This window comes from Dysidea avara, chromosome 10, assembly GCF_963678975.1.
Source record: "Dysidea avara chromosome 10, odDysAvar1.4, whole genome shotgun sequence".
NCBI classification, from domain to species: domain Eukaryota; kingdom Metazoa; phylum Porifera; class Demospongiae; order Dictyoceratida; family Dysideidae; genus Dysidea; species Dysidea avara.
This window is the reverse complement of record NC_089281.1, coordinates 20,061,355-20,566,610: the sequence shown is the minus strand read 5'-3', so window position 1 is coordinate 20,566,610 and position 505,256 is coordinate 20,061,355. Positions and strand designations below refer to the sequence as shown.

Genomic DNA, 505,256 nt, shown 5'->3' with positions numbered 1-505,256 from the left:
CTGGTCTGCAATTTTTTCTGCATTTAGCAAGAATTTTAGTGTGCAAATTTCTGATTCCTGCTTCACAGGCTTTCAGCCTGCTTGCAGGTCCCTAGTTGGATAGTGACCAATAAATCATAAAAATGAGAGATAGAATATCTGGTCTCTATTATGGGCAACATTTCAGCTGATTCTGAAGTGTTCAAGTAGCCACGCCAACACTGAGCTGAACACTGTACAACGCAATATATACTGGTAGACTAAAAGTGATACATCATCTCCAACATTCTCAGAAATCAAAGAGTTTTCAATCTCAGCTAGTTGCCATGCTATGTAACGATGTGACGTGACTTCTTATTGAACTACTACACTGTTGCTACAACTACACATTACAACAGTGTACCAATAATCTGCACTGCATCACTGATGGAAAGTGACAAAGGCTTTTCCTTTCACATAACCGTGTGGGTACAATTTAATTTATACATAGTACGTTACATACCTGACACCTGATATCAGAGATCTGTGTCAATCTGTAGGGCACATTATGCTGAATATACACAGTGAATACTGTGGCAAATAGTGAACGTCACTGTACATTTTAGTGACCGTCACTAAGAATTTCCAGTGACGTTCACTATTTGCCACAGTATTCACTAATTATATTTTTACTGTGCGTATAGCCAAACTATAGTACACCAAAACTTCCATTGATGGTTAGGTTCTTTACGAGATGGCCCAAGTGCTATGATTACACTAACCTTGTGCAGCTCAGCTATCTAAATAAGTGACACCATGTGGAACACAATCACAATAGTTATCTCCTCATTATTCAGGAAGCTGAAAACTATGTCCCACATGCATTATATGAATGGTAGCCACAAAGAATGTATAGACTGATCTTTTAACAAATTAAATCTCCTCAGTTGACAAATTATGTTTAGTTACACAACACTTGAAGTACACACTCTGCATACCATTCTTGCTGTTGTCTAGGTAACAAGGACTGATGGCTGTCCTGGTACTTGAACCTGCAGAAGGAAAACACAGCAATGTATTATTTGGAATTTGTGGGTACTAATAAAATTCATTGCTACCAACTGGTAAAATGAATTATTTCATCAACTATATACTATTACTACACAATAGAAGATGTACAGGACAAATGACATGAGGAGTGTCCATATTTCAACACTGACTAATTAAGAAAACGGCTAGGCACTTGAAGATCACTTGTATATAGTGTAAAATGTGTATTTATATTTGTAATTGATAATCAGTACACTTTGCATGCAGTTATTCTTGTAGTTTTTTGAAAACTATGAGGCATAAACTGCAAAAGTAATGACAGCGTGGTTATGTTCACCTTATCACTAAGATTAGAGAATAAACCAATATAGCAACTACAGGTATATCTGAGCTGGTTCTGTTACCATACAATTGTACATGTCTACTAGCAGCAAGAACTATGAACTTTATTACCCACTTATGACAATTAAGTTATAGTAAATTAAACTACTGCATTCACACGTTTGTAATTGTTATCATGATTGTAAAAATAGTATGTAAAACTGCTCATTTTTACTACTAAATGATTGTAATGTACTGTTATTAATTTTAGCCAGACCTGCTGACTCAATTTAAGGTATCTGTTTAAATCTGTGACAATATACGAAGCATATGCACAACTGGACACACAAGGATGGTGATAGTAATACATATATACATGCATTATATGGACTCTCTTACATGTACACTGGCAGGTCACATCCCATTATATGACACATCCCTGACTTCATCAATGCAGCTTAATCATATGCAAGTCACAAAGCAAAATCTCACAAGACAATAGCAAATAAACTTCTGAGTGTCTTTGCATGTGAAATTAAATCTGAATGTTTCACTGGAAAAACCATAGCTGGAAAAATGTATAAGTAAGTGACTAATTCTAATGCAGATATCTTAAGGATTAAGTACACATATATACTGTGGATAGAATAAACTGTGTAATTGCATGACTGATAATCTACAAGAAACATGAAGCTAAAAACGGCCTCACATAGACAAGTGTTGGGTGTCGGAGGGAGGCCTACAATGATGTGGACAGACTATCAATTGCAAAGAATCACACTATTTGGTTTACATATCAGACAAAATAGTGACAGTAAAAGGTTTTCAAATAAGGAATCATTAATTCACTACATTAATATGCAACAGGATGAAGTAGTGCAACACTACATGGCAGCATTATAAAAAGCCAGAAATATGTCATTTATGGTATGTCAACAGTGCATTTAGTGATTCAATTTTCATTTATGATGTGATTTAGAATGCCGAAGACAAAATATGGAAAGCTTTATAGACATATATTAAATGAGTGTATATACATTCAATTTCCTTTTTGCCAAATTTATATACTCCTACAAACTGTCTTTCAACAACAGAAACCACAGACAACCACATATAATGTTTATGAATAATAAGCACAGTACCCATGTAAGTATAATATAAGCCGGTTAACTATTAATCTTCCAAACAAATAAAAAACTAGGGGGGGGGACATTGTATATGTATATAGTAAGTTTTATTTATGTGTCTCTGGGATTCTAATAGTACCAGATTTGCATATGATAATAATAATATACACTCTCAAATTGCAATATTCTCTTGAATTATTTAAATTCATAATGTCATGCAGATTTAAGAAACAAATATTATGTAGGGAGTTTTTCTACGCTATAGTTAGAGACCCACTACGTGGATCTTCGTGATTTTAAAAACACAAGACCTTTTTCTAAAGTTTGATAATCTAAGCAGAAAGAGTTTGATGTGTTAGCTAAATGCTTGTAGACTGTTGTGCCCTTGTACAGCTAGAAGTGGGGATTCATATACACATCTACATGATGCATGAAATAGACATACATACGTAAAGATAGAACAGAGAATATCATTTTGTACAAACCTAAAATTTTTATCTACATAAGTATGCAATATTTGAATAAATGAATCTTTAAAATAGACACATATGATTACAGCCAGCCATGATGTAGTACACTAGTTCTGTCCCAATTAAGCCATAACAGAATATATATATATATATATATATATATGGAAAATTAGTCAGTTATACTGTTACAGATCATGTACTAATACATCTGTAGGATTATAAATATCTACCTACACAGATATAGATGGGGTAGACAGCAGACACACACACACACACCACACACAGAGTCGATGTCACACAAACACATATGCACACGTTTGCATGCACACTACCATAAAAGGAGCTGGAAACCTTGACAGACAAAATAGAGAGTTGAGGTATATGTACTGTGAGTTTTCAGGTTGTCAAGTAGCTATCAAGTTACAAATGTACATACATCTATAGCACAAAATTTGCATGGGTTTGAAGGCATGTAGGGTTTAGAGCTATTGTCTTGGATTATAGCACAATGGAATGCGTTCAATTTCAACCAATGGGGCATTTTGTCAACCTATATACAGTCATGTTTTTAAGATACATTTTGTGTGATACCCCAATATTTGAGTAAATAATTCAAAAGGCCTTTAACTAATTAATTTGAATGACCTGCTATGGACTGTTACAGGGTCTTGCACAGATTTTAAAAACTTTTACATATAAGATCGGTACCTAAATTGTGCTAAGGTAACATAATTTCATGTGTCTTCATTAATGATTTTTCATTCTGTTGTAAATCAATCATTGATTCATTTTTCCAGTACAGTGATTTTCCTAATGTTAGTTTTGGACTAATATTAATTGTAGTAGAGATTTAAAATTATATTAATTATTATTGACAATAACTTTATGCTGATACAAAAACTATTTTTGATTTAGTTATTGTTTAACAATTATAACATTACTTCAGTGGGACCCAGAACATTTCTAGTTAGTTGCTATGAAATAAAATTTTTTTTATTTAGAAGAATTTTAACTGACTGACTAACTAACTCAATAATGGCTAAGGCTACAGGCTTGATTTTTACCATAAGGTGCCTTTTCGTATACACAATGCATGTTGTGTCCCATTTTTTGCTGTCAGTGCAAGATGTTTATTTACAGTAGCACGTCAATGGTTTCTCATTGGCTATCACATAAAAATGAAACAGAGATCATCCTTAATTTTCGCACCACACTTTCATCAGTTGAAGTAATGTAGCCCTGTGTGTAGGATTGTGACATAGTTGATAACAGCTACATTGCTTATTAGTAAGTGGTACAGTAGGATGCATGTTATCAACCAAATATAGCCTCATAAAACTGGTGCCATTATTTTCTTTGATGTGGTACTATAAAAGTTCACTAATGATTAATATACCATGTAAAGTGTTTAAACAAGGAGGATCAATAATCCCTACTTAAGGTTATGGGATACTGTAAACGCACATGTACACTATCAATCATTTTTCACGATATAGGGTTTTGATTTTTCTTAATCCATTGTTAACAAATATTTATGCATTCTTAACTTCTCCATGGAATTCAAATGTTGTTATGGAAATATGAGTTGTCCCCATGCCAATTGAGTGAAAACTGTGAACCAAAAATCAGACCAATGAAGAACTATGAGAACTCACTTACAATTCTAAGGTTTGGAGAACATCACTTGTGAGGGACTGACAAGAGGATTTGTGCAGAATAATGTGTATAGTTGGCTACAATATGGCCTAAAGCAAGCCAACACTGGTCACGGGTCACAAAATTAATTTTTAAATTCATATCAGAAGTACTAGAAACATTGTTTCTAACAAATGGCTCCTTCAAGCCCTAGACAAGAAGCCAAACTAGTAATCCGTTTATGCAAAATGTTAACAACTTGTTTGACAGTCCTGATTTTTGGTTCAGGAAAATATCCCCATTATTCAGCAAAACTACGCATGCGCTTACAGGTGCGCCAGTTGCTAAGTGTGTTGTTTCTATGTTATCTTGTACTGTTACGTGTGTTTTCTTGTACCTTGTAACTGTCCAGTCAGCATGCCATTATTCTCCCACAATTTCAGCCTGTTACCAGCTGATATACAACACAACAACACCAAGCCCTCCTGAATTACTTAATAAAATTTTTGTTTGACAGTCGCTCACTATCCCGTAACCTTAAGTCATGCTAGTACATTCATATTTAAAGTAGGAATTAATTTTACACTTCAGGTGATGGTCCCTACTTTTATTGTAATGGTTTGTAAAATTCCTAATTTTTCCTTACACTTGTAAAAATAAAAATTGATAGTAGCTACATAAGGGGGGACCATCCATTAATACAAGTCACTTCTTGCACACTAATGTACATTTAACTGTGAGGTATTTTATGCCACAAATGTACACATCTCTGTACATATACGTACAATGTAGCTACACCGAAATTAATTTGGGAATTCTTAATCCTTTTGAACAGATGCAGAACCACCTATAGAGTCATACGTATGTATCTCACACTTCAACAACAATGTGGTCAAGCAAGAATGCCATGTAAAGAGATAATATCAATATGTATCAAATGTTTATACAGTACTAAACCATAGTCAGACATAATACTTTGTTCACTTTCACATATGTAGCAATGAAAACAGTTACACTGAAACTTTCATGATGTGATCAACTGCTTAGTATCAACCATATATAGAATAATGAAATTAATGTGCAGCCAAAAATAATAACTGTGTTACTTGGCTGACTACAGAACACACAAAGACAAGTCACACATTAAAAAAAAACACATATATAAGTACACTGGAATCTTCAAATTTAATATCTGTAAATATAGTAGCCATGTTATGAATTATAATATGTAGGAGTCAGCTACAGTAGCCAGTAACAAAGCGTTTATGGAGTTGTTTTTCGTAAAAGTATAACTGGGTACATAAATCCATTAGCCTAGATACCTATTTGATACACACAACATGTTTATGACTGTGCCCTTGAGAACCCAATATTATCATTATTTATCTATCTGTATGTAACTGCTCCATCATACACGATGATTCTGCAACAATACTACTAACCATTAATTTCCCAAGCATTGTACAATAATTTTACACTACTCCACATACACTATTACTTCTTTTTTGTACTTTATATAAGGCCCCAAGACTGGCTTTGGGGTTTATTTTTACCTACACTTAGTTCATGCCGAAGCAACAGTGTTAGCTATTGCTTACCACTGCCTGCTTAACTTAAGCCATACATACAATTAGTTTCTAACAAAGTACAAGGGTTCATAATTATGATTAAATATGTTTATGTGTTAGTGTAGTTTAGGAGGGTGGAAGCAGTTTTTCCACATTGTTACAATGAATTATGCAAATCCTGAAGATGTGTGGAGTGGATGTGCAGCACCACTTTCTTGCTTGGAAAAAAAAATTAATTATTGTTAGAAAAATAGTGTTTCGTTGAAGTGCACCACCTCAAATGGCACAACCTGAATATCTAATGGTTCCCAGTAAGCCCACATGAAATTCAAAATAAAACTTTAAAAAGTAAGGTAGCAGCACTTAAAATTTCTGCCCTCCTCTCAGTGTGTGATGAAAATTGTCAATAAAAAAATTGTTATATATTTAGCTACGAGAAATGATGAAATTCTTGTAGACAACTACCACAAGATAGAAACTTAGAGCAGCAAATAATAATACACTACTCTACACTATTTCCAATTGGAAAATTAAATATTCATACAAAAAAAGCTTACAATAATTGTGGGCTGTAAAAACTTGTATTTCATGCAGGAGTTTGTATTTATAGGATTTCTTTAGTAACAGACTAAGAGCCTCTCCTCCTTGTTTAGATAAGCTATGATGTATCAACAGCTGAGATGTTACACAGAGCACTGGAAACAATATAAATCTCCTCTACACACATGATACACTCACTATGCAAATATCCTTATAGTAAAATGTATACATTTTCTCATACATGTGTTATGGATTATGATACGGAATATAAATGGTGTCACACCTAAATCACACTAATAGAGCATTTTTAACCAGTATAAAATCATTGGATTGCAGTATTCAATGGCATTGTACTAGCCAACTATGGCAAGAGTACAACAAAGGTCCCTTTGATTATGGCACATTTTTGTGATTTAGCCATTTGTATTCTTTCATAAAAAGTAGGTTATAGTTAAACCCCACCATGAATAGGATATTGTTATCTACCCAAGGCTGAGGTAAAGCTGAGCTGAGGTGTTGATAACAAGATATCCTACAAGTGCAGGTGTGGTGTAACTACCTTCTATCCTACACTTTTTGAAGAAATAAACAATGTGATAATTGCTGCAAATCTAACAATGATATCATACCTATTATAACACATATTCTACCCCACGCGAAGCATTTGACTTCATGTGAAAACTAGATAAACAAGTTGTGTATGGTTTCAATTTTTGCTGAGCTTGTGGCTTTAGGATATAATATGGCTTTGTGTTGCCTTTGTATAAATCATGTTGTCTTTGATACCGCATAGCCTAAGGAGTAATATTTTTGCACATTTGCAAACAATCTCAATTGTGATTACATGGAGTCTAAATATTTTGAGGATAAAATTTTCACTGTTACTGCCAAAACCTTGAAAATGTTCTCCCTTGAAATATTTAGGCTATACAGTATATATTCTACTGGGGTTTAACTATATACCATAATTATACTCCTACTATGATGTAGGGCTTCAGTGGGATAGAAGATTACTAATTGACTGCTTTACCATTTTCTATGTTTTATGTATGATTCACATTCTCTCTTCAAAAGTAATATACACTCTACAATGACACGTGGGTGACTTGTTGGCGCATGTTAGCTTTCCTTACACCCATCAACTTTTCACAGTGTAGTAACTTGAGATATGGGCCATCAATTGTTTGGGTTTTCACTGAGCCAAGTGGCTTAATTCATTCATAATCAGTATTAATAGCAGAATTTTTCAAACATGTTGCTGTACTGTACACAAAATAGCTGGGCAATTTGTACCAATTGCTTGTAGGACCACAGCTTGTATCACAAGTGCATAAGACTGCCTTGTACATGTGTATGTCAGCTACAATGATATGCAGTTTAAAAACCAAAAATTATAAACAGAGAGTAAGCACTTTGTATGCAAAAGAAGATAATGTGAGCAATTACAAATTATTACACATTTTTATCACTGTACAAATACAAGAACAAAAATTCCATAAATTTTATACCATTGTACTCCCACACACAGACAAATGCCATGTTAGAAACAGTGCCTTCATCACAAGATTACAATGTACAGTGACAAATGAATGAAAGCAAAGGTGTAATTGTACTAAACCTACCCTATAAGGTGCAATACAAATGGGTAATGTTGCAGTTAACTAGTTTGTACATGCAAAGAATGTGTAAATACATAATGTAGGCAGCATGACTGACTATACCATTAACAAACTGAAAGTAAAACAAATGCAACTTGTGGTAAACTACACGACATTGTTTGTATTTCATTGTGTGATTGTAACTATAGTAGGTTTATGATGACAAAGATACAAGGGAGCAATTAATCAAGGAAAGACAGGCGGCTCAGTGGCTACCATGGAAGACCAATTCAGCATGCTGTTTGACTCTAATATATGTAAACAAACATTGATTTATGCATTGGATCACAAACACTCTGTATTTTCAATCGCAATCTATGACATACATATAATCTAGTTGGTTCAAGTTACTCAGTAAGCATATGGACTTTTATCGGTGATTTCAGTTAACACTCTTGAGCAATTCCATCAATATGTAGGTGTTGCTTTACTAGTTCATGAGGTACCTATGCTAAGTTTGAACAAACAGAATGGCAACAGCTACAAAATAGAGTATACAAAGTTTGTAGCTTACAAATACGCAAGCATAACAGAATAGATATGTGTAATTTGGTCTGCTATAGGATTTTGTATCTGAATAGTTCAATTTGCTCCTGTGAGTACACTTAAACTATAGTATTACAGCTCTGTACAGATGTGTATGGGACAGAAGGTAAGTAGTAGGGTGTATCCTCAAAATGGCAGGGGAGGGGCAAACCCGGACCAAGATTCGTGGTCAGGAAGAAAAGTTCTCTATAGCTATAGTTTTAATCTACGCAGAAATATATTCAGTAGTGTATCTGAGAAATCTAAAATAATGTGGTGTACATGATGCATACATGTATCAATGACGATGTTGATTTTGAAATCTTTCTGAGTAAAAACTGACTCAGATTTAAACACATGCAGTGACTTTCATAGTCATTAATGAGCTAGCTCAATGAATAACAATCTATAAGAAGTGTGAAAGTTAATGCAAACGGCCACAATAAAAACAGGCCAACCACCAATAGATGAATTTCATATTAATGACAGTTGCCCTTAATGTCTGAAGTAATGTCTTGAAATTTTAAAAAGATAGCACATTTAAATTATGAGATATGACATTTTAAAGTTTTTAGTTTTCCCATACATTATCTATGTGAGGGGACAACAGTTGCCCCTTCTGGGCAATCACATAGATAATCTATGGGTAAACCATGAATTCAAAAATGTCATGTATATCTCAATTTAACATTATTTGTATGTATACATATATAAGTGTGAATGTCAAAATTAAATTAACATCTCTTCCAAGTTTTAACAGTTGCCCCTTCTGGACAATGGTTAAAAATTCCTGATTATGAAACTATTACTGAAAAGTGAAGTGGCCATTACACTACATTTTCAGCTATATATGTTCAGGCCATTACACCACTTTACAATGAAGAAATGTCTCTGCAATCAATCCAGTCACTATGGATGATTTCCATCTTAAATCTGATAGTCAGCACAGGGAAGCCATTACACACTACCATGAAAAGAAATGGGAGGACAAAAGTAAGTCCATGATGTGTGTATTGTACATACTGCGATATACTAAAAGGCCCTTGTCAGACTGAAGTGATGTCTAACAAACCTTATCCATTATTACTGAAGGCTTCAGCTATATAATAAGTAAGTAAATTAGTCAGTCAGCAGAAAATTCCACTCAAAAATTTATAATAAAATTTTGTACCCTACTGGAAGTGCTTCAGGTTGCACTGCATGAAGATACTTTTGGGCATCCAATTTCCTTCTTATGAATTGATTTGTAACTTGCAATAAACAGATACACAGTGGTGAGCTTATTAATAGTCTTCTGCCTTTCTGTGAAAGTGGGAATTTCTCTCACCCACACAGAAAAGAAAGGAAGCATGTGAAATACATGGGTATGGCAATACTCATGATTGAGTCTGTACGTTAATTATAATAAATAAAATATTTATATGAATGCTCTATTAGAGTATAACAAATGACTTCAATTTTTTTGAGATGTAAGTTATAAATTGTTGTGCTGTACTGCATTTTATTCACTGTTAGGCTCCTGTTGAAACCTTAGGAGTCTAAACTTCAAAAAGGGATTTCCTGAAACCCTTGGAAACCTCCCTCCCTATGCCCCTGACAGCTGGTCTATATGTATTGTGGAACTCTACTAAGTAGCTATGTAATGATTTATTCAAGGAAAATATTGTGACATTTTTTCAAGGAAAAATATTGTGATTTTTTCATTGCACAAACTCATGGAAATTATTAATCCAAATAAAAATAACAGGTCAGTACTTCACAAATCACATCATTTGATTTGTGCATCCTAAAAATTCAATATTTTGAATTGTGCAAGTTCAATAATAAACTCATGCAGTGACCATGTTATGTAAGCTAGGCCTAGCATATACATGTGCCACTTCATTATTAAGACTGAATTCATAAATATGTGTTCAATCAGGAAGGCTACACTACCAATGAGCTACACTATGCATATTAATCTTGATGGTGCAGACTATATGCACATAGACATCATAAGAGTGTCCATTAAATGCATGGACTAGTTAAACTGGCAGTCCTTATCCAACTACTTTAAGATTATTATCGCAAGTTCATGTATGCTTGCATTTGTTATCTACAGCACCTAGAAGGCCAAGGTGCAGACAAATTTTTTCTCCTTCCTGCAACTTTTCAAACACACCTTATGTAACTAATGTCTTTGTATCTAATGTCTTTGAGCAAGCTGTAGGACCAGGTGTCCTACAGATCTTCAGCACTTGTGCTGTAAAGCTTTAATAAATTAACTAGTGTCCATTTGGTTCTACTTGGAGATAATGAGTCACTCTCTAGAATTCCTATGGATATAATTACATGAAAATAACAAGGAGAAAACATCCTGACCGCCTGGTAGATGCCTGGTAGACTCCTGTAAGCGTTCGAGCGTAAATCGGATAGCTGCAGGTTCGAGGCTACTTAGGTCCAGTCATCGATTTTTTCTCCTTCCTGCAACTTTTCAAACACACCTTATGTAACTAATGTCTTTGTATCTAATGTCTTTGAGCAAGCTGTAGGACCAGGTGTCCTACAGACCTTCAGCACTTGTGCTGTAAAGCTTTAATAAATTTGAGCTACATTTCCTTGAAAACCACAGAGCAAACTGTTCAGGTGGTAGAATTCCCGACTGGTGTGCTGGAGGTTGTGGGTTTGAATAGGACATTTTTCTTTCTAAAACCAAATTTCTTTATGCACACCTTTTAAAACTTAACTTTTAGCTCATCATACAATACGATAGTAGCGTATATTAGCGATCATGAAGGGTTGGGCTTTCCTGCATGGAAACCAAGCCCAAAAGTGCCTTCAGTATGACATGAAACGCTTCCAATAGGTTGCTACAAAATTTTAAAAATATATATGTTTAGTGGAATTTTCTTCTGACTGACTGACTGACTGATGTCTACAGACAAGTGTAACTCGATAACAGCTAAAGCTACAAGCTTGATTTTTCACTGTTTGACGTTGCTTCAGCCCGACAGGTGCCTTTTGGCATACTGCTGTACATACAATGCATGCTTCATGAACTTACCTATGTCCTCCTTTGTGTCTCATTTATCTTTGCTGACAGTACAAGATGTCGATTCTGGGTAGTGCTGCATGATAACTTCCCTACATTCATAACAGGAATCATCCAAGTTCTTTGTTGTGACTGGATTAATTACAAAGGTCCTTCTCGTAGTGTTCTTCATTTGTAATGCGTATAATGGGCTGAACATAGTTGTTATCGAAACGTAATGGCCATTTTGCTATTTTACTAATTGATAGTTGGGTCTGATTCAGATGAAGACAATAAGTCTGGTCCATTCTTGAGGTATGCGTGGGTTCACCAGTCATAATAATGTTACAAAAAGGTAAACAAACAAGTACAAGGAAAAATTAGGAATTTCAAGTTCGATTAGGGATCAAAGAAATAAAAAGTAGTGAAACGGGGGAGATCACCTACACCTGAAGATATACTAGTGGACATTTAATCCCTACTTCAGTCTTGGGAAAAATAGCATGCATCGACATGGGATTTTCATGAAATTAAATGAGCGTCATCTGGCAACTCGGAATTTGTTGCAGCAAATCAATACTTGAATTTGTTTGTTCTTTGCAGTGTGTTGAAGGCACAGATTCACTAAAAAGTTGAGCTACATCCCTGTCAAAACCACAGAAAACAACTATGGTGTGCACACCTCCCTTAACCATGTTCGATCCTCGCATAGGTCATAACTTTTTTTTCACTTTTGGAACCTTTTTGATGCATTTTTTTTTGTTTTCTGTGCATCCATTTGTACCATGCAATTATTTTATCATGCATGCTCACAGTTTTTCACCAGCACTGGCACATAAACTGTCTTGCATTATAGGAACTCTCATAGAACTTTGGTGAGTACGGAATGCAAGGGCAGGCAAATTGCCAATGTATTTGTCCATCTGTATGTGTTATATAAGTTTTTATGTGGTTAATGTTTAAGCTTCTTTGTTACACACTGACACTATACAGAATATGGACCTTATGGTCCTCCCAAACCAAATTACAAATATCTACATCAATGTTTTACAGTACTACTGTGTATCTAAAAATGATATTACTGGCACCATGCAGACAGGGAGCAGTGTGTGCATTTGCTTGACCTGGCATTTTAACTGTTTCACTAGTTAATTCTGCTAACATCCTTTCACTCTACTTAAAGTTCACATTGCTTAAAGACATAGGACATTTAAATGATGATGTTTAAACACATGGGTTTGTGTATGACATAGGACATGCAAATGATGGTTGATTTTTTAAATACTTGAGTTCCAATAATAATATATTAACTTAAAACTGACAGTGCATAGCATAGGGCAAGTTTCAAACCTTTGCTTGCCATACAGTAACTAATTCAGCTTTAAATACATTCTCTTTGTTGTCAGTAAGGTAAAAATAATGTAGAAACTGAAACTATGCTATGTGTGCACCACCTGACATATAGGTGTATAGTTACAATGGCGGATCCAGGATGGTGCCCCCCCCCCTTTCAAGAAATTGCATACAAGATCGAGATACTCTAATAGAGCAGTCAATTACTCTAATAAAGTAGTCACAATGTTTATGAGGCAGTGTAGCTTACCCACGAAGTTATAAATAGGATTTTATTTTACATAACATATGTGATATAATATATTTGGTAAAAGATCACTAGCTATTATTGTTGTGACCTTTTTTTTTTTTTTGCTCTTCAACTTTTTTCAGCAAAATTCCCCCCCTCTTTCCAAACTCTGGATCCGCCCCTGAGTTACACTGCAGAATTTTTGAGTTTAAAGTTGTCCTGCGCATAAGGAACTTCGTTCTTTACAGCACACTGAAAGCACTGGTGTAGGGAAGACTCACTGAAAAGCTGAGTTACATACCTGTCAAAACCACAAACAACTTTAGCATTTTGCACCTTTAAAGTTATTGGCCATGTAGAATCTGAAATGGTGTTACGTGTACAGCTTGCCATGATATTTACTACTAGCACTGCATAGTTTGCACCCGTGTGGTAAACATATAGGTATGCACAATCAGTTCCATGCAGCCCTGCTGTATAACTTACTTGCATGCTCATATCATTTCAGTGTGGTTGCCTTATGCCATCCTACGACATGCAGCACCTCATCACCATGCATGCATGCTACATACGATAGCTACATGATGTCTAATTCTTGGTTCCCATTGCACCAAGTGAAGACAGTCCTACACATAAGGCAGGTACCAATGCTAGTAAAAATAAGTGTTGAAAGTTAATGATGAATACATCACAATTGCAAATGGCCACAATTATGAATATACACATTAAAATGGCAGGAAAATTGATATGTGATATTGCTGATGTGGCAAATGTCTTCTACACACTTAGAAAGTGATTATATCCTACGCTCTGGACACACATCCTACATGTGCACAAGTGTCTGCACACACGCACAACAAATGTGACAAATATATAAAGATAATTTGATACTGTTAAACAGTGCTTTGTCAGTAGGTAGGCATTGGCTCAATGCATGTGGGAATTTGAAAGAATGAATGCTGCAAACAAACATGCTAATTTTAGTGGAGTTTAATAGTGGTATGACTGATATGTTTTAATGTAATGAATTAAACCAACATGCTCGATAACACTGTATGGCATTGCCAAATAACAGGTTTCCAGACTGACTAGGGCAATACTAACTTGTTTGGTATTGAGAAAATTGACCAACTTCCTTCTCTTCTTTACAGATCTATTAAGAATTGATTTGTAACTTCCCAATAAACAGGCACACGCAGTGATGAGTTTATCAACTGCATCCTTGAATCATTCTTAGTAACGATCCTTGAATCATTCTTAGTAATGATTCATTACCCATAATTTAGTAAGCATCAAGTTACAAAAGCTTGACTGTAATCAAACCAACTGATGTACTACAATGGTTTCATAATGTACTGAGGAATATATTCATACTGTAAACCAGCACTCTCAAATTGTAACTCTATCTTACTGTTTGTGTAGACTACACAAGCAGATTATAGCACCATTAAATATAATCATAACTGTGAAAATAAGCATAATCAAATTGCAACTAAGCAATTTGGCTATTCACAAGTAACACAATTAACTGAATATGAATATCTTAATTAACTGCACACATGCATATACACTCTATAACCACTTACAGAACTATCACAATCCCATGCAGCATGTTAAATCCACAGCAGCTGTAACATACATTAGAGTTGTGCCTAAGTGCAACACATATAACCCCTGAGTCACCATTTCCTTATGTGCATGCTTGTTCACATGTAGATAATTATATGTACGTAGTTCAACTCCAAACACACTGAATAACAATGGGCATCAACTGATAAGGGAATTGTTGAGGGAATTATATTATATGTTTTTCATACACTTATATTAGACAGATAAATACTGCATGGCTTCTATAAACACAATAAGTCTCCGGCAAAGCATTGGTAACTGCTGTGCTTAGCAACAATTTGAACACTGGTACAGTTACAGCCTGCACACTCAACTGCCACACTGACCATAAAAGAGACAATAAAGTAATTGCTTAAGAATTATTGAATTTTTTAATAGCAACCAACGTACCGCATCAAATAAGTTATTGTAGTCTATACCAATATTACTAGACCTAATACGTATGCAGCTACAGGCACAAGAAAGGAAAGTAACTAGGGTATGAAAAGTCATTTTATTTCATTGATTGGTACATGAATTACAAATTTACAGTAGCTGTTACTGGCACAAGTGGTAACCAATACACATTGCATGGTTGATACAACACAAGTTATTTGTTATTATAACAATTGCTGACTAATAACTATAACTATAGTAACATCAACTGGTATATATGACACCTGTATAGTGACTAGTTACTAATTTAGTGACAAATTGTTTACTGACATCAAAATTACCTGTGGGAATGATAGTCGTCACAAACATAAATTGGAAAATTTATACCACAAGTTTATGCAATAATTTTTCTATGCTGGCACATGTCATGATCATTATATATCATTATGAAATACTGTTGTTAGTCTTTAATAAATTAATGTAGACAATCAGTCGTGCTTCTGAAATATGAACTGTATAATAATTATGGTCCGGTATACTGAAACTATTATAGCATCTGCATAATTATAATTACAATACATGCAACTTGGCACCAAACATGAACCAAACCAGTTCTTTCAAGTTCAAAATGAAAGAAAGAGAGAGAGAGAGAGAGAGAGAGAGAGAGAGAGAGAGAGAGAGAGAGAGAGAGAGAGAGAGAGAGAGAGAGAGAGAGAGAGAGAGGGAAGGCACATTAGACACCACTTACATTTCCTCCTTGTACTTCGCAACAAGCCCAACCCCAGACCATGGCATTGTAGATTACTATCATATAATAAGTCTGGCATATTGATAATAGACATATACAGTAACATTCAACTTGTCTTCTTCGAATTCTTCCTCAATCTCTTCTTGCCTCTTGGGCTGCATCAAATTTTTTATCATTTACAGCCATTTGAAGTGTCATCTTGCAATTCTCCTATGCCCTTGTTTGTAAAGAAACAGAGGTGGGCAGTGGCGTAGCTAGCCCAGAAGGATTGGTTGGGTACCATTGTATGCCACTAAGCTGCAGCAACCATGATGTGCACAGCTAGGGCCTAGGATTGCATGCCCCCAGGAAAAATTTTTGAAAATTACATGCTGAGACATGCTGAGATTAAAAAGTTAAAATTTATCATCTCTAGTAGGACACTAGCTGTACATACGTTTTGTTTGCATAATTATTATTATTAGTTACGTAGCTGTAGGATGCTTCATATTGCACCTCGTATCGTACAATTTAGCTATAGCTAGCTGCGTACGGTGAGTACCCGAGTTGGTGGTGATTGGTTGGGCCTGTGCCCTACCAGTACCCACCTTAGCTACGCCACTGGAGGTGGGTGGCACAAATTCACGAAATTTAGGTTTCTGGTGCAGAATACATACTTAGGGCTCACTGTGAATATTCAAATGAGGGATCCACAACAGGGGAAACCAAGATTCAAGATTTTACTGAATTTTACAATTGTATATGGAGAAATCAAGATTTCAGTAAAAATAGTCTCCAGGCCTATTGCTAAATTTGTATTTCTTAGTAATCACTGTACACGATTGTTGATAAACAAAAGACAAATACGAATTCACTGACAAAAATGCAAACAAAGACGATTCACATAGTAATGCATTGAAGCTTAATACTTTAGTCATTATGGGATCAGGGATCCTCAATCAAACACTACCTTTACAATAGAAGCCGAAGAATAGCAATAGATGGTATCAGTAGCAACTCTTCCACAGTGACATCTGGTGTACCCCTAGGAACTTTATGTTTTGTAAATGATATAGCTACTCCTAAATGTCACCTTTATAACTATATGCTGGTGATATCTTGTTATATTGTAAAATTAATAGTACAGATGATGTATTTCTCTCCAGAGTGATACCAGCAAATTAACTGCTGGGATCAAGTGGTCCAAGGACTGGCAGCTCCTTTTCAACTTTGATTTCTTTGTATCACAGACGTTCACCAATAGCCACTGCCTACAACATGAATATTGTAAAAGCATTAATGAAAAGGTAAACTGGCCAGAACATATTTCCAACATTTCCAGCTCTGTCTTGGACTTTTTACATAGAAACTTAAAATTCCTAGCCTTCCCATATTAAAGAGTTGTGTTACCAATCCTTAGTTGTACCAATTCTAAAATATGCTTGCACAGTTTGGGATCGGTATGCTCAGAAAGACATCCTCAATATAGAAAAGATTCAGAGACATGCAAGCAGATTTAAATAAATAAATTTGTTACGAACAGCTATTCGTGGTCTACTAGTGTAACTAATCTTAATGAAATCTTGGGTGGAAAGCCTAGTAGACCGCATCTACAATGATCATCTCTCGGGGTCCTGTATAAGATTCAAATTTCAGAGCAAAAAAATATTGTGGTATCTGGAAAATTTAGATCACGAGACGCTTAGTATCCGGAAATGTACGGAAACCTTTGCGAGTGAAATTTTCAGATTTTGAAATCTCTAGAAGCCACACGACAGTTCCGGACCAATGTAAAGCGTAGCACACGTAATGCTGAGTATACGTAAAATACAAGATTTCAGATTTCAAAATCAGCTAAGATTTGAGATTTCAAAGAGGCTGTACGAGATTTGCGGACCCCCCGGATCAGTAAACATGCCCTGCAGCCAGTCTATCATCCCCTGTACCTCACATCACATCAGTTCCCTCCCGTATACCGCAGCCATTAGATTGCGGACGGCCAGCAAGTAGCTCAGTCCTGTCAACAATAGCCGCACGTGACCATATTTCGTCACTTTACGGGAAAACATTAAGCTATGTTGCGTAATTGGCTATGAATCGTTAAACTTCTTATTTGTATTTGCCTTTCGTTTATCAACGTGACAATCGTGTACAGTGATTACTAATTCGAATTTTCACGGTACCGTGCATGCAAAGATAGCCCATGAGAAACGTCTGCTTCAGTTTGCTAGGGTTTCCCTTCTTCGTTCCCTGTATGATGAGGTTTCAACTTTGAGAGATGTACCGGACTACCGGTAAGTGACAAATATTGTAATTTATTTGTTCACTATTCTATGTAAAGTGCACTTCAAATTAAAGTGTATACCTATACAGAAGAACTTTATATTACAGCTGATGGAGGTGCACCTCTAAAGGGCAAGATTCCACATGCAATGTGTGGGCGAGACAGCAGGATATGGTACATTAATAGTCTGGCACAGCCAACCTTATTTTAGGCACCCCCCAGAAAGAGAGTCTGGTCTATCTATAGCTAGTACTAAGACTTGTACACAGGAATAATAATTAGATCACGAATATCTCGTGAATATTGAAGAATCAGATCATGACAGTGATACTTTAGTGATGTCACTGATTTACTTCCTATGAGTGATTAATGTTTAGGCTCAGGTTAAGGCTGTGGAGATGACATCTCTACTTCCCCTGGGGAAGGCGTCTCTTACAGACGGATTCTTCTAATTAAATTACCCCACCCTTTGCACAACTTCAGTTTCAACCCGTAGTCCTAGTTACCTACTCATGTCATGCGTCAACTATGTTATAATTGACAATACTGCAATATCATTGGACACACCAGTTTTCGGCAACAGAGGCACTAGGTGCTTAAGAGCACCTAAAAAGGGTCACCAACAGTACATATTTTTTGTACAATTTGGTGGGAAAGTGGCAGGACCGGCTACACTATGATAGAACAAAAATGCCAGGTCAAACCATTCAAGCTAATATTCAGGGGAATTCTCTAAACATCATTTAATTTGACATTGAACTTTGCATTAGCTTTTTTGCTGTGTAGTGAGCCTCACATTTAGCTATTTAACAGCATATGCTCAATTATATAGAGAAACTTGAGATGTACGTACTTACTACTTGGATTAGGGATCATAAAAAAGTAGGGAAACAAGGGAGGTCGCCTACATGTGCAGATATGCTAGTGGGTACATTTAATCCCTACTTCAGTCTATACCCATGACTGAATTAGGGATTAAATGTCCACTAGTATATATCTGCAGGTGTAGGTGACTTCCCTTGTACTTTTTTCTATGATCAAACTATATACTTGTTCTTTTTTGTAACATTATTCTAACTGGTGAACCACATCAAGAAAGGATGGTGCCAGAGATGATGTTTTTGACTGAATGCATACCCTAATTATCAATTATTGGCTTGAAAGTGAAGTGGCCATTATGCTTTGCTTTCAGCTATGCTCAGCCGTTACAAACAAAGAACAGTAGGAGAAGTGCCTCTGCAATCAGTCCAGTCATCACGGAAAATACGGATGATTCCCATTTACAAATGTAGAGAAGCCATTGAGCTACTGCAAATCGATACCTTGGACTGTCAGCAAAAAGAAATGGACACATAGGAACAAAGGTAAGTCCATGATATGTGCATTGTATGTACTGCGGTATGCCAAAATGCACCTGTCGTGCTGAAGCGATGTCAAACAGTGAAAAAATCAAGCTGGTGGCCCTAGCCGTTATCAACTGAAGGAACCAGTCAGGCAGCCAGTCAGTAGAAAATTCCACTAAATAAAAAAAAATTGTAGTGACTTTTTGGAAGTGTTTCAGGTCATACTGAAGGCACTTTAAAATTTTGGGCTTGGTTATACCTAACCAATACTGCCAAGATGCCATGAAGGTATTGTGAGGCTGGTTTTGGGATGATATTAATATCTATGCAGTACTATCATACTGTATGATACATCCAATAACTCTTAAAATATTGTGGCAGTTCAAGTGACATATAAATATACGCCTTTCCCAAATTCCCCTGTATTATATATGGTACTTTTTATCAACTGCAAGGGTTATAATAGTAAACACTTGCATATATAGAGCTATATTTCTATTAATGCACTGATAAGAGGTTTTAGTGAGCAATATATAGTTTCATGATATATGGAAACATTACTATTTATCATGACATGATTGACAAAGAGTGCAAATACTTTGATAGAGTAAATGACTGATTATTATTAGAGTTTTCTTATTTTCAACAAATCTCTAAAGTCACTGTTCAGTGGAAACACATGATGTGTGATCAGTACTTGGCTACTAGGGGAAAAAAGTAGCCTTTCGTTAGTGCTAAATGCCTGCAGTAATATCGATATCATGATATATATATATATATACTTCACGTGAAATTTCAAACACGCCGCCAGGTGTATATTTAGGCATATAGCCCTCAAATGGTGAGCATATCTGGGAACAACTCACCTGTGGTTTTGAGGCATGTGACACTAGTATGTCATATGCCTCTTTGTAGGCTAATAGCCTGCGGTGGGCGCCAGTATGATCAATCGCCTAAGCCAGCTCAGGCTTGTAGCCTTTGCTGCGCTGGGTACTACTAACAATTGAGCATTTATGTAGATATGATATATGAGAATTATGTTTAGCAACGTAGTGTACATTGAATAATTTGCACCAATAAGATTTGTAATACACAATATAAGTGTCACAATGTGAAGATATGTCATTGAATTTGGCTGGGGAAGAAGGTGATGGTCAAGGATGAGATTAATAAGGCTACAGGTGTTGTTCATGATGGTAAATAAATTGTATTGATCCTTACAGCTGTGATGGGCTGTGCACCCTCTATGAACTGGACAGAAGCAGTCAAATTAATACATTCAGTGTCTAAGAAGGATAACCAGTCTGAAGATTAGTAGTTTTTGTGTTTAAGCTGTTCTGATAAAGATGATACTTCATGGGTTATTAAACTGGTTGTGATTGCATTGCATATTCTAATCATGCAAACAGTCTGAAAACGTGTAGATGGGTGCATTGTTACATGCCAAATTACATATGGTAGAGAAATATAAACACTTGGTTGATAATTGGTAAATGGAAAATATACACATCATGTGGTTGATAACAGGTCAGTTTTCTTATCCAGATTTCAGCTTCTACCAGTTTTCTTAGTCTCACAGATTGCTCAAATACTACAGAAGAAGATGGTAAAAACCCGAAAGTTTGTAGACCACTCTAACAGTAAGTTATATGAAACTTGTATAATTTCTTGCTATTCTACAAAAAAATGTGGATTACTAATATATATGTATGTATGTGTGTAAAAAGTTTTGATAGCGAATTTCCTAAATATGTTCTCATACAAAAAGTGAACCTAAAAATGTTATGAAAGTAGGCAGCAAAAACTGCAACACAAACCATGAGGCTTTGTTCATAGCTTTCTATTGAAGTAAATGTGCAACCTGCATGATAGGGCAGGTATTACTATGTACTCAGCACAAAAACTCCATTACTAGCATCATGGTCCAGATAGTTTACACCTGTGAGTTGTGTGTGTGTTGTGTGTGTGTGTGCGTGCGCGCGTGTGTGTGCGTGCGTGTGTGTGCTTGCGCGTGTATGTGTGTGTGTGTGCAATTGCTTTATCTTGTGCTTTTAACTGTTTCAATAATCCTGCTCAAGTCCTTCACTTAAAGGATGGTATTTGGGTACTACATTACCTTAAAGTTATTGAACTATTATAGCATACAACTACACAAAAAATTTTTGAATTTTCAACTAGAGTAGGGACCATAGCACATCGATAAAAAGTACTGAAACAAGCTGGAGTAGTGCATGATATAAATCACAATAAAACAATAATAAGTGTTATATCCCTACTGTGCTCAAGAAATGCACAGTAGAGATATAATACTTCCTATTGTTTTATTGTGATTTAGTATCGTGCACTACTCCAGTTTGTTTCAGTGCTTTTTATCGATGTGCTATGGTCCCTACTCTAGTTGAAAATTCCAAAAAAATTTTGTGTACTTGTTTGTTAACCTTTTTTTGTGAAATAAACTGATTATGACTGGTGAACCCACACATAGCACATCAAAAAGAAAGAAATGGCGCCACATGCCAGAGCTATCAATTATCGTCTGAAAAGTGAAGTATCCATTATGCTTTGTTGTCAGCTATGCCCAACCCATTACACAGCATTACGAATCAAGAACTGTTCAAAAAGCACCTCTGCAATCAAGGTAGTGACTATGCAAAATACAGATGATTTCTGTTATGAAGGGAAGCCATTACACACTACTGCCAAATTGACATCTTTCGCTGTCAGCAAAGGTGAATGGGACACAAAGGAGAACACTGGTAAGTCCATGAAGAATGCATTGTACGTACTACAGTATGCTAAAAGGCACGTGTCCTGCTGAAGTGATGTCAAACAGTGAAAAAATCAAGCCTGTAGCCTTAGCCGTTATTGAGTTACGCTTGTCTGAAGACATCAGTCAGTCAGTCAGTCACTAGAAAATTCTGTTTAAAGAATTTCATAGCAACTTGTTTCAGGTCAATCTGAAGGCTTATTTGGGCTTAGTTTTTACCTAACCAATACTGCTTCATCGTCGTCAGGGAATAGTGAGGCTGGTTTTTGGGTGATTTTTTTCATGGGCCACACCCAAACCTTGTGGTCCCTACTATGTAAATGGTACTGATATTGGGTTTCCATTGAATCAACTTATTTTGACACTGCAAGTAAACTTGTTAAGTGCATAATATACACAATAGAGCACAAGTCTTGCATTTTGGGCAAGTACCAATACTATAATACGTATAAATCTGTTCTTTTGTTGCCAGTAAGTTAAATGTCAAACTATAGAAATTGAACATATACCTGCATGATAGGACAGATACTACTAGCACCACAACATTTGCACTGTGTGTAATGTACAATACTACAACTACCTTAGCTACATACATTTCTGCTGTTTAACTTACCTGCATGCTTATATTGTTTCAGTATACTAGCAGGATGGCACAGCATTCTACATACGTGAGTGGCACTAATGTTTAATACTTGGTCCCCATTATGTTATTGGTTAATGTGGATATGGTTCTGCATGTAGGGAAGGTATACCAATGCTAGTATGTGTGCAACAATGGAATTAGATAGATATTCAGTAACAGATATGTGCTATATATTCCAAAAATGGTCATTTGCTAGCGAGCATTGGTAGTCATCAAGATGTGTATGTTGTACATTTGTGTTTGGTCATAAGGTTTATCCCTCTTAATGTGATTCATCTGTCTCTACGCAGTCATGCAAAATATAGTGTTACATACCAAAACTATGTGACAGTAAACAAACCGTTACATGTAGATGTAGACGGCATCTGTAAATTATGGTAGGATTCCAAATTTGATTATTGATTGCTGCAGGCAAGATTGGATGTCCAAGCTCTTCAATCGTGTGAAACTTCTTTTTAGGTATTTGCTTGAAAGGTTTCTATAAGAGATAACGGTTTGATCATTTGACTGCTTTAACTGTTTAGTTCCAACTTGTTGTGAACACAATATGTGATGTAATGTTTGCATTAGATATAGCTCTTTAAAATTTTAAATTTTTGACCATTGTGGCTAGTCGTGCAACTATTATGTAATCACTACAACAGTTAATAGTCTAGAATTTATATCTTATGCAATCAAAAGCTACAAAATTAAATTAGATTTGTTAACATTAAGTAACTAAATTAGAGTCACTGAGCCTTCATAACTAATATAATTTGACTGTTGCCATAACTACAGCTATGTTAACGTTATACACAGTACATTATCAAATCTGCTTAATGAAGAATGACTAGTTGATTCTGGTCACTTCATAGAAAAGCCTCTATTCATATCATCATTCTCACAATCTTCTCAACTGCATTTTCAACTCAATGGTTAGTTTATACTCAAATATTAGCAGAATCACTTCTTAAAAGACTAATAGCTCTTTAAGACAATGGTTCACAAATGTAACAACCTAAACAAGTCTGTATTGATGCAGTTGATAGTTGAACACCTGTTCAAATAGCTGCAAAATGTACTGTTTTAAATTAAGTGTCCTTTGTGTAGAGGTTCTAGATATAAGGCAATCTAGTATATGTACATCAATTCTTTAGTGTCTTTTTGAACCACTATAGTTATAGTGTTCTTGCTAGCACATGCTATTATTCAAAAGCTGATTGGTCATAGCAAGGCCACTAACCAGCTGTTATCATTATCACTTCATAAACCTTAATAGTAATTCACTGACCATTAGGTGTACAGTATAGTGACGGAAAATGCTAATCCATTCATAGTATAGTTTAAATAGCTTGAAAAAAACATGGAAGTAGTTGTTCAGGCATAAAAAGGCAAAGTAATACTGCTATTGTTCATATATTAAGTAAAAGGCTATATATAGACTGGCTATGTATTTTGGTTTAATTCATTCCATATATTGAATAGTCATCATAACTTTTTGTTCTTAAAACCTTAAAACTTACAGATATGCACCAGCTACAATTATGTTGATCAAGGTATTCACATTGTTTGGCATCATCTGTAGTAAGCCCTGTAGTTCAAAAAAATAACCCAAGTAGCTAATTTGTTCAAAGATAACAGGGCATTATGTAACCTCACCAAATTTTAATGAGACAGCTACCAATTTGTTATGTACACACAATAACTCAGTACCTGGATTACTTACCTATTTATGTGCCAGTGCTATAGTCATGAAAACTTTATATTAGTGTGTGTGTGTGTGTTAATCTTGTTTCCAGTCCACTTATTTATGGCATATGGACTTACATTATGAAAGGTGAACATGCACTTAAAAGATGTGGCCAGGTGGTTAGTACATCTGTTATAGTACATCTGTTATAGCACACCCAACACCTTACTACATCATTGCCAATAGTACTGTTACATTACTATTCGGTGGTAGTTTAAGTGAACTAAAATTACTTACGTACATATACGTAAAATTGACATGTAACAAATATTATGTTAGTGCTTAATATCTTATAATAAAACCATGAAGTACATGGTACAAACCTTATCTTGCCCTCAAGTGGTGCATTTTCTGTTATTCATGTTTATTGCATCACGCTTGTAATATTTGTGACTGTTTGATGTGTACAAGATAATCAATAACAGCCATGACAAACTTTGAAAAGGTTTTATACATACATATATCAAGACTCATGGTAGTTAGTTATGTGGCCAAAGAAGTAAAAAGCACACACCTCAAATAAATAAGTACAGGGCACTATTGTGAGTTATTACATGTAGCATAATCCTCACTGCAATCTGTGTAATGTTTACCATTCCAGATACACAACAGGCTTTCAGCTTACAAACAATGCTTGTATCCATACTAAGTCACTCACCTAATAGGAGGCAAATCAGAGCCGAAAAAGTTGAACAATTCTTTTCTTTCACACACACCTTAATGAGTTTTAATCGGTATGCCATCATTTTGTTCTCCCTGAATTTGGATCATGAGCCATACAATAACTCTTTTATCATATGAATACACTGTAAAGAAAACATCACCATTGTACAGGTAAAATACTTCCCAACCACAAATACTCTAATAGAGCAGTCAACCATTCTAAAGATTATCAAGTTCACATGCTTTTGTAAATTTCTACTTAATTTCTCTCTTGTAAGTTTCTACTACTTAATTTCTTCACAACAACAGTTACACAGCAAGAATAGTTTTTCAGAGCTTGACTTTCCAGGGGGTGTCATAGACTTCCCAGAATGACATCCATGTCTGTTGTTCTACTGTGTAACTTTCACTGCCAAAATTGTCTTACTCTTTGCCTTGCTCCACCACCTCTGTTTCAGAGATTCCAGCTTGAGGGAAATTCATTGGGAGTAATACTTGTTATCAACTTCGGAGTGCCTACTGATGATGATGGAGACGAGTCCTTTAGCTGCAAGTATTAATATTATATCTAGCACTTTGAAATTCATGACATTATAATAGCATAATTCACAAAACACTTTCTTTTAGCACTGTTCTACTCTACTAATATAGACAATAATTTATGAAATTAATTATTTAATGCTAAGACTAAATTACATTTGTGTTAATTAGCTAATTCTTTAACTGTACAATCAAGTAAATGGGAGTATAACAACCTTGAAATGCACAATCCTGCATGGGTATCTTTAAAACATTTTTCCAGTGAAAGTTGAAGCAAGATCAAACATTATTCTTGTATCATCAGGTGCTGTCACTAGGATAATGCAAAAAAAAATGAAAAAAAGTCTTGCTTTAACATATGAGCAAGAAGTTGTCCACCTGTCTACATTCCTTTGAGGTTGGACAATTGTCTTGCCAACTGCTGCATATTTTGATGTGATTTTATAGGTGTTGTGTAATAATATGGTGGTTAGTTTCTATGTGTATACTTTTTGTGTTATATACCCTTTTTCTTAGCCTATGCGCTTTTCATGCTACTCTTTTCTTTCAAGCAACCTTTTTTTTACTTGCTGCTAGATCACACAATAGCTATCCAATAGAAAAACAATGTAGATATCACTAGATATAGGACAACTGTAGACAGTATATATGAAAGTATATACAGACAGTATAATTATACAGTATACAGTATATATGAAAGTGGAAGTTTGCACTTTTTATCACAAAAATATTAATAAGAAACCAACTTCACACTACTTTCATGGCACCTTGACAGTAGTAGTTAGGTATAATCAAGCCCAACAGTATCTTTAGTGTGACCTGAAACCTGAAATGCTTTCAATAAGTTCTATGGAATTTAATATCTACTAACTGATAAACTGCCTGCCTGCTCGTCTGCCTGTCTGTCTGTCTGCCTGCCTGCCTGCCTGCCTGCCTGCCTGCCTGCCTGCCTGCCTGCCTGCCTGCCTGCCTGCCAGCCAGCCAGCCAGCCAGCCATCCAGCCAGCCAGCCAGCCAGCCAGCCAGCCAGCCAGCCAGCCAGCCAGCCAGCCAGCCAGCCAGCCAGCTGGTCCACCTGCCTGCCTGCCTGCTGCCTTCAGAAAAAAAAAAAAACAACAGCTAAGACTATGGGTCTGATTTTTTCGCTGTTACATAGAGGTCACTTCAGCCCAACATATGCCTTTTGGCATTCCACAGTACCTACAATGCACACATCATGGACATAACTTTGTCCTCCTTTTGTCCCATTTTTTTCTGACAGTAAAAGGTGTCAATTCGCAATAGTGCATAATAATGGCTTTCCTGTGCTAACTGCATGTTTATAGTCTTGTCCATATTTCCATAGTGACTGGATTGATTGCAGAGGTGCTGTTATTTATTTGTGATGCTGTGTAATGGGCTGAACATAGCTGAAAATGGAGTGTAATGACCACTTCACGTTTCAGTAATTGAGGAGCATGTTTAGATGCAAAATTATATGTCTAGCACCATTCTTTCTTTTGATGTGGTATACATGTGTTCACCAGTCATAATTATGTCACAAAAAAAGTGGACAAACATACGTACAATGAAAAATTGTGTGTTTTAGATTTGGCTGTAGAGATTAAATGTCCATTGTCCACTAGTATATCTGCAGCTATAGACAGTTGTCCTATGATACTCAACATCTCTTGTATTCCCTGACTACTAATGCATGTGTATGCTTGAAAGAGTTTGTACACAGTGGAACCTGTTAACGTTGGAAGTTGAAGACATCCACATAATTTGGACACTGAGTAAAATGCTAACCTTTCAACTTGCCTTGAAAATTATGACACTTTGATAATCAAGACACTTGATCAATTCTATGATGTCAATATTTACACAAAGCTACTAATCTAGAATGGTTTCCTAAATCTAGTCTGAGACATTTTTAGTGACTACAAGTACACAAAAACTTAAATGCACAGTATTGAATGCACAGTAGGGATATAACACTTAGTTGCAGGGATTTTTTTCCTTACTTTGGCCCCTTTTCTGTTACACCTTTCCAGCTATAAGTCATTAAGTCTAAGTCCTTGAAATTAGGTTAGGTAATCCTAAGGCTGCAGCACATGTTGCTGTAGACCTTCAGTGCTGGTCACTGTAAAGTGTTAATAATAAATACTTTAGGTTTAAGGAAGAAAATCCATCCCTCCTGGAGGAAGACTGAGTGTGGCCCCGACTAGACATTGGGTGACCTGCAGTTCGAATCCTGGGGTTGGAGGGATTTTTTTCCTTACTTTGGCCCCTTTTCTGTTACACCTTTCCAGCTATAAGTCATTAAGTCTAAGTCCTTGAAATTAGGTTAGGTAATCCTAAGGCTGCAGCACATGTTGCTGTAGACCTTCAGTGCTGGTCACTGTAAAGTGTTAATAATAACTTCTTTTTGTTTTACTGTGATTTAATATCATGCACTACTCCAGCTTGTTTCTGTACTTTTTTTGATGTGCTATTGTCCCTACTCTAGTTAAAAATTCCAATTTTTGTGTACTTGTTAACTTTTTTTGTAAAATAAAATTATTATGACTGGTGAGCTCACGTGTACCGCATCAAAAGAAAAAAATAGCATCGCGGGCCCCAGCTATCAATTATCGTCTGAAAAGTGAAGTATCCATTATGCTTCGTTGTCAGCTATATTATATATGTTCAACCTGTTACACAGCATTACGAATCAAGAACTGTTCGAAAAGCACCTCTGCAATCAAAGTAACCACTATGAAAATTACAGAAAATTTCTGATACGAAGGGAAGCTATCATGTACTCAAAGATGAATTGGATACAAAGAAGGACACTGGTAAGCCCATGAAGAATGCATTGTACATACTGCGGTATGCCAAAAGGCACATGTCCGGCTGAAGCGACATCGAACGGTGAAAAAATCAAGCCTGTAGCCTTAGCCGTTATTGAGTTACGCTTGTCTGAAAGCATCAGTCAGACAGTCATTCAGTTAGTCACTAGAAAATTCTGTTTAATAATTTTTTCACAGCAACTTGTTGAAAGCATTTCGGGTTGATCCAGCTGAAGGCTTGTTTGGGCTCAGTTTTACCTAACCAATACTGCTTCATTGTTGTCAGGAAAAATTGAGGCTGGTTTATGGGTTGTTTTTTCATGGGCCATGCCCAAACCTTTGTGGTCCCTACTATCGTACTGTATGATGTCTTTGTCAATGGTAGTTTTATTACTATTATGTTATTACTGTTACAGGGTTATAATTGGTGAAGGATGAATTTGTATTGTTCAATGATACTTGTCCAACATAAATTATGCTACTGTGTAAGTGAGTTGTATCAAATTATACAACATTTTGTATGATGTGTACTTATAGGAGGTTATCATAATCTTTATGATGAACTAATCCATACACCATTCAGTGTTAGACATTTATGGTATGTTTGTATTTATAATGTTATGATGTAAAGTTTTATGTACAAATTTAGTTGAAATGCGCAAAAACATCCTGTGGATATAAACTTGCACAGTAAGGTTTTAAATCGTCTCTATTAGAATATTTTTGATTTACTTGCTTTATGAAACCTGTGTAATCCAGAATCCTTCAACTAGACATTACAAATCTCATAACAAACTATTGTTATTTAGGTAACTGAATAATATGATGCATCTGACCCACATATTGATCTTATGTAGTTTGTATTTGGAATAACTGCCTCTTATACATAAATTTTTTAATTGCTTTTTTTTGCAAATTTTATCAGATCATAGACCATCAACATAAACTTTACAAATGTTTTGTTGCACAGCAGAATTTGTGGTTCAATTTACACGTTCTCAAATATTGGATGTGTCATGAAGCTGATATTGCTTTTATACAAAAGGCAAGGCAAAAAAAAAATTCTGTTACCAAGTGTTGAGAACTGACTGTACAACATCAAATGAATTCCTTGCTGAGCTAAACAGCTGCAGATGTCTACTTGCTTACCATAAGCGCATGTAATGAAAATTGTGACCTGACCCCTAAACCCTTAGATGTGGCCTGGTGGTTATGTATCTATTGACAAGTACATGCAACACCTAACCATATTAAGTTACATTGTCAATGACAACTGCTCTCTTACTTGACAACACTAAAAATAATTTGTAACAATACAGGAGTGTTTTATTGAATACCTAGCAACATTACATAATTAAAGACTTGATATTAAATCATACAAATTATAGCATGTAGTCAGGTGTATAAGATCTCCACACCCAATATAGAGCATTGTATTATTAATTCCTTTATTTCATAAATTTTACTGCTCAAAAAAAAAGTAACAATTCATCACTATGTGCGAGTGCCCTTGCAACACAATTTTGATAATTGTTTATTTTGTAACTGAGAATTTTACTGGTTGGCTTATTTCATATAAAGGAGATTTAGATTCACTATTCATAGCCTTTTGATATGCATGGTATCTAGACCTGTATGCAAAAGGCTCCAAATGTCTGATTAATTATACCAAGCAAAAAATCAGTTTTGTCACTATTAAGTACATTATATACTTTCAGAAATTTTGCAAGTCTATATGTATGTGTCAATTTGTTGATGGTTATGTTTCTGGTATCTATACTTTAGTTAACATAATAGTCCTACTGAGGTATTAGTTGTCACTCATCCTTTAGCTAGTGGCTGCATTTTGTTCATCAATTATAATGACAGAAACACTATGGGATCTTCATGTATCAGGTATGAAATTGGTTATAGATACTCTAAACATCCATTGTGTTATTTCTACCTACAGAATGTAACATTTCAGAGGAATGACACATAACATGTGACATTTATGGTGATGAAACTGTTATGTATGTGAATTGTGTCAGACTTCAAATAGACTTTAAGACACCATATACTTTGTTTCTGATTATTTTAGTTCAGTGATTAAGTTGGTTAAATAATTATCCTTGAACTGTATTTGTGTGTATGTTATTGGGATTGTGAAAACAAAGCGTGTTGTTAATCTTTGTGCATGTGAAACGATTTTGTCTGTTGATGATGTAATTGTAGTGAATGTGCTCTAAATGTTTTGCATAATTGATAACAAAGTGTATAATTGATGATTCCTTTCTACACAATCGACCTTGTGTTTTTACAATAGTCATGCATGCTGTTTAGTAATGCACATCCTCTTTGCATCATGAGGGTTCAGAGGGGTCACCATAACAGTTTCTTGTAGTTTGTGTGTTTAGTTGCTATTTGGTTTAATCACACAACAAGCTAACCAGACAATTGTTCATGTATTGTAATTTACATAGTGTTACAATTAATATAAATCATAGACATACGTATAGCCAGTACAGTTTATCAGGTGCGGTCATACTGATATGTAAAGGGAAACAGCTGGTCAATAGTTGTGAATAATGATCCATCAAAATTCTCCGCCAAACTAATTAGCTACAAGTCTACACAGTCGACAAAAATGCAAACTGTTTTCCCATTGTCCTTAAATATGGGCTAGCATTTATATCATTCGTATTGCTTTACTGTGGCTCACTTTAACGCAACCATATGGAGTAATAAACCTCCATTTGATTATAACCTTTGTAAAATGACAAATGACTAGCCATTGAATAGTTCTAATATGCTAACCATCTAGCTGCCTTTCCTCTACACTAAGCATTGAAAAAGGTGGTCAAATTGCTAGCATTCATACCAGACGTCAGCTCTTTCAGTCATCATTGTTTTTTTTTTGTTGTTTTTTTTAAATTTATTATTATTTTTTTTACATTTTGTAAACCTCACTGTTTCAATGATGCAATACATATATACAGTTATTACAGAGTCACAATAGATCTTTGCATGTCTTGTAAAAGTCCTCCATCCATTTCTGTTGCCTTGTAATAAAATACTTGATGGAATTGAATCCCATAGGTATAACTACTGCCTGCCAGCTACGATGAAAATGGTCCGATGTGTGAAAATTTCATGTGTTCCGAAAGTGTAAGTGACCAGCTGGATCAAAATCATGTAACCTTTGTGATGATCTGATTGGAGACTTAAACTTAGGACAAAATGATTGCAGATTGCCACGGCTCTCTCCAGCCAGGAGTTAACTTTTACTTTTTTTTCAGTCACCATTGCAGTTAACTTTTACTTTCTGGACATGGTCCCCTTTTTTATAGCCAATTGCAGTGGCACTACTTGTTCTTCATCAATCAGGTAGGTGTAACATAGTCTTAATGCACATATCTTGTACAGAGGGGCAGCTGTAATGGTTTCATGGTTGCATTAGTTTGTAGTTTAGTTGTGTCATGGCTAAATAGTTGTGTTAGAGCTGAATCACACAACAAACTAAAAACACTTGCATTTGTATAGTGTATACACATGTGATTTTGTGAGTGAAATTAATTTGGGACATATACAGACATGTAGATACCTTTTTATTAAAGCCTACTTTATGGATCAGTACGTACTTACAGAACAGTGGCTATTGAAAATTGGAAGCCAACACATTTATCAAGTGTGCTCATGCATGTAAAAGGAAACAGGTCGATAGTTGTGAATAATGATCCGTCAAAATTCTCTGCCAAACTAAATAGCTACATGTCTACACATCTACCAAAAATACAAACTGTTAACCCACACTCCTTAAATATGGACTAGTGGGTAAAAGTTAATATTGTTGATAAATTATACCGTACAGAGTTATAGTGTGTTGATAGTTCATGATCTTCCATATATAGTCCATGAGACCCAAGTCAATACCTGAAGCCAGCACAGTTTATCATGTGTGGTCATACATGTAAAAGGAAACAGTTGGTCAGTAGCTGTGAATAACAATCCATCAAAATTCTCCGCCAAACTAAACAGCTACATGTCTCACATTGTACCCTAAAGGCACACATTTGTCCAAATACCCACACTCCTTAAATATGGACTGGTGGTGTCTACATGTCTACACATTTGCCAAAAATACAAACTGTTATTCCACACTTCTTAAAATATGAGCGAGTATTAATGTCATTTTATCACAACCATATGAAGTAATCAACTTCCATCAACTGATGGTGGTTGTTTTAGTAGGTGTACAGGGTCCCAAAGTTTTCTGTGTTAGCTTTCAACTTGATCATATCATTGTTTACACTAAGTCACTGTATATGTGACTGGGCCTGCGAAAATATGGCATGTGGGCACATAAAATTTGCCTACTTTTTCAAACTTGCATGGCTCATAACTTTTCATGGCAACATGCTATGGCCATGCAATTTTCAACCTTTATTAAATATTTAATTGGCTATATGATCCAAGCTACAGAATGTAAATATTATATTTCAATATTGAGATATTACTGATAGTGTGGCGGGGTGTAGTTTGTGTCCACATTAATGTACGCATGTGATTTTGTGACTGAAATGAATTTGGGACATATGCATGTACAGACATGTAGATGCCTTTTCATTAAAGCCTTCTTTTTGACATGAATCAATACCTACTTACAGAACAGTGAAAACATTCATATTAAAAACAATTCACATTTGGAAGCCAGCACAGGTTGTAAAGTATGGTCATATGTGTATATAAAACAGCTGGTCGATAAGTTGTGAATAGTGGTCCATCAAAATTCTCCGCCAAACTAATTAGCTACATGTCTACAGTTGACAAAAAATACAAACTGTTTTCCCATAGTAGGCTAGTATTTAATAAAGTTTATATTAACGTGGCTCATTTTAACACAACCACATGGAGTAATCAAATTATAATCTTTGTAAAATGACTAGTCATTGATAGGCTAATCATTTCCTCTACACTGTCTATTGAAAAAAGTGGTCAAATCACTAGCATTCATTCTTGCCCATACCAGACATCAGCTCTTTCAGTCACCAGTTTTAATTACTTTTATTTTCATAGACATGGTCCCCCTTTATAGCCAATTGCAGTGACACTACTGGTTCATCATAAATCAGGTATAATCTCAATGTACATATCTTGTACAGAGGGAGTTTCATGATTTTCATGAATGCATTTGTTTGTAGTTTGGGGCTGAATCACACAACAAGCTAACAACACTAGTGTATGCATGTGATTTTGTGAGTGAAATAAAATAGGGATATACACAGACATGTAGATGCTTTAAAGCCTCCTTTTTGACATGGATCAATACCAATTTACAGAATAGTGGTTATTGAAAACAGTCTACATTTGGAAACCAACACATGTTTATCAAGTACGTTCATACATGTAAAAGGAAACAGTTTGATAGTTGTGAATAATGATCCGTCAAAATTCTCCGCCAAACTAAACAGCTACATACATGTCTACAAGTCTGCCAAAAATACAAACTGTTAACCCACACTCCTTAAATATGGACTAGTGGTTAAAAGTTAATATTGTTGATAAAATTTACCCTGACACTTTGGCTGTATATACAGCATGTGGATCTATATTAGGCATAAAACTACTGCATTATGAGTAATAGGTAATCACCCATTTCTTACATGGCAGCAAGTAATAACAGAATTGGGGCAACTACTTACCTTTGCCATTGTAACTAAGTTATGTAATAATATAGCTAGTCACATACCATGTAACTAGTAGCTTGTAACTAGTTACAACTGTCGAAAAAGTAACCTAGTTACAATAGTTACAATAGTTATGTAATTGCTAGTAATCATACTTTAAAATGCATTGGAATATTTGCACTATACATGCACAGTCAAATTAAGTAGACACATTCTGTGTACTGTGCTCCATGATTCAGGCTATGGAACAGACAAAATAAGAGCTGAAATGGCCACTTTGCTTAAGTAACTAATGTTTTTGGGGGTTACACATTTCTATTCTTCCCTTCATATAAGCGGATTTGAGTGTAACTTGTCCACTAGCTTGTTACTTTTACAAAAGTAACTGTATCTTAGTTGCATGGGATAAAAGTAATGAATAACTAATGACTACTTTTTTGAAGTAACTATCCCAACTCTGGTATTATATTGCTATCCTTTTCCAGTCAGGTGTACCATGTTTGTGTATATGATATGACTTTTTATGTGCACATTTTGATCCAACTATGTTGCTGTTGTTGTTTACCATCTTGTGTTTGCCATTTAAATGCCTTTGCCTCTATAATGACAATTGAAAAAAGTGGCCAAATTATATCATATTAACATTCATTCTTGACATCAGCTCTTTCAGTAACTTGCTTTCATGGACACGCGGCTCCTTATTGTGGCCAATTGCATGGGATGTATGGTGACACTACAAGTTTTTTAATAATCAGGTAGGTGTACCATAGTCTGTCATATCTTGTACAGAGAGGCAGCTGTAATAGTTTCATGTATGCGTCGGTTTTTGGTTTAGCTGTGTGGGGCTGAATCACACAACAAGCTAACAACACTTGTATTTGTATAGTGTACGCATGTGATTTTGTGACTGAAATGAATTTGCGACATATACAGACATCTAGATGGCTTTTTATTAACGTCTCCTCTTTGACATGCATCAATACCTGAAGCCAACACAGTTTATCAAGTGTGGTCATACATGTAAAAGAAACAGTTGGTCGATAGTTGTGAATAATGATCCATCAAAATTCTCCGCCAAACTAAACAGCTACATGTCTTGCATTGTACCCTAAAGGCACACATTTGCCCAAATACAAATATCCCACACTCCTTAAATATGGACTGGTGGTGTCTACATGTCTAAAATACAAACTGTTAACTCCTTAAATATGGACTAGTTAATATTGTTGATAAAATTATACCCTGACACTTTGGCTGTATATACAGCATGTGGATCTATATTAGGCATAAAACTACTGCATTGTGAGTAATAGGTAATCACCCATTTCTTACATGGCAGCAAGTAATAACAGAATTGGGGCAACTACTATACTTACCTTTGCCATTGTAACTAAGTTATGTAATAATATAGCTAGTCACATACCATGTAACTAGTAGCTTGTAACTAGTTACAACTGTCGAAAAAGTAACCTAGTTATATAGTTACTATTGCATGTCAAAATAAGTAGACACATTCTATGTACTGTGCTCCATGATTCAGTCTATGGAACAGAAAAAATCTTAGTTGAAACAGAGCTGAAATGGCTACTGCTTGTAAGCAACTAATATTTTGGGGAGTGCACATTTCTATTCTTCCCTTCACACAAGCGAATCTGAGTGTAACTTGTCCACTAGTTTGTTACTTTTACAAAAGTAACTGTATCTTAGTTGCATGGGATAAAAGTAATGAATAACTAATAAATACTTTTTTGAAGTAACTATCCCAATTCTGGTATATTATCATTTTCCATAGTTGCGAATAATGATCCATCAAAATTCTCTGCCAAGCTAAATGACAACAAGACAACAAGTATTGTGTACAATTATTTCCAGCCAGGTATACCATTATGACCTTTTTTATGTGCACATTCTGATCCAACTAGGTTGTTGCTTACCATCCATAGTACATCATCTGTAATTTGACACCCACTCCACATGACAGAGCACTTTATACTTTACACTTTTAATTTCCATGAACTGACAATGAAAGATAAGGATAAAAGAAAATCATCACCCAGTCTTTGCTTTACGTACCAGGATAATTACAGGTACCAAGCACAACAACCTATAATGATCTATTAAGAGTATATATATATATATTCCAAATAGAAATGATTTTATCCTCTACAGATGTCAATGCTTCTGTGTTGTTAATCAAGCACTACTTTATGACATGCATGTAGTTTAACTCCTCTCATACCTTTCACTATGGTAGTACAATAGAACACTTAATACTAAATGAATGCTTATACTTTATTCTTTCATAATTTATCCTGTCATGTGTAATAGAATCACTAATCGTATATTTACTGTATATGCACAAAATCTATATTGCAATCATATATATAAACTAAGTTATCTGTCATGGATTGTATTATAAAATATACACAATAGGCTACCAGTAGCCTTGTAAGTTTATCATATACCAACAATCAATTTAAAATGGAGCATAGAAATTGTGGATGTTGATACTGCTTGTTGCACAAAAGGCAAAAAATCGCTGATAGATTACAAATGCTGAAAATTGACTATACAACCACAAACAGACTCTCCGTCATAATAAGCAGCTGAATATGTCTGCATGAGTACCACATGAAGGCATGTATTGAACTAACACCTAAACCATAGAAGTGGCCTGGTGGTTAATGTATCTATTGACAAGTACCCAAAACACATTTTTATATCATCAATGACAATTGCTCTCTTACATGAAACACAAACACTTCAAAGAATATAGTAGTGATTTCTTGAGTACCTAGTGATGTTGCAGTTGTACTGAACATTAACATAATAGTGTGTGGTCAGGTCTATGAATTCCACATGCCCATCAGAATACTGCACACTACACCATAGCTGATTTCTTTATTTATATAGTAACAAGTGCCTTTATCTGTACAAATTAATAAAAAAATTTTGTGCAACAGAATTGTATTACAGATCCAGATTCACTGTATGACTTTTCCATGATATATAGGAATGCTGGTGTTGTGTTAGTGTACATGAGTGCTGCTTCTAAAAGCACTTCTGTTATTTTAAAAGCACAGTAGCCACATATAGCCAACATATTTGGAAATTGAAAGGTAGACTTGTATGGCTTTTAGATTTGTACCTGTGGACAGAATACGCCAAATAATTATTTATAGTAACAATATACTTATCTTGTGACAGCTAAGTAAACAATCTGGCTACTTGTTTGAAGTCTCCACCATAATTATGGTAAGGAAAGACTAGGAATCTTACAAGCTATATAGTGTGGATCATTACAATAAAAAACTTTAAACAAAGGGAATCATCACTTGTAGTGCAATTTGAGTTATAGCCCATATAGTTAACTGTAACTAGCAGCATGACTAAAGTATAGGGATTAAATTTGCACTTCAGGGGATGATCCATTAATTGTTTAAACACTATTCATTGTTTTGATGCCTACTAGCTTGTAAAATTCCTAATTTTTTCTGCACACTTGCTTGTTAACTTTTGTGTACACAATTCATCATTAGAGAACTTCTATATCACTAAATCAAAAGAACAGTTCCTGACGTATGAGGCTATAATTGTACAACAAAAAGCACACCCCAATATATATAGCACTGTAATTACTAAAAGTCAAATAGCTGTTTCACTTAGTTTTTGACTATGTTCTGCTTGTTACACAGCTCTATTCATGGAGAATGATGCATAAGAATCAATCTGCTTACTTTGACTGTTAAAAATGTGGATTAAAAAACTTGTACAATGTTTTAGCTATGTGTAAACAACTCATGTAGCCATGTATGTATGTACATGCTACTGTGAATCAACACATTGCACTGTCAGCATAAAGATATGGGACACAAAGGAGACAAAGGTGATGTGTGCATGATATGTACTGTGGTATGTACCTGTCATGCAAAAACAATGTCAAACCGTGAAAATATCAAACCCATATATAGCCCTATATTGAGCTACAGTTTCCCGAAGGCATTAGTAAGTAAGTCAGTCAGTCAGTCAGTCAGTCAGTCAGTTAGTCAGTAGAAAATTCCACTAAGCAAAAATTAAACCTTCGTATCAACTTAATGGAAGTGTTTCTGGTGATCTGGTCAGACTGAAGGAATTTCTGAGCTAGATTATACCTAACCGATACTGCCAAGGCGCCATGAAGATATTGGGAAGCTGATTTCTGGTCAGTATCTTTTTTTTTGTGGGAAGGTACAAACCTACACTATCCCTACTATACAGTACTACCATACTCTAAGATGTTGTACTTGACTTTATGTGATTTCATCAAAGGTGTCTATAACTATGCAATCATCAATTTTATTGTACATGTCTTTAGTGTTTTATGTACATAGTGTATGTGACATGTATATGCTAGTGTGTTTAATGTTGTGTTCTAGAGTGGCTAGCCTAAGCACTGGTGGTCAATCAATCAATTGATCAATCAATCAATCAGTCATTTAATTGGTAATCAATTTCATGCAAGACTTATGCATAAATATCAATTATAGCTGAACTAGCTGATGTTGGGACACAATGGTTGCGATAATTTTATGGTTGGTTGTCCTTTGTAAGTAGAAAAGTTAAGTAATTACTCCTGTGGTTACAATGTGCATTTAACTAGTGTCAGACACATTGTTGGCTCCCCAAATAATCAGGTAGGTGTACCTAGGATAAGTGTCAATAAATATACATATCTTGGTTATTTGTAAAGAGGTTACTTGTAACATTTTATGTTAATATCAGTTTATGGTTTAGTTTGTGTGGGACTGAATCACACAACAAGCCAACCATATGTAATTATTAGTGTTGTGACTAAAATCAAATCTGTTACATGACTATGTAAATGTTTTATCACTAAATCCTCCTCAGCTATGTATTATATGGGAACCACCACAACTAATCACACCATTAAATATTTATAAGGAAACAGATGGCAGATGGTAACGATCCATCAAAATTAGGAAACATGCTCAAACTTGAGTATTTCACTACAAAGTGACTGTTCTATTAGAGAGTATCGATCTAAGGATGCTGTATTTGACTGCTCTATTAGAGAGTATCGATCTAAGGATGCTGTATTTGACTGCTCTATTAGAGAGTATCAATCTATGTTCAGAAATTAAGTTCCATAGTTTGAAATATCCGCCTAATATGCTAACATTATGCTGGAATAACACTCCAGCCTACTATGCTGGCATATTTGATGCAGGCCTAATCAAAATTCTTTGCCAAATTAAACAGCTACAGTACATGTATATATACATGCAATACCATAGTTTTGCCAATAATAAATGTACCCTGACACTTTAAAGATGTATACTAGGCATGAATATCGCTATAGTATACAACAAATAAGGTAAACGCCCACAGAAGGTGTTCCTTTTATAGTAAGAGGTAATATTAAGACAAGTATTAAGAACACCTTTAACTGTACATGTGTATAGATAGCAGTAAACTGGGTATAGATGGTGTATTTCATGTCTGAACTATAGCAGTGAAATTTCAGTACCTTGTAAATACTCTGCATATAAGATCAAGTGACACGGATAACTTATAGTAGTCCATTAAGGGTTGAAAGCTTATATATAGTAGAGAGTTAGAAACTTAACACCAAAACTCTCTATATTGAGTGCAGAAATCTTACTAAAGGTGGTGACTTGATCCCAAGACAACTTGGATCTGTCTCTGCATTAAACCTCTTCTTAACCAGCAAGACATGAAAGGTTTAAAATACTCAACTGATTCAACTGAATAGTGTACATAAAGGTGTAGCAGAAGACAAAGTCTGTAGAGAAGTTCTTTTTAAAATTAGGTAACAACCGATTATGCAGGGTACTTTGAGATAATAAGTCACTATCTAAGGTTCCTATGGATACATATACTTTAAATTGACAAGGAGAAAACATCCTGACCACCTGGCAGACTCCTGTAAGTGTTCCAGTGTTAATAATTTTGAGCACAATAGGTGTGTGAGGCAGTGAGCAAACTGCTAGCACAAGATGACAAAATAATGATGCTAAACTGCAATTCCTAATTTTTGAATTATGTTTAATGAAGCAGGGATCTAAGCGATAAAAACTAGTGAGACAAGATCATATGAATAATGGTATTACAGCATAGCTTTGTGGGAAAATCCCTACATTACACTGTAGTATGTCATAACGATTAGCTATGTTGTTCAATGCTAAAGTAGGGATTTTCTCACAGAGCAATGTTGTAATAGCATCATTCATATAATCTTGTCTCGCTAGTTTTTAATCTAAGCTTCCTACTTCATTTTAAAATTATTAATTATTTAGTGTGCTAGTTAAAGTCTAGCTTTTTTGTTGTTGTTATAGCTACAGCTATGATATGCACATGTGACTGAATATCGAACATGACTGTTATATTAGGGTGACTGCTTTATTAGAGTATCTCGAGTGGGCTCGGCAATCTGGATATTTAAGGGGTGTGGCCTACAATCACCTATTTAAATCACATATACTAGGTTGTTCAGCCACTTAGTGAGCTATCCTAATAGAACCATCACCTATTTATAAGTGAATAAGCTGCTCTAATAGAACAGTCACATCAAATTGTAGTCTTGTTCCCAGCCACTGGAGTCTGCACAAATACCATCTGGATGCTTGAGTTCATCCAGCCAAAATATTGGCTAGCAAGGAGTTGCAAAATCACGTGAACGTATTGGAAGTTGATGAAAATGATTGTATTAAATCAACGTGGAATGTAAATCTTAAAGGATGGCACAGATTATCAATAGAAAAGAGTTACATTACTTGATTTACATATCCATCCCATTACAGTAGTACCAGAGAAAAGTTTCCATATTAAGAATTACTACTGAGCTAGCTGGCATATATGGTGCACCACAGTGTCGTCGATATTTGCTATTTATCAATATAAATAGCATAAGAATGCTCTGTCTTATCAGGGGCGGATATGGGGGGGTCAAGGGGGGCTCTTGACCCCCCTTCCCCCTCCAAAATTTTTTAGTATACCAAGATCGAGATAGTCTAATAGAGCAGTCACTCTAATAAAGCAGTCACAGTATTGGAGCAGCGTGTAGTGAGCTATGTAAGGATTTTTATGCACTTTATCAGCGATAAATGCGTAGTTGGTGAGGTGGGCAGCTATTATCAGCTGACTGTGACTTTTTTTTGGTCTCACCTTACCAAACCAGAGACTAGCCCCCCTCCCCCCTTCCATAAGTCTGGATCCGCCCCTGCTTATCAATGGCTATAATTATAATCAATACAAGCTGAAAATTCAATAAAATTGTTTGAAACAATAATATTAAATATAGAAGCCTTGAAATATACATATTACACTTTAACAGTAGCAAAAATAAGCAGCTTCACAGGACAAATTATAATGTATAGAAATTGATGTGTGTTCGTACAGTCAGTTTTCTTATTGCCAAATTTATATATGTACTAACTCTATTATACAGACAGTCTTCAACAGTAGAAACCACAGACAATTATAATGACAAATTGTCTATATAGAATGCACTACATATCCATGGAAGTTTGGATAGCTGGTGTTGAGGTTTCACTGTATTATTTAGCACAGTTTGAGCTAAGCAGAAAAGAGTTTGCATATAGTTATGTGAGCTAATTCTTGTTAGCAATTGATGATGTATGTATGTAGTTATGTTGTTGGAAACAACGAGCATTTCTAATTATTTTTCTGCTAGAAGATTGGCCATACATAAAACATAGTATAGAACAGTTGACAACATTATTTTGTAAAATTTTCTATGGAGCTACAAAAATAAGTAGCTATAGGTATGAGGAATTGTGAGGAATGAGGAATTATGCTCATAAAATTGAGCATTATGCTTTTGAACAGTGTTCATAAATTACCTATTATGAAAAGCCTATTATTATTATTTATAGAGATTTTAACAAAATTATGCAAATTACAGATTTTCTAACTGTTAGAAGTCTTATAATCACTTCAAAATACCAGCATAACTCCTGACTCTTATACACACATACCTATTATTCCCGGCATGATCACTGCATACGCTATATAATGTGATCTGTATCCATTTCATACAGTTATGATTACACCAACCATGATGTACCCAAGCCATAACAAAGTTTCTGGAGAATAAGTCAGCTATACACTGTTACAGGTCATGCACCAGTAAAATTATCAATATTTACAAAGGGTAGAGAGCATAGCACACATACTACACACACAGCCACAGATACATATACACAACACAGGCACAGCTTTTTGCAATTGAAGTCATCACTTTTGCAATTGACTTTGTCGTAATGCATACAAAGCATTACATATGGCCTGTCCTTGATTCTAAATGTTATGGTATAGTTTTGATTTCAGTGATGAAAACAAGCTCAACATAGCATAGCTAGCTACATTTTTGCACAAAACGCACTAAATAAACAGTTGGTGGTTATATATATATATATATATATATACACTGCGTGAAAACAAACATATGCAAATAGTATACAAACTTACAAAGTACTGTTGAAACAAAATTGCAATCACTTGCAAAGCATTGCATGAGCATGCAAACCTTATACATTTCCCTATCTATTAGGTTACCTTGTCAACTACCAAGTCAAATCTTTTATGAAGTGCACAAAGTATACTTGACTGCTCTACATTAGAGATAGTGTGACTACTTTATTAGAGTATCTCGATCTTTTGCAGGACTAATTATTCTTCAGTGTCTTTATGTAGTTAGCTACATGTGCTCCTAATACAATACATGAGACAAACACATAGATGGAATACACTCATACACTTTTTCTGTCCTTACATGACCTACTCACAAATGTGTTAAACAGTTTACTAAGAGTCTCTATATGCAGAGCAGTCTATGCCAGTGCTTGAAAGCTGTAAACAGAAAGGTTGGTGGGTTTAATTAAGATGCCTGCAAGTTGTTTAACGTGTGTTGAAATACAAGTCTGAAATCACAGTTCATCATGCCTGTGAATATTAGTATTGTATTGAAGCAGTATGATATTAAATTCATTATGACGTCTGATACACATACCAACATATGCACTGATGAACTATTGATTAGACGGAATTTTATATTGTATGAGTGAAGAATGGGTTATTTTATAATGTTAAATACACACTGATAAAATTTTTAAAAAGTGCACTGCTGATAGTGATCTGCAAAAGTTAATCAAATTTAACACACTCAACTTCAGAGTGATTGGTGCATTATTTCTTTGTGGTGCTACATTTATAGTTGATGTGTTGTATCATGTAAATAACTGATTCGGTGTCTTCTACTGGTTGCACATCAACTTAGTACATTTTCCTTATGCAAGTTTATTAAAGTTTAGAGTTTGCTTATCAGTAATGATTGTCAGTGTTGGGAGTAACGCGTTACATAAGTAACGCTATGTAATATTATTACTTTTCTGGTAACTAAGTAATATAATGAAATACGCTATAAAAATGGGTAATATAACTCAAGCTACTTAATTTGCTTTAAAATGTAACGCGTTACCTAAGTAATATAGTTACTGTAACGAGTCTAATATTACGTAATACTATTACTACAAGTAAAGAAGTTACTAATTTCGTTAGTTATCCTCTGAGTAACACCTAGCCACAATAAAGTAACGAAGCCTACTGAATGAAGCTTATTCACCAGCTTCTTACTTAATTATAACCAAGATTTGCACATTGTCGAACAACGCAATCATGTCACCTGATAAAGTGGTAGTTTCACACGTGACAGCTTAAGCCTGTGGACACAAAGTAATATAATATGTAATATTATTATAGTTACTTTATTTTATGGGTAATATGTAACTGTAACTAAATAGTTCAGTTGCAAGTAATATGTAATATGTAGCTAGTTACTTTTACAAAGTAACTTGCCCAACACTGATGATTGTTTATTGGTAATAAATTCCCTTCAAGCTTGAGAAGCTGTTCTTCCTACATTCTGTAAAGACTGTTTTGTGTCACTTTTGGCTGGTTATACAGTTCCTATCACTCTCAGTAGTTCATAGTAACAATAAATTTTAATTTGATATTCAGTGGTATCTTGCATAATGATGTGCAATGTAAGACTTATCAATTACTGCTTCTGTTTTTCCAGCCTTTGTTTATCACTTCGTTTTGTCATTAGCTGATGAGTGTAGCAGTCTGATTATACTGGAGGGGGTCTATGCTTGAGAAACTGAACTTTGTATATTCATCTATGATGACAGGGAATATAATAATTATTATGCATGCAAGGATGGTATACACGTAGGCATACAATAGTTCTAAGTTGTTATGATGATATCAATTTCACATGTTAACCATATTTTGTCTATGTTATACTGCAACTGTGACCATATACCATGGAAGCCACTCACACACTAGTCCTTTGCTCAACAACATTCAATATTCATGAGAAAGATTGCTAATAGGCTTAATTTGTAGCTGTGACCATATACCATGGAAGCCACTCACACACTAGTCCTTTCCTCAACAACATTCAATATTCATGAGAAAGATTGTTAATAGGCTCAATTTGTAGCTGTGACCATATACCATGGAAGCCACAAAGAGTTCCACTCCTGGTCCTTTGCTCAACAATAGCTTGAGAAAGATCATTATTGATAATAAAATTAATTTAAGTTTACTGTTATATTGCCAGAACTGGTGCATGTTAAATGAAGTCATAGTGGTCATTAATTGATCGGAAAAGAGACATTATCTCAATTTGTAGCCTCCATTCCCAACCATTGGATCACTGAATGGTGTGCACATGTTCACTGAGAACCAGGAGGTTGAACTACTGAACAATGCAGAAAAATGTTGTGGGGATGTATTGTGAGAGATTGGCCTATATGTGCATTCATCAGTTAGAGTGTATATTTTGTGTTTTTTAAGAAACTAGAGTAAGCTGATGGTATGAGTTTTTAATTGCAGGATGGCTATACAATAGATCAAATATCTCATCTTTAGATCCTAGAAATTTATGATGGCTAAATTATATGTGTTTTTATATGTTAATGGTGACATGTAATACATAAATGGTGTCATGTACTTATATGTCAATGGTGACATGTTTTACCACATGTTATATCAGTTAACTAAACTGATATACTTTGTATTGATGCTGTTAAATCATATTATTGTAGTGTCAAGATTATAACTTCCTGTATTAACAAGATTTTGTATTTTTCTCGTAGCTCCTTATTAGGATAACAATCCCAAAATGTGCTACAATTGGAATTTGGGTGTTTATATTATACTGAAGTCAAGTCATGTTGTAAATAATGCTTTTACCTTTCATGTAGAATACAACTAGATTTTTATCAGCAAATATTTACACAGTAGCCGTGCTATTGCAAATGTGTGAATAACTTATAGATGACAACATGAAAGTACAGAGCACAGCATTTGCAGCCTTACAGTATTGGATGTAATTTATCAAACAATGAAATACAAATGTATGTGATCTGTTTAGCTACTGAAACAGTTCTGAAGACTGTCATACCATAGTAAGAAAGGTCTGTGCTTAAGCAACCAATTCATTGGCTAGCCAGCATTGGTAGTCATCAGGGCATGTATGTTTGTATATTGGTGTTTGGTCATAAGGTTTATCCCTCTTAATGTGATTCATCTGTCTCTACGCAGTCATGTGAAACAGTGTTACGTACCACATCTATGTGACAGTTAATACACTATTAAACAGCAGACAGCATCTGTAAAGTCTATAGATTCATGTCGGGTTTCCAAATTTGATTATGGATTGCCGTAGGTGAGATTGGATATCTAAGTTCTTCAATGGTACAAAGGTGTATTTTGCTTGAAAGGTTTCTAATTGATTGGTAAGAGATCACATTCAGTTGTGATCATTTGACTACTTGAACTGTAAACACAATATGTTCATAAGATTACATACGTTTTTAAAGCTTTTTGTCACTGCAGGCTATTGTTGCTAGATGTACAGCTGCTATATACACTTTAGACCATCTTATATCTTATACAAACAGAGAATCTTATATATAAGTTAGCATCAAGTAACTAAATTAGAATCATTGAGTCTTTGTAGCTAATATAATTTGACTGTCGCCATAACTACAGTTATGTTAATGTTATACACAGTACATTAACTCATCATACACATGTTTCCCTGATTAATAGCTCTGTAGCAAATAGAAAGTACAACTTAATCTTATAATAGTCCAGTGCTTCTTGATATATTTGATGATACCATATACCATTATTCAGTGGCCATAATATGCATGATTCTAGTTAAGGTCACTAACCAGCTGTTATCATAATCACTTTGTAAACCTCAATAGTGATTCATGTACAGTGCATACATGTGTCCCCATTTGGTGGAAGGTGCTTTTCTTTTGTGTGATATATAGCTGGAAGGAACATGCAACTGGTAGTTCAGGTACGTAAAGTAATAGTACAACTTTTGAAAGCATTTTAAGTACGTAAATTACCGAATACTTAGCCATGTTTCTGGTTTATTTAATTTCACATTTTGAGCATGCTGCCATCTGAGTATTTTCTGAAAACTCATAAATGAAAGTTGATTATGGTGTTGAAAGTGTACTGCTCTATCAGTTCTGTACAAACCCTGTAGCTGAAAAGGTAAACCAAGTAGTTGTAATAACAGATATTACAAACTTCACAGCTTTACAAGGCAGTCCAGCAGTTTGCTATGTATACAGAATAACTCAGTACCTGCCATAATTACATTACTTATATACCCTTTTATGTGCTAGTTCTATATAATAGCTACAGCCATAGACTGTGTTTGTGTAATTTTATCCCTGGCCCAGTGTGTGTATATAATGTGTGTTAATAATCTTCACTTAATTATAGCATATGATAAAATATGAGTATGCAGTAAAATACACAGCTCAGAAATCATATATACAAGGCTTTTACCAAGCATTAAATGGAATTCTCTGCCAAATCAAACTGATGCATGGCTATATACATACCTTAATGTTCTGTACTTTACGTATGAATACAACTTGTGACACCCAAACCCATAGATGTGGACTGGTGGTTATTATACATATGTCTGCGCTGAGCTGCATCATCACCAACAGTATTGCTATACATTACATGAAAACAATGAAATAATTGTGGTGGTTTAAGCAAGACATACAAACCTACATACTTACATGCATCATGGCACAAACTATTCCCTGCAGTCAAGTCTTAGTAGCTCGAGGTGTGTACCTATTAGCAGTTCAAGTGGCCAATTTTGTATTATATTCTTTAATTATGATTGTAATATTTCTGATGTGTGAAAGATGATCAATACACTGTAGCAGCCATATGTATACCTGAAAATTTAGTAGTGTTGGAAGATAAATTAATTTGCCGTGTCACCTTTAATAAGTATGGCATTTGTCAATCTGTTAAACTACAGGTATTCAAGTTTTGTGTTCTGAGATTGAGAATATATATTTTTCAATGGAGCCACTGTGCTACTCTATGTATGTTGACCATGCAGTAAACTACAAATAAGGTCCAATTTCTTAATCAGTATAAATATAGCATACACACAAATCTGGGAGTGTTACGTTTTTCAAAATCCAGGACTGCTTGGATGGTTTCACAGAGTCAGTGCAAAGCAATTATGGTTGTTTCTTTGTTGGTGGAAGCATTGTCATGGTTACAAATAGTTGGTAATAACTTGTTATAAGGTAAACAATGAAATAAGCTAAGGGTGTACCATATTGCATACGTACTAGTGCAAGTTTTGTCGTACTATGTAGATTAAACACACCAATTAAGGTATTAACGTATACCGGATGTACAGTAGTATGAATTCTGTTATTTCTTTGGTTTAAGTTTTGTCGATGAGATTTACCAAATATAAACACAGGTTACTACATAGACTACTCCAGTTGCTAGGCAGATGTGCCATGAGTCTCCGCATCTCTTGGTACACAATGGAACTTGTTATTGTTAGGAGTCATTTAATTAGGACACCTACATTATCTGGACGCCCCAAGATAACCTTAATAGTCATAACACATTGATAATCATGACACTCAACCATTCCTATGTGTTTATATTTACTATACTTGTGTTCTCATGTTTTTCTTACTATAATGTGTGACCCAATTTATAAAGTTTGCTGAAAAAGTAAAGAAACAAAAGCCAAACAAGCCAGCATGTTAAACACACAGAGGTCTCTATTCAGACTCAATGCATGGATATGGTAGAGACTAAGGCAAAAACAGTAGTTTCTATAAATCAGGGGCAGGTAAGTACTTGTTTCTTTACTTTTTCAGCGATCTCTATTCCCATGTTTTAATTTTTAAAAAATTATTTTTACACTAGTTTGTTTACTTTTTATAGTTAAATCCATTTATGGATAGCTAACATGATAATAAGAGGTGCTGGTGGTGCTTGATATTAAACAGTACTAAACATGTATATCAAGTCAGTCATCATTTATACATTAGCTGTTAAGTGGTTAGCTAATACTATCAGAGTTAGCAGCCAGTAATGTATTGTTTCCTTACAATTGAATGTACTTTAATTTTGTACTATACAGCTATGATATATCCAACTATAGGCAGTGTATAGATCAGCAGTAGTGTGGCTTCTGATATGTACACTTGTGCAGCTACATATGTGATCACAATAAATCAAGTAGGCAGTGGTACACAACAACATTGCTGCTCTGGTATGAACTTTATATACTGTGGTTAAAATATAGGTAATGATATAGGGTTTCCAAATGAGCATGTTAATGTGAATATATTGGATACTTATTACCACATATTAACACATTGGTTTCTCTTGCAGAGACTAAGTCAGAAGATCAATGGCAAAGTGAACCTGCAAGAAGCAAATTTGCTTGAAAGTGGATGTTAACATTGCAGTATGCATTTAAAAGTAGGTCATGGACATGAAGAAAGAATTGACATGAAAGGCTATGTAGTTTTTATCCCCAAAAAGTACTCAGAGTTTGCTGTAGGCCTGTGGAAAAACAAAATGGCTCAAAATGGCAGATTTCAGTTCTTTTAAAAGTACCCTTTTGACTTCATATTTGCTAGTGGACCTAAAATTCTCCCAAATTAACTTCTAAGGCTTCTTTTGAGATTGAGGTTTCTAAGGTGGTGGTAGTTAGGTGAGTGTTCTATTAGCATTTTGGAAAAACATAGGTGATCTCTATTATGAACCACTACTGTAGTTCAAGATACAAAAAGGTAACTTTTTCACACATTGACAATATGTAAATATCACGTCATAGCTTAGAGTTGTACCCACCAAATTTTTGCCACACAAACCAGTTGAAACCTACACCATTGATGAGGTGTGTGATGTGAAATTGAGAATTATCATTGCAGATGTTCTAGTTAACAGCTATCAGGAATTCATACATGTGTAACTATATACGTATACAAATATAACCTCCTGTTGCTTCACTTGTATATCTTTGGACACTTGAGTTTTGCAACCTCTTCTACATCATATAACAGGTAAAAACCAGTTAATACTTGCATTTGGTAGCTACACCATTGTAAACTAGTGATTTTAGACCTCAGAATTCTCAGACTACACGAAGTTGGTTTTGAGATCTGAGACATGTGCATGTAACAAATTTGGATGGTAACTTCTAGCAGCAACCACCAGCTAAAAACATTCTCTGTGCAGCAACCACCAGCACAGAGAATGTTTTAAAACTGATATGTTGATGAATCTTTAGTGAAAAATTTATACACATATATGATCAGTGGCAAGTTACAATGGCTTAGAATCTTTAAACTTGTCCAAAGCTTACAATTGTTAAAGTCTCTGTCATTTCAACAAGCATACTTGTGTAGTAATTAAATGTGTTTAGCTACTCCTTTTTTCTTACAGCTTGGCTGTTTTGCATGTACAAGCAGGGGCATATCCAGGGTTTATCCAAAGGAGTTTTCAGATTTGGTGGTGAGTTTGATGCAGGGATCTGGGGCAAAGCCCTCAGTCACTGACAGATTTTGAACATCAAATGCTTCAAAAGTTACTAGTTTGTGCTCTATGGACAATACAAACTATTAATATATGCTACCTTCAATATATGCTTAGTCTTATCAACTATGATTTTAATATGGCTGGTCAGGAGTATTGTATAGTGATCCAAATAATTATATCCAAATTCTCCAGTCAACATTTAATGTTTCAAGCTATAGACTTGCATTGCAATCCGTTATGATTGTTCTATTAGAATACTTTTGACTGCTCTATTAGAGTATTTTGACCGTTGTTAGTGTTTTCCTTTGTATAGTTAAATTCATACTCTTGTTCTCCCTAAAACCATCTTGAGCAAATTTTCTATTACATGTATTGTAGCTCTGCTCTATTCCATCTTACTGTACATTTGTGCAGCCAAACTATAATGGTTTGGTGTTATTGCTGCAAGTGCATAAGTTCAAATTTTCAAGGGGGTTTCTGAAACCCTAGTAACCCCCCCAAATACACCACTGATAGGGTTATAACTATTAGTGAAGGATTTATTCATATTGTTCAATTTTGCTTGTCCAAAATATGCTATTGGGTAAGTGAGGTGTACATATTGTGTACCTAGCTCTATATCACACAATCTTTATGGTGAACTGATATATTTTTGTGCTCAAATTTAGTTGAATGTGCAAGAACTTAAATTGTAAATGTAGGCATGCACAGATAAAGGTTTCATTCTAGTATTACATTAGAATGACCATAATATGGCACAGTGCCATGTGTGTTTAATTAGATTAAAAATATATTTAAAACAATAGTGAAGCAAGATAATTATATTATTATTATGAATGATGGTACTAAAATGTATAACTATGAGGTAAATCCCTACTGTACAATCTGTTCAATGCCAAAATAGGTATTTGCCACACAGTTATATTTAATGCCATAATTAAGTTTATTTTTCCTACATTCATCACTTATAGACCCCACTATCTATTTTCATAAAATACCAATCATACTACATGTTATGAGATCAAAGAAGCGTGTCCTAATATCAGTAACATGTTAGGGGGCCATTAATAGATTTGGTTTATTACAAGCTGTACAGTTTATCCCACAAATATTTATCAATCGGGCTATTTTGTGTAATCTTCATAATTTCTAATTACAGTCATGTCAACTGATTACTCTATTGAAATTACTGACTGTTCTATTAGGAGCAATCTTTTACTTTAGCATGTGTTTTCACAGGAAAGGATTTTATAGTTTGGCATAATTATGTTACCTACAGTGGTAGTGTTGTGGTTTATATTTCAGGCATTTATTATGCTAAAAATTATGCCAGCCTAATAGGTAAGTGCCTAACATTATTTGTGTGTTCTCTTTTTTATTGCGCATGTGTAGAGAGTGTATGTGCATAGAACCTAATTAGTGTACAACACCAACAGTTACTGTGTGTAGCATATATTTGTGTGATCTGGACACTACTTTTTCTCTTTGTGTGGGTAGTGTGGCGTGTGTGTGTGGGTGTGTGCATGCATGTGTGCGCATGTGTGTGTGTGTGTGTGTGTGTGTGTGTGTGTGTGTGTGTGTGTGTGTGTGTGTGTGTGTGTGTGTGTGTGCATGCATGCATGTATGCCTAGTGTATGTGTGTGTGTGTGTGTGTGTGTGTGTGTGTGTGTGTGTGTGTGTGTGTGTGTGTGTGTGTGTGTGTGTGTGTGTGTGTGTGTGTGTGTGTGTGTGTGTGTGTGTGTGTGTGTGTGTGTGCATGCATGCATGCATGTATGCCTAGTGTGTGTGTGTGTGTGTGTGTGTGTGTGTGTGTGTGTGTGTGTGTGTGTGTGTGTGTGTGTGCATGCATGTATGCCTAGTGTGTGTGTGTGTGTGTGTGTGTGTGTGTGTGTGTGTGTGTGTGTGTGTGTGTGTGTGTGTGTGTGTGTGTGTGCATGCATGCATGTATGCCTAGTGTGTGTGTGTGTGTGTGTGTGTGTGTGTGTGTGTGTGTGTGTGTGTATGTGTGTGTGTGTGTGTGTGTGTGTGTGTGTGTGTGTGTGTGTGCATGCATGCATGTATGCCTAGTGTGTGTGTGTGTGTGTGTGTGTGTATGCATGAGTTGTAATTAAATAATGCATATCAACTGTAAGTTTTTAAATAGTGCATATATTCAGGTTGAAATCTACAACTGCAATATTAATAATTTGAAGCATCCTTAAACCAAACAAAGTTACATCTAGCTTTTGGAGGGCTGCATCTCCATACAGCCTGTGTCCAAAAAAATTAACTTTTTTTTTACAACCAGGGGTGGGTAGCTATGCAGGGTATTTATTACACATAATTGAAACTAACAAAAAATGTGAAGTACACATTTTGCACTGATAGTCTAACCAGTTAAAGTGAAGAGAACTAGGGCTTGTGTTGCAAAATGGGAAAGCTGATCATGAATGAAGGGGATTCTCACCAACTAGGGGAGTCATGGAGCATGTACCCCTAGTTGTAAAGAGGTTGGACCTGGAAGCAAATGGAGAGAAATGATTGAGATCTTGAAGGAAATAGCGAATTGAAGGGGGATGAAATACAAAATTACCAAAGTAATTGCAACATCACTAGCTATAGGCATGATTGGAAGTTTCTCAAATAATATATAGAATTTTTTTTTTTTTGGAAAATAGCTATCTCATGTAATACTTTTAGTCTTATAACTATATATCCCATCACAATTTACAACTAGCTGAAAGTCACTTACAACTAGCCTTTTGGCCACAACTAGCCCCTGTTTCAGAGAATCTCTGCTTGGTCAGCCTCCACATACTTGAAGCTTACCAAACTGTGTTAATGGGTAGCTGGTATTAGCTTCATCTCATGACTCATTAATAAATAAATGTTGTATCCTGATATATAATTATTTTCCCCTCTTGTTATTTCATACATCAAAATTAGAAATTGTTAATCATATTCATTATGGTATTTTGTGTCAAGAATTAGTTGATGGTGACACATTCATCCTGAAAGCAGACTGCCATGGGACCACATGGTGTTCCATCCATTGGTCTTAGTTGACTACTGTATACACACTGTATGTCATATTCTCCAGAAGTGCAGGGAAGCTGCTGTTTACAAAAATCCTGAAAATAAAAGATTAATTAGCTACACAAAAGCCAAGCTTTAATTGTTTATATGTACGTAATGTGGTACCCTTCATAAGAAAATTCCAGATGATTATAGATTGCTCCAGAACTGAACAATAAACAATTACAAGTATAGGTCACATGATGTATAGGTCATCTGTGTGTATTAAAAGCCTGTAAATGTCATGATTTTGGGAAGTTCATTGTTAATACTGAGAATGCTGAAGCAGTTTATCAGTACTTTACATATATATACACACATTGACATTAAACTGTGAATCATAATCTGTGAAAGTGAACAGTATAGAAATGAAATTCTATTAAACTGCAGAGGCCAATCAGTCTCCTATCAATAAATTTGTTGTTTGGTATTAAATTAGTTGCATGATCTCTTAGAGAATCTTAATATCTTTTTGGAGTAGCTATATTCTTTTGTGCATAGCTATGTAAATTTACACGCAACCTCAAAAGTGTATTATTCATATTATATAACACTATGTATAGCTACATACCTGTTTATCAAATGATATTGGACAATGTTTTGAACTTGTACCAAATTTTAATTGGCATTGCTCATCAAGTGTGTAAACTGGCTTAGCGGGTACATTTTCTGTAATTTTATTTAAGCAGTCATTATTTGAAGATCTATTGTAAAGTAAAATATGCAATAACATACTTTAAGCTATGCACATACTTTAATTTATTTTAAAATATTTTCAGACTGTTGGCAGAACAGTTTGACCAGTGTAGTCTTTGAACATAAGTTGACATGATTCCATTACAGTCACCATTGTCATGAGACATTCCTAAACTATTAGAAGATGCTAACACGCATCCACACTTCATAATTATTAGCTATACCTGTGACCGATTTGATGAGCTGCAGCTAATGCTGTTAGCACAACATCACTATTATATACAACTTTGTCTGGTATTACACACTGTACCCATGTGGGCTGCACCTATAGAGTATACATATTAATGATATTAATCAACATCATAATAATTATTATGGTAGAGTACATACCATGCACTATTGTTTCATGTATAGTACTATTGGCTGTCCTACTAAAATATATATTGAGTACGTATGTGTCAGTACTGTATACTCACTTGGTAATGAGAATGGTATGATCATGATGTAATGGGTCATCATTTGCTGGATTCATCTGTGATTGGTATTCACAAAATGATTGGACAGTATCTGTAAGGGATTGTTGTTGAGATGGCTAAAAGGAATATGCATATTACTATATGACTATGTATAATGGTTCCTACAGCAATTGGTGGTCCAGTTATTATCTGTGTTATCACAAAATGAATGCTATTTCCAAGTTGGTAAATTGCTTCCACCTGGATATGTAATATAATAGGTGATTATTATACATCATTACATTGTATTGTGTGTGGAGTCTGTGGACATGTCTGTTTCTTCTTTGTACAGTACATGCATGCATGCATGCATATGCTTACATAATTTAACATTGAGAGGACGTAGTTTGTTACTGTACTGTAAGTGGCTTCAACAGTGTCCTCAACATAAATCATCAATTCAACAACATTCAGTAGTCTAGGGGATTGGCGTTTTGTTTACAGCACTGGCCATTTCATTATCAACTATTTTCACTGCCAAAAGTTACAAATATATAGTTTCAGAATCAAGATCAAGACACACGGTAGTGTGTCGTGCAGTCCAAGAAGCCGGCGCGTAACACCCGTGAGTATATTGACAGGAAGAAAGAAAACGCAATTTTCGCACCTCCGTAGCTCTGTGCTTCCTTGATGAAACAAGACGATTTTTGCTGTGAACATTCCCTCCAACTGCAGCACTCCACATTCCAAATTGGAGCGAAATCGCTTCGCGCGTTCCCGAGATATGCGACTTCAAAAATTGGCTCAGTTTCTTGGTTTTTTTTTTTTCTTCTTATTTTTCTTTTTCTTGTCGCACACTTACAAAAACTGCTATAAAACGCGAACGCGTTATCCGATTGCCTTGAAATTTGGCACACAGAAGGGGGATATAAAGGCGCATCTCGGTACCAACTTTGGCTGGAATACCATAAACAGGCAAAGAGTTATGACGATTATTCACGAAAAATAACACCAATATGTTGTCACGCCTACAGGGTAAACCGCGTATGGGAAGAAGCTGAAAATCGGTGGGTGAATAGGTTAACTATTGAACCTCAAACCTTTTGTGGTTTGAAAGAAATCGAGCTAAAAACCAGGAAGATACAACGAAAAAACCAACAGTGTGTAACAATTACGCAATCGAGATCAGCTAATAAAAAAACGACTGCTTGCCACGCCTACCAAATAAACCGCTTAGGGTAATGCTTTGAAAATCGTTGTACAGATGGAGTAATCATCTTAGAAAGGCTCGTCAATGGTGTAGAAGAATCAGACTTAAAACCACGGACACGAAATCCACCTTGGTGCGGCAAGTGCGATATCGAGATACTCTAATAGAGCAGTCATCCTAATAGAGCAGTCACCCTGAAGAGAATTCAAGAGATCAGCTAGAAATAAGAAACCTGTATAGAGATCAGCTACACACAAGTCACCCTGTAGAGAGATCAGCTAGAAGAAGTTACCTTGTAGGGAGTTCATGCAACTATGGAAAGAGATAGTTCAGCTAGAAAAAATCACCTTGTAGAGTTCAGCTACAAAGAAACCACCATGTAGAGAGTTCAGCTACAAAAAAATCGCCCTGTGGAGAGATCAATAGAAGAAGTTACCTTGCAAAGAGTTCAGCTACAAAGAAACCATCATGTAGAGAGTTCAGCTGCAAACAAATCACCTGTAAAGAATTCAGCTACAAATAAATCACCCTGTAGAAAGATGAGCTAGAAAAAGTTACCTTGTAGAGAGTTCAGTTACAAAGAAACCACCATGTAGAGAATTCAGCTACAAACTAGTGACCCTGTAAAGACATCAGCTAGAAGAAGTTACCTTGAGAGAGTTCAGCTACAAAGAAACCATTATTTAAAGAGCTCAGCTGCAAACAAATCACCTGTACAGAATTCAGCTACAAACAAATCACCATGTAGAGAGATCAGCTAGAAGAAGTTAACTTGTCGAGAGTTCAGCTACAAAGAAACCATCATTTAGAGAGTTCAGCTTCAAACAAATCACCTGTAGAGAGTTCAGCTACAAACAAATCTCCCTGTAGAGAGATCAGCTAGAAGAAGTTACCTTGTAGATAGTTCAGCTACAAACAAATCACCCTGTAGAGAGATCAGCTAGAAGAAGTTACCTTGTAGAGAGTTCAGCTACAAAGAAACCACCATGTAGAGAGTTCAGCTGCAAAGAAATCACCCTGTATAAAATTCTGCCACGAACAAATTGCCCTGTAGAAAGATCAGTTAGAAGAAGTTACCTTGTAGAGAGTTCAGCTACAAAGAATTCAAACCATTCTGTAAAGAGCTCAGCTGTAAACAAATCACCTGTACAGAATTCAGCTACAAACAAATCACCCTGTAGAGAGATCAGCTAGAAGAAATTACTTTGTAGAGAGTTCAGCTACAAAGAAACCACCATGTAGAGAGTTCAGCTACAAACAAATCGCCCTGTGGAGAGATCAATAGAAGAAGTTACCTTGCAAAGAGGTCAGCTACAAAGAAACCATCATGTAGAGAGTTCAGCTACAAACAAATCTCCCTGTAGAGAGATTAGCTAGAAGAAGTTACCTTGTAGAGAGTTCAGCTACAAAGAAACCATCATGTAGAGAGTTCAGCTACAAACAAATCTCCCTGTAGAGAGATTAGCTAGAAGAAGTTACCTTGTAGAGAGTTCAGCTACAAAGAAACCATTTTGTAAAGAGCTCAGCTGCAAACACATCACCTGTACAGAATTCAGCTACGAACAAATCACCCTGTAGAGAGATCAGCTAGAAGAAGTTACCTTGTAGATAGTTCAGCTACAAACAAATCTCCCTGTAGAGAGATCAGCTAGAAGAAATTGCCTTGTAGAGAGTTCAGCTACAAAGAAACCATCATGTGGAGAGTTCAGCTGCAACGAATTCACCACCGCCCAAATTTCAAGGCAATAGCTCTTTCCAATCTGAAGTTATCAATTGTCAAAGTTGGCAAATTGGATGTGTGTGGAAGGCCCCTTTTTGCAAATCCGGTCACATATGTATTATATATATAATTTGTACATTTACTGATAAAATATTTAAAGTATATCTACTTCATCTTTACTTCTTCCTGTAGTAAAGAAAAAAAAACATAGGTTAAAAAAGTCCCAAAGCTGGCCATAGGCCGGCTTTGGGGTATACAAATACAAAAAGAAATGAAATCTAATCCAAAACAGCCAAGCTGTAAAAAAAGTGTGCGGCCCTCAGAAAGGCTATGGTGAAAAAAGATGTGAAATCCAAGGTGGCGGCCAAGAAATGGCTGTGATAGTAGGTTAATGGTAAAAATTTTAATAATGACATTTCAGGTAAATTTTGTGAAGCGGCACAAAATTTACCTGAATTGTCATTATTAAAATTTTTACCATTAACCTACCATCACAGCCATTTCTTGGCCGCCACCTTGGATTTCACATCTTTTTTCACCATAGCCTTTCTGAGGGCCGCACACTTTTTTTACAGCTTGGCTGTTTTGGATTAGATTATATTATCACCACCTACTGGATATGCACATCGTATCTGAACCAGACCACTGACCACTTGGTAGACAGTATCTTAGTACCTCTCCAACAAGTTCATAACTGTGTTCACATTTGTACATAGCTACAAATATGCCTGATTTGTCCTTGTTGATATGGACACTTCCTCCTTGTATGTGTTAAATATTTGAACAGGATAAAGATTGGTTGCTGTTTTTGTCTGTTGAATATATATGACTGTTAGCTATATATTTACCAACTGCTGCTAACCTTTAGAAATACAAACTGGATTACTGCCACTCCATCTTCCTTTAAGTGAACATGTTGAACATGTTCTAGTTCTGGGACCAAACAATTGATAACCAGGATTACATCTGTGAGTAATGTTTTGTTCTTCATAACTTATGTCTCCATTTTCAATAGTCTTGTTAACAGGACAAGAAACTGTTACTGAAAATGAAGAAAACATTTTGACAATTATGCAAGCACTTATATCAGTAGTGGATTGGGAGGGGGGGAGGGTGGGCAAAGGGGCATATTCCCCTAATAAAAAAAATAAACAACAATTGAGATATTATAATAGAGCAGTCAGTAAAATACTCTAATAGAAAAGTCACCGCATGTAACACCAGTACACTGAGAATCCATGTGCATTTTATTTGCAAAATTCGTAACTGGCTAATTGCGGCTAAATGTGCCCATGGGATGGTGCTGCAGGTGCCAGTTTTCATAGCTGTGGTCCTTTGTTTGTCATTATTCTATATGACAAATGGCTCATAACTGAAGTATGGAGTAGAAAGTATACTATTATTTACATATTTGTGCATAAAACTGGTCTACATAAAAAAATGCAGACCTGAAACATATGTATAAAGTACCTTTAGCTTTACAGCCCCCCAGAACCCCTGCTCCATATGCCTATACTACCCTGGTGCACCCCCTTGCTAAATCTGAATCTGCCTGTGTATATATAACACTAACCTTCATCATTTTCAAATGTGATATTTAGACATTCCATTTCATGGATAATGTGGTCACCACTGACTTCATCAGGCTCCACAAAGTACACTTTATCATCAATGTCAATTATTCCCTCCTACATACCAACATTAAAATGAAAAATTACATGTGTTGGTGTCTAATACATTAATCACCATTTGTCCATCACACATACTGACAGCAACACTTGATGATGGATGACTGACTACTCCTCCAGTGTAGAAACAATTATTTACTTCTGACTGTGTTATAGTTTGTAGTTCATTCCCAATCCAGATCCTAACCATGGTAAGATACAAAAGTGCAATAAAGATACAATAAACCTGAGTATGTATATACATGCATTCAGTTGTATCACTATCACATGCACATACTCAATAATAACTGTATTATATACACTTACGATACAGTTGTTATGTTGTTGAGGAAATTTGAATGTATGCGTACTAATCCAGTTCAACATGGTTCTGATATTTAGGTAGGGTTACACTTATGCTAATAAGGTGTTCTTCATCTTCTCTCTTAGTGATGGGATGAATCTTAAGTGCAGTATATGATGCTAGTGTATTTAAAAAATAATGAGAGTAAATATATGTATAAATATTGCATCTTAAAACTGACTATGTTACAACTCTATATTTGCCTAAGCTTGCTAGCATGATGTAATCTGCATTTATTTTGCAAAGTATATAGAGATCCCATGCACTTCACCATGACATACATAGTAGTATATAGAACTAATAAGCTGCAGTGCTAAAACTGCACTATATTATATTGGCCAGTAATCTATACTATTACAAAACGTATTATGTATCATACTTCAGAATTCAGTTGTTTTACATTTGTGCCACTTCGTTACAATTATTTCATTTTATACTTTACACAGATGTTTAAACAATAGCAAGTAAGAAGGGGGTATACATCTAACCTTTTGTGCTTTCAGTAATGCCATGCAGGGCTTCTCTCTTAAAAAGTAATACCATAATGCAAACAGGTAGATAGATCAGATAGACTAGCACTTACTTGTTTAGCAGGAGCTGAGTATACTGCATTTCCTGCAAGGAGGTAAACGAAGAGTAGCATAGCGACCGTCATCCTTATAGTCTCATAGGAGCTGCATGTTTAAATAGTCAACATATACTGGAATAGAAGAGTTCTTCTAGGAAAGGAAGTGTAATAATACACTAATGACCTAGTAGTGTATACCAGTATGCAGCCACATAATAAACCAACAGGATGCCCTTTATGACAGTTATAATACTGTAAGCATGTCCAACACAGTTTTGTACACAGTTGCAAATGACACCATTCTGTTCTATACATGCATATAGATATTCAAACAATGTACATGGCTATAGTATGCAGATACCTGCATCACTGAAATACTTATATGTATATAGCCACCTTTCAACTTCATGTATACAATTATGTTTGTAGAAATTGTGGATGTAAATTTTTTAAATTTGACTTCTGTATAGTCATGCATGTTCCTTTCTAACAGTCATGTGCACTCTAGGAACAATAGGCTTAGACCCATCCACTATAGTATATTTTTAAAATTTCTCAAGCGCAGTAACATAACTATTTAGATTTTAAAGAGGGTATAGGCTGCACATTCTGTTACAGATTTCTAACAGAGTAAATATCATTTACTGGTACCTCATTCATAAGACCATGTACTTGTCCACTGCTCTATATTATGTGCCCAGCACCACCTGAATCATTAAATTACTGGTGACACAATACATATTTCCACGTACATAATATGCTACGAAATTTTATTGAATCCATGTAGATAAATTGTGGAAGGAATTTTATTATACCAATGTCAAAATTTTACTAAAGTTTTAATCTATAGCTATTAATTTTATTTATATTTTTGATGTACACTGGAGGTACATAATATGGTACATACTGATATTGAATGATGAAGGATCAAATTGCAAGTAGTATTATTGGTAGAAAAGTCAGCTATGGGCATAGAGTAAAAGAGTACAATGCCATTTCCTTACATGTAGCCATGTAGAATGACATTGTATATACATTATGTTCCGCTGTTGGTCATACAGGTTTTGCTACAAACTTTTCTGTCTATATAATGTACATCACTACATACAACATATATAGACTCTCATTAGTAGCATTATTATTAGTGCAATATTATTATTATTTTGGTGCACTGGATGACATATTCTTCTTTCCTTGGAAAAACCATCAGGCCAAACATAGCTGTATGTCACTGAAAGGATATACTCCATAAGTATCAAATGTCACTTTACATGTACAGCCATAAATTTCAAATACTTTTCCTCATAGTCTGCCATCCAGTGTGCATACTTAATGGCTTTAAAAATCATCTGCACTGTTAGATACTCAGACTAATAATAGTTGAAATATGATATTATAATTTTATTTACACTGGTGATCTAGCTAACCATAAGTTTTCGGTGAGATATATTAGAAATACAAGTCTGCACAAGATGTTACTTGTATAAGTACGACACTTTGGTTGTACACTATATACAATACTTTGATAGTTCATGAACATTGTGACTGCTTTATTAGAGTAATTGACTGCTCTATTAGAGTATCTCGATCTTGTATGCAATTTCTTGCCCCAAATGCCCCATCCTGGATCCGCCATTGCTTTCAATTCATAATTATGGACTAGCAATGAAAGATAAGGATAAAAGAAAATCATCACTCTGTCTATGCTTTAGCATACATACCAGGATCACTACAGGAGTACAGGTACCAAGCATAACAACCTAATGATCTATTAGAGTATAGCTATGTACATATATATATTCAAAATATAAATGGTTTTATCCTCTACAGATATCAATGCTTCTGTGTTGTTATTAATCTAGCACTTCTTTATGACATGCATGTAGTTTAACTCTTCTCATACCTTTCACTATGGTAGTACAATAGAACACTTAATACTAAATGAATGCTTATAGGTTATAGTTAGTAGTACCGAAATAGTGGAAAGCTTTATTCTTTTATAATGTATCCTGTCATGTGTAATAGAATCACTAATCGTATATTTACTGTATATGCACAAAATCTATATTACAATCATATATATAAACTAAGTTATCTGTCATGGATTGTATTATAAAATATACACAATAGGCTACCAGTAGCCTTGTAAGTTTATCATATACCAACAATCAATTTAAAATGGAGCATAGAAATTGTGGATGTTGATACTGCTTGTTGCACAAAAGACAAAAAATTGCTGATAAATTACAAATGCTGAAAATTGACTATACAACCACAAACAGACTCCCCGTCATAATAAACAGCTGAATATGTCTGCATGAGTACCATATGAAGGCATGTAATGAACTAACACCTAAACCCATAGAAGTGGCCTGGTGGTTAATGTATCTATTGACAAGTACCCACAACACATTTTTGTATCATCAATGACAACTGCTCTCTTACATGAAACACAAGTAACTTCAAAGAATATAGTAGTGATTTCTTGAGTACCTAGTGATGTTGCAGTTGTACTGAACATTAACATAATATAGTGTGTGGTCAGGTCTATGAATTTATTAAAGCTTTAAGCACAAGTGCTGAAGGTCTGTAGGACACCTGGTCCTACAGCCTGCTCAAAGACATTAGATACAAAGACATTAGCGCTACATAAGGTGTGTTTGAAAAGTTGCAGAAAAGAGAAAAAATCCATGAATGGACCTAGTTCCACATACCCATCGGAATACTGCATACTATACCATAGCTGATTTCTTTATTTATGTAGTCCAGGTTAATAACAAGTGCCTTTATATATATCTGTACAAATTTATTATTTTATTTTATTATTAAATGCTATCCCACTATGGACCCATGAGAAGGCTAAAGCCTGTGAATACAGGGAGTCAGAAACATGTAACTGAAATGTTGAAGAATGCAGAAAAAAATCCCAGACCCAGTGGTGACTTGATCCCCCGCAACCAGAGAATTGTATTACAGATCCAGATTCACTGTATGACTTTTCCATGATATATAGGAATGCTGGTGTTGTGTTAGTGTATATGAGTGCTGCTTCTAAAGCACTCAGGGGCAGCGGCGGAGGAAGTAGTTGATATGAGGGGGGGCTCCACTGGGCTGACCCAGACTTATTTCTATAGTTTGGTAAGGTGAGACCAAAAAAAAAAAAAAAAAAAGAAAGAAAGAAAAAAAAAAAAAAAAACCAAGGTCACAACCAACTGACAAGAATTTTCCACCTCACCAGCTACCATTTCTAGCTGATAAACTACATAAAATCCTTACATAGCTAGCTACACACTGACTACTTTATTAGAGTGACTGCTCTATTAGAGTATCTCGATCTTTATCACGGTTTACAGCCCCACTTCAAGAAAGATAATTTCGGTGTGATATCATTCTGAGGGGGGGCTAAGCCCCCTAGCCCCCCCCCCCCCCCTTTCCGTCGCCTATGCTCAGGGGCGTACCGAGGGGGGTTTCCAGGGGTTTCAGGAAACCCCTTTGGATTTTACACACTACTTGAAACATTAAGAAATTAAAACTTCAGGTTTCCAGAATCTGGAATCTATCATGGAACAGGACACATTTTAAACTTTTATCATAGTTAAATAATAGTTTCTCACATGATAGCAACGCTTATAGAATAGTTCTGAATTATATTTTAGTGAAAAGATCGAGATACTCTAATAAAGCAGTCAGGCAATATAAACTATAAACTACTCTATTATAACAGTCACCTAGCTGTATTGGAAACCACTTTTCAAAATTCCTGTGTACGCCCCTGGCACTTCTGTTATTTTAAAAGCACAGTAGCTACATAGCCAACATATTTGGAAATTTAAAGGTAGACTTGTATGGCTTTTAGATTTGGACCTGTGGACAGAATACACCAAATAATTATGGTAACAATATACTTATCTTGTGAAAGCTAAGTAAACAATCTGGCTACTTGTTTGAAGTCTCCACCATAATTATGGTAAGGAAAGACTAGGAATCTTATAAGCTATATAGTGTGGATCATTACAATAAAAACTTTAAAGAAAGAAAATCATCATTTGGAGTGCGATTTGAGTTACTAGCAGCATGACTAAAGTAGGGATTAAATTTGCACTTCAGGGGATGATCCCTTAATTGTTTAAACACTATTCATTGTTTTGATGCCCACTAGCTTGTAAAATTTCTAATTTTCCGGCACACTTGCTTGTTAACTTTCGTGTAACACAATTCATCATTAGTGAACTTCTATATCACCACATCAAAATAACAGTTCCTGACGTATGAGGCTATAATTGTGCAACAAAAGGCACACCCCTATATATATTTAAAGAACTTTGCATGGGAGGCTCAAAGCAGAAAAAGTGTTCTATATTTGCCATACAAACATAAGTGTTCTATAATTGGGCAGTTATAGAACACTCTGATAGACCACAGTTCTATATCAGGTAGTTATAGAACTGCCAGGTATATTTTATAGGCTAATAGCCTACTTTGAGTGAGTAATCACTCATTCTATATAGTCAGTACCAACCAATCAACCAAGTCAGTCTAGGCTGATAGCCTGTACTGTGCCGACTGACCAGTCAGCCCAACCAGCAGGAGAACCACTGAATTTAATTTATAGACAGGCACACTTGAAGATTTTGATGATGGCTGCTTGTGGTCAGCAGCAGTAAACATTCTTCCTACGTTTTGTTCACATAAACAGACAAGTCCTAGGAATATCACAGAAATGTGCTTATTAAAGTACCACAATCGAAAACTTTTAATAGCTGAGAAGACAGACTAGACTCACAAAAAGACTAATGCAGGCGCAGCGCAGTGCAACACAGGCACAATGCCTATTCTACTGATAATAACACTACTCCGTGAGTTTCTAATTGTTTCCTGTGCCTTGTGTGTACCTCAAGTTGACAGTTCTCTATACCAGATAAAGCACTGCCTTTCGCTCATGCTATACGGGAAATATAGCACTCAAAAAGTGGTCTCGAGATGAAATATAGCACTCAGCTTCATCTCGTGCTATATTTGTCTCTCGCCCACTCTTTTCAAGCTATATTTCTCATATAGCACTCGCAGCAGTGCTTTATCTAGTACATATAATACTGTAATTACTAAAAGTCAAATAGTTGTTTCACTTAGTTTTTGGCTATGTTCTGCTTGTTACACAGCTCTATTCATGGAGAATGATCAATCTGCTTACTTTGACTGTTAAAGGTGTGGTTTAAAAAATTTGTACAATTTTGAGCTATGTGTAAACAACTCATGTAACCATGTATGTACATGCTACTGTGAATCAACACATTGCACTGTCAGCAAAAAGATATGTGTGTATGGTATGTACTGTGGTATGTACCTGTCATGTAAAAGCAATGTCAAACCATGAAAATATCAAACCCATAGCCCTATATTGAGCTACAGTTGCCTGAAGGCATTAGTAAGTAAGTAAGTCAGTCAGTCAGTCAGTCAGTCAGTCAGTCAGTCAGTCAGTCAGTCAGTCAGTCAGTCAGTCAGTCAGTCAGTCAGTCAGTCAGTCAGTCAGTCAGTCAGTCAGTCAGTCAGTCAGTCAGTTTTCCTGTTATGCTTGCATTATGCTCCTAGGTTTTGCAACATTTCTTACAGTTATCTTGGCCGGAACATTTTAATCAATGAATGCTCTATTAGAGTATTTCACTACAAAGTGACTGTTCTTTTAGAGAGTATCGATCAGTCAGTCAGTCAGTCAGTCAGTCAGTAGAAAATTCTACTAAGCAAAACTTAAACCTTCGTAGCAACTTATTGGAAGTGTTTCTGGTGATCTAGTCAGACTGAAGGCATTTCTGAGCTAGATTATGCATAACCAATACTGCCAAGGTACCATAAAAATATTGGGAAGCTGGTTTCTGGTCAGTATTTTTTTTGTAGGAAGGTACAAACCTACTATACAGTACTACCATACTTTATGATTGACTTTATGTAATTTCATCAAAAGTGTCTATAACTATGTAATCATCAATTTTATTGTACATGTCTTTAGTGTTTTATGTACATAGTGTATGTGACATGTATATGTTAGTGTGTTTAATGTTGTGTTCTAGAGTGGCTAGCCTAAGCACTGGTGATCAATCAGTTAATTGGGCAATCAATCAATCGATCAATCAATCGATCAATCAATCAATCAATCAATCAATCAATCGATCAATCAATCAATCAATCAATCAATCAATCAATCAATCAATCAATCAATCAATCAATCGATCAATCAATCAATCAATCAATCATTTACTTGGTAATCAATTTCATGCAAGACTTGTACATAAATATCTATAGCTGAACTAGCTGATGTTGGGACACAAAGGTTGCTTGGATGACTTTATGGTTGGTTGTCCTTTGTAAGTAGAAAAATTAAGTAATTGCTCCTGTGGTTACAATATGCATTAAACTAGTGCCGGACACATTGTCGGCTCCCCATAAGCTTATATCAGGTAGGTGTACCTAGGATAAGTGCCAATAAATATACATATCTTGGTTACTTGTAAAGAGGTTACTTGTAACATTTTTATGTTAATATCAGTTTGTGGTTTAGTTTGTGTGGGACTGAATCACACAACAAGCCAACCATATGTAATTTTTAGTGCTGTGACCAAAATCAAATCTGTTACATGACTGTGTAGATGTTTTATCACTAAATCTTCCTCAGCTATGTATAATATGGGAGCCACCACAACTATTCATACCATTAAATACATTTATAAGGAAACAGGTGGCTGATGGTAATGATCCATCAACATTATAGGCCTGAGTCAAATGTGTTCAAACTTTTACTTTTAGGAGAATTTCCTTCACTTATTATGATCTTCAGTGTTCCTATTATGCTCTTCAGTTTTCCTGTTATGCTTGCATTATGCTCCTAGGTTTTGCAACATTTCTTACAGTTATCTTGGCCGGAACATTTTAATCAATGAATGCTCTATTAGAGTATTTCACTACAAAGTGACTGTTCTTTTAGAGAGTATCGATCTGAGGAGCTATGTACACTGCCACATTTGAGCTGCTCTATTAGGGAGTATCGATTTATTTTCAGGGATTAAGCTCCATGCATAGTTTGAAATATCCACCTAATATGCTAACGTTGTGCTGGAATAACATTCCAGCCTATATTTGACGCAGGTCTAATCAAAATTCTTTGCCAAATTTAACTGTACATGTGTATAGATAGTAGTAAACTGGGTATAGATGGTGCATTCCATGTCTGAACTACGAAATTTACGTACCTTGTAAATACCCTGCATATAAGATCAAGTGACACGGATAACTTATAGTAGCCCATTAAGGGTTGAAAGCTTATATAGTAGAGAGTTAGAAACTTAACACCAAAACTCTCTATATTGAATGCAGAAATCCTACTCCAGGTGGTGACTTGATCCCAAGACAACTTGGACCTGTCTCTGCATTCAACCTCTTCTTAACTAGCAAGACATCATGAAAGGTTTAAAATACTCAACTGATTTAACTGAATAGTGTACATAAACGTGTAGCAGAAGACAAGTCTGTAGAGAAGTTATTTTTTAAATTAGGTAACAGCCGATTATGCAGCATAATTTTGAGCACAATAGGTGTGTGAAGCAGTGAGCAAACTGCTAGCATAAGATGACAAAATAATGATGCTAAACTGCAATTCCTAATTCTTGAATGAAGCAGGGATCTAAGCGTTAAACTAGTGAGACAAGATCATATGAATAATGGTATTACAGCATAGCTATCCCTACATTAGCATGTCATAACAATTATATTGTTCAATGCTAAAGTAGGGATTTTCTCACAGAGCAATGTTGTAATACCAACTCTCATATAATCTTGCCTCACTAGTTTTTAATATAAGCTTCCTACTTCATTTTTAAATTATTAATTATCTAGCGTGCTAGTTAAAGTCTAGCTTTTTTGTTGTTGTTATAGCTACAGCTATGATATGCACATGTGACTGAATATCGAACATGGCTGCTATATAAGGGTGACTGCTTTATTAGAGTATATCGAGTGGGCTCGGAAATCTGGATATTTAAGGGGTGTGGCGTACTTTAACAGAACAATCAACTATTTAAATCACACAATTATACTAGGTTGCTCAGTCACTTAGTGAACTATCCTAATAGAACCGTCACCTATTTATAAGTGAATAAGCTGCTCTAATAGAACAGTCACATCCTCCATTAAGAATTATCTATTATGAGTCATATAAATAAATTAATCTATTGAATTGTAGTCTCGTTCCCAGCCTCTGGGGCCTGCACAAATACCATCTGGATGCTTGACTTCATCCAGCCAAAATATTGGCTGGCAAGGAGTTGCAAAATCACGTAAATGTGATGAAAAGGATTGTAATCAATGTGAAATGGAAATCTTAAGGATGTACACAGACTATCAATAGCAAAGAGTTACACTACTTGATTTACATATCTATCCCATTACAGTAGTACCAGAGAAAAGTTCCATATAAAGAATTACTAGCTAGCTGGCATATATGATGCACCACAGTGTCGTCAATATTTACTATTTATCAATCTAAATAGCATAAGAATGCTCTGTCTTATCAATGGCTATAATTATAATCAATACAAGCTGAAAATTCAATAAAATTGTTTGAAACAATAACATTAAATATAGAAGCCTTGAAATGATACATATTACACTTTTAACAGTAGCAAAAATAAGCAGCTTCACAGATAAATTATAGTGTATAGAAATTGATGAGTGTTCGTACAGTATTGCCAAATTTATATATACATTAACTCTATTGTAGAGACAGTCTTCAACAGTAGAAACCACAGACAATTATAATGACAAATTGACTATATAGAATGCACTACATATCCATGGAAGTTTGGATAGCTGGTGGTGCTGAGCAAAATTTATAATTCTTGAGCAAAATATGGAGCATAATAAAATAAAAGAATTGCTGGAAAGAAAAATAGGTAGGAAAAAAAGCAAAATAGACTGGTTCCTAGTTGAGGTTTCCTTGTATTATTTAGCACAGTTTGAGCTAATGTATAAGCAGAAAAGAGTTTGCATATAGCTATATATGTTAGCTAATTCTTGATGATGTATGTATGTAGTTATGTTGTTGGAAACAATGAGCATTTCTAATTATTTTTCTGCTAGATGATTGGCATACATAAAACATAGTATAGAACAGTTGACAACATTATTTTGTAAAATTTTCTATGGAGCTACAAAAATAAGTAGCTATAGGTATGAGGAATTGTGAGGAATGAGGAATTATGCTCATAAAATTGAGCATTATGCTTTTGAACAGTGCTCATAAATTACCTATTATGAAATGCCTATTATTTATAGAGATTTTAACAAAATTATGCAAATTACAGATTTTCTAACTGTTAGAAGTCTTATAATCACTTCAAAATACCAGCATAACTCCTGACTCTTATACACACATACCTATTATTCCCAGCATGATCACTGCATACGCTATATATAATGTGATCTGTATCCATTTCATACAGTTATGATTACACCAACCATGATGTACCCAAGCCATGACAAAAGTTTCTGGGGAATAAGTCAGCTAAATACTGTTACGGGTCATGCACCAGTAGGATTATCAATATTTATAAAGGGTAGGGAGCATAGCACACATACTACACACACAGCCACAGATACATATACACAACACAGGCACAGCTTTTTGCAACTGAAGTCATCACTTTTGCAATCAACTTTGTCGTAATGCATACAAAGTATTACATATGGCCTGTCTTTGATTCTAAATTTTATGGTATAGTTTTGATTTCAGTGATAAAACAAGCTCAACATAGCATAGCTAGCTACATTTTTGCACAAAGCACACTAATAAACAGTTGGTGGTTATATACATATGTACCACTCTGCGTGGGCAGTTCAAAGGCACCGCCAGTACCATAATTTGTATATTGCACTGCTGCAGACCGCAGCGAGTGCATTATAACTTATAACGCACTGGTTGTGGTTTTGTAGACCACAACGAGTGCATTATAAGTTATAATGCACCGACCGCAGTGCAATATACAGATATTGCACTGGCTGCGGTTTGTGCAGCATAGCACAAGTGCCGGTGGAGAAGACCACTACGACACCTCACCTAATAGGTGGAAAGACACTTCACAGATCACTCGAATTCTTTTATAGCCTGACATGTAACGATCGATTGTGGGCCATAACGTCACCAATACGTATAATGTTTACAAGCAGCCAATGGCGATCGAAAAAGCCAAAACGGGTGGCCACAACTCTAGTCTATATATATATAAACGTACTTATATACCTTGCTAGTCTGGTACCATCTTAGCCCAGATCAAACTGTAGTCCACTTCGACAATGGCTCAATAAAACAAATATATTCTAAATAATACTAACCTTTACGTTCGATTGTGGTAACCAGTTTTGTCATGCCACCAGATTCGAGTTTAGCCAGTGTGAATAGTAAGAATTAGACTAGTATCGTTTGGTAGTTAGGTTTTGTTTACTTAAACCGTCTATTTAGCTGCTTTTTTTCGCTTGAGAGAATCACTATGGCGATTAGTCTGGCGCTTAGTCTATATGGCGATTGAGTGATCACGCTGGCATGCTGAGCACTACATGATGAGAGTCAAACAGCGAATGCAGGTTAGTGATATAACGCATAGCATACTAGCTTTCAATATCTCAGGTGGCTGCAGGGGGAACGTCATCGCAACGTCCGGCTTGGTTACCCACAATCGATGTTAGAAACCTGGCCTTTATAAGTGTTACAGCTGTCTTGTGAGACTCTCCCCACCTATTAGGTGAGTGGTACATAACAGTTATACAACGTGCACTCGTGCTCTGCCTGTATAAACGCACTTGCCTTCGGGCCTAACGGCCCTCAGGCTCGTGCGTTTATATCAGGCGGAGCACTCGTGGCCGTTGTATAACTATATAATACACTGCGTGAAAACAAACATATGCAAATAGTATACAAACTTACAAAGTACTGTTGAAACAAAATTACAATCACTTGCAAAGCATTGCATGAGCATACAAACCTTATACTTTCTATATACCCAATTGTTACCTTAACAGGCAAAAACCAGTACATTTCCCCATAGGTTACCTTGTCAACTACCTAGTCAAATCTTTTATGAAGTACTTTACTGGGTGAAATGTTGATTAATGGAATTAACACATAGACTTAGTACTAAATTTCCCCACCTACCTATCTGCTGGTTTACTACATATGCGGCCATGTGAGTACATTGATGCATTCAAAATGTTTTAAAATGAAACCATTGCACAACAAATACTTTTTTCAGTCATGGGAAATGTGAGTATTGGCCCACCATGTGTTGTTTTCCATTAAATTAATTGGCTTGAAGTCATAGGGAAAGTTGAAATTTTTAGCTACCAAGTGTTGCCAGACTACTGGTCAGAAGACCATACTTCACTGAACCATGTTTTCAGTCTTTTAGTAGTAAAATTGCAATTTTATGGTCTATCTACTTGGTGCTGCCAGGTTAGTGGTTGTTCCTGAGTACTGTACATGAGGCATACTTGACTGCTCTACATTAGAGATAGTGCGACTGCTCTATTAGAGTATCTCGATCTTTTGCAGGACTGATTATTCTTCAGTGTCTTTACTTTTACTTACTGTAGTTAGCTGTGCTCCTAATACAATACATGAGACAAACACATAGATGGAGAACACTCATATACTTTTTCTGTCCTTACATGACCTACTCACGAATGTGCTAAACAGTTTACTAAGAGTCCCTATATGCAGAGCAGTCTATGCCAGTGCTTGAAAGCTGTAAACAGAAAGGTTGGTGGGTTTAAGTAAGATGCCCGCAAGTTGTTTAATGTGTGTAGAAATACAAGTCTGAAATCACAGTTCATCATGCCTGTGAATACTAGTTATTGTATTGAAGCAGTATAATACTAAATCCATTATGGCGTCTGATACACATACCAACATATGCACTGATGAACTATTGATTAGATGGAATTTTATATTGTATGAGTGAAGAATGGGTTATTTTATAATGTTAAAATACACACTGATAATTTTTTTAAAAAGTGCACTGCTGGTAGTGATCTGCAAAAGTTAATTGTGCATAGATGACCCATACCAACACTCAACTTCAGAGTGATAGGTGCATTCTTTCTTTGTGGTGCTACATTTATAGTCGATGTGTTGTATCATGTAAATAGCTGATTCGGCATCTTCTACTGGTTGCACATCAACTTAGCAGTACATTTTCCTTATGCAAGCTTAAAGTTTAGAGTTTGCTTATCATTAATGATTGCTTATTAGCAATAAATTCCCTTCAAGCTTGAGAAGCTGTTCTTCCTACATTATATTCATCTATGATGACAGGGAATATAATAATTATTATGCATGCAAGGATGATATACACGTTGGCATACAATAGTTCTAAGTTGTTATGATGATATCAATTTCACATGTTTACCATATTTTGTCTATGTTATACTGCAACTGTGACCATATACCATGGAAGCCACTCACACACTAGTCTTTTGCTCAACAACATTCAGTATTCATGAGAAAAATTGTTAATAGGCTTAATTTGTAGCTGTGACCATATACCATGGAAGCCACAAAGAGTTCCACTCCTGGTCCTTTGCTCAACAATAGCTTGAGAAAGATCATTATTGATAATAAAATTAATTTAAGTTTACTGTCATATTGCCAGAACTGGTGCATGTTAAATGAAGTCATAGTGGTCATTAATTGATCGGAAAAGAGACATTATCTCAATTTGTAGCCTCCATTCCAAACCATTGGATCACTGAATGGTGTGCACATGTTCACTGAGAACCAGGAGGCTGAACTACTGAACAATGCAGAAAATGTTGTGGGGATGTATTGTGAGAGATTGGCCTATATGTGCGTTGATCAGTTAGAGTGTATATTTTGTGTTTTTTAAGAAACTTGAGTAAGCTGATGGTATGAGTTTTTAATTGCAGGATGGCTATACAATAGATCAAATATCTCACCTTTAGACCCTAGAAATTTATGATGGCTAAATTATATGTGTTTTTATATGTTAATGGTGACATGTAATACATAAATGGTGTCATGTACTTATATGTCAATGGTGAAATGTTTTACCACATGTTATATCAGTTAACTAAAATGTAATTTATTGTATCACAATAAATTGAAATTAACATGCATGCTGCAGATATCGCAATATAGCACTATAAGAACTTGCACATAATTGCTGTGACCTAAGTGCACGCTATAGTGTACGGGTGTGCTATGATCTAAGCATGTGAAGTAATGTTGAGATGGTTTCAAGTATTGTGTAATCAACAAACTGGTTTAACAGGTTTGCGGTCATGTGACATGCCACGTTCTTGAAAGGTGAATGGCCTAGTTAAAGAAAAGTTCCCACCCACCCACCCACTATTTGGATATAAATTAGATATATGTGCACATATAGGTACGGCTGCTTGTACACTGTATGTATAAAGTATACAATTTGTTATTGCAACAACTTTTGTTACTTATTATATATTATTCATTTTAACTAGGTGGTGACTGAGGATTGAGGGCGGGTGGATTAGATGCTAGTTATGTAGCTGTAATGCTTTATCAATTGATGCCAATATTAATGTTCATGACATAGCTTGGTCTGTCATTTTGGTTGCTAGTGATCAATTGCTGCGATTAACAGTTTGCTATCATCACTTGCAAATGCTATGTTCATTGATCTACCCTATTTATGGAAGAACTTACTGTCTGCCCTATGATTTCCTCAGTTGCCCGTTATTCATCCAAACTCATCCTCTCTATATCACATATTATATGATCTATATATATTGTCATGTCATGCATGATCTCATGTAGATATAATCTTACTTGCTATTATGGTATCATTGTGTTCTTGTTGAATGATTGTTGAACTTGTGTATTGTCATGTACACTACTGGCTTTGTGGAAAAATGTTAAGTGACTAGCATTGGGAAAAAGAGTAGGCAACATAGAGCTTGGTGCGGTGGAAGGGTGGATAGCTAGGTAAATAAATGTATTATATATATGAGCACATATGTGTAATTTAATCCTCTATAAATGGTGGCAGTTGCCACTATTCCCAGGGGCAACTGCCAACATGTTCCCACTATTCCCACTATCCCCAGCAACCAACATGTTAACTGATATACTTTGTATTGATGCTGTTAAATCATATTATTATAGTGTCAAGATTATGACTTCCTGTATTAACAAGATTTACTTTTCTCTTAGCTCCTTATTGGGATAACAATCCCAAAATGTGTTACAATTGGAATTTGGGTGTTTATATTACTTTGAAGTCGAGTCATGTTGTGAAATAATGCTCTTACCTTTCATGTAGAATACAACTAGATTTTTATCAGCAAATATTTACACAGTAGCCGTGCTATTGCAAATGTGAGAATAACTTATAGCTGACAACATGAAAGTAGCATTTGTAGCCTTACAGTATTGGATGTAATTTATCAAACAATGAAGTGCAACTGTACGTGATCTACTTAGCTACTGAAACAGTTCTGAAGACTGTCATACCATAGTAAGAAAGGTCTGTGCTTAAGCAACCAATTCATTGGCTAGCCAGCATTGGTAGTCATCAGGGCGTGTATATTTGTACGTCATAAGGTTTATCCCTCTTAATGTGATTCATCTGTCTCTACGCAGTCATGTGAAACAGTGTTACGTACCACATCTATGTGACAGTTAATACACAGCAGACAGCATCTGTAAAGTCTATAGGTTAATGTCGGGTTTCCAAATTTGATTACGGATTGCCGTAGGTGAGATTGGATATCAAAGTTCTTCAATGGTACAAAGGTGTATTTTGCTTGAAAGGTTTCTAATTGATTGGTAAGAGATCACACACAGTTCTGATCATCATGACTACTTGAACTGTAAACACAATATGTTCATAAGATTATGTACATTTTAAAGCTTTTTGTCACTTCAGGCTATTGTTACTAGATGCACAACTGCTTTTTACTTTAGACCATCTTATCTTATGCAAACAGAGAATCTTATATATAAGTTAGCATCAAGTAACTAAATTAGAGTCATTGAGTCTTTGTAGCTAATATAATTTGACTGTCGCCATAACTACAGTTATGTTAATGTTATACACAGTACACTAACTCATCATACACATGTTTCACTGATTAATAGTTCTGTAGCCAATAAAAAAGTATAACTTAATTTTAATAGTCCAGTTCTTCTTGATATATATGATGATACCACATACCATTATTCAGTGGCCATATGCATGATTCTAGTTAAGGTCACTAACCAGCTGTTATCATAATCACTTTGTAAACCTCAATAGTGATTCACTGACCATTACATGTACAGTGTATGCATGTGTCCTCATTTGGTGGAAGGTACTTTTCATTTGTGTGATAGCTGGAAGGAACATGCAACTGGTAGTTCAGGTATGTAAAGTAATATTGCAACTTTTGAAAGCATTTTAGGTAAATTACCGAATACTTAGTCATGTTTCTGGTTTATTTAATTTTAATTCACATTTTGAGCATGCTGCCATCTGAGTATTTTCTGAAAACTCATACATGTACTGAAACTCACAAAAAGTTGATTGTGGTGTTGAAAGTGTGGTAAACCAAGTAGTTACAATAACAGATGTTACAAACTTCACAGCTTTACAAGGCAGTCCAACAGTTTGTACCTGCCATAATTACATTACGTACCCTTTTATGTGCTATAGTTCCATATATAGCTACAGTCATAGACTGTGTTTGTAATTTTATCCCTGGCCCAGTGTGTGTATATAATGTGTGTCTGTTTCCAGTTCACTTAATTATAGCATATGGATTTTGGTGGGCATGCACGTGTATCCCTGAACTTGGCCAGTCAGTGTATCAACAACTGTGTTAATTGAATATTGAGATTAAATTATATTTGATAAAAAATGAGTATGCAGTAAAATACACAGCTCAGAAATTATACAAGGCTTTTACCAAGCATTAAATGGAATTCTCCGCCAAATCAAACTGATATATGGCTATATACATACCTTAATGTTCTGTACTTTACGTATGAATACAACTTGTGACACCCAAACCCATAGATGTGGACTGGTGGTTATTATACGTATGTCTGCTCTGAGCTGCATCATCACCAACAGTACTGCTATACATTACATGAAAACAATGAAATAATTGTGGTGGTTTAAGCAAGACATACAAACCTACATACTTACATGTATCATGGCACAAACTATTCCCTGCAGTCAAGTCTTAGTAGCTCGAGGTGTGTACCTATTAGCAGTTCAAGTGGACAATTTTGTGTTATTCTTTAATTATGATTGTAATATTTCTGATGTGTGAAAGATGATCAATACACTGTAGCAGCCATATGTATGCCTGAAAATTTAATAGTGTTGGAAGATAAATTAATTTGCAATGTCACCTTTAATAAGTGTGGCATTTGCCAATCTGTTAAACTACAGGTATTCAAGTTTTGTGTTCTGAGATTGAGAATATTTTTCAATGGAGCCACTGTGCTACTCTATGTATGTTGACCATGCAGTAAACTACAAATAAATTTAAAAGGGTCCAATTTCTTAATCAGTAACAATATAGCATACACACAGTTTTGGGAGTGCTGCATTTATTGCATTATTTTTCAAATTCCAGGTAGATTGCTTGGATGATTTCACAGAGTCAGTGCAAAGCCATTATGGTTGTCTCTTTGTTGGTGGAAGCATTGTCATGGCTACAAGTAACTTGTTATAGTGTAAACAATGAAATAAGCTAAGGGTGTACCATACTACATATGTAATAGTACAAGTTTTGTAATACTATGTAGATTAAACATACCAATTAAGGTGTTACCATATACCGGATTTTCAGTAATATGAATTCTGTTATTTCTTTGGTTTAAGGTTTAAGCTTTATCAATGAGATTTACCAAATATAAACACAGGTTACCACATGGGCTATTCCAGTTGCTAGGCAGATGTCCCATAAATTTTGACATCTCTCGTATCCCCTAGCTACTGATGCTTGAAAGAGTTGGCATACAGTGGAACTTGTTATTTGTTAGGGGTCATTCAATTAAGACACCTACATTATCTGGATACCCAAAGATGATTTAACAAACTTTAAAAACCATGACACATTCATAATCATGACACTTGATCATTCATGCGTCTATCTATATCTATACTTGTGTTCACATATTATTGTTACTTACAATATATGATCCTATTTGCAAAAAGTACTTTTTTCACACATTGACAATATGTAAATATCATGGTTTAAAATATTCAATCAATCACAGCTTACCAATGGCTAGAATGGTACTAGTTGAGGCCTACACCATTCATGAGGTGTGTGGTGTACTATTATGTGATATTGGGAGTTCTCTGTATATAAAAATGTTGTAGTTAACAGCTATCAGAAATTCATACCATAGTTACATATACAAATATAGCCCCCCTGCTGCTTCACTCGATACATCTAAATTTCACTTGAGTTTTTGTAAAGCTCTTCCAGATCATACAACAGGCAAAAAAGTTTATTGGATACGTAGCTATATACACCATTATAATTATTATAAGTGACTGATTTTAGACCTCAGAATTCTCAGACTATATATGTATACAAAATTGGTTTGAAAATTGAGACAATGTAACAAGTTTGAAAGGTGATTTCTGGCAACAACCACAAGCTAATAGCACAGAGAATGATTTAAAAGTGGCATGTTAATGCATTTTTGGTGAAAAATTTATACATATAGTATAGTGTAAACTTGTCCAAAGCTTAAATTGATCAAGAGTGGTATAGGTTTAACAAGTAGACCTGTTTAGTTCACTAATTAAATGTGTTTAGTTACTCTTTTTGTATAGCTTGACTATTTTGCATGTACAGGGTTATAATAAATGTTATGCATTGGTGAAGAATGAATACAGTTCTTTTTGTATTGTTCAATGATGCTTGTCCAACATATGCTATTGGGTAAGTGAGTCGTATAAAGTTATGTGATGTGTACCTATAGGAGGTTATCACACAATCTTTATAGTGAGTTGGTCTATACATCACGTATCAGTGTTTAATAATATAGTCTGTATGTGTTGAATGTACAAGAACGTTTGTGTAGGCATGCACAGATAAAGGTTTCATTCTAGTATTACATTGAAATGAACATATATGGCACTTGTCATGTGTGTTCTATTAGACTATTTAAATATTTAAGAATAACGAAAGATATGAATGATAAAATGTACAACTACGTGTCCTACTGTACAATTTGTTCAATTCCAAAGTAGAGATTTGCTGCATAGCTATGTTTAATACCTTAGCTACTTTCATCACTTGGAGCCCCACTATATTTACAGTATCTTATATTAACAATTACACTACATGTTATATATGTGTATAGCTTCGTGTTTTATGTGTGCTCTAGGCTGAGCAATTAAAAGGTCCATTATGTAGCTGTATGGTTAGGTATAAAAGTAATGTCACATGCATGAGAACCATACATCAGGTATATACCTTAAGTCTCAATGTACATATCTTGTATACAGAGGAGTATAGTTAGTAACAGTTTCATGTTAATGTAGCTCGCAACCTGTAGTATATGGAGCTGAATTACACAAAAACCTAATAACACAAATTATTGTTAATGCACGTGTAGTTTTGTGACTGAAATAAATCTATAACTATGCAGATTTTTATCACTAAACATCCTCAGTTGGTTGAAATGTAACATCGTTCATTATCCATTTATACTGAATAGTACAAGAAAGCATTATACATAGCTAATCACATGTAATTGTGAACTATATAAAGGAAACATGGCAATTTCTCTGCCAATTTACATAGTTATATGCACTGCTATAAATTATGCCTAGACTCTACACGTTAAGGGCACACAATTTTGCTAGCAGTTATTGACAGGTTCAGCAAGGAACACTTGTCCTTTCCCTTAGGTACATCTCTTTGAAGAATATGTGTGCATGGTACTGTATAGCTCCCCCACAGCTCTACCTGGCAACTATAAAACGTGAGATACTCTAATAGAACAGTCAATACCAGTAACTCTAATAGAACAGTCAATACAGCACCATGTGTTTGAATAATATGAGTTTTTTTTGTTTCAATATCTTTAAAATTAATTTTATCAGTGATCTACACAATCCATGTGCTGAGAGTCTACCACTCTGATGCAATATCAACATTCTCTCTTTGCACTCTTTACAAAATTAATTGAATGTATATACTTCCAGCTATATACATTTTGGCTTAGTCTGCCCCTGGTCAGTTCCTGCCTGGCAGTGTTAATATATAAAGGTATTATTCTACAGTCCTTAAAATATGAGCTGGTGGTATATTATGTTAACTTATATACCCTAGCACTTTGGCTGTATATACTAGACATAAATATTGCAATGGTATATAATTAAGGTACATGCTAATATTTTAATGTGTATATTTCATTTTGTTGTACACAAGTATTCAAAGCTCCTCCAATGTATATAGAAGGAAATTGAGTTAATAACTTTATGGTCGTAACTATAATAGTTCATGGCATGTAAAATCATCAAGTAAAACTGTGCAGCTATTCACACTAATAACTACAAAAGTGTGTACATAGTTTAGCTGCATAGGTGCATAAACTGTGTGACAAAATACAAGGCCTGCATTATGCTGCATATTATGAAGGATATGAAATTCAATTTTCATTTGAAGTATACAGATTCAGTTACTCAAAGTTGCTAACTTGCTGTGTTGTGTGTTGTTGAGCTAAGTCTTTAACAAGGTCTTTCTCATATAAGTTTGGAGTATATATTATATGATGGTCACGGTCTACTTTAGAATATTGACTCATCATAATTCCATTAACACTTAACTTAGATCCACAATTTTAACTTTCTTAATTGATAGCAGACATTCACAGATGTCCGTCCAGTTCTCATTCATCTAATAAAACAGTCACCCATTTATGATATGTATATAATGAAATAAATTTGCCCTATTAGAACAGTCACTTTCTAAATTACTGTAACAGAACAGTCACCAATTATATGTAACTTTCTAAACTACTCTATTAGAACAGTTACTACTGCAATACATAAACTTCACCGGTTCACAAATTTTACCCTTGTAAATAGTCATTTTACCCTTGTAAATAGTCATGAGTCTACAAAGTGTTTGTATTAATGTAAGTCATAGATGAAGTAGTGGTATATCACTGACTGTATGTTTCTAATGGTTGGTAGTCTGTAATAATCTGAAGTGTCTTTACATTACTACTATAAAGTGGTTTCCTTGCCACGTAGATCAAATGAAAATATAATTTTAAAAGATGGTCTTTAATTATTGTTAATGGTAACCAGGCCATAGGACCATAGCTAGGTTGACACCAACCTTTGGCACAGTATGTTGTGTAGTTGAGTTACTGACTGATGATCATGATATGACTATAGAACCTCAAGAGAAATGGACTGCATTTGATGTATTAAACCAGCAGACGCCAGGACTGGCAGGACAGACAACTTAGGGTAATTTCTTTACTCATATCTCAACAACTTCTAGTGTGATATGTGCAATGCTATAAAAGTAGCACATTTTTGCTACTCACTCTAGCTTTAGGACTGTACAAATATGCAGTTATAACCTCTTAAGTAGGATCTAGACAAAGGGAACAAGTTCATTCACACTCCACATAAATACTTCCTATCACTATACATATGCACTGAACAATATGTACATCATATTTGTGTGTACACGTTATAAGTTTTAGGACAACATAAATTATAAAGTGTGCTTGGGAAATGATACTTCACATTATGAAACAAACTATTATTTCCTACATGTCATGTCAGGGGCGTCTCCAGGGGCGTTTCTGAGGTTTCTGAAAACCAGTCACGTTCAGATCGAGATACTCTAATAGAGCAGTCAATCACTCTAATAAAGTAGTTACAGTATTTAGAGCACAAGCTATGTAGCTATAAATAGGGACTTTTATAGTACTGTTTATCTGTAGTACAAGACTTACGTACGTAGTTTCTGTGTATCTCTTCACAGCCATTGACCAATTATACAATCTGTTAATCAGATTATGAACATCCCAGTGCAGTCAGTTAGGATTAGCTATATACCCTATTGTAATGTTGAAGGATGCAGCACTTTATCCTCGACCTAGTATGTGTCTAGTCCTGAGTCAAATATACTCAAAATTAGCCAAAAATGGTTTTGGGAATTTCCCAAAATTTATGTCTTCAGTGTTCCAATTGTGCTTGCATTATGTATGCTCCTAGGTTAGTAACATTTCTTACAATTATCTTGGAACAGTTTGTTGGGTTGGAATTAGCTACTTTGGCATGCACAGTGCTTAAAAACTGAAAAGGGGTACATTTTTTTCTCCAGGGCTCCCCATACATTTTAAGGGAAAATGGCACAATTAAATTAGGAAGCCATCTATCAACCTGGACTGCCTTGAAACTGCATGCCTAGCTCAAGTTTGTACATGTAATGAGAGTAACTTAATGTCTTATCAGATCTCAGCAATCTTTGTATGCTTTGTGGTGAGCAAATATGTTTCACCTATTGCACACTTCTTGATACAATGGTGTATACCCATAGGCAAGTGGCTATCTCAAGTAAGTAAAACAACTTAAAGAGGTGTAACAATGATGCAACAATATTTAAGGTGGAGTTGTGGTTTCGTTACGCCGAGTCTGAAGTGGTTGACACAGCCATAAAATTGCTGTGGAGCTGAAAATCACTAACTCGAGCAAACATTACCAACTTTGTCTATAGAAGAAGGGACATGACGTTATGATAAGAAAAAGAATAATGTATTGCAAACATATGGGAATGCAAATTTAAGGCAACATGGTGCAGCAGTGAAAATACTGGTGCTGTTAAATAATATCAAATATTGTCAGCCATCTATTAATATATGATTTATTATATGATTTAGCATCAGAAATATTGGTGTTGTCACCTGACAATTTCAGTATTTATGATATAATAATTGCATTTCTAGTATAAATCATATATTAATAGATGGCTGACAACTTTTGATGCTATTTAACAGCAGCAGTCTTTTCACTGCTGCACCACGTTGCCTTAAATTTGCATTCCCATATGTTTGCAATACTTTATTTTCCTTTTTTTTTATCATACCTTATGTCCATCCAAACTTGGTAATGAGTAACTACGCCCTTTAAAGTAAGCACCAGTGACTACCTTCCACCCGACAGTACGTTTTTAAAAGTTTTAAAGTATTCTACATACATTAGGCCACATAAACTTAATTATTAGTTTCTCATCCTCCTGTACTCAAAATAGCAGTGTGGGAGGGTGGATTTTTATTTATTTTTTACTAACTAGATAGCTGAGTTAGCTATAAATGACTTAAAATACAATTTTCTTAGACTGCATAATTACTAATCCAAAGTGTGCTCTTTGTCAAGCTCCCCAACCTACCACAAATCATATCTTGACTGGATGTTCTGTTGCTCTCGTTCAGGGTAGGTATGCCTGGAGGGATGATTCAGTCTTGCAGGTTTTCGTTCACGGGCTTCAAAAGCATTTACCAGAATTTTTTAAACTTTATACTGACCTTCCAGGTTATCTTGCCAGTGTCAGCCCTCCTAGCACTATCCCCACCGAACTTTCTACCTCCCTTAGCAGACCTGACTTGGTCTTGGTTTCTAAAGATTCCATCTACCTGTTTGAGCTGACTGTTCCCATTAATACCCAGCAACACTTATTGGCTGCAAGAGCTCGGAAGAAGATAGATATGGCTCTTTACTGTATGATCTACAATGCACTGGATTAGTTGTTGATCTCATTTCTATCGAGATAGGATGTCTGGGTCACTTTATGTCAGAAACACTTGCTCAAGTGGCTACTGCTTGTTGTGTGTCAAAGAAAACTGTCCGGTCACTGTTTGAGCAGGCTGCTGGTATTGCCATCTACTGCTCTTACAGAATTTTTAATTCCAGAGCTTCCCCGGAGTGGGATCTATGGACCTCTTGACCTGAACTTTGTTACTGTGTAGTTAATGTTGTACTGTAAGTTAAGTCTTGCCACTGAGGGCTCCTGCACTGATCACTCTTTGGCTATCAGGTACGGTAACCCTGATCCCGTTTGATGATCAGCGTGTGGACAAACCCTACAGCGATTGTCAACCTCATTCATTGGAGCTCGGATGACGGAGCAATCCTAAGTTAAACGCGAGTTGTTATTTTGTGCCAGGGTTCTATTGGTGAAAATACGGAGATCTTTTCATTTTAAAAAACTCGGATACTGGAATGCCTAAATTAACATAGCGGCGCCCGTGTTCGCTTGCTGGGGAATTTTATAACGTCATAGTATAGTCGGAAGGATTGTATGCGATTGTGTGAGTGGGGATTAATAATCTATGATTGTATGACGTTAAAGTGCAGTCGGGAGGTTTTTATCAGAGACGATTCACGAGATCACAAGAGTAAATCGGTGAGTTACTATCTATGGTGCCATGTGCTGTGTACTGTTGAAACTACGTAGCCTATTCTCTTCTCCTAACCAGTAGTTTAGTCCATATATGGTACTATTTTGTCAGGAGTCAAATCACAACGCACTTGCAGAGAGGATTACAGTTTAAACTGATTACAAAAAGGAAGAAGGTACCACAGATAGTATGATTTATTGAATCGAGGATTTAATGTATCACTGTCATTTTTATGGGCGTGGTCGAGTGATAATTGATTATTATTAGTCTCGCATAGCCAGACCCTTTTCTTTCTTTTCTTTTGTGTGGGGGCGGGGAAAGAAAAGGGTCTGGTGAACATAGTATAGAGCTTATCCAGGGGGCGTGGTAATTACGACTATGCGCTGGGGCACAAAATAATTCTATTTCCAGCCGCCATTTTGAGTGGAGAAGGCGTAAAATGAGTAACGTTTTCAAAGTACTATTCCGAGCTGGAAAGATGCACGAGGGAGAGATATGATGACTGTTAAAAGCTTCAGAAGACCCCTACTGTCTGAGCATAGAAGTTGGTTATCAGAGAGAAGATAGCGTGTCTTGTGCGTGTTGAATGGTTCGAGTAACCTGAGGGAAAAGCCTGACATTACTTGCGTTACGATATATTTTACAATTATTGGATTCTGAACCCCTAGCTATTGTACTAAAGGCTCACAAAGGCCTGGATGGCTACAATTCTTTTGCTAATGGTTGGGTGAGTGACCAAGGCAGCACACAGGAGCTACTAGACACAGTATTCATTTATTTGCCTCGCTTGAGAGGCACTCCCAGAGTTTGTACAATTGGCATTGTGGCAGGAATTGGAGAAGCCTGCATGCACACACATTGCAGCACTTTTGACTGCAGAAGCAAACACACAAGTTATCCAAATGCTCACCTGTAATCTTATCATTAATAGTAGAGTTTACCGGTGTGTATGTGCCAATATATGAAAAAGGGATTATACCTAAACCACTTAACAGAACTGCTGCAATGAAAATGGCATAAAAAGATGTGAAAAGGTATTATCATCTGTTTAAGTTTCATTCAGTCAGGCTCAATTAGAAGAGAATACATGGAAATAATGATTCGTAGAATGTGGTTTCAGCAGCAGGTTGGACATATTACAGCCTCTCGATTTTACACGCTGAATTTTCTCAGCCATCATTGTGTGGGCTGGAAAACGATGCTCCATTTGCTTGTTTCAAAAGGTTGGGATGGCAGAGCCTCCGATGTTTGAAAACTGTGGCCTGTTGCAGAAACTCTTGTGCAGTGACATGCTACTCGCAGACCATGGCTTCACTGTACAAGGATTATACTGTGCTGAAGTGTGCATTCCACCATTTACAAGAGGCAATTGAAGCAACTGAGTAAGGTAGTGATGGAGAAAGTTACCGTATAGCCTAAATATTTTGAGGGGCAAATATTTCGAGGTTGAGCAATGTTGCTAAAAATATAATTTTTGTGGATTTGCAAACACTCCCAAATTGTATTAGACTATATGGAGGACTAAATATTTCAAGGCTAAAATTTTTGCTAATAACCCCCAAAACTATGAAATCAACAAAAAATTTCCCCCTTGAAATATTTAGGCTATACGGTATCACTTATCTACATGTCAAGAGTAATAGAACTTGTTGGCAGAAGTACAAGATGCTACAATTCATCCTACCTGTAAACATTGTCAGTTGTAGTGAATCAGATGAATTTTCTGTCATTGATAAAATAGAGACTATAATTATGTTGTCCCTTGTGAATTGCTGTGACTTGGGTTGTTCCTTTTAATTAGCTAATGTGTGTTGTATTCACTATAGAAAACTATCACTTCATCACAATGCATCTGCTTAGCATGTGATTGTCCTGAATGTAATGTTTGATTTTATAGTTATGTGTTTGTTTTATTTTATTTATTTAGGCTTTATGGTGTGAAAACACCAAAGGTCTGTTGGTTGCAACCAACAGCCATAACAACATACAATTATTAGTAACTACTTAAGTAATTACGTAGATCTTGTAGCTATATGTTCTTAGTCAAGACAGTTGGTCAGGATGTGGAATTGTCATTTCAGGAGAGGAAGTCTGATGAATGCCATGTGTTCATTTGTATGTCACGTTCTGGTTTATTCTTGTACTTTACTTGCCATGTTTGTACTGTGCATTTTGCATGTATGTGATCACATGTGTCCCGAGGTATTGTAATTGAGTTTTAAACATCCTAATGATGGTTTTTCTCTCCCAATACATCTGTATTAACAACATGTGAAATGTGTAAAAGTACATATATAATGTATATACGTACATAATCAACACAAGTTTGAAATACAATAATTGGACTGTGGTACAATTGTAGGTTTCAGTGCCTGTTGCAGGGCTACAATTCATTTGCTAACAGTCAGGTGAGTGATATACAAGTGACCAAGGCAGCAGGAGCTATTAGACACAGTATTCATTTGTTTGCTTAGCTTGTGAGGTACTCCCAGAGTTTGTCAAATCCTCCTTTATATATAGTGGGTGGCTACATATTCTTCAGAAAAGCCTGCACACAACACTTCTTTAAGTTTGCTGCAGCAAGTTAAGTCATTTTCCTGACATCCAGGCTTTTGTAAGCCTTTAGTACAATAGCTAGGGGTTCAAAATCCAATAATTGTAAGTGATATCATAACGTAAGTAATGTCAGGCAGGCTACTCGAACCATTCATGCGTAAGACACGCTATCTTCTTTCTGATAACCAACTTCTATGCTCAAACAGACAGTAGGAGTCTTCTGAAGCTTTTAACAGTCTTAGCGTTTCATCGTACCTCTCCCTTGTGTCACTTTCCAGCTCGGAATAGTACTTTGAGAACGTTACACCATACACTTATGCCTTCTCCACTCAAAATGGTGGCTGGAAATAGAATTATTTTGTGTCCCGGCGCGTAATCGTAATTACCACACCCCCAGGATAAGCTCTATAGCATCGTCGTTTGGCTGTCCCGAGATTGTAGGTTCTACTGTGCAGCTTCTGGATTGTTGTTTGGTGCAAATAACATGATATGCTGCATTTGCATTCTGTTTCAGTAGTAGCCATGTAACAGGATGTAAATGATGCAAATATTAGCAAATCACGTCATTCGTGCCAATCAACAATCTGGAAGCTGTGCAGTAGAATCCCCACAATCTCCGGATAGCCCAACGACAATGCTATACTATGTTCACCAGACCCTTTTCTTTCCCTGCCCCCACACAAAAGAAAGAAAAGAGTCTGGCTACACGAGACTAGATTATTACATCCGGTTAGAGATTGTGATCCCACTAAATATGTTTTCCAGGAACCAACCATGTTACTGTATATATGGCCAAAATGTTTTGAGGGGGTATTTTCAAGGTTGAGCAAGATAATTTTTTTTTTTTTGCGGATTTGCAAACAATCTCATATGTGACCTAATTTTAGAAAACTGTCGATCTACACACAATAGTACTTTTGTAATAAAATGCATTTAAAAACAATGGGTAAAAAATGCAAGCTCCAGAAATATTTTATGTTTTATGCAAGTTCTTATCACCTTGCTGGTCGGTGAATTGACACTCCAGTGGATACATCCTGGGCATTATCATGCTCCCCTATTCATAGGGAGTTCAAAATTCCTTGTTTCATCTTCATACACAGGTGGGTTTATGAGTTACAGATGTTTGTTTGCATTGTGGTGATGAAAGAATTTATGATGATCTTTCTTCAATGAATTCGCCTTCTTTCCGGATCACAGAAGAATACCTTTAGCAAAAACTATACCTTAGTGGATTCACAAATTCATGGTGAATACAATGAGCAAAGATTCAACTCCGTACGCCATTGTATCTGGTTTATGTAAGTGCCTGTAGATTATTTTCTCAGTGTCTTCTGTACATATTGATTTATTTGTTCGTACGGCTGTCTACTGCTGTATTTCCCACACTGCTAACTCATGAAGCTGAAACTAAGCCAGTCCATTTCTCTGTCCCTGTAGACAACAAAGAATTAATAAAACGAATTTTGATAAATGTGCGTATATCGACAGTTTTCTAAAATTGGGTCACGTAATATGTAATAAAAGCTGCTGTAGACCTTCAGTGCTGGATACCGTAAAGCCATAATGATACCAACTACTGGTCCATTTATTAACATCTCCACGCTGCTCGTGAATGGAAGTCCGGCAAGATTGGGTTAGTGTCTGTGTTAATTAGATTGCCTCGGCTATGCTTGTTAGTACACCATTATTGAAATCGGTTGCTTGGGTCATTATCCATTAGGGTCCTACAAACAGTAATTCAACAGTCTGTGGGCATTTTGTAGAACTATACTGCTCATAAAGCAATCAGTTGTTCTCAACAAATATTTTTGGCATGTGATTGTGTTGATTGAAGCACTAGTATTTAATTTGTCTTGTTCTTGTTTGTTTTTGTGTGTTGTATTGTAGCTGTATTTATTTTATTTGTATAGCTTCTTTACCATTCCTATACTGCACTGTCAGTATAGTTACATGAATCCGAGGTATATGTATTTGTTTTTGACCCTCTTAATGCTTTGTTCTCTCTCTTTATGCTAATAATATGGAGGTCTATTTTTCAAGGATACAATTTTCACTGTAACCCCGAAAAAGCAAAATATATATCAAACAGTACAGTTGTACCGTTTAAGTAGGGATTGCAGTGAAACTTTCGTGCGCCGCCCAAAATTCCGCTTTCAGAAATCACCCTAGAGACATTTTACGTGACAAAAACCACTTTTATGGAATAGTACTAGTCCATATAATACATAAAACAGCATTAATATAACAAAACACTTACAGGTGGCTGGATATAGAATTTTTAAAAATTGCCAAAATTCGAATTTTAGTCTCACTGACTGCCTGACTGCCTCACTGACCACAGTCGCAAGGCTAGAGGCCAAATGAAGCAGCGCACAGCCACTGTTTTATGCCACAACAACAAACTCACCAGTGGGATGTGCCTTTTGGGGTTCTGACGAATGTAGGCCCTCTGCGCCTTGTCTTTTCTTTTATCTTCAATCAGGCTGCTTGTCTTCTTCTTCATCCAACGAAACCATATCGAGGCATTAATTTTCCGCATTAACGCTTTCTTTCAGCAGCATATTTAGACGTTACAGAATTATTTCAGAGCTGGATTTCAGAAGCGCTTCAGTCTCGGCGCTACTATACTGAAAGTTACACTTGCTAGACATCTGCAACTTCACGATTGGGATCCGGTTCGCGATAGGTTTGTGACCACGCCCCCAAATAAAGATATTAGCGAAATAGTAGCTGACCTCTAGCTGTTTACTTAACAATAAACAAGATCACCTCACTCCTTATTGGTCTAGCTAGCTTCAAGTATACTCTAATACAACAGTAATGTATGATGGAACAGTTACAAGTTATATTGTTCTGGAGGACATAATTATTTTTATAAGAAAAAGAAGCAAGCATAATATAAAATTAGTATAATACTAAATGAGACAGGTACCCCTCAACAACAGCAAGGTCGACGGCTGGAGGGCTTGCATCTAGAACAGACGATCCCCTGATACTCATTATTGAAGAGTGCAGCAAGGAGAACCCCAAACTACAGCATAACCACAGAATATGAGGAACTCCACTTCTCACTGAGCAAATGGGGAAGATGTTTATAGTGATGGTATCTGCCTTTCCCATACCTACAGATGTGGAGTACAAGTGGACTAATACAAGTTACACTGTAGCTAGCTGTGCCACAACAAATAAAACTAAACAAACTAGTATTTTAAAAATTGTTAATTTAAAAATGAAGTAGGGATCCAGTGCAATAAAAAAGTAGTGAAACAAGAGATGAATGATGGTGTTACAGCATAGTTCAGTGGGAAAGTCCCTACTTTGGCACATTAGCTATTACTATTTTGTTCAATGCCAAAGTAGGGATTTCCCACTGAGCTATGCTGTAACACCATCATTCATCTCTTGTTTCACTACTTTTTATTGCACTGGATCCCTACTTCATTTTTAGATTAACAATTTTTAAAATACTAGTATATCTATATATATAAAGCTGAAAAACCGTCTGTCCGTCTGACCATCACGCCTCTTACTCACCAGACTTGGCGCAACTCGACATAATCTGTGCTGATAATGAAGCGCTCATCATCCGCCTACTCTAAGATTGTTATCATGAGTTTACGCGTGCTTCCGTTCGCTCTCTACAGCACGTAGAAGACCAAGGTGTAGAGAAAACTTGAGCAACATTCCTTTGAAAACCACAGCACATACTGTTCAAGTGGTAGAACGCCTGACTAGCGTGTAAGAGGTCGTGGGTTCGAATCCACGTGTTGACAGATTTTTTTATTTTTCTCAGTACCTTTTTGTGAACACCTTTTTAAAACACAACTTTTAGCTCATCATATCTTGGCATGCAAAGCACGTATCGACGCGGGACTTTAGCAAAATTACACGCCCATCATCTGGCAACTCGAGTGTTGTAGCAAATCAACACATGCTTTTGTTCGCTCTTTATAGGGCGATGAAGGCACTGGTGTAGGGAAGGATCACTGAAAAGTTGAACTACATTCCTGTCAAAACCACTGATAAACAACTGTGGCGATTTGTGCACCTCCCTTAACCTCAAGTTATTATAACCAGCCAGGGTTCAATCCCCGCCTAGGTCATAACTTTTTTTTTTGCTTTTGGGACCTTTTTGATGCACCTTTTTGTTCTATCTGTTCCATGCAAGTCTTCATCTACAAACTCTTATGCTCAGTTTTTCAGCACTGGCACACATCATAGGGACTCTTATAGCACTTTTGGGATAGGGCTGGCAAATTGCCAACATATTTGTCCATCTGTGTGTTGGTCCAGTGTGTTGTATTAGAGTAGGTAAAAGCTTCTTTCACCAGTATCCAGAATATCTACATCTTTGTTTTAAGCACATAGGTGTGCACTGACATGCAAAACTGTTTGTTCAGACTTACCTCAATACTGCTGTAGTAAATAGGCAGTTTGCCTGATTGGACAAAAGTACTACTGTGCATCTGGAAAATGATAATACTAGAACCATACAAATCCATAGTTTACACTGAGGAACTGCATCTGACCTGGCACAACTGTTTCACTATAATCCTGCTTACATGCTTTCACTCTAAAGATTCGTACATTACTTTATTGGTCAATTACACAGCAGGTGTTTCAAAACTGGGTTTTTGTGTGGCAAGAGGTATATGTGTCACTGCAACATCAGAACTGAAAGTGCATAGCATAGGACAAGTTCTGAACTTTTGCTTGCCATGCAGTAACTATAACTGCAAATTGTGTTGGCTTTAAATTATGCTCAAGTTCATTTCTCTTTGTGACAGTCAGTAAGGTAAACATCATAATGTAGAAACTGAAACTGTACCATGTGTACACAACCTGTATGTAATGTAGGATATACTGTATACAATTGCCTTAGCTCGCATGTAGTTTAACTAATTAGCTAGCCTTGCATGCATGCTCATTATTTCACTATAAATTATTGTGTACTGCATAAGGATCATGTACTTTAAAGCACTATCAACATACATGCTACACAGCAAATATAAGACACTAATATTTATGCTTGGTTCCCAATATATTAATTATTGTTGCATTAATTGTCATGTAAAGCAGCAAAGGTTTAGTTTGTTCTATACAGCATGTTGAAGTCACTGGTAGGGAAGATGCATTGAATAATTAAACTACATTCCTGTCAAACCACAAACAATAAACTTTAGTGTTTTGCATCATTATGACATAAGGAAACCTGATGCCCTTTAAAAAATGTGACATCACCATGTACCCTACATAGCCACATTAGCAGTGCTGGTGTTTAATGTTTAGTCCCTCTTCGTGGCATTAAAATGTTTAATGTGGAGATGGTCCTGCACATAGGGCAGGTACCAATGCTAGTATATATTAAAGCTGAAAAGCTGTCTGTCCATCTGTCATGCCGCTTACTCACCAAACTCAGAGCGAATCAACACAATCAGTGCTGATAATCAAACACTCATCATCCGGCTACTCTAAGATTATTATCATGAGTTCGTGTGTGCTTCCATTCATTCTCTACAGCATGTAGAAGGTCAAGGTGTACAGAAAACTTGAGCAACATACCTTGTAGACCACAGCACAAACTGTTCAAGTGGTAGAACACCTGACTATTGTGTAGGAGGTGGTGGGTTTGAATCCACGTGTTGGTAACTCTTTTTTCTTTCTAAACAGTACTTTTTTGTGTACACCTTTTTAAAACTCAACTTTTAGCGTATAGTATCTTGACATGCAAAGCATGTATCGATGTGGGATTTTAGCAAAATTAACCCCCCATCATCTGGTAACTCGAGTGTTGTTGTAGCAAATCAATACGTGCTTTTGTTTGTGCTTTATAGGGTGATGAAGGCACTAGTGTAGGGAAGGATCACTGAAAAGTAGAGCTACATTCCTGTCAAAAACCACAGACAAAACAACCGTGGCAATTTGCGCACCTCCTTTAACCCCAAGTTATTATAACCAATCTCGGTTCAATCCCCGTATAAGTCATAACATTTTTGGGACCTTTTTGATGCACCATTTTGTTCTATCTGTTCCATGCAAGTCTTCATCCACAACCTCAGCTCTTCAGCCCTGGAACATAACTGCCTTACATCATAGGGACTCTTATACTGAGCACTTTTGTGGTAGCCTGGAGGGCATATTCATGCATCTGTGTGTTGGTCCAGTGTGTTGTATTATAGTAATTCTTTCACACTTATTAAAACTGGGTTTTGTATGGCAAGAGGTATATGTGTCAATACAATATTAAAACTGAAAGTGCATAGCATAGGACAAGTTGCGAACCTTCGCCAACTATAATTGCAAAATTGTGTTGGTTTTGAATTATATACAAGTTAATTTCTCTTTATTGACAAACATAACTGTACCATGTGTAATGTATATACAATTGCTTTGACTCACTGAATAATTGAACTACATTCCTGTCAGAACCACAAACAAACAACTTCGGTGTTTTGCATTATTAATCTCAGCAAGGAAACCTCATAGTCTTTAAAAAAGTGACATCACTATGTACACTACATAGCTACATGATGTTTAATTGCTTGGTACCGGTTCCCAGCATTAACACCTACCTCATGAGTCACAATAATGGCTAATGTTATGGGCTTAGTTTTCACAGTTAGACTTTGCGCTGGTTTAAGATGTGTCTTAATTTGACTTACCTCTGCATGAGATTTCCAATGTGTTTTGCTGGCAACATTTCTTTAGTGAGTAGCACATCAATAACTCTATGTGTTAGCTATTACATACAAATAGAACATGATTTTTGCACCACCCTCTAACAGTTAAAGCAAGTAGATTATGTATTGTTTTCTATTGTGAGGCTGCGTAACAGAGCAAAATGGCTGCTCTGCTTTCTAGTAATCAGTATTAGAAGCATATCAACCTTTAGCTATATTTCCTTTGATAAGGTGTATGAGGGTTCATAAATGATGAGTTACGTTACAAATAAGTTAGTGTAAGGACAGATTAGGAATTAATAAGAATCGTTACCATTAAAGCAAGGAAGGTCATTATAATAGATGCACAAATTTAATTCCTATATTAAGCACAATGGTTTATTTGCAAATTGTGTGGGCTATAATTGGGATTAAATTCACACACCCAGCAACTTGTTTCAGTACTAGTTATTGCAACAATTCCTGCTAGCTGATCATTTTTTGCAATGGTGATAGCATAAATAGGCATTCTGTAAACGCTTTTGAATAGAAGAAATAAATCTGAGCACTGAAACAAAGAAAACTGCAACTGGATTTAGTGAAATCAACCATGGGGTACAAAATCCTAAAGGTTTCTAGTGCAGTGGCGTAGCCAAGGGTGGGCCTGGGTCGGCACGTACCCACCCATATTTCCCTAGGACAGCGGTGCCTGCTTTCTATTGTTATTACAAACAAGAAACAAGTAGTGCATACCTCGGAAACACCATATTTTTGTTGTAAATCAGCAGCTGATATTGAGATAAGCTCAATAATTACGTCATGTGATCTGAGTAATTTAGGTGGTTTCCATTTAGCACAAGTACACAGAAAAAATTGGAATTTCAACTAGAGTAGAGACCATAACACATTGATAAAAAGTACTGAAACAAGCTGGAGTAGTGCACGATATTAAATCACAGTAAAACAATAAGAAGTGTTATATCCCTACTGTGCATTTCCATTATGGTATCTTGAGCATGGTAGGGACATAACACTTCTTATTGTTTTACTGTAAATTAATATCGTGCACTACTCCAGCTTGTTTCAGTACTTTTTATCAATGTGCTATGGTCCCTACTCTAGTTGAAAATTCCAAATTTTTCTGTATGCTTGTTTGCTAACTTTTTTTTGTAAATAATAATTATGACTGGTGAACCCACGCATAGTACATCTGAAATGGCGCCGTGCACCCTGTGAAGTATCCATTACGCTTCGTTGTCAGCTACGTTCAATCCGTTACACAGCATTTCGAATCAAGAACTGTTTGAAAAGCACCTCTGCAATCCACGCATACCAAAAAAAAGACATGGTGCTGCGCGCCCCAGTTATATCAATTATCACCTGAAAAGTGAAGTATCCATTACGCTTCGTTGTCGGCTATGTTCAACTCGTTACACAGCAGTATGAATCAAGAACTGTTTGAAAAGTACCTCTGATATCAAAATAGCCACTATGACAAATATGGACGATTTCCGTTACAAAGGGAAGCCATCACGTGCTATCGCCAAATCGACACTTCGCTGTCAGCAAAGATGAATGGTACACAAAGGAGGACACTGGTAAGTCCATGAAGAATGCATTGTACGTACTGCGGTATGCCAAAAGGCACCAGTCGGGCTGAAGCGACGTCGAACAGTGAAAAAATCAAGCCCGTAGCCTTAGCCGTTATCGAGTTACGCTTGTCTGAAGGCATCAGTCAGTTACTTACTTACTCAGTCAGTAGAAAATTTTGTCAAATAAATTATGTTTAAAATTCCGTAGCAACTTGTTGAAAGCGTTTCAGGTTGATCTGAAGGCTTGTTTGGGCATAGTTTAACCTAACCAATACTACCTGATCGTCGTTAGGGGAAATTGAGGCTGTTTTATTTAGGTAATATTATTTTGTGGGCCACACCTACTCCTTTGTGGTCCCTACTATACACTGCTATCATAGTGTATGATAAATAGGCATTCTGTAAATGTTTTTGAATAGAAGAAATAAGTCTGAGCACTGAAACAAAGAAAACTGCAACTGGATTTAGTGAAATCAACCATGGGGTACAAAAGCCTAAAGGGTTCTAGTGCAGTGGCGTAGCCAAGGCAGGCCTGGGTGGGCATGTGCCCACCCATATTTCCCTAGGGCAGCGGTGCCCGCTTGCTATTGCTATTGCAAACAAGAAACAAGTAGTGCATACCTTGGAAGCACCATATTTTTGTTGTAATCCAACAGCTGATATGAGCCTTATCCACAATGACGTTTTATGACATCACGAAAATAAAAATGGCCGCGATAGTTGGGGGACTGTTATATAAGCACCTATGGAGAAAAGTTTTTAATTGCTCATATTTCAGCCAGGAAAGAAGATATCAAGTTCTAAACAACAGGTTCATACAGTCAAGTTTTATATAAGACATTACAATAAACGAATTTAGTCGCGTTTCAATTTTTTTCTAAACTGCGTGCATTTACAATAGCTTTTGTTACTTTATAACCGTACCTGTCAGTTAACCATAGGTGCCTGAATAACAGTCCCCCAACTATCGCAGCCATTTTTATTTCGTGATGTCATAAAACGTCATTGTGGATAAGGCTCATTGAGATAAGCTCAATAATTACATCACGTGATCTGAGTAATTTAGATGTTTTCCATTTAGTGCATAGCATCACGTGATGTAAATTTTAGGTGGGTAGGGAGGAACACGAGGAAGAAGGGATCAAGTCTATTTTTCACATCCAGAATACTGAGTTGTGAGTAGCAGCACGGATTCTGCTGTTGGCGAGGTTTTGCTATCCAAAAGTGATAGATGAAAATTAAACTCTCTGGTGATGGACAAGTCGTTTGGAGATATTAAAAAGATTCAGTGGTGACTGAATTAAGCCATACAACTATCTTAAGAGTCAGGCTGGAGTATAAAGAGTTGTGTACAAGTACAGGAGAACAAGACAAGGAGGTGTAATAAGTTAGTTTTCATTTCTAGCTTCTATATCATTCATGCAGGTGCATTAGACTAGTGAAATTAGCAGCAGGAACAGTCGTGTAGTGTATTATTAGCTAGCTAGATACATTTATGCACTTTTGAACAGTTTTTAAACCAAATGTATGTAGCTAGAATCAACTAAGGATGGACTCGTATTTTGTGCTAGTTAATTGCATGGGCTGAAATGTGGGTGAGTTTTTCCACCCATTCCTGAAGGTCTGGCTACGCCACTGCTCTAGCATCTTGTATAACTGCACCAGGTATCTTTACAGGGTCCTGAATGTGTGGTATATGTCTTTTGTGAGGTTCCGGTCTGTTTCCTACCTCTAACAGGCTGTTTTTGTGGTCTTGTGCCTTCAACTACCACCCTTGTCTATTTTGTAGTCTGTCTGTTGCTCACCCACCACCCCCACTCTCCACCCACTTTTGAGGACTCGTGATACAGTAACACTTGTGAAAAATGTATCTAAAATAGTGCTACTAGGATTACATTGGCCACCAAATGCTCTGAAAGGTCATGCATTGCTGATGAAACATCCATAGTTGCCAAGGCTAATGAGTTACAATGCTTTAAAATATTAAAATACGTTTTTCTGTGAATTGACAATGCACCAATATGGGCTATACTATGCCAAAGTGTGCTATATTTCCATCAAAGTGTGCTTTATTTTCCTTTGTGTATATAAGAGTTAAATTTCAAAATTTAGTCACAAATGAACAAACTAAGCCGGGATAGTATTTCATGAATGCATTAGGAAATCTGTGCACAAATGTGTTATGTGGGGTGCCAAAGGTGGAGGGCATTTGTGTCATAAGTATCATTCTGTTCGGAAAATGGAGCACAGAGATACTTATGCCTGAAAATCACATCATACAGTATGGTAGTACTGTATATTAGGGATCATAAACATTTAGGTTTTTCTGGCCAAAAAATCTTCCAAAAACGAGCTTTACAATACCTTCCTGGCACCTTGACAGTATTGGTTGGGTATAACCAAGCCCAAAAGTGCCTTCAGTACGATCCTAAAGGCTTCCAATAAATTTGCGAATTTAAAAAATTCAATTCTTCTGACTGCCTGCTTGCCTGCCTGCCTGCCTGCCTGCCTGCCTGCCTGCCTGCCTGCCTGCCTGCCTGCCTGCCTGCCTGCCTGCCTGCCTGCCTGCCTGCCTGCCTGCCTGCCTGCCTGCCTGCCTGCCTGCCTGCCTGCCTGCCTGCCTGCCTGCCTGCCTGCCTGCCTGCCTGCCTGCAACGTAACTCGATAACGGCTAAGGCTATGGGCTTGATTTTTTCACTGTTCAATGTTGCTTCGTCCCGAGATGTGCCTTTTGCAGTACGTACAATGCACGCATCATGGACTTACCTTCGTCCTCCTTTGTGTCCTATTTCTTTTTACTGACAGCCCAAGGTGTCAATTCCCAGTAGTGCAATGCATGACTTCCCTACAGTACGTTTATAAACAATCTCAGTATTTTCCATAGTGACTAGATTGATAGCAGAGGTGATTTGTCATTTGTAATGCTGTGTAATGGGCTGAAAATAGCTGACAGCGAAGCATAATGGCTGCTGCACTTTCGAGGCAGTAATTAATAGTTGGTGGCACGTGAATTGTTGTATTTTTGTGGTGACTGGATTGTTGCAGAGGCACTTCTTGTTTGTAGCACTGTGTAACGGGCTGAATATAGCTGAAAGTGAAGCATAATAGCCACTGCACTTTCGAAGCAGTATTTGATAGCTGGGGTACGTGTTCAGATGAAAAATTAATTTTGGCAGCATCCTTTCTTTTGATGCGATATGCGTGGATGTACCAGTCATAATAATGTTACAAAAAAAGTGAACAACCAAGTTTAAGGCAAAATTAGGAATTTTGGATCATAGGGAAAAAAAGTTGGGAAACAAGGGAGGTCACCTACAATTGCAGATGTACTAGTGAACATTATTATTATTTTTCTTCCTGTCAATATCAAATGACTAGAACACTAGTCTGGTAATCCAAAGTTCAAGGTTTGATATGCAGTTATGCTGTTGTTGTTGTTTCCTTGAACAATAAACTTTACTGACATTATTCCAGTCTATCCAGGTGACCTGGTGTCAACTGGGAAAGCAGCCCACCCAGCTGTAGCATCAATGGTTACCTGTAGCATCAATGTTTACCTGGTGTTAACCAGGGAAGCAAATGCCAACTCTCTATTTATCACACAGTGGGTGAAAGTCCAGGTGGGACATCAGGTGCCTAAACACCTTCACTTGTGAATAGAGATGGACCGATACCACTTTTTACTGATACTTCCGATATGAGTATTCGCACTGAAATTATCTGCCGATACCAATACTGATACTGATACTAAGCATTGAAGCCTAGACAAGTTTATTATAGAAATTTTACTGTTGTGATACATAGCTAGCTATTAAAATATCACGGTAATTGTTCAGTTTGATTGATCTCAGTTCAATCAAGTTTTACAATATTCATTGCCTAAACATGATAAACATCATTGTGGAGTACTAATTTCTTGATTTGAGGTAGTTTTCTAATTAATTGTGTGGGTGGCCGATAATTCTACAATGTTTGTTACAGCCTTACAACCAAACCTTTCATGAAAAAGCAAGCCAAGTAATCATAAATTTATTCTTTGAGAAACAACTGCACTATCATTTAATTACAAAGGGATTCATGTGCTCTAATATATTAGAATACACATGGGGGTAATTGTAGCAATACTTTAGCAATACTTGGAAAAGAGTAACAAAGGCTTTTTTCGCTGCTTTGCTAGCCCATCTACTGGAAACTTAGCTAGAGATGGTTTAATAAAAGTGGTAAGTGTCTACTGGTGGTATCTGTACCTCATATTACCGATACTGATCCGATCTGATACCACTGGTATCGGTATTGGTCACCTGTGATGATACAGCCCCCTGTGGGTTACCTGACTCGTAGCACCTGAGTAGAGCATAGGTGTTTCAGCACTGGTTCACTGAGTAGGTATGACCATGTTAGCATGGTAGCTGAAGGCTAATATTGTGTATGAGTTGTGCGTTTGTGCGTGCATGTGTGTGTGTGTTTGTTTGTGCGCGCGCGCGTGTGTGTGTGTGTGTGTGTGTGTGTGCGTGTGTGTGTCCACTAGGTGTGCAAAGAACTTCTTGCAAAGTTTGCACTGCAGTACCAACCATGCACTGGATTGTATCATCCACAATCCTTAGCAAGAGTCATTGTATATGACTCACTATATGATGCAGTCAATGATAACACCTTATTATTATTATTATTATTATTACTAGGACCACGTCACATACAACCAAGTACATACACCAATGTGACAGCCCCCTGGTGAGGCTATTAGGTGGTGAAGGCACGATCCCCAAATCAACTCAATATGTCAAAGTAGTGACAGATACAACACAATAGTGGCATCGTAACTAAAGGCCACCAGTAGCTAAAGTGCTAGTACATCATTGGTGTGGTAATGGCACAGTGATGTGTACACAGTATATGCATACATAACCTACAGGAGATGCACAATACTGTAGGAGTATACAAGCCAGGTGAACCAGATAAAGGAAGACAGCCAAGCCAGCCAGAGCCTAGTAAGCTAGGTAAAGGCAAAATGTACAATAATACAAGAAAACATTTAAAACATACCACGCTCTTACAATACATTAGTACAAACAGACAACCAAACCAACCAGAGCCTAGCAAGCCAGAAAAAATATAGTAAAATACAAGACATATGTACATTACAATACAAACAAACATACCTGTCCTTGTGCAGTTGGCATGTCAAACCTATTCATCAGGTGTCCTGCAGCCATAGATACATGGAGCGCATCCACTGGCAGCTGGCATGGCGACTTGAGACTTAGTGTGCCAGCTGGCAACACTTTCAAGCACAATTGAACAGTAGTTCGCTCGTCTAAATAGCCATTTGAATCTGCTCGATTAGTAGTGGGTATATCACGTGCTGTTTTGATTGGCATTAAATAGAATTATCGTACGTTTCTATCACCTCCACGGAAACATTCACCCATTATACGATTATCTCTTCATACAACATGGATTCTATTCCCGGTGAGTGTGAAGCCTTAGGCCTTGTAGTTTTCTCAAACATTATTTATTTATTTATTTATTTCATTCATTATTAATGAAGTAATTTTAACCGCATTTTGTATTATTCTTACTACTTGGTTGTATAACTAGGACCGCGTCATATACAACCAAGTACATACACCAACGTGACAGCCCCCTGGTGAGGCTATTAGGTGGTGAAGGCACGATCCCCAAATCAACTCAATATGTCACAGTAGTGACAGATACAACACAATAATGGCATCGTAACTAAAGGCCACCAGTAGCTAAGTGCCAGTCCATGGTGTGGTAATGGCACACAATGATGTGTACACAGTATATGTAATTATGTATACAAAATGTACAGGAGAGAACTATGCATTATTGCAGTATTGTATGCAGCAATACATTATAGGCAACATCAATAGATAAAAATTATTAGCCAATATACAGTTTAGTATCAACATCAACTAGAGCTAAATAAGGTTCATCAGTGGTGTAGCAATGGCACAGTGACGGGTGACACACTATAATTATGCATACACAACTTGCAGGAGATAGCTACACAATACTGTAGGAGTATGCAAGCCAGATGAACCAGATAAAGGAAGACAGCCAAGCCAGCCAAAACCTAGTAGCTAAGCCAGGTGAAGGCAAAAAAGATTAAGCATGTATTCAATTGCCTGACACCAACACAAAAGAAGTTCGCCATGCCAGCTGCACAAGACAAGATTGTTTACTTGTTGTAAAGAGCGTGGCATGTGTTTTAATGTTTCTTGTAGCTATTGTTAATTAATTAAATTTTATGTGACTGGCAGTTGGCGTGGAGACTTGAGACGTTACAAACATAAAAACTTACTTGTAATCTTCTTGTTTACGTGTAAAGTGGCCTCTCACTCTCCTGAAGTCACTTCACGGGCATTCGCTAATCTTCTCCTTCGCACAATCTTAATTAACAAGGGTGTGGTACTGGGTGTTATATAGAATTACATGTGTGGTCAAGTCATCAGCACGAACGGGCACAACGATTATACGTTTGTGCCTTCGTTCACAGGCGAATTGATCCCCGGTTAGTTTATGTCTCTAGGCCTCGTAGTTTTCTCAAACATTAATTATTAATTATTTATTTATTATTTATGACATAATTTTAACCGCGTTTCGTATTATTCTTAGTACTTGGTTGTATAATTAGACTTTACAGCATATACAAGGGCGAAGTGACACAAGGAAGGAGATACAAAAAGAAAAGGATGTACGTATGCTGAGAAATCACCTGTAAGCTAAAAGTGAAGGTGGCCATTAATAATGATGGAAAGCAAGTTGGTTATGAAGATTGCGGACTGCTTGCAATTGCCAATTGTATTTGTTTGGCTGACAAAAAGTGTCCACCAAGTAATTACGACCAAGCTAAGATGCGGCAACATTTAGTGGATTGTATGGAAAACTGAATTTGACTACATTTCCATGTATACATGTTTAGTAGCCATACAAATGGTTGAGCTTAAAATATGATTGGTCACATGTAAATACTAGTGCTATAGAAATACAAGTACTATATGCACAATGAACTATATATGTGTAGCTTAGAAGACCCCTTCCTTGCAGTCAAACTTAGATAAGGAATAGTTCACAGCCTTACTCAACATATCTTTCACTATGACTCGGTATTACAACTACAACTAAAACAGTTAGAGTACAGCATTATATATCCAAAGTTCAGTTGACCTATGACACTATATTACATTGTTTATTATTTCTAGATCATTGTTAGTCTCATGATCAGTAGAATCAGGTGACAGTCAGGTCTCTACATCATCCCCTCCCTCATCAAGCTCGTCCTGAGCATTGTCAAATAAGTAGTGGGCCCTTCAGGCTGTCCACTCCTTAAGTTGTAGAGACAATGAACGCTTGTAGTCTTATTGGTAGCAGTCTTGCTTCTCCTAGGCTTTTGCTTCTTCCTGGTAGATATCAAATTATGTTGAGCATTGTGTGTGTTTTGGTCTTCATTACCATCCAACTTATTTCCACCAGAATCCCTTGGAGCATCTCTTAATACAGGTGGTCTTCCTGGCTTAGATCGTTTTCCTAATGATCTCTTTGCCAAAGGTCTAGCTGGAAACTTTGCCAGCACAGTTTCTACAAACTTAACACCAGGTCTCTTACTATTTTCTCCAGTTTTCTCCTTCCCTTCTGTTGTCTTAACCTCAGGTTCAGTTACAGCTGTATCATGAATGGTCAGTGCCTGGGTAGCATTAGGCTTCTTATCATCTGATACCACATTTGTTAAACTGAATACAGCTTCAGCAGTGCACCTAGGGACAGCTTTCACACTAGGGTGATAGTTAACTATACCTAACTGACAACAAACAGCTTCAGATAATAATAACGTATCAGGTGCTACTAGTTTTACATACACAGTAGCTTGTAATTCTTCCTTACCAAAGCTGAGTGTCAAGTCCATCTGTCCATCCAACTTGATGGGCTTCTGGTCATAGGTACAAGCTTTGTGGTCCGGCAGCTTTAGCTGACTAGCGTCTAATCCAGCCTTTTCAACAATATGGTAGAACAAATCAGCTCGAACAATAGTTATGTCTGAACCCATATCTATTAGTCCTGTTGCAGGGACTCCTTCTAGCTTGACTTCTACATAGCGGGACTCCTTTCCTTTATTACTGGAGTTGGGCTTTGTGCGAATCATGTTTGTACCATCTGTATCATTGGTATTCTCCTGCATTGCTTTTCTCCCCTGACTCTCACTAGTACTCTTGCTAGTCTTACAATCTCGAGCTAATTGGTTTGGACTGTCACACAGATAACACCTCAAATTCTTCCGGTAACCAGATGATTTGGACTTATTCCAAGGTCCTTTGGACTTGTCACTTTCCTGGCTTTTTAGCTTTAATCCCTTGACAAAAGATTCACTCTGTCGATCAGCATCTTTCAAATATTGTTGCATCTTTTCCAGCTCAGCCAATCTCTTCTCCTCCTTCTTAGCTGCTATACACAATTCCCTGTAATTCTGGGTTCCAGATACTGTTGGTGACTCAATCAAGGTGTACAACAAACCTTCTTGTAGTTGCCCATACAGTAACATGTCTCTTGTCTCTGTAGATAATTTCTCACACCCAAATGCTGTCTGAAATACTTCTTCTAGACGTCTTATAAAATCAGACACAGTCTCGGTAGATTTCTGACTTGCATGACGAAAATCCAATGCTGCTAAGGTCTGATTACCTGGGTCTAATCGTTCTCTTAGGGCTTTGATGGCAGTCTGATAGGTAGCTCTGTCTTTAAAATCTAGTAATTTCCACTCTTGTAAGGCCCGACCTCTCAGATTTCCTGCTAGCTGCATCAACGTCTCCTCTTGTGACCATCCATTCCATGTAGCAGCTCGTTCAAGTATTGGCAGCCAATCATCCAGCGTAATGCGATTATTCTCTGCATTAAATTCATCAATAGGTGGGGCTTTTCCACGACGGCACACTGGTGGATTGTTATCCAGATAAGTAATTACACTGGGTGTTGGTAAACTGGAAGGTGGTATCAGGTTTGAGCCTGTAGAGCTGACGGACCTATTAGCAATCAAAGGATCAGTAAGTGACATACGTGAATTTGTTACCCATGTTATTCCTGAGGTTCTTGTCATTGTAGGCTGGTTAGATCCATGGAACTGTCCTGTACCTGTTATAGACCTCTCTGGTAGTACAACCGCAGAACTTGGCTGAAATGGGTAAGCGACATCTCCATGTATTTGCCGCTCATTACTAACTCCCACTTCTAGTCTAGGTTGCCCTATTCTTGTAGGTAATAACAGATTATCTGAGATTCCACTAGGATCGGGTAGGATTAATTCCTTAGCCTTCAATGTGGCTAGTTCTATTTCCACTCTATGTAGTTTATCAGTTAAGAGTTGCATCTCCTTCTCCTTCTCAAACATAGAATTGTCATGGGATACAAGTTGTTGGCAATTTGTTTGCCACAGCTGCCTTATCTTCTCCTTCCCTTGTTTGACCTCCTCTCTAGGGGCTTCTATCTGTGAGGTCATCAATTTGTGCTGAATTTCACTCTGTTTAGCCATTTCCACTACTCCCTGTGGGCTTCTAGCGCCACTTGTTGTTGTTGTACTAACTCAGTCTTTAAATGTACAACTTTCTTCTGTGACTCCTTGAGTTTACCTTGTTCCTCCAGCAATGCCTGTTGCATGAGCTTGAGAACTTCCTCTACATGCTCCTCTTCTGTAGAAAAGTCCTCTTTCCCCTGAAAGGTAAGCACACCAGAAACCACTTCACCAGTCTCACCGTCACTTGGAGCTGGTGATGCTAGTGATGAGCCCGTCATCAAGGATGGAACTGACATCTCACGATCTGCTATTGGTGATGTTCTCAACAATGCTTCCCTTGGGACAGGAAGGTGAAGGAAAACACAATCCATGTCCTGTAAAGACAATTCCTCCCCTTCCTGCGTCTTAGTGACCACCACTTGGACATTTGTAGGATCATGACTTGACTCACATAGTCTCCTAGAGATCATCACTAGTAGGTCACTCCCCGTAGCTGAAGCTGGTAGTTCCAATCCCTTAGCAAGTTGTTGCATATGACACAGTTTTAATCTCTTAGATGTGAGGGGAAAGGTAGTTGTAATACTAGTAATACTGGTAGAGGAGGTAGCACTGGTAACAGTTTTTCCCTGCTCCATCCTCCTTGAACTCTTTCCTTATTCTCTACCTCTTCAAAGGCAGGTAAGTCTTATAAGTCTAGTCTCTCTAGTTTGCTTTAGACTCTACAAGCTAAAAGTACAGCCTGACCTTTCTTTCAGGTTGGTGTCTTCTTGCTGTTAGATGCTGCTCTATCTCGGTAGGACCTCCACTGTAGCTTAGAAGACCCCTTCCTTGCAGTCAAACTTAGATAAGGAATAGTTCACAGCCTTACTCAACATATCTTTCACTATGACTCAGTATTACAACTACAACTAAAACAGTTAGAGTACAGCATTATATATCCAAAGTTCAGTTGACCTATGACACCGTATTACATTGTTTATTATTTCTAGATCATTGTTAGTCTCATGATCAGTAGAATCAGGTGACAGTCAGGTCTCTACATATGAACAATTGATGGAATAGTTAATACCAAAATAATTATTGAAATGTAAAATTTATTGGCATCTAAAATTCCAGACTTCCTAAATCCATTGAGAGCAACATCCCAACCTTCTGGAAAAGAAATTGGTTTTGGTGTTTTTCCCTGATAGAGTAGCTGTGGTGGTAGGTAATCACCAGCTGCTGTTATAGCTAAAACATCACTGTAAACAATTGGAACAGTTTGTGTTCCCTCCTTTTCCATAGTCCAGTCATGTCTAGTTTCACTATAAGCATGCTGTGCTTGTGTCATGTATAGTATAGATACTATAGTGTAAAAATATGTTTTAAAATAAAATACTGTACAGAAATAGAGATCTCCCGAAAAGAAACGTGAGTCAAACAAGTCTGTATGCTAGAAAGCTATGATGGAGCATGTCATACCCATTAAAACTAGCACTTGGCATTGTCACACACACAGATCTCTATTCAGACTCAATGGATATAATGTACTTGTAAGTTCTATATACAAGTAAAAAGAAAACTTAGGAATTTTAAGTTAGGATTAACTCTCAGTTTTGATTTTCTGATAATTTATTAATCAATTAATCTATATGTAGCAAACACCATGCATATAGCATCAGCTACACTTAATACTGTACACAGTATAGTAATGGTAGACTACACACCACCTAGCATAACATTATAGTGGTAAAAGGAGAGTTGAAGGAATGGCAGCAGTTGGTAGGTAGTTACAATTAGTAGTTTAGCTGGCAACACTAGCTATCATTGTCAGCACTTACAGGCTGCAATATGGCATGTTTAAGAGCTCAGGATCTGTCATGGATGTTGTTAATAAATGGTGAGCCAACTAGAGAAGGATTTTTCAGTTCTACCAATATCCTACTGCATGATGTAATTTGTAGCGTTGAGAAAACAGAAGTGATGTAACTTGCTATAAAGCACAACTATACCTGATTAACTACGGTGACCAGGTAATTAGGTCAACCCAGACAATTTGGCACCACAAATATTTTAATACATGCTCTTACTTCTTATTTTGATTAGTTAGAAAGATGACTGCTATATACAAATTATCAGTTAATTTTTCCTGGATGCAATTCTTTATTCTATAGTATGACAGTTATTGTTTTCAGAAGATCTGGGTTGTAGGTGACCTCCCTTGTTCCCCTACATTTTTCTATGATCACTATTTGAATTCCTAAATTTTCCTTGATATACTTGTTGGTTTACTTTTTTGTAAGCTTATTATGACTGGTGAACCACATGCATATTGCATCAAAAGAAGGGATGGTTCCAGAGTTAATGTTTTCATCTGAATGCACACCCCAGCTACTGTCTCGCCATTACGCTTCTCTTTCAGCTATGTTCAGCCTGTTACACAGTACCACAAATGAAAACAGCAGAAGAAGCGCCTCTACAATCAATCCAGTCAACATAAAAATGTGTTTCAATTTGCACACCTCAACTATCAATTACTCCCTTGAGAGTGCAGTGGCCATTACACTTTGCTTTCAGTTTTGTTCAGCCTGTTATACAGCATACAAACATACTAGAAGTGCCTCTGCAATCAATCCAGTCACCACGAAAAATATAGATGATTCCCATTTACAAATGAAGCCATGCATTGTGCTACCGCGAATTGACACATTGGGCTGTCAGCAAAAAGAAATGGGACACAAAGGTAGAACAAAGGCAAATCCATGATGCGTGCATTGTATGTACTGCGGTATGCCAAAAGGCATGTCGCGGTATGAAGCAACATTAAACAGTGAAAACATCAAGCCAGCTGTTATTGAGTTACATTTACCTGAAGGCATCAGGCAGGCAGGCAGTTAGTTCCATTGAATATTTTTTTAAATTTCGTAACAATCTATTAGAAGCCTTGGGATCATACTGAAGGCACTTATGTGCTTGGTTATACCTAACCAAGGATGGTATTGTGAAGCTGGTTTTGGGTGATCTTTTTGGCTAGAAAAGTTCAAACCTCTGTGATCCCTAATATAGGTAGTACTGTGATAAGTTAGGAATGATGGATGCAATTGCTCCGGTGTAACTGTATTTTAGACATATCAAAGGCCAATATGAGATTATTGTGTAGCAGTGATCGCAGCATACTCTTTTCTAATATAATTATATCCAATGATGTATGTATGTATTACCATCAGAGTGAAACAGGGTACACTATGTACCATAGCCTTTGATCCAAATGAAAATCTATGTGTAACAATTATTAAGGTTTAATGATTATGCTCTACCATAGTTTTATTATTATTTATTAAAGCTTTACAGCACAAGTGCTGAAGGTCTGTAGGACACCTGGTCCTACAGCCTGCTCAAAGACATTAGATACTAAGACATTAGCTACTTTAGTTCTAGAATGGCTTAACGTGTTGACTTGTTTGACTCTTTTTTTCTTTTGTTTTCTTTTCAGTGATCTCCGTTATAATTTTAAAAAATTATCTTTACACTAGTATTAGCTACAAGTGCACAAAAGAAATTTGGAATTTTTAACTAGAGTAGTGACAATAGCACATTGATAAAAAGTACTGAAACAAGCTTGAGTAGTGCATGATATTAAATCACAGTAAAACAATAAGAAGTGTTATATCCCTACTGTGCTCAAGGTATCATAGCGGAAATGCATAGTAGGGATATAATACTTCTTATTGTTTTACTGTGATTTAATATCGTGTACTACTCCAACTTGTTTCAATACTTTCTATCAATGTGCTATGGTCCCTACTCTAGATGAAAATTCCAAATTTTATTGTGTACTTGTTTGTTAACTTTTTTTTGTAAATAATATTATTATGACTGGTGAACCCACACATACTGTGAAAGAAATGGTGCCGCACCCCAGCTATATCAATTATCATCTGAAAAGTGAAGTATCCAGTATGCTTCGTTGTCAGCTATGTTAGACCCAATACACAGCATTACAAATCAAGAACTGTTCAAAAAACACCCCAGCAATCCATGCATACCTCATCAAAAGAAAGGATTGGATGCACCCCAGTTATATCAGTTGTGGTTTGAAAAGTGAAGTATCCATTATGCTTCGTTGTCAGCTGTATTCAACCCGTTTCACAGCAGTACGAATCAAGAACTACTTCTACAATAAAAGTAGCCACTATGAAAAATACAGATGATTTCTGTTACAAAGGGAAGCCATCACGTGCTACTGCCGATGAATGGGACACAAAGGAGGACACTGGTAAGTCCATGAATAATGCATTGTACGTACTGCGGTATGCCAAAAGGCACCTCTCGGGCTGAAATGACGTTGAGCAGTAAAAGATTTAAGCCTGTAGCCTTAACCATTATCAAGTTACACTTGTCTGAAGGAATCAGTCAGTCAGTCAGTCAGTCAGTTATTCAGTCAGTCATAAATTAACAATAATAAAATTCAGTTGCATCTTGTTGAAAGCATTTTGAGTTGATCTGAAGTCTTACTTAGGCTTTATTTTAACTAACCAATACTGCCTCATTGTCATCAAGGAAAAGTGAGGCTGATTTTTGGGTGATGTTTTTTCATGGGCCACACCCACTCCATTGTGGTCCCTACTATACAGTACTATCGTATTGTAACATAGCGTGTTGACTACATATTGAGAAGTAAGGCACCTCATTGTGTTGTGATAGGAATAATCAGATATGAGCATTTGAAGTAAAATGTCTAACACACGACAACATCAATAACAACAAAGTTTGTGGTTACTTTTGTGTACTGTGTTAATTGTGTTATATTAGTTTCCAGTGAAGACCACACCACTAGTGAATATCAAACTCATTCATCACAACAACCAGTGGACCAGTATCCCTTCATGATGACTGGATATCCACAGCTACCAACAGTTGGACCACCTCAATCTCAAGTTTATCCACCAATATTTCAACATCCCCAACATCAAAATAATTATTACCGAATGATGTTTCCACCACCATGGCTACCTCCACATTCACAAGTTGGGTATCCTGTGTATCCACCATACCCATCACATCTACAACAGCACAGTCAAGGTGATAGCTTAATGTAATGCGGATTTGATCACTTTATTTCATTTTAGAAGGTCTTAATGTAATTCCTGAAGTTAATTCGTCTAGTGCTGGGAGCTCAATTAGTGCTGGAACTGGTCAACTGATTTCTGCTGAGTCTACTTCAGGACAACAACATTTTGAAGATCAACATTTCTTAGTAAATCAAAGTGCACTGTATCATCAAATGATACATCAACAGTCATGGCTACATCCTCTAATGAGACCACCATCTTGTGTCAATCCATATCTACTACACAGTAACCAGCAGACGTCACCTTTTAGACGTTCAAATGTTGTCTCAGCATCATCATCAGCCGCACAGGTAGTGATAGCATTACAGTAGCTATGTATATCCACCTATACAAGAATATCTGTTTTGTGTGTAAAAGGTATAAAATAATAGAATCTAGAATGTGTTTGATACAATTTCTTGCATTTAGCTTTTATAAGTGTTGTTTACGTGCACAACGTTTACCAACTTATGCTTATGCAGTGTGAATGATTAGCATATGATGCCCACATGTTTAATTTTAGTCTTAACTGTGTACATAATTGAATAGGTGGTTTATGTATGGTGGCAGCAAGATTAAGTGTTAGGCTTCATTAAACAATACAGGAATTTTGCATCATACTGTTGTAAAACTGGTGCCAGATTTAATAGTTATACCACGGCTGCGAGGGATTTTGCTGATATGCGGCCCTCGGGCTGCGGGTGTATATGTCAGCAAAATCCCAAGCGGCCGTGGTATAAGTGATATATATCACTTGGGGCGCACTCACCTAATAGGTGAAAGAACTAATGAGAACTCATCCTGTTTGTTTTATACAGTAGCATCTGAAAATCGATCGTGGTTTTAAAAGCGTGGGCTAATAGCCATCAAAACGTTGTCCATACGTTAAAACATCATTAATACGTTACTATGCTTCAACACGCTATGTTAGAAAACTTGCAATTGTGGGATTGAGTTTATATTGTTATCATTTTTGTACTAAGTTAAGCCAACTAACTTTGCTATTGGGACAGTAAGTAAGTTATTATATTAAGTTAAGTGTTTAGGACTGTAAGTTAATAACCTATTTCAATGTAGCAGTAGTAGCTTTGCTGTTCCATGGTCTGTTCAAAAAGCTGATACGCAGTGGCTAGAAATATGCATCCACAATCGCCCAAACAAATATTTTATACCTTCATTATCCTTTAGTAACAACCAACTAGTCTATCTTAGCCTATGTACTAAGCTTAGCAACTACTACCAAAACGAGTCCCACAATACGAAGCTCTATGTCGCTCAATACAACGAGTCAAAGCGCATCGATTCTTTGAACTGGCTGGGTATCGGCAAACCGCTTTCCGATGATATTGCCCGGGCAATATGCAAGTTAAACACCGACTGGTGCCTTTGAACGCCCACGCTAAAGTGGTACATTAGGTGATAGAGAATGAAATATAACATGTGACAGGATATTTTGTAGTTTTAAAGTCCTAATTCTTTCTGGAAATTCTTTTTCGTAAGTCACTTAGTATTCCTGAAATTGTACTCATAGCAATTACAAGAAATAGAGGAAATTACATACGTATATTTCTTTTGCAATTGTAAATTCATTGTTACAGCATAAAACTGAAAGTTGAAGATCAAGGTACCACTTTAGTGAGCATTTTATCATGGTTAGACAAATGGTATGTGTTTACGGAGTTAAAGAAACCTCCTAGCGGTATCTTACTGGTAGGATACTTTACTTATAGGACACTTTACAATGAGATTTAGTTATGCAATTAGCCAGCTCTTGGACAATTTTTTGACACATTGATAAACACTAAGCAAAGCGTACCATGTGTAGCAAAGAGATTGCAATACTTCGTGGATGTTTCCTTTGGCTGTTCAATGAGTATTAAACTATTGTTGTAGTTGTATAGAAGCTGAATAATTTCTTTTTAGTTTTTGCACCATTCTATAGACTCTTCACATCATTCTATTGACCTTTCAACTCACAGATCTGTGTACATATTCATCAACTGAGTTTACCTTGGTAGAGTTTACATACTGTTGTCACGCTCCATGGCTTGCTGTGACCTCTTGAATCGTTGAGGAAGGAGTGTCCTGAAATTATATGAGCACTCTCTACAGTAACACCCAGTGTTGAAACCAGGTCAGGTCATCCAGGCCGACTGGGTCACATTTTGTCTGAGTCATCCAGGTCTCATTCACTTTGTATCTAGGTCCAGGGGCATATCCAGGGTTTTCCAAGGTGGTTTCCAGATTTTGTGGTGAGACTGATGCAGCGGTCTGGAGGTGAGCCCCAGCCTTTGACACATTTGTACATTAAGATGTTGCAAAGTTTACTAGTTTATGCTCTTCTAATTACTACCCTTTTAAATTTGCTTTTTCAATATAATACCATGGAATCAGGTTGTTAAACGCATGTGTCTATTAAGTTCATATTATTTGTTAAGTGCATGCATATTTCTTGTGATTAACCATGGCTGATAAGTACACATGGCCCAATATGACGCTTACATGTGACAAAGCTATGCACAGGAAGAAAAGCTGGAAATTAATGTCTCCTTGAGTGCTTACGTCTTCTCTCCCTTCTCTATGTATACAGCATATCATCAGTCTTCTACATATTCTTGTTCATCACAAAGGATTTCATTCAGAAATGGAGTCAAATATCCTTATATACTGGTGTGGTGACCATGAAGTACTCTATTACAGTGTAGTGATTCTATGTTAAACACACCATAATTTTTAATTAGGCGTATGCACCTAACAGATAGTATTATTTTTAGTGAAAGTTTTCTCCGAAAATTATAAGCTCATGACCCGACTCTACGGTATGCTTAGTTTCCTAGTTCCTTTAAGTCCTATCAATTATGGTTTATGGCTGGTCAGGAGTACTGTAGTGATCCAAATATCCAAATTCTCCTAAAAAATTTTACTAAATGTTTCAAGGTTCAAACTAGTTTTTTCTTTATACCCATTCAATTTATGAATGTTCTGTTAGGGTAGTTTTGTATCTGACTGCTTTGTTAGAGTTTTATTTATTATTGCTTTACAACACCAGATGCAAGATTACAGAATTAAAATGGTTGTACGAAAATAGTGTGGTGGTGTTGAGGGTCAGAGTATCTCAATCTTCATTTTACTTTCACACTCTTGTTCTCCCTTAATCCCTTTTTGAGCAAGTTTCCTAATACACTGCTTCTATTCCCATTATTTTTGTACAGTGTGTTTGTGCAGCCAAACTATGATGGTTTGGTGCTCCTGCTGCAAGCCTACCAGTTCAGATTTCAAAGGAGTTTCTGGAACCCCTGGAAATACATCCCTGGGATCTGACCCAAATTGGATCACATGTGATTATACAGTTTGGCAATGTGGAAGGGTTTAAACGAGTTATGCATCATAGTCTTCATGAGCCCACTGGAAATGCACTGTTGGAAGTTTGTAGGTAGCTGGTAACAGCATGTGTTCCTTTATCTAAAACACTTACATACTCATAATATGGCATCTTCAAGGATTTAAAAACTATTGGTGATGTAAATAATTACCTTGGCTATACTTCAATAACATCACATCAGGTTTTTAAACTCAATAAGTCACCGGTGTCTAACTATCACTAAGTTACTGCTATCTTGCTTGATCTATAATGGCAGTGTTTTAGATTTTGCTCCAAGAGAATTTTTTCATTGCAAAATTAATTATAAAAAGTATATTCTGCACATCACTAATGGTATTACCATGAAATTCCCATTCTTTACACACCCACTGATCCATGAATTTTAGTGCCAGCTATCGGAATAAACTGACATGCATCACGGTGAAGCACAGGGATGTAACTGTAGTAGTGCAAGAATGAGTATTATTAATTTAACTCTTCAAAGGCCAAGCCAATATACTGACTGTCATGCAGCAGTGAATACACTCTGATAACTTAATAATATAAACTGATAGCCTACAACGATTACAATACTATCACTGCATATTATGGTCCTGACAAATATGACCTCTGCCAAGCTGCTAAGAAGGAGTAATTCTTCATTAGTTACCAGTCATTATACTACATTGTTTCAATAATTTCTGCTGAATTATTGATAAAACTAGGTGCAGTTTTAGTTGTCCCATGTTGCTGCTTCTAGTAATTTTATGTTCTAAAAAGTAGTGAAACAAGAGACAAGATCAGAGCTATACATGTTGGAAAATCCCTACTTATTTTTACTTGTGGTTATAATTCTTATTTATTAAGGCTTTACAGCACAAGTGCTAAAGGTCTTTACGACACATGGTCCTACACCCTGTTTAAAGATGCTATATTAATGCCGAAGTAGAGATATTCACTATGATATACAAGTCATATTTCTTGCAGTTAGCTGCTGAAGATTATTACTATTTATAGAACGTTACAATTGCGTGGGCGAGATCAAAGGAAAAAGTGTACTTTAAATTCATAAAGTACACTTTCAGCCGGCCAGCAGTGCTTCATGACCACAAAGAGTGCATCGCAAAGAGTGCTTTATTCATTCAATAAAGCACTCTTTGTGGTGCAATAAAGCACTCTTTGTGGTGCAATAAAGCACTCTTTGTGGGCAATAAAGCACAGTTGCCCACGTGCCTTAGTGCAGGCTAATAGTCTGCGGGGCTCACGCCAGTACAACTAATCACCCACACCAGTGAAGGCTGATAGCCTCGCTGCGCTGAGTCATCATTCACCCCAGCCAATACGAGTTCTACCACTGGATTGCTTTAATAGACATACCTAAATGCTTCGATGATGGTTGGGAGAAGGTAACATTGCTGTTACATTTGTTAATGTAAACAGACAAGTCCTGGAGATATCACAGAAATATTTCGCCATGTGACTCACAATAGAATCGATTGTGGGTTGCGAGCAAAACCTGCCAAAATACACAATGAACGTCTTCCATGCCAAACTATGGTGAACTACGTGTGAGCTACTTTGTTAAACTAGTTTGTGTGCATTCAGGCTACTAATAGTTTGTGCAACGCGTGTTAATTACAAGTCCTAGTGTATGGTGAAGCTACACGACTAGAAAGTTCCATAAATCATTTAAAGCATAGCCTTGCTCGTGCTATATGAAAAATAAAACACTTGGCCAAGCACCTCGTACTTTATTTTTTCATGTAGCACTCGCGGCTATACTTTAACATATACATACACAACCAACCTGTTTGAATAATTATAAAAATTATCATTGGTAAATTTTGCACTGAGTGGATAGAACTTTAGAATGGAGGGGGACCATGATTGAAGCCTAGACAGATTATGGGACCATAATGGCTCCATAATAGTATAGCTATCTGTTTTCCTGTTGTGTGATTTGATTGGTTTGTAAAGCCTTATACATTATATAGTTATACAATGGCCACGAGTGCTCTGCCTGATATAAACGCACGAGCCTGAGGGCCGTTAGGCCCGAAGGCAAGTGCGTTTATACAGGCAGAGCACGAGTGCACGTTGTATAACTGTTATGTACTACTCACCTAATAGGTGGGGAGAGTCTCACAAGACAACTGTAACACTTATAAAGGCCAGGTTTCTAACATCAATTGTGGGTAACCAAGCTGGACGTTGCGATGACGTTCCCCCTGCAGTACTGCAGCCACCTGAGATATTGAAAGCTAGTACGCTATGGGTTATATCACTAACCTGCATTCGCTGTTCGACTCTCATCATGTAGTGCTCAGCATGCCAGTGTGCCATATAGACTAAGCACCAGACTAATCGCCATAGTGATTTTCTCGAGCGAAAAAAAGCAGCTAAATAGACGGTTTAAGTAAACAAAACATAACTACTAAACGATACTAGTCTAATTCTTACTATTCACACTGGCTAAACTTGAATCTGGTGGCATGACAAAACTGGTTACCACAATCGAACGTAAAGGTTAGTATTATTTAGAATATATTTGTTTTATTGAGTCATTGTCGAAGTGGACTACAGTTTAATCTGGGCTAAGATGACACCAGATTATTAAGGTGTATAAGTACGTTTATATATATGTAGACTAGAGTTGTGGACACCCATGTTGGCTTTTTCGATCGCCATTGGCTGCTTGTAAACATTATACGTATTGGTGACGTTATGGCCCACAAATCGACCTTTACATGTCAGGATATAAAAGAATTCGAATGATCTGTGAAGTGTCTTTCCACCTATTAGGTGAGGTGTCGTAGTGGTCTTCGCCACCGGCACCTGTGCTATGCTGCACAAAACCACGGTCAGTGCAATATCTGTATATTGCACTGCGGTCGGTGCACTATAACTTATAATGCACTCGTTGTGGTCTACAAAACCGAAACCAGTGCGTTATAAGTTATAATGCACTCGCTGCGGTCTGCAGCAGTGCAATATACAAATTATGACACTGGCGGTGCCTTTGAACTTCCCATGTAGAGTGGTACATAATATAATAGGGATGGGATGAAGGTCAAAGTTTAATCACTGAAACTTTGTTGATTATGTCATGTTAGTTATTAATGATCACAAGTGATGGGTGTAGATACAAGGTTTTGAAGGTTTAAAGCTTTTAAAGCTTTGTTCCATAGGTGCTGCAATATCAGTGTTAAGATGCATTTCTCATGAACCCATCCCTCCAGTAACTTTTTATGTGCTAAGCACCTCTAAACGTAACCACCCTCTTCTTGTACATCTCCATGTGTATTTGAAGGTTCATATTAGCTACTGGTAGCTGGTTGCAATAAACTGGCAAACAATCTGAGTTTAGATTCTGTTTGTATAAAATAGCAGAGTGTCAAGTTTTTATGTTTCATGCTTTTGTCTTTGTTGTAGCAACACAACAGAGAGGTTACCTCATCATCTACTGATGGTACAGTTCCTCACATGTCCAGTTTACAGTCATCATCAGTACTACCACAAGTGACTAATATTCTTCAGTCAGACTTGTCATTACCTGACACTGTCACTGACACTAGGTAGGTGATGTGTGTAGTTTATTATCAGAACATGTTCCTAATATAGTTTGATTTAAACAGCTGTACATAATGTATGCATAGGTATATAATCAGTTAACATCTCAGGCAAGCCACAGACTCCAATATTTTTAGCTTGCAGGCTAGTTTGGGGGACAAAATTGGACAAGCCCAGAACTTCAGGGTAGTTGGAAAAGGCGGACACGGACGTGGACACAAACATGATATTTTCAAAACACACTTTTTTACGTTTATACAACAGTTATTTTTCATACCTAACATTTTTCTATACAGTAGTCTTTGCTTCCAGACACAGAGGTCAACTTCAAATATGTGCTGGGATAGGCTAGCACGCTACAGAGTATCATACACCATATTATACTGCTATACACATGCTATAGAAATCTAATGCACACTCACAGAGATTCTGCTGGCATGCCCCAACTTAGCCTCGCACACCAGGACCTTAGTAGGGGTATAAGCACCTGTGCCTTATACTGGAAGCTGAGAGCTCCTGGATCTGGCTTACGACAGTAAATTAGGGTGGATCTCTACAATTACATAACTGCATTAGATTTCTAGAACATTTGTACAACAGTACATCGTCTATAATTTTTGTAGTGTGCTAGCTAATCCTCCGCACATGTGCTTATAAATAGATAAGCGCTATGTGAAGAGTTTGATTTGCTGCATCTGAGAGATGGCTATGCCAATCAGCATTACAGTTATTCTTCAAGCGGTATTACTGCCCCCCTCCATCTTGAGATGCCAGGTTTGTCAATTACTGAAAAAATAGTTTAAAATGGGTGAGTGGGTGGGCAAGCACACTGAAACACTCCGATCACTGCAACTAGCTACTGATCATGAGGCAGACTGAACACTAGGTGCCAATACAGGGATTTTACTGACAGGTGCTACAAGTTGTGGCTTATGACAATGTGAAACTGCTATCCCGTAGCATGCAAAGAGGTGATGCAATGCTTTGTTAGCACATTCCTAGTGGGTTTGGCCTGTTTGTACGTAATTGCATCATGCACTTCCATAGTGCTTGTTCTGTTAACTTCAATGTACTATAGTAAATTTGTATCTTGTACAGCTTTATTAAGTCACATTATTTTAATTTGCTTTGTGCAGTTTGTCCATTTAACTTCTTCTTGGGAATTAGGAAGTGCTATGGGACAGTTGCTGTCATTATATCCTTGTCTTATGTGTAATGGTACATGAGGTACAGATTGGTTGTGTACATGCATGAGGTGTGATATAATTAGAACAGACAGTTACAATGATAATAGGTGTGCATGATATAGAACCAGTGTGGTGTGTGCATGTGTAAGTACTTAGTATATTCCACATATTCCCTTCTTAAGTATGGTACTGCTCATGTAACATTGTCTCACTAGAGTGCGAGTGATTAAAAAGCTAGCTAATTAAGAGTGTGGCACCTGTTTTGCTTGAAAGGATTCATCCCAAATGAAATGGGATGAATAATTGTGAGCAAAATGAGTGCCAAGTCCTTTAATTAGCTCGTTTTTAATTGCTCGCACTCTTGTGAGACGACGTTACATTTGAGCATCACCGTATATCACCTGGGAAGTCTGATTGCTATGTAAGCTATGGAACGAGACCTGATAGGAGACTTTAGTGCATCATCAATACTGGGTTCAGCAGATGGGGAACCTTCAGGTGAAATGGTATGAGAAACTAGCATGTCAAATTTGAAGCAATCATTTTCAGTCTTGAGAATTCTCAAGCTAGGTACTAAGTAGTGTCTGTTTCTATGTAACTTCTATGTTGTCTCCCAATAGCTGTTACAATAATAATTATTACACCATCTAGGTGCATTAGTTTTAGTATTGTCTGTCCAGGCACTTGTTGCGTCTCACCTACACTGAAGTATGTGGAGGCAGTTCAGGCAGTGGCCTGGTGTAATGTCTCCAGTTGAACTGGATTTGCTACTTAGACTGTAAACTTGTTGGAAGACTTTTAGGTACAGCAAGTTTGGTGATAGTAGGTCATCTAGTTGTGTAGGGGTCCTCCTATTATACTGGCATGATTATGAGCATATAGGTACCTGAAAGCACTGAGCATAATGCTGGCATAATAGGCAGAACACCTGCACAATACTATAAATTCTTCCTAGTCAAATGCATATCACAGAAAAAGATTGATATACTCTAATACAGCAGTCAGTAACTCTAATACAGTGGAACCTGTTAATCAGGACACTTGAAAATGAGGACACCTGTGCAATGGTCACAAAGTATCTCTTAGCATGTAAACTTACTTGAAAAGTAAGGACATCTTGATAATCGGGACACTTCAGTTGGTCCCAAGGTGTCCTTAATACACAGGTCTCATTGTAGAGCAATCAAGCTGCTGATTGTTCAATTGGAGTATGTCAATCTCTTCTGCGACATGCATTTTGACAAGCAACAGTTTTTAGTCTGTGCTTCAGCCACTTACTATTTGTCTATAAAATACAAATTTATTAGCAAAATATGGGAACTGAGGCCATAGATTTTGAGCATTAATAAGAAAAATTTTTGAGCAGTGCAGCATATCATAATAGATAAATAAAGAGCATAATAGGCTGGTCCCTAGAGTGTAACAATCTTAAAACCAAATAAGAGTTCTAGATCTTCTGGGCTGATTCACCATGGTAGTGGTGTAGCACAATAACTAAGTAAAGCCTCAGAGGTGTTGGTTTACAGAACTTTTGATGGTTTCTACAGTCTGTTTTGCTAGCCTGTTACATTGAGAATATTGTAGTGATGTGCTGGATTAATGCAACGTAGAAAATTCTTGAATATTGTATGGATTTATTGTCAGAAAACAGTGCTGAAGGAATTTGTGTCTGGCCAAGATGAACTTAAGTGCCTTAGCTGCAGTGGCTAAGGTAGTTGACTGCAGCTGGCATACCTCTGGATACCTGGAGAAATAGTTCTCAATGGCAAGATAGTGTGTATTGTGAGGTCAGCGGCTACTGTGTTCTAAGGACAACTCATAGAGGCTTTTTGGACAGTGCAAACTTTTTCTGCAGTGTTTCGCATAGGCTTCAACTGCATTCCTGGCTGACACCTGGCCACCAAACTGAGAATATTATACAGAGGTGGATACCTTGGTGACCTTGATGGATTTTGGCTAGTGTCTCATTGCGTAACTTGGGTGGAACCATGATGTAGCTGTCATAAAGTAGGAGATTGTCATATCCAGGGGTTAATCTAGGGGAAGGGGGAGGGGGAGAGGGGCACAGGCCCCCTCTGGGTTAGCTATTGCCCCCCCTAGGTTTATACCTAAAGCCTTGAGAAATGGAAAGGTTTAATTGATCCCAAAGTTGTATAATCCAATGGTCAATATTCAATGGCATCACAAAAAATTTCACCAAAATTGAGTATATTTACACCTAAATTTTCAAAATTTTCCTGGGGGAGCATGCCCCCAGACCCCCCTAGAATCCAAAGCGACTTACTTCGCCCCCTCTAGGTTTATATTCTGGGTTGAGCCCTGATATCAGCTAAATTTTTCCTGTATAGCTCAATGTGGTAAGTCATATGAAATGTGGTGCTTATGGGGTCATCCTAAACTGGCGGTAAGTGATTACTTTAATTAGAAATGCATCATCAGCTTGTCCTTGGTGATTGGTTGGCAAGTGGAATGCCACTGCTTGTATGAAGTACTCCATTTCATATTGTTGAGCCAGGGGATAGATGACCAGTACAAGTACACAACTAGAGTAGGGACCATAGCACATTGATAAAAAGTACTGAAACAAGCTGGAGTAATGTACGATATTAAATCCCAGTAAAACAATAAGAAGTGTTATATCCCTACTGTGCTCAAGATACCATAATTAAAGTGCACAGTAGGAATGCAACACTTCTTGTTTTACTGTGATTTAATATCGTACACTACTCCAACTTTTTTCAATACTTTTTATCAATGTGCTATGGTCCTACTCTAGCTGAAAATTCCAATTTTTTTGTGTATTTGTTTGTTAACTTTTATTGTAAATAATTATAACTGGTGAACCGACACATACCGCATCTGAAATGGCACCTCGTGCCCCAGCTATATCATTTATCATCTGAAAAGTGAAGTATCCATTATGTTTCATTGTCAGCCATGTTCAACCCCGTTACACATGCAGCATAACGAATCAACAACTGTTCGAAAAGCATCTCTGCAATCAAAATAGCCACTATGAAAAATATGGACCATTTCCATTACGAAAGGAACCCATCACATGCTACCGCCAAATCGATACTTTTCGCTGTCAGTAAGGATGAATGGGACACAAAGGAGGACACTAGTAAGTCCATGAAGAATGTATTGTATGTACTGCGGTATGCCAAAAGGCACCTCTCGGGGTGAAGTGATGTCGAACAGTGAAAAAATCAAACCCACAGCCTTAGTCGTTATCGAGTTATGCTTGTCTGAAGGCATCAGGCAACCAGGCAGTCAGTCAGTCAGTAGAAAATTCCGTTAAATGTTTGTTTTTTTCTTAATTTCGTAGCAACTTGTTGAAAACATTTGGGTTGATCTGAAAGCTTATTTGGGCTTAGTTTTAACTAGCCAATACTGCCTCATTGTCGTCTGGGGGGTTTTGGGTGGTATAATTTTTAATGGGCCATGCCTACTCCTTTGTGGTCCCTACTATACAGTGCTATCGTACTGTATGATAAAGGTATTTACCAGTACATGAACAACATTATAGTCTGATGCTTGTAAGTGGTGACATCTGCCTTATGGCTGATGGGTTAGCAGAAATACTTTTGTCATTGATGACATGGCCAGGGAGGTATAATTGAACTTTTGATAAATTTACACTTACTGGGGTTTAAGGTGAGTCCAGCAGATCAAATCTTCTTTAGGACACATTTTATCCAAGAGTTGTGTTCCTCTAAGCTTTTGTCATATACTAAGATGTCATCTGGTAGGCCTTCCAGTATGCTGCTCATTTGTTGTTAGAACACTACTTCTGGAGTGCTGGAAATCCCGAAGATGAGTTTGTCAAACCAGAAATTCTCAAATTGTGTTATGAAAGTTGTGAGGTGTCTGCAACTGGGGGCCAGTGGTATCTGTCAAAATCCACTATTGGTGTCAAGTTTAGAGAAGATTCTTGCTCCTGCTATTAGTTGTACTAGGGCGGTGTCCCATCACAGCACAAGGACTGGACTCTCTGGCCACGTGGTACTTCACCAACTTTTCTTATTAATGCGATCCTCAATCCTACATACATGTGCTCACATACACTATTATACATTCATATACCAAGTCCATATAGCTAGCTCTGTTACGTTACTTGCTTCCAAGAGCTTAGTCCTCCAAGCGTAACTCTGCTTCTGGTATAGTATAACACACATGTGCACTGTCACTGTTCTACATTCTTTCTGTTAATATTCATTACTCTTCATCCCAGCATCTCAACTGCATCCACTGATGGTAGCTACATTTCCAGCACCAAGTTTACTATCATACGACACTTAAGTTTTACCACAATTGTTCAAACAGTAACTGACAGCCAGTAAGCTCTTGGTAGTTTCTTACAATTCACTTGGCAATACAGAGGACTGCTAGCAGGCATCACAGACTCCACGCTTGGTGTACTGGAATCTCTCAACGGAAACCTCTCAACGTCTTCTCCTTAACATGTAGCTATGTTCCACTGCCACCCTTCACAATCATCTCCTGTGGCTGCACGAATTGCGAGAATCGGTCCTCGACTAGTTGGTTGCTCCTCTCTCAGTTCCTGTTCTTTCTGCGATCCGACGAGACACATGCTACCTCTTCTACTGGCCTCCTTGCTGCAGTTGTCACAGCAAGTCTCGGTCCCACATCCGGTCTACTTTTGAGTCGCCAGCAGGAAATCTCGCACCAGGACTCTAGCTCTCTTCTTGTATAGTCTGTTCCAACCTTTGGTAACTGTCCGCTAAGACTGATAATCACTCATGTGTTCACTTTGTATTATGTACATGAGTGTTGTGTTATATCATCTGATTACATGCATTCACAATGGAAGCCTCAGATGACACTAGTACTGCTGTGAACTGCTACTTGATTATATTTGTTCTACACTGAGGAATGTATGTAAGGCTATCAATAAGGCTAATGGACTGTTGTACAATCATTAACTTTGTACCATCAGTACATCTTTTGCACAGTTTAAAAACAACATTAAATTTTGTTATGAGTGCATGTTTTATTAAATCTTTGAATTAACCAGGCTTGTGTGGGGCTTGTATGCACAAGTGTATCATAATTTAGAAGAAATTCAGTCACTAGAGCAACAGCTCTTCAAACCAAATGCTAAAATAATTACTCTTTTATGGTAGTTGAGTGTTTTATCAAACAGTACAGTAGTACTGTTTAAATAGGGATCCCCTGAAAATGCCGAGTGTCACCTAAAAGAATGTCTCTAGAAAAACCTCGAAAATCACCTTTACGGAATAATATTAGTCCATCTAACATAAAACACAGCATTTCAAAAGAAAATTGCCAAAACTTGAAATTTTGTCTGCCTCACTCACTCACTCAACTCACTCACTCACTCACTCACTCACTCACTCACTCACTCACTCACTCACTCACTCACTCACTCACTCCACTCACTCACTCCACTCACTCACTCCACTCACTCAACGACCACACTCACTCACTCCACTCACTCCACTCACTCCACTCACTCCACTCACTCCACTCACTCCACTCACTCCACTCACTCCACTCACTCACTCCACTCACTCACTCCACTCACTCAACGACCACAGTCACAAAGCTAGAGGCCAAACAAAGCAGCGCACAGCCACCATTTTACGCCACAATAATAAACTCACCAGTGGGATGTGCCGTTTGGGGTGTATCCCTCTGTGCCTTGTTGTTTCTTTAATCTTCAGTCAGGCTGCTTGTCTTCTTCATCCAACGAAACCATATCAAGCTGTTAATTTTTCGTATCAACACTTTCTTTCAGCAGCATATTTAGATGCCACAGAATTATTTCAGAGCTGGATTTCAGAAGCGTTTCAGTCCCGGCGCTACTATAAGAGGTATACATATTAGCTAGATATCTGCAACTTCATGATTGGGATCCCATTTTCACGATAGGTTCGTGATCACACCCATCAAATAAAGATCTAGCTGGACTAATGGTGATAGAGTGTGGAGACCACACCTCTTAACAATCTAGCTATTTGCTTAGCAGTAAACAAAATGACCTTACCCCTTATTGGTCCAACTAGCTGCACACCCCTTTGTTGACTCGAGATACTCTAACAGAACAGTCACTCTAATACAACAGTCATGTATGATATTCTAATAGAACATTCACAAGTTACACTGTACCTAGCTGTGCTACAACAAAAAACTAGTATTTTAAAAATTGTTAATTTAAAAATGAAGTAGGGATCTATGCAATAAAAAGTAGTGAAACAAGAGATAAATGATGGTATTGCAGCATAGCTTGGTGGGAAAGTCTATACTTTGGCACATTAGCCTTGTTAAATCCCAAAGTAGGGACTTTCCCACCAAACTATGCTGTAATACCATCATTCATCTATTGTTCCACTACTTTTTATTCCATAGATCCCTACTTCATTTTTAAATTAACAATTTTTAAAATATAGTTAGAGTAGTTGCAAGTTCATGTTTGCAATCTCAAACTTTTTAATCACCTGAACACTAAGAAGTCTTCAGGGGGTTGGGTAACAACACTGCAATTAGCCTAGAATTCCTATGGATATAACTACATGAAAATAATGAGGAGAAAACATCCTGACCACCTTGTAGACTCCTGTAAGCGTTTGAGAGTAAATCGGATGGCTGCAGGTTCAAGGCTACCTAAGTCCAGTCATGAATTTTTTCTCCTTTCTCCAACTTTTCAAACACACCTTATGTAGGTGTCCTACAGACCTTCAGTACTTGTGCATTATAATAAATAAATAAAAATTAATTCACTCAAAAACAGCCAAGCTGTAAAAAAAGAGTGCGGCCCTTAAAAGCCTAAGTGAAAAAAGTTGTGAAATCAAAGACGGCAACCAAGTAATGGCTGCGATGATGTTAATGCTAATAAATCAAAGGTGGTGGCCAAGAAATGGCTGCAATGATGTTTAATGCTAATAAATTTTAACCATTAGCATTAGCCATTTCTTGGCTGCCACCTTTGATTTCACAACTTTTTTCACCCAGGCTTTAGAGGGCACACTCTTTTTTTACAGCTTGGCTGTTTTTGAGTGGATTTCACTTTTTTGTATTTTCAAAAACCAAATCCTGAACCTTTTTAGTGGGATATGATTTCCTGGCTGTTGTATCACAAGTTTTGCTAGCATATAGCACTAATTATTATGATGATTATGATGATGATGATTGGCGCAAGTTGGTCATATTAGTCTGCTTGCAGACCGCCTGGGGGTGAAACTAAGTTAATATTACAAATATACCACTGATTGATACGAAAATGGCTCTGATTTGATGAAATAGCTACTAAATTGAGCCTCAAAGTGTTGCAACAATAGTATGGTGCTAATGCTCTAATAGAGCGCACGTATTTGCTTTCGCTGAAATCATTTAACAGAACACACATAGAATGTTCTAGAACAATCTAGATTTTCTATTGGTAGATCAGTTACTTAGAATTTTCATTTATAAGGTAGAAATTAAGTGAAGTGATCAACCGAGATAGCAGTGGTTCAGTGGTATGGAGGTCCTTGGTTTGAACTCTGGTCATGATGAGTTAATTTTTTTCGACATTTTTTATGCACCTTTTTGCCCCCCCCCCAGTGACTGCTCTATTAGAGTATCTTGATCCTGCAATTTTACACTTGCTCGGTTTTTGCTTTATAATTTTGTAGCTGTACGTCTGTTGCTGTTCTAACCACCAAAAGGCACTCCTACGATGATCAGCCTATGTACACATGAATTTTCAAGTTATTCCTCTACTCGGTTTACCCTGTAGCCGTGACAAAAGTTTCATTTTTTTTATGTGAATAAATGCTCATAACTCCTTGGATATTTAACAGATTCATAGCAAACTTGGTACGCGAATGTACCTTTATACGCTCTTTACTTGTGCCAAATATTGATACAATGGAGTTACAAGTTTGTGTTTTATACCTATTTTTGCAAAGTGTGAGAAAAGAAATCAAAGCCCCCGTTGCCCCCTAGCCTATGGCAAAGAAAAAAATGAAGAAATTAAAATGAAACTTTGGCCACTCAGATCTCAGAAACGGCTAGGGAGATTTCCTTCAAATTTGGTATGTGTCGTGGCCTACCTGACGGGCACCTCTGTAGTAAAACTAGTTCCAATTGGATAAGGGATTATGAAGCTACAAAGGTGTGAAAATTGCATTTTCTTTCTTCCTGTAAATATACTAACAGTGTGGCGTGCTGGCTTCTTGGGCCGCACGACACGCTACCGTGTGTCTTGATAAGCATATTTTAATATCATTTGCATTATTTTAGGTCATCACCAATTTGCTCACTGTTACAAGTCTTTAAGAAGTATTATTATGATTTAGTGAAATCATTACCGATGAATGATACTTTGTTTATTGCAAGTTTATACTCAAATAATCTGTTACCTGGTGACATGAAAGATGTCATTGAGTCAATATCTACAAAAGCACAAAAAGCTACCAAATTCTTGGACAGTATTATTAAACCAACTATTGAAAGTAATGATGGTACAAGATTTGGTGTACTGTTAGAAGTAATGAAAGACAGTGAAGATTATAACATTAGGAAACTGGCTGATACAATACTGTGTACAATAAATAAAGCAAGGATTTGTCAACAGAAAAGCAGGTAGACACATACTGTATTATATGTGCAATTACTATATTTTGATGTTGACATTTTAATTGGGTAGTGATGTTTATTGGGTCTATCAGTGTAAATAGTGATAAAATTTAATGACATGCATGTACTACCTTTTGTTGTGAATGCATTGAAATTAAAAACACACATACCTTAATTGGGAACTCATATAAATAGCTACCATGCCATTATCTCTATGTGCAACTGGAAACCATAGTATAAACTGTTGATTGGTCTCTCTGCAGGTCTAAAACTGGTAATTGATATACTGCATGATAATTTATCTGATACATACAAAGAGACCAGGTACAAACCTGTTGGAGCAGAATGGCCACCCAACCAACCTAAAGTAATTGTCAGTGTTGCTTTAGTACACTACAAAGGGAAACGTACTAAACAAGAATTATTGCAAATAGCTAGTAGACACAAAGAAGGTGCTTCTTATGTTGATAAACTAGTTTCAAATTATCAAGGTCCTTCTGCTAAAAGACCACGACTTGATCACTCTAGGATCACCAAAGATATCACTGATATATTTTTGCACCAGATCCCAACACTAATGAACTACCCACACGTATTCTAATAGAAGGAGCACCCGGTATTGGTAAGACTGTACTGGCCAAGGAAATTGCATTTTGTTGGGCCAACAATACATTACTGAACAATACCAACATCTTGTTCTTATTAATTCTTCGTGATCCTGCATTACAAAAGGTTGAGAATACCAGGCAACTAATTCAATATGTTAGTATGGGAGGCCTGAATGATGAAGAAATTCAAAAATGTATTTCACAGCTAAACAACATCAAACTGGGATTTGTTTTTGATGGATTTGATGAATATCCCTCATCACTTCAGAAAAGATCTTACATTGTAAGTATCATTAATGGTGAGGTATTTCCCAATTCCATAGTAGTTATCACTTCACGACCAACTGCTACAATATCACTACATAATCGTGTTGATAGGAGAATTGACATTCTTGGGTTTGCCAAGGAAGAACGAGAGGAATATATTTCACAATCACTTGATAAAGAGAAGAAAGAAGAACTTGACAAATACCTTAAACAAAAACCAACAATTAATGCATTGTGTTTTATTCCATTACATTTAGCAGTACTGTTGTACCTGTTCCAGCAGGGTAGTTTACCTGAAACACTAACTGAAATGAATGAATTTTTTATCATCCATACAATATATCAACATCTCAAAAGACATGAACTAACACCATCTGGTGTGGTGGACAAGTTGGACAAAGTTCCTAAACCAATCCTTGATATTGTGTACAACTTAGCCAAGTTAGCATTTAAAGGCTTACAGCAGAACAAGTTGATATTTACTTTAGATGAGATCGAAGAAGCATGCCCTAATATTAGTAACATGTTAGGGGCCATCAATGGATTTGGTTTATTACAAGCTGTACAGCATTATCCACAGAAAGGAGCTGGAGAGACTACTTCGTTTAATTTCCTTCATTACACAATGCAAGAGTACTTAGCAGCTCAACATGTCACAATTCTCCCTGATAAAGAGCAAGTGTCATTGATGGAAAAGACATTTTGGGATAGTCAGTTTAACTTCATGTGGATGATGTATGTTGGAATAGTGGGAGTAAAAGCAGAAAATTTTGTCAATTTTATCAGTCAAGGAAAAGTCTACAAGAATAAAAATGAATTACGAGTTGTTGCAAATGACAAAAGAAAACGCTTACACGTGTTCCAATGCTTTATGGAAGCAAAAAGTATTGCAGATACTCCTGCAGTGATAACATCCATGTTTAAAGATGGTAAGGTAACACTTGTTAACTTAAATTTACTTCCACATCACATTTCATCATTAACATTATTCATATCAACTTCTTCTATTAACTGGAAAATATTACAACTGCGAGGTTGTCAGATAGGAGACATTGGGATGAGTGTTTTGGAACAGTTTATTAGTGAATACACAATACCAACACTAGAATATTTTGACCTCAGTAATAACCCCTCATCCCCATGGGGTGTGTACTGTACCATCATCAGATATTGTAGTAGTAATAGTTTAACACTTTGTGGAGATGATAGGATGAAGGAACATGTTAGTGAGATAATAAAATGTTTAAAATGTTGTTCAAAATTGTACTCACTAACAATTGGTGGTACAATATCATGGGATGAATTTATCAAATGCTACAATACAAATCATAACAAGGTGACCTTACCACATGATGACATTACTGGTGAAAAAACAGTAGAAGGTCTTAAAATGAATACAACATTACAAAGGCTTAACATTATAGGTAGTAAGTTGTGTGATGATCATGTAGCAGTAAACATCATTAACTATCTTAATAGTAACTGTACAATACAAGAACTCAACTTGTCAAATAGTGGCATTACTAGTAAGGAAGCAAAGCAAATAGCAGATGTAATCATAGTGAACACAACTCTACTAAAGTTTAATATTTCCCACAATAAAATATTTGATGAAGGAGCATTGGCAATCAGTGATGGTATCAAAAATAACAATTCTTTACAAGAGCTCAACATTTCAAGTAATAACATTACTAGTAAGGGAGCAAAGCAAATAGCAGATGCAATCATAGTGAACACAACTCTACTAAAGTTTAATATTTCCTGCAATAAAATATTTGATGAAGGAGCATTGGCAATCAGTGATTGTATCAAAAGTAACAATTCTTTGCAAGAACTTGACATGTCATTTAATTTCATTACAAATGTAGGATTAGTGTATTTGTTGGAATCAGTCCAACACAATAGTACTCTACATAAGCTGAGCATTACACAAAACAATATTGTAAAGTCTCAGTTTACAAACATCAAACATTCCATTAAGAATTTACTCCATACATTTCCAATACACACATCATGGAATGAGATAACTACTGATCAATATGGGGGACTACACTCAAGTCAATGATTTGTACATTATATAACAATTCTGATGATGGTAGTGATGATATTGAACAATACATATGGACATGTGAGGAAACATTTTCTGATGCTGGAATAATACTATTGTGTGATTGTATTAAGGAAGACAAGACAAGACAACAACTCAACATGTCAGATAATAACATCACCAGTGAAGGAGCAAAATGTATAGCTGAAGCCATTAAAGTGAACACAACTTTGCAAAAACTTGACATTAATGGTAATAATTTATCTGATGATGGAGCAACAGCCATCAGTGAGTGTCTCAAGTATAATAATTCATTACAAGAACTCAACATGTCATATAATAACATCACCAGTGAAGGAGCAAAATGTATAGCTGAAGCCATTAAAGTGAACACAACTTTGCAAAAACTTGACATTCGCGGTAATAAATTATCTGATGATGGAGCAACAGCCATCAGTGAGTGTCTCAAGTATAATAATTCATTACAAGAACTCAACATGTCATATAATAACATCACCAGTGAAGGAGCAAAATGTATAGCTGAAGCCATTAAAGTGAACACAACTTTGCAAAAACTTGACATTGGCTGTAATAAATTATCTGATGATGGAGCAACAGCCATCAGTGAGTGTCTCAAGTATAATAATTCATTACAAGAACTCAACATGGCAGGTAATAACATCACCAGTGAAGGAGCAAAAACAATAGCTGAAGCCATTAAAGTGAACACTAGTCTCCACACACTAAACATCTATCATTATCATCTTAGTAATGATGATAGACCATCATTTAACATGACTATACTAACTGCAGTACACCATAACACTACTTTGATGAAACTGACACTACCATTGGTATCAGGTGATAATAAAGTAAAAATTACTAGTGAAGTGGAGAAGATCAACAAGGAAAGGACAAGACAAGACATTAGTACACTAACTTGTTATTACTCACTGTAGTACAATAACTACAATCTTTAGTGGAATAGTTAAGAGTGTTACAACACTGTTAATCACCTAAACAATGTCAATTGTATACATCAACAGATACTACAAAGTATTTTCTATTCAAGGTGTAATATGTCTTATATCAATAGATATCTAATGTGTTTACCTATATTAATATTGTCATTGTTTAATGTACAGTATATGGGACAAGTGTTGTGATGACTTCTGTCATAATTAACTGTGAAATAATAAACAATCTGTAATAAGGTCAAATTGTTATAAAACTGTGTATTGTAATTTGTTTGTGAGTCTTTTGAGTTTATTCTGTCAGATTTGTAGTGGTTATTGTCCTTGTTACTGGAGGAATACAGGGAGGGTCTTCTGTGCTACAGTGGAGGTCCTACTGAGAATAACAAAATCAAGCATGCAGGAAGACACTGTATATACTGCAGCAAGAAGAAGGTTAGGCTAGTAATGTTGTACTTGTTATGAACTAGTTCTCCCACAGGTGTTCATGCTACTGAAACAAAGAAGCACAGAAAATGGATAAAGAGAATTTTAACAAACTATTTTAGTTTGTACACACAAGGTGAACTGGGCCTGTACGGGTATATGTCTTAATCCTTAATTTGTTGAGTTGTTATTTGTTGTTTAGTTTACAACTTGATTTGTATGTGATTATCTGAAACTTGTTGATCAGTAGACCAACGCAGAATTATCAATCTTATCACCAAAATTGCTGACACTACAAAAGACAGGTGAGATGTTCACTATTAGGATACACACACAACTAGTATATCTCATATGATGACATGTTACCTGATGATTGAGTGGAGGATTAACTGATTTAATGAGTCAGTGTGTGCATGTGTTGTGAGGTAGCATAGCCAAGTGGCTAAGGCACCAGCCCTAAGGCACCAGTCCTAAGGCACCAGCCTGGTAATCAAAATATTCCAGGTTTAAAGTTATGTCCTGTTGCTGTTGCTGCTGTTTCCTTTAGCAAGAATCTTTACTCACATTGTTCCAGTGTACCTAGCTGTTTAGTGGGGACTTGGTTAGTTACCTATTGTCAACTGGTGAACAGCCCATCCTGCTGCAACATCAATAGGTACCTGGTGTTAACTGGGGAAGCAAATTCCAATTGACCATGTCTCATATAATGGGTGAAAGGTCCAGGTGGAAGTTCGGGTGCTCATACCTTCGCCTGTGTGTGATACATGGCACTGCCTCCTAGGGCTGAAGGATTTGCCTGTGCTGACTCTTAGCACCTGAGTAGCACACATGTATACCTGGCTCACTCATGCGTGTGTGTGCGTGCATGTGTGCATGTGTGTGTGTGTGTGTGTGTGTGTGGTATTACTTATATAGTGCAGAGTGTGTATTTACTCATTCATTCCCACATACTGTCCTAGAATCTGAGAAAACTAAGTTGTTGTTAACGTATGAGTTACACGTATAACTTGATGTCTCCACACTCTCACTAGTACCTGTGACTTCCTACACTTACTTTTGACACCTGAGCAGTGCACATGGATACGGTGACTGTTCAACAACAACAGCTGAGACAATAGAGTTGGCAGCTATGCAATAAAATATTGATTTTAAATGGGCAAATAAATGTGAAATCTGTACTGTTTGTGTGCAAGTGTATAATATGTGTATAAGTCTCTTTGTGAGCATTGGTGTACTGTGCATGTGCGTATGCTACATATATACGTATATGTATATATACTGTTGTGTTTTTTTTAAGTTCTGGGGCATTTCTACACCTTGTGAACCAGTACACATGTTGAAGGGCGATGCTGAACCTTTTTGGGAAGCATCAAACATGGTAAGTGCCAATTTATTGGACGGGAGAAATTTGCTACTGTAATTACCACAAAAACACTGCATTGTAGTATTAATTCTTGTACACACCTTTGCACAGTATGAATACCATGTAGTACAAGTAGTAAAAGACTGTGTGTTATACTAAGTGCATGTATTTGTATCAGTACAGTTTGTATACTGTATATGTGCATGCATGATGTATGTATATGTGACTGAATTTTGGGAAAACATTCCAAATTGCACATTATAGAAGTTTTGAGATAAACTGTTTAAAGAATTCAAGTCAGCATAACTTGTCAAGGATGATGTATGTGAAATTTATGCAAGAGATGCACCAATCTATTACCTTTCAGACCACTTCCAGTAGTTGTAGCTGCTTATAGAATTTCTCACCAAATAAGATAGAAAATCTAAGCAGTTGGATGAGCAAAGTAGTATCACGAGTGCTCACTAAGGGGAGAAGGGTGGTGGTGGGCAAGAGATAGACTTCAAAATGGAGGCAGACCACGATTGAAATCCAGGCATGAGATTACAGGGCTCTAGTGGCTGATATGCAACGAAATAACAGAAACAATGTTTAACCAATATTATCAGGCCATCCACCAGTAAACCACTGATTCTTGCCCAAGCCAGGCCCTTCACAAGGCTTGAAACCATCACTGGAGCTCTCCACACCACCCAGAAAAGACGTCAGTTAAAACCAACCTTGAGTGGTTTGAGTAGTACTGAAGGTCAAAACTACTACAGTAGGACCTCCATTATTCGAACACCTGTGTGCCAGCTGAATCACAAAAGTGTTCAGATAAGTTAATTTGTTTGGATAAATGAAGCCCATTGATTTATATACAGAGCTCTGTTGAACTACTCTAATAGAACATACACCTGTGACAAAATACTCTAATAGAACATACACCTGTGACAAAATATCCTAATAGAACAGTCACCGCTACTGTTCAGATAATCGAGGTCCTACTGTAGTACAATAGTGTAGCTATCCACTGGTAGTGTTAGTTTGATTTTGCCTGATGTGCTATTTGGATCGGTTTTTTAAAATCTGGTCACATATGTGCCATGATGTATACTGTTTGTGTACATGTGTATGGTTCTGGTTGATGTAGTCATTCATTCATGGGCTGGCACTATCATTAGCTCAACACATTCATGGTATTGGAGATGAGAGAGTGTTCCTACAGAACTTTAGTGACCTCAGTACTCCACTACACATCTTTGCTGGCCATACTGTCTCCATCCTGGATATACAGTGGTGTGCTAATGTATGTGATGAATGCTTGTATGTAGGTATGTCTGTGTGTAAGTGTTGTGTGCAGTCACATGATTGGAGCATCAGTCTAGAAATCACAAGGTCCCAGGTCTGAACCTGGCTGGGCCCTGTTGTTATTTTTTATTAAATGTTATCCCACTAGGGACCTGTGAGAAGGCTAAAGCTTGTGAATACAGGGAGTCAGAAACATGTAACTGAAATGTTGAAGAATGTAGAAAAAATCTCAGACCCAGTGGTGACTTGATCTCCCGTTGTTCACGTTGTATCCTTAATATTGAGCAAGAGATTTACACACATAGCTGGTACCTGGTACCTGGTGTTAACTGGAAAAGAGAATGCCCTTGCTTGTTATAGGGTCTAATGGAATTTAAAACTCAACCTTCATCCATGAGATTTGGTGCATGTATGCAGCCTTAATTCTGAAGAATATACCTGAACAACTCCAGTAGTGCAGGGCAAAGAACCAGTGTCATATTATAGTGCCACCAGGCATAAATTGCTATTTTTAAGTGGAAGTGTACTAACAAAGCTAAACAATAGATTACCTAACAACAATGCCTGAAAAAAATTGGCTCAATTGGATGCAAATTAGTATGGTTGCTATGCTTTAGCCAATCAGAATGCAGTATTTTTCTTAAATTTTAATTGCATATATCAATATCTTTGTTATTTTTATGTTTAGAATGTTACTGTTAGTGGGTTAGTGTTTATATTACTTGAAAGAATACATTCCTGTGGAATTCATTGAAAATCAATAAGCTGGCACAGTTTTACAACCTTACATGTCTATTGTCCTAAATAATGCTCTAGGAGTTCAAAATTCAAGTTTTGTGAGTAAGGCGAGGAGCATACTGTCCTGTAAGCATGATGGTATTATGTTGAAAGGATAATTAGGCACCATAAACCCCAGTGCATTTTTACCAAGTTCATACAAGTATAGAGAAGCCCTAGTAAGGTTTTTGGATAATATCTCTCCATAGCTTTATTGTACTACTCTTAGACTATCTTCAGGTGTATTTGTAAAGACACATGTGTGGGTATGAAGGAGCAGTAGCATTTTGCAATGATGGCCTGACTTTTGGTAATTTCCTTGTATCAATTAAATAATGGATCATGAATCCAATATCAATTATTCTATGTGGTGTAAGGAAGCGATACGTATATGTGTAGCAATGGGCCTTATGCAAAATGCTTAAAGCCATATAAGTACTCGTAACACTGCGGATACTTACCACTACACATCTGTGTCATGTCCGTGTTATCGCCGCGACACACTTTACGTGGGGTCAACTTTGTACAAAGAGTATTGAGAACTTTGTGAGGTAAGTGCTTTGTAACAGCTGTACAATTTTCTCCTTTCAATATTGTATTGCTCGTGAGGTACTTTATCGTATGCACCCGTGAAAATGGCGCTATTATGTTTGTAAAGTGACTTGTTGTAATAGTGTGCATTAATTAGAATCTAACAAAGAAGATAATCTAAGAAGGTATTGCCATGGCTACTAGTTCTAAGTCTAAGAAGCCAGAAAGAATGCTTGTGCAAGAATTGAAGTTGATTTTGGTGCAGAATAATTTACTAACCAAGGGGGAAAAAGCTGATTTAGTGGAAAGGTTGGTATTTGTGTCTGCGTGATACGTATATGTAATAATTTTGTATGTAGGGTATATGAACACAGTTTAATGGGTCAGGGGAGACAAGCTTTGGAAAGGCCAGATACTCAACCGAATGTATACGTAGCGCAAGACTGTGTATAAAAGTCAATTGCTGAAGTATTTAAAGATTTTCCAAACTTCACGAGCCAAATGCTTATAGATTATTTTATTTACATGAAAGAAGAAGATGGGCTGGAACGCCAAGACTGGAAAAATCTGACTTCTTCCGGATACTGACTGTTTAAGGAAGGACATGTACAGCAGTTAAAAGTTTCTTCGCAGGAACCTTTTTGTTGTTAAAGCGATTCGCCTCCTGAAATGAAGAAATAGTACCACTGTCATTTTACAGCAAGAACCAGCAAGTGTTTTGGAAGCCAGCTGCACTTTCCCAGCGGGTAAGGGACCCTGGGGTAGCTGCAAACATCTGGCAGCATTGTGTTACTGCTTAGAAGATTTTGTGAAGATGAGATCAACTGCTATTCAGCTTGATGAAGCCAGCTGTACTTCTGTGTTGCAAAAATGGAACCAACCAAAGAAGAAACGCCTTGACAGTAAGATGGTAGAAGATATTTCATTTGAATCAGGGAAGGAGAGAAAAAGAAAAGAAAGAAAATTTTTCGATCCAAGGCCACCATCAATGAGGAAGACATCTCAAGATGAACTGGATGAGTTAGGTGATAGCCTAAAGACACTACCGTATACATGTGGGCTTACAGAACTTTTATCTCCACGGTGTACTAGTGCTGATTCTAGCATAAAATTACTACCACTAACTCCAAGTAGTGTACGAGCCCGTGTACAGGCTGAGCTTTGTCAAACACCGTCACCTCCTCCACTCAACGTCATTGTTGGTTTTGGTGAAACATTTTTGAAAGGTATTACACCTACGGTTGCTCAGAAAGAACTAGTTGAAACCAAACTAGGAAACAGGCTGTGTCATTGCGCTGGCATGAGGAGCATTTTGGACGACTAACTGCATCTAATTTTGGTAGAGTATTGTTATGCAAGTCTGCATTTGACAAACTAGGATGTGACCTTCACACAAAGGATCTTTCCAATGTTGCAGCTATAAGATGGGGAAGAGAACATGAACATGTTGCTTTTGATCAGTACGCTGCTATCCTACCACAGCGCCACAGAAATTTGAAACTTCATAAGGCTGGATTTTATATAAGAGAACCTGGTTATTTGGGTGCCAGTGCAGATGGAGTATTGTTCAGTAGTTCCAGAAGAGAGGTTGGTATTTTAGAGATCAAGTGCCCCTATTCAGCCAGTAATTTAACTGTACTGGAGGCTTGCCAACACTGTCAAAGTTTTTATCTTACCTGCAATGAAGATGGCTCTTTTGCTATGGACAAATCTCACAACTACTATTATCAAATACAGTGTGCAATGGCCATCACACAGACCAACTTTTGTGACTTTGTAGTATGGACCCCTAAGTCCATGGAAATATTAAGTGTAGAGTTTGATAAGCAGCTGTGGGAGGACGAATGCCTACCTTGGTTACCAGCATTTCTCTACTAGATCACCAGTCTGAGCAGCTGCTTATGTGAACCATCATACAACTGTATTGATATTGTAAGTGTATATACAATGGTTTTTTGACAAATTATTGTTCATCGTCATGTTCTATATCATTTACAAGTATTGGTAAAAAGTTTGTTAGCATGGCACATACAAAAAAGATCTAGTTTATTTGGTTATGCATGGTATTAGGAACATTGTGCAATATGTGGTATGTCTTTATCCAATGAATGGCTCTTTCTACGTGTATACGTACCAAAGCTATTCTTCTTGTGGTAGTTCGTTCCTCTTCTTTCAACTGCCCAGTTTCGTTTAACATAGGTGGTACATTTAATGTGACACCAGGTGGCAATATATCACTGATTGTAAACCCACAATCTGCCATAATGGAATCACCTGGTTCTAATAGTTTTAAAATTCCACATTTCATAGTCAGTTTCTTATCTGAAATGTTGCCCCCATATAAATCTGACACAAATGAAATAGAGCCAGATGGAGTAATGGCTATGAGACTTTTAAGTGTACTGTAGTTTTTGTAACTGGAAAAGGTTAATTGTTGAGCTGATGGGTTTGATGGCATCTGGATATAAATTTCAGTAGCATCTATTATACATCTGGTACTTGGATACAAGTTCTCAAACTGGTAAGGCATAAAACGATCTATGACTTGTCTACTTGGCCATGTAGGAACTTCCTTAAACTTAGCATACATAAAATTTATCCAGCTGGTTATAATACGTGACACTGTTGATTGTGATATTTGAAATCGGTTAGCTAGATCTTGCTTGAACAAACCAGCCTTGATGCGACACAAAGTCAAAAAAAAATTCATTCATTGGTGAAAGAGACCTATGTCGTTCTATGCAACCATCCTTCCAAACTTTTGTTGTGTATTATAGATTCACTGCAGCAGGTCCAAGAAACTGAAAACAGACTAAAAAACACGCAAAAGATGGTAAACCTGTATAAAAACTAATGGCCTTGCCACATCTTTAACTTGATCAATTGAAAAGGGTACAGCTATATTAGTGACATCTTCAGTCATCACAGATACATGTTTTTTTTTGGATAGGTGGACTCATCAGCTTGTGCTCCAACACTCTCCTGAAACACTTGATCTGTAGCATCGGATTGACACTCTGTCTGAGTAGCAACATTGGCTGTAAAATATTCATTGACAGTTTGCGTTGAAGCGTTGCACAAAGAGGAATTAAAATTAGTATTCGTACCCTCATTGTAACATGTGGGGGAAACTTGAACTCCAGCAGAGAAACAGACTTTCTTAGTTGTAACATTTGTAGGTATACTTCTGGCTGAGTCTAAAGTTTCTTGATGTTTAAAAATCTGAACATTGGCAGAACAACAGGTCTCAGTAACATTTTGAGATGCATTGCTGGCAGATTCTGCAGTATCTTGATGTTTAAAATTGTGAACATTGGCTGGCTCAGCAATAACATTTTAAGATGTATTGCTGGCAGATGCTAAAGTTTCTTGATGTTGAAAATTCTGAACATCGGCAGGCTCAGCAGTAACATTTTGAGCTGTATTGCTGGCAGATTCTAAAGTTTCTTGATGTTCAAACTTCTGAGAATCACAGGCCACACTAGCATTAGTAGTAGCTTTAGTGGTGGTGACATTTTTAGGTGTACCGATGGCAGATTCATTTTCTTTATTAGCAACACTCCGAACACGCTTTTTGCACTTTAAACAGGGCTCTGGTCTACTTTGTGGTGGAGGCCTAGATGACTTTGTCCAGGCGAAAATGGTTGAAACATCATCTCCATTCTTTTTGCCCCCAACAAAATGCCTGCTGCACACCTGTGAATTTGTATTCACAGGAGTATTCTGTCGCTTGATCTTTACTAACCATTTCTTCAATAAAGCGGGACGGTTCAACGGAAGTGCATAAAAAGACACTCCTATACAGCTGGGCGTTCCTGAGTGGCTGTTACAATGCGGAGCGATGCAGTGATGGACCATTACAGCAGCCTGTAAGATAACACAAATCATTCCAATCGATACACGCTATTACAACAAGTCACTTTAATTTACAAACATAATAGCGCCGCTCACGCGCAATACAATATTGAAAGGAGAAAACTGCACAGCCGTTACAAAGCGCTTACCTCACAAAGCTCTCAATGCACTCTGTACAAACTTGACCCCACATAAAGCGTGTCACAGCGATGACACAGGCATGTAGCAGTAAGTATCCGCAGTGTTACGAGTACTTATATGGCTTCAAGCATTTTGCATAAGGCCCATTGCAGCCACAATGTACTGTGTGGGAGAAAAAAAATCACCATAGGTTTTCAGTGTATGTGGTTGCTAGGCAACAGCTAAATAATTTAATTAACTATTCCAAAAAGTAGTAGGACCACAAAGTACAAGCGTGTGTAGTTTCAAAGCAATTGCATTTTCCACTGAAGAGGATGAAGTCATTTATTATGATAATGTATGATGAAAATCCTTGAGTGGTGGCACTATAACTGCTTCAGCTTTAGTTTTTGCCTTCCAATGTTATGGGAGGTGGCAGGTGTATGTGGGCTTATGATATCTATATGTGACCGGATTTGCGAAAAGGTACCTTTTCCACACATTTGACATACCAGCAAACAAAATGATGTAACACTTGATGCCTTATACTGATTAACTTTCTCTTAGTATCAAAATGTAGCCAGATACTGTAGCTACATTCATTGAAAATTTCAAGCAATTATATGCCATGATCAAAATTTTATGAAGCTTTAAAGTTCAAAAAATGGATCAAAATTTGTGTGTGAAAAAGGTACCTTTTCGCAAATCCGGTCACATATGTAAAAATAGTGTTTGTATTGTTTATATACAACTACTCACTGATTAGCTTTTCTCATGACTGCACCTGGACATCACTTCTGCCATGAAGGAGGTCTGTCACCTAGACAAATGTATGGTGCTAGCTTTTGTTGTTCTTTTTGTTCATATTGGCGACTAAAAAGTTCATGTGTATTCATGTCTGGGTGGACTCTTTCTATACAAGATAAACTTCATTGTGTGTGAAGTATAATTATTATACAGTGGAACCTGTGTTACGGTCACCTGGATTAAGCGGTCACCTCTGCATAACGGCCATGGACACGAGGTCCCAAATATTTTCCCATACAAATGTATGCATTGTTGTCTGCATTAAGCGGTCACCTGTCTAATGCGTATAACGGCCAACCAAGAATTCGCCTATGAATCACTGTATAAATAACTTTCTCCTTCATATAGTGGTCGTTACCTTTTATGGTGGCTTGTTAAGCCAACTGCCTGGCACCACGGCACCGTTTCAATTAATGCACAATTATCACGCTTCCTGCCTTTCAATGAATACTATATAACCTATCAGGCTTCATTGCTTAAACGTATTCAATAGCTATAACCAACATTCATAACAAGCTCACCTTGTCCTTTCTGTACTAAAATATTACTGCATTGCGGTTGGCGCGAGCCTCTTAATAATAATCACTCATTTATAACGGCCATAGCCACTAAAATGCTGCTGACCACCTTATACAGGTTTTCTCTATAACAGCCACCTGTATATAAAGGCCAGATATATCTGGTCCCAAGGTGACCATTATAGACAGGTTCCACTGTAACAAGCTAAGTAATTAAGTGGCTGACAAGGTTAAATTCTCATCTTGTCTTTGTATGAAGATATAATGAGCTATATATGTGATAGATAAGTTCTGCATGCAATTTTGATGTAACCGGAAGGTTCTGATGTAAATAAGCTTGAGTACATTATGCTTTAAATTACCTATTATTCTTGCTGGAAATTCTTTTTTAATCACCTATTTTTCTCAAAATTATTCCTGAAGTTCCTAGAATAGTAGAATTCACATGGAATTTCTTCTGCAGTTGAAAATAAAATCACTTTCATGCATAAAAACAGTGCATAAAGATTGAGATACTCTAATAGAGCAGTCACATAAAACTTGGGTGACTATTTAATTAGGGTAAGTGACTGCTCTATTAGAGTATCTTGATCTTTTTTTCACGATTGTAATCTAGCAATGTTTGAGGATGTGCCTTTACTGCAATACTACAAGAAAAATATTCCTGAAGATCACATTCTGGAATTATTCGTGATTCTTTTTGCCGCCTATTACTCCCAAAATTATTCTGGCTTATTAATGTACGCATAGCTATAGTTGGTATGTGTTCACCTGAGCCCCCGCCAAGTACAGTAATAGTGAACATGTGTTCACTCCCAATGGTTTTGTACTGGAAAAAGTATGTGTTCATGTTATAAACATGTTTGCATGCCTGAAATTGTCCAAAATAAATGTATGGGATATTTTTAAAGCCTCATAACTCACTTGTTCTTGCCCGCATCAAAGTGCTTTTTTGATTAACAGTTCTGGAATTTAAAGGGCTTCACAGTGCTACTAAATGTTTTAGCAGCTGGCCCATATAGCAAGAGTTATTAACAAGAAACTAGGGCTCAGGTGAATGTGAACCAACTGCAGATCATGTAAAAATTTCTAAAAAGTTTAACACTGTACTTTCCTTACTTGGTCTATATAGTCTTGTTTAACCCTGGATACATGATGTTGTACTGTTATTTCTTATATTCTATTATATTGGTGGTGCATTCGATACAGCTTTTACATTGGCATAATGATTAGTTTGTAAAGTTTATCTGCTTCTTTATAAGAAATAAAATATTGAATGTGTTGGGACTTAACAAAATGATATGGTACTGCATGGTGTGTCTTGCAATTGTGGCACTCCAGAAGCTATAGCTACTCTCTTACATTAAACAGGTCTGCATGTCAACTCCCAGAGCTCCCAAGGTTTACTGTGAGTCATGATTGCTCCAGGTCTCAGGTTTATCTTCAGGAGTTAAATCAAATTGAACAGTTATTATAGCTAAATCTAACAGACACGCAAGACCGTGCAATAATATCTACAGCCACCAGTGACCGTGTAGCAGCCAGATATCTAGGTGCTTTGTACCATATATGTGACTTCCTTAGAAATTAGATTGAAAAGCTATAGGTGCTTCAGTTCCATGTACAAAATCTCTTGTAATAACTATACATCGCATGGTATGCATACCCTGTACTGTAAGGGTTACCTGATTCAGAAACTAGCGAGGATATTATAAAGCTAAAAGTGCACCATTTAGTTTACTTAGGGTTTTCAAAAACACCTATAATGAATTATAGTTGTGTACAGGATTTGAACCTATACAGCAGGATGTTCGGCACAACAGTGGCAGTACTATAGTACATATGTTAGATGAATAAAAAATGTATGGACTGTGGAGCTTCACTAAATTCTGCTGAACTTTCTGTTGGAGTAGTTGACTGTTCTATTAGACTATTTCAATTGCCCAGTAACCACTTCTCATAGGACATAAATTGCTTCCCAAAAGTGCTAAAAAAAATTTATTTGCATTATATTTACAATACAATTGTGCCTTTAGTTTCTATACTGACTACTAGATAGTAAATGATAAAAAAAATTCAATGTCCCAAGCACCCAATAATCCTCCCCTGCAACAGCATGCATGCTCCATGCCTATTGACCAAATCTGAGTTGTCAGATGCAGAACTAAAGAAAATTGGTTTGTGTCTAAAGAGAATGCTATTAAGGAGAACCCATCTGGAACATTTCAGTCAGTTTTTATTTTGAATCAACTCTTACTGGTGTTTGTTCTTAATCTATTATGCTCTGCCTGATTGGGGTACAATGTTAACTACAGCACATCAGCAAAGATTATTCAGTATCTGCACAACTGGGGTCTGCACATTACAAAAGTTTGACCGTGTGTCTTATCACCATCACTATTGTAAGTTTCACTGGTTGTCAATTCCATCCCTGCATGGTTAGATATCACTCCTTTTGTGCCATGCAGCAGATATACAACTTGGGAACATGGATCCCACCAATAGTGTTTGGTTCTAATCATCATTGCTATATCTGTTTGTCAAGTAGATTATACAACCAGAACGTTGTAGACTATATCAATCACCAAGAAATCACTGCACACTTGTGGAAATGGCTTTGCTTGTAATGATGCATGCAGAGTAATGTATTAATTATTTTGTGCATTTTTGAGAATAGCTTTTTTAATAGCTGAATGAAGGAATCTAAATAAAAGTCAAACCAAATCAACTTGCTTTTAAAGAATGTATGGGTATAATATTATAGAAAAATGTGGTCATTAATATCAGGCAATGTGACCTAGCTTGCCTTTAGTAAAGATTTATATACCACCAAGTAGATGGCTCACCACAAAGCATATGCATATGATGATCCTTCTCTGCATGTTGAGTGTAGTAACATCAGTACTCAAATTGATAAGACTTAGCTATAATATCTCATGGCTTTTCAGGTAGAGCTTGCATGGGTGTTGACCTCCCTGCTTTTGATGTTTTCAGCTATACAAGCCATGTGTTAGTCCATGCATATACGTGTTTATGTGTATAGATAATGGGACTGCAACCCTTTTCTACTTAAATATCTGTTTTTAAAATGTGTACTTCAATTGGTTGCATGGCTCCGCTGAGCTTCAAGGTCATGATCAGTCAACCATATCACTTAATATGTCTTATAATTATGTGCAAGTTGTCATATCTAGGGGGCACAGGATCCAGGATGTGACAACTGAAGGAGAGTGCATCATGACCAGTCAGTCTAGGGGGCACAGCCCCCCCAGAAGCTAAAGATACTTTAGCTGTATGTTTTATGACTGTTTTCTAAGTGATTGCACCTATAGCTTAGCAACCCTCCCTCCCCCCCCCCACCTTGGGAAATCCTAGACCATGTCCGCCTTTGCTATAGCCTGCATGCCTAGAGACCTGTAAGGGAGGCAGTTCTTAAGGCATCTTATAGTGGGGTTGCCGTTACAAATAGTGCAGTGTGAGAAGTGTGACACTCAGCATGAGGAGCATGCAGTATTAAAACATAGAGCTAGGGGCTCTCACAGGAATTTTTTTTTTGCAAATTTAGCTTTCTGAGATCAAATATGCATGGCACTGCCGAATAATAAGCATTGTGAGCCTAAGTGAAATCATCATTTTCTAGCGTGTGCTTTCATATAAAGGGAACATCATAAATGCTGCAGTATATATGGTTTAAGGGGTCTAGGAGTTGCAATTGGTCTTTGTTCTTTATAATGCTCTATTAGAATAGTTGACTGTTCTATTATAGAGTATTCCGATGTTTAGCTAGCAGCTTTTTACCTAACCTCGGGCTGGGGGTGAGACTAGCTTTCGTCCCCCTTGTTGATTCCTAGAAGAGATTAGCTCTCAGTCTCTTCTAATTCTTCCATGTTTTCATTGCCCATGTATGCATTAGATGCACCTGTACCCTTCTACTATCCGCGGCACATAGTAAAATTTTGGAGGCCGGGGGTCGGCGGGGTGCTTCGGCCCCCTGATTCACCTCCCTTGATCCGCTCTTGATATAGTGGGATAGTAGCTAGCCGGTTAATTATACATAGATTATACTCGTGTAGATGGATATCTGTCAGTTAGCCATATCATATATCTATGGCCATATCTTGTGTTATCGCGAAAGAAAAACCACGTCTAATTATAAACTGCAGTCTGCATGCTCTGATGTAGGAAAAAATACTAACGCGCCTTTTTACAGGTCACTGTGATTAAATCATTTGTATTATCACGGAACAAACACAGCATACAGCAGCTATAATGTTCCTTCACGTGAGTTTAGTGACGTCACCGCGCCTTTTACGCAATGCTTACCACGCCTTACTTTGAAATGGCAGATGTACCCGCTTCGTTTACCCAAGATCAAATCGCGTTCTTCAGGGCGCAGTTTGCTACGTACGTACCACCAGAAGGAAGAGGATTAGACGAAGCAGGCTTTCTTAATGCGGCTAGATCGAGTATTGAACACTCAGCCCTAAACAATCCCGGGGATGAAGTATTAAGAAGAGAGTTCCACCGACTAAAGAGAAATGACTGTCTCGCATGGGCGAGTTTCTTTCAGGTAATAATGTTTGCTGAGTCACAGGAAAATGTCGCTGGTTTAATAACCATAATAGGAATATTGTTTGGCTAGTTTGTGACCACTTGGAATGTGTGGGACGAGATCTAGAGAGATCAGATTTATCACTTGCATAGCATTGCTTGATGTGGACTGTGGGGACTACATGTAATCCCTGTTAATGATCCTGTATGTGTACTGGTTGGTGTACTGTGCATTGTTAATGTAAACACATATTTACTGTATAAACAGCACATTGTTTATGCACCTATCAATGTATTGTCCCACTACCCCCCCTCGGGCATATATGGGGCTATAGTGGGGATTTGACACAGCCGAATGTCAAATGCCCCATAGTAGGGCAAACCTATCGTGTCAAATCCCCACCATTGGCCCCAGTTGCAATGCAGGATTTTCTCAGGATTTGACATAGCGAAGGAAGTTACATCAAAAATATTTGGGTGCTTACTAAACGATCGTCAAATGCCCCATAGTGGGGCAGCAGTTTCGTATCAATTCCCCCTGTAAAGCCCCACTTATGCCTGAGGTGGTGGGGCAATACATTGATAGGTGCATTATGTTCTAAACATATTGTAGGATTGATAATAGGTTTTAGTTAGCCTCCAGGTTTGATCAGTGAGTATTGTGCTTGACTATATGTAACATTTTTAGGTCTCATGACTTGCATTGTTTCTCCTTTTCATTGCCTAGTGTTATATATTAGGCCATTTGTTTTTAAACTGATAGTCAACTGAGTCACTGCTTGTATTGCCATTCCCATGTTTCTGCACTATATAAATGAAACCTGTGGATGCATGTGGTGCAGTAATGCAGTCAAGAGTGTACTCACAAGTCATACCCATCCAATAATGGTCAAGCATGTTGTGTACATGTTGTTTACTGCATTATTCATGTATTGTATTCAGTGATGAATACATTTTACATGTTACGATCAATGTATAGCATTGATTGGCAGCACTTATGTTAGTGAAGTGTGTGCCGCTGTAGTTTACATGAATGATAATAACTCTTAGGTGTTACAACATGTACGTGATCGAGCAAGGACAATGTCTAGAAGTGCTACAATTCGTAGACAACAGACACTACCTCGTAGTACAGATTATGTGGTTGGTGGTGAACAAGAGGTTACTATCCAGCCACAACCTACACCTCCAATGGAGCGTCGATTCAGGACTCTTCGTAATGGTGCCATAGCATTTGGACAAGCAGTTGGTCAGTTCTTTGGTGTGACAGAAGATTCACAGGCTGGCAACAGTGAGACAGTTGGTTGGGCTGAGGTTGCTCAACATAGTGTACAGGTATGTATGTCTGTATATATGTAGTGTATGTAATGCGTGCATGCATCATGCCTTCATGTGTGTGTTAGTGTTATGTGGAGTGTAGTGTGATATAGAACACTTGCTTACATACAGACGAGCACCCTACAATTTATAACTGGTGATCAAGGAACCAGACAATATGCTGATGAAGGTGATGAGATAATAGCTCAACAACTCATGATGAATACAGAGCCACAACGTTCCTTTGACAACTTGGGATCATCTTCTAGTGATAGTGATGAGGATGCTTTTTTGTCTGAAGCACCACCACAGTATTATGATGTTGTAACAGACCCACTGGTTCCTTCTGGGCAAGCACAACAAATGACTTTGCAAGTTTCAATAAATACCGGTCACATTGATGTGCCAGCTCAGATTGTTAGTGAACCTCATCAACCTCCTCAGCCTCAACGACAGGTACAAACTAGTAGTCATTTAGTTTACAGTTTCTCTCCATCATTGATGCAGTAAAGTAACATAATATGTTCTCATACTAGTACTCTAGTATGTTTACAGTATTTCTGCTGTGGGTGTATATCTGTGTGTGTGCACAGTACTTTTATTTACACAGTGGACACCATAGGATATTCTCTACATGTGCGTGTTTTAAGTACACATTTAGATATTGTATAGATGTACATACTGTGCAGACACATTGAAAGGCTTGACAAAGAAATGGAAATTAAACAAGCATGTCACAGTTCACTATTTCTTATCATTGTCAGGGCACTCAGAGAAGACGTCAGATTGCTCCATCACAAACATCAGTGACAGCTGAGAATATGCAAGACTTCATTTTTGATCCCAATGAAGCATATGCTTATTATCTTAATTTTGTGAAAGTAAGTATAAATGACAATATTTCTTGCACCCACCAAGTGTTCATCTCTGCACTCTTATAGAATGAAGCCAGAGAGCAGAGAAGGTTAAGGAGGAGAGGAGCTGAAGGTTTCTTCGGAGCGGAGCAGACAGGTGAGTGGGGTTGGCAAGAATTGATAGATAGCCTTCTGATTTAGCAAAAATTGTGATTATTGTATATGTGCCAGTATAGGCATTCACAGCCATACCTGTACACTGTGATTCCAACAACGCATGTATGTACACACAACACAGAGCTCTTTTATTTTCTATATTCTCTATCCTTTCCAGACAATGGGGCTGCTGGTGGTGGCGGAATTACTCGTCAGCCTAGTACCAGAGGTGGGAGGATTACTGAAGATGGTGTTCAGTTGAGACCGAGACGTCAGAGAAGAGCTGGCCGCACCAAATTAGAGAGACAGAGCACGTTAATTAGACAAAAGGTTGAATCTCTTCCGACTTTTTTTCCTTTCTTCATCCTTGGAATTACCCTGGTACAATCCATTGCTACAATTGCTGCTATCGTTATTGGAGGATTGGCACCAATTGGAGTCATCCCTAATGAAGTGACTGATGAAGCAGCTTCACTAAAGGATCCCATCCGTAAAGCAGAAACAACAGTGTATGAAGAACCCTTTAATCCTTGGATTGGTGCTCCAATTCCATTCCTGGTCACAATTGGGGCTAAGTTCACTCCGTGTATGCGTGAAGACCACAAGATTAATGCTCGTAATGCAAGAATACGTGAAGAACAGATAGTTGATGGCGGCGTGGGCTGTTGTGTTAATGGCAATTGGATTGGGTCCACCTCCATATCAGAATGTGCAGATAGTGCTGGTACTGCTAATGATACAGAGTTCCTTCCTAGTGGTCTATGTAGTACAACGCAGTATGCCACATTAGTCAATTTCCATCCTTGTTGTATTTCGCTGACTGGACGGTGTCAGCTGTTATTAGAACTTGACTGTGAGCAAAGAGATGGGGTGTACCATCGAAATGTTGAGCTGTGTAGTCAAGTAAGTGTGACTGTATGTGTATCCACAATTTGATCATGCATGCTACTGAGTGATTTACACATCATTTATGAGACATGTGTGAATGTGTTGGAAGAAAAGCAGTTGTTTAAATTTTCATTAAAATTTTCAGCTACGTCCAGTATAGGAGTTATTGAAGGTGTTTGCAGTGAAGTTTTCTGATCTCACCTTATATACGTAACTGAAAAAGTTGTGATGTGGGAGTTTTCACCATAGTTCTGTTATCCTCTACCACTAGATAAGAATATACAGGTGGCCTATGCTTGTATTGGGTGTGTACACTATCACACAAATGAACATTTCTCTACACTTCTGTAGGTGAACTGTCTCAGTGGTGTATGTGAAATGGGAGGAATTCCTTCAGAAGATAACTTACCAGACCAAGCCAAGGGCAACCAGTGGTGGCGTTTCTTTCTCCCCTTGATATTCCACATGGGGGTCATTCACTTGTTAGTTGTGATGACAATTCAGCTGTACATTGGTATCAAGATTGAGCGTACAGCTGGCTGGCTGAGGGTTGGTCTGATATACTTTATCAGTGGAGTAGGAGGGAACTTGGTAAGTGCATGGAGGTGATTATTGCTACATGGCAGTGTCAAAATTTGATCATAGTTGTGCAAATCATAACTTAACCAAATTCAGATGATGAGTACTGGGATATGTAAGAAACTAATATTTCCTTCACACAAATATATACAGGTTTCTCATTTACATAATGCTTTTTTCTCACAAATTAATTATCAGTGATGCAGTAAAACCTGTCTATTCAGGTCACCTCCTGTCTTAGGTCACCTGTCTAACTGGTCATTGCTTTTGTGTACAACTGAACCTGTCTAATACAATTACCTACGAAATGTTAGCTAACCCAAAAGGCAATCAGTTGCAGTACGCTTTTTAAACTAAATGTAATGTTTTAAATCTCTGAATGCTCAGTGTTGCTTTATAGGCTGAATGTTCATCTGGTTGTTTAAGCATATCCTCTGTCATGTGCATAAATCTGCTCAGTAATGATGTGGCCTTATTTTGAATGAGGTCATGAAGTATGTATGTACCCATTAACTGTGTTTGGCAAGGTAATTGTAAAGAAATGGTCACTAAAATAAGGTTTGACTCTAGAGCACACTCCCGTATATATTCATGTATCAACAGCTACATGTGATCATGGTATGTACTAATGCAGTCCTTTTGTTGAACATTTGTGTATTGTTTCACAGCTTAGTGCCATATTTGTGCCATATGAAGTACAGTTTGGAGCTTCGGGGGCAATATTTGGTCTCCTGGCAGTGATTGTGGTTGAGCTGATACAGTCATGGCAGATTGTGGATCGAGCTTGGTGGGAGCTTATCAAGATAGCAGTGGTAACCGTAGTGATGTTTGGACTGGGGACACTGCCGTATGTTGACAATGCAGCTCATGTTGGAGGATTTTTTAATGGAATTTTAGCCGCACTAATATTTATACCTTACATCACTTTTGGGAAGTTTGATGCATGGAGAAAAAGAATTATGTTGATCATAGCCATTCCTATATTACTTGGGCTGTTCCTTATTCAGTTTCTGGTGTTCTACTTAGTACAAAACTCTGAGTTCTGTGAAGGCTGCAAATATTTTGACTGTATCCCATACAGAGATGGTCTATGTGAGAATGACTTTACCAACCCCGACCCAGATGTGGCTTAAAACTTGATGTCCTAAATTGTTTATAAGTCACTCTACCTGTATGTAAGACACATGTGATAACCATCAATGTATGTATCTATTTATATGCTTGGTATGTAATTCATGAATTATATAATTAATTATAACCTTTACCAAAATCTACTAGTTACCATCTTGTAACAGTGTAGTCAATGCAATGGCCTCATCTTGTACTCGTAATTGTGTAATAATGTCATTCAACATGTCTCCTGTTTGGAAGAAGTTCGTTACACCATGTAAGGTCATGTGAGCTCGATGATCTGTTACACGATCCTATTGAGATCACATGATACAAACTAGTCTGGTGTTTGTTGTCTATACCTGTGGATAATTGTATGTTCTGATTTTTTCACTTCTCTCTCCTGTCCCTGTTTGTTCTTTCCGTAAATCAGATGTCTCCTTAACAGCTTGTAATCTCTTCTGTTCGTAGAGATGTGCCCTCAGCACTTGCATGCCTTTCTGCCTGTTCTGTAATGGAACAATTTTTAAAATCAGTGTCACAAGTTTGTATGCAAGTGTACTGTAAAGTTGTTTACATTCTGTGATGAATTGGGAAGCCTAACTACATGTTGGCTTAAATATCACATGAAAACAAAGTGTTGTTATAGTTGCAAGCAGTTACAAACAGACCGAATTTCACCCTATAGAATACCATGGTTACATATTTATATGGTTACCAGTAGTAACATGAAACCACATGTACAACATGCATACAATGTTTGTTGTTACTTTTATTTGTGATCGTTCTTCCTGTACACTGACTACAATTCCAGTTGGTATGTGTGTGATCCTGACTGCACTATCTGTAGTGTTGACATGTTGACCACCAGCTCCACCTGACCTGTACGTCTCCACTATCAAGTCTGTAGCTGGTAGGTGAACCTCGATCTGTAATAACATACAGTTTGATATGTGGACACATCACACAACATAATTACCTCAGAGGGTTGGGGTAGGGTAGCCACGGTTACTGTACTGGTGTGAATTCTTCCCTTGGACTCAGTAGTGGGTATCCTCTGGACCCGATGTACCCCAGCCTCGTACTTGAGTACTCCAAACACTCCTGAACCATGCACACTGGCTGAAGCATTTCTTAGTCCTCCAATATCACTGTAGGATCTTTGTAATAACTCAAACCTCCACCCCTTGTATTCTGCAAAGCTAGTGTACAATTTTAAAATTTCAGAAGCAAACAGAGAGGCCTCCTCTCCACCAGCACCTACCAAGATACATATAATGGTAACAGATAGGTCCAATAAGTATGTACAAATAGTGTACATAATGTATATGCAAATTATGTCCAACATGACTTGATATGACATTGTCTCAACTCAAATACTCTAATACAACAGTTACTTGTATCTACATGGCATGTTGTGCAATGTATACTGAAAACTTAAGTGCATGATCATCACACAAATACAGTGTCGACTATCAATCTGAAATGGACATGTCAATTATCCAAGTGCACAAATAACTGCTCAACTATTTCAGTGTCCATTCTTTTAGACCAAGTATATATGCTACAATATTATAGACACCTAGCTAATCTTCATTCAGTAAACAATGCCCTTTGAAAAGTTTGATCTTGTGGTGTATTTTTAAAAATTATCCACATTAACTCCAAACAGCACTTGTGTATAATCAAGAACAAGGTTCCAAATTTTTCAGCTATGCATATGCATTCCTTCTAATCTACCTGCTCGTATCTCAATGATAGCTGGATGTTGGTCTGCCTCATCCTTTGGTAAAATAGCTACTCTGATTTCTTCTTGAAGTGTTGCGAGTTGATCTTTACACAGCTGAATGTCTTGTTCTGCTAACTGCCTCATCTCATCATTATCCAACATGCCAGTCAGCTCCATCAGCTCCTAGTGATGCAGTAAGGTTATGGGTTGAACAAAATACAGCCTAATATATAAAAAGCAACTGCCACAATAGTAATTTGTATACAAATTTGGCAACTACATATTATAATTAGTAAGTTATTTTCACTGAAATTACATGTGTGATTCTTCCTGCCAATTCTCTTCAGTGATGTGTACACAAATGACACACACTGGAGTGTAGTTTAACAGGGCATCATTTAGAATGTACATTCACAGGGGCAGATCCAAGGGGGTATTTTGAATATCAAGGCCCCCTTCTCCTCAAACAGGAAATCTAAGAAAGTGCAAGAAGGAAAGCAACAGAACACAAAAGATCAATATACTCTAATGGAGCAGTCATGCACATGACATCACATGATGATAGCGCACATGATACGGATTGTTTAAAGTTCAGAAAATTGTGGAAGACATGTGTTTACTGTGAGTGGAAGAGCTGGCAACTGCAAGGAAGCAGTGGCGTTTGTAGTCACTGATATTGTTGTATAGGTACGTCTGACTTGTATAATCTTCTCCATAAAGTAATTGTGTAATGTTTTACTGCCAGTGCTTTTCTTTTCTGGTAAGGCACCTGACTGTGCCCACCATTTTGTATATATGGGCATGTGATATCACTCAGCTGTTCATGAGACCCTCACCTAGAACACAGAATGAACTGAACTCTGGTACCCGCACTTGGCAGTATGAGTGACACAGGAGTTAACTTCTTCAGTAATTCTTCAACTTGGTCAGGAAGGAGTGTGATGAACAAGAATTCCATCATTCGTAATACCCAGGAAGTTATGTATGTAGTAAGCTAGATCTACAATAGCAGCAATAAGCTACACAAACAGCAGTGTAGGTTTCCGGCTTGTTAACATCATGCTTCGTAAAGTTTGTCTGAACTGATTCATATGGTAGTTTGTATACAAACAACAAAGAGTAGTGTAGTGTTGTATGAGGTGGTATAGGCCCAGACTGCAGGTACAAGGCCCACACTATTAGAGACTTTCAGGGGCGGATTTAGGGGGGGCAGATTTTACATTCAAAGACAAAAGTGGGTGAATATGCTATAGTTGCCTTATGAGACTGTAGATTATCAGTTTGCTAAATGGCTGAGTTGATAGCTACATATTATACTGAAGCTGATAACTATAACCAATTACACCAACTAACACTTTTTGAATCATAATCATATAATTCATCTAAATAAAAACTACACTAATCACCTCTTATAGCCATAGTGGAAAACACTGCTAATCATCTGAATAAAACAAAACCCACAATTAAAACTTTTGTAACTGGAGATGCAACCCACAATTGAAACTTGTTTTTGAGGAAAAGGAAGCTATATTCTCCTGGAACAGAGTTGAACAATAGGTATAGTTACATAGACATCATTTGTGTTGGTAGTGATGCTTAGTTCCTGAAATAAGTGCTTTTGATACACATTGAAGATTTAGGGCTTTATTGGCCAAGTACGTACTTAGAAAGGAAAGGGGGAGGGGGGGGTTATAGCCCCCTTAGCCCTATCAGTTACCTTCTGATGTGACCCCATGCTGTGGGTTATGGTGCTGGCATTTGTAGCTAGCCTTATAGTTCAGTCTATATCTGACTTACCTGACATCTCTTTAGCGGCAGATCTAATAAGTTGACTATCACAACAACAAATTCAGAAAGCCCATAAATGCAAATATAGTTGCACTTTGCTAAGGATTGCCAGTGGACTAGCTAATACCGTATAGAGGGAAACTTTGGTGGGAGAAAATGTTGGCGAATTTGGTGATTTGTTATGAATTTGCCCAAGTTTTAACCTGCCAATTACTCATAGCGCCTCGGATAAGCATCTTTATAGCTAAACACTGAGCTTGAATTCACCAAATACAATTTAGCTTGCTATTTGCCAAAGTTTACCCCTGCCAAAGTTTTCCTCTATACGGTAACTACTAGTACCCTTCACCGCATTCTGCTTTTCTACACTTTATTGGTGTTATGGCTAACAAAGCAAGGAGCATGTATACTAATAATTGTGACGCTCAACACCACTACTACTTAGCTATACATGTTTCTGCCTCACAGATTTAGCTGATTAGAGCATGGCTAAGAGGAGCTGATGCATTATGGCATATAGCTAGCTATATCTAAATGCTTGGTAGCTACAAATGAAAAAATTATCATGCATGCATGATAGCTATACTCAATGCATATTGCAATCAGTCTTGATTTAATGGAAAAGTAAAATTTGAATGATATATAATAAACTGAAATTCCATTATTTTCCACTGAAAAACTGCAAAGATACTCTCACATTCACCTTTAGAGGGGCCTAATTTTCAAACATTTCCTGGGGTGGGGGGGCATGCCCCCAGACCCCCCTAGGTTGGCATGCTTCGCATGTAGTCACTATTCCAAATAGCTAATTATATGACCATGGATACTACATGAAACTTACAACTAGGGCCTTGTGAGAAGGCTTGGTATCTTCTAATGTCTGGCTAGTTAGTTACCTATGTCCCTATCCAGCTTAGCCCCCCCTTTCAAAAAATCCTAGATCTGCCCCTGACTTTTGAGTTATCACTATGACACAATTGTGTACCTGTTGTAACTCTCTCTGTTGCTGAGACAGTTGGACTAGTGGTTCCAACCTGGCAAGGTCTTTACGAAGCTTCTCACCTCCACCATGACCTGTATCCTGCACATGTAAATATTAATACAGATAAATGCAGGTGATTACAATAGGATGATAGTGAATTAGATATGACAATATCATGCATGCTTGCTGCATGTTCTACATTTAGTGTAGCAATACAACAAATTTTCATGTAATGGAAAAGTTATACAAAACATTTAAAATTTAACATGTCAATAAGTTCTGGCAAGACCACAAACACAGCTCACAGCTATATGCGTACTTGTGTATAGTAAAAAATAGATCACCAAACAACAAGGAAGACTGAGTGTGGCCCCAACTAGACATTGGGTCACCTGCAGTTTGAATCCTGGGGTTGGAGGGATTTTTTTCCTTACTTTGGCCCCTTCCCTGTTACACCTTATCAGTCACTGAGTCAAGTCATTAGGTACAAGTCCTTGAAATTAGCTTAGGTAATCCTAAGGCTGCAGCACATGTCATAGTTAGCTCCAGGATTTTGGCGACTGGTTTCTGATCAAAAGCACAGCTAGATTTTAGGTGAAGACAAAAAAAAAAAAAGGACACCTAAGAATGGCTATTCTCCACCATAGATAATATATAATCTATGTCTATACTAAATAATGTTTGTATCACTGCTAAAGCACATAAAAATCTTTATTCACAACTTCATAGTTTGCTACACTACTCTGAATACTGTGAATGCTATAATAGAGTGACCGACTGCTCTATTAGAGTATCTCGATCTAAGCGTGACCGGTTTCTGGAAACCCCCTGGAGCCGCCCCTGCATGTTGCTGTCAGACCTTCAGTGCTGGTCACTGTAAAATGCTAATAATAATAATAAACAACTAAAGCTATCAGATACAGTTAAACATATACACACACTGACATATTATATTACTTACTACAGATTGGTTGTTGACTTGATCCAAGATGGTATGATACTGCTTCTCAATATTACTCAAATAGTTAACTAGCCTCTGATCACAGAATGTCCTGCTATCTGCTGTAGTGGCTGTAGTCCATTGTGGACATGTGTAGTGTAACTCTGTAATGGAATCACGCCATAGATAAATACAGACCATGAAGTCTATGTCTATACTGATCGTGCACCACAGATCAATCACCGCCCACACATAATTAATACCCAGTAAGTTTTTGCATGCTTATATGTACGATTCCGATTACACTTACTTCTTAACAAACGTAGTGTTGGTCGCAAACTGTGTAAACGCCTGAATTGCTGAAATAATCTAGCTGGCGATTGCATATCATGCGCACGTGCACGCACGAAAACGATAGAATACAAATTTTGAATATTTTCGGAGCGTTCACGCCCTATGAAATGTCGTGATGGTAATAATACTGTATAGTGTGTCCCACTAATAGATTTATGTGTGATTGTACAACACCTAGGGTTTGCTAGATTTGTTGAGAAAGTTGAAGAAGGGCCCGGAAAAAGAGATACGAATTCTACTGCTAGGGTTGGACAACGCTGGCAAAACAACTCTGCTGAAATTCATCGCTTCCGAGGACCCAACCGATAGCACACCAACACTGGTTAGTTTGTGTTGAGCAGATATTTGTTTCTACACTAATTTCCCTTCCAACGTACACGCGTGATATCAGATTCTACTCCGTACTCTTGTGTATATATTAGACATGCCATAACTCTGATGTTGTGACCGTGTATTTATCACACTAAATGATTGGGAATTGTTTTGATTGGGTTTTCCTGTGAATGTGTGTACCAGGTTGAGTTGTTATTGCTTGATTGTGTATGGGTGTGAATTGGTGTTGTATTGATGTGGTTTGCAGGGGTTCAACATCAAAACAGTACAATCTAAAGGATTTAGGCTCAATGTGTGGGATATCGGTGGACAAAAGAAAATTAGGACCTACTGGCGAAATTACTTTGAAAATACTGATGTACTAGTGAGTGATATCTACATTTGTAACCATTGTGCGTGCGTGCGTGCATGCATGCGTGTGTGGTGTGCTTGTATACACATAAGCGTGTTGAACTTTCCGTGTTAAGCTAGTGAAATATTGGATATGTCTCTTTTCATCCTGAGCAGGAACACTATAGCTAATGCGTGTGTAAATTAAAGCATATACCAATGTTACACCTTACGTTAAAGGAAACAGAAGGTGTATGTATGCCATATAGCACCATCAGCTCTTAGGAATGCAGTGACAAGGTTTACAAAGTGCTTATGTCTAAAATGTATATCCTGCTAGTAGGAAGTGTATCAGCCAGTTCGTACTACAGATCACTGTAGGTGAGATCACTTCAGTGTGATCCGGATCGATTGTTTATACTACGAAGGCTTCCAATCAGCATGAACCCACAATCATAAGTGTCATCGAATAATAGAGATTGTTGATGGAGTTGAAGGATCACTCCATTTTATTGTTGTCAAGTTAGTATATAAAGTCTTAATGTTGGTGACAGCCTCTTAATTCCATGTGTTGCTTTTTTTAATAAGTGTACTTTGTTTATTTTCATATATTACTGTCAAGGCTGATCTTTGTCTAAATAGTCTGCTGTTGCTTGAATATTGTAGCTGTAATTCTTTGTCATTTATTAAAGTTGAATTAGTACACATCAACCAGAGTCTATGTTACAGTGTTTTAAACATTGTACTGGATGACGTATGTGTGTAAATATGTTTGTCTTCACTATGTGTGATAACTTACAGGTCTATGTAATTGATAGTGCTGATAGAAAGAGACTGGAAGAAACTGGATTTGTAAGTGCCACCTAATGTGTACTAACTAGTGTAGATTGATGTCTTTTATCACATTGATGTTTCATAATATTTCCTTTAGGAATTAGGTGAACTCCTGGCAGACGAGAAGCTTACTGGAGTGCCAGTATTGGTTTATGCTAACAAACAAGATCTGCTGCACTCAGCATCGGCCAGTGATGTGAGTTATCCACCACTTGTAGTGCACATGTTTTCATGTTTATCCCACCTCAGATAGCACATGGCCTTAACCTTCATAGTATTCGTCACAGAGACTGGCATATACAAGCTTGTTCTGCCCTGGATGGCTCTGGTGTAGAGGTGTGTTTGTGTAGTATGCGTGTAGTGTGTATGTGCTTGTGCGAGCGTGTATTGCACGTGTGTATGTGGACGGGAGGGGTGTGATTCTGTTAGTGCTTGTAGTTTTCCAGTAATGTTTAAACCCCAAACTTCATCAGTCTACAGCATGATTCTTGCATGCATGGCAGTTATGGCTTGACTAGTACTTAAATGCTATAATAATTAACACAAGTACAGTATAAATAGTGAACTTAGTGTAGTGTCCCACTATACATACCATATGTTGTACAGGTACGTACAACATATATGGTGTACCAGGTAGACATAGGATTGGCATGAGGATGACGTGTAGCATGCATGGCCAGTTTGCATTATAAGGATTGGACTACAATCGTGGCAGTGTTTGGACACTCATAAACTACGTACATGCTCTACCAATGTGCTGGAGTGTTCACAAACAATTACCATACAACAGTCAAATTGGTTAAATTCGTCCACTTTTAATTCAGCAATGAAAGCACTTCAGTTATGAAGTCTGTATGCAGTGTTTAGATATGAAGTCAACTTTTCCTTCCATCAAAATTTCCTGTTGTACAGCAAGTGTTCAGTGATGTACTTGCAGCTCTGTGTCACTGTAACTGTGTGTAGATATCACACAAAAGTGTTAATGTATGTAGCTGCTATCAGCCATCAGCATGTTTATCTAGCAGCGACTCTCTTTGTGAGTATATACATATATGTAGGGTACAGGGTTACTTTACAGTCCCAGCAGAGTTTTCATCTTCTGGAGTAATTCTTCAATTTGTATGTAGAGTATACAGTACGTGTACATTAGCTCAAGAAACACACTGGAATTATTCACACGTTAAAAAACTCTTAATTGGTATGAAATGATTCACAACAAGCCTTTACAGTATACGTACGATATGCTTGCTTTTGTAAATTAGTGACTTAATCTCTGTACAGTGTATGGCAACTACATACATTGCAATAATATACGTTGTAGTGCTGTGAACAATGTCTCATCCCTGTGTATTACTAACATGCACATCGTACTAACAGTTGTGAAGTTTGCAGATGTAAATTGTTATGGTACACATGTATGTGCAAAAATGAATTCAGTGCTCATTTATCACTTGATTTTTTTCTAACACTGTAGGATGGTCTGGTCTGGATTAGCAAGATTGTGACGAAGAAATAAATTAATATTTCAAATACTGGTAACCCGATCACTGACTTATTTCTCTACAGCTGCACACATACATGTACAGAATATATTTGTACTAGAACACATTACTAGTGTGTGAATAAAAAAATAATATATCAACATTTGAAATGTGTGGGTGCAGAGCTCAAGTTATGTACGTGCATGTAAATAGTTTTATTACCTATCCGGGGTTTTTTATCCACTGTAAATATATATGCAGTAAACTTCCCAGTGTGTGTGTTGATTGCCACGGCAGATACTGTACACAATAACAAGTGTGTCATTTGTTGTGAGGTAGTAACATGTACGGCTATTAATTTTTGGTGTAAAATTTATAACTACAGAGTGAAAACTTGCTAGCTGGGTCAAGTCATGGGTTTGATTTTTTTTCTGTAATGAGGATTGTGACAATCGTTTCATAATAGGCAATACAACAATGTTTGTTTTGAAGATATTGTTCAATTGAGTGTAGCAACTTAAAACGCATGTACACAGTCGGGTATTGCAGTGATGTTATTCACTGCTCTTAAGTCGCACTTACCTGGTTAAGCGTTTGTACATGTGTGAAGAATGCCTGTGCTCCAGCTTCTTGTAACTATAGCAACAGCTTCTCTATACATGCTTTTTTTGTGGTACCATTAATACATACACAGAGCTGCACTTGAAAGTTGGAGGGTAAGGTGCAAAACTGACTGAACTTTATAAAAATATTACAATAATTATAGGTAGCTAAGAAGGTATACAGAAATGATTATAGGCAGTGTTAAATGAGCTAAATACTGGTTTTTGTGTGTGAAAGTTTTAAATCTTGTGAATTTTGATGATGTTTGTGGCCAAGCAAAGGCAATAAAATACAAAAGCGCTTGAGTCCAATCCAGTACACGGATACACCCCAAACTGAATGTACCACTAGATACTCCTACCACACAGCATAGAACAACTGATGCAATAAAATTGTTCGTGCTGAATAGTTACACAGACGCTGACAATCACAATTAAGCAAATTGTCTACCGATAGTGAAAAAACTTCCTCCCTCCGAAAAAAACAACAACCATCCGCTATAAGGAAAGTATGTATTACATGTATAATAATATGTACAAATATAATCATTCACAAGATGTGGTAATACTACAGATATATTGCTGATAGTGCTGTACAGTATGATGAGTTACGTATTGTTACATATTCTGTTGGTGTTGATGTCCTTGCAAGAAGTCAGGATTCAAGTTGGACACAACAGCATGAACAAATGATGAAGTGGTTGCATTACCACCGATATCATGAGTGTGACTCTGTAAGGATGACAATCAGTAGTGTCATATGACTAGTACTTACTGTAAATGGCTCATGTTTGGTGAATCATGTAAGAAAATTTGGTGACTTTTCCATGCAATTACATGGTAATTGAAAAATGTACAGTAGTTATTTACTTTGGTGAGTTTTCTTTGATTTGCCAAACTTTAGTCTTACCCAACTTTCGTTTACAATGTACATGCATGATGGTATACATGCATAAACACACAGTACACATGTGTGAAAAGCAGGTAGTCATTCAGTGACTACCAGTATAGTAAACAGTTGTTGACATTTTGCATGGCTGCTTTACTGATACAACACATGACAAGGACACCTTATGAATTTTTGTAAAGATGATGTTGATAAATAATAAGGTTATATGTACTGCTCTGTATTCTGAAGGACCATTCACAACTAACCTCAGGATTTTCCAGTGTCTTCATGATGGCATCTCGTATCATCTCACTGTGTTGATGTAGACTAATGACAAACATTAGTAACAAATGAGTCCTATTAGTGCCCACCCATCTCACCCCACATGATGCAGCATATTCACTCCACTCAACAAGATACCAGTTGGATTACAGATATTCTGTGATGCCTTACTGAGGGCTGTGTGCCTCGCACCCTACACAAAATGTCAATATACAAGTTACAGAACTTCACTAAAACGTGCTTGCTAACAAAATACATCTAGCCTATTGACATGAACATGGTATTTAACACACCATTTTAATGGTCATAATAACCCACTCTGCACACAAAACCATGCCTCATAAATGAGCCTCACCTAGCTGAACCTCATGTACAGACATGCAGGTTAATACTATATAGCTATCTTAGTTACTGCCACAGTATATAGCTAGTGGTCACTTACTGGTTCAAACAACACATAGTGAGATCCAACATTCTTCCCTGTTACAACACCTGCTCCTCCTACCAGACCAGCTCCAATATTACTCACTATGTTACCATAGAGATTAGGCATCACCATGACATCAAACTGGTAAGGATTGGACACCATCTGATGGAGAAGCAACACAATTCACATGACCGTTACTGTTTGCTGTGATTCAAATTAATTTACCTGCATGCAGCAATTGTCGATGATCATAGAGTCAAACTTGATGTTTGGATATAGCTCAGAAACCTCCTTACATGTTCTGAGAAACATTCCATCTGTGAGCTTCCTGAAGAACACATGCAATATTCAACTGACACTTAACTAGTTGTTGATGAGACATGTACGCACTGTACATAGCAGTCTAAAGCTACAGTGCAGAACTACAAAATAATACATCAGTCTCAGTCAGCCACTTAGTCATCTTTCAGAGTATGTTATACAAAATTTTGGTGAATTTGGCAAATCAACATTGTGTTATGAGTGGAATGCTCAGTGATGGTAAAGTAGTCATTACTGTATGATACAAAATTTTGGTGAATTTGGCAATTGACTTCACTTTGTGATAAGAAAAATTTTTGTGTAACTAAATAGAAAGAATTATTGCAGTATGACACAAGCATTCACCAAAATATTATCTGCCAAATTCTATGTTATAGAAACTCATACATGTTATTAAGTTGACACTTACATGATGTTGGCCTTGTGTATAGCTGTCACCTTACTCCTGTTATGTCTGGTGGCATAGTCAAAAGCATATTTAGCAATCCGACGAGATTTCTCCCTTGTAATTATCTTCAGGCTCTCAACCACTCCGGGAACACTCTAGAATTAAAACACAATAACAACATTATATGTACAGACACAACATACACACTACATCACACACACCTCATGTTCTAATCCGCTGTATTCTCCTTCAGTGTTCTCCCGGATGATGGCAATATCAATACCATCGTGTCTTAACAAGATGATAGACAACAATTGAGCATAAGTATTACAAGCTGACCAAATACCAACCTTGTTTTGATGCCAGGAAAACTCTTACACAGCACAACATTGGCAAACAGGTCCAACTCCAGCCTGTGTGGCATGAACACACAAGTGTATACAGCACAAAACATTCTACGTATACCAAAATAAACACAACACTGTCATTGATGGACTGATTCTTTAGTTATAAATATGCATGTGCAGTAGTAACAGTACTGTAGTTTAATTGTTCATTAAAATACTAGAGCAATGCTTAAGTACATGTACGGTGGCCCTTACTAAAATGCACAATGCACACATGTACACACAACACTACATCAGTTATTCTTCATTCACCTCATGAGCATATTCAATGATCGATTGTCTGCCCTATCCATGGGAGTATGGAGGACACCTTTAATGGCTGCTCCATTCCTCTTCACACTTGTCACTGCTTCTTGTATGCTGTCCATATCTGATGATATCAGACCACTAACACTGATCTCTTCAAAGTCTACTGGAACATTGGCATGTCTGCAGGCAAAAGGGTGAACATACAGCAAGAACATCCAAACTGTCACTTAAGATATGTAGTACTGTATTGTACCTGTAGTTCTGAGTACACGTAGGAGCTCATCGTATACTTAATAGGGTAATCAAGACATTGCCTCTAATTTTACATTATTTATAAGCGCGATTTTTGTGCGTGCCTAAAGTAACCTCTCAAAGTTTTCGTATATCATGCATAGGCCATGAGAGCTATGATATACAAAATTTATGGAAAACCATGGGAAACCGCAAATTCAAAAATGCTTTACTTCATGACCTATATATATATGCTCTTTGCAAACCCTCACACTTACAAATATAAAAATTAGGTTGCTAGGGGCAACAATCATTATACATGCATTATGTATTATGAAATTCATTCACTGGATGCTAAGAAATAAAAGATTTTTTGCTATAAATTTGGTGATTGCCCAACTTTAGTCAAATAATTCTATTGGAACTAATCTCACCTGAATACCTCCTTGAGAGACACAGCTAACTCAGGACCAATCCCATCCCCTGGTATGAGTGTGATGGTGTGTCTTCCTCCATACAATGAATGGGAGAACTGTGTAGCATACCACCTCCTTGTGACTGAATTGATGTGACCAGAGAGGCTCAGCAGTCTTCTGGTAAATGCCATGTTATTCTGCCTGTGGTAAAACTACACAATAAACCAGCACCACTAAATGGTACAGTATATGTTGGTTTGTAAAGTGGCCTACCCAGTAACTGTTGGGGGAGCATAACTCATTTTGCACTACAAAAAGTATTAAGTAATGAAACCTTTATTCTGCAGGTATGCCAACATGTACATGTTGATAAGGTACTTTCCCTTTAGGTAACCCTATCACAGGTTTATCTTATGGTTTACTGAACCTCGTACTGAATCTTGTACAGGCTATAAGCCTTTTGTGTACCCTTTCTTATAAAATTGATAATAATATAATAACGGTGTTCACACAAGAGTTTGTTGTCATCAGCTGTGTGTATGTGTTGGTACGGAATACAGAACGAATACATTTCAAACTCACTGATGTAGGCACAAGTGTCTGAGTTCCGAATTAAACAGTCCACTACGCCAAAACAGAAATCGGCTGCTGGCTTCCTGTTACGCGCCTTTTAGAAATAGCGCTAGCATGTAATTTTGGTTGCTACGAGGAAGTGTACTCGGGTGTACTACAACTAAAGAGACGGTCTCAACTCTGCCGGACTTTACTGTTAAGTGCCGCCATACAATGGTGAGTGATTAAGTCACAGCTCTGCGTAATTGTGGTCTCGTTATAATTTGTTTCCTGACTTCAGTGTTGTGAGGTAACTAGTAGTCTCACCATAGATAGTATACACCCCTACGTACTGTACTGTGTATTTCACAGTTTCTGTTATGTAGCTATTGTTGTAATACTCACACTGAACAAGTCAACATGATAGTGGATGTGTCTTGTGTGCCAATGGGTATGACTTATGAGGCAAAATACTTACACTGCCAATCAGAATTGAAGAGATGTGTACTTGTTTTTGAAGCTTAGAATAATACAATGTACTAGAGACTTATCATGTTAGTAGAGCTAGGATAGCATTTCATTTCTGATTTAAAAATCCTGTTGCAATATTTCAGTGTTACATAGTGAGGTCTAAAATATAGCAAGCATCTTCAGTGATCCAGATGGAAACGTCTAATAAAACCTTAAACATCTTTTGTCAACTTCTAATACATTCATGCAATTTTACAAGTCCTCAATTCTGATCAGCCACCCAATACTTAGTCTCCAGGCCCGAGAATGGATAGAATTATTACCAGATGGTGTTTGTACTTATAGTGTGGGTCTGACTGGACACGAGACTGTGTTACTTGTTGCTGACTGGTATAAATTTCCTCATGTTGTTCAAACTTCTTACTTAAAATTTAGAACCTTTCCTGTTGATATGTGAAGTCATGTCTATATCATCAGATGGTAATAGTTATCTTCCCATTCAACTATAATAATGCATGAGCATTTGCTCTTGGAAGTACATGATTTGTGGGTAAATATGTGAACAAACTTAGGAGAGGGGATGATGGCTTGGTCCAAAGTATCGCTGGTACATCATCTTTGTGATAATACTAACAATGGTTTTATGATGTAACCAGGAGGTATATTACAAGGAGAAAAGAAATTTGTAATTGTATCAAAGATCTGTTGGGTTTACGGTATTCCAATATGCTAATGAAAGACTTACAATGTCATTCTAAAAGCTTACAACAAAGTAGGATCAATCATTTTTACCATTTTAGCCAATTATTTCAGAGAAATGATCATATGATTTGGTGTGTACAATATCATCTGGCAGCCACACCCACCAGTATAACAGGAGAGTTCTGGAGTATATGTGTGTTAAGATTTTTACCAAGATATACCTTCTACTACTTACTGTAAGTAAGGCAGCAAGGAAAGCTACAAACAAAAGACAAGATCCTGCTATACACATCTATGCTTGACACCACTGTGAGCGAGAACTATATTTAATTACTCTAATGGTAATAGAATGCACATCTACCTTACCAGACAACAAGTTGTGGCCATATTATATCTCTGATATATTTATACACATCTATTATCACACCTTACTGGACAATCCCATAACATCAATACAGTGTGCAGGGTAGATAAGTGCATAGGCATGATACACATTAGAACATGGCATGCATAGTGTATGCTTTAATCTTTGCTATTTAATGAGGTCTTTAATAAGAAACCTCCTGGCAAATTAGAAACCTCCTTGAGTTGGCTTAAAACCTGCTGAGTTATTTATCTAGACTTCAAGCACATCCACTAAAAAATCTAGTTATAAAAACTTGTTTTAATTATGGGCTTCAAAAAATATATAAACACTGAGCTATGTTCTAAGTTGGTTAGGAACCATGCCCTTGATTTTAGAAACCTCGGCTTCTCAGCTTCTAAAACCATGAATAACCTCGGGCTGGGTTCCTAACCTATATATACATTGAGATGTACTGATTCAATATTTCTGAGCTATTCAATTATTTCGTTCAATGCCAAAAGTAGGGATTTTCCAGAGCTATGCTGTAATACCATCCTTCATCTCTTGTTTCACTACTTTTATCGCTACTAATATACTGTTTTGTTTGTTTGTTTTTTTGTTATGGCACAGCTATACACATGTCACTGTTCTATTAGGGTAACTGCTGTATTAGAGTATCTTGAGTCAGCCTTCTGGGCATGTCACTATTTCATATTTTCACTGTGCTAACGCTAACATTACGAATACAGCTAGACCAATAATAAGGGGTGTGGTCATTGTGATCGAGTAAATAGATTGTTAAGAGGTGTGGTCTCTGCTTGATCGTTAGTAATCAACGAAGATTGTTAATGGGTGTGATCTTGGAAGTTAGATATCATAGATCGTATATTCTTTGTATCTGAAGAATATACGATCTATGCAGATATCTACTGAGAGTAAGCACTTTAATATAAGTTTGTGGCGTTTAATATGCTGCTCAAGGAAATTAATGCCTCAATATGATTTCATTGTATGAAGAAGATGATGACTAGCCTGATTAAAGGAAAGACAAGGTGCAGAGGGCGCACACTCATCGGAACCCTGTAATGTACATACCATGGGTGAGTTTGTTATTGTGGTGTAAATGGTCGCTGTGTTGCTTTGTTTAGTCTGTTGCTTTGTTTAGTCTCCACCTTTGTAACTATGGTCAGACAGGCAGATGAAAATTCAGATTTTCTTGTAATTCTATATCCCACCGCCTGTGTTTTCTTGTTTTTAATGCTATATTTGATGTTAGATGGACTAATATTATTCGTAAAGGTGATTTTCGTTGCATAAGATGTCTCTTGGATAACTTTTAAAGGTGGAGTTTTAGGCAGCGCATGTCACTTTTTGGGAGGGAAGGAGGGGGGATCCTTACTTACACAGTACTACTATACTGTTTGATTACCGATGACATCAACTATATTCTATTTTTTCATCATGTATGATAACTGATCTGCTACTTACCTGCTACGGGTACCATATAGCCTAAATATATCAAGGGGGAAATTTTTCGTTAATTTTGCAATTTTGGGGGTTACCAGCAAAAATAGTCTAATACTTTTTGGAAGTGTTTGCAAATCCACAAAAAAATATTTTAGCAACATTGCTCAACCTCAAAAATATTTGCCCTTAAAAAATATGGTAACTCAGATGATTTTACTGTCTTAAACTTAGCCACCTACCCAGCGGGAGTGTATAAACAGTGGAATGGAATACTGGAATGGTGGAATACTGGAATGGTGGAATGGAATTTTTTAAAGTTCAATATCATTTTTTACATCCAAATAAGTACAATTCCTCCCCTTATGTAAGCAAATTAATAGGATTCCCCTTGAAGTCAGCATACTTTTCCTCACCACAACACTTGTATGACTTATAACTCAATACTTTATTACTTGTGTGAAACTAACTGGTTCAGTTCAGTGTGCAACATGGCACTGCCACAATGAACTTTGGCTTAAATTTTGTTTTCTGACATAATTGTGGAAAAGGCTCATTGTAAATGCTTACAAGATAGTCGCATTTCACTTTACCCAATGATTTTCGTTTAGGTTCCTAGGTTAGTGGTAAACACCTTGTACAGGCTCTGCCTTCTGTATTCGCCCTCCAGTGCCTAACTGGTGAAGTTGATAATAAAATGAACACTTTATTGTACAGTGAATGTGCTTTTACAATGCATTCATGTAATCAGCTAGCTACCTAACTTTTTATCATTTGGGGGAACAAGGGTTAAGTCCGGAGTCTTCTTGGTATTCCCAATAAACTGTTATTGTACATGTTCATAACTGACTTTACAGTACATTACATTAGTAAATTTTGTCTATGGTGAGGTGAATTATGCTAAAGAAGCTGACTTCAAGGGAAATTCTATTTATTTGCTTATTTGGATGTAAAAAATGATATTGAACTTTAAAAAATTCCATTCAACCATTCCAGTATTCCACCATTCCAGTATTCCACCATTCCAGTATTCCACCATTCCAGTATTCCACCATTCCAGTATTCCATTCCACTGTTTATACACTCCCCTACCCAGCTTATAGAGCAATTGTGACAAAGTATTGTTACTGGAGTCAGTCCCAATTGTGGCGTGGCCTCAATTACACAACACAGACAATAAGGAACCCACAAATAATATTTTAATTCAACTAAGACTTAAGCCCAGAGTACTCGATGTTTAAATGGCTTGTAAGCTGATGTAGCACTGTATCCAAATGTTTTGCTTCATTCAGTGCAGCACAATTCATCAAGTTAGGGTAAGTTTCACAGCCAACTTGTATGCAATTGTATCGCTTCTCATACCATGCCCAACAGAAAAGACAGTTTATGCCAGCATAATTTGTGGCGTGCAATAGCACTGGGTGATATTGAAAAATAACAAATGGTATATCTTCTGTAAAAAATACTAAATATTACAGGGATGTGCCCAGGTTTAGAGTAGTGGTGGCTACAAGAGAGAGGGTTGGGTCAGGAAAAGTAGTATGGGGTCTTAACTTTGTTGAATCTGTAGTAGTTGGTGAGAGGTAGTGATGGCTATTTTATTTGAGTGGTGGTCAGTACCGACCACTGCCAGCACATCTCTGATATCACTGCCATTGGTATTACAGTAACAGCCATTTACTTCAATAAAAGCACCAAACACCCAGGTACATATTACCTTTTGTTAACATAATTTGGTTAGCTGGCTGCATCACCACCTGCCATTGTCACATGCCTGAAATATGGGATGAAACATGCTCACAGGGAAGTCATAATGCCCAGAAGATGGTAATATCAGAACTGGTATGACTTAAGTATCGTGGTTTACTAACAATACTAGTATATCATTCAGCTCTAATAGGCAAAAGCAATGCCAGCATGATAGGCATAATATTTGTGTATTGGTTTAATTGGATTTTAGAGAAGCTGCATATTTGCATGGAATGCTCTAATAAAACAATAAACAAACAAACAAACAAAAAAATAGGTTTACAGTCACTTGTGAAGATCAAGATACTCTAATAGAACACTCAACTGCAACAACATACAAATGTTACCCTAATAGAGCAGTCAAGATAAAATCAAAATTTCCCCAAATGCTCTTAAAAACATTATATGTTTCTAAGAGGATTTTGGGGGCACAGCTTGGTATATTTGGGGAAATTTTGGAGCATTGCTCAAGACCATAAGGCAATTTTAAAAGCATAATACGCTCAGGCCTAGTGTGTACTACCAAAATGGAGAATTGATAGAGCAAGTCCAGTATGTTTGAAGACATGGTTATACATGGTTATCTGAATCGATGTTTATTATACAAAAATTGGTTGTACTGATTTTGCTTAAATTGTCAAAATCTGCTGTCAATCCAATACCATATCGGAAGATTGGTACATCTCTAATACATAATTTACTAGTATAATACAAAATGGTTTCTTCTGAAGACACGTGTGACTGTTCTATTGCAGTAACTGCTGTATTAGAGTATCCTGAGTCAGCATCCCACCTACCAAGGGGCATTGTCACTATTCCATGCTATCATTATAATACTGCTAGAACAATTAGAGGGTGTGGTTATTGTACCTGTGCTCAATCATTATCAGTCAACCTAGACCATAAATGGGCATGGTTTAACATATTATTTTTAAATAGATGTTCAGTTTGTGCAGTTAGCATTTCGTTCATTGGGAAGTTATTCTTAAACTAGCATGCAGTAATTCTGTTGTATATACATTACCAATAGTACTACCAGCTCTTCTTATATAGGCTGTTGAACATGATGTAGCAGTTAATGATCTAATCAAACAGACAACATCATGTGTGGCTAACTTGTTACAATCCTATATCTTCCCTAATTATGACCACCAGTGTAACCCTATCACATACTTCACTGACATCAAACCGGGAGACCATCTTGTGTACAGGTGTCCAAACTGGTGGCCTATACATTTCTATGTAGACTCTACTATGGATGATGGTAATGTCCTTGTGAGGAGCTGGTTTCTACAGGCAAATGATAATCCACTGGCTGAGCAACATCTAATCAGTCAGCCTGGGCAAGTTGCTTCCATGGAACTGGGATTGAGGACATTGAAAGAAGAGGATATTGAAATAAAGAACACTAGTATTTGGACCTACAGTGATAAACCTTTTGACATTTCTGAAGAAGAAAGACGTGTTAAAGAGTACACAATGAAGCATGGCATATATGATCTACTGACGAACAATTCTGAACACTTCGTCACTTTTATCAAGACAGGAAAATCTGAATGTAAAAAGTTTAAACCACTGGAACATATCATTCTACAGCAACTTATCATCTTATCTGGTCATTATGGGTTCATTCCAACTGTTCTGGCTGCTATAAGACTTGGAGTCATGAAAGTTCTTGCTTCATTCCTAGAAATTGTATCTTCTAGGGTGATACACAAGGCAATTGAGAAAACAACTGAAGCAGTTACCAATATAGCTCTAGATGTGCTGGTTGTGAATGTCAGTGGGAAAGGAATTGACCAAATAATTGAGGAGTCTGCAAAGGAGATTATTGAAGTGCTGTCTAAAGAAATTAGTAAAAGTACCGATGGAGTTGTGTCTGACCAAGTGATCCAGAATAGCTTAGAAGTACTCTGTAGAGAAATTCTAACAAAAGTAATTTGTCAGCTTGCAGGAGATGATACAGACAATCTTGCAAAGAACCTTACTGATAGGATTGCTAAAGAAGGTCTTGATGTTGTTACGAAAGAGGTGATCAAAACAGGAATGGAAAATCTTGCTAAGGAACTTCTTCAAAAGGGAATCATTGAAATAGAGACTGACTTTTTTGAGTACCTGGTTGAGGAGAGTGTTGCGGAAGATGATATGAAAGAGATACTACAAACCAGTAAAATGGCTGCTATAGAACAACTTTCTGATGAAGTAGTCAAAAGTAGCACAACTAGTACTGCCTACCATGTAGTCAAGAATGCCACTAAATCAAATATCACAGTTGGGGTCGTGGTTGAAGGTGTATTCTACACAGCTGGTATAGTTAATGCAAGTCAGAAGTATTATAAAGGAGAAATGGATGGCACACACTTTGTCCAGTACACAGTAGAACACACAGCATCAGCTGGTGGCAGTTTAGCAGGTGGGATTGGAGGATCATTGGCTGGAGCTGCTGCAGGTGCTTCCATTGGATCAATATTTCCAGTTGTGGGTACTACCATTGGTGCAGGAGTGGGTGGATTTATTGGAGCAATGGGTGGAGGAGTTGGTGGTAGCCTTGCTGGTCTGGGAATGGGCAAAATGATTAATTGGATGTGGAAATAACTTGTCCACTCTGTATCACTGTATATACTATTATCACTATCAACAAGATATTTATTTACTCTTGCTATCAGTTTGCTATTAAATTATGTATCAAATGTAAAATTTATAATGTACATGACATCATGTATGAGAGTTATTGGTAGGTAGATGGTATAACAAGTAGCTTACCAACATGACAAGAAACCTTATGGAGTGTACCATATGGACATGTTTTTCAGTGAGCAGCGTGCTATTATACTAACCAGGAATTTATTCCTTTGAAAAACCACCAAAATACAGTGGTCCCTTTTATCTGAACTCAATGGGCCCTAGGTGTGTTAGGATAATGGAAAATTTTGCATAAACAAAGCCCATACATTGAGCGTACTCTAATAGAACATACACTTTAGGCAAAATACTCTAATAGAACAGTCACTTCCAGGATAACAGAGTGTTTGGATAATCGATGGCCTGATAATGGAGGGACCACTAGTACTGTAACCTATAATACAGTGGAACCTGTCTATAATGGTCACCTTGGGACCAGATATATCTGGCCTTTATATACAGGTGGCTGTTATAGAGAAAACCTGTATAAGGTGGTCAACAGCATTTTAGTGGCTATTGCCGTTATAAATGAGTGATTATTATTAAGAGGCTCGCGCCAACTGCAATGCAGTAATATTTTAGTACAGAAAGGACAAGGTGAGCTTGTTATGAATGTTAATTGGTTATAGCTATTGAATACGTTTAAGCAATGAAGCCTGATAGGTTATATAGTATTCATTGAAAGGCAGGAAGCGTGATAATTGTGCATTAATTGAAACGGTGCCGTGGTGCCGTGGTGCCAGACAGTTGGCTTAACAAGCCACCATAAAAGGTAGCGACCGCTATATGAAGGAGAAAGTTATGTATACAGTGATTCATAGGCGAATTCTTGGTTGGCCGTTATACGCGTTAGACAGGTGACCGCTTAATGCAGACAACAATGCATACATTTGTATGGGAAAATATTTGGGACCTCGTGTCTATGGCCGTTATGCAGAGGTGACCGTAACACAGGTTCCACTGTAGTTTGTTAATGGACAGAGAGTGCACATGTACATGTCAGACCACAAACAGATTGACCAGAACATGTGTAAAGCTGTTTCACCTGCTATCATCATTTTGTGCAACAATTCACAAATCACATATACTATGTACATGCATCTTAATGCCAATAGTATTTATATCAGTAACATCGTATCACTATAATTTCCAGGCCTCCAATGTATGCACCACACAATGTTTGTATTAGTAGCTATAGCCACTTGTGATGATAACTCCTCTTGTTTGTCCTCCATCTTAATTCAGTGGAACCTGTGTTACGGTCACCTGGATTAAGCGGTCACCTCTGCATAACGGCCATGGACACGAGGTCCCAAATATTTTCCCATACAAATGTATGCATTGTTGTCTGCATTAAGCGGTCACCTGTCTAACGCGTATAACGGCCAACCAAGAATTCGCCTATGAATCACTATACATAACTTTCTCCTCAGTGTCTATTCTAGGATTTCTCCTTTGTGGGGGAATCAGGAATTTGGGGGGTGACCAGGTGAAAGTCAGCATGAGTTGTCCAAGTTCACAACTATATAAAACAGTTGAAATAGTTGCCAAACTGGTTAGTCATTTAAGGCTGTGTCATGAGTGTTGATTTTGATTTTTGTGATTGGGTGAAGCCAGATGGTATGGTTGGTAGAGTTTGATGCAGGAGTGCATAGCAGTGATGACATAATGATGTAATACCTATGTAACTGCATGTATACATATTCTATTAGTAATACACTGCATATCAAGTGATGAATCTTTAAACTTTGCGTGAGAGTATTGACCATAATTGTATGTATGATACCACAAAGCACTAGCAAATTACAAGATCTGCATGGGTGGATGTCTTCCAAGACATATTCAAAACTTAGGGTGTTTGAAATTAAATACTAAGGCATTTTCATGGTTATAGCAAAACAAGTTTTTTTTTAAATCAGGCTTTTTGATATTAAATCTGGGGGATATTTGTGCTGGCTGTGCATGCTAGTTTTGAAAGCAGAACTTTTTACAAAATTACACTTTCTGAGATTGAATTTAAGCATAATTTTAAGAGTTAATTAAGCATGCTATTTTTTATACTGGGTAAACTTTGGCTCTCAGATATTGAATAGCCATCACTATATGCATGAATTTTTGTTAGTTGTATACTAGGAGATTTATAAAAATTGATCTAATACTGAATCTGAGAGCACTTTAATGTTTGCGTTTGCAATTTCTAACCTGGGAAAATTTTACGTGAGATTGAATCTGAGAGCATTTTTGATAAGTTTCAATTTTAAAACAAGCTAACCAAAGTATAGTGCAGTAGTCACTCATAATTTTAGGGGGTTAGTCTGAGATTTTAGGGGGGGAAAGTCCCCCCCCTAACAGACCTAGAATAAACACTGTTTCTCCTTCATATAGCGGTCGCTACCTTTTATGGTGGCTTGTTAAGCCAACTGTCTGGCACCACGGCACCGTTTCAATTAATGCACAATTATCACGCTTCCTGCCTTTCAATGAATACTATATAATCTATCAGGCTTCATTGCTTAAACGTATTCAATAGCTATAACCAATTAACATTCATAACAAGCTCACCTTGTCCTTGTGTTCTGTACTAAAGTATTACTGCATTGCAGTTGGTGTGAGCCTCATTTATAACGGCAATAGCCACTAAAATGCTGCTGACCACCTTATACAGGTTTTCTCTATAACAGCCACCTGTATATAAAGGCCAGATATATCTGGTCCCAAGCTAGGTGACCATTATAGACAGGTTCCACTGTAATGAACCATGTCAGAGTCTTGTGGTAGCAGGTCTAGCATCACTGCTAGGTGATTTGCTGTTGGTTAATATATGTACAGTGTATACAACTTAAGATGATCTTAACAACTTGTACACAACTTGTGTGAAAGGTTCTTCTCATGAGGCACACAATCACAGTAATTGTGACCGTCTTGGTAAAACCCTGTCTGGTTTGTGCAACTTCCAATTTCTTTCTATTTTCTCAAGACAATCTGTAGTGTCCAAGGAATGGGTTACCAGGGTTTCAGCCTACTATGTTAACAGTGGGTTGGGATTTGGCTTATAATGTTCACCATGAATTAGCAAAATTAATCAAGGTATCACTTGTGCAAATATATACAGTGTGAAGGTGTTCTATATAAAGAATTGACAGGAACCTTGTTTGTGTCTACTACAAAATTAATGCAGGTGACTTTGGGTTGCTGAAACGGACAAACTCTTCGTGAGCAGACAAGTAAGATTGTGTATAGGTTTAGCCAATTTGAGGCTTAATTGCTTCTCTGAGTAATGGTTCAATTAAAACTTTCATATTGTTTTCTTTGTAACATGAGTACTTTCACCAATTTTAAAAAAAAGTTATTCTCAAAATGCATGCTTGTGCAAACTACTGTACAGAGATATCTCCAGAGGTCTCTTAGTGGATTTTAAAGATCTGTATAGGCAGCTTTTGCTGAGACAGCTACATATTATCAAAAAGACCTTGTAGAGCTACACATACACTAGTATCTGATGTGAGTGATGGCCAATGGGATCTATACATAAACTGCCATAATATGCTGTGTACAGCAAGTGTATTATACCAAACAGCTAGGACTGTACCCATTTGATTGTTTGTTCCCCCAAGTGCTGGACAGGCTGACAAGTACTTCTATAATTGTTTGGAAAAGCAATCCAAATTGCACATTAGAAGTTTCTGGATAAGCAGTTGTAAAGAATTCAAGCCAACTGCGCAAGACTATACACTATATGGATCAATGGCAATTGGCTTTGGTCCTTAGATTTCCACATGATTTTGTTTATGGTAGTACTGTAAAAACAGATCAATGAAGTAGTTAGAGAAATCACACAAATCAGTGCATCAAATTAATTACTTTCAATGTAATAAAAGGTGACAAAATGTTAACAATAATTTATTTGTAAAATTTCATGAGTTCTGAGAGTTGGTAGTCACTGGTGATGGTGAATTCTTGGGAAATACTAATCCGTATCTACTCTCCATTCCAGCCAAACAATGATGAGCTACTCTGAAACCTATCATGTCAGGGTCTCGTTGTGGTAACAGGTCAACACCACTACGTTTCCTGCTAGGTGGTTTACTGTTGGTAAAAATAACAATAAATACATACACTGACCATTGGAACTATAATCTACTTGGGAGTGTTTACCTTTTGCCAAAGTCCACATGGAAAACTCTTTGTAGTAATTCATATGTCATAAGTGTTACACCAATTGTGGAGAAGATCTGCATATACGAGCTAAACAGGAAGATAAAGAAATACATCAACTTGTCAACACACAACTGATCAAGACACATGGTAACATGTTGAGTGGCCCAATAAGCAGACAAGGAACACAAATGAAGTATTTTCACACATGTCACTGTATGTTCCTTTCTGATGAATTTCAACCTGGCAAATACACTCTTGAGATGTGTGCCCACAAATACTTCAGTGAAAATTTGTATACAAAAACTGCAATAAAACATATCATCTAATGACTTTGGCACACCAAAAGGTTGTCCAAAATGGGGAAAGGAGATTTAGCGGAATGGCAGAAACGGCTTTAATGGTCATTTCCAGGTTATAGACAGCCTAAGAGCACTATACATAAGTAGCATGAAGACTCAATAACTGTTTGCTAGTACTGTTAAACACAATGTAGCTAACTAGAACTCACCACAATTGAAGCGCATGCTCTTTGGAGTGCCAATTCTCCAGCGTAAAACTAGCATCTTAGCATCATAACCATAATAAATAATCCTTGATCTGCTCTTAAACTATAGCCTCATTAATCTGTCACCTTGTGGTACACTGTATTTGAAGGTCATGTTACAATAAGCGTCTAGCCAACATTCTTACGTGATTGAAAGAAGACCATGATGACATGCACTTTTACAACACAGAGTGGCACTTAATTTCATGAGAACTTTAAAGAACATTCTAGCAGATGGCTATGTGTAATAATGTACTTTGGCTAGGCGCTTATTGTAACATACGCTTTGAATATGATGTGCTGCCAGATGACAGATCGATGAAGCTACGTACAGTTTAAGAACAGCTCAAGGATTATTATGTCTAATGATTCTAAGCTGCAAGTTATACACGGGAGAAATTGGTGCTCCAAGAGAATTTTGGTGAGTTCTAGCTAGCTGCGTACAGTACCAGCAAACAGTTATTGAGTCTTCATACTACTTATGTATAGTCCTCTTAGGCTTTTCGTAATCTAGAAAAGACAATGTAGCTGTTTCCGCCAATTCCACCGTTTCCACTATTTCGCTAAATCTCTGATCCTTTTCCTCCAAAATGTGCCTTTTGGTCTATTCACACTCCCAGATTATCGCATTCAATTTTATTTTGTTCACACTACTACTCAACAAGGTGTATCCCTTTTGCAAAATAATGACAGTAGAACAAAACAGTTGGGAAGCATGGCACATCTCACAGTATGCTGTAGTAGTTGTAGAATACTTTTAGAGTACTCGCTGTGTGGCCAAGAGAAGCAAAATATTATTAGTCCAGAATGTGTTCATATTGTATCCTATAACGGGCCTGCCCACCTCATCTTGTAGTGTCATTCTGGACCCAGTGCGGCGCAATACGATTGATTGATTCATACTGCAATTTATTTTGAGCCATACCATGCTGTACACAGGTCAAAAGGTGTGTCAACAGAGTGTAAAGGAATATTGGAAAAGTGATTAATGAGGATTACTGTAAAGAAAGATTAATTGGTCATGTTACAGGTCAAGCTGTAAACAGAAAATCATTTTGACCCATAACAGGAGTACATTTTAATGATTGTAAAGTAACTGTAGAATTTACAGAATTACACAGAACACTTGAGATATTATTATTCTAATAGAGCAGTCACACTTCAATAGACCATTTTGAACAGTGAAATGGATCTCAAATAAATAGTTGCCATTGAATGATTACAGCCATTTCTGTGCAACCAAATTTGAGTTCACAACATTAGTGGAGGCTACACTCTTGTTTCACAGCTTGTTTAACCTTTTGGTATAGATACTACCCTACTGCTAGTAAAGTGATTCAGTGAAACATGTCAAGTACCTCCTGCTCCTTTCCAGAAAGCAGTTCCTCCCTCATATCTGTATAGCTTCTTGGCACAGTCTATCAGTCCATCATAGGTCTGCTGTCCTGAACGTGCTTTAACCTGACAATAGAATCACATTAGTTCATACTTCAGATCACATCACTTTATAACACTACATTACTGGCCTTATCATGTGCGCCCAAATCAGGTTACTTATTATCATCACCATATCTTCTGGTCCCATAGAAAACTCTATTTAGTGACTCCAATGTAGGGCATTAACCAACTAACTATCAAAACCACCATTATATGGCAGATTAATCTAAGCAATTTACTCACATTTGCTATTGCAGTGATTTTACCATTAAACAGAGATTATTGCAAGAGAATCTCAGAAAAGCTTTAGTTTAGGTGAGCTGTAATTTATTTACAAAGAGTGGGAGAAGACGATTTGTAATAATGGATTTTTTCAAGATCTGATGCCATTCATTTCTTAGAGCTTGCGTATGGGACTGACAATGGAAATTTAAAGGTCCACTGAAATGGTAAAATACACTTTGGCTATTATCAATCCTTGCTACTAATGGGATATACATTTTAGTGTATTGTGGTTTGTCAATTATATTACATCATAAAACATCAGACAAAGAAACTTTAATACATGTGAGGTGCCATAAAGCAACAAAGTGTCCATGTACAGCTAGATTTGATTTAGCTTCACGTCATTATCTACCATAACAACTTGAAACACGTACGGTAAGAACGTATTTGTTTCACACATGCAATATCAATTATACATGACATGCACAGTTTCAAGTGTGGAAAGATAAACAAACAGCTTGCTATACAAGTGCAATGCACAGGTGTATGAATACATATGAGATATCACAAACTAGATGGTAGTGTAGAACAAGTGAATGACTCAGTATTGTTATAATGATAATCACATTGATGTTATCATGAGAACGAAAGTAATTCTAAACATCACAGTCATCACATTGTTCCACAACACAACCACACACACTACTACACATTGTCCATTACTTGTAACACAAAATGGTCCAAACATTACCTGTAGTCTGGTCTTGATCACATCAGCTGGTGTGAGCAGACCTGCAGCTGGAACTCCTATAAGATGATATTATGGTACTCTAATGATTTAATGTTGTACTTAAGTCCATAAAAGAAATGTCTAAGTAAAGTAATTGTAAATTTATGTACAGGTGTAAATACAAAGCACACTACACAAATGCATTATCACAGTGGTGAATACTTAAAGGTCAACTGAAATGGTAAAATACACTTTGGTTACTTCATTGATCCTTACTACTAGTGGAATAGGTTGGTGTAAGTGATTTAGTCAGATTTTATTTTTATGATACGTAGATTTAGTGTATTGTGGTTAGTCAATTATATTGCATCATAACACATCAGACAAAGAAACTTTACTACACCTGAGGTGCCATAGAGCGACAGATGTGTCCATATACAGCAAGATTCAATTTAGTTTCACATCATATCTAGCATAACAACTTGAAACACTTGTACTGCAGTAACAGGAGATGGTTTATGCTGGTCTTGATGATGAAGAACATTTGAGAACTTCAATTAAAGGGACTGTAAATCAACTGTATAGTGAAGTCTAAGTTTATTTCTTGAATATTTTTAAATTAAGTGTCCAATACAGCGGATGGAGGTAGAGAAATGTGAGGAAAAAACAAATGCAATGGCACCACTGGCTAGATATGCATGAGATATTGACCAGACAGAGAAGTGACTTGGGAAAGTGTAACAGTGATACCATTGTTTGCTTCATAGTACTGCTAAGTGCTAACCCAGCTTTGTAAACAAACCGCTTACTCCAGAGAAGCATATAATGAAACATGATCTTTATTTGATAGTGCGAAACACTACAGGAGGAGCTACTCCACTATTGTATTCCAGCAGAACATTTGAGTAATCTTGGAACACTACAAAGGAGAGCTTGGTGTTGCCACCTGCACATTAGGCTTTGACTTTTATCTACCTTTTCTGTTGTACAGTGTGTAATAACAGTACTTCCAATTCTCTCTTATGTCACAATCTAGATTTTGTGGTTTAATATCTTGGTATAATAACATAATTAAATTATTAAAAGGTGTTTTGTGCATTGTGTAATACAAACAACCTATTTTACTCAATAAAATATTTTCAATTTTAGTGGACCTTTAATAGCAGAAACATATAAGCCTCTGTTGTCATAGGGTAGGATGTCCCCAAGTAAACTGGTAATGGAATTATGTAAGTTACTTAATGGCTAGTGCTACTAAAATGTATTATAAAGAAATTGGGACTCTTGGCCGTCATCAATTTGCCACTCGGTAAAATATTTATTGAACCTCATCAAACTTCTTCAATATTTAGTGAGCAGTAAACATTGGTTCGTGTGAAATCATTGTTTACGTGCAAATGTGTAATGTATATCAGTTCACGTGGGTTGGTCCACTGAACCCATCAATGCTCTTCATTTTAAATTATCAGTCATACCTGCTATCATGGTTGATGCAAATAGTGATCCTGTTCCATTGAAACCATCTTCATCAGCCAAGTATGTTTTCATGTGAGCATATATAAGTAGATTGCTGAAAAGGGAATATCCCTTAGGAAACACGCTGAGGCTCCCTGTAAGTACATACAATACATTGTAAAATAAACACAACAACATGTGTGTGTGCCCCCCACATATAGGCACACCTCAATAGATATGGTGTCAGCTCAGGTACATTATGACTATAGTAGGTAACTATTTCCAGCAAATGTACATGTACATGTATGCACTGACAAAATGTGACATGTTGCAGTTGTTTGTTCAAGTCACTAGACTGAGGTACGTATGTGCGTGTTGCATGACAGAGTGTGTGGAGTATTCACACATGTTTGTATGATGTATATGTGGACATGTCCTATACCCACCACCTTGCCACTAGGTGTAATATAGAGATGTAACTAATATGAACTAACCTTATACAATCCCTTGAAGCCCAGTTCTTTAATAACACCAACTGCACCAGTTCTGGTACCTTCTGCCATTTCACCAGCCACTTGTAATCTGATCTTGACTATCTCCAGTGGATTAGTGAAGAGTAGTACTTGACAAGCTCCTCCCTAATAGTAACATGTGTTGTCAATAAATGATGTCACACTACACACACCACACACATGGATGCAGTATTTATGAGCAAAACTGGTCCACAAACATCACAAACACCCACACAGACACCCCACCCACACAGGTGCATACACGAACACTTACACATCCACCAGCAATACACTCTTTCCACACAGCCAATTTTCCATCCTTTGTGGTCAACAGATCTCTCATAGTGTCATTAGCTGTCAATTTAATGGCCTTCTCAGGTGATACACCCATCAACTGAGGTAATAGACCTACAAAACACAGACACACATGTAAACTAACAGTTTGCTGATAAGAAATTATAGACCTTAGTGTACAGTAAGAACAAAACATAATCCTCACCTCTGTACAAACCAAAGAAGCCTTCATTATGAATCACTTTAACAAAGCAGTGAAAACTGTTTTGGTACATAATCTCTCCAGCTAGGGATCCCCTCTGATTCTGCATTCTTGTCTTGACCAGGTCAATAGGATAAACTGCTGTAGCTCCCACAGCTACAAGTGTACACATGTACCACTAACACACTCAATTGTAATTTGTATTGTATCATTAGAACAATATTGTGATGGTTCTTACCTCCACCAACGCCTGCTAAGCCAAAACGATAAACTGGTTCAAGTAATTTCATCCAGATGTTGATGTCTTCTCTAGATTTAATAATGGAACTAGAATTAGAAAAACCATCACAATACTATTCTATAACTTGTACAATCAATTATTTGTGACTTTACTAAAGCCTGCAGATAGCAACTGGTATGGATTTGTGCAATCCTACTAACTGGAAAACACCTACTGATCAATGAGCGTGGCTCCATGGTGTATGTGTGTGTGTGTGTGTGTGTGTGGGGGGGGGGGGAGGGGTGCCGGATCCAGGATTTTTAGAAGGAGGTTTCTGAACAATATATCATTGACAAAGATTGAAATAATAAGGCAACTGAGGACATGCCTTTTTAAGATGATAGAAGCTCTGAGATAGGATTTTATGCTACTTTTTTTTGTAATCAATGCTTAATCATGGAAAAAAAACTAACTGCAGAGCAGAAGTGACTAAGCTGCAGCTTTGATTGCTCAATTAGAGTGGTGACTGTGCAAACTTTGAAAGTACCTAATCGCCACCCATACTTTCCTCCTGTTGTTGGAGGATTGGTTGGCGGCTTCAACCAGTTGCGGTGCCCTGAGGATAAGTAGGGCTTTCAGCCTGTCTTTCCTCGACTGTTCCACTGTTCATCCTATGGGATACATGTACAGGAGTACTGGTTGGTGGTGTTATATAGAGGACTCTGCAGCCAGCCGGTTCTGTAGTGTTGGGATGGGGCTTATACGTGATATGTCATCATTGTTAAGGTCAGTTAAGTTGTCTCCTATTAATGGGTCTGGGGAGGGGGTGGGATGTGGACACTTAAGTTGTCATAAGATTCCTTGAAGGATTGATTTTCTGAATCGGACATTCTGCGATGGGTTTGTACGTGAGTTGCGTTTGTGGGTATATTTAGGTATGCATGTGTATGTGCGAGAGGTGTATGTGCGAGAGAGGGGAAGTGAAAGGAGGGGTGTTGCAATGTGAATCAGATTAACTGGGAGTGTCAATGATCCACTCCTCCTTTGTTTGGTTTCTACTACTTCATCCAACCCAGAGCTTCCCACCTCACTTTGAAAGAGCAAAAGAACAATCCCTCCATCTTCCTTCTTCACATAACAATGTACAAATGGCCATAACTCGGCTGTACTTCATCGTATCGACTTGTTCTTGGTATCAAATTGCTCCTCACGTGATGGCAATTCAGTTGATATATAGATATCATGTGATGAAGTCATGTCTGACTAGCACAATGACAATACAAAGACAAAAGGACACAAAAGTATTCAGCACGTTGTAGTGGGTGAGTTCCTTGTTGTATGTTGAAAGTTTATACACAGTTAGATAGCTTACTCTTTGCCAACTAATAAAAGTTGCTTTTCTAAGCGTTTGGACGAACGCTTTATGATATATATGCCTATTTGTAACCACCTATGTAAATTGGTAAAAGTATTGTGCATTTTTAATTCGTTCTTTTAAAACAATCAAATTCAGTTCTCTGGATTATGCAGGTTTAAGGGTTAAGCAAATACAGCATACATCCAATCAACAGTGTTTCACTGGTATACTCAGCCACAACAAGCTCAAATACAACAAACAATACAATGTTTATAATTACTGTCAAGATATGTAACTGTAAAATGGAAGAAATACTGCAGTGCTAACATATATTAAATTAAGAAATAGGTAAGAGCATGGCTTAACAACAAACCTTCTTAGGAGCAGGTAGTACTATGCATGGGATCCCGGTAGAGTAGTTTGTTGAAGTCACTGACAGCAATTGACCTACACGGACAAGTTACAATACAAATACACATACAGACATATAGTGTGAATTATAGGAAGTACTTACCCTTGTCTTCTCTCAAGATTGCACAAATCAAATAACACGTATATTTGTAAAGATGTGACCTAAACAATTAGAATAATATTGAAAGCCAAAATGTAACCATTACTTGGGATACTCACCTGTGTATACTGTTGTGATACTCTCATGACTTTATCTGTAATGACAGAAATAAGTACTCTAGCTTTCTTATGCAAACAAAACTTCTTAAACTTTTCTATCACCATAATCCAGACACAAATTAGTGCACAATTCAAAACAATATGATACATGATACACTAAGCCACTTGTTGTACAGACCACATACACAAACCTTTAGTAGCAGTGTTATTAGGATTAGACTTGACAGCTTCATGGACTATCTTCTCCATAATATCCAAGTTACCCAACAACTGATTAAATGCCTTGAACTGTGGAAAGCTGACTTGTTGATCAACTGACCCACCAGCAACTACACCAGTACATCAGATAATCCACATGTCACTTAACTATGTATATACAGTTGGATTATGACTCACACCCTGTTCACACTATCTAAAATATATCCAGCTCAATCTGATGCAACTAGAGATACATGTAGATTGCCCCAAATAATAATGAGCAAATATAAGGTTGTGATTAGTTAGACACTTAGTATGCTGTAAAATGGTGTTTTAGGAACTTTGTACAATCAAACCTCTCTAACCCGACACCTGCATAAACCAGAATCCTCTTTAATCCAACCAAAATGTCATTTACCAAAACTTTTGTATAGAAAACTACCTCTATAATCTGACACCTCTGTGCTCCGTAATCCAACACAAAATTTGATTCTCTAGAGTTGGAAACACATTGTTTTCGACCTTTGTAATCCAACAGAGAATAATAGCAGCATTTAAAACAATAACAGAAAATAATGTTTAAGCAACCAAAGCTTTTAATTGGTTCACAATAACTGAAAAAAAAGCTGTAATTCTAAAATTAATTCATGTTAAAAACATTGTGTGATCAGTTTTACCTGTAATTTACTGACATAATTCTGCAATGTCAGATTACAGAGAGGTGACTTGATAATCCAACTACCTCTTTAATCCAGCAAAATTTATGGCTCCCATTGAGTGTCGAATTAGAGAGGTTTGACTGCATATTGGTGTTTCTTTAGAATATCAATGGGTATTGGTACGTAGATCACAATGGTTGGGATTAAGAGTCTACTGGAAGCAAGGTAAATCCTAGCCTGTTTGTAGTATACATACTCTTAGCTAGAGCACAGCCAAATGCTTAACCATGACATATTGTACTTTGTGTGGGAAGATCAAAGCAACGCCCCGTACTGTTCTGTCCATATTAGCAGCATAACTGTACATACAGAATAGTTATACACTTGGGCAAATACAGTACAGTTATGTAGATAATTTATTGAAGGAATGTTACAAAAACAACTTACTGGAACAGCACGTGTGTGACACTGCAAATCGCTAAAACCAGGTTGTTTTACAACAAGAAACAGATTGTATAAACACTTACTGATCGCCCGATCACGAAGCTATTTAAACATGACTTCATTAAGACAGCACAATTGATCACGAGCGTGACATTAAAATTGCTAAAACTAACCAAACTAATCCTATCAGTTCATTCTATGACTAGAAATAGATTATATATAAATACTTACTGGTAATTCTGATCACTGAAAATCACAGCGGTTTGAGTACTAGAGAAAATCGCTCCGAGCCAGACGACCAGGAAGTACAACATAACACTAAAGCACAGCCTATGCTTGTGTGTGTGAGAAATAAAGCACTTGGAGGTGACTTGAGGCTAATACAGCACTTGGTTTCACCTAGTGCTGTATTAGCCTCTCAACATGTCCCCTTGTGCTGCATTTTCAGTACACACATACAGAGGTGCTTTAACTATAACATATTATTAAAGTTGATTGCCCAGAATATGTTTACATTGCATTTTGACCCAGTTGAGTGGTGGCTTAGCACAGCTTGATGGAGAACTATACCATGCAATACCTGGCTAGTGTGAATAGGGTGATACAGAAAACACATACACAATATTCCATTACATACTTAAGGCTGGTTCCCATATAGCCTCAAACTGCCTGTATTATTGCCTGAGTCAGAGTGTCTATGGTAGCGTGTGAATTATTGCTGTTCACTGCAGTTGGCCTGCAACCGTAAGTGAGATGGATTAACAGTTCGTTACACGTCTCATTTTATAAGTTTAGTGAGCCTTGGAAACAACCCTAGTAGCAAAGGTATGTCTTAATTAGTATTTTAGTGACACTCTACAAAGTGTGGTATATTCATAGGCATCATGTTTGGCTTCTTCATGTTGAACATTGCCAGTGTTTGCCTGTGGTATTTGTTTCAATAATCGCAGGCAATGCGCAGGTGATTTGTGGCTATATGGAAACCAGCCTTTAGATTTTATACTACAAATATGCTCACTGATAGCAGGTGATCCTTTACATATGAGGACATTCTAAATTCTCTGATCTTGCTCATCAACTTGATAAAGTCAACTGCAGGAATGGAGCCACTCCCCTCTGGATCACATGAGATAAACGCTTGTCTAGCATGTTCAGTTGGAAGACTCTAATGATCACCAAAAAACAACACATGATAAAATGGAAGCATCTTGTGTGTATAACAGTGACACACAAACTCACACATACACACAGACATGCACCACACACTTAATAATAGATCCACACAGACAACATGTGCTTGCATGCACACACAAACACACACATTACCTGTAAAAGCTGTACAAACTCTTCATAGGAAAGCTCATGTGAGTGATCAGTCCCAAAGTACTGCTTTACAAATGTACTCTCAAAGTTAAAGTTAACTTGTTGATGAACTGTAGTACTGCTTAGTACCTTATGGAAGTTTCCTGTATATCAACAAATAAACACAGTGCTAATGACTGTGAGTGATTACATTTTAATAAAGCTGGAGCAAGACAGATTATCATAAACTACTGGTTAAATGCATGTAGTCCACTACAATATACTGTATTGTCCTCAAATTATGGCCTGGGAATTTATTTCATTCAAGAGATTTTTACCCTGGTTCCTAAGTGATCAGTAATTCCCGAATTAACTTCATACCATATGACATGAAATTATGAAGAATTGTAAATTTGATGAATTGGTTGCATTCGTCAAATGTCAATAAGTGCCTCACAAGTCAATGTTTAGATCTGTAGTTTCTTCAAACTTTAATTTGTCAAAGGTGATTAATTGTGAATTCATCACATTTTTCTTTCATCAGTATTCCCTGTTGTACGGTATATATCTCGATCTTGTACTCTCTATGATGTTTTCCTTACATTTCACATTTTCAATATTACAAGGAACTCTACCAAATGTTCTTCACTTAAAATCATCTACTTGATCACTTATAACGTTTGTAAGAAATCATGACTGTACTTGGAATTTATTTCTGTTGATACTGTACACTCTGGTAAATAAACGTTTATACAAGACCGGTCAAAACTTGAGGTAACACACAGTACGTGTACATAAATAAAATAATAAATGTTACATTCACATAATCATTTGTATGTTTTCATTCTAGCTTACCATAAGACACTTTCCCAGTCTTGTCAACATCAAATAACTTAAAGCTCAGTTGAGAGATGGCATCAGGTGCACAGAGAAGTGACTCAAAAGCCTGAAACTCCACAAGTGATATTAACCTACACAACACAACAACTCTATTAAATGCTCCACTGAACAACATGTATTACACTAAGTGTTAACAGGACATGAAAAAGAAGTTTCATTTCATAACTGTTAAACAATGCTCTATCACAGATAGACTACATAAAATAGTGAGTATCCCATCAGACTCATTAAATCAGTTAATATTTACCTCCACTGAATTGTCAGGTAACACATAACATGTCATCATATGGGATAGTAGTTGTGTTTAGACACAGAAGCAGTTAGAACATGACATGAATAGCACATAGACTGCTGTTTGTATCATTGGATAGTGTGGAGCACAGGTAAACTTTGAAACATGTAATCAGTTAGAAAATGAAACACTCAATCATTTTGTCAACTACAAGGTCAAAGCTGACTATTGCACTCACAACAGCTCTAGCTTATAATAATCCTAAAACATGCATACAGTGTAATAATAATGAGTAATATCACAGTGTTAGCATTAATTTATAGACTATATGCACTGCCGTATGCATTCTAAAAACACGTGATATTTTAATATGTCAAGACGGTGAACGGATAGGATCTAATGTACATAGAAAATGCGAAATTCGCAAAATCTCAGGAAATAGACCACTTACCAGTACTTCTTGCAGAGCGATAAATTCTTCTACCAGTATAGCAGAACAACTGAAAAGAGGAGCTCCCACACGAAAATTTCAGGGTTGCCACAACCGTGTGCGGTTGCAACAAGCTAGTTTCTAGGTTGCCCTAGGATTGCAGCAGTTTTTATAACCCTGTGTGAAGGGTGCAAGGCTGCAAAAGCCTGTCACTAACCTTGCATGAAGGTTGTGATCCTAAAGGTTGTAAGGTTGCACTGTGCTGGCAAGTTGTATGGTGGTGGTAAGTCTGGTATTATAGCTGTTACTAAATAAGCTGTTCTTGACATGCAAGGCTGTTCTATATACCGAAAAGCATAAACTACACCCCATCACACAACAGTTCATATTTTTGTGTTATGCTAAACATCTGCATTCTGTAACTTGACTCACAAATGGGTAGCTGTGCCCGTAGTATTAGTGGTAACTTATAGCTTGAGCCACATTTACTACCTGTACTTTTGTATGGGATTTGCAATAGTCGTTCACCGTCAAAAAATTTCGGGAGCACCGCTAAACAGCCTTAATTGATCGTATTTCGATTAGTAAATAGACCACACATATAGTCTACTAGTAAGAGTTTATAATATAGTAATTATGTGGAAGTTAAATGGCTTCCTTTCTACATTAACCACTAACCATCTCAGACATGAGTGGAATATGTATTCAACTTAGCCAGCAAGAGCAGTGCTTTTATTGTATTAAAGAGCATGGCTGATAACCTTGAAGATAACTCCATTAGAAGCAGGAGCTGTGGGAGAGCCTGCAGCACCACTCTACTTTATTTTGATGTGGTAAAAAGAATGTATAAAATTGACTTTGCCGTTGATACCAAATTGATAAGTTTTATTGTTCTACTTCATTTGCTGGGGAAAACTCTGAGAACTGCATCTGAGAAAGCAATTACCACATGAAAGTTTAAACCAGTAATTTAAGCATTCACTGTCCATTGTATATTCTTTCCAGTCTTCAGTAATTTACTGGTTCAGTATATTTCAGATATTCATCAGCTAAGCCAATTGCAGTAAGGAAAAGAACAAACACTAAAAGTCTATACATTACACAGAAACTTTAGAAAGGAACTTTCACACATTCATTTGTTACAGGACTATGTACAAGCCATTAGATACTTCCACTACCATACTGTAATATTACTCAAACTGAATAAAATGATATTAACAAAGCAACAAATCAATCAATGCAGTAATTATCATACAGTACAGTAACACTGTGATCATGAAGATATATTGACTAGTAAACAGCTTCACAATGTTTTGGCAGCATTAGTGATGCATAACCAAGCAAAAGTGTCTTCACTTTAATACAACTCGAAATGTTTCAAATAGTTTGTTACAATTTCTATTCAATAGAATTTTCTAGCAATTGATTGACTGATGCCTCAGACAAGCATAGCTCAATAACAACTAAACTAAGGCAACAGCCTTGATTATTTTTCATAGTTCGACATTGCTTCAGCCCTACAGGTGCTTTTTGAATGCCACAGTACGTACAATCAGGAGTGCATTGAATCCTATGGACAAGGGAACATGCAACTTCGTAAAGAGCAAAATTCAAACATGGCTGCCGTGTACTATAAGTAACTTTTAAAATTTCTTAATTTGGATATTATGTGGAGGCGCATGCTCGAATACGTCATGTTTCCACTGCAACAAAGCAAAGCTATGGAAACGAAGTTCAAGGGCACGACGGAGGAATAGTAGTATAGGCTTAGCAGGACAGTCTTTCTACAGTCAATAATCACGCAAAATTACTCCGCTTGACTATTCCAAGCTTTACCTTATCAAAGCAGCGTTGCTACATTCACACTAGACGATGGAGTAGCAGCTCATTCAGTGTATCCCTGTTGTGCACAAGAATGATGTAACCAATTATATACATAGTAACACTGGATGCCATGTTTGAATTTTGTCCGCACTATTGGTAGTGTACAGAGTTACACGTTCCCTTCTCCATAGGATTCGATGTGCTCCTCGTACAATGCACGCATCATGGTTTTGTACTCCTTTGTGTCCCATTTCTTCTGGCTGACAGCTCAAAGTGTTGATTTGCAGTGGTGCATGATGGCCTAATGTATTTTGTGGACTGGACTCACGGACTGAGCTGGAAATAGCTTAACAATAATCCAAGCATTATCCATCCGTTCTAATGCTGGGCACAACATTACCGAGCTACAACTGCTGGTACTGCTCTTCCTCATAAGTCACAAAGGTAGTGTGTGCACTAATTTATTAGAATATTTACAAAACACGCGTAATAGTAGTGAAAGAGGCTACTGTTGTAGCATAGGTTCATTCCAGCACTAGTTAAGCTTCAGTAATGAGCCCTTGTGGTCTGAGGTGAGACTATATAGCCACATATTACATCACCCACCTTCTCAATATCAAATCAGTAAGTTTATACCAACCTGCAGTTGTGCATTCACTGTAAATTATGGCTAAACTGTTATGCAACCCTACAAAGTTATGGTTCAACTGCTGTCATACATTTTTCGGAATATTCTAATAATTCATGGCATGCGCGACCTTCGTGACTTAAGAGGAAGAGCAGTACAAGCAGTTGTAACTTGATAGCGATGTTCCCAGCATTAGAAGATAATCTTTGGATTACTGCTATAAAGCAGCTTCCAGCTCAGTCCGCAAGTCCAGTCCACAAAATACAAAATGATGGCTTCCCTACGTTTGTAACAGGAATTGTACAACTTGTTGCAATTGGAGAAGTGCATCTCGTAGTGTTCTTCATTTGTAACACTGTGTAACAGCATGAACACAGTTAACAGCCTGAACACAGTTAACAGCCTGAACACAGTTAACAGCCTGAACACAGTTAACAGCCTATTTTGTGAATATCAGTCAAATGGTTGGGAGTCTACTGGAAGCATAGCACGTCTCATGTCATAAATACTCTTAAGAGTGTAGCTCCTATACATGCTGTTTTACAAACATTTTAAGTAATTGATATTATTCATGGTAAGGGGAGGACCCCAAACTGGCAAACAATAAACTAAGCAAGAAAACTAACTTATCTTTAAAATGGTGCATCTTGAAGACATAGTGCGACCAAAATATCATCAAAACAAGCCCCAAATATTTTCCCTGAGCTCGGTCGGGACTTCTCTTGCCTACCACCCCTAGCACAAAAGGTAGCACATGCTGGACAACTAACTAAAGCTATAAAAGTCCCTGTGTTCATCAATGAGGCCCATCTCAATTTTCTTTGTCCATGCAGCAAATGTCACACTATCTCACCAATATCAAACTTTCAGACACTTTAGCTAAGTTGTTAATAATTAATAGTTACTATAGTAATTGTGTTTTAAGCTGCAAGCACCAGTTGCTTGCAGACCCTTGGCATACTGGCCATAAAGCAATAATAAATAAATAGAGATATCAGAAGAGCGATGAGAGTTGGGCTTACTTCCATGTCTGAGTGTATTAGTAGAGCCAGGGTGAAGTAGATGTTAAGCAAACAACGGTAGAAAACTATTGCCTCCCTTACTATACCCCCATAGTCTCACGTAGCCAAAACGGTTTTTTCTTTTGTGTGGGCGTCAGGGAAAAGGTTCCGGTTCACCTACATTCTTCTGTGTAGCGTTCCACTGCAGTCAGGGTGAATGTTGATTGCCTTTTCCCGACGCCCACACAAAGGAAAAAAGTGGTCTGACACTAAAACGTGATACTAATACCTCCAATATGGTCGCAAACACAAGGGGAGTGAAGGAGGCCGGCTGCTCAATGGTCACCATACTCACGTTTCTTAATTATAAGTTCTTCTGTGACTCAGTCGCCGTTCGTCGGTACAAAGAGTGAACACTGGTGGTGCAGTAGCTTGGTGCATTAGAATGGAACACCCTTATCAGTGTCAAATTGAAGGCACTTTGTCGCTGCCCCAGAAACAGTTCGAGTTTGTATTTGGGACCGGTGCAACTCCGCCCAGGACAAGAGAAGGGAAAAAAATCCTCCGGAATCGTGTGGGCATGCATGCACGGATAGGAAAATAAACTATCACAACAGAACACTCACCTGTCTGTCAGTACTACGTCTAATTCATTATATCAACTACCGATGATAGATCCAAGGATAGATCACATCCCCTAATGGAGCCCACTATGTCTCGCCCCCAGACCACAACATGGTGGTCTAGGGGCGGGGCGAGACCTTGTGATCTGCAGGCGAGGACTAGGAGCGCTAGAGGTGAATCACCATTACGTCATAGTTCATACATCACGCTTCTGCACCGTGAATCGTGCGCATGACCATAATTCCTGAGATAGCCCTACACTGACTCACCACAAAACTCCATACACTCCACTCCCTCAGTCAGATCTTTTCTTTTGTCATTGGATCAATCAGCTGTGCAAGACTACACTATATCATACAACTGGACCAATGGCAATGGCCTACGATTTTCAGCCCCACTCCAAGGATAATTTTGGCGTGATATCATTCTGAGGGGGGCTAAGCCCCCCCTCAGCAGACCCAGGGGGGGGCTTCAGCCCCCTAGCCCCCCCTTTCCGCCGCCTATGGGCAATGGGCTTTGGTCCTCATGATTTTGTTTAAGGTATAGTACTGCAAAAAAGAACACATCAGAAGTAGTAAGAGAAATCATACAAATCAGTGCATCAAAATAAATTATTTTTAATGCAAAAGACGACAAAATGTTTATAATAATAATAATAAACATTTCATGAGTTCTGAGGGTTGGTAGTCACTGGTGATGGTGAATTCTTGGGAAATACTAATCCATATCTACTCTCCATTCCAGCCAAACAATGATGAGCTACTCTGAAACCTCCTATCATGTCAGGGTCTCGTTGTGGTAACAGGTCAACATCACTACGTTTCCTGCTAGGTGGTTTACTGTTGGTAAAAATAACAGTAAATACATACACTGACCATTGGAACTATAATCTACAGTAGGTATGGCTCTTGGGAGTGTTTACCTTTTGCCAAAGTCCACTTGGAAAACTCTTTGTAGTAATTCATATGTCATAAGTGTTACAACAAATTGTGGAGAAGATCTGATACGAGCTAAACAAGAAGATAAAGAAATACATCAACTTGTCAACACACAACTGATCAAGACACATGGTAACATGTTGAGTGGCCCAATAAGCAGACAAGGAACACAAATGAAGTATTTTCACACATGTCACTGTATGTTCCTTTCTGATGAATCTCAACCTGGCAAAAACATTCTTGAGATGTGTACCCACAAATACTTCAACGAAAATTTGTATACAAAAACTGCCATAAAACATATCATCTAATTACTTTGGCACACCCAAAGGTTGTCCAAATGTACCTTTTGGTCCATTCACGCTTCCAGATTATCGCACTAAAATTTTCTTTGTCCACACTAGTGACACTACTACTCAACAAGGCGTACCCCTATTTGCAATAATAATGACAGTAGAACAAAACAGTTAGGAAGCATGGCAAATCTCACAGTATGCTGTAGTAGTTGTAGAACACTTTTAGAGTACTCGCTGTGTGGCCAACAAAAGCAAAATATTATTAGTCCAGAATATGTTCATATTGTATCCTATAATGGGCCAACCTGTGCCAGCCCACCTCATCTTGTTGTATCATTCTGGACCCAGTTCGGCACAATACAATTGATTGACTCATATTGCAATTTATTTCGAGCCATACCATGCTGTACACAGGTCAAAAGATGTATGAACAGAGTGTAATGAATATTGGAAAAGTGATTAATGAGGATTATTATATATAAAGAAAGATTAATTGGTTGTGCTACAGGTCAAGCTGTAAACATGACCAAGTCAATAGGATAAACTGCTGTAGCTCCCGCAGCTACAAGTGTACACATGTACCACTAACTCACTCAATTGTAATTTGTATTGTATCATTAGAACAATATTGTGATGGCTCTTACCTCCACCAATGCCTCCTACGGCAAAACAGTAATTTGGTTCAAGCAATTTCATCCAGATGTTGATGTCTCCTCTAGATTTAGTGAGCTCCTATAGTGGAAGAAAAAACTATCACAACATTATTCTGCAACTATGTTAATCTCTAATCCACAGTATCACATATAACACATTGACATACTATCATACAGTCACCACTAGTGTATAGTGGGGATGATGAAGATTGGCACTTTACTGCCATAAAATATCTCTGGAAAACCAGCCTCGCCTTTTCTTCACAACTTAGCAGCATTGATTAGGCTAAATGTGTTTCAGAATGATCCAAAAAGCAAAGTCGAAAATTCAATTTGCTATGACTAACTGATTCCTTCAGACAAGCATAATTCGACAATGGTAAATGCTATGGGATTAATTTTTTCACTGTTTGGCCTGCCTCCATAGCTACAAGACATACATCACGGACTTGCCTTTGTCCTCTTTTGTGTCCAATGTATTACTTACTCCACTACTGCAAAGGTGTTGAATCTTGGGTAGTGAGATACGGCTTCCTATGAGATGTGATTGTTCATAATTAGGAGATTGGCACTTTTCCAATGAATTTTTGCTACTGTATAGATACAAGAATAAGCTTAGTGCATACTTTGTAACATTGTAAGCAGTCCTGAACTGTAGGTACCAATGCTAGTTAACAATAAGTCAGTGGGGGCAATTGGAAACTGGAAACGGAAACCAGAAATGGAAAGTGGAAATAGAAAATGGAAATGGTCAAATCATCATACAAACGTACCCTGGAGTGAAACCCTTGTTTAGTGGCCACCTCTTAAGACCACCTGCTTATAAAGACCACCTCCTTACAAAGACCACATTGTAATTAAATCTCAAAGATAGCTGACTTAAAAGACCATTTCAGACCACCCTCTTTACAAAGACCATGCACCTCTCACGTAATAATAACTAAGATTCCAAGCATCTATTCCATGACATTATCAAGACAGCTAGGCTCTTACTGTCCTAGGGTAAAACCTCACTTAGTGTTACTTTTAAAGACCACCTCTGTATGAAGACTACTTCTATACAAAAACTACAATGTAATTAGGTTCTAAAGATAGGTAAGGCCACTTCATGGTCATGTTTTATAAAGACCATGGTAATATTTGATAAGCTTCAAACATGACTCATAGAAAGAGGTCAATGTCATCTCCCATATTTTGGTCCACACTTCATTCAAGTCATCTACCATTATCGCTTAGTTCAGTTGTACCAGAATATGTTAACTCCTTAGTCCATGCAACTGAAATGAGGCTCTCATAAAGAGATGATGACCTTAAGAATAGAGCTGAGCGATAGTTGTGATCTATCGATTATCGTGATAGTGAGTAACAATCGTGATAATGATAGTATGCAATCATACTATCGCGATATATCAAAACATCTCTCACAAACATGAATAACAGCAGCAAACATGATAGTGTTGAAGTTGAGGAAACTGTGAAAGTCCAGTTGAGCATGCACAACAAAGATTACAACTGTAATACATAACAATTTACCAATATAGCGTTAGAAAACCAGATACGTGATGTGTAATTGGATTATTTGTGTGTCATTTATGTGAAGTTGAGTGTCTTTGATAACTAGTAGTACTATCGTGATACTATCGTTATCGTGATATAAAAGTTACTATCAAATCGTGATAGTGATAGTTGCACTATCGCTCAGCTCTACTTAAGAATATATTATTTTTTAGCTGATCTAGCTGTTTTGATAAGTTATGAAATAGATGTTTGGAACCTAGGTATTATTACAATGTGGAGAGGTGGTCTATGTAAAGAGGGTGGTCTTTTAATAGGTGACCATGAAGTGGGTCAGTATGCCTTAGCCATCTTGGAGATCTACAGTAATTACAAAGTGGTCTTTGTACAGAAGTGGTCTTTATAAGAAGGTTGTCTTTAAGAGGTGGTCACTATACAAGGGTTTTATATACTCTAAGGTACATTTATATGACAATTTGACCATTTCCGGTTTCCATTTCCACTGTTTCCAATTGCCCAGTCAGTGGGTATGGTTGTACATAAATTTACAGACAGCAAAACATGTTTCCCATACACCTGTAAATGGGTGTGGCTTCTTTTGCACACCCACAAACTTTAACTCACCTTGTTGTTAACTCACCTTGTTGATAAATTAGTGGGGCTTCACATATACAAACAGACAGTATCACATATTCCTGATAATTCAGAATGCCTCATGAAAGTAGTTGGCCTGCTGCATGACTTGTACAATCAATTACTGGGAGTGGTTTTACAAAAAGTCTGCAGACAGCAACTGGTATGGATTTGTACAATCCTATAACTTGCCTACTGATTAAGGAGTGTGGCTCCACATTAGAGCTGGGCAATAGTCGAAAAATATCGAGTATCGTGATATTAATTTTCAAATCGTATCGTGATATTTAGCCTCTACACTATTGTGATGGATAACACTTCTAATGACTACTAAGTAGTTCTGTTCATGAACCATATTCTTGTCTTTTCTCAAGAAAGGAGCAATGATTAGGTGTAACAGTGCATAAATTAGCAAGTTTGTTCACAAAATTCTCAATTGTACAAGCAGCTAACTACTGATCTGTCATTTAGATACTATCGCAATACATATATTTGATATTTTCATTACTATCAATTTTCTTGTGAAAATTTTGCTATTGCATAGCACTACTCCACAAATATGTGTGTATGCATGTGAGTTACTGGGTGTGGCACACAAAGTAAACTGGTAGACTATATGGTACACTTCCATATCATCAAACTAAACTAATTAATTCAATTCACATGTGATCTAGTCCACAGTATTCGATAACACAGGTCTGACGTGACCCAATTGACCCAACCCCCTTAAGTACAGCAAGACTAAATGGAGAATGAGTCAGTGATTATGTTTACTGGCCATAAACATCTCCAGTGGCAGATCTAGGATTTTTAAAGAGGGTTTCTGAAAAAATGACAAAGAATAACATAATAAGGCAACTGAGGATATGCCCTTACAGGTACAACGCATGTATCAAAGCCGTTTAAATCCACATTATTTCACTGCCAGTGAAATCATTACATAACCATAATTATACACACTTTTACTGTAACAGACGAAAAGCAGATAAGCATGTGATACATGGACATAGGTTGTTGTGTAGTGTTAATTTCATACAGTTGTGTCTCGCTATATGTATATAGTAGGAGTACAAGATTAAAGCATGTTGTATAAACTTCACCACTACTATATTATTCTATGTCATGCAATTAAGTAATGCTGTATCATAAACTTTAATGGCTTTGTCATGTAAACAATGCACTGTTCCTTTAGGATAATAGAAGCTCAGAGATTGGATGGCCACAACAAGCTAAAGTGTAACTATACAACAAACAATACAATGTTTACTGTCAAGGTATGTAACTGTAATATGGAAGAAATACAGCATGTGTGTACTAACACTTACTAAAATAGGAAATAGGTAAGAGCATGACTTGACATATAACAAACTTTAATGGAGCAGTTACTACCATAGGATCCCAGTAGAGTAGCTTGTTGAAGTCACTGACAACAATTGACCTACAAGGACAAGCTACCAGCATACATTTAGACACATCTTGCAAATTACAGGAAGTACTCTTGTCTCAAGATTGTACAAATCAAATAACATGTTTACTTGTAAAGGTGTGACCTAAACAATTAGAATAATATTGAAAGCCAAAATGTAACCATTACTTGGGATACTCACCTGTGCATACTGTTGTGATACTCTCATGACTTTATCTGTAATGACAGAAAATAAGTACTCTAGCTTTCTTATGCAAACAAAACTTCTTAAACTTTTCTATCACCATAATCCAGACACAAATTAGTGCACAATTCAAAACAATATGATACATGATCCACTAAGCCACTTGTTGTACAGACCACATACACAAACCTTTAGTAGCAGTGTTATTAGGATTAGACTTGACAGCTTCATGGACTATCTTCTCCATAATATCCAAGTTACCCAATAACTGATTAAATGCCTTGAACTGTGGAAAGCTGACCTGTTGACCAACTGACCCACCAGCAACCTACACCAGTACATCAGATAATCCACATGTCACACAACACATATGTACAGTTGGATTATGACTCACACCCTGTTCACACTATCCAACTATAACTTTAATATATCCAGCTCAATTTGATGCAACTAGAGATAGATTGCCCCAAATAATAATGAGCGAATATAAGGTTGTGATTAGTTAGACACTTAGTATGCTGTAAAATGGTGTTTTAGGAACTTTGTACAATCAAACCTCTCTAACCCGACACCTGCATAATCCAGAATCCTCTTTAATCCAACCAAAATGTCATTTACCAAAACTTTTGTATAGAAAACTACCTCTATAATCTGACACCTCTGTGCTCAATCTGACACAAAATTTGATTCTCTAGAGTTGGAAACACATTGTTTTCGACCTTTGTAATCCAACAGAGAATAATAGCAGCATTTAAAACAATAACAGAAAATAATGTTTAAGCAACCAAAGCTTTTAATTGGTTCACAATAACTGAAAAAAAAGCTGTAATTCTAAAATTAATTCATGTTAAAAACATTGTGTGATCAGTTTTACCTGTAATTTACTGACATAATTCTGCAATATTGGATTACAGAGAGGTGACTTGATAATCCAACTACCTCTTTAATCCAGCAAAATTTATGGCTCCCATTGAGTGTCGAATTAGAGAGGTTTGACTGTATATTGGTGTTTCTTTAGAATATCAATGGGTATTGGTACGTAGATCAAAATGGTTGGAATTAAGAGTCTACTGGAAGCAAGGTAAATCCTAGCCTGTTTGTAGTATACATACTTTTAGCTAGAGCACAGCCAAATGCTTAACCATGACATATTGTACTTTGTGTGGGAAGATCAAAGCAATGCCCCGTACTGTACTGTCCATATTAGCAGTATAACTGTACATACAGAATAGTCATACACTTAATTGGGCAAATACTGTATACTTGGACAAATACAGTACAGTTATGTGGATGATTTATTGAAGGAATGTTACAAAAACAACTTACTGGAACAGCACGTGTGTGACACTGTAAATTGCTAAAACCAGCCAAACTAATCCTACCAGGTTGTTTTACAACAAGAAACAGATTGTATGAACACTTACTGATTATCTGATCATGAAGCTGTATAAACATGACTTCATTAAGACAGCACAATTGATCACGAGCGTGACCTTAAAATTGCTAAAACTAGCCAAACTAATCCTATTAGTTCATTCTATGACTAGAAATAGATTATATATAAATACTTACTGATATCCTGATCACTGAAAATCACAGCGGTTTGAGTACTAGAGAAAATCGCTCTGAGCCAGACGACCAGGAAGTACAACATAACACTAAAGCACAGTCTATGCTTGTGTGTGTGAGAAATAAAGTACTTGGGGGTGTCTCAAGGCAAATACAGCACTTGGCTTCACCTAGTGTTGTATTAGCCTCTCAACACGTCCCCTTGTGCTGCATTTTCTGTACACACATACAGAGGTGCTTTAACTATAACATATTATTAAAGTTGATTGCCCAGAATATGTTTACATTGCATTTTGACCCAGTTGAGCGGTGGCTTAGCACAGCTTGATGGAGAACTATACCATGTAATACCCGGCTAGTGTGAATAGGGTGATACAGAAAACACATACACAATATTCCACTACATACTTAAGGCTGGTTTTCATATAGCCACAAACTGCCTGTATTATTGCTTGAGTCAGAGTGTCTACGGTAATGTGCGAATTATTGCTGTTCACTGCAGTTGGCCTGCGACCGTACGTGAGATGGATTAACAGTTCGTTACACGTCTTATTTTATAAGTTTAGCGAGCCTTGGAAACAACCCTAGTAGCAAAGGTACATCTTAATTAGTTACAACACGGCATGTTACAAGTGTTTTAGTGACTCTACGAAGCATGGTATATTCATAGGCATCATGCTTGGCTTCTTCGGAACATTGCCAGTGTTTGCCTGTGGTATTTGTTTCAATAATCGCAGGCAATGCGCAGGCGATTTGTGGCTATATGGAAACCAGCCTTTAGATTTTATACTACAAATATGCTCACTGATAGCAGGTGGTCCTTTACATATGAGGACATTCTAAATTCTCTGATCTTGCTCATCAACTTGATAAAGTCAACTGCAGGAATGGAGCCACTCCCCTCTGGATCACATGAGATAAACGCTTGTCTAGCATGTTCAGTTGGAAGACTCTAATGATCACCAAAAAACAACACATGATAAAATGGAAGCATCTTGTGTGTATAACAGTGACACACAAACTCACACATACACACAGACATGCACCACACACTTAATAACAGATCCACACAGACAACATGTGCTTGCATGCACACACAAACACACACATTACCTATAAAAGCTGTACAAACTCTTCATAGGAAAACTCATGTGAGTGATCAGTCCCAAAGTACTGCTTTACAAATGTACTCTCAAAGTTTCCTGTATATCAACAAATAAACACAGTGCTAATGACTGTGAGTGATTACATTTTAATAAAGCTGGAACAAAACAGATGGTTAAATGCATGTAGTCCACTACAATATTCAGTATTGTCTCAAATTATGGTCTGGGCATTTATTTCATTCAAGTGATTTTATCCTGGTTCCTAAGTGATCAGTAATTCCTGAATTAACTTCATACCATATGACATGAAATTATGAAGAATTGTATGAATCGGCTGCATTCGTCAAATGTCAATAAGTGCCTCACAAGTCAGTGTTTAGATCTGTGATTTCTACAACCTTTAATTTGTCAAAGGTGATTAATTGTGAATTAGTCACATTTTTCTTTCATCAGTATTCCCTGTTGTATAGTATATATCTCAATCTTGTACTCTCTATGATGTTTTCCTCACATTTCACATTTTCAATATTACAAGTAATTGTACCAAATGTTTTTCACTTAAAATCATTTACTTGATCATTTATAACACTTGTAAGAAATCATGACCGTACTTGGCATTTATTTCTGTTGATACTGTACACCCCAGTAAATAAACGTGACCAGAAGTTTATACAAGACCAGCCAAAACTCGAGGTAACATAGTACGTGTACATAAATAAAATAATATATAAACGTTATATTTCCAATCACATAATCATTTACAGTGTATGTTTTCATTCTATTTTACCATAAGACACTTTCCCAGTCTTGTCAACATCAAATAACTTAATGCTCAGTTGAGAGACGGCATCAGGTGCACAGAGAAGTGACTCAAAAGCCTGAAACTCCACAAGTGATATTAACCTACACAACACAACAACTCTATTAAATGCTCCACTGAACAACATGTATTACACTAAGTGTTAACAGGACATGAAAAAGAAGTTTCATTTCATAACTGTTAAACAATGCTCTATCACAGATAGACTACATAAAATAGTGAGTATCCCATCAGACTCATTAAATCAGTTAATATTTACCTCCACTGAATTGTCAGGTAACACATAACATGTCATCATATGGGATAGTAGTTGTGTTTAGACACAGAAGCAGTTAGAACATGACATGAATAGCACATAGACTGCTGTTTGTATCATTGGATAGTGTGGAGCACAGGTAAACTTTGAAACATGTAATCAGTTAGAAAATGAAACACTCAATCATTTTGTCAACTACAAGGTCAAAGCTGACTATTGCACTCACAACAGCTCTAGCTTATAATAATCCTAAAACATGCATACAGTGTAATAATAATGAGTAATATCACAGTGTTAGCATTAATTTATAGACTATATGCACTGCCGTATGCATTCTAAAAACACGTGATATTTTAATATGTCAAGACGGTGAACGGATAGGATCTAATGTACATAGAAAATGCGAAATTCGCAAAATCTCAGGAAATAGACCACTTACCAGTACTTCTTGCAGAGCGATAAATTCTTCTACCAGTATAGCAGAACAACTGAAAAGAGGAGCTCCCATACGAAAATTTCAGGGTTGCCACAACCGTGTGCGGTTGCAACAAGCTAGTTTCTAGGTTGCCCTAGGATTACAGCAGTTTTTATAACCCTGTGTGAAGGGTGCAAGGTTGCAAAAGCCTGTCACTAACCTTGCATGAAGGTTGTGATCCTAAAGGTTGTAAGGTTGCACTGTGCTGGCAAGTTGTATGGTGGTGGTAAGTCTGGTATTATAGCTGTTACTAAATAAGCTGTTCTTGACATGCAAGGCTGTTCTATATACCGAAAAGCACAAACTACACCCCATCACACAACAGTTCATAGTTTTGTGTTATGCTAAACATCTGCATTCTGTAACTTGACTCACAAATGGGTAGCTGTGCCCGTAGTATTAGTGGTAACTTATAGCTTGAGCCGCATTTACTACCTGTACTTTTGTATGGGATTTGCAATAGTCGTTCACCGTCAAAAAATTTCGGGAGCACCGCTAAACAGCCTTAATTGATCATATTTCGATTATTAATAGACCACACATATAGTCTACTAGCAAGAGTTTATAATATAGTAATTATGTGGAAGTTAAATGGCTTCCTTTCTACTTTAACCACTAACTATCTCAGACATGAGTGGAATATGTATTCAACTTAGCTAGCAAGAGCAGTGCTTTTATTGTATTAAAGAGCATGGCTGATAACCTTGAAGATAACTCCATTAGAAGCAGGAGCTGTGGGAGAGCCTGCAGCACCACTCTACTTTATTTTGATGTGGTAAAAAGAATGTATAAAATTGACTTTGACGTTGATACCAAATTGATAAGTTTTATTGTTCTACTTGATTTGCTGGGGAAAACTCTGAGAACTGCATCTGAGAAAGCAATTACCACATGAAAGTTTAAACCAGTAATTAAAGCAGTCACTGTCCATTGTGTATTCTTTCCAGTCTTCAGTAATTTACTGGTTCAGTATATTTCAGATATTCATCAGCTAAGCCAATTGCAGTAAGGAAAAGAACAAACACTAAAAGTCTATACATTACACAGAAACTTTAGAAAGGAACTTTCACACATTCATTTGTTACAGGACTATGTACAAGCCATTAGATACTTCCACTACCATACTGTAATATTACTCAAACTGAATAAAATGATATTAACAAAGCAACAAATCAATCAATGCAGTAATTATCATACAGTACAGTAACACTGTGATCATGAAGATATATTGACTAGTAAACAGCTTCACAATGTCTTGGCAGCATTAGTGAGGTATAACCAAGCAAAAGTGTCTTCACTTTAATACAACTCGAAATGTTTCAAATAGTTTGTTACAATTTCTATTCAATAGAATTTTCTAGCAATTGATTGACTGATGCCTCAGACAAGCATAGCTCAATAACAACTAAACTAAGGCAACAGCTTTGATTATTTTTCATAGTTCGACATTGCTTCAGCCCTACAGGTGCTTTTTGAATGCCACAGTACGTACAATCAGGAGTGCATTGAATCCTATGGACAAGGGAACATGCAACTTCGTAAAGAGCAAAATTCAAACATGGCTGCCGTGTACTATAAGTAACTTTTAAAATTTCCTAATTAGGATATTACGTGGAGGCGCATGGTCGAATACGTCATGTTTCCACTGCAACAAAGCAAAGCTATGGAAATGAAGTTCAAGGGCACGACAGAGGAATAGTAGTACAGGCTTAGCAGGACAGTCTTTCTACAGTCAATAATCGCGCAAAATTACTCCACTTGACTATTCCAAGCTTTACCTTATCAAAGCAGCTTTGCTACATTCTCAGTAGACGATGGAGTAGCAGCTCATTCAGTGTATCCCTGTTGTGCACAAGAATGATGTAACCAATTATATACATAGTAACACCGGATGCCATGTTTGAATTTTGTCCGCACTATTGGTAGTGTACAGAGTTACATGTTCCCTTCTCCATAGGATTCGATGCGCTCCTCGTACAATGCACACATCATGGTTTTGTACTCCTTTGTGTCCCATTTCTTCTGGCTGACAGATCAAAGTGTTGATTTGCAGTGGTGCATGATGGCCTAATGTATTTTGTGGACTGGACTCACGGACTGAGCTGGAAATAGCTTAACAATAATCCAAGCATTATTCATCCGTTCTAATGCTGGGCACAACATTACCGAGCTACAACTGCTGGTACTGCTCTTCCTCATAAGTCACAAAGGTAGTGTGTGTACTGATTTATTAGAATATTTACAAAACACGCGTAATAGGACTGAGCTGGAAATAGCTTAACAATAATCCAAGCATTATCTATTCGTTCTAATGCTGGGCACAACATTACCGAGCTACAACTGCTGGTACTGCTCTTCCTCATAAGTCACAAAGGTAGTGTGTGCACTAATTTATTAGAATATTTACAAAACACGCGTAATAGTAGTGAAAGAGGCTACTGTTGTAGCATAGGGTCATTCCAGCACTAGTTAAGCTTCAGTAATGAGCCCTTGTGGTCTGAGGTGAGACTATATAGCCACATATTGCATCACCCACCTTCTCAATATCAAATCAGTAAGTTTATACCAACCTGCAGTTGTGCATTCACTGTAAATTATGGCTAAACTGTTATGCAACCCTACAAAGTTATGGTTCAACTGCTGTCATACATTTTCGGAATATTCTAATAATTCATGGCATGCGCGACCTTCGTGACTTAAGAGGAAGAGCAGTACAAGCAGTTGTAACTTGATAGCGATGCTCCCAGCATTAGAAGATAATCTTTGGATTACTGCTATAAAGCAGCTTCCAGCTCAGTCCGCAAGTCCAGTCCACAAAATACAAAATGATGGCTTCCCTACGTTTGTAACAGGAATTGTACAACTTGTTGTTGCAATTGGAGAAGTGCACTCGTAGTGCTCTTCATTTGTAACACTGTGTAACAGCCTGAGCACAGTTAACAGCCTATTTTGTGAATATCAGTCAAATGGTTGGGAGTCTACTGGAAGCATAGCACGTCTCATGTCATAAATACTCTTAAGAGTGTAGCTCCTATACATGCTGTTTTACAAACATTTTAAGCAATTGATATTATTCATGGTAAGGGGAGGACCCCAAACTGGCAAACAATAAACTAAGCAAGAAAACTAACTTGTCTTTAAAATGGCGCATCTTGAAGACATAGTGCGACCAAGATATCATCAAAAATAAGCCCCAAATATTTTCTCTGAGCTCGGTTGGGACTTCTCTTGCCTACCACCCCTAGCACAAAAGGTAGCACATGCTGGACAACTAACTAAAGCTATAAAAGTCCCTGTGTTCATCAATGAGGCCCATCTCAATTTTCTTTGTCCATGCAGCAAATGTCACACTATCTCACCAATATCAAACTTTCAGACACTTTAGCTAAGTTGTTAATAATTAATAGTTACTATAGTAATTGTGTTTCAAGCTGCAAGCACCAGTTGCTTGCAGACCCTTGGCATACTAGCCATAAAGCAATAATAAATAAATAAAGAGATATCAGAAGAGCGATGAGAGTTGGGCTTACTTCCATGTCAGAGTGTATTAGTAGAGCCATGGTGAAGTAGATGGTCAGCAAACAACGGTAGAAAACTATTGCCTCCCTTACTATACCCCCATAGTCTCACGTAGCCAAAACGGTTTTTTCTTTTGTGTGGGCGTCAGGGAAAGGTTTAGTCTCGTGCCCAGACCGCTTTTTTTCTTATTGTGTGGGGGCGGAGAAAAAAGGGTCTGGTGGATCTCCAATACATTTTTTGTGCAGCCAGATCTACAACTTTTGGGGATCGTTGATTAGTGGTGATGGATAGCAAAGGTTTGTTAACGAAGCGACAATAGGAAATACAGCACGCGTTTGCTTAGCAAGGCTGAATCCTTGGGTACGCGCGCCGTATTTCCTATTGTCGCTTCGTTAACAAACCTTTGCTATCCATCACCACTAATCAACGATCCCCAAAAGTTGTAGATCCGGCTGCACAAAAAATGTATTGGAGATCCACCAGACCCTTTTTTCTCCGCCCCCACACAAAAAGAAAAAAAGCGGTCTGGGCACGAGACTAGGAAAGGTTCTGGTTCACCTACATTCTTCTGTGTAGCGTTCCACTGCAGTCAGGGTGAATGTTGATTTTTCCCACGCCCACACAAAGGAAAAAAGTGGTCTGGCTACGCGACACTAATACCTCCAATGGTCGCAAATACAAGGGGAGTGAAGGAGGCCGGCTGCTCTATGGTCGCCATACTCACGTTTCTTAATTATAAGTTCTTCTGTGACTCAGTCGCCGTGTCGTCGGTACAAAGAGTGAACACTGGTGGTGCAGTAGCTTGGTGCATTAGGATGGAACACCCTTATCAGTGTCTAATTGAAGGCACTTTGTCGCTGCCCAAGAATCAGTTCGAGTTTGTATTTGGGTGAAAGGAAAGGGACCGGTGCAACTCCGCCCAGGACAAGAGAAGGGAAAAAAAATCCTCCGGAACCGTGTGGGCATGCACGGATAGGCAAATAAACTATCACAACAGAACACTCACCTGTCTGTCAGTACCACGTCTAATTCATTATATCAACTACCGATGATAGTAGTCTCGCGTGGCCAGACCGCTATTTCAGCGCAGGGGCTTATCGATTAGAGATTATAAGCGCCCGCGCAGAAAAGGGTCCGAGGATAGATCACATCCCCTAATGGAGCCCACTATGTCTCGCCCCCAGACCACAACATGGTGGTCTAGGGGCGGGGCGAGACCTTGTGATCTGCAGGCGAGGACTAGGAGCGCTCGAGGTGAATCACCATTACGTCATAGTTCATACATCACGCTTCTGCACCGTGAATCGTGCGCATGACCATAAAAAAAGATAAAATTCCTGAGATAGCCCTACACTCACCACAAAACTCCATACACTCCACTCCAGTCAGATCTTTTCTTTTGTCATTGGATCAATCAGCTGCGCAAGACTACACTATATCATACAACTGGACCAATGGCAATGGTCTACGATTTTCAGCCCCACTCCAAGGATAAGTTTGGCGTGATATCATTCTGAGGGGGGGCTAAGCCCCCCCTTTCTGCCGCCTATGGGCAATGGGCTTTGGTCCTCATGATTTTGTTTAAGGTATAGTACTGCAAAAAAGAACACATCAGAAGTAGTAAGAGAAATCACACAAATCAGTGCATCAAAATAAATTATTTTTAATGCAAAAGACGACAAAATGTTTATAATAATAATAATAAACATTTCATGAGTTCTGAAGGTTGGTAGTCACTGGTGATGGTGAATTCTTGGGAAATACTAATCCATATCTACTCTCCATTCCAGCCAAACAATGATGAGCTACTCTGAAACCTCCTATCATGTCAGGGTCTCGTTGCGGTAACAGGTCAACATCACTACGTTTCCTGCTAGGTGGTTTACTGTTGGTAAAAATAACAGTAAATACATACACTGACCATTGGAACTATAATCTACAGTAGGTATGGCTCTTGGGAGTGTTTACCTTTTGCCAAAGTCCACTTGGAAAACTCTTTGTAGTAATTCATATGTCATAAGTGTTACACCAAATTTTGGAGAAGATCTGATACGAGCTAAACAAGAAGATAAAGAAATACATCAACTTGTCAACACACAACTGATCAAGACACATGGTAACATGTTGAGTGGCCCAATAAGCAGACAAGGAACACAAATGAAGTATTTTCACACATGTCACTGTATGTTCCTTTCTGATGAATTTCAACCTGGCAAAAACATTCTTGAGATGTGTGCCCACAAATACTTCAACGAAAATTTGTATACAAAAACTGCCATAAAACATATCATCTAATTACTTTGGCACACCCAAAGGTTGTCCAAATGTACCTTTTGGTCCATTCACGCTTCCAGATTATCGCACTAAAATTTTCTTTGTCCACACTACTACTCAACAAGGTGTACCCCTATTTGCAACAATAATGACAGTAGAACAAAACAGTTAGGAAGCATGGCACATCTCACAGTACGTTATAGTAGTTGTAGAACACTTTTAGAGTACTCGCTGTGTGGCCAACAAAAGCAAAATATTATTAGTCCAGAATGTGTTCATATTGTATCCTATAATGGGCCAACCTGTGCCAGCCCACCTCATCTTGTTGTATCATTCTGGACCCAGTTCGGCACAATACGATTGATTGACTCATACTGCAATTTATTTCGAGTCATACCATGCTGTACACAGGTCAAAAGATGTATGAACAGAGTGTAATGAATATTGGAAAAGTGATTAATGAGGATTATTATATATAAAGAAAGATTAATTGGTTGTGCTACAGGTAAAGCTGTAAACATGACCAAGTCAATAGGATAAACTGCTGTAGCTCCCGCAGCTACAAGTGTACACATGTACCGCTAACACACTCAATTGTAATTTGCATTGTAACATTAGAACAATATTGTGATGGCTCTTACCTCCACCAATGCCTCCTAAGGCAAAACGGTAATTTGGTTCAAGCAATTTCATCCAGATGTTGATGTCTCCTCTAGATTTAGTGAGCTCCTATAGTGGAAGAAAAAACTATCACAACATTATTCTGCAACTATGTTAATCTCTAATCCACAGTATCACATATAACACATTGACATACTATCATACAGTCACCACTAGTGTATAGTGGGGATGATGAAGATTGGTACTTTACTGCCATAAAATATCTCTGGAAAACCAGCCTCACCTTTTCTTCACAACTTAGCAGCATTGATTAGGCTAAATGTGTTTCAGAATGATCCAAAAAGCAAAATTGAAAAATCAATTTGCTATGACTAACTGATTCCTTCAGACAAGCATAATTCGACAATGGTAAATGCTATGGGATTAATTTTTTCACTGTTTGGCCTGCCTCCATAGCTACAAGATGTGCATCACGGACTTGCCTTTGTCTTCTTTTGTGTCCAATGTATTACTTACTCCACTACTGCAAAGGTGTTGAATCTTGGGTAGTGAGATACGGCTTCCTATGAGATGTAATTGTTTGTAATTAGGAGATTGGCACTTTTCCAATGAATTTTTGCTACTATATAGATACAAGAATAAGCTTAGCGCATACTTTGTAATATTGTAAGCAGTCCTGAACTGTAGGTACCAATGCTAGTTAACAATAAGTCAGTGGGGGCAATTGGAAACAGTGGAAACGGAAACCAGAAATGGAAAGTGGAAGTAGAAAATGGAAATAGTCAAATCATCATACAAACGTACCCTGGAGTGAAACCCTTGTTTAGTGGCCACCTCTTAAAGACCACCTTCTTATAAAGACCACCTCCTTACAAAGACCACATTGTAATTAAATCTCAAAGATAGCTGACTTAAAAGACCATTTCAGACCACCCTCTTTACAAAGACCATGCACCTCTCACGTAATAATAACTAAGATTCCAAGCATCTATTCCATGACATTATCAAGACAGCTAGGCTCTTACTGTCCTAGGGTAAAACCTCACATAGTGTTACTTTTAAAGACCACCTCTGTATGAAGACTACTTCTATACAAAAACTACAATGTAATTAGGTTCTAAAGATAGGTAAGGCCACTTCATGGTCATGTTTTATAAAGACCATGGTAATATTTGATAAGCTTGAAACATGACTCATAGAAAGAGGTCAATGTCATCTCCCATATTTTGGTCCACACTTCATTCAAGTCATCTACCATTATCGCTTAGTTCAGATGTACCAGAATATGTTAACTCCTTAGTCCATGCAACTGAAATGAGGCTCTCATAAAGAGATGATGACCTTAAGAATAGAGCTGAGTGATAGTTGCAATCTATCGATTATCGTGATAGTGAGTAACAATCATGATAATGATAGTATGCAATCATACTATCGCAATATATCAAAACATTTCTCACAAACATGAATAACAGCAGCAAACATGATAGTGTTGAAGTTGAGGAAACTGTGAAAGTCCAGTTGAGCATGCACAACAAAGATTACAACTGTAATACATAACAATTTACCAATATAGCGTTAGAAAACGAGATACGTGGTGTGTAATTGGATTATTTGTGTGTCATTTATGTGAAGTTGAGTGTCTTTGATAACTAGTAGTACTATCGTGATACTATCGTTATCGTGATATAAAAGTTACTATCAAATCGTGATAGCGATAGTTGCACTATCGCTCAGCTCTACTTAAGAATATATTATTTTTTAGCTGATCTAGCTGTTTTGATAAGTTATGAAATAGATGTTTGGAACCTAGGTATTATTACAATGTGGAGAGGTGGTCTATGTAAAGAGGGTGGTCTTTTAATAGGTGACCATGAAGTGGGTCAGTATGCCTTAGCCATCTTGGAGATCTACAGTAATTACAAAGTGGTCTTTATAAGAAGGTTATCTTTAAGAGGTGGTCACTATACAAGGGTTTTATATACTCTAGGGTACATTTATATGACAACTTGACCATTTCCGTTTTCCATTTCCAATTTCCATTTCCACTGTTTCCAATTGCCCAGTCAGTGGGTATGGTTGTACATAAATTTACAGACAGCAAAACATGTTTCCCATACACCTGTAAATGGGTGTGGCTTCTTTTGCACACCCACAAACTTTAATTCACCTTGTTGATAAATTAGTGGGGCTTCACATATACAAACAGACAGTATCACATATTCCTGATAATTCAGAATGCCTCATGAAAGTAGTTGGCCTGCTGCAAGATTAGACCATGACTTGTACAATCAATTACTGGGAGTGGTTTTACAAAAAGCCTGCAGACAGCAACTGGCATGGATTTGTACAATCCTATAACTCACCTACTGATTAAGGAGTGTGGCTCCACATTAGAGCTGGGCAATAGTCAAAAAACATTGAGTATCGTGATATTAATTTTCAAATCGTATCGTGATATTTAGCCTCTACACTATTGTGATGGATAACACTTCTAATGACTACTAAGTAGTTATGTTCATGAACCATATTCTTGTCTTTTCTCAAGAAAGGAGCAATGATTAGGTGTAACAGTGTATAAATTAGCAAGTTTGTTCACAAAATTCTCAATTGTACAAGCAGCTAACTACTGATCTGTCATTTAGATACTATCGCAATACATATTTGATATTTTCATTACTATCAATTTTCTTGTGAAAATTTTGCTATTGCATAGCACTACTCCACAAATATGTGTGTATGCATGTGAGCTACTGGGCGTGGCACACAAAGCAAACTGCTAGACTATATGGTACACTTCCATATCATCAAACTAAACTAATTAATTCAATTCACATGTGATCTAGTCCAAGATATTCAATAACGCAGGACGTGACCCAATTGACCCAACCCCCTTAAGTACAGCAAGACTAAATAGAGAATGAGTCAGTGATTATGTTTGCTGGCCATACACATCTCCATTGGCAGATCTAGGATTTTTAAAGAGGGTTTCTGAAAAAATGACAAAGAATAACATAATAAGGCAACTGAGGACATGCCCTTACAGGTACAATGCATGTATTAAAGCCGTTTAAATCCACATTATTTCACTGGCAGTGAAATCATTACATAACCATAATTATACACACTTTTACTGTAACAGACGAAAAGCAGATAAGCATGTGATACATGGACATAGGTTGTTGTGTAGTGTTAATTTCATACAGTTGTGTCTCGCTATATGTATATAGTAGGAGTACAAGATTAAAGCATGTTGTATAAACTTCACCACTACTATATTATTCTATGTCATGCAATTAAGTAATGCTGTATCATAAACTTTAATGGCTTTGCCATGTAAACAATGCACCGTTCCTTTAAGATAATAGAAGCTCTGAGATTGGATGGCCACAACAAGCTAAAGTGTAACTATACAACAAACAATACAATGTTTACTGTCAAGGTATGTAACTGTAAAATGGAAGAAATACAGCATGTGTGTACTAACACTTACTAAAATAGGAAATAGGTAAGAGCATGACTTGACATATAACAAACTTTAATGGAGCAGTTACTACCATAGGATCCCAGTAGAGTAGCTTGTTGAAGTCACTGACAACAATTGACCTACAAGAACAAGCTACCAGCATACATTTAGACACATCTTGTAACTTACAGGAAGTACTTATCGTTCTCTTCTTTCAAGGTTGCACAAATCAAATAACATGTTTACTTGTAAAGGTGTGACCTAAACAATTAGAATACAATGAAAGTCAAAATGTAACCATTACTTGGGATACTCACCTGTGCATACTGTTGTGATACTCTCATGACTTCATCTGTAATGACAGAATAAGTACTCTAGCTTTCTTATGCACATAGTGCATAATATGATACATGATACACTAAGCCACGTTTTATACAGACCACATACACAAACCTTTAGTAGCAGTGTTATTAGGATTAGACTTGACAGCTTCATGGACTATCTTCTCCATAATATCCAAGTTACCCAACAACTGATTAAATGCCTTGAACCATGGAAAGCTGATCTGTTGATCAACTGACCCACCAGCAACCTACACCAGTAGATCAGAAAATCCACATGTCACTCAACTACGTATATACAGTTGGATGATGGCTCACACCCTGTTCACACTATCCAACTACGTATAACTTTAATATATCCAGCTCAATCTGCTGCAACTAGAGATCGCATGCCCCGGATAATAATGAGCACATATAATGTTAAGCTGTACAATGATGTAGCTACTGTGTTGTAGGAATTTGGTTCTTTAGCTGGGAATATCAATAGGCATTGGTACGTAGATCAAAATGGTTGGGATTATAATAGTCTACTGGAAGCAAGGTAAATCCTATACATACTGTTAGTTAGAGCACAGCCAAATGCTTAACAACAACACATTATTAAGGTTGATTGCCCAGAATATGTATTTTGACCTGCCTCATCTTGTTGAGTTGGCTGGGCATGGCTTAGTACAGCTTGATGGAGAACTATGCCATGCAATACCCGGCTAGTGTGAATAGGGTGTTACAGAAAGCACATACACAACATCTTAAATTTTATACTACAAATGCGTTTACTGATAGCAGGTGGTCCTTTACATGTGAGGACATTCTAAATTCTCTGATCTTGCTCATCAACTTGATAAAGTCAACTGCAGGAATGGAGCTCATCCCCTCTGGATCACATGAGATAAATGCTTGTCTAGCATGTTCAGTTGGAAGACTCTGATGATCAACAAAAATCAACACATGATAAAATGGAATGTGTCTTGTGTGTAAAACAGTGACACACGCACGCACGCACAGACGCATGCACGCACGGATGCATGCACGCACACACACAGATTACCTGTAAAAGCTGTACAAACTCTTCATAGAAAAGCTCATGTGAGTGATCAGTCCCAAATTACTGCTTTACAAATGTACTTTCAAAGTTAAAGTTAACTTGTTGATGAACTGTAGTACTGCTTAGTACCTTATGGAAGTTTCCTGTATATCAACAAATAAACACAGTGCTAATGACAATTAACTGTGAGTGATTATATTTTAATAAAACTGGAGTAAGACAAATGATCTTAAATTACCGGTCAAATGAGTGTAGTCCACTACAATATTCAGTATTGTCTCAAATTATGGCCCAGACATTTATTTCATTCAAGTGATTTTACCCTGGTTCCTAAGTGATCAGTATTCCCAAATCAATTTCATATACCCACTACTATGTTTTCCTCAACACATTTCACATGTTCACTACTCTACAAAATGTTCTTCACTTACATTACTAAGTCCATTATCATCATGTCCAGTTCATTTCTGATTATTGTTGCCAATTCAATATGACAGCAGACATACTGGTCAAGAAGAATAGACCACTACAGGGAGAACCATCACAGAACATGCACTAGCTGATACTGTTGAATAAACATTATACAATTTGCTCATCCTCATCAAATTGTTAGATGTTATGGTTAGAATAATGGACAATACATTATTAATATTATTTGATTTACCAAAGGAGGTAGGCGTTGCCATCACGGTAGTTTTTTGTGAGCTGCCAGTACCCCTGCTAGGTGTCAAAAAATCTAAAGAAGTGATCCCACTACCTGGTGGAGGACTGCTAGCCAGAGGCAAAATACTGTAGGAATGCTAGTGATAGCTGATGATGAAGATACAGTCTTTCTTCCTGGCTGAGAGGGAGCCGTAGAGTGGTGGAAGTGCTGACTGTATTCATTGGTATAACAACCATATTTTCTTCTAGTAAACTTTTTTATTTTGGTATTTGTGACTATACATAATTACCAGGAAATCCATTTGCTTTATCATCTTTGCCATGTATGCCATCACCTTCTCCTAGTAATTCACTGCAGCATAACTGGTACTGAATTCTGGTAGAGATTCTGTTTAGTAGCTTGTTTATTTACAAATTGCTATCAATTAATATTCATACCTTCTTCATTTTCCATTTCCATTTCTGCTTCCATTTTGTTAACGCTATCTGCAAAGTTAATACGCTGCCATGGTGAAGTAACCCAGGATTTTTCATTGTGAAAAGAACACCAGTCTTCTTTCTTGCATGCCACCATCATTCCAGAAGTGCCTAACAAATTGATGGACAAATAACCATTAAGGTAAGTCTGTGTCATGTATTATACATGTATGAACAACATTACATATCAAGGGAAAATCAGATAAGGTAATGAATTTGAAAAAACTCAAATAAAATTCATTTCTGGCATTTGCATTTTATGCAAACTATAGTTGGTTTGTGTTCACCTGAGCCCTCATGTCTTGTTAATAACTCTTGTTACAGAGAATTGTGGAATCTTTGCAATACAGGAAGTCACCTGAAATGTGACCTACAAAAGTTGTGGTGACGTAATTGGACATACGTATTTCAAAGTGGATGGATCACATTTTTTGGTTGGCGCTATACGGTTTTGTTGCAAATATTCTGGAAACGTGTGTACTTGAGCCAGCTGCCCAAACATTTCATAGTGCTGTGAACCTCTTTAAACACTGGAACTGTTTATCTATCATAAAAAGTGCTTTGATACTGACAAGCACAAACAAATTATGAGGCTTCTTAAAATATTTTACTTAAGACAATTCTGGGGCACAAACATGTTTACAACATAAAAATGTACTTGTTCTAGTACAAACCATTGGGAGTGGAGATATGTTCACACCTCTTTGATATGATTATATTTGGCGGGGCTCAATTGAACATGAACTGACTGTAGTCAGGTTTTGCTCAGTATAGGTCACAGATATTTTGTAGCAACATATCTACCTGGTAGGCTATTATTAGTTCATTCAAAAAGTACAAAATTAATTATTAGTACAATATGGGAAATGAGGTAGAGCATAATTACAGACTGAATTCTTGAGTATTACAGTAAAGTACAATATTAAACATAATAGGCTGGTACCTAATAATGATATGGTCACATCATCCCATCAGACTCATTAAATCAGTTAATCCTCCACTCAATCATCAGGTAACATGTCATCATATGGGATACTAGTTGTGTGTGTATCCTAATAGTGAACATCTCACCTGTCTTTTGTAGTGTCAACAATTTTGGTGATAAGATTGATAATTTCTGAGTTGGTCTCCTGATCAACAAGTTTCAGATAATCACATACAAAATTCTTGTAAGTCAAATATTTCTCCCCATCCTTCTCCACTGTAGCATACTATAATTGAAATGTACACATTTACACAACAAAACAACTTATCAAAAACAACAACACAACACAACCAACAGTATCACATGATATAGTGACCAGTACAGGCACAGCTCATGTGTGTACAAATTAAAACATTGTCTGAAAATTTTAAAATTATTCTTGGTCTGTTCTGTGCTTGCTTGTTTCAGTGAGGTTGGTAGAACTAGTTCACAACAAATACATTACTCCATTTGTAACCTTGAGACTGATCTTCTTAATTAACATCATCACTGAGGTGAAATAAACATGATAAGTAGCTAACTAGATACTATTGTGTAGCCTAACCTTCTTCTTGGTGGAGTATACAGTGTCATCCTGCACGTTATTCTCAGTAGGACCTCCACTGTAGCACAGAAGACCCTCCCTGTATTCCTCCAGTAACAAGGACAATAACCACTACAAATCTGACAGAATAAACTCAAAAGACTCACAAACAAATTACAATACACAGTTTTATAACAATTTGACCTTATTACAGATTGTTTATTATTTCACAGTTAATTATGACAGAAGTCATCACAACACTTGTCCCATATACTGTACATTAAACAATGACAATATTAATATAGGTAAACACATTAGATATCTATTGATATAAGACATATTACACCTTGAATAGAAAATACTTTGTAGTATCTGTTGATGTATACAAATGACATTGTTTAGGTGATTAACATTGTTGTAACACTCTTAACTATTCCACTAAGGATTGTAGTTATTGTACTACAATTGGTCATCACAAGTTAGTGTACTAATGTCTTGTCTTGTCCTTTCCTTGTTGATCTTCTCCACTTCACTAATAATTTTTACTTTATTATCACCATATACCCGTGGTAGTTCCAGTTTCATCAAAGTAGTGTTATGGTGTACTGCAGTTAGTATAGTCATGTTAAATGATAGTCCATCATCATCACTAAGATGAAACTGATAGATGTCTAGTGTGTGGAGACTTGTGTTCACTTTAATGGCTTCAGCTATACTTTTTGCTCCTTCACTGGTGATGTTATTATATGACATGTTGAGTTCTTGTAATGAATTATTATACTTGAGACACTCACTGATAGTTGTTGCTCCATCATCAGATAATTTATTATTGTGAATGTCAAGTTTTTGCAAAGTTGTATTCACTTTAATGGCTTCAGCTATACATTTTGCTCCTTCACTGGTGATGCTATTACCCCACATGTTGAGTTCTTGTAATGAATTATTATACTTAAGATACTCACTGATGGCTGTTGCTCCATCATCAGATAATTTGTTGTAGTGAATGTCAAGTTTTTGCAAAGTTGTGTTCACTTTAATGGCTTCAGCTATACATTTTGCTCCTTCACTGGTGATGTTTTTATATGACATGTTGAGTTCTTGTGTTGTCTTGTCTTCCTTAATACAATCACATAATAGTATTATTCCAGTATCAGAAAATGTTTCCTCACATGTCCATATGTATTGTTCAATATCATCACTACCATCATCAGAATTGTTATATAATGTACAAATCATTGACTTGAGTGTAGTCCCCCCATATTGATCAGTAGTTATCTCATTCCATGATGTGTGTATTGGAAATGTATGGGGTAAATTCTTAATGGAATGTTTGATATTACGAAATTCTGATCTTGTTACATTGTTGTTAGTGATGTCAAGTGATTGTAATGGACAACTGCACTGAATTATTTCCAGTAGATACAACAATCCTTTAGTAGTAATGCAATTCCATGACACATTTAAATCTTGTAAACAAATAGAACTACTATTCAAGCAGTCGCTGATTGCTACTAATCCATCATCAGTTATTTTATTTCTGCAAATGTCAAGTTTTTGTAGTGCGGTATTTAATTTTATGGCTTCTGATATCTTCTTTGCTCCTTCACTGGTGATCATATTTTGTGACACATTGAGTTCTTGTAAACAACTGTTGTACTTAAGACACTCACTAATGGCTGCTACTCCATCATCAGTTATTTCATTTTTTGATAGGTCAACTTTTTTCAACATTTTATTTACTTGAATGGTTACAGCTAATTTAGTTAGTCCCTCATTAGTAATCTTATTGTGGTTTATGATGAGTTCTTGTAAGGAATCATTATTAATCTGGAGACAGTCACTGATAATAGTTATAATGTTATCTGTTAATCTGTTATTGCTGATGTGTGCCACTTTGAGTGTTTGTAGTGCTGTACTGCACAACAGAAAATTTAATGCACTAATTTGATTTTCTGTAAAGTTATCATAACACAGTACTGAACTAAACATACGGATATTAACCACTTTGCTGCCATTGAAATTCATACCTGTATGAACCAAATACTGACACTCCTTTGTTATATCAGGTGGGTGACTGTCCTGGTGTGTAGTGTCATAATATGGTAGATTAACTTCAGTAAGGGTTGTGTTAACTATAACTGTCTCAATAGTTTGCATTCCATTAATTCCAATGCTGTATATGTGTAGAGTAAGTGAGAGTAATTTTGTGTTGACTTGTAAACTCTCTGTTATCTCACTAACATGTTCTTCCATTCCATCGATATCATCTCCACAAAGTGTTAAACTATTACTACTACAATGTCTGATGATGGTACGGTACACACCCCATGGGGATGAGGGGTTATTACTAAGGTCAAAATATTTTAGTGTTGGTATTGTGTGTTCACTAACAAACTGCTCCAAAACACTCATCCCGATGCCTCCAATTTCACAATTTCTCAATTGTAATACTTTCCAGTTAATAGAAGAAGTCGATATGAATAATGTTAATGATGAAATGTGATGTGGAAATAACTTTACATTATCAAGTGTTACCCTACCATCTTTAAACATGGATGTTATAACCTCTGGAGTATCTGAAGTACTTTTTGCTTCCATGAAACATTGGAACACGTGTAAACGTTTTCTTTTGTCAGTTACAACAACTCGTAATTCATTTTTATTCTTGTAGACTTTTCCTTTACTGATAAACTTGACAAAATTTTCTGCTTTTACTCCCACTATTCCAACATACATCATCCACATGAAGTTAAACTGACTATCCCAAAATGTCTTCTCCATCAATGACACTTGCTCATCATCAGGAAGAGCTGTGACATGTTGAGCTGCTAAGTACTCTTGCATTGTGTAATGAAGGAAATTAAATGTCATAGTCTCTCCAGCTCCTTTCTTTGGATAATGCGGATAATGCTGTACAGCTTGTAATAAACCAAATCCATTAATGGCCCCACTAATATTAGGGCACGCTTCTTCGATCTCAACTAAAGTAAATATCAGCTTGTTCTGCTGTAAACCTTTGAATGCTAACTTGGCTAACTGGTACACAATATCAAGGATTGGTTTAGGAATTTTGTCCAACTTGTCTATCACACCAGATGGTGTTAGTTCATGTTTTTTGAGGTGTCGAAATATTGTATGGATGATAAAAGATTCATTCATTTCAGTTAGTGTTTCAGGTAAACTACCCTGCTGGAACAGGTACAACAGTACTGCTAAATGTAATGGAATAAAACACAATGTATTAATTGTTGGTTTTTGTTTAAGGTATTTGTCAAGTTCTTCTTTCTTCTCTTTATCAAGTGATTGTAAAATATATTCCTCTCGTTCTTCCTTGGCAAACCCAAGAATGTCAATTTTCCTATCAACACGATCATGTAGTGATATTGTAGCAGTTGGTCGTGAAGTGATAACTACTATGGAATTGGGAAATACCTCACCATTAATGATACTTACAATGTAAGATCTTCTCATAAGTTTTGAGGGATATTCATCAAATCCATCTAAAACAAATCCCAGTTTGACACTGTTTAGCTGTGAAATGAAAGTATCAATTTGTTGATTAGTAAGACTACCTCTACTAACATATTGAATTAGTTGCTTGAAATCTTCAACTTTCTGCAATGCAGGATCACGAAGAATTAATAAGAACAAGATATTGGTATTGTTCAGTAATGTATTGCTGGCCCAACAATATGCAATTTCCTTGGCCAGTACAGTCTTACCAATACCGGGTGCTCCTTCTATTAGAATACGTGTGGGTAGTTCATTAGTGTTGGGATCTGGTGCAAATATATCAGTGATATCTTTGGTGATCCTAGAGTGATCAAGTCGTGGTCTTTTAGCAGAAGGACCTTGATAATTTGAAACTAGTTTATCAATGGCAGGAGGACCTTCTCTGTATCTACTAGCTATTTGAAATAATTCTTGCTTTGTTTTTTTCCCTTTGTAATGCACTAATGCAACACTGACAATTACTTTAGGTTGGTTGGGTGGCCATTCTGCTCCAAAAGGTTTGTACCTGGTCTTCTTGTATGTATCAGATAAATTATCGTGTAGTATATCAACTACCAGTTGTTGGCCTTTGGCTGTAAACAATTCAGGCAAGAAATATATACATGTCATGTGTGTTTCAAATACAATTTAGTGTCACTATACAGACTCTATATGTAGTAAATCATACTTTTGACAATGACAAAGCAAACTTTCTGATATTGTATAAGTTATAGTTATATCCCGGTACAAGGGTGATATCATTGTTATTACACGAGTCCAAGGCGGAGCCGAGGACGAGTGTAATAATAATGATATCATCCGAGTATACAGGATATAACTATTTTATATCCCAGTGCGCGGGAGTGCGCAGAAGTTTACGGATAGTAAATTAAGTTCCGGTTTGAGTTCCTGTCACTGTGCTCAAGATTTTGTCCGAATTGTGTGGAGATTCTACTTCGTAGCTACAAGAGAGACCTTACATACTGCCTACAGTACTGTAGCGAAGGGCGGTGTTATGAAGCAGCGGTTCCAGGTACGATTCGCCTTCGTCAGAAGTTGGTATGGTGGTGTCGCGTGGTGTGCAAGAGAAAAATAAAGACCAACAAGTGGCTACCATAGTCCGAGATAGAACGATGAAGCTAGAGGAAGTTAGTTCTTCACCATAGTGACCGTTGGGAGTGATTGCTGGAGCGAAAATCGTCACGGACTATTCTTGACATTTGTTAAACTATCGTATTGGTAACTTGTAGTGTTATTGTGTAAAGGATTAACAGTTTTCTTGTAAGATTTAGCTAGTTTTAAGTGCTGTATTGGTGTGTTTTGTATCAATATTTCCTTATTTGGCTCTTTGTTCCATTGGTAAACAATGCCATTCGCGGTTATTATGATATCACGAAAGAGACTGAGTGGCTCCGCAACAGGGTGATAAGTTAGTTATCACTGGGTGATAACTAATATATCGTACAGTAGCAGCGCCGCTCTGTCTAGCTGTATGGTAGTTATAACCCAGCGCGGCGCTTTGATACTCCCACGCACTGGGATGTAACAACAAATATTGACGAAACTAATATTTGGCGATTTACTATAAAATTGCAGTTGGCAAAAATTTGATTTGGTAAAATACTTTCGCTGAAAAATTGACAGTGCATGCAAGTGGTCAGTGGCATAGCCAGAAAATTTTTTTACTGAGGCAAAGTCTATACATTGACCTAATTGAGAGGGTCTGTTTCTGACTCAACTGATTCACAAATACTTTCAAACATGGGTGGTACAGCTTTTGCAGGTTCACTCTCTGGGATGGAAGAAACTGTTTCAGAAGACTCTGAGCATTTTTCTACTTGTCATAAGTAATTAGTTAATGCTACAGTGTACCATGCTTTGATTATTCGACTAGTTTAATTGTACTCAACACAAAAAAAACTGACCTACTCCAGAGATATTTTGAGTGGTCAGGCCATCCATGGACTGCAACAGAGGTGTCACAGTCATACACACTATACCTTTTATTGATCTGATGTGATATTTAAGTCAGAGATTATCTCTTTCATGTGATGCTCAACTGCATGTCAAGCTAGGAAGTCTGGGAGCATGCTCCCTCAAGGAAAATATATGATTTGAAATGGTATGTGGAGGTTATAATTATTTTGATTGTAATTGCTATAAATGTGTGAGTATGCATAATTAATTAGCTCCATGCAATGCCATGCAGTTGACTCATTGTAATTAACTTTAAAAGTAATTTAAAGAAAATTAACATAAATTTAAATGATTTAGACCAAGCAGTGTAATGAGAACAATGGCTATAATCTATACCGAATGCTCCATTAGAGTATATTATGATGACTGCTCTATTAGAGTATTTTGCGTTTTCCATGCAAGCTGAAAAGTGGTCCAGCCAATGTCACCGTCCATGGGCTCCGGTCCTGCTTAGTACTACAGCCATAGATTCTATTATGTATGGTACAGTAATGCTGATAGTAATGCTTGAATAGAAAATTTGGGGTGCCAAAACTCAGGGGCAAAAGCTGTGAAGAAAGATCAATTGTGTACAATCGCTTCGACATGACGGAAACAAACATACATAACTTGCATGTCCTTGGGTCTACTGCAACAAAACAAAGATTTTCCAATTCCTCTTGAGTAGGCAAATACAATGATATCCAGGATTTTATGGAATTCAAAAAATCACAGAGTTTTTAATAATACGCAAGTATTTCACCTATTGTATTCAATGATTTACTGTTACAGTGGATCCTCAGTCATCCCCCCCAACAGCTTTGTTCTTATAGTTAGCTAAAAATGTTCAGATAAGTGAATTTGTTTGGATACCGTATAGCGGGTTATTTTCGAAACAGAAATTTTCGCACAAGAAGCAAAATCTAAATTTCGAAAGATTTTAATTTCGAAGAGTGCATATTTCGAAGTCCGGATGGATTTCAAATAAATGAAAATTCGTGTCACAAATTATGAAGATGCGTGAATGTTTGCTGAAAGCTGACTTACTGATAGAATAATCCCCATTCCTGTGCACTGGAGAGAAGACTGAGGGAGTCTCGGGAGGAGTGAATTCACTGGCACGATCACGCTCAATCATAGCTAGCTATCCTTCTGACACCAATTCCCATTCTGGATCACCTGTTTTCTGGTTATTGGTACAGTAATGATACAGTTTACCCATTGTCATTAGCAATACTGAGCTAAAACTCGAGGAATACACAAACGAATCCCCGAAAGTTGGACGGTTGCTTTCACTTGTGGGAATTTATTTTCGAAAAACAACCGGACGTGGGAATTTATTTTCAAAGAGAAGGGCCTCTTCAAAATATCCGAAAATAAAAACCTTTCAAAAATTACCAGCTATACGGTAACTGAAGCCCATTGATTTATATACAGAGCTTCATTGAATTACTCTAATAGAACAGTCATTTACTCTAATAGAATGCACACCGATGACAAAATACTCTAATAGAACAGTCACATTTGGCGTTTGGATAATCGAAGTGTTTGGATAACTGAGGTTTGGATAAACAAGGATCCACTGTTGTTTTATTTTCATTTGAACATTCCGTCCACACTGTGAATTATTCCGCGGCGATTTTTTAGCTTACGGATTGGTCACAACTACTCATAAGAAATCACTGTGACAATACAGTGGCAAAGTTAACGTGAAGAAAGGTTTCAGCTTTACCTTATCGATAACACGGAACTTGTATCATGGACGGAACTGTTCACACAAAAATGAAATCAGCAGTATACTGTAAATTTAGGCTTACGTGATTGTGTTGGGTTTTCATAGATCCAGTCACATTATACCCTATTTGTTTTATACACAGGTATCTAAACACCGATCATGAATTAAAAGCGTGAGCTATAGTACTTATGAGAATTGTTATTCATACAGCCTGAACACTGTACTTTTTTAAAGAACAGATTGTGGGTTTCTCTGGTTTTAGTGGCACCACTTCTAGCTGTCTAATCCCATTAGGAATCCCTAAACTAAGTTCATTCATCAATGTAAGTACTTAAGAGTTAAGTTACTGACCTTTACAATGTCTGAGCAATGTGCTGTGTAGAAAAATGATTCCCACTTTCATTACAACAATTATTTGGTGATGCTTGTAGGTGTTCATCTACACTTTTTCTTCCAAGACAACATTTAGCCTAGTCTATATGCTAAACTCAAACCCATATGCTAAATTCAAACCCACAAGGTAAAACTTATATTAGAGATACAATCAAAAGGACCGATGCTTTGTACTGCTTCGGCATTTGTGGTTATATGTGAAATATGACTTGTGGTTTCCTTTGATCTGAGGTGTCAAAGTCATGACATATTTTTGTACTATGATAGCAAGCACAACTTGGTCATGTGCACTTGATGATTTCTGTGACCGTAGGTGATGGTACATGTATACAAGTGGAATGGTTAGTTAACTACATGGAGATTAGATAGAAAAACAACCAGTCAAGAGTGACTGCTTTATTAGAGTATTTTGATTTATTACAACAATGACACTGTAGTAGAAATAAGATTATTATTATTGTTTACTGTGCAAAACCTCTGTATATACAAGCACAGATAGTGAATCAACAAAATTAATTATGTGATTAATTGATGTTCAGCTAGCCTTGCTTTAAATTGGTCTAAACTTGATCAGGTGATGAGGTCGTTGGGTAAATTATTCCAGATCTTTATACTTGAAGGGAAGAATGAGTTAAGATATGAGTTTACTCTTGTGTTTGGCTGTAACAGCCTCATTGAATGGCCTCGTAGAGAGTAGTTAGATGGAGCTGGTATGAGTATGATATCAGTTGGTATATCTATTAATTGGTGCATGATCTTAAATATTGTGATCGATTGTTATGCCATGTTCTTTCATGTTTGATGTGTCTTAGTTGAAAATTAATATCACCTATATAATGCTCCAAAACTTTAAACCTTGTATCCAGCAAACAAAGACATGGTCGACCGGTAGTAATAGTATAAAATAAAAATTTGGGTAAAAATTTGTTGTGCATACAGTTTTACACATGAAACTTATTTTATAAGTCAATTATGGTACCTTATAACTTCTCAATTTCTTATATAACATTATTTACTACTTGCAAGTCATCTTCAGTGAATTCATAGTGCAATAAAGGAAAGAATGGTACTAAAAGTGCAATGCTACTTCTTACACACTAAATCTGTCCCAAATTTACTATATAAAAATTGAATTTTAAAAACTGCTGATACCCAATTATTGGTGTGCCTGCATGCCAGCCTGCCTGATGATATAGTCTTGAGTCTGGAGGCTAAACAAAGCAGTGTATGGCCACCATTTCATGCCACAATAGCAAACTTGCATGTAAGATGCACTTTTTCAGATCCCAGCAAGTGTCTACCAGCGTTGAAACCAGGTCGGGTCATCTGGGTCTGACCTGGATTGGATCGTGTGAAGCAAATTAATTAGATGGACAATACAGAAGTGTATAAATGTGTTATAATCAAGTATGATGTAACCCAGCTTCTTTTGTGAGCTACGCCCACTTATCAGACGACTGTCTGCAGCCATATGTGCAGTTACGCCCATTTATATCAGTGATATTAAAGTTTATAGGAATGCATGAAACCATGCTCATAACTGCCTGCAGGATTATGTGGAGCCACGCCCACTAATCAATTGTTGTACAATATGGTCAAGGCCAGCCTCTTTCATGAGCCACACCCATTTATATCAGGAATGTATCATACTGTTTGTAATTACAGTGTGTCAGGTATGCACAAAGCCACACCCACTCGCAGGAAACATATCTGCAAACTTATGTGGAAACATGCCCACTGACTAACATTGTTAATTATAGACCCCACCTACTTGGTTTTCATATAGCTACTCTTGTGCTTAACATGCTAGTTGAGCACTCAAAACATAGTTCTTGGTGCACACCTCACTTTTACTTAATCCGGGTCACACCCGGGTCAAATCCAGGTCTGGCCCAGATTGCTATCCGGATCAGGGTCAGCAGTGATCCGGACCCGGTTTCAACGCTGATGTCTACCCTCTCTACAACTTGTCTTTCCTTTGTACTTTAATTCTTCTTCATGCTAGGAAACCATACAGAAGTACAGCGTAACTTTCCATATTGACACTTTCCTTATAGGAGTGTAATCAGACACCACAGGCATTTGAAGTGCCTACCGGCACTACTGTAAGAGTGAATAGATACAGTAGTAATAGGTCCATCACTTATACAACCATTCAATCAGTGCTAATAGTGGAGCAGGACAACCACATACCCTTAAATGAATAGGAACATAGTAACCATGCCTCAGAACAGAGCTACCCCCAACCTACCTGCTGTCCTTATAACATCATGCAGCTGAATAGTTTCTTTGTGTAGAACTCACAGGATCACAGATTATTCTCAAGACACAGCGGTGGCCAAGAAAGGCGGTGTGTCACACCATGTGTACATATATCGACAGGAAGAAAATGCAATTTTCACACTTGCATAGTTCCATGGTCCCTTCTCCAAAGCACACCATTTTGCATTATAGCTGTCCACACGGTACAATAGGCCACACTGCAAATTTTATCAAATTCACACAGTTGTTCGTGAGATATGGGTGCTAAACTTTCGACTTACAGTATACGCAACTACTACTATAAAGTGGAAGTCATCACTTTTTTGTGCCATGATCACCAATGGTGTTCAGTAGAGAAGTCTGGAGAAACACCCATTTGTTTATTTAACAACTGCTATCTATTACAAAAGCAAACATGACAAACATACATATCAAAATATTTTCATGCTGTACAAGATGCTGTAGCTAAAAATGTATGTAGTTTACTTCTACTTTAAAAGATTTGTTTGTCATTGCTATGTGTAGATAGATAAATCATCATAGAAGGTGTGTCAGTGATTTAGAAGAATCAGACTGAAAACTATTATAATACAAAAATGTATTGTTGCACCAATTATCCCATTTTAGGCTAAGCCAACATTTGATATTTTAGCGATCGTTAACTGATACCCGATTGTAGGTCTCTACAAGCTACATTTGTACATATTCCACTAAACGTACAGCTTGTAAAGCCAGTGCTATGAGGTTGTACACTTATCTCGACTCAAAGTTGGTAATCAGACAAGTGGCCTATAGGGCTCCAACCATCTCACTAGGGTTGGCTTTGTAGTTACCTCAAAATTAGCAAAGCACATTCCAGAAATTTTGACACCAGCCCTCTCCCTCCACCTGATGAAGCTAAATAGGCTAATAATCTGCTGGCCACAGTTCATTACAACCAATTATGGTAAAAACAGCTAATTATCAGCTTTACCAATTACCGATTACCAATCCAATTATCTGTACAACTCTACAAAAATCAGATTTGCATAATAAGTGTGTAATTTTGATACTCTAATAGTGCATTCATCCTATTAAAGGATTTGGCTATGTACTGGAGCATTGAACAACTTAACAAGCTACCTGTAGAGCATCCAGTTATATAACATGTCACCTTGTGGAGCATTTACCTAGCTTTGCAACAAAACACACTGTAAACTGTTCAGCTATGTACACCCTGTAGAGCATTCACCCACATAACTAGTCACTAGGTAGAGCATCCAGTTATGTAACATGTCACCCTGCACAGCATTCAGCGCCATAGCAAGTCACCCTTTAGGGCATTCAGCTTTGTAACGAGTCACTCTGTATGTAATTCAACTACTTAACAAGTCACACTATACAGCATTCAGCCATGCAATAGTACTACATTTGCAAATAAATTCATCTAAATAGTTCAAATATATACTCTTATTCCTGTAGCAAAAGAAAAGATAAATAAAAAGCAAGGCTTATTGCTAGCCTTGGGGCTTGTGATTACAACAAACACGATATCTATGACAACGTGGAGCAACAAATAATCAGGGTTAAAAGTCGTGAAATCAAAGGTTACAGCCAAGAAATGGCTGCAATTATATTAATGCCACAGAGGAGGTTGGTCACGTGTCATAGTCCTATGATGCATTGATGCGTGTTATTGCACAACCAAAAATGGTGTTTGAAATAGGTGTTGGCATTTTCCTCCCTTTACATCACATCCATGTGAAGTATTCATGATGTATCCTTTGTTTCTTGGATAAGGGAAAGCCACACAGCATGCTTTGTGGCTGAACGAAGGGCACTGGGAACCATAATTTATCGATACTAATTCGTGCATTAGAATACTTTATATCGATACTGAGGTGTTGGGGTTGAATGGGTTGAACCTTTCTTTGAGATCACGAGATGTTTGATGACGCATGACCAACCTTCTCTGTTAATGTCAATAATGACATTATTGCAGCCATGTTCTTGGCTATAATCTTTGATTTAACAACCTTTTAACTCTGTTTTTTTTTTATGGGCCACAGCTTGGCTCTTTTAGCATACATATATACTAAGATAGTAATATGCTGGGCATTGTAAAAGATGCATGATTTATGATTGGGGTATCAAGACACACGGTAGTGTGTCGTGCGGCCAAGAAAGCCGGCGACCACACCGTGAGTATATTTACAGGAAGAAAGAAAACAGCTTTTTCATGCGTGCATAGCTCCATGGCCCCTTCTCCAAAGCACACCATTTTTGCATTATAGCTGTCCCCCAAGTAGGGTACGCCACACAGCAAATTTGATTAAATCCGCAACAGCCATTTGCGAGATATGGGTGCTCAAAATTTCATTTTAATTTCTTCATTTTTCTCTTCTTCTTATGCCGTATGGGGGCTACCGGGGCTTCGATTTCTTTTCACACACTTTGCAAAAATTGCTATAAAATGCAAACGTGTAACTCATTTGCCTCGATCTATGGCACAAATGAAGAACGTGTAACGGTGGATTCACGTACCAAGTTTGTTGTGAATCTGAGTAATATTCAAGGAGTTATGAGCATTTATTCACGTAAAAAAAGATCAAACTTCTGTCATGGCTACAGGGTAAACCAAGTATAGAAATAACTTGAAAATTGGTGTGTAGATAGACTGATCATCATAGCAGTGCCTTTTGATAGTTTGAATAGCAATAGAGTTACAGCAACAAAGTTATAAAGCAAAAACTAAGCAAGTGTAAAATCGCGGGATTGAGATATTCTAATAGAGCAGTCACCACAGGGTAAAAAAGGTGTGCAAAAAATGTCAAAAAAAGCTTACCAGAGTTCGAACCAGGGAGCATCCTTAACCACTGAACCACTGCTACCTCGGCTGATCACCTCACTTAATTTCTGAAATTTCTAGTTGAAATCTGCTTATAACAAACATTTGTAATTTCATAGATCTACCAATAGAAGTACTAGATTGTTCTAGAACATTCTATGTATGTTCTATTAGAAGTCCTCAAAAAATGTGCACTCTATTAGGGTATTACAATAATATTATCAAATATTGAATTAAATCATGCATTTATAAGTCTGTCTTCAATAATCATCATTGTATCTACATAGAAGAGAAGAAGTTTGAGTAAAAACAAACCTCAAAGTCAGCCATAGGCTGGTTTTGGGACCTTATAAGTACAAAAAGAAGTGAAATCCACACAAAAACAGTCAAGCTGTGAAAAAATGGTGCGGCCTTAAAAAGCCTGGGTGAAAAAGTTGTGAAATCAAAGGTGGCGGCCAAGAAATGGCTGCAATGATGTTAATGCTAAAAAATTTAATAATGGCTGTGTGCATTGTTAAAATTTATTAGCATTAACATCATTGCAGCCATTTCTTGGCCGCCACCTTTGATTTCACAACTTTTTTCACCCAAGCTTTTTAAGGCCGCACCATTTTTTCACAGCTTGGCTGTTTTTGTGTGGATTGACTTATTCACTTACTAGCAGTGGTGTTACCAGATGACATCTGATTCTTTTCCAAAATATTTCCCACTAGTTTGGCTTCACTAAGTTCATCATTTCCTTCTTCAAGACCTAAAAAGTAACAAATCTATTGTAAATTTGGGCACATAAATTGACACTTCAAATGGTATTAACAGTTGTTTAAGCACACAGGTCAAATAACTTTTACTCGTATCTATGACTAGGCCAGTGGAATCCCACCAGTAGAAATCCTAAATGCTGATCAGGTCAAACCACACATAAAACAACTGGAGAATGGGTGGTAGTATCTATGTTGTATGCTAGGTGAGTGCTGAGATAACTTGACCAACATCAAATAATGCTAGTGCTAATGCCAAAGTAGAGATTTTCCCACATTGCTACAAGCTAGGGATTTTCCCTCATAGCTACCATCATCTCTTGTTTTGCTGCTTTTTATCGCTGGAACCCTACTTCATTTTTAAATAAATAATTTTTATTGCACTAGTTTGTTAACGTTTGTTAGAGCACAGTGATAAAATACACATGTGGCTGCGACTGCTGTATTAGAGTATCACTCAGCTACACAGTAGATCAAGCTAATGGGTATGGCACAATGCCTTGTTTTCCTACTGATCTAGATTCTTGTCATGGCATATTCTGATCATTGACTGATCTAGATTCTTGTCATGGCATATTCTGATCATTGACAAGGGCATGACAATTGTTTTAAAAGCAAACCTTAGCTGCTACAGTCCGTTACATGCCTCATTTAGTTTTGTGACATCTAAATATGCTCCTTCAAGGAAAGCGTTGACATGGAAAATTAATGCAATGGTATGGTTTGCATAAAGAAGAAGACCATTTATTTATTAAGACTTTAAAATACAAGTGCTGAAGGTCTGCAAGACACCTGGTCCTACAGCCTGTTTAAAGATGTTACATAAAGTAGGATGTAGAAAGGAGAAAAAATCCATGACTGGACCTAGGTAGCCTGGATCCTGCAGCCATCCGATTTACTCTCCTGACCAACACTTACAGGAATCTGCCAGGCAGTCAGAATGTTTTCTCCTTGTTAATTTTTGCATCCATAGGAACCCTAGAGAGTGACTAAGTACACCATGTGGAACCAAATGGACATTAGTTATTCATTAAGGCTTTACATCACAAGTCCTGAAGGTCTGCAGGATACCTGGTCCTACAGCCTGTTAAAGTTGTTATATAAAGTGTGTATGAAAAGGATGTAGAAAGGAGAAAAACCTATGACTGGCAGCCTTAATGCTGCAGCCATCCAATTTATGCTCAAATGCTTACAGGAGTCTACCAGGTAGTTAGGATGGATAAAAGGAATGGCAAAGCACAGAAGGCAGACATTCGTTGGAACTACAAAAGGCACATCCCACCAATAAGTTTGTTGCTGTGGTGTAAAATGGTGACCTTGCGCTGCTTTGTTTGGCCTCTACCCTTGCAACTGTGGTCAGGCAGGCAGGCAGGCAGGCAGGCAGGCAGGCAGGCAGGCAGGCAGGCAGGCAGGCAGGCAGGCAGGCAGGCAGGCAGGCAGGCAGGCAGGCAGGCAGGCAGGCAGGCAGGCAGGCAGGCAGGCAGGCAGGCAGGCAGGCAGGCAGGCAGGCAGGCAGGCAGGCAGGCAGGCAGGCAGGCAGGCAGGCAGGCAGGCAGGCAGGCAGGCAGGCAGGCAGGCAGGCAGGCAGGCAGGCAGGCAGGCAGGCAGGCAGGCAGGCAGGCAGGCAGGCAGGCAGGCAGGCAGGCAGGCAGGCAGGCAGGCAGGCAGGCAGGCATACAGATTCACAATGACACTTTTTTATTATTTTGGAACAACTGTTACATGTATACTGTAGCTATACTGTACACTCAACTCCAGATTTTGGGTTGGAAAAGAATCATGTTTAACTACTACTTTAATAGAGCTAACCAGAATTCCCCACTATTTTCACTCTCTGATTGAATTTGTTTCATGCCATAGGGTCTGGAAATTTACATATGAATCACTTCCAATAAAGATCACCACAAGGAATTTTATGTTTGCAGGGTTTAATAGCAATGCATATATATAGCTGTATAGCATAAAAATGATAAAGCCTACTATGCCTGTGTGTATGGCTAGTTATGATATAAATCATGTTTAATTGCAAAATCAAATCAGCTGGCTTGCATTACAAAATTAAAACATTCAATTGTTAATTAAATTCATTCTAAACTTAGGAATTCTAGAATTTTAAACTAGAGTAGGTACCACTGCAATAAAAAGTGTTGAAACAAGCTGGATCAGAGTAGTACGTAATATCCAGATACTGCAAAATAATAAGAAGTGAATAACCCTACTGTGCTACAGAGATTTTACAATCAAAACGCACAGTAGGGATATTCACTTCTTATAGTCTAACAGTATCTGGACATTACGTACTACTCCAATCCAGCTTTTCAGTACTTTTTATTGCAGCGGTACTACATTGTCCCTACTCTAGTTTAAAACTTTTTCTTATACTTGTTGGTGAACTTTTTTGTCAATTCATAACCATCTCACATATTTAATCATATTCATGAGTGGAATCATGATCTGCAGAAATCATAAATTATTAGCATAGAAGCACAAGTGGTTGTCCACTTACATTCCAGCTGCATATATACACCAACGGCTCAAGGTCTGGTGTACTATCTCACTTACACGCAGCTACGCCAGACTATAACTCACTTACAACAATAATCTACTTTCATATATACACTTTCTACATCAGCAGTCCATTTTCTGGTGGCAGGCAACATCTCGTCTACAAGGGAGAACAGCTCGCTGAACTTGACCCACACGTGTACTTCAATGTCGGTGTAATACGTGCATGCCAGGAGATCAAAGCTGTACTGTACTAAGGCCACTATAGTATATGGAAAGATAAAGTAAGACACTAGTGCACGTATTGTATGGATTATAATGGCTGCTAATATGCCAAATGTTTCTTCTTAAGTGAATTCTAAGCATTTCGGTGAAAGAAGTAGGGTCATAGCTGTAGCCACTTTTCCGCTATGCTTGACTAAACACATCAGGCAGGCAGCCAGTAGAAAATTCCATTGAATAAAACTTTTTATAATTCTGTAGCAACTTGACGAAAAAAATTCAAGTTGATCTGAAGGCACTTTTGGGCTAGATTTTACCCAACCAATACTGTCATGTCATCATGAGAGGAAATTGATGCAGGTTTTTGGGTGATACTTTATCACGGGCCATGCCATACCTTCGTTGTCCCTGCTATGCAGTACTATTGTACTGTATGATAATCTATTTGTTAAGAGTATATGTACCTGTAGCTGTTTTGGCATTGATTAATCCCTCCCTCAAGGTAGACAAGATGGTACTGGCCAGCCTTCTTAAATTATCATCTTCACTGTCTTTCATCACTTCCAGTAGTACACCGAGTCTTGTACCATCATTACTATTGATAGTTGGTTTAATAACATTATCCAATAATTCTGTAGTTCTTTGTGATGCAGTGGGAATTGACTTGATGATCTCATTCATGCCACCAGGTAAAAGATCATTCGAATATAACTTTGCGAGGAACACAGCATCATTCATTGGCAATGATGTAACAAGATCTGAATAATATTTCTTAAAGATCTGTAACAGTGAGCAGGTTTGTGATGACCTATAATAATAAGAAACCATAGATAAGTATAAAACTTTATGAAAACGTAGCTAGTATCATGGTTGAAACTGGGCCGTGGTCGTTTCCTTGGATCACTCACTGACACAAATGGCAACTCAGATGTGACCCAGATATGACCCAGATATGATCCTAGTGATGTAGTCTTCTGAAAATGACTACTGGTATAGTTAGTGTCTTTTCTAAAGAATTAAAAGACCCACATTGTTCACTATCACTTTCTGAAGGAATATGTTACTGTAAGAGATTGATTATGTTGCCTATTATATGTAATGTCTGTACATACTGTTACAGTTACCCACCTTGTGTATGTGACGTTTTCAGTTGTTTGGTAGTGTAACTGAGGACTATCAACTCTAGTAACAGTTACATTAGACACTTGTGATAATCCTGAAGTTGATGGCAAAGAAGACCCGTGGGTAACAGAGTTGTTGTCCATTACTAAAGTTCCCATAGTGTCCTACGTATAAGGAAATAATAACAACTCTTGTAAAGTATCAAAATAAGAAGTGGAACATCCATTAAGATATATACATTCCAAATAATGGAACCCTCCTAAGTATGAATGGTATAGCGTAGTCCTGTAACCTCTGTACAACAGACATCACTTTGTAACGAAGACAACCATTAAATACCCACCCCTGTAATGAATTCAATACTTGCTTAAAGTTTAGTGCTTTAGAGTTGCCAGCTAAAAGGAAACAGCCATTTACATAATAAATTGGACATGGCTACTCATTTTGTGAAAATGTTTCATAACGGACAGGGGAAAAACAGCATAATTGAATGTTCCAATATCCTGTGACAAGCAGATATAGTAACATGTAGACATCTATAATATACAAAATATCATTCACTACATCCATACCTGTGATGACGATGATGACCCTACCAAAGAAAATGATACACAAGGTGACCTATGATGACTGGAGCAAATTGTACTTGTTACAGTTACCAATGAATCAACCACCAGTGACCTGGGTGGAGTTGATGAATGATATGAAGATGAAGGAGGTGGAACTGAATTGGAGATCACATTCTGTTCAGTATTAACTGTTACTGGCCTCACCACACTACCACTATCATCTTAATTGTTTTGTTGTTGTGGATCTGTTGGGGATGAGATAGGTCTTATCTGAGGTGGTAGTAATGATTGTTGAGGTATCATGTGATAATATGGATTATATGGTAAGTGTTGTGAGTACTGATGGTGAGGACCAGTAGTTGGTAGTGTAGATATCACTGGAGGAATCATATTGTTGTGTCTTAGATGAACATCACTACTAACAGATCTACCCATCACATCATCTTGACTGTGTTGTAGTTGATGTGGATATACAGGGTATCCAGCTAATGGTAGTAGTTGTTGTGGAAACATCATGGGATTGATCATCCCTATAATAAAATGTAACATCACTCTACAACACTAGGAGTGATAAATAGTACTGCCACCTATATTATGTAATAAATCTTACTGTAAGTATTGACAGGGTGTAACAAGAACCCAGGCCCAGGCCCAGAGCATGCTTCCAGACCTCTTTAGGTTGGCAGGTTTTGCATAATAAAATATGATTTCCCTCTACATTAATTTAACCTATAGCTATACTTTTATGTAGTTATGTAGTCTAGCTACACCACTGAATCTTGATAGCAATGCTACCACCTTAGTTAATGTATATACCTAAATTAAATTGCTGCTGTTGTGGAGCTTGTAGTTGTTGTTGTTGTTGTTGTTGTTGTTGTTGTTGTTGTTGCTGCTGCTGCTGTAGTAGTGGTGGTGAACACACAGGGTAACTTGTTTGTAGTGGAGCATATGGTAACATTCCTTGTTGTGGATACATCATTGAGTAAGCTTGTTGATACTGCAGTTGTTGAAATGGTGTTGCATAAACCTGTGGTCCAAATGTTGGTAGTTGTAGATGTCCAGTCATCATGGAGGGATACTGGTCCACCAGTTGTTGTGATGAATGAGTTTGATGTTCATGATGTTCACTAGTGGTGTGGTCCTCACTGGAAACTGATAACACATTAACTATAACACTACATTATACGATCACTAACCAGTTTGTTGTTGTGGTTGGTTTGACATTATACAATCATATTCTTTCTATACAAGAAACAGGTCAATGTTCCTGAAACTAACAGTGTGTAAGAAGACATATACACTTTACAATCTATTGTATGTGGTGTGCTAGCTACTCCTCACACTTGCAGTATGTGTACGTAGCTAGTATTGTCCATTCACATTAAGACACACGATAGTGTGTCGTGCGGCCAAGTACAGCTAGTGTGGGTGCGCGACAGACAAGTGTGTATTTTACAGGAACCAAGAAAACGCTATTTTCACACATCCCAGCTCAATAATGGCAGGACGAAAATTAACCATTTTTGCTGCGGAAACTACCTCAGGATAGGGCACCTCTCATTCCAAATTTGAGGTGAATCCACCCTTCTATCACTGAGATACATGCCTTCAAAGTTCGTCTTATTTCTTCGTATTATTCTTCCTAACCTTTTTCTTCTTCTTTGTCTCGCTGGCTTCTGGGAACCACTAAACCATCAACAAATTGAGTTAAGGCTGGTTTTGTTCTACATTTCCCAGACAAATTGCAGGTGAGCTCAACTTTTTGGTATGTTGAAACATACTAAACTGGATTGTCCCATAAAATGCACTAACATATTAAGCGTTTCAGCATTACTTTCATACCCTTAGCATCATCGTAAACAAACAATGGGAATAGCATCAAATGCAAGTTCACTGAATTCACCACACTGATTCACCTAACATTGACCGCAAAATAAATGTTTATGGGGAATTGCACTCAATTCACTGAGTTCAGCAAAGTATAGCAATTAGTGTTGACTGCATAATAAACAGGGTTCTGCCCTGGAATTCCTGAGTGGTAGCTAACAGTTGTTATGCTGTGTGTTGTATTAGAATGTTTGTGTGCTATATTAGAGTAATTACATGTGCATTGTAAGAGTTGTACTGGTTGGAGATTTAAGGTACTAGTTGGTTTTTTTGAGTATGTAAAGGTGGAGGAGGAGAATGAGGGGATTATTTAACTACTAATATGCTTATACAATATTATACCAAAGGTTGTGTTGTATCGTGAGGCAGAGCTTGTGATAAGAATTCTCTGTTGTCCTGCCACAATGTCCTGACAAACCAAAATTAGCCGGACAATTGCCAAAATTGACTGGACATGAGATGAATGCCCAACATGTCTACTGTAGCATAGCAAATGAACATTATAGTGGTAAGACATCACATGCCTTACTGCAGCTGTTATGTGGTTAAAGTACACCAGAGGGTTGGCAAATAATACATTTATGGTCACTCCCTAGGGTTGTAAGAATGTATACTATCTCCTGGCAACCAAGTGACTGTTATTGATAGCATGCCAGCTCAGCCCTTAGGCTCCTTCTTTATGCTTTGATGGGACACTGTGTCTGGACAAATTGCATTATGGGTAGTTGGGAGCCCTACTTTCTTTGGTCATGTGACTCACTACCGTAAGTCTTGATCCCAGTATCATTATTACTACTGTTTATCCCTACTGTATATCTTCCATGATTATAGCCCGTTAATCACACTGCAATTTTGGGTGATTTTTTTTAAGAGTATACACCTCACAATACATACAGCACACACTACACAAGATGTACCTTGGTTCATTGCTCTTGTACTGAATCATTTGCACTTTGCGTCCACTTGTAATGAAATTAGTACAGTAGCTATGAGATACCTAAACATCATGGACAAGAACTTAAACAATAATAAAATTAACTCAGTGCAATAATGTGGCACCACTAGCCACCATTGTCCTACTCATACACTTACACTTACAGTATGGAGTAAGTAATGAAAGAACATTAAAAAATTCAATTTAACTTTTTAAAACTACGTATACATTAACTGATCCCAAGAAGATACAAGACAATTAATCACAGGTTATAAACCTGAAGATATCACTAAAACCATATGTAGTTAAGGTTGGGGTGTAACAACATAAAGGATCTACTGCAGCTTGGGAATGGAATACTAACCTAAAAAAATGCCTTCTTACATTATCCATGCAAAGTTGTCATATACCTCAGATTCATTTTTAACAGGAAGGTACTGAAGTATTATATTTCCTTGGTTAAATGCTGGATCTTTAATTGTCACTGCATTGGAGTATATACAGGCCGCACTGTGTCCATAAAGATAGACTAAGAACATAAACACCACCCTTGAATAACTGCCTCAGCTATTATTTAAATCTGTAGTCCTCGAATGATTTATAAGGAGTTTTCTGAGTTAGAAAAACTATCCTGCAGCATCACACAGTACAGAAGTGCTGTATTAGGGGATCATCTTTCTTGTCCAATAATATCACCCAACAACCAGCTTTGCTTTTCCTGCAAGTACATAGAAAAATTTGGAATTGTCAACTAGAGTATGGACCATAACACATCAATAAAAAGTACTGAAACAAGCTGGAGTAGTTGACGATATTAAATCACAGTTAAACAATAAGAAGTGTTATATCCCTACTGTGTTCATGATACCAAATGGAAATGCACAGTAGGGATATAACACTTCTTATTGTTTTATTGTGATTTAATATCGTCAACTATTCCAGCTTGTTTCAGAACTTTTTATTGATGTGTTATGGTCCCTACTCTAGTTGAAAATTCCAAAATTTCCTGTGTACTTGTTTGTTAACTTTTTTTGTAAATAAATTATTACGACTGGTGAACCCACACATACCGCATCTGAAATGGCACCGCACACCCCAATTATCGTCTGAAAAGGGAAGTATCCATTACGCCTCGTTGCCAGCTATGTTCAACCCGTTACGCAGCATTTCTAATCAAGAACTGTTTGAAAAGCACCTAATCCACACATACCAAAAGAAATGGTGCTGCGCACCCCAGTTATATCAATAATATCGTCTGAAAAGTGAAGTATCCATTACGCTTCGTTGTCGGCTATTTTCAACCTGTTACACAGCAGTATGAATCAAGAACTGTTTGAAAAGCACCTCTGCTATCAGAATAGCCACTATGACAAATACGGACGATTTCCGTTACTAAGGGAAACCATCATGTGCTATCGCCAAATTGACACTTTTCACTGTCAGCAAAGATGAATGGGACACAAAGGAGGACACTGGTAAGTCCATGAAGAATGCATTGTACGCACTGCGGTATGCCAAAAGGCACCTCTTGGGCCGAAGTGACGTCGAACAGTGAAAAAAATCAAGCCCGTAGTCTTAGCCATTATTGAGTTACACTTGTCTTGAGGCATCAGTCAGTCAGGCAGTAGAAAATTCCGTTAAATAAAGTATTTTTAAAATTCCGTAGCAACTTGTTGAAAGTGTTTCGGGTCGATCTGAAAGCTTCTTTGGGCTTAGTTTTACCTAACCAACGCTGCCTCATCGTCATCAGGGAAAATTGAAGCTGGTTTTGGGTGATGTTATTTCGTGGACCACGCCTACTCCTTTGTGGTCCCTACTATACAGTTATTATTGTACTGTATGATAACAGTCTGGTAGTATTGGTTAGGCACAACAAGCCCAAAAATGTTTTCAGACCAACCCTAAACTCTTCCAACAAGTTTCTGTACTGTACTGTATGATACAGTAGCTACTATCTGAATGATATGTCATTTCATTACTTGTATGCCTAAGGCGACTCTGGATGCATGTACAATAGTATACTGACTGTTATATTAGAGTAATGACTGTTTTATTAGAGGATATCAACCTGGCAAGCTGGACTGAAGACATCTTACTTATTACACAAAATTTGGAAACTACACTCTAGTCTGCCAAGTGAGACCGACTAACCCCTAAAAATGCCTGAAATGCAAAACTGATCCAGCATCTGAAGACAACTGTGAAACAATTGTGAATACATTGAATGGAAACAATGTACATAGGGTTCTGCCCAGGAATTCCTGAGTGGTGGCCTAAAGTTAATATGAACTGATATGCTGTGTGTTATATTAGAGTACATTGCATGTACATCAGTGATATATGTAAGAATTGTACTGGTTGGATTTAAGAAGGCACTGGTCGGTTTTTAGAGGTACTGGTCTCTTTGAACCACTGCCGACCAGTGTGAGCAGAACCCTGTATACGCATGTCTTTAACCACCAGCACGAAAAAACACTGATTTTACATACAACAATTTTACGTTAATTTTGTGTCCTGCAATCCTATCCCTGGTTAGTATATGTTCATAGGCCTTGTATACTATTGCTTATTTTGTAGTTCAAAACTACAGGCTACACAAGCTTTTAGAAAGTCTGTGTAGTAGCACTCCCAGGAATAGCATAAGTGACCACTATCCAATTATATTCCACAAAGCCAACATCATTCAACGCACAGCAAAACTTATTAGTTTAACAACACTTCAAGTACAAGTAGAGTCTGTGCTTATAACCATTAGTGCATGGCAAAAGTAGTGAAGATGATTTTTATCTGTCAACCATACATATTCTAATTTGAACACAATAGATTTTATGTCAACCATCCTCAGTTTCTTTCACCATACTAACCACATTGATGGAGTAGACTAGTACATACTAACAGACTCCGCAATCATATCCATATATAGTATTACCTATAACAAAGGCATGGTAACAATTTCTTCTATAATGGAGACTTGTCTAATGTTGCAGCCCACAGTGCTATTATTACTTGCTACAATTTCTCCATCACTATGACCAGAGTGTGATTTCAGGTTTATTTTATAGTGTAGTCACCATCTCAATCGTCATTTGCCTTATTTCATGCATATTCCTGAGGGCCTGCTTTACTAACACAGTAGACATTACAGTCCTTAGATAAAATTATCTTTCTTGATATACCAATTAAGACAGATTGCCCTGTAGAAAACAATAGTTCCTATTCTATATATTGTTCTTGAGTACAACTGGTTGACGCAAAAAATGTTAAAGACTTAAAGCCAGCCCAGAACATTATAAAGTTTTTTTATGAGAAAGCTGAGTTTTCCTGTATTATATTATTGCACCAGTACTAAGACATGTTGGTACCATTATGAAAATTAGTGGTATCATCAAATAAACTACATGGCAATGAATTCCACCAGACTGTAGCATGGTACCATTAGACTAAATTGCACAGAGTGAACGATATGTATTTATTTTATACTGAATTACACTTCCCAGTGGTAGCCACTGTAAGGTCTGGAGACATGGTCATACTTACGAAGACCCAAACACAATCAAACAGCTCATATATTATGCTGTAAACATTTTAAGTGATTAATAATAGGGGGAGGACCCCAAACTAGCAAACAATAAACTAAGCATGAAAACACCAAACTAACTTGTCTTAAAAATGGTACACTTTGGAGACATGGTGCAACTGAAGATATCATCAAAAATAAGCACTAAATAATTTTCCCAAGGGCTAGATCAGGATTGCCCTTGCCTACCACCTCCATCACACTCAGTAGCACGTGCTGGACAACTGAATTAGATAGACCAGGAAACTAAAGCTCTAAAAGTACCTGTGTTCATCAATGCGGCCCACCTCAAGAGAGGCATCAGAAGAGCGATGAGAGATGGACTTATTTCCATGTCTGACTGTAACCATAGACTCTACTAAAGTACTATATTATAATATCTATGCTGTAACTAGCGAGATAGATGGTCAGCCAAACGACGGTAGAAAACTAGTGCCTCCCTTTCCATACCTCCAGTGGTCGCAAACACAAGGGGAGTGAAGGAGGCCTGCTCATTGGTCACCACTGATACTCACGCTTCTTTTAATTCTGTGAGTCGTGTCGTCGATACAAAGAACTGATTATGGGGGCAGCGGCAAAGTGACTTTTTGACATAATCCTAATGCATCAAGTTACTGCACCACCAGTGTTCACTCTTGAGTTTGTATTTGAGCGGGGGGAAAGAGTCCGGTGCGGACAAGAGGGAAAAAAACTCGGGAAAAACTGGTCTGGGCACGGATACGCGAATAAACATTCACAAGAGAACACTCACTTGTCAGTATCGCATCTATTTCACTATATCAACTACATAGATCACATTCCCCACTTGGGCTCGAGGTGGATCACCATTACATCATAGTTCATACATCATGCATGCCTTGTGGCTGACTATGAAATTCCTGGGATACCAGACACCACAAAACTCCATAAATACTTGCATACACTCTAGTCTCTCAGTCAGACCTTTTCTTTTGTCATTGGGTCAACTACACAAGACTATACACTATATCATACAACTGGGTCAATGGCAATTGGCTTTGGTCGGATTTCCACATGATTTTGTTTATGGTAGTACTGTAAAAAACACATCATTGAAGTAGTTAGAGAAATCATACAAATCAGTACATCAAAATAAATTAATTATTTTCAATGTAATAAAAGGTGACAAAACGATTTATATGTAAAATTTCATGAGTTCTGAGGGTTGGTAGTCACTGGTGAATTCTTGGGAAATACTAATCCATATCTACTCTCCATTCCAGCCAAACAACGATGAGCTACTCTGAAACCTCCTATCATGCCAGGGTCTCGTTGTGGTAACAGGTCAACATCACTACGTTTCCTGCTAGGTGGTTTACTGTTGGTAAAAACAACAGTAAATAAATACACTGACCATTGGAAATATAATCTACAGTAGGTATGGCTCTTGGAAGTGTTTACCTTTTGCTAAAGTCCACTTGGAAAACTCTTTGTAGTAATTCATATGTCATAAGTGTTACACCAAATTGTGGAGAAGATCTACATATACGAGCTAAACAGGAAGATAAAGAAATACATCAACTTGCCAACACACAACTGATCAAGACACATGGTAACATGTTGAGTGGCCCAATAAGCAGACAAGGAACACAAATGTTTTCACACATGTCACTGTACGTTCCTTTCTGATGAATTTCAACCTGGCAAAAACATTCTTGAGATGTGTGCCCACAAATACTTCAACAAAAATTTGTATACAAATCCTGCCATAAAACATATCATCCAATTACTTTGGCACACCAGAAGGTTGTCCAAAATGGGGAAAGGAGATTTAGCGGAATGGCAGAAACGACGGAAATGGTTAAATGGTCATTTCCAGGTTATAGACAGCCTAAGAGCACTATACATAAGTAGCGTGAAGACTCAATAACTGTTTGCTAGTACTGTTAAACACAATGTAGCTAGCTAGAACTCACCACAATTGAAGTGCATGCTCTATGAAGCGCCGATTCTCCAGCATAAAATTAGCATCTTAGCATCATAACCATAATAAATAATCCTTGATCTGCTCTTAAACTATAGCCTCATTAATCAGTCACCTTGTGGCACACTGTATTTGAAGGTCATGTTGCAATAAGCGCCTAGCCAACATTCTCATGTGATTGAAAGAAGACCACGATGATATGCACTTTTACAACACAAAGTGGCAATTAATTTCATGAGAATTTTAAAGAACATTCTAGCAGAGGGTTATGTGTAATAATGTACTTTGGCTACGCACTTATTGTAACATGCGCTTCGAATATGATGTGCTGCAAGATGGCAGATCGATGAAGTTACGTGCAGTTTAAGAACAGCTCGAGGATTATTATGTCTAATGATTCTAAGCTGCAAGTTATACACCTGAGAAATTGGCGCTCCAAGAGAATTTTGGTGAGTTCTAGCTAGCTACGTACAGTACCAACAAACAGTTATTGAGTCTTCATACTACATATGTATAGTCCTATTAGGCTTTTCGTAATCTAGAAATGACAATTTAGCTATTTCTGCCATTCTGCTAAATTTCCTTTCCCTCCAAAATGTGCCTTTTGCACACTCCCAGATTATCGCATTCAATTTTTTTTTGTTCACACTACTACTCAACAAGGTGTACCCCTTTTACAAAATAATGACAGTACAACAAAACAGTTGGGAAGCATGGCACATCTCACAGTACGTTGTAGCAGTTGTACAATACTTTTAGAGTACTCGCTGTGTGGCCAACAGAAACAAAATATTATTAGTCCAGAAAAGTGTTCATATTGTATCCTATAATGGGCCAACCTGTGCCAGCCCACCTCATCTTGTCGTGTCATTCTGGACCCAGTTCGGCACAATACGATTGATTGATTCATACTGCAATTTATTTCGAGCCATACCATGCTGTACACAGGTCAAAAGGTGTGTCATCAGAGTGTAATGAATATTGGAAAAGTGATTAATGAGGATTACTGTAAAGAAAGATTAATTGGTCATGCTACAGGTCAAGCTGTAAACAGAAAATCATTTTGACCCATAAACAGGAGTACATTTTAATGGTTACAAAGTAATTGTAGAATTTACAGAATTACACAGAACACTTGAGATATTATTACTCTAATAGAGCAGTCATGCTTCAATAGACCATTTTGAACAGTGAAATGGATCTCAAATAAATAGTTGCCATTGAATGATTGCAGCCATTTCTGTACCACCAAAATTGAGTTCACAACATTAGTGGAGGCTACACTCTTGTTTCACAGCTTGTTTAACCTTTTGGTATAGATACTATCCTACTGCTAGTAAAGTGATTCAGTGAAACATGTCAAGTACCTCCTGCTCCTTTCCAGAAAGCAGTTCCTCCCTCATATCTGTATAGCTTCTTGGCACAGTCTATCAGTCCATCATAGGTCTGCTGTCCTGAACGTGCTTTAACCTGACAATAGAATCACATTAGTTCATACTTCAGATCACATCACTTTATAACACTACATTACTGGCCTTATCATGTGCACCCAAATCAGGTTACTTATTATCATCACCATATCTTCTGGTCCCATAGAAAATCCTATTGAGTGACTCCAATGTAGGGCATTAACCAACTAACTATCAAAACCACCATTATATGGCAGATTATATTAATCTAAGCAATTTACTCACATTTGCTATTGCAGTGATTTTACCATTAAACAGAGATTATTGCAAGAGAATCTCAGAAAAGCTTTAGTTTAGGTGAGTTGTAATTTATTTACAAAGAGTGGGAGAAGATGATTTGTAATAATGGATTTTTTCAAGATCTGATGCCATTCATTTCTTAGAGCTTGCGTATGGGACTGACAATGGAAATTTAAAGGTCCACTGAAATGGTAAAATACACTTTGGCCATTATCAATCCTTGCTACTAATGGGATATACATTTTAGTGTATTGTGGTTTGTCAATTATATTACATCATAACACATCAGACAAAGAAACTTTAATACATGTGAGGTGCCATACAGCAACAAAGTGTCCATAGATTCGATTTAGCTTCACGTCATTATCTACCATAACAACTTGAAACACGTACGGTAAGAAGGCATTTGTTTCACACATGCAATATCAATTATACATGACATGCACAGTTTCAAGTGTGGAAAGATAAATGAACAGCTTGCTATACAAGTGCAATGCACAGGTGTATGAATACACATGAGATATCACAAACTAGATGGTAGTGTAGAACAAGTGAATGACTCAGTATTGTTATAATGATAATCACATTAATGTTATCATGAGAACGAAAGTAATTCTAAACATCACAGTCATCACAATGTTCCACAACACAACCACATACACTACTACACATTGTCCATTACATGCAACACAAAATGGTCCAAACATTACCTGTAGTCTGGTCTTGATCACATCAGCTGGTGTGAGCAGACCTGCAGCTGGAACTCCTATAAGATGATATGGTACAGAAATGTCTACATAAAGTAATTGTAAATTCATGTACAGGTGTAAATACAAAGTACACTACACAAATGCATTATCACAGTGGTGAATACTTAAAGGTCAACTGAAATGGTAAAATACACTTTGGTTACTTCATTGATCCTTACTACTAGTGGAATAGGTTGGTGTAAGTGATTTAGTCAGATTTTGTTTTGTTATGATACGTAGATTTAGTGTATTGTGGTTAGTCAATTATATTGCATCATAACACATCAGACAAAGAAACTTTACTACACGTGAGGTGCCATAGAGCGACAGATGTGTCCATATACAGAAAGATTCGATTTAGTTTCACATCATATCTAGCATAACAACTTGAAACACTTGTACTGCAGTAACAGGAAATGGTTTATGCTGGTCTCGGTGATGAAGAACATTCGAGAATCGGGACTGTAAATCAACTGTATAGTGAAGTCTAAGTTTATTTCTTGAATATTTTAAAATTAAGTGTCCAATACAGCGGATGGAGGTAGAGACATGTGAGGAAAAAACAAATGCAATGGCACCACTGGCTAGATATGCATGAGATATTGACCAGACAGAGAAGTGATTTGGGAAAGTGTAACAGTGATACCATTGTTTGCTTCATGGTACTGCTAAGTGCTAACCCAGCTTTGTAAACAAACCGCTTACTCCAGAGAAGCATATAATGAAACATGATCTTTATTTGATAGTGCGAAACACTACAGGAGGAGCTACTCCACTATTGTATTCCAGCAGAACATTTGAGTAATCTTGGAACACTGTGAAGGAGAGCTTGGTGTTGCCACCTGCACACTAGACTTTGATTTTTATCTACCTTTTCCGTTGTACAGTGTGTAATAACACTACTTCCGATTCTCTCTTATGTCACAATGTGACATAATTAGATTTTGTGGTTTAATATCTTGGTATAATAACATAATTAAATTATTAAAAGGTGTTTTGTGCATTGTGTAATACAAACAACCTATTTACTCAATAAAATATTTTCAATTTTAGTGGACCTATAATAGCAGAAACATATAAGCCTCTGTTGTCATAGGGTAGGACATCCCCAAGTAAACTGGTAATGGAATTATGTAAGTTACTTAATGGCTAGTGCTACTAAAATGTATTATAAAGAAATTGGGACACTTGGCCATCATCAATTTGCCATTCGGTAAAATATTTATTGAACCTCATCAAACTTCTTCAACATTTAGTGAGCAGTAAACATTGGTTCATGTGAAATCATTGTTTACGTGCAAATGTGTAATGTATATCAGTTCACGTGGGTTGGTCCACTGAACCCATCAGTGCTCTTCATTTTAAATTATCAGTCATACCTGCTATCATGGTTGATGCAAATAGTGATCCTGTTCCATTGAAACCATCTTCATCAGCCAAGTATGTTTTCATGTGAGCATATATAAGTAGATTGCTGAAAAGGGAATATCCCTTAGGAAACACGCTGAGGCTCCCTGTAAGTACATACAATACATTGTAAAATAAACACAACAACATATGTGTGTGCCTGCACATATAGGCACACCTCAATAGGTATGGTGTCAGCTCAGGTACATTATGACTACAGTAGGTAACTATTTCCAGCAAATGTACATGCACATGTATGCACTGACAAAATGTGACATGTTGCAGGTGTTTGTCCAAGTCACTAGACTGAGGTACGTATGTGCGTGTTGCATGACAGAGTGTGTGAAGTATTCACACATGTTTGTATGATGTATATGTGGACATGTCCTATACCCACCATCTTGCCACTAGGTGTAATATAGAGACATAACTAATATGAACTAACCTTATACAATCCTTTGAAGCCCAGTTCTTTAATAACACCAACTGCACCAGTTCTGCATGGTACCTTCTGCCATTTCACCAGCTACTTGTAATCTGATCTTGACTATCTCCAGTGGATTAGTGAAGAGTACTTGACAAGCTCCTCCCTAATAGTAACATGTGTTGTCAACAAATGATGTCACACTACACACACCACACACATGGATGCAGTATTTATGAGCAAAACTGATCCACAAACATCACAAACACCCACACAGACACCCCACCCACACAGGTGCATACATGAACACTTACACATCCACCAGCAATACACTCCTTCCACACAGCCAATTTCCCATCCTTTGTGGTCAACAGATCTCTCATAGTGTCATTAGTTGTCAATTTAATGGCCTTCTCAGGTGATACACCCATCAACTGAGGTAATAGACCTACACAACACAGACACACATGTAAACTAACAGTTTGCTGATAAGAAATTATAGACCTTAGCATTAATAATAAATAAATAAATTAAGTATTAACAAACAATAATCCTCACCTCTGTACAAACCAAAGAAGCCTTCATTACAAATCACTTTAACAAAGCAGTGAAAACTGTTTCGGTACATAATCTCTCCAGCTAGGGATCCCCTCTGATTCTACATTCTTGTCTTGACCAGGTCAATAGGATAAACTGCTGTAACTCCCACAGCTACAAGTGTACACATGTACCACTAACACAATTGTATTGTATCATTAGAACAATATTGTGATGGCTCTTACCTCCACCAATGCCTGCTAAGCCAAAACGATAAACTGGTTCAAGTAATTTCATCCAGATGTTGATGTCTTCTCTAGATTTAATTACCACCTATAATGGAACTAGAATTAGAAAAATCATCACAATACTATTCTATAACTTGTACAATCAATTATTGGGCGTGACTTTACTAAAGCCTGCAGATAGCAACTGGTATGGATTTGTGCAATCCTACTAACTGGAAAACACCTACTGATCAATGAGCGTGGCTCCATGGTGTATGTGTGGGGGAGAAGGGGTGCCGGATCCAGGATTATTAGAAGGAGGTTTCTGAACAATATATCATTGACAAAGATTGAAATAATAAGGCAACTGAGGACATGTCTTTTTAAGATGATAGAAGCTCTGAGATAGGATTTTATGCTACTTTTTTAGCAATTAATGCTTAATCATGGAAAAAAAAAACTAACTGCAGAGCAGAAGTGACTAAGCTGCAGCTTTGATTGCTCTATTAGAGTGGTGACTGTGCAAACTTTGAGAGTACCTAATCGCCACCCATACTTTCCTCCTGTTGTTGGAGGATTGGTTGGCGGCTTCAACCAGTTGCGGTGCCCTGAGGATAAGCAGGGCTTTCAGCCTGTCTTTCCTCGATTGTTCCACTGTTCATCCTATGGGATACATGTACAGGAGTACTGGTTGGTGGTGTTATATAGAGGACTCTGCAGCCGGCCGGTTCTGTAGTGTTGGGATGGGGCTTATACTTGATATGTCATCATTGTTAAGGTCGGTTAAGTCGTCTCCTATTAATGGGTCTGGGGAGGGGGTTGGGGTGTGTACACTTAAGTTGTCATAAGATTCCTTGAAGGATTGATTTTCTGAATCGGACATTCTGTGATGGGTTTGTACGCGAGTTGGGTTTGTGGGTATATTTAGGTATGCATGTGCACGTGCGAGAGAGGGGAAGTGAAAGGAGGGGTGCTACAATGTGAATCAGATTAACTGGCAGTGTCAATGATCCACTCCTCCTTTGTTTGGTTTCTACTACTTCATCCAATCCAGAGCTTCCCACCTCACTTTGAAAGAGCAAAAGAACAATCCCTCCGTCTTCCTTCTTCACATAACAATGTACAAATGGCCATAACTCGGCTGTACTTCATCGTATCGACTTGTTCTTGGTATCTCACGTGATGGCAATTCAGTTGATATATAGATATCGACTAGCACAATGATAATACAAAGACAAAAGGACACAAAATTATTCAGCACGTTGTAGTGGGTAAGTTCCTTGTTGTATGTTGAAAGTTTATACACAGTTAGATAGCTTACTCTTTGCCAACTAATAAAAGTTGCTTTTCTAAGCGTTCGGACGAACGCTTTATGATATATATGCCTATTTGTAACCACCTATGTAAATTGGTAAAAGTATTGTGCATTTTCAATTTGTTCTTTTAAAAACAATCAAATCCAATTCTCTGGATTATGCAGGTTTAAGGGTTAAGCAAATACAGCATACATCCAGTCAACAGTGTTTCACTGGTATACTCAGCCACAACAAGCTCAAGGGTCAACTGTACAACAAACAATACAATGTTTATAATTACTGTCAAGATATGTAACTATAAAATGGAAGAAATACAGCATGTGCTAAATTAGGAAATAGGTAAGAGCATGGCTTGACATATAACAAACCTTCTTAGGAGCAGGTAGTACTATGGGATCCCGGTAGAGTAGCTTGTTGAAGTCACTGACAGCAATTGACCTACACGGACAAGTTACAATACAAATACACATACAGACATATAGTGTGAATTATAGGAACCCTTCTCTTCTCTCAAGATTGCACAAATCAAATAACACGTTTATTTGTAAAGGTGTGACCTACGTAAACAATTAGAATAATATTGAAAGCCAAAATGTAACCATTACTTGGGATACTCACCTGTGCATACTGTTGTGATACTCTCATGACTTTATCTGTAATGACAGAAAATAAGTACTCTAGCTTTCTTATGCAAACAAAACTTCTTAAACTTTTCTATACGTTAACTGTAGACCATAACCCAGACACATAGTGCATAATTCAAAATCAATATGATACATGATACACTAAGCCACTTGCTGTACAGACCACATACACAAACCTTTAGTAGCAGTGTTATTAGGATTAGACTTGACAGCTTCATGGACTATCTTCTCCATAATATCCAAGTTACCCAACAACTGATTAAATGACTTGAACTGTGGAAAGCTGACCTGTTGACCAACTGACCCACCAGCAACCTACACCAGTACATCAGATAATCCACATGTCACTCAACTACATACGTACAGTTGGATTATGACTCACACCCTGTTCACACTATCTAACTATAATTTTAATATATCCAGCTCAATCTGATGCAACTAGAGATACATGTAGATTGCCCTAAATAATAATGAGCGAATATAAGGTTGTGATTAGTTAGACACTTAGTATGCTGTGAAATGGTGTTTTAGGAACTTTGTACAATCAAACCTCTCTAACCCGACACCTGCATAAACCAGAATCCTCTTTAATCCAACCAAAATGTCATTTACCAAAACTTTTGTATAGAAAACTACCTCTATAATCTGACACCTCTGTGCTCTGTAATCCGACACAAAATTTGATTCCCTAGACTTGGAAATACATTGTTTTCGACCTTTGTATATAATCCAACAGAGAATAATAGCAGTATTTAAAACAATAACAGAAAATAATGTTTAAGTAACCAAAGCTTTTAATTGGTTCACAATAACAGAAAAAAAAGCTGTAATTCTAAAATTAATTCATGTTAAAAACATTGTGTGATCAGTTTTACCTGTAATTTACTGACATAATTCTGTAATGTCGGATTAGAGAGGTGACTTGATAATCCAACTACCTCTTTAATCCAGCAAAATTTATGGCTCCCATTGAGTGTCGAATTAGAGAGGTTTGACTGCATATTGGTGTTTCTTTAGAATATCAATGGGTATTGGTACGTAGATCACAATGGTTGGGATTAAGAGTCTACTGTAAGCAAAGTAAATCCTAGCCTGTTTGTAGTATACATACTCTTAGCTAGAGCACAGCCAAATGCTTAACCATGACATATTGTACTTTGTGTGGGAAGATCAAAGCAATGCCCTGTACTGTACTGTCCATATTAGCAGCATAACTGTACATACAGAATAGTTATACACTTGGGCAAATACAGTACAGTTATGTGGATAATTTATTGAAGGAATGTTACAAAAACAACTTACTGGAACAGCACGTGTGTGACACTGCAAATCGCTAAAACCAGGTTGTTTTACAACAAGAAACAGATTGTATAAACACTTACTGATCGCCCGATCACAAAGCTATTTAAACATTACTTCATTAAGACAGCACAATTGATCACGAGCGTGACATTAAAATTGCTAAAACTAGCCAAACTAATCCTATCAGTTCATTCTATTACTAGAAATAGATTATATATAAATACTTACTGATATCCTGATCACTGAAAATCATAGCAGTTTGAGTACTAGAGAAAATCGCTCCGAGCCAGACGACCAGGAAGTACAACATAACACTAAAGCACAGCCTATGCTTGTGTGTGTGAGAAATAAAGCACTTGGAGGTGACTTGAGGCTAATACAGCACTTGGTTTCACCTAGTGCTGTATTAGCCTCTCAACATGTCCCCTTGTGCTGCATTTTCAGTACACACATACAGAGGTGCTTTAACTATAACATATTATTAAAGTTGATTGCCCAGAATATGTTTACATTGCATTTTGACCCAGTTGAGTGGTGGCTTAGCGCAGCTTGATGGAGAACTATACCATGCAATACCCGGCTAGTGTGAATAGGGTGATACAGAAAACACATACACAATATTCCACTACATACTTAAGGCTGGTTCCCATATAGCCTCAAACTGCCTGTATTATTTCCTGAGTCAGAGTGTCTATGGTAGCGTGTGAATTATTGCTGTTCACTGCAGTTGGCCTGCAACCGTAAGTGAGATGGATTAACAGTTTGTTACACGTCTTATTTTATAAGTATAGCGAGCCTTGGAAACAACCCTAGTAGCAAAGGTACATCTTAATTAGTTACAACACGGCATGTTACAAGTATTTTAGTGACACTCTACAAAGTGTGGTATACTCATAGGCATCATGTTTGGCATCTTCGTGTTGAACATTGCCAGTGTTTGCCTGTGGTATTTGTTTCAATAATCGCAGGCAATGCGCAGGCGATTTGTGGCTATATGGAAACCAGCCTTTACATTTTATATTACAAGTACGCTCACTGATAGCAGGTGGTCCTTTACATATGAGGACATTCTAAATTCTCTGATCTTGCTCATCAACTTGATAAAGTCAACTGCAGGAATGGAGCCACTCCCCTCTGGATCACATGAGATAAACGCTTGTCTAGCATGTTCAGTTGGAAGACTCTAATGATCACCAAAAAACAACACATGATAAAATGGAAGCATCTTGTGTGTATAACAGTGACACACAAACTCACACATACACGCACCACACACTTAATAACAGATCCACACAGACAACATGTGCTTGCATGCACACACAAACACACACATTACCTGTAAAAGCTGTACAAACTCTTCATAGGGAAGCTCATGTGAGTGATCAGTTCCAAAGTACTGCTTTACAAATGTACTCTTAAAGTTAAAGTTAACTTGTTGATGAACTGTAGTACTGCTTAGTACCTTATGGAAGTTTCCTGTATATCAACAAATAAACACAGTGCTAATGACAATTAACTGTGAGTGATTATATTTTAATAAAACTGGAGCAAGACAGATAATCATAAACTACTGGTTAAATGCATGTAGTCCACTACAATATACTGTATTGTCCTCAAATTATGGCCCGGGAATTTATTTCATTCAAGAGATTTTTACCCTGGTTCCTAAGTGATCAGTAATTCCTGAATTAACTTCATACCATATGACATGAAATTATGAAGAATTGTAAATTTGATGAATTGGTTGCATTCGTCAAATGTCAATAAGTGCCTCACAAGTCAGTGTTTAGATCTGTGATTTCTTCAAACTTTAATTCGTCAGAAGTGATTAATTGTGACATTTTTCTTTCATCAGTATTCCCTGTTGTACGGTATATATCTCAATCTTGTACTCTCTATGATGTTTTCCTCACATTTCACATTTTCAATATTACAAGGAACTCTACCAAATGTTCTTCACTTAAAATCATCTACTTGATCACTTATAACGTTTGTAAGAAATCATGACTGTACTTGGAATTTATTTCTGTTGATACTGTACACTCTGGTAAATAAACGTTTATACAAGACTGGTCAAAACTTGAGGTAACACACAGTACGTGTACATAAATAAAATAATAAATGTTATATTCACATAATCATTTACAGTGTATGTTTTCATTCTAGCTTACCATAAGGCACTTTCCCAGTCTTGTCAACATCAAATAACTTAAAGCTCAGTTGAGAGATGGCATCAGGTGCACAGAGAAGTGACTCAAAAGCCTGAAACTTCACAAGTGATATCAACCTACACAACACAACAACTCTATTAAATGCTCCACTGAACAACATGTATTACACTAAGTGTTAACAGGACATGAAAAAGAAGTTTCATTTCATAACTGTTAGACAATGCTCTATCACAGATAAACTACACAAAATAGTGAGTATCCCATCAGACTCATTAAATCAGTTAATATTTACCTCCACTGAATTGTCAGGTAACACATACATGTAACATGTCATCATATGGGATACTAGTTGTGTTTAGACACAGAAGCAGTTAGAACATGACATGAATAGCACATAGACTGCTGTTTGTATCATGGGATAGTGTGGAGCACAGGTAAACTTTGAAACATGTAATCAGTTAGAAAAATGAAACACTCAATCATTTTGTCAACTACAAGGTCAAAGCTGACTATTGCACTCACAACAACTCTAGCTTACAATAATCCTAAAACATGCATACAGTGTAATAATAATGAGTAATATCACAATGTTAGCATTAATTTATAGACTACATGCACTGCCGTATGCATTCTAAAAACACGTGATATTTTAATATGTCAAGACGGTGAACGGATAGGATCTAATGTACATAGAAAATGCGAAATTCGCAAAATCTCAGGAAATAGACCACTTACCAGTACTTCTTGCAGAGCGATAAATTCTTCTACCAGTATAGCAGAACAACTGAAAAGAGGAGCTCCCATACGAAAATTTCAGGGTTGCCACAACCGTGTGCGGTTGCAACAAGCTAGTTTCTAGGTTGCCCTAGGATTGCAGCAGTTTTTATAACCCTGTGTGAAGGGTGCAAGGCTGCAAAAGCCTGTCACTAACCTTGCATGAAGGTTGTGATCCTAAAGGTTGTAAGGTTGCACTGTGCTGGCAAGTTGTATGGTGGTGGTAAGTCTGGTATTATAGCTGTTACTATATAAGCTGTTCTTGACATGCAAGGCTGTTCTATATACCGAAAAGCATAAACTACACCCCATCACACAACAGTTCATAGTTTTGTGTTATGCTAAACATCTGCATTCTGTAACTTGACTCACAAATGGGTAGCTGTGCCCGTAGTATTAGTGGTAACTTATAGCTTGAGCCGCATTTACTACCCGTACTTTTGTATGGGATTTGCAATAGTCGTTCACCGTCAAAAAATTTCGGGAGCACCGCTAAACAGCCTTAATTGATCATATTTCGATTATTAATAGACCACACATATAGTCTACTAGCAAGAGTTTATAATATAGTAATTATGTGGAAGTTAAATGGCTTCCTTTCTACTTTAACCACTAACCATCTCAGACATGAGTGGAATATGTATTCAACTTAGCCAGCAAGAGCAGTGCTTTTATTGTATTAAAGAGCATGGCTGATAACCTTGAAGATAACTCCATTAGAAGCAGGAGCTGTGGGAGAGCCTGCAGCACCACTCTACTTTATTTTGATGTGGTAAAAAGAATGTATAAAATTGACTTTGACGTTGATACCAAATTGATAAGTTTTATTGTTCTACTTTATTTGCTGGGGAAAACTCTGAGAACTGCATCTGAGAAAGCAATTACCACATGAAAGTTTAAACCAGTAATTAAAGCAGTCACTGTCCATTGTGTATTCTTTCCAGTCTTCAGTAATTTACTGGTTCAGTATATTTCAGATATTCATCAGCTAAGCCAATTGCAGTAAGGAAAAGAACAAACACTAAAAGTCTATACATTACACAGAAACTTTAGAAAGGAACTTTCACACATTCATTTGTTACAGGACTATGTACAAGCCATTAGATACTTCCACTACCATACTGTAATATTACTCAAACTGAATAAAATGATATTAACAAAGCAACAAATCAATCAATGCAGTAATTATCATACAGTACAGTAACACTGTGATCATGAAGATATATTGACTAGTAAACAGCTTCACAATGTCTTGGCAGCATTAGTGAGGTATAACCAAGCAAAAGTGTCTTCACTTCAATACAACTCGAAATGTTTCAAATAGTTTGTTACAATTTCTATTCAATAGAATTTTCTAGCAATTGATTGACTGATGCCTCAGACAAGCATAGCTCAATAACAACTAAACTAAGGCAACAGCTTTGATTATTTTTCATAGTTCGACATTGCTTCAGCCCTACAGGTGCTTTTTGAATGCCACAGTACGTACAATCAGGAGTGCATTGAATCCTATGGACAAGGGAACATGCAACTTCGTAAAGAGCAAAATTCAAACATGGCTGCCGTGTACTATAAGTAACTTTTAAAATTTCCTAATTAGGATATTACGTGGAGGCGCATGCTCGAATACGTCATGTTTCCACTGCAACAAAGCAAAGCTATGGAAATGAAGTTCAAGGGCACGACAGAGGAATAGTAGTACAGGCTTAGCAGGACAGTCTTTCTACAGTCAATAATCACGCAAAATTACTCCACTTGACTATTCCAAGCTTTACCTTATCAAAGCAGCTTTGCTACATTCTCAGTAGACGATGGAGTAGCAGCTCATTCAGTGTATCCCTGTTGTGCACAAGAATGATGTAACCAATTATATACATAGTAACACCGGATGCCATGTTTGAATTTTGTCCGCACTATTGGTAGTGTACAGAGTTACATGTTCCCTTCTCCATAGGATTCGATGCGCTCCTCGTACAATGCACACATCATGGTTTTGTACTCCTTTGTGTCCCATTTCTTCTGGCTGACAGATCAAAGTGTTGATTTGCAGTGGTGCATGATGGCCTAATGTATTTTGTGGACTGGACTCACGGACTGAGCTGGAAATAGCTTAACAATAATCCAAGCATTATTCATCCGTTCTAATGCTGGGCACAACATTACCGAGCTACAACTGCTGGTACTGCTCTTCCTCATAAGTCACAAAGGTAGTGTGTGTACTGATTTATTAGAATATTTACAAAACACGCGTAATAGGACTGAGCTGGAAATAGCTTAACAATAATCCAAGCATTATCTATTCGTTCTAATGCTGGGCACAACATTACCGAGCTACAACTGCTGGTACTGCTCTTCCTCATAAGTCACAAAGGTAGTGTGTGCACTAATTTATTAGAATATTTACAAAACACGCGTAATAGTAGTGAAAGAGGCTACTGTTGTAGCATAGGTTCATTCCAGCACTAGTTAAGCTTCAGTAATGAGCCCTTGTGGTCTGAGGTGAGACTATATAGCCACATATTGCATCACCCACCTTCTCAATATCAAATCAGTAAGTTTATACCAACCTGCAGTTGTGCATTCACTGTAAATTATGGCTAAACTGTTATGCAACCCTACAAAGTTATGGTTCAACTGCTGTCATACATTTTCGGAATATTCTAATAATTCATGGCATGCGCGACCTTCGTGACTTAAGAGGAAGAGCAGTACAAGCAGTTGTAACTTGATAGCGATGCTCCCAGCATTAGAAGATAATCTTTGGATTACTGCTATAAAGCAGCTTCCAGCTCAGTCCGCAAGTCCAGTCCACAAAATACAAAATGATGGCTTCCCTACGTTTGTAACAGGAATTGTACAACTTGTTGTTGCAATTGGAGAAGTGCACTCGTAGTGCTCTTCATTTGTAACACTGTGTAACAGCCTGAGCACAGTTAACAGCCTATTTTGTGAATATCAGTCAAATGGTTGGGAGTCTACTGGAAGCATAGCACGTCTCATGTCATAAATACTCTTAAGAGTGTAGCTCCTATACATGCTGTTTTACAAACATTTTAAGCAATTGATATTATTCATGGTAAGGGGAGGACCCCAAACTGGCAAACAATAAACTAAGCAAGAAAACTAACTTGTCTTTAAAATGGCGCATCTTGAAGACATAGTGCGACCAAGATATCATCAAAAATAAGCCCCAAATATTTTCTCTGAGCTCGGTTGGGACTTCTCTTGCCTACCACCCCTAGCACAAAAGGTAGCACATGCTGGACAACTAACTAAAGCTATAAAAGTCCCTGTGTTCATCAATGAGGCCCATCTCAATTTTCTTTGTCCATGCAGCAAATGTCACACTATCTCACCAATATCAAACTTTCAGACACTTTAGCTAAGTTGTTAATAATTAATAGTTACTATAGTAATTGTGTTTCAAGCTGCAAGCACCAGTTGCTTGCAGACCCTTGGCATACTAGCCATAAAGCAATAATAAATAAATAAAGAGATATCAGAAGAGCGATGAGAGTTGGGCTTACTTCCATGTCAGAGTGTATTAGTAGAGCCATGGTGAAGTAGATGGTCAGCAAACAACGGTAGAAAACTATTGCCTCCCTTACTATACCCCCATAGTCTCACGTAGCCAAAACGGTTTTTTCTTTTGTGTGGGCGTCAGGGAAAGGTTTAGTCTCGTGCCCAGACCGCTTTTTTTCTTATTGTGTGGGGGCGGAGAAAAAAGGGTCTGGTGGATCTCCAATACATTTTTTGTGCAGCCAGATCTACAACTTTTGGGGATCGTTGATTAGTGGTGATGGATAGCAAAGGTTTGTTAACGAAGCGACAATAGGAAATACAGCACGCGTTTGCTTAGCAAGGCTGAATCCTTGGGTACGCGCGCCGTATTTCCTATTGTCGCTTCGTTAACAAACCTTTGCTATCCATCACCACTAATCAACGATCCCCAAAAGTTGTAGATCCGGCTGCACAAAAAATGTATTGGAGATCCACCAGACCCTTTTTTTCTCCGCCCCCACACAAAAAGAAAAAAAGCGGTCTGGGCACGAGACTAGGAAAGGTTCTGGTTCACCTACATTCTTCTGTGTAGCGTTCCACTGCAGTCAGGGTGAATGTTGATTTTTCCCACGCCCACACAAAGGAAAAAAGTGGTCTGGCTACGCGACACTAATACCTCCAATGGTCGCAAATACAAGGGGAGTGAAGGAGGCCGGCTGCTCTATGGTCGCCATACTCACGTTTCTTAATTATAAGTTCTTCTGTGACTCAGTCGCCGTGTCGTCGGTACAAAGAGTGAACACTGGTGGTGCAGTAGCTTGGTGCATTAGGATGGAACACCCTTATCAGTGTCAAATTGAAGGCACTTTGTCGCTGCCCCAGAATCAGTTCGAGTTTGTATTTGGGTGAAAGGAAAGGGACCGGTGCAACTCCGCCCAGGACAAGAGAAGGGAAAAAAAATCCTCCGGAACCGTGTGGGCATGCACGGATAGGCAAATAAACTATCACAACAGAACACTCACCTGTCTGTCAGTACCACGTCTAATTCATTATATCAACTACCGATGATAGTAGTCTCGCGTGGCCCACCCGCTTCACACAAATAATACGGGATATATACCGTACGATTTATGCCATAATATGGGAAACAGCCCAATACGGTTATTTACAATTTAGAAATCCAAGTTTAGAATTCACCAAGCACATCGAAATAGCCTGGTTATAGGGATAGAGATTCAGCTGCAGTCGAGTCATCTCCTCGGTCTGTTTTGTAGTAACCGAGGTGGTAACTTATTTCGCTGGCGTAGCTACTCTAGCCTTGGACTGGTGATAGTTCTTCCTAAGCTAAAGGTACAAAATAATGCAGTAACTAGTAATGCAGTATCTATCTCGGTATCTATCTCCCGAGGTTTCTCATCACTAGATTAAACGTTCAATTAGCTTGCTCGCCCATACGAAGTAGTTCATACATGGTACCTTGGCATATAGCACTTGGTCTAGCAGTTTACCCAACGTATTCCATGTTCCCAAAGCCATTTTCGCTGGCCTATGTCAAAGTATTGTCACAGTGGATATTAAATTGTTTTTTTGTTGGAAAGACTGCATCAGTAGATTTACTAATACTTTTCAGCAGTGCCCTATACATAACATACAACATAATCACATAAAGTATACAGGACAAAATATACTAAAAGTAAGACCTATACAAGTGTTTGAATTCTCCAAGATTGGCCGCAGGGTAAATTGATGAGTTCAATGAATTCCACATCTGAGTACCTTTATAATAAAAACTATTCTTGCCAAATGTAGTCCGTACCCTGGGCACAAAAAGGTGATGACTGTTTCTTCCAATGTGAGAGGTGACAGCTGTAGTGTACTTAAATGTCTCTCTCAAATACACTGGTGACAGGTGATGAAGAGTTCTATAAACACCAATGGCAGTATGGAATCTTCTACATTCAGCCACGGAAAACCTTGCGTGGCAGGAATCAATGAGAATGAATACGTTCAAATTTTTTAAAGTACTGCACAGTTGAAGGTGACCACACATCACAATAATCCAGTAAATTTCAAGTTTCTTTTGAAATTGACAGGGACACTGAAATCTAATCCCCTATCAGCGGTGGTGTTTACTGTGAATCCAATAAATGTTGACTTTTGTGTGTATTAAAATCTTGCCCCACTATCCTTCCCCACCCCTGAGGCTACATGCAGTGAAGGGATTTGACTCACTTTTGAATGAAAGATAAACCCATATGGTGGGGAATTTGGCCTTTGATTTTTTTCAAATCCCCACCTAAACCCCCAGGGGTTAGGAGGGGATGTATGAGGATTGATTATCTGACTTGTCCAAATGGTGGTGCATTTGATCACTTGTTTAGTCACCGTTCCCACCCACTGTCCCAGGGGGATAGTGGGCTAACAAATGATAAGTGCATTACATACTTATGGGCTCCATTTCTTAAGCGGGAATTTGTCGTTCAAGTTGTGATCACCCCACTTTATGCGGTGTGGGAAATGAAATCCATCAGATGTAGTGATTATAGTGTTCGATTTTTTTTTAAATAGCTACATGCATTTCTTCATTGCATCAGTGTTCATTGCTGTAATGTAATATGGCATGATTGACCCATGCGCAGAGCACAAGTGTGTGGTGACAATCACATTCAGTACCTGTACCAGTCTTATGGAAAACTGGTGTGTCCAATCAGATTGCTCAATTAACTGCATACTATGACATGATTTCCTTACATCTAGTCTCTAACTAATTTGGCACACCTTACAACTATAATATGCTGAAAGGCAATAGTACACAACACCCTACTCCCTTGTGAGTTTTTAATATCAATTTTAATGTGGAAGTTTATGGCCACAGAATTGTTTTTACTGTGATGTAACTGGAAATTGTTAATTTGTTTTTCGTACACTTGGAAATTGATTGCATTCCACTTGGCACAAGTGTATAAAGTGGCTGTCACCAGACCCTCACGCTCTGCATGCAGGTCAGCTCCGCCAAACGCTAAACTAATTGAAATGATGGTTTCTCTCACATTGATAATGTGTGGCAAGCTCTCTGGCACATAGCAACTAGATATCATTTAAGAATTGTGACCTAATTTGGGAATCTGACCCATTCATCATCGTGTTTGTCATATGAGTGCATAGATTTCTGCAAAAAGGCAATTGTCCTACCCTAGTTTTGCTTCTGAAAAAATCATGTTTTGTTCTCAGCATTTTGGTAAACCGTTAATATATGCTATATATCACCCATAACTAAAATGTTTCCACTGCAGACATAGGTTAGGTTTCAAGTTAGATTCCTGACCAGCCATTTTTGTTTCCAAGTTTTCAGACAAATACTATAAAGAACTAACAGTTTTCACGTGCTCTTTTAGTTTAAGGTGTGAACCAATCTGTAGTTTGAATCATTTGGTGTTGTGATTTTTACTACCAGTTTTTATCATCATCCATAACAACCCACCGAAATAAGCAGCCGCTTAAAATCAGTATCAGTACACTTCGTAATGAATAGACAAAATTTTCAGGACCATTCAAAACATTTTATAATCAAGAGAATGTGGAAACAAATGTGGCAATCATTTCTCTAGGGGCGCGAAACTAGCCTAGGTCAGGTGGTGCTTATTATTTTCACATCCATAGGGATGTGTATTATCTAAGCTGTAATGCACATGGAAAACTATTCAAGAGCTCCCATTAGTCTAGCTTCATGTTTCAGCTGGCTAGTGGCATTCCAAGTATCCTGATCGTACCCAGTGGTCAACACATGTCCTTACAAATTCACTCGTGAAAAGCAGTCAAAGAGAGCTAAGGGAGTGGCTGTGAAAGTATATACTCTCAATCAATCACAAGTGTACAAGTGAATTCAACATTGCATTTGGGCTGTACTGCTGTAGTTACTTTACCAAACCTGAAAATAGATGGCTACTAAGGGATATGTATTTGACGTATACAGTAACTTTCCAGTTGCAAAGCTGCTGTTATTCTGCCAGCAGAATATTCTAGTCCTAGCATACTATCATTCCTTTGTGAGAAACAAAAAACATACATTTACATTAAGTGTTATACCGTGATATGTGTAGCACTATGCTTAGGAGGCTCACCAGATTTGATCTGCTCCTCTATTTATGTTTATGTTTAGTCCAATAAAAAGGAATAAGGAAGTTTCCTCTTCTACTCTTGGTTTAGTTGTAACCTATACAGTTTTTGTGCTGGAGGTTATAGGAAACTTCCAATCTACAGGGGTTAGGACAAAGTCAAAGTTTGGCACAGTTCGCCACATTGGCTAAGAAGCTTGGTGTATGTATTTTACAGACCCCTGAAAATGGACAGGAGAAAAAGCAAATTTTATTGTTACTTTGTTGCTTGTTATAATGCATATAACAGACTGGAAGGGTGCACAAGTTCTCACCTTATAATTACCAGCTAGGGAGGCTTTGGTATTCCACTAGAAATTGTTTTAAGAATAGCTAGCAATGTAAATTTTCAAAGTAGAATGTACACTGATCAAACAAATTTTAAAAAAGGGCTAAAGTAGAGTTTGTCTGGTGGGTTACTATATACTGCAAGTCCACAACTCTTCAGCATATAATTATCTGCAAGAAACTAATAGCTTAGATACCAATGTTTGCAAGATACTTTTGTTTTGTAATTCTATTGTAATATATATGTGCTTGACCCAACATACATTTTGTGCATACATTTTGTGCATACATTTTGTGCATACATTTTGTGCATACATTTTGTGCAGAAAATGAACAAGGAATCATCAGGAAAGCGACCAAACCCAGATGGTACCTACAAATTGATGCGAAAAAACGTGCCATATCTGGTTCCAATGTACACCATGCAGAGTATATGGCTTCTGCAGGTTAGCATTTAATTTGTAACAGTTACAGCAACCAATTTTAATGTAGAGTGCAAGATGCTTTCTTCTTTGGGGGAAAAGAATGCAGCAGCTTCAAGGAAGTGGAAGTCTTTATCAAGTGATGAAAAGGATAGGTATAATGAAGCAGCAGCAGCCATGAACAGTGAAGACAAGACTGTTGACATCAAGAAGGAGGTGAAAAAGTTGCGTGATTTGCTCAGTTTACTGGTAAGTTATCGTGTGAAGAGCTGTAGCCACAGGAATAAATTCGAAAGGAAATTTCTACTAGATAAAATAGTGCTTCTATCCAACAAAGCTCATCTTCAAAGTAAATTATTTTAGTAAATCAAACTAGTCAAAGTAAATCTAAGTTTAAGTTTATCAAAGTAAATCAAAGTAAGCTTGGATCAAGGATTTTGCAGTTATACCACCCCACATAAAGCAATGTAATCTTTTAATACCACAGCAAGTCTGAAGCCTCACACAACTACTAACTTGTTTAAAAGTGAACTGAAGTTGTGTTGTATAACAGGTATGTGTAAAGCTGAAGGTGTGTTACAACATGTAGATGTGGAGGCCATAGTACCTTGATTTCTGAGGTTAACTAAGTTTCTAGCTCTTGGCTAAAGAATGCCACAGCAATTATATACACTGGTCTCCCTATTGCCGACAAGCTACTATAGTTAGTAAACTTTTCTTTCTTAGCCTTTTTGCTATATGCTTATCAGATTAAAATAGTGGAACCTCAGTTATTCGAACCCCACTTATCCAGATTCTCGGTTAACCGAACTACGGAGATGATTGCTCTATCTGAGTTGTGACTGTTGTATTAGGGTATTAAAAATACTAAGGTTATTTATACAGTTTCAGAGGTACAGACTTTTCAGACTTATGGACCACCCCTGGTCCCAAGGAGTTCGGATAACTGAGGTTCCACTGCACTTACACATGAGGAACACTGGTGGCAAACTAGAAATTGCACCCAAGGCTCTTTGATGACCGGGCATGGGATAGAAGTGCCATCGTAGGATTGTTTACAATTTTTTGTGTCTGACATATTCACAAACTAATCACAACTTTTACTACCATAATAGTATATATGAATATAGTTAATCTTTAGCTAACCATTTCCAGCTGTTCTATTCACATTATAGTATGTAATGGAGTGGGTTTATATAAAATATCACTGGGACTATATATAAATGTCTTGAGACTGTGCCTTATCTAAATCTTGCATATTGCTCACAAGCCTATGCAAGTATGACTGAAGTACTGTACACAGAACCACTTACAAATCTATAATACCGTGATAATGGTCCTCAATGGTTTTGTCTTATAACTGCTAGTTGAAGTTTGTTGTACGTTTGCCCATGCACTATCCAAAAGTATAAAAATGAAAATTATTTTTAAAATTTTATAATGGACAGGTGGTTGTTTCATACAGTTGCATATACCTGTAGGTGTATACATGATTCACTAGAGATCAGCCATTGTACAGGTACCATTAATTTAGCCTTTAAATTCATACTGTTTTTCATGTTGGGTCAAACGGTAACATTCTATATTACATAATGTTTGTTCTGTGTAGGTTGAGCATGGAAACAAGATAGATGGTTTTGACTTTGTTTTTGTGGCTGTGCATGAAGGCAACCACATTACTGGTGGTACAAAAGCTGGCTGTGATTTTTTGCTAAAGTCAGGTTCACACATACCACATTCTTTTTTGGGGTACATTGCTTCACTGCAACACTACACTGGTATGTAAAATATATTTTGTATTGCATTGACTGCACTGTACAATAGACAACTCACTCCCATCTACAAATGCTAAGCAAGCTAACTCTGCTGAATCATTGAGGACAGCTGTCCAAGATATATTTAATGAGTGCTATGGTATGGATATGTGGTAATTGATTGAGTATACATTATTGTATGAGTGGAAATATTGACGAGCTAAAAATTGGCGTTTTGCACCATTTTAGCTATTGGTGTCATTTTAATTTTCAAAATGCTGTATTCTTAGTATTATTAAGACTGCAATGTTGGCATCATTTGGTCAACACCGAAATTGCTAAACTGCCAATTAAATTCACCGCCAGATTTTCCACATTTATGGTACATCCACATGTACGTATGCCAACGATACATACAGTGTAAATGTGGTTTTTAAGCTGTAAATCTATGAGTGTTCTGTATGCAGGATGACAATTAGTCTGGTGCAGCTGACCCTCTTTTAAGCACTCAAAAACACGGAAAAAATGAGTGGTTGAAGGTGCCGGATGTGTGCACCAGACTATAGTGACATGTTAAGCAGATGGAGATCAGCTGATACAACTGATTTAAAATTGTGATTAGTATATCACTCCCTTCTTGTATGGCTATTCAGAAGAGAGCCATGACTGCCTACTTGTACTATACCATTATGTACTCTGTTTTGGAGCTGTAATCAGCTCCCTGGGAAGACATCAGCATATGCTGCCTTTCCCAGTACCAAATCAGTTAGTCAACCAGAAAGTGATTTGCTCATGACTTTGATGTTCCTGCAAGTTCAAAGATATCTATGGGATTGATCATTGAAAACCATTGCATATAAGTTATATGATTACTTTTTAATCTTTCTAGTTGTAAGGTGAACTTATGTGATTGGCAATTTCATACAGATAAGTAGCTGTGAGAGAGTAGATAATGTAGTAAATGTAGAAAAAGGTGTTGCATTACAACATGCAGATGAAGAGCATCGGTTTCTGATTAACGCCTGAATAACCCAGGAAATATACACATATATCCATTACCAAATTGTGAGTCTTGTGACTAGATTCACAGCTGACCTACACTCCACATAGACAAGTGATGAATGGCAATTGTAATACTAAATACAGGCATGTACAATTCCAAATTTGTTTGATGCTTAACCAAGTTTGTATTGCAGTTTCACACCTTTTTATAGAATTTTTTCTGTGCAGGTGCATATACTAATGACCCCAAAGCAGTAATGCCGTACAAGTATATTTCTAAGTATGGTATCACAATGGAAGGACTACCGGAAGGCGTTGTTTTAAAACCTCCTGGTTCTTATGGAAAAGCTACTCTTAAAGAAATAATTGCCAGGAAAGATCTTTTGCGTGTTACATGTATGTATTATTATCAACTGTTCGATATTGTATACCGTATACTTATAAATTTCTCAGGCATATAATTTTCACAGTGGGGCAATTTTCAGGATTTATGTGGTTTTATTTTCAAGGATATAATAATACTATGGCTGACTTTTCTATTGTACAGCATAGACTGAATCCTGATTTTCATTAACTTTTGAGAACGAAAAATTGGGGGCAACTGCTAAATCTGCAAAATTATGCCCCTTGAAATTTATACATATAAGATAACTTATTGTGCAGATAAATAAAAGGAATGATAACATGCAGTATTGCACGATACAATAAGTCTGTGTTCTTGGGATTTTCTGCAGCTGATTTCAATGACATGATAAATCTAAATGCTGTGTAATATTGCAATTGCATCTAATAAATCACCAAATCAAGAGATGTGATATTTTAGGCCATATATACAGGTGTATCTGCATGCAGGACTGATTTGCCAAAGTTTTCGATCGCCAAAGTATTCTTCCATATGGTAAAATAGTAGTATCAAGTCGATTAACAAAACCGATCTGATATAGGAACAAAGACCTTTTCTCTGATGATTTGCTCTCTATAAATTAATGTCAGAATGCAAGTGTGCAACAGTTGACACTGCAATCTTGTATTGAATGGTGTTGAGGTGTTCATAATTATATGTTTATCTGTATCTGTATCTGCTGCTGTTTTGCACAAGTTGCCTAACCGATACCAAGAGTAAACATTTAAAGAGTTTATTATTCTTTATTATTATTTCTTTTATTCTTTACTCTTGCCGATACTGATACACAAAAATAAGGCCAATAGCTGATACTGATTATCAGTGCAACTCTAATTGCTCATCAGATGGAAAAGTGTGTGCTTGTAAAGAAACACTTTGCTATGGGCAACCAAGACTGCTGCGGGAGGTAGTACCATCTCTTAGTTAACATTAAAGTTTAATTACCTTAATCACAATGTAATTGACACATTAGAGAAACTTTAAATTTAAGTGTTATCAGTCTTTAAAAATTACATCAAAATTATTTATCTCGCATCAGAATTTCCAGCACAATGCATGTGTGTAAATGTTTGTCTGTCCTACTATAGTAAAAGCATCATGCTTTTCTAGGTTCTACTGGAAATATTGAATTGGATACTTCAGAAGAAGAACCATCCATACAATGGTTTGTAGAATATTTGTTGTGTTAACTTGTATATGTAGGTGGGGTGTAAAGGTTGCATCTCCTTACCAGCTTTCAGGTTGACGCAACCCTAGGTTGACAAGTGCTGGATGCTTACAAGTACAATATTATTGCAAAAGATTAAGATACCCTAACAAAACAGTCACCTATCAAATATCATGATAAATGGTAATATATATCGCAAAGTTTATCTGTACAATATATTGAACACCAAAATTGCAATACCACCCAGCCCTATATACACACATCGGGCAAAATCAAACTAATGCTGGCAGTGGATAGGCACACTACCTTACTGCTTGTTTAACCATCCGTGCTACTCAAACCTCTCGAGACTGCTTTTGAGAGAAGGCATTCTGAGGGGTGTGGTAGACTCAAATAGGGAATTCTGACCTTGGTGGGGGGCTGGATTGGAGTGGTGCATTGGTGGATGGTCTGTTTCAGTTACCCAAATGTTGTGTACACATGCGCCGATTCTGCTGCATCTCAGCACTTAAGAAGCCACTGTGGCCCTGTAACTTTGTGTCTGGGGTTCAGTTGTGCCATTGTGGAGTCTATCTTACTTCTCTGTCAGTAGTTGTGATACTATACTTCATACATCCAACAGTTCAGCTTTTCAACTATATCTTATTTGATAGGAGAAAAGAAGCAGCCAATAAGCACTGTAAATGTTCTGCAATGTAATAAACTGATGCGTCTTTTGTGTAAATTTCATATGTGTGTTCACTACCCTAGCAAGGCTTGAAATTTTAGAACTTATTATCTCAAAACGTTTAATGCAGGATTTGAGTTGCTTTCCAAATCCAGTCATATAGATACTAAGATCATCATGAGCTGAAAAATTAGCAGTGCATGTTCTAGTGCGAAATCGTAGGGTAATGTACTCAAAGATTTTCACTTAGGCTCCTAAACACTTACAGGCTCTGTCTTCTCCAGTGCTCTAAGGTGGATAAGGCTTCATTTTGCTGAAAAATTGTGATACTGTATGGAGCTATTCTATCTGGCAGACACCTGTAGCTGTATAGTTGTGATGAACCAAGCAGCAACTTAGAAGCCAATGGGAAGCCTATCATACGATGGCAATCGTCAATGCATCTCATGTACATTTTCAGTAAGGAATCATAATCACCATAGAGTGATGAATAACTTCTCAAATTTTGTATTCCCTGATAATCATGATCATACTATGTATAATTATATGTTCTTATTTAGGACTGTGTGTATATATATATTATATATACCATTATTGTAAGTAATATTTTTTTCAATAGTGCCAGTACTGCTGTGGATCCTCATCATGAGGTGTCAAGTGCAACTACTCCAAGCCATGATCACACGTACTACAATGCTTTGGACACCACACGTACAGTCAGCTCTGTTCCTCATTCAGGTTGCAGGAATGATGAGCCACTTAGTGTAGGATCATCTGTTAAATTATTGAAGAACTCTAACATAGTTGGGATGGGAAGAATTTTAGATGGAGACAGCTGTGTGCATGGGAAAGCTATTCCACAAGATTATATCAAACTGGAAATTACTCAGATACTGCCTGAGACTACACTTTTGTTTTCCACCCCCTTTGATGATGATTATTTAATAGATGGTCAAATAACAGCATGGCCTAAAAATCAGTGTATCCCTATTAAGTAGCAACTTTACATATGATATAGCACATCAATCCATATAAATGTTGTAAATCATTTAGTTCCATAGCTGTTCACAACATAGTACATTTAGCTGTTTGTGCATTACATTTTTACCGTGTACTTTATTTCACTTGTTTGTATCATAATACTAGAATAAACAATTTAATAGCAATCTCAATAGATCTCTATTGTCAACGTTTCTTCCGAAAAAAAGGGACATTTGCTGTAGATTCCCTAGCATCTTTCAACAATTGCTGTAACACATGTGGTGGATATGTCAGAAAACTCTTAGGTTTACGACTTAGACTGGCTGGAGATGCTGTGAACAACAAAAACAATAATATGTGGTATCAGTGTACAGTGGAGTACCTTGGGTGACTTTTTGGAGAATTTTCATATCTTCTTCAAATCCAGCAAGCAAGTCTTCATTGGTCTACATGTTCAGGAATGATATTGGTATATACTACACTAATTAAAAAAAAACAGAATCTGACCATGAGAAGCATGGTCAACAGGAAAGCTATTCCATAATAAGTATGGAAGGGCAACAAACATTGTTCAGGATGGAATAGACATCCGCACAAGTGTATTGCAGGTGCTGTTCAAATCCTTCTTAAGTAACACAGTGTTAAGTATCCCTTATCCCCACGAACAATATAATAATATGCTTAGTTCATTATCACATTACAACGCATAAACCTAAGATATAGTAAGACACTCCAAAGTAGCATCTTCAAAGTATTAATTAAACGTCTGAGGAGGAGGTGTTAGAATGACACAATGAAAACTGAGGTGGAGCAGAGGTTATTATTGTCATCATTCTAACACCGACTCTGAAGACGATTATACTTCGAAGGTGCTACTTTGGAGTGTCTTACTGTCTTAGAAATTGGTCTCCCAACAGTGAAAAGAACATTGTGGCTATGCCCCTTGCCAAGGTGTGGGTAACCGCGAGTCTCTTAGTGCTAAGACACTCGACTGCCAGTCTCTTCATGAATAATAAACTGGTATTTTAATCAAACTTCAAAGCATTGTTTACATACCATTTTCTAATTTGTGTTGTGAATTATTGTGACTTATGCCCACCTTACTACGAATAGTTTTCAAATATTCTTCCTGATGATAACTTTGTACTCTCCAGTGCTGCACCTCCATCTCTTCTTCGGAATCACTGCTGTTATTGGGTGAACATGGTGCTACAAAATAATAGACATAAATAATTTGTAAATACTTTTAAAGACTTTATCAGCATAAAAACATGTCATATTGATTTAAATCCATAAAACGCTCAGAACAATGCTGTATAGGATGTAGACTTACTTGGTATTGATAAAGGAGAGGCTTTACCATGACTACCGGTTGACTGCAATTGGCTACCGGTTGACTGCAATCGACTTCCACCTAAAACACAACTATCAGTACATGTGATGTATAGGATGTAGACTTACTTGGCATTGATAAAGGAGAGGCTTTACCGTGACTACCGGTTGACTGCAGTTGACTACCGGTTGACTGCAATTGACTACCAGTTGATTGCAGTTGACTTCCACCTAAAACACAACTATCAGTACATGTGATGTATAGGATGTAGACTTACTTGGCATTGATAAAGGAGAGGCTTTACCTTGACTACCGGTTGACTGCAATTGACTACCGGTTGACTGCAATTGACTACCAGTTGACTGCAGTTGACTTCCACCTAAAACATCATCACCAGGCTCTGTGGCACTACACATTGACAGAGACACATAGCTACATTACATGTTCACACAATTTACCCACTTGCTGTTATTCAGGGCTTGGTTTTCTTGCACATTCCACTGAGTATGCTGTTCATTTTCACCTACGTACATAGTATTAAAATAGTAAATGATTGAAATGTGAGTAAAACTGAGTACTGAAATTGACAGGTTGATTAATACCCACAGCTCATATAACACTTGTGCTATACTACAGGCTTGTACTAGACAGTGGAAATTCTAGACCTGACATGCAGGGGGCACAGCATAAACACTGATGCATAGTTGTAATACAAAATGGATTTTCTGGGGGTCTGGGGGTGGAACCCCCGTAGGAATTTTGCATTTGAAAGGCTTGAAAATGGCTTGAAAATGGTTTAAAATTGATGCTAAAAATCATTAAAAATCCTAAAATAAACAATGCCAATCTATACAATTTTCCCCAGGATATGAAAAAAACTCAGCAGGGGAGAGGGGGATGGCCCCTTAGATCCCCCCTTAGAATTGTCTATGGTACTAGGTGAGTTCAGAGGACCCACCTATTGTACTGCAGTGCAGTTTCATTTTTAACTAAATGTCTAAATGTATTATTTTGACACTTGCTTTTTAGTGCTGATTATAACATACATGGCTGTAAAGTAAAATTGCTTGAAAACCATGATGACAACCATCATTTTGGAAAATTGCCACAATTTCAGGCTACTTTCAGGACAATGAATAATCAATATCTCTCAGTGTCTGACCTACCACTTTGATTTAGAACCCCCTATTGAAAATACTGTGTACGGGTCTGTAATAACCGCATCACAGCCAGAACAACTGTCATAATAGCTGCCCTCAGATGCTGTGGCTTGTACCTGCACATGCAGATGGTTTGATAAATACAAGCAAAAATGTTAAGTTAAGAAACAACGTTATTGATCAAAGTCACAAGGAGAAATGGTGTTGAAGGAAGATGAAGAAGGTAATTTGCTCATGAATCTGTATAAACACTGCAGTCTCACTGATACCTAGCTCGTAATAGTCGCCCTTGGATTGCAGTCGCCTTTGCATATGGTACCCATGTGATATTCCTGGCTAAAAGGTACTGCAAATTAGTCATGGCTAATCAGCTAATAACTGGTACATCATGGTGTCCAATTTCTGAGTGCACTGCTAAATATTGACTTGTTAAAAATACTTGTAGCATAATATGTGTTAGTGTATAAATTTTGTTATATTTACAAACATTGCTTGAATCACACTATACTACACTACTGCATTAAGAAGCAATGAAAGATATAAACATACTACACCTAAAAAGCTTCCATAAAATTATCAGACTAGAGTTCAGTAGAACAAAACTATACAGACATGACTGAGCTTAAAATATGATAACAAAACCAATCCAATATACCTATATACAGTTTAAAGTCCCCTTTTTCTTAACACTACACATTTATTTTTCTCCTTTCAGCCTACCCTTGCCACTACCCCAGCACAAAGATGGTATATCCTAGATAAGTATAACGAAAATGGACCTACATATATTAGTCCCTATGCCAATCACCAAAATGACTCATCTAAGAATGAAACATGACATCTCTTATACCTACGGTATATATAGTAACTGTACACTATGCATGCGTATATGTACTTGCCTTCATCATCGGTTGCAAGCATAGATTCATCACTGCTAGAAAGTGCATCCTGCTCAGGTTTTCTCAAGCATATGTTCTCAACATCATCATCATTGATGTCCACATCTGAATTAAAAACCTCATTGTCTCTGCAAAATTCAGTTAACATAGCTTCTAGTTCTGGCAATTGAGTGCATTCCATTAGACAGCTCAAGGACTTTAACTCAAAACGACATCGGTGAAGACATTTTTTGAGCAAACTAATGGAACCCTTGGTATACCTTCCTTGCACTTCTGCAGACTCTAGTGTATCAACCAACTGACATAGGCCCATGTACTTTGCAATGAAGTGTTGTGAACAACACTTCATTTCTTCTTCTAGCCGAGTAATTTCTTCATTACACCTGGAAATTTTATGGCGTAACTCCACAGCTTGAGCTTTAAAAGAATGCGGAATGTTTGATGATGCAAACACAGCTTCTTTATAAATATCATTAGATAAGTCAGTGGTATCCTTCCATTGAACTTGGGTGGATTGAGGCTGATTAGCATTGTACTTGGCTATAGTTCCCTTCAGTTGTTTCGACACTAAATTGATGCGCCTTGACAACCTGATTGCTATTTTTTGTCCATCTATGAACACACAACCATACATACATAACTAACTACACAGCCATAAGATGAATAGTGTCCGTGTAGTGTAAAGGAGGTGATTGGTCACTGCATGGTCAGCACAAAAAATCAGTGAATTATTTGAGTAACTACAGTACATGCATGCTATCAACTTTTGGCAGCAACCTTCTAACAGCGTTACACTCAGCTAATAATTTGCTAGTTACAGTTCCCTACCACCAACATTCACTTATCAGCTTGTGTGAAAGACTTTCTAGCCTTGTATCAACTCAAAGGTCTCAACAGTCCCTAGCAGCTTTCAAAATTTGGACTTAGCTCTCCAGTAGGTTACTATTCTCTTACCTGGGTTTGCCAATGCAAGCATGAATGTCTGAAGGCATCCCAGTGCTGGAGAACAATAGCAGTGTGTTTTGCACTTACTGCCAAATGCAACTATTTGTTGAAGTGATATGAAAATTTTGGTCCAAGGATAGCCCAATTAGACAGGTTTCACTGCAATACTATGCATATGCATACCGTTTGGGCCTTATTAGACAGGTGGCTGAATTATTCAGGTCAATTTGTACAGAATTCATGCCTTGGGGGTTTTCTACAATGCCAGTATTAATAGGTGACCTTATAAAGTGAGCGTTCAACTATATCAAAAATCAATAAATTCTTTTTATTCACACACCTGCATACTTGGCCTTCAACTTTAATAAGTACCACCTCTCTTTGGCTTGATCTCGCATCTTCAACTTAAGTTTTTGCTTTTCCTTGGACTGAATCACACTCTTAGTGGCAATGTACTCAGGACAGTCGTCCAACCAACGAGTTTGTATGCCATGTTTTTGCTCTATTTCTTGAATCTTCTGATCAATTCTACCTTGCATATATTTTCTTCATATTATAGACAGATGTGCTACTTACATCAACATGTATGAGATACCCAAAACATGGTTATCAAATCCTGATGATTCCAAGGCATTCCTACAAGTCATTGGATCGTATGCAAAATTAAAGACCTGGGTTTGGTAATCAGGGTTCATGTCACAGGTACATTACAATTATCAGATTACTTTCACTGTACTATACACTAAGGTTTTGAACATGTTTAAAATGCCAAAATACTGATTCTAATATGAAGCTGATGGGATTTTTAAATTCAATAAAAAAATTAAACACGTATGACATTAACACTGATTTGCCAAATCCTGGACACACATTTGTTGTGTACACTATACAGGAAGATTTACAAATGCCCTCACATAACTGACGATATTTTATCCAAAAGAGATACATACTCTTCCTGCCAGCTTTGTGATATTTCATGAGGTACTAACAGTTACAATAATAATACACACCTGTTTACAATGTATTGTTACTTACACGAATTACGTGAAATATTTTGCATCATTTCACTTGACCAACATTCAATGTCATCTTCAGAAAGTGGCTCTAAACATACACAGATTAACAATCTCATCATAAATTACATAACACACAAACCAGAACTGCTTTGTTTGAGGATATCTAGGCTTGCGGTAGCATTATTTAGGACATCTTTTGCATGCCTCATCCGCTTGCACAGCAACTGACCTTTACATAATATTATTAGTAATTTTTCAACCGATGAGATTTAAACCAAACCTATTTTTTTTGCGATCTTCCTACAGTAATACAATAGTGCATCAGTCAACACATCGACACGGTGGGAAGGCCGCATCTCTTTGGTCATGGCAGAAAACCTTCTCAGAAATGACCACAAGCGTTCTACTACCTCTCCATCACTTAAACCGAACCCAGTGATGTTCCTAGGGTTTCTTAATATCTATGTATAGATAACATCAAGATGCATGTACACCCTGTAGCTTGCAATGTACTTGACACTGAGACGTATGTCCATAGGCATGAAAAACAGGAATGGCAAACTCAAAACCTTCTAGCAGGTCAGTACGTTTGTTGGCCTATAAAATATCAATCAATAGACATAGCTTGCACAACTGTTACACATACCACCAGATGTTTCACAAGTAGACAGGATATATCATACATCAGTTGGATACTGTGATTAGGATATAAGTCTTTTAGCTTCTCCAACAAGTAGACACAGTATGATATTCTACAAAATTATCCTAAAAGTAATACAATAATCAAACTTCATACCTTTCTCCATGATGTAGATTCAAAAAACATTTGGGAAATTCATGGCGGCATACTACACCCATTACAGCAGTTTCTTTCAATGCAGAATACCGATTCTGGGACCTCAGTGCACTTCCTGCTAAAAACTCACTGCATCCCTGATGTTAAATAATATGTATGCAAACATAGAATTATCACTTCACTAACTTCTGTACTACGCGTAGGATGGGTGGCATATTGACAAACATACTCATCCACCTCTTCCTGGTTTAGGAACATACTACTACCAGAGAGGGGTGGATGAACACTACTGCCAGCAGATTTCTTGCGACACAAACCAAAGTTTGCATCAATTGAAAGTGTCAGCATTCCATTGTCCTAAAGTGAAGTCAGTATGTAAATGTGAATTATACATTTAATTAAAACAATACCTTAGGACATGCTGGACAGGAATTAAAACAAGGTTTCGTAGAATCATCACAAATCTCATGCAACATTCTGAGCTTGCCTTTTGCATGCCTATTGCCCATAAAGTAATCATAAGCAACTACTGTGTATATAATATATACTATACCGGTACTCCTCAAATGTATCAATTAAGACTGGATAGATACTACATGGCATCTGAAAGACATACACATGCATATATCACATGTGAATGTAGATTCTTTAGCAGCAGCTTACTTGCACAATATTCTCTTGCAGATAAATTTCTACTGCATTAGTGAAGTCCTGTACAGAAACCTGGCATTCAAGTAGCAGTGCTTCCATCCAGTCCATAAAAGAGAAGGAAAAGGCAACTAGAGGCCGACTTGGTGTTCCAGGCCAATATCCCAATTCCACAAGTGTCAGTGCATCTGGTTTACACTTGCAAAACTGGATATTAAGGTTTTGAGGAATTCCTTAAAATATTACATAAAAATTTACCACATTACACATGCATACCTTCAGTATGAAAACAAGTAACCAGACGCATAGAGCTGCTATCACAGACATGGTCATCAAGGCTAACAGAAGGAGTAGGAAGGTTAAATGGCACAAAACACCCATTCTACAGTAAAAATAGTTCTATAATGCATGTGTGTAACTGTTCCACATTACCTTCCAAATTTCAGGAAAATGATGGAAGTTTTGTTTGCTGCTGTGCAAAGTAGTGCAGCAGCTAGAGCACATACTAAATGGACCACATTGCAAACATCTTATAACAGCTGGACTTCCACATACATAACACTCTGCTTCATCTGAAATAGCTTGTTTATTAACCATTGTTATGTAAATTCTACTTCTCAGCTCAGCCCATTTTTGAGACAGTCTTTCTTTACGTATGGTATGAGATGAAAGCTCTTGTGCAGCATCAGTACCATCAACTTCAGACATGCTGTCAAATTGTGCTTGTCCATTGTCAACATCATAATTATTACTCGTATTACTGTGTTGATAAGAGTCAGGTCGGTTGTTGACAATAATGACCTGCTTAACAATCCTGCATCTTTTACGGTTAAGTGGCGCAATGAAATTCAAAGGGACCTTATTCTGTCTTCTTTTCATTATGCCACTATATCACCTAAGTAATACAGTAAAACAGCTTCAGCAAAACCTGTGTGATAACATTGTTCACACTTTATATGTTGTTGTCCCTGAACTATTTTCTGTATGACATCCCCCCACAACACCGGAAATGATTTTGCTATGAAGCGGAATATAAATGCATGCTGCCGATTGGTATACACAGTACTGCCCAAGCATAACACTGCATGCATTTGCTCGTGCACACATGAGGTATATGATTTTAAGTGTGCGAGCAAATGCAGCATTGTGCATGGGCAGTAATGTACCTAAATACAGTAGATGTAAGAACACCAAATCCTACAGGAAACATATTCTACCCCTCTTGCTATCAGGGCCATGCATGTAGCAGGACCCCACATTGCTCACACTACAGATGAATTTAATTTGACAGAAGACCATCACATACAACAACGGGCCGTTTCCCATAATTTGACTTTGCAGGGTATTGTCATTAAATCTTCTTGGGGGCTAAAATGCGTAATTTGATAGGAATGGGCATTTAACCTATGCAATGAATTTTCCCACAGATGGTTTTGGCAGTGGAATACTAAATTTTCTGGTTAGTAATGCACTTTTCTTTGTATTGCCTCATCCACCAGAGGTGGAGCTATGCAGGGGTAATTAACACAAAGCCTGTGCCCACTATGTAGCATTTAACAAAATTCCCAATAGCCTCTAAATATAATTTTGTTGTCACTCTATACCACATCAAATTGCCTCATTGCAACAATGTAATTTACATAAAATATTTTGGTGCTTCATAAAAGCACAGCAAAACACCATTAAAGTTTTCTGATGGTCTGCCTCAAGAGATTAACGGATATCAACTTCACCATGGTCAAACAATCATGTTACCAGTAGGACGATAGCGTAAATAGCCTAGTTTCATAGAACTCCCCATGTAATTGGTGCACAAGGTTATGATGTATTGGTATAATATGTTGTCAGAAATAGACAAGCTATGCCACCATCAATACTAACTGGCAAGTGATAACTTGAATGCAGTAGTTTGGTTTTCTCTGCTTCTAAGGTCAAATAATAATGTAAATACACACTCCAGCTACACAAATGCCACACAGTTTTGCCACATGTTTAGATCAGTTAAACACCACACTGCCCTCTTGTTCGGGAACGTAACTTGAAACCTTGTCAGTTTCTGCATTTTACACTGTGAAAGTCTTTAAATAAATAAATACTTTGGTGGGGCATTTGATGTTTGGCTGTGACAAATCCCCGCTACACTAAAGCTCCATACATAGTATATGCTACAATTTTCAAACACACAGCTTTAATATGTAACATCGTTAAATAAGCTTTAGAGCCTGGTGTCCTACAGACTTTCAGCACTTTGTGCTGTAAAACCTTAATTGTGATAGGTGCATAATATTGTCAATTTTTGCCTTAATTACGGCATTCAACAAACAGACAAGCTAGCCGCACGCTAGATGACGAAGAGTGTATTATTGCTCTTAAAATACCCAACTACAAAGGCCTACACTCATGCACTGACAGCAGCAAGGCAGTATATTTTTGTGCTTTCATCTTTTACCAGTTCATAGGCACTGGATCGAGGGTGACACAGAATAAGGAAGAACCTAACACAGCTACTGTAGTGAGTATTCTGTACCTTTATTACTAGAGTATACAGGCTACACGAGATTTATCGGCACAAGACACAACAAGCTAGATGAACTGAATCCGCTCGACTGGATCCTTGTGAACCACATCCTGTAACAGGTGTAAGCTATTTCGATGTGCTTGGTGAATTCTAAACTTGGATTTCTAAATTGTAAATAACCGTATTATATGATGGGCTGTTTCCCATATTATGGCATAAAACGTACGGTATAATTATATTCCGTATAATTTGTGTGAAGCGGGTGATGTCTCGCCCCCAGACCACAACATGGTGGTCTAGGGGCGGGGCGAGACCTTGTGATCTGCAGGCGAGGACTAGGAGCGCTAGAGGTGAATCACCATTACGTCATAGTTCATACATCACGCTTCTGCACCGTGAATCGTGCGCATGACCATAAAAAAAGATAAAATTCCTGAGATAGCCCTACACTCACCACAAAACTCCATACACTCCACTCCAGTCAGATCTTTTCTTTTGTCATTGGATCAATCAGCTGCGCAAGACTACACTATATCATACAACTGGACCAATGGCAATGGTCTACGATTTTCAGCCCCACTCCAAGGATAAGTTTGGCGTGATATCATTCTGAGGGGGGGCTAAGCCCCCCCTTTCTGCCGCCTATGGGCAATGGGCTTTGGTCCTCATGATTTTGTTTAAGGTATAGTACTGCAAAAAAGAACACATCAGAAGTAGTAAGAGAAATCACACAAATCAGTGCATCAAAATACATTATTTTTAATGCAAAAGACGACAAAATGTTTATAATAATAATAATAAACATTTCATGAGTTCTGAAGGTTGGTAGTCACTGGTGATGGTGAATTCTTGGGAAATACTAATCCATATCTACTCTCCATTCCAGCCAAACAATGATGAGCTACTCTGAAACCTCCTATCATGTCAGGGTCTCGTTGCGGTAACAGGTCAACATCACTACGTTTCCTGCTAGGTGGTTTACTGTTGGTAAAAATAACAGTAAATACATACACTGACCATTGGAACTATAATCTACAGTAGGTATGGCTCTTGGGAGTGTTTACCTTTTGCCAAAGTCCACTTGGAAAACTCTTTGTAGTAATTCATATGTCATAAGTGTTACACCAAATTTTGGAGAAGATCTGATACGAGCTAAACAAGAAGATAAAGAAATACATCAACTTGCCAACACACAACTGATCAAGACACATGGTAACATGTTGAGTGGCCCAATAAGCAGACAAGGAACACAAATGAAGTATTTTCACACATGTCACTGTATGTTCCTTTCTGATGAATTTCAACCTGGCAAAAACATTCTTGAGATGTGTGCCCACAAATACTTCAACGAAAATTTGTATACAAAAACTGCCATAAAACATATCATCTAATTACTTTGGCACACCCAAAGGTTGTCCAAATGTACCTTTTGGTCCATTCACGCTTCCAGATTATCGCACTAAAATTTTCTTTGTCCACACTACTACTCAACAAGGTGTACCCCTATTTGCAACAATAATGACAGTAGAACAAAACAGTTAGGAAGCATGGCACATCTCACAGTACGTTATAGTAGTTGTAGAACACTTTTAGAGTACTCGCTGTGTGGCCAACAAAAGCAAAATATTATTAGTCCAGAATGTGTTCATATTGTATCCTATAATGGGCCAACCTGTGCCAGCCCACCTCATCTTGTTGTATCATTCTGGACCCAGTTCGGCACAATACGATTGATTGACTCATACTGCAATTTATTTCGAGTCATACCATGCTGTACACAGGTCAAAAGATGTATGAACAGAGTGTAATGAATATTGGAAAAGTGATTAATGAGGATTATTATATATAAAGAAAGATTAATTGGTTGTGCTACAGGTAAAGCTGTAAACATGACCAAGTCAATAGGATAAACTGCTGTAGCTCCCGCAGCTACAAGTGTACACATGTACCGCTAACACACTCAATTGTAATTTGCATTGTAACATTAGAACAATATTGTGATGGCTCTTACCTCCACCAATGCCTCCTAAGGCAAAACGGTAATTTGGTTCAAGCAATTTCATCCAGATGTTGATGTCTCCTCTAGATTTAGTGAGCTCCTATAGTGGAAGAAAAAACTATCACAACATTATTCTGCAACTATGTTAATCTCTAATCCACAGTATCACATATAACACATTGACATACTATCATACAGTCACCACTAGTGTATAGTGGGGATGATGAAGATTGGTACTTTACTGCCATAAAATATCTCTGGAAAACCAGCCTCACCTTTTCTTCACAACTTAGCAGCATTGATTAGGCTAAATGTGTTTCAGAATGATCCAAAAAGCAAAATTGAAAAATCAATTTGCTATGACTAACTGATTCCTTCAGACAAGCATAATTCGACAATGGTAAATGCTATGGGATTAATTTTTTCACTGTTTGGCCTGCCTCCATAGCTACAAGATGTGCATCACGGACTTGCCTTTGTCTTCTTTTGTGTCCAATGTATTACTTACTCCACTACTGCAAAGGTGTTGAATCTTGGGTAGTGAGATACGGCTTCCTATGAGATGTAATTGTTTGTAATTAGGAGATTGGCACTTTTCCAATGAATTTTTGCTACTATATAGATACAAGAATAAGCTTAGCGCATACTTTGTAATATTGTAAGCAGTCCTGAACTGTAGGTACCAATGCTAGTTAACAATAAGTCAGTGGGGGCAATTGGAAACAGTGGAAACGGAAACCAGAAATGGAAAGTGGAAGTAGAAAATGGAAATAGTCAAATCATCATACAAACGTACCCTGGAGTGAAACCCTTGTTTAGTGGCCACCTCTTAAAGACCACCTTCTTATAAAGACCACCTCCTTACAAAGACCACATTGTAATTAAATCTCAAAGATAGCTGACTTAAAAGACCATTTCAGACCACCCTCTTTACAAAGACCATGCACCTCTCACGTAATAATAACTAAGATTCCAAGCATCTATTCCATGACATTATCAAGACAGCTAGGCTCTTACTGTCCTAGGGTAAAACCTCACATAGTGTTACTTTTAAAGACCACCTCTGTATGAAGACTACTTCTATACAAAAACTACAATGTAATTAGGTTCTAAAGATAGGTAAGGCCACTTCATGGTCATGTTTTATAAAGACCATGGTAATATTTGATAAGCTTCAAACATGACTCATAGAAAGAGGTCAATGTCATCTCCCATATTTTGGTCCACACTTCATTCAAGTCATCTACCATTATCGCTTAGTTCAGATGTACCAGAATATGTTAACTCCTTAGTCCATGCAACTGAAATAAGGCTCTCATAAAGAGATGATGACCTTAAGAATAGAGCTGAGTGATAGTTGCAATCTATCGATTATCGTGATAGTGAGTAACAATCATGATAATGATAGTATGCAATCATACTATCGCAATATATCAAAACATTTCTCACAAACATGAATAACAGCAGCAAACATGATAGTGTTGAAGTTGAGGAAACTGTGAAAGTCCAGTTGAGCATGCACAACAAAGATTACAACTGTAATACATAACAATTTACCAATATAGCGTTAGAAAACGAGATACGTGGTGTGTAATTGGATTATTTGTGTGTCATTTATGTGAAGTTGAGTGTCTTTGATAACTAGTAGTACTATCGTGATACTATCGTTATCGTGATATAAAAGTTACTATCAAATCGTGATAGTGATAGTTGCACTATCGCTCAGCTCTACTTAAGAATATATTATTTTTTAGCTGATCTAGCTGTTTTGATAAGTTATGAAATAGATGTTTGGAACCTAGGTATTATTACAATGTGGAGAGGTGGTCTATGTAAAGAGGGTGGTCTTTTAATAGGTGACCATGAAGTGGGTCAGTATGCCTTAGCCATCTTGGAGATCTACAGTAATTACAAAGTGGTCTTTATAAGAAGGTTGTCTTTAAGAGGTGGTCACTATACAAGGGTTTTATATACTCTAGGGTACATTTATATGACAACTTGACCATTTCCGTTTTCCATTTCCAATTTCCATTTCCACTGTTTCCAATTGCCCAGTCAGTGGGTATGGTTGTACATAAATTTACAGACAGCAAAACATGTTTCCCATACACCTGTAAATGGGTGTGGCTTCTTTTGCACACCCACAAACTTTAATTCACCTTGTTGATAAATTAGTGGGGCTTCACATATACAAACAGACAGTATCACATATTCCTGATAATTCAGAATGCCTCATGAAAGTAGTTGGCCTGCTGCAAGATTAGACCATGACTTGTACAATCAATTACTGGGAGTGGTTTTACAAAAAGCCTGCAGACAGCAACTGGCATGGATTTGTACAATCCTATAACTCACCTACTGATTAAGGAGTGTGGCTCCACATTAGAGCTGGGCAATAGTCAAAAAACATCGAGTATCGTGATATTAATTTTCAAATCGTATCGTGATATTTAGCCTCTACACTATTGTGATGGATAACACTTCTAATGACTACTAAGTAGTTATGTTCATGAACCATATTCTTGTCTTTTCTCAAGAAAGGAGCAATGATTAGGTGTAACAGTGTATAAATTAGCAAGTTTGTTCACAAAATTCTCAATTGTACAAGCAGCTAACTACTGATCTGTCATTTAGATACTATCGCAATACATATTTGATATTTTCATTACTATCAATTTTCTTGTGAAAATTTTGCTATTGCATAGCACTACTCCACAAATATGTGTGTATGCATGTGAGCTACTGGGCGTGGCACACAAAGCAAACTGCTAGACTATATGGTACACTTCCATATCATCAAACTAAACTAATTAATTCAATTCACATGTGATCTAGTCCAAGATATTCAATAACGCAGGACGTGACCCAATTGACCCAACCCCCTTAAGTACAGCAAGACTAAATAGAGAATGAGTCAGTGATTATGTTTGCTGGCCATACACATCTCCATTGGCAGATCTAGGATTTTTAAAGAGGGTTTCTGAAAAAATGACAAAGAATAACATAATAAGGCAACTGAGGACATGCCCTTACAGGTACAATGCATGTATTAAAGCCGTTTAAATCCACATTATTTCACTGGCAGTGAAATCATTACATAACCATAATTATACACACTTTTACTGTAACAGACGAAAAGCAGATAAGCATGTGATACATGGACATAGGTTGTTGTGTAGTGTTAATTTCATACAGTTGTGTCTCGCTATATGTATATAGTAGGAGTACAAGATTAAAACATGTTGTATAAACTTCACCACTACTATATTATTCTATGTCATGCAATTAAGTAATGCTGTATCATAAACTTTAATGGCTTTGCCATGTAAACAATGCACCGTTCCTTTAAGATAATAGAAGCTCTGAGATTGGATGGCCACAACAAGCTAAAGTGTACCTATACAACAAACAATACAATGTTTACTGTCAAGGTATGTAACTGTAAAATGGAAGAAATACAGCATGTGTGTACTAACACTTACTAAAATAGGAAATAGGTAAGACCATGACTTGACATATAACAAACTTTAATGGAGCAGTTACTACCATAGGATCCCAGTAGAGTAGCTTGTTGAAGTCACTGACAACAATTGACCTACAAGAACAAGCTACCAGCATACATTTAGACACATCTTGTAACTTACAGGAAGTACTTATCGTTCTCTTCTTTCAAGGTTGCACAAATCAAATAACATGTTTACTTGTAAAGGTGTGACCTAAACAATTAGAATACAATGAAAGTCAAAATGTAACCATTACTTGGGATACTCACCTGTGCATACTGTTGTGATACTCTCATGACTTCATCTGTAATGACAGAATAAGTACTCTAGCTTTCTTATGCAAACAAAACTTCTTAAACTTTTCTATACGTTAACTGTAGACCATAACCCAGACACATAGTGCATAATTCAAAATCAATATGATACATGATACACTAAGCCACTTGCTGTACACTCCACATACACAAACCTTTAGTAGCAGTGTTATTAGGATTAGACTTGACAGCTTCATGGACTATCTTCTCCATAATATCCAAGTTACCCAACAACTGATTAAATGCCTTGAACCATGGAAAGCTGATCTGTTGATCAACTGACCCACCAGCAACCTACACCAGTAGATCAGAAAATCCACATGTCACTCAACTACGTATATACAGTTGGATGATGGCTCACACCCTGTTCACACTATCCAACTACGTATAACTTTAATATATCCAGCTCAATCTGCTGCAACTAGAGATCGCATGCCCCGGATAATAATGAGCACATATAATGTTAAGCTGTACAATGATGTAGCTACTGTGTTGTAGGAATTTGGTTCTTTAGCTGGGAATATCAATAGGCATTGGTACGTAGATCAAAATGGTTGGGATTATAATAGTCTACTGGAAGCAAGGTAAATCCTATACATACTGTTAGTTAGAGCACAGCCAAATGCTTAACAACAACACATTATTAAGGTTGATTGCCCAGAATATGTATTTTGACCTGCCTCATCTTGTTGAGTTGGCTGGGCATGGCTTAGTACAGCTTGATGGAGAACTATGCCATGCAATACCCGGCTAGTGTGAATAGGGTGTTACAGAAAGCACATACACAACATCTTAAATTTTATACTACAAATGCGTTTACTGATAGCAGGTGGTCCTTTACATGTGAGGACATTCTAAATTCTCTGATCTTGCTCATCAACTTGATAAAGTCAACTGCAGGAATGGAGCTCATCCCCTCTGGATCACATGAGATAAATGCTTGTCTAGCATGTTCAGTTGGAAGACTCTGATGATCAACAAAAATCAACACATGATAAAATGGAATGTGTCTTGTGTGTAAAACAGTGACACACGCACGCACGCACAGACGCATGCACGCACGGATGCATGCACGCACGCACACAGATTACCTGTAAAAGCTGTACAAACTCTTCATAGAAAAGCTCATGTGAGTGATCAGTCCCAAATTACTGCTTTACAAATGTACTTTCAAAGTTAAAGTTAACTTGTTGATGAACTGTAGTACTGCTTAGTACCTTATGGAAGTTTCCTGTATATCAACAAATAAACACAGTGCTAATGACAATTAACTGTGAGTGATTATATTTTAATAAAACTGGAGTAAGACAAATGATCTTAAATTACCGGTCAAATGAGTGTAGTCCACTACAATATTCAGTATTGTCTCAAATTATGGCCCAGACATTTATTTCATTCAAGTGATTTTACCCTGGTTCCTAAGTGATCAGTATTCCCAAATCAATTTCATATACCCACTACTATGTTTTCCTCAACACATTTCACATGTTCACTACTCTACAAAATGTTCTTCACTTACATTACTAAGTCCATTATCATCATGTCCAGTTCATTTCTGATTATTGTTGCCAATTCAATATGACAGCAGACATACTGGTCAAGAAGAATAGACCACTACAGGGAGAACCATCACAGAACATGCACTAGCTGATACTGTTGAATAAACATTATACAATTTGCTCATCCTCATCAAATTGTTAGATGTTATGGTTAGAATAATGGACAATACATTATTAATATTATTTGATTTACCAAAGGAGGTAGGCGTTGCCATCACGGTAGTTTTTTGTGAGCTGCCAGTACCCCTGCTAGGTGTCAAAAAATCTAAAGAAGTGATCCCACTACCTGGTGGAGGACTGCTAGCCAGAGGCAAAATACTGTAGGAATGCTAGTGATAGCTGATGATGAAGATACAGTCTTTCTTCCTGGCTGAGAGGGAGCCGTAGAGTGGTGGAAGTGCTGACTGTATTCATTGGTATAACAACCATATTTTCTTCTAGTAAACTTTTTTATTTTGGTATTTGTGACTATACATAATTACCAGGAAATCCATTTGCTTTATCATCTTTGCCATGTATGCCATCACCTTCTCCTAGTAATTCACTGCAGCATAACTGGTACTGAATTCTGGTAGAGATTCTGTTTAGTAGCTTGTTTATTTACAAATTGCTATCAATTAATATTCATACCTTCTTCATTTTCCATTTCCATTTCTGCTTCCATTTTGTTAACGCTATCTGCAAAGTTAATACGCTGCCATGGTGAAGTAACCCAGGATTTTTCATTGTGAAAAGAACACCAGTCTTCTTTCTTACATGCCACCATCATTCCAGAAGTGCCTAACAAATTGATGGACAAATAACCATTAAGGTAAGTCTGTGGCATGTATTATACATGTATGAACAACATTACATATCAAGGGAAAATCAGATAAGGTAATGAATTTGAAAAAACTCATATAAAATTCATTTCTGGCATTTGCATTTTATGCAAACTATAGTTGGTTTGTGTTCACCTGAGCCCTCATGTCTTGTTAATAACTCTTGTTACAGAGAATTGTGGAATCTTTGCAATACAGGAAGTCACCTCAAATGTGACCTACAAAAGTTGTGGTGACGTAATTGGACATACGTATTTCAAATTGGATGGATCACATTTTTTGGTTGGCGCTATACGGTTTTGTTGCAAACATTCTGGAAACGTGTGTACTTGAGCCAGCTGCCCAAACATTTTATAGTGCTGTGAACCTCTTTAAACACTGGAACTGTTTATCTATCATAAAAAGTGCTTTGATACTGACAAGCACAAGCAAATTATGAGGCTTCTTAAAATATTTTACTTAAGACAATTCTGGGGCACAAACATGTTTATAACATAAAAATGTACTTGTTCTAGTACAAACCATTGGGAGTGGAGATATGTTCACACCTCTTTGATATGATTATATTTGGCGGGGCTCAATTGAACATGAACTGACTGTAGTCAGGTTTTGCTCAGTATAGGTCACAGATATTTTGTAGCAACATATCTACCTTGTAGGCTATTATTAGTTCATTCAAAAAGTACAAAATTAATTATTAGTACAATATGGGAAATGAGGTAGAGCATAATTACAGACTGAATTCTTGAGTATTACAGTAAAGTACAATAGTAAACATAATAGGCTGGTACCTAATAATGATATGGTCACATCATCCCATCAGACTCATTAAATCAGTTAATCCTCCACTCAATCATCAGGTAACATGTCATCATATGGGATACTAGTTGTGTGTGTATCCTAATAGTGAACATCTCACCTGTCTTTTGTAGCGTCAGCAATTTTGGTGATAAGATTGATAATTTCTGAGTTGGTCTCCTGATCAACAAGTTTCAGATAATCACATACAAAATTGTTTTAAGTCAAATATTTCTCCCCATCCTTCTCCACTGTAGCATACTGTAATTTTACACAACAAAACAACTTATCAAAAACAACAACACAACACAACCAACAGTATTACATGATATAGTGACCAGTACAGGCACAGCTCATGTGTGTACAAATTAAAACATTGTCTGAAAATTTCTTGGTTTGTTCTGTGCTTGCTTGTTTCAGTGAGGTTGGTAGAACTAGTTCACAACAAATACATTACTCCATTTGTAACCTTGAGACTGATCCTCCTTAATTAACATCATCACTGAGGTGAAATAAACATGATAAGTAGCTAACTGAATACTATTGTGTAGCCTAACCTTCTTCTTGGTGGAGTATACAGTGTTGTCCTGCACGTTATTCTCAGTAGGACCTCCACTGTAGCACAGAAGACCCTCCCTGTATTCCTCCAGTAACAAGGACAATAACCACTACAAATCTGACAGAATAAACTCAAAAGACTCACAAACAAATTACAATACACAGTTTTATAACAATTTGACCTTATTACAGATTGTTTACTATTTCACAGTTAATTATGACAGAAGTCATCACAACACTTGTACTGTACATTAAACAATGACAATATTAATATAGGTAAACACATTAGATATCTATTGATATAAGACATATTACACCTTGAATAGAAAATACTTTGTAGTATCTGTTGATATATACAATTGACATTGTTTAGGTGATTAACATTGTTGTAACACTCTTAACTATTCCACTAAGGATTGTAGTTATTGTACTACTAGTAGTAACGACAAGTTAGTGTACTAATGTCTTGTCTTGTCCTTTCCTTGTTGATCTTCTCCACTTCACTAGTAAGTTTTACTTTATTATCACCATATACAAATGGTAGTGTCAGTTTCATCAAAGTAGTGTTATCGTGTACTGCAGTTAGTATAGTCATGTTAAATGATGGTCTATCATCATTACTAAGATGATAATGATAGATGTTTAGTGTGTGGAGACTAGTGTTCACTTTAATGGCTTCAGCTATTGTTTTTGCTCCTTCACTGGTGATGTTATTACCTGCCATGTTGAGTTCTTGTAATGAATTATTATACTTGAGACACTCACTGATGGCTGTTGCTCCATCATCAGATAATTTATTATTATTAATGTCAAGTTTTTGCAAAGTTGTGTTCACTTTAATGGCTTCAGCTATACATTTTGCTCCTTCACTGGTGATGTTATTATATGACATGTTGAGTTCTTGTGTTGTCTTGTCTTCCTTAATACAATCACACAATAGTATTATTCCAGTATCAGAAAATGTTTCTTTACATGTCCATATGTATTGTTCAATATCATCACTACCATCATCAGAATTGTTATATAATGTACAAATCATTGACTTGAGTGTAGTCCTCCCATATTTATTAGTTATCTCATTCCATGATGTGTGTATTGGAAATGTAAGGGATAAATTTTTGATGGAATATTTTATCCTATTCAAGTCTAACTTTGTAACATTGTTATGTGTTAGACAAATTTCTTGTAAATTAGAATTGTATTTGATTGCTTCCAGGAATTCTATCAGCTCTTTACTGGAAAAGACAGTCCATAACAAACCCACTTTAGTAAGAGTTGTGTTGCTACTCAAAACTGTTATAAACAATTTCATCCCGTTAATTCCAATATGCTCAAGTATAAATGATTGCAATGTTACATTAGCTTGTAAACTTTCTATTATCTCATCAACATGCTCTTCCATTCCATCATCTCCACAAAGTGTTAAACTATTACTACTACAATGTCTGATGATGGTGCAGTACACACCCCATGGGGATGAGGGGTTATTGGTAAAGTCAAAATAATTTAGTGTTGACATTGTTTTTATGTTGTCACCAACAAACTGCTCCAAAACACTCATCCCAATGTCACCAATATGACAATCTCTCAATTGTAGTACTTTCCAGGCCATAGATGAAGTTGATATGAATAATGTTAATGATGAAATGTGATGTGGAAGTAACTTTACTTTATCAAGTGTTACCTTACCATCTTTAAACATGGATGTTATAACCTCTGGAGTATCTGCAATACTTTTTGCTTCCATAAAACATTGGAACACGTGTAAGCGTTTTCTTTTGTCATTTGCAACAACTCGTAATTCATTTTTATTCTTGTAGACTTTTCCTTGACTGATAAAAGTGACAAAATTTTCTGCTTTTACTCCCTCTATTCCAACATACATCATCCACATGAAGTTAAACTGACTATCCCAAAATGTATTTTCCATCAATGACACTTGCTCTTTATCAGGGAGAATTGTGACATGTTTAGCTGCTAAGTACTCTTGCATTGTGTAATGAAGGAAATTAAACGAAGTAGTCTCTCCAGCTCCTTTCTGTGGATAATGCTGTACAGCTTGTAATAAACCAAATCCATTAATGGCCCCTAACATGTTACTAATATTAGGGCATGCTTCTTTGATCTCATCTAAAGTAAATATCAACTTGTTCTGCTGTAAACCTTTAAATGCTAACTTGGCTAACTTGTACACAATATCAAGGATTGGTTTAGGAACTTTGTCCAACTTGTCTACCACACCAAATGGTGTTAGTTCATGTCTTTTGAGGTGTCGATATATTGTATGGATGATAAAAGATTCATTCATTTCAGTTAGTGTTTCAGGTAAACTACCCTGCTGGAACAGGTACAACAGTACTGCTAAATGTAATGGAATAAAACACAATGTATTAATTGTTGGTTTTTGTTTAAGGTATTTGTCAAGTTCTTCTTTCTTCTCTTTATCAAGTGATTGTAAAATATATTCCTCTCGTTCTTCCTTGGCAAACCCAAGAATGTCAATTCTCCTATCAACACGGTCATGTAGTGATATTGTAGCAGTTGGTCGTGAAGTGATAACTACTATGGAATTGGGAAATACCTCACCATTAATGATACTTACAATGTAAGATCTTCTCTGAAGTGATGAGGGATATTCATCAAATCCATCTAAAACAAATCCCAGTTTGATGCTGTTTAGTTGTGAAATACACTTTTCAACTTCTTCATTATTAAGACTACTCATACTAACATATTGAATTAGTTGCCTGGTATTCTCAACCTTTTGTAATGCAGGATCACGAAGAATTAATAAGAACAAGATATTGGTATTGTTCAGTAATGTATTGTTGGCCCAACAATATGCAATTTCCTTGGCCAGTACAGTCTTACCAATACCGGGTGCTCCTTCTATTAGAATACGTGTGGGTAGTTCATTAGTGTTGGGATCTGGTGCAAATATATCAGTGATATCTTTGGTGATCCTAGAGTGATCAAGTCGTGGTCTTTTAGCAGAAGAACCATGATAATTTGAAACTAGTTTATCAATGGAAGGAGCACCTTCTTTGTGTCTACTAGCTATTTGCAATAATTCTTGCTTAGTACGTTTCCCTTTGTAATGAACTAATGCAACACTGACAATAACTTTAGGTTGGTTGGGTGGCCATTCTGCTCCAACAGGTTTGTACCTGGTCTCCTTGTATGTATCAGATAAATTACATTGTAGTATATCAACTACTAGTTGTTGGCCTTTGGCTGTAAAAAATTCAGGCAGGAAATATACATACAAACATATTTATTAACCCTAAATGTTGTGTGGTCTACATTGTTTAGTCTATAGTAACTATTTTAAATTTGTTGCCAATTTAACAGTAGGGGAATTTACATATAGTGACGTAAACTTATGGTAAGCTGAAATATTCCTCATGTTCACTACTAGTATTACTACTACACAGTTCTTTACTTTACATCTCTTTTATCTTGGTGTCTCACATAAAAGCATTACCAGTTTAGTGCACTAGTAGTACTATAACAACAAGTTTACGAATATACTCAAAGCAGTTAGGTATTAACTACTCTAATAGAACAGTCACTTAGCTGTAGTGGAAACTCCTTCTCAAAATTCCTGTGTACACCTCTGCCAGGCCATTGAGGTTGCACCACTTTTTCACAGCTTGGCTGTTTTGAGTGTTGATTTCTTTATAACTACACAGCACATCGATAAAAAGTACTGAAACAAGATGGAGTAGTGCATGATATTAAATCATAGTAAGAAGGCACATTTTCAGTACTTTTCATTGATGTGCTGTGGTCCCTGCTCTAGTTGAAATTTCAATTTTTGTGTACTTGTTTGTTAACTGTTTTTATAAACAATAATCCCATCCAAAACAGCTTATAGCTGTAAAAAAAGTGCGCGTCCAAGTAAAGCAGAGTTAACTGTGACAAAAAGTAATGATATCATTGTGCGACAATTTTGTGAGGTATGCAAGTTGTAAAATTAATACTAATAAGATAATACAATGTGCTAATGAGAACTATGTGATGCTGCTAGCTTTTAAGTGTGTGAGCATCTTCATAAATGCCACACAAATTTGATTCTCAATAGAGCAAAGCGTGTAGATTCTCTGATAGCAATAAATAGTTGAGTTTTCCCGCCTTTCCTTTGTTCATAGCATTGCCATATACAAAGGCAGCCAAACTCAAAACTATTTATTGCTATCAGAGAATCTATACACTTTGCTTTACTGAGAATCAAATTTGTGTGGCATTTATGAAGATGCTCACACACTTAAAAACTAGCAGCATCATATAGTTCTCATTAACACTTCAACAATAATATTGTATTATCATATTAATATTAATTTTACAACTTGCATACCTCACACATGGTCACACTATGATATCATTACTTTTTGTCACAGTTACCTCTGCTTTACTTTACTTAGACACACACTTTTTTACAGCTATAAGCTGTTTTGGATGGGATTTCAAATTTTTTTGTTAGACAGAAACCCCTTTTAATTTAAATTACAGTGATAGAATATTAAAACACAACTGTAATTTTAGTGGCATGCAACTGCAGTCAACTAACACCCATTTTAACTAGTAAACCCTTAGTAACACTTTACTCAGCTTTAATCTTGCACTGCATTAAAACGATCAAGATACTCTAATAGAGCAGTCACAAACAGCTCTAATACAGCAAAGCATAGTTACAACTTCTGCCTAGCATTGCATTGTGTAGTTAAATTACTAGCTACTTTCAGACTTTACAATATAAAAATACAGCACTTGTAGAAACATGACTGTTATATTAGAGTGATTGACCGCTCTATTAAAGTATCTCGATCTACTTCAAACATTGACTAATTCAGACGAAGCCACCCCCCTGCACATTCAGTATGAGCTCTTGTGAAATGAAATGAGAATGGTAGAGAAATGGCGAGTATGGCCAGATACAATAGAGGGGCACATAATTATGTCTATGCTGGCTCAGCAGGGTGGACCAGGTGGGCCATGGCCCACCCAATAATTCCTGCCTAAATATTTTAACTGAGTAAACCAGTTAACTTATTCCGACTCCTGATTTCCTTGTAACAGCCACTGTTGACATTGTTTGTCGTGGTTGTAGTTGTTGTAGGAGGCCATTCACAATTGTTATCTCACACTATGGATCTGGTAAAGTAACACCCTTGGCCTTTATTTAGGACAGGTATTTATGACATTTATTTAGGCGTTTAGAGTCTCAACATATGTGACAACACATGTCGTCATTGAACTGGACAAGATTCATGGTTTATTGAGTTTAGTTTTCTTCATTATGATGATAAAGAAGTGTTTTGCCACACTGCCAAGCCACAGGGAGAAGAAAATACATAGCTTATACAACAAGCTTTTGTAAGTTTATTCTTACTTGTAAGTTAGTTATTTGAAAATAAGTGGAAATATCTATAATGAATAATGAACTGCCCACCCGCATGTATTTTTGAGGTCAATGAAATGGGAAACAAGGAATTTTCTTGGAGTTGCCTAATATTAACTGGTTGATTTACCAACATTGCATTGCCGACAGCTTTCAACAAATGGAAAGATGGACCGGCAAAAATTTTAAGCGGGATACTAGCTAGCTTTAAGACTACTGATTACATTTAACAAATTTTCTGTCCAAATTATCATAATTTTCATTCTCAAGCATCTAAATTTCAAAAAATTTCCTGGAGAGGCATGCCCCCTGACCCTCCTAGAAGACAAAATGCTTTGAATTTTGCAAGCACAGCATGCAGTGATTTTAACTCTGTCAAGTTTGGCCCACCCAATGGTAAAATAGTGAGCTGGCCCTGAATTATGTCCTATTGCAAATAAACACCTTTTATATTACTAGTAAATAAGCATACCAGAATAGGCTGTGATCTTTGGGAGAATCTTAAGGCTGTTGTCTCATCTCCTGAAGGTTGTCTTTTCATGTTGAAGCGATTTAGTGCCACTGAGACACAATTGGTGAGTTTAACCATACATGTATTAGTGTTGTAAAACTTAATTGTAAAAGGTGTAATTAGTGCATACCATGATAACATGTATTTTGTACAGTAGAGTCTCTATCATGACAGTATACAATTACTAGACATTGGACCAGGATGAAAATTTTACTGTTGTATTTGGAGGTTGTATGGAGATGACTTTTTAGCATATGTATGTCTCGGTATCTTGATAATTAATCCTTCACTATAAATGTGACCATCTCAGCAAAAACCTGACTTGTTTGCACAAGCATGTGTGTTGAGAAAATCGAAATTTTAAAACAATAAGTAAATTACACATGCAACAAAAAAAACTACGTAAACAAGATCATCATCATTTCTTCTACCAAAGCGCCTTCCATATCCATATGTAACAGTATCTACAGGGCTAATACTATCGAATCAAAAACAGCCAAGCTGTAAAAAAAGGTGCGGCCCCCAAAAGGCCATGGTGAAAAAAGATGTGAAATCCAACGTGGCGGCCAAGAAATGGCTGTGATGGTAGGTTAATGGTAAAAATTTTAATAACGACAATTCAGGCGAATTTGATGCCAAGACCAAGTAGCACAAAATTCACCTGAATTGTCGTTATTAAAATTTTTACCATTAACCTACCATCACAGCCATTTCTTGGCTGCCATCTTGGATTTCACATCTTTTTTCACCATGGCCTTTTTGGGGGCCGCACCTTTTTTAACAGCTTGGCTGTTTTTGATTAGATATCACTTCTTTTTGTATTTGTATACTGCAAAGCCAGCATGTGTTTTTTTATTTACCACAGGAAGAAGAAAAGAACTTATAGAAGATTTTTAATACTTCAATTATTTTTGATTTTATTAGTAATTATACAAATTATATACATATATTTATTACATGCCCATTATTCCCCACAGGATACTTTTTAGCAGCTGATCTCTCTACTGGGTGACTTAAAATATAGCTGAACTATATACAGGATGGTTTCTTTGTAGCTGAACTCTCTACAGGTGACCTCTTCTAGCTGATTTCTCTACAGGGTGATTTGTTTCTAGCTGAACTCTCTACAGGTTATTTGTTTGCAGCTAAACTCTCTACATCCACGGTGGTTTCTTTGTAGCTGAACTCTCTACATGATGGTTTCTTTGTTGCTGAACTCTCTACAAGGTGACTTCTTCTAGCTGGACTCTGTATAGGGTGATTTCTTTGTAGCTGAACTCTCCACATGATGGTTTCTTTGTAGCTGAACTCTCTACAAGGTGACCTCTTCTAGCTGATCTCTCTACAGGGTGATTTGTTTCTAGCTGAACTCTCTACAGGTGATTTGTTTGCAGCTAAACTCTCTACATGGTGCTTTCTTTGTAGCTGAACTCTCTACATGATGGTTTCTTTGTACAGAGTGATTTGTTTGTAGCTGATCTCTCTGCAGGTTGATTTGTTTGTAGCTGAAGTCTCTACAGGGTGATTTGTTTCTAGCTGATCTCTCTACAAGTTGATTTGTGTGTAGTCGATCTCTCTACAGGGTAATCTGTTTGTAGCTGAACTGTCTATAAGGTGATTTGTTTCTAGCTGATCTCTCTGCAGGTTGATTTGTTTTAGCTGAACTCTCTACAGGGTGATTTGTTTGTAGCTGATCTCTCTGCAGGTTGATTTGTTTCTAGCTGAAGTCTCTACAGGTTGATTTGTTTGTAGCTGAAATCTCAAAAGGGTGTATTGCTTGTAGCTGAACTCCTTACATTGTGTCTAGTTTCTAGATGACCTCTCTACAGGATGGTTTGTTTGTAGTTGATCTCTCTGCACATTGATTTGTTTGTAGCTAAACTCTCTACAGGGTGATTTGTTGTCATCAGCAATACTGAGCTAAAACTCGAGGAATACACAAACGAATCCCCGAAAGTTGGACGGTTGCTTTCACTTGTGGGAATTTATTTTCGAAAAACAACCAGACGTGGGAATTATTTCCGAAGAGAAGGCCTCTTCGAAATATCCGAAAATAAAAACCTTTCAAAAATTACCAGCTATATAGTAACTGAAGCCCATTGATTTATATACAGAGCTTCGTTGAATTACTCTAATAGAACAGTCATTACTCTAATAGAATGCACACTGATGACAAAATACTCTAATAGAACAGTCACATTTGACGTTTGGATAATCGAAGTGTTCGGATAACTGAGGTTTGGATCCACTGTTGTTTTTATTTTCATTTGAACATTCCGTCCACACTGTGAATTATTCCGTGGCGATTTTTTAGCAACCGGCAGCTTACGGATTGGTCACAACTACTCATAAGAAATCACTGTGACAATACAGTGGCAAAGTTAACGTGAAGAAAGGTTTGAGCTTTACCTTATTGATAACACGGAACTTGTATCACGGACGGAACTGTTCACACAAAAATGAAATCAACAGTATACTGTAAATTTAGGCTTACGTGATTGTGTTGGGTTTTCATAGATCCAGTCACATTATACCCTATTTGTTTTATACACAGGTATCTAAACACGGATCATGAATTAAAAGTGTGAGCTATAGTACTTATGAGAATTGTTATTCATACAGCCTGAACACTGTACTTTTTTAAAGAACAGATTGTGGGTTTCTCTGGTTTTAGTGGCACCACTTCTAGCTGTCTAATCCCATTAGGAATCCCTAAACTAAGTTCATTCATCAATGTAAGTACTTAAGAGTTAAGTTACTGACCTTTACAATGTCTGAGCAATGTGCTGTGTAGAAAAATGATTCCCACTTTCATTACAACAATTATTTGGTGATGCTTGTAGGTGTTCATCTACACTTTTTCTTCAAGACAACATTTAGCCTAGTCTATATGCTAAACTCAAACCCACAAGGTAAAACTAGAGATACAATCAAAGGGACCAATGCTTTGTACTGCTTTGGCATTTGTGGTCATATGTGAAATATGACTTGTGGTTTCCTTTGATCTGAGGTGTCAAAGTCATGACATATTTTTGTACTATGATAGCAAGCACAACTTGGTCATGTGCACTTGATGATTTCTGTGACCGTAGGTGATGGTACATGTACACAAGTGGAATAGTTAGTTAGCTACATGGAGATTAGATAGAAAAACAACCAGTCAAGAGTGACTGCTTTATTAGAGTATTTTGATTTATTACAACAATGACACTGTAGTAGAAATAAGATTATAATTATTATTATTGTTTACTGTGCAAAACCTCTTACAAAGAGTATATACAAGCACAGATAGTGAATCAACAAAATTAATTATGTGATTAATTGATGTTCAGCTAGCCTTGCTTTAAATTGGTCTAAACTTGAACAGGTGATGAGGTCGTTGGGTAAATTATTCCAGATCTTTATACTTGAAGGGAAGAATGAGTTAAGGTATGAGTTTACTCTTGTGTTTGGCTGTAAAAGCCTCATTGAATGCCCTCGTAGAGAGTAGTTTGATGGAGCTGGTATGAGTATGGTATCAGTTGGTATATCTATTAATTGGTGCATGATCTTAAATATTGTGATCGATTGTTATGCCATGTTCTTTCATGTTTGATGTGTCTTAGTTGAAAATTAATATCACCTATATAATGCTCAAAAACTTTAAACCTTGTATCCAGCAAACAAAGACATGGTCGACCGGTAGTAATAGTATAAAATAAAAATTTGTTGTGCATACAGTTTTGCACATAAAACTTATTTTATAAGTCAATTATGGTACCTTATAACTTCTCAATTTCTTATATAAAATTATTATTTTTACTACTTGCAAGTCATCTTCAGTGAATTCATAGTGCAATAAAGGAAAGAATGGTACTAAAAGTGCAATGCTACTTCTTACACACTAAATCTGTCCCAAATTTACTATATAAAAATTGAATTTAAAAAACTGCTGATACCCAATTATTGGTGTGCCTGCATGCCAGCCTGCCTGATGATATAGTCTTGAGTCTGGAGGCTAAACAAAGCAGTGTATGGCCACCATTTCATGCCACAATAGCAAACTTGCATGTAAGATGCACCTTTTCAGATCCCAGCAAGTGTCTACCAGCGTTGAAACCAGGTCGGGTCATCCGGGTCTGACCTGGATTGGATCGTGTGAAGCAAATTAATTAGATGGACAATACAGAAGTGTATAAATGTGTCATAATCAAGTATGATGTAACCCAGCTTCTTTTGTGAGCTACGCCCACTTATCAGACGACTGTCTGCAGCCATACGTGCAGCTACGCCCATTTACATCAGTGATATTAAAGTTTATAGGAATGCATGAAACCATGCTCATAACTGCCTGCAGGATTATGTGGAGACACGCCCACTAATCAATTGTTGTAGAATATGGTCAAGGCCAGCCTCTTTCATGAGCCACACCCATTTATATCAGGAATGCATCTTACTGTTTGTAATTACAGTGTGTCAGGTATGTACAAAGCCACACCCACTTGCAGGAAACATATCTGCAAACTTATGTGGAAACATGCCCACTGACTAACATTGTTAATTATAGACCTCACCTACTTGGTTTTTATATAGCTACTCTTGTGCTTAACGGGCTAGTCGAGTACTCAAAACATAGTTCTTGGTGCACACCTCACTTTTACTTAATCCGGGTCACACCCGGGTCAAATCCAGGTCTGACCCAGATTGCTATCCGGATCAGGGTCAGCAGTAGTGACCCGGTTTCAACGCTGATGTCTACCCTCTCTACACCTTGTCTTTCCTTTGAACTTTAAATCTTCTTCATGCTAGGAAACCATACAGAAGTACAGCGTAATTTTCCATATTGACACTTTCCTTATAGGAGTGTAATCAGACACCACAGGCATTTGAAGTGCCTACCGGCACTACTGTAAGAGTGAATAGATACAGTAGTAATAGGTCCATCACTTATATAACCATTCAATCAGTGATAAAAGTGGAGCAGGAAAACTACATACCCTTAAATGAATAGGAACATAGTAACCATGCCTCAGAACAGAGCTACCCCCAACCTACCAGCTGTCCTTATAACATCATGCAGCTGAATAGTTTCTTTGTGTAGAACTCACAGGATCACAGATTATTCTCAAGACACAGCGGTGGCCAAGAAAGGCGGTGTGTCACACCTTGTGTACATATATCGACAGGAAGAAAAAGCAATTTTCACACTTGCATAGTTCCATGGTCCCTTCTCTAAAGCACACCATTTTGCATTATAGCTGTCTGCATGGTACAATAGGCCACACTGAAAATTTTATCAAATTCACACAGTTGTTCGTGAGATATGGGTGCTAAACGTACGACTTACAGTATACGCAACCGCTAATATAAAGTGGAAGTCATTTGTGCCATGATCACCAATGGTGCTCAGTAGAGAAGTCTGGAGAAACACCCATTTGTTTATTTAACAACTGCTATCTATTACAAAAGCAAACATGACAAACATACATATCAAAATATTTTCATGCTGTACAAGATGCTGTAGCTAAAAATGTATGTAGTTTACTTCTACTTTAAAAAGATTTGTTTGTCATTGCTATGTGTAGATAGATAAATCATCATAGAAAGTATGTCAGTGATTTAGAAGAATCGGACTGAAAACTATTATACTACAAAAGTGTATTGTTGCACCGATCATCCCATTTTAGGCTAAGCCAATATTTGATATTTTAGTGATCGTTAACTGATACCCGATTGTAGGTCTCTACAAGTTACATTTGTACATATTCCACTAAACGTACAGCTTGTAAAGCCAGTGCTATGAGGTTGTACACTTATCTCGACTCAAAGTTGGTAATCAGACAAGTGGCCTAGGGCTCCAACTATCTCACTAGGGTTGGCTTTGTGGTTACCACAAAATTAGCAAAGCATATTCCAGAAATTTTGACACCAGCCCTCTCCCTCCAGTGGTACTGCACCTGATGAAGCTAAATAGGCTAATAATCTGCTGGCCACAGTTCATTACAACCAATTATGGTAAAAACAACTAATTATCAGCTTTACCAATTACCGATTACCAATCCAATTATCTGTACAACTCTACAAAAATCAGATTTGCATAACAAGTGTGTAATTTTGATACTCTAATAGCGTAGTCATCCTATTAAAGGATTTGGCTATGTACTGGAGCATTGAGCAACTTAACAAGCTACCTGTAGAGTATCCAGTTATGTAACATGTCACCTTGTGGAGCATTTACCTAGCTTTGCAACAAATCACACTGTAAAGTGATCAGCTATGTACACCCTGTAGAGCATTCACCCACATAACTAGTCACTAGGTAGAGCATCCAGTTATGTAACATGTCACCCTGTACAGCATTCAGTGCCATAGCAAGTCACCCTTTAGGGCATTCAGCTTTGTAACGAGTCACTCTGTACGTAATTCAACTACTTAACAAGTCACACTATACAGCATTCAGCTATGCAATAGTACTACATTTGCAAATAAATTCATCTAAATAGTTCAAATATATACTCTTATTCCTGTAGCAAAGCAAAAGATAAATAAAAAGCAAGGCTTATTGCTAGCCTTGGGGCTTGTGATTACAACAAACACGATATCTATGACAACGTGGAGCAACAAATAATCAGGGTTAAAAGTCGTGAAATCAAAGGTTACAGCCAAGAAATGGCTGCAATTATATTAATGCCACAGAGGAGGTTGGTCATGTGTCATAGTCCTATGATGCATTGATGCGTGTTATTGCACAACCAAAAATGGCTTTTGAAATAGGTGTTGGAATTTTCTTCCCTTTACATCACATCCACGTGAAGTATTCATAATGTATCCTTTGTTTCTTGGATAAGAAAGCCACACAGCATGCTTTGTGGCTGAACGAAGGGCACTGGGAGCCATAATTTATCGATACTAATTCGTGCATTAGAATACTTTACAACGATACTGAGGTGTTGGGGTTGAATGGGTTGAACTTTTCTTTGAGATCACGAGATGTTTGATGACGCGTGACCAACCATATATACTAAGATAGTAATATGCTGGGCATTGTAAAAGATGCATGATTTATGATTGGGGTATCAAGACACATGGTAGTGTGTCGTGCGGCCAAGAAAGCCGGTGACCACACCGTGAGTATATTTACAGGAAGAAAGAAAACAGCTTTTTCATGCATGCATAGCTCCATGGCCCCTTCTCCAAAGCACACCATTTTTGCATTATAGCTGTCCCCCAAGTAGGGTACGCCACACAGCAAATTTGATTAAATTTGCAACAGCCATTTGCTAGATATGGGCGCTCAAACTTTCGTTTTAATTTCTTCGTTTTTTTCTCCTTATGCCGTATGGGGGCTACTGGGGCTTCGATTTCTTTTTGCACACTTTGCAAAAATTGCTATAAAATGCAAACATGCAACTCGATTGCCTCGATCTACGGTACAAATGAAGAGCATGTAATGGTGGATTCACGTACCTAGTTTGTTGTGTATCTGAGTAATATTCAAGGAGTTATGAGCGTTTATTCAAGTAAAAAAAGATCAAACTTCTGTCATGGCTACAGGGTAAACCAAGTATAGAAATAACTTGAAAATTGGTGTGTAGATAGGCTGATCATTGTAGCAGTGCCTTTTGATAGTTTGAATAGCAATAGAGTTACAGCAACAAAGTTATAAAGCAAAAACTAAGCAAGTGTAAAATCGCAGGATTGAGATATTCTAATAGAGCAGTCACCACAGGGTAAAAAAGGTGTACAAAAAATGTCAAAAAAAAGCTTACCAGCGTTCGAACCAGGGACCTCCATACCTAACACCTGCATCCTTAACCACTGAACCACTGCTACTTTGGCTAATCACCTCACTTAATTTCTGCTTTATAAATGAAATTTCTAGTTGAAATCTGCTTATAACAAACATTTGTAATTTCATAGATCTACCAATAGAAGTACTAGATTGTTCTAGAACTTTCTATGTATGTTCTATTAGAAGTCCTCAAAAAATGTGCACTCTATTAGAGTATTACAATAATATTATCAGATATTGAATTAAATCATGCAATGAAATACATTTATAAGTCTGTCTTCAATAATCATCATTGTATCTACATAGAAGAGAAGAAGTTTGAGTAAAAACAAACCTCAAAGTCAGCCATAGGCTGGTTTTGTGGCCTTATAAGTACAAAAAGAAGTGAAACCCACACAAAAACAGCCAAGCTGTGAAAAAATGGTGCGGCCTTAAAAAGCTTGGGTGAAAAAAGTTGGGAAATCAAAGGTGGCGCCAAGAAATGGCTGCAATGATGTTAATGCTAAAAAAATTAATAATGGCTGTGTGCATTGTTAAAATTTATTAGCATTAACATTATTGCAGCCATTTCTTGGCCGCTACCTTTGATTTTACAACTTTTTCACCCAGGCTTTTTAAGGCCGCACCATTTTTTCACTTACTAGCAGTGGTGTTACCAGATGACATCTGATTCTTTTCCAAAATATTTCCCACTAGTTTGGCTTCACTAAGTTCATCATTTCCTTCTTCAAGACCTAAAAAAGTAACAAATCTATTGTAATGGGTATGGCACAATGCCTTGTTTTCCTACTGATCTAGATCCTTGTCATGGCATATTCTGATCATTGACGAGGGCATGACAATTGTTTTAAAAGCAAACCTTAGCTGCTACAGTCCGTTAAACGCCTCATTTAGTTTCGTGGCATCTAAATATGCTCCTTCAAGGAAAGTGTCGACATGGAAAATTAATGCAATGGTATGGTTTGCATGAAGAAGAAGACCATTTATTTATTTATTAAGACTTTACAATACAAGTGCTGAAGGTCTACAAGACACCTGGTCCTACAGCCTGTTTAAAGATGTTACATAAAGTAGGATGTAGAAAGGAGAAAAAATCCATGACTGGACCTAGGTAGTCTGGATCCTGCAGCCATCCGATTTACACTCCTGATTAACACTTACAGGAATCTGCCAGGCGGTCAGAATGTTTTCTCCTTGTTAATTTTTGCATCCATAGGAACCCTAGAGAGTGACTAAGTACACCATGTGGAACCAAATGGATATTGGTTATTCATTAAGGCTTTACATCACAAGTCCTGAAGGTCTGCAGGACACCTGGTCCTACAGCCTGTTAAAGTTGTTATATAAAGTGTGTATGAAAAGGATGTAGAAAGGAGAAAAATCTACGACTGGCAGCCTTAATGCTGCAGCCATCCAATTTATGCTCAAATGCTTACAGGAGTCTACCAGGTAGTTAGGATGGATAAAAGGAATGGCAAAGCACAGAAGGCAGACATTCGTTGGAACTACAAAAGGCACATCCCACCAATAAGTTTGTTGCTGTGGTGTAAAATGGTGACCTTACGCTGCTTTGTTTGGCCTCTACCCTTGCGACTGTGGTCGCAGGCAGGCAGGCAGGCAGGCAGGCAGGCAGGCAGGCAGGCAGGCAGGCAGGCAGGCAGGCAGGCAGGCAGGCAGGCAGGCAGGCAGGCAGGCAGGCAGGCAGGCAGGCAGGCAGGCAGGCAGGCAGGCAGGCAGGCAGGCAGGCAGGCAGGCAGGCAGGCAGGCAGGCAGGCAGGCAGGCAGGCAGGCAGGCAGGCATACAGATTCACAATGACAGGCAGGCAGGCAGGCATACAGATTCACAATGACACCTTTTAAATTATTTTGGAACAACTGTACTTTTTTTTTTTTTTTTTACAAATTAATGACATAAGATAAAACAGTACATAATAAACAAAAACAAATTATCTTACATATGGGCCTCAGCGACCTGCACAGCAATCAGTGCCTCAGCAATGGGACAGCGCAAACTGGACCTGGCACTGCGAATGCACATAATTGCAGATCTCAACAAAGAGAAGCTCAATTTACATCTCAGCCATCCCATCACTGTACTTTTTATTGAAGCGGTACTACATTGTCCCTACTCTAGTTTAAAACTTTTTCTTATACTTGTTAGTAGTCTCGCGGCGCCCGACCCTAAAAAGAGGGTCTGATGAAACTGTGTACAAAAAGTTTGAGCTCTGGAATGTTTATTGGATGACGTTTTACATGTTACGTAAGTGCACTGTTTACGTCACAACATCCATTCAACCAGATCCGCTTACAGCATCACCAAACCAATAGCCCTACTTTATTTATTCAACATTAAAACGAACCCAACAGAATTGTATGGCTGTTTTCTCAATGAGTTTAAGCAGCAGAGTCACCGGATGTAATTAACCGTAAGCCGCGAATCTTTTGAAATGTACGCATTACATAATCAATTTGAAATGGAGCGATCTGATTGGAGCTTCCAACATTCCGGCAGCACCAAACTTTTTGTACACAGTTTCACCAGACCCTCTTTTAGGGTCGGGCGCCGCGAGACTAACTGGTTAGTGAACTTTTTTGTCAATTCATAACCATCTCACATAGTTAATCATATTCATGAGTGGGAACATGATCTGCAGCAATCATAAATTATTATCATAGAAGCACAAGTGGTTGTCCGCTTACATTCCAGCTGCATATATACACCAACGGCTCCAAGGTCTGGTGTACTATTTCACTTACACACAGCTACGCCAGACTAACTCACTTACAACAATAATCTACTTTCATACATACACTTTCTACATAAGCAGTCCATTCTCTGGTGGCAGGCAACATCTCATCTACAAGGGAGAACAGCTCGCTGAACTTGACCCACACGTGTACTCCAATGTCAGTGCAGTACGTTCATGCCAGGAGATCAAAGCTGTACTGTACTAAGGCCACTATAGTATATGGAAAGATAAAGTAAGACACTAGCGCACGTATTGTATGGCTTATAATGGCTATTAATATGCCAAAGGTTTCTTCTTAAGTGAATTCTAAGCATTTCCGTGAAAGAAGTAGGGCCATAGCTGTAGCCACTTTTCTGCTATGCTTGAATAAGACATCAGGCAGTCAGTCAGTAGAAAATTCCATTGAATAAAATTTTTTATAATTTTGTAGCAACTTGACGAAAACATTCAAGTTGATCTTAAGGCACTTTTGGGCTAGATTTTACCCAACCAATACTGTCATGTCATCATGAGAGAAAATTGAGGCAGGTTTTTGGGTGATACTTTATCACGGGCCATGCCATACCTTCGTTGTCCCTGCTATGCACTGTATGATAATCTATTTGTTAAGAGTATATGTACCTGTAGCTGTTTTGGCATTGATTAATCCCTCCCTCAAGGCAGACAAGATGGTACTGGCCAGCCTTCTTAAATTATCATCTTCACTGTCTTTCATCACTTCCAGTAGTACACCAAGCCTTGTACCATCATTACTATTGATAGTTGGTTTAATAACATTATCCAATAATTCGGTAGTTCTTTGTGATGCAGTGGGAATTGACTTGATGATCTCATTCATGCCACCCGGTAAAAGATCATTTGAATATAACTTTGCGAGGAACACAGTATCATTCATTGGCAATGATGTAACAAGATCTGAATAATATTTCTTAAAGATCTGTAACAGTGAGCAGGTTTGTGATGACCTATAATAATAAGAAACCATAGATAAGTATAAAATTTTATGAAAACGTAGCTAGTATCATGGTTGAAACTGGGTCATGGTTGTTTCCTTGGATCACTAACTGACACAAATGGCAACTCAGATGTGACCCAGATATGACCCTAGTGATGTAGTCTTCTGAAAATGACCACTGGTATAGTTAGTGTCTTTTCTAAAGAATTAAAGACCCACATTGTTCACTATCACTTTCTGAAGGAATATGTTACTGTAAGAGATTGATTATGTTGCCTATTATATGTAATGTCTGTACATACTGTTACAGTTACCCACCTTGTGTATATGACGTTTTCAGTTGTTTGGTAGTGTAACTTGGGACTATCAACTCTAGTAACAGTTACATTAGACACTTGTGATAATCCTGAAGTTGATGGCAAAGAAGACACGTGGGTAACAGAGTTGTTGTCCATTACTAAAGTTCCCATAGTGTCCTACGTATAAGGAAATAATAACAACTCTTGTAAAGTATCAAAATAAGAAGTGGAACATCCATTAAGATATGTACATTCCAAATAATGGAACCCTCCTAAGTATGAATGGTATAGCGTAGTCCTGTAACCTCTGTACAACAGACATCACTTTGTAATGAAGACAACCATTAAATACCCACCCCTGTAATGAATTCATTACATGCTTAAAGTTTAGTGATTTAGAGTTGCCAGCTAAAAGGAAACAGCCATTTACATAATAAATTGGACATGGCTACTCATTTTGTGAAAATGTTTCATAACGGACAGGGGAAAAACAGCATAATTGAATGTTCCAATATCCTGTGACAAGCAGATATAGTAACATGTAGACATCTACAATATACAAAATATCATTCACTACATCCATACCTGTGATGACGATGATGACCCTACCAAAGAAAATGATACACAAGGTGACCTATGATGACTGGAGCAAATTGTACTTGTTACAGTTACCAATGAATCAACCACCAGTGACCTGGGTGGAGTTGATGAATGATATGAAGATGAAGGAGGTGGAACTGAATTGGAGATCACATTCTGTTCAGTATTAACTGTTACTGGCCTCACCACACTACCACCACTATCATCTTGATTGTTTTGTTGTTGTGGATCTGTTGGGGATGAGATAGGTCTTATCTGAGGTGGATATAATGATTGTTCAGGTATCATGTGATAATATGGATTATATGGTAAGTGTTGTGAGTACTGATGGTGAGGACTAGTGGTTGGTAGTGTAGATATCACTGGAGGGATCATGTTGTTGTGTCTCAGATGAACATTACTACGAACAGATGTCCCCATCATATCACCTTGACTGTGTTGTAGTTGAGGTGGATATACAGGGTATCCAGCTAGTGGTAGAGGATGTGGTATTGGCCATAGTTGTTGGGGAAACATCATGGGATTGATCATCCCTATAATAAAGAACATCACCATCATGTAACATCACTCTACAATAGGGTTGAGACAAAATAGTTCAAAGTTTCGTTTGATTTCATAACATTCTGATGCTGCTTTACTCCACCAAAGCTTCATTACCATGGATACTAACAAGTTAAACCAGTTGCACAAGTATTGCCACTCCTTGTGGAAGCTGCCATTTACACTGTATGCATTTTTGGGTGTAGTTATAGTTTAAACAATAACAAAGTGTAGGAGTGGTACTACAGTGCACAGTACCCCTAATAACCATCGATTGTGTTCATTAATTGTTTACATGACTTGTGTAACAAAGCTTCGAGGCTTCGGTAACATTTTCAAAAGAAGCTTCAAACGATGTATTTGTACATTCGTTCCAACCCTACTCCAGGTGTGATAAACAGTTGTACTACCACCTGTAAATGTAATAATTATCACTGTAAGTCTTGACAGGGTGTAAAAAGTTAAAAGAACCCAGGCCTGGGGGCATCCTTCCAGACCTCTTTAGGTTGGCAAGCTTTCCACACTAATACTTGCTTTCCCTCTACATAAATTTTACCTATAGCTGCGTATGCTGTTATGTAGCTATGTATAGGTCCTGGCAATACCAAAAGTCTATACCACTGAATCTCGATAGCAATGCTATCACCACAATTAATGCATTTAGTAATTTTACCTTGATTAAATTGTTGTTGTTGTTGTTGTGGAGCTTGTAGCTGTTGTGAAGCTTGTAGTTGTTGTGGAGCTTGTAGTTGTAGTGGAGCTTGTAGTTGTTGTTGTTGTTGCTGTTGCTGTACTAGTAGTGGTGAACTCACAGGGTAACTTGGAGCATATGGTAACATTCCTTGTTGTGGATATATCATGTGGTAAGCTTGTTGATACTGCAGTTGTTGAAATGGTGTTGGATAAACTTGTGATCCAAATGTTGGTAGTTGTGGATGTCCAGTCGTCATGGAGGGATACTGGTTCACTAGTTGTTGTGATGAATGAGTTTGATGTTCATCATGTTCACTGGTGGTGTGGTCCTCACTGGAAACTGATAACACATTAACTATAACACTACATATACCAAATGTGATCACTAACCAGTTTGTTGTTGAGGCTGGTTTGACATTATACACTCATATTCTTCCTATACAAGAAACAGGTCAATGTTCCTGTAAACTAACAGTGTTTAAGAAAACACGTACACTTTGTAATCTACTGTATGTCCTACTCACACTTGTAGTATGTGTATGTACGGTACCGCCCAAATGCAATGTTGTCTTGCATGAGTGCAAGTGATTAAATAACTTGCTAATTAAAGGGTGTGGCATCCATTTTGCTCATGAGCATTCATTCAAAACGAAACAGGAATTAACACTTGCAACGAAAAGGGTACCATGCCCTTTAATTAGCAAGTTTTTTAATTGCTTGCACTTGTGCAAGATGATGTTGCATTTAAGTGGTACCACAGCTAATAGTGCCATTCACGTAACACTATAATACAGTACATACATGAGAACAAAGCACTAAGTACATTACCACTTTTTGGCTGAAGCACTCCTTTGGTGAAATTTATCACTAATACGGATTACTTATTCATGCTCCAACCACTAACATTTACAAATACACACTAGTTTGAGTCTTGATTGGTTCTCCATTACATTCAAGTATTAACTACCTCAGGCTTAAAATAAGTATCAGTGTATTGGTTTTCAACTTTAGAACTATTGTAATTGCTTTACTAAGGCTTCCAATCTTTATAGATTCAACAAGGGATAGTAATTTCTACAATTATAACTAGCTAACCACTCCATATGAACTCTTGTCATTAATAGGCCAACACACGGAGAGTTAGCCTAAACATACTTACTTCAACTGTTGAAGGCATGGTGCAAAACTATGGATGATTTTAGCTTTATTCCTACATGATAACTTGGCAACACAAAGTCATAGTTGGTGTACAACAGCAAATCAGCATCTTGCTCTGTCATTGAAAAAAAAGGGAAGACAGGTGTATGTCTATGATGTGTGCACTATATACCGTATTTCTATATTTATAAACCGTTAAAAATATTTCGTCAAAGCTACAGCATCCAACAAAATTTAATTATGCAAAAATTTTTTACCAACGTAATATTCGAGAAGTTGAATGAATTCAGTTAACTGCTTTCTGGCCACCTGGATCGAGGCTTGGCCAGTGGCGTGTCAAGCATATGTCTTTGCTCTTCGCTGCAGTCTTCTATCTTCGTCTATTTCGCCACACATTGGTAGCTAGCTAATGATGCCATTCCGTGATAGACAGCTACTACAGGACACATTAAATGAAGATATGCACAAATATGCAAGTTGCATGGAATGAGCTTCTAGCTACAGCAATTCCAGTCCATTGCTTGATTTCTGACGGTCTACTGATGGACAACTTCTGAATCTGGGGCCAGTGCAGCCTCCATGGAACGGAGATGCCACATTTCAGTTTCGCTGCTTGTCATTCTGACAAAAAGGCCATATAGAATTAATAAATTTATATAATTCATTGTTAAAATTTTTTCATCGCTTGAGGACACAGGTGAAAATTTTAACACAAAACTTTAATTAGTAAAAATTTCTCATAGCTTATATTTATAGAAATACGGTATACTGGGGTATGCAATATTGCACCAAAAACTGCAATGGTTTAAAAGTTGGCTTTGCACACGAAGAACAATTGCGAAGAGATGGACATTGATTGTGCAAGATGAATAAGCAGCTGCAATAAAATAATGACATTTATTTGTAGTTCTTTTTTAGGCTATGAGTGCATTACGAAGCTTCCATTAAAATTTGAAGCTAACTTAACCTTCAAACCCACGAAACATTCAAAGCTTTGTCACAGCCATAGTGCAAACATTCATGATCTCTATTATGGAACTAATACACTGTATGTGTACACCTTAGGTACATGACTCATATGAACTGAATACCCTTATGGGCATATTGATGATTCAAAGAATTAATATTTTAAAGCATTATAGCTTAGCTTCTATATTATTCATACAGTAACAGCGTAGTCTATAATGACCTATATCAGAAATGACGCCACAAACATAAAATGGCCACCAATAGTGGGGGACATTAATATTTTCGAGTACAGATGCCTATGGAGAAAATTTTTTGATCAGTCATATTTCAGCCGAGAAAAGAGATATGGAGTTCAGCCAACAGGTATGGTTATAAGACATTACAATAAATCATTTAACCGTCTTTTGGAAGCTTTTCCATCGTAGATTCCGACTATAGCGTAAGTTCAACCTTATACAGTGGAACCTCTCTTATCCGGGCAGTCTGGTACATACTACAGTCCGTATCTCAGAAATGTCCGTAACTAAGAATAACATGCTATTATGCTAAAGTGGCTAATTTAAATACAAGTAATGTTGTTATTGCTATCAGTTAGTGCTATGCAGTTGAGTGGGCAGAGGGGGAAGTCACTACAGAGCATTCATGGTCACTCCCCTGGGCTGTAAAAATGCATTATCACCTAGCAACCAAGTGGTAGTTATTAGTAGTAGAATAAACAATCCACCAAACAGGTAAACAGCAACCTTTAGGCTCCCTCCTTGTGCTTTCATCTAAACCAAACTTCATTATGGTCAATAAACTACAAGCCACATGACCAATTTGGGCTGTCCAGACAATGAAGGTGCCTGGATAATAGAGGTCCGGATAAGGGAGGTTCCACTGTATTATATAACCATACCTGTTAGTTAGAGCTCTGTATCTTCTATCTTGGATCAGTCTAAATTTTTTTCTCCATAGGCACCTGTACTCGAAAATATTAAAGTCCCCCCACTATTGGCGGCCATTTTATGTTGCGACATCATTTCGGATAGAGGTCAAACTACACAAACAGCAGTGTAGTTATGCATAAGTTAGCTAGGTACACATATGTATATGTTAAAGCATTGCCGTGACTGCTATACAAATATAAAGCACGAGGTGCATGTGGCTGAGTGCTTTACTTTTCATATAGCACGAGCAAGGCAATGCTTTAAATGATTTATGGAACTTTCTAGTGGTAGCTTGCAGCCATACAATAGGACTCATAATTAACATGCGTTGCACGAATTATTAGCAGCCTGTAATGCACACAAACTAGTTTAACAAAGTAACTCATGCGTAGTTCAAAATAGACATTCATGGAAGGTTTTGGTCACAACCCACAATCGATTCTATTGTGACACATGGTAAAGTATTTCCATGATATCTCCAGGACTTGTCTGTTTACATTAACAAACGTAACAGCAACGTTACCTTCTCCCACCCATCATTGAAGTACTTAGATATGTTAAAAGCAATCCAGTGGTAGAACTCGTATTGGCTGGGGTAATTGACCACTCAGCGTGGCATGGGCTATCAGCCTGTACCGGCTTGGGTGATTAGTTGTACTGGCATGAGCTCAGCAGGCTATTATCCTGCACTAGAGCACGTGGGCAACTGTGCTTTATTACCCACAAACAGTGCTTTATTGTACAATATTGTACTTTGCATGGGAGGATCAAAGCGATGCTGCGTATCGTATTCTCCATACAGTAATAATCAATTGCATAACTGTACTGTATGAGTCATACAGTACAGTTATGCAGCTAATTGGGCAAATACAGCACACTTGGGAAAAGACAGTACAGTTATGTGGAGAATTTATTTTAGGAATGTTACATATACAACACACTGTAAATCGCTAAAACCAGCCAAACTAATCCTACGAGTTCGTTCTACGGCTAGGAATAGATTGTATAAACACTTACTGATCGTCTGATCGTGAAGCTTTTAAATAGTAATCCACTAAGACGGCATGATTGATCATGTGCGTGACATTATAAATCGTTAAAACAGCCAAACTAATCCTATTAGTTCATTCTACGACTAGAAATAGATTATATGAACACTTACTGATATCCTTATCAGCGAAAATCGCAGCGGTTTGAGTACTAGAGAAAATCGCTCCAAGCCAGACGTGACCAGGAAGTACAATATAACACTTAAAGCACCGCCTTGCTTGTGTGTACGAAAAATACAGTACTCGAGGCAAATACAGCACTCGGCTTCGCCTCGTGCTGTATTAGCCTCTTGACACACACCCTCGTACTGTATTTTCCGTACACACGCGTGGCAGTGCTTTAACTCTAACATAAAGCACTCTTTGGGCAATAAAGCACTGTTTGCCCTAAAGTGTACTTTATGAAATTTAAAGTACACCTTTTACTTTGATCTCACACAAGCAAAGTTCTATAAGCACTTTTATGAACAGGTTTTCAAAAGCAAATGTGTAATAAAGAGTCCACAGAGATGGACTTGTGTTTCTTGCTAAGTAGTTTACATGGGGACAGTCAGACCTTGTACCTGGGTAACCCTGAAAGCTAGCTATTCCCCTAGTTAGAACTAGAACTATCGTTTTATAATTTAAAAAAAAACAGGTGTATTGAAATTGCTTTCGGTATAGTGAGCCATGATAGTGAGATTCAGTCAGAACAATACTATTAAAAATATCTTTATTAGAGTCTATAGGACTGGGAAATATTGATTTTAATTAACCAACTGTTTTGACTGATGAACATCTCCAACATTAATAAATATCTGGTAAAAAGAAAGACTGAATATTCTCTAATTTTGTGTCGTAAAATATTATAACAGAACAAATACTGTAACAAACCAATGCAAGGGTGTGAATTATTATGGATGGGTAAATTCAGCAGTTAAGTAAATAAAACACAGCCTACCAATAGAAAAACAAATGTTTGAATAGTGGTTCAGGAATATGAGTAGTAAGGAATTGAACAAATAGTTGAATGTTCAAACTACACCCTGGCCTACTTATTATTATATGTGACCTGCTGAGTAAAAACTGACTGTTTTCGCAAAATTCCATTTTGCTATTAAAACATATTGAAACTATATAGTATATTAAAAATTACTAATTAAAAAATGAAGTAGGGATCCAAGTAATAAAAAGTAGTTAAACAAGAAATAAACAGTATTACAGCATAGCTCGGTGGGAAAATCCCTACATTGGCATGTTATAACATGCCAAAGTAGGGATTTTGCTACCGAGCTATGCTATAATACCATCATATATCTCTTTTTTCACTACTTTTTATCACTTGGATCCTTACCTTATTGTACTAGTTTGTTTGGCTTTTTTGTTATAGCATGTAGCTATACACGTGTGACTGTTCTATTATGGTGACTGCTGTAGTAGAGTGTCTCAAGTCAACCAGGGTGTGTGCCACTATTTGGTGTGCTAGCATTATGAACGCAGCTAGGCCAATAATAATGGGATGTGTCATCGTGATAGATTGTTAAGAGATGTGGACTTGGTGCTTGATCATTATTAATCAACCAAGATCTCATTAATTGGTGTGGCATTGAACCTATCATGAAGTTACAGGTACGGTACAATGCAAAAAAGGTAACGACAGATTCACGAAGCTTTGCAACACTCACAAGGTCGCTAACTTGTTGTGAAACACTTGCAATCTACTTGCAAAACAGAAGAAGTGTTCGCCTAACCGTTCCCACAATTAGGTTAATTGGCTGGTGATCAAGGAATGTTCGCAAAGTACATGGAGAACTCTTGGGGATGTTCGTGAGGCTGTAGTGTGTTCACGAGCTAACTGTAGAGAAGAATGCTTGCGATGCTGTTCATGAGGTGAAGAATGCTCATGAGGTTGCTCATGAGTTAGTGAAGAATGCTGGCTCGCGAGTTGCAGGATGGCTTGTTTACAAGTTTAGTAAGGAATGCTTGTGACTCAGTTGAAGCAGCTCAGTGGGGAATGTTTACTAGTTAAGTTAAGAATCTAAGTGAGCACACACTTTGTAAGGTGAGCTTTAGTTGGAAGGCTATTTTACATCGTTATTTTTATCCATTTGTATTATATTAAAGGTATATAGCTAGCTGCATGACTTCACTGTTAGTCAGGTCGAATAGCATTTAGTGATAATCTTTATCTCATGTAGGTAGCAAAGAGCAATGATCAAACATGTTTACAACATTATAATAGTAATTGAGGAGTATCAACAGTGTCCTGGTAGTGGAGTGTGACCTTGCAGTTTTCTCCGTACTGAATATATACACATTGTATGTCTACCTTTCAATTCAAACTAAGGAATTCAACAGTGTTTTTGGTGGTGGACACTGTGGTCTAGGTTTTAAATGTCTCACTAAAGTACTGCCTTCTCTGAAGAGTCTACACTGTGTTCCTGGTGGTGGACCGAGTTGTTTATGTTGCAGCACTGAAGTATGTTTTCCGTATTCTGAGGAGTTTACACTGTAGTGGACTAAGTTGTTGGCCTTCTTCCTACTGAATATTACATCATATATCTACACTGTGTGACACAAAATCTGGACACTAATCTATGGAATTTTTCTGGACACTAATTTATGGAATTTTTTTCAGTTATTTTGTGTTGTGCAACTACAGTATATGCAAATATGTGCAAACAGAAGATGGGTGGGGGAAGAGGATCCATATTTCAACTTTGTTGACTTGTAAGAACTTCAAAGATGAGCAGTCCTTTAGTAAATTATTTGGGTAACACCCATTGGGTTATAAGGGAAATTTTATCCTTGACAGGCATGACCTAAATATGGTGGGCAAATGTGTTGAACAAATAATAATACTGTAGTTGCCCACTAGTACTATTTCCCACATGCACATAACTGGACAGATGCTAAAAGCATGAGCCTGAGTTGTCTAAAAACTGATGCGGCATCTTGATGGGATTGTGGTATAGCTGGAGTACAACTGTATTTGTATGAATTTTGTTTAATGTGCATGTGTTTGTAGCTATACATACAGGAATGCTCAGGCTACTCCAGAGGCAGAGGAAGGTGAAAAAGTTCAAGTTGGGAGGCTCACTGGCTTGCCACTATACAGCTACATAACTGTGTGTGAAGCGCAGTCAGCATGCTTTTGGTAAGGCTCAGCATGATAATTTTGAGTAATAGGTGCTAAGGTTAATCTGGTGGTACTTTGATACACTCATGTCTTCACGAAAGTGCCGCTTACAGTTTGAGGTGGGGTACTTCAAGCTGTCAGTCGTTATGCCCCTGTTATCAATTTGAGAGATAAAGGCTGGGTGAAGGTAGTTAGCTCCTTCTGCTGCAGCTGGTAATTTTTGTAAACTGGCATGCCATTTGTATAACATCAGTCTGGTAGGGCTGTACTGCTGATTGCACAAATCTTTAAAAATTGCGTGATGCATGCGTGTATGCACACACAAGAATTAAAATGTTTTAATTCACGGAACAAGTTGTTTACGTCGGGAATCTTAGTCCCCAACATCAGCAACCTGTTCCGTGAAACAAAAATCTTGTGCGCACACACACGTATGCGTCTGGTAATTTTTAAACTGAAGATTCATGCAATCAGCAGTACGACTTTAATTAGAACATGTTTGCTCATGCGTATATTAACTGTTGTTCTCCATGTTTTCCAGACTGTTCTTCATATTCTAAAAACAGTATAGCTAGCTTATCACTGACTATCTAGAGTATATTTTAATGTATACGCATCATTAAGCACCCATCAATAGTCCATTTACACAGCACCTTGCTTCCCTCTGTTCATCAGATTCTGTTTGATGTCAATGCCAATCTTGCTGTCTCCTGGTACACCTTTCAGTGCTGCTATTTATAGCGGGCTGTTGTCTCTCCACGTCTAATTCTGTCATATTGTTTTTGCCTAGCCAACCTACAGCATTTAAAAAAACCTATAGCATTTTCGATTTAGAACACAGTGTGTGACTTTCCTTGTTCGTTGTGTAAATGCTCGGGAACGTGACGCTCATATGATGTACGACGGTGGACGAATCAACTACTAACAGTGTGAGTCTTTCTTCCCTCTCTTCTGCACTTTCAACATTACCCGCCATAATGAACGTGCCATGTGCAATAAAAGTTACAACTTGCCACGTGCAATAAAAGTCACAACTTGTCACGTGAACTAGTGCCGGAAGTTACTTTTCCCAGTTACTATCGTAAACGTTTGGGAACGTGACGCTAGTGTACCACCAGTTAATGCAAGCATCACTGTAGAACTGCTGAGCAGCCTGGGAACAATGTTTGGGTTCATTGTCCTGCATAAAGCGATGTGTTGCTGGTGGAGGAATTTATCTTGAAGAAATGGCAGAAGTGTATTTTGAAGGATTTCACAGAATAGAGGAATGTCCATAATTCCTTCAAAGATACAAGCTTTTGTAGCACCTTTTCTGCTGATTCCTGCCCAAACATGTACTTTGACAGGACAGGGTTTATACAGGGTGAACGTGGCTTTTCTCCTTCCTTAAAACAACAGGTGGGTTTGCAGCTGGACTGTTGTCTTGTCACTCCTAATGACATCTTCAAAGTTGTCGTGCAGGTACATAGTTGACCATTCCAGTATTTTTTGTTTGTTCACTGTGCGAATTAGTTGACAGTAAGTAGATCTGCGGTAAACCCAACCCAACTTTTGTCTGCCACGTAGAATTGTATATAGCCAGAGATACATTAACACCATAAATAGCAAGCCTACTTTGTAGCTGAGTTGAAGTAGTTTCATTGTCCTCCCATATAGTTGCTTCAATTATAGTTTGAATTTGAGGAATTAGTTTTGGAGGAAATACTGAGTCAGGCTGTCTAGCTATAGTACCTCTTGTGTTGTAACGTTGTATAAACTGTCACACTCCTACTTTTGAAACTATTATTCCATCTTCAAGTACCAAATGTTTCACAATAGAAGACACTTTATAACCATTCCAGTGTAAACTAAGAATCTTCTTATAGTCACTGAAAGTCATGTGGCACTAAATTTGTGATGTTGAGACAAAGAAACTACAACACCAAATATGTAGAAAGCAAGCCACCAAAAGAACAACACCATACACACAGTTAAAATCGCTGGGAACAGAAATGAAACTGGAAAACTGCTGTTCCCGCCTTTCATACACAGTTTCCAACGCTCGCTTTAGCTTGGGTGTGCCCGTGGCTTAGTTCGTGACAGTGGAGAAGTGTCGCAAACCAAGTCGTGACACTAGCTACTAGCTCATGAAAGCTGCTTCGTTAGAAGGTGCCTTGTATCGTGTGCATAGGTCGCGGACAAACCAATGCAACAGCCTCATGAACAGCTCACAGGCACGCCCACAATATTTGACTACTTTTTGAAACTTTCATATCTTATAACTATTCAGTTGGTGATACTATTATTATATTGTCATGGATTTTTCAGCAGTTATTAAAAATTTAATTGGCATTAAAATGCAAGTTACAGGTTGCAGATATTCCATCCCAATACTGGAATATAACCCATAATGTGATGGGATGTAGTTTGTGCCCACATGCCCTATTTTCACAGACCCGGTCACATATACTCTTTTGTTTTCCACATACTATAAATATTACTTGAAGCAGCTACCGTATAGCCTAAATATTTCGAGGGGGGAAATTTTTGCTGATTTCGTGGTTTTGGGTGTTATCAGCAAAAAATTTACTCTTGAAATATTTTGACCTTCATATAGTCTAATACATTTTGGGAGTGTTTGCAAATCCTTGAAAATTATATTTTTAGCAACATTGCTCAACCTCAAAATATTTGCCCAACAAAATATTTAGGCTATACGGTATCTTTTACCTTCGTACGCAATAAGCATCTCTAAAAGTAATTATTGCTTTGTCTTTTAAAGCTATCACAGCAACTGTTAAGGCTTCAGTTGCATTTGTAGTGGCCTAAATGTTCGTGATTTTACAGTAAAACATCGTTGGAGAGTCCACCATTATAAGAGTGGAACCCTTGCTTTTAGAAGTCTGGATCTCGAGGGGGATCTTCCCCTCAAAGGCATTATTAGCTAGCTACCTCACAAAAAGCTAAGCTGGTAATTAAGACTATATAAAATGACTACCCAGCGTTAATAAATGCTAAGAGACAACTCCTTGGGTACTACACCTGTTCACCCTCATCTTATGCACACGTATTCACACTTCGTTAAAATCATGTGTTTGTGTGCGCTGCAACTATTAATTATCCTTTGAGAAGAACAAAGAAGCGAATGAATGATGAAAGCAAACAGCATGGTGCAGTGGACAGAACGTAATCAGAACAACAGATTCGTGAATCCACCGTCGTCACCTTGGCTGTCTGAAATTTCTGGAGTCGTACACCTAGCGCTACCGGGTCTTACAGCAGGCAGGCAGGCAGGCAGGCAGATGAAATGTAGGTGAATTTCGAAATTTTTAAAACTCACTGTACATCGAAACATTCGACTTTTCGCTTCGTTTACCCAAGGTACAGCATCATTATAACAGTATACTAAAGCATTCCAGGTAGTTTTTTCAATTAAAATTTATTGTAAGGCCGTTTTTAAGTGCAAAAATCCACGAAACCATATGATTTCTTACCAACCCCTACTATACAGTACTATCATACTGTATGATAATATGCACAGTACGCAACCATTTTGCAAGTCTCTGGCGATCGTTTTGCAACCAATGCACCTTAGCGACTATATCGCAAGTACTTTGTTACTTTTATTTACATAGTACTGTACATATCTACCAAGCGTAAGTGCTTCAGTATGTTTGCAGCATCTAAATATACTGCTCAAGGAAGGTGTTTGTAGGGAAAATTAACAACTTCATATGGTTTCATTGCAACAAGAAAAAGACGATGAGCCTGATTGGAGATAAAAGGAAAGACGGCACAAACTCGTTGGAATCCCAAAAGGCATATCCTACTGGTGAGTTTGTCATTGTAGCATAAAATGGTGGCCATGCATTTGGTCTCTAGCCTTGCGACTGTAGTCAAGTGAGATGAAAATTGGAATTTTGGTGATTTAAAAACATTCTATATCTGGCCACCTGTAAGTTTTTTTTTGTTTGTTTTTAATGCTGTATTTGATGTTACATAGACTACAGTGGAACCACTCTAAGACAGACACCATTGGGGAAATGAATTATGTCCTTTATATGGAGGTATCATTATTTAAGGGGTTTTCTAAATTTCAGTTTTAATGCACAAGACTAGACCAAGTGGTGGAGCAAGATGGGCTTTGGTACTATGTGAATCAGATATGATTAGTTTAATAGCAACAGAAGTGATGTTATTGAGCATGGGTTACCTATGGTGTATGGCCTCTACCACACTATCTAGTCAATTAGGTACCACAAAAATTTTATACATCCTGCCATAAAGACTTGTCCAGATTACTCTGTATTTGATTAGTTATAGAGATGGTTGGCTATACGTATTATGTAGTTTATCCTGTATTCTTAAAGTGCACCGGCTAATAATTTTCAGAAGGCCTGGGTAAGAACATTTACAGCAGTACTTTACTACTTTATAAGCATTCATATGGCTTCTCATAACTTCGGCACTTTGTCTCACACTTTATAGAATAGGCAATACAGAGATAGTACTAAATGATGTAGTTTGATTGATTGCTGTAACTGGCAAAGACTGTGACCTTTCTTACTTGTGTCCACGATTAGCGAGGTGTTGTACTGTAGTGCTTGCCACATCTGGGAATTGTGGAGTGTCCGGTTAACAGAATAGAGAGGTGTCTGCTATTGAGGAGTAGGGATGAGTAATTATTCGATTATCATGATAATGGTCATTATTTATTGGCAATAATCGACATCATGTACTTTTCATTGACTAGTGATAATTGAAATCGGCAATTATTGTGCAATAATCGTGATAGTCAGAGAAATATTTGTTAATTTTCAGTGTAATTATTAACAATTCATGATGTGCTTAGTATCTCTTATTACAAGAGTTGAGTGGACAATAATCGTGATAATTGTGATATTTATTCATGACAATAATCGTATGGCAAAATATCAATATCATCCATCACTATTGAGGGGGCATTAATACACACAGGCATTAGAAGTTGCATTTGGGATTTTATTAATTGTCCGTTATAAAGAGGCTGTCTGCCATTCAGGAGTGTCCATTAAGAGGGGTTCCACTGTAATATCATTCCATAAAGGCGATTTTCATCACATAAGATGTTCTAGAATGAATTTTAAGGGCGGCGTGTGTCATTTTTGGGGGATCCCTACTTAAACCGTACTACTGTACTGTTTGATAATACATAAAAACATATATTTTAATTGCTTTGGTATTACTGAAACAAAGCTCAAATAAATAAAACCTATACGCCACCAGATTCTCTGACCTTTGTTCACACAGCATATAGTATGTGAGTTATGGATGTACGTGTAAGTGTGGACAAAGCCAAATGCCATTCCAACAATGAAATGATGACGGTAAAACTTTACTTCTACCACATTGTAAATACGTAAGCCCCAGGGAAAACGCTATACCTTGATAGATGTGCCAGTTCATGGTGAACAGACTGAGGCAAACTCTATCTTTGTATATAGCTTGTTTCAGTCCTGAGTTATGATCGATTAAATAAGTGCCTAATTTATTTGTCATATTAGTTGCTGTACAAATCAAGTTTATCTCTGTTCCAACTGTCTAGCGCTAAAACTCCAAAACTATTTATCACAAAAGGCTGAAACTTTGGCTGTCCACTCCTTTGTTACTATAGATAACAGAGAAGAAATAAAATGGAATTTAAGGAATATGTGAAAATGGCCAGGGTTTGCTCAGCTGATCACATATCTGTATACAGTATCCATATTGCTACTGTTTATCCATAATATCTCCCTGGTATATAGTCTGTTACTGACACTACAATTTTGGGTGATTTATTAAAGAGTATACGTACATCTGCACATAATACATACAGCACACACCACACAAGATGTACCTTAGTTCATTGCTCTTGTACTGAATCGCATACAATTTGTGTCCACTTGTAATGAAATTAGCACAGTAGCTATGAGATGCCTAAACATTATGGACAAGAATTAAACGACAATAAAATTAACTATGTGGTACCAACTGGTACACTTACAGTTACAGTATAGAGTAAGTAATTAAAGAACATTAAAAATTCAATTTCACTTTTTAAAACTATGTATACATTAACTGGTCCCAAGAAGATGAAAGACAATGACAGGTTTGGAGGTCTCAAACATTTTTGCTAAAACCATTATGTAGTTTATGTTGGGGTGCCTATGACCTAGATGATCTATTGCAGCTTGGGAATGGGAAACTAGATTAACCTGAAAAATGTCTTCTTCACAATATCCATGCAAAGTTGTCACAAGTGGTATATACCTCAGTATAAGAGGAAGGTATATTCTAATTGAAGTATTATATTTCCTTGGTTACATGTTGCATCTCTAAGTCACTGCATTCACCACATTGTGTCCTTAATATAGATAAGAGCATAAACACCGCCCTTGACTAAACACCTCAGCTATTATTTGAATCTGTAATTACTCCTATATAGAGTTAGAAAGACTATCCTGCAGTATCATACAGTACAGAAGTACAGTAGTAGGGATCATAAAGTATTGGGGTTTCTTATCCAAAAATATCACCCAAAAACCAGCCTCACTGTTGCTTCATGACAGCTTGGCAGTATTGGTTAGACACAACTAATCCCAAAATGTCTTCAGACCAAATTCCTCCAACAAGTTTCTAGCTGAATTTTCTACTGCATGACTGACTAACTAACTGACTAACTGATGGCTCCAGTCAAGCATAACTCAATAATTTTATTTCTTCACTGAATATCGCTTCATCCCGAGAGATGCCTTTTGCCAACTGCAGTGAGTACAATACATGAATCATGGACTTACCTCTGTGCTCCTTTGTGTCCCAGTTGTTTTTGTTGCCAATGCAAGGTGTCAATAATATTCGTAATAACAGACTGTGGCTGTGTTGACTACTGCAGCTATCACATTGATTGCCCGTATTTTCCATATCTTGATTACAAAGATGCTGCTCATACTGTTCTTCATTGTAACATTCCCTTATTACATATTTCTTATCATAGGTTTGATTGGTATTGAATGGAAACAGTGTACATATATGGCTTCAATCGCCAACATGAGAAAGCACACTATTTGTACATACAATAATTTCACATTTGTGTCCTGCAATCCTATCCCTGGTTAGTGATGTTCATAGGACTTGTGTATCTTTTTTTTGTGCTCATTGTTTATTTTGTAGTTTAGTAACTATAAAATACAGGCTACACAAACTATTAGAAAGCCTGTGTAGTAGCACTCCCAGGAATAGCATAAGTGACCACTATCCATTCTACAAAGCCAACACCATTCAACGCACGGCAAAACTTATTAGCTTAATAACACTTCAAGATTCTGTGTTTATATTTAACCAACCCTTACTGCGTAGTAAAAAGTAGCGATGATTTTTGTTTCATTCTATTTGTCAACTACACACATTTTTTGACCACCCTCGGTTTTTCCTTTCACCATAGTAACCACATTGACAGAGTAGACTAGTACCACCATAGATAATAGAGTACTTAAAAGGGATAGGAAACGCAATAACGTGACGTCACAAAATACGTACACTTCTATTGGAATTTCGTGCATTACGTCACGAACATACTCGTTACGCTTGCTGCGCTTGTATCAAAGAGAAACAAATTGTTGTAACGACAGAATTTTGTAACCAACGACTGTGAAACTTCGCTACAGTGAACTCAAGTAAGTAATCGAGGGAAATAGGATGGTACCAACCCTCAAGGAAGTTATACGCAAAATTAAAGGAGATTGAAAGTGAAAAAAATGGCCCAAAAATTACTTTAAACCACTTTATTTTCTTCGTAAATATATTCTATCCTTTTAACTGTGATAAACCTATTCCTTACCATTTAACAGAGGGAACCAGAGGAAATGTCGGAGCAAAACAGAAACTGTTGCTTGAAGAAACGACTAAGTATCTTCCATTTTTAACCAAAAGTTTAAACCACCTTGCAGTACAACGCAATGGTAAAAGACTGTGTTGGTGACACGCCTAGCTTACCACAAGATTCGAAAGTGGAACCGGCTATAAAAGAAGCGGTATGGATGAGGCATGAAGGTACTATGAGCGAAAGTGTGACAGCGTGTAACAACCACGGTTAATGCGATACGCTTTGTTACAAAATCTACGGTCTGAATTCTCTCGCCAAAATCTCTCACATAGGCCTAAATACTTGCTGTAGTCTGTTGGATTACTATTTACGCTGCTTAGAACACTAATTCTCATGCTTGAGCACAAAACTGTCTTGTCCTATCAAGTCACGCGTAACGGAAATCAAACCGGAAATCGCTTGCGTTTCCTATCCCTTTACTCTATTATCTATGCTAGTACATACTAAGGGAATCTGCAATCATATCCATATATGGTATTGCCTATAACAGCGGCACGGTAACAATTTCTTCTATAGTGTTCATAAAACGGAGACTTGTTTGATGTTGCAACATGACTCAAATCCACAATGTCATTACTTGCTACAACTTATCCATCTCTGCAACCACAGTGTGGTTTCAGGTTCATTCTATAGTGAGGTTGCCATCTTGATCATCATTTGCCTTATTTGGTTGGATATGCTACAGTTCATGCATATTCCTGAGGGCCTGCTTTACTTATTATAGCACATATCTAGGTAGTTCGTATAATTCCAGTATTCGGCTTCAGGTACACCTGTGGTTGACATAAGATACTGGTTGACATTCAGTCGCTTACATCAGTGGATAAAAAAAACACTTGTATTTGAGGTATTTGAGGTATTTCCAAGTCACCAGCAAATCTCCTATTAACTGATTAACCCAGCCACTGGCAAAATGTTTATTGGTATAATAATATCATGATATCGCTAATTAGAAGGCAATGGTAGAGTATGGTCAGATTGACAACTGACCAAGAGAACCATTTTTAATGACGAGAAAAGGTGTAAATAACAACAACAACAACAATAGTGAACACGCATCCACACTACGGTGAATGCCAAAAAGTGGATGTAGTAATAGTAGAGCGGCTAAGTGAAGAAATCTTTCACTTTTTGATAAAATTACCAACCATATCATGCTCAAAGAACCTGAAAAGTAAAATCAGTAGAAAATGTATTGGAGAAGCCATAAAATGATAATCTGAGCTGGCCCAATAGTAAATATACTGAAACTTTGCAACTGAATAGACAAGCAAGGGATAGTCATATCCAAAAGGTGGTCTAGGGAGGTGTCCATCAGGTCATTAGCTTGCCATGTTAAGAAGCAGAGGGTCATGGTATATGAAGCCATAGATCTTTCAAAATGTGATAAAATAACATGTTTTAAAACATTTCTAATGCAGCCAGTGTTAAAAGGTATGATCCAATAGAAATAATGTATTGCATAGCAAGAAATGGGCTTATAACTAGTTTAAAAGTTTCGAAACATGCCCTAAGGCAATGATTTCGATGTGGCTCCGTATCTCAAATGATTTAGTATACCTTACTCAACTTCCAAAGAAAATTTGGTGCTTTTATCATAAAGTGAACAATTTTATCAAAATTTGTTGCTTAGCCGCTCTACTATAAGGCAGACATGGGGCCAAGTACATTTAAAAGTACTTAGTAAAGCACGAGTACTTTTGAATTTTCCAAGTACAAGTACAAGTACTCCTGCAGCAATCAAGAGAGTACTTAAGTAAAGTACAAGTACGTGCTGGAAGTACTTAAGTAGAGTACAAGTACATTTTGCTGTAGTAAAACATATACTGTATTCAGTGTATTGTAGTATGTAAGTGTGCCTAGGAGCATTGGTTTTTGTCAACCATTCTCTCTCTTAAACTCTTAAAATGCACTGACTTGAACAGCAGCATTGTTTTTGTTTACCAGAATGCTATGACATGATTAATCGTGGCAACATGATACATAGTAAGGTTGGAGAAGTCAGTAGAAGAATCGCAAGAAGTTATAAACTGCACCTTCATACAATTTTGATATTCTCATTGTACACCCACTGTGTACAAACTACGTACAATGTTTGCAGTACTTACAAGTACTTTAAGTACTCAAGTACACACAAGTACTTAGCAAAGTACTTGAGTATAAGTACAAGTACATTGGGGAAATTAAGAAAGTATTTAAGTAAAGTACAAGTACTTTCAAATCTGTACTTAAGTGTACTTAAGTATAAGTACTCGTGTACTTGGCCCCATGTCTGCTATAAGGATAATTAATCAATAATGCATTAGACATTATATTATATAGTCTCCAGATAAAATTATCTTTCTTGATATACCAAGACAGTTTGCCCTGATAGTTCCTATTCTACATCTTGTTCTTGAATACAACTGGTTGACACAAAAAGCCCAGAACATTATAAATGAGAAAGCTGACTTTTCCCGTATTATATGTATTGCACCAGTACTAAGACATGTTGGTACCATTATGAAAATTAGTGGTATCATCAAATAAACTAGATGGCAATGAATTCCATCACACTATTGCCAGTGCCATAAGAAGTGCTGACTAAATTGCACAGAGTGAACGATAGGTATTTATTTTATATTAAATCACACTTCCCAGTGGTAAGGTCTGGAAATGATCTGGTCGTACTTATGAAGATCCAAACACAATCGAACAGCTCCTATGTTGTAAACATTTTAAGCGATTGATATTAGTCATAGTAATGGGAGTGGCAAACAATAAACTAAGCAAACTAACTTGTCTTTAAAACATGGCACACCTTGGAGACATGGTGCGACCAAGAGAGCATCATCAAAAAAATGCACCAAATATTTTCTCCCGGGGCTGGATCGGGACTGACCTTGCCTACGTAAAGGTAGCACGTGCTGCAACAACTGAATTAGAAACACCAGGTAACTAATACTGCGTTTACACTAGCAGCTGGGCACGGTACGATACGTTTCTGGTATGCGTTTACATTAGCAAGAATCAAACTGGACTGGATAAGTCCTTATAGTGCACATGAACACACGTGATCAATTTCAGCATACCACGAGATGGAAGCTGCGAAGATAGAGTTTCTCCTTTCGTGCTAAATTCGTACGCGTCCCTACAACGAGCCCCTCAAGGGAAGGCGTTGGCAGTTACTGCTTGACAGGCGACGGAGAATGGCTCGTTTTAAGCGCTCTCAAGTGAGACGAAGAAGTGGCCACTTGGTTCTGACATTGGCCGTGGCATTGCTAGCCACTCTTGTACCACGACCAAGAGTACAGTGGATGTTGCAAAGGTTTGCGCAATGATTACCTATTATTATTAGCGTTATAATTATTATGATTACATTATGAAAATTCAATTAGCTAGCTAATATTATTGCAAACATGCATGTTGCACTCAGTTCAGTGTGTCTGGATCTATAAGAAAAAATGGTCTAGTAATAACAATAATATTATATTTTCACTTGTAATTGTATAACAATTAATTGAACACCTGTTGAAATTATTTTAATTATTAATCACTTTAGTTGTCATCATTATTTGGGGCGAGCCTGAGTGAGCCTCAGTATTGTCAAGTGGCCATGGTACGTACGTCGCGTGCACGAAAATTCCCTAAAGAAACCCGAAAGCCCCACACTTGGTAGTTGAAATGGTACGTACGTCGCGTGCACAAAAATTTCCTATACAAATCAGAAAGTCCCCACACTTGGTAGTGGTCCCCTACCTCACGTGCACAGTAGCACCTGCACGCACATGGAAAGAGATGAGAAATTAAGGAAAAGAAGAGAACGTGATAGAGAAAGAAGAGCCCAAGAATCACGAGATGAAAGAGATGCAAGGTTTATCACTAAGGCCATGACAAATTAAATACTTATGTTTCACCATAGATAATAGACACCCCTACTTCACGGATGCGGTGGGTCAGTGGTTTGCCAAACTTGAAAACAAAATAAAAATCACACAATTGGCTAAAAAGAGTGATAAAAGGACTCTAAACTTATTAATAATGTGTAATCAGTAATTGGCGTAGTAGCTGGTAGCGATGGAGAGCTTAAAGAATAAAAGTGAGGAAAACGGAAGTCAGAGACGGAAGTCCCTCTTTGCATTTTTAGCACTGTCATCCGTAAGATCGATATACTCTAATAGAGCAGTCACATTTACTCTAATAAAACAGTCAGTTACAGCATAATTAATTTGGTATGGCCTAATAAACAATAATGATGTTTGATATAATATCGCCACTGTATGTATATAGATTGGGTAGACGTAGAGAATATGACAGAGCTAGGCGAGCAGCAATGACTCCAAAACAACGAGAAACCGTACTGCAACAAAGAAGAGACAGACGCGCTATGATGAGAGAAGAGCAAACTGATCGCCAAACAGTACAACTGCACTCCAGACCACAATCTGAGCCACAGTCTAGGAACATTTCAACACTTAAAATTAATGATCCAAATGTAATACAAAGAATTCAACATGTTCACAGAACTCTTTTTGACTTACACAACCAAGCAGGCTGCTTTCAGCCATGCCCTGATTACATAAATGCATTCATTCAATATGTTCCCAGTTTAACAGCTGGGTAGCTGTGAGCAATGGAAGTAAAGTTTCTTGGTCAAGGAAACAACAGTACAGAACCCAGCCTGAGCATCGAACCTGCAACCTTTTGATTAGCACGTTCTTAATTTCATATAGCTACATATTAAGCATGCACGCAAAATGCACGGTTTTACCTTCGGTTGATAACTGCTATTTTAGGCATATTTGATATTTGATGTATTAACAAAATCACTAATTTTTGTATACCCATTAGCTATTTACACCAATGTAATTATGAGATCACTAACATATTGCTCAACTTAAGCTATATGTAATCAAACATCAAATAAAACATAGTTCAGGCTCACCCCCACATGCTTTAGCATCTGTCTAGTTATTATTACTAGCTCAGTGCATGGGTGGTTCTTCTAAGCTTTACAAGAGTCAGTCACATGCCTCATCCTGTACACAATGCCTGTAAGCTAAAGACACTGGTGGTAGATTGTCATGTTGTTTATAAACTGTCCGGCAGGTCATCATCCTAGTGGGACTACATTGTGTTGGAGACTTTCACACCAACTGGTTGGATTGACAACTTCCATGTCAGTAAAGCAACATTTCAGTACCTGTGCCATCAACTGCGACCACTGATATCTCGTCAGAACACTCAGCTACGCAAGTGTGTTTCTGTGGGGAAGCGTGTTCCCATAACACTATGGTGTCTTGCCACTTGTTCAGAGTACCGTACAATAGCTCACTTATTTGGTCTAACCCGCTGTACAGTTTGTGTAATAGTCCATGATATTTGCAAGGCAATAGTGTCTACTTTGCAAAAACTTTTCATCAAATTTCCAGATGGTGATGAACGTAAAAGAGTGGTCGAAGGATTCAAGTCAATGTGGGGAATGGTTCAGTGTGTAGGATCAATCGATGATTGTCACATCCCAGTCATGCCGCCTTCATCTAACCACACTGACTAGTAGTATAACAGAAAGGGATGGTACTCTATTATCTTGCAGGCAGTTAAAGATTATGAATATATTTTTAGGGACATCTGTGTTGGCTGGCCTGGAAGTGTACATGATGCTAGGGTATACAAAAATTCTGGGATTTACAATAAACGATGTCGATAAAATTCTTAATAATGATTCAGTACAGATTTCAGGGATTACAATCCCTCTTTTTATCATTGGTGACTCTGCTAACCCTTTAAGCAAATTTCTTATGAAGCCATTTGCACACAACACTGCTTTATCACCACACAACAAAAAAACATTTAATTACACCTTATCACGCTCATGGATTGTTGTGGAAAATGCATTTGGGCGACTGAAGGCAAGGTGAAGAAGGCTGACAAAAAGAAATGATATGGATGTCATCAATGTTCCACATGTGGTAACTGCATGCTACATTTTGCACAACATTTGTGAAATGTTCAACGATTCAATTCCTGAGTCTTGGCTAAACATAACAGAAGTAGATCAGCCACCGATTGCCTTAACTCGAGAAGATACCACCTATGAGACGGACGCGACAATCATTCGCAATACATTAGTTAATTACTACAGCACATAAACTGATTGACATACACCAATACAAGAAGGTGCACATAGCTAGAATGTTTGACACACTTGTTCATTAATGTTTTGTTTAATTAATCATGTATTGTAGAATGATCATGTATCATACTGAGTAAACCAGCTCACTTGATCAAAGTATGGGTAAAACCTCACTGTGGGTCATAATATTTGTTGTCCATATGGTAATCACCGTCACTAGCTTTACTGCTTGCACTATAGACACTGGAAGGATAATATTGTTGACCACTATACATTGCTGCGTTGGGATGTTGCTGCTGACCATACATCATGCTAATCATTCTAAGTTGAAATTCTCTATCCTCACGCCTTTGCCTCTCGGCCCTTTCGCTCTCCTCTCGCTGTCTGTCTTGCTGCATTTTTAACATTTCATGTTCAAGCTTCATCTGTTTCTCTTCTAAGTCAGCAAAAATATGGTCACTCTCTGCCTGCTGATTTTACTGTACATCTTCTCAATAACTTGTTCCACTTTGTCATACTTTGCTTGTTTCTTCCTCTTAATACCAGCAGCAGTCTTTGGCTTCACATCATCGTCTTTCTTCTTTACAACTGCAGTCTCCCATCATCCTTGGTTGATTGTTTTTCACTTACAGTCTTGTCGGTTAGACCCTCTTCCTTTTCTGTCTCTGACAGCTCTTCCAAATCGTCAGTAGTCAAGGCACTCGCTGATGTGTCTAGAATCACAGGAGGAGTTATGCTATGCTTGTTGTGCAAAAACTTTTTTTGTTTGTTTGTTTCGAAGTATTTGCTCTTCTTTCACTTGTTTTCATTACCTGTCTCTCTTATAGCGTCCTTGATCTTCCTATAGTCCCCTCGTAACTTCTTTATTTTGTCCCGACATTGAGATAACGTCCTTTTGTATCCTGCCTCACACATTTGCTTGTTAATTTTCTCAAAAACTTGTCTGTTTTTCTTGCATCCTTCCAGTTGTTCTTGAATGGACTGGTCACCCCACAATTCAATAAGCTTGAATGTTTCCGCGTCCGTCCATGCGACCGCAGCCATTTTTGTCAGAACGACCAGTACTTTTTATTATTAACCATCAAAATAGGCCCCTATTTGGTGATTATTAGTTTCTCATCCACCGCCCGCATCCTTCTTAGGCCACCCGCATGGCAAGCCATTATTTACTCCGTGCATGCTCAGAAGAACACGTGATACCAAACCATCATTGAAACTAGATGGTGTTTTTAAAATTAATGCTACAGTGCACTATGCATCGCCGTTTTCCTTGGCAAATTACTGCAATGGATTCCATTTTTCAATAGAAAACTGAAATCCTGCTATGATTAAGTCGATAGAGCATGATTGCAGCTAAAAACCAATGTAAATGTCACTGTAAAGTGCTAATAATAATAATAAATAATAATAATAAATTTGTGCAAGGAAAGAAAGACAATTTGGACAAGGTATGTACATTAGTATAATGGCCTAATGGTAATGTCCTCCCACTCGCATCATAATAATTAGAAAGAACGGATGAGAAAATAATAATCACCAAATAGGGGCCTTATGATGAACAAGGTGTATACAAAATAAAAGCAAGTGGATCCTCGGACAACATGCGACTGCACAACTGACCGGTAATTGGGTCAGCACGCGGGCATGGCAAGGAAAAGAAAGACTATTTACACACGCATACAGAAAAATTAATTACACACACAAAAATTAATTACAAAACAGATTTAGTAAATTTAAAAGCAGTCCGGGTTAACTATCGTATACTTTCAGTTTGTATCATAAGTACCGAGCCAGCACGGTTGGATGTGAAGGGCCAAGTTAACCCGGTACGGCACGCTTTAGCTCGGAACGATACTTGTTTACACAAACACTGTGCCGGACTGTACTGTGCCCAGCTGCTAGTGTAAACGCAGTATAAAGTTCTAAAAGTCCCTGTGTTCATCCATGCGTCCCATCTCATGCAAGAGGGGCCGCGGAATCACATGATAAGAGCGATGAGAGATGGACTTACTTCCACAGTCTGACTAACTAGTAGAGCCATGGCGAGATAGATGGCCAGCCAAACGATGGTAGAAAACTATTGCCTCTCTTCCCATACCTCCAGTAGTCGCAAATACAAAGGAGTGAAGGAGGCGGTCACCATACTCACGCGCTTCTTCCGTGACTCGGTGTCGTCGATACAAAGAGAGAACACTGGTGTTGCAGTAGCTTGGTACATTAGGAAAGAACACCCTTATGTCAAAAAGACACTTTGCCGCTGCCCCACAGAATCGAGTTTGTATTTGGGTGAGGGGGAGGGTCCAATACAACTCCGCCCAGAACAAAAAACTGGTCTGGGCACGGATGCGCAAATAAACAATCACGACAGAACACTCACTTGTCAGTATAACGCCTATATTGTCGTTCACTATGAACTACATTGAACGCTGTTCCTGAGTAGATCACATTCCCTACTTTGACAATGAAGGTGGATCTCCCATTACATCACGCTTTTGGCACCACCTTGTGACTGCATTAATTGTGGTTATTTTGTTGACCATGAAATTCCTGGGATACCAAAGACACTACAAAACTCCGCCTCATGAAGTACTTACATACACTCTAGTCTCGGGCAAACCTTTTCTTTTGTCATTGGGTCAGCTGCACAAGACTACATACGCTAATTAATTACACCATACACCTGGAGCAAAGAGGCTAGTTTGATGATCGAAAGAAATCACACAAATCAGTGCATCAAAATAAATTATTTTCAATGTAATAAAAGGCGACAAAGCGTTAATAACAATAATTTATTAGCAACATTTCATGAGTTCAGAGGGTTGGTTGTCACTGGTGAATTCTTGGGAAATACTAACCCATATCTACTCTCCATTCCACCCAAACAATGATGAGCTACTCTGAAACCTCCTATCATGTCAGGGTCTCGTTGTGGTAACAGCTCAACATCACTACGTTTCCTGCTAGGTGGTTTACTGTTGGTAAAAATAACAGTAAATACATACACTGACCATTGGAACTATAATCTACAGTAGGTATGGCTCTTGAGAGTGTTTACCTTCTGCCAAAGTCCACATGGAAAAATCTTTGCAGTAATTCATATGTCATGAGTGTTACACCAAATTGTGGAGAAGATCTGCATATACGCGCTAAACAGGGAGATAAAGAATCAGAAATACATCAACTTGCCAACACACAACTGATCAAGACACATGGTAACATGTTGAGTGGCCCAATAAGCAGACAAGGAACACAAATGAAGTATTTTCACACATGTCACTGTATGTTCCTTTCTGATGAATTTCAACCTGGCAAAAACATTCTTGAGATGTGTGCCTACAAATACTTCAACGAAAATTTGTATACAAAAACTGCCATAAAACATATCATCCAATTTACTTTGGCACACCCAAAGGTTGTCCAAAATGTACCTTTTGGTCCATTCACACTCCTAGATTATCGCACTCTATTTTTTTTTGTTCACACTACTACTCAACAAGGCGTACCCCTTTTGCCACATAATGACAGTAGAACAAAACAGTTGGGAAGCATGGCACATCTCACAGTACATTGTAGTAGTTGTACAATACTTTTAGAGTCTAAAAGTACTCACTGTGTGGCCAACAAAAGCAAAATATTATTAGTCCAGAATGTGTTCATATTGTATCCTATAATGGGCCAACCTGTGCCAGCCCACCTCATCTTGTCGTGTCATTCTAGACCCAATTCAGCATAACACTATTGAATGATTGATTCATACTGCAATTTATTTTGAGCCATACCATGCTGTACACAGGTCAAAAAGTTTGTGAACAGAGTGTAATGAATATTGGAAAAGTGATTAATGAGAATTACTGTAAAGAAAAGATTGATTGGTCATGCTACAGGTCAAACTGTAAACAGAAAATAATTTAGACCCATAACAGGAGTACATTTTAATGATTGTAAAGTAACTGTAGAATTTACAGAATTACACAGAACACTTGAAATATTATTACTCTAATAGAGCAGTCACATTTCAATAGACCATTTTGAACAGTGAAATGGATTTTAAATAAACAAGTATAAGAAAAAATTAGGAATTTTAAATTATAGTAGGGACAGTGTATAGTGCTGCAATAAAAAGTACTGAAACAAGCTGGATCGGAGTAGTACGTAATGTCTAAATACTGTAAAACGATAAGAAGTGAATAATCCTACTGTGCTTCAATGCGGCGTTCGTTAAAACCCAGAACGGACCGGACCAGAATTTTATTGTTGAGGAGCACGTATCCAACTAAAATAAATTTAGGTGCGCTTGAAAGGGATACAGGACGTGGAGTCTGCTCTTCATTTGTACGTTTGTACTGAGGGTACGATTCTCCACGTGAGTGAGCTTTTACCAACTATGTAACAACATTGTAATTCTCCACGTGATCACCAGAGTGACTGATGGTGATTTCGAAGCAAATATAGTCATATATATATACACGTTTGCGAAGCGGAAATGACACGGACTCGATACTGTCACTGTAGCTAACAATGGTGGCGAGATACAAGCTAGCTAAGACTGGTCATAGACAATATACCTGGACTGATCTACATACTGTACACAAGGAAATCAAGATGCAAGAAAAATTTGACTAATCAAACCGATTCGTCCAATTCGCAATTTTTTTCTTACGTCTAAATTCCCTTGCATACGGTAGCTATGTAGATCAGTCCAGGTATATTAACTGTGACCAGTCTTAGCTAGCTTGTATCTCACTGCCATTGTTAGCTATGGTGAGAGTATCGAGTCTGTGTAATACACTACATTTACACTTCACAAACTTGTAGACTATATATTTTACGACTATATTTGCTTCGAAATCACCATCAGTCACTCTGGTGACCAGTGGAGAATCGTGCCCTCAGTGCAAATGAAGAGATGGAGAAATGTCCCACATCATCCAGGAATTATCAAGGCAGCTATATAGTGCTTGGGGTCAAGCATGCATTACAGCTGGCGTGACCTGTGGTAAACTATTCACGTGCAGCAGAACTGGGATTGGCAGCTGTTTAATGCACACTTGGTCCATTTGAGGTGACGTTCAATTTCAACTTTGCTATAGTTTTTTCTTTTTTTAAATTTATTTCCGCGAGTTGCTCTCAGTGATTGATATCAACAGCGAGTCACGTACGTGTGTGTTCAAATAGTTTGGTGCAACCGGCAACCACGTGTATTCGAATAGTTTGATGCAACATACACTGGTAGATGGAAGCCATACTGGAGTCTATTAACACTCAGCAGTAGAACCTTGACTGATGGCCATATGGTAAAGAAGGATAAAAGGTAAGACAATAGTGCAAGCATTGTATGTTTATCAATATACCAAACGTTTTTTCTTAAGTGAGCTAGAAATGTTTCTGCGAAAGAATTAGGGCTGTAGCTGTAGCCAGTTTTTCCGCTACGCTTGACTGAAGGCATCAAGCAGGCAGGCAGGCAGGCAGGCAGGCAGGCAGGCAGGCAGGCAGGCAGGCAGGCAGGCAGGCAGGCAGGCAGGCAGGCAGGCAGGCAGGCAGGCAGGCAGGCAGGCAGGCAGGCAGGCAGGCAGGCAGGCAGGCAGGCAGGCAGGCAGGCAGGCAGGCAGGCAGGCAGGCAGGCAGGCAGGCAGGCAGGCAGGCAGGCAGGCAGGCAGTAGAAAATTCCGTTGAATAAACTTTTAAAAAATTCTATAGCAACTCGACGGAAACATTTCAGGTCGATCTGAAGACACTTTTGGGCTTGGTTTTACCCAACCAATACTGTTATGTTGTTGTGAGGAAAAATCATGATAGGTTTTTGGGTTATATATATATATATATATATATCACGGATCGCCCCCACACCTTCGGAGTCCCTACTATACAGTACTATCGTACTGTATGATAGTTGCCATTGAATGATTACAGCCATTTCTGTACCACCAAAATTGAGTTCACAACATTAGTGGAGGCTACACTCTTGTTTCACAGCTTGTTTAACCTTTTGGTATAGATACTACCCTACTGCTAGTAAAGTGATTAAGTGAAACATGTCAAGTACCTCCTGCTCCTTTCCAGAAAGCAGTTCCTCCCTCATATCTGTATAGTTTCTTGGCACAGTCTATCAGTCCATCATAGGTCTGCTGTCCTGAACGTGCTTTAACCTGACAATAGAATCACATTAGTTCATACTTCAGATCACATCACTTTATAACACTACATTACTATAGCACTTCATCTTGTCATGTACACCCAATCAGGCTACTTATTATTATCACCATATCTTCTGGTCCCATAGACAACTAATGTAGGGTGTTACCCTCTAACTATCACAACCACCATATATGGCAGATTTAATCTAAAATTTACTTTTTTGTACGTTTGCTATTGCAGTGATTTTACCATTAAGTCCTCAAACCAATGGATTCTTTACAGATTATTGCAAGAGAATCTCATTAATTTAGGTGAGTTGCTAATTTATTCACAAAGCAATGGGAGAAGACGATTTGTAACAAAGGATTTTTTTTTAACGCCCGATGCTATTATGCTTGCATATTGGGAGTGACGATGGAAAATTTAAGACACAGTAACACCCTGATAGCACACAGAGAACGTATGTGTTTCACACATGTAATATCAATTATACATGACATACACAGTTTCAGGTTAAGATAAACAAACAGCTTGCTATACAAGTGCAATGCACAGGTGTATGAATACATATGAGATAGCACAAACTAGATGGTAGTGTAGAGCAAATGAATGACTCAGTATTGTTATAATGATAATCACATTGATGTTATCATGAGAACGAAAGTAATTCTAAACATCACAGTCATCATATTGTTCCACAACACAACCACACACACTACTACACATTGTCCATTACATGTAACACAAAATGGTCCAAACTTTACCTGTAGTCTGGTCTTGATCACATCAGCTGGTGTGAGCAGACCTGCAGCTGGAACCCCTATAAGATGATATGGTACTCTAATGATTTCATGCAGCAATTAAGTCCATAAAAGAAATAGTTGAGTTTTGGTGATTTTTTCAATTCTATATCCGGCTGCCTATAAGTGTTTTGCTATATTCAATGCTGTATCATATGTTATATGACTAATACTATCCCGTACAGGTGATTTTTGTCAGATGTCTCTAGGATGATTTTCAAAGGTGGAATTTTGGGCGGCACACAAAATTTTGGGGGTGATCCCTACTTAAATGGTACTACCGTACCATTTGATAAAAGGATATAAGCCTCTGTTGTCAGGGGTTAGGACATCCCCAAGTAAACTGGTAATGGAATTACACAAGGTTCTTAGCGGCTAGCATTACTTTCTTAGCAGCTAGCGCTACTATAATATATTATAAAGAAATGTTGACTCTTGGTCATCAATTCGCCACTTAGAAAAACTAAAATATCTAGTGGACCTCATCAAACTTCTTTGATATTTAGTGAACAGTAAATATTGGCTTGTGTAAAAATTATTGCTTAGTGCATTGTGTAATGCATATCAGTTCACGTGGGCCGGTCCACTGAACCCACCAATGCACTTCATTTTAAATTATCAGCCATACCTGCTATCATGGCTGATGCAAAGAGTGATCCTGTTCCATTGAAACCATCTTCATCAGCCAAGAATATTTTCATGTGAGCATATACTGTAAAGTAGATTGCTGAAAAGGGAATATCCCTTAGGAAACATGCCGAGGCTCCCTGTAAGTACATACAATACATTGTAAAACAAGCACAACATATGTGCGTGCTGTGTGCTTGTGCGTACTGTGTGGTTGTGCGTGCTGTGTGCTTGTGTGTGCATGCTGCATGTGTACGCGTGTGCATCAATAGGTACAGTGTTATCTGCCTTTAGGTCAGGTACTACAGTATGTCACTTTCCAGCAAATGTATGCACTGACAATGCGAGTCTTATGCGACACAGTTCAGGTTGCGGTTGTTTGTCCCAAGTCACTAGACTGAGGTACACACCGTATAACAGGTTAATTTCAAAGGGGAAATTTTCGAAGAACAGCTGCTTTTTAAAGGTTTAAATTTCGAATGTTCTGCCGTCGTGTGTAGTGCCACTAAAAATAATTTCGTACGTATGTGCGTGCGCTAAATTAGGTGAAGACGGTGACCACTACAACAGAAAATTGATGGATTATTGTATTTATAAAGAAATATAGACAGCTGCACTAGGGGAAAGTTGGTTTTGCCAATGGGATAATGAACACCATCGATTTGCTGTGGGTGTGGCCGCCGGTTGCAGCATTATAAAAGCATGTGAAGTTGTTGCCCTGGTGGGCAGATACAGAAAGAGATATCTATTCATTCTGTATTTTTTCTACTCGGGACAAAAAGATGTGAAACTAAGTTTCCATTAGTAGACACAATTCATCCGACCTAGCTTTATATTCGAAGAGTTAAATTCTCATAGAAGCTGTGTTCTTCAAATAATTTAAAAATTAAACTCTTTCAAAAATAACTTATTATATGGGCATGTGTGTATTCATAACACTGGAGTATTCATGCATGCTTGTATGTGTATATGTGGACATGTTCTATACCCACCACCTTGCCACTAGGTGTAATATAGAGATGTAACTAATATGAACTAACCTTGTACAATCCCTTGAAGCCCAGTTCTTTAATAACACCAACTGCACCAGTTCTGGTACCTTCTGCCATTTCACCAGCTACTTGTAATCTGATCTTGACTATCTCCAGTGGATTAGTGAAGAGTACTTGACAAGCTCCTCCCTAATAGTAACATGTGTTGTCATCAAAAGTGACCGGATGTGCAAAAACCTGGCACAATCGCACATTTTCCAAATTCCTGTTTATTAAATATTTATAATCTACTTAGCCAAGTGTACCCTCTGGAAAAGTTTCAGCCTCATATGCCAATAACTTTAGGAGTTACAGCCCTACAAAGTAGCAACAACAGAAAAATTGATTTGTACAGAAAGTATAGGGAAAATAAAATACAGGCACCTACAAAAACGGTTGTAATTGAGGTACAGAGTTACAATTTTTACCATCGTGTTCGCCATGAACAGGGGAATCAATTACTGGGTAAGTTTTTCCTTTACTCACCCTTCATCACTGCATACAAAAGCAAAATTCGTTTAGAAAAATTGATCGTGTATGATCGCTTCGATGTGACGTAAACATGAACACTCATAACTTCCGTATCCTTGGTTCTACTGCAACAAAACAAAGATTTTCCAACTTCTCGGCAAATAAGACAATATCCAGTCCTTTCTTTCACTAAGAAAGAGGCGCTCAAACAAATTACGTAATTTTTTTCAATAATATAATACGCAAGTATTTCACCTAATGTATTTAATGCTTTATACTGTAAATTTAGGCTTGCGCGATTGTCGGGTATTCACAGATCCGGTCACAAATGATGTCACACTACACACATGGATGCAGTATTTATGAACAAAACTGACCCACAAACATGACAAACACCCACACAGACACTCCCACGCACACACAAACACTTACACATCCACCAGCAATACACTCCTTCCACACAGCCAATTTCCCATCCTTTGTGGTCAACAGATCTCTCATAGTGTCATTAGCTGTCAATTTAATGGCCTTCTCAGGTGATACACCCATCAACTGAGGTAATAGACCTACACAACACAGACACACATGTAAACTAACAGTTTGCTGATAAGAAATTATAGACCTTAGCACAAAGTAAGAACAAAACATAATCCTCACCTCTGTACAAACCAAAGAAGCCTTCATTACGAATCACTTTAGCAAAGCAGTGAAAACTGTTTCGGTACATAATCTCTCCAGCTAGGGATCCCCTCTGATTCTGCATTCTTGTCTTGACCAGGTCAATAGGATAGACTGCTGTAGCTCCCGCAGCTACAAGTGTACACATGTACCACTAACACACTCAATTGTAATTTGTATTGTATCATTAGAACAATATTGTGATGGCTCTTACCTCCACCAACGCCTCCTAGGGCAAAGCGGTAAACTGGTTCAAGTAATTTCATCCAGATGCTGATGTCTTCTCTAGATTTAGTGACCTCCTATAATGGAACAAGAATTTAGAGAATCCACAGTTCTGTAACTTGTGCAATCAATTATTGAGAGTGACTTTACTAAAGCATGCAGACAGCAACTGGTATGGATTTGTGCAATCCTACAACTGGAACACGCCTACTGATCAATGAGTATGGCTCCACATGTGTGTATATGCATGCGTGTGCGTGTGTTGTGGGGGGAAGGGGTGCCGGATCTAGGATTTTTAAAAGGTTTCTGAACAACATATCATTGACAAAGATTAAAATAATCAGGCAACTGAGAATATGCCTTTTTAAGATGATAGAAGCTCTGAGATCGGATTTTATGCTACTTCTATTAACAATCAATGCTTAATCGGAAAAAAAACAACTAACTGCAGAGCAGAAGTGACTAAGCTTAGCTTTGATTGCTCTATTAGAGTGGTGACTGTGCAAACTTTGAGGGTACCTGAATCACCACCCATACTTCCTCCTTTGTTTGGTTTCTACTTCTACTTCTGCACACTTGAAACACCTAACAGCATTAACTATTAATTTGAGAATGGCCATTAACAGCATAACATTACAAGCCATAACATGGCTATACTATTTAACCCTTAAACCCGCAGCTGTTAAATGCAATCACTGAAAACACATTATCCAGTAAACTGGACCGCATGCATCCCTGGTAAAACTGAAGTCCATAACACAGAAACCGCTGAAGCAATCTAAAAACAATAAACACCGTCCTACTCACCGTTAAATTTTGGTTTAAATGATCCCATACTTTGTCGCATTCATCCAATCCAGAGCTTCCCGTTTCACTTTGAAAGAGCAAAAGAACAATCCCTCTAATTTCTTTCTTCACATAACAATGTACAAATGGCCATAACTCGGCCGTACTTTATCGTATCGACTTGTTCTTGGTATCACGTTGCTCCTCACGTGATGGTGATTCAGTTGATATATAGATATCACATGGTTAAGTCATTGTCGGACAAGCACAATGATGACACAAAGACGAAAGGACACAAAACGATTCAGCGCATTGAAGTGGGTGAGTTCCTTGTTTGTATGTTGAAAGTTTATACACAGTTAGATAGCTTACTCTTTGCCAATTAATAAAGCCTGTTTTTCTAAGCGATTGGACGAACGCTTCATGAGATATGCCTATTTGTAACCACCTATGTAAATTGGCAAAAGTATGGTGCATTTTCAATTCGTTTTTTATCAAATCCAATTCTCTGAATTATGCGGGTTTAAGGGTTAAGCAAATACAGCATACATCCAGTCAACAGTGTTTCACTGGTATACTCAGCCACAACAAGCTCAAGGGTCAACTGTACAACAAACAATACAATATTTATAATTACTGTCAAGATATGTAACTATAAAATGGAAGAAATACAACATGTGCTAAATTAGGAAATAGGTAAGAGCATGGCTTGACATATAACAAACCTTCTTAGGAGCAGGTAGTACTATGGGATCCCGGTAGAGTAGCTTGTTGAAGTCACTGACAGCAATTGACCTACAAGGACAAGTTACAATACAAATACACATACAGACATATAGTGTGAATTATAGAAGTACTTACCCTTCTCTTCTCTCAAGATTGCACAAATCAAACAACATGTTTATTTGTAAAGGTGTGACCTAAACAATTAGAATACAATGAAAGTCAAAACGTAACCATTACTTGGGATACTCACCTGTGCATACTGTTGTGATACTCTTGTGACTTTATCTGTATAATGAAAGAAATAAGTACTCTAGCTTTCTTATGCAAACAAAACTTCTTAAACTTTTCTATCACCATAATTAATCCAGACACAAATTAGTGCACAATTCAAAATCAATATGATACGTGATACACTAAGCCACTTGCCGTACAGACCACATACACAAACCTTTAGTAGCAGTGTTATTAGGATTAGACTTGACAGCTTCATGGACTATCTTCTCCATAATATCCAAGTTACCCAACAACTGATTAAATGCCTTGAATTGTGGAAAGCTGATCTGTTGACCAACTGACCCACCAGCAACCTACACCAGTACATCAGAAAACCCACATGCCACACAACTATGTACACATGTACAGCTGGATTATGACACACACCCTGTTCACACTATCCAACTATAATTTTAATATATCCAGCTTAGCTCTGTTCAATCTGCTGCAACTAGAGATAGCGTGCCCCAAATAATAATAATGAGCAAATGTAAGGTTATGATTAATTAGACACTTAGTAAGCTGTACAATGATATTTTAGGAACTTGGTACAGTCGAATCTCTCTAATCTGACATCTGCATAATCCAGAATCCTCTCTAATCTGACATCTGCATAATCCAGAATCCTCTCTAATCCAACCAAAATGTCATTTACCAATACTTTTGTATAGAAAACAACCTCTATAATCTGACACCTCTGTACTCCATAATCCAACACAAAATTTGATTCCCTAGACTTGGAAACACATTGTTTTCGACCTTTGTAATCCAACAGAGAATAATAGCAGCGTTTAAAACAATAACAGAAAATAGTTTTTAAGTAACCAGAGCTTTTAATTGGTTCACAATAACAGAAAAAAAAGGTGTGATTCTAAAATTAATTCACGTTAAAAACATTGTGTGATCAGTTTTACCTGTAATTTACTGACATAATTCTACAATGTTGGATTATGGAGGTGACTTGATAATCCAACAACCTCCTTAATCCAACAAAATTTATGGCTCCCACTGAGCGTCGGATTAGAATGCTTCTTTAGAATACCAATGGGTATCAATCAGTACGTAGATCAAAATGGTTGGGATTAAGAGTCTACTGTAAGCAAAGTAAATCCTAGCCTGTTTGTAGTATACATACTTTTAGCTAGAGCACGGCCAAATGTTTAACCATGACACATTGCACTTTGCGTGGGAGGATCAAAGCGATGCTGCGTACTGTATTGTCCATACAGTACTAATTAGCAGCATAACTGTACTGTATGAGTCATACAGAGCAGTTATGCAGCTAATTAGGCAAATACAGTACAGTTATGCGGATAATTTATTGAAGGAATGTTACAAAAACATCCTACTGGAACAGCACATGTGTGACATTGTAAATCGTTAAAACCAGCCACACTAAATTGTAATCCTATCAGGTCATTTTACGGCTAGAAATAAATTGTATAATCATCTGATCACGACGCTATTTAAACATGACTCCACTAAGACAGCATAATTGATCATGAGCGTGACACTGAAATCGCTAAAACTAGCCAAACTAATCCTATTAATTCATTTTACAACTAGAAATAGATTATATACAAATACTTACTGATATCCCGATCACCAAAAATCACAGTGGTTTGAGTACTAGAGAAAGTTGCTCCGAGCCAGATGACCAGGAAGTACAATATAACACTTAAAGCACAGCCTATGCTTGTGTGTATGAAAAATACAGCACTTGGGGGTGTCTCGAGGCAAATACAGCACTTGGCTTCACCTAGTGCTGTATTAGCCTCTTGACACACCCCCTCGTGCTGCATTTTCAGTACACACACACGGCAGTGCTTTAACTATAACTAACATATTATTAAAGTTGATTGCCCAGAATATGTTTACATTGTATTTTGACCTGCCTCATCTTATTGAGTGGTAGCTTAGCACAGCTTGATGGAGAACTATACCATGCAATACCCGGCTAGTGTGAATAGGGTGATACAGAAAGCACATACACAATATTCCATTACATACTTAAGGCTGGTTTCCATATAGCCACAAACTTCCTGCATTATTGCCTTCAAGAGTCAGAGTGTCTACGGTAACGTGCAAATTGCTGCTGTTCACTGCGGTTGGCCTGCGACCATAAGTGAGATGGATTAACAGTTCGCTACAAGTTTGTATTTTTTTGTATTTTATAAATTTAGCGAGCCTTGGAAACAACCCTAGTAGCAAAGGTACACCTTAATTTGTTACAACATGGCACGTTACAAGTGTTTTAGTGACTCTACGAAGCATGGTGGTATACTTGTAGGCATCATGCTTGGGTTCTTCGTGTTGAACAATGCTGGCGTTTGCCTGCGGTATTTGTTTCAATAATCGCGAGCAATGCGTAGGCGATTTGTGGCTATATGGAAACCAGCCTTTAGATTTTATACTACAAATATGCTCACTGATAGCAGGTGGTCCTTTACATATGAGGACATTCTAAATTCTCTGATCTTGCTCATCAACTTGATAAACTCAACTGCAGGAATGGAGCCACTCCCCTCTGGATCACATGAGATAAATGCTTGTCTAGCATGTTCAGTTGGAAGACTCTAATGATCACCAAAAAACAACACATGATAAAATGGAAGTGTCTTGCGCATATAACAGCGACACACAAACACACGCATACACCACACACTTACCCATGCAGACAACATGCACATGCACGCACACACATTACCTGTAAAAGCTGTACAAACTCTTCATAGGAAAGCTCATGTGAGTGATCAGTCCCAAAGTACTGCTTTACAAATGTACTCTCAAAGTTAAAGTTAACTTGTTGATGAACTGTAGTACTGCTTAGTACCTTATAGAAATTTCCTGTATATCGACAAATGAACACAAGCTAATGACTGTGAGTGATTACATTTTAATGAAGCTAGAGCAAGACAGATAATCATAAACTACTGGTTAAAGTTTTTATGTGCATGTAGTCCACTACAATATACTGTATTGTCTCAAATTATGGCCCAGACATTTATTTCGTTCGAGTGATTTTTACCCTGGTTCCTAAGTGATCAGTATTCCCGAATTAACTTCATACCTATGACATTTGACGAATCAGTTGCATTCATCAAATGTCAATAAGTGCCTCAAAAGTGATTAATTGTGACATTTTCCTTTCATCAGTATTCCCTGTTGTATGGTATATACCTCAATCTTGTACTCTCTATGACGTTTTCCTCACTTTTCACATTTTCAATATTACAAGGAACTCTACCAAATGTTCTTCACTTCAAATCATTTACTCGATCACTTTTAACACTTGTAAATCATGACTGCATTCGGCCGGCATTCATTTGAGACTTGGCATTTATTCTGTTACATCCCAGTAAATTAACGTGACCAGAAGTTTATACAAGACCGGCCAAAACTTGAGGTAACATGGTACGTGTACATAAATAAAATAATGTTATATTTCCGATCACATAATCATTTACAGTGCATGTTCACTCTAGCTTACCATAAGACACTTTCCCAGTCTTGTCAACATCAAACAACTTAAAGCTCAGTTGAGAGATGGCATCAGGTGCACAGAGAAGTGACTCAAAAGCCTGAAACTCCACAAGTGATATCAACCTACACAACACAACAACTCTATTAAATGCTCCACTGAACAACATGTATTTCACTAAGTGTTAACAGGACATGAAAAAGAAGTTTCATTTCATAACTGTTAGACAATGCTCTATTACAGATAAACTACACAGAATAGTGAGTATCCCATCAGACTCATTAAATCAGTTAATATTTACCTCCACTGAATTGTCAGGTAACACATAACATGTCATCATATGGGATACTAGTTGTGTTTAGACACAGAAGCAGTTAGAACATGACATGAATAGCACACAGACTGCTGTTTGTATCATTGGATAGTGTGGAGCACAGGCAAACTTTGAAACATGTAATCAGTTAGAAAATGAAACACTCAATCATTTTGTCAACTACAAGGTCAAAGCTGGCTATCGCACTCACAGCAGCTCTAGCTTACAATAATCCTTAACACATGAGCAATATGTTTACAGTGTAGGTTGAATAATAACGACAAAAAGCAATATCACAATGTCAGCATTAATTTATTAGCAAGAATTTATAATATGACCCAGTCTGAGAAAAACAGTCTTATCACCCATGTCAGCAGATTCGAATTTTCACCCAGGACACAAAGCCACATGAATAATCTATCTAATTCCACAATCAAAATCAGCTAGACTTGAGTGGTCTGGTTTTCCTGGCTGCTTTTCCCAGGCCCAATGGCGATCCGTACGCGCGGTGTGGGACCTTAACGGAGCTCTAGTCAGCCTGGGGATGACTGCTTGTGGCTGTACAGCTCTGTGGTGTTGAATAAGTACCTCTGCTGTGAATTTCCTTTCATTTTAGCCAATTTTGAGACCTCGATGGCTCAAAACTTGGCCTAATTCATCCCTACGCCTTCCTTTTCAATTTTTGAACACCATATTGCCCGCCTTCCAGGGGCCCCCGCCTCCCACCCCTTTTGCAGCTCACCTGATACAGTCAACCTCGATTTAAAAACTATCTAAAATGGCAGCAAACTTAGTTCTTGGCATCTTGCACAGTGGATGCTCTGGAAGGTAAGGAATTGGTGTAAAACATGTGAAAATTTGGTACACATAGCTTCAACCATTGGCGAGCTACAACACACTAAATACTTAAAACTAGCATTTCTTGATACTTTTAAATAGGCGATAAGACTGGTTTTCCCAGACTGGGTCACATATAACAATTGTGTGCAGGTTAAATGGCTTCCTTTCTACTTTGGTTGTATTAAAGAGCATGGCTGATAACCTTGAAGATATCTCCATTAGAAGCAGGAGCTATGGTAGAGCCATGCAGTACCACTCTACTTTATTTTGATGTGGTAAAAGAATGTATAAAATAGACTTTTGACGTTGATACCAAATTGATAGTTTTATTGCTCTACTTTATTTTGCTGGGGAAAGCTCTGAGAACTGCATCTGAGAAAACAATTACCACATGAAAGTTTAAACCAGTAATTAATTCACTGTCCAGTGTCCATAAGCCTTTTCCATAATGACGTCAGAGCAAATAATGGCGACCTCTATTTGGCGGACTCTAATGTTTTCAAGTACAGGTGATATTGGGCGACAAATGAAGATTGATCGTTTGTGTGATTCAGGAAGAAGATATCGAGCTAAAACTAACAGGTATGGGTATAACGCAGCAGAATAAAATCGTTTACATGGGTTTTGAAAATTTTGGCTGGTTTTGAAGGTTGAGTAGAAATAACATTCCTTTATATACGTTGTAACCATGCCTGGTAACTTGGCTTCAATATCATTCTTTATTAACAACTAAATGGTTCATGAAAAACTTGTCGTCATAGGACGCAATACTCAAACATATAAGAGTACCCCAAATAGAAAACCGATGTGACGTCATTATGGAAAAGGCTTATTGTATATTCTTACCAGCCTTCAGTAATTTACTGGTTCAGTATATTTCAGATATTCATCACCATGTAGCTAAGCCAATTGCAGAAAGGAAAAGAAGAAATACTAGAAGTCTAAACATTACACAGAAGCTTCAGAAAGGAACTACCACACATTCATTTGTTACAGGACTATGTACAAACCATTAGATACTTTCACTACCATACTGTACTATTACTCAAACTGAATAAAATAATATTAACAAAGCAACAAATCAATCAATGCAGCAATTATACAGTACAGTAATATTAACTCTTGGTAACACTGTATAATTAGGGATCATGAAGATATATTGACTAGTAACCAGCTTCACAATGTCTTGGCAGTATTGGTGAGGTACAACCAAGCAAAAGTGCCTTTACTTCAGTACAACTTGAAATGTTTCAAATAGGTTGTTATTCAGTGGAATCTTCTAGCAATTGATTGACTGATGCCTTCAGACAAGTATAGCTCAATAACAGCTAAAGCAACAGCCTTGATTATTTTTCACTGTCCTACATCACTTCAGCCCGGCAGATGCTTCTTGAACGCCGCAGCACATACAATGCACTAATCATGGTTTTGTATTCCTTTGTGTCCCATTTCTTCCGGCTGACAGCTCAAGGTGTCAATTCATGGCAGTGCAGGATGTAATTTGCAGACTGGACTTGCGGACTAAGCTGGAAACAGTTTAACAATAATCCAAACATTATCCATCTCTTCTAATGCCATTATTGAGCTACAACTGCTGGTACTGTTCTTCCTCATTAGTCACAAAGGTCGTGTGCACACAAATTTATTAGAATATTTACAAAACACGCATACTAGTAGTGATAGAGCAGAGGCAGTTGGACGTGCTTTAAGTGCAACAGCTTAACAATAATCCAAACATTCTTCTAATGCCATTATCAAGCTACAACTGCTGGTACTGTTCTTCCTCATTAGTCACAAAGGTCGTGTGCACTAATTTATTAGAATATTTACAAAACATGCGTACTAGCAGTGATAGAGCAGAGGCAGTTGGACACGCTTTAAGTGCCACTAAAACAAATTACACAAATCCCTTTTGTTGAGGAGGTTAATACATTGCGATCTCAGAATAACTCGCTGAATCATCTTGTATTTCGTTAATAGAATACGTACGTGAACGCTGGTGAAGTAGTATACACAACTTGCTAATTTCACCTGGACTTCAAGCACTGATTACAAAACAAAATACATTGCCCTAAAGCTTACACGAAGGGTGATCTGAATATCTAACTATCCCCACCATTTTCACTTTTGTATTGCGATTATTGACGATGTGAAATACCCAAATCAAAGAATTCAATTAAGATACAGCTCGCGTGAAGGCATTCATCCTCCTCTGGAGATAAAGGGTGTAGGTTTATTCCTTTGTTACTCCAGTACTTAGCACTAGTTAGTGTTTATAAGCTTCAGAAATGAAGCAGTAAGTACACTAACCTTGTGGTCTGGAATGAGACTATATGGCAACATGGTCTCGCGTCGCCCACCTTCTCAATATCAAATCAGTAAGTTTATACCTATCTGCAGTTGTGCATTCACTGTAAATTATAGCTAAACTATGTAGGAATAGCTATGAGAACTATGGTTCGACTACTGTCATACATTTTCTAAATATTCTAATAATTTAGAGCATGTGCAATTTTCGTGAGTTAAGAGGAAGAGCAGTACCAGCAATTGTGGCTCGATAATGATGTTCCCAGCATTAGAAGATAATGCTTGGCTGTTTTCAGCTCAGTCTGCAAGTCCAGTCCGCAAAATACATTAGGCCGTGCATGATGGCTTCCTTACATTTGTAACAGGAATTGTATGACTTTTTTTGTAGTAATTGCAGAAGTGTGTCTCGCAGTGCTCTTCGTTTGTAACACTGTGTAACAGCCTGAACATAATTATAACAGCCTATTTTGCGAATGTCAGTGAAATGGTTGAGAGTCTACTGGAAGCATGGCACGTCTCATGTCATAGAATACTCTTAGAGTTTAGAAAATACTCACTCAGAAGCAAATTATTGGAAGTAGCTAAAGTCTTTGAGCAGGCTGTAGGACCAGGTGTCCTACAGACCTTCAGCACTTGTGCTGTAAAGCATTAATAGAATAGATAATAGAGTTGTAGTATACTAACCCAGGCCAATTCGTGTCAGCCAGCTTTACCTTGTCGTCAGTTTGGCACAGCTCAGCTGGTTCATACTGCAATTCTATTTTGAGATGTGCCATGCTGTACCCACCCAGGTTAGTGTGAACAGGGTGTAAGTTGTTTTTACTTCTCACCTGTCTTTTGTAGTATCAGCAATTTTAGCAATAAGATCAATAGTTTCTGAGTTGGTTTCCTGATCAACAAGTTTCAGATAATCACATACAAAATTCTTGTAAGTCAAATATTTCTCCCCATCCTTCTCCACTGTAGCATACTGTAAAGTGAAATTTACACATCTAGCTGTAAACTAAACACCTTAATTGAACTAAGTTACAAACAAACCACCCAGATATTAAAGGGTGACATCTGATTCACTGGCATTCACACGTGGCCACAGTACCTTCTCGAAGATTTTCTTTAGTTCTTCTGTGCTTGCTTGTTTTGGTGGGGTGGGTACCTGGGGGAATGTTAGTTCGCAAATAGCGCGACATTACGCCATTTCTTACTTTGAGACTCATTTTCTTAGACAGACACTACCTGAGGTGAAACAGCAGGGAGTTTAAACAAGCACTGCATTATACACACACACACGCCCATAAAACGTGGCTATCACAGATAAAAGTTATAAAACCCACCTCACTACTCTGTAAAGCAGCAACACATACACACTACAGTTCCACAACGTTTAAAAAACTATAAAGAAGGTTACAAGACCTTGTACAAAACAAAGGCCACAGAAATTCTAAATAGTACACAGCACTAGCTCTTCACGTGAACAACACGAGAATTGCCATGACTACTCCACAATGCGGCGCTATTTCGTCACGTGTCCAGGCTGACCGTCTCTTTTTTGAATAGGACAGATGCTTTCACGTGTGGGGAGACTCCAACTTTCATACGCTACAAGAGTGTAAGACGTAAGTAGAGCTATCTGAACACCTCGTATGCCTAGGTAGTGCATTGTTACACCTTTACCCTGTATCAACAGATTTGATTGCTGCCACGCCCACCTATAAAGCTTCAGCATGGAACCTGCTACTACACCGAAGAAAACCGATTCCTCAGAGATTGAGGCACAAAAAGCACTGTCACCAGCTTCTCTTAATGAGATGGAAAGTAGGATGAGAGATGAAATCAGAAAGTTGCAGGAGAGAAGAGTCACTGTTCTGATGGATGAGGTTACACAGCTGCAAAGCGAACGAGATAACTTGATAGCTAAAATAAACAGCTTGGAAAAGGAAAACCAAGCGTTCAAAGAAGAAAATTCTACCCTAAAAGCTAATGAAAAGCCATCCATCCAAGTGACCGTATTAGAAAGAGCCTTGCAACAAGAGAAAGATGAAAAGGACAAGCTCAAGCAAAGACTTCGTGTAATCAAGAAAAGAACTAGTGGTCTATCAATCACAAACCTCAGCAGGGAAAGAAGTGGTAGCATGAATGATATGGAATCTGCAGAGTCTACAGATATTACAGATACAATAGCCGATCATATCAAACCAAAAGTTGAGTTAAAACCAGCACCAAGTCCTAGGGGGAAGCGTTATGTGTTAGCAGCAACATCCACAAATGAAGTTGGTACACAGACCACACTAATACCTCATGTTGATAGTGTAGCTGCTAAAGATGATGATAAAAAAACAACATTGATTAATGAAGACATGAGAGCCACGCTAAGTGAAGCACGGAGTACTATTATAGAAATCCTACAAGAAAAAGAGGTAAGTATGTATACAGTGCTTGTATAAAAATGTAGCTAGCTATCATGTAAGTGGAATAAGAGAAAAACCTTGGCAACTCAGCCAGTCACTCCTTTAACACTCTGTCACTATGGTTGTCGTCTTTGGCAGGCCATTGAGGTACAACTAGAACAACAGGTCAATGAATCATCTGCATTGAGAGAAAATGTACAAAACACAATTACGGCACTACAGACTGAGTGTACACAACTGACAAGTGGTTTTAATCAATTCAAACAATGGGTAAACAAAAAGATGAGAGACATGCAGGAAGAAATGGATATCTGTAAAGTCATTTACACACTCCATGGATCACTCAGTAAGGTCAGTGTGTGAGTTACATTCACATAGTAAGTGTATACAAATTTAATGGTCAAGGAATGTGACAATGAATTCTATGTGTATCATTGTAGGAGGCAACGTTAATTGAACAGCTTACAGAGAAAGTACAAGATCAAAAAAGATTCATTACAAAACTACAGTCTGAGAATAGGTAAGACCGTGTCAACTTGATTAGTTGTTTTACGGCCCGACTTTTTCAAGAACAATTAATTTCATATTGAAGATAAAAATGAAGCTTAGAATCTCTGAATGCAAGCTTTACATTCTTTCCGGCAGTTTATACTGTAAAATATCTGAACTCAAGAAACACACTATGGCAGCAAACAAATTGCTGTTTCATTGAGATCTGCATTATGCATATCCACAATATAAATAGTTTAGCACATTGTGAACATACTGATCTAGGTGATGTTGGTGGCTTTTTGACCAACTTTTTAGATGTTCTAGGAGTGTGTGCCTTACAACACTAATGCAAACCTACTTACCTGACTGAATATTTTCTTTAAACAGAATTTAGGCTGAAGGCCTTAGCACTGAAAGGATGAGGTATGACCACACAACTGCTATTCAGACCGAACATGCTTATCACTTACTGCAAACTTTAAGCTAAGTAGAGTCTGTTACAGTCTGCTTTGTACCAATTTTCTCCCTAATTACATACCTGTCCCTGCTTTTAACCTTTATCGTTCTTGTAAATAGCCTCAGCTAAACCTTATAACAGGATTACAAGCAGTAGAAGAGTAGCTAAATTTGCTATCATGGATTTCTGAGCATGCACATATTATCACAAATTATTTGTGTACTGTAGCCAGTTAGAAACTAAGCTAGTCTCAACTCAAAAGGACATAAAAGACTTAAAAAGAAAGCAAAAGTAAGTGTACTATATATACAGGTAGTACAAGTGTATTGTAATGATCTCCTGATAGATCTAATGTAAATCACGTTGATGGAGACTTGGCACCTTATCCACAATGGCAACAACAACCTGACATTGTATTGAATGTACAGTCACCCGTGGTGTGATGTGATATTATCACAAATATTCACATTGTATAGTAGTTGTAACAAAGCATGTAGTGCACACACACACAAAGGGGAAACTTTTGTGGTTTTATGCACCCATATAACTACCCACAATTCAATGCAGTACATCTAGTGGTAATCTAAGTACCATTCAAATGTTCACCCACATACATCATAACAATGTTGCAGTAGTATCACAAATATTTGATGAGGATGATGGATCAATGATTGAACATTTTGAAGAGTAAAATTTTGACAAAGTGCTTTAACATCACATTGTACAAGAAAACATACTACATGTAAGGGGGAAAATTTGACAAACTGCAATGCAAATGAGCCATCACCTTTAACTTTTGCAGTATACAATAACTAAATCAATGTCTAAATTACAAAGAGGGAACACAAACAAATCTTTGCCCGCATCCCTTTTTATCCCACCTCTAATTTTATTATTGCTGTTGTCAATCACGTGCACACGCGGATTTTGATGCTAAGAAGGCTGGCTACCACAGCAAATGTCACTTGCACCTCAGAAACGGTGGTAAAATGCAAGTACTAGGCTTTAGCTAACCTTGGTTTAGAGTATTTTCTTTAATAATGAATATTGAAAAATGACCTCCCGCCCGCATGAAAAGCTAAATTTTTTGTGGATGAGAAACAAATAATCAAGTTTTCCTGGACTAAACAGTAGCCTAGCCGCTTATATAATTAAACCATGAAGCAATTTTACCCTCATCATTTACAATGTAACATTCCTATATGTACACAAAGGGGTATGCTTAGTGGTAACATGATTAATAATCTCACTCTACAATGTGTCCTCTCACTGGTACAGTCTGTCTTTGTACCAGTAAACAATTATTGTCAAATGACATAAGCTATGATTGTAGATCACTGTCATCAGCATATGAGGGGTCACTACAAACCTAGCTTTCCCAGTAGCACGACACAAATCGCTAATTGTGTTCTGTTGATATTGCCGGCCATATATGCCAAGTGTTAACACATGGATGACGAAACACCATTATTACGTAATACCGACACTATAAAAGTCATTCACTCATCAACGATCTCACATTTGTGGTGATGGCAACATGCTAGTGATGAAGTCGTCTCACATTCAACCGACATCATCTTGATAGTGAATTGGTTCTCGGCTGTAGTATAAAGGATAAACCCGAAGAAAATTTCGAAGAGTTTTGGCTGGAAAACGGTACAATGTGGTCGCCATCTTGTTTTCGTCATACGCATGCGTGGGAATTCACGTGCTCGTTGTGGCGTGGCGAAAATGGCGGCAGACGAGGAGAAGAAGAATCGTTGGTTATTCACTAAAGAACAATTGGCGAATTCTCCCTCTAAAGCCCATGGGGTCGATGCCAGTAAAGAATTAAGTTACAGGCAACAAACAGCCAATTTTATCCAAGACATGGGTCGTCGTCTGAATGTGTAAGTTGTTCGAGTATGTCCCATCGTGTTTGGCGTTGTTTTCGTCGTGTATGTATTGTAAATGATCCAATCAGTATGTGAACCACTCCTTGTTCTATTTTAATAGCACACAGTTGGCGATTAACACAGCAATCGTGTACATGCACCGTTTTTTCATGCACCACTCATTTAAAGTGTATCACAGAAACGTAAGTTTGTGTAATGTGTGTCTAGTGTAGTTGTTTCTGTTAGAAGTATAAATGTTTGTTTAATTTTGGTGTTTTATATAGAGAAGGGTAGACTACTTTGTGTAGTATATCATGGGCCCCCAGATTTCTTGTCCTGTTAAAAGATTTAACACACCTGTCACAAATTGTTACTTATCTGAATACAATCATGTATATTAGTATGTTTCTGTTTATCATTTGGTGGGCTTCATATAGAACAGATATATTTCTAAGAGTGCACGCATACTGTTTTGGCTATCTAAGTGTTCTTTGACTCGTGTAGAAATGGTAATGTATTGTGGTTAGTGATGTACTATGCTTACCTCATTTTATGTAAGGAATAAGTGGTTATGTCAAGTTATTTTCATTACCATTAAACTTGTTGAACATAAGACAAGAAAGAGCATACAGCAGTCACTAAGGGAACAATTGTATGCTTATTTAGCAGGTAGAGTTTACAACAATTCTCGAGTGATCTCTAATACTGCCACATTACTTGGTGATGAAATGGTACCAGGCTTTGGTTCATCTCAGTGTATGAAATAACTTTTCAGACATGTTGTAACACTGTCAGAACAATATGAAAACTGAGCAGACATCAAGCGATTTGTTGTTTCTTCTTCTGTCATCTCAACTCTTTGTACTGGGATCACTAATGTAGTATACAACTGATCACCCATTGACCATAATGGACCAGAAAATGCAGTATTTTAGAAGGATACTGGTTACTTAAGGGATTTGGTTTCTATGCTGAAGCTTTTTGAGGGAAACGAATCATAAGTACTTTGTCAAAACTGAAGTTGCCTTCAGCGAAATGAATTTATGTAGTTTATGTTTGACAGTCTATAATCTGACACTGCAGGCCTTATAGTATGTTCTTGCGGACTAATTGTGTGCAAAAATAAAACCGTACAATTGTTTTGTGAGGTGACAACTTTGCGGCGGGGAAAGCCATGAAAAATTAGTCTGAAATATGCATGTATCTTTCCACAATGAATTTTATTCAGGAACCTGAAGTTGGCAAGTGACAGGTAGCAGGGTGGCTTTTTTGACCCTCTCAGTGATGTTTAGTGGGAAAAAAAACACTGTGCAAAGCCTGAAATTATGGTCTGACATTTGCCATTTTCCAACCATTTCTGGATAATGTCTGGAGCACATTTATAGCTTGTACAAGTTGAGCTGGATCCTGAAAGAAGAAAAAACAACTTAAATGAAAAGTGTACATTTCAGCCAACCAGATGATTAGCGGTGACAGTAAAAGCGTCAGGTGTGTTTTGGCTCCATAACAACTTCAAACAACAATCGTAACAGTTACTACACCTTTATGGCTTCCCCATAGGAAATGTATAGGATGAATTTTAAATATTGTGTCAAACATTTGAATGAAAATATTTTGAAATGTTTTTAGCGGGTCAAAAAAATCCAAATTTCAAGATCATGTGTAATTGCATCATCTACGAGATATTGAGGATCAGAGTTGGGGGTAACGAGTTACATTTGTAATGCATTATGTAATAATATTACTTATGTTGGAACGAAGTAATATGACGCATTACATAACATCCAAAATTGCAACTCATTACTTCTCTTTAATGCGCATTTTATCCATTGTATCCAGTACCTGATTGGCTGGCCCTGACAGCACTGAAGACAGCTGTACAGGCAAGAACAAAGAATGACAGTGTATGTGGAGTGCCCTTGAGGCCAAGATACTACAACAATTGAGGCTAAACTACACCAGAGAAACACGTGTCTTACTCATGTCACTTGTAGTTGTAGGCTGGGAGCCTGTATTTAGAAGGTTTGAACTTAGTTTACGTTTTTCTTGGAGTAATATGTAACTTGATCGTGTTACATTGCATAGAAATAACTAGTAATATGCAATGAGTTACATTTTAAAGTAGCGACCCCAACTCTGTTGAGGATCCAGCTCAACGTGTACATACTATAGTGCCGTACTATTGAGTATGTACCACAGTCCACAGACAGGATTTGTCAAATCGTTCTTAAGAACAAGCAACTGATTGAACTATTATACCTTTAATAATGAGCAAACTGTTATGAGGCTTGTATGAACCAATCCATTTGTGAGTGTTTCTAGTCAGTTCTGTGTTTTTAGTTGTGTTCCTGTTTGTTTGCGGATGCAAAAGCTTGCAAAAATATTTCTGATGGAGAGCAGTCCTGTAGGATTTGTTAGGCCTGCTCAAGTAAACAACAACAGGCTCAATTGTGTTGTTCCAACCAGCAGAATTACTTTTATGGTGACTGTTGGGTTATGTACTTGGTCTTACACCCTACCTTCTAACCCGGGTAGAGCCCGGCACGGCTCAACAAATTGCAGTGTGAATCAATCGAGCCGTGCCGAACCTGTGGCACAACAAAGAGATGTGGGCTGGCATGAGATGGGATACAGAACACATTCCGAGCTGGCCAACTCAGGTTGACTTGCTTCTGTTTGCCACACAGCAAGTATATCCTATGCTCTAAAACTGTTCATCAGAATGGCTATGACATACCGTAGTTCTGGTAGATATTGGGACAGTTATGCTTGAACGACACGTTAATAGTCCTGGCAAAAAGAGATCCAGTAACTTAAACATGACAGGCTGTAACATTGCACAACTTATTATATGCCTCCTCACTAAAATTCTAATGCCTTTTTATTAAGCCCCCAAATAGTCAAAAGCTTGTTCGCTTTAATTGTTATTTGGCACTCACACTATTGAACTCATGTCAGATGTGGTTCCAAATTCAATACCCTAAGTTGAAAACACTCTGGCTAATCTGGTATAGTGTAAATGGTTAACCAACCAATGTTTCAACAGTCAGCGTTTTGTTAATAATCATGTGGAAATGTTAACTTACCTCATTGTGAAGTGTTAATCTTTTTACAGATCTGAATAAAATGTTGTAGAGGCCACTTTTGTGTTGTAGGCAGCCTATAACACAAAAGTGGCCTCTACAACATTTCATTCAGATCTGTAAAAAGATTAACACTTCACAGACTAAGGCAGTATCCAAGCATTTAGTACCTATGAGGTTGATTTTCTGAAACTATTATACCTGTTGAATTGTAGTATATAGCAGCTGTGAATTACAGAGCTTACAACTTATATTTTGCACTTAATAAATGCGCATAAGCCTATATATAGGCAAATATGCATGGCTGTAAACAAAGTGCTATAACTTTCGAAGCACACCTCCTATGGCTAATCAATTTACTTCATTCTACTTGTAATGTAATAAGCGTTACAGTGATACCTACTACCTAGGGCTTTCCCCTTTGTGCTAAAGCATGATGCCAGAACTCGCCATGTAATCAACTTTTCATTAAATAAACACGCAAAACTTTTACATACCTTTATAAATGGTCCATATCTTGATGGTGGTTGTTCCAATCGACTTCCAATAAAGTTTGTTCGCTTCAGCGTTAAATTTCGCATTAGCCCATACAAAACTCACATGATTAAACCTACAATCGAAGTTAAGCACGTGGTGAGAAGCTTGGTTAATGGATAACACTGATCGTGTTGTTCTTTGTTTCATAACAAGTAAGTCTCCACTGTTACAGTGTTTATCCGTCAATGGAATTTTGATCAATGTGTAGTTTTAGGCTGAAGGAGTTGAGCTATCCCATATAATGTCACCATGAATGCATGAAATGTGTAAACACGCATTCCCCAAAAGTTTCATGTGTGTTTAAGGGCTAAGATTATCATGATGTAAACCTTACTTGAATATCTCCATGTAAGTGGCACTAAACAGAAACTTGTAAACTGACATGTCTATAGGTAAAGAACTCTAGGATAGTTGGAAATTAAAGCATGAATGTTAACTTGGCACATGCTCACATTTATCAGTATTGCCAGAAGCCCATTTGTGCCTTGCTGTGCTTATGGGTTCTTGGTAGAGTATTGTTTACCTTCATCATTGCCATTTTTCTATGGCTAAAATTGTTAATGTGCTGCTCTTAATTATTCCATGTGTTCTCTACACAGAATATTGCTGCAGCATTTCTGTTTTTAGCTTGCAAGGTTGAGGAGCAGCCTCGCAAGTTGGAACACGTAGTGACTGTTGCCTACGGCTGTTTACACAGAGGAGAACCAATGATTGAATCGTCTTCAGAGGTTTGTGACTTGTGTTTGACCTTATTATAAATATACCATAATATATTTCAATGCTTGCTTTGATGTTTGGTAGCTTAATAGTTTACTAGTGTACTTGAGTTTTATGTGTTGTGTGTATGCGCCAGTATCATACAGTACGGTAGTGGATCATGGAGATTTGGGTTTCTGGACCAGCTTCAGAATACATCCTGGCACCTTGACTAGAGCTTAGCGATAGTACAACTATCACGATTGATAACTTTTATATCACGATAACGATAGTAGAACTAAACGATAGTATCACGATAGTACTAGCAGTTATCAAAGACACTTAACCTCATGTAAATAGCACATAAACAATTCAATTACCTATCACCAAGGATTTTTCTGGGGGGGGGGGGGTAGGGCATTTTGTCCCCCTGAACTCTGCCTCAGCCAGCCCAATGATGAAACAATGATAAATTGATTTGAAATCATAAAGTTTAGTCGATGGCTAGCTAGCTACAATAAAACAAATTTAGCCTAATTTATGTTCTGCCCCCCCTCAATTTCTGAAAAACTTGGATTGCCCCCCCTGAATTTATTTTCTAGAAAAATCCCTGTATCACCTATCTGCTTTTTTAAACACTTGGTTGGTAAACATTGTTATGTATTACAATTGTAATCTTTGTTGTGCATGATCAACTAGATTATTCAATGGAATTTTCTACTGCCTTGCCTGCCTGCCTGCCTAAAGCATATTGACCAATTTACGTGCGAGACATTATTTGATAGATGGGGCGTGCAAATTGTCTGTGTTATCCGTGGTGACTGGGTTGATTGCAGAGGTGCTTCTCCTAGTGTCCTTTGTTTGTAGCACTGTATAATGGGCTGAACATAACTGAAAGCAAAACGTAATGGGCACTTCACCTTCAAGTTAGTAATGGATAACCGGGGCACGCTATGGGGGGTGGCGATGATAGTAATAGCCTTCTGCAGCGATCTACGATAAGGATTGCTTCGCCCTTCTCGGATAAACTCAAGCCTACTGACCATCTCACAATGTCTATTTACTGCCCACACTATGATCACGTGATCATATTACACAACAGATTACATCATACACTATTAATATTCTAATACTACAATTATGTCTAAGTCAATCCGTGACATCCTCGGGGGGACCGCCAAGTTCCTTGATCCAATGTTTGATCTTGTCTCTGCTCTTCTCTGCAGCTCTTCGTTTAGGGCGTTTATCTTCTTTCTCTGTACTGCTGTTGGTTCCACTGTTTGTCGCAATGTCAGTTGTATTGCTACGGTGCGAATCTCTATCACTTGTGGTCAGATCAGAAGCAGTTTGGCAATAGGACGATTTAGTCTTTCCATGTGTTGTTCTGATGTTAGCAGCCTGCACTAACCCATCATTCTCCTTCAATAATTATCTCTTCGACTACTGCCAATTTCCATGAAATTCTAGGGCTCTCATCATATACCAATACTACATCACCTTGCTTGATCTGTTGTATGTTGTTCCCTGAAGCTCTGCTGTGCTCTCTGATAGTGTTGTTTTAGTTCTAAGGAACTAGAACTAAATCTAGTTTTAGTACAGCAATTTAATTCTAGTTCTAGTACACTAGAACTAAACTAAAATTGTGGTCTATTTTAGTTCTAAAACTAAACTAAAATTCTTTCAAGTTTTGGTTCAAAACCTAGAACTAAACCAAAACCTTTAAAACTTTTAGTTCATGAACTAGAGCTAACTAAAAGGTTTCTCAAGCAATCCTACATAAAAGGGTGTTATACACTATAACCACTTAACACTTTTCTTTGAAGATGGTGATGCCTGAAAATGCCTGCAAATGCTACCATAAACATTGTCAGAGGAGGTTGGACATGCACACATGAGTGCATACATTTTGTATTGAAAGTTTAACCAAGCGTCCACGAAAGTTTTCACAAATACCATTCGAGAGTGCACTTCAAGTTTAGTCTATTCAGCCGGTCAACCCCATTCAACCCCACTACTCCAGGCACGTAAATTTCTCTTGAAATCTACAGGATCATGTGTGTAAGCATTCGCTGGGTGGAATCCATGTGTAATACTATAGGAACGCCTTATGTACGTGTATTTAAACACAATGATTGTCGAAGAAAGCAATGTGCATGCTAACAAAGCCACTCAGAGTATTGAAAAAGAAGAGCGGACGCCGCTAGTTTGGCCTTACAGAGAATCGAAAAGAGAATTAGAAACTCACACACCCGCCTTACAATAAGAATTTGCTGTTCATCTTAAGAAGCACAAGGTAACATGATATGGATATTGCATGCTAAACATTTCTTCTATCACTTACTCCTTGTCATATATAAGAATTATGCAATTAACAGAAATAAATTTCAGAAGTGTTTGTATCGTGTCCAACCTCCTCTGAAACATTGCTATTCAGCATTAATTCTGCCTATTTAGGTTATTTAAGCTCAGTTCTATTAGAGCATTTGTTCATTTGTGCACAATGGTAAGTGGAATAGTGCTGAACATCAAAACACCAAATCTAAAGTTTCTGTAAGTTTAGGGGGTGCTACCAAGGTTAGTATATGTGAAGATATCTAATACTAAAACTAAGATTAACTAAAATGAAACTAATACTAACTAAATTACAGAAATATGGGGTACCAGAACTAATACTAACTAAAACTTTGGTGGAATTGGGATACTAGAACTAAAACTATGACAGAATTGGAGTACTAGAACTAGAACTAAACTAAAATAAATCTGCTGTACTAAAACAACACTACTCTCTGAGTGATGCAAGGTATTTGTGTCTCCAGCGGAACCAGAACTGATTTAGTAGAGCTGCTTGTAGTGGCAACTACAATCATATACTATCCGAAGTGGGGTAGTAGGCAAGTCTTTGCGGACAGCATGGTGTGGGATATAGTGGCATCTTGTGGTGTTGATTGGATGTTCTACTTTCTCGATAAAACCACGATGCTCCTGATCGGCTAGGATGTCACTGTATTTGGTAAGTGAGGATTCTGTGCCAGCTTGCGAGCCAATGTTCTAGTTCGGTGAATACAAGTGGAAAGGTTTGTGGGGAGGGGAGGATGGCTGTCCTTCCACAGGAAGTGGGCACTGTAGGAATCATCAGTCAAACGTTTGACACTGTTGGTGACATAGGTGTCAAGGAAACTGTTCGTGGATTCCTCCTTGGGTGTGATTCCTACTGATTCCACAGGCCAAAACTGCTCTAGATTAGGAGTTGGCTGAGCTGCCACATGAAATGAGCTAGCAACTGGCTTCCCTGGAGTGGGTGTATCTAGTGGGCCAGAAAGTAGATAGCCGAGTTTGGATCTTACAGCAGTGGGACCGTTGCCCCTAATCACATGGTCCTCCACAATATTCCAATACTGGTCAGCTCCAATCAGCAGGGTGATAGAAAACTGTTCGGTTGACGGAATCGGATGAGCCAAACGTAGAGATAAGGGAGGTTGGTGATTGATGTTTGATCCACTGTGTGTATTGGTGCGACATTGTTGGCACAATCAGGACAGTTAAAGTTATTGATTGACCAGAAATGCTATGGAGGTTTATTGTTGCAACGTCAAACTTATTAGTGCAGTACCAAAGGTGGAGAGGGAAAGTTCAATAGTGTCATGTGGTTGTACCTGTAAGCACTCTGCTAACCCTTTGGTAAGAAAAGAGCATTGGGATTCCTCATCGAAAAGGATGTTAGATTTCACATAGGTGCCTCTGGCTGAAATGGTAGCTACTGCAGTCTTGAGCAGGCAAGCATTGCTGCTTGCCAGGTGGAGTGAAGCTGATGTTGTTGGTTGAGAGATAATTGTACTGAACTATCCTTCACTGGTGGCTGGGTTAGTCTCAGTTGTTTCTTCCTTCTTTGGAGTGGCTTCAGTGCAAATACTGGTGTGGTGTTTGTGATGGCACTGATGGCAGCGATGTTTGGATGAGCGGGTGCTGACTCTGCTTCCCCAAGCAGTTAAAACAAAAGTGTCTGTCTGTCACAAAGTCCTTGCGTGCTTGGCTGCTTGCCACTGTCTGACAGTCTACAGGGGAGTGAGGTCCCTTGCAGAAGGCACAGCTGTGCTGAGCTGGCATGGCAGATCGCCCGGAGTGTGTTGGTTGGCTTGCTTGTGCCAGCATGGAAGGTTGCAGTGGGATGAGTGCCCTGAGGAAGATGGCCAGCCAGAAGCTCTGATTCAAACACTCTGACCTCTTTCTTAATGGCTTCTTGCAGCTCGGTAATGTTCCATTCATTGCTGGTGTGTTCCCTGACCATATTCTTTCTGGTTGGTGGTGGTAACTTGTTTAGGATTATTGGAACGAGAAGGTCTCCATAAGAATCAATGGATTTGCCCATGTGGAGAGACTGCGTACATGCCTTTCAACCTCATCATAGAATAGTTGCAACCCATTAAGTGTGTTGAGGGGTTTAGGGAAGTCTATGAAAGCCTGCATGTGAGCTGCCACGAATTTACCTTGGTCACCATAGCGTTCCTTAAGCAGTGCTAATGAGGGTTCATAATGATCATTAGTTAGAGAAAATCCAGCAACTACTTGTGCAGCTTCACCACGGAGTAATGATCGTAAATAGTTCAGCTTCTGAATTCCAGAAATTGTGGTGTTTGAGTGTACTGCAGCATCAAAGCAGTCCCAGAATGGTTGCCATTCCAGTGCGTTACCGGAGAAAGTAGGTAAGTCAAGCCTGGGTAATCGCACAGTTGTGTTAGCTGCATGTGTGACCTGAGATGCCATGGATAGTGAAACAGGAGGATGAGAACTGGGTGATGTTCTTGTATCTGTTGCTTTCATTGTCAGTGATGAAGCATCAGAGGGGTGCACATGTGAAGCATCTTTGGTTTCCAATGTATCTGTATTGGATTTTAGTGTTGTTGGTGGCTCTGTTATACTGGTTGGGTGGTGTGTCTGTGTATCCTCAGACTGTGGTACAGCTGAGATTGGTAGCTCCAGCACCTGAAGACGTTTCTGCAGTCGTTTCCTTTTTGTGATAGTTCTTGATATGTCAGATCAAAGTTCTTCTGATCCGAGTACCTCTGCTTCTTCATTGATTATGGCCAAAATCTGTTTGTCTAAATCTGTAAGGATAGTCTTCTTTCTTTCCAGTTGTGACAGAAGTTCGGACAGTGTATCAGCGTCGTCTTCTTCAGGTGAAGAGGTGTTGCACCGTTCCAGTAGTTCGTTGGTCGAGGTAAACAGACGCTTCAGATGAGCATGGTATCCTCGACGAGATTGGACAAAGCTTTTGAGATCATTGGCCATAGTAGAAGTTCCAGTTGGCGTTACTGTAAATGATACACACAAAAAGAAATATTCTGTAAACAATTCGCTTGCCTTAGTGGGTACCGTTAAAACTGCCACGGTACCATGACGTTTGGGTAGCGGGTTAATAAGGCAACTAAGGAAAACTTGAATCGTCTCCCTTCACAGCACCAGAAATATGGGGGGTGGTGATGATGGTAATAGCCTTCTGCAGCGATCTACGATAAGGATTGCTTCGTCATTCACGGATAAACTCAAGCCTACCGATCAGCTCACAATGTCTATTTACTGCCCACACTATAATCGCATGATCATATTACACAACAGATTACATCATACACTATTAATATTCTAATACTACAATTATGTCTAAGTCAATCCGTGATAGACGCGTTCGAAAGAAAACTTTATCCTTGGCGTCATCCTTTCTTTTGATGCGGTATGCGCGGGTTCACCAGTCATAATAATGCTACAAAAAAAGTAAACAAACAAGCATAAGGAAAAATTAGGAATTTTTAATTTGATTAGGGATCATAGAAAAAAAAGTTGGGAAACAAGGGAGATCACCTACACCTGCAGATATACTAGTGAATGTTTAATCCCTAATTATATACCTAATCGAATTTAAATTTTAAAATTTTCCTTCCACTTTTGTACATCATGTGTAGTGTGTGCATGCAATGCCCATTTGTGCACACAATTTACACAATTTCACGTTGTGTCATGTTTACTTAAGCTGTCATTTCTCAAACACAGGAATACAAGAGGCTGACCAGTGAGGTTATAAAACACGAGCTACTCATCCTACAGACATTAGGGTTTGATGTTCAAATACATCACCCTCACCCTGATGTGGTCAGGTGTACACAACTAGTCAGAGGTAAACTATATACTAGCTCGTATTATAATGGTTGAACATGTAGTTACATGGTAATGATAACTGTAGTAATGATTGCAGTCCTATCACATTGTTATCTCCGAAGAGAAAAACTCTACAGCATATATAGGCATAAAATTCTGGGTTTTTTTTTTCTGAGACAATTTGGTGTGTGTATTACTTATTGACTGTTAAATTAGAGTATGTAGTATGGTGTATGTTCTGTTAGAGTGGTTGATCTCATCATATTGTATTTGTCTCTCTTTCATCCTCTGCAGCCTCCAAGGACCTGGCACAGACTGCTTACTTCATGGCCCACAACAGGTGGCTGGATCTGTAGTTACCCCCAATTACTAGCCTGCCTTGTGTTGGTTAAATGTGTGCTCTGCACGTTGAATGCTATGGGTGGCTTGTAAATAGGGGAAACTATAAAAGGGTTGTTGGTAAGGTAGGTTCAAATATAGCTATATTAATATAGAAAAAGAACCTTGATTTCTTACATGTATCCATACAGTAAGTACTTGCTGGTAGTCATGTACTCCTTTTGTGTATTGCTGATGGTAGAACTGGTTTGACTTGTCTTATAATAGTTTTTTTATCAAGTGGTGTTAGTGACGTCTACAGGTTTCTTTTAGGAATTACTGTGAAACCTCACTTAGTGGCCACCTCTTTACATTGTAATGGTTAGGTCCCAAACACAGCTATTTTTATGATATTGTTAACAGTGGCATACAAGTGTGTGTCCAAAAGTTTGCACTGGAAATATGGCAATTGCTTTGGCTGTAGTAGTTTAAAAAATTCTTGTCGATTTCTGGCTTGCGGAACAGTGTGCACCCTATTTGTTGTGGAGCAATATTTAACCATTTTGTTTATAATACCACTTTGTATACGCATATTGTATTTACTTATTTTATATACGCATATTGTATTTACTTATTTTGTGTTGTTGTTTGTAGCTTACTGCTGACTACAATGTGTTTGCAGTACAGGCCTAGTATAGTGGCCTGTGTGTGCATCCACTTAGCCTGCCAGTGGAAAGGCATAGAGGTGACTAATCACCTCTAATTAGGGTGACTAGTTAATACACTATACTGTTAACCAGATACCTCGTTCATCTGACAACAAGGAATGGTATAGTTACATTGATGATAGTGTTACACCAGAGTTGCTGAATGGTAAGCCCTTACTTCTGTCATCATGTTTTGGTTTTTAAAGGCCTGTGTTGCCCTTATAGTACTAGCGCATGAGTTTGTGGAAATCTATGAATCGTGTCCGAGTAGATTTAGAGCTAAGGTTGACAGCAAGCAGCAGGTATGTGTGATGTGTGTATGTATTTTGTGTGGTAACTATTGTTATTGTTAGGCATCGAGTGCTGACAAGTCATCAAAGAAAGTTGATGATCAAAAGAAACTTCCGACACATATGAAACATTCATCATCAGCGGTTAGGAGTGATGGATCACTTTCAAGCCATTCTGGTGTTAAACATGACTCATCAAAGCCACCCTCACAAAAACCAGATGGTTCAAGACATGTTCCACATTCTTCATCGAGTCAGAAACTTCCACACAAAAACATTAAGCCCCCTTTTACACCCCAACAATTAGCAGCTGCTCAACCCTCCAAGCCAAAGCTGCCGAAGGTCCCAGTGTCATCAGTACACGAGAAAAGTAGTAGCAGTACCAAAGAACATACAAACCATGGCCATCATGAAACTAATTCTTCAAGTGAGGAAGCAAAGAAGCATTCTCTTCAAGATTATTATCAGAAAAAGGCAAAACAAAATGAATTACAGCAGCAATCAATGCACCACCATCGACAGAAGAGACCACTTCCACCATCGGGAGTTGATGAACACAAGCCTGCAAAGAAACCTAAAGAATCTTTAACTCCACAACAGCTTGAGGCATTGAAAAGGGAACATTACAAACGACACCATATGATGAAACAACAACAGCAACAACAACAATCAATGGTGTCACATTTACCGCCATTGCCTCCCCCATTGCCAAAGGGTTCAAGTGGGACCACACCTCCTCCCCCGCCACCTCCTTCATGATATCAGCTAGTTTGTACATTTCATAGTATCACATGATAGAAATGGCTTGGATGATGCAATGAATTCTAATATATTAGTAATCTCTATTTATTATTGTTGCTTGTGCCTGGTTATCACTAAGCTTCAGTCATGGACATTTTCTGGTACAGTATTTCTAAATTTCATAATGTCCGTAAATTTTCACCTCATTTTTGCTTAATTTATATTTCTGTATAATAACAAGAGACTAGAATTTTACAATTGTGTTTATTGTATATTCATGTACACACTAACAGTTGTTACTGTTTGCATATACTAAATATATTTTATGTTATCTTGTCTGTTGCATATAGTTTTGGGAATTCTAACTCAAATGGTTTGGTAAACAAGTAGTGAGTATGTGTAGATTAGACTATGATGCAAATGTCTCATTACCTCTACACAGTAAAGCTATGCCATCCTTTAGGCTGTAATTGTGTTGTATAAGTTTCAGTGTAATTTGTATAACTGGCAGATCCAAGGGCCCTTCCTCCCCCAAAGTATGTATGTAATAACATCGAGATACTCTAATAGAGCAGTCAGTCAAGTACTCTAATAGAACAGTCATCACATGTGTACATGCCTTGTATCTGAATGTACTACTCCCTGCTGATTAACTCTTGGTAACTACTGATCATGAAGGATATAAAGCTAAGCTAGTGTGCTTGAAGTTATATAGAAGGCATGTTAATGCATCTGTGTACAGGATCCAATGTAGGTATTATTATTGAAGTACACTGTTTGGTCATCAGCTTATCAACACTGCCCACATGTTATATGTAGAAGAAAGTTATGAAGCTACTATGGATTTTGTATTCTCAGTTCTTTTACTTTGTAATATTGAGATAGTCCAATACAGCAGTCAGCTACTTTAATGTACAGCTGAGTCTGCACTGTAGGACAATAATTTGCTCTGACATTTCTTTATATACTTCATTACCTATAGCACTATCTATAGCTATAGCGTTCTTATTAGCTTTAGCTAATAGCATTCAATTGATGCATACAAACGAGTCTACGTGGTTCAGTAGCTTATGACGTCCAGTACTTGACAGCCAGTGATGCATGGGGGTAGTGGGCAGATGGCAAGTGCTAGCCTGGGAAAAATTGTGTTATTGTAGTCTTGGGGGCTTTATGTCTTATACCAGATTTCTTGTTGTTAGGAGAGACTTGATTTGTGGTCATGAATCAAAGCAGTGATGCTACATATATCTTGCACAACCATAGAATGTATGGCAGTGGGTTAGCTATTATACAAGATGTACATTACTATAATTATTCTGTGCTGCAAAGCAAGACTCAATCTTATATATCAACATTTAAAATCAGTTATATGCGGCATGGCAGCAATGATGACATTTGAGGTGGTGGGGTGAAGTGAAGTGGGCAGGGATGAGAAACCATTAACTTTGCTCAACCTAATGGTGACACAGTCAACGATTCAGATTTTTCATGTAATTACAAAAAGCCTATTCCATGTGTGTGCATATAGCCACATGCAATGTATATAATATTATATACACTCAAGGCTTATATAATATTATATATATCGCATTACATGCAGTGAGACACTTCTACTGTACATGTAAACATATTATTATACAATAATTACTCTAAGACCATACTGCCATACATAGCTAATGCACTATAATTGTCATTATGTTTCCTCTTCATCTAGGAACTTGTCAACGTTAATATTGAGCAAAGATAAAGTCGGTTCATTTGATATGTCTGATAAAATCTGGTCGACAAGAGGCACATTGGAAGCTTCAGGAAGATTTGCTTCAGCAGACAATGATGCTTGTGAGGTCTTAGTACCATCTTGCTGTTGTCTTTGCTGAATTTCCTGATGTAGTGCCATCCTAGTGTGTGCCATGTCTGCTTGTTCCTTCTTCCATGCATCACGTCTCTTTTCAAACCAAACAGCCAGACAATGTTCTGGGACGTTTAACTTAACTGCCAATTGAAGTATATCAGGATATCGTGTGCCATTAGTGAATAAAGTTTCTAAGTAGTTCAAATGTTGTGCAGTGAAGACGAAGCATTGTTCTGCTGGCTGTTGTCCTGTGTAGCTGGTGCTGCCACTAGCCTGAGAGACAAATGAGTGTGGTTCAATGGGATGTCTGTGAGCCAAGTTTTGTTGCTGTTGTTTTTGCATGGCTTGCACCTGAAAATGTTTGAGCACCCTTTCTTTCTCAGTCTCCCTGTACTCTGACCTTTTATTTCTAAACCAATCAGTAACCACTTCCGTGGAAACTTTCAATTTTGCACACAGTTGTACTATCATAAATATGTCTGGATACTGATTGTCAGAAAATATCTTCTCCAATTTTTCCACATGGCTCTGTGTTAAGCTGAGACTAAGTTCTGGCTTCTGCTGCTGTGCCTTGGCATATAGGCTGGCTTCAGGCTTTGCTTGTGGATCCTCTCTTACGTTTGCACTCCACGACTGAGTTTTTGTAAAATGTTCTGTCGAGTCTGGAGCGTATGTGACCTTTGTGGAGCTCTCTGATTGCTGTTGTTGACTGTGCACATCTACTGGTTTCTTGTACACGTCTTCTCCAGTCTTGGGTGGTTCATTCGTTGCCATAGGTCTACAAATTACGAAGAGCTTAGAGAGACTGTCTCGGACTGTTTAGAGTTCAATAACTTGCAGACGACAAACGAAATCGAAATTAACTCATATGACATATTAAACGCGCCAATGTCACGTGTGCTCTCGTGAGTGCCGCAATCAGACCGTTGAGTTACACAGCTTCTAATAGTTCTTGCGCGACAGCAAAACCAAGCGAAATCACGTGCATGGCATTTCGACCAATCAAATCGATTTATTTTTGAACGTCAAACCACACGTGGCTCCCGCTTTAAATTTGTCGACGCGCAAGAACTCGCGCAAGAACTATTAGAACCTGTGTAGCTCCGACGGGTAGTGGTAAAATCAGGAACGGAGAAATAGGAAATGGGAAACGAGAAATGGAGAAATGGGTGGAAATAGAATTCCTTTCCTGCAGAACACTCTTCATTTGTAATTTCATTCATTTTTCATTTTTCATTTTTATTAGCTAATTAGCAAAGCCCCTAAAGGGGTAAAACGCTAATACAAAAATTAAGTTAGTTATTAGTTAATACAAGTTTAAAATCTGCAAGGGATAGGTTATTAATGTTATTGATTTTGAGGCTGTTCCATTCAGGTGGGAAGAATGAGAATTTGTAAGAATCACAAGAGGTTTGAACCGGTCGCAAAATTTACAAGGATGATTTGATCTAGTTGATGTCAGTCTTGCGGGCGAGGGTAAATATTGTTCAGGTATTAATTGGAGATGATTTACAATTTTAAATAGTATGATCAATCTAAGATATTTACGATGACTTTGGAGGGTTGGCCATTTCAAATCATTTAGCATCACAGTTACACTGTCCAAATTATTATTCCATGGTTTATTGAGAATAAATCTTGCTGCTCTGCATTGTACTGACTCTAGTTTGTTGATGTCTGTTTGATCGTGAGGGTCCCAAATAGGAGCACAATATTCAAGTAGTGGAAGCACAAGTTGTTTGTATGCTTGTTCTTTCAAGTAAGTAGGGCAGGTTCTTAGATTTCTTTGTAGGAATCCCAATGTTCAATTTGCTTTGTTACAAGTATACAGGATGTGAGTTTGCCATGACAGTTTTTCATTGATCCACACTCCAAGATATTTTTGTTCTTTCACTGACTTTAGTTGAGTTTCATACATTGTATAGGTGTAGTTACTTGTAGTGTGGACTCCACACTACAAGTAACTACACCTATACAATGTATGAAACTCAAGCAGTGGCGTAGCCAGCCCTTTATGCTTACCAGGGCTAACCTGTCAAACCTGAATCTATTAATAACTTGTGGTAGCTCTTTACAGTGTGCGAAGCACACTCAGCGAAATGCGAACCATGAGCTATCTAAGGGGGTCTGGGGGCATGCCCCCCCAGGAAATTTTGAGATTTTAGGTGCTCTCAGATGCAATTTGCATTAAAAATCACTCACTTGGGATGGAATTTTGGAGTGCAGAGTATGTAGATAATTTAGCTAGTATAATTGAGATATTTGTAGTGGCATCAATACTATTCAATAGCATTTACAAAGTATGTGATCTATGTAACAGCTACAAAAATGTCTAAAATGCATTAATTAATTTTGTGACCTATCATGCTAGTCACTATTATAGTATTATTAGTTTATAGTAAATATACAATAGTTTACAATACAGTAAATGAATTCATGCTTACAGCAGCTATAGTGTAGTGTACACTGCATGTATACAGGGGTCGGGTGAATGACTAAGATTACTCGATGTAGACTATCATAGTAACTATAGCTGAAATAAATCAAAACAAGAAGTGAGTTAAAGTGCACTGACATATACATGTGTGTAGCTAATTTTAGAACTGCCTTCATGAACTTGTGCTAATTTTATAAAAATACAACCAACTATAGCTGAATGTATTATACATGCAGTAGTTATTTTAATACAATCCTTGTGTTTTTGTCTTTAGAAGCAAAGCAATCAACAACATCATCAAGAGAGAGTTCACTTGCAAGCTTCTTCTCAATGGCAAGAATACTAAGGTTCTTCAACCTTTCCTCACCCATAGATGCCCTCAAGTATGTTTTAATTCTCTTAAGAGCAGAGAAGGACCTTTCGCAGTGAGCAGTGCTGACCACCATGGTCATGGATATTTAAACAGCCTTAATCAAAGTTGGAAATGCACTCTTCAATGGAAGCAATTCCAGAAAAACATCACGAACATTTTCCAGTTCATAGTTAGCTAAGGTTTTTTTTGCTAAAGTAGCCTCCATAGACAAGCTGTCATAGTCTAAGTTATACCCAATAGCAAGAGGCTTCAGGGTGGATGCATCCAAAAATGTATTTGATTGTGGGTTGCTTGAGGAGATTGCCTTCATGAGTTTGATGTTTTTGTGACTAAACTGATCCCTGAGTTCCAGTAAGAGAGAATCTAAAACAGAAAAATACAGAATAACCTTGTAATTTTGACTAGTTGACAGTGTATCTCTAGCTCCTATTGATTGGTACACAATTCCATCATCAAAACGACGAGGTGTTTTTCTCTGTCTGTGTGGCTGCACTGGATCATTGATATCAATGCTGTTAGCTTCGGCTACTGATTTTGCATAGTAAACAACTTTTCCCATTCAGTATCTGTGCGGAAATGCTGCAAGGTAGATTCAGTAGCTGCAACTAAATTTGCAGCTTTACTCAAATCAATCTGTGTGCTTTGCATACTATCAGACAGGCTTTTTGTACAAATTAAAACTCGATCAAAAATAATCAAAGATATCAAAAATTTAAAATCTTTAATCTGTAAAAGCAAACCATTGGCTTCAACAGCTTTTGTTCGGTCAGACCCCTCTGTAATTTCTTCGAGTGTTGAAATCAATGAATCAAACGTGCAACAAATAGCATTTACAGCAACATGTCTACATGCCCAGCGTGTATCACTTAGTCTTTGCAACTCACGTGTAGGCTTATCTGGATGCAATCTTTTCTGTGTTGCTACAAAGGTTGTATGTGCTTTTAATGCAGACATAAAAACGTACAAGACTCAAGGAGGCAAAAAAAATCATGAGCTAGCTGAACATTTTTTGAACAGTCCACAAGCACAAGATTAAGTACGTGTGCATAACAGTGAATGTATATGGCACTAGGATATCTGTCCTTAATTCGCTTCTGCACACCAGTGCAGTGCCCGCTCATTACAGATGCACCATCGTATCCTTGTGACACCATCATAGATGGATCTATCTTATGCTCTTCCAAAGCCTGTATAATATATGTAGATAAGCTCTCAGCATTAATACTTGCAGCCTGAACAAATGTAAGGAATCTTTCATTGATAATTCCCTCTCTATCTACATATCTCACAACTATAGATAGCTGTTCTTGTTTACTGACATCTTTTGTCTCATCAGCCATCAATGAGAAAAAGCCAGACAGACGCACTTCAGCAGAGATTCTATCTCTGATCATTTTGCCCATTATCTTCAATATTGAATTCTGAATGTCTGGGGATAAGTAAGTGGCATTTTTGGTCCTTTATCAATGCGCTCTTGGACGATTGGATTGTGTTTGGCAATTATAGAAAATATTTCAAGAAAATTACCTTTGTTAAGTGAGCTTTCAGATTCATCATGCCCCCGAAGGGCAATCTCAAGGCGGCCAGTCAGGAACAGTGTTTCTGCAAAACTTTTTAAGTAATGCCTATTGTTATAAATTTGTCTATTTCTAGTTGAATCAAAGTGATTGCAGATTAATTTCCCAAGCTTTTAATTTTTATTATAATCATTCCATGACTGCATGGCTAAAGTGTGGGTCAGACATTTTGCATGACCTTCTAAAATTCCAGCCTTACTCTTACCAGGCGCATGTTTCCAATCACTGAAGCCATCTTTTGTGAATACATCTCCATTTTTTCCTCCTTTGACATTAAAGTGACGACAAGCAAAGCAGAAGGCAGCATCTCTTTCCACTGAATATTCCAACCAGCTGTGAGTGGTAAATCACTTTGGATTGAATGATCGATTTTGCTTTCCCATCTTTTTTGTAGGGTAGCGAAACGTTGATGGACTTGGTTGCACAGGACAGTGATCTGGACTTGAACTTATGTCAGATGGTGGACCAGAGATTGGTAGCTTTTGTGACACAGTGATTGGATAAACTGCAAAATAGATAATTCATCAGTTATTTTGATACTCACATGATAATAAAAATTATATTACCCATTCAGCAGTTAGCTTATTCATAAGTTCATAACTAACCAGGTGCCTCAGACTCAGTATCTGAATTGTTCTCATGGGTCTCATTGGGAAAATCAAGCTCGAATTCTTCAGTCACCAGATCAGCGTCCACTTCAGTAGCTTGGCTTCCTGCTGTCTCAACTGCCCGCTCATTGTATAGTGCCAAAGGACACGAGTCAGACTCACGTTGTACAGTGCGTCTCTCACGTGGACTGTCAGTTGTTGCATTGCAGCTGTTAGCTGCAGCTGCCACGCAAATACTACTGCTAGTCGTGCCATTTATCAGATCGACACATTCATTACTAGCTTCGTTATTGGTGCTCTTCCTTCTTTTGTTCTGGCAGTCAAAAAGGGTTAGCTGGCCTACAGCTAAAGTTCGGCTTGACGATCCATGTTTTGACATCATCAACTCACGTGAATATGGTTGTAATATACGATTGTGGGTTTAATTTACGTCCCAGACTCCACCTCAACGGTTGGACCCAACCAAATGAGCTGCAATAGAGTATAAGTAACAACTGGGAGTGTAAGTACTGTCAATTATGTTGTAAATAAGACTCAGTTTTAACTTTATCCATAATATACGGTATATACAATCATATAGCTAGATATAGGCCACAGCTTAGTTAAGGCCACTACAATGAGATAACTTGTTTCTCATCAACCGCCCGCAACAAAATTTTCTTTTGCCCATGCGTACTCATTATTGCATGAGATTGCAGCATGGCTTTCTTGAGTGTTGTGGTAGTGGATTTATCACGTAGAAAAGCACTATTTCCATGGAGAACTGCAATTCCTTTGAGATACAGATACACCATTTAATATAAAATTTTTTTATTTTTATTTCTGGGTTGATTAGAGTGCTTTCTGGAGCATCAACAACCACCAAGGCATCAACAGTGAGTGCTACAGTGTACACTAGCATTGGTACCGTGACCTGCATACCTTATGTGCAGGGCCATAGTATCTAAGAGTCATAGTAGCTTTAGTGCTGCTACCTCTGCCACAAGCTTGCACAGCCCTCCCCCTGATAAGACTGATCAGCCTACATGTGCTAACACTGTTGTTGTTTACTACTGCTGCTGCTGCTGTTGCTGCTGCTGTTGCTGCTGCTGTTGCTGCTGCCGCTGCTGCTGCTGCTGCTGCTGCTGCTGTTGCTGTACTGGGGTATGGTACATGACCCCATGCAAGACTGGAGGAATTCTCATAAAGGAATTGAAAACTTTGTTACTGAAGTTGAAGCTTATGTGAACTCGGAGTTTTACCCTCAGTGTGCACCAGTGCTTGATGTGCACCCTGCCAATATCCTAAAATAAAGGATTATTATATTGGTTTTGTACAAATACATACATCCTGCAATTTATAGCTATGGCTTGTGCAATAATGAGATAATGAGATAATCCACCCGCCCGCATGTGTTACTCTATGAAAAGTTGATGAGAAACAAGTTATCTCATTGTAGTGGCCTTACTAGGGCTTTGTCCTCAGTTACCCGGGCTTTATGTTTACTTACCAGGGCTTAAGCCCGTGTCAGCCCGGGTGTAGCTACGCCTTGTGATATTCGTAAAATGTTACATTTGGATATATTAAATTCCATTTGCCAGGTTGTAGCCCACTTGGATAGCTGGTTTAAGTCTTGTTGTAATGCTGTATGGTCTTCGGGAGTGTTTATGGTTCTATATATTATACAGTCATCTGCAAATAGACGAAGTTGGCTTTGTATACTATCAGCTATGTCATTGATGTACACAAGGAAAAGTGTTGGGCCAAGAACAGACCCTTGAGGTACTCCAGAATTGACCTTGCATGGGGAAGATAATGCACCATTTATAGTTACTTGTTGAGAACGATCTGATAAGAAAGCTGTAAGTCATGATAAAGTGTCACCAGTAATACCATAGAACTCAAGTTTATGCAGGAGTCGTTGGTGGGGTACCTTGTCAAAGGCTTTGGAAAAATCAAGCATGCAGGTGTCAACTTGTTTTTTGTCATTTATGGCCTTAGCAAAATCGTCAATAATAGTTGGGAGTTGTGTTTCACACGAGCGTCTAGATCTGAAACTGTACTGATGTTTCAATAAAATATCATGGGTATCAAGATGATTCATTACATGACTACATATTATATGCTCTAAAGTTTTGCAGATTATGGATGTTAAAGAAATAGGACGATAATTTCTGGCATCATTTCTTGATCCTGCTTTGTATACAGGTGTGACATAGGCTTGTTTCCACACAGATGGTATGATTCCAGTACTTAGTGAGGATTGAAACAAGTGTGTTAACATAGGTGCTATTTCATTGGCAGTGTTCTTCAGAAAGCATGAATGGATATTGTCAGGACCAGCTGATTTGTGTGGATTACAATCTGATAGTAACTTACATACACCTGAGGTAGTAATCTCAATGTCATCAATTTGTGGATAGTGGGATGGCCCTTTGTGTGGGAAATTTGTTAAGTCTTCAGTAGTAAACACAGTTTGGAATTGATGATTGAGTACTTCTGATTTTTGTTGAGAGTCAAAGACTATAAACTCCCAGCTTGGGATTTAAGACTAGTAATGGTTATATTGTTCTTCTTCTGATTTTTAATGTATCTCCAGAAGAGCTTTTCACCATTCGTATCATCAGAAAATAAGGCATTGGAAAGATAGTTAGTGTGCTGCTGTCTCATTTGATTGGGCACTTTTTGATGAATGTTATTGTATTCCCTCCATTTAGTACTACTGTTGTAACGTTTTGCAGCATTATAGAGCTGTTGCTTTTTTCTGATGAGTCTCCTTAGAGAAGCTGACATCCAGGGACGATTGGTTTTGTTAGATACATATTTACTAGAAATGTGTTCATCAATTAATTTTGTAATGTGAGTGTGAAAGAAAGACCAGTTTTCTTCAACAGTTTTTGTAGTGTTTTGATTTTGTAGAAAATACTGATCCGAGATGGTAACAATGTTTTCACGTATGGCATCCCGATTTGCCCTTTTTAGCAGTAAAGGTAGGTTTTTCTTCTGTTATTCTTAGGAGGAATAGTTTGAAGTTGAAATTTTAACAACACTATGTCATGGTTGCTTACACCAGGAAAAAGTTGGCAGGATTGAACCAGATCAGGATCTGTAGTAAAGCAAAGATCTAGTATGTTGGTACCTCTAGTAGGGAATGTCACAACTTGCTGCATCAGAAAATCATCCATTGTTGTGATAAGGGTGTCTCTTAGTGTGGGTGATATGTATGATTCAAAAAGAGTTCCAGTAGACCAGTCAATACCAGGGCAGTTAAAGTCACCACCAAGGATTATTTTCGCACCTGGAAACTGTGATCTAATGTGTTGCAGAGAGTCTCTTAGATTATCCAATACTGAAGATGGTAAGTGTGGAGGGCGGTAAAAACAGCCAAGAATGACATCACCCAAAGAGATTGTATGAAGTTGAATTGAAGTGGTAGCAGACAACAGATTTTCTCACGACTTTGGTGGCTAGGAGTGACTGCTGTATTAGAGTATTTTGCAACTCAATTGCTAATAAAAAATCATAAGATAAGCACACAACTGTACTAACAGAATGGCATTTGTATAATGTCTTGGTACAATATCAAATCTATCAATTAGATAAAGTCCAGAGGAGTGCAGCTTATTTCATTATTAATGACTTTTCTCAATTCAGTAGTGTAACCAGCATGCTGGACCACCTGGCACAAAAGAAGAAAATGTCTTAAGCTACTTAATTATGCTCTTTAAATTGATTCACGGTCTTGTTGAAGTCTCATCATGATCAATTACTCTAACTCCCTTAACCTCAAGTACTTGCGATCACTCTCGTCATAATGCTATGAGTCCACCAACTATAGAAGTGAAACATATTTACATTCTTTCTTGCCTTTAGCAATAAAATGATGGAATAATCTACCTCAATCAATAATGATGTTGATGATTTTATGCAAGAACTTGAACTCTACCTATATCCCTCGCACCCCCTGTATGATTATCTGTGTTTGTAAATTCTTTTACACAGTAATTATATTAATAGTCAAATTTCTGATGGTGGATAATGCATATCATCCTGGTGGTATCTTTGGCAGTATCAGCAGCTTAAGTTGAATTAATTGACTGCTGTATCACAGGATGATCAGAATATTAGTACAAGTTTAACATCATTACGAGCTTTTGAGAATTTTAATAGTGGTAGCTATACATGCCAGCCTGGATCCTTAATGTCATATAGCGGTAGTGCATTTTCTAGCCGACTATAATTAGAGCAGTCACGTATAAGCCACTGATACCACCAGGATGATCTGCATTATATCCACCATCAGAAATTTGACCAAGACATTATACAATTGCCATTCTGTTAGTACAGTTATAGCTATGCTTATGATTTTTTAGCAATTGAGTTGTACAACACTCTAATACAGCAGTCACTCCTACTTAAATCAGCCACCAAAGTCGTGAGAAAATCTGTGGTCTGCTACCCCTTCAATTACAAAATAATGAAGAGTGTTGTACAGCGAAGGAATTCCATTTCCATCCATTTCTCGTTTCCCGTTTTGCCTATTTCTCCGTTCCTGGTTTTACCACTACCCAGTGGAAGCACAAGTGACTAGGGAGAGGATGTTTCTATAACCTAAAACTAGGATATTTTCATATACTACTGTGTCTAAATGATGCCCACATCCTCAGCTTTCATTCAGCACCCTGTCACCTGTGGCTTTCTTGTCTACGCTGTCTACCCAGTCATCTGTTGTCTTCCCTGTCACCTGTGACTACTCTGTCATCTGTGTCTTTCCTTCCCTGGCACCTGTGACTACTCTGTCACCTGAGTTTTTCTTGTCTTCCTTGTCTATCCTGTCACCTGTGTCTTTCTCGTCTACCCTGTCACCCTTGTCTACTCTGTCACCTGTGTCACTTTTGTCTACCCTGTCACCTGTGTCTACCCCGCCTACACTGTCACTTGTGTCTTTCTTGTCTACTCTGTCACCTGTGTCTTTCTTTTTTACTATGTCATCTGTGTCTTTCTTGTCTGTCACCTGTGTCTTCCTTGCTTACCCTGTCACCTGTGTCTTCCCTGTCTACAGTCACCTTGAAACAATTTGAGAGAAATGACTGCAACCTGGAAGTAATTTAAGGAAATAGCAAGCTGAAGGGATGAAATGATGATGTGAGATGAGAGATGATGTGACATGGATGATGTGAGTGACAGGGAATACACATGGAGAAAGGAAAAATCCAGGTCGAAGTAGACAAGAAAGCAAGAAAGACATGGGTGACAGAGTAGACAGGAAAGATACAGGTGACAGTGTAGATGACACAGGTGATAGGGTAGACAAGACATGGGTGACAGAGTAGACAAGGAAGACACAGGTGACAGGGTAGAGACACAGGTGACAGAGTAGACAAGAAAGACACAGGTGACATGGTTGACAAAAAATACACAGGTTACAGAGTAGACAAGAAAGACACAGGTGACACACAGGTGACAGTGTAGACAGGGCAGACACAGGTGACAAGCAAGACATGGGTGACATTGTATAGGCAGGGTAGACACAGGTGACAGGGTAGACAAGGAAGACACAGGTGACAGAGTAGACAAGAAAGACACAGGTGACAGAGTAGACAAGAAAGACACAGGTAACAGGGTAGACACAGGTGACAGGGTAGACAAAAGTGACACAGGTGACAGAGTAGACACGGGTGACAGGGTAGACGAGAAAGACACAGGTGACAGAGTAGTCACAGGTGACAGGGAAGACAACAGTGACATGGATGACTGGGTAGACAAGAAAGCCACAGGTGATAGGGTGTTGAATGAAAGCTGAGGATGTGGGAATCATTTAGACACATTAGTATATGAAAATATTCTAGTATTAGGTTATGGAAACATCCTCTCCCTAGTCCCTTGTTATCCATTCCGACTGGACAGTCCAGAATTGGTATCCACAGTTTGAAGATATGGTAGTGTGAGTATGAACATTAGTACTACGGTAAACACCATATTATAGAGTGCATGCATGCATCAGGTTACATTGTCGGATCGTGAAGCATAGCTAGTTTTTTTTCTTCTTTTTTTTAAGAATAGAACTTGAAGAACCGGGCCACCAGTCCTAATGGCTGGGCACACCCATCCACCACACTATAAAGCAAAGGGCTTTGCCTATACCTACACCTACAGAACTAAAACAACAGAACGGGCTTAGACAGCCCCAAGGCGTCCCTCCCCCAGTGCCAACTGAGGCTGGAATTTGACTCTTAAGGGGATGACCGGAGGCTTGAAGCATGGTTTACGTGCAGCAGCATCAGTGAGCCTAGTTTCATGCCCAGACTAACCAAAGGTGACCTAGCAATGAGACTACATGCCTTGATCTGCACTCCAAGGATTGCCTTGCTGGATTCTGAATTGCTTGTAGCCAGCTGTCCAGTACCTGAATCATGAATACCACTAGTGCTGGGCAAGGGTGGACCCACTGGATTCTGGGTTTGGATAGAGGTGGGTAGTACACAACACATCGTAACTAGCTACTGTTAAGTTTTTGTGCCACAGAATAGCTGACTGTACAAATATCTTTCTTCAGTCTGAGTGGTTTTCAATAAACATGATATAATTATGTATGAGAGAGAGAACCATCATTATTAAATGAGTAAACATATAACTATGTATACACTACAAAATTTAAGATGAGACCTGATGTAGACTCCATAAGGAGATAGCGTGAGTGACAGAGGTGATTTCCATTGGTAGCTATATGTAGTTTGCAGTGTACATGTGTTGAGTTCAATGGGTTGTGTATAGTTATGGTATCCAAAGGACAAACAATGCTCTCTGTATAGCCAGCATTTACAGCACCATGCCATGGGGGCAAATTGTTGTGCATGGGAAACACTTCAACTTGGAGGATTGCTTATAACTGCATGTGGCTGACTGTTCTATTAGAATATGTGGTCCATTTACGTTTAACATGTTTTATTTGGCTTGAGGATTGGTATACATGGGCAGTGACCTTGTGTTTCCCCTCCATCACTGAATTACTTTCACTTGGTTGAACATCATAACTATTTAGTATGTTCAAGTGTTATGAATGGCTCTAATTGCTGTAGGATTAACAATCGGGGAGGGGCAGTTTCTTACTCTGTATCCACCCCTGATGGGCAGTACCAATGGGCATTTCACCTAGTCCAGGAGGGAAAAAAAAAACAGTACATACAGTACTCCATCCAACCAAAGACTCTATAGAGGTCATCAATGATTGAGAGAAGTACCTGAGTAGTATCAAAGACATACACAAAACATGATGGCCATCATGAAACTAATTGATCAAGTTGAAGCAAAGCAAATCCTCTTAAAGATTATTACCAAAACAGGATCAAAAAAAGCTGCATGAGCAAAACAACAATAGTCGTGGAACAATATTTCACTTCATGCATTATGAGTCATTAACAAGTAATCCTCAGTGTGCACTAAAGCCAGTAAAACACATGCATGCTGTTGCCTTTACAGCAGAAGAACATTTAGTTATACATTAATTTAATAAAATTACTCTAGAAGCTTTAACACTGGGGCTTTTATGGCTATTGAGATTTCATTTTTACTACATGACCAAAAATCTTATAGTCTGTATGTAGTTCTAGGAGTTATAGATAGTGATCTTAAATTAATACAACACTCATGCATGTGCACTTCTGCAAACTGAACTGCATCTCTGCCAAGGTTTAGCCCATTCAACCAGTTTGTCTAAATCCTCAGTGTTGTAGACTAAAAGAGTCTGAAACTTTAATCCAGTTATTAGCAAATGTTGTTTGATATTTGAGGAAATATTATAGAAGAAACATTATTGACCCAGAACGGTTCCGTGTGGTATTCTTTAATGAGATCACATTCTTCTCCATGCATCAAAAAGAATGTGCTTTTTGAGTAACCCAAGAAGAAATCACTTCTGGGTATAATACAGGGTATTACCTCGAATGGTTAAGTAGATCTTGGTGAGGAATGGTATCAAAGGCTTTTGAGAAGTCTAGATGGTATATATTAAGTCAACTTGTTTACATTTGTATTGTGCATTTTCAACGAAATCAATTTGCTAGACTTGGCACGAATAGCTTGGTCTAAAGCCATCCCATATCACTTTTGGAACTCCTATGAAGACAAATGCAATCAACTGTTAGAAAAGATAAGATCAGCCCAGTGCATATATATATATCAGATAGAAGACAGAGCAACATAGATATCAGTGATGTTGGATTGGCCATCATTGCAACATCATTTTACGTCTATAATGATAACCTTTCTACAAAATCATCCATGAAGACTTACTCTGTAAATAATCAAAGCAAATGTAAATGACATATCACTGTAAAATATGAAGTGTGCTCTGTATCACCAAAGTGTGCTATTTTAGTGTCACAGGGCACACTTTTGTGTGCAAAGCACACTTCATTTTTTACAGTATAATGATTGTAATATAGATACCATAATGGTTGTAATTACTGTATACTCATGTGTACTTTTCTCTTGGGGTTTTTACCCTCTGGGTGCATCATGATCGGCTAGTCTGCCTGTACAATATTCACATTCAAACAGTAATCTGGACATATCGCCACAAAGAGACCACTAGCCCCTGGTACAAACCTTCACAGGAGTCTAAAACTACCAACAGCTTGAGGCATTGAAAATTAGAGAGCACCATAAATGACACCATGATGAAACAACAACTACAGTTATGATCAGATTTGACAAAACCAGGCTTCCACACATATCCAATTACAATTCCTTGATTTTAACTGTTTGTAACTTGACTACATATTCAGTATGCTGTTGTCCTACAATTTTTGCAAATTTCTTTATTAAAATATGTAGTAACAGACCAAAATATCAAGTGAAAGTGATAGCCTACTCCTACACTGACTTATGGTCATTTTAAAGTCACAAATCTGGGTGTCTGTGGAAGCCTGGCCTGGTTTAATCAAATTTTTGTCGAAGAATTCAAGTGGCCCTTAGCCAGTTTGTACATTTCCATAGTAGTATCATGTGATAAGAGTCAATATCATTACCACTTCTGCCTGGTATTTCAGTTGTGAATGTTATACAGTATTCCATACAATTTTATAATCCTAAACTTTCACCTCACTTTTTGTTTAATTACTAACCAATTAAACAGACCAGAATTTTACTCATTATTTATAAATCTTGTTTGTTGGAATCGCATTGGAAATTTAATGTAGTGATATTTGGGAGGTCACGATACAAAGAAAAAACTTGTCGGTGAGCAACAGAAATATTTGGAGTTTTCTATCAGTAACATTTGCAGCCACGCATTACTGTTAGTCTAGTTAGCACTCCATAGCTTTTTGTTTGATTATTGCTATTCTAAGAATTTGCTTTAGATATTTTTATAGCACACAGTAGGTATCTGTACATCTCCATACTAGGATCCTTTTGTGCAGCTTCTACTGAACTATTGACTGCTCTATTAGAGTGATGTGTTCAAGTAGTACAGCAATAACAGGTGGTAATCTTACAGTGTTGATGCATACGTTTGATAAAATGACCTGTATCACATGTTAGATGCAAGTACTGCATGTAACATTCTCTTTTGCATGGTAAAGATGACATACTCTATTAAAGTACTCACATAATAACTTTTATGTTCCTAACAAGCAAAATGTATAATTTTTACACAAATCAAGCTCTACATGTTTTATAATGTCATTTATGATGACATTACATCATGTGAGCTGGGTATATCCAGTACCAAGTTCAAATCAAATACACACTAAACCAGTATATTTGAGTATTTGAATGCATTCCAAAAAAGCTTGTCACAAGGGTCAAACAGCTAAGGCAGAACTGAGGTTATACTTAAATCACTCCTGAGGGGTATTTATCCACTAGCAATGCTTGTATTGGTTATTTGGATGATGGGCTGTGTAACTATAAAGCATTTTGTTAGGAACTCACAAAGTTGCAATTTTCTTTGTAAAAGTTTGTGGCTAGGTGTCTACAGATCTGCATACTATCCAAATATCAAAGCCATTTTCTAACCTCAGCATTATATCTAAACCAACCATCAAGGGTGCAGCTACATAGAGAAAGCTTTTTCTTAATGCATCCTTAACACAACATACTTTCTATATCAGCGCTACACTCTGATTAAAGCAGAAGCTCTGACAAACTTAAAACATGAAATAAGATATGCAGGAACTTATGAGAGTCTGCAGCAGGTGTTCACACGATACAGCTTCATATACCTAACAGTTGTACAGTTACTCAGAAAGTTGATACATATAATCACAACTGAAAAATTTGCATTAAATCTATATATCATTCCATTTTAGAGGCAAAACTTTGTCCTATACCTAGTCCCATTTTATGAGCAATACACACCTAACAGTGGCAATAAACATGATCACTTGATTTATAATAGTAACTAATGGAGAACACTACATGAGCAGATCAAAGGTTCCAGCAGGACTATATATCCCAGGCATATAGTCACTTATCCAGGCTAATTATTTAGCACAACTGTGATGTTTATTTATATATATATATATGTGTAACTTTGATTGTAGCATTTAATGCTAGCCTGAACTGGCATACAGTTTCTTGTTGACAATTTGGATGAAATGAGTGGCAAGAAGATAGTTAAATATTGTTTAGGAGGCCATACATGGGTGGAGTTAAGCCATGTAGTATGTTTTGGCAATGGATGACGGATGTTAATGGTGGCTATTATATAATTTACCTTACTAGTGTGCCACAATGTTTTTTCTCCACTGATACCACAATCAAAAGTACCATGCTCATTGCCATAGTGGTGTTTTAAAAAACTGATGCAATGTAATATAAACGACTGCTTTCTGAATACCATAATCAATTCTAGCTCTAGTTGATCAAGTAGCATTCAGCCTGCTCTGTATGTGTAACATGGAGCACTCACATTTTTGTCTGATACTCACGCCCTCGGCCTGCAGCCCTTTGACTGTCAGGCATGCATATCAGACAAAGCTAATCATAACTTATTATCTTAGTTCCAGTGACCAGCCACCTATTCAACTAATTTTTAGTATTAAGTTTCTGACTCCCTGCTTTACAGGCTTCTGTAGCCTCCTTGCAGGTCCCATAAAACTGAGTAATGGAAAGCAGAACTCTAGTTGTACATTTTTGTGTCTAAAATTAATGTGTCTTTGTTAGTTTCATTTTACAGGAAACAGACAGTGATGAAATAAAGACTGCAGAACAGTTGGAATTAAAAGACTGCTTCTACACCGGAGAAGTCATCAACCACCCTTCTTCAAATGTTACTGTCACTATGTGTGATGGTAAAATGGTGAGTTTGTCAACACAGAATGATTTAGAGTTTTTCTATCATGACTTTGATTCATGCATCTGCAGAAAGGAACAATTGAAATCAATGATGATGTGTACACTGTGGACCCTGATAATGGCAGTAATGGTCACATTGTCCATAAAGTGAAACAAACAGCCATTGCATTTGGAAATGATGAAAGTTAGTTCACTTATCAAAGCATGATTATGTACATGTACGTTGTCACTCAGTAATGTTAGTATACCTTGTCCCATTTACACTATTGAGAATGGAGTTGCTAATCACAGTGGACAACACCTCACTCATAGATGCAGTACTGGTTATCAATTGTTTGGTCCCAGAGTTAGAACTTGTTTACCCAATGAAAGCTGGAGTGGTAGTACACCAGTTTGTATTTTCAATGGTTAGTAGTTTGCAATGTACATATTTTAATACTGTTTAAACAGAATACATCAGAAAAAATAATGATCTTCCATTATCCTGTTCAAATATTACACACATACAAGGAGGAAGTGTCCATATCAGCAAAGACAAATCAGGCATATTTTTAGCTATGTATACAAATGTGAACAAGGTTATGAACTTTTTGGAGAGGTACTAAGATAATGGTCGGTGGTGGACCGGACTGATGGGGAAGATAAAAGCTTTACACAAAAACGCCAAGTTGATTCTATTTCTCCACTAGTTGAATTATTAGTTTATATGTTGACAGTGGCTTAAGATCATATGATAGTAACATTGTTCAGCATGTAACTGCATTGTGCAATAATGTAATGCAAGCATCCATTACTTTCTAGTTCAAAGCATTTCTTGTTCAGGCCTTACTATATATAGCTAAATGAGAGCATGACATGTCCACTGTGTGTATTGAGTATTTGTTTGTTATTATTGTGTAATGTATGTCATACGTGTGCAGGTGGCCGCAATGTATAAAATGCCATCCCTTGGCAGCAAGATACGTTTAACCGGTGTAAAAAAGATGACATTTGAAGCCATGTTACTAATATTTTAGCACATGAATGTATACAAATGAATTTTAGGGAGATTTTAAGGGAATCCTTTCAAACTTTGTGCTAAGCAATCATCTACCCATGGAATCATGACCATGCCATTCTCCTTGTCAGGTACAAACCTAGTACCATTGTAGCATTATCACAATGTACATTACAGGCCAGACACACTAACAACACCTAGAAGACTTGGTATATGCATACAGATTTTGTGGCTTAAAGTACAGTTTTATGATTTTCTCTCTTATAACACTGGAAGAATACTAAAATTTCCTGGATCAGGAAATATGCAGTACAGGGCAGAATTTCCTGGTTTTTCAGGAAATTCTATAGGAAATTCTGCCCTGTACTGCATGTTTCCTGATCCCAGGAAATTTTAGTATTCTTCCAGTGTAGGTTTGGCTTATATAAGTGGAATGTGCAGGAGACGATATAGCTGTAGTGTAGTTAAATACAACAAGAACATAGCTCATACAGCAATAGTGGTAGCTCATGAAATGGGTCGTAGGTAAATCAATATTTATACATACACACTTTCATGAATTTGATTCTCTTCTATGTGCAGTTTGGGAATGCCCCATAATAATATGTATGTGTGCAAGGGAATCATGGGTAGTGGGAATACTGAGCGACTAAGATGGTCAACATGCTCTGCTAGAAGTCTAAAGGTTTTCTTAAAGAAATTAAAGTAATCATCTACACATAGCTACATAAGAGAATTGTGCTTGTTTTTTTTTTGTTTGTTTTTCAGATCTAATCATGACTGAGACATCTGATGATGAGTAATGACTGATTTAGGTCATGTGTACATGACTATTATACAATACATTCAAGTATTTAATCTATTTGATCTACAAGAATTATTACATCAGTTATTAAAAAAATAAAGTGACAAGCCAGTGCATAAAGATGCATGTATGGAGGAAAAAAACCAATTACTTATCAATCAATTAGTGGATTGCGTAACCAGACAACTTACAATCCCACTGAGGACCCCCAAAAGGTCCCTACCCTAATGATTATGATAGACTTAATCAACAAGTGTGATGGCTATCCATAATTATGCATATAGCTACGTAGATGAATAAGTCAACTGCAGACTGTTGAACAGTTTATACCATATCAATATATTCATAATTATAGTGTGTCTCAGCATTCGCTATATAGTTTCACATAACATAAATTACAATATCGTTGTGAATAGCTACTTGCAAGTTGACAGTGATGCAAATTCCAAAAATAAGATACAATTTGTGTTTTTATCAAACAACTGCTGTATTACCTATATACTTATATATATCAAGAAATATATTAACTTTCTGAGTTGCACAAAATTATGTTGCCTCATGTATGCACACAGCTATGGAATTATAAATAGATATACAATTAGATATGATAACAAGCATAATTACAATACCTCAATACCTTTATGATGCCTTGGCAGTATTGGTTAAGTGTAACCAAGCCAAAAAGTGCCTTGAGCGCAATCCGAAATGCTTCTTGCTAAGAAATTTAAAAAAATTTCATTCAATAGAATAGTTTGCTGACAGACTGACTGATTTTGACTGACTGATGCCTTCAGACCAGTGTAACTTAATAATATCTAAGGCTACAGACTTGAGGTTTTCACTGCTAGATGTCATTACAGCCCAGCAGGTATCTTCTGACATTGGGTACAGTGCACACATCACTGACTTACCTTTGTACTTTTTTTGCGTCCCATTTCATTTCACTGACGACACTGCAAGGTGTTGATTTGCAGAAGCAACAATTATACATACAACAACATCAAGTTTGTACTAATTTTCTTTTCAACATGTAGCATATCATTTTATGTGTTGGCCTAGATGTTTAGCCTTGCTAGCAGTATTCAAATGGTGACAGGTCTTTATAAGTCATACACTTTTATATTATCTATATTGAATTTCATGTTCCACACTCTCTCCCAGATTTCAAGTTGCATAAGGTCATCATAAGTACAACAATCTGTGTAAAGGTAACAGGTATAGATGGTGGGTATAATAAAAAGAGTATGGACATCAATGACCCTAAAATGTTGTCACTATACATCTAAATGTCGACACTGCACTTTACACACTGGGTGTAGCCAGAAAAAAGATAACCAGCTTATGTAGCTAGTATTTGACTGTTTAAGACATGACACTATGTGTTTAGTAAAAACAACAATGATATGCTTTTCAAAAACAGCTTACACCATACAGTCTGGCTTTTGACATTTAGATAATAAGGTGCTATCATCATGAGTTGCATACTTCATTATCTCCTTTCACTATTTATTGTTGGATATTTGCACAAAAATATATTGTGCAAATGAATGTGGATTTCTCCCTTCACTGGAGAAGGGGCATTAGAAGGTGATATTCCTGGTGAACAACTAGTAGTGTGCAAATAGAGAGTATATGCACAGCACATTTTCTACTATTAATATCTATTTCTAGGCTGTCTCAAATAGGATGTGATAATGTGATTAACTCTACAGCATGTTCTGGTAAGTGTAGTGTGTATAACAGTGATAATAGTAGAGTCAATGGAAACACGAACAACCTTAGTGATCACACATTTGGTATGTGCAATAACCACAAAATCATGAAACAAGATACCGGTATGCAAGAACTTATGCTGTACAGGTGTGCATGATTTGTATATCTTCAAGTATTGGTATGCCATGAGATAACAGAAGTGCATTTAGTTCAGTTTTGTTATGCTTAACTTACAGGGCATCTCCAATGTGATTTGATATGTAAGCATTCATTTGTATCATAACACTTTACTATACTGTATGACAAAATGTGTAAAACATAATACCACAGACATATGCCTAGCAGGATTGAGATATTTGATTATTAAACAAGATGATTGGGATTAATTAGTAAAATGAAGGTATCAGCAATAATCATTATTGTCTAATACTGAATGTGTAACCTATCACAAACTTAGTTTATAACATAAGTAGTACCTAGCTTATTCTGAATTCCTGACATTTTTTACTTTCAAGCTTGAAATTTTCTAAACATAGAATGAAATACATTCATGTACCATCTACTAATACCATGCCGGCATGCATGTGAATGTATGAATTGTGTAAAGTATCTGAAAGGCAAGCCCATGCATAGAAGGGATCATATTACTATAATACACAGGTGCAAGCATTCCGTGCAGTATACATACAGTATGAAGTAACACTGGATTAATTTACAATAGGTATGGTATAATATAACTGTTTCTGAATCTCACCAACTACTGAAAGAATTTTGATGCATGCCCAAAAATTATGTACAAGACTGTTTGAGATATGCCAGTTTTAGTATACCGTATTCCCGTATGTCACAGTAGCTGGCTATCAATTATGAAAGGCTTAACTTCTTTAGTTATTTAGACTGAAAAAATGTGTATGATATAGTTAATAGCTACCATAAAACAAAGATTGTACTCCTATTAGTGTAAACATTTATGCTGCTATATGTCAGGAAGTGTATGTACGAATTCCTTCCTTTCCTAGAAGAATCCTGAATATGAATACATCACCTGTTCATCTGAACATATATAAGCAGAGAATATCATTGATAAGTCCTAATAAATATAGCATGATGATCATTGGTGCGCTGTTCTTGGTATGCCTTCTTTCAGGCAAAGTGGCATATTCTGCTCCTACTAAGGAGGTAAGCTCAGCATATCTATTCAATGCTATCAATTATATCTGTACAAATAATGTACTACATTTAGAAATTTATGTCACCATTCCTAAGGAATATGATTGCTAACAATAATGGTAAGATTGCATGATATCCATATAATACATGTATGTTGGTCAAGTTGAAAATTTTATCAATTTGTGAAATAAAAGAGCTGGCTACAACTTAACTTAGAGCTACAATTTGTGAATCTTGAGCATTCATAGCTCAAGATTCTGGTTAAACAACACTTGATTGTAGTAGAGTAATCATGTGTGCCTATATACTAAAAGCTTTCTGGCAGCTAGCTATATTTGCTGCTGCTGTTGCTGCTGCTACTGCATGCTACTGCTAATACTACTGCCTGTTGTAAACATAATGTATAACCTAGACTCAGAATGGTGTAACCTAATATTCTTGAGTCTGCACTCATCCAGTATGCATTATAAGCATCGTGAATATGTAGACTACATAAGGCTAAGTGTTAATAATTCATTCAACCTATATAGGAGATATTCCACCATACACTACACATAAGGTTCAGATAAGAAAGATCCATCCCATCACTAAAAGAGATGAAGAGGAAGAACACTACATAATTGACAACCTTGATGAACCAATGAAAGTGATCCTACACCCTAACCATGACTTGTTATCAGGAAAGTATGCAATTATGCTACTTGTAATGTTAATGTATGCATATGCATGTGGAATTTAGATATAATTAGTGCTTACCATCTAAGCTGTAGGTAGTTTATTGTCTATACACTACACTTTAATGTATATAGCATGCCTCAAACAAAAGTACAGTTCATATTAGTAGTGGTATGGTTCATATATTACATATGTTGACAATACTGCATGCACTTCTGCATACTTGTTATGTGTTAAATTTTCTTTTATTCTTTGTGTACACAGCTTTATTCTTCAGAAAACAGTAACAAGTACTGCAGGACTACAGACAGTAGAACATCCGGAAGTCAAAGATTGTTTTTATACTGGTGAAATTGCCGATCATCCTTCATCAACAGTTGCTGTCAGTATGTGTGATGGAAAAATGGTCAGTTTGCTCTACAGTCAGTATGATATTACTTGATTCATTAACTGTTATAACTCAAATAGCTTATATAGTTTAAAGATATATACACAACCAACACATTGAAGGCCACAGTTTAGCTACTATATACGGCTGAAATTTTCTGCAATGAAGTTCCAGTATTGCATGTGGTAATGGGCAATTAAATACAACCTACTTATTATCAGTTTATATAGCTATATTTTTAATGGGAACAGAGCCAGTACATGATTTCCAGATCTAAGGCTAATGAAACATTCTGTAGGAAGGTATATTTGAACTTGATGAACATGTGTATATCGTGGAACCTGATGGAGTCAGTAGTGATCATGTTATTCACACAATGGAACAACATCCTGATATCTCATTTGGAAGTGATGAAGGTTAGTACTGAATCAGTGTGTGTGTTTTTGTTTTGTATCACAAACATTTTTTAGTGCTATACTATTGCCCTGTTTACTCATCAACAAAACATGGTCATGTAAATTACAATGGACAGAAAGTGTTCCATACATGTGATCCTCATTATCAATTGCTTGGTCCCAGGATTAGGACTTGTTTACCTAATGGAAGATGGAGTGGTAGTATGCCAGTTTGTATTTCTAAAGGTTAGCAGGATGCAGTTGGTAAACATTTAATAATAATTTGTGATTTCAATTCAACAGACTACGTTAAGAAAAACAGCAACCATCCTTTATCCTGTTCGAATATTACACACATACAAGGAGGAAGTGTCCATATCAGCAAGGACAAATCAGGAATATTTGTAGCTGTGTACAAATGTGAACAAGGTTATGAAATTGCTGGAGAGATACTAAGATACTGTCTACCAAGTGGTCAGTGGTCTAGTTCAGATACAAAGTGCATTTCTAGTGAGTATATAATCTGATTTCTGTAATTAATTACTTGTATGGTCATTAATTTTAGCTGCAAGTTTAGGAAGTCAAAAACTAGTAAATTCAATGCACAAACGTCAAACACCCACACAATCAGTACTCGAATTAATGGTGGCTATTGACAGCCAATTCTCAAATGAATTCAGCAACGATAATGCAACCATGGATTATGTTCTTTCAGTGTTGAATCATGTGAGTATAGCTAATTGCATAGATACACATGATCATTAGCTTTTAACTGAAAACTATGCCAGTGTATTTATGTACAGGTTGCAGTTGCATATCAACACCCATCCCTTGGACAGAAGATAGGTATTAGACTTAAAAGAGTAGTTATTGAAACTCCAAATAAAGTATGAAGTAAAGTCGATAATAATATTAACATTACATTGTGCTGTTTCTACAATAGGAATTATTTCCAAATGGAGAAATACGTGAAACGTTACGCCCATTTTGTAAATATCAAAATTCAATCAATTCACTCACTGAGGGAGATCCATTACATCATGATCATGCAATTCTTTTCATTGTGTATGTGTATTTACTGAATAGTAGTACAACATTAATAGTTATTACGTTTTTGCAGGCCAAGCAGTAAATTTTCATATTCAGGAACAGTAGGTAAGTATGAATTTTGGCTAACTGACATAGTTCTATGATTTTCCACAATTTGTAGGGACTGCATACATGAGTACAGTCTGCTTGTATTCTTCACATAGCTGCAGCGTGACTCAGAAAATGCAGACTGCTTTAATGACAGCACGAGTGGTTGCTCATGAGATTGGACACGGGTAAATATCATATTGCAAGACTGCATTATATGCAAATTTGTAAGCATATAATTAGTTTTAAAAACCTGAGTTACCACCCTCATTGTTTATTGGTTTTCACTCAGAAGGCATAAATACTGTAATTTTTCTCCCTTAGTAAATGAGAAAAGTATAGTACTTCAATCTGCAACAAAATTAATTTAGTATAATTATATATATATATAATATATGTAACCGGATTTGCAATAAGGTACCTTTTTCACACACAAAATGTGACCCATTTTTTTATCTTTGAAGCTTCGTAACGTTTTAGTAATTGCATAAAATTTCCTGTAATTTTCCACGAGTGCAGCTAAAGTATCTAGCTACATTTTGCAACTAAGACCACGGTGATCAATATATGGAGTCAAAAGTTAAACTGCTTTGTTTGCTCACCTGTAAAACGTGTGGAAAAGGTACCTTTTCGCAAATCCGGTCACATATGTGATCAACAGTTTACTGTGTGAACTTCAAAAGCAAAGACTTTACACTTTTGCACATATAGCTAACAGGGGAAGATTAGTATATATGCAATGACACATGTAAGTGTTCACTCCCAAGCTGATCAATGGTATATATACATGTAGAGTGGTTTCCAATTTTCTTGGCACATTGTTCAAAAGCTAGGACCAAACTCACTTGTATGCTTAGTTTTGTGACAACAAATATTTTGAAATTTTGATGTGTGATTTGATATAGTAAAGTGTTACATGCAGGGTGAATGATCAAATTGATCATAACCTGATAGTTGCATCATAAAGAGACATTATACATACGTATTAAAGATTAAATAAACCAGATATGCATGCAGGTATATAGGAGTTTCAGTACCTGAACAGTAGCCAGCTCATCACAAATATATTTAATACATTAGGCCACATAAACTTAATTATTAGTTTCTCATCCTCCTGTACTCAAAATAGCAGTGAGGGAGGGCGGATTTTTTTAACTTTTTACTAACTAGATATCTGAATTAGCTAGCTAAAATGACTCAAAATGCAATTTTCTTAGACTGCTCTAGCAAGGTACCAACTATAACTAAAAGATGTTAATTGGCCTCCCTTAGCCCACCAGTAGTACAAAAAATCCTTGATGGGGTAAGAAAAATGTTGATGCGGGTGGGGATGAGAAACTAACAATTAAGTTTATGTGACCTTAACTGATAATTGGGAACAATTGCAATTATAATTTTGCACGCATCACCCAGCTGAGCACCAGAAAAAACCACAGGCTGTGTTAGATATATTTACATGTACCTGTACCTAGTATGAAAATTACATAATTCATGATATAGTTTGGGAATGAGCCATGACTTCACCCATGTGAACACTGAATGTACTGGGGTCATGGATTATGGAACTAATGCTCTTACATGGTCCACCTGTTCTGCAAGTGATCTGCGTAAGCATATGGCCCAACTGAGGTACAGTTTGATTGTACAGTGCATTTGTATTGCCTGCATGTATGCATCTGTGTGTGCATGCCTGTGCATGTGTTTGCACACCCATGTGCGTAATATATTGTATATATATATCATTGTGTACATAAATATTTATGATACAATTGTAGCTACATGAATAAAGATTGCTTAGCTGATGTAACTGAAGAAGTAGTTGTTGATATTTCCCCTGATGTTAATGAACAGTGCCGAAGCAGGTATAATCCAAATTCAAAATATTGCCTACAATCATCTGTTCAAGAGGTACAACAACACACACATATACGTACATAGCAGAAATATTTGGTGGAAGGAAAGTTCAGCATTTTGGAAGCCAAATTTTAAAATCTGTAGTACACTCAATAAAATTGTCAAGTTACAAAATTTTATCACAGTAACTTCAGAATGATTACAATGTTTTCTCCCACCAAACTTTCATGCTGTACATACTGTATTGTATCAGGAAGTGGAGTGCTCCAGTCCTGCATTATTGTGTACTTTTTGATACTTAATGCTATTCACTCATGATTTGAGACATTATTGATAGGTCTATCATTCATTACATGTGCATACTTGTACTTATTCAATTCCAGGGCATATGTACAAATATGTATTGTGAAAGAGATGTGACCTGTTTTTCCACTGGAGAAGGTGCGCTAGAAGGAACTCTATGTAATATTCCTGGTAACCAGAGAGCAGTGTGCTATCAGGGAGTATGCACAGTAAGTGTATACTAGTTTATTAACTTGACTATTGCAATAATACTTTCTTCACCAGCCAATAGGATGTGATAATGTGATCAACTCTACCACACGTGCTGATAAGTGTGGCGTGTGCAATGGTGATAATAGTGGAGCCAATACAATCACCAAGAGTTTTAGTCGCTATAGCTTTGGTATGTATTTTAGTTTGCATAATTATACAATGTACAATTTTAATATGCATGGATTGCCAATGTGCAAGTGTATATATATATATATATATATATATGCCTACATGTCTGTTGGCCTTGTTGTAATTCTTGTATTTACTAATTGTGATTGCAATTGCTTCTTTAGGATGGTATCTGGTTTAGCATTTAATAATTGCTGTGATTATTATTGTTATGGGTACTGCATTGCCTTATATAGCTGGACAAGTAAACGGTGCATACTTGGGTTTCCAGTGTTGTGTATATAGGAATTGGATCACTAGAAGGTTAGGATTAACAGGGGTAACTTAGTCTTCACCCTTTTGATCAGAAACCTGTCACCAAAAATCCTGGAACTGCCCTTTGTTAAGTTGTTTACCATATATACACAATAAGGCTAGTCTACCAGTGCTATGATATAAGTACCATTTGATTTCTTTTTGTTGTCGTAAGCTAAACAACAAGTAGTAACTGAAATAGTATTAAGGTCCTGTACATAGGGCAGATACCAGTGCTAGTTGTATTGCAATACTACTTTGTGATTACAACAAGCATGGAGTATGAATATTATATATTTGTGAAATGCTGTATATAATATATATATATATATATATATCAGGATATGATACTGTCAAAGTACTACCAAGTGGGGCTCGTCACATCACCATAACAGAAACAAGCCAATATGCTTATATCTGTAAGTATTCCCTAATCAATTAATCAATCTATATAATACTATTGCTCTCCAGTACTAGGTAGTGGAAACCAGCTTATTTTAGATTTTTCAACAGTTTTCAGTTATGGCTTTGGGTATGGTTACTATGGCTACAAGGATTTCAAGGGTAGCAATGACAATGAATATTCTCTATTGGAAATTCCTGATAGTGGTGTATTCAAATATACCCAGACAGCGGATGGAGATGAAACCGTTATTATTCCAGGACCATTACAAAAGCCACTAACAGTCATAGTTAGTAGATATAGTTTTGTCTATACTGCAGCTGTATATGTTTGCCTACTCAAAATTACTAACATACTTGGGTAGTTAATCACCCATAATCAGTCTATGACTTTCTGCACTTGATAATGCAGCATGCGTGTTTCATTCCATAGGTTGTTAATCTAAATCCCACAGTTTACTCTATGACAGTTGAGTATACTATGTGTGAAAACTGATGATGAGTTGCACTGACCATGCATCGATAAAGTATGCAGACCATCATATACTATGTCTTTACACTGTATTTATGAATTTTTATGCATTTCTACATTGAACATATATAGTTAGACTACTTTCAATATCATGATGCAAAAATTAATAGTTATTATACTTTAGACTACAACAAGTTTGATACTGAAATTTGATTGGCTGAAAACGTGGTCTCTAAATCTCGTAGAGCCACGGTCATGTCCAATAGAGACCACGCTCTGAGGCGATACGAAACACGATAATTACGCGCCTGTAACATTGGCAACGCATGGGCATTTAAATGGCTAGTAATAGCCGTACTGAATTAGAGGGAGGTGTAATGGGCTTGTTTGTACTAATCAACACTACATTACTTGCTTACAAGCAGCTGTCGAGGTACAACAACAGCAACAATGAGTTGTAGTCCACTCGCTGAGTCCAGTACTTCGATACATAGCACGCGCCTGTAACATTGGCAACGCATGGGCGTTTAAACGGGTAGCAACAGCCACGCTGAGGTCCCGCCATGTCGGGAGGTGTAGAGGGCTTGTTTCTAGTAATTAGCCATACATTTCCTATTTACAAGCAGCTGTCAACTCAAGGTACAATAACGAGTTGTAGTCTAAATAAGTTAGACGTCAAGAACCACCGGGTTCTACGGGATTTAGAAAACCCTCAGGCCCTTAGTAGCGCCCTCGCTGCGCTCAGGCGCTACAGCCCAGGGCCTTCGAGTTTTCTAAATCCCGTAGAACCCTGGTTCTTGACGTCTAACTATTATATAATGTATACATTTAAAAAGTACATTATGGTTATACGTACATGCTTGTGCCACAGATAAGTAATACAGTTTTGTAATTTAATGTGACTTCTACAGGGGTGGATCCAGGGGTGCACAGGGAGCAAGTACACCACACTCCTAACACTGTGAGGCACATGCACGTTAGAGCCATTCACAATACTTGAACACATATACATTAAACAAGTATGTAGAAGAATTTTAAGTTTCATTAGGGATCATTGCAATAAAAGTAGCAAAACAAGGGAGGTCAACTTGTTAGAAAGTTTTTGGCTGCAAGACACTTTTGGGCTTGACTCTACCTAACCAAAATGCTATGGTATCATGAATACATTGTGAGACTGGTTTCTGGTTAATTTTTTGTGAGAAAGTGCAACCCTCTGTGATTCCTATATTGTACAGTACTACCATACTGTATGATTATAATTTGATGGTGTTTAACCAAAGAGGTGGACCCAAAGGGAGGCACAAGTGGGAGTTCTCACTCCTGACTGTCCATAATCTCAAGCCAATCAAAGAAATATTTCGTTCAAGATCAAAATACTCTAATGCAACAGTGAAATACTGTCAACATAAAATTACTGGGAATTGTGTCTTATTTTTCAGCTACGAAAAGTCACCTTGTAGAACATTCAGCTATCATTAGCTGTCATAAGTTACCCTATTAGTGTAAAGAGTTTAGTTGTACAACAAGTCACCAAATTTGATGTAGTCCACAGAGTTATCATTTTAGTTACATATTTCTGTGTTTACAGGTTTATCATTCTCACAAGTCTCAGTGGGATAGCATTTCAAGATAAGATGTAGAGCACTTAGCTATTTAGCTTGAAGCAGTTTTGGTTCTTGTGGATTCACTTTACCATTGTACGGCCATTAATATGAGTAGCAAAGCCACACTTGTGGCATATTATATTTGTGTTAATAAGTGGTAAAGTGCGCAGTGATTCATTTGCAAAGAGACAACACACTACTTAGTATTCATATGATCCCAAGGACGGGCAGCATAAAAAAAATACTCAGCAACTATTCTTACATATAGCGCATGCAATAAACAATTGCTGCATATACATAGTTTGTACTTAGTCTCATAGCCAGACCCTATTCCCCTAAGCACCAGATAAGCACCAGATAAGCACCATCCTATTATGCTTGACCAACATCTAAAACTGTACTGTTTCATATGTTGAAAATATTCCCTGTGTGAGGTAATTACTGTAATTATGTGCATGTGTAGCGTTGCTTCTTACTACTCAGTGCTCTTGCACAATACAATAATATATTTCTCACAACTGTATCTTTAAGGCATTGCATATAGCGAGACACTATCATTAACACATATACAAGTAGCTCACTTGGACATACCAAACAAAGCAAAAATTTTATCATTACATTTCATTATAACTTGTCAACATTGAGCAATGATAAAGTTGGCTGATTTGATATGTCTGATTAAAGAGGAACATTGGAAGCTTTAGGAAGTGGACTTGCTTCAGAAGACAACAGCATTAAATTTTGTGAAACCTCAGTGCCTTCTTGGTGTTGTCTTGGCATTTTCTGCTGAATTTCCTGATGTAGTGTCATCCTAATGTTTGCGTGCTCCTTTTCCCACTCACTGCGTTTCTTTTCAAACCAAACAACCAGGTATTGCTCTGAAACAATTAAATGAACTACTAATCGAGATGTATCATGATAGCGTAATCTAGGTAGTTCAAATGTTGTGCAGTGAAGTATTATTGTCCTGCTGATTGTTGTCCTGTGAAGCTTGTGCTGTCATTAGTCTGAGGCACAACTGGCTGTGATACAATGGGATGTCTGTGTTGATTGTATGACTGTTGTTGTTGCTGTTTCTGTCACATGGCTTGCACCTGAAAAAGTTTGGCCACATTTTCTTTCTCTTTTCCCTGTACTCAGACCTTTTGTTTCTAAACCATTCAATATAATCCCCTCCTTGGGAACGCCCAATCTAACTGACAGCCCTAACACAATAAGTGAGTTTGAATACTGACTGAAAGAAAATATTGTCTCCAAGGCACTGTGTGCAAGAGGCCAGGGCTCTGCATGTGTCTGGACTTGGAAGTGGCGAAAATATGAAAATAAGTTCCGTATTTACGTACGTGGTTAAATTCCACAGAATTCATTACTTTAGTTGTCAAATTGATGTGGAAATTATTCAAAATCTATCACTACTCATAAAACGTTGTTTAAGTTTTTAAATTGATTGTGGAATCACTCAAGTGCAGCTACTATTGAAGGTGAGGCATCTAACCAAGTAAATAAGATATGTATATTTCATCAGTAGCTTATTGATCACACTCATTTTTAAGCAGTTAAAATCTACGAATAACTGAACAATAATATTTTTATTATATAAAAGTACAACTCGATGGCAATGGCAATTGAGTTGGTAGCTCCAATGGCAATTCTGTGGAAGTGCCAAGTCATGATGAGGAGGAAGCTGAAGAAGAGTGGGAGAGAAGAGAACAAATAGAGGCTACTATATCTCGGAGAAGGTTGATGATGAAATTGTACAAGAAGAAAACAACTACCGACAATGCAAAGAATTTACACCCTTGGCCTAGCGTAAGTATTTAGAAGCAGATGTGATATGGACAATCTTAACTTCAAATCTTCTACATTGTAGAAACTGATTAACTTGCATTTACTAAATCAACCCATTTATTGCATATTATAATTAAAGTGGGATAACACTTAAGCACCATCTAGTTGTTGTTCAAAGCAACACAGACAATGCCAATTTTCAGTTTTGGCAACCTTTGTCCAGCTTGAAAAGTGTCTAATAGCTATGATAATTCTGTGTAGTTAAGAACTTGCCAATTTGGTCACAAAAACTTCCAACTTCGCATTTGCATAAAAAGTGATATGTTTAGTTGCCAGAAATAGCTAAATTACCAAATATTGTAGTTTCTGGCAACCAAAACTTACCAAGTTTGGCAACTTTTGAACTGCTCACTAATTTCTCAGCATCAAACAGTTGCCACTTCTGGTAACTTTTGGCAAACTAAATCCCACAATCAATGAGTTATCGTCCTTTATAAGTAAAAATACAATTACTGCTAGATTTGGTAACTTTGGAGCACCATTTGTTGTGGTTGCTCAAAGCAAAACAATAGTTTCCAATTTTGGAAACTTTCAGTTTTGGCAACCATAAATGCCGAAGATGGCAATTATGGGCAACTAGAAACTTGCCAGAATTGGCATCTTTCCTCCACTGCCCAAACCTTTTGAGCCGTCAAAAGTTGCCGAAAAAGGTTACTTTTGGTTGCCAGAAATTGCCACTTTTGATAATTACTGAGCAGTCTATTAGTTTCCAAAATTGGATCTGTAACATCAGTATCTGGGACTTGTGGACATTTATTTGCATACCCTCTGCTGGACTTGCACTGCATTCCAGTTGTCAGAACGTTAAAATGTTCTAGTCTGTGGAAGTCTCTAGTTGTTGCACATCTACTGGTTTCAGTCTTGTCAAGGTTCATTTGTCGCCATAAGTCTCCTGATTATCTACTCCACACTCTAGAGGCTGCCTAGACTTCTTATAGAGCAGTCACCCTAATGCAACAGTCATAGACAGTGATGATGGACTGCATGATAGACTATAATATACTCTGGAGCTACATCTTTCAATGAGTTCTTAAACCCCGTAAATTGGCATGCTTTCACCCTAGTGTTCTTCTAAGCACTGCCTTCCTTTCTACTGTAACATAGATAGGCCCTGGCATAGCAAAATAGCTATCCATTTCATTCCCACTTGTGTGGTCTTCAATACAGCAAAAAACGATTTTAAAGTTTTGAAGTGCACTGATTTTGATACATATGGATGACAAGCAGCACTTTTCTACCGATGTGTTGTGACAATAATACTTGGGGGCTGAAATTATGGATTTTAGCATTCCAGTACCTGGATAAGCAGATTGCATACAAATTTTCAAGTAGCTAACAATGATACACATGCTGTATACCTATGTACATAATTATCATCAAATACATCATGTGAGCTGGTAAAAAGTGCATGAATCATGTGATCATAACAATTACTCGAGTAGTAGTTTTGCTAGACAAAATTAATACTGAAATCCATATTTGTAGTATTTATCTCAACCCAAGTTTTTATGGATTCAGAGTTATCAGAAAAACCAATTAAAACACATCTAGGGTACAAGACAGTTTCATTGTACAGTTACATTCCTACACACAAGTAAAGTCAAGACCATATAGTTTACTTCAATGATTGCCTGGGAATTTCACATTGAGCAAGGATAAGGTTGGTTCATTTGCAACATCTGATAGAAGTTTTTCGACCAGAGGTACATTGGAAGCTTCAGGAATTGAACTTGGTTCAGTACACACTGGATCATGTACTTGAGAGCCACGGTTACTGATTTGCTGTTGTCTATGCTGCTGTGGCCGTTGTCTGTGCTGCTGTGGCTGTTGTCTGTGCTGCTGTGGTTGTTGTTGCTGCTGCCTCGCCTGATAAAGAGCTTTCCTCTGGTGCTGCAGCTCCTGTGTTGCCTGGAGTGCCATCCTCTGCTGCTGAAATTGATGTTGCTGCATTAGTACCATCCTACTGTATGCCAAGTTTGCTTGCTCCTTCTTCCATGCATCACGTCTCTTTTCAAACCAAACAGCCAAATATTGCTCTGGGACATTTAGTGTTAATGCCAATTGAGGTATGTTATCAGGATAGTGTGTTCCATTAGTGAATAAAGTTTCTAAGTAGCTCAAATTTTGTGCAGTAAAGAATTTTCCAGCTGGTTGTTGTCCTGTGCAGCTTGTGCTGCCACTTGCTTGAGACATCACAACTGACTGTGATGCAACATGATGCTTGTGAGCCAATAACTGTTGATTGTATAATTGTTGTTGTTGTTGCTGCACCTGAAAAAATTTTAGCGCCTTTTCTTTCTCTCTGTACTCTGACCTTTTGTTTTCGAACCATTGAGCAATCATATACTTGGGAACATTCAGTCTTACTGACAGCTCTTTCACCATGTACATGTCTGGATACTGAGTGAGAGAAAATGCCATCTCCAGCTGCTCCACGTCACTCTGTGATAAGCAGCTACGCTGTAGTTCAGGCTTCAGCTTCTGTGCATCCTGGTCTGGACAATAACTGGCTTCACCAAGCCTGTAGATCTTTGCTTGTGGACCCTCTGCTGGGTTAGCAGTCCGCTTCAGGGTTTTTGCCTGAGTGGTGACATGTTCTGTAGAGTCGGGAGCGTATGTGACCTTAGCGGAGCTCCCTGGTTCAGGTTGCTGATTCAACACATCTACTGGCTTCTTGTCCAAGTCTTGTCCACTCTTGGTTGGTTTATTCGTTGCCATCATAGTAGATCTAGTGGGCCCACACAAGACTAGTCCACACCAATGAAAGGCTGACAGATACTGCTCAAAGGTTGTTAAGAGCGCAATTGCAAATTTCCTGGGCTAGAAATACTGAAATTAACTCACGTGACAAGAATGGCGCGCGAATTGCTATGTCAGCGAATGGCTAGTTAATGTCGAAGTGGACCACAGTGGTATAAAAAAAAGCTATGGTAGTAGCTACGTGTGACTGACCACAATGTGACTTATATAATGTAGGTTAGTTAGCAGTTTATGTATTGTAATTTTGTTTGAATGAGACAGAGTGAATGAAACCATAGATTATATAGCTAGTAGGGATAGGGCCACCCACAGGGGGAGGAGAGGGCAACTGGGGCATTTTGCCCCGGCCCCCAGCCTGAAAGGGGCCCCAGGAGGCCCCATGAAGGGCCCCCTGAATCATAGGCGGCGGAAAGGGGGGGGCTAGGGGGCCAAAGCCCCCTCAGAATGATATAGGCACCGAAATTATCTTTCTTGGAGGGGGGCTGAAAACCGTGATAAAGATTGAGATACTCTAATAGAGCAGTCACTCTAATAAAGTAGTCAGTGTGTAGCGAGCTATGTAAGGATTTTTATGTTGTTTATCAGCTAGAAATGGTAGCTGTAGTGCGGTGGAAAGCTCTTGTCAGTTGGTTGTGACCTTTTTTTTTTTTTTTTTTTTTTTTTTGGTCTCACCTTACCAAACCATAGAAATAAGTCTGGGTCAGCCCAGCCCCCCCTCATATCAACTACTTCCTCCGCCGCTGCCCTGAATACATGTTTAAAGATCGATATACTCTAATAGAGCAGTCATATCTAGATACTCTAATAGAATCACAGTATTCTTCAGAGGAGCAGCGTAGCAAGCTTAGAAATAAGGACATAGAGTTGGTGAGGGGTAACTATTGTCATTGTCAACATGTAATGACCTTTTTTTTTTTCTTCAACTCACAGCTTGGGTGAAGTTGTGATTCAGAATGGAAACCTCCTTGTCCCTGGGGCCCCACTTTAATTAAGTCTTTGCCCTGGGCCCCTTAATTTCTCTGGGCAGCCCTGGATACTAGGGAATATAATCTATGATGAAACCTGCCCTAACGCAATATAGCACTCCCATCCCGCACCATCAACCAGTACAAACAGGTTTATATAGCTATACGTACACCACATTGCTAAAAAAAACAGGACTTATATTACACAGAACAAAGAATAGAAGGCCTAGAGATGCTGTCAGACCTCCAGTGCTGGTGACTAAAGCCAGCTGTAATAATAAGGTGTCTGCATGTCCCCAGTGCTAAGCTGGAACATGCATGCCAACTCATAAATGGATGATCAGAGGAGGAGCAAGAACCCCTTATATGATGGCAGCGTGCAGTAAGCAGAAACTAAAATAAGGCTATAAGACTGGATTTGCATGTATGCATAGCCGGATAGTCTACAAAAATTTCTACGACTAAATGCAGCTTTTGTACTATCTGCCACAATGACATCTGGGATGAAGTTTGCCTTGATGTGTCTACGGAGCCTCCTCTTCAACTTTTATGTGGTGAATCATATCGTTATTTGAAATGTTGGAGCATTCATGGTCAGTTTCAATCAGAACATTTAACCCTTATGTTCCTGCCAAATGATCCAAACTCCTAGCACAGAGGGGTGAAGTGCTATTGGTATGAGGAGAGAGTTCTAGTTGAGATGAAACATGGAAGCTTCAGCCCACTCAAGCTTTCTAGTCAACCTGGCAAATTGTGAATTCATGTCATTGCACTGCTAAGTGCACATGATGTATCCTATACAGTATAGGGATTCCACGCACAAAATAGAAACTTTTATGTCATATGTCACAGACATTATGTCATGATATATTATGCCACGACATAACTCACTCTAGAAAAACCTAGCAAAATGTGTTTTACCTTGGTGAATTCCACGAAATACTTTCACGGGTACAATACATGTAGTTTTTTTTGTTTCAATATTCAATTTTGTACATCAAATTAAATCTGTGTGCCATTTCTATGTCACAACATTAATGGGCCACGACATACTATGTCATGGAATTTTATGTCATAATATGCGTAGTATGTTGCAACTACTGCGGCATCCCTATACAGCATGTATATTCATCACATGAATGTTTTATTAGAATGTTTTAGTGTGAATTTTGCAAAAGTAGGTGTGCCTCACCATCTCCATGCTCTTGTTGAAATTACAGAACTTGGGTATATCTGGCCATCTACTTCACCGGTCTTACCACATGATCTCAGCAAGTTGTTGTGAATGGTCAGTATTCTGGGTGGCTCTCTGCTTCCCCTGGAGTCCCTCTGGACTCCATTTTGTGTCCATTGCTGTTTATCTTATGCATTTATGATGTTAGGTGTGTATGTTGTTCAATCTATTATAATTTTTGCTGATGGCATTTCACTTTACTTTCAGGTGTCATGTTACAATGATTGTTAGCCATATGTGTTTAATGGTTCCTCAGGTGGCAGCTCACACTAGACCCCAAGAAGTGTGAAGCTATATTAACAGCTTTCCTCTGATTATTACATTGGATCCCATCCAGTTGTGTGGTCTCGAAGTATCTTGATATCATCATCAACTCAAAACTTAAGTAGAATGACCATGCATTGTCAATATGTAGCCCAGTAAAACCAACCTCGTATATCATGTTATGTATGCCCGTTTACAAGTTGCTAAGATTGGTGCTTACAAAGAGCTTTAGAGACTATATGTAACTAGGAAAAATATAATTTCACTAATGAACCAAAATGTGATACAAGATTTTAGCTATGCATACAGTTCTGTAGCAGGGGTTCGCTATTTCATATGTCTTCATGCATAAAATAAATAAATGCATGCTTGTAATTACAACCTACATAGTATAGAAAAGATGCACAAGTATACAGAGTGTATATTCCAGGATAAATATAGATAGGCTCATTAGCAACATGACACTTCACTATTTGTACGCCGTTAAAGAGCTAGCTGTGCATAAGATAGCACCTAAAAAAGTTGCGGTATAGCACCTAAATGCTAATATGATTGCTTCAGTCAAAATGTAGCACCTCATAAGTGCTACCATCAGAGTTAGCTATGTATATTAATTGAGAGATAATTGTTTAACCCACATTTGTGATTACAATGAGATTTAATCTTGACATATACTTGTATACGTGTTACTATGCATTTATGTATAAGCCTAACAACAGTGACAATATAAGATGTACAGTAGATAATGAATGGAAAATTATATGGCACAATTTGTTCAGATAATGAAGTATTTCTTAGGTGAAACCCCAACCACTGCATGTTGTATTACACCAGTAAACTGTGCATATATATATCTGAAACCAAAATGATGAAAACCTTTAACTTTTATAGTGTTTGTACATAGATCTTTCAGTAGTCAGTAAAATTTAGTTTCGGTGTGAGCCTGAGAATATAGGTCCGTAAATATATTAAGCAAATTTATAATACATCCCTAAAAATCAAAACTTTTAAAATTTAAAATAAATAAAAATGCAACACCTATAAAATATCATGTATATAATATCATGATTCATTATTATTACTACACATTCTATGGCCTTGTGTTTACTTTTCTGATGCTCCACACAACTCATTACATTATATGCAGGAACTTACACATAAAACCCAACATGTACACGAGTTTAAAACTCAGGTGAAATAGTTACATTCTAAAATTGGTAATGGCAATAAAGAGAAGGTAACTCATTAGAGCATGCTATATTTCTGTCATAGTGTAGTTAGCTGGCTAGATGCCAATAGGAAAGCCTAAGGCTGAAAGAGATGCTCTTTAATATATGCTATGCTACGGTATATGGCTGCTTATAGAAATCTATTAGTGTGTGCATGCATTTGTGCTGTTACATGCCATGAAGTGTTTAATTGAATTCTCAATTTCCTTTCATGGTAGAATGTTTATTATTTGTGAATATAAAAACATGATCTGCTTGTCCATATACAATATGTATTATAAGCAGTGTATGGTCTGCACCTGTTATTACTAAGCAGTGGCATAGCCACCATTGATGCTCAACAACAGGCTGAGCAGGCCTGAGTTTTGGCACCCCAGATTTTCTACTCATACGTTACTAGGCAGCACTACTGTACGGAACAAAATAGAAAATATGGCTGTAGTACTAAGTAGGACTGGGGCCTATGGTGACATGGTGCCTTACATGGTGCTGGACCATTACTTGAACTTGTAAAAGAGCGAGATACTCTAATAGAGCATTCATCGTGGTATACTCTAATAGAGCATTCAGTACAGATTATAGCCACTGTTCTCGTTACACTGCTTGATCATTTACATTCATGTTAATTGTCTTTACATTACTTTTCAAAAGTTCCAATGAGTCAACTGCATGGCATTTCACTGAGCTAATTATTGATCATGCATATCATGTATTAGCAGTCACAATAAAAAAAAGTAGCCTCCACATGCCATTTCAAACATATTTTCAAAAATTTCCTTGAGAGAGCATGTTCCCAGATTCCCTAGCTTGACATGCTTATCACATGCAGTTGAGCATCACATGAAAGAGATAATTATCTCTGACTTAAACATCACATCGGATCAAAGTAGTGCACATGACTATGACTTCTGTTGCAGTCCATTGATGGCCTGACCGCTCAAAGTATCTCCGGAGTAAGTCGTGTTGCATGTAATTAAAGTGTCTTCTGAAACAGTTTCTTCCATCCAACTAGATAGGCAACCTGCAAATGCTGTACCACTCATACTTGAACGTATTTGTGAATCAGTTAAGTCAGAAGCAGACCCTCTCAATTTACTGATCAACTTTGCCTCGGTAAAAAACTTTTCCTGGCTACGCCACTGCTAAGAACTACAAAGTAGCAGGATGTTCATTAGTGTGTTATTCTTAGTGTGCCTCCTTTCAGGCATTGTAGCATATTCTGATTCTATACTTAAGAAGATAAATTCAGCACATCTGTGAATTATATTTGTACAAACATTTAGAAAGTGATATCACTATATCTGTAAGGAATATGATTTCTTAAAAAATGGTAGAAGATTTTCTTTTCTAAGTTAATCTCTACAGTGCTACTGATAACCGATAATATACTTTAAATTGTTTTGTTAACTCACTGGAAGAGTTGTGAGCCCATGCACTCATTATCCAAGCTAGCATTGATGCAGCCAAGTTCATGCAAGACAGTTACCCCTGCATGGTTAAATAATACACTGATCTTGAATGAGCAAATTTAGTTCCACAAAAGGTTGAGACCCTCTGGACAGCTCTAACAGAGTATTCACATGTACCTTCCTCCACTAATTCAAGCTGTGTGCCCTTCACAGCATCATAGCATTACTAAATACCATTCCTAGAGTCTAGTTCATGTCACTATTAGAATTAGTATGCACTGCATAGTGCATACTTCAAACACCACTTACATGTAGTACATACTTCATAAGTATATATGCATAACCGATAGTACATACTACAAGTATGCATCACATTATATACATACTGAAAATCATGACTTGTAGGTATATGCAGTCAATTATCACATGATTTTGATAAGTAGTTTATCACCATGACTATGTACCTTACACCTTAACACATACCGTAATTCATTAATGCAATTATCACATAATAACATCTTATCCCATAAAATATTTCTAAAGAGAAAAGATCGATGAATTCAACTATTAGTATGGGTTCGTGATTTGAGGTGAAATTACCAATGCTACTGTACTACTTAATAATGATTATGTTCATATGAGCTGCAGATGAATAAATTACAATAGAGCATCTTTGGCAGCACAAAATCGTATACATATGAAAAGGGATATATTACGCACATTTTACTAACTTTAACAATTCATAAAGTCAGAATGGAGAGGGCTATTGAAAGGGAATAGATCATGTAGCAGGGGTGGATCGGGGGGGCCAGTGCCCCCCCCCCCCCCCCCTTCATGATTGTTTTATATAGTGTTGCTCATTGAACATATAGGTTTAGGCAGGCACCTTATAGACATAATTCAAATATTTTTTATGCAGTTTATGACCATGTGTAATATAATATTAAATGTGTCTGTAGCAAATTGTTACCCATATTGACATAGCACAAGGGGAACTAGGTGGGATAGAGTGCCCTCTACGTTAAGAAATCGAGATACTCTTGGACTAATAGAAAAGTAATTTTCTCTAATAAAGCAGTCAAGAGTAACATAATTATAGAACACTGTTTGTCATTTTAAACAACTAAAGCATCTATTCTAAATCGAGTTAATGACTCTATCCACACCCTAGTAGCTATAGAAATTCTCTGGATATGCAGCTGCACACCAAATGCCAGGATTATCTATATGCTAAATTTTTTTGTGATGCTTATGCAGGGGACCTTATGCTAATTCTAAAAATTTCAACTTTATTTCAGCCAAAATTAGTACAAAAAATCATTCTCAAAGTCAATTTTTCAAAAAATTGCTTTATAGGCTTTATAGCTACTACAGCTCAGTAGCATTCATGCTTCCACTAGCATTGAATTTTCATAAGTATTTACAAATTTTAGCCAAAACTATCTCACAAAGTCACAATTTTAAGTATTCAAAATGTCATTAGGGAGCAGTTTAAACTAATTCTGCATGGTTTTTAATGTATCTTCCAGTGTTTGATCTATCAAAAAATTTTAGTCAAAATTGCCACCAAATTGAATCTTAGAATGTTAATTGTTCAAAATTTCCTTAGGGAGCAGTCTAGGCCTTTACACTAATCCTAGTTTTTAGCTCAGTAACTTCCAGTGTTTGAACTATTAACAAATTTCAGTCAAAATTGCCACTAAATTTAATTTCAGAATGTTAAATTTTTAAAATTTCCTTAGGGAGCAGCCTTTACACAATTTTTTTTAAACTCACTATCTTCCAGTGTTTGAACTATAACAAATTTTAATCAAAATTGTCATCAAATTCAATCTCAGAACATCAAAATTTCCTGGGAGGGAGGGGGGGTATGCCCCCAGACCCCACTAGAAAGCTCATGCTTAGCATTTCACAAGCACACTGTGGAGTGACTTCTACCTGTGTGCCCCCCCCTTAGCAAAATCCTGGATCTGCCCTTGTGTAGCATGCAAACAGGTAACAGACTGTAACTGATATCTAATTCAAGGTTTGTGAGTTTAGTTGGTATACATGTCTGAAATCATTTCTTGGAAAAACAGTGAAGGAATTGATTGAACCACAGAAAAAAGCTGTATATTGATGTATGTGTTTAATTAAAATTAATGTAATTGATTATAGGTCAGAGCCTGCTGCAATTGTACGTGAGAAGATTGATAAATGTATAGAGTAGTGATGCACCGATTAATCGGTAAATAATCGGAAATCGGTTTATCGGCCACATTTCAGCAATATCGGTAACGGTAATTATTAGTAGATTATTTAGCCGATTAATCTTACTGATCCTGATGGTACTGTTTTCATGAAAATAAGACAAAAATAAAGTATAAAAGTGGCAATATTACAAAATATGTGTGGTAGACATAAACATTGGATCGGTTATCGGTATCGGCCATTATATGATTTTCAATATCGGCTAGTCAGATGATCGGCAAAATCTCTTATTGGTGCATCACTAGTATAGAGTATACCTTTTACAAAGGCACACACATAATTGATGACCACACACTGGCAGAATATTCAATAACACAATTGTGTGTGGCATCTAATCTACTCTATGATCTACAGTATGCAGTCCTATATTATCAGAAGTATGAAGTTCACACTAATGGTATACTACCTTCGGTCACTGAGTATGATGTACATACTGAAGTATACACATCATACTGAGTGACTACAGGTGGCTATATTAGTATGAACTTCATACTTCTGAATTTACGGTATATTAATATCTAGTGTATAACATGAAAGAACATGAATGTTGCTAGAAGACTCAAGCATTAGTATATAAACAACACTCTCTCCTATGTTTTAATAGTGTAGCTCTAGATTTTAATGAACATGCATCCCCACTTGTAACTAGTGGTGTGCGATTATCTAGATATATTCGATTATCGAGATATCATAAGACTTATCAGGATAAGGATGATATAGGTTTATTAATTTAGATAATAGTAAACTTCCATAAATTATTTGTATACCTGATGGTGTCAGTACCCCCTGGGGGGCTCCAACTTTCCTACCACTTGGAAATAGTGTTAAGACTAACATTTTTCACTTTTACATAGTCTTCAAATTGCAATTTGTTCACTTTACTGGTTACTGAAGTCACTTTGTAGAGAGTTCGGCTACAAAGAAACCACCATGTAAGAGAGTTCAGCTGCAAACAAACCACTCTGTACAGAGTTCAGCTACGAACAGATCACCCTGTAGAGAGATCAGCTAGAAACAAGTCATCCTGTAGAGAGTTCAGCTAGAAGAAGTTACATTGTAGAGAGTTCAGCTACAAAGAAACCACCATGTAAAAGAGTTCAGCTGCAAACAAATCACCTGTAGAGAGTTCAGCTAGGAACAAGTCACCCTGTACAGAGATCAGCTAGAAACAAGTCATCCTGTAGAGAGTTCAGCTAGAAGAAGTTACATTGTAGAGAGTTCAGCTACAAAGAAACTACCATGTAGAGAGTTCAGCTGCAAACAAATCGCCCTGTAGAGAATTCAGCTACAAACAAATCACCCTGTAGAAAGATCAGCTAGAAGAAGTTACCCTGTCGAGAGTTCAGCTACAAACAAATCACCCTGTAGAGAGTTCAGCTAGAAACAAGCCACCCTGTAGAGAGATCAGCTAGAAACAAGTCACCCGTAGAGAGTTCAGCTAGAAGAAGTTACATTGTAGAGAGTTCAGCTACAAAGAAACTACCATGTAGAGAGTTCAGCAGCAAACAAATCGCACTGTAGAGAATTCAGCTACAAACACATCACCATGTAGAAAGATCAGCTAGAAGAAGTTACCTTGTAGAGAGTTCAGCTACAAACAAATCACCCTGTAGAGGGTTCAACTACAAACAAGTCACCCTGTAGAGAGTTCAGCTAGAAGAAGTTACATTGTAGAGAGTTCAGCTACAAAGAAACTACCATGTAGAGAGTTCAGCTGCAAACAAATTGCCCTGTAGAGAATTCAGCTACAAACAAATCACCCTGTAGAAAGATCAGCTAGAAGAAGTTACCTTGTAGAGAGTTCAGCTACAAACAAATCACCCTGTAGAGAGTTCAGCTACAAACAAGTCATCCGGTAGAGAGATCAGCTAGAAGGATCACCTTGCAGAGAGGTCAGCTACAAAGAAATCACCCTGCTTCATCTTTTCTTCTTCTTGTAGTAAAGAAAAAATGACAGGTTAAAAAGCCCTAAAGCTGGCCATAGGCCAGCTTTGGGGTATACAAATACAAAAAGAAGTGAAATCTAATCCAAAACAGCCAAGCTGTGAAAAAAGATTGCGGCCCTGAGAAAGGCTATGGTGAAAAAAGATGTGAAATCCAAGGTGGCGGCCAAGAAATGGCTGTGATGGTAGGTTAATGGTAAAAATTTTAATAACAACAATTCAGGTGAATTTAGTGCGACTTGGTCTTGGCACAAAATTCACCTGAATTGTCATTATTAAAATTTTTACCATTAACCTACCATCACAGCCATTTCTTGGCTGCCACCTTGGATTTCACATCTTTTTTCACCGTAGCCTTTCTCAGGGCCGCACTCTTTTTTTACAGCTTGGCTGTTTTGGATTAGATATATGGGTCATTCCATACCAAATCAACAAAAAAAAATCCGGACCCCTTTCGATTTTCGTGAAATTTGGCACAAACATGGACCCTTTCAAGAAACTTTCTTACACCAAAATTTGGCTCATTTTATTGGTCTCCCTTTAAGTTATGACCACTCAAAGTTTCTGCTGAAAATTTTATGAAGCTTACATGTATTCAATAAAATGGCCATAACTTTGCTTGTGATTCACGTAGAACCTTCTGGATTAGATTTTTGAAATCCTTATTAAATTCCCTTTCAGGTGATATATAATAGTTTATAATTGCTCAAAGGAAAAGGTCAAACCACAAAAATGTAGCTTTTTCCTTTGATTTTCATTTTCAAAAATATGTATTCTTTAATTAAATTTATTTTTGGTTTAAATGTTGCTCTAATACCCATCATTCATCACTGTGAGTTTAAAGTTGGGACCAATAGTAGATCATGAGTTATAAGTGTTAATGTGTAGCCTTGTAATCACAGCTGTTTGTATGGTTCAAGTATGCAAAGATGCAATACCAATTGCAAGTAACTTTATATAATACTATGTCACAATCATTAATACATTGTTGTTTTGTAAGTAATGTTAATTTGTTTATGTTTTGTAAGAAAACCCAGTAAAACCTTATACTTAAATACATATATTCAAGTAATTTACCCCTGATCAAGCTTGTATATATTGTTTCTGATTATGACGTCAAGTCTATTATACAGTAGTGAAATATTGAACTTGATGACATTTTCACTAGCTACAGTAACTGCTACTGCTACTGTTAGCATTTTATGCTGATTGTTGATATGCAAGTACATATTTTGATACACAAATGTAGCTATAGTGAAAACTGTCTAAGCCAGTCAGGGCCAATTTTTTTGGCCTTAATATTCAGGTGGCTATTTATATTGTTTGATGTGTATAAATGTCTTACTAGAACAATTTAATGTTGGCCCTTAATAGAAAGGTGGCCTTTCGTTACAGGTGGCCACTAAGGCAAGTTCCACTGTAATTTGAAACACTTACAAATAAAACATGATGTTATGTAGCTGCATTCTTTGTTCTTAACACAGGCATGAATGTTTTAATATTGTAATCTACTAGAGATTTTCTAAAAAGTAGTAATGAATGACTGATGCAGTATTAGCAGTCTTTTCAACTTATACCTTCAAAAATTCAATTGTGTACTGATATCAATGCATCAGATTTCATTGCATATCAAAGTTACATGTGAATGATTGTAGAGACTGTCATGCAATATGCACCACTTTCAGTCTCAAGTTTTACCATAATGCTCTGATTTAACTTTGAAGTTAATTGCCTTGACCCTTTCTTTAATTGATTGTTAATGTATTTCGCTTAAAGCTATAGATATGTATCAGTGTGCAATTGCTGTAGTGAACCTTTCTACAATGTAATTTCTATGGAACATTTCTATGATTCTAATTATAGAAGAGCTATATACATTGCTATTTTTATCATGATACAGTTGATGTATGGAGTTAAAGTCAGGTACCTTAGGGCCAAAATTTCTGGGCCTTAATGTGCAGGTAGCTGCTTAATACATTTGCATAAGTGTATAGCAACAATTTAAAATTGGCCCTTATGGAGTGGTGGCCTTTCTATACAGGTGGTAACTTTCCACTCTATTCCATCAAATTTCTGATGAGTAAGACAATGTATAGTAGAGGTGTGCGATGACTAATTTAAACATATCTCGATATTTCCTTTGAACTTATCTCGATTATCTAACATATCTCGATAACTGAAGCATTTATTTATTTTAGTAAACTGCCAATATTGTAACCAGTAACGTAGCAAATTGAAATTTGAAGACTATAAAAAAGTGAATAATGTTTGTCTTAACACTGTTCCCAAGTGGTAGGAGAGTTGGGGCCCCCAGGACGTGCCTACACCATCAGGTATACAAATAATTTACGGAAGTTTACTATTATCTAGATTAATAAACCTATCATCCTTATCTCGATAAGTCTTATGATATCTCGATAATCAAATATATCTAGATAATCGCACACCTCTAATGTATAGTGGTTTTAAAAGTGTACATTTTTCCAGCAAAGGCATTGTTTATAGGTACAAACATATAAAGTTGGCCTTTAAGTGGTCAGTAGTAGGCTTGCTCTTTCAAAGTATGATTCAAAAGTGATATACAGTGTAACATACCTTAGCGGCTACCTTAAAGGCCACCTTTTTATAAGAGCCAACTTAAAATAGGATATTTCTACTCTAGTGCAACTATATGAAGCAGCTATCTAGGTATTAATACCAAGAAGCTTTGGATATCACTAAGACATGGCATTTCAATTCCACTTTACATGTACATATGTATGAATAACTGTCGTTTACATCCATTATACACACATATAAGATTGGGAACTATCATCATAATCTGTGGCTGAATATTACTATGATACAGTAAGTAAAATTGAAAGAATAGATTGGAATATCATTAGTTGTACAGTAAATCCCTTATAAATATAACTACCCCTATAATAAGACCACCTTATTATAGTGGCCACCTCTATTTTATAGGACACTGAACTTACAGCAAAAACATAATCAGTGATTCCTTTATTAGGCAGCCTTATTATTGCTCCAACTTTCTTAGCTTTACAAGTGGCTCTGTTAATATGGTTTCACTGTAGTGAGCCCTTGTCAATACTATTTTAATGCATAAATGATATTTAACATACCAATTACAATATAAGGCTACTTGCAATTGGTATTAGAAATTACACTGTAAAAATACCATATAAACAGCAGTGATTAAAAGGCTACACATTAACACTTATAACTCATGATCTACTATTGGTCCCAACTTTAAACTCACAGTGGTGAATGATGGGTATTAGAGCAACATGTAAACCAAAAATAAATTTAATTAAAGAATATATATTTTTGAAAATGAAGATCAAAGGAAAAAGCTACATTTTTGTGGTTTGACCTTTTCCTTTGAGCAATTATAAAATATTATATATCACCTGAAAGAGAATTTAATAAAGATTTCACAAATCTAAACTACATCAATCACACGCAAAGTTATGGTCATTTTATTGAAGATGTGTAAGCAAAATAAAATTTTTAGCAGAAACTTTGAGTGGTCATAACAAAAAGGGAGACCAATGAAATGAGCTAAATTTTGGTGTGAGAAAGTTTCTTGATAGGGTCCATGTTTGTGCCAAATTTCATGAAAATTGAAAGGGGTCCGGATTTTTTTTGTTGATTTGGTATGGAATGACCCATATGTGACAGCTGGATCTGCAAAAAGGTACCTTTTTCACACACAAAATTCGACCCATTTTTTGAACCTTAAAGCTTCATAATTTATTGATTATGGCATATAATTGCTTGAAATTTTCAATGAATGCAGCTACAGTATCTGACTGCAGTTTGATACTATAAGGAGTCAAGTGTTGCATCATTTTGTTTGCTGGTATGTCAAATGTGTGGAAAAGGTACCTTTTCGCAAATCCAGTCACATATAACTATACTTCTTTTTCAACCCAAAATTTTTGAGTGTGACTTTTTGTATATCTAGCACCATGATAGATTGTCATACATATGATTGTAATACATGCAAGTGTATAGTAGAGCGGCTAAACAACAAATTTTGATGAAATTGTTCACTTTGTGATAAAAGTATTAAGTTTTCTGTGGAAGTTGAGTGAGGTATACTAAATCATTTGAGATACGGGTCCACATCAAAACCATTGCCTTACGGCATGTTTTGAAACTTTTAAACTATATTATAAGCCCATTTCTAGTTGCTCGGGAAACCATACAAACGCATTCAAGATCTTGTTTTTGCTTAAATCACATGAGTGTATTTCAAATTAATCACAGGTGCAATCAGAAAATCTTTCAAAATGTGGTAAAATGATAATGTGTTTCTAATGGAGCCAATATTTCAGTATCAAGACACACGGTAGTGTGTCGTGCGGCCCAAGAAGCCGGTGCGCCACACCCGTGAGTATATTGACAGGAAGAACGAAAACGTCATTTTCACACCTTTGTATCTCAGTGATCACTTATCCGATTGTAACCAAACTTGCTACACAGTTGCCCGCCAGCCAGGGGAGTCTATATTCCAAATTTGAAGGAAATCGCTCCAGCCATTTCCGAGATACGAGCTGCCAAAGTTTCGTTTTTTTTCTTCGTTTTTTTCTTCGCTATAACAAGCAAACGCGTTCTCCGATCGCCATGAAATTTGGCACACAGAAAGGGAGTCCAACGGCGAATCCTAGCATCAAATTTGGTACAAATCCAATGAATGGTTCAGGAGTTATGACCGATTATTCGCGTAAAACAAGATCGATTTGTTGTCACGCCTACAGGGTAAACCGCTTCATGGAATGAGTTGAAAATTGCTATGTAGATGGAGTAACCATCGTAGGAGTGCCTTTTGGTGGTTTGAAAGGAATCGAGATAAAGACCATGGAAATATGACACAAAACCCAACTTGTGTCACAATTACGCGATCGATTTTTACGAGTAAAAAAGTATTAGTTTTCACGCCTACTAGGCAAACCGCTTAGCGCAATGAGCTGAAAATCGGTGTATAGCTGGAATAATCTTCATAGAAAGTCCTTGCAGTAGTACAGAAGAATCGGATTATAAACCACTGAGTTATGATTCTAAAGCCAACTCCGTGTAGCAAATGCGAGATCGAGATACTCTAATTTTTTTTTTTTTGTTTCGAGATACTCTAATAGAACAGTCACCCTAATAGAGCATTCAGCTAATTTATTTACTCCATTATAGAATTTTATTACATCACAAGTTATTCTGTAGGGAGTTCAAACAGTTAATCTTATAGACAGTTCAGCAAGAAGCAAGTCACCATGTGGAGATTTAAGCAAATATATCACTATAGAGATTCAGAAGATTACAAGTCACACTGAAGAAAGTTCAGCTATATAAACAAGTCATGCACCCTGTAGAGAATTCAGCTACAATTAAGTCACTCTCTAGAGAATTCAGCTACACAGAATTCAGCTACACACAAGTCACTGTGGAGAGAGTTCAGCTACAAACAAATTACCCTGTAGAGAGATCAGCTACAAATAAAACACTTTGCAGAGTGTTCAGCTACAGCAAATCAACCTATAGAGCAATCAACAATGAACAAATCAACACAAATCTACCTGTAGAGAGATAAGCTAGAACAAATCACCCTGTAGAGAGTTCAGCTACAAAAAATCACCCTGTAGAGACATCAACTAGAAACTAGACACAATGTAAGGAGTTCAGCTACAAGCAATCACCCTGTAGAGAGTTCAGCTAAAACAAATCAACCTGCAGAGAGGTCAGCTACAAACAAATCACCTTATAGAGAGTTCAGCTACAAACAAATTACCCTGTAGAGACATCAGCTAGAAACTAGACACAATGTAAGGAGTTCAGCTACAAGTAATCACCCTGTAGAGAGTTCAGCTAAAACAAATCAACCTGCAGAGAGATCAGCTACACACAAATCAACTTGTAGAGAGATCAGCTATAAAAAATCACCCTGTAGAGACATCAGCTAGAAACTAGACACAATGTAAGGAGTTCAGCTACAAGCAATCACCCTGTAGAGAGTTCAGCTAAAACAAATCAATCTGCAGAGAGATCAGCTACAAACAAATCACCTTATAGAGAGTTCAGCTACAAACAAATTACCCTGTAGAGAGATCAGCTAGAAACTAGACACAATGTAAGGAGTTCAGCTACAAGCAAATCACCCTGTAGAGAGTTCAACTAAAACAAATCAACCTGCAGAGAGATCAGCTACACACAAATCAACTTGTAGAGAGATCAGCTACAAACAAATCACCCTGTAGAGAGATCAGCTAGAAACTAGACACAATGTAAGCAGTTCAGCTACAAGCAAATCACCCTTTAGTGAGTTCAGCTACAAACAAATCAATCTGCAGTGAGATCACCTACAAAAAAGCACCTTGTACAGAGTTCAGCTACAAACAAATTACCCTGTAGAGAGACCGGCTACAAACAAATCAACCTGTAGAAAGATCAGCTACACACAAATCAACTTGTAGAGAGATCAGCTACAAACAAATCACCCTGTAGAGAGATCAGCTAGAAACTAGACACAATGTAAGGAGTTCAGCTACAAGTAAATCACCCTGTAGAGAGTTCAGCTAAAACAAATCAACTTGCAGAGAGATCAGCTACAAACAAATCACCTTATAGACAGTTCAGCTACAACAAATTACACTGTAGAGAGATCGGCTACAAATTAATCAACCTGCAGAGAGATCAGCTACACACAAATCAACTTGTAGAGAGATCAGCTACAATCAAATCACCCTGTAGAGAGATCAGCTAGAAACTAGACACAATGCAAGCAGTTCAGCTACAAGCAAATCACCCTTTAGTGAGTTCAGCTACAAACAAATCAACCTGCAGTGAGATCACCCACAAAAACGCACCTTGTACAGAGTTCAGTTACAAACAAATTACCCTGTAGAGAGATCAGGTAAAAGAATTCACCTTGTAGAGAGTTCAGCAACAAAGAAACCACCATGTAGAGAGTTCAGCTGCAAACAAATCACCCAGTAGAAAGATCAGCTAGAAGAAGTCACCTTGTAAAGAGTTCAGCTACAAAGAAACCATCATGTACAGAGTTCAGCTACAAAGAAACCACCATGTAGAGTGTTTAGCTGCAAAAAATCACCTGTAGAGAGTTCAGCTAGAAACAAATCACCCTGTAGAGAGATCAGCTAGAAGAGGTCACCTTGTAGAGAGTTCATCTACAAATAAATCCCCCTGTAGAGGGATCAGCTAGAAGAAGTCACCTTGTAGAGAGTTCAGCTACAAAGAAACCATCATGTAGAGAGTTCAGTTACAAACAAATCACCCTGTAGAGAGATCAGCTAGAAGAAGTTACCTTGTAGGTAGTTCAGCTACAAACAATTCACCCTGTAGAAAGATCAGCTGGAAGAAGTCACCTTGTAGAGTGTTCAGTTACAAAGAAACCATCATGTAGAGAGTTCAGCTGCAAACAAATCACTCTGTAGAGAGTTTAACTACAAAGGAACCGCCATGTAGAGAGTTCAGCCTCAAACAAACCACCTTGTAGAGAATTCAACTACAACAAATTACCCTGTAGAGAAGAAGTTACCTTGTAGAGAGTTCAGCTACAAAGAAACCATCATGTAGGGAGTTCAGCTACAAAGAAACCACCATGTAGAGAGTTTAGCCGCAAACAAATCACCTGTAGAGAGTCCAGCTAGAAACAAATCATCCCGTAGAGAGATCAGCTGGACAAAGTCACCTTGTAGAGAGTTCAGCTACAAAGAAACCATCATGTAGAGAGTTCAGCTGCAAACAAATCACCCTGTAGAGAGTCAGCTACAAAAAAATCACCATGTAGAGAGTTCAGCTAGACGAAGTCACCTTATAGAGAGTTCAGCTACAAAGAAACCATCATGTAGAGAGTTAAGCTACAAAGAAACCACCATGTAGAGAGTTTAGCTGCAAACAAATCACCCTGTAGAGAGACCAGCTAGAAGAGGTCACCTTGTAGAGAGCTCAGCTACAAAGAAACCATCCTGTATATAGTTCAGCTACATTTCAAGTCACCCAGTAGAGAGATCAGCTGCAAAAAATATCCTGTGGGGAATAATGGGCATGTAATAAATATATGTATATAATTTGTATAATTACTAATAAGATCAAAAATAATTGAAGTATTACAAATCTTCTTTAAGTTCTTTTCTTCTTCCTGTGGTAAAGAAAGAACACACATGGGTTAAAAAAGCCCCAAAGCCAGCCATAGGCCGGCTTTGCAGTATACAAATACAAAAAGAAGTGATATCTAATCAAAAACAGCCAAGCTGTAAAAAAAGGTGCGGCCCCCAAAAAGGCCATGGTGAAAAAAGATGTGAAATCCAAAGTGGCGGCCAAGAAATGGCTGTGATGGTAGGTTAATGGTTACATTTTAATAATGACAATTCAGGTGAATTTTGTGCCACTTGGTCTTGGCACCAAATTCACCTGAATTCTCGTTATTAAAATTTAACCATTAACTTACCATCACAGCCATTTCTTGGCCGCCACCTTGGATTTCACATCTTTTTTCACCATGGCCTTTTTGGGGGCCGCACCTTTTTTTACAGCTTGGCTGTTTTTGATTAGATTAAAAGTACAGGCACAATCCAATACATAGTACATCTATGGCTTCATATACCGTATAGCCGGAAATTTTCGAGGGATGAAACTTTCGCGAATTTCGCGAGTGATGATAGCTTCGTGAAAATATAATCGTGAAATGTTTCAGTTTATACACATTAGTCTCGCGTAGCCAGACCCTTTTCTTTCTTTCTTTTGTGTGGGGGTTCTACTGCGCAGCTTCCGGATTGTTGATTGGCACGAATGACGTGATTTGTTAATATGTGCGTCATCTGCATCCTGTTACCATAGCTAATATTGAAATATATAATATATGGTCAGTAACAGGACGCAAATGCAGCAGATCACGTCATTTGCACCGAACAATAATCCGGAAGCTGCGCAGTAGAATCCCTTGCTTCTTATCTAATGACCTGAATGGACACCTCCCTTGATCAGCTTTTGAATATGACTATTCCTTGCTTGTATATGTTTCAGTATAATTATTTACTATTGAGCACCTTTATGGCTTCCCTAGTAAATTTTCCATTGATTTTCTTTTTCGGGTTCTTTGAGCATGGTAATTTTAATGGAACAATATTTAATATGAAATAAGCATATGTTAATTGTACCGAGTTTGGTGCTTTTATCAAAAAGTGAACGATTTTTTTTGTTAAGCCGCTCTACTAAAGGGAAAATTAAGATTTTCATGAGCTACTATAGGTAAGCAATTAGCTAATAAGGTCAATTGCAATAAAAAGTGCAGCGAAACAAGGAAGCTTTATAGCCTATATAATTATGTCATTGCATGGCTATATACTAGCTAACACATTTCTAAATATTGGTGTTATGTCCAGAAACTGTACATGTGTGTGGGTGAGGAGAGCGAGTTAGAGTAAAGTAAAGTTAACAGTCATAATGATATAATGAAGAAAAACTACTCATGGGTATGTTTAGTTTTCGGCCATGCGTACAGCCAGCCCATGCATGCATGAATGCTTATATAGTCAGCGTTGAAACCGGGTCGGGTCATCCGGGTCACATTTTCTCCGGGTCATCCGGGTTCTACCCGGATTGGATGACGTGAGAAACGAAAATTGTTCGTTTGACGACGTGGAAACTTATAAACGCTATCGCGTAGCTCTTTCGTGAGCCACGCCCACTTATCGCGTTACCAACATACGCTCAGCCACGCCCATTTATTAGTAAGTGCAGTATGCACGAAACTGAGGGTATCTATGGTGAGGGGTAGCTATTGTCAGTAGGTGATGACCTTTTTTTTTTTTTTTTTTTTTTGGGTCTTCAACCTACAGCTAGGCTGAAGTTGCAATTCTAAAGTGGAACCCTCCTTTTTAAAAGTCTGGATCCGCCCCTGTTTACTCAACACGAATCGAACGCTCAAAACGTAGTCTTGCTCGCTTGAGACTAGCCGAAACATAGCTCTTATCGCACGCCTCGACTTTAATTAATCCGGGTCAATCCGGGTCACATCCGGGTCACAATCCGAGATAAGGCTTGAAATAAGACCAAAATTTCATGATAGTGGTACAGTACACTGGTGTACAGGTGTACACATAAAGGGTTGTGGTATGCATTTGACACGGTAAAGAGGAGTCTGTTTTACTGTTCACTGTTGTACATGGGTGTACCTAGGTATAGAAATATGTACATCAGTGTGGGTGTACAGCGGTGTACTTCGGTGTACGTCGGTGTACAGCAGTGTACATGGGTGTACAGCAGTGTACATGGGTGTAAAGCAGTGTACATTGGTGTACAGCAGTGTACATGGGTGTACAGTGGTGTACAACAGTGTACAGTGGTGTACATGGGTGTACTTCAGTGTACATGGGTGTACAGCAGTGTAGATGGGTGTACAGTGGTGTACAGTGGTGTACTTCAGTGTACAGTGGTGTACATGAGTGTACAGCGGTGTACATTGGTGTACTTCAGTGTACATGGGTGTACAGTGGTGTACTTCAGTGTACATGGGTGTACAGCAGTGTACATGGGTGTACAGCAGTGTACATGGGTGTACATGGGTGTTCTTCAGTGTACATGGGTGTACAGCAGTGTAGATGGGTGTACAGTGGTGTACAGTGGTGTACTTCAGTGTACAGTGGTGTACATGAGTGTACAGCGGTGTACATTGGTGTACTTCAGTGTACATGGGTGTACAGTGGTGTACTTCAGTGTACATGGGTGTACAGCAGTGTACATGGGTGTACAGCAGTGTACATGGGTGTACATGGGTGTTCTTCAGTGTACATGGGTGTACAGCAGTGTACATGGGTGTACAGCAGTGTACACGGGTGTACAGCGGTGTACAGTGGTGTACATGGGTGTACTTCAGTGTACATGGGTGTACAGTGGTGTACATGGGTGTACAGTGGTGTACAGTGGTGTACATGGGTGTACTTCAGTGTACATGGGTGTACTTCAGTGTACATGGGTGTACTTCAGTGTACATGGGTGTACTTCAGTGTACATGGGTGCACAGCAGTGTACATGGGTGTACAGTAGTGTACATGGGTGTACAGTGGTGTACATGGGTGTACTTCAGTGTACATGGGTGTACTTCAGTGTACATGGGTGTACATCGGTGTACTTCAGTGTACATGGGTGTACAGCAGTGTACATGGGTGCACAGCAGTGTACATGGGTGTACATGAGCGTAAACTGGTGTACATGAGTGTAAATCAGTGTTTAATGTTGCTTGTCAGTTTAACCCGGTCAGCAGGTCTTACCCTGTTGTGAGCGGGTTGCCACCATCAACAGATGGTGGTTGTTTTGGTAGGTGTGCAGGGTTCCATGGATTCTCCTATTAATTCTCAAATAGGCCCCTTTTCAACAATTTTACATGATGTATACAGCATGTTTTACTACAAAGGCTTGGAGGTAGGAATGCTTGGGGATTCTAACATTCTCTGAAGCCACAAGAATTTCAGCATGCCACAATGTTCCTAATAGAAACCCTGCACTGTCACACCCTGAGCAAGCCTCAAGATGGAAAAGACAATGGAAAAAAAGGGGGGGGGGAGTTTTTTAAGCTCCCTACTGGGACTGTCTGTGGTGCATGCTTCACCTCCCCACACCCCCGTTATTAATTTTACTCTATTTATTTATTTTTTTGGCAATACATTACATTAAACCCCACCGAACAATCCCCTTGTGATTATCATCTTCTAAAAATAATAATATGAGATAGTTGGTAGAGGGGAGTGGTATGGGTGGGACAAGATTCACTATGCCATGTAGTACCATGTGTTCTAACACCTCTACACGCGCCTTTTTTCTTGTAACACATGTGCAATGTTATTCTCCAATTATTGCCAACCCTCCTCACATGTGTGCCTGCCCAATCTTCCCCCTAGTCAAGGTAGAGCTTTGGGTTAGTCACTATCATAATACACTCACGCATGCTTGACTGCAACATTAACCTAGTTTAACTAGTTAAACTCCATACAATTGGCCGGACTGCTCTTCATCATAATTAGAATGACACGAAACATGTTAACTCACTATCCACAGGGTTGTTATTAAACTGTTCATACAGTGATGGTGATGGTTGATTGAGTTGGGATTATAAAATTACCTGTCTGCTGTAAGACATATCTAATCAAAAACAGCCAAGCTGTAAAAAAGGAGCTGAGTGCAGCCCTCAAAAAGGCTGTGGTGAAAAAAGATGTGAAATCCAAGGTGACGGCCAAGTAATGGCTGTGATGATAGGTTAATGGTAAAAAATTTAATAATGGAAATTCATGTGAATTTGTGTTTTGGCACCAAATTCACTTGAATTGTCGTTATTAAATTTTTTACCATTAACCTACCATCACAGCCATTTCTTGGCTGCCACTTGGATTTCACATCTTTTTTCACCATAGCCTTTTTGAGGGCCGCACTCCCTTTTTACAGCTTGACTGTTTTGGATTAGATTTCACTTCTTTTTGTATTTGTATATCCCAAAGCCGGCCTATGGCTGGATTTGGGGATTTTTAACCTATCTTTCTTTCTTTACCACAGGAAGAAGATAAAGATGAAGCAGATTTTATAAATACTTTGACTAATTCAGATTTTATCAGTAAATGTACAAATTATATAATACATATATTTTTATTACATGTCAATTAATCCCTACAGGATAACTTTTTTTTGCAGCTGATCTCTCTACTGGGTGACTTGAAATGTAGCTGAACTAATAATCAGTGCTCAGCCTGGGTATGCGACTATTGGATTGAGATGGTGATTTTTATAAAATTATTTGTATCATGTAAAACGTTTGTCACGAACAGTATAACTAGCTAAAGTATTCAAGCAAGGAGCGATCTAGCCTTGTATAACCGGGATTCATTAAAAAGTTCGCGCCTGGATTGTTGGTGTGAGCCAATATTTTCATTGCCAATGGTTTTATGTGTAATGTTAAACCCCTTACTTTGTACCATGAAAAAGGCTGTATTAAGCTGTTACATTTTACATGAAAGTAGATGTCATGCTGGCCACTCCTGCTAGAACCGGGGAAAGGTTTAAAAGTTGTCTGATGCTCCATGACAGAGCCTTGAAAACCTGCTTCCAGTGTAGACGCGTGTATCTTGTGAACAAAAAAAATTTTTTAGAAGTTGCCTAATTGTTGGATATGGCAATGCAACAATTTCTTAATTAGTTGCTGCTTTTATCTTTAAAGTCTGTCACAGCTTGGCTAATCTGTCACAGCTTGGCTATTTTGTACTGATCTCATCACAAACTACTTTACATGTGCTCTATTCAAGGTTCAACAGGACAGCAAGTCAAGCTGATATCAAAATAGAACTTATACAGTTTACTTATACCTAATAAGCCATTTAGTTAGTGAGATTGCATCAATTTAAATACTGTATACAGTTTTACTTAATCATTAAGCATAAAAGTAATAGTGAACCTGTTCATTCCAATAACCTTTGGGCCTGCCTATTAAGGAAGTAGCTGCATTAAACATGTTAACACCATTGTGTATACAAATGACATTTAAATAGGGAGACTGTTACAATGGCCAGTTTAAATCAGGTGACCTGTGATCCTATTAACAGATTTTATTGTATAGTTGAATATTACAAGTATTGTGCAATCACAAATACAATATAATTACTAAGTAAATTAAACAGCCATAACACGGAACGTGATAAAAGGAATCAAATGAAACTTAGTGTATGACTTTGTCACATGATAGCTACATACACTTCTATTATTTTAATTTCTCTGAAAAATTAACATGGAATAACCAAAATACTATAGAATTTCCTGAATTAATATCCCATGCTCCAGCAGGTGGTTTTGAGTCAGTAGTCCATAGTATGACAAAATATTTTGTGACATAAACTATAGACCATATTGCAAGGTTCAGCGGATTTCGGGAGGTCAAGGGGGCTCTTGACCCCCTCAATATTTTTCTAGCTTACCAAGATTGAGATTCCATAATATAGCAGTACAACAGCCAAAAAACAGTGATGAACTCATTCTGAAATCACTAAATCCCATTTCAGAGGGTTTAATTTTCAAATTTTTTCTGGGGTGGAGCATGACCCCAGAGCCCCTATAGGTTGGCATACTCTGCAAAGCTATATCTCAATCTGGAGTCCCATTACATTTTGACCCCCCTTGGATCTGCCCTGAATCCTTATAAGTTACAAGATTCAGTAAGGCACAGCTACTCCCTGCAGTTCCATGCAACAAATACATTTTGAGATGTTGTGATGCAAATCTTTGAGGCACCGTCTAAAATTTCTCTCTTGGTATTGGGTAAAAATTTTGCAATAAAATGAAAGTGTTCTTGACACAGAAAATTGTTGGCAATGTCCTAATTTTGAGGGTTTCATATATGTTAGAAACGTTCAGCCAATATAATTCTGCTAGAATTTGATGGTACTCTACTTCATTTTGCTTACAAGATCAAGCCTGTGAGAGGTGATGATTAGAATCTAATGGACATGTCAGTTCAAATGATGTTAAGCTAGAAGTGATGGTGTTGTGAATGACAATATCTATAGTCTACATGGTGTTACCACTGCATTAGCAGGGATTGTAGCTCACTGGCTCGCAAGTTGGGTAGGTCTAGCATTGATTGACAAAACTTCCTTAAAGCTGGTGACTAAAAAATGGAATACCAACTTTTCCACATACAAAAGTTGACCAAATTTTAAACATTGAAGAAACTAAAAGTTACTGTTATGGAGAGAGCTATTAATGCAGAAAGTACAAATTTAATAAGTTTAGCTAATAATTGAATTTTTGAGCCGGCACTGCAGTGTATGATAGTTATGATAGGAAAATGAAAACGATAATAGGCTGATGTCTGATTGTGTGCAAAGCTTACGTAAAGTGCAACCCATAGCTACTGGAGCATTCAAAGTATTATAGCTAGCATACACTGCTGTATACCCATGTACACTGTTGTACACCGCTGTACACTCATGTACACCCATGTACACCGTTTTACACCCATGTACACCGCTGTACACCCATGTACACCGCTGTACACCCATGTACACCGCTGTACACCGATGTACACCCATGTACACCGCTGTACACCCATGTACACCGCTGCACACCCATGTACACCGCTACACACCCATGTACACCGCTGTACACCCATGTACACCGCTGTACACCCATGTACACCGCTGTACACCCATGTACACCGCTGTACACCCATGTACAACGCCGTACACCCATGCACACCCATGTACACCGCTGTACACCCATGTACACCGCTGTACACCCATGTACACCCATGTACACCGCTGTACACCCATGTACACCGCTGCACACCCATGTACACCGCTACACACCCATGTACACCGCTGTACACCCATGTACACCGCTGTACACCCATGTACAACGCCGTACACCCATGTACACCGCTGTACACCGCTGTACACCGTTGTACACCCATGTACACCGCTGCACACCCATGTACACCGCTGTACACCCATGTACAACGCTGTACACCCATGTACAACGCTGTACACCCATGTACACCGCTGTACACCCATGTACACCGCTGCACACCCATGCACTCTATACGCTCAAGTTAACATGCTGTAGCCTTTTATGTGTACACCAGTACACTGCACCAACACCATAAAGTTTTGGCTCACATGCACAAATGTGTACTCGTGTTAATGATTAGTGTACCTCATCATAGATTGATCTCCAAGTTGGAAGCATTTGGTGTTCGTGGTAATTTGTCTTTGAGGCTATCAAACTTTCTTTCCAACCGCTTCCAGAGAGTTGTGTTGAATGGTCACTTGTCGTCTTGGGCTCAGGTGGTGAGTGGAGTCCCCCAGGGGTCTGTTTTAGGGCCCTTGTTGTTTATATTATATGTTAATGACATCCCAGACCTTATTGAAAGTAATGTAAGAATGTTTGCTGATGATACAAAAATTTATTCTGTTATTCAGAGCTTTGACGATCACCTTAGGCTGCAAAGTGATGTTGACCGATTGTTGCAGTGGTCTCACACATGGTTGCTTCGGTTCAATATAGCTAAATGTAAGCTGATGCGGATTGGTAACTCTGCTCCGTTCACCTACTCTATGCTGGACAGTTCCACCAACTTACCCTTTGAAATCACAGAAGTGCAAGAAGAAAAAGATCTTGGTATTTGGTGCACTGAAGACTTGAAACCATCTCTACAGTGTCGTAAGGCTGCAGCAAAAGCTATGCAAGTTCTTGGTTTGCTAAGAAGGTCCTTCAAACTTTTTTCTGTTGACTTGTTGACTTTTTTGTACAAAATGTATGTCAGACCTCACTTGGAGTATTGCATCCAGGTCTGGAGCCCTTACTTGGCGAAAGATATTGATTTCCTAGAGAAAGTACAGAGACGTGCCACCAAGTTATTACCTAGTTTATTTGATTTACCATACGAAACTCGTCTAGAGAGACTTGGTTTATATTCACTGTATTGTAGACGTCAAAGGGGAGATCTAATTGAGACCTACAAGATATTGAATGATTACTATGACATCAACCCTACCTCATTTTTCACTTTGAGTAATACGGATACCACCAGAGGTCACCACCGTAAACTCTTTAAATTTCGATCTCGGCTGCTAGTGAGGCATAATTTTTTCACCAACAGAGTAGTTAATTGTGGAATTCTCTTCCAGCAGATGTTATTTCTGCACCAACCGTGGCATTGTTTAAGAAGAATCTTGATGATTTATGGAGAACAACAAGATATGGGCACTCTCAAAGGCCTGCGGCCTAGCTTGACAGTCTTGTACTGCCAAGCAATTTTTGTCCATTAATAATAATAATAATAATAATAATAGTGTTCGTTGCGCTATAATTCTGCAATCCATGTACACCATGTACATTGGTGTACTGTAAAGGTTACAAAGAATTGTGGTCTTATAATAAGCCTCATATGATCCGGGTCTGACCCGGATTGCTATTCGGGTCAGTGGGTCATCAGTCCGGGTCAGCAGTAGTGGCTTATATATAGGCTTTCAGCTAGCTAGCTATACCGTAATAACTGAATGATGCTAAGGCCACTCCAAATAAATTTCCTGTTCCCCGTCCACCGCCCGCATCTGGTTACTGCCAGCTCTAAATATTCCATTATTCCGTATTCTTCCATTATTTTCCGGTTATTCTTACATTCTGTAAAGGCTCAGTAAAAACCCACCTTGCAACAGTGTCAGCTCACGTGTCAGCAATGCTATCAAGTCGGCAAAATTCACGCTTGTGTTATTTTTTCAACTTAAAAGGAAGGTACAAGCATTAAGCATGCTTTTATGCAGCTTTTTACGGCTGTGCCAGGCAAATAATGGCTTGAATGGCTGCCAATCTTATAATGAAATAATGGAAATGGACCGCCCGCCCGCATGCAAATATGCCTGAGTCCAGGACGGGAAACAGAGAATTTATTTGGAGTGGCCTAATCAGCAACTTGCTGTGACACCATCAATGATGTAGCATTCCAATTTCATGCTACATAATTCTATGGAATGTGTCAAGATACCTACTTTGATAATTATCTATATACTCAACCTATTAATAGTATGCATGACACTGGAAAGAAAATTCCCTCATCAAAACTGTTACACAATACATGAACAGCGATTAACTTGGCTGACTGCCTGGTTTATTAAAAGGCAACAAAAACAGTCAATAAAAATGATATGCAGATGTAGTGATCCACAATTTAAGAAACTGTATTAAATCCTGCAATGCTCTTCATAATAATCATAATTATTATCTTCATCACTAATATTTATGAATAGACAAAATCACTTCAATGTGCCCATGTAAGATTGCATGCATTTGAAGTGATATTCATGTGAGTACACACATGTATAGGTTAAATTAATTAATGCTAGCTATACAATTTTAATAGACTATACTCTTCAAAATTCCATTATGTCAATATACATAGTATAAACTGCATGCTGCTATGGAGTGAGAATGATGGTCAGAGTAAAGTTAGTCACTATTACACCTTCAATAAAACCTTATGGTCATCATTGCAACCATTCGCAATAGTTGTCATCACAATTAATAGCATTTCTAGGAGAAAACAAACTATAGTAGCCAATAATGTTCTGATTTCATGCATGGTAGCTACTATATCGATCAAATGTTTCAATATCATGTAATACTTCAAATTTTTATGATGCTGTATAATATAATGCCATATTGCTCTGCAATGCATTGAATCACTATGTTGAAGTGTGTAACAAATAGGGTATGTGAAGGTGCATGTCCTGGTCACAGTGATATTATTGTATTGCTTAGAAGTTTATTACAAGTTCAATGCTGTTTTAAAATGTGTGAATTTAATTTTAAAAAGAACTTGAGTTCTATATTATGTGGCTCCTATGAAGACTGCCTATTATAATAGACTAGCTACGTGTTGCCACTAAGGTTCAAGTTATCACACTGGTTGGTATATTTCCTGCATTGCAATAATTATATAGTCAATGAGATTCTAAATCCATGCTCTAGCTTTTGACAATTGTGTATTATTATTATACTATTTGTTTGCTGGTATGTAAAATGTACAAAAATACAAATTCAGTAACATATTGACACAAACGATTGTCATGCTCACCATGAAATAATGATGCAACTGGATATCAATTTAACACCATGTAAGGCATTGTAAGTATATAACTACAACAGAGTGTAACAATCATGTGATGTATACACTACAGTGACAAAGTAAATAGTTGAACTTTGTCATGTGTGTGGCACACTTAACACATAATGGCAGTATTTAGAGTTGCTAAGTAACCAATTGTCCTGTGAAACCAAAAATTTAAAAAGATAAACAAATTCTGTTCTAATTGTAATGTTTATGTTAACGTTGCTAAGTATGCACATTAAAGAAACATGTTATTGATACAACAATGACTATACTCTTCAAAATTCCATTATGTCAATATACATAGTATAAACTGCATGCTGCTATGGAGTGAGAATGATGGTTAGAGTAAAGTTACTCACTGTTACACCTTCACCAGTAAAACTTTATGGTCATCATTGCAACCATTCGCAATAGTTGCCATCACAATTAATAGCATTTCTAGGAGAAAACAAACTAGTAGCCAATAATGTTCTGATTTCATGCAGGGTAGCTACTATCGATCAAATGTTTCAATATCACGTAATGCTTCAAATTTTATATGATGCTGTATAATATAATGCCACTGCTCTGAAACGCATTGAATCACTATGTTGAAGTGTGTAACAAATAGGGTATGTGAAGGTGCATGTCCTGGTCACAGTACTAGTGATATTATTGTATTGTTTAGAAGTTTATTACAAGTTCAATGCTGTTTTAAAATGTGTGAATTTAATTTAAAATGGTTGGTATATTTCTGCATTGCAGTAATTATATAGTCAATGTGATTCTAAATCCATGCTCTAGTTTTTCACACACGAAGACAATTGTGTATTATTATACTATTTTATTTGCTGGCATGTAAAATATACAAAAAGTTACCTTTTCAAATTCAGCCACATATTGACACAAATGATTGTCATGCTCACTACCCAATAATGGTGCAACTGGATATCAATTTAACACCATGTAAGGCATTGTAAGTATATAACTACAACAGAGTGTAACAATCATGTGATGTGTACACTACAGTGACAAAGTAAATAGTTGAACTTTGTCATGTATGTGGCATGTTTAACACACAATGGCAGCATTTAGAGTTGCTAAGTAACCAATTGTTCTGTGCAACCAAAAAATTAATAAGGTAAACCAATTCTGTTGTAATTGTAATGTTTATGTTAACGTTGCTAAGCATGCACATTAAAGAAACATGCTATTGCTACAACAATGAAGAGCATGATAGTTAGGAATTGATCATAAGTTACTATAATAGCAAATCTGCTAAATTTTTGGCCAAATTGTTGTAGCTACCTATTCTATTTTAGGTCATCATGCAGATGTCACATTATGTCTTAATTATCCTGGCAATTTTTCTATTGTACTTAAAAGTGCTAGCTATGTACGTATTGTATCAAGTAACTTCACACATTGTAAAATACAAACCTCACCACACAATAGTACTATATAAAATAGTATAGCCTATGATGTGGTGTCCATTGTGGACTGATATGTACAACATAACAGTGTATTGAGTTAACATCCTAAAAAAATGTTAGAAGATTTTCTGAAGTTAATATCTACAGTGCTACTGATAACTGATAATACTTTAAATTGTTTTGTTAACTCACTGGAAGAGTTGTGAGCCCATGCACTCATTATCCAAGCTAGCATTGATGCAGCCAAGTTCACACAAGACAGTTACCCCTGGTTAAGTAATTCACTGATCTTGAATGAGCAAATTTAGTTCCACAAAAGGTTGAGATCCTCTAATAGCAGTCAATAAAACAACTATGTATACCACTGGACAGCTCTAATAGAGTATTCACATGTACCTTCCCCCACTAATTCAAGCTGTGATGCCCTTCACAGCATCATAGCATTGCTAAATACCATTCCTAGGGTCTAGTTCATGAGACTATTAGAATTAGTATGCAAAACATAGTACATACTTCAAACACCACATACACGTAGTACATACTTATATGCAAAACATAGCACATACTTCAAGTATGCATCACATTATATACATAGTGAAAATCATGACTTGTAGGTATATGCAGTCAATCATCACATGATTTTGATCAGTAGTGTATCACCATGACTATGTACCCTTACACCTTAACACATACCATAATTCATTAATGCAATTATCACATAATAACATCTTATTCCATAAAAATATTTCTAAAGAGAAAATGTCGATGAATTCATTTAATTTATTAGCATGGGTTGGTGATTTGAGGTGAAATTACCAATACTACCATACTACTTAATGATTATGTTCATATGAGCTGCTGATGAATAAATTACAATAGAGCATCTTTGGTAGCACAAAATCGTATACATATGAAAAGGGATGTTATGCACATTTAAGTTACTGACTTTAACAATTCATAAATTAAGAATGGAGAAGGCTATTGAAAGAGAATAGATCATGTAGCATGCAAACAGGTAACAGACTATGTTACTGATATCTAATTCAAGGTTTGTGAGTTTAGTCAATGCATGTCTGAAATCATTTTCCTAGAAGAACAGTGAAGGCATTGATTGAACCACAGGAAAAAGCTATATATTGATGTATGTTTTTAATTAAATGTAAATGATAATAAGGTCAGAACCTGCTGCAATTGTAAGTGAGAATTTTGATCAATGTAACTATAGGGCTTTGTGATAAAAGCGTTAAGTTTTCTGTGGAAGTTGAGTGAGGTATACTAAATCATTTGAGATACAGTTCCATGCATCTCAAATGCATGGAACAATCTCATTTGAGATTGTGGGGATTCTACTGCGCAGCTTCCGGATTGTTGATTGGCACGGATGACGTGTTATGCGTCATTTACATCCTGTTACCATAACTACTACACTGAAGGACGCAAATGCAGCAGATCACGTCATTTGCACCAAACAACAATCCAGAAGCTGCACAGTAGAATTCCTACAATCTCGGGATAGCCCAACGACGATGCTATATGCTATGTTCGCCAGACCCTTTTCGTCTTTCCCCGCCCCACACAAAAGAAAGAAAAGGGTCTGGCTACGCGAGACTATATACACATAGCTATTACCCGCTTTCTAGACTTTCGTGAATTTAAAAACGTTAAAAAATCGTATTTTGTACAATTTCGCGAAACAAAGTTTCATCCCTCAAAAAATTCCCACTATAAGGTACCATGACTCTCAGTGCTTCTTAACTAATGACCCTGATGGACACCTCCCTTGATCAGCTTTTGGATATGACCATTCCTTGCTTGTCTATATTTTAGTATATTATTTACTATTGAGCACCTTTATGGCTTCCCTAGTACATTCTCCATTGATTTTCTTTTCCGGGTTCTTTGAGCATGATATGATTGGTAATTTTAATGGAATATGAAATAGTAAACATGATAATGTGCACAAAAGCTATGATGCTACTGCGTGCCTCACTGTACAAGCTAGACAATAACATTCTCATGCAGCTATTTCCCCGATGTAAGTATCAGGACTCTAAGCTTAAAATCTGGGCCGCCACCTTGATTTATTTCTGGATCAGTGCCTGTATATGTGGCACGCCTAACACATTTAGAATTGCTAGGTAACCAATTGTCCTGTGAAACCAAAAATTTAAAAAGATAAACAAATTCTGTTCTAATTGTCATGTTTATGTTAACATTGCTAAGCATGCACATTAAAGAAACATGTTATTGCTACAACAATGAAGAGTATAATATGATAGTCACAAATTGATCACAAGTTACTATAGTAGCAAATCTGCTAAATGTTTGGTCAAATTGTTGTAGCTACCTATTCTATTTTTAGGTCAACATGCAGATGTCACATTAAGTCTTACTTACCCTGGCAATTTTTCTATTGTACTTAAAAGTGCTAGCTATGTATTGTATCAAGAAACTTCAGCATTGTAAAATACAAACCTCACCACACAATAGTACTATATAAAACAGTATGGTCTGTGATGTGGAGTCCATTGTGGACTGATAAGTGTGTAACATGCATACCATCACAGTGTATTGAGTTAACATACTAATCTGCCAACGTTTAAAATGTCAAAATTGATACTTTGGCATGTAGCTAAACCATTTTTGTATACATGAGATAAGTATTTGATGTACATGTCTGATCTAAATTTGAGTCCAATTTGTGTGTTGTTAAGCACATTGCAGCTGTCTTGTGGTGCAATACATGAATGTGACTAGTTCCTACTAGTACACACAGTAGATCAAAGTCAACATTTCCTTGTGTCATGTAGTCAGTTCTTGGATGTATGTAATGACAAATCAGTATAAACACAGCTGCATATAATATTGTGTGTATCGGTCCATTAAAATAAAACAATAAAACTGAAGTGTTAGTTACAATACCTCAATTAAATGCACAATCATGCAGATTGGACTTAACAACACTACTGCATACACTTTTACAAGCATCAGATAGGTTCCATATTAGATGTGACATGCCTATAAGTTGCAATTAACATGCTCACCAAGCTCTTTGATCATAGAGAATAGCTATTATACAGTTGATATCACAAATACTGAAATATGACTATAGGTATAGTTTAACTTCTTTGGAAAGTATCTATTCTGTCTATGTTTAGGTGTTTGAACTAAAATTCCAAAAATTCTACCTTGGCTCAAACAAAAACAGACCATAGCCCCGAATAGTGAATAACATTAGAGTCATTTATAGATTTGCGGTTTGTTTTGTCTCGTTATAGGGAGTTTTTAAAAATAGTTGTTCCAATACTGAATAAAGATGGGGTTAGAATAGGTAGTATTGGAACGCTATTTTTGCTGTGCTATGCAATCATTTAATAACAAGGACTAATAAGTTAACATCAATATGTGCATCATTTATAGTCATAATCCTTCTGATTTAATAACATATCTATACTGGTAAGTTCCTATCATGTGTTTATAAATATTTTTATGTCATAACCATTTATGCATTAATTAGTTAGCAATGTAATCCATTTGAAGAAAAATTTGTATCGCAGCACTGTAGTACTTGGAATTCTGATCATGCATGGGTATGACAACAGTCAACACTAAGACAAAAATGTCATGAATTAAACCTTACAAAGGTGTTGAAACCTTGATGTATATGTTTCTCTTTTAGTGTTTGTAGTATTGGTCCAACTGCTGTACGATATGGTTTATATACAAGTTGCTGGTTTACAGCAGTCATATTGGTGTTATTCAGGAGTGCAGTAGCACTTCACAATCACTGCTGGTGTGAATTCCACTTAGCCCAGGGAAATTATACACCTGAAATGCAAAAGCAAGTCCTTGAGATATAAGATACTAGCTACTCATCAAAAGACCAAATGATTCATAGCTTTTAATTTTTTTATAATTAAAAGCTGATTTTAAGAAGTATAAAGATTTCTGTTGTAGCTATCTAGTTACACCATCCTGTTGTAGCTATCTAGCTACACCATAAAAGGATTTTACAAGTTGCTGGGTAACAAGTAGCCTGTACAATCAGAGTAATAATATCATTTAACACATACCCAGTTGCTAGGATAGTCACTGACTATATAAAGAAGCAAGAAATTTTGCACAAGTACATAAATCTGAACTACAGTAGTTTGGTTTGCAAAGTGATTCAGCTAGCTAGTCATCTAATGAACATGTGCTGTTTGTAAGTGTGCAGATGCTAGTGTATTATATGTAGTTAGCTACAGTGTGACTGTATAATATATGATAACAGTTACTAATGCTATCTCTTATTTGTAGGAAAATGACAAATACATTATTAACAGGAATACTTGTCCTTGTGTACACCTTTAGTACAGCAGGTAAGTAAATGTACCAATATTAATGCATTATATACTTTGGATATGTTGGTATGTTACAATGTATAGCATACTGCATTCATTTATATTAAGTATATAATATAAGGGTGCCAGATTCTTCAGTCTGGTGACTTGTGATTGATGGATAAATACTCTTTCAGATGCTTGGGTGCCTACATGCATGGTGATATGTCTCAAAGAATCACTCATAGTCATAGTTAGAACTATCTATTTTACTGTCGCAATCTAATAGTGCATCCTACGTACTACAAGCATTGCTGTTTGTGAGTCTTGCATGTCTTTCTCCTTTACACAATTGTAACGCAATTCTTCTATGTATATATAATTGCTCTTTACAGAAGCATTCGCCATATAGTTTATACCACTTGCCTGTGAATATAATAATATTATTGCATGGCTGCTCTTTACAGAAGCATTCACAAAACCACTTGTCAATTTGAGGTGTGAAAATGGTTCTGCAATGTCTGATCATCTTGTGAATGTAACATGGCAACCAACAAAAGATCAATCACCAGATGATATCGTCTTCCGCCTTCAAAATTGCCAAGCTTCTATTAGTTGCTCCAATGGATACAGAAGAAATGTATGTGCTAACCATGTGCAATGAATGTTATTGCATTGTAATTCTACAGAGTGGATGTCCATACTTCGCCAGTACTGGCTTAAATGGTGGATGGGAGTTTCTAGTTCCAGTCAGTGAGACGTCATGTTCTGTGACAGTTACTATTGTTGACTTTTATGATCCATTTTCAAGACCTCTGAGTGCTACAGAAAGTTGTACCTTTTCAGGTAAGCAATTGTGGTCTTTTTCACAGGTAACTATTAGAATATATAAAATTTCCTTAATACGAAGCTATTGCCTATAAATTACAAAAGTGCAATGACACTCAAAATTCCCAAGTTCTATGCCATGATAGGTTGCTTATATGCACAGTGTATTTGGCTCCAATACTCAGCAAATAAAGAATCAGTACAGAATCAGGTAGAGGGTATCAGTTTCAACCCCCAAAGCACAATGATGCATAGAACTAAAGTTACTTTCTACTGTAACATTGTTATACACCCCTGTAGCTATATGGGGAGGATATTCAATTTCCTGTGCAGATCATGCACACATACATAATGCATAGTATTGTAAGTCTCTTCTCAGTAGAACATACGTACTTAATTGGACCTTGTCTACATGACCAAAATTTCTTACAATATGAACACACACACACACATATATATGTGCACTGGTATTATATCTAAGAATCCCTATGATCATTTCTGTATATTATTCTTCTTTAGTTCCTGCTCCTAATATAAGTGCAGCAGTCCTTGATGATCAGATAGTGGGTAATCCACTGTCACTACAATGTAACACAACTACTGTGAGTGGCATACACAGTAAAGTGCAGATAGAGTGGATGATAAATGACGCAAAGATTGTAAATGATGATGATAGGAGAACTGTGACCAACACTATTTATGACAATGGTTGCACTAGTACACTGCACTTTTCCTACCTTACTGAAGATGACAATGGCTTGTACACATGTGTTGTAAAAATTCCAGGAACTAATCCAGAGACTGTATCACAATCAATAGAATTAAGAGACTTCAACAGTAAGTTAGACCATATTTTGATATGTGCGTATATTTTAACTGTATAGAGACCATGCCATTAGCTTGCAACATATATAATTTTTACTATCATACTTGTTATGAAACTGCAAACTTTGAAATGTATGTGTAGGGTAATTGCGATACATATTTTTGGATGTATTTTCCAAGAATAGTCCACACAAATTCTTACCATAGTTTCTTTTGTTTCAAACTTGTGAAACGTAGCTGTGTTACTGTATATGTTTCAACTTGCTATTGTCTTCAGTTCCCAGGCTTACAGTACATGTGACAGCTAAAGATCGGTCAGTCAATGTACTTGAATGCAATGCAACTACTGTGAGAGGTGTCACTAGCAGTGCGACTTTTGTATGGAAAAGCAATGACAATGAAATTGATAGGGTTGATGTATCAGGAACTCCTGTGGACAACTCAATGGTGTTCACACATATTCATGATACACTTGGGGAAGTACTTAATAGTACTAATACTAGTACTGTGTACAAGTGTTATGTTGAGATCAACACAAAGTCTAAAGTCAATGCTACTGGTGAAATAGCTATTAGTAAGTCTTTCGATAGATGCATTAAGTTTAAAGCTATAATAGTGTATATTTACTGTATATCACTCACTTTGGTTTATATGTACCGTTGCAAAACATTTTCAGATATGACGTCCACTGGAAGTCCCATCACATCATCCACCAATAGTCAACCAACAGATTCAACTACTATGGACAACAACACATCAACAAATGACAGTACAATAACCAGCAGTTCATCAGTGACATCGCCATTTTGTACTACACCAGATGACAAAAAACCATTACCTGGTATGCATTTACTATCATTTCAATATATCTGTTAATTTATATTTAAAAAGGAAAATTCGATGGCCCACCAATTGTAAATCTAACCTGTACACCACAGTATGTTAATGTGACATGGATCCCAATGGAATGCTATAGACCTACGGAAGTGATAAATCGTTTACAAAACTGTCATGCCTCCATTAAATTTGGCAATGGAAAATGGAAAAGAGTATGTAGCTACTAATAAAATGTATGACTTGTATTATTTCTATACTTCTACAGAGTGGGTGCCCATATTTCTCACCTACTGGTTTGAATGGTGGATGGCAGTGGGAATTAGAGCAACCTGTAGCTGAAACATCATGCACTGTGGAGGTTACATTTGTGGACTTCTATGACCCATTTTCCTCCCCTCTCACACAAACAGTATATTGCGAGATTCCACGTAAGCATTCTATGTAAATGTACATGTGTGTCTGTAGAGTGGAACCTGCATGTCTAATCAAGTCACTACATATTGAGGTTATCTGTTTAAATGGCATCCCAAATGTGTTATTTGTGTACAAAGTGACCTATCCATTTGCTTAATAAGGGGAATCTTTGGCTTGAAGGTGACCGGAATAGACAGACTTGACTATACATGGATACATTTATCCACTATACATACCGTGCACATTCCAATTAAAGGAGAAATCTCTAGTAAAAATTGTTCAATTTAACTATGGATAGGGACCCGCCGATTATGCTCATTATTTTACCTATTATGCTATGCTGCACTGCTCAAAATTTTGCCTATTATGCTTAAATTAATGCTCAATATTTACCTATTATGCTCAAATTATGCTCAATATTTATACCTCAGTTCTCATGTTTTTCTAGTAAATTTGCACTTCATGGGAAAACAGTAAGTTGCTGAAGCATAGACTCTAAATCCCTGCTTGTCAAAATCCATGTCACGGAAAAGATCAATATACTCTAATAGAATAGTCAGCTGTCTATTATTTTCTGACTGTTCTATTAGAGTATATCGATCTTTTTCTGTGATATGTATTTTAATAAGCAAGAATTTATGGTAATGCACAAGTGTTCTGCCTATTATGCTAGCATTATGCTCAATGCTTTCAGGCACCTATTATGCTCATTATTATGCCAGCATAATCGGCGGGTCCCTAACTATGGATCATATAAATTACGCATGGGCGTTAAGTGATCTTTTATGACTCTCATTAAGTCCCAAGTACAACATGCAGAATGTACTCAATGCATTCACTGATTTAACCAACACAACTATCTACTTAAGGTTTACTGGTTACATAACAGATTTATTCATATTCCTTTTCATGTGAAGTTTCTAATTTGGTCAAGTGATAGATTTATGGACTAACTGACCAGTACAGCAGCCCTACCAGTTCAGTACACTTGTTTGCATGTATTCTGCGGACCGTGATCTAAACAACTTGTCAAGCTTTTCTGTAACTTATTAATAATAGCAAAGACTAGCTTTGTATATATTTACACTCAATCTGTGTAGTATTGGCTAAATTAGATGTTGCTAGGTTATAGAATCTACAATGACAGGTTGCATCAAATTTAACAAACCTACATTTGGAGAATTGACAATTATTATACATTCTTGTCTCCCTTTCATATGCAGCTATATTAGGATGTAAATAGAAATACATGTGGTTATTAATAATTAATACTGCTCACATTATTTTCTTCCAGGTAAGACTGCAGATATGAAAAGAAGTGTTCTGATAAAGAATATGCTAGTAAATTATTAAACACTTTGACTCTTCCAAATGTGTTGCACGCAAATATCAAAAATGTTGTCATTATGATAATCAATTAATATACCACTTTTGATAATTAATGCATCGCTAGCTCACTTTCAGTCAGATGACTCAGATTGTGCTAAGTCATTTCTTGTTGTATTATAGACAATGGCAAATAACTTTATCATCTACTAAAGATGACATGACTTGTTCTCATATGGTAGGTTCTAAGATATATGGCATGTAAAAATCAACCAGCCATAACTCATAATCATTAGGAAAAGGTTTTAGCAAACCACGTTTACTAGAGCTATAATATCTTTCATATAAGTGTGCAACAGTGCAAGAAAAATCATAAGTAGGGAGGAAACGCAAGCTTTTGTCACCCCTTATCAAACAGGATCTAGCTACAATGGTGGATCCAGGATGAGGAATTTGGGGCAAATGCCCTCCCCCCCCCCCCCCCCCCCCCCCAACCACTTTTTAGACTTTCATGAATTTAAAAACGTTAAAATAATTGTATTTTGCACAGTTTCGTGAAAGTTTCATCCCTCAAAAATTTCCCACTATAAGGTACCATGACTCTCCGTGCTTCTTAACTAATGACCCTGATGGACACCTCTCTTGATCAGCTTTTGGATATGACCATTCCTTGCTTGTCTACGTTTCAGTATATGTGACTGGGCCTGCGAAAACAGGGCATGTGGGCACAAACTACACCCTATCACACTACAGGTCACATCTCAGTACCGGAATAGAATATTTGCATTCAGTAACTTGCATCATAAAGCCAATGAAATGTTTACTAAGTGCTGAAAATTGCACTGCCATAGCATAATAGTATAAAAAGTTATGTGTTATGGAATTTTGATAAAGTAGGCAAAAATCATGTGCCCACATGCCCTATTTTTGCAGGCCCGGTCACATATTATTATTATTATTATTATTTACTATTGAGCACCTTTATGGCTTCCCTAGTACATTCTCCATTGATTTTCTTTTCCGGGTTGTTTGAACATGACATGATTGGTAATTTTAATGGAACAATATTTAATATGAAATAGTAAACATATGATAATGTGCACAAAAGCTATGATGCTACTGCGTGCCTCACTGTACAAGCTAGACAATAACATTCACATGCAGCTATTTCCCTGATGTAAGTATCAGGACTCTCAGCGTAAAATCTGGACCGCCACCTTGGTTTATTTCTGGATCAGTGTCTGTATATGTGGCACGCCTAACACATTTAGAGTTGCTAAGTAACCAATTGTCCTGTGAAACCAAAAATTTAAAAAGATAAACAAATTCTGTTCTAATTGTCATATTTATGTTAACGTTGCTAAGCATGCACATTAAAGAAACATGTTATTGCTACAACAATGAAGAGTATAATATGATAGTCACAAATTGATCACAAGTTACTATAGTAGCAAATCTGCTAAATGTTTGGTCAAATTGTTGTAGCTACCTATTCTATTTTTAGGTCAACATGCAGATGTCACATTAAGTCTTAATTACCTTGGCAATTTTTCTATTGTATCAAGAAACTTCAGCATTGTAAAATACAAACCTCACCACACAATAGTACTATATAAAACAGTATGGTCTGTGATGTGGAGTCCATTGTGGACTGATAAGTGTGTGACATACATACCATCACAGTGTATTGAGTTAACATACTAATCTGCCAACGTTTAAAATGTCAAAATTGATACTTTGGCGTGTAGCTAAACCATTTTTGTATACATGAGATAAGTATTTGATGTACATGTCTGATCTAAATTTGAGTCCAATTTGTGTGTTGTTAAGCACATTGCAGCTGTCTTGTGGTGCAATACATGAATGTGACTAGTTCCTACTAGTACACACAGTAGATCAAAGTCAACATTTCCTTGTGTCATGTAGTCAGTTCTTGGATGTATGTAATGACAAATCAGTATAATCACAGCTGTATATATATATTGTGTGTATCGGTCCATTAAAATAAAACAATAAAACTGAAGTGTTAGTTACAATACCTCAATTAAATGCACAATCATGCAGATTGGACTTAACAATACTACTGCATACACTTTTACAAGCATCAGACAGGTTCCATATTAGATGTGACATGCCTATAAGTTGCAATTAACATGCTCACTAAGCTCTTTGATCATAGAGGATAGCTATTATACAGTTGATATCACAATTACTGAAATATGACTATAGGTATAGTTTAGCTTCTTTGGAAAGTATCTATTCTGTCTATGTTTAGGTGTTTGAACTAAAATTCCAAAAATTCTACCTTGGCTCAAACAAAAACAGACCATAGCCCCTAATAGTGAATAACATTAGAGTCATTTATAGATTTGCGGTTTGTTTTGTCTCGTTATAGGGAGTTTTTAAAAATAGTTGTTCCAATACTGAATAAAGATGGGGTTAGAATAGGTAGTATTGGAACGCTATTTTTGCTGTGCTATGCAATCATTTAATAACAAGGACTAATAAGTTAACATCAATATGTGCATCATTTATAGTCATAATCCTTCTGATTTAATAACATATCTATACTGGTAAGTTCCTATCATGTGTTTATAAATATTTTTATGTCATAACCATTTATGCATTAATTAGTTAGCAATGTAATCCATTTGAAGAAAAATTTGTATCGCAGCACTGTAGTACTTGGAATTCTGGTCATGCATGGGTATGACAACAGTCAACACTAAGACAAAAATGTCATGAATTAAACCTTACAAAGGTGTTGAAACCTTGATGTATATGTTTCTCTTTTAGTGTTTGTAGTATTGGTCCAACTGCTGTACGATATGGTTTATATACAAGTTGCTGGTTTACAGCAGTCATATTGGTGTTATTCAGGAGTGCAGTAGCACTTCACAATCACTGCTGGTGTGAATTCCACTTAGCCCAGGGAAATTATACACCTGAAATGCAAAAGCAAGTCCTTGAGATATAAGATACTAGCTACTCATCAAAAGACCAAATGATTCATAGCTTCTAATTTTTTTATAATTAAAAGCTGATTTTAAGAAGTATAAAGATTTCTGTTGTAGCTATCTAGTTACACCATCCTGTTGTAGCTATCTAGCTACACCATCAAAGGATTTTACAAGTTGCTGGGTAACAAGTAGCCTGTACAATCAGAGTAATAATATCATTTAACACATACCCAGTTGCTAGGATAGTCACTGACTATATAAAGAAGCAAGAAATTTTGCACAAGTACATAAATCTGAACTACAGTAGTTTGGTTTGCAAAGTGATTCAGCTAGCTAGTCATCTAATGAACATGTGCTGTTTGTAAGTGTGCAGATGCTAGTGTATTATATGTAGTTAGCTACAGTGTGACTGTATAATATATGATAACAGTTACTAATGCTATCTCTTATTTGTAGGAAAATGACAAATACATTATTAACAGGAATACTTGTCCTTGTGTACACCTTTAGTACAGCAGGTAAGTAAATGTACCAATATTAATGCATTATATACTTTGTATATGTTGGTATGTTACAATGTATAGCATACTGCATTCATTTATATTAAGTATATAATATAAGGGTGCCAGATTCTTCAGTCTGGTGACTTGTGATTGATGGATAAATACTCTTTCAGATGCTTGGGTGCCTACATGCATGGTGATATGTCTCAAAGAATCACTCATAGTCATAGTTAGAACTATCTATTTTACCGTCGCAATCTAATAGTGCATCCTACGTACTACAAGCATTGCTGTTTGTGAGTCTTGCATGTCTTTCTCCTTTACACAATTGTAACGCAATTCTTCTATGTATATATAATTGCTCTTTACAGAAGCATTCGCCATATAGTTTATACCACTTGCCTGTGAATATAATAATATTATTGCATGGCTGCTCTTTACAGAAGCATTCACAAAACCACTTGTCAATCTGAGGTGTGAAAATGGTTCTGCAATGTCTGATCATCTTGTGAATGTAACATGGCAACCAACAAAAGATCAATCACCAGATGATATCGTCTTCCGCCTTCAAAATTGCCAAACTTCCATTAGTTGCTCCAATGGATACAGAAGAAATGTATGTGCTAACCATGTGCAATGAATGTTATTGCATTGTAATTCTACAGAGTGGATGTCCATACTTCGCCAGTACTGGCTTAAATGGTGGATGGGAGTTTCTAGTTCCAGTCAGTGAGACGTCATGTTCTGTGACAGTTACTATTGTTGACTTTTATGATCCATTTTCAAGACCTCTGAGTGCTACAGAAAGTTGTACCTTTTCAGGTAAGCAATTGTGGTCTTTTTCACAGGTAACTATTAGAATATATAAAATTTCCATAATACGAAGCTATTGCCTATAAATTACAAAAGTGCAATGACACTCAAAATTCCCAAGTTCTATGTCATGATAGGTTGCTTATATGCACAGTGTATTTGGCTCCAATACTCAGCAAATAAAGAATCAGTACATGTACAGGTAGAGGGTATCAGTTTCAACCCCCAAAGCACAATGATGCATAGAACTAAAGTTACTTTCTACTGTAACATTGTTATACACCCCTGTAGCTATATGGGGAGGATATTCAATTTCCTGTGCAGATCATGCACACATACATAATGCATAGTATTGTAAGTCTCTTCTCAGTAGAACATACGTACTTAATTGGACCTTGTCTACATGACCAAAATTTCTTACAATATGAACACACACACACACACATATATATGTGCACTGGTATTATATCTAAGAATCCCTATGATCATTTCTGTATATTATTCTTCTTTAGTTCCTGCTCCTAATATAAGTGCAGCAGTCCTTGATGATCAGATAGTGGGTAATCCACTGTCACTACAATGTAACACAACTACTGTGAGTGGCATACACAGTAAAGTGCAGATAGAGTGGATGATAAATGACGCAAAGATTGTAAATGATGATGATAGGAGAACTGTGACCAACACTATTTATGACAATGGTTGCACTAGTACACTGCACTTTTCCTACCTTACTGAAGATGACAATGGCTTGTACACATGTGTTGTAAAAATTCCAGGAACTAATCCAGAGACTGTATCACAATCAATAGAATTAAGAGACTTCAACAGTAAGTTAGACCATATTTTGATATGTGCGTATATTTTAACTGTATAGAGACCATGCCATTAGCTTGCAACATATATAATTTTTACTATCATACTTGTTATGAAACTGCAAACTTTGAAATGTATGTGTAGGGTAATTGCGATACATATTTTTGGATGTATTTTCCAAGAATAGTCCACACAAATTCTTACCATAGTTTCTTTTGTTTCAAACTTGTGAAACGTAACTGTGTTACTGTATATGTTTCAACTTGCTATTGTCTTCAGTTCCCAGGCTTACAGTACATGTGACAGCTAAAGATCGGTCAGTCAATGTACTTGAATGCAATGCAACTACTGTGAGAGGTGTCACTAGCAGTGCAACTTTTGTATGGAAAAGCAATGACAATGAAATTGATAGGGTTGATGTATCAGGAACTCCTGTGGACAACTCAATGGTGTTCACACATATTCATGATACACTTGGGGAAGTACTTAATAGTACTAATACTAGTACTGTGTACAAGTGTTATGTTGAGATCAACACAAAGTCTAAAGTCAATGCTACTGGTGAAATAGCTATTGGTAAGTCTTTCGATAGATGCATTAAGTTTAAAGCTATAATAGTGTATATTTACTGTATATCACTCACTTTGGTTTATATGTACCGTTGCAAAACATTTTCAGATATGACGTCCACTGGAAGTCCCATCACATCATCCACCAATAGTCAACCAACAGATTCAACTACTATGGACAACAACACATCAACAAATGACAGTACAATAACCAGCAGTTCATCAGTGACATCGCCATTTTGTACTACACCAGATGACAAAAAGCCATTACCTGGTATGCATTTACTATCATTTCAATACATCTGTTAATTTATATTTAAAAAGGAAAATTCGATGGCCCACCAATTGTAAATCTAACCTGTACACCACAGTATGTTAATGTGACATGGATCCCAATGGAATGCTATAGACCTACGGAAGTGATAAATCGTTTACAAAACTGTCATGCCTCCATTAAATTTGGCAATGGAAAATGGAAAAGAGTATGTAGCTACTAATAAAATGTATGACTTGTATTATTTCTATACTTCTACAGAGTGGGTGCCCATATTTCTCACCTACTGGTTTGAATGGTGGATGGCAGTGGGAATTAGAGCAACCTGTAGCTGAAACATCATGCACTGTGGAGGTTACATTTGTGGACTTCTATGACCCATTTTCCTCCCCTCTCACACAAACAGTATATTGCGAGATTCCACGTAAGCATTCTATGTAAATGTACATGTGTGCCTGTAGAGTGGAACCTGCATGTCTAATCAAGTCACTACATATTGAGGTCATCTGTTTAAATGGCATCCCAAATGTGTTATTTGTGTACAAAGTGACCTATCCATTTGCTTAATAAGGGGAATCTTTGGCTTGAAGGTGACCGGAATAGACAGACTTGACTATACATGGATACATTTATCCACTATACATACCGTGCACATTCCAATTAAAGGAGAAATCTCTAGTAAAAATTGTTCAATTTAACTATGGATAGGGACCCGCCGATTATACTCATTATTTTACTTATTATGCTATGCTGCACTGCTCAAAATTTTGCCTATTATGCTTAAATTAATGCTCAATATTTACCTATTATGCTCAAATTATGCTCAATATTTATACCTCAGTTCTCATGTTTTTCTAGTAAATTTGCACTTCATGGGAAAACAGTAAGTTGCTGAAGCATAGACTCTAAATCCCTGCTTGTCAAAATCCATGTCACGGAAAAGATCAATATACTCTAATAGAATAGTCAGCTGTCTATTATTTTCTGACTGTTCTATTAGAGTATATCGATCTTTTTCTGTGATATGTATTTTAATAAGCAAGAATTTATGGTAATGCACAAATGTTCTGCCTATTATGCTAGCATTATGCTCAATGCTTTCAGGCACCTATTATGCTCATTATTATGCCAGCATAATCGGCGGGTCCCTAACTATGGATCATATAAATTACGCATGGGCGTTAAGTGATCTTTTATGACTCGCATTAAGTCCCAAGTACAACATGCAGAATGTACTCAATGCATTCACTGATTTAACCAACACAACTATCTACTTAAGGTTTACTGGTTACATAACAGATTTATTCATATTCCTTTTCATGTGAAGTTTCTAATTTGGTCAAGTGATAGATTTATGGACTAACTGACCAGTACAGCAGCCCTACCAGTTCAGTACACTTGTTTGCATGTATTCTGCGGACCGTGATCTAAACAACTTGTCAAGCTTTTCTGTAACTTATTAATAATAGCAAAGACTAGCTTTGTATATATTTACACTCAATCTGTGTAGTATTGGCTAAATTAGATGTTGCTAGGTTATAGAATCTACAATGAATGACAGGTTGCATCAAATTTAACAAACCTACATTTGGAGAATTGACAATTATTATACATTCTTGTCTCCCTTTCATATGCAGCTATATTAGGATGTAAATAGAAATACATGTGGTTATTAATAATTAATACTGCTCACATTATTTTCTTCCAGGTAAGACTGCAGATATGAAAAGAAGTGTTCTGATAAAGAATATGCTAGTAAATTATTAAACACTTTGACTCTTCCAAATGTGTTGCACGCAAATATCAAAAATGTTGTCATTATGATAATCAATTAATATACCACTTTTGATAATTAATGCATCGCTAGCTCACTTTCAGTCAGATGACTCAGATTGTGCTAAGTCATTTCTTGTTGTATTATAGACAATGGCAAATAACTTTATCATCTACTAAAGATGACATGACTTGTTCTCATATGGTAGGTTCTAAGATATATGGCATGTAAAAATCAACCAGCCATAACTCATAATCATTAGGAAAAGGTTTTAGCAAACCACGTTTACTAGAGCTATAATATCTTTCATATAAGTGTGCAACAGTGCAAGAAAAATCATAAGTAGGGAGGAAACGCAAGCTTTTGTCACCCCTTATCAAACAGGATCTAGCTACAATGGCAGATCCAGGATGAGGAATTTGGGGCAAATGCCCTCCCCCCCCACCCCCCCCAACCACTTTTTAGACTTTCATGAATTTAAAAACGTTAAAATAATTGTATTTTGCACAGTTTCGTGAAAGTTTCATCCCTCAAAAATTTCCCACTATAAGGTACCATGACTCTCCGTGCTTCTTAACTAATGACCCTGATGGACACCTCTCTTGATCAGCTTTTGGATATGACCATTCCTTGCTTGTCTACGTTTCAGTATATGTGACTGGGCCTACGAAAACAGGGCATGTGGGCACAAACTACACCCTATCACACTACAGGTCACATCTCAGTACCGGAATAGACTATTTGCATTCAGTAACTTGCATCATAAAGCCAATGAAATGTTTACTAAGTGCTGAAAATTGCACTGCCATAGCATAATAGTATAAAAAGTTATGTGTTATGGAATTTTGATAAAGTAGGCAAAAATCATGTGCCCACATGCCCTATTTTTGCAGGCCCGGTCACATATCATTATTATTTACTATTGAGCACCTTTATGGCTTCCCTAGTACATTCTCCATTGATTTTCTTTTCCGGGTTGTTTGAACATGACATGATTGGTAATTTTAATGGAACAATATTTAATATGAAATAGTAAACATATGATAATGTGCACAAAAGCTATGATGCTACTGCGTGCCTCACTGTACAAGCTAGACAATAACATTCACATGCAGCTATTTCCCTGATGTAAGTATCAGGACTCTCAGCGTAAAATCTGGGCCGCCACCTTGGTTTATTTCTGGATCAGTGTCTGTATATGTGGCACGCCTAACACATTTAGAGTTGCTAAGTAACCAATTGTCCTGTGAAACCAAAAATTTAAAAAGATAAACAAATTCTGTTCTAATTGTCATATTTATGTTAACGTTGCTAAGCATGCACATTAAAGAAACATGTTATTGCTACAACAATGAAGAGTATAATATGATAGTCACAAATTGATCACAAGTTACTATAGTAGCAAATCTGCTAAATGTTTGGTCAAATTGTTGTAGCTACCTATTCTATTTTTAGGTCAACATGCAGATGTCACATTAAGTCTTAATTACCTTGGCAATTTTTCTATTGTATCAAGAAACTTCAGCATTGTAAAATACAAACCTCACCACACAATAGTACTATATAAAACAGTATAGTCTGTGATGTGGAGTCCATTGTGGACTGATAAGTGTGTAACATGCATATCATCACAGTGTATTGAGTTAACATACTAATCTGCCAACATTTAAAATGTCAAAATTGATACTTGGGCGTGTAGCTAAACCATGTTTGTATACATGAGATAAGTATTTGATGTACATGTCTGATCTAAATTTGAGTCCAATTTGTGTGTTGTTAAGCACATTGCAGCTGTCTTGTAGTGCAATACATGAATGTGACTAGTTCCTACTAGTACACACAGTAGATCAAAGTCAACATTTCCTTGTGTCATGTAGTCAGTTCTTGGATGTATGTAATGACAAATCAGTATAATCACAGCTGTATATATATATTGTGTGTATCGGTCCATTAAAATAAAACAATAAAACTGAAGTGTTAGTTACAATACCTCAATTAAATGCACAATCATGCAGATTAGACTTAACAATACTACTGCATACACTTTTACAAGCATCAGACAGGTTCCATATTAGATGTGACATGCCTATAAGTTGCAATTAACATGCTCACCAAGCTCTTTGATCATAGAGAATAGCTATTATACAGTTAATATCACAATTACTGAAATATGACTATAGGTATAGTTTAGCTTCTTTGGAAAGTATCTATTCTGTCTATGTTTAGGTGTTTGAACTAAAATTCCAAAAATTCTACCTTGGCTCAAACAAAAACAGACCATAGCCCCTAATAGTGAATAACATTAGAGTCATTTATAGATTTGCGGTTTGTTTTGTCTCGTTATAGGGAGTTTTTAAAAATAGTTGTTCCAATACTGAATAAAGATGGGGTTAGAATAGGTAGTATTGGAACGCTATTTTTGCTGTGCTATGCAATCATTTAATAACAAGGACTAATAAGTTAACATCAATATGTGCATCATTTATAGTCATAATCCTTCTGATTTAATAACATATCTATACTGGTAAGTTCCTATCATGTGTTTATAAATATTTTTATGTCATAACCATTTATGCATTAATTAGTTAGCAATGTAATCCATTTGAAGAAAAATTTGTATCGCAGCACTGTAGTACTTGGAATTCTGGTCATGCATGGGTATGACAACAGTCAACACTAAGACAAAAATGTCATGAATTAAACCTTACAAAGGTGTTGAAACCTTGATGTATATGTTTCTCTTTTAGTGTTTGTAGTATTGGTCCAACTGCTGTACGATATGGTTTATATACAAGTTGCTGGTTTACAGCAGTCATATTGGTGTTATTCAGGAGTGCAGTAGCACTTCACAATCACTGCTGGTGTGAATTCCACTTAGCCCAGGGAAATTATACACCTGAAATGCAAAAGCAAGTCCTTGAGATATAAGATACTAGCTACTCATCAAAAGACCAAATGATTCATAGCTTCTAATTTTTTTATAATTAAAAGCTGATTTTAAGAAGTATAAAGATTTCTGTTGTAGCTATCTAGTTACACCATCAAAGGATTTTACAAGTTGCTGGGTAACAAGTAGCCTGTACAATCAGAGTAATAATATCATTTAACACATACCCAGTTGCTAGGATAGTCACTGACTATATAAAGAAGCAAGAAATTTTGCACAAGTACATAAATCTGAACTACAGTAGTTTGGTTTGCAAAGTGATTCAGCTAGCTAGTCATCTAATGAACATGTGCTGTTTGTAAGTGTGCAGATGCTAGTGTATTATATGTAGTTAGCTACAGTGTGACTGTATAATATATGATAACAGTTACTAATGCTATCTCTTATTTGTAGGAAAATGACAAATACATTATTAACAGGAATACTTGTCCTTGTGTACACCTTTAGTACAGCAGGTAAGTAAATGTACCAATATTAATGCATTATATACTTTGTATATGTTGGTATGTTACAATGTATAGCATACTGCATTCATTTATATTAAGTATATAATATAAGGGTGCCAGATTCTTCAGTCTGGTGACTTGTGATTGATGGATAAATACTCTTTCAGATGCTTGGGTGCCTACATGCATGGTGATATGTCTCAAAGAATCACTCATAGTCATAGTTAGAACTATCTATTTTACCATCGCAATCTAATAGTGCATCCTACGTACTACAAGCATTGCTGTTTGTGAGTCTTGCATGTCTTTCTCCTTTACACAATTGTAACGCAATTCTTCTATGTATATATAATTGCTCTTTACAGAAGCATTCGCCATATAGTTTATACCACTTACCTATGAATATAATAATATTATTGCATGGCTGCTCTTTACAGAAGCATTCACAAAACCACTTGTCAATCTGAGGTGTGAAAATGGTTCTGCAATGTCTGATCATCTTGTGAATGTAACATGGCAACCAACAAAAGATCAATCACCAGATGATATCGTCTTCCGCCTTCAAAATTGCCAAACTTCCATTAGTTGCTCCAATGGATACAGAAGAAATGTAGGTGCTAACCATGTGCAATGAATGTTATTGCATTGTAATTCTACAGAGTGGATGTCCATACTTCGCCAGTACTGGCTTAAATGGTGGATGGGAGTTTCTAGTTCCAGTCAGTGAGACGTCATGTTCTGTGACAGTTACTATTGTTGACTTTTATGATCCATTTTCAAGACCTCTGAGTGCTACAGAAAGTTGTACCTTTTCAGGTAAGCAATTGTGGTCTTTTTCACAGGTAACTATTAGAATATATAAAATTTCCTTAATACGAAGCTATTGCCTATAAATTACAAAAGTGCAATGACACTCAAAATTCCCAAGTTCTATGCCATGATAGGTTGCTTATATGCACAGTGTATTTGGCTCCAATACTCAGCAAATAAAGAATCAGTACAGAATCAGGTAGAGGGTATCAGTTTCAACCCCCAAAGCACAATGATGCATAGAACTAAAGTTACTTTCTACTGTAACATTGTTATACACCCCTGTAGCTATATGGGGAGGATATTCATTTTCCTGTGCAGATCATGCACACATACATAATGCATAGTATTGTAAGTCTCTTCTCAGTAGAACATACGTACTTAACTGGACCTTGTCTACATGGCCAAAATTTCTTACAATATGAACACACACACACACACATATATATGTGCACTGGTATTATATCTAAGAATCCCTATGATCATTTCTGTATATTATTCTTCTTTAGTTCCTGCTCCTAATATAAGTGCAGCAGTCCTTGATGATCAGATAGTGGGTAATCCACTGTCACTACAATGTAACACAACTACTGTGAGTGGCATACACAGTAAAGTGCAGATAGAGTGGATGATAAATGACACAAAGATTGTAAATGATGATGATAGGAGAACTGTGACCAACACTACTTATGACAATGGTTGCACTAGTACACTGCACTTTTCCTACCTTACTGAAGATGACAATGGCTTGTACACTTGTGTTGTAAAAATTCCAGGAACTAATCCAGTGACTGTATCACAATCAATAGAATTAAGAGACTTCAACAGTAAGTTAGACCATATTTTGATATGTGCGTATATTTTAACTGTATAGAGACCATGCCATTAGCTTGCAACATATATAATTTTTACTATCATACTTGTTATGAAACTGCAAACTTTGAAATGTATGTGTAGGGTAATTGCGATACATATTTTTGGATGTATTTTCCAAGAATAGTCCACACCAATTCTTACCATAGTTTCTTTTGTTTCAAACTTGTGAAACGTAACTGTGTTACTGTATATGTTTCAACTTGCTATTGTCTTCAGTTCCCAGGCTTACAGTACATGTGACAGCTAAAGATCGGTCAGTCAATGTACTTGAATGCAATGCAACTACTGTGAGAGGTGTCACTAGCAGTGCGACTTTTTTATGGAAAAGCAATGACAATGAAATTGATAGGGCTGATGTATCAGGAACTCCTGTGGGCAACTCAATGGTGTTCACACATATTCATGATACACTTGGGGAAGTACTTAATAGTACTAATACTAGTACTGTGTACAAGTGTTATGTTGAGATCAACACAAAGTCTAAAGTCAATGCTACTGGTGAAATAGCTATTGGTAAGTCTTTCGATAGATGCATTAAGTTTAAAGCTATAATACTGTATATTTACTGTATATCACTCACTATGGTTTATATGTACCGTTGCAAAACATTTTCAGATATGACGCCCACTGGAAGTCCCATCACATCATCCACCAATAGTCAACCAACAGATTCAACTACTATGGACAACAACACATCAACAAATGACAGTACAATAACCAGCAGTTCATCAGTGACATCACCATTTTGTACTACACCAGATGACAAAAAACCATTACCTGGTATGCATTTACTATCTTTTCAATACATCTGTTATTTTATATTTAAAAAGGAATATTCGATGACCCACCAATTGTAAATCTAACCTGTACACCACAGTATGTTAATGTGACATGGATCCCAATAGAATGCTATAGACCTACGGAAGTGATAAATCGTTTACAAAACTGTCATGCCTCCATTAAATTTGGCAATGGAAAATGGAAAAGAGTATGTAGCTACTAATAAAATGTATGACTTGTATTATTTCTATACTTCTACAGAGTGGGTGCCCATATTTCTCACCTACTGGTTTGAATGGTGGATGGCAGTGGAAATTAGAGCAATCTGTAGCTGAAACATCATGCACTGTGGAGGTTACATTTGTGGACTTCTATGACCCATTTTCATCCCCTCTCACACAAACAGTATCTTGCATGATTCCACGTAAGCATTCTATGTACATGTACATGTGTGTCTGTAGAGTGGAACCTGCATGTCTAATCAAGTCACTACATATTGAGGTCATCTGTTTAAATGGTATCCCAAATGTGTTATTTGTGTACAAAGTGACCTATCCATTTGCTTAATAAGGGGAATCTTTGGTTTGAAGGTGACCGGAATAGACAGACTTGACTATACATGGATACATTTATCCACTATACATACCATGCACATTCCAATTAAAGGAGAAATCTCTAGTAAAAATTGTTCAATTTAACTATGGATCATATAAATTACGCATGGGTGTTAAGTGATCTTTTATGACTCTCATTAAGTCCCAAGTACAACATGCAGAATGTACTCAATGCATTCACTGATTTAACCAACACAACTATCTACTTAAGGTTTACTGGTTACATAACAGATTTATTCATATTCCTTTTCATGTGAAGTTTCTAATTTGGTCAAGTGATAGATTTATGGACTAACTGACCAGTACAGCAGCCCTACCAGTTCAGTACACTTGTTTGCATGTATTCTGCGGACCGTGATCTAAACAACTTGTCAAGCTTTTCTGTAACTTATTAATAATAGCAAAGACTAGCTTTGTATATATTTACACTCAATCTGTGTAGTATTGGCTAAATTAGATGTTGCTAGGTTATAGAATCTACAATGACAGGTTGCATCAAATTTAACAAACCTACATTTGGAGAATTGACAATTATTATACATTCTTGTCTCCCTTTCATATGCAGCTATATTAGGATGTAAATAGAAATACATGTGGTTATTAATAATTAATACTGCTCACATTATTTTCTTCCAGGTAAGACTGCAGATATGAAAAGAAGTGTTCTGATAAAGAATATGCTAGTAAATTATTAAACACTTTGACTCTTCCAAATGTGTTGCACACAAATATCAAAAATGTTGTCATTATGATAATCAATTAATATACCACTTTTGATAATTAATGCATCGCTAGCTCACTTTCAGTCAGATGACTCAGATTGTGCTAAGTCATTTCTTGTTGTATTATAGACAATGGCAAATAACTTTATCATCTACTAAAGATGACATGACTTGTTCTCATATGGTAGGTTCTAAGATATATGGCATGTAAAAATCAACCAGCCATAACTCATAATCATTAGGAAAAGGTTTTAGCAAACCACGTTTACTAGAGCTATAGCTAATATCTTTCATATAAGTGTGCAACAGTGCAAGAAAATCATAAGTAGGGAGGAAACGCAAGCTTTTGTCCCCCATTATCAAACAGGATCTAGCTACAATGGCAGATCCAGGATGAGGAATTTGGGGCAAATGCCCCCCCCCCCCCCCCTTCCCCCAAAACCACTTTTTAGACTTTCGTGAATTTAAAAATGTTAAAATAATTGTATTTTGCACAGTTTCGCGAAAGTTTCATCCCTCAAAAATTTCCCACTATAAGGTACCATGACTCTCCGTGCTTCTTAACTAATGACCCTGATGGACACCTCCCTTGATCAGCTTTTGGATATGACCATTCCTTGCTTGTCTATATTTTAGTATATTATTATTATTATTATTTACTATTGAGCACCTTTATGGCTTCCCTAGCACATTCTCCATTGATTTCCTTTTCCGGGTTCTTTGAACATGATATGATTGGTAATTTTAATGGAACAATATTTAATATGAAATAGTAAACATATGATAATGTACACAAAAGCTATGATGCTACTGCGTGCCTCACTGTACAAGCTAGACAATAACATTCTCATGCAGCTCTTTCCCCGATGTAAGTATCAGGAATCTCAGTTTAAAATCTGGGCCGCTACCTTGGTTTATTCCTGGATCAGTGCCTGTATATGTGGCACGCCTAACACATTTAGAGTTGCTAAGTAATCAATTGTCCTTTGAATCCAAAAATTTAAAAAGATAAACAAATTCTGTTCTAATTGTCATGTTTATGTTAACGTTGCTAAGCATACACATTAAAGAAACATGTTATTGCTACAACAATGAAGAGTATAATATGATAGTCACAAATTGATCACAAGTTACTATAGTAGCAAATCTGCTAAATGTTTGGTCAAATTGTTGTAGCTACCTATTCTATTTTTAGGTCAACATGCAGATGTCACATTAAGTCTTAATTACCCTGGCAATTTTTCTATTGTATTAAAAAGTGCTAGCTATGTATTGTATCAAGAAACTTCAGCATTGTAAAATACAAACCTCACCACACAATAGTACTATATAAAACAGTATAGTCTGTGATGTGGAGTCCATTGTGGACTGATAAGTGTGTAACATGCATACCATCACAGTGTATTGAGTTAACATACTAATCTGCCAACGTTTAAAATGTCAAAATTGATACTATGGCGTGTAGCTAAACCATTTTTGTATACATGAGATAAGTATTTGATGTACATGTCTGATCTAAATTTGAGTCCAATTTGTGTGTTGTTAAGCACATTGCAGCTGTCTTGTGGTGCAATACATGAATGTGACTAGTTCCTACTAGTACACACAGTAGATCAAAGTCAACATTTCCTTGTATCATGTAGTCAGTTCTTGGATGTATGTAATGACAAATTAGTATAATCACAGCTGTATATAATATTGTGTGTATCGGTCCATTAAAATAAAACAATAAAACTGAAGTGTTAGTTACAATACCTCAATTAAATGCACAATCATGCAGATTGGACTTAACAACACTACTGCATACACTTTTACAAGCATCAGACAGGTTCCGTATTAGATGTGACATGCCTATAAGTTGCAATTAACATGCTCACCAAGCTCTTTGATCATAGAGGATAGCTATTATACAGTTGATATCACAAATACTGAAATATGACTATAGGTATAGTTTAGCTTCTTTGGAAAGTATCTATTCTGTCTATGTTTAGGTGTTTGAACTAAAATTCCAAAAATTCTACCTTGGCTCAAACAAAAACAGACCATAGCCCCGAATAGTGAGTAACATTAGAGTCATTTATAGATTTGTGGTTTGTTTTGTCTCGTTATAGGGAGTTTTTAAAATAGTTGTTCCAATACTGAATAAAGATGGGGTTAGAATTGGTAGTATTGGAACGCTATTTTTGCTGTACATGTGGTATGCAATCATTTAATAACAAGGACTGATAAGTTGACATCAATATGTGCATCATTTATAGTCATATCCTTCTGATTTAATAACATATCTGTACTGGTAGGTCCTATCATGTGTTTATAAATATTTTTGTCATAACCATTTATACATTAATTAGTTAGCTATGTAATCCATTTAAAGAAAACTTTGTATCTCAGCACTGTAGTACTTGGAATTCTGGTCATGCATGGGTATGACAACAGTCAACACTAAGACAAAAATGTCATGAATTAGACCTTACAAAGGTGTTGAAACCCTGATGTATATGTTTCTCTTTTAGTGTTTGTAGTATTGGTCCATCTGCTGTATACTATGGTTTATATACAAGTTGCTGGTTTACAGCAGTCATATTGGTATTATTCAGGAGTGCAGTAGCACTTCACAATCACTGCTGGTGTGAATTCCTCTTAGCCCAGGGAAATTATACACCTGAAATGCAAAAGCGAGTCCTTGAGGTATAAGATACTAGCTACTCATCAAAAGACCAAATGACTCATAGCTTCTAATTTATACAATTAAAAGCTGATCTTAACAAGTCTGTTGTAGCTATCTAGTTACACCATCCTGCTGTAGCTATCTAGCTACACCATAAAAGAATTTTACAAGTTGCTGGGTAACAAGTAGCCTGTACAACCAGAGTAATACCATTTAACATATACCCAGTTGGTAGGATAGTCACAGACTATATAAAGAAGCAAGAAATTTTGCACAAGTACATAAATCTGAACTACAGTAGTTTGGTTTGCAAAGTGATTCAGCTAGATACTCATCTAAAGAACACGTGCTGTTTATAAGTGTGCAGATGCTAGTGTATTATATGTAGTTAGCTACAGTGTGACTGTATAAGATATGATAACAGTTACTAATGCTATCTCTTATTTGTAGGAAAATGACAAATACATTATTAACAGGAATACTTGTCCTTGTGTACACCTTTAGTACAGCAGGTAAGTAAATGCAACAATAATAATACATTTATATACTTTGCATATGTCTGTATATTACAATGTATAGCATACTGCATCCATTTATGTTAAGTTATAACCTAAAGGTGCCAGATTCTTTAGTTTGGTGACTTGTGATTAATGGATATATACTCTTTCAGATGCTTAGGTGCCTACATGCATGCATGGTGATATGTCTCAAATAGTCACTCATAGTCATAGTTAGAAACTATCTATTTTACCGTCACAATCTAATAGTGCATCCTACGTACTACAAGCATTGCTGTTTGTGAGTCTACATGCATGTCTTCCTCCTTTACTCAATTGCAACACAATTCTTCTACGTATATATAATTGCTCTTTACAGAAGCATTCACCATATAGTATATACCATTTGCCTGTGAATATAATAATATTATTACATGGTTGCTCTTTACTGAAGCATTCACAAAACCACTTGTCAATCTGAAGTGTGAAAATGGTTCTGCAATGTCTGATAATCTTGTGAATGTAACATGGCAACCAACAAAAGATCAATCACCAGATGATATCATCTTCTGCCTTCAAAATTGCCTAGCTTCTATTAGTTGCTCCAATGGATACGGAAGAAATGTATGTGCTAACCATGTGCAATGAATGTTATTACATTGTAATTCTACAGAGTGCATGTCCATACTTCTCAAGTACTGGCTTAAATGGTGGATGGAAGTTTCTAGTTCCAGTCAGTGAGATGTCATGCTCTGTGACAGTTACTATTGTTGACTTTTATGATCCATTTTCAAGACCTCTGAGTGCTACAGAAAGTTGTACCTTTTCAAGTAAGCAATTGTGGTCTTTTTCACAGGTAACTATTTGAATATATCAAATTTCCTTAATACGAAGCTATTACCTATAAGCAAGAGTAAATAATGATAACCCATATCGCAGTTAGATACTCTCTCTTCCATTATTATAAGTTACATAAGTGCAATCACACTCAAAATTCCCAAGTCCTATGTCATGATAGGTTGCTTACATGCACAGTGTATTTGGCTCCAATACTCAGCAAATAAAGAATCAGTATACAGAATCAGGTAGAGGGTATCAGTTTTAATCCCCAAAGCACAATGATGCATACAACTAAAGTTACTTTCTACTGTAACATTATTATACACCCCTGTAGCTATATGGGGAGGATATTCAATTTCCTGTGCAGATCATGCACACATTCAAAATACATAGTATTGTAAATCTCTTCTTAACAGAACGCACTTTATTGGACCTTATTACATGACCAAAAGTTTTTTACAGTATGAACACACACACACACACACACACACACACACACACACACACACACACACACACACACACACACACACACACACACACACACACACACACACACACACATATATGTGCTGATCATCTCTGTATATTATTCTTCTTTAGTTCCTGCTCCTAATGTAAGTGCAGCAGTCCTTGATGATTGAATAGTGGGTAATCCACTGTCACTACAATGTAACACAACTACTGTGAGTGGCATACCCAGTAAAGTGCAGATATAGTGGATGATAAATGACACAACAATTGTGAATGATGATAGGAGAAATGTGACCAACACTGCTAATGACAATGGTTGCACTAGTACACTACACTTTTCCTACCTTACTGAAGATGACAATGGCTTGTACACTTGTGTTGTAAAAATTCCATAAACTAATTCAGAGACCGTATCACAATCAATAGAATTAAGAGACTTCAACAGTAAGTTAGGCCATATTTTGATATGTGCCTATATTTCAACTGTATAGAGATCATGCCATTAGTTTGCAACATATATAATTTTTACTATCATACTTGTCATGAAACTGCAAACTTTGAAATGTATATGTAGAGTAATTGTGATACATGTTTTTGGATGTATTTTCCAAGAATAGTTCACAACAATTCTTTCCATAGCTTCTTTGTGAAAGGTAGCTGTGTTACTGTATACGTTTCATCCTGATAAACAATGTGCTAGTGAATTATTAAACACTTTGACTCTTCCAAATGTGTTAAACACAAATATAAAATTAATGGAGTACAGTTTATAAATTTACTATAAAGGATTTTATTTATTTATTTATGTACTAGTTTGAGGATGTGTACATTGGCTACACATACATATTTTCGCAGTACAGTTTTATAGTACACAAATGTCGTTCCCAGCAATATAAGGCCTTTATCATCAACATTTGGGACCACCACACTATAAATTCAGACAGCAAATCATGGCAGGGAATGCTACTAGAGAATCTATTGTGACATGATTAAACATTTAAAAAATGATAACTTCATGTACTAGCTTATTGCTATGTAATCCACTAGGAAATGACACTGTGCAACATGCATTACATTTATCCTCTCCATCCACCTAAAATTCATGGAAAGTCAGTTTTTCTTTGCACAATCTATGATTGGAACCGCAATCTCCCTACTAGAAATATTGAATCATATTCCCTGGTCCTCTGTACAAATCAGCATAAGCTGCTGCCTGTGCAATACATTGTCAACATCAAGTGTAATATAATTACACACTTTAATTTTTCACTCAAGCTCACCAGATAACAAACTTGTCATTGGTGTGCCTCCTTAAAAAACTCTCCTGAGACATCTGACATACCTAAATTATATTTACAAAACCAAAAATATAGTAGTTAACAAACAATGGTCCGGACATTATTCACTGTTACTTTAATAACCATGAAGCTTATAACACTAATATAATAAAAGGCTGTGCTGGATGAAACTAACTTTTACATAATACGTTAGCAAGAGTCATATTAAGAGTTATTATGGACTCTTGACGTTAGTATGTATCTAAACCAAAACAGCCAAGCTGCAAAAAAAAAGAGTGCGGTCCCCAAAAAAGGCCAAGGTGAAAAAAGATGTGAAATCCAAGGTGGTGGCCAAGAAATGGCTGTGATGGTAGGTTAATGGCAAAAATTTTAAGTATGAAAATTCAGGTGAATTTGCAGAACCTCCTCAACTAGGATTCGGCACCAAATTCACCTGAATTGTCGTAATTAAAATTTTTGCCATTAACCTACCATCACAGCCATTTCTTGGCCGCCACTATGGATTTTACATCTTTTTTTACCTTGGCCTTTTTGGGGGCCACACTCTTTTTTTACAGCTTGGCTGTTTTGGTTTAGATATCACTTCTTTTTGTATTGCAAGCCACAAAACTGGCCATATGGGTTTTATGCTTCCTTTTAACTTGTTTTTTCTTTACTGCAGGAATTGTGGAACAAAGGAGTGTGTATAGCTTTTTGTCTGATGAAATATTTGTATATTTAACTACCCCGATGATTATCATATCAAGACACACGATAGTGTGTCGTGCGGCCCAAGAAGCCGGCGCGCAACCCCGTGAGTATATTGACAGGAAGAAAGAAAACGCAATTTTCGTACCTCCGTAGCTCTGTGCTGCCTTGATGAAACAAGACAAATTTTGCTGTGTACATTTCCTCCAACTTCAGTACTCCACATTCCAAATTTGAGCGAAATTGCTTCAGGCATTCCTGAGATATGCGACTTCAAAAATTGGCTTAGTTTCTTCGTTTTTTTTTTTTCTTCTTATTTTTCTTCCTCTTTTCGCACACTTACAAAAACTGCTATAAAACGCGAACGCGTTATCCGATTGCCTTGAAATTTGGCACACAGAAGGGGGGTATAAAGGCGCATCTCAGTCGGTACCAACTTTGGCTGGAATACCATAAACAGGCAAAGAGTTATGAGCGATTATGCACGAAAAATAACACCAATATGTTGTCACGCCTACAGGGTAAACCGCGTATGGGAAGAAGCTGAAAATCGGTGGGTGAATAGGTTAACTATTGAACCTCAAACCTTTTGTGGTTTGAAAGAAATCGAGCTAAATACCAGGAAGATACAACAACAAAACCAACAGTGTGTAACAATTACGCAATCGAGATTAGCTAATTTTTTATTTTTTTATTTTATTATTATTATTATTATTATGCTTGCCACGCCTACTAGATAAACCACTTGGGGTAATGCTTTGAAAATCGCTGTACAGATGGAGTTATCATCTTAGAAAGGCTCTTCAATGGTGTAGAAGAATCAGACTTAAAGCCACGGAGTTATAACACGAAATCCAACTTGGTGTAGCAAGTGCGAGATCGAGATACTCTAATAGAGCAGTCATCCTAATAGAGCAGTCACCCTGAACAGAATTCAAGAGATCAGTTAGAAATAAGTAACCTGTATAGAGATCAGCTACAAACAAATCACCCTGTAGAGAGTTCAGCTACAAACAATTCACCCTGTTCAGACATCAGTTAGAAGAAGTTTACTTGTAGAGAGTTCAGTTACAAACAAATCACCCTGTTGAAAGATCAGCTAGAAGATGTCACCTTGTAAATAGTTCAGTTACAAAGAAACCACCATGTAGAGAATTCAGCTACAAACTAGTGACCCTGTAGATACATCAGCTAGAAGAAGTTACCTTGTAGATAGTTCAGCTACAAACAAATCATCCTGTAGAGAGATCAGCTAGAAGAAGTTACCTTGTAGATAGTTCAGCACAAACAATTCACCCTGTACAGAGCTCAGTTAAAAGAGGTTTCCTTGTAGAAAGTTCAGCTACAAACAAATCACCCTGTAGAGAGATAAGTAAGAAGAAGTTACCTTGTAGATCGTTCAGCTACAAACAATTCACCCTGTAAAGAGATCAGCTAGAAGAAGTTACCTTGTAGAGAGTTCAGCTACAAAGAAACCATCATGTAGAGAATTCAGCCGCAAACAAATCATGTATAGAGAGTTCAGCTACAAACAAATCTCCCTGTAGAGAGATCAGCTAGAAGAAGTTTCCTTGTAGAGAGTTCAGCTACAAAGAAACCATCATATAGATAGTTCAGGTACAAACAAATTACCCTGTAGAAAGATCAGCTATAGAAGAAATCACCTTGTAGAGAGTTCAGCTACAAAGAATCTATCATGTAGAGAGTTCAACTACAAACAAATCACCCTGTAGAAAGATCAGCTATAGAAGAAATCACCTTGTAGAGAGTTCAGCTACAAAGAAACCATCATGTAGAGAGTTCAGCTACAAACAAATCGGCCTGTAGAGAGATCAGCTAGAAGAAATTACCTTGTAGAGAGTTCAGCTACAAAGAAACCATCATGTAGAGAGTTCAGCTGCAAACAAATCACCTGTAGAGAGTTAAGCTACAAACAAATCTCCCTGTAGAGAGATCAGCTAGAAGAAGTCACCTTGCAGGGAGTTCAGTTACAAAGAAATAAACCATGTAGAGAGTTCAGCTGCAAACAAATCACCTGTAGAGAGTTCAGCTAGAAACAAGTCACCCTGTAGAGAGATCAGCTAGAAACAAGTCACCTTGTAGAGAGTTCAGCTAGAAGAAGTCACATTGTAGAGCTACAAAGAAACTACCATGTAGAGTTCAGCTGCAAACAAATCACCCTGTAGAGAACTTAGCTACAAACAAATCGCCCTGTAGAGAGATTAGCTAGAAGAAGTTACCTTATAGGGAATTCAGCTATGAACAGATCACCCTGTAGAGAGTTCAGCTACAAACAAATCACCCTGTAGAGAGTTAAGTTACAAAGAAACCACCATGTAGAGAGTTCAGCTGCAAAAAAAATCAATCACTCTGTAGAGAGTTCAGCTAGAAGAAGTCACCTTGTAGAGAGTTCAGCTGCAAATAAATCACCTTGTAGAGAATTCAGCTACAAACAAATCACCCTGTAGAAAGATCAGCTAGAAGAAGTTACCTTGTAGAGAGTTCAGCTGCAAACAAATCACCTGTAGAGAGTTCAGCTAGAAACAAGTCACCCTGTAGAGAGATCAGCTAAAAACAAGTCACCCTGTAGAGAGTTCAGCTAGAAGAAGTCACATTGTAGAGAGCTCAGCTACAAAGAAACTACCACGTAGAGAGTTCAGCTGCAAACAAATCATACTGTAGAGAGTTCAGCTAGAAGAAGTCACCTTTTTAAGAGTTCAGCTACAAAGCAACCACCATGTAAAGAGTTCAGCTGCAAAAAACTCAATCACCTTGTAGAAAGATCGGCTAGAAGAAGTTACCTTGTAGAGAGTTCAGCTACAAAGAAACCACCATGTAGAGAGTTCAGCTGCAAACAAATCACCTGTAGAGAGTTCAGCTAGAAACAAGTCACCCTGTAGAGAGTTCAGCTAGAAGAAGTCACATTGTAGAGAGTTCAGCTACAATGAAATTCCCATGTAGAGAGTTCAGCTGCAAACAAATCACCCTGTAGAGAACTCAGCTACAAACAAATATGCAGTGTAAAAAGATCAGCTAGAAGAAGTTAACTTGTAGAGAGTTCAGCTACAACGAAACCACCATGTAGAGAGTTCAGCTACAAACAAATCACCTGTAGAGAGTTCAGCTAGAAACAAGTCACCCTGTAGAGAGATCAGCTAGAAACAAGTCACCTTGTAGAGAGTTCAGCTAGAAGAAGTCACATTGTAGAGAGTTCAGCTACAAAGAAACCACCATTTAGAGAGTTCAGCTGCAAACAAATCACCCAGTAGAAAGTTCAGCTATGAACAGATCACCCTGTTGAGAGTTCAGTTAGAAACAAGGAATCCTGTAGAGAGATCACCTAGAAGTATCGCCTTGTAGAGAGTTCAGCTACAAACAAATCACCTGTAGAGAGTTCAGCTACAAACAAATCACCCTGTAGAGAGATCAGCTAGAAGAAGTTACCTTGTAGGGATTTCAGCTACAAACAAATCACCCTGTAGAGAGTTCAGCTACAAAGAAACCATTCTGTAAAGAGCTCAGCTGCAAACAAATCACTTGTACAGAATTCAGCTACAAACAAATCACCCTGTAGAGAGATCAGCTAGAAGAAATTACCTTGTAGATAGTTCAGCTACAAACAAATCTCCCTGTAGAGAGATCAGCTAGAAGAAATTACCTTGTAGAGAGTTCAGCTACAAAGAAACCACCATGTAGAGAGTTCAGCTGCAAAGAAATCACCCTGTAGAAAATTCTGCCAGAAACAAATAGCCCTGTAGAAAGATCAGTTAGAAGAAGTTACCTTTTAGAGAGTTCAGCTACAAAGAAACCATTCTGTAAAGAGCTCAGCTGCAAACAAATCACCCATACAAAATTCAGCTACAAACACATCACCCTGTAGAGAGATCAGCTAGAAGAAGTTACCTTGTAGATCGTTCAGCTACAAACAATTCACCCTGTAGAGAGAGCAATTAGAAGAAGTCACCTTGTAGAGTGTTCAGTTACAAAGAAACCATCATGGAGATTTCTGTAATCAATATATGTGACCGGATTTGCGAAAAGCGGTCTTCCACACACATCCAATTCCGTAAACGTTGGAGACCATAACTCAGTGTTCAAGTACATATTAACCTGAAAATTTCACCATGTATTCAGCTATAGTGGTGCTCACCACTGCCCAAATATCAAGGCAATAGCTCTTTCCAATCTGAAGTTATCAATTGTCAAAGTTGGCAAATTGGATGTGTGTGGAAGACCCCTTTTCGCAAATCCGGTCACATATGTATTATACAGTATATATAATTTGTACATTTACTGATAAAATATTTAAAGTACATCTACTTCATCTTTTCTTCTTCCTGTAGTAAAGAAAAAAACATAGGTTAAAAAAGTCCCAAAGCTGGCCATAGGCCGGCTTTGGGGTATACAAATACAAAAAGAAATGAAATCTAATCCAAAACAGCCAAGCTGTAAAAAAAAGTGTGCGGCCCTCAGAAAGGCTATGGTGAAAAAAGATGTGAAATCCAAGGTGGCGGCCAAGAAATGGCTGTGATGGTAGGTTAATGGTAAAAATTTTAATAATGACAATTCAGGTAAATTTCGTGAAGCGGCACAAAAATTCACCTGAATTGTCGTTATTAAAATTTTTACCATTAACCTACCATCACAGCCATTTCTTGGCCGCCACCTTGGATTTCACATCTTTTTTCACCATAGCCTTTCTGAGGGCCGCACACTTTTTTTACAGTTTGGCTGTTTTGGATTAGATACTGTAGTTAATAAGGTGACTTCTTACATAACTGAACTATAGCTGAAACTCTCATTGTTTGTAGCTGAACTCTTTTCAGGGTGATTTATTTCTTGCTGAACTCTCTACAGGATGATTTGTTTCTAGCTGAACTCTCTACAGGGTGGCTGAACTCTCTACAGGGTGGCTGAACTCTCTACAGGGTGATTTGTTCGCAACTGAACTCTCTGCAAGATGATTTGTTTCTAGCTGATCTCTCTGTAGTGTAACTTGATTGTAGCTGAACTCTCTACAGAATGGTTTCTTTGTAGCTGATCTCTCTACAGGGTGACTTTGTTTCTAGCTGATCTCTCTACAGCTAGTGTAACTTGTTTCTAGCTGATCTCTCTACACGGTGACTTGTTTCTAGCTGTACTCTCTATAAGGTCATCTGTTTGTAATTGAACTCTCTACAAGATGGTTTCTTTGTAGCTGATCTTTCTACACTGTGACTTGTTTCTAGCTGATTTCTCTACAGGGTGACTTGATTCTAGCTGATCTCTCTACGCGGTGACTTGTTTCTAGCTGAACTATCTATAGGGTTATCTGTTTGTAATTGAACTCTCTACAGGATGGTTTCTTTGTAGTTGATCACTCTACAGGGTGACTTATTTCTAGCTGATCTCTGGATGACTTGTTTCTAGCTGATCTCTCTACACGGTGACTTGTTTCTCTCTATAAGGTTATCTGTTTGTAATTGAACTCTCTACAGGATGGTTTCTTTGTAGCTGATCTCTCTAGAGAGTGACTTGTTTCTAACTGATCTCTGGATGACTTGTTTCTAGCTGATCTCTCTACACGGTGACTTGTTTCTAGCTGAACTCTCTATAGGGTTATCTGTTTGTAATTGAACTCTCTACAGGATGGTTTCTTTGTAGCTGATCTCTCTACAGAGTGACTTATTTCTAGCTGATCTCTCTACAGGGTAAACTTGTTTCTGGCTGAACTCTCTACAGATGATTTGTTTGTAGCCGAACTCTCTACATGGTGGTTTCTTTGTAGCTGAACTCTCTACAAAGTGACTTGTTCTAGCTGAACTCTCTACAGGGTGGCTGAACTCTCTACAGGATGGTTTCTTTATAGCTGATCTCTCTACAGGGTGACTTGTTTCTAGCTGATCTCTCTACAGGGTGAACTAGTTTCTGGCTGAACTCTCTACAGATGATTTGTTTGTAGCTGAACTCTCTACATGGTGGTTTCTTTGTAGCTGAACTCTCTACAAGGTGACTTGTTCTAGCTGAACTCTCTACAGGGTGGGTGAATTCTCTACAGGATGGTTTTTTTTTTATAGCTAATCTCTCTACAGGGTGACTTGTTTCTAGCTGATCTCTCTACAGGGTGAACTTGTTTCTGGCTGAACTCTCTACAGATGATTTGTTTGCAGCTGAACTCTCTACATGGTGGTTTCTTTGTAGCTGAACTCTCTACAAGGTGATTTCTTCTAGCTGATCTCTCTACAGGTTGATCTGTTTGTAGCTGAACTTTCTACAGGGTGATTTATTTGCAGTTGAACTCTCTACAAGGTGATCCTTCTAGCAGATCTCTCTACAGGATGACTTCTTCTAGCTGAACTCTCTACAGGATGATCTGTTCATAGCTTAACTCTCTACAGGGTGATTTGTTTGTATCTAAGCTCTTTATATGATGGTTTTTTTGTAGCTGAACTCTCTACAAGGTAACTTCTTGTAGCTGATCTCTCTACAGGGTGACTTGTTTGTAGCTGAACTATCTGCAGGGTGATTTATTTGCAGTTGAACTCTCTACAAGGTGATCCTTCTAGCTGATCTCTCTACAGGACGACTTTAACCAACTGAACTCTCTATAGGGTGATCTATTCATAGCTGAACTCTCTACAGGGTGATTTGGTTGCAGATGAACTCTCTACATGGTGGTTTCTTTGTAACTGAACTCTCTATAAGGTGATGTCTTGTAGCTGATCTCTCTATGGAGTCATAACTTTCTCTATAGAGTTATAACATGTTTGTATAGCTGAACTCTTTACAGAGTGGTTTTTTTGATTGGTTGCTGAACTCTCCAGCTACATGGTGACTTGTTTGCACTACAGAGTGACTTGGTTGTAGCTGAACTCTCTACAGAGTGACTTACTTGTAGCTGAACATTGTATAAAGTAACTTGTTTGTAGCTGATCTAGTCTAAGATGAACTCTCTACTGGGTAGCTTTTTTTGTAGCTGAATCCTCTATGCAGTGACTTGCGTGTAGCTGAATTCTATACAAGATGACTTGTTTATAACTGAATTCTCTTCATTGTGACTTATAATGTTCTGAATTTCTACAGCGATGTTACATATTTGTAGCTGAACTCTCTACCGGGTGACTTGCTTGTAGTGAATTGTCTATAAGATTAACTGTTGTAGCTGAACTCCCTACAGAATAATTTGCAATGTGATATAATTCTATAATGGACTAAGTTATAAACGTAGCTGAATGCTCTATTAGGGTGACTGTTCTATTAGAGTATCTCGATCTCGCATATGCTACACGTAGTTGGCTTTGGAATCATAACTCAGTAGTATGTAATCCGATTCTTCTGTACTACTGCAAGGACTTTCTATGATAATTATTCCAGCTACACACCGATTTTCAGCTCATTGCTCTAAGCGGTTTGTATTTGTATTTTAAGGATAAAGGCTTATGCCTGTACATCCATAAATAAAATTAATTACGTACTTAGCTATTCTAATTACTATACAAAATCAAATAAGCAATTACTGTAGTGTCTGTCCAGCAGTGTTTTAAAATCATTGACAGAGGGAGAATCAACAATAGATTTGGGTAATGAATTCCAGTCATTGATTATTCTGTTACTGGTAGGCGTGAAAACTAATAGCTTTTTATTCATAAAAATCGATCGTGTAATTGTTACACAGGTTGGATTTTGTGTCATATCTCGATGGCCCTTACCTGCAGGCACTCCTACGATAGTTACTCCATATACATAGCAATTTTCAGCTCATTCCTTCAAGCAGTTTACCCTGTGGGCGTGACAGACCTTCGACCTTATTTTACACAAATAATCGGTAATAACTCCGTGAATGTTCCGAAGGCATCGGATTCCTACCAAACTTGGTACTGAGATTCGCCCTTTACGTATGCCAAATTTCAGCCCGATTGGAGCACGCATTCGTGTTTTATGGCGGATTTTGCGAAGTGTGGAAAAAGAAGAAAAAAACGAAGAAAAAAACCCCTACTTTGGCCGCTCGTATTTCGGAAATGGCTGGAGTGATTTTCTTTAAATTTGGAATGTGGACTCCCCTACCTAGTCGGCACTTCTGTAGCAACGTTGGTTTCAATCGGATAAGGAATCACGGAGCTACAAAGGTGTGAAAATCGCGTTTACTTTCTTCCTGTAAATATACTCAGGGTGTGGCGCGCCGGCTTCTTGGGCCGCACGACACACTACCGTGTGTCTTGATATACTGATCTCAGCAGGGGCGGATCCAGGGGGGAGGGGGGCTTTGGGGGCTGAAGCCCCCCCCTTAATATTTAGGCTTTACTTGATCAATATGCTGAATATTATAATGAAATTTTATCTTAGCATAATTATATGATCACTAATAATACAAATACTCATAAAACCACCTTATAAACATCTTTCCAAGGTATTATCAGTGGATTTATGCTAAAGTTTATGCAACAAGGACCTGGATCAGCATTGGAGGTATACAAGATCGAGATACTCTAATAGAGTAGTCAACTAACTACTCTAATAGAACATTCACTGGAAACATGTAGTTGATTCTGTTATGGAATTTTTCCAAATCTGCCTGCGTCTATGCATACAATGAAGTGCATTGGTCTGTTTAAAGGGCTTCATTCATCTACTTGTGTAGTTAATATGCATGGCAATACTTAATTCAGGTACACAATTACCATTGAAAATGCTCTGAGATTCAATCTTGTATTGTTCAAATTTCAAAATTTTCCACTTTTAACATTCTTATTCTAACATGCACATATTTAGTGCTGTGCAATTGTGAGAGGGGTGCATCATGGACTTGGTTGTCTGTACCTACCCAAACGTTTCCATTAGCAAAATGCTTCAGAGAGCCATACCTATAATCTAAAGGCAGTATATAAAATATCTACATGCAGGCAGATGAATTTTTATGTGGAATTGTCTCCAAATTGCAGTATTTTAGCATCTATTTTTCAAAATTTTCCTGGGGGGGCATGCCCCCAGATCCCCCTAGTTCCAGCATGCCTTGCATGCTGGGAAGTGTTCTTCTCACACCTCTACCCAAGAGATTAGTACCTTGAATTAGCCCCCCCCCCCCTTTTATAAATCCTAGATCTGCCCCTGCTCAGATTTATTCCAAATACACCACATACAGTACATATGCTTTATATCACAACTGCTGTAATAATATAAGCATAATATTTATGAATAGACAAAATCACTTCAATGTTCCCATGTAAGATTGCATGCATTTGAGGTTATATTCATGTGAGTACACACATGTATAGGTTAAATTAATTAATGCTAACTATACAATTTTAATAGACTATACTCTTCAAAATTCCATTATGTCAATATACATAGTATAAACTGCATGCTGCTATGGAGTGAGAATGATGGTTAGAGTAAAGTTAGTCACTATTACATCTTCAATAAAACCTTATGGTCATCATTGCAACCATTCGCAATAGTTTCCATCACAATTAATAGCATTTCTAGGAGAAAACAAACTATAGTAGCCAATAATGTTCTGATTTCATGCAGGGTAGCTACTATCGATCAAATGTTTCAATATCATGTAATGCTTCAAATTTTTTATGATGCTGTATAATATAATTCCATTGCTCTGCAATGCATTGAATCACTATGTTGAAGTGTGTAACAATTAGGGTATGTGAAGGTTCATGTCCTGGTCACAGTGATATTATTGTATTGCTTAGAAGTTTATTACAAGTTCAATGTTGTTTTAAAATGTGTGAACGTAATTTAAAAAAGAATTTGAGTTCTATATTATGTGGCTCCTATGAAGACTGCCTACATGTTGCCACTAAGGTTCAAGTTATCACACTGGTTGATATATTTTCTGCATTGCAATAATTATATAGTCAATGAGATTCTAAATCCATGCTCTAGTTTTTGACAATTGTGTATTATTATTATTCTATTTGTTTGCTGGTATGTAAAATGTACAAAAAGACAAATTCAGTCACATATTGACACAAACGATTGTCATGCTCACCATGAAATAATGATGCAACTGGATATCAATTTAACACCATGTAAGGCATTGTAAGTATATAACCACAACAGAGTGTAACAATCATGTGATGTATACACTACAGTGAACAAAGTAAATAGTTGAATGTCATGTATGCGGCACGCCTAACACATTTAGAGTTGCTAACTAATGCTAAGTAACCAATTGTCCTGTGAAACCAAAAATATAAAAAGATAAACAAATTCTGTTCTAATTGTCATATTTATGTGAACGTTGCTACGCATGCACAATAAATACTATTCTGCTGAATGTATGTAATGTCTATGCACTACTGATATCAACATTTTGTTTTAGGCTGTTTTTGCAATTGCTGAACATTTTACATCAAGAATGTCCTAATTTTGAAACACTATGATAATGTCAAAATCTAGCAAAAATATGCAATATTTGCATTAGTTGCTTGCAAATTGTTGGGAATTTATACAATACTTGCAACTAAGGTCTGCAAAATTGATGAAGTAGTGCAATATTTTGCAACATTCACCCAAAATAGATTTTCCCAATTCACAATAAACATTGTTTATACTATTTTATTTGCTGGCATTTAAAATGTACAAAAAGGTACCTTTTCAAATTTAGTCACATAGTGACACAGATGATTGTCATGCTCACTATGCAATAATGGTGCAACTGGATATCAATTTAACCCCATGTAAGGCATTATAAGTACATAACTACAACAGAGTGTAACAATCATGTGATGTATACACTACAGTGACAAAGTAAATAGTTGAACTTTGTCATGTGTGTGGCACACTTAACACATAATGGCAGCATTTAGAGTTGCTAAGTAACCAATTGTCCTGTGAAACCAAAAATTTAAAAAGATAAACAAATTCTGTTCTAATTGTCATGTTTATGTTAACGTTGCTAAGCATGCACATTAAAGAAGCAGGTTATTGCTACAACAACAAAGAGTGTGATAGTTACGAATTGATCATAAGTTACTATAATAGCAAATCTGCTAAATTGTTGGTCAAAGTGTTGTAGCTACCTATTCTATTTTAGGTCATCATGCAGATGTCACATTATGTCTTGATTACCCTGGTAATTTTTCTAGTGTATTTAAAAGTGCTAGCTATGTACATATTGTATCGAGTAACTTCAGCATTGTAAAATACAAACCTCACCACACAATAGTACTATATAAAACAGTATAGTCTGTGATGTGGTCCATTGCGGACTGATATGTGTGTAACATACACACCATTATAACAGTGTATTGAGTTAACATACTATAATTGTACTCTTGCTGCCAACACTTAAAATGTCTAAATTGATACTTTGGCATGTAGCTAAACCATTTTTATATACATGAGATATACATGTGTGATCTAAATTTGATGTGTGTTTTCACGCATATTGCAGCTGTCTTGCAGTACATACACAGTATTACATGTATTAGTAACTATGAGGAGATTGATATCTGTAGACTTGTTTGTAAAAATGTAATTGTGAAGTCACGAATAATTGTATGTTCAGAGATATAACATTATGTTTCCTGCTACATATGGAAAATGCATATACATGTACTATGTAGACATGATGTACTTATTACTTCTGGTAACTGAGTATAGTATCATATTACTCAGTCTGGTTGCCACATGCAGGAAGTACTAACTCAATTAACTCTTCAGCAAATATTACCATAGTACCACATTGGATACAGCACTTTGGGGGAATTTCATAGACCACTTTTCAATATTCATTACCTAGCAACTATGGCTACTTGGTGTTTCTGCTATAATATTATAATATGGTCAAGTGTGGGTATATACAATAACTACAAACATGAATATCATTTTAAAGCCTTCAGGTAGCATGTAAGCTATATGTCTACACAGGAGCTTATGTACTTGAATTTATGTGCAGTGGGTCTGTACATCAATACACATATCAGCATGGTGTTGGTTTACTTCAGAAAGTGCCAGTAACTACTATGTCACAAAATAAGTTCTCAAGTGCTGCACAATAATATAGTTATTACAAAAAATTTTAAATTTCATCTGTCTGTGTGTATCATTCATTATCCTTTTGGTATATGAATTATACTATAGGTAAATCATCAAAGTCACTGAAGGCCTTGATAATAATGCGATGTAAATACCAGGCCCACTTAACCATGTATAGACATGCACATCTGACCTCATGATCAGTTGGGTACAATAATTCTTTATTGAAATTGTAGTGGTTCTAGAATTGATATAATCTCTCACCTAGGCATTAGAATGGTCAAGACATGCTGAAGTATCCATTGAACAGAATGTATGAATAATATCAAACTGTATAACTACATGTAGTCTTTTCATTCAGTTCCTGTTTAATTGATCTCGACAAATTGATATACAGCTATACATATGTAGCAATACATGAATGTGACTAGTTCCTACTAGCACAAGCACGTAGCAGATCAAAATCAACATTTTCTAGTGTCATGTAGTTTCTTGGGTGTATGTGAAGACAAATCAATATAATCACAGCTACATATATTGTGCATATCGGTCCATTCAAATAAAACAATAAAACTGAATATAGTTTAGTAGTTTAGTGTTAGTTACAATACCTCAATGCACAAACATGCAGATTGGACTTAACAGCACTACTGCATACACTTTTACAAGCATCAGACAGGTTCCGTATTAGATGTGACATGCCTATAAGTTGCAATTAACATGCTCACCAAGCTCTTTGATCATAGAGGATAGCTATATGCAGTTGACACAACAAATATATACTGAAATATGACTATAGGTATAGTTTAGCTTCTTTAGAAAGCAAAATTTCTTAAAGTAGTGAGTTTATTAATATGACTAAAGGTAGTTCTGTCATTTTTGATGTGACAGGTCACATCACATATATTTGGCCTGTCACCTCTGGGTAAATCTTTTCAACCTTAGTAGTTATCACTAATACATACTGAGGTTAAAAACTGAGTATGAGACCACAAAGTGATTTAGGAAGTTCAGAGTAACTTTTTAGGTGAGATAAGAGTAACGTTTGCATATTCCTGTAGTGCTGTTCTATACAATAATGTCTCTCTATGGCAATCATTCCAATATTAAGGAAGCTGAAGGCAATCATTTAATAGCAAGGACATCAATACGTGCATCATTTATAGTCAAATCCTTCTGATTTAATAACATATCTATATTGATAGGTTCATATTAATATTTATGATGTATATGCCAATACCTATCATGTGTTCATAAATATTTTATGTCATAACCATTTATGCTTTAGTTGGTTAGCTATATAATCCATTTAAAGAAACATTTGTATCTCAGTACTGTAGTACTTGGAATTCTGGTCATGGGTATGACAACAGTCAACACTAAGACAAAAATTGTCATGAATTAGACCTTACAAAGGTGTTGGAACCCTAATGTATATGTTTCTCTTCTGGTGTTTGTAGTATTGGTCCATCTGCTGTATACCATGATTTATAAATAAGTTGCTGGTTTACAGCAGTATTATTGGTGTTATCCAGGAATGCAGTATCATTTGACAATCACTGCTGGGATGGTGTTAAGAGAATTCCATTTAGTCCAGGGAAATTATACACCTGAAATGTAAATGCGAGTCCTTGAGGTATACGATACTAGCTACTCATCAAAAGACCAAATGATTAATAGCTTCTAATTTTTTTTATAATTAAAAGCTGATTTTAAGAAGTATAAAGATTCCTGTTTAGCTATCTAGTTACACCATCCTGTTGTAGCTATCTAGCTACACCATAAAAGAATTTTACAAGTTGCTGGGTAACTAGTAACCAATACCATTTAACATATACCCAGTTGCTAGGATGCATGCAGTCACTGACTATATAAAGAAGCAAGAAATTTTGCACAAGCACATAAATCTGAACTATAGTAGTTTGGTTTGCAAAGTGATTCAGTGAGCTACTCATCTAAAGAACATGTGCTGTTTGTAAGTGTGCAGATGCTAGTGTATTATATGTAGTTAGCTACAGTGTGACTGTATAAGATATTATAACAGTTACTAATGCTATCTCTTATTTGTATATAGGAAAATGACAAATACATTATTAACAGGAATACTTGTCCTTGTGTATGCCTTTAGTACAGCAGGTAAGTAAATGCACCAATATTAATGCATTTATGTACTTTGCATAATTATGTCGGTATGTTACAATGTATAGCATACTGCATCCATTTATATTAAGTATATAATATAAGGGTGCCAGATTCCTCAGTTTCGTGACTTGAGATTAATGGATAAATACCCTTTCTGATGCTTAGGTGCCTACATGCATGGTGATATCTCAAATAGTCACTCATAGTCCTAGTTAGAACTATCTATTTTACTGTCACAATCTAATAGTGCATCCTACTACAAGCATTGCTGTTTGTGAGTCTGCATGTCTTTCTCCTTTACATAATTGTAACGCAATTCTTCTATATATATATATATATATATAATTGCTCATTACAGAAGTATTCACAATATAGTATATACCACTTGCCTGTGAATATAATAATATTATTGCATGGTTATACTCTTTACAGAAGCATTCACAAAACCACTTGTCAATCTGAGGTGTGAAAGTGGTTCTGCAATGTCTGATCATCTTGTGAATGTAACATGGCAACCAACAAAAGATAAATCACCAGATGATATCATCTTCCGCCTTCAAAATTGCCAAGCTTCTATTAGTTGCTCCAATGGATACAGAAGAAATGTATGTGCTAACCATGTGTAATGAATGTTATTGCATTGTGATTCTACAGAGTGGATGTCCATACTTCGCCAGTACTGGCTTAAATGGTGGGTGGAAGTTTCTAGTTCCAGTCAGTGAGATGTCATGCTCTGTGACAGTTACTATTGTTGACTTTTATGATCCATTTTCAAGACCTCTGAGTGCCACAGAAAGTTGTACCTTTTCAAGTAAGCAATTGTGGTCTTTTTCACAGGTAACTATTTTATTATATCAAATTTCCTTAATACGAAGCTATTACCTATAAGCAAGAGTAAATAATGATAACCCATATCACAGTGAGATACTCTCTCTTCCATTATTTACTATTGCTATAAGTTATATAAGTGCAATCACACTCAAAATTCCCAGGTTCTATGTCATGATAGGTTGCTTATACATGCACAGTGTATTTGGCTCCGATGCTCAGCAAATAAAGAATCAGTACAGAATCAGGTAGAGGGTATCAGTTTTAATCCCCAAAGCACAATGATGCATACAACTAAAGTTACTTTCTACTGTAACATTGTTATACATCCCTGTAGCTATATGGGGAAGATATCAATTTCCTGTGCAGATCATGCACTCATTCAAAATGCATAGTATTGTAAGTCTCTTCTTAACAGAACGTACTTAATTGGACCTTATTACATGACCAAAAGTTCTTTACAGTATGAACACACACACACACATGCACACACACACACACACACACACAAACACACACACACACACACATATATTATGTGCACCGGTATTATATCTAAGAATCCTTATGATCATCTCTGTATATTATTCTTCTTTAGTTCCTGCTCCTAATGTAAGTGCAGCAGTCCTTGATGATCAGAAGATAGTGGGTAATCCACTGTCACTACAATGTAACACAACTACCGTGAGTGGCATACCCAGTAAAGTGCAGATAGAGTGGATGATAAATGACACAACAATTGTGAATGATGATAGGAGAAATGTGACCAACACTACTAATGACAATGGTTGCACTAGTACACTGCACTTTTCCTACCTTACTGAAGATGACAATGGCTTGTACACTTGTGTTGTAAAAATTCCAGGAACTAATCCAGAGACTGTATCACAATCAATAGAATTAAGAGACTTCAACAGTAAGTTAGGCCATATTTTGATGTGTGTTTATAATAGAGACCATTAGCTTGCAATCTATATAATTTTTACTATCATACTTGTCATGAAACTGCAAGCTTTGAAATGTATATGCATGTAGGGTAATCGTGTGATACATGTATTTTCCAAGAATAGTCCACAACAATTCTTACCATAGTTTCTTTGTGAAAGGTAGCTGTGTTACTGTATACGTTTCATCTTGTTATTGTCTTCAGTTCCCAGGCCTACAGTACATGTGACAGCTAAAGATCAGCCAGTCCATGTACTTGAATGCAATGCAACTACTGTGAGAGGTGTCACTAGCAGTGCGACTTTTGTATGGAAAAGCAATGACAATGAAATTGATAGAGATGATGTATCCGGAACTCCTATGGACAACTTAATGGTGTTCACACATATTCATAATAATACACTTCAGGAAGTACTTAATAGTACTAGTACTAGTACTGTGTACAAGTGTTATGTTGAGATCAACACAAAGTCTAAAGTAAATGCTACTGGTGAAATAGTTATTAGTAAGTCTTTTGATAGATGCATTAAGTTTAAAGCTATAATACTGTATATTTACTGTATATCACTCACTATGGTTTACAATTTACATGTACCTTTGTAAACCATTTTCAGATATGATGTCCACTAAAAGTCCCATCACATCATCCATGGACAATAACACATCAACAAATGACAGTACAATAGCCAGCAATTCATCAATGACATCACCATTTTGTACTACACCAGATGACAAAAAACCACTACCTGGTATGCATTTACTATCATTTAACACATCTGTTCTATTATATTTAAACAGGAATATTCAAGGACCCACCAATTGTAAATATAACCTGTACATCACAATATATTAATGTGACATGGATCCCAATGGAATGCTATAGACCTACGGAAGTGATAAATCGTTTGCAAAACTGTCATGCCTCCATTAAATTTGGCAGTGGAAAACGGATAAGAGTATGTAGCTACTAATAAATTGTATGACTTGTATTATTTCTATACTTCTACAGAGTGGGTGCCCATATTTCTCACGTACTGGTTTAAACGGTGGATGGCAGTGGAAATTAGAGCAACCTGTAGCTGAAACATCATGCACTGTGGAGGTTACATTTGTGGACTTCTATGACCCATTTTCATCCTCTCTCACACAAACAGTATTTTGCGAGATTCCACGTAAGCATTCTATGTAAATGTACAGTCATTTGTGTGTGTCTGTAGAGTGGAACCTACATGTCTAATCAAGTCACTACATATTGAGGTCATCTGTTTACACTACAGATACTGGTATCTCAAATGTGTTATTTGTGTACAAAGTGACCTATCTATTTACTTAATAAGGGGAATGATTGGCTTGAAGGTGGCCGGAATAGACAGACTTGACTATACATGGATACATTTATCCACTATACATACTGTGCACATTGCAGAGAAATTGCTAGTAAGAATTGTTCAATTTATCTATGGATCATAATAATTACGCATAGGCGTTAAGTGATCTTCTAAGATTCTCATCAAGTCCTAAGTACAACATGCAGACTCTACTCAATGCATTCACTGATTTAACCAACACAACCATCTACTTAAGGTTACTGGTTATACATAACAGATTTATTCATATGTCTTTGCATGTGAAGTTACTAATTTGATCAAGTGATAGATTTATGGACTAACTGACCAGTACAGCAGCCCTACCAGTTCAGTACATTTGTTTGCATGTATTCTGCGAACTGTGACCTAAACAACTTGTTAAGCATTTCTGTAACTTATTATTAATAGCAAAGACTAGCTTTGTATATATTTACACCCAATGTGTGTAGTAGTATTGGCTAAATTAGATGTTGCTAGGTTATAGAATCTATATGCAATGACAGGTTGCATCAAATTTAACAACCCTACATTTGGAGAATTGGCAATTATTATACATTCTTGCCTCCCTTTCATATGCAGCTATATTAGGATGTAAATAGAAATACATGTGGTTATTAATAATCACTATACTGCTCACATTGTTTCTTCCAGGTAAGATTGCAGATATGAAAAGAAGTGTTCTGATAAAGAATGTGCTAGTGAATTATTAAACACTTTGACTCTTCCAAATGTGTTGTACACAAATATAAAATTAATGGAGTACAGCTTATGAATTTTCTATAAAGGATTTTATTTATTTATTTATTTATGTATTTGTGTACTAGTTTGAGGATGCGTACATTGGCTACACACATATTTTCGCAGTGCAGTTTTATAGTACACAAATGTTGTTCTCAGCAATATAAGGCCTTTATCATCAAAATTTTGGGACCACCACACTATAAATTCAGACAGCAAATCATGGCAGGGAATGCTACTAGAGAATCTATTGTGACATGATTAAACATTTAAAAAATGATAACTTCATGTACTTATACTGCTATGTAATCCACTAGGAAATGACACTTGGCAACATGCATTACATTTATCCTCTCCATCCACCACAAATTCATGGAAAGTCATTTTTCTTTGTACAATCTATGATTGGAACTGCAATCTCCCTACTAGAAATATTGAATCATATTCCCTGGTTCCCTGGAAAAATCAGCATAAGCTGCTGCCTGTGCAATAAATTGTCAACATTAAGTGTAATATAATTACACACTTTAACTGTTTACTCAAGCTCACCAGATAACAAACTTGTCATTGGTGTGCCTCCTTAGAAAACTCTCCTGAGACATCTGACATACCTAAATTACATTACAAAACCAAAAATTTAGTAGTTAACAAACAATGATCCAGACATTATTCACTGTTACTTTAATGACCATGAAGCTTATAACACTAATAATATAGTAAAAGGCTGTACTGGATGATAACTAACTTTTGCATATTACGTTAGTATGTATACTGATCTCAGATCTATTCCAAATACACCACATACAGTACATATGTATTATATCATAACTGCTGTAACAATACAAGCATATGAATAGACAGAATCACTTCAATGTTCCCATGTAAGATTGCATGCATTTGAGGTGCTATTCAAGCGAATCCACAAATGTATAGGTTAAATTAATTAATGCTATCTATATAATTTTAATAAACTATACTCTTCAAAATTCACATGCTGCTATGTAGTGAGAATGATGGTATGGAGTGAGAATGATGATCAGAGTAAAGTTAGTCATTATTACACCTTCAATAAAACCTTATGGTCATCATCGCAACCATTCGCAATAGTTGCCATAACCAATTAATAGCATTTCTAGGAGAAAACAAACTAGTAGCCAATAATGTTCTGCATGATACCATCGATCAAATGTTTCAATATCATGTAATGCTTCAAACTTTTATGATACTGTATAATAATTATAATGCTGTTGCTCTGCAACACATCGAATCACTATGTTAAACTGTGTAACAAATAGGGTATGTGAAAGTGCATGTCCTGGTCACAATGATATTATTGTATTGCTTAGAAGTTTATTACAAGTTCAATGTGTGCAAATTTAATTTTAAAAAGAAATTGAGTTCTATATTATGTGGCTCTTTTGAAAACTTCCTAGACTACATGTTGCCACTAATGTTCAAGTTATCACACTGGTTGGTATATTTCTTGCATTGCAATAATTATATAGTCAATGAGATTCTAAATCCATGCTCTAATTTTTGACAATTGTGTATTATTATTATACTATTTTGTTTGCTGGTATGTAAAATGTACAAAAAGACAAATTCAGTCACATATTGACACAAATGATTTTCATGCTCACCATGAAATAATGTTGCAACTGGATATCAATTTAACACTATGTAAGGAATTGTAAGTATATAACTACAACAGAGTGTAACAATCATGTGATGTATACACTACAGTGATAAAGTAAATAGTTGAACTTTGTCATGTATGTGGTACGCTTAACACATAATGGCAGCATTTAGAGCTGCTAAGTAACCAATTGTCCTGTGCAACCAAAAATTTAAAAAGATAAGGTTATAATTGTCATGTTTATGTTAATGTTGCTAAGCATGCACATTAAAGAAACTTATAGAAATTGATCATAAGTTACTATAATAGCAAATCTGCTAAATTGTTGGTCAAAGTGTTGTAGCTACCTATTCTGTTTTAGGTCATCATGCAGATGTCACATTATGTTTTAATTCCCCTGACAATTTTTCTATTGTATTTAAAAGTGCTAGCTATGTATGCATTGTATCAAGTAACTTCAGCATTGTAAAATACAAACCTCACCACACAATAGTACTATATACAACAGTATAGTCTGTGATGTGGAGTCCATTGTGGACTGATATGTGTGTGACATGCATACCATAACAGTGCATTGAGTTAACGTTTAAAATGTCAAAATTGATACTTTGGCATGTAAACCATTTTTGTATATATATATATATATACATGAGATAGGCATGTCTTGTAATAATACAGTTGGTCACATACACACTAGTATTGCATAATGTATTAGTAACTATGGGGAGATTGATATCTGTAGACTTGTTGTAAAAGTTAGATTCTGAAGTCATGAACAATTGCATGTTCAGAGATAAAACATTATGTTTCCTGCTATGGACATACATGTATTCTGTAGCAACTTTATGCATGATGCACACAAGGTTACTCTTGGTAACACAAGAGGTTTTTACAGTATAGTGCATATTACACTCAGTCTGGTTGCCACCTGTAGGAAGTACTAGCTCAATTAATTCTTCAGCACATGATCTCAGCAGGTTAAGTTGTTGCGAATGGTCAGTATTCTGGGTGGCTGGCTGCCTGTTGCCTCTGGAGTCCCTCAGGGCCTCATTTTGGATCCATTGCTGTTTGTCTTATACATTGATGATGTTAGGCATGTTGTTAAACATCATCTATTCAAATTTCTGTTGGTGTCATTTCACTTAATGATTTGTTAGTTATGTGTTTTTAATGTTGCCTCAGGTGGTAGCTCACACTAAACCCTAAGAAGTGTGAGGCTATTATTATCGGTGTTCCTCCATCAACTTTGATTATTACATTGGATCCCATCCAGTTGTGTGGTCTCATAAGATGAAGTATCTTATCATTATCAACTCAAAACTTAAGTAGAATGACCACTGTCAATATGTAGCCCAGCAAAACCAACCCAAATCATATATTATGTTTAGTACAATGTCTATGTTCACAAGTTGCTAAGATTGGTGTTTACAGAAAGCTTTAGAGACTATAATACTTCAGCATGATTAATGAACCAAAATGTGATGCAAGATATATGCAGTTCTGCAGCAGGTGCTCATATGTCTTCATGCATAAGATAAATAGATGCACACTTGTAATTACAACTGACATTGCACAGAAAACATACATGCTGGTACACATTTATACTGAACGTATATTCCAGGATAAAATTTTAATATAGATAGGCTTGTTAGTAACATGACACTTCGCTATAAAATTATGTACACTGTTAAAGAGCTAGCTGTGCATATCATAGCACCTATGATATTATGGTAGCACCTAAATGCTAATTTTTGATTGCTTCAGTCAAAATTTAGCACCTCTTAAGTGCTACCATGCATGACATTTCTGAGATTTAGCTATGTACATTAATTCAGAAGTATATAATCATTTAACCCACATTTGTGATTATAATGAGATTTAATATTAGCATATACTTGTATATATACGTGTTACTAAGCATTTATGTATAAGCCTAACAACAGTAACCATATAAGATGTAAATGATGAATGGAAAGTTATACAACACAACTTGTTCAGATAATGAAGTATTTCTAAGGTGAAACCCCAACCTCTACATCTTGTGTCACACCAGTAACCTGCACATATTATGTGAAGCTTAAAATGGTGAAAACCTAAACTTTCATGTTGGGTTTTTATATGTATATAAGTTCCTGCAACAGTGCACATACCATTTGCAAATGTGTGGAGTATCAGAAAGGTAAACACGAAACCACAGAATAGTGCATAAAGTGTAGTAATAATAATAATGAGTCATGATATGTACATGACATGCTATAGTGTTGCAATTTATATTTTAAATATTAAAGTTTAATGTATGAGTATAATACTGAATTTTTAAGGGATGTATTCTGAGTTTGCTCTATGTTCTCAGGGCACACACTGAAGTTAAATTTTACCAACTACTGAAAGCTTTACAAACATTATGTACATGAGTTCAAACAGGGGCGTAGCCAGGATTTTTTGAAGGGGGGTTCCAGCACCAGCATTGAGTTACTAGAAGCAGGGGTCTGGGGGCACAGCCCCCAGCCGCTGAGAGACTTTCAATATTTTAATAAATCAAAACTCAGCAAATCGCTATATTTTATGCAAAAAGTACATTAATTATGATGCATTAAGTGGCCCTGGGATGAAGGTACTGTAGTACTAGATAAAGTCACCTAGTGGAAGCAGACAGCATAACACATAGAGACACATATAGCTAGTAATCTGTAAGTGATGGTTATATCTCACTGTGGTATAGGAGCCATGAATCCACTGATACAAATGACGATCAAACAATATAACTATACAAATATGCATAGCATGAATTCATTTTGCATAACACAAGTGATAAATTACTGGAGCTCTATATCTTTAAACACTGCATACCAAAGCTATAGCAGTATAAGGTCATGCTAAGTTTTGCATTTAATGTTGGAATGTCTGAAAAACTTCATATGGACATGGATATTTACATGCATGTTCTATTAGAGTATACCTGACTGCTCTATTAGAGTATATCGATCTTTTAAACAAGTTTTGAAGAGGGCTCATGTTACCTCTGTAAATCCTTCCCTGAGAGATGAATGTAAGTTTTATCAATTGTTGTGCTGTGCCATTACACTATATTGCTCACTCATTTTGTCCTGCCACACTAAATGGTGTGTTAGGATCCTGCTTGCAGAAGTCTAAATCTTACAGGGGGGTTCCTGAACCCCCCGGAACCCCCCCTCCCTACGCCCCTGTCAAAACTCGGGTCACTGGTAAAATAGTTACATTCTATAATGTTACTAAAATTGGTGATGGTAATGAAGAGAAGGTAACTCATGAAGGTATGCCATATTTCTGTATGCCAGAGAAGGTATGCCAGAGAAGGTATGCCAGAGAAGGTATGCCAGAGAAGGTATGCCGTATTTCTGTCATAGTATGGTTAGCTGGCTAGATGCCAATAAAAAGGCCTAGGACTGAAAAAGATGTTCTCTTTAATATAATTATGCTACATGGTATATGTTATATAGCTGCTTATAGAAATCTATTAGTGTGTGCATGCATTTGTGCTGCTACATGCCATGAAGTGTTTGATTGAATTCTCAATTTCCTTTCAAGGTAGAATGATTATTATTTGTGGATGTAAAAACATGATCTGCTCATCCATATACAATATGTATTATAAGCAGCAGTGTATGGTCTGCACTTGTTATTACTAAGAACTACAAAGTAGCAGGATGTTCATTGGTGTGTTATTCTTAGTGTGCCTCCTTTCAGGCATTGTAGCATATTCTGCTCCTATACTTAAGGAGTTATATTCAGCACATCTGTGTCTGTACAATCATGTAGAAAGTGATGTCACTATATCTGTAATATGAGTTTTAAAAAATGGTAGAAGATTTTCTTTTCTAAGTTAATTTCTACAGTGCTACTGATAACTGATAATATACTTTAAATTGTTTTGTTAACTCATTCGAAGAGTTATGAGCCCATGCATCATCATCTGAGCTAGCATTGATGCATCCAAGTTCATGCAAGACAGTTAATTACCCCTGCATGGTTAAATAATTCACTGATCTTGAATGAGCAAATTTAGTTCCACAAAAGGTTGAGACCCTCTGGACAGCTCTAATAGAGTATTCACATGTACCTTCCCCCACTAATTCAAGCTGTGTGCCTTTCACAGCATCATAGCATTGCTAAATATCATTCCTAGGGTCTAGTTCATGTCACTATTAGAATTAGTATGCACTGCATAGTACATACTTCAAACACCACATACACGTAGTACATACTTCAAGTATGCATCACATTATATACATAGTGAAAATCATGACTAATCTTGTAGGTATATCTAGTCAATCATCACATGATTTTGATAAGTAGTTTATCACCATGACTATGTACCTTAACACCTTAACACATACCATAATTCATTAATGCAATTATCACATAATAACATCTTATCCCATAAAAATATTTCTAAAGAGAAAAGATTGACGAATCCAACTATTGGCATGGGTTCGTGATTTGAGGTGAAATTAGCAATGCTACTGTACTACTACTTAATGATTATGTTCATATGAGCTGCTGATGAATAAATTACAATAGAACATCTTTGGCAGCATAAAATCGTATACATATGAGAAGGGATATGTTATGCACATTTTAGTTACTAACTTTAACAATTGATAAATTCAGAATGGAGAGGGCTATTGAAAGGGAGTAGATCATGTAGCAGGGGTGGATCCAGGGGGGCCAGTGCCCCCCCCCCCCCCCCCCCCCCTTCTTCATGATTGTTTTATATAGTGTTGCTCATTGAACATATAGGTATAGGCAGGCACCTTATAGACATAATTCAAATATTTTTTATGCAGTTTATGACCATGTGTAATATACTATTAAATGTGTCTGTAGCAAATTTTTACCCATATTGACATAGCACAAGGGGAACTAGGTGGGATAGAGTGCCCTCTACGTTAAGAAATCGAGATACTCTTGGACTAATAGAAAAGTCATTTTCTCTAATAAAGCAGTCAAGAGTAACATAATTATAGAACACTGTTTGTCATTTTAAACAACTAAAGCACCTATTCTAAATCGAGTTAATGACTCTATCCACACCCTAGTAGCTATAGAAATTCTCTGGAGATGCAGCTGCACACCAAATGCCAGGATTATCTATATGCTAAAAAATTTTTGTGATGCTTTATGCAGGGGACCTTATGCTAATTCTAAGAATTTCAACTTTAATTCAGCACAAAAATCATTCTCAAAGTCAAATTTTCAAAATTGCTTTATAGACTTTATAGCTACTACAGCTCAGTAGTATTCATGCTTCCACTAGCATTGAATTTTCATAAGCATTTACAAATTTTAGCCAAAATTATCTCACAATTTTAAGTTTTCAAAATTTCATTAGCGAGCAGTTTAAACTAATTCTGCATGATTTTTAACTCAGTGTCTTCCAGTGTTTGAACTATCAACAAATTTTAGTCAAAATTGTCACCAAATTCAATCTTAGAATGTTAATTTTTCAAATTTTCCTTAGGGAGCAGTCCAGGCCTTTACATGCACTAATCCTAATTTTTAGCTCAGTAGCTTCCAGTGTTTGAACTATTAACAAATTTCAGTCAAAATTATTGCCACTAAATTTAATTTCAGAATGTTAAATTTTTAAAATTTCCTTAGGGAGCAGTCTATAGGCCTTTACACCAACTCTGGTTTTTTTAACTCAATATCTTCCAGTGTTTGAACTATAACAAATTTCAGTCAAAATTGTCACTAAATTCAATCTCAGAACATCAAATTTCCTGGGGGGAGAGGGGTATGCCCCCAGACCCCCTAGAAAGCTCATGCTTAGCATTTCACGGAGTGTGCTTTGCACACTGTGGAGTGACTTCTACCTGTGTGCCCTCCCTTCCCTTCCTTGCAAAATCCTGGATCTGCACCTATTCAGTATGCAAACAGGTAACAGACTGTAACTGATATCTATAATTCAAAGTTAGTGAGTTTAGTTGGTATACATGTCTGAAATCATTTCTTGGAAAAACAGTGAAGGCGTTGATTGAAAAAAAATCTGTGCATGTGTTTAATTAAAATTATAATAATTGATTATAGGTCAGAGCCTGCTGCAATTGTAAGTGAGAATTTTGATTAATGTATAGACGAGTATACCTTTTACAAAGGCACACATAATTGATGACCATGCACACACTGACGGAATATTCAATAACACAATTATGTGTGGCATCTAATCCACTCTATGATCTACAGTATATAGTCCTATATTATCAGAAGTATGAAGCTCACACTAATGGTATACTACCTTCATTCACTGAGTATGATGTACATACTGAAGTATACACATCATACTGAGTGACCACAGGTGGCTATATTAGTATGAACTTCATACTTCTGAATTTATGGTATACTAATATCATAGTGTATAACATGAATGAGCATGAATGTTGCTAGAAGACTCAAGCATTGGTATATAAACAACACTCTCTCCTACATGTTTTAATAGTGTAGCTCTATAATTTTTAATGAACATGCATCCCCACTTGTAACTAGAGGTGCGCAATTATCTAGATGTATTTGATTATTGAGATATCATAAGACTTATCAAGATAAGGATGATAGGTTTATTAATTTAGATAATAGTAACTTCCATAAATTATTTGTATACCTGATGGTGTCAGTGCGGGGGGCTCTAACTTTCATACCACTTGGAAATAATGTTAAGACTAACATTTTTCACTTTTACATAATCTTCAAATTGCAATTTGCTCACTTTACTGGTTATAATTACAATATCGGCAGTTTATAAAATAAATAATTGTTTCAGTTATCGAGATATGTTAGATAGTCGAGTTAAGTTCAAAGGAAATATCGAGATATGTCAGTCATTGCACACCTCTACTTGTAACTGTATTATATAACTATACTTTCCGAAATTTTCGAGTGTGCCTTTTTGTATATCTAGCACCATGATAGATTGTCATACATATGATTGTAATACATGCAAGTGTATAGTAGAGCGGCTAAACAACAAATTTTGATGAAATTGTTCACTTTGTGATAAAAGCATTAAGTTTTCTGTGGAAGTTGAGTGAGGTATACTAAATCATTTGAGATACAGTTCTACATCAAAATCATTGCCTTATGGCATGTTTTGAAACTTTAAACTAAGTTATAAGCCCATTTCTAGTTGCTCGGGAAACCATACAAGTGCATTCAAAATTTTGTTTTTGCTTAAATCACATGAGTGTATTTCAAATTAATCACAGGCCAGTGCAATCAGAAAATCTTTCAAAATGATAATCTGTTTCTAATGGAGCTAATATTTCATGCAGTATTAAAAGTACAGGCACAATCCAATAGAATAAATACACAGTACATCTATGGCTTCATATACCGTATAGCTGGAAATTTTCAAGGGACGAAACTTTCGCGAGTGATGATAGCTTCGTGAAAATATAATCGTGAAATGTTTCAGTTTATAGTTTATACACATTAGTCTCGCGTAGCCAGACCACTGATTTTCTTTCTTTTGTGTGTGGGGCCGGGGAAAGAAAAGGGTCTGGTGAACATAGTATATATAGCATCGCCGTTACATGGACTATCCCGAGATTGTGGGGATTCTACTGCGCAGCTTCCGGATTGTTGATTGGCACGAATGGCGTGATTTGTTAATATTTGCGTCATCTGCATCCTGTTACCATAGCTAATACTGAAATATATAATATATGGTAATAGTACGCAAATGCAGCAGATCACGTCATTTGCACCAAACAACAATCCGGAAGCTGCGCAGTAGAATCCCTTGCTTCTTATCTAATGACCTGGATGGACACATCCCTTGATCAGCTTTTGGATATGACCATTCCTTGCTTGTCTATGTTTCAGTATAATTATTTACTATTGAGCACCTTTATGGTTTCCCTAGTAAATTTTCCATTGATTTTCTTTTTCGGGTTCTTTGAGCATGATATGATTGGTAATTTTAATGGAACAATATTTAATATGAAATAAGCAAATGTGGTACCGAGTTTGATGCTTTTATCAAAAAGTGAACGATTTTTTTTCCTTAGCCGCTCTACTAAAGGGAAAATTAAGATTTTCATGAGCTACTATACTAGGTAAGTAATTAGCTAATAAGGTCAATTGCAATAAAAAGTGAAGCGAAACAAGGAAGCTTTATAGCCTATGTCATTGCATGGCTATATACTAGCTAACACATTTCTAAATATTGGTGTTATATCCAGAAACTGTACATGTGTGGGTGAGGAGAGCGAGTTAGACTAAAGTAAAGTTAACAGTCACAATGATAACATTATTATAATGAAGAAAAACTACTCATAGGTATGTTTAGTTTTCAGCCATGCATACAGCCAGCCCATGCATGCATGAATGCTTATGTAGGCTTTCAGCTAGCTATACCATATGATGCTAATATCACAGTAACTTGTTGTGACACCATCAATGATGTAGCATTCCAATTTCATGCTACATAATTCTATGGAATGTGTCAAGATCACCACATAGCTACTTTATTAATATCTATACTCAACCTACTAATAGTATGACACTGGAAAGAAAATTCCCTCATCAAAACTGTTACACAATACATGAAAAGCCATTAACTTGACTGACTGTCTGGTTTACTAAAAGGCAACAAAAAAAATAGTCAATAAAAATGATATGCAGATGCAGTGCTCCACAATTTAAGAAACTGTATTAAATCCTGTAATGTTCTATTATCTTCATCACTATGTCTGCTTTCTGATGATCTTATTGTGATACAGATCTAGAGTCATTAATTCATTAAAGGAGGATTACCAGCAGCAATGATTTAAATCTGATTTGTACATGGTCAAAAACATGATTGATATAATAATTATTATTAAGAAATGTTTAATACTTACACGTAGATGCTATCAATTTTCACAGGTATATACTCTCAATGAAAAGTTGATATCTGTATAATGTTAACCAACATTCAAACTTTAAATTGTGCTGTACTTATACTGCCAAAATGTCGTTCTCAGCAATATAAAGGCCTTTATCATCAACATTTCGGGACTACCACACTATAAATTCAGACAGCAAATCATGTCACAATAGATTCTCTAGTAGCATTCCCTGCCATGATTTGCTGTCTGAATTTATAGTGTGGTGGTCCCAAAATTTTGTTGATAAAGGCCTTATATTGCTGAGAACGACATTTATGTACTATAAAACTGCACTGCGAAAATATGTATGTGTAGCCAATGTACACATCCTCAAACTAGTACACAAATACATAAATAAATAAATAAAATCCTTTATAGCAAATTCATAAACTGTACTCCATTAATTTTATATTTGTGTACAACACATTTGGAAGAGTCAAAGTGTTTAATAATTCACTAGCACATTCTTTATCAGAACACTTCTTTTCATATCTGCAATCTTACCTGGAAGAAACAATGTGAGCAGTATTAATTATTAATAACCACATGTATTTCTATTTACATCCTAATATAGCTGCATATGAAAGGGAGGCAAGAATGTATAATAATTGCCAATTCTCCAAATGTAGGGTTGTTAAATTTGATGCAACCTGCTAGCTGTCATTGCATGTAGATTCTATAACCTAGCAACATCTAATTTAGCCAATACTACTACACACATTGAGTGTAAATATATACAAAGCTAGTCTTTGCTTTTAACAATAAGTTACAGAAATGCTTAACAAGTTATTTAGGACACAGTTCGCAGAATACATGCAAACAAATGTACTGAACTGGTAGGGCTGCTGTACTGGTCAGTTAGTCCATAAATCTATCACTTGATCAAATTAGTAACTTCACATGCAAAGACATATGAATAAATCTGTTATGTATAACCAGTAAACCTTAAGTAGATAGTTGTGTTGGTTAAATCAGTGAATGCATTGAATAGAATCTGCATGTTGTACTTAGGATTTGATGAGAATCTTAGAAGATCACTTAACGCCTATGCGTAATTATTATGATCCATAGATAAATTGAACAATTCTTACTAGAGATTTCTCTGCAATGTGCACAGTATGTATAGTGGATAAATGTATCCATGCATAGTCAAGTCTGTGTATTCCGGCCACCTTCAAGCCAAACATTCCCCTTATTAAGCAAATAGATAGGTCACTTTGTACACAAATAACACATTTGAGATACCAGTATCTGTTGTGTAAACAGATGACCTCAATATGTAGTGACGTGATTAGACATGCAGGTTCCACTCTACAGACACACACACATGACTGTATACATTTACATAGAATGCTTACGTGGAATCGTGCAAGATACTGTTTGTGTGAGAGGGGATGAAAATGGGTCATAGAAGTCCACAAATGTAACCTCCACAGTGCATGATGTTTCAGCTACAGGTTGCTCTAATTTCCACTGCCATCCACCATTCAAACCAGTAGGTGAGAAATATGGGCACCCACTCTGTAAAAGTATAGAAATAATACAAGTCATACAATTTATTAGTAGCTACATACTTTTATCCATTTTCCACTGCCAAATTTAATGGAGGCATGACAGTTTTGTAAACGATTTATCACTTCCTTAGGTCTATAGCATTCCATTGGGATCCATGTCACATTAATATATTGTGATGTACAGGTTATATTTACAATTGGTGGATCATTGAATACTCCTGTTTAAATATAATAGAACAGATGTGTTAAATGATAGTAAATGCATACCAGGTAGTGGTTTTTTGTCATCTGGTGTAGTACAAAATGGTGATGTCATTGATGAATTGCTGGCTATTGTACTGTCATTTGTTGATGTGTTATTGTCCATGGATGATGTGATGGGACTTTTAGTGGACATCATATCTGAAAATGGTTTGCAAAGGTACATGTAAATTGTAAATCATAGTGAGTGATATACAGTAAATATACAGTATTATAGCTTTAAACTTATTGCATCTATCAAAAGACTTACTAATAACTATTTCACCAGTAGCATTGACTTTAGACTTTGTGTTGATCTCAACATAACACTTGTACACAGTACTAGTACTATTAAGTACTTCCCGAAGTGTATTATTATGAATATGTGTGAACACCATTAAGTTGTCCATAGGAGTTCCAGATACATCATCTCTATCAATTTCATTGTCATTGCTTTTCCATACAAAAGTCGCACTGCTAGTGACACCTCTCACAGTAGTTGCATTGCATTCAAGTACATGGACTGGCTGATCTTTAGCTGTCACATGTACTGTAGGCCTGGGAACTGAAGACAATAACAAGATGAAACGTATACAGTAACACAGCTACCTTTCACAAAGAAACTATGGTAAGAATTGTTGTGGACTATTCTTGGAAAATACATCCATAAACATGTATCACACAATTACCCTACATGCATATACATTTCAAAGCTTGCAGTTTCATGACAAGTATGATAGTAAAAATTATATAGATTGCAAGCTAATGGCATGGTCTCTATTATAAACACACATCAAAATATGGCCTAACTTACTGTTGAAGTCTCTTAATTCTATTGATTGTGATACAGTCTCTGGATTAGTTCCTGGCATTTTTACAACACAAGTGTACAAGCCATTGTCATCTTCAGTAAGGTAGGAAAAGTGCAGTGTACTAGTGCAACCATTGTCAATACAAGCATATGAATAGACAAAATCACTTCAATGTTCCCATGTAAGATTGCATGCATTTGAGGTGCTATTCAGGCGAATCCACAAAGGTATAGGTTAAATTAATTAATGCTATCTATATAATTTTAATAGACTATACTCTTCAAAATTCACATGCTGCCATGGAGTGAGAATGATGGTATGGTGTGAGAATGATGGTCAGAGTAAAGTTAGTCATTATTACACCTTCAATAAAATCTTATGGTCATCATCGCAACCATTCGCAATATAGTTGCCATAACTAATTAATAGCATTTCTAGGAGAAATCAAACTAGTAGCCAATAATGTTCTGCATGATACCATCGATCAAATGTTTCAATATCATGTAATGCTTCAAACTTTTATGATACTGTATAATATAATGCCGTTGCTCTGCAACACATCGAATCACTATGTTAAAGTGTGTAACAAATTGGGTATGTGAAAGTGCACGTCCTGGTCACAGTGATATTATTGTATTGCTTAGAAGTTTATTACAAGTTCAATGCGTGCGATTTTAATTTAAAAAAGAAATTGAGTCCTATATTATGTGGCTCTTTTGAAAACTTCCTAGACTACATGTTGCCACTAATGTTCAAGTTATCACACTGGTTGGTATATTTCTTGCATTGCAATAATTGTATAGTCAATGAGATTCTAAATCCATGCTCTAGTTTTTGACAATTGTGTATTATTATACTATTTGTTTGCTGGTATGTAAAAACGTAGAAAAAGACAAATTCAGTCACATATTGACACAAATGATCGTCATGCTCACTACGCAATAATGATGCAACTGGATATCAATTTAACACTATGTAAGGCATTGTAAGTATATAAGTCACAGAATGAAACTATTCTATCCCAATACTGAGATATGAGATGTTATGTGGCAGGGTGTAGTTTGTGCCCACATGCCCTATTTTCACAGGTCGGTTACATTTATTAAATAAACTGGTGATATTTAGAAAGTAGATGAGTTGATCTAACAAGTGAACATGTAAAACTGTTGATTGGATGTAAGTGTTATTTGTAAACTGTAGGTGTCCGTGAATTGGCTTTTTTTCTGGGATATAGCTATGTATTAATCGGAAATGACTTTGCAGGGCTGCTGCCACCAGACAAAAGCCGAGAAAGCTGATATTTGGTGTCCAAAGTCCCACAGCCTTGAACTATCTAAAGACATATAAGTTGTTCAAGTAATCCTGTCCGATTTTGGAGCCCATCCGATATTAGGTGAGTTACTCTACCAATAACACAATCTGATTCAGTAGTGTTACACTGTAATACAAATTTTGAATGCTAGAGTGACCAGACCCTTCCTCTTTTTACAAATAGTACAGGAATTTTACCAAGAATATTGGGTCAACCTCAGACTAATTGCAACAAAAGCAAACTCAACAGATTTTGTTTCCTTATTATGTCCTCAGTGACAGAAAAAAAGTCCTAAGGAATCCTCATGGGGGAACACCGTGAAAATCACTGAAATAAAAGCCCACTTTTTTGCTCCTTAATGATTTGATGTTTTTACAGTGTTTGTAGTCATATCTCAGCTAGGACACTACTTATATCAAAACTTATTACACCATTAAAAAGCTCTCGCAAAGATGAATCTTTTGGTACCAAAATTATCACCTTAGGAAAAGGTATTAATGAGTTATACTCAAATATATCCTGGATTTGCTTACTCTTTGTACATGTACGTACATGTGTAACTATTGTAGTAATGCCTTTTGGCATGTTTTTGCATGCATACAGAGTACAGGGGCGGATCTAGGATTTATAAAAGGGGGGGGGGGGCTAACTCAAGGTATTAATCTCTTGGGTAGAGGTGTGCGAAACATGCTGGAACTAGGGGGTCTGGGGGCATGCCCTCCCAGGAAATTTTTGAAAAATAGATGCTAAAATACTGCAATTTGGAGACATTTCCACATAAAATTCATAATATTTTCTGCCTGTAGATATTTTATATACTGCCTTTAGATTATAGGTATGGCTATCTGAATCATTTTGTTAATGGAAAAGTTTGGGTAGGCACAGACAACCAAGTACATGATGCACCCCTCTCACAATAGCACAACACTGAATAGGTGCATGTTATAATAATAATGTTGAAAGTGGAAAATTTTGAAATTTGAACAATACAAGATTGAATCTGAGAGCATTTCCAATGGAAATTGTGTATCTGAATTAACGATTGCCATACATATTAACTACACAAGTAGATAAATGAAGCCCTTTAAACAGACCAATGCACTTCATTGTATGTATAGGTGCAGGCAGATTTGGAAAAATTCCATAACAGAAGTTTTACAGAACCAACTATATGCTTCCAGTGTATGTTCTATTAGAGTAGTTAGCTGACTGCTCTATTAGAGTATCTCGATCTTGTACACCTCCAATGCTGATCCGGGTCCTTGTTACATAAACTTTAGCATAAATCCACTGATAATACCTTGGAAAGATGTTTATAAGGTGGTTTTATGAGTATTTGTATTTAGGCCACACCAAGTCAAACCTTAGTTTCTGGTCACCCGCCCGCATGGTAAACCTGAAACCCTAGTTTATGAGGACTATTATTAATATTACAGGTGCTTAAGTGCACGTGACCCAGCAAGACACTTATTTTTTACTGCAAAAGATCGATATACTCTAATAGAGCAGTCAGGGATTCCAATAGAGTAGTCACACTACTCTTAACTCTAATATTAGGTATATATGCCACACTAATAAAATGTTTCTAACTATAGCTAGTTTTGTCCTTGATTATATAGCTGTTCAGATTATAACTGTTACTAATGCTTCTGTAACCAAAGTAATTTCAGTAGCATTAACTACTAGTCCATGCAGATGGACCATAGCTTTAACTTTATAATTCAAATGTAGTCCTCTAATGATTAGTCTAGTAACTTCAAATTCCTTATCACTGAACACTACAGGGGCATGGAAAGCCGGCAACATTCAGTGAGCTTAAACTTAAACTTTTCCATAACTAAAATTAGATTGGCAAGTAGAAACCTTTATAGTTTAAACATTCCCAGATGATCACTAAAAAACACTAGTCTGGAGCACTCAATGACTCAAAACTTTGACAGTTACTTTTCTCAAGGTTACTGAATAGAAGGCTGGAAACACATAGCTAGTGGGCTAAAACTTCACATTTGAATGAAGAATTTCTGATGTGAAAATAGAAGTTAAATTTCATTTTGGATCATGATCATTTGAACAACTTAGCTATAAGTCATAGTAATACTTTCCTGACATAGCTAATGAGACATTTATTTCACTTGGAAAGCATAAGTAGCTACATGAGCAAAACATTTCCTATAGTATATTCTAAATAAATAAATAAATATACTTAAATGCTATACATCAGTGTATAGCTAGCCATGATCCATCAACAACTTTCCTAGTGCATTTTTTGCCGAAGCACAACTACTTATGTTGTTGGTTAAGTTTGACTAATAACAAAATCAACATGAATTTGCTAAATTGAGCAAATAATAATACCATACAGTATATTGTCACAGTAGAGTCTATAGTCCTGAAGTCCTGATCATCCGCCCGCCCGCATCCATTTGTAGGCTTGGGAGTGACCAGAAACTAAGGTATGACTTGCAGTGGCCTTATTAGTGATCATATAATTATGCTAAGACAAAATTTCATAATACTCAGCATATTGATCTAGTAAAGCCTAAATATGAAGGGGGGGGGGAGGGGGCTTCAGCCCCTAAAGCCCCCCCCCCCCCCCCCCCCCTGGATCCGCCCCTGGAGTACTATAGTGAGCTTGAGAGTTTTCAACCAGCTGGAGAAAGGTTATGTTGTATATGAGCAAAATATCACATTTACCAATGAGAGTGATCAGGCCCAACATTGTATGGTATATAAGGCAGAGTAGCTGTAGCGGTTTTTTAATCCTGGTGATAGCATGAGAAGAGTACTTACTAACAAGGCTTGAACCAGGGCAAACTTTGTCAATCTTGACCTTAGGTGCTGAAACTCAGGAATGAACCTGGGACCATAGATAAAGGTAAGTTGATCATTCAGTATTCCAGCTCACTCAAATATTCTCAATTCTTCTTCCTGCAATGAATGTACAACCTGTATTGTGTACCATACAAGACTTCTGCAGATACAGGTGTCCCATCTTCTACTCTAACAGCAAAGGGTAGTTCAACCATCAACCAGGTCAGTGTTTCAAGGAATGACAGCATTTCTACAATGCCTGGGGAAGCAATACATCAGCAATGTTTCTGCAAATACTGCAACCCACATCAAATAGCAAAAGACACAAACCAAGAGGAGCCAATGCCAAGCACATCAAGCAATGGCAGACTTGTAGTTTTGTCATCTGAGGAGAGATTTTTAGTCATCTTTGGTCATCTTCAGAGGGATCCAGGTTGATCCACTGCTCCTCTTTCTGATCAGAGACTTACTACTGTCATGTAATCATCAGATGATCTGGAGTTAGCCTTCAAACACGAGCTGTGTAGCTATCTACCTGCTTTCTTTGATTCCTCTCTTTTGCTCCATGAAACAGACAAGCCAGCACTTGCTGATGCAATATAGAAGATTTGTGAAAGTGGTGTCCTAGCAGATATCCCAGATGATGGCATTCAGTATTTCCTGGATGGTGGAACACTTCTACAATGCATCCTATGCATGGTTCCGTGGTTCTACATATGGAGACATCTGCCATCAGTACACAGAATGTGTAGCAAGAAAGTACAAGGATGTCATAGTTGTATTTGATAGCTATGAAAATATGATCACAGAAAATATGATCACAAAAGATATGACACATCAGAGGTAGTCAAAAGGAAAGGCTGTGACAGTTGCTGCTAACATGACCACCACAATGAAGAAGGACCAGTTTTTGTCCAACTGAACAAATCAGCAGCAATTTATTTTCACGCTGAGTACAAGAGTTACTGCAAGGCTTACCATGCACCAGGAGATGCTGATCTTTTGATTGTTCAGAAGGCTGTTCAATCTGCTACCACCAGTACTACTGTGCTAGTTGTTAAAGACACTAGCCTCATTGTTCTGCTCTGCTACCACACAAGTCTCGACTACCATGACATCTTCTTTTGTCTTGAGCCAAAGAAAAAAAGTTTCACGTCTGGAACATCAGAGCTGCAAAAGAAAAGCTTAGTCAAGACATCTGTAACAGTATCCCCTTCATCCAATGCTATTCTTGGGAACATCACGTCTCTATGGGATTGGAAAAGGGACATCCCTTAGTAAGTTCAAAGCAAGCAGTATGTTCCATGAGCAAGCAAAGGTGTTCCATTCTGATTCAGCCTCCACACATGATGTAATAGATGCAGGAGAGTACTAGCTATAGTCTCAATGGAATGCTAACTGACACACTAGATTCCCTCCGACATAATTGGTTCCGTGAAAAGGTGGCTTCAAAAACATCCCACGTATAACCACAATCCTTACCACCCACTTCAGCAGCAGCAAAGGTACCACATCCTTCATGTGCACCTTCAAGTTCAAGAATGGAAAGGATCAACTGTAGAACTTCATCCCAGAGACTGGGGATGGCAAGAGTGTGAAGAGGGGTTTGTGTTACTTCAAACATCACTATCTCCTGGTCTTGAACATCTGCTACAGGTGATCGGATGCAACTGCCAGACTGACTGCAGTACACTAAGATACCCATGCAAGAAGCACAATAATGAGTGTACTCCCGCTTGTGGTAACTGCAAGGGAACTGGCTGCACAAACATATCTCATGACAATGGTATTGACACACTTGAGTAGTCATACAAGGGCATTTGCTAGTCTCTTTGATAGCACTGTATATTATTAATTATATTTGATTATAACTCGTTATCACATTTTTTCCTAAGGTGATAATTTTAGTACCAAAAGATTCGTCTTTGCGAGAGCTTTTTTAATGGTGTAATATGTTTTGATATAAGTAGTATCCTGTGACTATAAACACTGTTAAAACATCAAACCGTTATGGGGCAAAAAAGTAGATTTTTATTTCAGTGATTTTCACACTGTTTCCCCACGAGGATTCCTTAGGACTTTTTTTTTCTGTCATTGAGGACATAATAAGGAAAAAAATATGTTGAGTTTGCTTTTGTTGCAATTAGTGTGAGGTTGACTCACATAATGACTGTACTAAAAGGGCCAGACTAGCTGGCTCTGGGCTCGATCAGCTATAGCGGCCATTACACAAATTGCATAAAAGAAAATATGTGACCGGGCTTGCAAAAATAGGGCGTGTGGGTACATAAAAATTGCCAACTTTTCAAACTTTGATGTGTCATAACTTTGTATTCCATTATTGTTTGGTCATAAAATTTTCAGTATTAAAATTTATTAAACACTTAGTTAGCATTACAGTAAAAGTTACAGAATGAAAATATTCTTTTCCAATATTGAGATATGACATGTTATGTGACAGGGTGTAGTTTGTGCCCACATGCCCTATTTTTGCAGGTCTGGTCACATATTAGCTACTAACAATACTGATGGTATGCATGGTTACAAGACACTCATTTGCCTAGCATGCTGGAAATGTTTCGAGGTAACGTTCGTTAGCAGTAGTCCTAACTGTTGACTACTGGTCGGTACGAGGGGTCCGACACGTATGGAATCTAGCATTAGCAGGATTCAAATCCTTAAAACTTGGATAAAATCCTTTAAATCTCTAAGGCTGAAGGCTGAACGAATCTTTAAATCCTTAAATTTCCTGATAGTCCATAAATTTTAGTATTCTATTCCTAAATTCTCCGTTTACTCTTAGTACAAGATCGAGATACTCTAATAGAGGAGTCAACTGCAGCAGTTAAAACTATTCTAATAGAATATTCATTATGTTAAACAGATATTGAAGAAAAGCCAAAATATAATTCAGAATTCTTCGAATTTAGTAGATCTTGCACTGCTAATCTGTATTTAAATACTTTGCACAATTCTAGTGGTTTATTTCAATGTATTTCAAACTATTTGAAATACATTAAATCCTGGTCAAAATCCCAAATCTCTGCTAAAATTTTGCAAATATTGAATCTAGGTAGAGGCTATTCGTCCGGCTCAGTTCACGTGAATAAAAACTTAGACAAAAAAGAGTCCTCAAGCGAAAAAAAAAGTTATGACCTGTCCGGGAATTGAACCCGGGACCTCCAGTGTATGAGGCAAGGATCGTAACCACTGTGTTACGTGGCTCCCAGCTACCCACTTCTCTTAGTTTCTATCTTATATACGTCATTCAAGAAGAAACCTATATAAGAAGAATACCCAGTGAAGAAGAAACCAAAGCTGAACCCTACCCTAACCCTAACGCGATGTTTGCCTGTTAAGCACAATGATGACTTTCACTGTCTGTATGAAGGTAAGTTTTGGGGTGAGTTCGAGGCGAGCTAGGGTTGGCCCGGCTTTGCCGGGATGCTCGCTTCGCTCGCTCCAACCCTAGCACGCCTCGAACTCACCCCAAAACTTACCTTCATACAACTAGTGTGTTTGATACTCGAGTTATGGGTGACACTGTCGGACGAATAGTACCGGACGAACAGGACCACGCGATCTGAACCGGACGAATAGCCTGGTGAAATCGGCATCCGGAACCGGACAAATAGCCACTATGTTGAATCTAAGGTCTTCGTGTCGGGCCCCTCGGGTCGGTATGCCGATCGATCAGTTGTTTATCAGAATAATTTCTCCATAGGTGCCTGTACATTATATCTAATAGTCCCCCTAAAATTACGGCCGTTTTAGCCTAGCTTAAATATTTCGATGGGTGAAATTTATTTATTTATTTAATTAAAGCTATAAGTCACCAAGTCTATGTCCTTGAAATTAGGTTAGGTAATCCCAAGGCTGCAGCACATGTTGCTGTCAGACCTTCAGTGCTGGTCACTGTAAAGCACTAATAACAATAACAATAAAGAATAATGATAATGGGAATCTATTTATTCACCCAACCTGATGTCAGCACCTGATTATTTTTATTGTGCAGGCACTTATATATTTCTTTACCATGGTCAACCGCGAGGTCAATCATGTTGGCGTGTTTTTCAGCAAAACATTACTGGCGAGTGATTGGTGACTGTTTTAACCATGGCCAGGACTTGTATCTAGTCTAAAACGACATGATCACAGCGAGATGACATCTGTTTTGAGATCAGCAAAGTAACCAGATTGAGATAGCCGCTGAGCTGGCTTGATAGCTTCAATATGGTACATAACTAGTTTATGCGAGGGTTTATGTCACTGGCACAATATATGTGTGTACCAAGTATAACCTCATGTATGTGTAGGGCTGAGGCAATCACTTTCTGAGTTATTTAACTCCACCGTAGTTTTAGCAGCAAATCTGTCCCCCAAGCAAGAGTAAAATAATGTCCTAAGTAATGCAGTGTCACACTCAACCTATGCAGGTCAGGCAGTGGTGGGGAATTGCAATTATAGTTATTAGACAGTTCTTCACAAGTTCACTCTAGCTACCATAGATAATATTGTACAAGTAGGAATTCGCAACAGTGGCGTCATTTCCGTAGGAAGTAATAGTTTATGTATGGGCAAGGGTTTAATGGTCTTGGTTATGGGCTCAGAATCAGCCTCGGTTCACAAAATATAACCTTCATACAAATCTTCAGTTATTGGGGACTTAGTTGATGCTTAAAAAATTCTTGTACCTTGTCACAATCCTTAGTAATAGCGCCACAAAAATTATTGGTGCCACCATAGCGAAGAAGTTCTGGCTGCAAACTACAATGATTTGATAACACTTACGTAATCTAATAGCGAATAGGAAACTGTCAAGGTAAATTCAAGAAGAAATAAAGTATAGTTAGTGAGATATGGCCACTCAAAGTCCCTACCTGTAACGAGGATTGTCTGCAGTGATGTCACCATTGCAAATCCCCACTTGTACTATATTATCTATGACTACAAATCCTACCTGGAAATACATGCATGTGCCTCTACCTTGATGACGACTTAAGTAGAAATATCCATGGCCCACCAGAAGTATGTGGGTGTAACAATGTGTGTCCACTCTCTATACACGTTCAATTAAGTGTACACCTTACACTGTTATAGCCTAATTGAGTACACTTGATCATTCTTTGTACTGTACAAACCACACATATTCAACTAATGTGATAATCAAAGAACTGTACATGTCCTAGTATCGCCTTTTTCTTGATTGTATGTGTGTACAGGCTTCCTCACTTCAACAGTCAGTCTGACTGTTCCACAAAGTTTACATATCCAACATGGAAAAAGCCTCACACCTCAATGACACTGTTTAGCATCTGTCTAGTTAATAGTGTGTGTGCATTTAAGTTCGGGATGACTGCTATGTATATGTGGGTCCATGCCAGGGTTGAAACCAGGTCAGGTCATCTGGACTTATGGAATGTTTGGGTTTAACTTGGACTAGATTGCATGTAAAATGAATTATTTAGTTTGATGACGTAGAAGTGTATATTAACATTAACATGTACAATAGCCTCGTCCCAGCATTATTTGTGAGCCATATCCACCGATCAGGATTATACATGGAGTCATGTTCATTTGTACATTGCAATCTGTAGGAATGTACCAGTCATGGTGTATCAGGCCAGCTTCTTTTGTGAGCCACAACCTTGCTGTCATGTATAAACTTACAAAGAGCCATGCTTAGTAACTGATGTTTAATTATAAAAGCTTACCTGTTTAGTTACCAATGTATTTATCTTACCAGTGGAACACCGATAGTGTAGCTCTTGGTGCATGCCTTAGTTTCAGTTAATCCACCAGATAGAACGTCATTCGAGTCAGCAGTACTGACCCGTTTTCAACTCTGATCAGTGTGTCCATTTGATATTGTAGCTGGTTGGCTGTTTAGTATGGTGTCATTGTGTAAGGCTGTGTGGATATTGCTATCTAGGTCATAAATACCTTTAGTCCCTCCAAGCTATATGTTTGTATACAATACTACACATACACCACTCATACAATGATGCACAACTCACACACTTCTTAGTTACAAGTTTTAATCCAACAAGTTTCACCATGTAGCAAAGAGGCCTGACGATGGAGTCATTCTTAATGATAACTACCATCTACCAACATTAGTTCACCACCGTACAATCCACTTCTTTGCTGAGAGAAGAGCAGACAAAGTTTTCAGCTTTTCAGCCACCTTGTATGGTTGGTGAGTTTGCCAGTATGCAGTCATTGCAGTGACATAGACACTTTAGGATCAATCACCAATGGTGTCTTTTGGGCTAGTTCAGGGACAGATCCAGGGGGGTTCCAAGGGTTCCATGGAACCCCCCTTTTGAAAGAGCCTCTCTTACTCGAGATACTCTAATAGAGCAGTCAAATCGATATACTCTAATAGAGCAATCACAGTAGTCTTTTGAGGAGCAGTGTAGCAAGTTATGTATCTAGATATAAATAAGTAAATATAGTTGGTAAGGGTATCTATGGTGAGCGGTAGCTGTTGTCAGCAAGTGACGACCTTTTTTTTTTTTGTCTTAAACTTATAGCTAGGCTGAAGTTGCAATTCCAAAATGGAACCCCCCTTTTTAATAGTCTGGATCCGCCCCTGTAGTTTATGAACTAGAATACCTCTACATTCTGAAGGTGTCCTATTTATGGATTCCACTGTACACTAGCTGGCAGACATGACATAGTAGGTGTACACACACTGTACTCCACACGCTAAACACATACACTACTATACTGTGTACACCCAAATGTTCATGTTGTAGAAACTAATATTGACGCTTTTAAATTTTACTTAAGTTTAGCTGTATTCCACTGCTCAGTTCAGCAGGCTGAAGGTCCCCTGAAGGCCCTTAGCTACTGACACTCAATAAATCCAACTATAGCATATTATGTAAAAACAAAAAAATATGTCAGTCAGATTCAGTTCAGTGGTCCAGTTCGTGATTAGTTACACCCATTCATAGTACTTATAAAAATTACAAACTGGCCAAACCTGCAAAGTTCTAACATATTATGTAACATTTTATGTAGTATTTCGATTTAGTATTAAGTTTGTGTATTCCTGATTAAATTTTTAGGTATGTATTGAGGAAAGGGTAACTCTACCAGTAGCATGCCTAACTGTGTTGGTGTTTGACAAATGGAGAGAAAATTCACCATGCTCAATGACAGGAAGAAACATCGACACCAGGCTTACAAGATTACAGCAACATCAGTGTAATGGGACAAATTAAATAGCTAACACAGCAGAATTACTAGTGCACATGTACAGCAAGGGGATTTAGAAAACCTGGACCGGACCAGGTCAACTTCTTCAAGTAAGCCAATTCACACAATAGCTATAACATACAATTCACACAATAGCTAGCTATAACATACAATTCACACAATAGCTAGCTATAACATACACTCTTCACCTTGTAGCCACTCTGCCAAGAACATAATTAGCTAGCTGCGATGGCTCAAACCATAGATACTATAGCCTCTATGCTCAGACTGCAACAGTGATCGCGCACGAAACTTCATCCACGATAAAACAACTTAACTAAGCTATTAAAATACTTTCTACTACATTTCACTACCCAATCGCTACAAAGCTACAAGCTCTTTCTGCTGTACTCAACTGCTACACACACTAGCGATCGCCCAAATTTATTAGGATCTGTCAACGTACCAATGGTCTGGGCAAGTAAGGTCCGGGGGGACCATTCAGTTATGCTGTCATAAAAGGTCCGGCCGGACCGCTTGTGCCTACATACTTGGTCCCCCCGGACCAACCATGCCAGTGCATAAATGGTCCGGGCTGAACATAAACGGTCCGCCTCCAGTTTGTCATGCATGCACCCGATAATTATGCTGGCGTGAATTTTTCAGCTAAATTAACATATTTGAAGCAATATGGTTGATGCTACAACGTAAATATTAATCCCTTGCTCACGACGTAGTTCCTGAAAGCTAGTACATGCCGGTATACGGCTCTTGACCCCTCCAAAAATTTGAGTGTACTAAGATCTAGATACTCTAATAGAGCAATCACTCTAATAAAGCAGTCACAGTATTAGAGTAGTGTGTAGTGACCAATGTAAGGATTTTGCGAAGTACGAAGATGGCAGTGACCATCTTTGAAGTGATGGTCACTATACCATCACTTGGTCATCGAAGTGATGGTCACTACAGTGGCGGTGTCACAGTGATATATGTTTCCCCGGGTAACGTGTTTCCCGCACACATATCCCTAGGAATCCGTGTTTCCCCGCACACATATCACTAACTCGCTAGCGACCTACAAGTCACAGTGATATGTGTTTCCCCGGGTAATATGTTTCCCCTTTATAAAGTCATGTGCAACGTACGTAGTGTTATAGCATATAGGCGCGCATGCACTTTTAATAATCATAGCTAGCCATACCTATACAACTAATACTATAATTATACATGTTGATGGAGGAAATCAAGCCATTCACTGGCATTCAACTATAACTGCTAAACTGTGCTGTGATTTGGCTATGTAGCTATAGCATCAGTTTAATAAAACAGTAGCTACAAGTATATACATGTATATACAATAAAATACTATCTCTAGCTATATAGAGTAAATCATGTGATTGCAGCTATGTATAACTAATCAATGTAGCTACAGCTTTGGCATGCAGTCAGTCATTATCTACCCCCTTGCCGGTTCTATCTGGGGTTCCCCAAGGGAGTATTTTGGGACCCCTACTCTTCATTATTTACATGAATGATTTACCATCTTGTGTTACCATCAGTAAAACTTTACTATTCATTGACGACACCACGATTTATAATACTGTTTGTAGTCCTGGAGATATTTCACTGTTTCAAAATGATTTAGACTCAGCAACTTTGTGGAGTACGAGATATAATATGTCCTTTAATCCAAAAAAGAGTGTCCACTTATATTAATGCAAAAGTCATCACTAATTACAAAATAGCTGACACACAGGTTTTAACAAATAGTTCACATAAAAATCTCGGAATTATAATATCATCACACCTATCTTGGGATCAACACTACAAAAACATAATCCCTAAGACCTACAGAATGCTAGGACTGCTCCATCGCAGCTTTAACAAGCATCAAACAGTGACAGCCAAGAGAGCTTTGTATATTTCCTTAGTGAGATCGCAAGTTATATACGGTTCAGTGATTTGGAAATCTAACCATATCAAGCAGGGGCGGATCCAGGGGGGGGAGGAGGGGGGGCTTTGGGGGCTGAAGCCCCCCTTCATATTTAGGCTTTACTTGATCAATATGCTGAGAATTATAATGAAATTTATTAATTTATTTTTAAACCAGGCGCACGCCCCCCGGCGGCCGAAGGCCGGCTGTGGGCGTGCGCCTGGTTTACTGTAATTGTTTCCGCAAAAGTGTGTGTGTGTACCTATCTATCTACCTATGTACCTATGTACCTATGTTTGTCCGTACGCACCCACGTGAGCAAAATCGTTTAATAACGGTAAAAGCAGCTTTTACGTAAGAAGTAAAAATGAAATGAAGTCTGTATTAAACTTCTGCACAGGTGAACTTTGCTCTGAGGTGGTTTCTTTTCGGCGGACTGAAATACGGGTGTGGTGACTTTCCTCAGACTACCTTCCCCTTGAGGTTTTCAGGCATTTAGCAACTGAAAAACAACGGTGCAGGCCTCGTACACTGCCAGGAATAGCCTATCGCTTCGAGTTGAAAGGGGGCGTATCCCTTACGTACGCGAACGAAAATGAAGAGCAGCTTCGAGACTTTGTCGAGAGAATTTGTGGGAAAAAACACGTTAGTCACACTATAAAACAGTTTAGAAGATAGTTTTGTGCGTAATATGTTGGTTAGCGCGGTTTATTTAACAAACGCTTCCTTAGCAGTGCATAGCAACGTAATTGAACGAATTACGAAATACGAGAAATAGCTAATTATATTATCAAACTACCCTATTGTAAAGTAGTAATACATAGTTGGTTAATTCATAGTAGTATATACTGTCTATAGTTATTCCAGATGAGTTAGCTAGCTGCTTGGCGCCTGGTTTTTAGAAGTAGCACAACATCAACTTGTTTATTTATTTATTAATGCTTTATACAGCACAAGTGCTGAAGGTCTGTAGGACACCTGGTCCTACAGCCTGCTCAAAGACTTTAGCTACTTAAGGTGTGTTTGAAAAGTTGGAGAAAGGAGAAAAAATCCATGACTGAACCTAGGTGGCCTCGAACCTGCAGCCATCCGGTTTACGCTCAAACTCTTACAGGAGTCTACCAGGTGGTCAGGATGTCTTCTCTTTGTTATTTTCATGTAATTATATCCATAGGAATAGGAATTCTAGAGAGTAACTCATTATCTCTAAGTACCCCAAATAGAACCAAATGGACACTAGTTTATTTATTAATGCTTTACAGCACAAGTGATGAAGGTCTGTAGGACACCTGGCCCTACAGCCTGCTCAAAGACTTTAAAAACAGCCTGCTCAAAGACTTTGTTTTGTCTTAGCATAATTATATGATCACTAATAATACAAATACTCATAAAACCACCTTATAAACATCTTTCCAAGGTATTATCAGTGGATTTATGCTAAAGTTTATGCAACAAGCAATGGCGGATCCAGGATAGGGCATTTGGGGCAAATGCCCCCCCCCCCTCCTTCAAGAAATTGCATACAAGATCAAGATACTCTAATAGAGCAGTCAATTACTCTAATAAAGCAGTCACAATGTTTATGAGGCAGTGCAACTTACTTATGAAGCTATAAATAGGATTTCATTTTACATAACATACGTGATATAATATATTTGGTAAAGGATAACTAGCTATTATTGTTGTGACCTTTTTTTTTTTTTTTTTTGCTCTTCAACTTTTTCAGCAAGGTGCCCCCCTCTTTCCAGACTCTGGATCCGCCCCTGACAAGAACCTGTATCAGCATTGGAGGTGTACAAGATCGAGATACTCTAATAGAGCAGTCAGCTAACTACTCTAATAGAACATTCACTGGAAACATGTAGTTGGTTCTCTTATGGAATTTTTCCAAATCTGCCTACACCTATACATACAATGAAGTGTATTGGTCTGTTTAAAGGGCTTCATTCATCCACTTGTGTAGTTAATATGTATGACAATACTTAATTCAGGTACACAATTTCCATTGAAAATGCTCTTAGATTCTATCTTGTATTGTTCAAATTTCAAAATTTTCCACTTTCAACATTATTATTCTAACATGCACCTATTCAGTGTTGTGCAATTGAGAGAGGGGTGCATCATGTACTTGGTTGTCTGTACCTACCCAAACTTTTCCATTAGCAAAATGCTTCAGAGAGCCATACCTATAATCTAAAGGCAGTATATATAATCTACAGGCAGAAAATATTATGAATTTTATGTGGGAATGTCTCCAAATTGCAATATTTTAGCATCTATTTTCAAAATTTCCTGGGGGGGACATGCCCCCAGGCCCCTCTAGTTCCAGTATGCTTTTGCTGGGAAGTGTGCTTGCACACCTCTACCCAAGAGATTAGTACCTTAAGTTAGCCCCCCTTTTATAAATCCTAGATCCGCCCCTGTCAAGGACATCACACTTATTGAGCAGGTCCAGAGAAGAGCAACAAAGTTTATTTTAAATGACTATAGTTCTGATTATTAGTATAGCTAGCTAGTATAATTATTGTATTAGCTTATATAGTAGCTATATAGCTAGTTAGCTAACTATAGCTATATACATGCAATATGCATGGGTGTCTATTAGCTAGATATAGTAATATATCTACTGAATGGTTGGATCGCGTACTGTTTGCAACTAGCCATAGGACCTTGGAGTTACTGCACGATGGCTATATCTTAGTGGGAAACACGGATCCCTGGTGATATATGTGCGGGGAAACACGAATCCCTAGGGATATGTGTGTGCGGTGAAATATTAAAAAATCGCTACGGGAAACACATATCACTGACAGCTTTTGGTGGGAAACACGGATCCCTAGTGATATGTGTGCGGGGAAACACGGATCCCTAGGGATATGTGTGCGGGAAACACGTTACCCGGGGAAACATCAATGGCGGATCCAGGATGGGGCATTTGGGGCAAATGCCCCCCCCCCCCCTCCCTAACCTTGTGGAGGAGCCAGCCATACTTCTGATTAAAATAGCTACTAAACTTTGTCAGGCCAAGAAACTCATGAAAATATGCACATTTTACTAGCATTTATTACAAATTCACCTGAAACCAAAGCGAACCAAAGTCAAACTAGCCGTGAAATTGTCTTTCAGCACCTTCGTACGTACTAAGCGCCTCTAAAAATAATTATCGCGTCGCAGTTGTTTAAGACATTCAGGGCCTTTAAAACAACTTTTAAGACTTTACAACTATCTGAAAAGGCCAAAATGGCAAAAATCAACAGTGAGACACTACTAAGAGGTGATTATTTGCTACTTCAAAAATGCAGCACTGAACTAGAGAATTTGGCTCTCCCCAACCAATTACAACTTAGCCTGTTTGTGCCCCTCCCCTTGCCAACTCCTGGATCCGCCCCTGAACATATATCACTGTGACAGCGGATCTAGAAATTTTAAAAGGGGGTTTCTGAAAATTTGTATGATATTACAAATTGTCAGTACAACAATGTTTATGTATTTAGACTTCCGCTGAGCTAAATTTAAATGGGGGTTTCTGTCGAAACCCCAGAAACCCATCTAGATCCACCACTGCACTACCATAGTGATGGATTTTGCGAAGTGACCTACAGTGCGAAGATGGTACTCCGCCAGTATTCGCTAACTCAGTGCTGAGGACAAACTGTCTCCAGACTTCGACTTTGGTTAAGTTGGTAGTAGCCTCAGTTAGGTAATTATTTTGTCACTCAGTATAGCTAATCACAACAAGTAGTGGCTTAGCTTTAATAGCTTTGACATTTATAACCCGGACCAGTTTTGCTTGGGTAGGACCATTTTTGCTGTCATAGTTGGTCCGGCCGGACCATTTATGTCGGACATATGCGGTCCGGCCGGACCGTTTATGCACCCGGACCAAATATTTTGTTACAGATCGTGATATACAAACTAAGATAACAGCAAACCTTCGAACTTATGTAAAGGAATGGTCATGGATGACTGGCTAAACTAAGAAAGGTAAGCTAGTGCCCATGCAGGGTAGCTATAATGAAAATTTCTGGAGTAGTAAGTTTTGTTCTAATTAAAGCTTACCTTGACATGTAGCTATAAATACTCCATTACTCATTCATCACTACCGAAATAAATTCAGAGGTTTGCTGTTATCTTAGTTCCTTTCACTTTGTATATCACGATTCTAACAAATTCGGGCGGTTACTAGTGTGTGTAACAGTTGAGTAGCTACAACAGAAAGAGCTTGTAGCTTTGTAGCGATTGTGTAGTGTAATGTAGTAAAAAGTATTTTAATAATAATTCGATTGTGGGATTGGCTGTCTTCATTATTGTCTGTGATGTGCTGTGTGTGACGAGCCAATCTTAGAATGGTCAGAAACTAGTGATGGACAGGAGGCTATATTTTGCGATGGATGCACCGTAAATGCAGTGGACTATCTTCAACCTTATTTGATATCCTTAGTAATGAATCGAAAGAACCTTACCGCTATTGTCACTGCATTTTTACACATCAAAGAGATGAAATTAACATCCTAAAACAACTTGTTGAGTCTTTGACTGAAAAAATTTCTAGCTTGGAATCCAACAACTCTATCACGTCCAACTCAACTTCCAAAACTCCAAATTTAATAGAAGCTAACCACTCCATCACAACTTCTGAAACTAATCATAATCACCTTCATACTCCTTCCTCAGGTCTTGTTGAACCTCCCAAAGCAAAATCTGATAAACTGTTTAATGTGGTCATGTATGGAATTAAAGAATCCAAACC

General features: G+C 37.2%; 28 protein-coding genes, 5 non-coding genes and 2 pseudogenes across 93 annotated transcripts; 16 read left to right on the top strand and 19 right to left on the bottom strand.

The window, feature by feature from the left end:
* The first annotated feature begins 83,673 nt into the window (after positions 1-83,673).
* On the top strand, positions 83,674-126,325 carry LOC136236972 (uncharacterized). Its single transcript, XM_066027208.1, has 8 exons — positions 83,674-83,785; positions 83,892-83,955; positions 108,800-108,863; positions 108,908-109,177; positions 109,225-109,517; positions 116,000-116,142; positions 125,593-125,934; positions 126,192-126,325. The coding sequence occupies exons 4-8, from the start codon at positions 108,982-108,984 to the stop codon at positions 126,208-126,210; spliced, it is 993 nt and encodes a 330-aa protein (XP_065883280.1). The 5' UTR covers positions 83,674-83,785; positions 83,892-83,955; positions 108,800-108,863; positions 108,908-108,981; the 3' UTR covers positions 126,211-126,325.
* Positions 126,219-128,677, top strand: LOC136236839 (protein NLRC3-like). Its single transcript, XM_066027070.1, has 3 exons — positions 126,219-126,252; positions 126,494-128,595; positions 128,672-128,677. The coding sequence occupies exons 1-3, from the start codon at positions 126,219-126,221 to the stop codon at positions 128,675-128,677; spliced, it is 2,142 nt and encodes a 713-aa protein (XP_065883142.1).
* Positions 128,678-128,864: 187 nt separating this feature from the next.
* LOC136236973 (NLR family CARD domain-containing protein 3-like) lies at positions 128,865-129,947 on the top strand. Its single transcript, XM_066027210.1, has one exon. It carries the CDS (start codon positions 128,865-128,867, stop codon positions 129,807-129,809), a length of 945 nt encoding a protein of 314 aa, XP_065883282.1. The 3' UTR covers positions 129,810-129,947.
* A 1,607-nt stretch (positions 129,948-131,554) lies between these two features.
* LOC136236968 (inactive rhomboid protein 1-like) lies at positions 131,555-149,137 on the top strand. 4 transcript variants are annotated; one of them, XM_066027200.1, is made up of 9 exons: positions 131,555-131,628; positions 132,746-132,901; positions 145,113-145,397; positions 145,512-145,835; positions 146,144-146,260; positions 146,321-146,390; positions 146,568-147,292; positions 147,629-147,868; positions 148,525-149,137. In XM_066027200.1, the coding sequence occupies exons 1-9, from the start codon at positions 131,584-131,586 to the stop codon at positions 148,987-148,989; spliced, it is 2,427 nt and encodes an 808-aa protein (XP_065883272.1). In that variant the 5' UTR covers positions 131,555-131,583; the 3' UTR covers positions 148,990-149,137. The 4 variants fall into 4 exon arrangements, with proteins under 4 accessions (XP_065883272.1, XP_065883274.1, XP_065883275.1 ...); XM_066027203.1 differs by lacking the exons at positions 131,555-131,628; positions 132,746-132,901 and adding exons at positions 143,804-144,081; positions 144,137-144,267; XM_066027202.1 differs by lacking the exons at positions 131,555-131,628; positions 132,746-132,901 and adding an exon at positions 132,909-132,926.
* LOC136236970 (peptide chain release factor 1-like) lies at positions 149,044-154,850 on the bottom strand. Its single transcript, XM_066027205.1, has 8 exons — positions 154,716-154,850; positions 154,427-154,569; positions 153,469-153,564; positions 150,707-150,878; positions 149,946-150,226; positions 149,737-149,895; positions 149,329-149,475; positions 149,044-149,280 (listed from the first exon to the last, which is right to left on the bottom strand). The coding sequence occupies exons 1-8, from the start codon at positions 154,789-154,791 to the stop codon at positions 149,131-149,133; spliced, it is 1,224 nt and encodes a 407-aa protein (XP_065883277.1). The 5' UTR covers positions 154,792-154,850; the 3' UTR covers positions 149,044-149,130.
* LOC136236974 (ADP-ribosylation factor-like protein 3) lies at positions 154,808-157,907 on the top strand. Its single transcript, XM_066027211.1, has 7 exons — positions 154,808-154,877; positions 154,938-155,081; positions 155,340-155,456; positions 156,224-156,274; positions 156,354-156,452; positions 156,506-156,592; positions 157,731-157,907. Exons 1-7 carry the CDS (start codon positions 154,875-154,877, stop codon positions 157,770-157,772), a joined length of 543 nt encoding a protein of 180 aa, XP_065883283.1. The 5' UTR covers positions 154,808-154,874; the 3' UTR covers positions 157,773-157,907.
* Positions 157,908-158,844: 937 nt separating this feature from the next.
* Positions 158,845-162,776, bottom strand: LOC136236971 (isocitrate dehydrogenase [NAD] subunit gamma, mitochondrial-like). 2 transcript variants are annotated; one of them, XM_066027207.1, is made up of 11 exons: positions 162,532-162,776; positions 161,968-162,161; positions 161,306-161,482; positions 160,997-161,059; positions 160,868-160,937; positions 160,668-160,801; positions 160,163-160,265; positions 159,953-160,099; positions 159,609-159,703; positions 159,495-159,555; positions 158,845-159,071 (listed from the first exon to the last, which is right to left on the bottom strand). In XM_066027207.1, the coding sequence occupies exons 2-11, from the start codon at positions 162,138-162,140 to the stop codon at positions 158,958-158,960; spliced, it is 1,137 nt and encodes a 378-aa protein (XP_065883279.1). In that variant the 5' UTR covers positions 162,141-162,161; positions 162,532-162,776; the 3' UTR covers positions 158,845-158,957. The 2 variants fall into 2 exon arrangements, with proteins under 2 accessions (XP_065883279.1, XP_065883278.1); XM_066027206.1 differs by having other exon boundaries at positions 161,968-162,150; positions 162,532-162,774.
* Positions 162,552-169,951, top strand: LOC136236969 (uncharacterized). The gene is made up of 2 exons (XM_066027204.1): positions 162,552-162,738; positions 168,287-169,951. Exons 1-2 carry the CDS (start codon positions 162,736-162,738, stop codon positions 169,826-169,828), a joined length of 1,545 nt encoding a protein of 514 aa, XP_065883276.1. The 5' UTR covers positions 162,552-162,735; the 3' UTR covers positions 169,829-169,951.
* Positions 169,952-173,710: 3,759 nt separating this feature from the next.
* Positions 173,711-190,089, bottom strand: LOC136268691 (electrogenic aspartate/glutamate antiporter SLC25A12, mitochondrial-like; annotated as a pseudogene).
* On the bottom strand, positions 185,398-185,473 carry LOC136237393 (small nucleolar RNA SNORD57). Its single transcript, XR_010692456.1, has one exon. It is a non-coding gene; the product is annotated as a small nucleolar RNA SNORD57 (small nucleolar RNA).
* Positions 190,090-190,436: 347 nt separating the features above from the next.
* Positions 190,437-204,442, bottom strand: LOC136268694 (electrogenic aspartate/glutamate antiporter SLC25A12, mitochondrial-like). Of its 28 annotated transcripts, none has more exons than XM_066064119.1 (11): positions 204,318-204,442; positions 199,029-199,144; positions 198,249-198,337; positions 197,941-198,087; positions 195,756-195,894; positions 195,564-195,598; positions 195,444-195,506; positions 195,282-195,394; positions 191,800-191,887; positions 190,844-190,931; positions 190,437-190,760 (listed from the first exon to the last, which is right to left on the bottom strand). In XM_066064119.1, the coding sequence occupies exons 9-11, from the start codon at positions 191,849-191,851 to the stop codon at positions 190,586-190,588; spliced, it is 315 nt and encodes a 104-aa protein (XP_065920191.1). In that variant the 5' UTR covers positions 191,852-191,887; positions 195,282-195,394; positions 195,444-195,506; positions 195,564-195,598; positions 195,756-195,894; positions 197,941-198,087; positions 198,249-198,337; positions 199,029-199,144; positions 204,318-204,442; the 3' UTR covers positions 190,437-190,585. The 28 variants fall into 22 exon arrangements, with proteins under 28 accessions (XP_065920188.1, XP_065920198.1, XP_065920191.1 ...); XM_066064118.1 differs by having other exon boundaries at positions 195,326-195,394; XM_066064123.1 differs by having other exon boundaries at positions 195,492-195,506.
* Positions 199,289-199,364, bottom strand: LOC136237392 (small nucleolar RNA SNORD57). The gene has a single exon (XR_010692455.1). It is a non-coding gene; the product is annotated as a small nucleolar RNA SNORD57 (small nucleolar RNA).
* Positions 204,443-204,938: 496 nt separating the features above from the next.
* Positions 204,939-238,810, bottom strand: LOC136268688 (protein NLRC3-like). Of its 13 annotated transcripts, XM_066064097.1 has the most exons (25): positions 238,694-238,810; positions 234,349-234,428; positions 232,741-232,786; positions 232,361-232,696; positions 231,548-232,074; positions 230,982-231,139; positions 230,318-230,661; positions 227,027-227,119; positions 214,050-217,788; positions 213,725-213,843; positions 213,638-213,669; positions 213,139-213,406; positions 212,157-212,306; positions 212,009-212,106; positions 211,720-211,963; positions 211,487-211,581; positions 211,059-211,198; positions 210,788-210,934; positions 210,123-210,261; positions 209,987-210,021; positions 209,859-209,930; positions 209,741-209,809; positions 206,227-206,314; positions 205,280-205,367; positions 204,939-205,196 (listed from the first exon to the last, which is right to left on the bottom strand). In XM_066064097.1, exons 6-9 carry the CDS (start codon positions 231,131-231,133, stop codon positions 214,163-214,165), a joined length of 4,215 nt encoding a protein of 1,404 aa, XP_065920169.1. In that variant the 5' UTR covers positions 231,134-231,139; positions 231,548-232,074; positions 232,361-232,696; positions 232,741-232,786; positions 234,349-234,428; positions 238,694-238,810; the 3' UTR covers positions 204,939-205,196; positions 205,280-205,367; positions 206,227-206,314; positions 209,741-209,809; positions 209,859-209,930; positions 209,987-210,021; positions 210,123-210,261; positions 210,788-210,934; positions 211,059-211,198; positions 211,487-211,581; positions 211,720-211,963; positions 212,009-212,106; positions 212,157-212,306; positions 213,139-213,406; positions 213,638-213,669; positions 213,725-213,843; positions 214,050-214,162. The 13 variants fall into 13 exon arrangements, with proteins under 13 accessions (XP_065920169.1, XP_065920166.1, XP_065920174.1 ...); XM_066064094.1 differs by having other exon boundaries at positions 213,725-217,788; positions 232,741-232,817; XM_066064102.1 differs by having other exon boundaries at positions 209,697-209,809; positions 213,725-217,788.
* LOC136237395 (small nucleolar RNA SNORD57) lies at positions 213,164-213,227 on the bottom strand. Its single transcript, XR_010692458.1, has one exon. It is a non-coding gene; the product is annotated as a small nucleolar RNA SNORD57 (small nucleolar RNA).
* On the bottom strand, positions 231,767-232,768 carry LOC136236838 (probable basic-leucine zipper transcription factor Q). Its single transcript, XM_066027069.1, has 3 exons — positions 232,741-232,768; positions 232,361-232,696; positions 231,767-232,074 (listed from the first exon to the last, which is right to left on the bottom strand). Exons 1-3 carry the CDS (start codon positions 232,766-232,768, stop codon positions 231,767-231,769), a joined length of 672 nt encoding a protein of 223 aa, XP_065883141.1.
* A 168-nt stretch (positions 238,811-238,978) lies between the features above and the next one.
* Positions 238,979-255,801, bottom strand: LOC136268690 (electrogenic aspartate/glutamate antiporter SLC25A12, mitochondrial-like; annotated as a pseudogene).
* Positions 255,802-255,840: 39 nt separating this feature from the next.
* On the top strand, positions 255,841-265,673 carry LOC136268693 (uncharacterized). The gene is made up of 8 exons (XM_066064111.1): positions 255,841-255,995; positions 259,414-259,533; positions 259,580-259,758; positions 261,119-261,287; positions 261,334-261,423; positions 262,494-262,661; positions 263,779-263,833; positions 265,123-265,673. Exons 2-8 carry the CDS (start codon positions 259,521-259,523, stop codon positions 265,499-265,501), a joined length of 1,053 nt encoding a protein of 350 aa, XP_065920183.1. The 5' UTR covers positions 255,841-255,995; positions 259,414-259,520; the 3' UTR covers positions 265,502-265,673.
* LOC136268689 (uncharacterized) lies at positions 265,460-274,936 on the bottom strand. Of its 3 annotated transcripts, none has more exons than XM_066064107.1 (24): positions 274,809-274,936; positions 272,714-273,209; positions 272,558-272,663; positions 272,297-272,514; positions 272,187-272,236; positions 272,044-272,131; positions 271,820-271,990; positions 271,634-271,770; positions 271,484-271,589; positions 271,351-271,434; positions 271,118-271,298; positions 270,977-271,066; positions 270,857-270,925; positions 270,736-270,805; positions 270,398-270,457; positions 270,162-270,349; positions 268,877-269,488; positions 267,280-267,340; positions 267,095-267,225; positions 266,946-267,047; positions 266,818-266,898; positions 266,584-266,693; positions 265,867-265,930; positions 265,460-265,816 (listed from the first exon to the last, which is right to left on the bottom strand). In XM_066064107.1, exons 2-24 carry the CDS (start codon positions 273,158-273,160, stop codon positions 265,689-265,691), a joined length of 3,354 nt encoding a protein of 1,117 aa, XP_065920179.1. In that variant the 5' UTR covers positions 273,161-273,209; positions 274,809-274,936; the 3' UTR covers positions 265,460-265,688. The 3 variants fall into 3 exon arrangements, with proteins under 3 accessions (XP_065920179.1, XP_065920181.1, XP_065920182.1); XM_066064109.1 differs by having other exon boundaries at positions 272,714-273,176; positions 274,809-274,908; XM_066064110.1 differs by lacking the exon at positions 266,818-266,898.
* Positions 274,937-275,534: 598 nt separating this feature from the next.
* Positions 275,535-280,211, bottom strand: LOC136268698 (electrogenic aspartate/glutamate antiporter SLC25A12, mitochondrial-like). Of its 2 annotated transcripts, XM_066064142.1 has the most exons (4): positions 280,144-280,211; positions 276,811-276,900; positions 275,864-275,951; positions 275,535-275,780 (listed from the first exon to the last, which is right to left on the bottom strand). In XM_066064142.1, the coding sequence occupies exons 2-4, from the start codon at positions 276,860-276,862 to the stop codon at positions 275,606-275,608; spliced, it is 315 nt and encodes a 104-aa protein (XP_065920214.1). In that variant the 5' UTR covers positions 276,863-276,900; positions 280,144-280,211; the 3' UTR covers positions 275,535-275,605. The 2 variants fall into 2 exon arrangements, with proteins under 2 accessions (XP_065920214.1, XP_065920213.1); XM_066064141.1 differs by lacking the exon at positions 280,144-280,211 and having other exon boundaries at positions 276,811-280,095.
* Positions 280,212-282,656: 2,445 nt separating this feature from the next.
* LOC136268686 (protein NLRC3-like) lies at positions 282,657-327,594 on the bottom strand. Of its 7 annotated transcripts, none has more exons than XM_066064087.1 (13): positions 327,466-327,594; positions 316,949-317,028; positions 304,262-304,307; positions 303,852-304,211; positions 302,624-303,171; positions 302,058-302,215; positions 301,406-301,749; positions 298,676-298,768; positions 284,351-287,585; positions 284,119-284,295; positions 283,787-284,054; positions 282,805-282,954; positions 282,657-282,754 (listed from the first exon to the last, which is right to left on the bottom strand). In XM_066064087.1, exons 3-9 carry the CDS (start codon positions 304,287-304,289, stop codon positions 284,785-284,787), a joined length of 4,332 nt encoding a protein of 1,443 aa, XP_065920159.1. In that variant the 5' UTR covers positions 304,290-304,307; positions 316,949-317,028; positions 327,466-327,594; the 3' UTR covers positions 282,657-282,754; positions 282,805-282,954; positions 283,787-284,054; positions 284,119-284,295; positions 284,351-284,784. The 7 variants fall into 7 exon arrangements, with proteins under 7 accessions (XP_065920159.1, XP_065920160.1, XP_065920161.1 ...); XM_066064088.1 differs by having other exon boundaries at positions 284,263-284,295; XM_066064089.1 differs by having other exon boundaries at positions 283,787-284,295; positions 284,351-284,469; positions 284,669-287,585.
* On the bottom strand, positions 283,812-283,875 carry LOC136237394 (small nucleolar RNA SNORD57). The gene has a single exon (XR_010692457.1). It is a non-coding gene; the product is annotated as a small nucleolar RNA SNORD57 (small nucleolar RNA).
* Positions 325,259-326,132, bottom strand: LOC136236837 (zinc finger and SCAN domain-containing protein 29-like). Its single transcript, XM_066027068.1, has 3 exons — positions 325,901-326,132; positions 325,719-325,801; positions 325,259-325,480 (listed from the first exon to the last, which is right to left on the bottom strand). Exons 1-3 carry the CDS (start codon positions 326,130-326,132, stop codon positions 325,259-325,261), a joined length of 537 nt encoding a protein of 178 aa, XP_065883140.1.
* A 219-nt stretch (positions 327,595-327,813) lies between the features above and the next one.
* Positions 327,814-348,573, bottom strand: LOC136237069 (electrogenic aspartate/glutamate antiporter SLC25A12, mitochondrial-like). 5 transcript variants are annotated; one of them, XM_066027342.1, is made up of 20 exons: positions 348,386-348,573; positions 344,984-345,014; positions 344,878-344,934; positions 344,612-344,751; positions 340,331-340,446; positions 339,548-339,687; positions 339,270-339,416; positions 337,016-337,154; positions 336,818-336,852; positions 336,703-336,761; positions 336,567-336,636; positions 335,045-335,132; positions 334,810-334,962; positions 334,585-334,718; positions 333,691-333,831; positions 332,652-332,790; positions 331,988-332,043; positions 331,132-331,234; positions 328,144-328,234; positions 327,814-328,060 (listed from the first exon to the last, which is right to left on the bottom strand). In XM_066027342.1, the coding sequence occupies exons 2-20, from the start codon at positions 344,993-344,995 to the stop codon at positions 327,892-327,894; spliced, it is 1,989 nt and encodes a 662-aa protein (XP_065883414.1). In that variant the 5' UTR covers positions 344,996-345,014; positions 348,386-348,573; the 3' UTR covers positions 327,814-327,891. The 5 variants fall into 5 exon arrangements, with proteins under 5 accessions (XP_065883414.1, XP_065883415.1, XP_065883413.1 ...); XM_066027343.1 differs by lacking the exon at positions 348,386-348,573 and adding an exon at positions 346,264-346,417; XM_066027341.1 differs by lacking the exon at positions 348,386-348,573 and adding an exon at positions 345,113-345,273 and having other exon boundaries at positions 344,984-345,047.
* Positions 340,591-340,666, bottom strand: LOC136237390 (small nucleolar RNA SNORD57). Its single transcript, XR_010692453.1, has one exon. It is a non-coding gene; the product is annotated as a small nucleolar RNA SNORD57 (small nucleolar RNA).
* On the top strand, positions 345,247-347,608 carry LOC136237071 (uncharacterized protein MCAP_0864-like). The gene is made up of 6 exons (XM_066027346.1): positions 345,247-345,394; positions 345,466-346,195; positions 346,325-346,537; positions 346,627-346,706; positions 347,364-347,426; positions 347,482-347,608. Exons 2-6 carry the CDS (start codon positions 345,503-345,505, stop codon positions 347,576-347,578), a joined length of 1,146 nt encoding a protein of 381 aa, XP_065883418.1. The 5' UTR covers positions 345,247-345,394; positions 345,466-345,502; the 3' UTR covers positions 347,579-347,608.
* A 70-nt stretch (positions 348,574-348,643) lies between the features above and the next one.
* Positions 348,644-361,873, top strand: LOC136237070 (cyclin-T2-like). The gene is made up of 9 exons (XM_066027345.1): positions 348,644-349,024; positions 349,131-349,212; positions 353,229-353,357; positions 359,368-359,491; positions 359,767-359,812; positions 360,445-360,535; positions 360,591-360,663; positions 360,723-360,799; positions 360,851-361,873. The coding sequence occupies exons 1-9, from the start codon at positions 348,828-348,830 to the stop codon at positions 361,544-361,546; spliced, it is 1,515 nt and encodes a 504-aa protein (XP_065883417.1). The 5' UTR covers positions 348,644-348,827; the 3' UTR covers positions 361,547-361,873.
* Positions 361,874-368,808: 6,935 nt separating this feature from the next.
* Positions 368,809-380,962, top strand: LOC136236953 (uncharacterized). Of its 4 annotated transcripts, XR_010692255.1 has the most exons (6): positions 368,809-368,877; positions 379,537-379,659; positions 379,725-379,839; positions 379,890-380,062; positions 380,106-380,783; positions 380,830-380,962. XR_010692255.1 is itself a non-coding variant. In XM_066027186.1 (4 exons), exons 1-4 carry the CDS (start codon positions 379,642-379,644, stop codon positions 380,208-380,210), a joined length of 411 nt encoding a protein of 136 aa, XP_065883258.1. In that variant the 5' UTR covers positions 376,808-379,641; the 3' UTR covers positions 380,211-380,870. The 4 variants fall into 4 exon arrangements, 1 of the variants encoding a protein (XP_065883258.1); XR_010692256.1 differs by lacking the exon at positions 368,809-368,877 and having other exon boundaries at positions 376,808-379,659; positions 379,968-380,062; XR_010692254.1 differs by lacking the exon at positions 368,809-368,877 and having other exon boundaries at positions 376,808-379,659.
* Positions 380,963-383,545: 2,583 nt separating this feature from the next.
* LOC136268972 (A disintegrin and metalloproteinase with thrombospondin motifs 7-like) lies at positions 383,546-390,825 on the top strand. The gene is made up of 20 exons (XM_066064443.1): positions 383,546-383,570; positions 384,193-384,349; positions 384,414-384,459; positions 384,871-385,024; positions 385,280-385,421; positions 385,702-385,819; positions 385,874-386,044; positions 386,102-386,308; positions 386,364-386,524; positions 386,602-386,685; positions 386,742-386,863; positions 386,919-386,953; positions 387,009-387,123; positions 388,436-388,564; positions 388,711-388,843; positions 389,173-389,301; positions 389,357-389,474; positions 390,109-390,186; positions 390,239-390,459; positions 390,603-390,825. The coding sequence occupies exons 2-20, from the start codon at positions 384,203-384,205 to the stop codon at positions 390,663-390,665; spliced, it is 2,373 nt and encodes a 790-aa protein (XP_065920515.1). The 5' UTR covers positions 383,546-383,570; positions 384,193-384,202; the 3' UTR covers positions 390,666-390,825.
* Positions 390,826-395,580: 4,755 nt separating this feature from the next.
* LOC136269115 (putative uncharacterized protein DDB_G0291608) lies at positions 395,581-396,939 on the bottom strand. Its single transcript, XM_066064588.1, has one exon. It carries the CDS (start codon positions 396,812-396,814, stop codon positions 395,714-395,716), a length of 1,101 nt encoding a protein of 366 aa, XP_065920660.1. The 5' UTR covers positions 396,815-396,939; the 3' UTR covers positions 395,581-395,713.
* Positions 396,940-430,370: 33,431 nt separating this feature from the next.
* LOC136236910 (uncharacterized) lies at positions 430,371-434,906 on the top strand. Its single transcript, XM_066027138.1, has 10 exons — positions 430,371-430,427; positions 430,523-430,584; positions 431,013-431,185; positions 431,235-431,391; positions 431,893-432,210; positions 432,476-432,772; positions 432,875-433,039; positions 433,090-433,247; positions 433,301-433,463; positions 434,744-434,906. Exons 1-10 carry the CDS (start codon positions 430,411-430,413, stop codon positions 434,800-434,802), a joined length of 1,569 nt encoding a protein of 522 aa, XP_065883210.1. The 5' UTR covers positions 430,371-430,410; the 3' UTR covers positions 434,803-434,906.
* A 3,130-nt stretch (positions 434,907-438,036) lies between these two features.
* LOC136268941 (uncharacterized) lies at positions 438,037-442,581 on the top strand. Its single transcript, XM_066064417.1, has 10 exons — positions 438,037-438,096; positions 438,192-438,253; positions 438,682-438,854; positions 438,904-439,060; positions 439,564-439,881; positions 440,147-440,443; positions 440,546-440,710; positions 440,761-440,918; positions 440,972-441,134; positions 442,419-442,581. Exons 1-10 carry the CDS (start codon positions 438,080-438,082, stop codon positions 442,475-442,477), a joined length of 1,569 nt encoding a protein of 522 aa, XP_065920489.1. The 5' UTR covers positions 438,037-438,079; the 3' UTR covers positions 442,478-442,581.
* Positions 442,582-445,669: 3,088 nt separating this feature from the next.
* LOC136268902 (uncharacterized) lies at positions 445,670-449,730 on the top strand. Its single transcript, XM_066064368.1, has 10 exons — positions 445,670-445,729; positions 445,825-445,886; positions 446,315-446,487; positions 446,537-446,693; positions 447,197-447,514; positions 447,780-448,076; positions 448,179-448,343; positions 448,394-448,551; positions 448,605-448,767; positions 449,594-449,730. Exons 1-10 carry the CDS (start codon positions 445,713-445,715, stop codon positions 449,650-449,652), a joined length of 1,569 nt encoding a protein of 522 aa, XP_065920440.1. The 5' UTR covers positions 445,670-445,712; the 3' UTR covers positions 449,653-449,730.
* A 2,944-nt stretch (positions 449,731-452,674) lies between these two features.
* On the top strand, positions 452,675-454,645 carry LOC136268940 (uncharacterized). Its single transcript, XM_066064416.1, has 4 exons — positions 452,675-452,859; positions 453,299-453,468; positions 453,518-453,674; positions 454,288-454,645. Exons 1-4 carry the CDS (start codon positions 452,778-452,780, stop codon positions 454,326-454,328), a joined length of 450 nt encoding a protein of 149 aa, XP_065920488.1. The 5' UTR covers positions 452,675-452,777; the 3' UTR covers positions 454,329-454,645.
* A 15,371-nt stretch (positions 454,646-470,016) lies between these two features.
* Positions 470,017-474,202, top strand: LOC136268939 (uncharacterized). 2 transcript variants are annotated; one of them, XM_066064414.1, is made up of 10 exons: positions 470,017-470,091; positions 470,191-470,252; positions 470,691-470,863; positions 470,913-471,069; positions 471,685-472,002; positions 472,237-472,536; positions 472,646-472,780; positions 472,830-472,987; positions 473,041-473,203; positions 474,050-474,202. In XM_066064414.1, exons 1-10 carry the CDS (start codon positions 470,081-470,083, stop codon positions 474,106-474,108), a joined length of 1,536 nt encoding a protein of 511 aa, XP_065920486.1. In that variant the 5' UTR covers positions 470,017-470,080; the 3' UTR covers positions 474,109-474,202. The 2 variants fall into 2 exon arrangements, with proteins under 2 accessions (XP_065920486.1, XP_065920487.1); XM_066064415.1 differs by having other exon boundaries at positions 473,041-473,222.
* Positions 474,203-485,046: 10,844 nt separating this feature from the next.
* LOC136268812 (uncharacterized) lies at positions 485,047-487,377 on the bottom strand. Its single transcript, XM_066064277.1, has 6 exons — positions 487,247-487,377; positions 486,704-486,997; positions 486,460-486,594; positions 486,253-486,410; positions 486,037-486,199; positions 485,047-485,182 (listed from the first exon to the last, which is right to left on the bottom strand). The coding sequence occupies exons 1-6, from the start codon at positions 487,302-487,304 to the stop codon at positions 485,124-485,126; spliced, it is 867 nt and encodes a 288-aa protein (XP_065920349.1). The 5' UTR covers positions 487,305-487,377; the 3' UTR covers positions 485,047-485,123.
* Between the last annotated feature and the right edge of the window lie 17,879 nt (positions 487,378-505,256).

Coding starts and splice junctions, on each gene's coding strand:
- LOC136268941 (XM_066064417.1), top strand. Junction 438,254..438,681: donor GTACACCTTTAGTACAGCAG/GTAAGTAAATGT, acceptor TGCTCTTTACAG/AAGCATTCACAAAACCACTT. Junction 440,919..440,971: donor GCAATGGAAAATGGAAAAGA/GTATGTAGCTAC, acceptor ATACTTCTACAG/AGTGGGTGCCCATATTTCTC.
- LOC136237069 (XM_066027342.1), bottom strand. Junction 334,719..334,809: donor CTTCTTTGGTTTGTACAGAG/GTGAGGATTATG, acceptor TGTGTTGTGTAG/GTCTATTACCTCAGTTGATG. Junction 328,235..331,131: donor TTTCTGGAAAGGAGCAGGAG/GTACTTGACATG, acceptor CTCCCTGTTTAG/CGCGTATATGCAGATCTTCT.
- LOC136236974 (XM_066027211.1), top strand. Junction 156,275..156,353: donor GACTGGAAGAAACTGGATTT/GTAAGTGCCACC, acceptor TATTTCCTTTAG/GAATTAGGTGAACTCCTGGC. Junction 156,453..156,505: donor ACTCAGCATCGGCCAGTGAT/GTGAGTTATCCA, acceptor ATCCCACCTCAG/ATAGCACATGGCCTTAACCT.
- LOC136268972 (XM_066064443.1), top strand. CDS start 384,203: ATGAATACATCACCTGTTCATCTGAACATATATAAGCAGAGAATATCA. Junction 386,309..386,363: donor AGATACAAAGTGCATTTCTA/GTGAGTATATAA, acceptor CATTAATTTTAG/CTGCAAGTTTAGGAAGTCAA. Junction 388,565..388,710: donor AAGCATATGGCCCAACTGAG/GTACAGTTTGAT, acceptor ATACAATTGTAG/CTACATGAATAAAGATTGCT.
- LOC136268694 (XM_066064112.1), bottom strand. Junction 190,932..195,281: donor CTTACCTATTTCCTATTTTA/GTAAGTGTTAGT, acceptor CTTCTTGTTTAG/CTCGTATCAGATCTTCTCCA. Junction 190,761..190,843: donor CAAGTGGACTTTGGCAAAAG/GTAAACACTCCC, acceptor TTTTACCAACAG/TAAACCACCTAGCAGGAAAC.
- LOC136236838 (XM_066027069.1), bottom strand. CDS start 232,768: ATGTCAAACCAACCACAACAACAAACTG. Junction 232,697..232,740: donor CCAACCACAACAACAAACTG/GTTAGTGATCGT, acceptor ATGTGTTATCAG/TTTCCAGTGAGGACCACACC. Junction 232,075..232,360: donor ACAGCAGCAATTTAATTTAG/GTATATACATTA, acceptor ATTTTATTATAG/GGATGATCAATCCCATGATG.
- LOC136236972 (XM_066027208.1), top strand. CDS start 108,982: ATGATGACTGGATATCCACAGCTACCAACAGTTGGACCACCTCAATCT. Junction 109,518..115,999: donor CATCATCATCAGCCGCACAG/GTAGTGATAGCA, acceptor TCTTTGTTGTAG/CAACACAACAGAGAGGTTAC. Junction 116,143..125,592: donor GACACTGTCACTGACACTAG/GTAGGTGATGTG, acceptor GCATTATTTTAG/GTCATCACCAATTTGCTCAC.
- LOC136268940 (XM_066064416.1), top strand. CDS start 452,778: ATGCTATCTCTTATTTGTAGGAAAATGACAAATACATTATTAACAGGA. Junction 452,860..453,298: donor GTACACCTTTAGTACAGCAG/GTAAGTAAATGC, acceptor TCTTTACTGAAG/CATTCACAAAACCACTTGTC. Junction 453,675..454,287: donor AGAAAGTTGTACCTTTTCAA/GTAAGCAATTGT, acceptor ATTCTTCTTTAG/TTCCTGCTCCTAATGTAAGT.
- LOC136236973 (XM_066027210.1), top strand. CDS start 128,865: ATGATTTGTACATTATATAACAATTCTGATGATGGTAGTGATGATATT.
- LOC136237071 (XM_066027346.1), top strand. CDS start 345,503: ATGGAACCTGCTACTACACCGAAGAAAACCGATTCCTCAGAGATTGAG. Junction 346,196..346,324: donor AAATCCTACAAGAAAAAGAG/GTAAGTATGTAT, acceptor CGTCTTTGGCAG/GCCATTGAGGTACAACTAGA. Junction 346,707..347,363: donor AAACTACAGTCTGAGAATAG/GTAAGACCGTGT, acceptor TGTGTACTGTAG/CCAGTTAGAAACTAAGCTAG.
- LOC136236953 (XM_066027186.1), top strand. Junction 379,840..379,889: donor TGCATTTGGAAATGATGAAA/GTTAGTTCACTT, acceptor GTTGTCACTCAG/TAATGTTAGTATACCTTGTC. Junction 380,063..380,105: donor ACCAGTTTGTATTTTCAATG/GTTAGTAGTTTG, acceptor CTGTTTAAACAG/AATACATCAGAAAAAATAAT.
- LOC136268686 (XM_066064086.1), bottom strand. CDS start 304,289: ATGTCAAACCAGCCTCAACAACAAACTG. Junction 304,212..304,261: donor CCAGCCTCAACAACAAACTG/GTTAGTGATCAC, acceptor ATGTGTTATCAG/TTTCCAGTGAGGACCACACC. Junction 298,769..301,405: donor CAATGCCAAAACAGCTACAG/GTACATATACTC, acceptor TTACTTTTTTAG/GTCTTGAAGAAGGAAATGAT.
- LOC136268812 (XM_066064277.1), bottom strand. CDS start 487,304: ATGCCAGGAACTAATCCAGAGACTGTATCACAATCAATAGAATTAAGA. Junction 486,998..487,246: donor AGAATTAAGAGACTTCAACA/GTAAGTTAGGCC, acceptor TATTGTCTTCAG/TTCCCAGGCCTACAGTACAT. Junction 486,595..486,703: donor TACTGGTGAAATAGTTATTA/GTAAGTCTTTTG, acceptor AACCATTTTCAG/ATATGATGTCCACTAAAAGT.
- LOC136268689 (XM_066064107.1), bottom strand. CDS start 273,160: ATGAAAAGAAGACAGAATAAGGTCCCTTTGAATTTCATTGCGCCACTT. Junction 272,237..272,296: donor TGCAAGAGAATATTGTGCAA/GTAAGCTGCTGC, acceptor TATGTCTTTCAG/ATGCCATGTAGTATCTATCC. Junction 267,341..268,876: donor GCTTGCAACCGATGATGAAG/GCAAGTACATAT, acceptor CTATGTACGTAG/GTGAAAATGAACAGCATACT.
- LOC136268693 (XM_066064111.1), top strand. Junction 259,759..261,118: donor GTGATTTGCTCAGTTTACTG/GTAAGTTATCGT, acceptor TGTTCTGTGTAG/GTTGAGCATGGAAACAAGAT. Junction 261,288..261,333: donor TTCACTGCAACACTACACTG/GTATGTAAAATA, acceptor ACTGTACAATAG/ACAACTCACTCCCATCTACA.
- LOC136268902 (XM_066064368.1), top strand. Junction 446,488..446,536: donor CCAATGGATACAGAAGAAAT/GTAGGTGCTAAC, acceptor GTAATTCTACAG/AGTGGATGTCCATACTTCGC. Junction 446,694..447,196: donor AGAAAGTTGTACCTTTTCAG/GTAAGCAATTGT, acceptor ATTCTTCTTTAG/TTCCTGCTCCTAATATAAGT.
- LOC136236910 (XM_066027138.1), top strand. Junction 431,186..431,234: donor CCAATGGATACAGAAGAAAT/GTATGTGCTAAC, acceptor GTAATTCTACAG/AGTGGATGTCCATACTTCGC. Junction 432,773..432,874: donor TACTGGTGAAATAGCTATTA/GTAAGTCTTTCG, acceptor AAACATTTTCAG/ATATGACGTCCACTGGAAGT.
- LOC136268688 (XM_066064094.1), bottom strand. CDS start 231,133: ATGGGAACTTTAGTAATGGACAACAACTCTGTTACCCACGGGTCTTCT. Junction 227,120..230,317: donor CAATGCCAAAACAGCTACAG/GTACATATACTC, acceptor GTTACTTTTTAG/GTCTTGAAGAAGGAAATGAT. Junction 217,789..227,026: donor ATCTGGTAACACCACTGCTA/GTAAGTGAATAA, acceptor AATTGTTTACAG/CCAAAGGCCAACAACTGGTA.
- LOC136268698 (XM_066064142.1), bottom strand. CDS start 276,862: ATGAAATTGCTTGAACCAAATTACCGTTTTGCCTTAGGAGGCATTGGT. Junction 275,952..276,810: donor CTTAGGAGGCATTGGTGGAG/GTAAGAGCCATC, acceptor CTTCTTGTTTAG/CTCGTATCAGATCTTCTCCA. Junction 275,781..275,863: donor CAAGTGGACTTTGGCAAAAG/GTAAACACTCCC, acceptor TTTTACCAACAG/TAAACCACCTAGCAGGAAAC.
- LOC136268939 (XM_066064414.1), top strand. Junction 470,253..470,690: donor GTATGCCTTTAGTACAGCAG/GTAAGTAAATGC, acceptor TACTCTTTACAG/AAGCATTCACAAAACCACTT. Junction 472,781..472,829: donor TGACAAAAAACCACTACCTG/GTATGCATTTAC, acceptor ATATTTAAACAG/GAATATTCAAGGACCCACCA.
- LOC136269115 (XM_066064588.1), bottom strand. CDS start 396,814: ATGATGGCAACGAATAAACCAACCAAGAGTGGACAAGACTTGGACAAG.
- LOC136236837 (XM_066027068.1), bottom strand. CDS start 326,132: ATGGCTGCGGTCGCATGGACGGACGCGGAAACATTCAAGCTTATTGAA. Junction 325,802..325,900: donor GGACGCTATAAGAGAGACAG/GTAATGAAAACA, acceptor CTGTGATTCTAG/ACACATCAGCGAGTGCCTTG. Junction 325,481..325,718: donor AGGGTCTAACCGACAAGACT/GTAAGTGAAAAA, acceptor TTAAAAATGCAG/CAAGACAGACAGCGAGAGGA.
- LOC136237070 (XM_066027345.1), top strand. CDS start 348,828: ATGCGTGGGAATTCACGTGCTCGTTGTGGCGTGGCGAAAATGGCGGCA. Junction 353,358..359,367: donor TGATTGAATCGTCTTCAGAG/GTTTGTGACTTG, acceptor TCTCAAACACAG/GAATACAAGAGGCTGACCAG. Junction 360,800..360,850: donor AGGTTGACAGCAAGCAGCAG/GTATGTGTGATG, acceptor TGTTATTGTTAG/GCATCGAGTGCTGACAAGTC.
- LOC136236968 (XM_066027199.1), top strand. CDS start 143,827: ATGCTTACCACGCCTTACTTTGAAATGGCAGATGTACCCGCTTCGTTT. Junction 145,836..146,143: donor CTCCTCAGCCTCAACGACAG/GTACAAACTAGT, acceptor TATCATTGTCAG/GGCACTCAGAGAAGACGTCA. Junction 147,293..147,628: donor ATGTTGAGCTGTGTAGTCAA/GTAAGTGTGACT, acceptor ACACTTCTGTAG/GTGAACTGTCTCAGTGGTGT.
- LOC136236971 (XM_066027207.1), bottom strand. CDS start 162,140: ATGGCATTTACCAGAAGACTGCTGAGCCTCTCTGGTCACATCAATTCA. Junction 161,060..161,305: donor TCATTGAATATGCTCATGAG/GTGAATGAAGAA, acceptor CATGCCACACAG/GCTGGAGTTGGACCTGTTTG. Junction 160,266..160,667: donor ATACACAAGGCCAACATCAT/GTAAGTGTCAAC, acceptor TGTGTTCTTCAG/GAAGCTCACAGATGGAATGT.
- LOC136236970 (XM_066027205.1), bottom strand. CDS start 154,791: ATGCAATCGCCAGCTAGATTATTTCAGCAATTCAGGCGTTTACACAGT. Junction 154,570..154,715: donor AACACTACGTTTGTTAAGAA/GTAAGTGTAATC, acceptor ATTCCATTACAG/AGTTACACTACACATGTCCA. Junction 150,879..153,468: donor AACAGAGAGAGTTACAACAG/GTACACAATTGT, acceptor CTGCATCACTAG/GAGCTGATGGAGCTGACTGG.
- LOC136236839 (XM_066027070.1), top strand. CDS start 126,219: ATGATAATTTATCTGATACATACAAAGAGACCAG. Junction 126,253..126,493: donor GATACATACAAAGAGACCAG/GTACAAACCTGT, acceptor TTTTTGCACCAG/ATCCCAACACTAATGAACTA.